Source organism: Ranitomeya imitator, chromosome 2, assembly GCF_032444005.1.
Source record: "Ranitomeya imitator isolate aRanImi1 chromosome 2, aRanImi1.pri, whole genome shotgun sequence".
In the NCBI taxonomy this organism is placed as follows: Eukaryota; Metazoa; Chordata; class Amphibia; order Anura; family Dendrobatidae; genus Ranitomeya; species Ranitomeya imitator.
In genome coordinates this window covers 495892364-496358649 of record NC_091283.1, presented here as the reverse complement: position 1 = coordinate 496358649, position 466286 = coordinate 495892364, and the positions used below count along the sequence as shown (strand labels likewise).

General features: G+C 45.5%; 1 protein-coding gene across 2 annotated transcripts; it reads right to left on the bottom strand.

Annotated features, from left to right (window-relative positions):
* Window positions 1-78939: 78939 nt before the first annotated feature.
* LOC138664645 (NXPE family member 2-like) lies at window positions 78940-391130 on the bottom strand. 2 transcript variants are annotated; one of them, XM_069751530.1, is made up of 6 exons: window positions 391048-391130; window positions 322320-322422; window positions 321519-322234; window positions 162739-162803; window positions 159457-159675; window positions 78940-79756 (listed from the first exon to the last, which is right to left on the bottom strand). In XM_069751530.1, exons 2-6 carry the CDS (start codon window positions 322407-322409, stop codon window positions 79221-79223), a joined length of 1626 nt encoding a protein of 541 aa, XP_069607631.1. In that variant the 5' UTR covers window positions 322410-322422; window positions 391048-391130; the 3' UTR covers window positions 78940-79220. The 2 variants fall into 2 exon arrangements, with proteins under 2 accessions (XP_069607631.1, XP_069607632.1); XM_069751531.1 differs by lacking the exon at window positions 391048-391130 and adding an exon at window positions 324202-324231.
* Between the last annotated feature and the right edge of the window lie 75156 nt (window positions 391131-466286).

Sequence of the window (466286 nt, the reverse complement as noted above, 5' to 3'; positions counted from 1 at the left end):
GTACACCGGCCTCCAATGGCAAAACTTGGAGCAGAGATACTGTATATGACGGCTGTAACAGAAATACCACACTGGCAAATCTGTGGCCTTTCAATTTTTTTGGATGCTAAATAGCACTGTATAGAATTTGAGTATCACACAGCCACAAAGTAAGTACAATGGTCTCCAATGCCCAAACTTGAAGCACAGAGATATATGAGGCCTTTTTCGGTTTATTTAAAACACCAAAAAAAAAAGGGACACAAGGGTAACACACACCACTATGCTACGTATGCCTGACAAACTATCACTTTTCAACAGGCTTCAGTCTGACAGAACAGACTGTATTTTTTTTTTTTGAGGGGGGTGGAATTTGTGGGAAAAAAATGTATGTAGACAGTAAATAAGCTGCAGCACCAGGCAGTTATGGGAAGGATGCAGTGGGAGCTATGTACGCACATAGGCTGTGTGCACACTATGCGGATTTAGTGCGGATTCGCAGCGGATATTTCCTCGCAGAAACGCTGCAGTTCCGCACTGTAGTTTACAGTACAATGAAAATCAATTGGAAAAAAAAGGCTGTGCTAATGATGCAGAAAAATCCGCATGAAATCCGCTGCGGATCAAAAGAAGTAGCATGCTACTTCTTTTGTGCAGAACTGCAGCGTTTCTGACCACTTCCATAATGGATCCGCACAAAATCCGCATCAAAAATGCACAAAATCCGCAGAAAATCCGCGGCAAATCCGCACCTGCGTTTTCTGAAACAGGAACAGAATGCGGCAAGCAGGGCGGCGCCAGGTCTCTTATACTCGGGATGATGCTCTGCGGCCCAGCCAATCACTGCACGACCACAATAAAGATGGCTGCGCCATTTTGTGGCCTGGCAGACAATCCCTGCACATTGATTGGGTCTCTAAAAAACGCGGGGTGGAGACTGCAGTTACCGCCGAATAATCCCGGAAATGCTCGCTGCTCGGCGAGTACCCCGATACTCGGGCGAGCACGTTCGCTCATCACTACATGTAGGTATTGCATAGTGTCTGGTTCTCAGCCTATTAGTCATGCCCATACTATTCGATTAGGCGGGCTGGCTAGAACTCTCTCAATGCATCCCATGTGAACACCACTGAATACAAGACCCAACGTTCTGGGCTTGGCTGCACCCTGAAAAATAATGTGCACAAAATACATATAAATATGTGATGTATGGGTGGATTGGATTTTTTTTTTATATTCTATTTTGCAATGTTAAGATTAACCTACCCTTAAAATCATAGACTGTTCATGTCTTTGTTAGTGGACAAACTTACAAAATGAGCAAGGGATCACATAATTATTTCCTTCACTGTACGTACCATCATTTCTAATAATGGTTCATACCAGTATGAATTTCATCCACTGTTTCATATGAATTGCCCATAGATTTATTTTTCTCTCTTCTATCTGTATTATACCTATGTGATTGAGCATCATTTAGTTTATCAATATAAGGAATTTCATCTCTCGTGAACTTGGACAATTCTTCCCCCTAATTTCTTGCTCTTTATTATACAGACGGTTCTGAATATTCATAGATAATGCGTTCACCTGTAGATGATTTTATGGTCCTAAATTGATTCAAAATTTTCAACAATTTCGTCATTTAGTCTTTTCAATGTTTGCTGCCTTTTGCTAATGATAATTTGAACTGCTTGCTTGAGAATTCATGTACCATAAGGTTCCATTCCTTAATGCATTCAGAATCCTCCATATCACTGGCTAAGGTCTTATGTATTTGTAAGCCTTTGGGGATATTGTTAAGGGCAAGATACCTCTCCAACGACAGCACCTGTCCTCCCATAATCCTTTTATTTGATTTGTTAACAAATGTTGTTATCTTTTTAATACCTGTGTAGTATGAAGATGTCTTCTTCTAGTGTTAATTCATTATATTGATAACTAGCTATTGAACCCGTTCTACGCCCGGGTGGCGAGCATTTATATTAGTATATGGTCTCCATCCTGTCATGTGCTGTTCCCATCCTGCACCCCCATCCTGTCATGTGCTGCTCCCATCCTGCACCCCCATCCTGTCATGTGCTGCTCCATCCTGCGTCCCCATCCTGTCATGTGCTCTTATCCTGCGTCCCCATCCTGTCATTTCCTCCCATCCTGCACTCCCATCCTGTCATGTGCTCCCATCCTGCTCCCTCATCCTGTCATGTGCTCCCATCCTGCACCCCCATCCTGTCATGTGCTCCCATCCTGCACCCCCATCCTGTCATGTGTGCGCCCCCATTCTGTCATATGCTGCTCCCATCCTGCACCCCCATTCTGTCATGTGCTGCTCCCGTGGTGCGCAACCATTCTGTCATGTGCTGTTCCCATCCTGTGTCCCCATTCTGTTGTAATGTGCTGCACCCATTCTGCCTGTTCCTGTTTCCATTCTGCCATATGTTGCTCCCATCTTTCTCTCTCCGGCTCTACTGCCCGAGAGCGGGTGGCTGTGCTGGGTGCGGGTGGCTTTGCTGGGTGCGGCTGTGCGTGGCTGTGCTGGGGGCGGCTGTGCGTGGCTGTGCTGGGGCGGCTGTGCGTGGCTGTGCTGGGGGCGGCTGTGCGTGGCTGTGCTGGGGCGGCTGTGCGTGGCTGTGCTGGCGGCGGCTGTGCGTGGCTGTGCTGGGGGCGGCTGTGCGTGGCTGTGCTGGGGGCGGCTGTGCGTGGCTGTGCTGGGGGCGGCTGTGCTGGGGGCGGCTGTGCATGTCTGTGGCTGTGCTGGGGGCGGCTGTGCGTGGCTGTGCTGGGGGCGGCTGTGCGTGGCTGTGCTGGGGGCGGCTGTGCTGGGGGCGGCTGTGCGTGGCTGTGCTGGGGGCGGCTGTGCTGGGGGCGGCTGTGCGTGGCTGTGGCTGTGCTGGGGGTGGCTGTGCGTGGCTGTGCTTGGGGCGGCTGTGCGTGGCTGTGCTGGGGGCGGCTGTGCGTGGCTGTGCTGGGGGCGGCTGTGCGTGGCTGTGCTGGGGGCAGCTGTTATGACCTGGTGGTTAGGACAATAATGGACCTGGTGGTTAAGTGCACATGGAAAGACCTGATAGTTACAATAATACAGGACAAGCTCTGGGACATGGGAACTCTGCTGACCGCAATCCCTAATCCTATCACACACACTAGAAATAGCTGTGGATTGCTCCTAACGCTCCCTATGCAACTCGTCACAGCCTAAGAACTAGCTAGCCCTAAAGATAGAAAAATAAAGCCTACCTAGCCTCAGAGAAATTCCCCAAAAGAAAAGGCAGCCCCCCACATATAATGACTGTGAGTAAAGATGAAAATCACAAACACAGAGATGAAATAGATTTTAGCAAAGAGAGGCCCGACTTCCTGAACAGACAGAGGATAGGAAAGGTAACTTTGTGGTCAGCACAAAACCACAAAAAACCACGCAGAGAGCGCAAAAAGACCCTCCGCACCGACTCACGGTGCGGAGGCGCCCCACTGCATCCCAGAGCTTCCAGAAAGCAAGACAAAAATCAAAATAGCAAGCTGGACAAAAAATAGCAAACAAGAGAAAATAAAGCAGGAACTTAGCTTCTGCTGGAGAAGACAGGTAACCAGAACAATCCAGGAGCGAACTAGACCAATACTAGAACATTGACAGGTGGCATGGAGCAATGATCTAAGTGGAGTTAAATAGAGCAGCCAGCTAACGAATTAACCTCGTCACCTGTGGAAGGAAACTCAGAAGCCGCAGCCCCACTCACAACCACCAGAGGAAGCCCATGGACAGAACCAGCCGAAGTACCATTCATGACCACAGGAGGGAGCTTGACAACAGAATTCACAACAGTACCCCCCCCTTGAGGAGGGGTCACCGAATCCTCACCAGAGCCCCCAGGCCGACCAGGACGAGCCAAATGAAAGGCACGAACCAGATCGGCAGCATGAAAATCAGAGGCAAAGACCCAGGAATTATCTTCCTGACCATAACCCTTCCAATTGACCAGGTACTGGAGTTTCCGTCTCGAAATACGAGAATCCAAAATCTTCTCCACCACATACTCCAACTCCCCCTCAACCAACACCGGGGCAGGAGGATCAACGGATGGAACCACAGGCGCCACGTATCTCCGCAACAACGACCTATGGAACACATTATGGATGGCAAAAGAAGCTGGAACGAAATGACACAGGATTGAGAACCTCAGAAATCTTATACGGACCAATGAAACGAGGCTTAAACTTAGGAGAGGAAACCTTCATAGGAACATAACGAGACGACAACCAAACCAAATCCCCAACACGAAGTCGGGGACCCACACAGCGCCGGCGGTTAGCGAAACATTGAGCCTTCTCCTGGGACAATGTCAAATTGTCCACCACATGAGTCCAAATCGGCTGCAACCTATCCACCACATTATCTACACCAGGACAGTCCGAAGACTCAACCTGCCCTGAAGAGAAACGAGGATGGAAACCAGAATTGCAGAAAAACGGCGAAACCAAAGTAGCCGAGCTGGCCCGATTATTAAGGGCGAACTCAGCCACAGGCAAAAAGGACACCCAATCATCCTGATCAGCAGAAACAAAGCATCTCAGATATGTTTCCAAAGTCTGATTAGTTCGTTCGGTTTGGCCATTTGTCTGAGGATGGAAAGCCGAGGAAAAAGACAAATCAATGCTCATCCTAGCACAAAAGGATCGCCAAAACCTCGAAACAAACTGGGAACCTCTGTCCGAAACGATGTTCTCCAGAATGCCATGTAAACGAGCCACATGCTGGAAAAACAATGGCACCAAATCAAAGGAGGAAGGCAATTTAGACAAGGGACCCGCCGGCTCAGGAACACCCGGAGAGTCGGGCACAAAACTCCTTGACAGGGCATCAGCCTTCACATTCTTAGAGCCCGGAAGGTACGAAACCACAAAATCAGAACGGGAGAAAAATAGCGACCATCGAGCCTGTCTAGGATTCAACCGTTTGGCAGACTCGAGATAAGTCAAATTCTTGTGATCCGTCAAGACCACCACGCGATGCTTGGCTCCTTCAAGCCAATGACGCCACTCCTCGAATGCCCACTTCATGGTCAACAACTCTCGATTGCCAACATCATAATTGCGCTCAGCAGGCGAAAACTTTCTAGAAAAGAAGGCACATGGTTTCATCACCGAGCCATCAGAACTTCTTTGCAACAAAACAGCCCCTGCTCCAATCTCAGAAGCATCAACCTCGACCTGAAACGGGAGCGAAACATCTGGCTGGCACAACACAGGGGCAGAAGAAAAAACGACGCTTCAACTCCTGAAAAGCTTCCACAGCCGCAGAAGACCAATTGACCACATCAGCACCCTTCTTGGTCAAATCAGTCAACGGTTCACAGATGTCGGCTGAGTTCAATCATAAATGGCCTGGACTTTAACAGGGTCCTGTTATGAAAGGCAATTCAGTACCACAATGAACATAGAGGTCAGCGCACATACAGTGTCCTGGCAATAACCCAAAAAACAAGAACGAGCTCTGAGACGTGGGAACTCTGTTGACCGCAATCCCTAATCCTCTCCAAACCACACTAAAGGCAGCCGTGGATTGCGCCTAACGCTCCCTATGCAACTCGGCACGGCCTGAGAAACTAGCTAGCCTGAAGATAGAAAATAAGCCTACCTTGCCTCAGAGAAATACCCCAAAGGAAAAGGCAGCCCCCACATATAATGACTGTGAGTTAAGATGAAAAGACAAACGTAGAGCTGAAATAGATATAGCAAAGTGAGGCCCAACTTTCTGAACAGAGCGAGGATAGGAAAGGTAACTTTGCGGTCAACACAAAACCCTACAAAAACCACGCAAAGGGGGCAAAAAGACCCTCCGTACCGAACTAACGGCGCGGAGGTACACCCTCTGCGTCCCAGAGCTTCCAGCAAGCAGTAAAAAACAAATTGACAAGCTGGACAGAAAAAAACAGCAACAAAATAGCAAAGAGGAACTTAGCTATGCAGAGCAGCAGGCCACAGGAACGATCCAGGAGGAAACCGGTCCAATACTAGAACATTGACTGGAGGCCAGGATCAAAGGACTAGGTGGAGTCAAATAGAGCAGCACCTAACGACTTCACCACATCACCTGAGGAAGGAAACTCAGAAGCCGCAGTACCACTTTCCTCCACCAACGGAAGCTCACAGAGAGAACCAGCCGAAGTACCACTTGTGACCACAGGAGGGAGCTCTGCCACAGAATTCACAACAGTACCCCCCCCTTGAGGAGGGGTCACCGAACCCTCACTAGAGCTCCCAGGACGACCAGGATGAGCCATATGAAAGGCACGAACAAGATCGGAAGCATGGACATCAGAGGCAAAGACCCAGGAATTATCTTCCTGAGCATAACCCTTCCACTTAACCAGATACTGGAGTTTCCGCCTTGAAACACGAGAATCCAAAATCTTCTCCACAATATACTCCAACTCCCCCTCCACCAAAACCGGGGCAGGAGGATCAACAGATGAAACCATAGTTGCCACGTATCTCCGCAACAATGACCTATGGAATACGTTATGTATGGAAAAAGAATCTGGAAGGGTCAGACGAAAAGACACAGGATTAAGAACCTCAGAAATCCTATATGGACCAATAAAACGAGGTTTAAACTAAGGAGAGGAAACCTTCATAGGAATATGACGAGAAGATAACCAAACAAAGTCCCCAACCCGAAGTCGGGGACCCACACAGCGTCTGCGATTAGCGAAACGTTGAGCCTTCTCCTGGGACGAAGTCAAATTGTCCACTACATGAGTCCAAATCTGCTGCAACCTGTCCACCACAGTATCCACACCAGGACAGTCCGAAGACTCAACCTGCCCTGAAGAGAAACGAGGATGGAACCCAGAGTTGCAGAAAAACGGTGAAACCAAGGTAGCCGAGCTGGCCCGATTATTAAGGGCGAACTCAGCCAAAGGCAAAAAGGACACCCAGTCATCCTGATCAGCAGAAACAAAGCATCTCAGATATGTTTCCAAGGTCTGATTGGTTCGTTCGGTCTGGCCATTAGTCTGAGGATGGAAAGCCAATGGAAAAAGTCAATGCCCATCCTACCACAAAAGGCTCGCCAAAACCTCGAAACAAACTGGGAACCTCTGTCAGAAACGATATTCTCTGGAATGCCATGTAAACGAACCACATGCTGGAAAAACAATGGCACCAAATCAGAGGAGGAAGGCAATTTAGACAAGGGTACCAAATGGACCATCTTAGAGAAGCGATCACAGACCACCCAAATGACTGACATCTTTTGAGAGATGGGAAGATCTGAAATAAAATCCATAGAGATATGTGTCCAAGGCCTCTTCGGGACCGGCAAGGGCAAAAGCAACCCACTGGCACGAGAACAGCAGGGCTTAGCCCGAGCACAAATCCCACAGGACTGCACAAAAGTACGCACATCCCGCGACAGAGATGGCCACCAAAAGGATCTAGCCACTAACTCTCTGGTACCAAAGATTCCAGGATGACCAGCCAACACCGAACAATGAACCTCAGAGATAACTTTATTCGTCCACCTATAAGGGACAAACAGTTTCTCCGCTGGGCAACGATCAGGTTTATTAGCCTGAAATTTTTGCAGCACCCGCCGCAAATCAGGGGAGATGGCAGACACAATTACTCCCTCTTTGAGGATACCCGCCGGCTCAGATACACCCGGAGAGTCGGGCACAAAACTCCTAGACAGAGCATCCGCCTTCACATTTTTAGAGCCCGGAAGGTATGAAATCACAAAGTCAAAACGGGCAAAAAACAACGACCAACGAGCTTGTCTAGGATTCAACCGCTTGGCGGACTCGAGATAAGTCAAGTTCTTATGATCAGTCAAGACCACCACGCGATGCTTAGCTCCTTCAAGCCAATGACGCCACTCCTCGAATGCCCACTTCATGGCCAGCAACTCTCGATTGCCCACATCATAATTTCGCTCAACAGGCGAAAACTTCCTGGAAAAGAAGGCGCATGGTTTCATCACCGAGCAATCAGAACTTCTCTGCGACAAAACAGCCCCTGCTCCAATCTCAGAAGCATCAACCTCGACCTGGAACGGAAGCGAAACATCTGGTTGACACAACACAGGGGCAGAAGAAAAACGACGCTTCAACTCTTGAAAAGCTTCCACCGCAGCAGAAGACCAATTGACCAAATCAGCACCTTTCTTGGTCAAATCGGTCAATGGTTTAGCAATACTAGAAAAATTGCAGATGAAGCGACGATAAAAATTAGCAAAGCCCAGGAACTTTTGCAGACTTTTCAGAGATGTCGGCTGAGTCCAATTATGGATGGCTTGGACCTTAACAGGATCCATCTCGATAGTAGAAGGGGAAAAGATGAACCCCAAAAATGAAACCTTCTGAACACCAAAGAGACACTTTGATCCCTTCACAAACAAAGAATTAGCACGCAGGACCTGAAACACCGTTCTGACCTGCTTCACATGAGTCTCCCAATCATCCGAGAAGATCAAAATGTCATCTAAGTACACAATCAGGAATTTATCCAAGTACTCTCGGAAGATGTCATGCATAAAGGACTGAAACACTGATGGAGCATTGGCAAGTCCGAATGGCATTACTAGATACTCAAAATGGCCCTCGGGCGTATTAAATGCAGTTTTCCACTCATCGCCTCGCTTAATACGCACAAGATTATACGCACCACGAAGATCTATCTTGGTGAACCAACTAGCCCCCTTAATCCGAGCAAACAAATCAGATAACAATGGCAAGGGGTACTGAAATTTAACCGTGATCTTATTTAGAAGGCGGTAATCTATACAAGGTCTCAGTGAACCATCCTTCTTGGCTACAAAAAAGAACCCTGCTCCCAATGGCGACGATGACGGGCGAATATGCCCCTTCTCCAAAGACTCCTTCACATAACTCCGCATAGCGGCGTGCTCAGGCACAGATAAATTAAACAGTCGACCTTTTGGGAATTTACTACCAGGAATCAAATCGATAGCACAATCACAATCCCTATGCGGAGGTAGGGTATCGGACTTGGGCTCATCAAATAAATCCCGGTAATCAGACAAGAACTCAGGAACCTCAGAAGGGGTGGATGACGAAATAGTCAGAAATGGGACATCACCATGTACCCCCTGACAACCCCAGCTGGACACAGACATGTATTTCCAATCTAAAACTGGATTATGGACTTGTAGCCATGGCAACCCCAACACGACCACATCATGCAGATTATGCAACACCAGAAAGCGAATAACCTCCTGATGTGCAGGAGCCATACACATGGTCAGCTGGGTCCAGTACTGAGGCTTATTCTTGGCCAAAGGCGTAGCATCAATTCCTCTCAATGGAATAGGACACTGCAAGGGCTCCAAGAAAACCCCACAACGCCTAGCATACTCCAAGTCCATCAAATTCAGAGCAGCGCCTGTTAGAGGTCGAGTTCCCGCTTCTGCACAGGGGGAATCTCGAGCCATCTCCACTGCGGTCTCCCATTCTGTTCCAGCCGCAGTGGAGTCTGCTCAGCAAAGACATCGGTCCCAGCGTCTTGCTCAATCTCACTCTGTTCTAAGAGTTACTGCTGCTTCTCCAGCTCCTGCCATTAAAGCCAGTACTGGTCAGCAGCAAGCGGACTTCTCTGGGACTAAGTCCTTGTCTGCACATACTGAGCATGCCCAGGGCAAGATCTCCCGTTGGAGATCGAGGGTCAGGTGCTCAGGCTCTGCGGCACATTCCATTGGTCCTCTTGGCAGGTCTTGGAAGGGCAAAAGTTCTGTAGCCACTTCCTGTGCTGCAACTATATAAACTGCGCATGACCGCACGGCCATGCGCTAGTATTGTCTCATAATGATATATGTGTGTGTGTAGATGGATGTATGTCGATGGATGAAAGCTCCTAAATATCCCTCCCTAGAGTTGTTGTCTGCTCGCGGATGTTGGTAGCTATCTAGCGCCCGACTAACCATCTGCACGATACACACATTACAGCGTCCTCTTGCTGTGTTCACCTGTACGGCGCCGTGCGCTTGCCTTGCGCTTTCCATACACAAGCCTGTGTGGTTGGTGGCGTCCGACAGTGCGGCATTGCTCGCACTCCTGTGCATTTATATATTTCTAATTAGTTTCCTTACACACCCAGTTGTGGTGTAGTGCCAGCAAGGGTCTAATCGGACTTCAATCCCTGTTGGGGTTAAGTACGCTGACTGCTTGCTCGCACTTTAGGTGCGGTACCGCGGTCCTGTGACGCAACAGGATTGCTTCCTTCACGCTGGGTGAGGTTGAACCCACGTGTATTTACTTTAGTGTACCACCAGATAGTCTGCAATTTACTAGCAGCGGGTTTTCACCTGCACGGTGGACCTCGGACTGCGAATGCATCTAAATCATCTTTCTGGGTGCGTTCCGCCAGTCCTAACATAATACTAGCGCCAAGGTCTGGCTAGTAAATGGCGGACGATCAGCGTTTTCAGTGGTACATCCAGCAGCTGGAGGGAAGGTTGGCGGCTCTAGAGCGTTCAACTTCAGCTGTGGATGTTACTGCTGTCGCTGTTCAGGCTGCAAGTGTGGCTGCAGCTACCTTGTCCACTGCCGCTCCTGTACCGACGCTATCTCGCCTCCCGCTACCAGAGAAATTTTCTGGTGACAGTAAGTCCTGTAGGGGTTTCGTGAGTCAGTGCTCAATACATCTCGAGCTTCTGGCCTCTCGTTTCCCTACAGAGCGGGCTAAGGTGGGCTTTATCATTTCCTTATTGTCGGACAGGGCGTTGCAGTGGGCTACGCCGCTGTGGGAGCGTGACGATCTTGTGGTGCAGAGTGCTCCGTTATTCCTGAGCACTCTGAAACAGGTCTTTTTAGGACCTCGTGTCACCCATGATACGGCGCTCCAACTGTTGGCATTGACTCAGGGCTTGTCCTTGGTCAGCCTTTTCGCCGTCCACTTTCGCACTCTAGCATCTGAGCTGGAGTGGACGGATAAAGCCCTTATCCCTATATTTTGGAGGGGGCTGGCTGACCACGTTAAGGACGCCTTGGCCACTAGGGAGATTCCCGCCACACTGGAGGAATTAATAACTGTATCTACTCGTATTGACCTCCGTTTTCACGAGCAGAGGTTAGAGCGAGCCCAGTGTAGGCAGAGGTTTCGGCTGGCTCCCACCTTCGCCAAACCTTTAGAATTTCCAGTCCAGGCTCCTGAGTCCCATGAACCTAAGGTGGTGTCACGAGCGGGATCTAAGTCCCGGACCGCCTGTGCACTCCAGGTTTGCCATGTATGCCAACAGTCAGGACATCTTGCCACCAGATGTCATCAGCGGTCGAGGAAACATCAGCGTCTAGTGGTAGTAGGTGGAGGTGCACTAGACACTGCGACGTTTGCCTCCAAATTGTCTTTCAAGGGGACAATTACTTTTGGCTCATCCTCCCACTCGGTAGAGCTCTGCGTGGATTCTGGGGCGGAGGGCAATTTTATGTCTTCTGCCTTCGCCCAACGTCACGCAATACCCCTGGTTATGCTATCTCAACCAGTAACGGTACGAGTGGTGAATGGGTCGACACTCCCCACACAGATAACACATCAGACCATCCCTTTTACTCTGTCCATGTCACCATCCCATCAGGAGATTATATCTCTGCTCGTCATTCCTGAGGGGATTGATGAGGTCCTGTTGGGGATACCTTGGTTACGGTACCACTCTCCTCACATCGAGTGGTCCTCTGGCAGAATTCTGGGATGGGGTGAATCATGTGGGGGTAGGTGTCACCGAGAGTGCGTTCAGGTTGCTACTACAGAGGTACCCGCAGATCTATCCTCTCTCCCCAAGCAATATTGGTCTTATGCAGACGTGTTCTCCAAGAAGGCGGCGGAGACCCTTCCGCCCCATCGTCCCTATGACTGTCCTATCGATCTCTTGCCTGGTGCGGAGCCTTCCCGGGGTCGAGTTTATCCATTATCTCTCCCGGAGACGGAGGCCATGTCTCAGTACATTCAAGAGAATCTGGCAAGAGGGTTCATCAGGAAGTCAGTGTCACCTGCTGGGGCAGGGTTCTTCTTCGTGCAGAAGAAGAATGGGGAACTACGTCCATGCATAGACTACAGGGGTCTTAACGCTATCACCGTTAAGAACAAGTATCCTTTGCCCTTGATATCCGAGCTCTTCGATAGGCTTCGGGGAGCTAGAGTGTTTACTAAATTAGATCTGCAGGGTGCTTATAACCTGATTCGCATCCGTGAGGGGGACGAATGGAAAACGGCATTTAACACCAGAGATGGGCACTATGAGTATCTGGTGATGCCCTCCGGGCTCTGTAATGCTCCAGCCGTTTTCCAAGACTTTGTCAACGACATCTTCCGGGATATGCTTTCCACCTCAGTTGTAGTCTATCTGGATGATATTCTCATCTTTTCTCCAGATATGGACTCCCACCGGAGAGATGTTGGCAGAGTCTTCGACCTCCTACGGGCAAACTCTCTCTATGCGAAATTGGAGAAGTGTATGTTTGAGCAGGAGTCCTTACCTTTCCTGGGCTATATCATCTCCACCCAGGGATTGGCTATGGATCCTGCCAAACTACAGGCTGTGATGGACTGGCAAGAGCCCCATTCTCTTAAAGCGGTGCAGCGCTTTATGGGGTTCATTAACTATTACCGCCAGTTCATTCCCCACTTCTCAACTCTGGTAGCTCCCTTGGTAGCCCTCACCAAGAAGGGAGCGAATCCCAAATTGTGGTCGGAAGAGGTCTCCAAGGCCTTCACTTCTATTAAGTCCCACTTTGCTAGCGCTCCCATCTTACGTCGCCCCGATGTTGATAAGCCATTCCTAATGGAGGTGGATGCCTCATCCGTTGGTGCTGGAGCAGTCCTCTATCAAAAGGATGCTCAAGGTCGGAAGCATCCATGCTTCTTTTTCTCAAAGACCTTTACATCAGCGGAGAGAAATTACTCCATCGGGGATAGGGAGTTGCTAGCGATGAAGTTGGCCTTTTCGGAGTGGAGACATCTTCTGGAGGGTGCACGGTTTCCTTTCCAGGTCTTCACGGACCACAAAAATTTGGTCTATTTACACACAGCCCAGCGGCTGAATTCTCGTCAGGCCAGATGGTCCTTATTTTTCTCCCGGTTCCATTTTACTCTTCACTATCTCGCCGGGGAGAGGAATATTCGTGCCGACGCTCTCTCTCGCTCCCTTATGTCAACTGAGGAGGAGGAAGAGGAGCCTCGGCTTATTGTCCCTGCTGAGAGCCTGAGAACCGTAGCGTCGGTTTCACTGGAGTCTGTGCCTCCGGGCAAGACTTTTGTGCCCATTAATTTGCAACCGGAGGTTCTCTCTTGGTCTCATTCGTCCAGGGTGGGTGGACACTTTGGGACAAAAAGGACATCTGAGCTACTGGCGAGGACGTACTGGTGGCCGCATATGGTCCGGGATGTCAGGGATTATATTCTGGCGTGTGTCTCCTGCGCCAAAAATAAATCTCCGCGTCAAAGGCCAGCTGGGTTGCTCTATCCCTTGCCGGTGGCAGATAGGCCCTGGGAGATGGTCGGGATGGACTTTGTCGTGGGTTTACCCAAATCTCGCGGCTGTACCATCATTTGGGTCATCACCGATCATTTCTCAAAAATGGTGCATTTGGTGCCGCTACCACGGTTACCTTCTGCACGGGCCTTGGCAGCGTTGTTCATAAAACACATCTTCCGCCTACATGGTATGCCTGACAAAATTGTCAGTGACCGAGGTCCCCAGTTTGCGTCTCGGTTCTGGAGAGAGCTTTGTCGTCTACTCAGTATTGAGTTGAATCTCTCTTCCGCTTATCATCCCGAGACGAATGGGTTGGTAGAGAGGGCCAATCAGACCTTGGTCACATACCTGCGACATTTTGTTTCAGCCAGGCAGGATGACTGGGCATCCTTGCTATCATGGGCAGAGTTTGCGCTGAACAACGCTGTAGCCGACTCCACTGGACAAACCCCATTCCTCCTCAACTATGGTCAGCATCCACGGGTACCTGTGCCTATGCCCGTGTCCTCCGCAGACTCCAGGGTGGCAGACTGGGCTGTGGAGGCACGGGATATTTGGGACCACACTCAGGATGCCATTCGGGCCTCTAAGGAGAGAATGAGGTCCTCCGCCGATGCTCATCGGCGCCCCGCTCCGACCTTTGCTCCTGGCGACTTGGTGTGGCTCTCCGCCCGTAACATCAGGCTGCGAGTTGAGTCCACTAAATTTGCTCCTCGCTACTTGGGTCCCTTCAAGGTCCTCGAACAGGTTAATCCTGTGGTCTACCGTCTGGCTCTTCCTCCACGCCTTGGTATCACCGACACCTTTCATGTGTCCCTCCTTAAGCCCGTATACATGTCCCGGTTTTCTGAGTCATCTGCCGAGACATCGGGTTCGTCTACGGACGATTTTGAGGTGAACGCTTTCTTGGGGTGCAAGGTGGTACGTGGCAAAAAATATTTTTTGGTGGACTGGAAGGGTTACGGCCCTGAGGACAGGTCCTGGGAGTCTGCTGAGCACATTCGGGCTCCGCAGCTTATTGCTGCCTTCGAACGTAGCGAGGCCCAAGGAGGGGGGGCCTTAGGAGGGGGGGTAATGTTAGAGGTCGAGTTCCCGCTTCTGCACAGGGGGAATCTCGAGCCATCTCCACTGCGGTCTCCCATTCTGTTCCAGCCGCAGTGGAGTCTGCTCAGCAAAGACGTCGGTCCCAGCGTCTTGCTCAATCTCACTCTGTTCTAAGAGTTACTGCTGCTTCTCCAGCTCCTGCCATTAAAGCCAGTACTGGTCAGCAGCAAGCGGACTTCTCTGGGACTAAGTCCTTGTCTGCACATACTGAGCATGCCCAGGGCAAGATCTCCCGTTGGAGATCGAGGGTCAGGTGCTCAGGCTCTGCGGCACATTCCATTGGTCCTCTTGGCAGGTCTTGGAAGGGCAAAAGTTCTGTAGCCACTTCCTGTGCTGCAACTATATAAACTGCGCATGACCGCACGGCCATGCGCTAGTATTGTCTCATAATGATATATGTGTGTGTGTAGATGGATGTATGTCGATGGATGAAAGCTCCTAAATATCCCTCCCTAAAGTTGTTGTCTGCTCGCGGATGTTGGTAGCTATCTAGCGCCCGACTAACCATCTGCACGATACACACATTACAGCGTCCTCTTGCTGTGTTCGCCTGTATGGCGCCGTGCGCTTGCCTTGCGCTTTCCATACACAAGCCTGTGTGGTTGGTGGCGTCCGACAGTGCGGCATTGCTCGCACTTCTGTGCATTTATATATTTCTAATTAGTTTCCTTACACACCCAGTTGTGGTGTAGTGCCAGCAAGGGTCTAATCGGACTTCAATCCCTGTTGGGGTTAAGTACGCTGACTGCTTGCTCGCACTTTAGGTGCGGTACCGCGGTCCTGTGACGCAACAGGATTGCTTCCTTCATGCTGGGTGAGGTTGAACCCACGTGTATTTACTTTAGTGTACCGCCAGATAGTCTGCAATTTACTAGCAGCGGGTTTTCACCTGCACGGTGGACCTCGGACTGCGAACGCATCTAAATCATCTTTCTGGGTGCGTTCCGCCAGTCCTAACAGCGCCTGAGTCCACAAATGCCATGACAGAATATGATGACAAAGAGCAGATCAAGGTAACAGACAGAAGAAATTTTGACTGTACCATACCAATGGTGGCAGACCTAGCGAACCGCTTAGTGCGCTTAGGACAATCAGAGATAGCATGAGTGGAATCACCACAGTAGAAACACAGCCCATTCAGACGTCTGTGTTCTTGCCATTCAACTCTGGTCAGAGTCCTATCGCACTGCATAGGCTCAGGTTTAAGCTCAGGTAATACCGCCAAATGGTGCACAGATTTACGCTCGCGCAAGCGTCGACCGATCTGAATGGCCAAAGACATAGACTCATTCAGACCAGCAGGCATAGGAAATCCCACCATGACATCCTTAAGGGCTTCAGAGAGACCTTTTCTGAAAATAGCTGCGAGCGCACCTTCATTCCACTGAGTGAGTACGGACTACTTTCTAAATTTCTGACAATATACCTCTATTTCATCCTGACCCTGACACAGAGCCAGCAAATTCTTCTCTGCGTGATCCACAGAATTAGGCTCATCGTACAGCAATCCGAGCGCCAGGAAAAATGCATCGATATTACATAATGCAGGATCCCCTGGCGCAAGGGAAAATGCCCAGTCCTGAGGATCGCCACGCAAAAAAGAAATAACGATCGTAACTTGTTGAACTGGGTCACCAGAGGAGCGAGGTTTCAAAGCCAGAAATAGTTTACAATTATTTTTGAAACTCAGAAATTTAGTTCTATCTCCAAAAAACAAATCAGGAATAGGGATTCTCGGTTCTAACATAGAATTCTGAACCACAAAGTCTTGAATACTTTGTACTCTTACCGTGAGCTGATCCACACATGAAGACAGACCTTTAATGTCCATTGCTACACCTGTGTCCTGAACCACCCAAATGTCTAGGGGAAAAAAAAGGCAAAACACAGTGCAAAGAAAAAAAAAATGGTCTCAGAACTTCTTTTTTCCCTCTATTGAGAATCATTAGTACTTTAGGCCTCCAGTACTGTTATGAAAAGTAATTCAGTACCACAATGAACATAGAGGTCAGCGCACATACAGTGACCTGGCAATAACCCAAAAAACAAGAACGAGCTCTGAGACGTGGGAACTCTGTTGACCGCAATCCCTAATCCTCTCCAAACCACACTAAAGGCAGCCGTGGATTGCGCCTAACGCTCCCTATGCAACTCGGCACGGCCTGAGAAACTAGCTAGCCTGAAGATAGAAAATAAGCCTACCTTGCCTCAGAGAAATACCCCAAAGTAAAAAGGCAGCCCCCACATATAATGACTGTGAGTTAAGATGAAAAGACAAACGTAGAGATGAAATAGATATAGCAAAGTGAGGCCCAACTTTCTGAACAGAGCGAGGATAGGAAAGGTAACTTTGCGGTCAACACAAAACCCTACAAAAACCACGCAAAGGGGGCAAAAAGACCCTCCGTACCGAACTAACGGCACGGAGGTACACCCTCTGCGTCCCAGAGCTTCCAGCAAGCATTAAAAAACAAATTGACAAGCTGGACAGAAAAAAACAGCAACAAAATAGCAAAGAGGAACTTAGCTATGCAGAGCAGCAGGCCACAGGAACGATCCAGGAGGAAACCGGTCCAATACTAGAACATTGACTGGAGGCCAGGATCAAAGCACTAGGTGGAGTCAAATAGAGCAGCACCTAACGACTTCACAACATCACCTGAGGAAGGAAACTCAGAAGCCGCAGTACCACTTTCCTCCACCAACGGAAGCTCACAGAGAGAACCAGCCGAAGTACCACTTGTGACCACAGGAGGGAGCTCTGCCACAGAATTCACAACAGGGTCCATCTCGATAGTGGAAGGGGAAAAAATGAAACCCAAAAATGAAACCTTCTGAACTCCAAAGAGACACTTTGAACCCTTCACAAACAAAGAATTTGCACGAAGGACCTGGAACACCATTCTGACCTGCTTCACGTGAGACTCCCAATCATCCGAAAAGACCAAAATATCATCCAAATATACAATCAGGAATTTATCCAGGTACTCTCGGAAGATGTCATGCATAAAGGACTGAAATACTGATGGAGCATTGGAAAGCCCGAATGGCATAACCAGGTACTCGAAATGGCCCTCGGGCGTATTAAATGCTGTTTTCCATTCATCGCCCTGTTTAATACGCACAAGATTATACGCCCCTCGAAGATCTATCTTGGTGAACCAACTAGCCCCTTTAATACGAGCAAACAAATCAGACAGCAGCGGCAAAGGATACTGAAACCTGACTGTAATTTTATTAAGAAGGCGATAATCAATACAAGGTCTCAAAGAACCATCCTTCTTGGCCACAAAAAAGAACCCTGCTCCTAACGGTGATGACGACGGGCGAATATGACCTTTCTCCAAGGATTCCTTTATATAACTCCGCATAGCGGCGTGTTCTGGCACAGATAAATTGAACAGTCGGCCCTTAGGAAACTTACTACCAGGAATCAAATTAATAGCACAATCGCAATCCCTATGAGGAGGTAGGGCACTGGATTTGGGCTCATCAAATACATCCCGGTAATCCGACAAAAACTCCGGGACTTCAGAAGGAGTGGACGACGAAATTGACAAAAATGGAACATCACCATGTACTCACTGACAACCCCAGCTGGACACAGACATAGATTTCCAATTCAATACTGGATTATGGACCTGTAGCCATGGCAACCCCAAAACGACCACATCATGCAGATTATGCAACACCAAAAAGCGAATATCCTCCTGACGTGCAGGAGCCATGCACATGGTCAATTTGGTCCAGTACTGAGGCTTATTCTTGGCCAAAGGCGTAGCATCAATTCCTCTCAATGGAATAGGATACTGCAAGGGCTCCAAGAAAAAACCACAGCACCTAGAAAACTCCAAGTCCATCAAATTCAGGGCAGCGCCTGAATCCACAAATGACATAACAGAATAGGATGACAAAGAGCAAATCAGAGTAATGGACAAAAGAAATTTCGACTGTACCGTACCAATGGTGGCAGACCTAGCGAACCGCTTAGTGCGCTTAGGACAATCGGAGATAGCATGAGTGGAATCACCACAGTAAAAACACAGCCCATTCCGACGTCTGTGTTATTGCCGTTCAGCTCTCGTCAAAGTCCTATCACATTGCATAGGCTCAGGTCTATGCTCAGATAATACCGCCAAATGGTGCACTGCTTTACGCTCACGCAAGCGTCGATCGATCTGAATGGCCAAAGACATAGACTCATTCAGACCAGCAGGCATGGGAAATCCCACCATGACATCCTTAACCCCTTCATGACCCAGCCTATTTTGACCTTAAAGACCTTGCCGTTTTTTGCAATTCTGACCAGTGTCCCTTTATGAGGTAATAACTCAGGAACGCTTCAACGGATCCTAGCGGTTCTAAGATTGTTTTTTCGTGACATATTGGGCTTCATGTTAGTGGTAAATTTAGGTCAATAAATTCTGCGTTTATTTGTGATAAAAACGGAAATTTGGCGAAAATTTTGAAAATTTCGCAATTTTCACATTTTGAATTTTTATTCTGTTAAACCAGAGAGTTATGTGACACAAAATAGTTAATAAATAACATTTCCCACATGTATACTTTACATCAGCACAATTTTGGAAACAAAATTTTTTTTTGCTAGGAAGTTATAAGGGTTAAAATTTGACCAGCGATTTCTCATTTTTACAACGAAATTTACAAAACCATTTTTTTAAGGACCACCTCACATTTGAAGTCAGTTTGAGGGGTCTATATGGCTGAAAATACCCAAAAGTGACACCATTCTAAAAAATGCACCCCTCAAGGTACTCAAAACCACATTCAAGAAGTTTATTAACCCTTCAGGTACTTCACAGCAGCAGAAGCAACATGGAAGGAAAAAATGAACATTTAACTTTTTAGTCACAAAAATTATCTTTTAGCAACAATTTTTTTATTTTCCCAATGGTAAAAGGAGAAACTGAACCACGAAAGTTGTTGTCCAATTTGTCCTGAGTACGCTGATACCTCATATGTTGGGGTAAACCACTGTTTGGGCGCACGGCAGGGCTTGGAAGGGAAGGAGCGCCATTTGACTTTTTGAATGAAAAATTGGCTCCACTCTTTAGCGGACACCATGTCACGTTTGGAGAGCCCCCGTGTGCCTAAAAATTGGAACTCCCCCACAACGGACCCCATTTTGGAAACTAGACGCCACAAGGAACTTATCTAGATGCATAGTGAGCACTTTGAACCCCCAGATGCTTCACAAATTGATCCGTAAAAATGAAAAAGTACTTTTTTTTCACAAAAAAATTCTTTTAGCCTCAATTTTTTCATTTTCACATGGGCAACATGATAAAATGGATCCTAAAATTTGTTGGGCAATTTCTCCTGAGTACACCAATACCTCACATGTGGGGGTAAACCACTGTTTGGGCACATGGTAAGGCTCGGAAGGGAAGGAGCGCCATTTGACTTTTTGAATTAAAAATTATCTCCATCGTTAGCGGACACCATGTCGCGTTTGGAGAGCCCCTGTGTGCCTAAACATTGGAGCTCCCCCACAAGTGACCCCATTTTGGAAACTAGACCCCACAAGGAACTTATCTAGATGCCTAGTGAGCACTTTAAACCCCCAGGTGCTTCACAAATTGATCTGTAAAAATGAAAAAGTACTTTTTTTTCACAAAAAAATTATTTTCGCCTCAATTTTTTCATTTTCACATGGGCAATAGGATAAAATGGATCATAAAATTTGTTGGGCAATTTCTCCCGAGTACGCCGATACCTCATATGTGGGGGTAAACCACTGTTTGGGCACACGGCAGGGCTCGGAAGGGAAGGCGCGCCATTTGACTTTTTGAATGGAAAATTAGCTCCAATTGTTAGCGGACACCATGTCGCGTTTGGAGAGCCCCTGTGGGCCTAAACATTGGAGCTCCCCCACAAGTGACCCCATTTTGGAAACTAGACCCCCCAAGGAACTTATCTAGATGCATATTGAGCACTTTAAACCCCCAGGTGCTTCACAGAAGTTTATAACGCAGAGCCATGAATATAAAAAATAATTTTTCTTTCCTCAAAAATGATTTTTTAGCCTGGAATTTCCTATTTTGCCAAGGGTAATAGGAGAAATTGGACCCAAAATGTTCTTGTCCAGTTGGTCCTGAGTATGCTGATACCCCATATGTGGGGGTAAACCACTGTTTGGGCACACGGCAGGGCTCGGAAGGGAAGGCACGCCATTTGGCTTTTTAAATGGAAAATTAGCTCCAATCATTAGCGGACACCATGTCACGTTTGGAGAGCCCCTGTATGCCTAAACATTAGAGATCCCCCACAAATGACCCCATTTTGGAAACTAGACCCCCAAAGGAACTAATCTAGATGTGTGGTGAGGACTTTGAACCCCCAAGTGCTTCACAGAAGTTTATAACGCTGAGCCATGAAAAAAATAAAATTATTTTCTCAAAAATGATATTTTAGCCTGCAATTTTTTATTTTCCCAAGGGTAACAGGAGAAATTTGACCACAAAAGTTGTTGTACAGTTTCTCCTGAGTACGCTGATACCCCATATGTGGGGGTAAACCACTGTTTGGGCACATGCCGGGGCTCGGAAGTGAAGTAGTGATGTTTTGAAATGCAGACTTTGATGGAATGCTCTGTGGGCGTCACGTTGCGTTTGCAGAGCCCCTGATGTGGCTAAACAGTAGAAACCCCCCACAAGTGACCCCATTTTGGAAACTAGACCCCGAAAGGAACTTATATAGATGTGTGGTGAGGAATTTGAACCCCTAAGTGCTTCACAGAAGTTTATAACGCAGAGCCATGAAAATTAAAAATAAAAATTATTTTCTCAAAAATGATTTTTAGCCTGCAATTTTTTATTTTCTCAAGGGTAACAGGAGAAATTTCACCACAAAAGTTGTTGTCCAGTTTCTCCTGAGTACGCTGATACCCCATGTGTGGGGGTAAACCACTGTTTAAGCACACGCCGGGGCTCGGAAGTGAAGTATTGACATTTTGAAATGCAGACTTTGATGGAAAGCTCTGCGGGCGTCACGTTGCGTTTGCAGAGCTCCTGATGTGGCTAAACAGTAGAAACCCCCCACAAGTGACCCCATTTTGGAAACTAGACCCCGAAAGGAACTTATCTAGATGTGTGGTGAGCACTTTGAACCCCCAAGTGCTTCACAGAAGTTTACAACGCAGAGCCGTGAAAATAATAAATACGTTTAATTTCCTCAAAAATAATAATTTAGCCCAGAATTTTTTATTTTCCCAAGGGTTACAGGAGAAATTGGACCCTAAAAGTTGTTGTCCAGTTTCTCCTGAGTACGCTGATACCCCATGTGTGGGGGTAAACCACTGTTTGGGCACACATCGGGGCTCAGAAGGGAAGTAGTGACTTTTGAAATGCAGACTTTGATGGAATGGTCTGCGGGCGTCACGTTGCGTTTGCAGAGCCCCTGGTGTGCCTAAACAGTAGAAACCCCCCACAAGTGACCCCATTTTAGAAACTAGACCCCCCAAGGAACTTATCTAGATATGTGGTGAGCACTTTGAACCCCCAAGTGCTTCACAGACGTTTACAACGCAGAGCCGTGAAAATAAAAAATAATTTTTCTTTCCTCAAAAATGATGTTTTAGCAAGCATTTTTTTATTTTCACAAGGGTAACAGGAGAAATTGGACCCCAGTATTGTTGCGCAGTTTATCCTGAGTATGCTGGTACCCCATATGTGGGGGTAAACCACTGTTTGGGCACATGTCGGGGCTTGGAATAGAGGGAGCACCATTTGACTTTTTGAATACAAGATTGGCTGGAATCAATGGTGGCGCCATGTTGCGTTTGGAGACCCCTGATGTGCCTAAACAGTGGAAACCCCTCAATTCTACCTCCAACACTAACCCCAACACACCCCTAACTCTAATCCCAACTGTAGCCATAACCCTAATCACAACCCTAACCACAACCCTAATTCCAACCCTAACCCTAAGGCTATGTGCCCACGTTGCGGATTCGTGTGAGAATTTTCAGCATCATTTTTGAAAAATCCGTGGGTAAAAGGCACTGCGTTTTACCTGCGGATTTTCCACGGATTTCCAGTTTTTTTTGTGCGGATTTCATCTGCGGATTCCGCACGGTATTTTCCGCACCATGGGCACAGCGGATTTGGTTTTCCATAGGTTTACTTGGTACTGTAAACCTGATGTAACACTGCTGCGAATCCGCAGCGGCCAATCCGCTGAGGATCCGCAGCCAAATCCGCACCGTGTGCACATAGCCTAATTCTAAAGGTATGTGCACACGCTGCGGAAAACGCTGCGGATCCGCAGCAGTTTCCCATGAGTTTACAGTTCAATGTAAACCTATGGGAAACAAAAATCGCTGTACACATGCTGCAGAAAAACTGCACGGAAACACAGCGGTTTACATTCCGCAGCATGTCTCTTCTTTCTGTGGATTCCGCAGCGGTTTTGCAACTGCTCAAATAGAAAACCGCAGTTGTAAAACCGCAGTGAAATGCGCAGAAAAAACATGGTAAATCCGCCATAAATCCGCAAAGGTTTAGCACTGCGGATTTATCAAATCCGCAGCAGAAAAATCCGCAGAGGACCAGAATACGTGTGCACATACCAAAACCCTAACCCTAGCCCTAACCCTAGCTCTAACCCTAGCCCTAACCCTAGCTCTAACCCTAACCCTAGCCCTAACCCTACCCCTACCCCTAACCCTAGCCCTAACCCTACCCCTACCCCTAACCCTAACCCTAACCCTACCCCTAGCCCTAACCCTAACCCTAACCCTAGCCCTAACCCTACCCCTAACCCTACACCTAACCCTAACCCTACCCCTAACCCTATTCTAACATTAGTGGAAAAAAAAAATTCTTTATTTTTTTATTGTCCCTACCTATGGGGGTGACAAAGGGGGGGGGGGGGGTCATTTATCATTTTTTTATTTTGATCACTGGGATAGATTATATCTCAGTGATCAAAATGCACTTTGAACGAATCTGCCGGCCGGCAGATTCGGCGGGCGCACTGCGCATGCGCCCGCCATTTTGGAAGATGGCGGCGCCCAGGGAGAAGACGGACGGACCCCGGCAGGATCGGTAAGTATGATGGGGTGGGGGGAGAGCACGGGGGGGGATCGGAGCATGGGGGGGTGGATCGGAATGCGGGAGGGGTGGAACGGAGCACGGGGGGGTGGAACGGAGCACGGGGGGGTGGAACGGAGCACGGGGGGTGGAACGGAGCACGGGGGGGTGGAACGGAGCACGGGGGGTGATTGGAGCATGGGGGTGAGCGGAAAAGAGCACGGGGGGAGCGGAGCACAGGACTTAGGGGAGCGGGGCAGTGTACCGGGTGGGGTGGGGGCACATTACTATTTCCAGCCATGGCCGATGATATTGCAGCATCGGCCATGGCTGGATTGTAATATTTCACCCGTTATAATAGGTGAAATATTACAAATCGCTCTGATTGGCAGTTTCACTTTCAACAGCCAATCAGAGCGATCGTAGCCACGGGGGGGGGTGAAACCACCCCCCCTGGGCTAAACTACCACTCCTCCTGTCCCTGCAGATCGGGTGAAATGGGAGTTAACCCTTTCACCCGATCTGCAGGGTCGGATTGGCACCGACTTTCATGACGCCTACGTGGCGTCATGGGTCGGGAAGGGGTTAAGGGCTTCAGAGAGACCCTTTCTGAAAATTGCCGCTAGGGCGCACTCATTCCACTGAGTGAGTACAGACCACTTCCTAAACTTCTAACAATATATCTCTACCTCATCCTGACCCTGACACAGATCCAGCAAGATTTTCTCTGCCTGATCCACTGAATTTGGTTCATCATAAAGCAATCCAAGCACCAGAAAAAACGCATCAACATCACGCAATGCCGGATCTCCTGGTGCAAGGGAAAATGCCCAGTCTTGAGGGTCGCCACGCAACAAAGAAATAATGATTTTCACTTGTTGAACAGGGTCACCTGAGGAGCGAGGTTTCAAAGCAAGAAACAATTTACAATTATTTTTGAAATTCAGAAACTTAGATCTATCCCCAAAAAACAAATCAGAAATAGGAATCCTAGGCTCTGACATCAGATTCTGAACCACAAAATCTTGAATGTTTTGTACACTTGCAGTGAGATTATCTATCCAAGGGGACAGACCTTGAATGTCCATATCTACACCTGTATCCTGAACCACCCAGAGGTAAAGGGGAAAAGAGAGACAAAACACACTGCAAAGAAAAAAAAATGGTCTCAGAACTTCTCTTATCCCTCTATTGAGATGCATTAATACTTTGGGCCACCTGTACTGTTATGACCTGGTGGTTAGGACAATAATGGACCTGGTGGTTAAGTGCACACGGAAAGACCTGATAGTTACAATAATACAGGACAAGCTCTGGGACGTGGGAACTCTGCTGACCTCAATCCCTAATCCTATCACACACACTAGAAATAGCCGTGGATTGCTCCTAACGCTCCCTATGCAACTCGTCACAGCCTAAGAACTAGCTAGCCCTAAAGATAGAAAAATAAAGCCTACCTAGCCTCAGAGAAATTCCCCAAAGGAAAAGGCAGCCCCCCACATATAATGACTGTGAGTAAAGATGAAAATCACAAACACAGAGATGAAATAGATTTTAGCAAAGAGAGGCCCGACTTACTGAACAGACAGAGGATAGGAAAGGTAACTTTGCGGTCAGCACAAAACTACAAAAAACCACGCAGAGAGCGCAAAAAGACCCTCCGCACTGACTCACAGTGCGGAGGCGCCCCTCTGCATCCCAGAGCTTCCAGCAAGCAAGACAAAAATCAAAATAGCAAGCTGGACAAAAAATAGCAAACAAGAGAAAATAAAGCAGGAACTTAGCTTCTGCTGGAGAAGACAGGTAACCAGAACAATCCAGGAGCGAACTAGACCAATACTAGAACATTGACAGGTGGCATGGAGCAATGATCTAAGTGGAGTTAAATAGAGCAGCCAGCTAACAAATTAACCTCGTCACCTGTGGAAGGAAACTCAGAAGCCGCAGCCCCACTCACAACCACCAGAGGAAGCCCATGGACAGAACCAGCCGAAGTACCATTCATAACCACAGGAGGGAGCTTGACAACAGAATTCACAACAGGCAGCTGTGCGTGGCTGTGCTGGGGGCGGCTGTGCGTGGCTGTGCTGGGGGTGGCTGTGCTGGGGTGGCTGTGCGTGGCTGTGCTGGGGGCAGCTGTGCGTGGCTGTGCTGGGGGCGGCTGTGCGTGGCTGTGCTGGGGGCGGCTGTGCGTGGCTGTTCTGGGGGCGGCTGTGCTGGGGGTGGCTGTGTGTGGCTGTGCTGGGGGCAGCAGTGCGTGGCTGTGGCTGTGCTGGGGGTGGCTGTGCAGTGCTGGGGGAGGCTGTGCGTTGCTGTGCTGGGGGCAGCTGTGCGTGGCTGTGGCTGTGCTGGGGCGGCTGTGCTGGGGGCAGCTGTGCGTGGCTGTGCTGGGGGCAGCTGTGCGTGGCTGTGCTGGGGGCGGCTGTACGTGGCTGTGCTGGGGGCGGCTGTGCGTGGCTGTGCTGGGGCGGCTGTGCGTGGCTGTGGCTGTGCTGAGGGCGGCTGTGCTGGGGGTGGCTGTGCGTGGCTGTGCTGGGGGCGGCTGTGCGTGGCTGTGCTGGGGGCAGCTGTGCGTGGCTGTGCTGGGGGCGGCTGTGCGTGGCTGTGCTGGGGGCGGCTGTGCGTGGCTGTGGCTGTGCTGGGGGCGGCTGTGCGTGGCTGTGCTGGGGGCGGCTGTGTGTGGCTGTGGCTGGGGGCGGTTGTGTGTGGCTTTGCTGGGGCGGCTGTGCTGGGGGTGGCTGTGGCTGTGCTGGGGCGGCTGTGCGTGGCTGTGCTGGGGGCGGCTGTGCGTGGCTGTGCTAGGGGCAGCTGTGCTGGGGGCGGCTGTGTGTGACTGTGCTGGGGGCAGCTGTGCGTGGCTGTGCTGGGGGCGGCTGTGCGTGGCTGTGCCGGGGGCAGCTGTGCGTGGCTGTGCTGGGGGCAGCTGTGCGTGGCTGTGCTGGGGGCGGCTGTGTGTGGCTGTGCTGGGGGTGGCTGTGCGTGGCTGTGCTGGGGGCGGCTGTGCGTGGCTGTGGCTGGGGGCGGCCGTGTGTGGCTTTGCTGGGGGCGGCTGTGCTGGGGGTGGCTGTGGCTGTGCTGGGGCGGCTGTGCGTGGCTGTGCTGGAGGTGGCTGTGCGTGGCTGTGCTGGGGGCGGCTGTGCGTGGCTGTGCTGGGGGCGGTTGTGCGTGGCTGTGCTGGGGGCAGCTGTGCGTGGCTGTGCTGGGGCAGCTGTGCGTGGCTGTGCTGGGGGCGGCTGTGCGTTGCTGTGGCTGTGCTGGGGGCGGCTGTGCGTGGCTGTGCTGGGGGGCGGCTGTGCGTGGCTGTGCTGGGGGCGGCTGTGCGTGGCTGTGCTGGGGGCGGCTGTGCGTGGCTGTGGCTGTGCTGGGGGCGGCTGTGCATGGCTGTGCTGGGGGCGGCTGTGCGTGGCTTTGGCAGGGGGCGGCTGTGCGTGGCTGTGGCTGGGGGCGGCTGTGTGTGGCTGTGGCTGTGCTGGGGGCGGCTGTGCTGGGGGTGGCTGTGCTGAGGCGGCTGTGCTGGGGGTGGCTGTGTTGGGGGCGGCTGTGCGTGGCTGTGCTGGGGCCGGCTGTGCGTGGCTGTGGCTGTGCTGGGGGCGGCTGTGCGTGGCTGTGCTGGGGGCAGCTGTGCGTGGCTGTGGCTGGGAGCGGCTGTGTGTGGCTGGGGGCGGCTGTGGCTGGGGGCGGCTGTGTGTGGCTGTGGCTGTGCTGGGGGCGGCTGTACTGGGGGTGGCTGTGGCTTTGCTGGGGCGGCTGTGCTGGGGGTGGCTGTGGCTGTGCTGGGGCGGCTGTGCTGGGGGTGGCTGTGGCTGTACTGGGGCAGCTGTGCTGGGGGTGGCTGTGGCTGTGCGGGGGCGGCTGTGCTGGGGGTGGCTGTGGCTGTGCTGGGGCGGCTGTGCTGGGGGTGGCTGTGGCTGTGCTGGGGCGGCTGTACTTACTGCCTGAGTGCGGCGCTGGCTATAATAGATACAGCACCCCTGCAGCCAGCACAGCGAGGGCTGACTCCGCCCACTCGCATCACTGGTCACATGCCTGTGGTGACATCATGGAAGGTCCTGGAGCTCCGCTGGGTTCTGCAGCTACCCTGACCGCAGCTGCAGAGCACGGAGCATCCATGGCCGGTATATTAGGGGGGGATGCAGGGATGTGTGGAGCCCCCATGTCCGCTATATTATGGGGGATACGCGGGTGTGTGGAGCCCCCATGGCCGGTATATTATGGAGGGGGGGATAAGTAAATTCGGCAGCGTCACTCTGGTCCAGACTGCGCAGGTGCGGTGCGTCGCGCTTGCGCAGTCTATAAAGGCTTCGGACAGAGTGACGCTCCCACCGTTATATTATAGACTAGCTATTGAACCCGTTCTACGCCTGGGTGGCGAGCATTTATATTGGTATATGGTCTCCATCCTGGTATGTGCTGCTCCATCCTGCGCCCCCATCCTGTCATGTGCTGCTCCCATCCTGCGCCCCCGTTCTGTCATGTGCTGCTCCCATCCTGCGCCCCCGTTCTGTCATGTGCTGCTCCCATCCTGCGCCTCCATTCTGTCATTTGCTGCTCCCATCCTGTCATTTGCTGCTCCCATCCTGCGCCCGTTCTGTCATTTGCTGCTCCCATCCTGCGTCCCCGTTCTGTCATTTGCTGCTGCCATCCTGCGCCCGTTCTGTCATGTGCTGCTGCCATCCTGCGCCCGTTCTGTCATGTGCTGCTGCCATCCTGCGCCCGTTCTGTCATGTGCTGCGGCCATCCTGCGCCCGTTCTGTCATGTGCTGCTGCCATCCTGCGCCCGTTCTGTCATGTGCTGCGGCCATCCTGCGCCCGTTCTGTCTTGTGCTGCGGCCATCCTGCGCCCGTTCAGTCATGTGCTGCTCCCATCCTGCGCCCGTTCTGTCATGTGCTGCGGCCATCCTGCGCCCGTTCTGTCATGTGCTGCTGCCATCCTGCGCCCGTTCTGTCATGTGCTGCGGCCATCCTGCGCCCGTTCTGTCATGTGCTGCGGCCATCCTGCGCCCGTTCTCTCATGTGCTGCTGCCATCCTGCGCCCGTTCTGTCATGTGCTGCTCCCATCCTGCGCCACCATTGTATTATATGCCCCCCGCTCCAGTGTGTATGCCCCCGAATGCTGCTGCCATATAAAAAAAAAAAAAATACCATACTCACCTATCGTCCGGCTCCACTGCAGGTATGTCTTCAAGAAAATGGCGCCAAAAAGCGGGGACTGCGCAGGCGCCGATTCCGGCAGCAGGAATCGGCGCCTGCGCAGTCCGCGCTTTCCGGCGCCATTTTCTTGAAGACACACCTGCAGTGGAGCCGGAGTGTGTCTTCAAGAAAATGGCGCCGGAAAGCGCGGACTGCGCAGGCGCCGATTCCGGCAGCAGGAATCGGCGCCTGCGCAGTCCGCGCCCTCCGGAGCCGGGAGCAGAGGAGCCGGGAGACGGAGCCGCAAGCAGCGCTGGAACCGGGAAAGGTGAGTATACTTACCCTCCCTCCTGGCGGTCCCTGACTCTCCGGTGGAGATCGCGGTATGCGTTCAGTGCTTACGCATACCGCGATCTCCCGGGAGCGTCGCTCTGTGAGGCCCAGACTGCGCCGGCGCTTGCGCTTGCGCAGTCTATAGAGGCTTCGGACAGAGTGACGCTCCCAGCGTTATATTATAGATACTGGGAATGAGACAGCATGTGAGTGGGTCTTTGCGGTCATACCATAGATTGGTCATGTTTAAAAAGAGGAGAAGAAGGGGGAAGAAATTGTGTAAAGGTACGCTGCTTATGCACTATTGCCCTTTGTTTGGGGGGGCAATATTTTGCTATCTGTGGAGCGATTATTGGTGTATATATTATGCACTAGGCAAAAGTAAGTTAACTTTGTTGAAATGCTAAATTATTTGCATGAGCGCAACCTTTCTTAAATTGTTAAAAGAAATGCCTACAAACTCACTTTTTGCCACCGTGTGTACATAAACCAATCAAGTAAAAAAAAGATTATGTATGCGCTACAATTAACTAATGCTGAAGGAAGCCTACTTTTGCTTCTGTGAATCCAAGATCTGACGTAACCTCCTTGGTTTTTCCTTTGTATGGGGTGGGAGATAGTTTGGCTTATCCTGAATCCACCCAAGGTGTATCAGCTGTCCTGGGTTTGTGCTTGATCCTCCACAGATAGTGCAGACAGCGAGCCGGCCATTCACGTCTGTCCTCACACTGGCTTACCTGGTTTCTATACACAAAACTAGATTTTGCTAGAAAAAGTTCTCCTAAGTTCCAGGAGAATCATTATTAATGGCTCCCACAAAAAAGAGTGGAACGGATAGAACGGATAGATATTTCATCTGAATTCAAAATCCCCATAACTTAATATAATCAGGAATGTAGGCAACTAAGGAAAATAGTTAAAAAATATTGGTCACGTCTTTAGGGAGACAAAGTAATAGGGGAACTTATTCCAGCAAAACCTAGCTTTATTTATAGAAAGGTGAATAATCTGGCCAATCACATGGCTCCAGCAGTGGTCAGAAATAAATCAGTAAAGATAAGTGCATTGTACCGAAAAAGGTTTTTTTTCCCTTGTAAAATATGTCAAATGTGTAAGGCAATGAGAAATCGTAATCACTTATTCACATTTTTGGGCTCTGATGAGACATTCACAATTAGAACACATATAACGTGCCACACTAGAGTTGAGCGACCTTGACCTTTTTAGAGTCGAGCCGGGTTTTGCGAAACCCGACTATCTCAAAAGTCGGGTCGAGTGAAATCGGCCGATTATGACGTAAAGTCGGGATCGACCGAAACACGAAACCCAATGCAAGTCAATGGGGCAGCATAGTCGGCAGTGAGTGGGGGCTAGGAAAACACCTAGAGTGCCCATTTTAATGTCAAAACCATCCATTCTTCTTAATGAAGCTTGTCAAGCGTAATTTACCTTATAATAATTGGAAGGCATTTGAAATTGGGGGTCATTTGGCTAAAGTTGTGGTGGGTAGGGCTGGTTCAAGTAATTAGTGGGCCCAGGAAATCTGGACCACGTCACGGCAGTGGAGCAGGGAGAGGTAAGTATTTCAACTTTGCAAGTGCTGTGAACCTGAGCAAGCAGGGGGGGCCCACTCGTTGGCATTGGCACTGGCACAGGGCCCCTCAAAGTACAGCGGTGTGTTTGCATGGCGGGGGCGCCTCCCACCGGCAGCAACACTTTTGCGTACCATGAGAGGCCCTGTGCCAGTGACGTCGCCAACTAGTATTCCTCCCCCCACCTGATGAAGGAACCTGCACTTTCATCTGCACCTTCCTCTTTGTCCCCGTGTAAGGTGGTATGGTATGCGGGAAGGGGGACCTGACTTTCAGCAGGGTCACAATCTTGCAGTGTAGCGTGCACGGGAAATGTTGCGTTATGGGTCAATGTACCAGCAGACTCATCTATCACTGGCTGGGCAATGGGCAGGATGAGGAGGAAACACAGATATAGGCCCAAAGAATAAAGTGGGCTAAATGCAGTTCAAAATTGGTAACACAGGACTAATCAGGGGGCATTGCAGTGGAGGACAACTGGAATGAGAGGCTGACACAGAGAGTAGGCCCAAATCAGTAAGTAGTCGAAATGCAGTTCAAAATTGGCAACAGTAGTAAACAGGCGGCACAGCTTTGTTCAGTGGAGGAGAACAGCAAGGAGTGGCAGACACCGATAGTAGGCCCCAACCCAACTAGTAGGCCAAATGCAGTCTAACATTAACAACTACTTAACGAGCGCCTGAAAACGGAATTTCAGGACAGGAAACCAGGAGAACAGCAAGGAGCGGCAGACACCGATAGTAGGCCCCAAACCAACTAGTACGCCAAATGCAGTTGTTCCGTTTAACCACAATTTAATGAGAGCCTGAAGATAGAAGTTCAGGAAAGGCAACCTGGAGAACACCTTGGAGTGGAACACACCATCTCTCTACACCCCATACCCAATTTGTAGGTCTAATGCAGCGTAGTTTCCAACAACTACTAAACGAGAGCATGATGATCGAAGCATTGGCGAGGAAACCTGGGGAACACCTTGGAGTGGAACACACCATCTCTCTACAGTGGAACACACCATCTCTCTACACCCCATACCCAATTTGTAGGCCTAATGCAGCGTAGTTTCCAACAACTACTAAACGAGAGCCGGAAGATCGAAGCAATGGAGAGGAAACCTGGGGAACACCTTGGAGTGTAACACACCATCTCTCTACACCCCATACCCAATTTGTAGGCCTAATGCAGCGTAGTTTCCAACAACTACTAAACGAGAGCCGGAAGATCGAAGCAATGGAGAGGAAACCTGGGGAACACCTTGGAGTGTAACACACCATCTCTCTACACCCCATACCCAATTTGTAGGCCTAATGCAGCGTAGTTTCCAACAACTACTAAACGAGAGCCGGAAGATCGAAGCAATGGAGAGGAAACCTGGGGAACACCTTGGAGTGTAACACACCATCTCTCTACACCCCATACCCAATTTGTAGGCCTAATGCAGCGTAGTTTCCAACAACTACTAAACGAGAGCATGAAGATCGAAGCAATGGAGAGGAAACCTGGGGAACACCTTGGAGTGTAACACACCATCTCTCTACACCCCATACCCAATTTGTAGGCCTAATGCAGCGTAGTTTCCAACAACTACTAAACGAGAGCATGAAGATCGAAGCAATGGAGAGGAAACCTGGGGAACACCTTGGAGTGGAACACACCATCTCTCTACACCCCATACCCAATTTGTAGGCCTAATGCAGCGTAGTTTCCAACAACTACTAAACGAGAGCCGGAAGATCGAAGCAATGGAGAGGAAACCTGGGGAACACCTTGGAGTGTAACACACCATCTCTCTACACCCCATACCCAATTTGTAGGCCTAATGCAGCGTAGTTTCCAACAACTACTAAACGAGAGCCGGAAGATCGAAGCAATGGAGAGGAAACCTGGGGAACACCTTGGAGTGTAACACACCATCTCTCTACACCCCATACCCAATTTGTAGGCCTAATGCAGCGTAGTTTCCAACAACTACTAAACGAGAGCATGAAGATCGAAGCAATGGAGAGGAAACCTGGGGAACACCTTGGAGTGTAACACACCATCTCTCTACACCCCATACCCAATTTGTAGGCCTAATGCAGCGTAGTTTCCAACAACTACTAAACGAGAGCATGAAGATCGAAGCAATGGAGAGGAAACCTGGGGAACACCTTGGAGTGGAACACACCATCTCTCTACACCCCATACCCAATTTGTAGGCCTAATGCAGCGTAGTTTCCAACAACTACTAAACGAGAGCATGATGATCGAAGCATTGGCGAGGAAACCTGGGGAACACCTTGGAGTGGAACACACCATCTCTCTACAGTGGAACACACCATCTCTCTACACCCCATACCCAATTTGTAGGCCTAATGCAGCGTAGTTTCCAACAACTACTAAACGAGAGCCGGAAGATCGAAGCTCAGGAAAGGCAACCTGGGGAACACCTTGGAGTGGAACACACCATCTCTCTACACCCCATACCCAATTTGTAGGCCCAATGCAGCGTAGTTTCCAACAACTACTAAACGAGAGCCGGAAGATCGAAGCTCAGGAAAGGCAACCTGGGGAACACCTTGGAGTGTAACAAACCCTCTCTCTACACCACGGAAGGGCTGATTCTTAGGAAGGAAGGCTGTCGGAAAGAAGCAGGGCGCGTCCGAGGGTGATTATATTCTTATTAGGTATATACTCACCCTCGGACGCGCCCTGCTTCTTTATTTGTAATGAATGTTTATTTGCAATGTGGTTTTGACTTACTCTATTTTTTTGGTAAATAATGATTTTATTATTTTCATTGTTTTGCATCTTCTTGGCAATAATATAAAGAAGACGCGACAGGACAACACTCGGTGGATGCCATATCTGTGTTTAAAATTGAAAAAACCTTTCAGTTAACTACATGCAGGAGAAAGTTATTGTAGCTGGTGGCCATTTTTAGTACTGTACCAGATTTTTGTTGTATGTGTTTGTTTTTAATGTTAAAATGTCTGCATTTGATATCTCTCCAGTATTTTCTTTTTTATAAGCAACATACTTATTTTTATATTTTCTGATGTTGGTTCCAGGGGTACACGGGCAGCAGTGGTGTGGTCAGTGGAGGCCTAGTGGAAGGAGTGACCGCAGACAGGCATCGAAGGCCTAAAATAATAACACATGGCTGTAGGCAATTTTAAATTGGTTCCAGGGGTACACGGGCAGCAGTGGTGTGGTCAGTGGAGGCCTAGTGGAAGGAGTGACCGCAGACAGGCATCGAAGGCCTAAAATAATAACACATGGCTGTAGGCAATTTTAAATTGGTTCCAGGGGTACACGGGCAGCAGTGGTGTGGTCAGTGGAGGCCTACTGGAAGGAGTCACCGCAGACAGGCATCGAAGGCCTAAAATAATAACACATGGCTGTAGGCAATTTTAAATTGGTTCCAGGGGTACACGGGCAGCAGTGGTGTGGTCAGTGGAGGCCTAGTGGAAGGAGTGACCGCAGACAGGCATCGAAGGCCTAAAATAATAACACATGGCTGTAGGCAATTTTAAATTGGTTCCAGGGGTACACGGGCAGCAGTGGTGTGGTCAGTGGAGGCCTAGTGGAAGGAGTCACCGCAGACAGGCATCGAAGGCCTAAAATAATAACACATGGCTGTAGGCAATTTTAAATTGGTTACAGGGGTACACGGGCAGCAGTGGTGTGGTCAGTGGAGGCCTAGTGGAAGGAGTGACCGCAGACAGGCATCGAAGGCCTAAAATAATAACACATGGCTGTAGGCAATTTTAAATTGGTTACAGGGGTACACGGGCAGCAGTGGTGTGGTCAGTGGAGGCCTAGTGGAAGGAGTGACCACAGATAGGCATCGAAGGCCTAACATAACAAAAATGTCAATACAATGGTATTGTCAGTGGCAGGCATTGAAGGATGTCAGCGCATAGACTAAACATTGGTGGAGCTGTGAGATAATTTTGCAAGTGGTAGAGCACTGTTTGAGCTGGGGTGGGGGGAAACTGTCTTGTGGCCGGCGGTACAGGCCCAGGGCCCCTCATATTACAACGGTGTGTCTGACGTTGGGTGCGCACCACCACCGCCAGAGACACTTTATTGTACTAGGAGGGACCCAGTGGCAGTGCCGTCGACCAAAAGCGGGCTCACCCACCTCTTCAGACAAACTGCACTCTCACGGGTGCTGTCGCCAAGTGTCGATACCACGGCCCCGTGTGGGGAGTTTGGCCATTTAGTGAGGTGTAAACATGTCGTATGCTGGACAATCAGGTGCAGAAAATTACGAGATTGGAAAAGGCATTCAGAATAGTCCACAGGCAAGACCTTTTCATAGGAAAGCTAGGTGTCAGCCGGGCAAGGTGGGGCAAAAGATTTCGAAATCCAGTTGTGGTTCATTTTAATGAAGGTTAGATCATCTACATTTTGGGTAGCCAGACGAGTCCTTTTTTCTGTTAGTATTGAACCTGCAGCACTGAATACTCTTTCTGATAGGACACTAGCTGCCGGGCAAGCAAGCTCCTGCAATGCATATTCTGCCAATTCTGGCCAGGTGTCTAATTTTGATGCCCAGTAATCAAATGGGAATGACGGTTGAGGGAGAACATCGATAAGGGATGAAAAATAGTTTGTAACCATACTGGACAAATGTTGTCTCCTGTCACTTTGAATTGATGCTGCAGTACCTGTCCTGTCTGCGGTCATAGCAAAATCACTCCACAACCTGGTCAGAAAACCCCTCTGGCCAACGCCACTTCTGATTTCTGCCCCTCTAACTCCTCTGGTCTGCTGGCCCCTGCAGCTCGTGTGAGAACGATCACGGGCGCTGTGTGCAGGGAATGCCAGAAGCAAACGGTCAACAAGAGTTGATTGTTTGGTTGCTAATATTAGTTCCAAGTTCTCATGTGGCATTATATTTTGCAATTTGCCTTTATAGCGAGGATCAAGGAGGCAGGCCAACCAGTAATCGTCATCATTCATCATTTTAGTTATGCGTGTGTCCCTTTTGAGGATACGTAAGGCATAATCCGCCATGTGGGCCAAAGTTCCAGTTCTCAAATCTGCGGTTGTGCTTGGTTGAGGGGCAGTTTCAGGCAAATCCACGTCACTTGTGTCCCTCAAAAAACCAGAACCCGGCCTTGCCGCGCCACCAATTTCCAGTGGCCCCGGAAAAGCTTCCTCATTAAAAATATAATCATCCCCATCATCCTCCTCGTCCTCCTCCTCCTCTTCGCCCACTACCTCGTCCTGTACACTGCCCTGGCCAGACAATGGCTGACTGTCATCAAGGCTTTCCTCTTCCTCAGCTGCAGACGCCTGATCCTTTATGTGCGTCAAACTTTGCATCAGCAGACGCATTAGGGGGATGCTCATGCTTATTATGGCGTTGTCTGCACTAACCAGCCATGTGCATTCCTCAAAACACTGAAGGACTTGACACATGTCTTGAATCTTCGACCACTGCACACCTGACAACTCCATGTCTGCCATCCTACTGCCTGCCCGTGTATGTGTATCCTCCCACAAAAACATAACAGCCCGCCTCTGTTCACACAGTCTCTGAAGCATGTGCAGTGTTGAGTTCCACCTTGTTGCAACGTCTATGATTAGGCGATGCTGGGGAAGGTTCAAAGAACGCTGATAGGTCTGCATACGGCTGGAGTGTACGGGCGAACGGCGGATATGTGAGCAAAGTCCACGCACTTTGAGGAGCAGGTCGGATAACCCCGGATAACTTTTCAGGAAGCACTGCACCACCAGGTTTAAGGTGTGAGCCAGGCAAGGAATGTGTTTCAGTTGGGAAAGGGAGATGGCAGCCATGAAATTCCTTCCGTTATCACTCACTACCTTGCCTGCCTCAAGATCTACAGTGCCCAGCCACGACTGCGTTTCTTTCTGCAAGAACTCGGACAGAACTTCCGCGGTGTGTCTGTTGTCGCCCAAACACTTCATAGCCAATACAGCCTGCTGACGTTTGCCAGTAGCTGCCCCATAATGGGAGACCTGGTGTGCAACAGTGGCAGCTGCGGATGGAGTGGTTGTGCGACTGCGGTCTGTGGACGAGCTCTCGCTTCTGCAGGAGGACGAAGAGGAGGAGGAGGGGGTGCGAACGGCTACAGCCAATTGTTTCCTAGACCATGGGCTAGGCAGAACTGTCCCAAACTTGCTGTCCCCTGTGGACCCTGCATCCACCACATTTACCCAGTGTGCCGTGATGGACACGTAACGTCCCTGGCCATGCCTACTGGTCCATGCATCTGTTGTCAGGTGCACCTTTGTGCTCACAGATTGCCTGAGTGCATGGACGATGCGCTCTTTAACATGCTGGTGGAGGGCTGGGATGGCTTTTCTGGAAAAAAAGTGTCGACTGGGTAGCTCGTAGCGTGGTACAGCGTAGTCCATCAGGGCTTTGAAAGCTTCGCTTTCAACTAACCGGTAGGGCATCATCTCTAACAAGATTAGTCTAGCTATGTGTGCGTTCAAACCCTGTGTACGCGGATGCGAGGCTAAGTACTTCCTTTTTCTAACCATAGTCTCATGTAGGGTGAGCTGGACTGGAGAGCTGGAGATCGTGGAACTAGCGGGGGTGCCGGTGGACATGGCAGACTGAGAGACGGTGGGAGATGGTATTGTTGCCACCGGTGCCCTAGATGCAGTGTTTCCTACTACGAAACTGGTGATTCCCTGACCCTGACTGCTTTGGCCTGGCAAAGAAACCTGCACAGATACTGCAGGTGGTGCGGAAAATGGTGGCCCTACACTGCCGGAAGGGATGTTGCGTTGCTGACTAGCTTCATTGGCCGAGGGTGCTACAACCTTAAGGGACGTTTGGTAGTTAGTCCAGGCTTGCAAATGCATGGTGGTTAAATGTCTATGCATGCAACTTGTATTGAGACTTTTCAGATTCTGTCCTCTGCTTAAGGTAGTTGAACATTTTTGACAGATGACTTTGCGCTGATCAATTGGATGTTGTTTAAAAAAATGCCAGACTGCACTCTTTCTAGCATCGGATACCTTTTCAGGCATTGCAGACTGAGCTTTAACCGGATGGCCACGCTGTCCTCCAACAGGTTTTGGCTTTGCCACGCATTTTGGGCAAGATACGGGCCCGGCAGATGGAACCTGTTGCGATGTTGATGCCTGCTGCGGCCCCTCCTCCTCCGCTTCAGAACTGCTGCCGCCTGCACCCTGTTCCCCCAATGGCTGCCAATCGGGGTCAAGAACTGGGTCATCTGTTACCTCTTCTTGTAGCTCGTGTGCAACTTCGTCTGTGTCACCGTGTCGGTCGGTGGTATAGCGTTCGTGATGGGGCAACATAGTCTCATCAGGGTCTGATTCTTGATCAGCACCCTGCGAGGGCAATGTTGTGGTCTGAGTCAAAGGACCAGCATAGTAGTCTGGCTGTGGCTGTGCATCAGTGCACTCCATGTCAGATTCAACTTGTAATGGGCATGGACTGTTAACTGCTTCACTTTCTAAGCCAGGGACGGTATGTGTAAAGAGCTCCATGGAGTAACCCGTTGTGTCGCCTGCTGCATTCTTCTCTGTTGTTGTTTTTGCTGAAGAGGACAAGGAAGCGACTTGTCCCTGACCGTGAACATCCACTAACGACGCGCTGCTTTGACATTTACCAGTTTCACGAGAGGAGGCAAAAGAGCTAGAGGCTGAGTCAGCAAGATAAGCCAAAACTTGCTCTTGCTGCTCCGGCTTTAAAAGCGGTTTTCCTACTCCCAGAAAAGGGAGCGTTCGAGGCCTTGTGTAGCCAGACGACGAACCTGGCTCCACAGCTCCAGACTTAGGTGCAATATTTTTTTTCCCACGACCAGCTGATGCTCCACCACTACCACTACCCTCATTACCAGCTGACAATGAACGCCCCCGGCCACGACCTCTTCCACCATACTTCCTCATTGTTTTAAAAACGTAAACAAACTAACGGTATATGTTGCTGTCACACAAATTACACGGTGAGCTATAACTTCAGTATGATTTAGCTACCCCTTTACAGGTGAGTGAGACCACAACGAAAATCAGGCACAATGTTACACACTCTGTTGTTGGTGGCAACAAATGAGAGAGATGCCACACACGCAGGACTGTCACTGAAGCACAAATGTAAATATTAATCTCCCACTGATTTGATTTTTTTTTTTTTTTAAGGGAGACTTTAGGAAAAAAAATAATAGAATAAAATGATTTTTTCAGGAAGAATTTAGAAACCAAATAAAATAAAATGATTTTTTCAGGGAGAATTTAGAAAACAAATAAAACAAAAAAAGGCTTTCTATGGCCCACTGAGTGAGAGATGACGCACACAGGAGTCAGGAGTGGCACACAAGCCCAGAGGCCAATATTTATCTCCCACTGATTGATGTAGTGATTTTTTCAGGTAGATTTTGGAACCCAAATCAAGCTAAAAAAAATAATAGGCTTTCTATGGCCCACAATTGGAGAGAGAGAGAGAGATGGCACACCCAGGAGTCAAGACTGGCACACAAGCAGAAAGGGCAATATTAATCTCCCACTGATTTGTTTTTTTTTTGTTTTTTTTTCAGGGAGATTTTAGGAAAAAAAAAATAGAATAAAATGATTTTTTCAGGAAGAATTTAGAAACCAAATAAAATAAAATGATTTTTTCAGGGAGAATTTAGAAAACAAATAAAACAAAAAAAGGCTTTCTATGGCCCACTGAGTGAGAGATGACGCACACAGGAGTCAGGAGTGGCACACAAGCCCAGAGGCCAATATTTATCTCCCACTGATTGATGTAGTGATTTTTTCAGGTAGATTTTGGAACCCAAATCAAGCTAAAAAAATAATAGGCTTTCTATGGCCCACAATTGGAGAGAGAGAGAGAGATGGCACACCCAGGAGTCAAGACTGGCACACAAGCAGAAAGGGCAATATTAATCTCCCACTGATTTGTTTTTGTTGTTTTTTTTTTTCAGGGAGACTTTAGGAAAAAAAAATAGAATAAAATGATTTTTTCAGGAAGAATTTAGAAACCAAAGAAAATAAAATGATTTTTTCAGGGAGAATTTAGAAAACAAATAAAACAAAAAAAGGCTTTCTATGGCCCACTGAGTGAGAGATGACACACACAGGAGTCAGGAGTGGACACAAGCCCAGAGGCCAATATTTATCTCCAACTTTTTTTTTTTTGTTCCAGGGAAAATTTATAAACCCAATAAAAAAAATAATAAATAGGCTTTCTATGGCCCACTATCTGAGAGACAGAGAGAGATGGCACGCTTAGGACTGGCACACAAGCCCAAAGGCCAATATTAATCTCCCTTTTTTTTTAAGGGAGAATTTATAAAACCAAAAAAAAAAAAATAAATAGGCTTTCTATGGCCCACTATTTGTGAGAGAGATGGCACGCTCAGGACTGGCACACAAGCCCAGAGGCCAATATTAATCTCCCACTTTTTTTTTTTTTCCAGGGAAAATTTATAAACCCAATAAAAAAAAAAATAAATAAATAGGCTTTCTATGGCCCACTATCTGAGAGAGAGAGATGGCACGCTTAGGACTGGCACACAAGCCCAAAGGCCAATATTAATCTCCCACTGATTGATTTATTGATTTTTTCAGGTAGAATTTAGAACCCAAATAAAGCAAAAAAAAAAAAAAAATGGGCTTTCTATGGCCCACTGAGTGAGTGATGATGCACACAGGAGTCAGGAGTGGCACACAAGCCCTGAGGCCAATATTTTTCTCCCACTGATTGATGTAGTGATTTTTTCAGGTAGATTTTAGAACCAAAATCAAGCAAAAAAATAAATAGGCTTTCTATGGCCCACTGAGTGAGTGATGATGCACACAGGAGTCAAGAGTGGCACACAAGCCCTGAGGCCAATATTTTTCTCCCACTGATTGATGTAGTGATTTTTTCAGGTAGATTTTATAACCCAAATCAAGCAAAAAAATAAATAGGCTTTCTATGGCCCACTGAGTGCGAGATGACACAGACAGGGATGGCACTCTAGCAGAAATGTCAATCTTAATCTCCCACAAAAAAAAAAAAAAAAACAGGGAGTGTCCTTCAATTACTATCTCCCTGCAGTAATCTCAGCCAGGTATGGCAGGCAGCAATAAGGAGTGGACTGATGCACAAATTAAATAAAAAGTGTGGACAAACCAAAAAGATAGCTGTGCAGAAAGGAAGGAACAAGAGGATTTGTGCTTTGAAAAAAGCAGTTGGTTTGCACAGCGGCGTACACACAGCAATGCAGCTATCAGGGAGCCTTCTAGGGCAGCCCAATGAGCTACAGCGCTGAGGGGGACAAAAAAAAAAATGTAGCTTCCACTGTCCCTGCACACCGAAGGTGGTGTTCGGCAGTGGAAATCGCTACAGCACAAGCGGTTTGGTGGTTAATGGACCCTGCCTAACGCTATCCCTGCTTCTGACGAAGCGGCAGCAACCTCTCCCTAAGCTCAGATCAGCAGCAGTAACATGGCGGTCGGCGGGAACGCCCCTTTATAGCCCCTGTGACGCCGCAGACAGCAAGCCAATCACTGCAATGCCCTTCTCTAAGATGGTGGGGACCAGGACCTATGTCATCACGCTGCCCACACTCTGCGTTTACCTTCATTGGCTGAGAAATGGCGCTTTTCGCGTCATTGAAACGCAACTTTGGCGCGAAAGTCGCGTACCGCATGGCCGACCCCGCACAGGGGTCGGATCGGGTTTCATGAAACCCGACTTTGCCAAAAGTCGGCGACTTTTGAAAATGAACGACCCGTTTCGCTCAACCCTATGCCACACTAAAGGAATAATATATTGCATATAATGTCCTTGTCAGAAGCTGCATGTAGGCAGAACAAAGCGTGAATTGAGGAGTGAGAATGGAGAAACACCTTTATAACATCAAACAACAGTTAAGGGAAATCCATTGTCTTATCAGATAAAACAGCACATAATGGACAACTAACAGGGTATGAATTTTGGGTATAGAATATGTTACCGAACATTGGAGAGGGGGAAATTTCATTTATAGCTTGTCAAGAAAAGAAAGCAGATAGATTTTTCTACTAAACTCATTAAGACTATATGGTCTAAACAGTGAAATTGAACTATTTGCCATCTTATTGCATTGCTCTTTTTTCCACTAATAACTGGATATACGGACCTATAAAATATCTGCCTGCTCCTCCCTGATCCCTGTAATCCATGATGAAGGTGGTTGCATCCTCTGAAACACATTGGATAATTAGCCGCACTCTTCTCTTCCGATGTGAAGGAAAGTTTGTGTCTTGAGTGACATCACCCAGGCACAGGACGGCAGACTCCAACATAGCAGTGTGAGGACAGACGTGAATGGCTGGCTCGCTGTCTGCACAATCGGTGGAGGATCAAGCAAGAAACCAGGATTACTGATACACTACCTTGGGTGGATCCAGGATAAGCCAAACTATCTCCTCTTCCTATGCATAGGAAAAACTAAGGAAGGCACTTAAGATCTTGGATACACAGAAACAAAGGTAGGTTTCCTTTAGCATTAGTTAATTGTAGTGCATATATACATAGTAACATAGTAACATAGTTAGTAAGGCCGAAAAAAGACATTTGTCCATCCAGTTCAGCCTATATTCCATCATAATAAATACCCAGATCTACGTCCTTCTACAGAACCTAATAATTGTATGATACAATATTGTTCTGCTCCAGGAAGACATCCAGGCCTCTCTTGAACCCCTCGACTGAGTTCGCCATCACCACCTCCTCAGGCAAGCAATTCCAGATTCTCACTGCCCTAACAGTAAAGAATCCTCTTCTATGTTGGTGGAAAAACCTTCTCTCCTCCAGACGCAAAGAATGCCCCCTTGTGCCCGTCACCTTCCTTGGTATAAACAGATCCTCAGCGAGATATTTGTATTGTCCCCTTATATACTTATACATGGTTATTAGATCGCCCCTCAGTCGTCTTTTTTCTAGACTAAATAATCCTAATTTCGCTAATCTATCTGGGTATTGTAGTTCTCCCATCCCCTTTATTAATTTTGTTGCCCTCCTTTGTACTCTCTCTAGTTCCATTATATCCTTCCTGAGCACCGGTGCCCAAAACTGGACACAGTACTCCATGTGCGGTCTAACTAGGGATTTGTACAGAGGCAGTATAATGCTCTCATCATGTGTATCCAGACCTCTTTTAATGCACCCCATGATCCTGTTTGCCTTGGCAGCTGCTGCCTGGCACTGGCTGCTCCAGGTAAGTTTATCATTAACTAGGATCCCCAAGTCCTTCTCCCTGTCAGATTTACCCAGTGGTTTCCCGTTCAGTGTGTAATGGTGATATTGATTCCCTCTTCCCATGTGTATAACCTTACATTTATCATTGTTAAACCTCATCTGCCACCTTTCAGCCCAAGTTTCCAACTTATCCAGATCCATCTGTAGCAGAATACTATCTTCTCTTGTATTAACTGCTTTACATAGTTTTGTATCATCTGCAAATATCGATATTTTACTGTGTAAACCTTCTACCAGATCATTAATGAATATGTTGAAGAGAACAGGTCCCAATACTGACCCCTGCGGTACCCCACTGGTCACAGCGACCCAGTTAGAGACTATACCATTTATAACCACCCTCTGCTTTCTATCACTAAGCCAGTTACTAACCCATTTACACACATTTTCCCCCAGACCAAGCATTCTCATTTTGTGTACCAACCTCTTGTGCGGCACGGTATCAAACGCTTTGGAAAAATCAAGATATACCACGTCCAATGACTCACCGTGGTCCAGTCTATAGCTTACCTCTTCATAAAAACTGATTAGATTGGTTTGACAGGAGCGATTTCTCATAAACCCATGCTGATATGGAGTTAAACAGTTATTCTCATTGAGATAATCCAGAATAACATCCCTCAGAAACCCTTCAAATATTTTACCAACAATAGAGGTTAGACTTACTGGCCTATAATTTCCAGGTTCACTTTTAGAGCCCTTTTTGAATATTGGCACCACATTTGCTATGCGCCAGTCCTGCGGAACAGACCCTGTCGCTATAGAGTCACTAAAAATAAGAAATAATGGTTTATCTATTACATTACTTAGTTCTCTTAGTACTCGTGGGTGTATGCCATCCGGACCCGGAGATTTATCTATTTTAATCTTATTTAGCCGGTTTCGCACCTCTTCTTGGGTTAGATTGGTGACCCTTAATATAGGGTTTTCATTGTTTCTTGGGATTTCACCTAGCATTTCATTTTCCACCGTGAATACCGTGGAGAAGAAGGTGTTTAATATGTTAGCTTTTTCCTCGTCATCTACAACCATTCTTTCCTCACTATTTTTTAAGGGGCCTACATTTTCAGTTTTTATTCTTTTACTATTGATATAGTTGAAGAACAGTTTGGGATTAGTTTTACTCTCCTTAGCAATGTGCTTCTCTGTTTCCTTTTTGGCAGCTTTAATTAGTTTTTTAGATAAAGTATTTTTCTCCCTATAGTTTTTTAGAGCTTCAATGGTGCCATCCTGCTTTAGTAGTGCAAATGCTTTCTTTTTACTGTTAATTGCCTGTCTTACTTCTTTGTTTAGCCACATTGGGTTTTTCCTATTTCTAGTCCTTTTATTCCCACAAGGTATAAACCGCTTACACTGCCTATTTAGGATGTTCTTAAACATTTCCCATTTATTATCTGTATTCTCATTTCTGAGGATATTGTCCCAGTCTACCAGATTAAGGGCATCTCTAAGCTGTTCAAACTTTGCCTTCCTAAAGTTCAATGTTTTTGTGACTCCCTGACAAGTCCCCCTAGTGAAAGACAGGTGAAACTGCACAATATTGTGGTCGCTATTTCCTAGATGCCCGACCACCTGCAGATTTGTTATTCTGTCAGGTCTATTAGATAGTATTAGGTCTAAAAGTGCTGCTCCTCTGGTTGGATTCTGCACCAATTGTGAAAGATAATTTTTCTTGGTTATTAGCAGAAACCTGTTGCCTTTATGGGTTTCACAGGTTTCTGTTTCCCAGTTAATATCCGGGTAGTTAAAGTCCCCTATAACCAGGACCTCATTATGGGTTGCAGCTTCATCTATCTGCTTTAGAAGTAGACTTTCCATGCTTTCTGTTATATTTGGGGGTTTGTAACAGACCCCAATGAGAATTTTGTTACCATTTTTCCCTCCATGAATTTCAACCCATATGGACTCGACATCCTCATTCCCTTCGCTAATATCCTCCCTTAAAGTGGACTTTAGACAAGACTTTACATAGAGACAAACCCCTCCTCCTCTCCGATTTTTACGATCCTTTCTAAACAGACTGTAACCCTGTAAGTTAACTGCCCAGTCATAGCTTTCATCTAACCATGTCTCGGTTATTCCCACTATGTCAAAGTTACCTGTAGATATTTCTGCTTCTAGTTCTTCCATCTTGTTTGTCAGGCTTCTGGCGTTTGCGAGCATGCAGTTTAGAGGATTTTGTTTTGTTCCAATCTCCTCACTGTGGATTGTTTTAGAAATGTTCTTAGCTCCCTTCTGAGTATGTTTTCCTGGGTACTCTTTTTTACATTATGATATTTTTCAAATATATTGATAAAGCATACTTTTGTGAATGCAGTAATAACATAAGAGTATCTTCTTATTGTTGCTCTTTTTAATGGGTGAAAAGGGGATTAATTTGAAATTTTGCGTATTGTATTTCATTTTTTTTTACTTTTTGCTGTATTTATTATTCCCTTTAGGGGCTTGAGACGGCATTAATTTAATAAGCAGAAAAAAAGTGAAAAAATTTAAGCTCACCTGGTAGAAATATAGATTCCTGAAGTCCAGAACTCACACGGCTATTTGCTGAGCAACTGGTGTATTAACATGCAAGTCGAAACGCGTTGGTCCTAACACTGCAATGTTCCATTCTGTGGAGCACTACTGGTGATGTTCTTAATTTAAATGGCTCATTGAAAGCTATATTTTATTACCAACACACAGTCTCTCGCTAGATTCTACTTACCTTCCATTGCATTAATTTGATCTCTTGTACATTACACAGCTAAACCACAGTTTTGCTGCATATAGTAAAAATCATGGCCCTCTTTTCAAAGGAATAATGATGACAGGCACAGAGGTCTACAACAGACCGTCAGTTCTCATAGCTACCCCTTCATGTCATACAATCGCCTCAAGGGGTGCCAATGGGAAAGTAGAATGATGTACACCCATGCCGGCATCCTGTTAGTGCTACTGTCAAAGATTGCTAACAGCATTTATCATGTAAATATTCACAAGTGAAGCTGTCCTCTACTTGTGGCTGTTAGAGGCCGGTCCTTGCTGTGTTTCACAGCCATTATCCTGATGAATATACGTCCATACATCTGCTACCTACTTGCACCATACATTTACGGCCGATGACAGCAAGTAGCTATAAACTTGCCGAATCTATAATCACAGTAGGGAAATCCTTGATACCTGGTCACTGACAGACATCTGCTTTACCTATGACACAGCAACTTTATCGCAAAATAGATCAAATCTATCATATTGCGGAATTAGTGGCTAGAGTAAACCATGGTATTAATAAATTCTATGAGACCAGGCAGCCTTGGATTATTTTTTGATCCAAACCATTGTATTCCATTACAATCTCATCTTAACTAAACAATATCCACATCACCTGAGATGCTCCACATCTCCCCCTCCCCCCTACCGCTGGCCCTTCCCCCATTCCTCACCCTCTCCACCTCTCTAAACCTTCCCTTCCTTTGGTTTGTTACTTCCTCTCCCTTAGCTAATCCTCTTTGTTTTCTAAATTTAAGTTTGTATAAGGGAACATAACTTTGATAAAATTTAATTCTACTTAATTATAAAAAATATTCTAAAGTAACACTACTTTAATAGATTTTGCCATGTTAGGTTAATTTGCTACATTAAAGGGAACCTGTCTCCCCGTTTTTTCAGTAGGAGATAAAAATACCGTTAAATAGGGCCTGAGCTGTGCTTTACAATAGGGTATTTTTGTCCCCTGATTCCCTACCTATGCTGCCGAAATACCTTACAAAAGTGTCCTTTTTCGCCTGTCAATCAGGCTGGTCAAGTCTGATAGGCGTGGTCACAGCGCTGTTTCTCCCCCACATCTTGCTTATGTTCCCGTTGGTGGCGTAGTGCTTCTCGCATGCGCAAGTGCCGATTGCACTGCGCAGCTGTAGAAAAAGAGCGCGCTCGCCACTATTCAGCGGTTTCTCGGTGGGCGCGGCCATCTTCCTGAGGCCTCGGTTTCTCGGTGGCCGCGCCCACCAAGAAACCGCTGAATAGCGGCGAGCGCGCTCTTTTTCTACAGCTGCGCAGTGCATTCGGCACTTGCGCATGCGAGAAGCACTACGCCACCAACGGGAACATAAGCAAGATGTGGGGGAGAAACAGCGCTGTGACCACGCCCATCCGACCTGACCAGCCTGATTGACAGGCGAAAAAGGACACTTTTGTAAGGTATTTCGGCAGCATAGGTAGGGAATCAGGGGACAAAAATACCCTATTGTAAAGCACAGCTCAGGCCCTATTTAACGGTATTTTTATCTCCTACTGAAAAACGGGGTGACAGGTTCCCTTTAAGTTATACTATGTAAAGCGAATATCTCTAAGGGTTTACCGCTTTATATTATTGTAATAATTTTCTTTACCTGTTTATATTCTTCTATATGCTTTGCAATACATATATGGTCATAATAATTTTTTTTTGATCGTATGTTCCATTTCCAAACATGATTGTTCATGATATGTTTATCATTCATTGTATATTTTACTACCGTTAAAAAAAAAGAACATTGAAAGTAAGACAGCAAGTAGTTATAGGGAAGATTGTTTTTCTCCAGTTTACTTAATAAGCTGTTAGTCTAACAACATGTTTGGAAGAACCAGATGAATACAGTGCCTTGCGAAAGTATTCGGCCCCCTGGAACTTTTCAACCACATATCATGCTTCAAACATTTAGATACCAATTGTAAATTTTTGGTGAAGAATTAACAACAAGTGGAACACAATTGTGAAGTTGAAATTTATTGCTTATTTTAAATTTTTGAGGAAATTCAAAAACTGAAAAGTGGGGCGTGCAATATTTTTTGGCCCCTTTAACTTTATACTTTGCTGTGACACCTTTTGCTGCGATTACAGTTTCAAGTCGCTTGGGATATGTCTCTATCAGTTTTGTACATCGAGAGACTGAAATACTTGCCCATTCTTCCTTGGCAAACAGCTCGAGCTCAGTGAGGTTTGATGGAGATCGTTTGTCATCAGCAGTTTTCAGCTCTTTCTACAGATTCTCGATTGGATTGAGGTCTGTACTTTGACTTGGCCATTCTAACACCTGGATATGTTTATTTGTGAACCATTCCATTGTAGATTTTGCTTTATGTTTGGGATCATTGTCTTGTTGGAAGACAAATCTCTGTTCCAGTCTCAGGTCTTTTGCAGACTCCAACATGTCTTCTTCAAGTATTTGGCTCCATCCATCTTCCCATCAATTTTAACCATCTTACCTGTCCCTGCTGAAGAAAAGCAGGCCCAAACCAAGATGCTGCCACCACCATGTTTGACAGTGGGGATGGTGTGTTCAGGGTGATGAGCTGTGTGATTTGCCACTCTTCCATAAAGGCCAGATTTGTGCAGTGTACGACTGATTGTTGTCCTATGGACAGACTGTCCCAACTCAGCTGTAGATCTCTGCAGTTCATCCAGAGTGATCATGAGCCTCTTGGCTGCATCTCTGATCAGTCTTCTCCTTGTTTGAGATGCAAGTTTAGTGGGACGGCCGGGTCTTGGTAGATTTGCAGTGGTATGATACTCCTTCCATTTCAATATGATCGCTTGCACAGTGTGCCTTGGGATATTTAAAGTTTTGGAAATAATTTTGATTCCAAATCCAGCTTTAAACGTCTCCACAACAGTATCACGGACCTGCCTGTTGAGTTCCTTGGTCTTCATGATGCTCTCTGTGCTTCAAGCTGAACCCTGAGACCATCAAACAGCAGGTGCATTTATACGGAGACTTGATTACACACACATGTGGATTATATTTATCATCATTAGGCATTTAGGACAAAATTGGATCATTCAGAGATCCACAATGAACTTCTGGAGTAAGTTTGCTGTACTGAAAGTAAAGGGGCCGAATAATATTGCACGCCCCACTTTTCAGTTTTTGAATTTCCACAAAAATTTAAAATAAGCAATAAATTTAGTTCAACTTCACAATTGTGTTCCACTTGTTGTTGATTCTTCACCAAAAATTTACATTTGGTATCTTTATTTTTGAAGCATGATATGTGGGAAAATGTTGAAAAGTTCCAGGGGGGGCGAATGTTAGGTGTCGAGCACCCGCCGCTGCACAGGGGAAATCTCGAACCATCTCCGCTGCGGTCTGCCATTCTCCTCCTGCCGCAGTGGAGCCTGCTTAGCAGAGATGTCGGTCCCAGCGTCTGGCTCAAGCTGATACAGTGCGGCTGGTTACTGCTGTTCTTCCAGGCTCAGCCATTGTAACCAGTACTGATCAGCGGCGAGCAGGCGTCCCTGGGACTTAGTCCTGCTTTTCTTCTTCTGAGCTTGCTCAAGGGATGACCTCTCATTGGAGGTCGGGGGTCACATGCTCAGGTCCTCTAGCAACTCCTATTGAACCACTAGGAAGGTCCTGGAGAGCTTCCGCTATAAAAGGTTCCCATGGCTGCACGGACATGCGCTAGTATAAACTTATTATTGTGTGTGTGTGGATATATGCCTGTCAATGGATGAAAGCTTCGAATCATTCCCATCCCTGGTGTTGTTGACTTTTCGTGAATGGTGGAAGCTACCTAGCAACTGACAGTGCTATCCCGCACAGCTAGCACACGATACAGCGTCTGATAGCAGTGACCGCCAGTGCGGCGCCTTGCGCTAATAGAGCGCTTTCCTGATCCAAGTCTGGGTGGTTAGTGGCTTCCGCCAGAGCAGCAATGCACGCACTCTTGTGCAACAAATTATTAGTTCTGTTAATCTCTGACACCCCAGTAGCGGTGTTGAGCGCAAGAGGTGTAGAGGAACTCTTTCCCTGAGTCTTGAGACAGAGTTCTGTGACTCTTTGCTTGCGTGCTTTGTGCAGTATCGCGGCCCTGTGACGGTACAGGGTTCGCTTCCTTCATATCGGGTGAAGCTAACCCATGTGTGTGTCCACATTATACCGCCATATAGTCCGTCATTACTCAGCAACAGGTTCCATCTCTGTACGGTGCACCCCGGGCTGCGAACGCACCTTATTCCAGCCTTATAATTATTTGGTGTGTTCCGCTAGCCCTAACAGCGAATACTTTTGCAAGGCACTGTAATTCCCCTAGAAACAGGTCACGCTTCTCCTCCAATGATGCAGAAACCACCATCTTCAGCAAAATATAATCTAATGCATACAAGGCTAGCTGTATTCCAAATAGATTAAAAATAAAAATGAGGAAAAAGCATATTACATCCGTACCTTTTTAATAACTTGTTTCCAAGTGGATTTAGGAATGAGAGATCCCTATTGAAGGATTGGAGGAAGGCTATTGACCCACAGCTCAGAGATTCTGGTTTATAGCAATAAAATACTTCATTGCTTTCCTCATTTCCATATTCACAAATGTTTTTGTCAGAGTCCAGCTGGAATCCACATTCACTTTTAATTTGTTGATCACCATTCACAAAGGTTCCTATGAAGTATACAAGACCATGATTCTTGTTCCTTGCTCTCCATAGAGCTGTAACTGCTTCACTTGGGTGGTAGAGTACAATAGAAATATAAACTCTCCCCTCCCAAAACAAGGTGAAATGAACATTATAAGTTCCATTATTGAAATCTACAACTTTACCAGATGCCGCTGCCTTGAGATCAGGTGTGGAAATTCTTACTTTCATGAAGTCTCCTCCATAAGTTTTCTTTTTACCTAAGTTGTCAAACATGTCAATTCGGACAATTAAGTCGTCTCCGACACAGTATCTCTGTTTGGGATAGACTATGGTGGCTCTGCTCCTCCTCGCATTTGATGTTTTTTCAAGGTCAGACAAAGTAAGGTTTGGCATCATGGCGGATATCATGTTGAACATTTCAGTACTTTTAAGTTCATCTTCTGAGGGTGTTGGGACAGCAACTGACAGATGTCTTACTTCATGTCTTTCAATTTTTTTCTTTTGAGTAAATTTGGTTTTCAGCTGGAAAAAATGTCATTCAAAATAATTAGAAAGATCATGTGTAATATGGAATAATTCAAAGTTACTATTCACTATTGTATTATTGTGCACTAGATGGTGGCCCGATTCTAACGCATCGGGTATTCTAGAATATGTATGTATGTATGTATATAGCAGCCACATAGTATATAGCACAGGCCACGTAGTATATAGGAGCCATGTAGTATATAGCAGACAAATACTATGTGGCCTGTGCTATATACTATGTGACTGCTATATACATACATACATATTGTAGAATACCCGATGCATTAATACAGGCCACGCAAAATATATAACAGTGGCCATGCAGTATATAACACAGCCCAAACAGTATATAACACAGCCCACGTACTATATAACACAGCCCACATACTATATAACACAGCCCACGCAGTATATAACACAGGCAATGTACTATATAACACAGGCCACGTAATATATAACACAGCCCACGCAGTGTATAACACTGGCCACGTAATATATAGCACAGCCCATGCAGTACATAACACTGCCCACATAGTATCTAACACTGGCCAGGTAGTATATAGCAGCCACGTGGTATATAACACAGCCCACGCAGTATATAACACTGGCCACGTAATGTATAGCACAGCCCATGCAGTATATAACACTGGCCACGTAATATATAGCACAGCCCACGCAGTACATAACACAGCCCACATAGTCTGTAACACTGCCCAGGTAGTATATAGCAACCACGCGGTATATAATACAGCCCACGCAGTGTATAACACTGGCCACGTAATATATAGCACAGCCCATGCAGTACATAACACTGCCCACATAGTATCTAACACTGGCCAGGTAGTATATAGCAGCCACGCGGTATATAATACAGCCCACGCAGTGTATAACACTGGCCACGTAATATATAGCACAGCCCATGCAGTACATAACAGTGCCCACATAGTATCTAACACTGGCCAGGTAGTATATAGCAGCCACGCGGTATATAACACAGCCCACGCAGTATATAACACTGGCCACATAATATATAGCACAGCCAATGCAGTATATAACACTGGCCACCTAATATATAGCACAGCCCACAGAGTATGTAACACTGGCCAGGTAGTATATAGCAGCCACGCGGTATATAACACAGCCCACACAGTTTATATCACTAGCCACGTAATACAGTTAGGGCCAGAAATATTTGGACAGTGACACAATTTTCGCGAGTTGGGCTCTGCATGCCACCACATTGGATTTGAAATGAAACCTCTACAACAGAATTCAAGTGCAGATTGTAACGTTTAATTTGAAGGGTTGAACAAAAATATCTGATAGAAAATGTAGGAATTGTACACATTTCTTTACAAACACTCCACATTTTAGGAGGTCAAAAGTAATTGGACAAATAAACATAACCCAAACAAAATATTTTTATTTTCAATATTTTGTTGCAAATCCTTTGGAGGCAATCACTGCCTTAAGTCTGGAACCCATGGACATCACCAAACGCTGGGTTTCCTCCTTCTTAATGCTTTTCCAGGCCTTTACAGCCGCAGCCTTCAGGTCTTGCTTGTTTGTGGGTCTTTCCGTCTTAAGTCTGGATTTGAGCAAGTGAAATGCATGCTCAATTGGGTTTAGATCTGGAGATTGACTTGGCCATTGCAGAATGTTCCACTTTTTGGCACTCATGAACTCCTGGGTAGCTTTGGATGTATGCTTGGGGTCATTGTCCATCTGTACTATGAAGCGCCGTCCAATCAACTTTGCAGCATTTGGCTGAATCTGGGCTGAAAGTATATCCCGGTACACTTCAGAATTCATCCGGCTACTCTTGTCTGCTCTTATGTCATCAATAAACACAAGTGACCCAGTGCCATTGAAAGCCATGCATGCCCATGCCATCACGTTGCCTCCACCATGTTTTACAGAGGATGTGGTGTGCCTTGGATCATGTGCCGTTCCCTTTCTTCTCCAAACTTTTTTCTTCCCATCATTCTGGTACAGGTTGATCTTTGTCTCATCTGTCCATAGAATACTTTTCCAGAACTGAGCTGGCTTCTTGAGGTGTTTTTCTGCAAATTTAACTCTGGCCTGTCTATTTTTGTTATTGATGAATGGTTTGCATCTAGATGTGAACCCTTTGTATTTACTGTCATGGAGTCTTCTCTTTACTGTTGACTTAGAGACAGATACACCTACTTCACTGAGAGTGTTCTGGACTTCAGTTGATGTTGTGAACGGGTTCTTCTTCACCAAATTAAGTATGCGGCGATCATCCACCACTGTTGTCATCCGTGGACGCCCAGGCCTTTTTGAGTTCCCAAGCTCACCAGTCAATTCCTTTTTTCTCAGAATGTACCCAACTGTTGATTTTGCTACTCCAAGCATGTCTGCTATCTCTCTGATGGATTTTTTCTTTTTTTTCAGCCTCAGGATGTTCTGCTTCACCTCAATTGAGAGTTCCTTTGACCGCATGTTGTCTGCTCACAGCAACAGCTTCCAAATTCAAAACCACACACCTGGAATCCACCCCTGACCTTTTAACTACTTCATTGATTACAGGTTAACGAGGGAGACGCCTTCAGAGTTAATTGCAGCCCTTAGAGTCCATTGTCCAATTACTTTTGGTCCCTTGAAAAAGAGGATGCTTTGCATTACAGAGCTATGATTCCTAAACCCTTTCTCCGATTTGGATGTGGAAACTATCATATTGCAGCTGGGAGTGTGCACTTTCAGCCCATATTATATATATAATTGTATTTCTGAACATGTTTTTGTAAACAGCTAAAATGACAAAACTTGTGTCACTGTCCAAATATTTCTGGCCCTAACTGTATATAGCACAGCCCATGCAGTATATAACACTGGCCATGTAATATATAGCACAGCCCACACAGTACATAACACAGCCCACGTAGTATGTAACACTGGCCAGGTAATATATAGCAGCCACGCGGTATATAACACAGCCCACATAGTATATAGCAGTGTGGGCACCATATTCTTGTTAAAAAAAATAGTTTTATACTCACCCGCCGGGATCCAATCCAGCGAAGCTCTGTCAATAAGCGCGGCTGCCGCCATCTTCCATTCCCAGGATGCGTTGCAAAATTACCCATATGACTTAGCAGTCTCGCGAGACCGCTAAGTCTTCTGGGTAATTTCACAATGCATCTCTGGGAACGGAAGATGGCGGCAGCCGTGCGCGGCTCGGCGGACTACGGAAGGTGAGAATAGCAGGTTTTTTGTTTTTTTTATTATTTTTAACATTACATCTTTTTACTATTGATGCTGCGTAGGCAGCATCAATAGTAAAAAGTTGGGGACACACAGGGTTAATAGCAGCGGTAACGTAGTGCGTTACCCGTGGCATAATGCGGTCCATTACCGCTGGCATTAACCCTGTGTGAGCGGTGACTGAATGTCGCGCCGGCTGGGTGTGACCAATCAGCGAAGCGGGATTTAAATCCCACGCGGCACTGTCGCTGATTGGGCACGACCAATCAGTGAAGTGGGATTTAAATCCTGCGGCAATGTCGCTGATTGGTCACGCCGTCTGGGCACGAGCAATTAGCGAAGCGGGATTTAAATCCCGTGGCAATGTCGCCGATTGGTTGCACGCACCAGCTGTCCATGAACAATCTGCGAAGCGGGATTGAAATCCCACGCGGCACTGTCGCTGATTGGGCGCGACCAATCAGTGAAGTGGGATTTAAATCTTGCGGCAATGTTGCTGATTGGTCACGCCGTCTGGGCATGAGCAATTAGCGAAGCAGGATTTAAATCCCATGGAAATGTCGCTGATTGGTCTCGCCGGCTGGGCGCTACCAATCAGCGAAGCGGGATTTAAATCCCGAGTAAATGTCGGCTGGGCGCGACCAATCGCGAGACCACCACGTCATCATCTCGCGATATCGCAATGCATGGAGCGGGCACCGGAACGCCACGAGCAGCGGGAAAGGCCTGTTGTGGATCCGAGGGGCTGACGGATGGTGAGTATATAATGATTTTTTATTTTTTTTATTATTTTTAACATTAGATCTTTTCACTATTGATGCTGCATACACAGCATCAATAGTAATAAGTTGGTCACACAGGGTAATAGCAACGTTAATGGAGTGCGTTACACCGTGGCATAACGTGGTGTAATGCAGCAATTAACCCTGTGTGAGGAGCGGGCACTGACTGTGGGGAGTAAGGAGCCGACATTTTTCGGCCGGACTGTGCCGGTCGCTGATTGGTCGTGGCTGTTTTGCGGCGACCAATCAGCGACTTGGATTTCCATGACAAACAGAGGCCGCAACCAATGAATATCTGTGACAGAAAGACAGACAGAAAGACAGACAGACATACAGACGGAAGTGACCCTTAGACAAATATATAGTAGATAAACTCCAAATGTAATTAGCTGTGAACATCTATACAAATTTATTGGCCTCTTCTGAATGTGTCTGAGAAAAAAATTCTAAGAATGAAACAAAATGAACAAATACCCTGCTATAAGTAGGTAAAAAGCAGGTATATCAGCTGCTGATTCAGTAATTTGGGGCAAAGGGATTCAATCCAAAATATCCAATGTGTTTTTCACTGGATTATATTTCTGTCCCAATCACCATGACTGATGGATGGTTGTATAGTCTCAATTACATGAAAGGAGATATAACTACAATGCCCCCATGTTTAAGGTTCAAATGACGTGCCAATGGAATGCAAGTACAAAGATAAATTACACCAGAAGTTTTACAATTGGCAAAGCATTTCAATTGCTATGTACTGTTGGTTACAGCTCTTACAATGCTTTATGAGGGGGGAATATATTGGCAAAAGCTGCCTAAAGAAGGTGCCAATAGATCTATTTTTTCAGCCAGGTCACTTCCTTTTTTGGTGGATTAAAATTGCTATGCACCACATGGTCTTTTATTTGTTTACCCCTTCTGTGTGTAATCAATAGATAAGGGGAGATAAAGCTACAACTATCCTGTTGTGCTTTAAGTATACCCCAGTGCTTTTTTAAGACTTCAATGATTTTATTCTACTGATGATCATATGTTCCTATCAGTATTGTCAGGAAATCAGAGTTAGCTTTTGATTCCAACCCAGTGAGTAAGGAATAGACCCATCTCATTCTAGTTGAGATAGTTTAGTCACCTGCCCACAGGGTAAGACTGTCGTCAATGTACCTACCCCAAAATAATATTCTGTGGCACCAAACAACATTATCATCCCTTAGGCACAGGTAAGAAAAGAGGTGCAGAATTTTCTGCACAAAATCTGCATCTCCTGACAGAATCCGCAGCTGCGTTTTTTATGCGTTTTTAGTGCGTTTTTTTGTGCGGAATTGATGCGGATTTTGTGCAGTCTTTGTGCAGATGTTACCACTGCGGATTTCTATTAATGGAGGGGTGCAGAAACGCTGCTGAACTGCACAAACGAAGTGACATGCACTACTTTTAAATCTGCAGCGTTTCTGCGCGGATTTTTCTGCACCATGTGCACAGCTTTTTTATTCACATTGATTTACATTGTACTGTAAATCACAGTGCAGTTCTGCAGCATTTCTGCACAGAGAAAAACGCTGCAGTTCTGCACTAAATCTGCACTAAATCTGCATTGTGTGCACACAGCCTAAAGACCATGTTGTCTTCCCACCAATCATGGAGCAAGTTACCATACATGTGGGCGCAAGGGCTCCCCATCGCCGTGCCCCTGAGTTGATGGTAGTACTTACCATTGAACATAAAAAATTATGTTGAAGGACAAACTCCATTAGTTCTACAAGAAACCTATTGTGAGGCCCTAAACGTTAGCCCCTACACTTAATTTTAAAGTATACTTCTTTGTGGGATCCATTTGTAGGATCTCATATGTAGAGTGGTCTGATAGAATCATCCAACACAAATCTACATATTTCACATTGACCATCACTACTGTGTTCCTTCCTTTGTCTGACTGATTCAGAACTGTTTTGCTGTTACTGTTTAAACCATCAAGAGCTCTCTCTTCCATAACAGATAGGTTAGGTCAGATAGGCTCATGTCTAGGATTGATATTACATATTTCCTCTGTGATTAATTTAAGAGCAATGTCAATACTTCTTATGTCACCAGTGGGGGTCATCATTGTGCTTTATAGTTTTAGATCTGAAAAGGAACCTTCTCCACTTCCTCTTTGACCTTCCTTTGAGAGTTCTGTGAACAGCATAACATCCGGAAGGTCATTTGGGGAGATGCCCAGTTGCTGACATTTCAGCCTATCATTGTGCATAAAGAATCTTTTTCATTTTATTTTTCTTGTGAACAAATTAATATCCTTAATCCATGTAAATGGATCAAATCTGATTGTGTGGATAAAAAATAATCCTTTCATCAACACAGATATTTCTGAATCCGATAGTAAATGTAAGGACAGATTGATTATTTGGATTCTTCTCCTGGCATGAGTCATCATTATCTCTACTTACTGTTTGTTTTCCCATTGGGTGGTACAATCCCGTAGTTTGTATGGAACCATACCCCTTGCTTCAAACAAAGATGAAGAATTAGAGGGTGAAGCTGAACCAAAGGATGATGCTTGAGTATTTGAATGAAACTTTTGCATCATCCAATCAGCTCCTTGTTCCTGCCATAGAATCATAGAATCATAGAATGGTAGTGTTGGAAGGGACCTCCTTCGTCATCTGGTCCAACCCCCTGATCAAAACAAGATTCACTAAATCATCCCAGACATGTCTATCCAGCCTCTGTTTGAAGACTTCCATGGAAGGAGAACTCACCACCTCTCGTGGCAGCCTGCTCCACTCATTGATCACCTTAACTGTCAAAAAGTTTTTTCTAATATTTAATCTGTGTCTCCTCCCATTCAGTTTCATCCTATTTTTTCTAGTCTTTCTTTGTTCAAATGAGAATAAAGATGGTTCTTCTACAATGTGACAGCCCTTGAGATATTTGTAGACAGCTATTAAGTCTTCTCTCAGTCTTTTTTTTTGCAAGCTAAACATTTCCAAATCCTGTAACTGTTCCTCATGGGACATGGTTTGCCGACCTGACATCATTTTGGTCGCTCTTCTCTGAACTTGCTCCAGTTTGCTGATGTATTTTTTAAAATGTGGTGCCCAAAACTGGACACAGTATTCCAGATGAGGTCTGAACAAAGAGGAGTAGAGGGCAATAATGACATCCCGTGATCTAGACTTTATGCTTTCGTTAATAGGAGTGAGTAGGTCATCTCTACTGACCCCCAATCAAAAATATGACTCTGGTTACCTGACAAGACTGATAGGGACATATAATGATCAGTGGAATAAAATCAGGGATGTCTTAAAAAGGCACCGGAATAAACTTAAAGCAGACCCGAATATTTGTAGCTTAATTTCCCTAAACTGCCGATTACATACAGAAGGGGAAAATCAATAAAAGACCACATGCTGCATAGCAATTTTATTCCACTAAAAAAGAAAGGTACTTGGCAGCTAAATAGATCTATAGGCACCTTTAGATTTGCTCACTGCAGCTTTTGCCAATACATTTCCTTTCAAAAAGCTTTGTAATCATTGTAACCAACAGGACTTACCAAATAAAATGCCTTGCCAATTCTAAAACCTCGGGGGTAGTTTATCTTTTTACTTTCACATGCCCTATGGATTACATTGGAAAAACCAAATGGAAATTGCATATGCACATAAGTGAACATCTTGGGGTATGGCGAGGACACCCCAATGTCATTTCGCATGTCATGTGAACCTTAAACATGGGGGTGATTGTAGTTATATCTCCTTTTGTGTAATTGAGAATATATAACCATCCATCAGACGTGATGACTGGGACAGAAAACAAATCCAGCGAGAAACACACTTGATATATTGAATGGAATCCTTTAGCCCAAAAGGACTGACTGAACAGCTGAGCTTCTCAAGTTTCATCTGACAGATATAGAAAAATTTATGGTCATATAGGATCAGCCTTTTTCTTTACATACCTTCTGTTTGGCCACTTTTTCGAATAAACATGATGAATTTGGTTGACTTCATCTAATTTACATTTTATCATTTTGGGTGTTTTGTTTATAAATATTGTATAGGACATCTGTATCAATCTGCCATAAGACCCAAATTGAGCACAATAATTTATACTATACTATAGGCAGTAAGAAGCAGTGTGGTGGCCGCAGACAGAAGGCATGCATCCGTTCCCCGTAACACCAACATGACGGAAGTTGCCATTTCAACTGTTAGATCTTCCAGAGTCTGGTAATTTTTTAAAGACTCTGCTGATAACCCCAAACAGGGCATTTGCAGCACCTGCCATGCTCGCATCAGCAGGGGTAGCAAAACTACCAGCCTTACCACCACCAGCATGATTAGGCATATGGCAGCAAAGCACCCGACTTTGTGGGTCGAACCCCATGCTCCAGAAACACTGTCTGCAGGTGACAACACTGCTTCTTCCACTGTTTGCGTACAAGTCAATCCCCAGTTCACATTGCCTGTGAAGATATCTTGGCCCTTCACCTGTTGTTGCCCACAGTCAACCAGCACCATCATCAAACCCGTACACGTCCTTGTCCCAGCCAGCCTTCAGTTGTCTATACCCCAGTCATTGGAACGCAAGCGGAAATACCCAGCCAGTGCCCCACAGGCCACAGTACTAAATTCTAACGTTTCTTGTCTGCGCTCAAAATGTTGCCTTTCAGGCTCATTGAGACGGAAGATTTCCGCAACCTGATGGCTGCGGCCGTCCCAAGTTACTCTGTCCCCAGTCGCCACTATTTCTTCCGGTATACCATACCGGCATTACACCAGCATGCATCCCACAACATTACCCTTGCCCTCAACAATGCTGCTACTGGGAAAGTCAACCTAACCACGGACACATGGACAAGTGCTTGTGGGCAGGGACGGTACAACTCACTGATGGATGGTACATCTCACTGATGGCACACTAGGTTAACATAATGGAAGTCGGGACCCAGTCAGACCTTGGGATGGAACACATCATCCCCAAGCAGAGGGTTGCTGGCCCTATGTCAATCTGGGTTGCCCCACAGTCTACAGCTTCTGCACCTCCTCCTCCTCCTCTTCAGCCTCCATCTCTGAAATTAACACATCAGTCAGCAGCTGGAAGCACTGCAACACTGCGTCAGCCAAGAGGCAACAGGCTACTGAAGCTAATCTGCTTAGGTGACAAACTGCACAATGCTGAAGAGTTGTGGACAGTGCTGAAAGAGCAGTCAGTTAGTTGGATGACACTGCTGAACCTACAGCCAGGCATGGTCATGTGTGACAATGGCCAAAACATGGTGGTGGCTCTGATGCAAGGTGAGCTCACACACGTACCTTGCCTGGCCCATATGCTTAACCTTGTTGTTTTCTCAAGAGCTACCCAGAGCTGCCAGGTCTGCTAGTGAAAGTAAGCCATCTGTCTGCCCATTTTAGAAAGTCAACTTCAGCTTCAGCCGCCCTTGCTGTGCTTCAGCAACGTTTGCAGCTTCCGGCTCACCGACTCGTGTGTTATGTCCCCATGCAACTCTAAACTGCCTATGTTGGAAAGGATTTGTGAGCTAACTACCAGCATCAACAAGGCCATCGATATTCAGTTCAGACTGTACACATAAGATCTCAGGAGTGGACATGGATGTCAGACATATGTACTATCCTTCAAAATTTTGAGGACTGCACCAAAATGGCGAGCAGCTATTATGCCATAATTAGCGTCACCATCCACTTCTCTGCATTCTGAAAACATCTCTGATCACAATTAAGGAGGATGCATTGCAGGGAGAGCACAAGGACATGAAGCAAGCAACCTTACATGGTGAGTACACTGAGCCCAGTCTCATGTCATCCCAACGTGGATTGGTACACAATGAGGAGGAGGAGGAAGAACAGCTACTTTCATGTGCTATAGACAGTACAACAAGCACAGCTGTCATACCATCTGTTCAGTGGGGATGGTCTAAGGACAGGGAGGATGAGGAGGATGACACCATGGTCAGTCATCCTGTTGGTGAGGACACGGAAATCTTACCTGTTAGCAGTCTGTCACGCAAGGCTGACTTTATGTTGTGCTGCGTTTCCCATGACCCTCGCATTATTAAAATTTTCAGTGACACTCAGGACTGGTGGAACACACTGAGTAAATAGATGATATCTGGTGCGTTCGCAGCCTAGCGTCCACCGTGCAGGAAAGAACCTGCTGCTGGCAAATGGCGGCACTATATGGCGGTAGAAGCGAACTCTGTTACGTCACAGAGTTGCGGTACCGCACAAAGAGCGCAAGCAAGGAGTGAAAGAACTCAATCCCAAGACTCGGGAATAGAGTTCGTCTAGACCACTTGCGCTCGACACCACTACCGGGTGTCAGACTATAACAAATAATAGTAAATTAAAGCACAAGAGTGCGAGCAGTGCCGCACTGGCGGACTTCACCAACCACCCAGATTTGAGTTAGAGAAGCGCTCTATTAGCGCACGGCGCCACACTGGCAGTCACAGCAATAGAAGCTGTATCATATGCTTTAATGTTGATAGCTTAGTCGGGCGCTAGACAGCAGACATTCACCTTTTGCAAGCAGTCATACACAAGGGAGGGGATGTTTAAAGAGCGACTTGCACTCATCAACACACACGTTTTCAAATGTACACTAGCGCATGGCTGTGCGGTCATGCAAACCTTTTATAGCTGCAGCAAGTACAGGACCTTCCTAGCAGGACCAATGGGAGGCTGCCACAGAAGTTGAGCACCTTTAGGACCTTCCTAGAGGACCAATGGGATTTGCTGCAGTATCTGAGCATGTGACCCTTGATCTCCAATGAGAGATCTTACCCTGGGCATGCTCAGAAAGAGAAAAGTAGGACTTAGTCCCAAAAACATCTGCTCGCCGCTGCCCAGTACTGGCTACAAAGGCAGAAGCTGGAAAGGCAGCAGTAACCCTTTGCACAGAGTCAGACTGAGCAAGATGCTGGGACCGACGTCTCCGCTGAACAGACTCCACTGCGGCAGGAGAAGAATGGGAGACCGCAGCGGAGATGGCCCGAGATTCCTGCTGTGCAGAAGTGGGAACTCGACCCCTAACATTACCCCCCCCCCCTCCTAGGGCCCCCCCCTTGGACCTCGCTACGCTCGAAGGCAGCAATGAGCTGCGAAACCCGAATATTCTCAGCAGGCTCCCAGGAACTGTCCTCAGGACCATAACCCTTCCAGTCCACCAAATGAAAATTTTTGCCACGTACCACCTTGCACCCCAAAATAGCGTTCACCTCGTAATCGTCCGTAGATGAACCTGATGTCCCGGCAGATGACTCGGAAAACCGGGACATGTATACGGGCTTCAAAGGGGACACATGAAAGGTGTCGGTGATATCCAGGCGCGGCGGAAGGGCCATACGGTAGACCACTGGGTTAACCTGTTCGAGGACCTTGAAGGGGCCCAAGTAGCAAGGTGCAAACTTAGTGGACTCAACTCGCAGCCTGATGTTATGGGTGGAGAGCCACACTAAGTCGCTAGGAGCAAAGGTCGGAGCTGGGCGCTGATGTGCATCGGCAGAGGACCTCATTCTCTCCTTGGAGGCCCGAATGGCATCCTGAGTGCGGTAACAAATGTCCCGTGCCTTCACAGCCCAGTCTACCACCCTGGAATTGGCGGAAGACACGGGCATAGGCACAGGTACCCAAGGATGCTGACCATAGTTAAGGAGAAATGGGGTCTGTCCAGTGGAGTCAGCTACAGCGTGGTTCAGTGCAAACTCCGCCCACAGTAGCATGGATGCCCAGTCATCCTGACTGGCTGAGACAAAATGTCGCAGATATGTGACCAAGGTCTGGTTGGCCCTCTCTACCAACCCATTTGCCTCGGGATAATATGCAGAAGAGAGATTCAACTCAATGCTGTGAAGACGACAAAGCTCTCTCCAGAACTGAGACACAAACTGGGGACCCCGGTCACTGACAATTTTGTCTGGCATACCGTGTAGGCGGAAGATGTATTTTATAAACAACGCTGCCAAGGCCCGTGCAGAAGGTAGCCGTGGAAGCGGCACCAAGTGCACCATTTTAGAAATATGATTGGTGATAACCCAAATGATGGTACAGCCATGAGACTTGGGCAAGCCCACCACAAAGTCCATCCCGACCATCTCCCAGGGTTTGTCTGCCACCGGCAAGGGATAAAGTAACCGAGCTGGCCGTTGTCGAGGAGACTTATTTTTGGCGCAGGAGACACACGCCCGAATATAATCATGGACCATATGCGGCCACCAGTACCTCCTTGCCAGCAGCTCAGATGTCCTCTTTGTCCCGAAATGTCCACCCACCCTGGACAAATGAGCCCAAGAGAGAACCTCCGGTCACAAATTAATAGGTACAAAAGTCTTGCCCGGACGCACTGACTCTAGCGAAACAGGAGCTACGGTTCTCAGGCTCTCAGAAGGGACAATAAGCTGAGGCTCCCCTTCCTCCTCCTCAGAAGACACAACGGAGTGAGAGAGGGCGTCAGCACGAATGTTCTTCTCCCCAGCGAGATAATGGAGGGTGAAATGGAACCGGGAGAAGAACAAGGACCATCTGGCCTGACAAGAATTTAGCCGCCGGGCTGTTTGTAAATATACCAAATTTTTGTGGTCCGTGAATACTTGGAAGGGAAAGCGAGCCCCCTCCAAATGATATCTCCACTCCAAGAAGGCCAACTTCATTGCTAGCAACTCCCTGTCCCTGATGGAATAATTCCTCTCCACTGGTGTGAAGGTCTCGGAGAAGAAGAAGCAAGGATGCTTCCGACCTTGAGCATCCTTTTGGAAGAGGACTGCTCCAGCACCAACGGGTGAGGCATCCACCTCCGTTATAAACGGCTTATCAACCTCGGTACGATGTAGGATGGGAGTGCTAGCAAAATAAGGCTTAATATAAGAGAAAGCCTTGGAGACCTCTTCAGACCACAATTGGGGATTTGCTCCCTTCTTAGTGAGGGCTACCAAGGGAGCTACCAAAGTTGAGAAGTGGGGAATGAACTGGCAATAGTAATTAATGAACCCCATAAAGCACTGCACCGCTTTAAGAGAATGAGGTTCTTGCCAGTCCATCACAGCCTGTAGTTTGGCAGGATCCATAGCCAATCCCTGGGCGGAGGTGATATAGCCCAGGAAAAGTAAAGACTCCTGCTCAAATATACACTTCTCCAACTTTGCATAGAGGGAATTTGCCCGTAAGAGGTCGAAGACTGCAAACTTCTCTCCGGTGGGAGTCAATATCTGGAGAGAAGATGAGAATATCATCCAGATAGACTATGACCGAGGTGGAGGGCATATCCCGGAAGATATCTTTGACAAAGTCTTGGAAAACGGCTGGGACATTACAGAGCCCGAAGGGCATCATCAGATACTCATAGTGCCCATCCCTGGTATTAAATGCCGTCTTCCATTCGTCCCCCTCACGGATGCGAATCAGGTTATAAGCACCCTGCAGATCTAATTTGGTAAATACCCTTGCTCCCCCGTAGTATATCAAAGACCTCTGAAATCTGGGGCAATGGGTACTTATTCTTAACGGTGATGGCGTTAAGACCCCTGTAATCTATGCATGGACGTTATTCTCCATTCTTCTTCTGCACGAAAAAGAACCCCGCCCCTGCAGATGACACTTACTTCCTAATAAACCCTCTTGTCAGATTCTCCTGGATGTATTGGGACATAGCCTCCGTTTCCGAGAGAGAGAGGGGATAGACCCGTCCCCGAGGAGGTTCTGCTCCAGGCTTGAGATCAATAGGACAGTCATAGGGTCTCCGCAGCCTTTTTGGAGAAGACGTCTGCATAGGACCAATAGCACTTGGGAAGGGAAGAAATATCTGCGGGTATCTCAGTAGTGGAAACCTGAACGCACTCCCTCACACATATGCCCTTACATGATTCACTCCAACCCAATATCCTCCCAGAGGTCCACTCAATATGTGGGGAGAGGAAACGGAGCCAGGGTATTCCCAGCAGAATCTCGTCCATTCCCTCGGGAAGGACAAGAAGGGAAATAATCTCCTGGTGGGAAGGGGACATGGATAATGTGAAAGGGACAGTCTGATGTGTGATTTGTGAAGGAAGTGTCGACCCATTCACTACTCTAATAGTCACCGGTTTGGCGAGCATCACCAGAGGTATTGCATGGAGAGAAAAAGCAGAGGACATGAAATTCCCCTCTGCTCCAGAGTCTATCCAAAGCTCGACTTTTAGAGTTGATGAGCCTAACGTGATTGTCCCTATAAAGGACAGCTTGGAGGAAAATGCCGCCTCCAATGGTTACTAGAGGCGTTCGTTTTCCCGACCGCTGTGGACATTTATTAGCATAATGTCCTAACTGTTGACAAACATTAGAAACCACGGGTACTCAAGCGGCCCGGGACTTAGATCCCGCTCGAGAAACCTCCATGGCCTCATGGGAGTCGGACACCTGAACGGAAGATTCTAGAGGTCTGGCTAAGGTGGGAGCCAGCCGGAACCTCTGCCTACACTGAGTCCGCTCAAACCTCCGCTCGTTAAAACGGAGGTTGATGCGGGTAGATATTGTAATAAGCTCCTCCAGTGTGGCAGGAATCTCCCTGGTGGCCAAGGCGTCCTTCACATGGTTCACCAGTCCTTTCCAGAACACTGGAATAAGGACTTTATCCAGCCACTCCAGCTCTGAGACCAGAGTCTGGAATTTGATGGCGAACTGGCTGACCATGGACGAACCCTGTGTTATTGCCAACAGTTGTATCGCTGTATCGTGGGTGACACAAGGTCCTAAAAAGACCTGTTTCAGAGAGTCCAGGAAGAGAGGAGCACTCTGCACCACACGATCATCACGCTCCCTCAGCGGCGTTGCCCACTCCAACGCCCTGCCTGACAAAAGGGATAAGATAAAACCCACTTTCGCTCGTTCCGTAGGAAAACGTGCAGCTAGAAGGTCTAGATGTATGGAGCACTGACTCACGAATCCCCGACATAGCTTACTGTCACCAGAAAACTTGTCTGGAAGCAGGAGACGGGATAAAGTCGGAGCAGGGGTGGCAGAGGACAAACTGGCTGCAGCTACACTTGCAACCTGAACAGCGACTGCGGTAACATCCACAGCTGAGGTTGTGCATTCTAGAGCCGCCAACCTACCCTCCAACTGCTGGATGTACCGCTGTAGACGCTGATCATCCACAATTTACTAGCCAGACCCTTGCACTAGCGTTCTGTTAGGACTGGCAGAATGCACCGAGTACATAGTGAGAGGATATTTGGTGCGTTCGCAGCCCGGGGTCCACCGTGCAGGAAAGAACCTGCTGCTGGCAAATAGCGGCACTATATGGCGGTGGAAGCAAACTCTGTTACGTCACAGAGTCGCGGTACCGCACAAAGAGCACAAGCAAGGAGTCACAGAACTCAATCCCAAGATTCAGGAATAAAGTTAATCTAGACCACTTGCGCTCGACACCGCTACTGGGTGTCAGACTATAACAATGCCGCACTGGCGGACGCCACCAACCACCCAGACTTGGGTTAGAGAAGTTCTCTATTAGCGCACGGCGCCGCACTGGCGGTCACAGCAATAGATGCTGCATCATATGTTTTAATGTTGATAGCTTAGTTGGGCGCTAGACAGCAGACATCCACCTTTTGCGAGTAGTCATACACAAGGGAAAGGATGTTCAAAGAACGACTTGCACTCATCAACACACACATGTTTTCAAATGTACACTAGCGCATGGCCAGGCGGTTATGCGAACCTTTTATAGCTGCAGCAAGTACAGTTCCTTCCTAGCAGGACCAATGGGAGGCTGCCACAGAAGTTGAGCACCTTCATGACCTTCCTAGAAGACCAATGGGATTTGTTGCAGTATCTGAGCATGTGACCCTTGATCTCCAAATGAGAGATCTTACCCTGGGCATGCTCAGAAGGGGAAAAGTAGGACTTAGTCCCAAAAACGTCTGCTCGCCACTGCCCAGTATTGGCTACAATGGCAGAAGCTTGAAAGGCAGCAGTAACCCTTTGCACAGAGTCAGACTGAGCGAGATGCTGGGACCGATGTTTCCACTGAGCAGACTCCACTGAGGCAGCAGAAGAATAGGAGACTGCAGCGGAGATGGCCCGAGATTCCTCCATGTAGAAGCGGGAACTCGACCCCTAACAGCAGATGTCAGAGTTTGTTGAACAACCAAGGAGTCCAAGCGAGAGAAATAGAAATACAATCCAGCTCAGGCAGGGGAACGATGGCAAAATTCTGGGACAGTTTTCTCAGACCCTCCCATTGTGCCGGCACACAGTCAAGGGGTTCTGTTTCAAGAATTGCAATGTTTGGGAAGATGCTGAGGGAGTACCTTGCAGATCGTACAAATGTCCTTGGGGATTCCTCTGTGCCTTTAAATTATTGGGTATCCAAGCTGGACACGTGGCATGAGCTAGCTATGCCTTGGAGGTCCTGGCCTGCCATGCTGCTAGCATTCTGTGAGAGCGGGTTTTTAGTAGCGCTGGTGGAATTATAACAGATAGGTGCATTCGCCTGCCAACTGACAATGCTGACAGGCTAACTCTTACAAATTGAACAAGGGCTGGATTGGGCAAGACTTCTGTACACCACCGAATAAAAACAGCAAAACATAAAAATATTGAAATACCATTACATTATATTTTTATTTATATCCTTGTCTCTGAGTTGTTTCTAGGGACCAACATATCTTGGACACATTCTGGCTTCATATTTATGAACCTGTGTAAGCCCCTCCCTTTTGTTGTTTTTTTGAAACAGTCTGTTATCTCAGTCACACGTTTGATCTTTCTGTGTTCTACAAATCTTGGCTTTTCAGCCATACATTACAGTTTTTTGGTCTGATACCCTTGGTGTATACAGTATTTTGCTTTAAAAATTTGTAAACATACAGCCACATATTGAAACAGTCTGTTATCTCCGTCCGACGGCCGTTCTATGCGTGGACTAAAAATAGTTGTTTTTCATGCATACATTCCAATTTTTGGTCTGTCTAATACCCTAGGCCTATACACTATCTTGGTTAAAAAAAAAAAAACATATATTACAGTACGGTAGTTCTGTGACACACCTCATCTATCTGTGGGCTACAAAGCGTGCTTTTGAGGCTTCCATTCTCAAGCGCCAGATATATCTGTGGCCTGCAAATTGTGGTATTTCAGGGCTACATTCCACGGTATTTGATGTCTTTAATCTGATTTCTATACAGTATTTGTGGGGCCAAAATAAAAATACAGGCCACATATTTAAAGTGTGATATCTCCGTGACACGCCTCATGTATCTTTGGTCTACAAAGAGTGCTTTTCAGGCTTCCATTCACCTTTTTTTGCTGTGTGTTACCCTAGCTCTAAACAGTAAACACTATTTTGAGCGGAATTTTTTTTAAATGTACCCCCATGGGGAAATGTTTATCAGCCCACACACTTAGTGAATGGGCATTTCAAGTCTAGGAGACCAGCTCCTTTAACCCCTTAGCGACCGCCGATACGCCTTTTAACGGCGGCCGCTAAGGGTACTTAAACCACAGCGCCGTTAATTAACGGCGCTGTGGAAAAAGTCCATAGCGCCCCCCAGAGGCCGATTTTCTCCGGGGTCTCGGCTGCCGAGGGTAGCCGAGACCCCAGAGAACATGATTCGGGGGGTTTTTAACCCACCCCGCATTTGAGATCGCCGGTAATTAACCGTTTACCGGCGATCGCAAAAAAAAAAAAAAAAAAAAACGATCTCTTTTTAATTTCTCTGTCCTCCGATGTGATCGCACATCAGAGGACAGAGAAAAGGGGTCCCAGGTGGCCCCCCAATACTCACCTAGCTCCCCCGATGCTCCTCGTGTCTCCCGGTGGGCGCCGCCATCTTCAAAATGGCGGGTGCATGCGCAGTGCGCCCGCCGGCCGGCACCAGGAGAATCTTTGGGGTCTCGGCTGCCGGGGGTAGCCGAGACCCCAAAGAGCACGATCGGGGTCGGTATTACCGACCCCTGTTTTGCGATCGCCGGTAATTAACTGTTTACCGGCGACCGCAAAAAAAAAAAAAAAAAAAGTAAAGTGTAATTCTCTGTCCTCTGATGTGATCGCACATCAGAGGACAGAGAAATAGGGGGATTCGGGGACCCTAGCATACTCACCTAGGTCCCTGGATCCTCTTGCTGCTCCTCCTGGCCGCCGGCAGCAGAACATGGCGGATGCATGCCCAGTGCGCCCGCCATCTGTCTCCATCTGCCGGCCGGCAGGAGAACAGCAGTTGGGGCTAAAATTAGGGTTAGGGGTAGGGTTAGGGTTAGGGGTAGGGTTAGGGGTAGGGTTAGGGGTAGGGTTAGGGTTAGGGGTAGGGTTAGGGGTAGGGTTAGGGGTAGGGTTAGGGTTAGGGGTAGGGTTAGGGGTAGGGTTAGGGTTAGGGGTAGGGGTAGGGTTAGGTTAGGGGTAGGGTTAGGTTAGGGGTAGGGTTAGGGGTAGGGTTAGGTTAGGGTTAGGTTAGGGGTAGGGTTAGGGGTAGGGTTAGGGGTAGGGTTAGGTTAGGGCTAGGGGTAGGGTTAGGGGTAGGGTTAGGTTAGGGGTAGGGCTAGGGTTAGGGCTAGGGTTGGGGCTAAATTTAGGGTTAGGGTTGGGGCTAAATTTAGGGTTAGGGTTGGGGCTAAACTTAGGGTTAGGCTTCTTTCACACTTACGTCGGTACGGGGCCGTCGCAATGCGTCGGCCCGACATACCGACGCACGTTGTGAAAATTGTGCACAACGTGGGCAGCAGCTGTAGTTTTTCAACACATCCGCTGCCCAATCTATGTCCTGGGGAGGAGGGGGCGGAGTTACGGCCACGCATGCGCGGTCAGAAATGGCGGATGCGACGTACAAAAAAAGTTTAATTGAACGTTTTTTTGTGCCGACGCTCCGCCAAAACACAACTGATCCAGTGCATGACGGACGCGACGTGTGGCCATCCGTCACGATCCGTCGGCAATACAAGTCTATGGGCAAAAAACGCATCCTGCGGGCACATTTGCAGGATCCGTTTCTTGTCCAAAACGACGGATTGCGACGGAATGACAAACGACGCAAGTGTGAAAGTAGCCCTAGAGCTAGGGTTAGGGTTGGGGCTAAAGTTAGGGCTAGGGTTGGGGCTAAAGTTAGGGTTAGAGCTGGGATTAGGGTTAGGGTTTGGATTAGGGTTCGTATTAGGGTTAGGGTTGGCATTAGGGTTACGCTTGGGATTAGGGTTAGGTTTGGGATTAGGGTTAAGGTTAGGGTTGTGATTAGGGGTGTATTGGGATTAGGGTTAGGTTTGAGGTTAGGGTTGAGATTAGGATTAGGAGTGTGTTGGATTTAGGGTTTTGATTAGGGTTATGGTTAGGGTTGACATTAGGGTTGTTTTGGGGTAAGGGTTGTGATTATGGTTAGGGTTAGTGATTAGGATTATGGATGAGGTTGGGATTAGGGTTAGGGGTGTGTTGGGGTTAGGGTTGGAGCTAGAATTGGGGGGTTTCCACTGTTTAGGTACATCAGGGGGTCTCCAAACACGACAGCCAATTTTGCGCTCAAAAAGTCAAATGGTGCTCCCTCCCTTCTGAGCTCTGCCGTGCGCCCAAACAGTGGGTTACCCCCACATATGGGGCATCAGCATACTCGGGATAAATTGGACAACAACTTCTGGGGTCCAATTTCTCTTGTTACCCTTGTGAAAATAAAAACTTGGGGGCTACAAAATCTTTTTTGTGAAAAAAATAATATTTTTTATTTTCACGACTCTGCATTCTAAACTTCTGTGAAGCACTTGGGCATTCAAAGTTCTCACCACACATCTAGATAAGTTCCTTGGGGGGTCTAGTTTCCAAAATGGGGTCACTTGTGGGGGGTTACTACAGTTTAGGTACATCAGGGGCTCTGCAATCGCAACATAATGCCCACAGACCATTCTATCAAAGTCTGCATTCCAAAAAGGCGCTCCTTCCCTTCCGAGCTCTGCCGTGCGCCCAAACAGTGGTTTACCCCCACATATGGCGCATCAGCGTACTCGGGATAAATTGGACAACAACTATTGCAGTCCAATTTCTCCTGTTACCCTTGTGAAAATAAAAACTTGGGGGCTACAATATCTTTTTTGTGGAAAAAAAAATATTTTTTATTTTCACGACTCTGCATTCTAAACTTCTGTGAAGCACTTGGGCATTCAAAGTTCTCACCACACATCTAGATAAGTTCCTTGGGGGGTCTAGTTTCCAAAATGGGGTCACTTGTGGAGGGTTTCTACTGGTTAGGTACATCAGGGGCTCTGCAAACGCAACATAATACCCGCAGACCATTCTATCAAAGTCTGCATTCCAAAACGGCGCTCCTTCCTTCCGAGCTCTGCCGTGCGCCCAAACAGTGGTTTACCCCCACATATGGGGTACCAGCATACTCAGGACAAATTGGACAACAACTTTTGGGGTCCAATTTCTCTTGTTACCCTTGTGAAAATAAAAATTTGGTGGCTAAAAAATCTTTTTTGTGGAAAAAAAAAATATTTTTTATTTTCACGGCTCTGCATTATAAACTTCTGTGAAGCACTTGGGCATTCAAGGTTCTCACCACACATCTAGATAAGTTCCATGGGGGGTCTAGTTTCCAAAATGGGGTCACTTGTGGGGGATTTCTACTGTTTAGGCACATCAGGGGCTCTCCAAACGCGACATGGCGTCCGATCTCAATTCCAGCCAATTCTACATTGAAAAAGTAAAACGGCACTCTTTCTCTTCCAAGCTCTGCGGTGCGCCCAAACAGTGGTTTACCCCCACATATTGGGTATCGACGTACTCAGGAGAAATTGCACAACAACTTTAGTGGTCTAATTTCTCCTGTTACCCTTGTGAAAATAAAAATTTGTGGGCAAAAATATCATTTTTGTAGAAAAAATGCAATTTTTTTTTTTCACGGCTCTACGTTATAAACTTCTGTGAAGCACATGGGGGTTGAAAGTGCTCGCCACACATCTAGATAAGTTCCTTAAGGGGTCTAGTTTCCAAAATGGTGTCACTTGTGGGGGGTTTCCACTGTTTAGGCACATCAGGGGCTCTCCAAACGCGACATGGCGTCCAATCTCAATTCCAGCCAATTCTACATTGAAAAAGTAAAACGGCACTCCTTCTCTTCCAAGCTCTGCGGTGCGCCCTAACAGTTGTTTACCCCCACATATTGGGTATCAGCGTACTCAGGAGAAATTGCTCAACAACTTTTGTGGTCTAATTTCTCCTGTTACCCTTGTGAAAATAAGAATTTGTGGGCGAAAAGATCATTTTTGTGTAAACAAAAGCGATTTTTTATTTTCACGGCTCTACGTTATAAACTTCTGTGAAGCACTTGGGGGTTCAAAGTGCTCACCACACATCTAGATAAGTTCCTTAAGGGGTCTAGTTTCCAAAATGGTGTCACTTGTGGGGAGTTTCCACTGTTTAGGTACATCAGGGGCTCTCTAAATGTGACATGGTGTCCGATCTCAATTCCAGCCAATTCTGCATTGAAAAAGTCAAACGGCGCTCCTTCACTTCTAAGTTCTGCGGTGCGCCCTAACAGTGGTTTACCCCCACATATGGGGTATTGGCGTATTCAAGAGAAATTGCATAACAAAATTTATGGTTACATTTCTGTTTTTACACTTGTGAAAATAAAAAAAATGGTTCTGAATTAAGATGTTTGCAAAAAAAAGTTAAATGTTCATTTTTTCCTTCCACATTGTTTCAGTTCCTGTGAAGCACGTAAAGGGTTAATAAACTTCTTGAATGTGGTTTTGAGAACCTTGAGGGGTGTAGTTTTTAGAATGGTGTCACACTTCATTAATTTCTATCATATAGACCCCTCAAAATGACTTCAAATGTGATGTGGTCCCTAAAAAAAAATGGTGTTGTAAAAATGAGAAATTGCTGGTCAACTTTTAACCCTTATAACTCCCTAACAAAAAAAAATGTTGTTTCCAAAATTGTGCTGATGTAAAGTAGACATGTGGGAAATGTTATTTATTAACTATTTTTCATGACATATCTCTCTGATTTAAGGGCATAAAAATACAAAGTTTGAAAATTGCAAAATTTTAAAAATTTTCGCCATATTTCCGTTTTTTTCATAAATAATCGCAAGTAATATCGAAGAAATGTTACCACTAACATGAAGTACAATATGTCACGAAAAAACAATCTCAGAATCAGCGGGATCCGTTGAAACGTTCCAGAGTTATAACCTCATAAAGTGACAGTGGTCAGAATTGCAAAAATTGGCCTGGTCATTAAGTACCAAATTGGCTCTGTCACTAAGGGGTTAAATTGGGTCTAGTTTTTAATGAGACCTTCCTCCACATCTCATCATCCACTGCCACTAGATCACCAGGGTTAAAGTGTTCCGTGCTGCTACAGCCAGGGTGTCTATGATCCCCATAAAACATTGTTTTAAAATTTAACCCCCATGGGGAAATGTTTATCAGCCCACACTAATGTTTATCAGCCCACACTATCCACGCTCCTTTGAAATGGGAGTTTTTTTATGAGGCCCTTCTTCATGTTTCTTCCAAAGGGGGATTGGGGTGCATGCAAGTTTGGGTCAAGGCGGCCCTTCCATTCAATGCATAAGGAAACTGTATGGAAGGACCAACTGAAGACTGTGAAGTGGGTTTTCCTGTGGCCATCCAGTATCTGGTTCAAAAGGCTTATTGGGGTGCATATGACTTGATAGTAGGGCTGGCCTTGCATTCAATTCAACATTTTTTCAGGAAGACCTCCTGAACTTCTCATGAAAGGGGTATTGGGGTGCGTTGTAATTCTTGGCAGCCCAGCCACTCACTGCATAGGCAATAACAGCATAGGAGACCCACTGTTTAATAATGGTCCTTTAAGAGTATTAATGATGCCCCTCTAAAAATAGGCTTTGTGACTTTAAGAGTCCTTCCTTCTTAAATGAAACAAGATGTGTCTCCTTATGTGTCACACACCACATGGCCAGCTAGGTTTGTTAAATGTTGCAATGACATTTCCCAGTGAATGCATTTGCATTGGTTGAAAGCAATGTTAAAGTTGAAAAACGCATCAAAAACACTGCGTGTGAATATAGCCCAAGTGGTGGAGGAATATTTTGGTCTGGGATAAATTCCATTTTTTTTTTCATTTTTGGGTGCACCTGTAACAATGGTGTGAAACTCTGACAACATTGCTTACAGCTGTGACCTACAAGTAAGAAATGCTTCCAGGGGCGATACCCATGATGTTCCTGTGTCATGTGAGCAGTGTTCCCATCATTTTCAGACGTTTTTAGACCTTAAAAGGACCCCTGGGGGGATCGTGGTAAAAATACTCGGGTTTCCCATAGACTTACATTGGGGTTGTTGCTCGGGTTGAGTACCCGAGTATTCCGTTTTGCTTGACCCGAGCAACGAGCACCCGAGCATTTTAGTGCTCGCTCATCACTAGCTGTGATGTCTGTGCCCTCTTTTTTCTGAGGTTTTCCATTGTGGACATGTTATTATAACATATTTTCTTTGGAAGGTTATGGTGAGCCACTGTGGCATTATATTCTCTGGTTTCCACACAGCCCACTCTTTTGAGATATGTCTTGCATGCTTACGCAGTAAGATAGGGTTTCCCTTTATTTCTTGAAAAGTGTTCTTATGCCCTGAGATACTATGTCTATGTGTCGAACTCATGTGCGCTCCATGTTCTCACTTGGCAGACATAATTTCCGGTGCATCATTTTGGAATGCAGAATGCGTTCCACGCGTCTTTGTTGGTGATTCATGCCTCGTTTTGAAATTGGAACTGATCGCGGATAACCTCTATAAGATGGCAGCACCCATAGGTGAATGACGCACACAGCATCCTTGTGGTTTGCTGGAGGGATATTTCTACCTTCCACGAGTCTCCTAAGGAATGCTGATAATCAAGGGGGGAAATGCGGTGGGACGAGGGACAAAGACCCTTATGTCATCATGGTTGATAAGTATCAGTATATTTTTGTAACTGACTTCATGTGATTCTCATATGGATGGGTACTCTGATATATGTTAATGACTATGGGGCGTGGAAGGTTGTGTTTACTATTTGAATCAGCAGAAAACAGTGTATATATCTGCATGCTGATTTTCTCATTGAGGATTAGTTTAATATTAAGGCAATATGCTATAAGAAATATCTTGCTGCTTGGGTTATAAGTAGTGTTGAGCATTCCGATACCGCAAGTATCGGGTATCGGCCGATACTTGCGGTATCGGAATTCCGATACCGAGATCCTTTTGTGGTATCGGGTATCGGTATCGGATCCATAGTGAGGTGTAAAATAAAGAATTAAAATAAAAAATATTGATATATTCACCTCTCCGGCGGCCCCTGGACATCACCGCGGGTAACCGGCAGGCTTCTTTGTTTAAAATGAGCGCGTTTAGGACCTGAGGAATGACGTCCGGCTTCTGATTGGTCGCGTGCCGCCCATGTGACCGCGATGCGACCAATCAGAAGCCGCGACGTCATTCCTCAGGCCCTAAATTCCTAGAATGAGCGCGTTTAGGACCTGAGGAATGACGTCGCGGCTTCTGATTGGTCGCGTGCCGCCCATGTGACCGCGACGCGACCAATCAGAAGCCGCGACGTCATTCTCAGGCACTAAACTGCTCATTCTAGACAGGGCCGGCGTCAGCACCCGGCGTACCGGGGCAAATGCCGGGGCCCTGAACAAATGGGGGGGCCCACTCGTGGCCGGGATACCAGGGGGCCCGGGCTGCTCCCCCAGCAGCTTCGCCACTACTTGAGCTCAGCTGTCACTTAAATAAACATGGCCGCGCACAGTGCACTCTGCAGCGATGTCTCTGCTTCTGCTAGTAATGACGCGGCCGGGCGGACACACAAGCAAAGTTAAAGGCACAGTGTCTGCCTGACCGCATCATTAGTAACAGACACAGCTGCAGCGTGCACTGTGGGTGGCCATGTCTGTTTAAGTGACGGCCATCGATCAAGCAGCACTCCCTCCATATCCACATGTCAGAGGAGCCTGATGGGTGACAAGCCTGGGGGAGGTGAGTGAGGCTTGTGTGTTGTGTCTGTCTGTATGTCTGTGTATGCCTGTATGATGTGCATATCTGTGTATATCAGTGTGTTTGACTGTACATATTTATGTATTTTTGTGAATTTGTCTTCAAATATATGTATGTAAATATCTGCGTATTGTATGTGTATATCTGTGTATTGTATTTGTGTGCATGTCTGCGTATTGTATTTGTGTGCATGTCTGCGTATTGCATGTGTATGTCTGCGTATTGTGTGTGTGTGCGCATGTCTGCGTATTGAGTGTGTGCGCATGTCTGCGTATTGTGTGTGTGTGCGCATGTCTGCGTATTGTGTGTGTGTGTGTGTGTGTGTGTGTGTGTGTGTGTGTGTGCACATGTCTGAGTACTGTATGTGTGTGCAGCATGTCTGGGTACTGTATGTGTATGTCTGCGTATTGTGTGTGTGTGTGTATGTCTGCGTATTGTGTGTGTGCGCGCATGTCTGCGTATTGTGTGTGTGTGTGTATGTCTGCGTATTGTGTGTGTGTGCGCATGTCTGCGTATTGTGTGTGTGCATGTCTGAGTGCTGCGTGTGTGTGCATGTCTGAGTACTGTATGTGTGTGCATGTCTGCGTACTGTATGTGTGTGCATGTCTGCGTATTGTGTGTGTGCATGTCTGAGTGCTGCGTGTGTGTGCATGTCTGAGTACTGTATGTGTGTGCATGTCTGAGTACTGTATGTGTGTGTATGTCTGCGTACTGTATGTGTATGTCTGCTTATTGTGTGTGTGCATGTCTGAGTGCTGTGTGTGTGCATGTCTGAGTACTGTGTGCAGCATGTCTGCGTACTGTATGTGTATGTCTGCGTATTGTGTGTGTGTTTGTATGTCTGCGTATTGTGTGTGTGTGCATGTGTGCGTATTGTGTGTGTGCATGTCTGCGTATTTGTGTGTGTGCATGTCTGCGTATTTGTGTGTGTGTGCGCATGTCTGCGTACTGTAGATGTGTGTGTATGTCTGCGTATTGTGTGTGTGCATATCTGCCTATGTGAAGGATGAGGGGGAAGGCTAGGCCCTATGTAGTATATCTATATTTCTCCTCCGTATCTGTGCATCATGAATCGTGGTATGTGGGCCCACTGAGACTCTTTTGCCCGGGGCCTACAAAATCCTGGAGCCGGCCCTGATTCTAGGAATTTAGGACCTGAGGAATGACGTCGCGGCTTCTGATTGGTCGCGTCGCGTCACATGGGCGGCACGCGACCAATCAGAAGCCGCGACGTCATTCCTCAGGTCCTAAACGCACTCATTTTAAACAAAGAAACCTGCCGGTTACCCGCGTGATGTCCAGGGGCCGCCGGAGAGGTGAATATATCAATATTTTTTATTTTAATTCTTTATTTTACACATTAATATGGATCCCAGGGCCTGAAGGAGAGTTTCCTCTCATTCAGACCCTGGGAACCATCAGAATACCTTCCGATACTTGGTGTCCCATTGACTTGTATTGGTATCGGATATCGGTATCGGCGATATCCGATACTTTTCGGGTATCGGCCGATACTATCCGATACCGATACTTTCAAGTATCGGACGGTATCGCTCAACACTAGTTATAAGTTAGTGTACCAATTTATGCTAATAAATCTGCATAGCTTGAAGAAAGGTCGAGTATAAGGGTAAACCCCTACATTTTGGGGATATAATATTTTCCTTAGTTGATAAATGCATGTCTTTTCTCTCTCTTTATGCACATGTTTATGCTATCTTATCAAGATATTTTCATTGCTCTTAATATAGTGTAGATGTTTAACTGGACATTCAGGGACACAATTGTTGAGCGGGGGCACCATATCACCAACATTAGTGTGCCGCAGTCAAGTAGGGTGACTAACAATGATTATTAGGGATTCAATAGCACCTCACATGCTCTATTTCAATATTCCTGTACATTATGTTTTCACCTGAATGTTTTTCACTGAACACACCTAACACATTATCTGTTTTCAGAGTGTGTTTTCTATTCTTTTTGAGAGTGTTTAATGATATTAATTAAAGGTATTTTTTAGGGGTCTATATTCTTACGGTTCCTATGACCATTGCAACCAACTGTCAGATACATGTTGAAATCACTGATGCAACCAATGTGGTCACAGGCTAAGATATGGGTGCATGTTATAGTTTAGCTCAACACTCAAAGATATGATTTTTCTACAGACCATATGGCTATTTTAAAAGGGACACTGAAGGGCAAGTATTAGACTGAAACACTAACCACTAATTCTACATCTGGTTGTGCTAGAGTTGTGAGAAGCTGGCGTAAAGTTGGGTAGAAAATGTACCCCAACCACTTAAAAACAAGACTGGATATAAAACTCTGAATGTGAAAAAAAGCAAAATAGTTCTGTGAAGTTATGCAGAATATAACTAATCACTAGAGATAAGTGAATAAATTGGAGTGTAACATAGTTCTACTCTAATTCACAAAAATCTGCATTAGCCAAAATGTGGATTTTTTTGTAATTCACTGGCTCCTATTTTTTTCTGAAACATAAAAAGCAATCAAAAGGTTAAAAAACAAAAAAATTCTAAAATCACCTTACTGCTCACCTCTCTGGTGCCTCTGCTCCTCATCATCACCTTTCCAGTCATTTGTCACATCTTCTAATCCAAGGCGTTCCAGCAGAAACCCCCCCAGGGTCTCTCACACTGAGAAAAAAATTCCAGCTCTCAGAAAGACCGGGATGGTTCTGCACATGCACGTGCAAGGTCGCAGTGCACATTGTAACATTATGACGTTGTGAGCTTTTGCGCACTTGCTATTTACCCTAGGTTGGGCCCTCCAGCTGAGCTCAGATCCCAGAGGTCACTGCATGTTGCATGTCTGTCAAGTCATGATGTGTGGCACACAGTAACCTTAGATTCCTGGTCACAGCCACAGATGCAATTTGCGACGGGGAAAGAAGAGACGGCTTTGAGAATCAAATGGTGGGCGGCAAGCAATGGAGCGGACGGACAGGTTAGCAGTGAGTATAACTTCTTTTGCCATTTAAACTTTTGCCAACCAATTATGTTTGTGCAAATTGGTGGTTTGCAATATGACTGCAAGATTTAATCAACATATCTGATTATAGAAGCATTTTAACGCCTTTGAACATAATTTTGCAGCTTGTCAATGTTTAATTAATATACATTTATTCTAGAAATCTAAATACATTAATACGAAACAGCAGAACAAAAATAATAAGCATTAACTACTAAGAATACATTTAAAAACCTGAAATATTAAACTAAATTAATTTTTTTAAGGCATGTACAAATCTTTGAACATGTCAGTCGTTTTTCTAGTAAGAAGAATGATTGTCCTTATAATTTTTTTCTAATAAAATACCCCAAAAGATTAACCTTTTCTAAATGTATCTTTGTCCAAAAAAAAGTAACACATACATTAATATAATTAACAGATGTAAGAAAGAAACAGATTGATTTGATTTTTAATGACTATTTCTGGTGGGTGGACATTATATGTTCCATAGGCTATGGTCATGTCCCAAGCATCAATTACGCCTATGTTAAGTCCCCTGAAGATGTCCTTCACCAAGAGATATTGAATGTATCCATGAAAATCACTAAATAGTTCAACATCGTTATTTAAATCTCTGGTGTTTCCAGTCTTTATGATGACTTTTGTATCCGGGCTTCTTACAAATAAATTTTCAATTGCTTTACGAATATTAAGAACTCTCCTTATGAATAGGTCAAGAGGAAAAGGTCGGAAATGATGTCCTACAGAAATGACTATTATAGTGTTAGCACCTCCACCAATTCTGTCAATTTCATTAGTGATATAGGCATGGTCCTTCACTGAAAAGAAGCTCTGAGTAACGAAGGGGTGTCCATGCTTCTTCCACTGGATGAAAATATGATTGGTCAAATCGAATTCTAAATATGTCTTATGCCAACCAATTCCATGATTATTAAACAACTTAAGTGCTGAAAACAAGAGAAAAAAATGAATTGCTTTAAAGGCAAAATAGTTCATGAAACTACATTTTATTAAACATTGAATACAATTTAAAGAAGTTTACTTAGATTGATATTAACATAATTAAGTAAAATATTGCATATAAAATGTTATAAAACAGATATCAAATGAATTACAATTCCTAAACTCATTTTATTATATAGTCATGTTCATATTATAACATTTATATAGAGAATGTCTATCTAGTTGTGCCAATTTCAATTTAATTGGACTTACTTAACTTGCAGAGTTGGGATAATCCTTATATTATCTGATCCCAAGAAAGGCAATTACTTGTTAATCTTTGGGGGTCTGACCAGGAGCGTAAGGAGCACGGGTGCAGAGGGTGTGACTGTGACCAGGTCAATGCAGGAGGGGAGCCAGCTATTTAAAGCTGGATGCTCAACCAGGAATAGAAAAATGTTTAGAATTGAGAGTCTCAGTGGTTGATACCTCTTAATGGCTAACTGAAAAGATGGTAACAAATTGCAAGCTTTCGAGACTAATAAGGTCTCTTCATCAGGCATAGACTAAAACAAATTCTGGAGAACTACATATTTATGCACAACACATTACAGAAAAGAAAAAAAACCTGGATAAGATAGGTAACATGAAGCAGAATTACCATGAGTGATAAACAGTTATATCCATCAATATTGGACCAGTTCTATGATAAGGAATGTTTTATTGTCCTCTGATTGGGGTCTGGTTCTGTTGTGATGACCCCACATGGTCTGAGGGGCAAATTCCTTAGTTCCTTAGTTGATGTCCAAGAAGACCATGGAGAAATCACCAACCACACAACTGAAGAACCGATATCAAATCTTTGTAGAGGATGAAGATGGCACACCTAAGGATGAAGCAATACCAGCAAGCAAAAAAGTAAAGGGCACACAGCAACAAGTGACAGCAAAAAGTACAGCCAAGAAGCAACGAAGAGTGGTGGTGGTGGGAGACTCACTACTGAGAGGCACAGAAGCAGCCATCTGCAGACTGGACATAACCGCAAGAGAAGTATGCTGCCTCCAAGGTGCGATGATCAAGGATGTGACCGATAGGATACCAAAGCTCTTCAGCTCCAAGGACGTCCACCCATTTCTTCTGATACATGTTGGCACCAATGACACGGCAAGGAAGGAACTACCGACAATCTGCAAGGACTTTGAAGAGTTGGGGAGGAAAGTAAAGGAACTGGATGCACAGGTAGTTTTTTCTTCTATCCTTCCAGTAGACGGGCATGGCACCAGGAGATGGAACAGGATCCTTGATGCGAACAACTGGCTAAGACGATGGTGCAGACAACAAGGATTTGGATTTCTGGACCACGGTGTGAATTACTTGTACGATGGACTCCTCGCCAGAGACGGACTACACCTCAACAAACCTGGGAAACACACATTCGCCAGAAGACTTGCTACACTCATCAGGAGGGCGTTAAACTAGAAGAAGAGGGGACGGGAAGAAAAACATTAGACTTCAACAAAGAAGACCCAGGAAAACATACTCAGAAGGGAGGTAAGAACATTTCTAAAACAATCCACAGCGAGGAGATTGGAACAAAACAAAATCCTCTAAACTGCATGCTCGCAAACGCCAGAAGCCTGACAAACAAGATGGAAGAACTAGAAGCAGAAATATCTACAGGTAACTTTGACATAGTGGGAATAACCGAGACATGGTTAGATGAAAGCTATGACTGGGCAGTTAACTTACAGGGTTACAGTCTGTTTAGAAAGGATCGTAAAAATCGGAGAGGAGGAGGGGTTTGTCTCTATGTAAAGTCTTGTCTAAAGTCCACTTTAAGGGAGGATATTAGCGAAGGGAATGAGGATGTCGAGTCCATATGGGTCGAAATTCATGGAGGGAAAAATGGTAACAAAATTCTCATTGGGGTCTGTTACAAACCCCCAAATATAACAGAAATCATGGAAAGTCTACTTCTAAAGCAGATAGATGAAGCTGCAACCCATAATGAGGTCCTGGTTATGGGGGACTTTAACTACCCGGATATTAACTGGGAAACAGAAACCTGTGAAACCCATAAAGGCAACAGGTTTCTGCTAATAACCAAGAAAAATTATCTTTCACAATTGGTGCAGAATCCAACCAGAGGAGCAGCACTTTTAGACCTAATACTATCTAATAGACCTGACAGAATAACAAATCTGCAGGTGGTCGGGCACCTAGGAAATAGCGACCACAATATTGTACAGTTTCACCTGTCTTTCACTAGGGGGACTTGTCAGGGAGTCACAAAAACACTGAACTTTAGGAAGGCAAAGTTTGACCAGCTTAGAGATGCCCTTAACCTGGTAGACTGGGACAATATCCTCAGAAATAAGAATACAGATATTAAATGGAAAATGTTTAAGAACATCCTAAATAGGCACTGTAAGCGGTTTATACCTTGTGGGAATAAAAGGACTAGAAATAGGAAAAACCCAATGTGGCTAAACAAAGAAGTAAGACAGGCAATTAACAGTAAAAAGAAAGCATTTGCACTACTAAAGCAGGATGGCACCATTGAAGCTCTAAAAAACTATAGGGAGAAAAATACTTTATCTAAAAAACTAATTAAAGCTGCCAAAAAGGAAACAGAGAAGCACATTGCTAAGGAGAGTAAAACTAATCCAAAACTGGTTTTCAATTATATCAATAGTAAAAGAATAAAAACTGAAAATGTAGGCCCCTTAAAAAATAGTGAGGAAAGAATGGTTGTAGATGACGAGGAAAAAGCTAACATATTAAACACCTTCTTCTCCACGGTATTCACGGTGGAAAATGAAATGCTAGGTGAAATCCCAAGAAACAATGAAAACCCTATATTAAGGGTCACCAATCTAACCCAAGAAGAGGTGCGAAACTGGCTAAATAAGATCAAAATAGATAAATCTCCGGGTCCGGATGGCATACACCCACGAGTACTGAGAGAACTAAGTAATGTAATAGATAAACCATTATTTCTTATTATTAGGGACTCTATAGCGACGGGGTCTGTTCCGCAGGACTGGCGCATAGCAAATGTGGTGCCAATATTCAAAAAGGGCTCTAAAAGTGAACCTGGAAATTATAGGCCAGTAAGTCTAACCTCTATTGTTGGTAAAATATTTGAAGGGTTTCTGAGGGATGTTATTTTGGATTATCTCAATGAGAATAACTGTTTAACTCCATATCAGCATGGGTTTATGAGAAATCGCTCCTGTCAAACCAATCTAATCAGTTTTTATGAAGAGGTAAGCTATAGGCTGGACAACGGTGAGTCATTGGACGTGGTATATCTCTATTTTTCCAAAGCGTTTGATACCGTGCCGCACAAGACGTTGGTACACAAAATGAGAATGCTTGGCCTGGGGGAAAATGTGTGTAAATGGGTTAGTAACTGGCTTAGTGATAGAAAGCAGAGGGTGGTTATAAATTGTATAGTCTCTAACTGGGTTGCTGTGACCAGTGGGGTACCGCAGGGGTCGGTATTGGGACCTGTTCTCCTCAACATATTCATTAATGATCTGGTAGAAGGTTTACACAGTAAAATATCGATATTTGCAGATGATACAAAACTATGTAAAGCAGTTAATACAAGAGAAGATAGTATTCTGCTACAGATGGATCTGGATAGGTTGGAAACTTGGGCTGAAAGGAGGCAGATGAGGTTTAACAATGATAAATGTAAGGTTATACACATGGGAAGAGGGAATCAATATCACCATTACACACTGAATGGGAAACCACTGGGTAAATCTGACAGGGAGAAGGACTTGGGGATCCTAGTTAATGATAAACTTACCTGGAGCAGCCAGTGCCAGGCAGCAGCTGCCAAGGCAAACAGGGTCATGGGGTGCATTAAAAGAGGTCTGGATACACATGATGAGAGCATTATACTGCCTCTGTACAAATCCCTAGTTAGACCACACATGGAGTACTGTGTCCAGTTTTGGGCACCGGTGCTCAGGAAGGATATAATGGAACTAGAGAGAGTACAAAGGAGGGCAACAAAATTAATAAAGGGGATGGGAGAACTACAATACCCAGATAGATTAGCAAAATTAGGATTATTTAGTCTAGAAAAAAGACGACTGAGGGGCGATCTAATAACCATGTATAAGTATATAAGGGGACAATACAAATATCTCGCTGAGGATCTGTTTATACCAAGGAAGGTGACGGGCACAAGGGGGCATTCTTTGCGTCTGGAGGAGAGAAGGTTTTTCCACCAACATAGAAGAGGATTCTTTACTGTTAGGGCAGTGAGAATCTGGAATTGCTTGCCTGAGGAGGTGGTGATGGCGAACTCAGTCGAGGGGTTCAAGAGAGGCCTGGATGTCTTCCTGGAGCAGAACAATATTGTATCATACAATTATTAGGTTCTGTGGAAGGACATATATCTGAGGATTTACAGTGCCTACAAGTAGTATTCAACCCCCTGCAGATTTAGCAGGTTTACACATTTGGAATTAACTTGGCATTGTGACATTTGGACTGTAGATCAGCCTGGAAGTGTGAAATGCACTGCAGCAAAAAAGAATGTTATTTCTTTGTTTATTTTTTTTTTTAATTGTGAAAAGTCTTTTCAGAGGGTCATTTATTATTCAACCCCTCAACCCACCAGAATTCTGTTTGGTTCCCCTAAAGTATTAAGAAATAGATCAGGCACAAAGAACAATGAGCTTCACATGTTTGGATTAATTATCTCTTTTTCCAGCCTTTTCTGACTATTTAAGACACTCCCCAAACTTGTGAACAGCACTCATACATGGTCAACATGGGAAAGACAAAGGAGCATTCCAAGGCCATCAGAGACAAGATCGTGGAGGGTCACAAGGCTGGCAAGGGGTACAAAACCCTTTCCAAGGAGTTGGGCCTACCTGTCTCCACTGTTGGGAGCATTATCCGGAAGTGGAAGGCTTATGGAACTACTGTTATCCTTCCACGGCCTGGACAGCCTTTGAAAGTTTCCTCCCGTGCCGAGGCCAGGCTTGTCCGAAGAGTCAAGGCTAACCCAAGGACAAAAAGGAAGGAGCTCCGGGAAGATCTCATGGCAGTGGGGACATTGGTTTCAGTCAATACCATAAGTAACGTACTCCACCACAATGGTCTCCGTTCCAGACGAGCCTGTAAGGTACCTTTACTTTCAAAGCGTCATGTCAACGCTCGTCTACAGTTTGCTCATGATCACTTGGAGGACTCTGAGACTGACTGGTTCAAGGTTCTCTGGTCTGATGAGACCAAGATTGAGATCTTTGGTGCCAACCACACACGTGACGTTTGGAGACTGGATGGCACTGCATACGACCCCAAGAATACCATCCCTACAGTCAAGCATGGTGGTGGCAGCATCATGCTGTTGGGCTGTTTCTCAGCCAAGGGGCGTGGCCATCTGGTCCGCATCCATGGGAAGATGGATAGCACGGCCTACCTGGAGATTTTGGCCAAGAACCTCCGCTCCTCCATCAAGGATCTTAAGATGGGTCGTCATTTCATCTTCCAACAAGACAACGACCCAAAGCACACAGCCAAGAAAACCAAGGCCTGGTTCAAGAGGCAAAAAATCAAGGTGTTGCAGTGGCCTAGTCAGTCTCCTGACCTTAACCCAATTGAAAACTTGTGGAAGGAGCTCAAGATTAAAGTCCACATGAGACACCCAAAGAACCTAGATAATTTGGAGAAGATCTGCATGGAGGAGTGGGCCAAGATAACTCCAGAGACCTGTGCCGGCCTGATCAGGTCTTATAAAAGACAATTATTAGCTGTAATTGCAAACAAAGGTTATTCCACAAAATATTAAACCTAGGGGTTGAATAATAATTGACCCACACTTTTATGTTTAAAATTTATAAAAACTTAACTGAGCAACAAAACTTTTTGTTTTGTAAGATTTATGCATCTGTTAATAAATCCTGCTCTTGTTTGAAGTTTGAAGGCTCTAACTTATTTGCATCTTATTAAACCTGCTAAATCTGCAGGGGGTTGAATACTACTTGTAGGCATTGTATTATGATGGAATATAGGCAGAACTGGATGGACAAATGTCTTTTTTCGGCCTTACTAACTATGTTATGTTACTATGTTATGTAAAAAGACATAAATCCATGCGATACATTCACTCCTGCACTAAGAGTGTCAAAGGTCATCATTAGGGTTGAGCGACCTTTACTTTTATAGGATCGGGTCGGGTTTCACGAAACCCGACTTTTTCAAAAGTCGGGTCGAGTGAAATCGGCCTATCCTATAAAAAAGTCGGGGTCGGCCGAGACTCGAAACCCAATGCAATGCATTGGGTTTCCATGGTTCCCAGGGTCTGAAGGAGCGGAAACTCTCCTTCAGGCCCTGCGATCCATATTTTAGTGTAAAATAAAGAATAAAAATAAAAAATATCGCAATACCTACCCTCTGACGCGCCCTGGTACTAACCGGGAACCTTCCTTCCTTAGAATCAGCCTTCCAGGACCTTGCGGTGACGTCGCGGTGATGTCGCGGCTTGTGATTGGCCGTGTGGCCGCCCATGAGACCGCTCGCGCGACCAATCACAAGCCGCGACGTCACCGCGACGTCACCGCAAGGTATATACTCACCCTCGGACGCGCCCTGCTTCTTTCCGGCAGCCTTCCTTCCTAAGAATCAGCCCTTCCAGGACCTTCGGTGACGTCGCGGTGACGTCGCGGCTTGTGATTGGTCGCGCGAGCGGTCACATGCGCGGCCAATCACAAGCCGCGACATCACCGCGACGTCACCGCAAGGTCCTGGAAGGCTGATTCTAAGGAAGGAAGGTTCCCGGTTAGTACCAGGGCGCGTCAGAGGGAAAGTATTGCGATATTTTTTATTTTTATTCTTTATTTTACACTTAAATCTGAATTCCAATACTAATTCCCGATATAAACATATCGGGAATCGGTATCGGAATTCCAATTCTAGATTCAAAAGATCGCCGACTTCATGGCCGACCCCACACTGGGGTCGGGTCGGGTTTCATGAAACCCGACCTTGCCAAAAGTCGGCGACTTTTGAAAAATTTCGACCCGTTTCGCTCATCTCTAGTCATCATCAGTTTATGTTCATATATTCTTCTGTCTCTTTGAGATTTGAACTAACCTTTTAATACAAGTGATTTCATGTCCATAATGTTATGATTGGGCAGACAAAAATGTATTGCCACAGGTAGATCCATTCTTTTTTCTCTTATTGTATGGCGATGAGAGTTCATTCTTGTTCTCAGTTTCTGCCCTGTCTCCCCTACATATAGACCCCCAGTTGGACATTTAGTACAAATAATTAGGTACACCACATTTGAAGTGACGCAGCTGAAAGTACCTGGTATCTTGTAGTCCTGATGTGAATTGGGGATCTTTATCTTGTCCGTGGTCATTATAAATGGACAGGTTTTACATTTTTTCTAATTGCAAGGAAAGGTACCTGCAGCTGTTGGAGAGGACAGGGAGCTCTTGACAATAATGCATCTTAGATTTGGGGGCTGCCTAAAACACAGTAGTAGGGGGTCTGTGAAAATGGATTGTAAGCCGGCATCTTTTTGTAGTAAAGGTTGTAATTTCCGTGCAGCTCCCCTTAGCACCTCCAGATTTGGATTGTAGGTAACTACTAGAGGTACTCGGTTATTTTCTTCTTTAGCTTTGTAATGTAGCAGGTGATTCCTTGATATTCTGGTGGCTCTCATTTTGTCCTACTAAGGCCCTGGATAAAACTGATCTCTGCAGTGATATGGAACATTTTTTCAGGAGACTGCGCCTGAGGGAATATTTCAATGATACAGAAGATTCAAAACCCACCTGGACTAAAGGAAAAGGGATCCTAACAACAAAGAAGAGGTCAGGCTGGACACCTTCACCTGGACACAACCCTCATTTGGATAAATATATAGACGCCTTCAGACATTTGATAAAATCCACATCATAGATACTAACAGGAGACAAGCATCCAACATCAGTGCCCAGGAGAGAAAGGCCATACAGTCTCTGAAAACCAACAAAGAAATCATCATCAAACATGCTGACAAGGGAGGTGCAATAGTCATGATGAACACATCAGACTATATGAAGGATGCAAACAGACAACTTATGGACACACACTACTAAAAAAAATTAAAGTTGGATCCTACACAGGACTATTACAAGGAACTAAACAAGTTAGCATCTTGTCCACAAGAGCCGATGACCTGATACCAAAAAGTCCAAGAACAGGGATATACTACATGCTTCCCAAAATCCACAAATCTGGAAATCCAGGGAGACCAATTGTTTCATGTGTGGGCACCCTTACTGAGCAGGTATCTGGATGGGTAGAGGGTATTCTTAAACCCCTGGTAAAGGACACCCAGCTACATTCAGGACACAACTAACCTATTGAATAAACTATCAGCAATAGGTCCTTTACCAGAAGGAACCATCCTGGCCACCATGGATGTGGAATCTTTGTACTCTAATATCCCACATCAGGATGGATTTAATGCCTGCAAATTCTTCCTGGAAAACACAGGGACTGATGTGGATTCTGTGGTGAAACTTATAAAATTCATCCTCACCCACAATTACTTTTAATTTGACAACAAGATCTATCTACAGGAGACTGGCACAGCAATGGGAAGTAAAATGGCTCACAGTATGCAAATCTTTTCATGACCAAGCTTGAAAGTGACACTTTGTCCTCATGTCCCATCAGGCCTCTGGCCTACTACCGCTACATTGATGACATTTTAATCATCTGAACCACACCTAAAGATGTTCCATGAACACTTTAATGAATTTCATCCCACCATCAACTTGACGCTCAACTACTCCTGTACTGAAATTAACTTTTTGGACACCATCATTAAGCTGCAGAACAATAAAATAGAGACATCCCTATATCAGAAGCCAATCGACTGTCCAACATACCTTAAATGGGACAGTTTCCATCCAAAACACATAAAAAACTCTATTGTCTACAGCAGAGGTGTCAAACTGCATTCCTCGAGGGATGCAAACAAGTCATGTTTTCTGGATTTCCTTGTGTTGCACAGGTAATAATTTAATCACCTGCACAGCATGATTCCAGCACCTTGTGCAATGCTAAGGAAATCTTGAAAACATGCATGGTTTGGGGCCCTCAAGGAATGCAGTTTGACACCCCTGGTCTACAGCCAAGCAATCAGATACAATCGTATATGTTCCAACCCCATGGATAGGGATGAACACCTTGGTCACCTCAGAAAGACCTTTTTGTATCAGGGCTACCATCCAAGAACAATTGAAAACCAGATTACAAGAGCCACCAGAATATCAAGGAATCACCTGCTACATTGCAAAGCTAAAGAAGAAAATAACCGGGTACCTCTAGTAGTTACCTACAATCCAAATCTGGAGGTGCTAAGGGGAGCCACACGGAAATTACATCCTTTACAACAAAAAGATGCCCGCTTACAATCCATTTTCCCAGACCCCTGTTGTGAATTCTGCTTTTGGGCTTCTTCCGGTGGTTGTAGGTGGTAATGCAGTTGTCTCTGGGCTGCAGTCCTGGACAGGTGTTTCTGCTGATTACAGTTCTGACTGGAGTATTTAGGTTTGCAGGACTCATCATTAGTCCTTTCCAGTTGTCAATGTTTCTTGGGAAGTATTGGTTCTCTGTCTGGTAGTGTTGAGCATTCCGATACCGCAAGTATCGGGTATCGGCCAATATTTGCGGTATCGGAATTCCGATACCGAGTTCCAATATTTTTGTGATATCGGGAATCGGTATCGGGATTAAGATTCATGTGTAAAATAAAGAATAAAAATAAAAAATATTGATATACTTACCCTCGGACGCGCCCTGGTTGTCACCGCTGCAACCGCCATGCTTGCGTTCCTAAGAATGAGCGCGTTAAGGACTTTCGATGACGTCGCTGCTTGTGATTGGTCGCTGAGCGGTCATGTGACCGCTCACGCGACCAATCACAAGCCGCGACATCATCGAAGGTCACATGACAGCTCAGCGACCAATCACAAGCTGCGACGTCATCGAAGGTCCTTAACGCGCTCATTCTTAGAAAGGGAAGCATGGCGGTTGCAGCGGTGACAACCAGGGCGCGTCCGAGGGTAAGTATATCAATATTTTTATTTTTATTCTTTATTTTACACATGAATATGGATCCCAGGGCCTGAAGGAGAGTTTCCTCTCCTTCAGACCCTGGGAACCATAGAGGATACCTTCCGATATTTGTGTCCCATTGACTTGTATTGGTATCGGATATCGGTATCGGCGATATCCGATATTTTTCGGATATCGGCCGATACCATCAGATACCGACACTTTCAAATATCGGACGGTATCGCTCAACACTACTGTCTGGCTCTCCTGCTTAGCTGCCAATTCAGCAAAGGTAAGTGTCTGTTTCTTTTTCAATTGCACACAAGCGGTGTGCTTGTTTTTTTGATTGTATTCCTGCTGTGAGTTTAGTAGTCTCTGTAATTGCAGATATATGTTCCACGTCTTTAGTTAGATGGAGGAATTTTTGTATTTTCTGCTGTGGATATTTTTGGAAGGGTTTTAATACTGACCGCACAGGACTCTGTTCTATCCTTTCCTATTTTAGCTAGAGCGGCCTCTTGTGCTAAATCCTGTTTTCTGACTGTGTGTGTCTTTCCTCTCCTACTCACAGCCAATATTTGTGGGGGGCTGCCTATCCTTTGGGGTTCTTCTCTAAGGCAAGATAGTATTTCTATTTCCATCTTTAGGGGTATTTAGTCCTCCGGCTGTGACGAGGTGTCTAGGATTTGTTAGGTACACTCCACGGCTACTTCTAGTTGCGGTGTTAAGATCAGGATTTGCGGTCAGTATAGTTACCACCTACTCCAGTGTAAGTTTTCATGCTGCTCCAAGGTCACCGGATCATTACAGACCCCCCACTACTGTGTTTTAGGCAGCCCCCAAATCTAAGATGCATCATTGTCAAAAGCTCCCTGTCTTCTCCAACAGCTGCAGGTACTTTTCCTTGCAATCAGAAAAAATGGAAAACCTGTCCATTTATAATGATCACGGACAAGATAAAGAACCCCAATTCACATCAGGACTACAAGACACCAGGTACTTTCAACTGCATCACTTCAAATGTGGTGTACCTAATTATTTATAAAATCACCAACCACACAACTGAAGAACCGATATCAAATCTTTGTAGAGGATGAAGATGGCACACCTAAGAATGAAGCAATACCAGCAAGCAAAAAAGAAAAGGGCACACAGCAACAAGTGACAGCAAAAAGTACAGCCAAGAAGCAACGAAGAGTGGTGGTGGTGGGAGACTCACTACTGAGAGGCACCGAAGCAGCCATCTGCAGACCGGACATAACTGCAAGAGAAGTATGCTGCCTTCCAGGTGCGATGATCAAGGATGTGACCGATAGGATACCAAAGCTCTTCAGCTCCAAGGACGTCCACCCATTTCTTCTGATACATGTTGGCACCAATGACACGGCAAGGAAGGACCTACCGACAATCTGCAAGGACTTTGAAGAGTTGGGGAAGAAAGTAAAGGAACTGGATGCACAGGTAGTTTTTTCTTCTATCCTTCCAGTAGACGGGCATGGCACCAGGAGATGGAACAGGATCCTTGATGCAAACAACTGGCTAAGACGATGGTGCAGACAACAAGGATTTGGATTCCTGGACCACGGTGTGAATTACTGGTATGATGGACTCCTCGCCAGAGACGGACTACACCTCAACAAACCTGGGAAACACACATTCGCCAGAAGACTCGCTACACTCATCAGGAGGGCGTTAAACTAGAAGAAGAGGGGACGGGAAGAAAAACATTAGACTCGAACAAAGACGACCCAGGAAAACATACTCAGAAGGGAGGTAAGAACATTTCTAAAACAATCCACAGTGAGGAGATTGGAACAAAACAAAATCCTCTAAACTGCATGCTCGCAAACGCCAGAAGCCTGACAAACAAGATGGAAGAACTAGAAGCAGAAATATCTACAGGTAACTTTGACATAGTGGGAATAACCGAGACATGGTTAGATGAAAGCTATGACTGGGCAGTTAACTTACAGGGTTACAGTCTGTTTAGAAAGGATCGTAAAAATCGGAGAGGAGGAGGGGTTTGTCTCTATGTAAAGTCTTGTCTAAAGTCCACTTTAAGGGAGGATATTAGCGAAGGGAATGAGGATGTCGAGTCCATATGGGTTGAAATTCATGGAGGGAAAAATGGTAACAAAATTCTCATTGGGGTCTGTTACAAACCCCCAAATATAACAGAAAGCATGGAAAGTCTACTTCTAAAGCAGATAGATGAAGTTGCAACCCATAATGAGGTCCTGGTTATGGGGGACTTTAACTACCCGGATATTAACTGGGAAACAGAAACCTGTGAAACCCATAAAGGCAACAGGTTTCTGCTAATAACCAAGAAAAATTATCTTTCACAATTGGTGCAGAATCCAACCAGAGGAGCAGCACTTTTAGACCTAATACTATCTAATAGACCTGACAGAATAACAAATCTGCAGGTGGTTGGGCATTTAGGAAATAGCGACCACAATATTGTGCAGTTTCACCTGTCTTTCACTAGGGGGACTTGTCAGGGAGTCACAAAAACATTGAACTTTAGGAAGGCAAAGTTTGAACAGCTTAGAGATGCCCTTAATCTGGTAGACTGGGACAATATCCTCAGAAATGAGAATACAGATAATAAATGGGAAATGTTTAAGAACATCCTAAATAGGCAGTGTAAGCGGTTTATACCTTGTGGGAATAAAAGGACTAGAAATAGGAAAAACCCAATGTGGCTAAACAAAGAAGTAAGACAGGCAATTAACAGTAAAAAGAAAGCATTTGCACTACTAAAGCAGGATGGCACCATTGAAGCTCTAAAAAACTATAGGGAGAAAAATACTTTATCTAAAAAACTAATTAAAGCTGCCAAAAAGGAAACAGAGAAGCACATTGCTAAGGAGAGTAAAACTAATCCCAAACTGTTCTTCAACTATATCAATAGTAAAAGAATAAAAACTGAAAATGTAGGCCCCTTAAAAAATAGTGAGGAAAGAATGGTTGTAGATGACGAGGAAAAAGCTAACATATTAAACACCTTCTTCTCCACGGTATTCACGGTGGAAAATGAAATGCTAGGTGAAATCCCAAGAAACAATGAAAACCCTATATTAAGGGCCACCAATCTAACCCAAGAAGAGGTGCGAAACCGGTTAAATAAGATTAAAATAGATAAATCTCCGGGTCCGGATGGCATACACCCACGAGTACTAAGAGAACTAAGTAATGTAATAGATAAACCATTATTTCTTATTTTTAGTGACTCTATAGCGACAGGGTCTGTTCCGCAGGACTGGCGCATAGCAAATGTGGTGCCAATATTCAAAAAGGGCTCTAAAAGTGAACCTGGAAATTATAGGCCAGTAAGTCTAACCTCTATTGTTGGTAAAATATTTGAAGGGTTTCTGAGGGATGTTATTCTGGATTATCTCAATGAGAATAACTGTTTAACTCCATATCAGCATGGGTTTATGAGAAATCGCTCCTGTCAAACCAATCTAATCAGTTTTTATGAAGAGGTAAGCTATAGAATGGACCACGGTGAGTCATTGGACGTGGTATATCTCGATTTTTCCAAAGCGTTTGATACCGTGCCGCACAAGAGGTTGGTACACAAAATGAGAATGCTTGGTCTGGGGGAAAATGTGTGTAAATGGGTTAGTAACTGGCTTAGTGATAGAAAGCAGAGGGTGGTTATAAATGGTATAGTCTCTAACTGGGTCGCTGTGACCAGTGGGGTACCGCAGGGGTCAGTATTGGGACCTGTTCTCTTCAACATATTCATTAATGATCTGGTAGAAGGTTTACACAGTAAAATATCGATATTTGCAGATGATACAAAACTATGTAAAGCAGTTAATACAAGAGAAGATAGTATTCTGCTACAGATGGATCTGGATAAGTTGGAAACTTGGGCTGAAAGGTGGCAGATGAGGTTTAACAATGATAAATGTAAGGTTATACACATGGGAAGAGGGAATCAATATCACCATTACACACTGAACGGGAAACCACTGGGTAAATCTGACAGGGAGAAGGACTTGGGGATCCTAGTTAATGATAAACTTACCTGGAGCAGCCAGTGCCAGGCAGCAGCTGCCAAGGCAAACAGGATCATGGGGTGCATTAAAAGAGGTCTGGATACACATGATGAGAGCATTATACTGCCTCTGTACAAATCCCTAGTTAGACCGCACATGGAGTACTGTGTCCAGTTTTGGGCACCGGTGCTCAGGAAGGATATAATGGAACTAGAGAGAGTACAAAGGAGGGCAACAAAATTAATAAAGGGGATGGGAGAACTACAATACCCAGATAGATTAGCAAAATTAGGATTATTTAGTCTAGAAAAAAGACGACTGAGGGGCGATCTAATAACCATGTATAAGTATATAAGGGGACAATACAAATATCTCGCTGAGGATCTGTTTATACCAAGGAAGGTGACGGGCACAAGGGGGCATTCTTTGCGTCTGGAGGAGAGAAGGTTTTTCCACCAACATAGAAGAGGATTCTTTACTGTTAGGGCAGTGAGAATCTGGAATTGCTTGCCTGAGGAGGTGGTGATGGCGAACTCAGTCGAGGGGTTCAAGAGAGGCCTGGATGTCTTCCTGGAGCAGAACAATATTGTATCATACAATTATTAGGTTCTGTAGAAGGACGTAGATCTGGGTATTTATTATGATGGAATATAGGCTGAACTGGATGGACAAATGTCTTTTTTCGGCCTTACTAACTATGTTACTATGTTACTATGTTACTATTTGTACTAAATGTCCAACTGGGGGTCTATATGTAGGGGAGACAGGGCAGAAACTGAGAACAAGAATGAACTCTCATCGCCATACAATAAGAGAAAAAAGAATGGATCTACCTGTGGCAATACATTTTTGTCTCCCCAATCATAACATTATGGACATGAAATTACTTGTATTAAAAGGTAAGTTCAAATCTCAAAGAGACAGAAGAATATGGGAATATAAACTGATGATGACCTTTGACACTCTTAGTGCAGAAATGAATGTGTCACATGGATTTATGTCTTTTTACATCAACTAAGCAACTAAGGAATTTGCCCCTCAGACCATGTGGGGTCATCTGTTATGATACGGTGGTCTAGGAGCAACATGGAACGAGCTCTGAAGGTAACTGTACTGACCGCAGTCCCTAAGCTCAACACAACACTAGAAGTAGCCGTGGAATGCTCCTAACTCTCACTAGGCATCTCGTCACAGCCTAAGAGCTAACTACCCCTAAAGATAGAAGCAGGAAAGCTATCTTGCCTCAGAGAAAATCCCCAAAGGATAGATTAGCCCCCCACAAATAATGACTGTGAGTGGAGAGGGAAAAGACATACACAGAATGAAACCAGGATGAGCACAGGAGGCCAGTCTAACTAAATAGATAGGACAGGATGGAATACTGTGCGGTCAGTATAAAACACTACAAAAATCCATGCAGAGTTTACAAAAAATCTCCACACCTGACTGAAGGTGTGGAGGGCAAATCTGCCTCCCAGAGCTTCCAGCAAGACAGAATTAATTCACACTGATAAGCTGGACAAACATAGAAAGCACAGAATGGATAAGTCCACAATCTATGGACAGAAAAGGGCAAGCAAAAACTTAGCTTAGCTGAACTGGTCAGGATAACAGGGAACTCCAAAGAGATGTGAATCCAACCAGGAACCATTTACAAGTGGCACTGGCTGAAGATAGAGCCAGACTTAAATAGCCGAGCAGAAGAGACCATAAGTGGAGGCAGCTGATGACAGCTAACTTCAAGGAGCAGCCATACCACTAAAATCCACAAGAGGGAGCCCAAGAGCAGAACTCACAAAAATGCCACTTACAACCCCCGGAGGGAGCCCAAGAGCGGAATTCACAACAGTACCCCCCTTGAGGAGGGGTCACCGAACCCTCACCAGAGCCCCCAGGCCGATCAGGACGAGCCACGTGAAAAGCACGAACCAAATCGGTGGCATGGACATCGGAGGCAACAACCCAAGAATTATCCTCCTGGCCGTAACCCTTCCACTTGACAAGATACTGAAGCCTCCGCCTCGAAAAACGAGAATCCAAAATCTTCTCAACCTCTTATTCCAACTCTCCCTCAAACAACACCGGGGCAGGAGGGTCAACCGAGGGAACAACGGGCACCACATATCTCCGCAACAAAGATCTATGGAAAACATTATGAATGGCAAAAGAGGCAGGAAGAGCCAAACGAAAAGACACCGGATTAATAATTTCAGAAATTTTATAAGGACCAATAAACCGAGGCTTAAACATAGGAGAAGAAACCTTCATAGGAACATGACGAGAAGACAACCAAACCAAATCCCCCACACGAAGCCGGGGACCAACACACCGACGGCGGTTGGCAAAACGTTGAGCCCTTTCCTTAGACAACGTCAAATTGTCCACCACATGAGTCCAAATCTGCTGCAGCCTGTCCACCACAGAATCAACACCAGGATAATCAGGAGGCTCAACCTGCCCAGAAGAAAACCGAGGATGAAAACCAAAATTACAAAAGAAAGGTGAAACCAAAGTAGCCAAACTAGCCCGATTATTAAGGGCAAACTCGGCCAACGGCAAGAAAGACACCCAATCATCCTGATCAGCAGACACAAAGCATCTCAAATAGGTCTCCAAGGTCTGATTAGTTCGCTCAGTTTGGCCATTAGTCTGAGGATGAAACGCCGAAGAAAAAGACAAATCAATGCCCATGCTAGCACAAAAGGCCCGCCAAAATCTAGAGACAAGCTGAGAACCTCTGTCAGACACAATATTCTCCGGAATGCCATGCAAACGAACCACATGCTGAAAAAATAATGGAACCAGATCTGAGGAGGAAGGCAACTTAGGCAAAGGTACCAGATGGACCATTTTAGAGAACCGGTCACAAACAACCCAGATAACAGACATCTTCTGGGAAACAGGAAGATCCAAAATAAAATCCATGGAAATATGCGTCCAGGGCCTCTCAGGGACCGGCAAAGGCAAAAGCAACCCACTAGCGCGGGAACAGCAAGGCTTGGCCCGGGCGCAAGTCCCACAGGACTGCACAAAAGCACGCACATCGTGCGACAAGGAAGGCCACCAAAAGGACCTAGCAACCAAATCTCTGGTACCAAAAATCCCAGGATGCCCAGCCAACACTGAACAATGAACCTCAGAAATTACCTTACTTGTCCATCTATCAGGAACAAACAGCTTCCCCACTGGACAGCGGTCAGGCCTATCAGCCTGAAATTCCTGAAGCACCCGCCGCAAATCAGGGGAGATAGCAGAAAGAATCACCCCCTCCTTAAGAATGCCAACCGGCTCAAGGACTCCAGGAGAATCAGGCGAAAAACTCCTAGAGAGGGCATCAGCCTTAACATTCTTAGATCCCAGAAGATACGAGACCACAAAATCAAAACGGGAGAAAAACAGGGACCATCGAGCCTGTCTAGGATTCAGCCGCTTGGCCGATTCGAGGTAAATCAGATTCTTATGATCGGTCAGGACCACAACACGGTCTTTAGCTCCCTCAAGCCAATGTCGCCACTCCTCAAACGCCCACTTCATAGCCAACAACTGCCGATTGCCGACATCATAATTGCGTTCCACAGGCGAAAACTTTCTGGAAAAAAAAGCACACGGTTTCATCAAAGAACCATCAGACTCCCTCTGAGACAAAACGGCCCCTGCCCCAATCTCAGAAGCGTCGACCTCAACCTGAAAAGGAAGAGAAACATCCGGTTGACGCAACACAGGGGCAGAAGTAAATCAGTGTTTAAGCTCCTGAAAGGCCTCAACAGCCTCAGAGGACCAATTCGTCACATCAGCGCCTTTCTTCGTCAAATCAGTAAGGGGCTTAACCACACTGGAAAAGTTGGCAATGAAACGGCGATAGAAATTAGCAAAACCCAAAAATTTTTGAAGACCCTTCACAGATGTGGGTTGGATCCAGTCATGAATAGCTTGGACCTTAACAGGATCCATTTCTATAGATGAGGGAGAAAAAATAAAACCCAAAAAAGAGACCTTCTGAACTCCGAATAGGCACTTAGGCCCCTTCACAAATAAAGTATTATCACGAAGTATCTGGAACACCATCCTGACCAGCTTCACATGAGACTCCCAATCATCGGAAAAAATCAAAATATCATCCAAATATACGACCATGAATTTATCAAGATAATTGCGGAAAATATCATGCATGAAAGACTGGAACAAAGCTGGACAAACATAGAAAGCACAGAATGGATAAGTCCACAATCTATGGACAGAAAAGGGCAAGCAAAAACTTAGCTTAGCTGAACTGGTCAGGATAACAAAGAACTCCAAAGAGATGTGAATCCAACCAGGAACCATTTACAGGTGGCACTGGCTGAAGATAGAGCCAGACTTAAATAACCGAGCAGAAGAGACGATAAGTGGAGGCAGCTGATGACAGCTAACTCCAAGGAGCAGCCATACCACTAGAAACCACAAGAGGGAGCTCAAGAGCAGAACTCACAAAAGTGCCACTTACAACCACCGGAGGGAGCCCAAGAGCGGAATTCACAACAGTCCTCACAACAGAGCCAGACCCCAATCAGAGGACAATAAAACATTCCTTATCTAAGAACTGGTCCAATATTTATGGACATAACTGTTTATCACTCATGGTAATTCTGCTTCATGTCACCTGTCTTATCCAGGTTGTTTTTTTTCTGTGATGTGTTGTGCATAAACATGTGATTCTCCAGAATTTCTTTTAGTCTATGCCTGATGAAGAGACCTCAGTAGTCTCAAAAGCTTGCAATTTGTTATCATCTTTTCAGTTAGCCATTAAACTGTGTCAACCACTGAAGACTCTCAATTCTAAATATTTTTCTATCTACTGGCTAACACGGTACCAAGATATTTATCTTTCCTGCATCCAGGGATAGAAATCCAGCTGATATGTATCGCAGGGTCTCTGAACTGCAATACATGCTGCCTATGAATCAGAGACCAACAGCTGACATTGGAAGGCAGCGCATGGCAGTGACATCAAACGTTGCCGACAGCAGGCACGCTGATGTCATCTGTTGGCCTCTATGCCAGCTACAGACAAGGACACTGTGTGACATAGTAGCCAGGAATGGCAGTAAAATGTGTTTTTCATGTGTTAGAGAAGAGTGAAAGAACAAGGACATACAGTGGGGAAAATAAATATTTGATACACTGCTGATTTTGCACGTTTTCCGACCTACAAATAATGGAGAGGTCTTGTAATTTTTATTGTAGGTACACTTCAATTGTTAAAGACAGAATTTAAAAATAAAAAAACATGAAATGATTTTTACATAATTAATTTGCATTATATTACATGAAATAAGTATTTGCTCACTTACCAACCAGCAAGAATTCTAGCTCTCACAGACCTGTTAATTTTTCTTAAAGAAGCACCCCTACTCTGCACTCATTACCTTTATTAATTGAACCTATTTAATCTTGTTACCTGTATAAAAGACACCTGTCAACACACTCAATCATACTACAATCTCTCCCCCATAGAAATATAGAATGTTAAGAGTTAGAAAGGACCTCAAGCGTCAACGTGTCCAACCCGTACTATGTGCAGGATTCACTAAACCATCTCTGACAGATGTTTGTTCAGCCTCTGTTTGAAGACTTCCATTGAAGGAGAATTCACCACCTCTTGTGGCAGCAAATGAGAATAATGATGATCCCTCTACACTGTGACATGCCTTCAGATATTTGAAGAGAAATATTATGTCCCCTCTTCTCCTTTTTTTTTGCAAGCTAAACATTCCCAAATCCTTTAACCATTCCTTGTAGGACATATTTTGCAATCCGCTCACCATCCTGGCAGCTTTTCTCTGAACTTGTTCCAGTTTTTGGATGTCTTTTTTAAAATGTGATGCTTAGAACTGGACACAGTATTGCAGGTGAGGCCTGACCAAGGAGGAGTAGAGGGGAAAAATTACTTCACGTGATCTAGACTCTATGCTTCGCTTAACACATCTTAGGACTTTTTTTGCTTTTTTTGCTGCTGCATCACACTTCTAACTCATGTGCAGTCTGTGATCTATTAGTGTACCCAAGTCTTTTTCACATGTGCTGTTGCCCATATCTGATCTCTCGGCAGGAGTCCAAGAAGACCAGGTCATACATACGGGTTTCAACAAAGACACATGGAAGGTGTCGGTGATGTTCAGATGTGGTGGAAGGCTGAGGCTGTAGACTACAGGGTTCACCTGTTCCAGGACTATGAAAAGACCTAGAAAGCGGGGAGCAAATTTAGTAAAATCTACACACAGCCTGATGTTATGAGCCAAGAGCCACATTAAATCGCCAGGAGCAAAGACCAGAGCAGGATGATGATGTGCGTCGGTGGAGATCCTCATTCTCTATTTAGAAGCCCTTACAGCATCCTGCATGCAGCCTCCACTGCCCAGTCCACCACCCTAGGGTTGGAAGATGAGACAAGCATGGGCATGGGAATGTGCAGATGCTGACTGTAGTTAAGGAGAAACGGCGTCTGCCCTGTGGAATTGGAGACATTGTTATTTAGAGCAAACTCCACCGAAGGCAGTAAGGATGCCCAGTCCTCATGCCCGGCAGAGACAAAATGCTGTAGGTATGTGACCAGAGTATGAATGACCCTCTCCACCAAAATATGCTTCACAAAAAGTACTGCCAAGGCCTGTGCTGATGGTACACGCGTAAGGGGAACCAGATATACAGTACCATCTTGGAGAAATGGTCGGTGACTACCCAAATGACTGTGTTATTACGGGACTTGGGCAAGTCCACAGTAAAATCCATCCTGACCATCTCCCAGGGCCTATCCGCCACCGGCAAGGGATGAAGCAAGCCCATGGGTCTAAGCCAGGAAGGCTGATTCCTGGAACAAGAGACACAAGCTTGAACGTAGTCATTCACGTCACGTGCCATCCACGGTCACCAATAAGTCCTCGCCAAAAGCTTAATGGTCCTCTTGATGCTGAAATGCCCATCTAACTTGGAAGTGTGGGCCAAAGAGAGGACCTCCGGCTGCAGGTTAGATGGTACATAAGATTTTCCTGGAGGCACCTGCTTGAGTGAGACCGCAGGCACTGTTCGAAGACTCTCTGAAGGGACAATTAGCCATGGCTCGTCCCCCTCCTCAGATGAGACTATGGACCGAGATAGGGCATCAGCATGTAAATTCTTCTCCCCAGAGAGAAAATGAATAGTGAAATTAAATCAGGAGAAGAATAAGGACCACCTGGCCTGACAAGAATTCAGCCTTTGGGCCATCTGCAGATAGAGCAGATTTTTGTGGTCCGTAAATACTTGGAAGGGATGCCGAGCTCTCTATAGGCAATATCTCCACTCCGAGATGGCCAACTTCATAGCCAGTAACTGCCTGTCCCTAATAGAATAATTCCTCTCCAGTGGTGAGAAAAAGAAACAAGGATGTTTCTGACCGTGAGCATCCTTCCAATATAGGACAGCTCCCGCACTGACGGAAAAGGCATCCACCTCCAGGATGAAGGGCTTATCCACATCAGGCAGATGTAGTGCAGGAGCCCTAGCAAAGTGGGACTTCAAGGAAGCAAAGGCCTTAGAAACGTCCTCAGTCCATTGCTTAGGGTTAGCTCCCTTCTTGGTGAGGGCTACCAAGGGAGCTGCCAAAGGAGAGAAGTGGGGGATGAACTGGGGTAGCAGTTAATAAATCCCAAAAAGAGCTGCACCGCTTTAAGGGAATGTGGCTCCTCCCAGTTCAACACTAATTTCACCTTGGCAGGATCCATTGCCAAACCCTTGGCTGAAGCGATGTACCTAAGGACTGGTAGGGACTCCTGCTCAAACACAGACTTCTCTAGTTTGACATAGAGAAAGTTGGCGTGCAAGAGATCAAAAACTCTTACCACCTCTCTACGATGAGTATCCAGATCGGGAGAAAAAATAATATGTCATCCAGGTAGATGACTCCCAGAAAATGTCATTGACGAAGTCCTGGAAGATGGCGGGAGCGTTACAGAGACCGAACGGCATTACCAAGTACTCATAATGACTGCCCCGAGTATTAAACACAGTATTCCATTTGTCGCCTTCTCAAATACGTATTAAGTTATAGGCACCACGCAGATGCAATTTAGAAAATATCCTAGCACCCCACAGTCTGTCAAAGAGCTCAGAGATGAGTGGCAAAGGGTATTTGTTCTTAATGGTGATGGCATTCAAACCCTGGTAATCAATGCAAGGATGAAGTTCCCTGCTCTTATTCTGGACAAAGAAGAACCCAGCCCCATCAGGAGACACTGACTTCCTAATAAACCCTCTTGCCAGATTATCCTTGACATACTCTGACATGGCCTCAGTCTCTGGAAGGGACAAGCTCACGAGGAGGCTCTGCCCCCAGAGAAAGGTCTATAGGGCAATCATAAGGACGATGAGGAGGAAGGGTCTCCACAACCTTTTTAGAAAACACGTCTGCATATTGCCAGTAGTTCTTAGGAAGAGAGGTTAGATCTGAAATGACCTCAGACGACACAACCTGGACTTGGGCCCTAAGACACTGTCCCTCATATGACCTACTCCATCCCAGTATGCTCCCAGTAGACCAATCAATGTGAGGTGAGTGGTGATGCAACCAAGGTGTGCCTGGCAGTAACTCATCAATACCCTCAGGGATGACCAATAAAGCGATTATTTCCTGATGTCTTGGAGAAAATACGAGAGTAAGCAGAATGTTCTGATGAGTGATTTGAGAGGACAGTACGGAACCATTAACCACCCGGATGGTAACTGGCATAGAGAGCATCACTAGGGGTATTGCGTGCCGTTGAGCGAATGTGGAAGACATAAAATTACCCTCAGCCCCGGAATCCACGCATGCCTCTGTAGTGTAAGAGGTCAACTCGTCGGACAGAGTTACCTTAAAGGTTAATTTGGAGGACGCTTCTGCTGTGTCTAGTGTGCTTCCTCCAATAACAACTAGGCACGGTTGTTTCCCTGATGCCTGGGACACTTGTTAGCGTAATAACCCACCTGCCTTCAAACATAGCAGGTCAGGTGTGGATGAATGGAACGAGACCTAGTTTCCACTCGAGATACCTCAATCTACTTCACAGGCTTGCTAGTATGAGCCAGAAACGCCAAAGGTTTGGAAAAATTTGGGGCCAACCGAATCCTTTGTCTACACTGAGCTCGCTCCAAACTTTGTTCGACATGCAGAAGATTGATGCAAGTGGACAGCGATATTAAATTCTCCAACATAGCAGGAATCTCCCTAGTCGCCAGAGCATCTTTTTTGGGTCAGCAAGACCCCTCCAAAATATGGGGATCAGTACCATATCGGGCCACTCCAGCTCGGTTGCTATAGTTCGAAACTGGATGGTGAACTGGCTGACCATGGAAGAGCCCAGGGTAAAAGCCAAGAGTTGGAGCACGGCGTCATGGGTAACTCAAGGTCCTAAAAAGACCTTTTTCAAAGGACTCATAAAGCTAGAGTTGCTATGAACCACCTGGTCATTAGGATCCCACAGTGGCATGACCCACTCCAATGCCCTGTCCTTCAATAGAGAGACCACAAATTCCACTTTGGCCCACTCAGATGAGAATAATGAAGCCAGTAGCTCCAACTGAATAGCACACTGATTCACGAATCCCCTGCAAACCTTGATGTCCCCTAAGAACTTATCAGGTAGCTGGAAATGCAAGAAGGATGGAACAGGGGTTGCAGCAGAAACCCTGGTGGAAGCCTCGCTGACTCCTTGTGATGCTTCTGCGGCAGCATACACTGCTGCAGTCGCCCGCTCAAGAGCAGACAACCTGCCCTCCAGCTGCTGGATGTACCTCTGTAGATGCTGCTTATATGCCATTGCCAGCTAGACCCTGGCACTAGTATACAGTTAGGGTTGGCAGATTGCACCACATAAATTTAATAGTAAAGTGCAATCGCAACCCAGGGTCCACCATGCAGAGATGTTAAACTGCTGCTAATGTGAACAATGATGGAACACACAGCGAGCGATTTCTTGCACACACTGAATTAAATGGCACCCAGTGTGAACAGCACACGAACTGCACTCTCATGCAGAAACAAAGCAAGCTCTGCAACAGAGCTGTGTCACTCGCACAAAGAAGCAGAACGGATGTTTTGCAGCTGAGCTGTGTCACTCGGACACAGAAACAGAACAGGTATAACGCTAGACACGACCCCTGTTAATCATGAGCGGCTGCATTAGCAGGCTCCTGGTTATAAATGTATTTAACCCCTTCAGATGGATTTACAGCGTGGGACATGACTGTACGGCGGACAGGCATGGGATATTGTTGCTTTTTTATTTTCCTTTTTTTTTCTTTCAGAAGAACGAGGGTCTTCAGGTGGATTGAGAGTACAATAAAGATATTAAAATCTTCATACTCAAAAAGATAAAAAAGTAGCGGCACTCACCAGTTTGCTGAAAATAGTGTCTTTAATGTATCCTCAGTCCATGTTACAGGTTGTATAGACACATTGCAGGTGATTACGAGGGTGCTGGGAGTGAAGGTGGACGACGGCCGTTTTGTGCAATCAGCACTTCGACGGGTCCATGATGGACACTATTTTCAGTAAACTGGTGAGTGCCGCTACTTTTTTATCTTTTTGAGTATGAAGATTGTCACGACTTATTAAAGCAGAGCACCAAAATCCAGCGGCTATTCTGGGAAACGCAAGTGGTAGAAATCCATGGAATGAGCAAAGGGGCATAGAACCACAACAAGAGTCCTAGTGCCGCTCCACTCTCTATGATAGCTACGTTGAAAGATATTAAAACCCCATGTGTTTATTTATTTCATTAAAATACTTTATTCATGATGTGTGTGCATCTTACAGATGTGCCTTTTCTGGGGTGGCTGGGGGAAGATGTTTAGCCAGGGGGGGCAATAGTCATGGTCCCTCTCTAGGCTATTAATATCTGCCCTCAGTCACTGGCTTTCCCACTCTGGTGGAGAAAATTGCGAAGGAGCACATGCCAGTTTTTTCTGTAATTTACCTCTTTATTTGAACACCTAGAGCACCCAACATTATTAGTGAGGAATATGTAAAAAAATAACGGATATGAAATGGTTTACTGTAGGTAAACCATGTCTCATATCCTGTCGGGTTTGGTAAGGAGTTATCAAAAGCTGGCAATTGAATTACCGGCTTTTATGCAATCTAGCTCTGTATTAAATATATATATATATATATATATGTAAATATATGTGTGTGCCAATGACATATATACGGTATATATATATATATATATATATATATATATGTATATATATACAATATATATTAGTGATGAGCGAATATACTCGTTACTCGAGATTACCCGAGCACGCTCGGGTGTCCTCTGAGTATGTTTTAGTGCTCAGAGTTTAGCCAGTTTAGCCATCTATTAGCCAGCATAAGTACATGTGGGGATTTCCTAGCAACCAGGCAATCATCACATGTACTTATGCTGGCTGACAGATGTAAATCATTCAGCTGCGGAGCTAAAAACTAAAACTCCGAGCACTAAAAAATACTCGGAGGACACCCGAGCATGCTCGGGAAATCTCGAGTAACGAGTATATTCGCTCTTCACTAACATATATATTTATATACTCTACCTATTCTATGTGTAGACATTTATTTTATCTATTCTAACCTGTCAGTGTGATTTTACTGTACACTGCACTGAATTACCGGCTTTTCTATAGAACACGGATGCGTATTTCTCGCAAGTCACACGTGTGGTCCGTGTGTAATCCGTATTTTTCTCGCCCCCATAGAATTTCATTGGTGTTTTTTTGGAGGAATACGCTGTCAATCGTAGCATGCTGTGATTTTCTCAGCCCATAAAATACAGCAGAGAAATACAGTATATGGCTGATGGAAGCTGCCCATAGAGAAACATTGGTCCATGTGCAATGCTTTGTTTTTGCGCCTCTCCCTCATCCGTATTTCTCTCTAGTGTGACGCCGGCATAAAAGGCAAACAGTGGTCACACAATAGATATATACACATACAATACATAGATATATAGCTGTCAGTGACATATATACTGTATATATATGCGAACACAACATAAATCTTCCTTTATATTATTTATATATTTATATATATATATATTACATAGATAGATAAAAAAACGTCAATTCATCTGTCATGTGTTCGGGCTGGCGAAACGCACCAAATAATATAAAGGAAGATTTATGTTGTGGTCGCAGCCCGGGGTCCACTTTGCAGAGATGACACCTGCTGCTTAGTAATGGCGGACTATATGGTGGTATAATGTGAACTCACACGGGTTAAATTCACGCAGCAAGATAGGAGGCAAACCCTGGTGCTTCACATGGCCGCAATACCACTGAGTGAACGCTAGTATTAAGTCACAGGACTCTGCCCCAAGGACACAGAGTTGGAGTCCCTCTAGACCACTAGCACTCGGCGCTGCAACTGCGGTGCCAGGGAGAAACCAAAATATAAAGATTTAGCGGACTGAGTGTACGCAGCGTAACGTCACTAACTGCCCTAGCTAGGGATCAGAAAGCACATTAGCTGCACACGGCGCCGCACTGGTAGATGCTGCTTGTTTGATGCTGTATGCTCGTGCTTTGTGCTGGATGGCACAATCTGGTGGTAGTCAGCTCAAACACTGAACCACATGCAACAATGCTAGGGAGGGGGTTGATTAGGAGCTTTCAATAGATATCTAACACACCTCCACACATACACGATTTTAGTTTATACTAGCGCATGGCCGAGTGGTGATGCAAACCTTTTATAGCGGCATCTTTCTGGGACCTTCCCAGTGGTCCAATAAGGGCCACTTCTTCAGGACCTGGGCATTTGACCCCCGACCTCCAATGGGAGGTTGTCCCATGGGCATGCTCAGTTGAGAAAAAGCAGCACTTAGTCTCAGGAACGTCTGCTCGCCGCTGATCACTGTTGGTTAGAATAGCAGAACCAGTAATGAGTTTAGTAGCCAAATGCACAGCATCAGCCTGGGCAAGACACTGGGACCGATGTCTGCTGGGTGGGCTCCTCTGTGGCTGATGAAAAATGGGAGACCGCATAGGACATAGTTTGAGATTCCACCTGTGCAGCAGTAGGAACTCGACACCTAACATTACCCCCCTCCTAGGGTCCCCTCATCCTTGGGCCTCGCTATGCTCAAAGGCAGCAATGCGCTGAGGAGCCCAAATGTGCTCAATAGGCTCCCAGGTCCTGTCATCTGGGCCAGGACCCTTCCAATCCACCAGATAATACTTTTTGCCACGTACCACATTACACCCAACGATAGCGTTCACCTGGTAATCATCCGTGGATGAGCCCGATGTCCTGGCAGATGACTCAGAAAACTGGGACATGTGAATTTGTTTTAGGAAGGACTCATGAAAGGTGTCAGTGATACCTAGGCATGGAGGAAGGGCCAACTGATGGACCACAGGTTGACTTGTTCCAGGACCTTGAACGGGCCTATGTAGCGAAGCGCAAACTTAGTGGACTCAACTCACAGCCTGATGTTATGGGCAGAAAGCCACACTAAGTCGCCAGGTGCAAAGGTTGAAGCCGGGTACCGATGTGCATCATCAGAAATCCTCATTCTCTCCTTGGAGGCCCAGATAGCATCCTGTGTGTGGTCTCAAATATCACGTGCCTCCATTGCCTAGTCTGCCACCCTAGAGTCGGTGGACGATATAGGCATGAGCACAGGAACCCGCGGATGCTGGCCGTAGTTAAGGAGGAATGGGGTCTGCCAAGTGGAGTCTGCCACGGTGTTCAGCGCAAACTCCACCCATGGTAGCTAGGATGCCCAGTCATCCTGCCTAGCCAAAGCAAAATGTCATAGGTATGTGACCAGGGTCTGGTTGGCCCTCTGTACCAGCCATTCGTCTCGGGATAGTAAGCTGAAGATTCAACTCAATGCTGAGTAAGCAACACAGCTCTCTCCAGAACCTAGATGCAAACTGCGGACCCCGGTCACTGGCAATTTTGTCAGGCATGCCGTATAGGCGGAAAACATGTTTAATGAACAATGCCACCAAGGCCCATGCAAAAGGTACCTGAGGGAGAGGCACCAAGAGCATCATTTTGGAAAATGGTCGGTAACCACCCAGATAATGGTGCAGCTGCGGAACTTGGGTAAACCAACCAAAAAGTCCATCCTGACCATTTGCCAGGGCCTATCTGCCACCGGCAGGCCATTGACGGGGAGACCAGTTCTTTGTGCAGGAGACACGCCCGAATATAGTCTCCGACTTCACAGGCCATATGCGGCCACCATTCCTTCTCGCTAGGAGCTCAGATGTCCTCTTGGTTCCAAATTGTCCACCCACACTGGACGAGTGAGTGCAATAGAGAACCTCTGGTCACAAATTAGGTGATACAAAAGTCTTGACCGGAGGCACAGACTCAATGGAGACCGGGGCCACAGTTCTCAGGCTCTCTGAGGGGATAATTAGCCAAGGCTCTTCCTTCTCCTCTATGGATGACACTAAGGAGCAAGAGAGAGTGTCGGCATGGATGTTCTTCTCCCCAGAAAGATAATGGAGGGTGAAGTGGAAGCGGGAGAAGAACAAGGACCATCTAGCCAGGTGAGAGTTTAGCCGCTGGGCAGTCTGTAAATAAACCAAACTTTTGTGGCTGGTATACACTTGGAAGGGAAAATGAGCCCCCTGCAGGAGGTGTCTTCACTCCGAGAGGGCCAACTTCATAGCTAGCAACTCCCTGTTCCCGATGGAATAATTCCTCTCTGCCAGTATGAAGTTCTTGGCAAAAGAAGCAAGTATGCTTCCGACCTTGAGCATCCTTTTGGAAGAGGACTGCTCCAGCACCAACGGATAAGGCATCCACCTCCATTATAAATGGTTTATCTACATCAGGGCGATGTAGGATGAGTGCACTAGTGAAATGAGACTTAATAGAGAGGAAGGCATTGGAGACCTCCTCCGACCACAATTTGGGATTTGCTCCCTTATTGGTGAGGGCTACTAAGGGAACCAACAAAGTTGAGAAGTGGGGAATGAACAGGCGGTATGTTGTGAATTCTGTTGTCGAACTCCCTCCTGTGGTCGTGAATGGTACTTCGGCGAGTTCTGTCCATGGACTCCCTCTGGTGGCTGTGAGTGAAGCTGCTGCTTCTGAGGTTCCTTACACAGGTGACGTGGTTTATACTTTGGTTGGCTGCTCTATTTAACTCCACTCAGATCGTTACTCCATGCCAGCTGTCAATGTTCCTGCATTGGTTCAGTTCGCTCTTGGATCTTTCTGGTGACCTTTCTTCTCCAGCAGAAGCTAAGTTCCTGATAGTTATTATTTGTTCATTGTTTCCTTGTCCAGCTGGTTATCATGATTTTGTCTTGCTAGCTGGAAGCTCTGGGATGCAGAGTGGCACCTCCGCACCGTGAGTCGGTGCGGAGGTCTTTTTGCACACTCTGCGTGGTCTTTTGTAGTTTTTGTGCTGACCGCAAAGATACCTTTCCTATCCTCTGTCTGTTTAGTAAGTCTGGCCTCCCTTTGCTGAAACCTGTTTCATTTCTGCGTTTGTGACTTTCATCTTTACTCACAGTCAATATATGTGGGGGGCTGCCTTTTCCTTTGGGGAATTTCTCTGAGGCAAGGTAGGCTTTATTTTCTATCTCTAGGGCTAGCTAGCTCTTAGGCTGTGAAGAGGCGTCTAGGGAGAGTCAGGAACGCTCCACGGCTATTTCTAGTTGTTGTGATAGGATTAGAGGTTGCGGTCAGCAGAGCTCCCACATCCCAGAGCTTGTCCTGTGTGAGTTTAACTATCAGGTCGTGCCGGGTGCTCCTAACCACCAGGTAATAGTTAATGAACCCTATAAAGTGCTGCACCGCTTTGAGAGAATGGGGTTCCTGCCAGTCCATAACAGCCTGTAGCTTAGCAGGATCCATAGCAAATCCCTGGGCAGAGATGATATAGCCCAGGAAAGGCAAAGACTCCTGATCAAACACAAACTTCTCCAACTTGGCATATAGGGAGTTTGTGTCATGGTTAGGACAAGGTTAATGTCCTGTGCTCTCAGGGTTAATGTTCTTAGCCTCTCTTTCAAGATGGGAAGGCTATTTATACTCGCTCCTAAACTGGTATCCTTGTCAGCTATAGGTTTTTCTGCAGTCTGTATCCTTGACCTCTGAAGTGTGTGCTGACTTGCTTGTCTTGCTGTCATGTGCTTTATTCACTTTCCTGGATTACTGACCCCTGGCTTGGCTTCTGACTATTCCCTGACTCTCCCTGTTGGTATCTTGTAATCTCCTGGCTACAACCTCTGCTTGTTTCACTATTCTTTTATGCTTGTTCCTTCTCTGTTTCCCCGGCATCTGGCTCCTCCCCTTACTGCCTCCCACTCTGTCACATGATCTAAGGTCCTATTGCTTTACCTGATCACTCTGTCTCATGTGGAAGGTCCAGTTGGTGTTCTTGTTAGTTACCCGTTTTCTGGTCCTGCTCCGGTGCTGCTGGGTGCAGTTTCCCCTGCAGCATTAATATCCAGGTATTGTGACAGTTTTCGCGTAGGAGGTCAAAGACTTTGCAAACATCTCTCCGGTGGGAGTCCATATCTAGAGAGTAGATGAGAATATCATCCAGATAGACTATGAGTGAGGTGGAGAGCATGTCCCGGAAGATGTCATTTACAAAGTCTTGGAAAATAGCAGGGGCATTACAGAGCTCGAAGGGCATCACCAGGTACTCGTAATGGCTGTCCCTGGCGCTAGTATAATGTTAGATGGTGATGTATAATTTGTAGATGGTGCGAGACATGATGTTCCAGATGTGTTCTATCGGATTCAGGTCTGGGGAACAGGCGGGCCAGTTCATAGCTTCAATGCCTTCATCTTGCAGGAACAGCTGACACACTCCAGCCACATGAGGTCTGGCATTGTCCTGCACTAGGAGGAACCCAGGGCATATTGCACCAGCATTTGGTCTCACAAGATGTCTGAGGATCTCATCTCGGTACCTAATGGCAGTCAGGCTACCTCTGGCGAGCACATGGAGGGCTGTGTGACCCTCCAAAGAAATGCCACCCCACCCCATTACTGACCTAGCGCCAAACTGGTCATGCTGAAGGATGTTGAAGGCAGCAGATTGCTTTCCATGGCTTCTCCAGACTGTCATGTATGTCACATGTGCTCTGTATGAACCTGCTTTCATCTGTGAAGAGCACAGTGTGCCAGTGGCGAATTTGCAAATTCTGGTGTTCTGTGGCAAATGCCAAGCGTCCTGCACAGGGTTGGGCTGTGAGCACAACCCCCATCTGTGGACGTCGGGCACTCATACCATCCTCATGGAGTCGGTTTCTAACCATTTGTGCAGACACATGCACATTTGTGGCCTGCTGGAGGTCAGGGCTCTGGCAGTGCTCCTCCTGTTTCTCCTTGCACAAAGGCTGAGGTAGTGGTCCTGCTGCTGGGTTGTTGCCCTCCTACGGCATCTCTTGGTGTATTGGCCTTTCTCCTGGTAGCGCCTCCAGCCTCTGGACACTACGCTGACAGACGCAGCAAACCTTCTTGCCACAGCTCGCATTGATGTGCACTCTTGGATTAACTGCATTACCTGAGACACTTGTGTGGGTTGTAGAGTCCATCTCATGCTACCACTAGTGTGAAAGCACAACCAACATTCAAAAGTGACCAAAACATCAGCCAGAAAGCATTGGTACTGATGTTGTCTGTGGTCCCCACCTGCAGAACCACTCCTTTACTGAGTGTGTCTTGATAATTGCCAATAATTTCCATCTGTTGTCTATTCCATTTGCACAGCAGCATGTGAAATTGATTGTCAAACAGTGTTGCTTCCTAAGTGGACAGTTTAAGCTCGGGTGCTTGATGCTTGGGTCGAGCAAATTGGAATACTCGGGTACTCAACCCGAGCAACAAGCCCAATGTAAGTCTATGGGAAACCAGAGTATTTTTACCGCAATCCCCCAGGGATCCTTTTAAGGTCTAAAAATGTCTGAATATGATGGACACATTAATCACATGACATGGTAACATCACAGGGATCGACCCTGGAAGCATTTCTGACTCTAAGGTCACAGCTGTAATTGTCAGATTTTCACGCCATTTTTACAGGTGCACCACAAAACATGCAAAAAGGAAACCAAAATTAATTTTGCTGGGAAATATGTTAAGGTACATCCTTTCCAGGGTAATGACTTGTATATAAGGCAAAATAATTAACCCCAGACCAAAATGCTCCTTCACCATTTGGGCTATGTTCACATGCAGCGTTTTTGATGCGTTTTTCAACTTTTACATTGCTTTCAACCAATACAAATTCATTCACTGGGAAATGTCATTGTAACATTTAACAACCCTAGCTGGCCATGTGGTGTGTGACACATAAGGAGACACATCTTGTTTCATTTATGAAAGAGGGACTCAGTCTTAAAGTCTCAAACCCTATTTTTAGAGGGGCATCAGGCGGCATTAATATTGTTAAAGGGCCATTATTAAACAGTGGGTCTCCTTTGCTGTTTTTGCCTATGTAGTGAGTGGCTGGGCTGCCAACAATTACAACACACCCCACTACCCCTTTCACGAGAGGTACAGGAGGCTTCCTGAAAAAATATTGCATTGAATGCAAGGCCTGCCCTGCTATGCTATCAAGTTATATGAACCCCAATAAGACTTTGAACCCAGGTACTGGATTACCACAGGAAAACCCACTTCACATTTTTCAGTCGGTCCTGCCATACTGCTTTCTTATGTATTAACTGCAAGGCCTGCCCTGTTATCAAGTCATATGCACCCCAATAAGGCTGTGAAACCAGGTACTGGATGGCCACAGGAAAACCCACTTCAGATTCTTCAGTTGGCCCTGCCATTTTGTTTCCTTATGCATTGAATGCAAGTTTCTCCTTGACCCAAATTTGCACGCACCCCAATCCCTCTTGGAAGAAACATGGGGGAGGGCCTCATAAAAAAACTGTCCCATTACAAAAGAGTGTGCCTACTAGACTTGCAATGCCCATAGACTAAGTGCATGAGCTCCAGGATACAGCTTACAATGATTAGTCATTTAGCCACCACCAATTACTAGAATGTGTTTCATGCCCGTCAGAAGGTCGGTGTAACAGATGCACGTGTTAGACTCGGCCTAAAAAATGCCTGTCAAAAATATGTTGCCAAAGACGCACGTGTCTGTCTAAAGGGCAAAGTGCAACATGTTCGTGAGATGCTGAATTAGAGAAAGCAGATCAGTGTTGGAGTAAAACCAAACAAACTGATGGATGCTTGTGAAAAACTAAGGTTAAAGAGGAGTGCACCGTCCGTAAATATAAACACACCCCTGGCACAAGCTTCTTCATCTTCACCCATACATATTACCAATAATATCGAAATGTCACAGTCGAAAATTATTTGTTCTAGTGTAACGAACACTGTTAAAGGAATGCAACTAAACGTAGATAACCACGACCCTGGGAAACACCAGATTTCCTCTTTACAAGATATGGACGATGATGGTATTGATGACGACTTTTAAATTTACCACATCCACAATGGAAGGCACTGACTGCCACAGTCCGTGGTGCAAAGAAGGAGGTGTGGGACGCTCAGCGGACCGTGGCTGTCAGCGCCTTCCATTTGCAACTAAGTTGCCCCAATCCTATGTGCTTTTTCTTGCTTCACAGTACCCAGCAGCCATACAGCTTATACCTGTTACAACAGGCTCACAATTCAGACGCACTTTTAGCGTAGATTAGTGTTCCGTCAAATCCAGTTCATGTTAAAGAATGTTCTGATAAAGGTCTTGTGACGGACCGAAAAAGTTCAACAACAATTTTGCGTCTGGTGGATAATAAAAGGAACTCCTATTGTTCATATACCGAGTGCCAAGTTTGTTATATTATATACTGACAGGTCGGATACTTGACTTGGGCACCTACAGCACCAAAGACCAAGAGTGCCATGTTCCTCTTAACTATTGCTGGCTCTATGTCAATCTGGGTTGCCCCTAGAGTCTACAGCTCCTGCACCTCCTCCTTCTTCGCCTCTTCTTCAGCCTCCATCTCTGAAAGTAACACAGCAGTCACAAGCTGGAAGCACTGCAGCACTGCCTCAGCCAAGCGGCAACAGACTGTGCTGAAGCTAAGTCGCTTAGGTGACAAACCGCACAATGATGAAGAGTTGTGGACAGCTCTGAAACAGCAGTCAGATCTGTGGCTGACACCGCTGAACCTACAGCCAGGCATGGTCGTCTGTGGCAATGGCTGGAACCTGGTGGCTGCTCTGTGTCGAGGGGAGCTCACACACGTGCTATGCCTGACCCATGTGCTTAACCTCATTGTTCAACGTTTTCTGAAAAGCGACACAGAGGTGCCAGATCTGCTAGGAAAAGTACAAGACTCTGTGTACCCATTTTAGAATGTCAGCTAGAGCTTCATCCGCCCTTGCCATGCTTCTGCAGCGATTGCAGCTTCTGGCTCACCGACTGGTGTGTGATGTCCTCCCCATGCATTGGAAGTCTACACTGCATTTTTTGGGAAAGAATTTGTGAGCAGAAGAGGGCAGTTGTTGACTACCAGCATCAACAAGGCCGACGGTATTCAGTTCTGACTTTACACATAAGATCTCAGGAGTGGACATGGATGTCAGACATATGTACCATCCTCCAAAACTTTGAGGAATTCACCAAGATGGTGAGCGGCAATGACGCAAAAATTAACATCTCCATCCTGCTTCTCTGTGTTCTAATATTAATATTTATAGTTATTTATTTAGCATCAACATATTTACAGTTTCAAACACAACGGTCCTAAGTAACAACATTAACAATAATACAATAGTTAAACAGAAATAAAACTACCCTGCTCGTGACAGCTTACAATCTACATTAAGTAACAAAGATAACAATAATTAAACCCCTAAAAAGACCCAGCTCGTGACAGCTTACAATCTACAATGAGGTGGGGGAGATAAAAACTACAGGGGAATGGAGTTACAATGATGTATTTACAATAATATTACTAAGGTTTGTCGAAAGTTGTGGAGGCCTGAGGACAAGGAGGAGGAGGAAACCATGGTCATTTGTCCTCTTGGTGAGGACACGGAAGTATCGACTGTTAGCAGTCTTGCACGCATGGCTGCGTTTATGTTACGCTTCCTTTACCGTCACCCTCATGTTCTCAAAATTTTGGGTGACAGGCAATACTGATTGGTGACACTTCTAGACCCATGCTACAAGGAGAACTTTATATGTCTTATTCCAGAGGCAGACAGGTATACTACAATGTTGGAGGACCATAGGGCCCTTCTTGCTGAATTATTTTTAAAAATTCCCATCTGAAAATGCTGGCAGAAAAGATCACAGTTTGTTGGCCAAGCAAGGAGTACAGGTGAGAGAGACACAACTCCAATCCAGCAGAGGCAGTGGGATACTGGTAAAGTTCATGGAGAGTTTTCTCAGACCCTCCCATCGCCCTAGCCCTGAGGCATGGGGGATTCTCACAAGGAGTGCAAAGTTTGGAAAAATGCTGAGGGGTACCTTGCTGACCGTACCAATGTCCTCTGTCATTCTTTTGTCTCCTTTAATTATTGTTTAGCAAAGCTGAGCACGGAGAATGAACTGGCTCTCTCTACTGTGCACGTGTGCTGTACTCACGGTCATGGAGCGAACGGTGCCTCGCTCTCTGGCGGTCACTGGGCACATGGCTCCTCACTTTCTGGCAGTACCGCGTTTATTGGGAGCAAACGGGAACAGTCCTTTGTGGCGCCAGTGCTCTAAGGATGGAGCACACTGCTCAGCCTCCTATGCACTGCTTGAAAGTGCCCAAAATCTCTGCTGTCATGCCCGCTTTCTTTTAATCTAGCCCCCCGTGTCTCTAGGTCACTGGGTCTGTCTGTTGCAGTTGGTCGCAGCAGCGGCGCTTCAGGTGCATAGAGCACTGCCTCCTTTGCTGCTCACATGCTGACAGCTGGGGACTCACTCCTGCTTTGCTTTTTTTCCCTCAACTTACGGCCAGGTTCCCTGTCTAAACACGTCCCCTCTTCCTGGGTAATGGGGCATGTTCGTTCCCTTATTTCTTCCCCCGGGAAACAGGGGACGCAGCCTTGACAGTTCCAGACCCGGCGCAGCACAGGTGCTTGCAGCCGGGTCATCCTGAGTCCGTACATATCTGACAAATCAGATCTTCTTTAATGCAAGCATTATAGAAAGCATGTTCTTCTAATTTTCAACATAAAATTGTATATTACATGCAGAACAATTTGACTTTGAAGGACTTTGTGGCTCATATCAATCCACAAGAAGAAACTAGTCTCATACTTCAAAATTTTGGTGGTAAATCATTTCCCCACAGACAGGTTGTGTATGTTCTGACTTATGTTACATCATTTGGGTGATAACTATTCATACCTATTGTTTCACAATATATTCATCTTTTTCTTCACGGCTTCAGAATATAATGTTGTAAAAGTGCAAACCAGTTGGTGAAGTGTGTGTTAACTCAAATATGAAAGTAATTGTAATCTTTACTATTTCTCCATTCTGTGTGCGGCTACCACCACATTGATCTTATTGAGTTTCATGGCAAAAAACAATGGCTCCATCAATACCACTGGCTTTTACTATTAATTCATCATGCTGGTAAAGAAGAGGTGAGATTAGGGATCTAGATAACATCTGTGGACTGTAGTCAACATCACACTGTGACAAGACCTCGTGGGGTCTAGCTACCAACTTGACATAGTTTGTGCACAGCTGAACAGAGTTGTCAGAAAAACAAGATTTTGATTCAATAACATGTTGGATGGATTGTCTAGTGGAAACACCCATACAGTATTATTATTATGATGTATTTATATAGCGCCATTTATTCCATGGTGCTGTACATGAGAAGGGTTACATACAAAGTAACAGATATCATTTACAGTAAAAAAAAATATATACAATGACAGATTGGTACAGAGGGTGTTAGGAGTCGAGTTTCCTCTGCTGCACAGGGGGAATCTTGATCCGTGTCTGCTGCTGTCTCCCATTCGGTATCGGCCGCAGTGGGCTCTGCTCAGCGGAGACGTCGCTCCCAGCGTCTCGCTGGGGCTGATTCGGTGCATAGGGTCACTACTGCCTTTTCTGGCTTTCCTATGGTACCCTGCACTGATCTGCGGCGAGCGAGCCTCTCTGGGACTAAGTCCTTGTTTACTCACACTGAGCATGCCCAGGGCAGGGTCTCCCATTGGAGGTCGAGGGCTACATGTTCGGTAACATGCTCAGGTACTGCAGCACTTTCCATTGGTCCTTCTGGAAGGTCCTGAAAGGGCAAAAACTTCAGTAGCAGCTTCCTGTGCTGCAACTATATAAACTGCGCATGACCGCACGGCCATGCGCTAGTATCGTCTGTTGCTATATGCTTTGTGCCAATGTGGTCATGTGTTTGTATGTGTTCAGGGACCCGGCTGAAATAAGCCCCTAGAATGCTGGCACCTCCGGCGAGGAGATTGTGTATAAGTGTGTTCAGGGACCCGGCTGAAATAAGCCCCTAGAATGCTGGCTCCTCCGGCGAGGAGATTGAGTATGCATGCATGACCATTCACTGCTCACATCTGGGTAGTTGGCCTGTGCCTCTGTGAAAGTCTAACAGGGCACAGAGCTCACCTCTCGCGGTTACTCTGTGAAGCTAACAGAGTTAGTATATACCTCCATATAGAGCCGTCATTATTTAGCAGCAGGTGCTTTCCTGCACGGTGGATCCCGGGTTGCGAACGCACCAATTCCTTTTAATAAACAATATATTTGGTGCGTTCCACCAACCCTAACAGAGGGGAGAGGACCCTATCCTTGCGGACTTGCATTCTATGAGATAATGGAGAAGAGACAAAAGGTCGGGGGTGCGACAGCTCAGGTGGTGGTGAGGCGGCAGCTCCGGTGGTGGTGTAGAAGTCACATCTACGACCACCAATTGACAGCTCTTGAAATACAGCCGAAATGTCAAAATATCTAGCTTCTATTATAGAAAATGCAGGGGCTCATTTTTGACGTCCTCATCCAACCAGTTCAGTATTAGTAGCTGATAGAGTGTCAGAATATGGACCAGGAACAGCAGACTTCAGTAGTTGCAAGTCCTGGCCACGTGCTGTTCCACGTGCTGTTCCACATGCTCTTGCTCTGGCTCTTCCAGTCATGATTTAATCTAGAAGATTTTGCCTTCGTAATCCAGAGACAGAGTACAACACCGCCCAAGCGTTCACTCTCTGCTCCTCAGACTTTCTATGTGCGCAGTGACTGCCTCTAGGCAGAAGATGATGATGGTGGTCAGGGCCGGCTCCAGGTTTTTGAGGGCTCCGGGCGAAAGAGCCCACATAGTATATAGCAGCGCAGCCAACGTAGTATATAGCAGCACAGCCGAGACAACGTAGTATATAGCAGCGCAGCCCACGTAGTATATAGCAGCGCAGCCCACATAGTATATAGCAGCGCAGCCCACGTAGTATATAGCAGCGCAGACCACGTAGTATATAGCAGCGCAGCCACAAAGTAGATAGCAGCGCAGCCACATAGTATATAGCAGCGCAGCCCACGTAGTATATAGCAGCGCAGCCCACATAGTATATAGCAGCGCAGCCCACGTAGTATATAGCAGCGCAGCCACATAGTATATAGCAGCGCAGCCACATAGTATATAGCAGCGCAGCCCACGTAGTATATAGCAGCGCAGCCCACGTAGTATATAGCAGCGCAGCCCACATAGTATATAGCAGCGCAGCCCACGTAGTATATAGCAGCGCAGCCGAGACAACGTAGTATATAGCAGCGCAGCCCACGTAGTATATAGCAGCGCAGCCCACATAGTATATAGCAGCGCAGCCTACGTAGAATATAGCAGCGCAGCCACATAGTATACAGCAGCGCAGCCGAGCCCACGTAGTATATAGCAGCGCAGCCCACATAGTATATAGCAGCGCAGCCCACGTAGTATATAGCAGCGCAGCCCACGTAGTATATAGCAGCGCAGCCCACATAGTATATAGCAGCGCAGCCCACGTAGTATATAGCAGCGCAGCCCACGTAGTATATAGCAGTGCAGCCCACGTAGTATATAGCAGCGCCACTCACTCAGGCACTGGTAGGACTAGGAGCTCCTCCTGAATCTACCTCATAACTTCAGCAGCACGGCAGCCAGCCAGGGGCGGAGATCAGAGCAGAGAACGTGCTCTCTCCGCCCACAAACAATGTCACACTGGCTGCCTTCTCTTAACCCCTATGTGTGCCTGCCTGGCTGCACTGACTGAGTGAGAAGATGCTTGTGTCAGAGCTGGCACATAGGGGTTAAGAGAACACAGCCAGCAGTGACTTTGTGGGCGGAGAGAGCATGTTATCTCCTGCTCTGCTCTCCCAGCTGTATCTATGACAGTGTGAGTGGGCCCCCCTCTCTCCCCAGGGCCCCGGCATTTGCCCGGTGCGCCGGGTGCTGACGCCGGCCCTGATGGTGGAAGTAGTAGTTGGAGCATTTAAGACAGTCATGAAGCAGCCATAATATCTTGAAACAGAAGTAGTTTTACCGAGATACCACACTGTTAGATATGTAGCCTGTATTTTTTAATTTTTTAAATTAAAATAATGTACTGAACTATGGTAACAGACAGAAAATACAGCAGAATATGGGCCTGAATTTCTACAATCTGTAGGCCACAAATACATCAGACGTCTGACAGCGGAAAATCGGCCTAAAATTCCCAAACTTGGAGCACGCAGATATATGAGGCCTGTGATGGAAATACAACACTGCCAAATATGTGGCCTGTATTTTTTCGGGGTCTGCAAAATAGTGTTGTATATAACAAGAGTAACAGACAGGAAAAAAATGGGAATTCCGGCCTAAAATGCTCAAACTTGGAGCACACAGATATATGAGGCCTGTCACAGAAATACCACACTGCCAAATATGTGGCCTGCATTATTTTATTCTTTTCAATGTAAATAGTGCTGTATATAGGTAGAATAACCACACTGCCTATTCCTGCCTGTTGGGGTGATATGCCTCCTTCCCCATGTGTGCTGCTGTCCTCGCTCTGCATGTCCTCCTGCCAGGTTGGGTCTGTCACTTTGTCATCCACCACCTCGTCTTCCACATCTGCACCCTGCTCCTCCTCCTGACTTTCTGGCAATTGTGTCTCATCATTGTCCACCTCTTGTGACACTTTCCCACCATCACCTTCGTGTGACCGTGGCTCTTCAAATGTTTGGGCATCGCTACATGCGATCTCATCTGGCCCCACTTCAAGTTGACCAGCCGAGAGTCCAGAATCTTTAAAGGGAAAACTAACCAGCTCTTCGGAGTGTCCAAGTGTGTGTTCAGTTGTCTCAGGGCACGCGGCATGGTGGGAGGAAGGAGGATCAGGGTAAGTAATATCCGGTCCACAATCATGGCTACTCAGACTTGACCGTGTGGAAGACATGGTGGTGGTGATAGTGGCTAAGTGACAGGAAGCATTATCCGCTATCCAACCAACAACCCTTTCACACTGCTCTGGCTTCAATAGTGGTGTGCTGCCGTCCCCTAGAAACTGGGACAGGAAGGTCAAGCGTGAACATGTGGGTCTTTGCTGTGGACAACTTTCAGCTTGGCCACGGCCTCGTCCTCTGCATGCACCATCAGCTTAACATCCACTTCCCCTTCCCTTGCTCCTTGCCTTGCCCATTTTAAATGAACTACTGAGCTATTTCGAAAGCTCAATACAAATATATTTATTTGGAGAAAAATTATATCTGATCAGTATGCCTTCAAAGCTACGATTTTTCCACCACAGATACAACAGGCATCAGCCTGACATAACAGACTGTAAACATTTTTTTAGTTTTTTATGAGATTTAAGAGATGGAACAAGGCTAGCAGACAGAATAATGAAACTTATGCCGGCAAAGCTACAATTTTTCCACCACAGATACACAAGGCCTAAGCCTGACATAACAGACTGTCTAATTTTTTTTGGGGGGGTTGGACAATTGTAAAAATAAAAAATTAAAGAGTGGAAAAAAGCTAGCAGACAGAACTATGAAACTTATGCCTGCGAAGCTATGATCTTTCCAACACAGATACATAAGGCCTTTGCTTGACATGACAGACTGTAAAAAATATTTTTTTGGGGGTGAATTTAAAAAAAAAAAAAAAAGAACAACGATAGCACACAGAACTATTATGCGTATGCTTGCAAAACTACAATTTTTCCACCACCGATACACCAAGCCGCAGGCACAGATAGCAGGCTGTATAATTTTTTTTGTGAAATTTGGCAAAAAATTAAAAACGAGAACAACAAGGCTAGCAGACAGAACTGTGAAATTTATGCCTGGGAAGCTACGATTTTTCCAACACAGATAAACCAGGCCTCAGCCTGACATAACAGGCTGTATAAAATATAATTTTTTGGGGGGTGAATTTTTGAAAATAAAAAAAAGAACAAGGCTAGCACACAGAACTATGATACGTATGCCTGGGAAGCTACAATTTTTCCACCACAGATACAACAGGCCTCAGCCTGACATAACAGACTGTACAATTTTGGGGGGGGTTTGTGGAGAATTTAAAAAAAATAGTGGAACAAGGCTAGCAGACAGAACTTTGCAACTTATGCCTGCGAAGCTACAATTTTTCAAACACAGATACACCAGGCCTCAGCCTGACATAACAGACTGTATAAAATAATTTTTGAGGGGGGTGAATTGTTGAAAAAAAAAATAAACAGGGCTAGCACACAGAACTATGATCCGTATGCCTGCAAAGCTACAATTTTTCCACCACAGATACACCAGAAGTCAGCCTCAGATAACAGACTGATCTAAATGTGGCCTTGATTTTTTTGGGCACAACTAAATTGTGTGAACAAGTTGGTTATGACACAAAAAATATATATATATTTTTTGGTGCACTCACATCTGGTGTCTGTGACAAAAACAAATTACTGTATAATAAAATGAGCAGGTATAAGCTGAAAAAAAAATTGCCGCCGATAGCTGCAGCTTATATATAAAATAGGCTGCAGCAGCATACAGTAATGCAGCTTTTTGAGGTATTCAGTGAGAGCTATGTGCACACATACAGTGCCTGCAGGCCTTGCACTGATGTGGATACGCACACATAGACTCCCCAGCCTACCTAGCATTGCAATCTCAGGACCCCTGAATAAGCCCTAAAATGGACTGTTGGTTTCACAGGAGTTGTGTACTGAACAGTTACAGACCTACACTAACTATTAAAAGCGCAAATCTGATCCTATGTCAGCAGCAGCTCTGGCTACACTCGCTAAGTCTGGAGAAGAATGTGGCAAGCAGGGGAGGGGGTGGGGCAGGTCTCTTATAGACCTGATGACGATGTGTGGCCAGCCAATCACTGTAATACCACAACAAAGATGGCTGCGGCATTACAGTGCATGGCTGATAATCCCTGCACTGTTATTAGCGCTCTAAAGAGCACCAGAATTGCAGGGCGGAGACCCGAGCTGCCGCTGAATAATCCTGGAAATACTCGGTGCTCACCGAGTACACCGAGCATAGTGATACTCGGGCGAGTACTGAGTGATGGCGAGCACGTTCGCTCATCACTAGTTATATTCTGTTTATTTATGTATTCTTTTTTTTGAGCAGTGTATATGTATATATAAATATGTGTGTGTGTGTTTTGATGAATATTTCCTTTGAAAACAATATGCAAATGACATAGGGAATTGATCCATGTGAATGGTTATGTTAAAATTGCATTGCAATCGGATAGCAATCGAACTACATTCGGATGTAAATCTGATGCTAGTTGTGAAAAATCGGATTGTACTCGCATGACACTCGCATAACACTCGCATTGCACTTGTGCGACTCTCAGCAGGTAAACTCGGACCGATTTTCCATACGTTTAGTGTGATGCCGGCCTTAAATGTGCGCTGAATTGTCACTGTTATAAGTGCTGCTTCATAGAATTTTATGAACATTTCTGTATTCGCTTAATGTTATTATATAGTGATTAAATGTCATTTATGCATAGTGATTAGGGAAAGATATCAAGGATAAGATAAGGGGTAGCTGTAAATTAGGATTGGCTTTAGTATAGTGGGGCACAACAGAGTCAGGAAACTAGGGTTAAAATAGGGGATTTCCAAGTTGGGAGGGGCAGGAGTGAATGAGTGAGTGACTTTTTCTAGGGCAAACTTCCTAATTCTCAGTCAGTGAGTGGGAGCAGTGTAGAGTAGTGTAAAAGAGTTGTAATGTTAAGAAAGTGCTGGAGAGCGATTCAGGAGAAGGCAGAACAGTCCAGAGGGTCACACAGTATGGAAAGGCACAGAACGCTTGGCAAAGCAGAATGCCGTCAGCCGCCACTTGGTATGATGGTATCCCTTAGAGAATCCGGGGCCTATGGCTCGAATAAGGACAGAGGATCCTTTTTCATGTTCTAGTGAAGGAGAGCTGGAGTGGGAAACAGTATGGGAAAGAGGGCAAGAGAATATGGAGACCCCAGAGCCAGGACAAGCAGCTCAGAGGCTAGAGGAGCCAGCATTGAGGAAGAAAGCTCAAGCTGAAAACATGAACTTGTGCTGTACTGAAACTGCCATGAATTGTTTGTTGTCAAGTAAATTTGCACTGTTAAGGCAGAATATATCATCTGTTCCTGAGTGTGTGATATCGTCCGGAGACAGGACTATGGGATCAGCAAGATCTGCAAACGCAAACGTGAATTTTGTGCAATACACCCACACCACACATTAAGCGGGACATTGTTTTCCTTGAGGGGTGTCAAGGTGTGGGAAGACAACGGGCCTTCTCCATGACTGCCACCCTGACCACCTCACAAAATTGGCAAAGTCAGCAAGATTTAGAGTCTTCGCTTTTGAAAAGCGGAGGAACCCTTGAGATGACAATAATGGCGGCCATTAGAGACACTAAAATGGCAAGTTATGGCTCGGATGCAGGTGAAAATTCTACCCATTGTCGGCTTCCCTCAAGTAAAATGGCGTGAAAATCTGCCAGGCAGAGGCAATGGCCTTACCCCAGGTCACATCCCCTTGTAAGTGGTGTCCGCACGCTGTGGGCATGGCAAAGAAAGAAGCCCCATCCCCTGCAGCAGATTCCTGAAGATCGAGAGGAGTCAGAAGCTGAACGGGCTGAGCAACCGGAACTGGCTCCACCAATGGAAGGGCAGAGTTTGGAAGAAGGCATCTGCGTGGAGGACTGCGTGGCACCATTGCTGAGCACGTGGTCTACACGATTGCAGCAAAAGGAGGAAAAAGTGGTCGGGATATCCGGATCGAATGGCATTGGAGAAGTCACAGCTGTGGCTCCTAACTCACCTGGATTGAGAATAGGATCATCCCAGTCAGACACATCATGGGTGATGAGTCCAACATCTGCCTTAACCCCTGCTCTTGACCCACTACCCATCAGATACCCAGGAGAGTCCCAGATCCCCACCGCTGAGGAAGTTAAGTGGATATCAGGGGTTATGGAAGAGAAGAAGCAGCAGGAGCATCGCATTAGAAAAGAGCTGCAGCAACCTGAAGGTGGAGCCATGACCGGCTGCATGACATGTAGCCTGATAAAATACTTCAACTCCTCTAATGGATATGGGTTAATCCAAGAGGCCGGGACCGGTGAGAAGGTTTATGTGAATGCAGAGTCCTTTTGGTTTGAAGGTCCGTTGCAGGAGTGAGACAGGGTGGCCTTTATAAAAGAAGAGGGGCCTAGTAGTCCCTATGCCATCGCGGTCACAATGATGTCTAGCCTAAAAGAGAGATGGGCATGAGAGACCAGGCATATTATTATTATTATTTATTGTTATAGCGCCATTTATTCCATGGCGCTTTACATGTAAGGAGGGGTATACATAATAAAAACAAGTACAATAATCTTAAACAATACAAGTCATAACTGGTATAGGAGGAGAGAGGACCCTGCCCGCCAAGGCTCACAATCTACAAGGGATGGGCGAGGATATAGGAGGTGAGGGTAGAGCTGGTCATGCAGCGGTTTGGTCAATCGGTGGTTACTGCAGGTTATACGCTTGTCGGAAGAGGTAAGTCTTCAGGCTTTTTTTGAAGGTTTCGATGGTAGGTGAGAGTCTGATACGCTGTGGTAGAGAGTTGCAGAGTAGGGGTGATGCGCGAGAGAAATCTTGTATGCGATTGTGGGAAGAGGAGATAAGAGGGGAATAGAGAAGGAGATCTTGTGAGGATCGGAGGTTGCGTGCAGGAAAGTACCGGGAGACGAGGCCACCTAATATTGTGTGGCCACCTAATATGGCTGCGGCTCCAGTGACAATACAGGTTGCAGAGGATCTCACAATCCCAAGAGCGGTGATGCCTCAAAAAGTAACGGTGACCACAGTCAGGCCACAAGAGTGGTGGCTAGGGTTGAGCGACTTTTAGTTTTTTAGGGTCGAGTCGCGAAACCCGACTATCTCAACAGTCGAGTCGAGTGGAATCGGCCGATTATCGCGAAAAGTCGGGGATCGACCGAAACACGAAACCCAATGCAAGTCAATGGGGGAGCATAGTCGGCAGTGAGTGGAGGCCAGGAAAACACCTACAGTGCCCATTTTAATGGCAAAGACATCCATTCTTGTTACTGAAGCTTGTCAATCTTAATTTACCTTATAATAATAGTAAGGCATTGGAAATTGGGGGTCATTTGGCTAAAGTTGTGGGGGGTAGGGCTGGTTCAAGTATTTAGTGGGCCCAGGAAATCTGGACCACGTCACGGCAGTGGAGCAGGGAGAGGTAAGTATTTAAACTTTGCAAGTGCTGTGATCCTGAGCAAGCAGGGGGGGCCCACTCATTGGCACTGGCACAGGGCCCCTCAAAGTACGGCGGTGTGTTTGCACGGCGGGGGCGCCTCCCACCGGCAGCGACACTTTTTGCATACTATGAGGGGCCCTGTGCCAGTGACGTCGCCAACGAGTATTCCCCCACAACCTGATGAAGGAACCTGCACTTTCATCTACACCTTCCTCTTTGTCCCCGTGTAAGGTGGTATGGTATGCGGGATGGGGAACCTGACTTTCAGCAGGGTCACATTCTTGCTGTGTAGCGTGCACGGGGAATGTAGTGTTCTGGGTCAATGTACCAGAAGACTCATCTATCACTGGGTGGGCAATGGGCAGGATGAGGAGGAAACAAAGATATAGGCCCAAAGAATAAAGTGGGCTAAATGCAGTTCAAAATTGGTAACAGGCCTAACCAGGGGGCATTGCTTTGTTCAGTGGAGTACAACTGTAATGAGAGGCTGACACAGTGAGTAGGCCCAAATCAGTAAGTAGGCTAAATGCAGTTCAAAATTGGTAACAGTAGTAAACAGGTGGCACTGGTTTGCTCAGTGTAGGAGAACATCAAGGAGCGGCAGACACGTTGGTAGGGCCAACAAAACAAGTAGGCCAAATGCAGTGTTATATTAAAAACAATTTAACGAGAGCCTGAAGATAGAAGCTAGGGAAAGGCAACCTGGAGAACACCTTGGAGCGGAAGACACCGTTTGTAGAACCCAGACCCAACTTGTAGGCCTAATGCAGTGTTGTTTCAACAACTATTTAATGAGAGCCTGAACATTGAAGCTCAGGAAAGGCAACCTGGAGAACACCTTGGAGCGGAAGAATCAGTTTGTAGACCACAACGAAACTTGTGGCCCCAATGCAGTTTTATAATTCTGACAGGCTGAAAACCAGTCTTTTTTTTTTTTTAGAAGATAACAGCTGTATTAAGTGGCGCAGACAGACACTGCTAGTAGGCCTTACACCACAAAGTTGGCTCACTGCAGGTTGAAAAAATGTACATGGGTACATGGTCGCCATTGGTGTGCTCAGCGGAGGACAAATGGAAGGATGGACCGCAGACAGACTTAGTAGGCCTACAATAAAAAAAATTAGGCTCAATGCAGTTCGAATTATCTTGCAGGGGTACACAGGCAGCATTGGTTTGTTCAGCGGAGGACGATTGGAAGGAGTGTCTGACACAGTTAGTACTCCCCAAAAATAAATAGATGTTAATGTCTCGCAAAACAACAAAACCAAAAAACAAAAGGGTGGCATACTTAGGTACAGGAGTGGGCTCCTCTGCGGAGTTTCAGACATAGTAATTTGGTCAATATAGGACACTGACCCTGACTATTTTAACTAGCATCATACATGTCAACAAATTGGTATTGTCAGTGCCAGGCATTGAAGGATGTCAGCGCATAGACTAAACATTGGTGGAGCTGTGAGAGATAATTTTGCAAGTGGTAGAGCACTGTTTGAGCTGGGGGGGGAACTCTCTTGTGGCCGGCGGTACAGGCCCAAGGCCCCTCATGTTACAACGGTGTGTCTGACGTTGGTTGCGCGCCACCACCGCCAGAGACACTTTATTGTACTATGAGGGACCCAGTGGCAGTGCCGTCGGCCAAAAGCGGGCACACCCACCTCTTCACACAAACGGCACTCTCACGGGTGCTTGCGCCAAGTGGCGAGACCACGGCCCCGTGGGGGGAGTTAGCGCATTTATGGAGGTGTAAACATGTCGTATGCTGGACAAAAAGCTGCTGCAGATTAAGAGATTGGAACAGTCAGTAAGACCAGTCCACAAGCAAGACCTTTTTATAGGAAAGCTAGGTGTCAGCCGGGAAAGGTAATGCAAAATAATTCGAAATCCATGAGTGGTTCATTTTAATGAAGGTTAGATCATCAACATTTTGGGTAGCCAGACGAGTCCTTTTTTCGGTCAATATTGAACCAGCAGTACTGAATACTCTTTCTGATAGCACACTAGCTGCTGGGCAAACAAGCTCCTGCAATGCATATTCTGCCAATTCAGGCCAGGTGTCTATTTTGGATGCCCAGTAATCAAATGGGAATGACGGTTGAGGGAGAACATCGATGAGGGATGAAAAATAGTTTGTAACCATACTGGACAAATGTTGTCTCCTGTCACTTTGAATTGATGCTGCAGTACCTGTCCTGTCTGCGGTCATTGCGAAATCACTCCACAACCTGGTCAGAAAACCCCTCTGTCCAACGCCACTTCTGATTTGTGCAAATCTAACACCTCTGCCCTGTTGCCCCCTGCAGCTCGTGTGAGAACCATCACCGGCGCTGTGTGCTGGGAATGCCTGAAGCAAACGGTCTACCAGAGTTGCTTGTTTGGTTGCTAATATTTGTTCGAGGTTCTCATGTGGCATGATATTTTGCAATTTGCCTTTATAGCGAGGATCAAGGAGGCAGGCCAACCAGTAATTGTCATCGGTCATCATTTTAATAATGCGTGGGTCCCTTTTGAGGATACGTAAGGCATAATCCGCCATGTGGGCCAAACTTCCAGTTGTCAAATCTGCGGTTGTGCTGGGTTGAGGGACAGTTTCAGGCAAATCTACGTCACTTGTCTCCCTCAAAAAACCTGAACCTGGCCTTGCAATGCCACCAGTTTCTATTGGCCCCGTAGAAGCTTCCTCATTCAAAAAATACTCATCCCCATCATCCTCCTCCTCTTCGCCCGCTACCTCGTCCTGTAGATTGCCCTGACCAGACAATGGCTGACTGTCATCAAGGCTTTCCTCTTCCTCGGCTGCAGACGCCTGCTTCTTTATGTGCGTCAAACTTTGCATCAGCAGATGCATTAGGGGGATGCTCATGCTTATTATGGCGTTGTCTGCACTAACCAGCCGTGTGCATTTCTCAAAACACTGAAGGACTTGACACAGGTCTTGTACCTTCGACCACTGCACACCTGACAACTCCATGTCTGCCATCCAACTGCCTGCCCGTGTATGTGTATCCTCCCACAAATACATAACAGCACGCCTCTGTTCGCACAGTCTCTGAAGCATGTGCAGTGTGGAGTTCCACCTTGTTGCAACGTCAATGATTAGGCGATGCTGGGGAAGGTTCAAAGACCGCTTATGGTTCTGCATACGGCTGGAGTGTACGGGCGAACGGCGGATATGCGTGCAAAGTCTGTACACTTTGAGGAGCAGGTCGGGTAACCTCGGGTAACTTTTCAAGAAGCACTGCACCACCAGGTTTAAGGTGTGAGCCAGGCAAGGAATGTGTTTCAGTTGGGAAAGTGCTATGGCAGCCATAAAATTCCTTCCGTTATCACTCACTAGCTTGCCTGCCTCAAGGTGTACAGTGCCCAGCCATGACTGAGTTTCTTTCTGCAAGAACTCGGACAGAACTTCCACGGTGTGTCTGTTGTCGCCCAAACACTTCATTGCCAATACAGCCTGCTGACGCTTGCCACTAGCTGTCCCATAATGGGACACCTCGTGTGCAACAGTGGCAGCTGCGGATGGAGTGCTCGTGCGACTGCGGTCTGTGGACGAGCTCTCGCTTCTGCAGGAGGAGGAGGAGTAGGAGGGGGGGCGAACGTCTACAGCCAACTGTTTCCTAGACCGTGGGCTAGGCAGAACTGTCCCAATATTGCTGTCCCCTGTGTACCCTGCATCCACCACATTAACCCAGTGTGCCGTGATGGACACGTAACATCCCTTGCCATTCCTACTGGTCCATGCATCTGTTGCCAGGTGCACCTTTGTACTCACAGATTGCCTGAGTGCATGGACGATGCGGTCTTTTACATGCTGGTGGAGGGCTGGGATGACTTTTCTCGAAAAGAAGTGTTGACTGGGTAGCTCGTAGCGTGGTTCAGCGTAGTCCATCAGGGCTTTGAAAGCTTCGCTTTCAACTAACTGGTAGGGCATCATCTCTAATGAGATTAGTCTAGCAATGTGGGCATTCAAACCCTGTGTACGCGGATGCGAGGATGAGTACTTCCTTTTCCTAACGAGAGTCTCATGTAGGGTGAGCTGGACTGGAGAGCTGCAGATGGTGGAACTAGCGGGGGTGCCGGTGGACATGGCAGACTGAGAGAGGGTTGGAGATGGTATTCTTGCTGGTGCTCTACATGCAGTGTTTCCTACTAAGTAACTGGTGATTCCCTGACTGCTTTGGCCTGGCGACGAAATCTGCACATTTACTGCAGGTGGTGCGGGAAATGGTGGGCTTACAGTGAGGGAAGGGATGTAGCATTGCTGACTAGCTTCATTGGCTGAGGGTGCTACAACCTTAAGGGACGTTTGGTAGTGAGTCCAGGCTTGCAAATGCATGGCGGTTAAATGTCTACGCATGCAACTTGTATTTAGACTTTTAAGATTCTGACCTCTGCTTAAGGTAGTTGAACATTTTTGACAGATGACTCTGCGCTGATCATTTGGATGTTGTTTAAAAAAAAATGCCAGACTGCACTCTTTCTACTATAGGATACCTTTTCAGGCATTGCAGACTGAGCTTCTTTGACCGGATGGCCACGCTGTCCTACAACTGGTTTTGGTTTTGCCACGCGTTTTTGGCCAGATACGGGCCTGGCAGATGGAACCTGTTGCGATGTTGATGCCTTCTGCGGCTCCTCCTCCTCTGCTTCAGAGCTACTGCCGCCTGCACCCTGTTCCCCCAATGGCTGCCAATCGGGGTCAACAACTTGGTCATCTATGACCTCCTCTTCTATCTCGTGTGCAACTTCGTCTGTGTCACCGTGTAAGCCGGTGGTATAGCGTTCGTGACGGGGCAACATAGTCTCATCAGGGTCTGATTCTGGATCAGTACACTGCAAGGGCAATGTTCTGGTCTGAGTCAAAGGAACAGCATAGTAATCTGGCTGTGGCTGTGCATATGTGCACTCCATGTCCGATTCAACTTGTAATGGGCATGGCCTGTTAACTGTTTCACTTTCTAACCCAGGAACGGTATGTGTAAAGAGCTCCATGGAGTAACCCGTTGTGTCGCCTGACGCATCCTTCTCTGTTGTTCTTGGTGAAGAAGACAAGGAAGCGACTTGTCCCTGACCGTGAACATCCACTAACGACGCACTGCTTTTACATTTAGCAGTTTCAGAAGAGGAGGCGAAAGAGCTAGAGGCTGAGTCAGCAAGGAAAGCCAAAACTTGTTCTTGCTGCTCCGGCTTTAAAAGCGGTTTTCCTACTCCCAGAAAAGGGAGCGTTCGAGGCCTTGTGTAGCCAGACGACGAACCTGGCTCAACAACTCGAGGCTTAGGTGCTATATTGCTTTTCCCACGACAACCTGATGCTCCACCACCACTACCATCATTACCAGCTGGCAATAACCGCCCACGGCCACGACCTCTTCCACCAGACTTCCTCATTGTTTGAAAAACGTAACCAAACTAACGGTATTTGTTACTGTAAAACCAGTTACAAGGTGAACTCAAACTTCTGTTGGATTTATATACAGTATCCCTTTATAGGTGGGTGAGACTGCAGGGAAAATCAGGCCCAATGTATAACAGTACACAGCTTCAGTGGCAGACAGATATGCCACTAACAGGACTGACGCTGATGCAGACACTAACAATTAAAATCTCCCCCTTTTTATTTTTTCTGGGACAATTTTGAAAAAATGTGGCCCACTCTTATACAGTATATGTTCTGTGGCACAAAATTAGAGACAGATGCCACACACAGCACTGCCACTGAGGCAGAATTGCCAATCTTAATCTCCCACTATTTGTTTTTTTTCCAGGGAGAATTTAAAAGAAATCTGGCCCAGTGTTACACACTAGATTTTCTGTGGCACAAAATTAGAGACAGGTGGCACACACAGGACTGGCACCGAAGCAGAAATGCCAATCTTAATCTCCCATTATTTTTTTTTTCAGGGAGAATCTGAAAGAAATCTGGCCCAGTATTACACACCAGGTTTAATGTGGCACACAATTTGAGACAGGTGGCACACACAGGAGTGGCACTGAAGCAGAAATGCCAATCTTAATCTCCCACTTTTTTTTTTTTTCAGGGAGAATTTAAAAGAAATCTGGTCCAGTATTACACACTAGGTTTAATGTGGTGCAAAATTTGAGACAGGTGGCACACATCACTGGCAATGAGGCAGAAATGCCAATCTTAATCTCCCACTATTTTTTTTTTTTTCAGGGAGAATTGAAAAGAAATCTGGCACAGTATTACACACTAGGTTTAATGTGGTGCAAAATTTGAGACAGGTGGCACACACAGCACTGGCAATGAGGCAGAAATGGCAATCTTAATCTCCCACTATTTTTTTTTTCAGGGAGAATTTGAAAGAAATCTGGCCCAGTATTACATACTAGGTTTAATGTGGCACAAAATTTGAGACAGGTGGCACACACAGGAGTGGAACTGAAGCAGAAATGCCAGTCTTAATCTCCCACTACTTTTTTTTTTTCAGGAAGAATTGAAAAGAAATCTGGACCAGTATTACACACTAGGTTTAATGTGGCACAAAATTTGAGACAGGTGGCACACACAGGAGTGGGACTGAAGCAGAAATGCCAATCTTAATCTCCCACTTTTTTTTTTCAGGGAGAATTGAAAAGAAATCTGGCCCAGTATTACACACTAGGTTTAATGTGGCGCAAAATTTGAGACAGGTGGCACACACAGCACTGGCAATGAGGCAGAAATGCCAATCTTAAACTCCCACTATTTTTATTTTTTCAGGGAGAATTGAAAAGAAATCTGGCCCAGTATTACACACTAGGTTTAATGTGGCACAAAATTTGAGACAGGTGGCACACACAGGAGTGGCACTGAAGCAGAAGTGCCAATCTTAATCTCCCACTTTTTTTTTTTCAGGGAGAATTGAAAAGAAATCTGGCCCAGTATTACACACTAGGTTTAATGTGGTGCAAAATTTGAGACAGGTGGCACACACAGCACTGGCAATGAGGCAGAAATGCCAATCTTAATCTCCCACTATTTTTATTTTTTCAGGAAGAATTGAAAAGAAATCTGGCCCAGTATTACACACTAGGTTTAATGTGGCACACAATTTGAGACAGGTGGCACACACAGGAGTGGCACTGAAGCAATAATGCCAATCTTAATCTCCCACTATTTTTTTTCAGGGAGAATTGAAAAGAAATCTGGCCCAGTATTACACACTAGGTTTAATGTGGTGCAAAATTTGAGACAGGTGGCACACTCAGCACTGGCAATCAGGCAGAAATGCCAATCTTAATCTCCCACTATTTTTATTTTTTCAGGAAGAATTGAAAAGAAATCTGGCCCAGTATTACACACTAGGTTTAATGTGGCACACAATTTGAGACAGGTGGCACACACAGGAGTGGCACTGAAGCAATAATGCCAATCTTAATCTCCCACTATTTTTTTTTTCAGGGAGAATTTAAAAGAAATCTGGCCCAGTATTACACACTAGGTTTAATGTGGCACACAATTTGAGACAGATGCCACACACAGCACTGGCACTGAGGCAAAATTGCCAATCTTAATCTCCCACTATTTTTTTTTTATTTATGGGATAATTGGCAAGAAATCAGGCCCACTGTTGGACTGTATGTTTTCTGTGCCAGAAAATGAGACACAGATGCCACACACAGGACTGCCACTGATACAGATTTTTTTTTCCTTCAGGGACACTAGTGAATAAATCTGGGCCACTGTATTAGAGTATATTTACTGTGGCAGAAAGTGGCTTGAAGACATATAACGAAACAAAAAAAAAGGGACTGTCCTACAATTACTATCTCCCTGCAGTAATCTCAGCAATGTATGGCAGGCAGCAATAACAAGGAGTGGACTGCTGCACAAAAAAGTCAAAAGTGTGGACAAACAAACAAGATAGCTGTGCAGAAAGGAAGGAGCAACAGGATTTGTGCTTTGAAAAAAGCAGTTGGTTTGCGCAGCAGTGTATAAACAGCAATGCAGCTATCAGGGAGCCTTCTAGGGCAGCCAAATGAGCTACAGCGCTGAGGGAAAAAAAATGTAGCCTCCACTGTCCCTGCAAACAAAAGGTGGTGTTGGACAGTGGAAATTGCTACTGCACAAGTGGTTTGGGGGTTAATGTACCCTGCCTAACGCTATCCCTGCTTCTGACGAAGCGGCAGCAACCTCTCCCTATGCTCAGATCAGCAGCAGTAAGATGGCGGTCGGCGGGAACGCCCCTTTATAGCCCCTGTGACGCCGCAGAAAGCAAGCCAATCACTGCAATGCCCTTCTCTAAGATGGTGGGGACTGAGACCTATGTCATCACGCTGCCCACACTCTGCGTCCACCTTCATTGGCTGAGAAATGGCGCTTTTCGCGTAATTGAAACGCGACTTTGGCGCGAAAGTCGCGTACCGCATGGCCGACCCCACACAGGGATCTGGTCGGGTTTCATGAAACCCGACTTTGCCAAAAGTCGGCGACTTATGAAAATGAACGACCCGTTTCGCTCAACCCTAGTGCTGGCTCCAGGCTCGCAGAGTGAACTGTCTGCTGGAGTGAGGAGTAGCAGAAAGTCCTCCTCCAGCAGATCCTTGGGCATCACCTTTATATATGTGCAGTGGCACAGAGACGCTCAATATGCCAACCGCAAGGACAATGCTGGGTAAAGGCGGCCCCTTTAGAAGTTTACAGTATACAGTATATGATGTGCTACTTGCACTTGGAAAATATGTGAGAGACTGTTCTGCATCTCTTAAAGAGGAAGGAAACCTAAATGTGCCAGAATGATGCAGGCCATTGTGGTCAAAGCTTCTTTAAAAGGTTTTATATTGTTTCCCCCCTCCAAGTTCTTTAGCACACGCTTGCGCATTCCCCTGCTGGATTACGGGATCATCCTTTGAGAAAAATTACTGTGTGTGTAGCTACTCTCTGGACTGTGCTCTGTGATTGTGAACTTTCTTCCCAGGAGCCATGCACTTGTTTTGAAGGAGTCGTACTCTGTGAAAAGGAGGAAGGGGAAAACCTAAACAGGAAGACCCGAGGAGTGAGCCAGGTCAGGACCACATGGACTGTGAACACACCTGGACTGTTAAAGCAGTTTTAAAATGACTTCCTGTACTTAGATACCTGGCCAACTGGCCTAGTATGTTTTCATGTTGGCACGATGTGTCTGGGTCTCAGGAGCAAGGGAACTAGGGTTCAGGCTGATCCAGGTTTAAGGAAAGGAATTCGGATGCTCTGAGTCGAGGTCCTTATGGAAAGGAATGTTTAAACAATAACTCGGACACTCTGTGTTGGTGTCCCTAGGAAAAGATATCGGGGACATGTGGGCCAGTGTTTGCAAAGGTACTTAAACATGCTGTGTTGGGGTCCCCATGGTAGTGGGACCAGGATCAAGCAGATCCATTGTTAGGGGTCAAGTTCCCACCTATGCACAGGGGGAATCTCGGGCCATCTCCACTGCGGTCTCCCATTCTTCTTCTGCCGCAGTGGAGCCGGATCATTGGAGACGTCGGTCCCAGCGTCTTGCTCAGTCTCACTCTGTGCAAATGGTTACTGCTGTGTTTCCAGCTTCTGCCATTGAAGCCAGTGCTGGGCAGCGGCGAGTAGACGCTTTTGGGACTAAGTCTTGCTTTTTCCCTTCTGAGCATGCCCAGGGTAAGATCTACCTTTGGAGATCGAGGGTCACATGCTCAGATACTGCAGCAGATCCCATTTGTCCTCCAGAAAGGTCCTGAAGGTGCTCAACTTCTGTGGCAGCCTCCCATTGGTCCTTCTGGGAAGGTCCTGTACATGCTGCAGCTATAAAAGGTTTGTGTGACCGCACGGCCATGCGCTAGTGTACAGTTGTATACGTGTGTGTGTTGATGAGTGCAAGTCGTTCTTTAAAATCCCCTGTCAGCATTATAACACATGAAACAGCATCTACTGCTGTGACCACCAATGCGGGGCGACGCACCATTATAGCACTTCCTAAGCTCAAGTCTGGGTGGTTAGTGGCGTCCACCAGTACAGCACAGTTCACACTCTTGTGCTCAATACTATTATTTCAGTTTATCTCTTACTCCCAGTAGCGGTGTCGAATGCAAGTAGTCTAGACGGACTCTAATCCCAAGTCTTGGGACTGAGTTTGGTGACTCCTTGCTTGCGCTTTTTGTGCAGTACCGCGGCCCTGTGACTTAACAGAGTTCGCTTCCACCACCATGTAGCACTGCCATTTGCTAGCAGCAGGTTCTCTTCTGCACGGTGGATCCCGGACTGCGAACGCACCTAATAACATCTCACTATTTACTCGGTGCGCTCCGCCAGTCCTAACATCCGTAGTACTAAATGGACAACCCGAGGGTCATGCCTAGTTATAAGGGACTGTGCCCATGTGTCTTCGGGTAAATATGTATTGTTGGCCAAAGGGCCGGGGTAATGTAGAGACTTGGGCTCTATGTTTCAGGGGTCCAACTGAGCAGAACCAGGGTCATGGTTGACTGAGAAAAAGAACTGGATGAAGAGTGTATTAATTTTTTGTGTATTAAAAGTAGATAAGTATACTAAATGTTTTAAGTGTAAATTGGTGTCTCACAGGTGTTATTAAGGTCCAGAAAGACCATATTTTAGGAGGGAGGTATGTAAGGGTGTGAAAGAGGCTGTCATGTGCCTTTCCCTCTCTAAAGATTGTTGGAATTAAATGTGTGCTGAATTGCCACTGTTACAGTGCCTCACAAAAGTATTTGGCTCCCTGGAACTTTTCAACCTTTTCCCACATATCATGCTTCAAACGTAAAGATACCAAATGTAAATTTTTGTTGAAGAATCAACAAGTGGAACACAATTGTGAAGTTGAATGAAATTTATTGGTCATTTTAAATTTTTGTGGAAATTCAAAAACTGAAAAGTGGGGCGTGCAATATTATTCGGCCTATTTACTTTCAGTGCAGTTCATTGTGGATCTCTGAATGATTTAATGTTGTCCTAAATGCCTAATGGTGGAAAATATAATTCACCTGTGTGTAATTAAGTCTCCTTAAAAATGGACCTGCTCTGTGATAGTCTCAGGGTTCTGTTTGAAGCACAGAGAGCATCATGAAGACCAAGGAACATAACAGGCAGGTCCGTGATACTGTTGTGGAGAAGATTAAAGCCGGATTTGGATACAAAATTATTTCCAAAACTTTAAACATCCAAAGGAGCACTGTGCAAGTGATCATATTAAAATGGAAGGAGTATCATACCACTGCAAATCTACCAAGACTTGGCCGTCCCTCTAAACTTTCATCTCAAACAAGGAGAAGGCTGATCAGAGATTCAACCAAGAGGCCCATGATCACTATGGATGAACTGCAGAGATCTACAGCTGAGGTGGGACAGTCAGTCCATAGGACAACAATTAGTCGTACACTGCACAAATCTAGCCTTTTTGGAAGAGAGGCAAGAAGAAAGCCATTTCTCAAAGATATCCATAAAAAGTGTTGTTTAAAGCGGGCAGCAAGCCACCTGGGAGACACACCAAACATGTGGAAGAATGTGCTCTGGTCAGATTAAACCAAAATCGAACTTTTTGGCAACAATGCCAAATGATATGTTTGATGTAAAGGCAAGACAGCTCATCACCCTGAACACACCATCCCCACTGTCAAACATTGTGGTGGCAGCATCATGGTTTGGGCCTGATTTCTTCAGCAGGGACAGGGAAGATGGTTAAAATTGTTGGGAACATATATGGAGCCAAATACAGGACCATTCTTAAAGAAAACCTATTAGAATCTGCAAAAGATCTGAGACTGGGACGGAGATTTGTCTTCCAACAAGACAATGATCCCAAGCATAAAGCAAAATCTACAATGAAATGGTTCACAAATAAATGTATGCAGGTGTTAGAATAGCCAAGTCAAAGTGCAGACCTCAATCCAATCGAATCTGTGGAAAGAGCTGAAAACTGCTATTCACAAACCATCTCCATCAGACCTCACTGAGCTCGAGCTGTTTGCCAAGGAAGAATGGGCAAGAATTTCAGTCTCTTGATGTACAAAACTGATAAAGACACACCCCAAGTGACTTGCAGCTGTAATCGCAGCAAAAGGTAGCGCAACAAAGTATTAAGTTAATGGGGCCGAATAAGATTGCACGCCACACTTTTCAGTTTTTGAATTTCCTCAAAAATTTTAAATAACCAATAAATTTTGATCAACTTCACAATTGTGTTCCACTTGTTGTTTATTCTTCACCAAAAATTTACATTTGATATCTTTTTGTTTGAAGCATGATATGTGGGAAAAGGTTGAAAAGTTCAAGGGAGCCGAATACTTTCGCAAGGCACTGTATATGTGCTGCTTGATAGAATTTTATGAACATTACTGTATTCACTTAATGTTTTTATATAGTGATAAAATTAAATGTATGCATAGTGATTAGGGGAATATAAAAATGATAAAATAAGAGGGTAGCTATAAATTAGAATAGGATTGGGTTTAGTAGAGTCAGGAATTAGGGTGCTCGTATAAGAATAGTTAAAATAGGGGATTTCCAAGTTGGGATGGGCAGGAGTGCGTGAGTGAGTTTTTCTACTGCAGACTTCCTGATTCTCAGTCAGTCAGTGGGAGCAGTGTACACTACAGTAGTGAATTATAGTTCACACGGGACGCATTACAGTTAGCAGTGGGCAGCCTGCCACAGGGCGTTACTAATAGGCTATGATCCAGATGCTTTGCAATCCCTGATTGTAGGCTGACTGTTTCATTTGGTATTACCGCACCTGTTCAGTCGCCATTAGTGTTGAGCGATACCGTCCGATACTTGAAAGTATCGGTATCGGATAGTATCGGCCGATACCCGAAAAATATCGGATATCGCCGATACCGATATCCGATACCAATACAAGTCAATGGGACATCAAGTATCGGAAGGTATCCTCATGGATCCCAGGGTCTGAAGGAGAGGAAACTCTCCTTCAGGCCCTGGGATCCATATTAAAGTGTAAAATAAAGAATTAAAATAAAAAATATTGTTATATTCACCTCTCCGGCGGCCCCTGGACATCAGCGGGAGGATCCGGCGTCCGGCACGGCTTCTTTCTTCAAAATGCGCGCCTTCAGGACCTGTGGAATGACGTCCCGGCTTCTGATTGGTCGCGTGCCGCCCATGTGACCGCCACGCGACCAATCAGAAGCCGCGACGTCATTCCTCAGGTCCTAGAAGGCGCTCATTCTAGGACTTTAGCTGAGGAATGACGTCGCGGCTTCTGATTGGTCGCGTGGCGGTCACATGGGCGGCACGCGACCAATCAGAAGCCGGGACGTCATTCCACAGGTCCTGAAGGCGCGCATTTTGAAGAAAGAAGCCGTGCCGGACGCCGGATCCTCCCGCTGATGTCCAGGGGCCGCCGGAGAGGTGAATATAACAATATTTTTTATTTTAATTCTTTATTTTACACTTCCGATACCGATACCCGATATCACAAAAATATCGGATCTCGGTATCGGAATTCCGATACCGCAAGTATCGGCCGATACCCGATACTTGCGGTATCGGAATGCTCAACACTAGTCGCCATCTTTACTTGGGCCCGCTGCACCATGATAGTGCATTTGATTTGAGACCTGGACAGGTAAGCACCTTTGCCTGCTTTTTCTGTGGTGTTTTCTCTAGAATAGTCGAGGTTTTATCCTCCTTTTTCCTCCTGTTGTGGTTTTTGTTGTTAGAGTAGGACTGGCAAGCATGAGGACCCGTGACGTGGGTTGCCAGCTTACGTATTGTGCCCATAATATTAACTAATACCTTACATATTTTGATATGTTCTTGTGCACTTTTTTATTTGTACTTTTTGAGGTGCAGTTGGGCCCTGATGGCTTTGTAAATTGTGGCCTCTGTTCACACGGGACGCATTACAGTTAGCACTTGGCAGCCCACCACAGGGCGTTACTAATAGGCTATCCATACTCTGTGTGAACACTGCTGCAGATTATTAATTTGCACTGATGTGCCAAGTGGCCAATCCCTCATTGTAGGCTGGCTGTTTCATTTGGTATTACCGCACCTGTGCAGTCGCCATCTTTATTTTGTCCCGCTGTACCATGATAGTACATTTGATTTGAGGCCTGGACAGGTAAGCACCTTTGCCTGTTTTTTCTCTGGCGTTTACCCTAGGTCTATGCAGTATTTTGGGGTAAAAAAAAATAAAAACTCAAGGCCACACATTGAAACAGTCTGTTATTTCAGTCAGACGCCCGGTCTATCTGTGCTCTGCAAAAACTTACTTTTCAGGCATACATTCAATTTTTTTGGCGTTGTGTTAGCCTACTTTGTGACAGTAATTTTCTTTTAAAAAAATAAAAAAAGGCCACATATTGAACATGGTGGATTCTCTGTCAGACGCCTCCTCTAACTGTGGGTTAAAAAATTTTTCATTTGAGTGCGCCTTTGAACTGATTATGGTGTATCTTACACTAGTTATTAATAAAATTTGTTAAAAACAAAATCAAAAAGTTATCAACATTCCATTAAGTTAAGGTACCTTCACACTAAACGACGCTGCAGCGATCCAGACAACGATCCGGATCGCTGCAGCGTCGCTGTTTGGTCGCTGGAGAGCTGTCACATAGACAGCTCTCCAGCGACCAACGATGCCGGTAACCAGGGTAAACATCGGGTTACTAAGCGCAGGGCCGCGCTTAGTAACCCGATGTTTACCCTGGTTACCATCCTAAAAGTAAAAAAAACAAACGCTTCATACTTACCTTCCGCTGTCTGTCCTCGGCGCTCTGCTTCTCTGTACTGGCTGTGAGCACAGCGGCCGGAAAGCAGAGCTGTGCTCACAGTGAGTGCAGGAATGCACAGCGCCGGAGGACAGACAGCGGAAGGTAAGTATGAAGCGTTTGTTTTTTTTTACTTTTAGGATGGTAACCAGGGTAAACATCGGGTTACTAAGTGCGGCCCTGCGCTTAGTAACCCGATGTTTACCCTGGTTACCAGTGAAGACATCGCTGAATCGGTGTCACACACCTCGATTCAGCGATGTCAGCGGGAGAGCCAGCGACCAAATAAAGTTCTGGCCTTCTAGCCCCGACGAACGACATCACAGCAGGATTCTGATCGCTGCTGCGTGTCAAACTGAATGATATCGCTAGCGAGGACGCTGCAACGTCACGGATCGCTAGCGATATCGTTTAGTGTGAAGGTACCTTTAACAGTGTGTTTTTTCAGCACACTGATCACATATAAGTTTTTTCAAAATTAATACATTTGTATTGAACTTTTAAAATATTTCAGTAGTCCATTTAAAATGGGCAAAGCAATGGGCAAGGGACAGGGAAGTAGACGTGATGCTGATGGTGCATGCAGAGCACGAGACCATGGCCAAGCTGAAAGCGGGCCACATCTTCTCGCTCGACCTTCCAGTCCCAGTTTATAGGGGTCCACAGCACACCACTATTGAAGCCAGAGCAGTGTGAAATGGTTATTCGTTGGATAGCGGATAATGCTTCTAGTCACTTTACAACCACCACGTCTTCCACATGGTTAAGTCTGAGTAGCCTTGAGTCTGGACGGCATATTACTCACCCTGATCCTCCTTTCTCCCACCATGCCAAGTGCCCTGAGACAACTGAACACACACTTGGACACTCCAAAGAGCTGTTCACTTTTCCCTTTAAAGATTCCAGACTCTTGGCCAGTCAACTTGAAGTGGGACAAGATGAGATCACATGTAGTGATGCCCAAAGATTTGAGCAGCCACGGTCACATGAAGGCGATGGTGGGAAATTGTCACACGAGGTGGACAACGATGAAGCACAATTGCCAGAAAGTCAGGAGGAGGAGCAGGGCTCGGATGTGGACGACGAGGTGGTGGATGACATAGTAACTGACCCAACCACGCAGGAGGACATGCAGATCGAGGACAGCAGCACACATGGGGAAGGAGGCATAGCACCCCAACAGGCAGGAAGAAGCAGTGTGTTGGCCGCAGACATAAGACGTGCATCCGTTCCCCGTAACACCAACATGACCGAAGTTGCCATTCCAACTGTTAGATCTTCCCGAATCTGATTTTTTTAAAGACTCTGACAATAACCCCAAACAGGCCATTTGCAGCACCTGCCATGCTCGCATCAGCAGGGTTAGCAAAACTACCATCCTGACCACCACCAGCATGATTACGCATATGGCAGCAAAGCACCCGACTATGTGAGCCGAACCCCAGGCTCCAGGAACACTTTTCTGCAGGTGACACCACTGCTTCTTCCACTGTTTTGCGTAGAAGCCAATCCCCAGGGCACCATGCATGTGAAGATTCCACTGGCCCTGCACCTGTTGTTGCCCACAGTCAAGCAGCACCATCATCAAGCCCGTCCACATCCTTGTCCCAGCACAGCCATCAGTTGTCTATAGCCCAGTTATTGGAACACAAGGGAAATACCCAGCCAATGCCCCACAGGCCACAGTACTAAATTCTAACATCTCTCGTCTGCTTACACTCAAAATGTTGCCTTTTAGGCTCATTGAGATGGAAGCTTTCTGCAACCTGATGGCGGCAGCCGTCCCAAGGTACTCAGTCCTCAGTTGCCACTTTTTCTTCCGGTATGCCGTACCGACATTACACCAGCACATGTCCAACAACATTACCCGTGCCTGCAACAATGATGTTACTGGGAAAGTCCAACTAACCATGGACTAGTGGACAAGTGCTTGTGGGCAGGGACGGTACAACTCACTGATGGCACACTGGGTTAACATAGTGGAAGCTGGGACCCAGTCTGACCTTGAGATGGTGCACGTCCTCCCGACACCGAGGATTGCAGGCCCTATGTCAATCACGGTTGTCCCCACAGTCTACAGCTCCTGCACCTCCTCCTCCTCTTCAGCCTCCATTTCTGAAATATGCACATCCTTCTCAAGATCTTTTGAATTGAAACGTTGCTACAGGAGGCGGAATAAAATGTGATTTTCTTTTCACCAACGTTTGAGGCGCTGTCTTTTCTTCTACTTGGTATGGACTTATTTCCGGGATGAACTCCGTGGTTGTGACGTGCGTCTTAAATAGTGTTCTGTAGGACCCTGGCTATATGAGGTGCGGTTTAACTTATAATTTTTGATTAGCGCTGAAAGAGCAGTCAGATTTTTGGCTGACACTGCTGAACCTACAGCCAGGCATGGTCATGTGTGACAATGGCCAGAACCTTACACACATACCTTGCCTGGCCCATATGCTGAACCTAGTCATTCAACGTTTTCTCAAAACCTACATGGAGCTGCCATATCTGCTAGTGAGAGTAGGCCATCTGTCTGTCCATTTTAAAAAGTCAGCTACAGCTTCAGCCACACTTGCCATGCTTCAGCAGCATTTGCAGCTTCTGGCTCACCGACTGGTGTGTGATGTCACCAAGCGTTGGAACTCTACAATGCATATGTTTGAAAGGATTTATGAGCAGAGGAGGGCAGTTTTTGACTACGAGCATCAACAAGGCCGTCATTATTCAGTTCAGACTCCACACATAAGACCTCAGGAGTGGACATGGATGTCAGACAAATGTACCATCCTCCAAAACGTTGAGGATTGCTGTTGTGAATTCTGCTCTTGGGTTCCCTCCAGTGCTTGTAGGTGGGAATGCAGTTGTCTCTGAGTCACAGTCCTGGCCAGGTGTATCTGCTAATTGCTGTTCTGACTGGGATATTTAAGTGTGCAGGATTCATTAGCCCTTGCCAGTTGTCAATGTTCCTTGTGAAGTGTTGGATCACTTTCTGGCTTCTCTTGCTAGCTGCCAAATTCAGCAAAGATAAGTGTTTGGTTTTTTGTGTCTGTGGCACACTGCTGTGTGCTTGTTTTTGTTTGTATTCCTGCTCTGATTGTACGATTCGCTGGAGTTGCAGATATACACTCCTACATCTTTAGTTATATGGAGGAAGTTTTTGTATATTCTGCTGTGGATATTTTTGAAGGGTTTTAATACTGACCGCACAGAACTCTGTCCTATCCTGTCCTATTTAGCTAGAGTGGCCTCCTGTGCTAAATCCTGTTTTTCTGCCTGTGTAAGTTTTTTTCCTCTCCGACTCACCGCCAATATTTGTGGGGGGCTGTCTATCCTTTGGGGATCTGCTCTGAGGCAAGATAGTATTCCTATTTCCATCTTTAGGGGTATTTAGTCCTCCGGTTGTGACGAGGTGTCTAGGATTGTTAGGTACACTCCACGGCTACTTCTAGTTGCGGTGTTAAGTTCCGGATTGCGGTCAGTATAGTGACCACCTTCTCCAGTGAAAGTTCTCATGCTGCTCCAAGGTCACCGGATCATAACAGATTGCACCAAGATGGTGAGCGGCGATGACACGATAATTAGCTTCACCATCCCGCTTCTCTGCATTCTGAAATCCTCTCTGCTCACAATTAAAAAGAATGCATTGCAGGTGGAGCAAGGAACCATATAGGGTGATTATACGTAGCCTAGCCTCATGTTGTCCCAATGTGGATTGATAGACAATAAGGAAGAAGAGGAGGAGGAAGAACAGGAGCTACTTTCATGCACTATAGATTGTACTACAAGCACAGCTGTCATACTTTCTGTTCAGCAAGGATAGCCTGAAGACAGGGAGGAGAAGGATGAGGAGGAGGAGGACAGCATGGTCATTCGTCCTGCTGGTGAGGACATGGAAGTCTTGCCAGTTAGCAGTCTGGCACGCATGGCTGACTTTATGTTGAGCTGTGTTTCCCATGACAATGGCATTATTAAAAATTTTAGTGATACTTATTACTGTTTGGTGACACTTCTAGACCCACGCTACAAGGAGAACTTTCAAGCTCTTCTTTCAGAGGCAAACAGTTGTACTAAAATCGTGCAGTACCAGAGGGTCCTTGTAGCAAAATTACTATAAAAATTCCCATGTGAGAATGCTGGCAGCTGATGTCAGTTTGTTGTACAACCAAGGAATACAAGTGAGAGAGACAGAAGTACAATCCAGCTCAAGCAGGGGAACAATGGCAAAAATCTGGGATAGTTTTCTTAGACCCTCCCATCGCGCCTGCACACAGGCAAGGGGTGCTGTCACAAGAAGTCCAATGTTTGGTAAGATACTGAGGGAGTACCTTGCTGATTGTACAAACGTCCTTTGTGATTCCCCTATGCCTTTTAATTATTGGGTATCCAAGCTGGACACATGGCATGAACTGGCTCTCTACGCCTTGGAGGTCCTGGCCTGCCCTGCTGCTAGCGTTCTGTCAGAGCGGGTTTTTAGTGCCACTGGTGGAATTATAACTGATAAGCGCATCCTCCTGCCAACTGAAAATGCTGACAGGCTGACACTTATAACAATGAACAAGGGCTGGATTGGGCAAGACTTGTGTAGACCACCGAATGAAAACAGCGAAACACAACCTCAAATACATTGTCTTTTTTGGGGAGGTGTATTATCACGCACTTCTTCACAGCCACACATGGGTTTACGCTTCCTGATTTTGACTTTTTGGTGTTATACTCCTCCATATCCTCATCCTCATCATCCATAACCACTAGAACACCAAAGTGAACGTATTCCGTGATGCAAAAGTCACTCAATTTTTGTGCAAGGGTGTTTCTATGATGCCTCTAATTTGAAACCAAAAAATGTTTACTCCCCTAGGGGGAAATGTTTGTCAGCCCATACTCTTAGTTTATGGGCATTCAAAATGTAGGAGACCAGCTCCTTTAAATTGGGAATCTATATATATAATTGCCTAAGGGTTTTTCCGTCTGTCTGTCTGTCTGTCCTTGAACTCCCGTGTCTCTGATTGGTCGAGGCCACCAGGCCTCGACCAATCAGCGACGGGCACAGTATCGACGTAGAAATCCCGCGACTCTGATTGGTCGAGGCCGCCAGGCACAGTCTGCCGCGAATTCTGGAATCATCATTGTCCATATACTACGGGGACATGCATATTCTAGAATACCCGATGCGTTAGAATCGGGCCACAATCTAGTAGAGACATATTAGGATATCCTCCTTGTCTCTACAGGCACCACCACATAGAATATGAGGGTGAAGGTATTCCATGATGCAACAGTCACTCAACTTTTGGGCAAGGGTATTATGATGCCCATAAATACTTACCAAAAATAAAAATGTTGTACCCCCCAAGTATAGGTGAAGCGCTCCTTTATAATGTGACAATTTTTTTAGGAGAGCCTCCTCCATGTTTCTTCCAAGGGGGGTTGCATGCAAATTACGGCAAGGCCTTGCATTCACTGGACATTCACTTCATGAACAAAATATATGGTAATAAAAATAATAATAATAATGTGAACTTTTATTTCATGTGGCCATCCAGTGCGTTGTTTCAAAGGGGTATTGGAGTGCATGTAACATTGGTGCAGGGCAGGCCTTGCATTCAGTGCATAAGCAAACAATATGGGAGACACACTTTCTTCTAATGGGAACAATTTTGTCCTGAGGCCCCCAAGTACGTCTGTTGAAACAGTTATTGGGGTGCATATAACTTTGGGGAAGGCCAGGCCTTGCATTCAATGCATAAGAAAACAGTATGGGACACACACTTTCTTCTAATTGGAACAATTTTGTCATGAGTCGGTAAAGTACAACTGCTGAAAGGCTTATTGGGGTGCATATAACTTTGGGACAGGCAAGGCCTTGCATTCAATGCATAAGAAAACAGTATGGGAGACACTCTTTCTTCTAATGGGAACAATTGTGACATGAGGCCCTCAAGTACATCTGCAGAAACGGATATTGGGGTGCATGTAACTTTGGGGCAGGCCAGGTCTTGCATTGAATGCAACATTTTTTTCAGTAGGCCCTTCTGTACATCTCGTGAAAGGGGCATTGGAGTGCTTCATAATTTTTGGCAGCCCAGCCACTCACTGCATGGGCAATAGCAGCATAGGAAACCAACTCTTTAATGGCTTTAAGAACATTAATGCCAACTGATGCCCCTCGAAAAATAGGCTCTGTGACTTTAAGAGTTCCTCATTTATAAATTCATAAATGAAACAAGATGTGTCTGCTTATGTGTCACACAACACATGGCCAGCTAGGGTTGTTAACCCCTTTCTGAGATATGAAGTACCTTCCCGTCGAGGTGGTATGTGCCCGTATGACCACCGACGGCATCATTACCGATCAGCTACACTCACGGGGGAGTGCGGTCGATCGGGGCAGGGTGTCAGCTGACTATCGCAGCTGACATCCAGCACTATGTGCCAGGAGCGGTCAAGGACCGCTCCCGGCACATTAACCCCCAACATACTGCAATCAAACATGATCGCAGGGTTCCGGCGGCATAGGGAAGCAACACGCAGGGAGGGGGCTCCCTGCGTGCTTCCCTGAGACTCTCGGAGCAATGCAATGTGATTGCATTGCTCCGAGGGTCTCCTACCTCCTCCTCCCTGCAGGCCCTGATGCAAAATGGCCACGGGGTCCTTCCGGGTCCTGCAGGGAGGTGGCTTCCAAGCGCCTGCTCAGAGCAGGCGCTGGGAAGCCTCCCTGCTATGCCTGTGTGATTGGTGATCTGACACAGTGCACAACAAAGTGTCAGATCAGCGATCTGATAATACATAGTGATGTCCCTCCTGGGGCAAAGTAAAAAAAATAAAATATTTACATGTGCAAAAAAAAAATATTATTTCAATAAATTCATTTCTTTATCTAAATAAAAAAACAATAAAAGTACACATATTTAGTATTGCTGCTTCCGTAACGACCCGTCCTATAAAACTGTCCCACTAGTTAACCCCTTCAGTGAACACCGTAAAAAAAAAAGAGGCAAAAGATGACGCTTTATTATCATACTGCCAAACAAAAAGTAGAATAACACGTGATCAAAAAGATGGTACCGCTGAAAACGTCATCTTGTCCCGAAAAGAACGAGCCGCTATACAGTGTCATCAATGAAGAAATAAAAAAGTTATAGCATTCGGAATGAAGCGATGCAAAAATAATTATTTTTTATATAAAATAGTTTTTATCGTATAAAAGCGCCAAAACATAAAAAAAGATATAAATGAGGCATCACTGTAATCGTACAGACCCGACGAATAAAACTGCTTTATCAATTTTACCAAACATGGAATAGTATAAGCGCCCCCCCAAAAGAAATTCATGAATAGCTGGTTTTGGTTCATTCTACCTCACAAAAATCAGAATAAAAAGCGATAAAAAAAGTCACGTGCCCAAAAATGGTACCAATAAAAACATCAACTCATCCTGCAAAACACAAGACCTCACGTGACTCTGTGAACTAAAATATAGAAAAATTATCGCTCTCAAAATGTGGACACTCAAAAACTATTTTTTGCAATAAAAAGCATCTTTTAGTGTGTGACGGCTGCCAATCATAAAAATCCGCCAAAAAAATGCTATAAAAGTAAATCAAACCCCTCTTCATCATACCCTTATTTAGGGAAAATAATAACATTTTTAGAAATGTATTTATTTCCATTTTCCCATTAGGGTTAAGGTTAGGGTTGGGGCTAAAGTTAGGGTTAGGGTTGGGGCTAAAGTTAGGGTTAGTGTTGGGGCTAAAGTTAGGGTTTGGATTACATTTACGGTTGGGATTAGGGTTGGGATTAGAGTTAGGGGTGTGGTTAGGGTTATGGTTGGGATTAGGGTTAGGGGTGTGTTTGGGTTACAGCTTCAGTTAGAATTGGGGGGTTTCCACTGTTTAGGCACATCAGGGGCTCTCCAAAGGTGAAATGGCGTCTGATCTCAATTCCAGCCAATGCTGCGTTGAAAAAGTAAAACAGTGCTCCTTCCTTTCCGAGCTCTCCCGTGCGCCCAAACAGGGATTTACCCCAACATATGGGGTATCAGCGTACTCAGGACAAATTGGACAACAACTTTTGGCGGCCTATTTCTCCTGTTACCCTTGGGAAAATACAAAACCGGGGGCTAAAAAATAATTATTCTGGAAAAAAAAAGATTTTTTGTTTTCACGGCTCTGCGTTATAAACTGTATTGAAACATTTGGGGGTGCAAAGTTCTCACAACACATCTAGATAAGTTCCTTGGGGGGTCTAGTATCAATTATAGGGTCACTTGTGGGAGTTTCCACTGTTTAGGTGCATCATGGGCTCTACAAATACAACGTGACACCTGCAGACCAATCCATCTAAGTCTGCATTCCAAACGTCGCGCCTTCCCTTCCGAGCTCTGCTATGCACCCAAACAGTGGTTCCTCCCACATATGGGGTATCAGTGTACTCAGGACAAATTGGACAACAATTAATTTTTGGGGTCTAATTTCTCCTGTTACCCTTGGGAAAATACAAAACTGGGAGCTAAAAAATTAATTTTTGTGGCAAACAAAAGAATTTTTGCTTTCACGGCTCTGCGTTATAAACTGTATTGAAACATTTGGGGGTGCAAAGTTCTCACAACACATCTAGATAAGTTCCTTGGGGGGTCTAGTATCAATTATGGGGTCACTTGTGGGAGTTTTTACTGTTTAGGTACATCAGGGGCTCTGCAAATGCATCTTGACGCCTGCAGACCAATCCATCTAAGTCTGCATTCCAAACGGCACGCCTTCTCTTCCGAGCTCTGTCATGCGCCCAAACGGTGGTTCCCCCCACATATGGGGTATCCGAGTACTCAGGACAAATTGGACAACAACTTTTGGGGTCTAATTTCTCCTAATGCCCTTGGGAAAATACAAAACTGGGGCTAAAAAATAATTTTTGTGAAAATAAAAGGATTTTTTATTTTCACGGCTCTGCGTTATAAACTGTAGTGAAACACTTGGAGGTTCAAAGTTTTCACAACACATCTAGATAAGTTCCTTAGAGGGTCTTCTTTCCAAAATGGTGTCAATTGTGGGGGGTTTCAATGTTTAGGCACATGAGGTGCTCTCCAAACTCGACATGGCGTCCCATCTCAATTCCAGTCAATTTTGCATTGAAAAGTCAAATGGCGCTTCCCTTCCAAGCTCTTCCATGCGCCCAAACAGTGGTTTACCCCCACATATGTGGTATTAGTGTACTCAGAACAAATTGCGCAACAATTCTTGGTGTCCAGATTCTTCTGTTACCCTTGGGAAAATAAAAAAATGGGGGCGAAAATATCATTTTTGTGAAAAAATATGATTTTTTATTTTTACGGCTCTACATTATAAACTTCTGTGAAGCACTTGGTGGGTCAAAGTGCTCACCACACATCTAGATAAGTTCCTTAGGGGGTCTACTTTCCAAAATGGTGCCACTTGTAGGGGGTTTCAATGTTTAGGCACATCAGGGGCTCTCCAAACACGACATGGCATCCCATCTCAATTCCAGTCAATTTTGCATTGAAAAGTCAAATGGCGCTCCTTCCCTTCCGAGCTCTGCCATGCGCCCAAACAGTGGTTTACCCCCACATATTGGGTATCAGCGAACTCAGGACAAATTGGAAAACAACTTTTGTGGTCCAATTTCTTCTGTTACCCTTGGTAAAATAAAGCAAATTGGAGCTGAATTAAATTTTTTGTGACAAAAAGTTAAATGTTCATTTTTTTTTAAACATTCCAAAAAATCCTGTGAAACACCTGAAGTGTTAATAAACTTCTTGAATGTGATTTTGAGTGCCTTGAGATGTGCAGTTTTTAGAATGGCGTCACTTTTGGGCATTTTCTATCATATAGATCCCTCAAAGTGACTTCAAATGTGATGTGGTCCCTGAAAAAAATGGTGTTGTAAAAATGAGAAATTGCTGGTCAACTTTTAACCCTTATAACTCCCTAACAAAAAAAATTTTGGTTCCAAAATTGTGCCAATGTAAAGTAGACATGTGGAAAATGTTACATATTAAGTATTATGTGTGACATATCTCTGTGATTTAAGGGCATAAAAATTCAAATTTGGAAAATTGCGAAATTTTCAAAATTTTCCCCAAATTTCCATTTTTTCACAAGTAAACGCAGGTAATATCATAGAAATGTTACCACTATCATATAATGAAGTACAATATGTCATGAGAAAACAGTGTCAGAACCATCAGGATCCGTTGAAGCGTCCCAGAGTTATAACGTCATAAAGGGACACTTGTCAGAATTGTAAAAATTGGCCCGGTCATTAACGTGCAAACCACGTTAACCCTTGGGGCTAAAGGGGTTAAAGATTACAATGATATTACCCAGTGAATGCATTTGTTTTGGTTGAAAGCAATGTTAATGTTGAAAAATGCCTCAAAAACTCTGCGGGTGAACATAGCCATAGTGGTGGAAGAACATTTTTGGTTGAGGTCAGTTATTTTGCTTTATATAATTCATTACCCTGGAAAAGATGTTCCTTAACAATATTTCCCAGCAAAATCCATTTTGCTTTAGTTTTGGTATGTTTTTTGGTGCGCCTACAAAAATGGCGTGAGACTCTGACAGCATTGTTTACAGCTGTGAAAAAAGAGTCAGACATGCTTCCAGGGGCGATCCCCATGATGATCCCGTGTCAGTTGAGCAGTGTTTCCATCATTTTCAGACATTTTTCAGACCTTAAAAGGACCCCCGGGGGGATTGCGGTAAAAATGCTCTGGTTTCCCATAGACTTACATTGGGCTTGGTGCTTGGGTTGAGTACCCGAGTATTCCAATTTGCTCGACCCAAGCAACGAGCACCAAAGCATTTTAGTGCTCACGCATCACTAATAGTCACCTTTATAAAACACTCCTGTGCACAGACTCAATTGATCAGTCAGACTCTAACGTCCACAACCTGGACAAGACCAAAGAGCTTTATAAGGATTTCAGGGACAAGATCATAGACCTGCACAAAGCTGGAATTTGCTACAAAACCATAACTAAGATGCTGAGTGAGAAGGAGGCTACTGATGGTGCAATAGTAAGAAAATGGAAGAAATACAAAATGACCGATCTGCGGCACCATGCAAAATCTCACCTCATCAGGTATCCTTGATCATGAGAAAGGTGAGAGATCAGCCTAAAACTACACGGGGGGAACTTTTTAATGTTTTTAAGGCAACTGGGACCACAGTTACCAAGAAAACCATTGGTAGCACATTACGCCGTAAAGGTTTAAAATCCTGCATGCCCACAAGGTCCCCCTGTTCAAGAAGGCACATATGCAGGCCCGACTGAAGTTTGCCAATGAACACCTGCATGATTCCGTGAGTGATTGGGAGAAGGTGTTGTGGTCAGATGAGACAAAAATTATGTTCTTTGGCATTATCTCAAAACGCTAAGTTTGGAGGAAGAGAAATGCTGCCTATGACCCAAAGAACACAGTCTCCTGTTAGGGCTGGCGGAAAGCACCAAATAATATAAAGAAATAAATATGGTGCGTTCGCAGCCCGGAGTCTACTGCGCAGAGATGACACCTGCTGCTCGGTAATGGTGGACTATATGGCGGTATAATGTGAACACACATGGGTTAACTTCACCAGGTATGTAGGAGGCGATCCCTGTTGCGTCACAGGGCCGCAATACCGCAGAGTGAACGCTAGTGTTTTGGTCACAGGAACCTGCCCCAAGGACACGGGGTGAAAGTCCCTCTAGACCCACTAGCGTTCAGCGCCGCAACTGCGGTGCCTGGGACGAAACTAAATATAGATTTACCGCACTATGTGCATGCAGCACCTCTCTTGCGGATGCCACTAACCACCCTAACTAGGACTTGGAATGCGCACTAGTTGCGCACGGCTCCCTACTGGCATGATGCAGTGTTATCGTGCCTTGTGCAGGATAGCACAGACTGGTGCTAGTCAGCCCCAAACTCCCAACCACATACAACAACACTAGGGAAGGGGATCATTAGGAGCTTTTACCAGATTGTATACACAAATTCACATATACACGATTTAGTTTTATACCAGCGCATGGCCGAGCGGCCATGCAAACCTTTTATAGCGGCGTCCTTCTGGGACCTTCTCAGTGGTCCACTCAGGGCTGCTTCAGGACCTGGGAATTGACCCTTGACCTCCAATGGGAGGTCATCCCACAGGCACGCTCAGCTGAGAAAAAGCAGGACTTAATCCCAGGAATGTCGGTTCGCCACTGACCACTGTTGGTTATAACAGCAGAACCAGGAATAACAGTGGTAACGAGATGTACAGCATTACCCTGGGCAAGATGCTGGGACCGACATCTCTGCTGGGCAGGCTCCTCTGTGGCTGGTGAAAAATGGGAGACCACAGAGGACATGGTTCGAGATTCCCCCTGTGCAGCGGCGGGAACTCAATACCTAAGGCTATGTGCACACGTTGCGGATTTTGCTGGGGATCCGCAGCGGATCTGCAGCTGCGGATCCGCAGCAGTTTCCCATGCTGCGTAAAAAAAGTGCGGAAATGCAGCGGTTTACATTCCGCAGCATGTCAAATCTTTGTGCTGATTCCACAGCGGTTTACAACTACTCCACAATAGGAATCCGCAGGTGTAAAACCACAGGGGAATACGCATAAAAACCGCGGTAAATCAGCAGGTAAAATGCAGTGCCTTTTACCTGCGGATTTCTAAAATCCACTGTGGAAAAATCCGCAGAGGTCCATTCTACGTGCGCACATAGCCTAACAGTTCACCTCAAGCATGGAGGTGGAAACATTATGTTTTGGGATTGTTTCTCTGCTAAGGGCACAGGACTACTTCACTGCATCAATGGGAGAATTGATGGAGCCATATACAATACAATCCTCAGTGACAACCTGCTTCCCTCTGCCAGGACATTAAAAATGGGTCATGGCTGGGTTTTCCAGCAAGACAATGACCTAAAACATACAGCCAAGACAACAAAGAAGTGGCTCAAAAAGAAGCACATTACGGTCATCGAGTTGCCTTGCCAGTCTGATGACCTTAATCCCATTGAAAATTTATAGAGGGAGGTGAAACTCCGAGTAGCCAAGCAACAGCCTCTAAATCTTAATGATTTTGAGATGATCTGCAAGAGGAGTGGACCAAAATTCCTCCTGTCATGTGCGCAAACCTTGTCTTCAACTACATTAATTATCTGACTGCTGTGCTTGCCAACAAGGGTTTTGCCACCAAGTATCAAGTCTTGTTTGCCAAAGGGATCAAATACTTATTTCACACTGCAAAATGCAAATAAATTTATATAATTTATACAACATGGTTTTCTGGATTTTATTTTTGATATTTTATCTCTGAATGTTAAAATTAACCTACCCTTAAAATTATAGACTGTTCATGTCTTTGTCAGTGGGCAAACTTACAAAATCATCAAGGAATCAAATAGTTATTTCCCCACTGTAGGTACCAGGATAGGGGATAAATTTTGCAGCAGGACCCTTCAGACTCAAATTACACCACTGGTTCTGATTTCTGGAAGCTCACTGATTCTATAAACAGGTTTCAAAAAAGGCCCCATTAGGATGTAGTAATGTCCTCAGAGGCACATCAAACATTCTATTCGTTATCTATGGGACTGAAAGAGATAATCAAGTGCTCCATTAGGCTATTTATTTGGGATCAGTGGTGGTGGTGGGTTTGTCCTAATGGCTGGTTCTCCAGCAAACAGCAAGTTATTATGAATGTTATTATGAATGTTTAAGAAAAAATAAATAAAAATATTGAACATATTTTGGGATGATTACAAAAATTAATAAATCATGAAGACACATACACACATGGTCAAAATAGTTGGTATCCCTTGTTTAATGGCAGAAAAACCCACACAGGTCACATAAATAACTTGAATCTGACAAAAGTAATAATAAATAAAAGATCTATGAAAATGAACAAATGAAATTCAGACATTGATTTTCAACCATGCTTCCACAAAATAAAAAAAAATAACATTAATGAAATAGGCGTGGACAGAAATTATGGTACCCTTAACCCCTTAATCCCAATGGACGTACTATGCCATCAAGGTGACCAGGGACTTAATTCCCAGTGATGGGATAGTACGTCCAGCGCAATCAGCTGCGCTCACGGGGGGAGCGCAGCCGATCGCGGCCGGGTGTCAGCTGACTATCGCAGCTGACATCCGGCACTATGTGCCAGGAGCGGTCACGGATCGCCCCTGACACATTAACCCCCGGCACACTGCGATCAAACATGATCGCATTTTCCGGCAGCATAGGGAAGCATCGCAGCCTTGCAGCTCTGGAGTCCTGAGTTCAAACCCCACCAAGGACAACATCTGCAAAGAGTTTGTATGTTCTCTCCGTGTTTGCGTGGGTTTCCTCCGGGTACTCCGGTTTCCTCCCACATTCTAAAGATATACTGATAGGGAATTTAGATTGTGAGCCCCATCGGGGACAGCGATGATAATGTGTGTAAAGCGCTGCGGAATATGTTAGCGCTATATAAAAATAAAGATTATTATTATTAAAGATTATTATCGCGCAGGTAGGGGGTTCCCTGCGGTCTTCCCTGAGACTTTCGGTACAAGGCGATTTGCTCACCTTGTACCGAGCGTCTCCTCCCTGCGGGCCCCAGATCCAAAATGGCCACGGGGCTGCATCCGGGTCCTGCAGGGAGGTGACTTACCAGCGCCTGCTCAGAGCAAGCGCTGGTAAGCCTGCAGCCCTGCTTGTCAGATCGCTGATCTGACACAGTGCTCTGCAAATGTTATAAAGTAAAAAAAAAATATTCACATGTGTAAAAAATAATAAATTTCTAAATAAAGAAAAAATAAATACATTCCTTTATCTAAATAATAAAAAAACAATAAAAGTACACATATTTAGTATCGCCATGTCCGTAACGACCAAACCTATAAAACTGACCCACTAGTTAACCCCTTCAGTGAACACCATAAAAAAAAATTTAAAACGAGGGAAAAAACAACCCTTTATTATCATACTGCTGAACAAAAAGTGGAATAGCACGCGATCAAAAAGACAGATATAAATAACCATGGTACCACAAAAAACGAGCCGCCATACAGCATCATTAGTGAAAAAATAAAAAAGTTATAGTCCTCAGAATAAAGCGATGAAAAATAATTCTTTTTTCTATAAAATAGTTTTTATCGTATAAAAGCGCCAAGACTTAAAAAATCTAAAGGAGGTATCACTGTAATCGTACTGACCAGAAGAATAAAACTGCTTTATCCATTTTACCAAATGCGGAACGGTATAAACACCCCCCCAAAAAAAGAAATTCATGAATAGCTGGTTTTTGGTCGTACTGCCTCACAAAAATCATAATAAAAAGCGATCAAAAAATGACACGCGCCTGAAAATGTTACCAATAAAAACGTCACCTCGTCCTGCAAAAAACACGATCTCACATGACTCTGAGGACCAAAATATAGAAAAATTAAAGCTCTCAAAATGTGGTAAAGCAAAAAAATATTTTTTGCAATAAAAAGCGTCTTTTAGTGTGAGACAGTTGCCAATCATAAATATCCGCTAAAAACCCCGCTATAAAATTAAATAATACCCCCTTCATTACCCCCTTAGTTAGGGGGAAAAATGTATTTATTTCCATTTTCCCATTAGGGTTAGGGCTAGGGTTAGGGCTAGGGCTAGGGTTAGGGTTAGGGTTAGGGCTAGGGTCAGAGTTGGGGCTAGGGTTGGGGCTAGGGTTAGGGTTAAGGTTGGGGCTATGGTTTGGGTTGGGGCTAGAGTTAGGGTTTGGATTACATTTACGGTTGGGATTAGGGTTAGGGGTGTGTCAGGGTTAGGGGTGTGGTTGAGTTATGGTTGGGATTAGGGTTAGGAGTGTGTTGGAATTAGGGGTGTGGTTAGGGTTGGGCTGAGGGGTGTGTTTGGGTTAGGGTTTAAGTTAAAATTGGGGGTTTCCACTGTTTAGGCACATCAGGGCTCTCCAAACGCGACATGGCGTCCGATCTCAATTCCAGCAAATTCTGCGTTGAAAAAGTAAAACAGTGCTCCTTTTCTTCCGAGCTCTCCTATGCACCCAAACAGGGGTTTACCCCAACATATGGGGTATTGGCGTACTCAGGACAAATTGGACAACAACTTCTGGAGTCCAATTTATCTTGCTACCCTTGGGAAAAAAATTCTGGGGGCTAAAAAAACATTTTTGTGGGACAAAAATGATTTTTATTTTCACGGCTCTGCGTTATTAACTGTAGTGAAACGCTCGAGGGATCAAAGTTCTCACAACACATCTAGATAAGTTCCTTGGTGGGTCTTGTTTCCAATATGCGGTCAATTGTGGGGGGTTTCTACTGTTTAGGTACATTAGGGGCTCTGCAAATGCAATGTGACACCTGCAGACCATTCCATCTAGGTCTGCATTCCAAATGGTGCTCCTTCCCTTCTGAGCTCTGCCAAATGGTGGTTACCCTCCACATATGGGGTATCAGTGTACTCCGGACAAATTGCACCACAAATTTTGTGGTCCAATTTCTCCTGTTACTCTTTGGAACATACAAAACTAGGGGCTAAAAAATAATTTTTGTGGAAAAAACAAAGAATTTTTATTTTCATGGCTCTGCGTTATAAACTGTAGTGAAACAATTGGGGGTTCAAACCTCTCACAACACATCTAGATAAGATCCTTAGGGGGTCTACTTTCCAAAATGGTGTCACTTGTGGGGGGTTTCAATGTTTAGGCACATCAGGGGCTCTCCAAACGCAACATGGCTTCCCATCTCAATTCCTGCTAATTTTGCATTGAAAAGTCAAACGGTGCTCCTTCCCTTTCGAGCTCTGCAATGCACCCAAACAGTGGTTTACCCCAACATATGGGGTACGCTGATACTCAGGACAAATTGCACTACAATTTTTGTGGTCCAATTTCTCCTGTTACCCTTGGTAAGATAAAACAAATTGGAGCTGAAATAAATTTTTTGTGAAAAAAAATTAAATGTTCATTTTTTTAAAACAGTCCGAAAATTCCTGTGAAGCACCAGAAGGGTTAATAAACTTCTTGAATGTGGTTTTGAGCACCTTGAGGGTGCACTTTTTAGAATGGTGTCACACTTGGGTATTTTCTATCATATAGACCCCTCAAAATGACTTCAAATGTGACGTGGTCCCTAAACAAAATGGTGTTTTAAAAATGAGAAATTGCTGGTTAAATTTTAACCCTTGTAACTCCCTAACAAAAAAAATGTTGTTTCCAAAACTGTGCTGATGTAAAATAGACTTGTGGGAAATGTTACTTATTAAGTATTTTGTGTGACATGTCTCTGTGATTTAAGGGCATAAAAATGTAAATTTGGAAAATTGTGAAATGTTCAAAATTTTCGCCAAATTTCCATTTTTTCACAAATAAATGCAGGTAATATCAAAGAAATTTTTCCACTGTCTTAAAGTACAATATGTCTCGAGAAAACTTTGTCAGAATCACTGGGATGCGTGGAAGCGTTCCAGAGTTATAACGTCATAAAGGGACAGTGGTCAGAATTGTAAAAATTGGCCCGGTCATTATCGTGCAAACCACCCTCGGGGCTTAAGGGGTTAACTTAATATTTTATTGCACAACCTTTTGAGGCAATTACTGCAATCAAACAATTCCTGTAACTGTCAATGATACTTCTGCACCTTTCGACAGGTACTTTGGCCCACTCGTCATGGGCAAACTGCTCCAGTTGTCTCATGTTTGAAGGTTGCCTTTTCCAGATGGCATGTTTCATCTCTTTCCAAAGATGCTCAATAGGATTTAGGTCAGGGTTCATAGAAGACCACTTTAGAATAGTCCAATGTTATCCTCTAAGCCATTCTTGGGTATTTTTAGCTCTCTGTTTTGGGTCATTATCCTGTGTGCAAGCCCCATGACCTGCGACCAAGCGTTCTGACAATGGGCAGCACATTTCTCTCTAGAATACCTTGATAGTCTTGAGATTTAATTGTACCCTGCAGAGATTCTAGACACCCTGTGCCAGATAAAGCAAAGCAGCCCCAGAACATAACAGAGCCTCCTCCATGTTTCACAGTAGAGACAATGTTCTTTTCTTGATATGCTTCATTTTTCCGTCTGTGAACATAGAGCTGATGTGCCTTATCAAAAAAGCTCCATTATTGTCTGACGTGTCCATAGGACATTCTCAAAGAATCTTTGTGGATTGTCAACATAAAATTTGACAAATTCCAGTCTGGGTTTTTTATGATTTTTTTTCCAACATTGGTGTCCTCCTTTGTTGTCTCCCATGAAGTCCACTTCGCTCAAGCAATGACGGCTGGTGCGATCTGACACTGATGTTCCTTGAGCTTGAAGTTCAACATTAATCTGTTTAGAAGTTTTTCTGGGCTCTTTTGTTATCAATTGTATTTTCCTTCTCTTTGATTTGTCATCAATTTTCCTCCTGTGGCCATGTCCAGGTAGGTTGGCTACAGTCCCATGGATCTTAAATTTTGGAATAATATGTGAAATGGAACATCAAGCTGCTTGGAGATGGTCTTATAACTTTTACCTTGTTTGTCTATAATTTTCTTTCTAATCTCCTGAGACAACTCTTTCATTCGCTTTCTCTGGTCCATGTTGAGTGTGATACACACCATGTCACCAAACAGCATAGTAAGAATCTGTAGCCCTATTTACAGGCCCACTGACTGATTCCAAGATGGTAGACTCCTGTGATGCTAGTTAGTGGACACACCTTGATTTAATGTGCGAGTTTTATTTTTTTTTAAATTCCATGGAAGCATGGTTGAAAAGCAATATCTGACTTTAATTTGTTCATTTTCATAGATCTTTTATTATTACTGTTGTCAGATTCAAGTTATTTCTGTGACCATTGTGTTTTTCTGTCATTAAACGAGGGGTACCAACAATTTTGACCATGTGTGTATACTAAATTGATTAATCATTAAAACTGTCAGAATTGCAGGCATAGCAACTTTGACTTTAAAATCAAAATGACTCAATAATGAAGTTCATGTATCCCTAATAATTGCAAGACATTTCCTTGGGGCAAGGCAATGTCCAGCTCTGTCATTGAAGGTAAGTGCAAACTTGTTTTCAGAAGTACTAGGAACCCTGATAAAGCTGTAGAGTCCTACACATCTCATTTATAATATTTAATTGACTGGGCATAGGAGGATTTTCTTGTAAAACCCTATCGCTTTATAAACTTCATCTGGATGTGCAGTATATAAAGGATAAACAGGAGATGAAAGAATACAGTAGCACCATACATACTCTTTATGAATTTCGGGATATATTCTATCCACTGACGAATAGTTGAATCTCCCATTAGATGTATCATTTTGTTAGCCAGACACGATCTCATATGATTGAAAGGTTCATATGTTGATAAGTTACAGTATATCGGAAACCACTGATTTTTAAGAACATATCCACTGGGAAAAGAAGGATGCATCCCAACTTGGCATTTTGTTAACATTTTCCTTGGGCGGTCTGTAAAATGCATTTACGAGAAATAAGATTTAGCATTATTTCCTAAAATTCCATTCTCAAAAATAAAAATATATCTACTGTAACATTACTTCAAGTAGATGAAAGGTTTAACTTGATGGACCCAGGTCTTATTTCAACCTATGTAACTATATGCAATTACCAAATATAAGGATGAGTATAATAAAGGTCTGGTTTTGTAGTCAAGACAATAATTTACTAGAGTGACGAGTGGGTAATTCCTATGACTAACAGACTTCTTTCGTAATAGATAAGTACTGTAATAGATGCTACTCTTCAGGTGCAGCCAGAACCATCTTAGTGGAGAACATTTTTTTTCTCTAGTAAGATGGCGTCTGTGCAGTAGCAGTTATCAGATTGCCGATAGCTGCTACTGCGCAGGTTGAGTCTGGTGCTATTTTCAAACTGATTTTTTATTTTTAATGAATTTATGGATATCATCAAAGAAAAGTATTAAATACACATCATAGATGCGATCATGCTGCAGGGCAGGTGCAGCTGCCGACTGACTGCAGTAGGTGATTTATTTTTTCAATATACAGTTCTGGCAAAAATTAAGAGACCACCACATCAAAACCCTGTCATGGGCAGCCCAATCTCCAGACCTGAACCCCATTGAAAATCTCTGGAATGTAATCAAGAGTAAGATGGATAGTCATAAGCCATCAAACAAAGAAAAACTGCTGAATTTTTTGTACCAGAAGCAGTGTGAAAGACTGGTGGAAAGCATGCCAAGATGCATGAAAGCTGTGATTGATTAAAAATCATGGTTATTCCTGAGTCAAAAACATTAGTATTGTTGTTTCTAAATGATTATGAACTTGATTTCTTTGCATTATTTGGGGTCTGAAAGCACTGTTGTTTTGTTTTTTATCATTTTTCTCTGTCAGAAAAAAAATACTAAATTTATTGCTTGGAATTTCAGAGACATGTCAGAAGTTTATAGAATAATAGAATAATTTACATTTAAGTAAAAAATATACCTATAATGAGAAACATCAGTCAAACCGAGCATTTTGCAGTGGTCTCTTAATTTTACCAGAGCTGTATATATAATATTCATTATGTAAAATAGGGGGCAGGTTATTGAGGGATCAAAGACCTCTTTGAAACCATATTGATGAATATCTAATCAGAGCACCACATGAAAACCCCCCAGAGGCCCACCCCGGAGCACGAGTATATCACTAACTCAAAACTGAAAATAAACATTATACAACAACCACAAGACGGATTTCATCAACCAAGGTATCATTTTAACCAGTATAATGGTGCCAGCCTGACACTGTCTGTAGGTTACTCAGCACAATCCTGCTGACTGGTTCCATTTAAACACATTAACAATTTTCTAAGCAAATACATTTCTAAAAGTGCAATTGACATAAAATTCTTACCAGATGTCAGTTGCAACCAATCAAGTTCAGAAAGGAAAATAAATAAATTCATATATTAATCTGTGCATAATAATGAGAAATGAGAGAGAAAAAGTATTGAAACCATGAGGAAAGAGAGGCACAAAAAGCCATGGAAAGTCATGACACCAGCTGAAATCAATCATTAATTAGAAAACAATCATGCCACATAGTAAAAAATAATATCAGCTAGTTCAACTGATGGCCTATGAAAAGGTGTCTCATCAACAAGGAGCCAAACAAGAAACATCTCATGATGGGTAAAACCAGTGAGCTGTCTCAAGACCTTTGCAACCTTATTGTAAAACATACTAATTGCATTGGTTACAGAAGAATCTACACTACAGTGAGCCCTGTTGGGGTCATAAACCAGAGGAAGAAGCATAATTTCACCATAAACCTGCCATGACCAGATACTCCCCACAAGATTTTAGACAGAGGAATTAAAAGAATTATCAGAAGTGTGGAGTGTTACAGGCCCAGAATCAGCAAGTACAATTGTTTCAAAGAAAACAATAAGTAATGCACTCAACCTCCATGGTCTGTATGCTCTTTTACCATGCAAGGCTCCATTACTGAACAAAAAGCATGTTCAAGAACGTTTACAGTTTGCTCAACAAAATTTATACTTGAAATGCTGGGAGAAAATAGTATTGTTAGATGAGACCAGAATTGAACTCTTTGGATGCCATAAAACATACCAAGTTTTGTTAAAAGACACTGCATGTAATCTCCTAAACACCGTACCATAAATGAAGTTTGGAGGTGGGAACATCATGGAGAGAGGCTATTTTTCAATATACTGCACTGGCAAACTCCATGTGATTGAAGGAAGGATGAATAGGCAAATGTGCAAAGACATTTTTGATGAATATCTGCTGCCATCTACCAGGATGACGAAGTGAGGGTGGGCATTTCAGCAATAATCGAAAGCACATAGTCAAGGAAACTGTCAACTGGCTTCGGAGAAAGAAAATAAAGCTACAAGAACGGCCTGTATCCGACAGAAAGTTTATGAAATGGACAGAGTTCATAGAAAGAGCCCACAGAACCTTCAAGATTTGTAGAGTGTTCAGGTGGAAGAATGGGCCAAAATCACACCTGAGCAATGCATATGACTTGTTCCTCCATACAGGAGGTGTTTTGAAGCTGTCATCACCAACACAGGTTTTTGTACAATATATTAATTACATTTCAGTAAGTATATTCAATACTTTTTACCTGTTTTATTTCTCATTATTACACATAACTTAATTTTTGGACATCTATGGTTTGATCTCTTTGCCTGTGTGGATTGGATTGGATTTTATCAACATTTGGCAAGAATTTCATGTCTATAGCACCTTTAGAAATATATTTACCAGAACGCGTCACCAGAAAACTGGTGACGTGTTCAACACTTAATTCACCCGCTGTGTATAAGTAATATGTAATATAGCTGGTATGTACATGTGGAATGGTTTCAACCCTTGATCCCCACTTGCACTCCCCTGACCAGGACATTTATTAACATCCTAATGTGTAAAGGGGTTAATAATATTCTCCTTTTATACAGTTTTATACTTAGTGATTAGAAACTAGACAGAAATTCAATAGTAATGACAAAGAATAATAAAAAGATGAAAGCACTTACTTGAACACTTCTGAACTTCAATATTTTCTACTATTTTGGGAATCTCTACTCCAAAGTTAAATAATCTTTCATGATAAAAAAAGTGAAAGAAAACATTAACCAATGTAAGGATGCAGCTACATTTTGTATTTTTGGTTTAATTTTCTCCTCCTTTTCTTAAAAGCGCCATAACTTCATTTTTCAATCAATGTAGCTGTATGAAGGCTTCCTTTTTCTTGTACGAATTTTCATTTTGAATGATACTATTCAATTTACTATATAACATACTGAAAAACAATTTAGTGAAATTGTGAAAAAAAAATGGAATTCCTCCATTTTTTTTTTTCGCTTAGTTTAGCTTCTCCATTATTCAATGTGCAGTAAAATGACCTGGCAACATAAGTTTTCTGGTCAGTACAATTAAATTGATTCGAAACATTTATATGTTTTTCCAGTTTTAGTGGTTTAAAAAAAATTGGTTTGGTACGCCAATTTCTACGATCCATAATTTCCATGTTTCTATCGAAAGTCCTGTATGATTGATTGTTTTTTTTTCCAAGCTATAGTTGTTAATAGTGATGAGCGAGCACTAAAATGCTCGGTTCAATGGTAAAAGAAAAAACGGTATGCACTCACCAAGCCCGGTAAAAACACTCCTTTATTGGGACATGTGTGGTTCAGACAGTAAGAACGTGTCCGTTTTTTCTTTTACCATTGAACTTTGAATAAATCTATTGGTGTTACACCCAAATCGCCCGATTTTTCTGAGGCATTCTAAGCATCAAACAGCACTGTATGGCACAGAAACAGAGGGTCGCAGTGAAGCAGCAGTGTGGATAAATTTGTCTTTCCAAATTGAAATGCTCGGGTGCTCAACCCAAGCAACAAGCCAAATGTAAGTATATGGGAAACCCGAGCATTTTAGCCGTCACCTTCCCCTCTGTGGTCTTTTAAGGGTATAAAAACGTCAGAAATCGATGGGAACAGTGCTCAATGACATGGGAACATCATGGGGAAGACCCCTGGAAGCATTCCTGACTCCTAGTTCACAGCTTGTCAGAGTCTTTTCCAGGCGCACAATAAAACATACAAAAACAAAATTGATTTTCCTGGGAAATATGTTAAGGTACATCCTTTGCATGGTAATGATTTGTATGTAAGGCAAAATAAATAATCCAAAAGAAACTGTTCCTCCATCACTTGGTATATGTTCACATGTAGCGTTTTTGATGCATTTTTCTACTTTAGCATTGCTTTCAACCAAAACAAATGCATTCACTGGGAAATGTCATTTAACATTTTACAACCTTATCTGGCCATGTGATGTGTGACACATCATTAACACTAGAACTACCGGAGGGGTCATTTTGACCCTTTCGCTATTTCTTTTTCCTATAATTTCTAAAATTTTAACAAATGAGTTCTGAGTTTTTGTGACTTTTATTTATTCATGGTAGTGTATATTTTAAGACACAAAAATTAATTGAAACTTTTTCGGGGGCCTGGATTTTACAATTCATACCTATAAGTACTGAAGGGGTCAATTTGACCCCGTACATAAAAGTAGTAGTAGGCAAGTCTCCTAATAACAAATACATATGAGACTACTCTGATGAAGAATGGTGACATCACTCTTACAGTTTACCAAGGTAAGCTAAATAAGAATGTAATTTTGCTCAGTAGTCTTCACCCAGATGTAGTAGTTGGAAACGACAAGAAAAAAAAAGGAAACGGTAAAATTTTACAATAAAACAAAGGTTGGAGTGGACACAGTAGACCAGATGGCTCGAAAGTACACCACAAAATATGGAAGCCGCCGATGGCCTGTTCAGGTGTTTTGCAATATACTTGATTTAGCAGCTATAAATGCAACTATACTCTATAAAACAGCAACTGCGAGTAAAATTAGCAAACGGGAGATCATTCTTCAGCTTCATGCTATGACCATGTAAAAGGAAAATGTGTGCTGTACTTGATCTTAACACTGTTCCTACAAAGTTAAAATAAATGTTCTTTAATTTGTTGGCAACAAAAAAGTTATTTTTACTCCAGAGTCAGTACTTTTGAATGGGGGTCAAAATGACCCCTAATGGTAGTTATAGGTATTATTAAACCTGCGGTAGTACATCCTGTTTCATTTATGAAGGAGGGACTGTTAAAGGAGGAGGGCCATTAGGCAGACTTTAATATTCTTAAAGGAACAGCAGTTGGTCCTCACTATTCTTAGAGAGCTATCAGCCGGCTATGCTTTGTTGCTCCCAGTATTAAACAGTGGGTCTCCTATACTGTTACTGCCTACGCATTGAATGCAAGGCTTGCCCTAAATTTGGATGCACCCCAATAACCCATTGAACAGACGCCGTGAATGGCCACATGAAATCAAAGTTCCCATTATTATAAATTTGGTAGTCCCATACTGTATGTCAATGCATTTAATGCAAGGCCTGGCCTGCCCCAAAGTTTAACAGACCCCCAAAACCCTTGGAACAGATGTCCTAGATGGCCACATGAAACCAAAGTTCCCATTATTATGATTTTTGTTCTACCAGAAAGATACGCCATGAAGTGAATGCAAGACCTTCTCCAAATTTAGACGCACCCCAATAACACAAAAATCAGACGTCCTGGATGGCCACATGAAACAAAAGTTCTAATTAATATGTTTTTTATTATTACCAGAAAGTTTGCCCATGAAGTGAATGCAAGGCCTACCTCAAATTTGGACACACCCCAATAACACAAAAAACAAAAGTCCTGGATAGCCACACAAAACCAAAGGTCCCATTGTTATGATTTTTTTACTCCCATAAAGTTTGCCCATGATGTGAATGCAAGGTCTGCTCCAAATTTGGAAGCACCCAATAGCTCAAAAAACAGACGTCCTGTATGCCAACATGAAACCAAAGTTCCCTTTATTATTTTTTTTTCACTACCAGAAAGTTTGCCCATGAATTGAATGCAAGGCCTGCTCCAAATTTGGATGCACCCCAATAACCCGTTGAACAGACGTCTTGAACAGATGTCCTGAACAGCCACATGAAACCAAAGTGCCCATTATTATAAATTTAGTAGTCTCATACCATTTGCCAATGCATTTATTGGAAGGCCTGGCCTGCCCAAAAGTTTAATGCACCCCAAAAACTCTTTGAACAGATGCCCTGGATGGCCACATGAAACCAAAGTTCCAATTTTTATGATTTTTGTACTCCAATAAAGTTTTCACATGAATTGAATGCAAGGCCTGCTCCAAATGGTTGTAGCATTGCACTGTTGAGGCTGAACACCCGGCAATGGAGAATTGCAGTTTTGAGGCTAAAGAACTTGCAGTGGGGAATTGCAGTGTTGAGGATGAAGACCTGGCAGTGGAGAATGTCAGTGTTGAGGCTGGAAAATCAGCAGCGGATAATTTCATAATTTCAGTGTTGAGGCTGAAGAACCTGCATTGGTGAATTGCAGTGGTGAGCCTGAAGAACCAGAAGTGGAGAATTTCAGTGTTGAGGCTGAACCCCCAGCAGTGGAGCATTGCAGTGTTGAGGATGAAGAATTAGCAGTGGAGCATTGCAGTGTTGAGGATGAAGAACTGCCAGTGGAGAATTGCATTGTCGAAATTGACCAACCAACAAAGTTCACATTATTAGGAAGTGGGTCTCACATACTGTTTGCCTATGCAGTGAATGCAAGGCCTGCCCCAAATTTGCTTGCACCCCAATACCCCTTGGAATGGATGTGGAGGAAGGCCTCCTAAAAATCTGTTCCCATTACAATCGAGCTGGTCTCCTATACCTGTAATGTCCATACACTAAGTGTATGGGCTGACAAACATTTCCCCATGGCGGGTATACATCAACATACTGTCTAAAAATTTAGTTGATGGGCATCATAAACACCCTTTACAACACTAATGTGTGTGTTGAATCACAAACCATGGTCAGCCTGTTGATCTAGTGGTGGTGGATGATGAGGATGAGGAGAAGGAGGAGGACAATAGCAAATAGGCCAAATCAGGAAGCATATACCCATGTGTTGGTGTGAAGAGGTACGTGGGAATAGACCTCTCAAAAAAGACACTGGATTTGAGTTTATGTTACGCTGCTATGATTTGGTGGTGTTGACAAGTCTGGCCCAATCTAGCCCTTGTTCATATTTATAAGAGTCAGCCTGTCAGCATTTTTAGTTGACAGGCGGTTGCACTTATCAGTTTTAATTCCTCCAGCGGCATTAAATACCCGCTCTGACAAAAAGCTAGCCGCAGAGCAGGCCAGAACCTCAAAGGAGTAGAGAGCGAGTTCATGCCACGTGTCCAGCTTGGATACTCAATAATAAGGCACAGAGGAATCACGGAGGATGTTGGTACGGTCAGCAAGGTACTCCCTCAGCATCTTCCAAAACTTTGCACTCCTTGTGAAAGTACTCTGTGCCTCAGGGCCTGTGCGATGGGAGGGTCTGAGAAAACTCTCCCAGAACTTTGCCAGTGTTCCCCTTTCTCTGCTGGATTGGAGTTGTGTCTCTCTCGACTGTACTCCTTGGTTGTCCAGCGAACTGTGACCTCTGCCGCCAGCATTTTCAGGCAGGAATTTTTATAATAATTCTGCATCAATGGCCCTCTGGTACTGCACCATTTTAGTACACCTGCATGCCTCTGCAATAAGATATACAGTGGGGAAAAAAATATTTAATCAGTGAACAATTGTGCAAGTTCTCCCACTTAAAAAGATGAAAGAGGCCTGTAACTGACATCATAGTTAGACCACAACCAAGGCCGTATTTGTCACTAGGCACTTGAATGCAGGTGCCTGGGGCGGCAGGATGAGGGGGGCTGCACCTGAGGAAGGGGTGGGCTGCAGAGGCATGCATACAAGATGGGAGAGGGGGGGCTGCAGAGGCACGCATACAAGATGGGAGACGGGGGGCTGCAGAGGCACTCATACAAGATGGGAGGGGGGGAGCAGAGCCATGCATACAAGGTGGGAGAGGAGGGCTGCAGAGGCATGCATACAAGATGGGAGAGGGGGGCTGCAGAGGCACGCATACAAGATGGGATGGGGTCTGCAGAGCCACGCATATGAGATGGGAGAGGGGGGGCTGCAGAGGCACGCATACAAGATGGGAGAGGGGGGCTGCAGAGTCACGCATACAAGATGGGAGGGGGGGCTGCAGAGGCACGCATACAAGATGGGAGGGGGAGCTGCAGAGGCACGCACACAAGATGAGAGCTGCAGAGGAATGCATACAAGATGGGAGAGGGGGGCTGCAGAGGCATGCATACAAGATAGGAGAGGGGGCTGCAGAGCCACGCATACAAGATGGGAGGGGGGAAGCCGAGCCATGCATACAAGATGGGAGGAGGAGTAGAGCCACGCATACAAGATGCGAAGGGGGAGCAGAGCCATGCATACAAGATGAGAGAGGGGGGCTGCAGAGCAACGCATACAAGATGGGAGGGGGGAAGCAGAGCCATGCATACAAGATGGGAGGGGGAGCAGAGCCATGCATACAAGATGGGAGGGGGGAAGCAGAGCCAGTGTACGCCCCTGCCCAGGGATCAATTGTACTCGCATCTTACAGAAGTGAATATAATTGAGGCTCTGACTGCCGGGTCAGAGCGACGTGAGCAGCGTGATCAGATCATGTGATCACACTGCCGACATTACTCACTAGCACTGCAGAGGCGAACACTGGTGGTGAGTGCTCCAGTGGAGCTGAAGACACCAAAGATTAAGTTCACGGGGGGACAATTGGAGTGGGGATGGAGGGATTTATTGTGTGTGGGGACAATTTGAGTGAGGATAGGGGGATTTATTATGTGTGGGGAGAATTGGAGTGGGGATGGGGGGATTTAATGTGTGTGGGGAGACTTGTAGTGGGGATGGGGGATTTAATGTGTGCGGGAGATTTGAGGACACAAAATGAAGAGCAAAGGGGGAGATGGGGAAACAATACAGGGGAATGAGGGCCATGTATGAGGAAACAGTACTGGGGAATGAGGGGCATGTATGAGGAAACAGTACTGGGGAATGGGGGGCATGTATGAGGAAACAGTATGGGGGATGGGTGCAGACAGTATGAGGAGCGAACGAGGGAATGTATGTGGACACAGTATAAGTAGAGATGTGAAAAATGTATGTAAATAGAGTACGGGGAGTGAAGGTGATGGGATGTGTGCAGACACAGTATGTGGATTTAGGTGAGCATGCAGTATAGAAAGTGGGGGGTAAATATATGAGGAGACATTATGGTGAACAGTAGGGATGTGAGAGGAGACAGTATGAGGATGGAGGGGAATAGTGTGATGAGACAGTATGGGGGGAGAAAAGTGAGTGGGCACAGAATAAAAACTGGGTAGTTGGGGGGTAGCATGGGGGACAGTGTAAGGGCACAGCCAGGAGGGGACAGTATACCAAGGAGGTTGAGTGTCATGAGAGAGTACAGTATAAATACTGGGCCCTATAGGGGGGACACAGTGTGAGAGGACAATGTGAAGAGGGGGCCGGGTATGGAAAGGAGAGGTCAGTATAAAGAGCATGAATCATAAGAGGGACAGTGTGGGGGTCATATTTTGTGCAGACAATATAGTGAGGGGCACTTTGTTATTCAGGAGCATTATAATGACACTTGTATCTTTAAGGGCGTCATGTGGAAATTTTCTGCAAAAAAGCGGAGAAGATGGAAGTCTGCAGAGACTGCTGTAGATGAGAAAACTCATCATGGGGTCTGGACAAGATGAAGAAAAGAATGAGAACGACTCCAGAGATCACATCATCTATAAGGTACCTGGATGTAAATGTTATTTGTGATACTGACTAACTCTAAATATGAAAGTCCTTGAGTGGCTTAGCCAGTCTCCAGATCTTAACCCCATAGAAAACCTTTGGAAGGAGTTGAAAGTCTGTGTTGGCCAGCGACAGGCCCAAAACATCACTGCTCTAGAAGAGATCTGCATGGAGGAATAGGCAAACATACCACCAACAGTGTGTGCCAACCTTGTGAAGACTTACAGAAAATGTTTGGCCACGGTCATTGCCAACAAAGGATATATAGCAAAATATTGAGATGAACTTTTGTTAATGACCAAATACTTATTTTCCACTATAATTTGCAAAATAAATCATGCCAAATCAGACAAGGTGATGTTCTGGATTTTTTTTCTCATTTTGACCCTCATAGTTGTGGTTTACATATGATGTCAATTACAGGCCTCTCTCATGTTTTTAAGTAGGAGAACTTGCACAATTGGTTGCTGACTAAATACTTTTTTCCCCACTGTAGAAAGTTTTCCTTGTTGCATGGGTCTAGAAGTGTCACAAAACAGTAATGACTGTCACCCAAAATGTTGAGAACGTGAGGGTCACAGGAAAGGCAGCGCAACATAAACTCAGCCATGCGTGCCTGACTGCTAACAGGCAAGACTTATGTGTCCCCACCAAGAGGACGACTGACCATGCACTCCTCCTCCTCCTCCCTGTACTCAGGCCATCAATGATGAACAGACGGTATGACAGTTGTGCTTGTAGTACCGTCAACTGCGCATGAAAATAGCTCCTGTTCTTCCTCCTCCTCTTCCTCATTGTCACCCAATCCATGTTGGGATGATATGAGGCTGGGCTGTGTGTAATCACCCTGTATGGTTCCTTGCTCTATTTCATCATGCTCCACCTGCAATGCATCCTCTTTGATTGTGAGCAGAGAGTATTTCAGAACACAGAGAAGAGGGATGGTGCTCTAATTATGGCGTCATCGCTGCTCACCATCTTAGTGAAGTCATCAAAGTTTTAGAGTATGATACATATGTCTGACATCCATGTCCACTCAATGAGGTCTTATGTGTGGAGTCTCAACTGAATACCGATGGCCTTGTTGATGTTGGTAGTCAACAACTGCACTCTTCTGCTCACAAATCATTTCCAACATCTGCAGTGTAGCGTTCCAACGCGTGGGGACATCACACAACAGTCGGTGAGCCGGATGCTGCAAATGCTGCTGAAGAACAGCAAGGGCTGCTGAAGATGTAGCTGACTTTCTAAAATGGGAACACAGGCGTCGTACTTTCACAAGCATATCCAGCAGCTCCAGGTAGCTTTTGAGAATGAGTATAAGCACATGGGCAAGGCATGGCATGTGTATGAGCTCACCTCGCCTCAGAGCCACCACCAGGTTGTGGCCATTGTCACACACGACCATGCCTAGCTGTAGGCTCAGCAGTGTCAGCCACAGATCTGTCTGTTCTTTGACAGCTGTCCACAGCTCTTCAGCATTGTGACTAATGTAGTCATTTCGAAGAAGGAGGCTGAAGAGGAGGAGGAGGAGACGGAGGAGTTTCAGGAGCTGTAGACAGTGGGAGCAACCTTGATTGATGTAGGGCCCGCAATCCTCAGCGTGGGGAGGATGTATTCCATCCCAAGGTGCGACTGGTTCCCTTCTTCCACTATGTTAACCCAGTGTGCCATCAGTGAGATATACCATCCCTGAACACAAGCACTTGCCCACATGTCCATGGTTAGGTGAAGCCTCCCAGTAACAGCATTGTTAAGGGCACAGCTAATGTTGTGGGACCTGTGCTTGCGTAATGCGGGAATGGCACACCGGGAGAAATAGTGGCAGCTGGGGACCGAGTACCTTAGGATGGCCGCCGCCATCAGGTTGTGGAAAGCTTCCATCTCCACGATCATAAAAGCCAACATTTCTAGTGTAAGCAAACAAGAAATGTGTAAATTTAATAGTGTGGCCTGTGCGGCATTGGCAGCGTATTTCTGCTTGTGTTCCAAGAACTGGAGTATGGACAACTGAACGTTGCACTGGGACAAGGACATGGACGTGCTTGATGATGGTGCTAGCTGAGTGTGTGCAATGACAGGTGCAAGGCAGGAGGTATCTTCGCAGGCACCATGGAGAGGGGATTGGCTTGCACGCACAACAGCGGCAGAAGCAGTGCTGTCACCTGCAGGCACTGTTCCTGGACCATGGGGTTCGGACCAAAAAATCAGGTGCTTTGTTGCCATGTGCCTGATAATGCTGGTGGTGGTCAGGCTTGTAGTTTTGCTAACCCTGCTGATGCGGGCATGGTATTTGGTGCAAATGGCCTGTTTGGGGTTATCAGCAGACTTTGAAAGACCTAACACTTGTACTGGCATTTTCCGTTGTGTTGGTGTTACGGGGAATGGTTGCCTTTCTTCTGTCTGCAGCCAACACAATGCTTCTTCCTGCATATTGGGGTGCTGTGCCTCCTTCCGCCTGTGTGCTGCTGTCCTCACTCTCCATGTCCTTCTGCCAGGTTGGGTCAGTTACTATATCATCCACCACCTCGTCCTCCAATTCCACACCTTGGTCCTCCTCCTGACTTTCTGGCAATTATGTCTCATCATCGTCCACCTCTTGTGACATTCCAACCATAGCCTTCGTTTGAATGTGGCTTTTCAAATATTTGGGCATCGCTACATGCGATCTCCTCTTGCTTTGCTTCAAGTGCACCGGGAAATAGTCCTCAATCCCTAAATGGAAAAGTGAACTGCTCTTCAGAGTGTCCAAATGTGGGATCAGTTGTCTCAGGACGCTAGGCATTGGAGGAAGGAGGATCAGGGTGAGGAATATGTGGTCCACACTCACGGCTGCTCAGACTTATCCATGTGGAAGACAGGGTGGTGGTGGTGGCAAAGTGACTGGAAGCATTATCCGCTATCAAACCAACAACCTTTTGACACTGCTCTGGCTTCAATAGTGGTGTGCTGCTACGGTCCCCTAGTAATTGTGACAGGAAGGTAGAACGAGAAGATGTGGGTGTTGTAGCTCATTTTCATCTTGCCCACGGTCTCGACCTCGCCCTCTGCATGCACCATCACCATTTCATCCACTTCTCCATCCCTTGACACGCGCCTTGTCCATTTTAAATGGACTACAATATTTTGCACGTTCACTACAAATGCCTGACTTCGGAGCAAACTTACATGTGATCCACGTGAGGGAAAACCACAGTTTAAAATATCTAGCCTGTAGGTAACACCTTTTTTGAAGCTAACTGGTGTCAATAACTAGACGAAGACACAGCAAAAACAGTTCAATTTTTGGCCCATAGATAGGTGAGGCGTGTGACAGAGATTCCAGACTTGAAATAATCTAGCCTGTATTTTTTTACAGCAAACTTGTGTCAATAAGAAGACTAAGACACAGCTAAAAAAAATTAAACGGAGGGCTGAAATGGCACTATTTTGAGCACAATGCTACGCAATGTCTGTGATGCAGACACCCCTCTTTAAAACATCTGCCCTGTTTTTTTTTTGGCAGCAAAATAGTGTCAATAACTAGACTAACACACAACAACAAAAATTCAATGGACCCCTGAAATGGCACAATTTTGAGCACAATCATAGGTGATCCGTGTGGTGGACAAAACAGTGTAAAATATCTGTCCTGTAGGTAAAAATTTTTTTTACGCAAACTGGTGTCAAGAAGTTGCTTAAGACACTGCAAAATTTTTTTTACAGTACCACAAAATGGCAGAATTTTATGTGCACTCAAATGTGATCGTTGTGACTGCCAAACCCCTGTTTAAAAAAGCTGTATTTTAACTCTTTACTATGGAAAATATCTGGCTGCATTCTACTGTGCCAACAAGCAAATGGAGAAAAAACAACTGTGTGCTCTGGATTGCTTTTAACCCCTTCAAGATGCAGCCCTTTTTCGTTTTTACGTTTTTCGCTCTCCTCCTTCCCAGAGCCATAACTTTTTTATTTTTCCATCAATATGGCCATGTGAGGGCTTATTTTTTGAGGGACGAGTTGTACTTTTGAACGACACCATTGCTTTTACCATGTCTTGTATTAGAAAATTGGAAAAAATTCCAAGTGTGGTGAAATTGCAAAAAAAAGTGCAATCCCTCACTTGTTTTTTATTTGGCTTTTTTGCTAGGTTAAATAAATGCTAAAACTGACCTGACGTTGTGATTCTCCACCTCATTACGAGTTCATAGACACCAAACAGGTCTAGGTTATTTTTATCTAAAATTCCAAACTTTGCTAAAAAAAGAAAAAAAAATTGTGCCATTTTCTGATACCCGTAGCGTTTGTATTTTTCTGGATCTTGTGTCAGGCGAGGGCTTATTTTTTGCATGCCGAGCTGATGTTCTCGCTATGCCGTTTAGCGATCAGGTTAATACTTTTTTTTAATTGATGGTGTCTCCCCTTTTCCTCATAGTTTGTAAGCTTGCGAGCAGGGCCCTCACTCCTCTTGGTATCTATTTTGAACTGTGATTTCTGTTATGCTGTAATGTCTATTGTCTGTACAAGTCCGCTCTATAATTTGTAAAGCGCTGCGGAATATGTTGGCACTATATAAATAAAAATTATTATTATTATTAATTGACAGATTGGGTGATTTTGAACGCGACGATACCAAATGTGTGTGTGTTTAATTTTTTTTATTGTTTTATTTTGAATGGAGCGAAAGGGGGGTGATTTTAACTTTTAGATTTTTTTTAATTTTTTTCATATATTTTTAAAACTTTTTTTTAACTTTTGCCAAGTTTCAATAGCCTCCATGGGAGGCTAGAAGCTGGCACAACTGGATCGGCTCTGCTACATAGGAGCGATCATCAGATCGCTCCTATGCAGCTGAATTACAGACTTGTTATGAGCGCCGACCACAGGGTGGCACTCACAGCAAGCCGGCATCAACAACCATAGAGGTCTCAAGGAGACCTCAGGTTATGCCGACGCATCGCTGTCCCCCGATCACATGACGGGGGTCGGCGATGCGCACATTTCCGGACCAATGGCCGGAAGCGGTAGTTAAATGTTGCTATCAGCGTTTGACAGCGGCATTTAACTAGTTAATAGCGGCGGGTGAATCGCGATTCCACCTGCCGCTATTGCGCGCAAATGTGAGCTGTACAAAACAGCTGACATGTCGTGACTTTGATGTTGGTTCAGTGCCGGAGCCCACATCAAGAGGGGAGACACGACATGCACAGTACTAGTACGGCGCATGTCGTGAAGGGATTTAGATGCAAAACCAAATTATTTCTGGTCACTGATACCTGGGGCTATGTATATGTGGTAAATATCTGTAATAGGCAGCAGCAGACAGTAATGGAATGGACCCTCTTGCTGTATGCAGTAAAGTATGCCACATACACAGGGTCCTCTCCCCTCTGTACCAGTCTGTCACTGTAAACCTGCTTACTGTAATCGATATCTATAACTCTGTATGTAACCCCTTTCTCATGTACAGCACCATGGAATTAATGGTGCTATATAAATAAATAATAATAGTAATAATACACTGCCTGCATGCCTAGCACTGATATACAGTATATACCCACATACACTGCCTGCCTACCTATCACTGATATCTATATACACCATAATTAGTCCTTAGAAGGACTGTTGGTTTAACTGGATTTGTGGATTCAACAATGGTATACCAAAACTAACTGATACCCCAACAATTTTTTCATATTAATTTTCTTTACAATATGACTTAATTCATTTAAACAGATTATATTTTTACAGAATTGGCAGAACTAAAAATGCTTTTTCTTGCATTACATTTTATATTTAGTCCCTTTAGGGTACTTAAAAGGGTTATCAAGATACAGAAAAAAATAACTGAAGGAAATGTCATTATACATTAATCCCCAAACAGATTTAGCCCCTTTAACCCCAACTGTGGGGTTACAATTCTGACCACTATCTCTTTATGAGGTAATAACTCTGATACGCTTCAAAGTATTGCAGTGAGCAGGTGCCGGTAAAGGTCAGAGCGCACAGCCCTCAACAGGGCAGACAAAGTAGGCCTGCGCCGGAGCCGCAGCAGGAAGACAAGAAGAGGATGTCATTGTATGAAGATAGGAGGCGCCGGACCCTGACCGCGACGCCCATCGGACCCAGACCGCAGCGGGACCGACCCTGGGTGAGTATAATATAACCTGTTTTTCTTACCTTTCAGGTTACTTCGACGGCTTATCTACAGCATTACAGAATGCTGTAGAGAAGCCCCTGATGCCAGTGGCCTTAGCTCATATACCATTTTGGGGTGACAGATTCGCTTTAAATCATAGAGATATGTCACGCAAAGTACTTAGTTAGTAATATTTACCATGTTTACTTTACATCAGCACAATTTTGGAATCAACATTTTTTTTTGTTAGGAAGTTTTAAAGGATAAAATTTGACCAGCGATTTCTCATATTTACACCATTTTCTTTTCGGGACCACATCACATTTGAAGTCACTTAAAGTGACACCATTCTAAAATCTGCATCCTTGAAAGTGCCTAAAACCATATTCAAGAAGTTTATTAACCCTTCAGGTGCTTCACAGGAATTTTTGGAATGTTGAAAAAAAATGTATATTTAACTTTTTTTCACAAAATTTTTTACTTCAGATCCAATTTTTTTTTATTTTACCAAGGGTAAAAGGAGAAATTGGACCCTAAACTTTGTTGTGCAATTTGTCCTGAGTACGCTGATACTCCATATGTGCAGGTAAACCACTGTTTGGGCGCATGGCAGAGCTTGGAAGGGAAGGAGTGCCGTTTGACTTTTTCAACGCAAAATTGGCAGGAATTAAAATCGGACACCATGTTGTGTTTGGAGAGCCCCTGATGTGCCTAAACAGTGGAAACCCCCACAAGTGACATCATTTTGGAAACTAGACCCCCTAATGAACTTATCTAGATGTGTGGTGAGCACTTTGAAACCCCAAGTGCTTCACAGAATTTTATAAAGTAGAGAGGTAAAAATAAAAAATGATTTTTTTCTTTTTGCCCCCAATTTTTTATTTTCCCAAAGATAGCAGAAGAAATTGGACCCCAAGAGTTATTGTGCAATTTGTCCTGAGTTCGCAGATACTGCTTATGTGGGGGTAAACCACTGTTTTGGCACATGGCAAAGCTCAGAAATGAAGGAGGCCAGATTTTACTGTTATGGTTTGCAGGTGCCATGACCCACTGGGAGAGCCCATAAGGTGCCAAAACAGCAGAACCCCCCATAAGGGATCCCATGTTATGAACTAGACCTCTCAGTGAATTAATGTAGGGGTGCAGTGATCATGTTGACACCATGGGTGTGTCACAGAATTTTATACCGTTGGGCAGCCATGCAAAGAGACTCAGGAGGAACAGAGCGCTATTTGACTATTCAAGTGAATGGGTCTGTGTACATGTCAGTGTGTTTCCACGGACCATGTGTCGATGGGCAAAACACACAGACATGTCCATTTTCAATGTCAGCATGGGCCACAAAACATCCAGCACACGTGCATACGCATAACACACATGTATGTCATCCATATGACACGCATCGGCATCGGGGAAGAAGCAGTACAGTAAGCGTTGTTCCCCAGCACCGGGTGCTAACCACGGCTCTCATTATTCTCCCCTGCTTGTGCTGATTGACGGCAGAGTAGGAGAGAATGATGAGAGCCATGTTCAGCACACGGCGCCAGGGAACAGCGCTTACTGTAACGCTTCTTCCCTGGCGCCTGTCCTTGTGGTACTGATACGGCACACGCATGCCACATGTGTGCCTCAAGTATTATACACACGGGCACTGACATCTCTGGTACCGGAAATATCAGGACTTGTGAAAGGCGGGTTTTTCAGTTTGGCAGCTGTCACACACTAAAGATGCTTTTTAATTTAAAAAAATAGTTTTTGCATCACCACATCTTGAGAGCTATAATTTTTCCATATTTTGGCCCAGAGAGTCATGTGAGGTCTTGTTTTTTGCTGGACGAGTTGACGTTTTTATTATCACCATTTTTGGGCATGTGACATTTTTTGATCGATTTTTATTCCGATTTTTGAAAGACAGAATGAGCAAAAACCGGCAATTCATGAATTTCTTTTGGGGGGTGTTTATACTGTTCCACGTGTGGTAAAATGGATAAGGCAGTTTTATTCTTCGGGTTAGTACAATTACAGTGATACCTCATTTTTATTATTTTTTTATGTTTTGGCGCTTTTATACACTAAAAACTATTTTATAGAAAAATAATTTTTCTTGCATCGCTTTATTCTGAAGCCTATAATTTTTTTATTTTTCCGGCGATGGAGCAGTATGGGGGCTTGTTTTTTGTGGTACAAAATTATGTTTTTAGCTGTACCATGTTTATTTATATTTGTCTTTTTCATCGCCTGTTATTCCACTTTTTGTTCGGGGTTATGATGATAAAGCATTGTTTTTTGCCTTGCTTTTTTATGGGATACACTAAAGGGGTTAACTAGTGGACAGTTTTATAGGTCGGGTCATTACGGGTGCGGAGATACCAAATATGTGTACTTTTATTGTTTAGATTTATTTTTATTTAAAAAATTTATTTAGTGATAGAATAAATTTTTATTTTTTTATTTTTTTATATTTTTAAAATTATTTTAAAATATTTTTTTTGCTTCATTCTATCTTATACACTTTGTCTCACTATGGGGCACTCATTTTGTGCAGGCTTATCGCTTCTATAGCATGCAAATGAAGCAGGATTTGCATATATAGAAGCTGTCAGCACTGCAGTCCCTGCACACTGACCTGAGAGACTTCCTGACATGCACAGCGCATGACAGGAAGTTTCTCAGCTCTGGTAACCCAGATGTCGTCATGATGATATTGGTTTACCATAGCAACAATCGGGACCCCACGTCACGTTGCGGGGTCTCATCCAAAAATAGAGGGGCTGTCAGCCCTCTGCCTGCTCCAGGAATGCTGCGATCGCGTTCGTTCGCAGTGTTCCGGGGGTCAAAGTGCTGGGAGCGGTGTTTGACTTAGGGCCGGGTGTCAGCTGTGAGAATCAGCTGACACCCGGCTGCGAATGGCCGCACACCACCCCTGTGCATGGCCGATCGCTAAAATGTACTATTCCTTCCATGGGAAATAAAGCACAGGTCACATGGACGGAAGAGTACGTCGGATGGCAGAAATGGGTTAATGGGCAAATCACTATCACTATTTTGTCAGGACGTAATCACTATAGAATTAAAATGGACATCATCTTGTTAGGCTAACAGATATCTTTCTTCGAATGTTACCACAGATGCCTGTGAGCATGTGCAGTATGAATCTAGGTTATCCTTTACCCAGGGCAGAATTTCAATTTTGTGCCCCCTCCTATACACAGCTTATGCACTTTGAGTAGTCATCATGAGACCGCTCATAAGTGAGTTGCATGTTTTCAGTCATATGCCAACTACTTGCTCTCTCTGATTTTCTCAATGTTTAGTGAAAAAATATGGCCTCTGCATCAATGAGAGAAGCAAGAAGAGAAACTAATTTTCACAACACTGTAATTATGAAAATTGCATACAAGTGGTCAAATAATGACCGATGGTATCAAAAAGCAGAGCCAAATCATGACAGTGAACACTACCAGGTACGGACTACCAGGTACGGACTGGGGATGAAATTCAGCCCCGGCATTTGAGATCACACAGGCCCGTCACCATCCACAAGAACCAGATAGGATATATTACTATTATTACCCTGGATGGAGGAAAGGAAGATTTACTACAAGGACAATATTTCTAATGATACCCGTGGTCTCCTGGGGTAAGTGACGGAGTCAGTGACTTTGTGCTCCATCACAACTCTCAAGAGTATGGGTGTCTTGAGAACACTGATTCTGTTAACAATGTAGCAGTGAAGGCGGCCCATGACCAGACAGGCCCTTCTGGCATTTGCCAGAATTGCCAGATGGGCAGTCTGGCCCTGAACATTATATATGCTGTTAGGATTGGGCTTGCGAACGAGCTTAATTTTATAATTATTATTCCTTACATAAATAGAGATGTAGTAAATAATCCTTAATTTGACAGATGACACAATACTTTATTAACATAGTCATGTATCATGTTACCTGAGAAAATATGGATTGATATATGTATATAGAATCAGAAATAATAGCACAGGAATACAGCACCAAAACCACGAACATTCCATGAATATGCCACCAGATTTACCATTAATGCATGAATACAGCATCAGAACCACCCTCACTACAAGAATATAGCATCAAAACAACCATCAGTACAGAACTACATCACCAAAATTACTCAATAGATAAATACAGTACATCACAGGAACTACTAACAGTACAGTAATACATCACCAGAACCACCAACAGTACTGAAATACTCCTATCCAGCGGAAGATGGCTCAATTCACAAGCCTGTTCCACATACTCTAACCACTCCATGATAGGTATATCTGTCGTGAACTGTTAAGTGGTTAAACATCACAGTGTTTTTTTCCATTTCAGCAAGGGCAAACTGTGAATATTGCAGTTGATCAGTAGCTACTCAAGGGCTGCAGTGCTCACATGACATCTTTGCTGAATTTTGATACCAGCAGACTAGTTGGGGACGCTGTGCTGACTATGAAGGAGATGCATGTAAAGAAGCTGCGGAGACACCATCACGTGTTTCTCGACGCAAGCATTGAATAGCCAGGCCTTTCCCCGGGAAGGAACAACCATGGGAAGGGCAGCATCCTATGAAGGAAAGCCACCTATGCCAAGCATGGTATCCATCCACAGACAGCTGTTTCGGGGTTTTTGCCCCTCATCAGTGTGGAGTAGGAATCTGTGGCTATTAGGAGCAGTGCCTAGTAAAAAGGCTATAAAGGCACAGATGATTGGCCTCGGGGAGACCAAAACATCCAACACTGCGGAGACACCATCACGTGTTTCTCAACGCAGTGATTCCAGAACACTGCCCCCATCCCTTATGGGAAATATGCAGATGCATGTAAAGAAGCTGCGGAGACACCATCACGTGTTTCTCGACGCAAGCAGTGAATAGCCAGGCCTTTCCCCGGGAAGGAACAACCATGGGAAGGGCAGCATCCTATGAAGGAAAGCCACCTATGCCAAGCATGGTATCCATCCACAGACAGCTGTTTCGGGGTTTTTGCCCCTCATCAGTGTGGAGTAGGAATCTGGCTATTAGGAGCAGTGCCTAGTAAAAAGGCTATAAAGGCACAGATGATTGGCCTCGCGGAGACCAAAACATCCAACACCGCGGAGACACCATCACGTGTTTCTCAACGCAGTGATTCCAGAACACTGCCCCCATCCCTTATGGGAAATATGCAGATGCATGTAAAGAAGCTGCGGAGACACCACTTCTTTACATGCATCTGCATATTTCCCATAAGGGATGGAGGCAGTGTTCTGGAATCACTGAGTTGAGAAACACGTGATGGTGTCTCCGCGGTGTTGGATGTTTTGGTCTCCCCGAGGCCAATCATCTGTGCCTTTATAGCCTTTTTACTAGGCACTGCTCCTAATAGCCAGATTCCTACTCCACACTGATGAGGGGCAAAAACCCCGAAACAGCTGTCTGTGGATGGATACCATGCTTGGCATAGGTGGCTTTCCTTCATAGGATGCTGCCCTTCCCGTGGTTGTTCCTTCCCGGGGAAAGGCCTGGCTATTCACTGCTTGCGTCGAGAAACACATGATGGTGTCTCCGCAGCTTCTTTACATGCATCTGCATATTTCCCATAAGGGATGGGGGCAGTGTTCTGGAATCACTGCGTTGAGAAACACGTGATGGTGTCTCCGCGGTGTTGGATGTTTTGGTCTCCCCGAGGCCAATCATCTGTGACTATGAAGGAGAGGCACTGATCTGGAAGATAAGTATCAATTTTCCAGGCATAAGCCCATTAATAAGGAGTTGTCCTGCAGTTTAAATATACATATCAGTTTCAATGTGTTTTTGATATTTTATACCCCATTGAATGTGTTGTCGATTAATGGGGATCCCAGTACTGAAACCTCCCCACTGATCATTCAAAAAACCTCACTACTTCTCTCCACTTGATGCCTCACCATCGATCAGATGTCTCGCTGGTCTTTTCAGTACAAGTGTAGCTAAAATTTGTACTCTACTTGAGGTTTTTCTCTCTGCATTAGGCCGGCATCACACTAGGCATAGGGAAATATGGTCCGTATTATACAGGCGTAATACGCAGAAATGTTCCCAAAACAGTGATCCGTATGTAATCCGTAGGCAGGGTGTGGAAGCATATTTTGCGCATGTAAACCTCCGTATGTAATCCGTATTTCATCCGTAAAGCGAGATTTTCTCGCCAGCTTGCAAAACGGACATAGAATGGATCCATGGCTTCAAATATTCATGAAAACATATATACAGTCTATATATATATATATACATATATATATATATATATATATATATATACAGTTAGATCCATATATATTTGGACAGAGACAACATTTTTCTAATTTTGGTTATAGACATTACCACGATGAATTTTAAACAAAACATTTCAGATGCAGTTGAAGTTCAGACTTTCAGCTTTCATTTGAGGGTATCCACATTAAAATTGGATCAAGGGTTTAGGAGTTTCAGCTCCTTAACATGTGCCACCCCTGTTTTTAAAGGGACCAAAAATAATTGGACAGATTCAATAATTTTAAATAAAATGTTCATTTTTAGTACTTGGTTGAAAACCCTTTGTTGGCAATGACTGCCTGAAGTCTTGAACTCATGGACATCACCAGACGCTGTGTTTCCTCCTTTTTGATGCTCTGCCAGGCCTTCACTGCGGTGGTTTTCAGTTGCTGTTTATTTGTGGGCCTTTCTGTCTGAAGTTTAGTCTTTAACAAGTGAAATGCATGCTTAATTGGGTTGAGATCAGATGACTGACTTGGCCATTCAAGAATATTCCACTTCTTTGCTTTAATAAACTCCTGGGTTGCTTTGGCTTTATGTTTTGGGTCATTGTACATCTGTAGTAGGAAACGATGACCAATCAGTTTGGCTGCATTTGGCTGGATCTGAGCACACAGTATGTCTCTTAATACCTCAGAATTAATTCGGCTGCTTCTGTCCTGTGTCACATCATCAATAAACACTAGTGACCCAGTGCCACTGGCAGCCATGCATGCCCAAGCCATCACACTGCCTCCGCCGTGTTTTACAGATGATGTGGTATGCTTTGGATCATGAGCTGAACCACACCTTCGCCATACTTTTCTCTTTCCACCATTGTGGTAGAGGTTGACCTTGGTTTCATCTGTCCAAAGAATGTTCTTCCAGAACTGTGCTGGCTTTTTTAGATGTTTTTTAGCAAAGTCCAGTCTAGAGTTTTTATTCTTGATGCTTATGAGTGGCTTGCACTGTGCAGTGAACCCTCTGTATTTACTTTTGTGCAGTCTTCTATTTATGGTAGATTTGGATATTGATACGCCGACCTCCTGGAGAGTGTTGGTCACTTGGTTGGCTGTTGTGAAGGGGTTTCTCTTCACCATGGAGATTATTCTGCGATAATCCACCACTGTTGTCTTCCGTGGGTGCTCAGGTCTTTTTGCATTGATGAGTTCATCAGTGCTTTCTTTCTTTCTCAGGATGTACCAAATTGTAGATTTTTCCACTCCTAATATTGTAGCAATTTCTCGGATGGGTTTTTTCTGTTTTCGCAGCTTAAGGATGGCTTGTTTCACCTATACAGAGAGCTCCTTTGACCTCATGTTTACTTCACAGCAAAACCTTCCAAATGCAAGCACCACACCTCAAATCAACTCCAGGCCTTTTATCTGCTTAATTGAGAATGACATAACGAAGGGATTGCCCACACCTGTCCATGAAATAGCCTTGGAGTCAATTGTCCAATTACTTTTGGTCCCTTTAAAAACAGGGTGGCACGTGTTAAGAAGCTAAAACTCCTAAACCCTTCATCCAATTTTAATGTGGATACCCTCAAATGAAAGCTGAAAGTCTGTACTTCAACTGCATCTGAATTGTTTTGTTTAAAATTGATTGTGGTAATGTCTATAACCAAAATTAGAAAAATGTTGTCTCTGTCCAAATATATATGGACCTAACTGTATATATATATATATATGTCAGTGAGACACATATATACAGTCATGGCCAAAAGTATTGACACCCCTGCAATTCTGTCAGATAATACTCAGTTTCTTCCTGAAAATGATTGCAAGCACAAATTATTTGGTATTATTATCTTCATTTAATTTGTCTTAAATGAAAAAACACAAAAGAGAATGAAGCAAAAAGCAAAACATTGATCATTTGACACAAAATTCCAAAAATGCGCCAGACAAAAGTATTGGCACCCCCAGCCTAATACTTGGTTGCACAACCTTTAGCCAAAATAACTGCGACTAACCGCTTCCGGTAACCATCAATGAGTTTCTTACAATGCTTTTCTGGAATTTTAGACCATTCTTCTTTGGCAAACTGCTCCAGGTCCCTGATATTTGAAGGGTGCCTTCTCCAAACTGCCATTTTTAGATCTCTCCACAGGTGTTCTATGGGATTCAGGTCTGGACTCATTGCTGGCCACCTTAGAAGTCTCCAGTGCTTTCTCTCAAACCATTTTCTAGTGCTTTTAGAAGTGTGTTTTGGGTCATTGTCCTGCTGGAAGACTCATGACCTCTGAGGGAGACCCAGCTTTCTCACACTGGGCCCTACATTATGCTGCAAAATTTGTTGGTAGTCTTCAGACTTCATAATGCCATGCACATGGTCAAGCAGTCCAGTGCCAGAGGAAGCAAAGCAACCCCAAGACGTCAGGGAACCTCCGCCATGTTTGACTGTAGGGACCGTGTTCTTTTCTTTGAATGCCTCTTTTTTTCTCCTGTAAACTCTATGTTGATGTGTTTGCCCCAAAAGCTCTACTTTTCTCATCTCACCAGAGAACATTCTTCCAAAACGTTTTAGGCTTTTTCAGGTAAGTTTTGGCAAACTCCAGCCTGGCTTTTTTATGTCTCGGGGTAAGAAGTGGGGTCTTCCTGGGTCTCCTACCATACAGTCCCTTTTCATTCATATGCCGACGGATAGTACGGGTTGACACTGTTGAACCCTCGGACTGCAGGGCCACTTGAACTTGTTTGGATGTTAGTCGAGGTTCTTTATCCAACATCTGCAAAATCTTGCGTTGAAATCTCTTGTCAATTTTTCTTTTCCGTCCACATCTAGGGAGGTTAGCCACAGTGCCATGGGCTTTAAACTTCTTGATGACACTGCGCACGGTAGACCCAGGAACATTCAGGTCTTTGGAGATGGACTTGTAGCCTTGAGATTGCTCATGCTTCCTCATAATTTGGTTTCTCAAGTCCTCAGACAGTTCTTTGGTCTTCTTTCTTTTCTCCATGCTCAATGTGGTACACACAAGGACACAAGACAGCGGTTGAGTCAGCTTTAATCCATGTCAACTGGCTGCAAGTGTGATTTAGTTATTGCCAACACCTGTTAGGTGCCACAGGTAAGTTACAGGTGCTGTTAATTACACAAATTAGAGAAGCATCACATGATTTTTCGAAAAGTGCCAATAGACTTGTCCACCCCCTTTTTTATGTTTGGTGTGGAATTATATCCAATTTGGCTTTAGGAAAATTCTTTTTGTGTTTTTTTCATTTAAGACAAATTAAATGAAGATAATAATACCAAATAATTTGTGTTTGCAATCATTTTCAGGAAGAAAATGAGTATTATCTGACAGAATTGCAGGGGTGTCAATACTTTTTGCCATGACTGTATATACAGTATATATACAGTACAGACCAAAAGTTTGGACACACCTTCTCATTTAAAGATTTTTCTGTATTTTCATGACTATGAAAATTGTACATTCACACTGAAGGCATCAAAACTATGAATTAACACATTTGGAATGATATACTTAACAAAAAAGTGTGAAACAACTTAAATTATTCTACTATATAATTGTCTATGGGTCGCTTCCGTCTGTCCTTCTGTCTGTCACAGATATTCATTGGTTGAGGCCTCTGTCTGTCAAGGAAATCCAAGTCGCTGATTGGTCACGGCAAAACAGCCACGACCAATCAGCGATGGGCACAGTCTGGAAGAAAATGGCCGCTCCATACTCCCTGCAGTCAGTGCCCGGCGCCCGCATACTCCCCTCCGGTCACCGCTCACACAGGGTTAATGCAGGCGGTAACGGACCGCGTTATGCCGTGGGTAACTCATTCCGTTACTGCCGCTATTAACCTGTGTGACCAAGTTTTTCTATTGATGCTGCTGATGCAGCATCAATAGTAAAAGGATCTAATGTTAAAAATACTAAAAAAATAAAAAAATCATTATATACTCACCTTCCGCCGCCTTTCCCATGGAAAATGAGTATATAATGATTTTTTATTATTTTTTTATTATTTTTAACATTAGATCCTTTTACTATTGACGCTGCATGTGACCGCGACGTCATCACAGGTCCTGCGGTACCAACTCTGGAAACAGAAGCTGCCGAGTGCACCGCACACAGGTGACATGACTACAAGGGCTCCTTCGGAAGGTGAGTGTTGTGAATTCTGTGGCAGAGCTCCCTCCTGTGGTCACAAGTGGTACTTCGGCTGATTCTGTCTGTGAGCTTCCATTGGTGGAGGAGAGTGGTACTGCGGCTTCTGAGTTTCCTTCCTCACGTGATGTGGTGAAGTCATTAGGTGCTGCTCTATTTAACTCCACCTGGTGCTCTGATCCTGGCCTCCAGTCAATGTTCTAGTATAGGACTTGCTTCCTCCTGGATCGTTCCTGTGGCCTGCTGCTCTGCATAGCTAAGTTACGCTTTTGTTATTTTGTTTGCTGTTTTTTCCTGTCCAGCGTGCGTATTTGTTTTTTCTTGCTTGCTGGAAGCTCTGGGACGCAGAGGGTGTACCTCCGTGCCGTTAGTTCGGTACGGAGGGTCTTTTTGCCCCCTTTGCGTGGTTGTTTGTAGGGTTTTGTGTTGACCGCAAAGTTATCTTTCCTATCCTCGCTCTGTTCAGAAAGTCGGGCCTCACTTTGCTAAATCTATTTCATCTCTACGTTTGTCTTTTCATCTTAACTCACAGTCATTATATGTGGGGGCTGCCTTTTCCTTTGGGGTATTTCTCTGAGGCAAGGTAGGCTTATTTTCTATCTTCAGGCTAGCTAGTTTCTCAGGCTGTGCCGAGTTGCATAGGGAGCGTTAGGCGCAATCCACGGCTGCCTCTAGTTGTGGTTGGAGAGGATTAAGGATTGCGGTCAGCAGAGTTTCCACGTCTCAGAGCTCGTTCTATGTTTTTGGGTTATTGTCAGGTCACTGTATGTGCTCTGGCTTCTATGTCCATTGTGGTACTGAATTGCCTTATCATAACAGTACTGGAGGCCCAAAGTACTAATGATTCTCAATAGAGGGAAAAAAGAAGTTCTGAGACCATTTTTTTTTCTCTGCACTGTGTTTTGCCTTTTTTTCCCCCTAGACATTTGGGTGTTCAGGACACAGGTGTAGTGACAGACATTAAAGGTCTGTCTTCATGTGTGGATCAGCTCACGGCAAGAGTACAAAATATTCAAGACTTTGTGGTTCAGAATTCTATGTTGGAACCAAGAATTCTTATTCCTGATTTGTTTTTTGGAGATAGAACTAAGTTTGTGAATTTCAAAAATAATTGCAAACTGTTTCTGGCCTTGAAACCTCGCTCCTCTTTTGACCCAGTTCAAGTGAGAATTATTATTTCTTTTTTGCGTGGCGACCCTCAAGACTGGGCATTTTCCCTTGCGCCAGGAGATCCTGCATTAAGTAATATTGATGCGTTTTTCCTGGCGCTCGGATTGCTGTACGATGAACCTAATTCGGTGGATCAGGCAGAGAAAAATTTGCTGGATCTGTGTCAGGGTCCGGATGAGATTGAGATTTACTGTCAGAAATTTAGAATGTGGTCCGTGCTCACTCAATGGAATGAAGGTGCGCTCGCAGCCATTTTCAGAAAGGGTCTCTCTGAAGCCCTTAAGGATGTCATGGTGGGATTTCCTATGCCTGCGGGCCTTAATGAGTCTATGTCTCTGGCCATTCAGATCGGTCGACGCTTGCGTGAGCGTAAATCTGTGCACCATTTGGCGGTATTATCTGAGCATAAACCTGAGCCTATGCAGTGCGATAGGACTTTGACCAGAGTTGAACGGCAAGAACACAGACGTCGGAATGGGCTATGTTTTTACTGTGGTGATTCCACTCATGCTATCTCCGATTGTCCTAAGCGCACTAAGCGGTTCGCTAGGTCTGCCACCATTGGTACAGTACAGTCAAAATTTCTTTTGTCCGTTACTTTGATCTGCTCTTTGTCATCCTATTCTGTCATGGCATTTGTGGATTCAGGCGCTGCCCTGAATTTAATGGACTTGGAGTATGCCAGGCGTTGTGGGTTTTTCTTGGAGCCCTTGCAGTGTCCTATTCCACTGAGAGGAATTGATGCTACGCCTTTGGCCAAGAATAAGCCTCAGTATTGGACCCAGCTGACCATGTTCATGGCTCCTGCACATCAGGAGGATATTCGCTTTCTGGTGTTGCATAATCTGCATGATGTGGTCGTGTTGGGGTTGCCATGGCTACAGGTCCATAATCCAGTATTAGATTGGAAATCCATGTCTGTGTCCAGCTGGGGATGTCAGGGGGTACATGGTGATGTTCCATTCCTGTCTATTTCATCATCCACCCCTTCTGAGGTCCCAGAGTTCTTGTCTGATTACCGGGATGTATTTGATGAGCCCAAGTCCGATGCCCTACCTCCGCATAGGGATTGTGATTGTGCTATCGATTTGATTCCTGGTAGTAAATTTCCAAAAGGGCGACTGTTTAATTTATCTGTAGCTGAGCACACCGCTATGCGGAGTTACGTGAAGGAGTCCTTGGAGAAGGGGCATATTCGCCCGTCATCGTCGCCATTGGGAGCGGGGTTCTTTTTTGTGGCCAAGAAGGATGGTTCGCTGAGACCTTATATAGATTACCGCCTTCTAAATAAGATCACGGTCAAATTTCAGTACCCCTTGCCGCTGTTATCTGATTTGTTTGCTCGGATTAAGGGGGCTAGTTGGTTCACCAAGATAGATCTTCGTGGTGCATATAATCTTGTGCGTATAAAGCGAGGCGATGAATGGAAAACTGCATTTAATACGCCCGAGGGCCATTTTAAATACCTAGTTATGCCATTCGGACTTGCCAATGCTCCATCAGTGTTTCAGTCCTTTATGCATGACATCTTCCGAGAGTACCTGGATAAATTCCTGATTGTGTACTTGGATGATATTTTGGTCTTATCGGATGACTGGGAGTCTCATGTGAAGCAGGTCAGAACGGTGTTTCAGGTCCTGCGTGCTAATTCTTTGTTTGTGAAGAGATCAAAGTGTCTCTTTGGTGTTCAGAAGGTTTCATTTTTGGGGTTCATTTTTTTCCCTTCTACTATCGAGATGGATCCTGCTAAGGTCCAGGCCATCCATGATTGGACTCAGCCGACTTCTCTGAAGAGTCTGCAAAAGTTCCTGGGCTTTGCTAATTTTTATGATCGCTTCATCTGCAATTTTTCTAGTATTGCTAAACCATTGACCGATTTGACCAAGAAGGGTGCTGATGTGGTCAATTGGTCTTCTGCTGCTGTGGAAGCTTTTCAAGAGTTGAAGCGTCGTTTTTCTTCTGCCCCTGTGTTATGTCAGCCAGATGTTTCGCTTCCGTTCCAGGTCGAGGTTGATGCTTCTGAAATTGGAGCGGGGGCTGTTTTGTCGCAGTGAAGTTCTAATTGTTCGGTGATGAAACCATGCGCCTTCTTTTCCAGGAAGTTTTCGCCTGCTGAGCGAAATTATGATGTTGGCAATCGAGAGTTGCTGGCCATGAAGTGGGCATTCGAGGAGTGGCGTCATTGGCTTGAAGGAGCTAAGCATCGCGTGGTGGTCTTGACTGATCATAAGAACTTGACTTATCTCGAGTCTGCCAAACGGTTGAATCCTAGACAGGCTCGCTGGTCGCTGTTTTTCTCCCGTTTCGACTTTGTGGTTTCGTACCTTCCGGGCTCTAAAAATGTGAAGGCGGATGCTCTGTCTAGGAGTTTTGTGCCCGACTCTCCGGGTGTATCTGAGCCGGCGGGTATTCTCAAAGAGGGAGTAATTGTGTCTGCTATCTCCCCTGATTTGCAGCGGGTGCTGCAAAAATTTCAGGCTAATAAACCTGATCGTTGCCCAGCGGAGAAACTGTTTGTCCCTGATAGGTGGACGAATAGAGTTATCTCTGAGGTTCATTGTTTGGTGTTGGCTGGTCATCCTGGAATCTTTGGTACCAGAGAGTTAGTGGCTAGATCCTTTTGGTGGCCATCTCTGTCACGGGATGTGCATTCTTTTGTGCAGTCCTGTGGGATTTGTGCTCGGGCTAAGCCCTGCTGTTCTCGTGCCAGTGGGTTGCTTTTGCCCTTGCCGGTCCCGAAGAGGCCTTGGACACATATCTCTATGGATTTTATTTCAGATCTTCCCGTCTCTCAAAAAATGTCAGTCATTTGGGTGGTTTGTGATCGCTTCTCTAAGATGGTCCATTTGGTACCCTTGTCTAAATTACCTTCCTCCTCTGATTTGGTGCCATTGTTCTTCCAGGATGTGGTTCGTTTACATGGCATTCCGGAGAATATCGTTTCTGACAGAGGTTCCCAGTTTGTTTCAAGGTTTTGGCGAGCCTTTTGTGCTAGGATGGGCATTGACTTGTCTTTTTCCTCGGCTTTCCATCCTCAGACTAATGGCCAGACCGAACGAACCAATCAGACCTTAGAAACATATCTGAGATGCTTTGTTTCTGCTGATCAGGATGACTGGGTGTCCTTTTTGCCTTTGGCTGAGTTCGCCCTTAATAATCAGGCTAGTTCGGCTACCTTGGTTTCGCCGTTTTTCTGCAACTCTGGGTTCCATCCTCGTTTCTCTTCAGGGCAGGTTGAGTCTTCGGACTGTCCTGGTGTGGATACTGTGGTGGACAGGTTGCAGCAGATCTGGACTCATGTAGTGGACAATTTGACCTTGTCCCAGGAGAAGGCTCAACGTTTTGCTAATCGCAGACGCTGTGTGGGTCCCCGACTTCGTGTTGGGGATTTGGTTTGGTTGTCATCTCGTCATATTCCTATGAAGGTTTCCTCTCCTAAATTTAAGCCTCGTTTCATTGGACCGTATAGGATTTCTGAGGTTCTTAATCCTGTGTCTTTTCATTTGACCCTTCCAGATTCTTTTTCCATCCATAACGTTTTCCATAGGTCATTGTTGCGGAGATACGTGGCACCTATGGTTCCATCTGTTGATCCTCCTGCCCCGGTTTTGGTGGAGGGGGAGTTGGAGTATATTGTGGAGAAGATTTTGGATTCTCGTGTTTCGAGACGGAAACTCCAGTATCTGGTTAAGTGGAAGGGTTATGCTCAGGAAGATAATTCCTGGGTCTTTGCCTCTGATGTCCATGCTCCCGATCTTCTTCGTGCCTTTCATGTGGCTCATCCTGGTCGTCCTGGGGGCTCTGGTGAGGGTTCGGTGACCCCTCCTCAAGGGGGGGTACTGTTGTGAATTCTGTGGCAGAGCTCCCTCCTGTGGTCACAAGTGGTACTTCGGCTGATTCTGTCTGTGAGCTTCCGTTGGTGGAGGAGAGTGGTACTGCGGCTTCTGAGTTTCCTTCCTCAGGTGTGTGGTGAAGTCGTTAGGTGCTGCTCTATTTAACTCTACCTGGTGCTCTGATCCTGGCCTCCAGTCAATGTTCTAGTATAGGACTTGCTTCCTCCTGGATCGTTCCTGTGGCCTGCTGCTCTGCATAGCTAAGTTACGCTTTTGTTATTTTGTTTGCTGTTTTTTCCTGTCCAGCGTGCGTATTTGTTTTTTCTTGCTTGCTGGAAGCTCTGGGACGCAGAGGGTGTACCTCCGTGCCGTTAGTTCGGTACGGAGGGTCTTTTTGCCCCCTTTGCGTGGTTGTTTGTAGGGTTTTGTGTTGACCGCAAAGTTATCTTTCCTATCCTCGCTCTGTTCAGAAAGTCGGGCCTCACTTTGCTAAATCTATTTCATCTCTACGTTTGTCTTTTCATCTTAACTCACAGTCATTATATGTGGGGGCTGCCTTTTCCTTTGGGGTATTTCTCTGAGGCAAGGTAGGCTTATTTTCTATCTTCAGGCTAGCTAGTTTCTCAGGCTGTGCCGAGTTGCATAGGGAGCGTTAGGCGCAATCCACGGCTGCCTCTAGTTGTGGTTGGAGAGGATTAGGGATTGCGGTCAGCAGAGTTTCCACGTCTCAGAGCTCGTTCTATGTTTTTGGGTTATTGTCAGGTCACTGTATGTGCTCTGGCTTCTATGTCCATTGTGGTACTGAATTGCCTTATCATAACAGGTGAGTATATGTTTATTTTTTTATTTTTTAACCTGTGACATACATAGCTGGGCAATATACTACGTGACTGTCCAATATACTACGTGGCTCCGTGCTGTATACTACGTCGCTGTGCAATATACTACGTGGCTCTGTGCTGTATACTACGTCACTGGGCAATATACTACGTAACTGCGCAATATACTACGTGACTGGGCAATATACTACGTGACTGCGCAATATACTACGTGATTGGGCAATATACTATGTAGCTGGACAATATACTACGTGACTGGCCAATATACTACGTGGCTCTGTGCTGTATACTACGTCGCTGTGCAATATACTACGTGGCTCTGTGCTGTATACTACGTCACTGGGCAATATACTACGTTACTGGGCAATATACTACATGACTGGGCAATATACAACGTGGCTGGGCAATATACAACGTGGCTGGGCAATATACTACGTGGCTGGGCAATATACTACGTGACTGGGCAATATACTATGTAGCTGGACAATATACTACGTGACTGGCCAATATACTACGTCACTGGGCAATATACTACGTGGCTCTGTGCTGTATACTACGTCGCTGTGCAATATACTACGTGGCTCTGTGCTGTATACTACGTCACTGGACAATATACTACGTGACTGGGCAATATACTACATGACTGGGCAATATACAACGTGGCTGGGCAATATACTACGTGGCTGGACAATATACTACGTGACTGGGCAATATACTACGTGGCTGAGCAATATACTACGTGGCTGAGCAATATACTATGTGGCTGGGAAATATACTACGTGGCTGGGCAATATAGTGCAATATACTGTGCAATATACTACATGGACATGCATATTCTAGAATACCTAATGCGTTAGAATCAGGCCACCATCTAGTATCTTATATTCTTGGTTCTTCAAAATAGCCCCCTATTGCTTTGATGACTGCTTTGCACACTCTTGGCATTCTCTTGATGAGCTTCAAGAGGTAGTCACCGGGAATGGTCTTCAAACAATCTTGAAGAAGTTTCCAGAGATGCTTAGCACAGAGATGCTTGGCCCTGTTGCCTTCACTCTGCGGTCCAGCTCACCCCAAACCATCTCGATTGGGTTCAGGTCTGGTGACTGTGGAGGCCAGGTCATCTGGCGTAGCACCCCATCACACTCCTTCTTGGACAATTAGCCTGGAGGTGTGTTTGGGGTCATTGTCCTGTTGAAAAATAAATCATGGTCCAACTAAACACAAACCAGATGAAATATCATGCCGCTGCAAGATGCTGGTTCAATATGCCTTCAATTTTGAATAAATCCCCAACAGTGGCACCAGCAAAGCACCCCCACACAATCACACCTCCTCCTCCATGCTTCAGGGAGGAAACTGTTGTGAATTCTGCTTTTGGGCTCCCTCCGGTGGTTGTAGGTGGTAATGCAGTTGTCTCTGGGCTGCAGTCCTGGACAGGTGTATCTGCTGAATGTAGTTCTGACTGGGGTATTTAGTTTTGCAGGACTCATTAGTCCTTACCAGTTGTCAATGTTTCTTGGGAAGTGTTGGATCTCTGTCTGGCTTCTCCTGCTTAGCTGCCAATTCAGCAAAGATAAGTGTCTGTTTCTTTTTCTATGGCACACAAGCTGTGTGCTTGTTTTTTTATTGTATTCCTGCTCTGAGTTTAGTAGTCTCTGGAGTTACAGATATACGTTCCACGTCTTTAGTTAGATGGAGGAATTTTTTGTATAATCTGCTGTGGATATTTTTGGAAGGGTTTTAATACTGACCACACAGAACTCTGTCCTATCCTTTCCTATTTTAGCTAGAGTGGCCTCTTGTGCTAAATCCTGTTTTCTGACTGTGTGTGCCTTTCCTCTCCTACTCACAGCCAATATTTGTGGGGGGCTGCCTATCCTTTGGGGTTGAAGCTCATCAAGAGAATGCCAAGAGTGTGCAAAGCAGTCATCAAAGCAAAAGGTGGCTACTTTGAAGAACCTAGAATATAAGACATAATTTCAGGTGTTTCACACTTTTTTGTTAAGTATATAATTCCACATGTGTTAATTCATAGTTTTGATTCCCTCAGTGTGCATGTACAATTGTCATAGTCATGAAAATGCAGAAAAATCTTTAAATGAGAAGGTGTGTCCAAACTTTTGGTCTGTACTGTATATATATATATATATATATATATATATATATATACATATATATATATATATATGTATATATATATATATATATATATATACACACATATGTATATTTATATTTAACACAGCGCTTGATAGCTTAAAAGCCGGTAATTCAATTGCTGGCTTTTGATCTCTCCTGCTTAAACCCGACAGGATATGAGACATGGTTTATATACAGTAGACCATTTCATATCCCTTATTTTTTTACATATTCCTCATTAACCCCTTCATGACCGGGGGATTTTTCGTTTTTCCGTGTTCGTTTTTCGCTCCCCTCCTTCCCAGAGCCATAACTTTTTTATTTTTCTGTCAATTTGGCCATGTGAGGGCTTATTTTTTGCGGGACGAGTTGTACTTTTGAACGACATCATTGATTTTAGCATGTCGTGTACTAGAAAACGGGAAAAAAATTCCAAGTGCGGTGAAATTGCAAAAAAAGTGCAATCCCACATTGGTTTTTTGTTTGGCTTTTTTGCTAGGTTCACTAAATGCTAAAAATGACCTGCCATTATGATTCTCCAGGTCATTACGAGTTCATAGACACCAAACATGACTAGGTTATTTTTTATCTAAGTGGTGAAAAAAAAATTCCAAACTTTGCTAAAAAAAAAAAAAAAAAAAATTGCGCCATTTTCCGATGCTCGTAGCGTCTCCATTTTTCATCATCTGGGGTCGGTTGAGGGCTTATTTTTTGCGTGCCGAGATGACGTTTTTAATTATAGCATTTCGGTGCAGATACATTCTTTTGATCGCCCGTTATTGCATTTTAATGCAATGTCGCGGCGACCAAAAAAACGTAATTCTGGCGTTTTGAATTTTTTTCCCGCTACGCTGTTTAGCGATCAGGTTAATACTTTTTTTTAATTGATAGATCGGGCGATTCTGAGCGCGGCGATACCAAATATGCGTAGATTTGATATTTTTTTTATTGATTTATTTTGATTGGGGCGAAAGGGGGGTGATTTAAACTTTTATGTTTTTTTTATTTTTTTCACATTTTTTTAAACTTTTTTTTTTAACTTTTGCCATGCTTCAATAGCCTCCATGGGAGGCTAGAAGCAGGCACAGCACGATCGCCTCTGCTACATAGCAGTGATCTGCTGATCGCTGCTATGTAGCAGAATTGCACGTGTGCTGTGAGCGCAGACCACAGGGTGGCGCTCACAGCGACGGGCAATCAGTAACCATAGAGGTCTCAAGGATCTCTATGGTTACCATTCACAAGCATCGCCGCCCCCCGATCATGTGACGGGGGTCGGCGATGACGTCATTTCCGGCCGCCCGGCCGGAAGCGGTAGTTAAATGCCGCTGTCTGCGTTTGACAGCGGCATTTAACTAGTTAATAGGTGCGGGCAGATCGCGATTCTGCCCGCGCCTATTACGGGCACATGTCAGCTGTTCAAAACAGCTGACATGTCCCGGCTTTGGTGCGGGCTCACCGCGGAGCCCTGCATCAAAGCAGGGGAGCCGGCATCGGACGGTATAGTACGTCCGATGCCGGTAAGGGGTTAATAATGTTACAAGTGTATGTGTGTAAAATTTGGGGGCTCTGTTAAAATAAAGGGTTAAGTCACAGAAAAAATTGGCGTGGGCTCCCGCGCAATTTTCTCCGCCAGAGTGGGAAAGCCAGTGACTGAGGGCAGATATTAATAGCCTGGAGAGGGTCCATGGTTATAGGACCCCACCTGGATTAAAACATCTGCCCCAGCCACCCCAGAAAAGGCACATCTGGAAGATGCGCCTATTCTGGCACTTGGCCACTTTCTTCCCATTCCCGTGTAGCGGTAGGATATGGGGTAATGAAGGGTTAATGCCACCTTGCTATTGTAAGGTGACATTAAGCCAGATTAATAATGGAGAGGTGTTAATCCAATCTATCCATTATCAATCCAATAGTAGTAAATGGTTAATAAAACACACACACATTAGGAAAAAAGTATTTTATTGAAATAAAGACACAGGGTGTTGTGATAGTTTATTACACTCTCAATCCAAATGATGACCCTCATTGTGTAAAAAAGGAAAAATAAAAAAACAACAATATTCTATACCTTTCCGTCGTTACAGTCATGTCCAACGCTGTAAATCCATCCAAAGGGGTTAAATAATTTTACAAGTGGTGGTGCTGGGAGCGCTGTTTGCTGTGGGGACTCCCCGGGTCTTGTGATAAGAAGCTGTGCTGCTGGGGTAGAGACACTTGGAGGGGGGTTGCTAAGGCTCCAGACCTGAGTGCTGGGAAGCTATATATATATAACAGTGCTGGTGGAGATCTCTAACTATCTGTCAGGGAACATCCTACCCCCCTCTCTACTGGTTAATACCTGAGGAGTATCCAAAGTCCAAGCGGTCTGTAGATTCCAATCAGCTCCGCTCACACTTAAAGACCCTAACAATTTAGTGATATTAAAGACTTTTTGTGAATAGAGAAAAAATTACAAACTACTCAATATCTGGATATGTGGTCTTATGCTGACATCTAGTGGCCGATTCAAGGAACTGCCATCATTTATCAGAATATCTCAAATATCCTTTGAAATCTATAGCTACGATCATAGTATTATATACACAAGATAGAAGTTATGTTTAAAATAACCTAAACCTACATGAACGAGCGGTGATTTCAGAAGCTAACACCTTTGACACAGAACAATTATAATGGTGAAGACAAGCAAAGAACGCTCTAAAAGTTTAACTCCAGCTCTCTATCAAGGAAAACAAGGAGATATGAAAAAGTTTCTCAAACACAAAGTATCAGCCAAAGTTACTCCTAAGAAGCTCAATCCGAACATTGGCACTGATGACCTGGTTGAGGACTCTGACTCCAGCGAGGAATTGTCCGAAAGTGACTTCCCTCAATCTGACTCAGGAAAACTCTCCAGATCGTTTCTTAAAAAGTCCCTATCTCAGGCCATTAAGCCTTTAATAGCAGAAATTGCAGGAATGAGAGCAGATTTATCACATATAGGGAACAGAGTAGATTCGCTGGAGAATGCTCAATCCACCATCGTTGGCCAGACAAACCTGATGAAAGACCACTTCGAATACCACAGACATCAAATGAACAATACAGCCTTAGCGCTTGAGGACCAAGAAAATCGGAGCAGGAGAAAGAACATTAGAATTAAAGGCTTGCCCGAGAGTGTATCCCAAGAGATACTAGAGAAAGCTACGAAGGAGATTTTTGCTCTGCTGTTGCCACAGGAAAAATGTGACCAAATCATCATCGAAAGGGTCCACAGGGCGCTGAGACCAAAGCCGAAGTCCACAGACCCACCGAGAGATGTTATCTGTGGATTACTAAGCAATTTAGATACTAACGCCTTAATGATGGCTTCCAGGGATAAAAAAATCGCTCTGCTACGAGGGCTCTTCCATACAGATTTTCCAAGATTTGGCTCCGTCTACTCTGATGAAGCGCAGAATCCTAAAGCCATTATTAGACATCCTGCGCTCCAAAAAGATCCTCTACAGATGGCTTTTCCCCTTTGGTTTGGCGATTAACGGAGGTGGGAAACAGATTATTGTCAGAAACCCAAATGATCTCCCCGGTGTTTGGGAGGCCCTGGATCTTACCCCTGTAGAGATCCCCTCCTGGCTTCCAATGGATATGGATCCATACTCGCCTCCACCTTTGAGAGCTATTTCAGGAGAACATGGGGACTGGACTCCAGTCAAGAGAGGGGCCTCCCCTAGGCAGATGAAAGCGGGAAATAAGAAGAAGCCCCACCCCGCCCCCCGTGAACCTTTTACTCTTTACAATGTTGCTTCGTTCTTTATGCAAAATGCATGTGTCTTCGACCGTTATGGTTAACTTCAGTAATAGTTTTATAATGTTTTAGGATGTTGCTTAATTATTCTCTATTTTTTGCAGATCGCCACTCGTCCATGAGATGGCACCTACCCTGTCTGCTATGGGAGGACTCCCTAGCCCCCGCCTCTGCGGCAGATGGGCAACTCATTTGTATATTGATGTTCCCTCTCCTTTTCCCCAGTTACTATATGTTTCCTTTTTCCTTTGGAATTGGTACAGTTACAGTAATTTTTTAGAATGTTCCGAGCTGTTCCATATACCCAGTCATGGCTAATGGTGATCCCCCGGCCAACATAATTGTGGCCTCATATAATGTTAAAGGCATACGATCCCCAAATAAAAGAAATCAAATCTTGAGATTTCTACACTCCAAAAAGACAAATATTGCCTTCCTACAAGAAACGCATTTTAAACACAACAGAACCCCGGATATGACTAGATCTTATTTCCCTCATTGGTTCCACAGAACAGGAACATCTGCCTCTAGAGGCGTCAGCAAAATTATAGGTAAAAATGTACCCTTCACGTTGAAAGATTCCCTATCAGATCCAGACGGCAAATTTCCTCAAAGGCCTTATTGCTAACACAAAAGTAACTTTTTGTAACCTCTATGCCCCTAATCGGGATCAGGTGGGCTGGTTATGTAGGACATTGCAAACCCTGAAACTGTTCTCGGAGGGAGTGTTAGTTGTTGGAGGAGACTTTAATCTACCCTTTAATCCGTTTTTAGACACATCATCTGGAAAATCCCACTTAGCTCAAAAAGCCCTTAAAAAATTGCATGTTTCTCTACAATCGTTAAATTTAATTGATACATGGAGGACTCTACATCCCTCTGTTAGGGACTATACATTTTACTCTTCCCCCCACAACACTTATCATAGAATTGATTATCTATTAGCCCCATCGAACTGCCTTCAACTCATTAAATCAGCTAAAATTGACAATATTACTTTGTCTGACCATGCGCCTATTTTCCTAGAAATGACCATCAATTCCCTGCCCAGATGGACATTAACCTGGTCCCTAAATGAAACATTGTTAGATTCAGACAAACATATAACCAAATTAGCGAATACCCTTAATTATTTCTTTCAGGAAAACTCTGATTCAGGGCCCCCAACCGCCATTATTTGGGAAACGCGCAAGGTGGTTATTAGAGGCGAACTCATAGCTCTGGGCTCATTTGCCAAAAAAGAAAGGTCAAAACAAACAGTCTCTGTTCTGCAACAAATAAATACACTTGAGAGAATTCATAAAAAATCTAAAAGTAAAACAATGCAGAACGTACTATTACACTTGCGAGATGAGCTAAAAAACTTGCTAAATATACAGTCTGCAAAAATCTACATGAGAAGCCAACAAAAATTCTATTTACATGGTAATAGAGGCAGTAAATTAATGACTTCATTACTTAAAAAACACAAGGACCAGAGATTTATACACCGCATCCGATCAGCTGATCAGTCATTTAAACATAAGACCTCCGATATTGCAGAAGAGTTTCGTACTTTTTATGAAGACCTCTATAATCTACCCTCTTTACCGCAAGTTGGAGATCCATCTGAAACTCTCACCAAAATTAAGGATTTTCTTACACCTTTAAAACTACCAAAAATCTTAATAGAAGGACATCAGTCATTATTGGCGCCTATTTCTCCTAAGGAGATACTAGATACGCTAACATTGATTCCCCATGGGAAGGCCCCAGGCCCTGATGGCTTACCTATTATCTATTATAAAAAATTTAGTAAACAACTCCTACCTCATTTAGTTTCTCTGTTTAATTCACTCTTGGAAGGCCAACCACTACCGAGACAATCATTAGAAGCCTTTATCTCCGTTATCCCTAAAGAGGGCAAGGACCCGACAGCATGTTCTAACTACAGACCTATTTCCCTTCTTAATTCAGATATTAAGCTCTGGGCCAAAATTTTAGCAAATAGGCTGAGTTCTTTTTTACCTAAGCTAATTCATACTGACCAGGTGGGATTCGTCAGGGGGAGGGAAGGCAAAGATAATTCAACCAAAATTATCCAGTCTATAACTTTTGCTAAGAATAGGGGGATCCCTTTGGTCCTCCTCTCAACAGATGCGGAGAAAGCATTCGACAGGGTGAGCTGGTGCTTTATGGAACAAGCCTTGTTGAAGTTTGGCTTTCCATCACAATTTATTGACGCAATCTTCTCCCTTTATTCGCAACCTACAGCTAAGGTGCGAGTAAATGGCACCCTGTCAGATAGCTTCAGTATCCACAATGGTACGAGGCAGGGGTGCCCATTGTCCCCGTCCCTATTTATTCTGGTTATAGAAACTTTAATTCAAAAAATAAGACAGGACACATCAGTTAGAGGTCTAAAAATTGGATCAATAGAACTAAAAACTTTGGCTTTTTCCGATGATTTGCATTTCTTGATCACTAATCCTTCCCAGGCCTTCCCAGCAATTTTAGACATATTACTACAATTTGGGCATTTATCCAACTTTAAAATTAATACTACAAAATCCGTAGCTCTAAATATTTCTCTCCCCCATACGTGTCTGACTGAGTTATACTCACTTTGCCCCTTCTCTTGGGCCACAAATTCCATAAAATATCTTGGTATTGAGATTACAAAAAACCCCAGCCACCTTTTTCAAGCTAACTACTCTGCCCTAATTAAAAAAGTGCAGGACCTGATAAAATTATATAATTTGCCCACATTATCTTGGATGGGACGTATTAACATTTTCAAGACGTACTTCATGCCAGTTATTTTGTATACATTAAGAATGGTCCCGATTAACATTCCACAAACTTACTTTAGAAACTTAAAATCGTTAATTACCAAATTTATCTGGAAACAGAAACCAGTCAGAATCACATATAAATTTCTCTCTCGCTCAACTCTTACTGGTGGTTTGAAATTACCTGACCCTGCCCTATATTACTGAGCAGTCCACATAAATAGATGGCTTAAAATAATAGCTAGCTTTGAGGGAAATAGCAATGACAGTATAGACTTCGTTTTGCTAGGACCGAAGGGAACACCTTGCCTCTGGTCGTTGGCTAAAACCTCCAGCGAGCTCAGATTGGATGATGTGTCCCTAACCACACTCAAAGTTAGACGCTCCTTAAACAAAGATCTTCCGTCGGAATCCTTCCCCTCCATGTTTGCTCCGATTTGCTCCATACCATACTTACTAGACCCAAACTATAGAGACCCTTACGGATTGTGGTCCTCCCTTCCTAAAGAACCCCTGAAAAATTTCTACAATAACAGAATCTTATATAAAGGAACCTGGCCCCCTGATTCCTTGACGCACCCCAAAAACTTTCTACAAATCCAACATTTTAGGCGTACGCTTCTTAACTTCAAAAAAAAGTTTCCCCATGGTTCCACTTGGTCATGGCTCGACATAATGGCTAAAATACCTCACCCTGAAATGAAGAGCATCTCTCGCGTCTACGCACAACTCAGCTCCGCCAATAACCAAACTAAGCCTACATTTATTCACTCCTGGGAACTGGAAATGGGAACTGTTTTTACAGAGACGCAAACGTCAAAAATTTTAGCTTTTGCACGGGGATTTTCCCGATGCATTTTACTCCAAGAAAATTCATACAAAATTTTGACCAGGTGGCACCTAACTCCAGCCAAATTATTTCATTTGCGTCTGGTAGAGGACAGCTCCGGTTGGCGATGCCATGACCCATTGGGCCATCATACCCATATTTTCTGGGAATGCCCTAAACTAAAAACGTTTTGGGAAGAGATAGGTAGAACTCTTAAGAAACTTAACCTGATTAAAACCAACCTTAGGGCTTCTGAAGTCCTGCTTTCCTGCCCATCTAATAATTTCAAACCCAAGAAACATAGACTTTTACCATTGCTAGTAAGTGCTGCAAAGCACTTAATCACTCTTCATTGGAAAGATGCTTCCCCTCCAACCATGTCTGAGTGGTTTTCCAAGGTGGACCAGATCTCTAGGCTTGAGGAGTTATCCAGCTGGGAAATGAACAATCACGAATTGTATGTGAAAATTTGGGCACCTTGGACAGAGCTAAAAGTGAGCGGATATTCTTAATATAATTTCGCTACTTAATGTATGCCCCTGGGATTAAGAGTTATGACTGAATGGATTATCATAAACTGTATTTGTTTTCTCGGCTAAGACTTAATGTGGAGTACCAATTCATGTTAAAATTGTTCAATTCCACCCCCCCCTATTCCCTCTCTCCCCACCCTCCCCTCCATTTTGCCCCACCCTATACCTACCTGACCCCCTTTCCCCACCCAATTTTCTCCCCTACTCACATGGTTTTCTTGTACCTTATATTAAGATATTTGTAATGGCTTTCATGTTTATTACTAAATAAAGAATTTATAAAAAAAAAAATAATTTTACAAGCAGGAGCCTGCTAATGCAGCCGCCTCTGCCTGTAAAAAAACTGCACAAACTTTATAGCCCCATATTATTATTATTATTATTATTATTATTTATTGTTATAGCGCCATTTATTCCATGGCACTTTACATGTGAGGAGGGGTATACATAATAAAAACAAGTACAATAATCTTAAACAATACAAGTCATAACTGGTACAGGAGGAATGAGGACCCTGCCCGCGAAGGCTCACAATCTACAAGGGATGGGTGAGAATACAGTAGGTGAGGGTAGAGCTGGTCATGCAGCGGTTTGGTCGATCGGTGGTAACTGCAGGTTGTAGGCTTGTCTGAAGAGGTGGGTCTTCAGATTCTTTTTGAAGGTTTCGATGGTAGGCGAGAGTCTGATGTGTTGTGGTAGAGGGTTCCAGAGTAGGGGTGATACGCGAGAGAAATCTTGTATACGATTGTGGGAAGAGGAGATAGGGGGGGAGTAGAGTAGGAGATCTTGTGAGGATCGGAGGTTGCGGGTAGGTAAGTACCGGGAGACGAGGTCGCAGATGTATGGAGGAGACAGGTTGTGGATGGCTTTGTACGTCATGGTTAGGGTTTTGTAGTGGAGTCTCTGGGCAATGGGGAGCCAGTGAAGGGATTGACAGAGGGGAGAGGCCGGGGAATAGAGGGGGGACAGGTGGATTAGTCGGGCAGCAGAGTTTAGAATAGATTGGAGGGGTGCGAGAGTGTTAGAGGGGAGGCCACAGAGCAGGAGGTTGCAGTAGTCAAGGCGAGAGATGAAGAGGGCATGGACTAGGGTTTTTGCAGATTTATGGTTGAGGAATGAACGGATTCGTGAAATATTTTTGAGTTGAAGTCGGCAGGAAGTGGAAAGGGCTTGGATATGGGGTTTGAAGGAGAGATCAGCGTCAAGGATTACCCCGAGGCAGCGAGCTTGTGGGACTGGGGAGAGTGGGCAGCCATTTACTGTAATGGATAGGTTCGTTGGGGGGGTCGCGTGAGATGGGGAAAGATGATGCATTCTGTTTTGTCCATGTTAAGTTTCAGAAATCTAGCGGAGAAGAAGGATGAAATAGTGGACAGACATTGAGGGATTCTGGTTAGAAGGGAGGTGATATCTGGTCCAGAGATGTAGATCTGTGTGTCGTCAGCATAGAGGTGATACTGAAAGCCATGAGATTCTATGAGCTATCCCAGGCCAAAGGTGTAAATGGAGAAGAGCAAGGGCCCAAGGACTGAACCTTGTGGGACTCCGACAGATAGAGGGAGAGGTGAGGAGGTGGTGTGTGAGTGGGAGATGCTGAATGTCCAGTCTGTTAGGTATGATGAGATCCAGGATAAGGCCAAGTCTGCGATGCCAAGGGATGAGAGGGTTTGTAATAATAGGGAATGGTCCACTGTGTCAAAGGCAGCCGACAGGTCGAGGAGGAGGAGGACAGAGTAGTGTCGCTTGCTCTTGGCGGTTAAGAGGTCATTGGTGACTTTAGTTAGGGCAGCTTCGGTGGAATGGTGTGACCGGAAGCCAGATTGTAGGCGGTCAAAGAGGGAGCAAGAATAGAGATGGGAGGACAGTTCAAGGTAGACGTGTTGTTCCAGTAGTTTGGAGGCATAGGGGAGAAGTGATATAGGGCGATAGCTAGATACAGAGGATGGGTCAAGAGAGGGCTTTTTGAGGATAGGTGTGATGGAGGCATGTTTAAAGCTTGAGGGGAAGAAACCAGTTGTTAGTGATAGGTTGAAGAGATGGGTTAGGGTTGGGATGAATATTGTGGTGAGGTTTGGGATGAGGTGGGATGGGAGTGGGTCAAGTGCACAGGTGGTGAGATGCGATCTTGAGAGTAGAGTGGAGAGTTGATCTTCTGTAATTGTGGAGAAGTTGGTTTTGGAGGTGGAGGGCTGGGAAATCGGGAGGAAGGGCTCTGGGGGTTGTTGACCAAAACTGTCTCTAATGCTATCAATCTTCTGCTTGAAAAATGAGGCAAAGTCTTCAGTGGAGATAAGTGGGGAGGGAGGAGGTGCTGGGGGACGGAGGAGAGAATTGAAGGTGTTGAATAACTGTTTAGGGTTGTGAGAGAGAGCGGATATGAGAGATGAGAAGTAGGTTTGTTTAGCTGTGGCGAGTGTGGTCTTGAAAGTAGTGAGGGACTGTTTGAATGCGATGAAGTGCTCGTTGGAGTGGGATCTTTTCCATCTGCGCTCAGCAGCCCTGGAAGCTCGCCTCAGTTCTTTAGTCAGGCTGGTGTGCCAGGGCTGTCTGTTGATTTTGCGAGCTTTGGTATGTGTAAGTGGGGCAGCAGATTCCAGAGCTACAGCTATTGTGGTGTTATATAGAGCAGCAGCGTCATCCGCATTGTGTATGGAACTTATGCCTGTGAGGGGGAGGAGGGATTCAGAGAATGAATGTAGGTCAAGATGTTTAATATTTCTGCGAGGGTGTGAAAGTTTGTGGGGTGGGGATTGTAGACATGGAGTGGAGAGAGATGACAATGTGAGAAAGTTGTGGTCAGAGAGTGGAAGAGGTGAGTTAGAGAGGTTAGATAGAGAGCAGAGGCTGGTGAAGATGAGGTCTAGTGTGTGACCGTCTTTGTGAGTGGCTGCAGAAGACCATTGAGTGAGGCCGAAGGAGGAAGTGAGAGATAGAAGTTTAGTGGCAGCTGAGAGGGAAGTGTCAATGGGGATGTTGAAGTCACCCATGATGATAGTGGGGATGTCCGCAGAAAGGAAATGAAGTAGCCAGGTGGTGAAGTGGTCAAAGAAGATGGTGGCTGGCCCTGGGGGGCGGTAAATGACAGCCAGTTGGAGGTTGGTGGGGGAATAGATGCGCACAGAGTGCACCTCAAAGGAAGGGAGGGTAACAGAAGGTGGCAGTGGGATTGGGGTGAAGGAGCAGTTATCTGACAGAAGAAAACCAACTCCTCCGCCATGTTTGCTGCTGGGGCGGGGTGTGTGGGAAAGGTGGAAGCCACCGTAAGAGAGTGCAGCAGGGGAGACTGTGTCAGAAGGGGTGAGCCAGGTTTCGGTGATGGCGAGGAAGGAAAGTTTGGTAGTAACAAAGAGATCATGGATGTAGGAGAGCTTGTTGCAGACAGAGCGAGCGTTCCACAGAGCTCCTGTAAGTGGGACTGGGGAGGCGGGGGCTGGGCGAATGGGTATAAGGTTAGAGAGGTTACGGAAGTTTGTGCTAGAGCGTGGGTGGGAGGTTGAAATGATTGTGGGAATATGGCGAGGAGGACCAGGATTTGGAGAGATATCACCAGCAGTGAGAAGGAGCAGAGAAAGTGTTAGCAGGTGGGAGCAGGAGAGGGCATGAGGGGGCTGTCTGTGCTTGGAGACAGAGGATTGTATGTTAAGGAACAGTTTGGAGGAGGAGGTGAGGTGGATGGGGAGGATTGAAGAGGAGATGAACAGTTCCTTACTTGGTGTAGGGATCAGGGAAGTTAGCAGAAAGTGAAGGATTATAGGGGTGAAAGTGAAAACTAAGAGAAACATTGTTTACAGTGACTGTGGCCAGTTACCTTCAGTTCCCTTCAGGTTCAATTCAGGTTTTAATTCTACTATATATATATAGTGCTGCACAAACGTTATGGCCCCATAGATGCTCCATACAGACACTTGCCCCATATAGTGCTGCACAAATGTTATGGCCCCATAGATGCTCCATACAGACACTTGCCCCATTTGCTGTTGCTGCGATAAAAAAAGAAATCACATACTCACCTCTCCATCGCTCAGGCCCCCGGCACTTTCAATAGTCACCTGCTCCTCGTTCCGGCGCCGCACCATGTTCAGCACTGACGTTCAGCAGAGGGCGTGCACTAACCACGTCACCGCGCCCTCTGACCTGAGCGTCAGAGCTGAAGATGGAGGGGCGCCGGAACGAGGAAAGGTGTTGTGAATTCCGCTCTTGGGCTCCCTCCGGTGGTTGTAAGTGGCACTTTTGTGAGTTCTGCTCTTGGGCTCCCTCTTGTGGTTTCTAATGGTATGGCTGCTCCTTGGAGTTAGCTGTCATCAGCTGTCTCCACTTATCGTCCGCTATTTAAGTCTGGCTCTTTCTTCAGCCTGTGCCACTTGTCAATGTTTCCTGGCTGGATTCATATCTCTGCTTGGATTCTCCTGGTTTCCTGACCAGTTCTGCAAAGATAAGTTCTGGCTTTGCTCATTTCAGTCCACATGTTGTGGACTTATTGTTCTGTGCATTCTATATTTGTCCAGCTTGTCAGTATGGATTTTTTCTGTTAGCTGGAAGCTCTGGGAAGCAGATTTACCCTCCACACCTTTAGTCAGGTGTGGAGATTTTGTAATCTCTGTGTGGATTGTTTTGTAGTTTTTATACTGACCGCACAGTATCCTTTCCTGTCCTATCTATCAAGCTAGACTGGCCTCCTATGCTAAAATCTGATTTCATTTGTGCGTATGTTATTTTCCCCTCCTCTCACCGTCAATATTTGTGGGGGCTATCTTTCCTTTGGGGATTTTCTCTGAGGTAAGATAGGTTTCCTGTTTCCATCTTTAGGGGAAGTTAGATCTTAGGCTGTGCCAAGGGGTCTAGGGAGCGTCAGGTACCCCCCACGGCTATTTTTAGTTGCGCTGCTAGGTTCAGGGTTTGCGGTCAGTACAGATACCACCTCCTTCAGAGCTTGTCTCATGTTGTTCCTAAACCACTAGATCATAACAGAAAGGTGACTATCATGCAGGAACATAAAGTACGCAGGACTAGGGTTATCTAGGAAAGGAAAAATAGTTCCATGGGATGGACTGTAGTAGATGCATAATTGAAATAACAAATCATTTTATATATGTATATATATTTGCTTTGAAATATTTATTGTATTTTTCTTTTTTTTTTTCAGCGACATTGTGATCAAGGCCACTGATTGTCCAAAACGTTAATTTTTTCTGTCGCCTCACTTTTCACCAATAAATTATTCACTTGAAGCAAACCTTATTCTGTATGAGTGCAGTGATTATATATTTTATTATTGATGGGAATACTGGCTACATTCACTAGCACAGTCACCTCCACAGAAGTCGAGAGCTAGCCTTGTTCTTTTTCCATCAGATGCCTGGTGTATCTGTGGTGTCAAAATCTTCACTTTGCAGGCATATGTTGTATTTTTTGTCTGCTAGCCTTGGTCTACTTATTATTTTTTGTTTAAAAAATATTTAAAAAAAATACATACCGTATATACTCGAGTATAAGCCGACCCGAGTATAAGCCGACCCCCTTAATTTTGCCACAAAAAACTGGGAAAACTTATTGACTCGAGTATAAGCCTAGGGTAGAAAATGCAGCAGCTACCGGTGAATTTCAAAAATAAAAATAGATGTTCCATACCATTCATTATTGCCTCATAGATGCTCCATATACAACTGTGCTATATAGAATGCTCTGCACCGTTCATTATTGCCCCATAGATGCTCCTTATAAAGCTGTGCCATATAGAATGCTCTGCACCGTTGATTATGGCCCCATAGATGCTCCTTATAATGCTGTGCCATATATAATGCTCTGCACCTTTGATTATGGCCCCATAGATGCTCCTTATAATGCTGTGCCATATATGCTCTGCACCTTTGATTATGGCCCCATAGATGCTCCTTATAAAGCTGTGCCCCATATACAATGCTCTGCACCTTTGATTATGGCCCCATAGGTGCTCCTTATAATGTTGTGCCATATATGCTCTGCACCTTTGATTATGGCCCCATAGGTGCTCATTATAATGTTGTGCCATATATGCTCTGCACCTTTGATTATGGCCCCATAGGAGCTCCTTATAATGTTGTGCCATATAATGCTCTGCACCTTTGATTATGGCCCCATAGGTGCTCCTTATAATGCTGTGCCATATATGCTCTGCACCTTTGATTATGGCCCCATAGGTGCTCCTTATAATGTTGTGCCATATATGCTCTGCACCTTTGATTATGGCCCCATAGGTGCTCCTTATAATGCTGTGCCATATATGCTGTGCACCTTTGATTATGGCCCCATAGGTGCTCCTTATAATGCTGTGCCATATATGCTCTGCACCTTTGATTATGGCCCCATAGATGCTCCTTATAATGCTGTGCCATATATGCTCTGCACCTTTGATTATGGCCCCATAGATGCTCCTTATAATGTTGTGCCATATATGCTCTGCACCTTTGATTATGGCCCCATAGGTGCTCCTTATAATGTTGTGCCATATATGCTCTTCACCTTTGATTATGGCCCCATAGATGCCATAATGAATGCGGCTGCAATAAAAAAAAAAAAATCACATACTCACCTCTCTTCTCAGGACGCCAGCGCTTTCAATAATTACCTGCTCCTCGTGTGGCTCCGTCTCCAGCACTGACGCTCAGCAGAGGGCGCGCACTGACTACGTCACAGCGCCCTCTAACCTGAGCGTCACTGCTAGAGGACGCTGCAGATGGAGCCGCACCGGAGCGAGGAGCAGGTAATTATAGCGCTGTGCTCCCCTTACCTGCTGCGGCGCGGTCCCTGCAGTCCCTGGCTTCTCCGGCGCTGCAGCTTCTTCCTGTAATTGAGCGGTCACATGGCACCGATCATTTACAGCAATGAATATGCGGCTCCTCCCCTATGGGGGTGGAGCCGCCTATTCATTTCTGTAATGAGCGGTGCCATGTGACCGCTCAGTACAGGAAGAATCTGCAGCGCCGGGGAAGCCAGGGACTGCAGGGACCGCGCCGCAGCAGGTAAGTATGACTACACAGCCCCCGCTCCCCCTCCCCTGCCGACACCCGGGTATATGACTCGAGTATAAGCCGAGAGGGGGACTTTTAGCCCAAAAAAATGGGCTGAAAATCTCGGCTTATACTCGAGTATATACGGTATATTTATTTTAACCATCTGTTATCTCCTTCAGACGCTCGGTGTATCTGTAGTCTCCAAATACTTGCTTTTCAGGCTTACTGATCACATATAATTTTTCTCCAAATAAATCCATTTGTATTGAGCTTTTCAAATATTTCATTAGTCCATTTAAAATGGGCAAGGCAAGTGGCAAGGGATGGGGAAGTGGACGTGATGCTGATGATGCATGCAGAGGACGAGGCCGTGGCCAAGCTGAAAGTGGGCCACAACAAAGACTCACATCTTCGTGCTCGACCTTCCTGCCCCAATTTCTAGGGGACCGCAGTGCACCACTATTAAAGCCAGAGCAGTGTGAAATGGTTGTTGGTTGGATAGTGGATAATGCTTCCAGTCACTTAGCCTCCACCACCACCATGTCTTCCACATGGTCAAGTTTGAGCAGCCGTGAGTGTGGACCGGATATTACTCACCCTGATCCTCCTTCCTCCCACCATGCCGAGTGCTCTGAGACAACTGATCACAAATTTGGACTCCTCGAAGACCTGTTTATTTTTCCCTTTAAAGATTCTGGACTCTCAGCCGGTCAACTTGTAATGGGGAAAGATGAGATCGCATGTAGTGATGCCCAGAGATTTGAACAGCCATGGTCATCTCACCCCAACAGGCAGAAAGAAGCAGTGTGGTGGCCACAGACAGATGACATGCATCCATTCCCCATAACACCAACATGATGGAAGTTGCCATTCCAACTATTAGATCTTCACGAGTCTGGTTATTTTTCAAAGACTCTGCCGATAACCCCAAACAGGCCACTTGCAGCATTTGCCATGTGTAGCAAAACTACCAGCCTGACCACCACCAGCATGATTAGGAACATGGTAGCAAAGCACACGACTTTTTGGCTCGAACCCAAGGCTCCAGGAACACTGTCTGCAGGTGACACCACTGTTTCTTCTTCTGTTTTGCATACAAGCCAATCCTCATTTCACCGTGCCTGTGAAGATGTCTCGGGCCCTGCACCTGTTGTTGCCCAGTCAACCAGCACCATTACCAAGCCCATCCACATCCTTGTCCCAGCGCAGCCTTAAGTTGTCTATACCCCAGTCATTGGAACGCAAACGGAAATACCCAGCCAATGCCCCACAGGCCACAGTTCTAAATTCTAACATTTCTCGTCTGCTTGCGCTTGAATTGTTGCCTTTTAGGCTCGTGGAGATGGAAGCTTTCCACAACCTGATGGCGGTGGCTATCCCACGGTACTCGGTCCACAGTCGCCACTATTTCTTCCAGTGTGCTGTACCGCCATTACACCAGCATACGTCCCTCATCATTACCCATGCCCTTAACAATGCTGTTACTGGGAAAATCCACCTAACCACAGACACGTGGACAAGTGCTTGTGGCCAGGGACGGTGCATCTCACTGACGGCACACTAGGTTAACATAGTGAAAGCCGGGACCCAGTCAGACATTGGGAAGGAACACTGTTATGGACCTGGTGGTTAGGAGCACCCGGAACGACCTGATGGTTAAACTCACACAGGACAAGCTCTGAGAAGTGGGAGCTCTGCTGACCGCAACTCCTAATCCTATAACACAACTAGAAATAGCCGTGGAGCATACCTAACATGACCTAGACGCCTCTTCACAGCCTAAGAGCTAACTAGCCCTAAAGATAGAAAATAAAGCCTACCTTGCCTCAGAGAAATTCCCCAAAGGAAAAGGCAGCCCCCCACATATATTGACTGTGAGTTAAGATGAAAGTCACAAACACAGAAATGAAACAGGTTTTAGCAAAGGGAGGCCAGACTTACTAAACAGACTGAGGATAGGAAAGGTATCTTTGCGGTCAGCACAAAACCCTACAAAAAGACCACGCAGAGTGTGCAAAAAGACCTCCGCACCGACTCACGGTGCGGAGGTGCCACTCTGCATCCCAGAGCTTCCAGCTAGAAGGGCAAGATCATGATAGCCAGCTGGACAAGGAAACAATGAACAAATAAATAACTAGCAGGGACTTAGCTTCTGCTGGAGTAGACAGGTCACCAGAAAGATCCAAGAGCGAACTGAACCAGTACAAGAACATTAACAGCTGGCATGGAGTAACGATCTGAGTGGAGTTAAATAGAACAGCCAGCCAAAGAATAAACTACGTCACCTGTGGAAGGAACCTCAGAAGCAGCAGCTCCACTCACAGCCACCAGAGGGAGTCCATGGACAGAACTCGCCGAAGTACCATTCATGACCACAGGAGGGAGTTCGATAACAAAATTCACAACAGTACCCCCCCCTTGAGGAGGGGTCACCCAACCCTCACCAGAGCCCCCAGGCCGATCAGGACGAGCCAAATGAAAGGCACAAACTAGATCAGCAGCATGAACACCAGAGGCAAAAACCCAGGAATTATCTTCCTGACCATAACCCTTCCACTTGACCAGGTACTGGAGTTTCCATCTCAAAATACGAGAATCCAAAATCTTCTCCACCACATACTCCAACTCCCCCTCGACCAACACCGGGGCAGGAGGATCAACGGAGGGAACCATAGGCGCCACGTATCTCCGCAATAACGACCTATGGAACACATTATGGATGGCAAAAGAAGCTGGAAGGGCCAAACGAAATGACACAGGATTGAGAACTTCAGAAATCTTATACGGACCAATGAAACGAGGCTTAAACTTAGGAGAGGAAACCTTCATAGGAACATGACGAGATGACAACCAAACCAAATCCCCAACACGAAGTCGGGGACCAACACAGCGCCGGCGGTTAGCAAAACGTTGAGCCTTCTCCTGGGACAATGTCAAATTGTCCACCACATGAGTCCAAATCTGCTGCAACCTGTCCACCACCGTATCCACACCAGGACAGTCCGAAGGCTCAACCTGCCCTGAAGAGAAACGAGGATGGAAACCAGAATTACAGAAAAAAGGCGAAACCAAAGTAGCCGAGCTGGCCCGATTATTAAGGGCGAACTAAGCCAAAGGCAAGAAGGACACCCAATCATCCTCATCAGCAAAAACAAAGCATCTCAGATATGTTTCCAAAGTCTGATTAGTTCGTTCGGTTTGGCCATTTGTCTGAGGATGGAAAGCCGAAGAAAAAGACAAATCAATGCCCATCTTAGCACAAAAGGACCGCCAAAACCTTGAAACAAACTGGGAACCTCTGTCCGAGACGATGTTCTCCAGAATGCCATGCAAACGAACCACATGATGGAAAAACAATGGCACCAAATCAGAGGAGGAAGGCAATTTAGACAAGGGTACCAAATGGACCATCTTAGAGAAGCGATCACAAACCACCCAAATGACCGACATCCTTTGAGAGACAGGGAGATCTGAAATAAAATCCATGGAAATATGCGTCCAGGGCCTCTTCGGGACCGGCAAGGGCAAAAGCAACCCACTGGCACGAGAACAGCAGGGCTTAGCTCGAGCACAAGTCCCACAGGACTGCACAAAAGAACGCACATCCCGTGACAAAGAAGGCCACCAAAAGGATCTAGCCACCAAATCTCTGGTACCAAAGATTCCAGGATGACCAGCCAACACCAAACAATGAACCTCAGAGATAACTCTACTAGTCCATCTATCAGAGACAAACAGTTTCTCCGCTGGACAACGGTCAGGTCTATCAGCCTGAAACTTCTGCAGCACGCGCCGCAAATCAGGGGAGATGGCAGACAAAATTACCCCCTCTATGAGAATACCCGCCGGCTCAGGAACACCCGGAGAGTCAGGCACAAAACTCCTTGACAGGGCATCAGCCTTCACATTCTTAGAGCCCGGAAGGTACGAAACCACAAAATCAAAACGGGAGAAAAACAGCGACCATCGAGCCTGTCTAGGATTCAACCGTTTGGCAGACTCGAGATACGTCAAATTCTTGTGATCCGTCAAGACCACCACGCGATGCTTGGCGCCTTCAAGCCAATGTCGCCACTCCTCGAATGCCCACTTCATGGCCAACAACTCTCGATTGCCAACATCATAATTGCGCTCAGCAGGCGAGAATTTTCTAGAAAAGAAGGCACATGGTTTCATCACCGAGCCATCAGAACTTCTTTGCGACAAAGCAGCCCCTGCTCCAATCTCAGAAGCATCAACCTCGACCTGAAACGGGAGCGAAACATCTGGCTGGAACAACACAGGGGCAGAAGAAAAACGACGTTTCAACTCCTGAAAAGCCTCTACAGCCGCAGAGGACCAATTGACCACATCAGCACCTTTCTTGGTCAAATCAGTCAACGGTTTAGCAACACTAGAAAAATTAGCGATGAAGCGATGGTAAAAATTAGCAAAGCCCAGGAACTTCTGCAGGCTCTTCACAGATGTCGGCTGAGTCCAATCATAAATGGCCTGGACCTTAACAAGGTCCAGCTCGATAGTAGAAGGGGAAAAAATGAAACCCAAAAATGAAACCTTCTGAACCCCAAAGAGACATTTCGACCCCTTCACAAACAAGGAATTTGCACGAAGGACCTGGAACACCATTCTGACCTGCTTCACATGAGACTCCCAATCATCCGAAAAGACCAAAATATCATCCAAATATACAATCATGAATCTATCCAGGTACTCTGGGAAGATGTCATGCATAAAGGACTGAAACACAGATGGAGCATTAGAAAGCCCCAATGGCATAACCAGGTACTCAAAATGGACCTCGGGCGTATTAAATGCTGTTTTCCATTCATCGCCCTGTTTAATTCGCACAAGATTATACGCCCCTCGAAGATCTATCTTGGTGAACCAACTAGCCCCCTTAATCCGAGCAAACAATTCAGACAGCAGCGGCAAAGGGTACTGAAATTTGACTGTGATCTTATTAAGAAGGCGGTAATCAATACAAGGTCTCAAAGAGCCATCCTTCTTGGCCACAAAAAAGAACCCTGCTCCCAACGGTGATGACGACGGGCGAATATGACCTTTCTCCAAGGATTCCTTTATATAACTCCGCATAGCGGCGTGCTCTGGCACAGATAAATTAAACAGTCGGCCCTTAGGAAACTTACTACCAGGAATCAAATTAATAGCACAATCGCAATCCCTATGAGGAGGTAAGGCACCGGATTTGGGCTCTTCAAATACATCCCGGTAATCTGACAAAAACTCAGGGACTTCAGAAGGAGTGGAAGGCGAAATTGACAGCAATGGAACATCACCTGTTATGTTTGCTAATGACAGGTGTTATGAAGGCAATCCAGAAACACAGTGTGCTTAGCGATCAGAGCGCACACAGTGATCTGACAAATACCCAAAAATACAAGAACGAGCTCTGAGACGTGGAAACTCTGTAGACTGCACACCTGATCCTATCCTAAACACAACTAAAAGCGGCTGTGGATTGCGCCTAACAACTACCTAGGCAACTCGGCACAGCCTAAGAAACTAGCTAGCCTGAAGATAGAAAAATAGGCCTGACTTGCCCCAGAGAAATTCCCCAAAGGAAAAGGCAGCCCCCCACATATAATGACTGTGAGTAAGATGAAAAGACAAAACGTAGGGATGAAATAGATTCAGCAAAGTGGGGCCCGATATTCTAGGACAGAGCGAGGACAGTAAAGCGAACTTTGCAGTCTACAAAAAACCCTAAAGCAAAACCACGCAAAGGGGGCAAAAAAAACCCACCGTGCCGAACTAACGGCACGGCGGTACACCCCTTGCGTCTCAGAGCTTCCAGCAAAACAAAAGACAAGCTGGACAGAAAAAAAGCAACAAAAAAGCAAAAAGCACTTAGCTATACAGAGCAGCAGGTCACAGGAACAATCAGGAGAAGCTCAGATCCAACACTGAAACATTGACAAGGAGCAAGGATAGCAGCATCAGGCGGAGTTAAGTAATGAAGCAGTTAACGAGCTCACCAGAACACCTGAGGGAGGAAGCTCAGAAGCTGCAGTACCACTTGTGACCACAGGAGTGAATTCAGCCACAGAATTCACAACAGTACCCCCCCCTTGAGGAGGGGTCACCGAACCCTCACCAGAGCCCCCAGGCCGACCAGGATGAGCCGCATGAAAGGCACGAACAAGATCGGAAGCATGAACATCAGAGGCAAAAACCCAGGAATTATCTTCCTGAGCATAACCCTTCCATTTAACCACATACTGGAGTTTCCGTCTAGAAACACGAGAATCCAAAATCTTCTCCACAATATACTCCAATTCCCCCTCCACCAAAACCGGGGCAGGAGGCTCAACAGATGGAACCATAGGTGCCACGTATCTCCGCAACAACGACCTATGGAATACATTATGTATGGAAAAGGAGTCTGGGAGGGTCAAACGAAAAGACACAGGATTGAGAACCTCAGAAATCCTATACGGACCAATAAAACGAGGTTTAAATTTAGGAGAGGAAACCTTCATAGGAATATGACGAGAAGATAACCAAACCAGATCCCCAACACGAAGTCGGGGACCCACACGGCGTCTGCGATTAGCGAAAAGTTGAGCTTTCTCCTGGGACAAGATCAAATTGTCCATTACCTGAGTCCAGATCTGCTGCAACCTATCCACCACAGAATCCACACCAGGACAGTCCGAAGACTCAACCTGTCCTGAAGAGAAACGAGGATGGAACCCAGAATTGCAAAAAAATGGAGAAACCAAGGTAGCCGAGCTGGCCCGATTATTAAGGGCGAACTCAGCCAACGGCAAAAAGGACACCCAATCATCCTGGTCTGCAGAAACAAAACATCTCAGATATGTTTCCAAGGTCTGATTGGTTCGTTCGGTCTGGCCATTAGTCTGAGGATGGAAAGCCGAGGAAAAGGATAGGTCAATGCCCATCCTACCACAAAAGGCTCGCCAAAACCTTGAAACAAACTGGGAACCTCTGTCAGAAACAATATTCTCAGGAATGCCATGCAACCGAACCACATGCTGAAAGAACAAAGGTACCAAATCAGAGGAGGAAGGCAATTTAGCCAAGGGCACCAGATGGACCATTTTAGAAAAGCGATCACAGACCACCCAAATGACTGACATCTTTTGAGAAACGGGAAGGTCAGAAATGAAATCCATCGAAATATGTGTCCAAGGCCTCTTTGGGACCGGCAAGGGCAAAAGCAACCCACTGGCACGAGAACAGCAGGGCTTAGCCCTAGCACAAATCCCACAGGACTGCACAAAAGTACGTACATCCCGTGACAGATATGGCCACCAGAAGGATCTAGCCACTAACTCTCTGGTACCAAAGATTCCAGGATGACCAGCCAACACCGAACAATGAAGTTCAGAGATAAGTTTATTAGTCCACCTATCAGGGACGAACAGTTTCTCTGCTGGACAACGATCAGGTTTATTCGCCTGAAATTTTTGCAGCACCTGCCGCAAATCAGGGGAGATGGCAGACACAATGACTCCTTCCTTGAGGATACCCGCTGGCTCAGATAAACCCGGAGAGTCGGGCACAAAACTCCTAGACAGAGCATCCGCCTTCACATTTTTAGAGCCCGGAAGGTACGAAATCACAAAGTCGAAGCGGGCAAAAAATAACGACCAACGGGCCTGTCTAGGATTCAAGCGCTTGGCAGACTCGAGATAAGTCAAGTTCTTATGATCAGTCAATACCACCACGCGATGCTTAGCTCCTTCAAGCCAATGACGCCACTCCTCGAATGCCCACTTCATGGCCAGCAACTCTCGATTGCCCACATCATAATTACGCTCAGCGGGCGAAAACTTCCTGGAAAAGAAAGCACATGGTTTCATCACTGAGCAATCAGAACCTCTCTGTGACAAAACCGCCCCTGCTCCAATCTCAGAAGCATCAACCTCGACCTGGAACGGAAGAGAAACATCTGGCTGACACAACACAGGGGCAGAACAAAAACGACGCTTCAACTCCTGAAAAGCTTCCACAGCAGCAGAAGACCAATTAACCAAATCAGCACCCTTCTTGGTCAAATCGGTCAATGGTTTGGCAATGCTAGAAAAATTACAGATGAAGCGACGATAAAAATTAGCAAAGCCCAGGAACTTTTGCAGACTTTTCAGAGATGTCAGCTGAATCCAATCCTGGATGGCTTGGACCTTAACTGGATCCATCTCGATAGTAGAAGGGGTAAAGATGAACCCCAAAAATGAAACTTTCTGCACACCGAAGAGACACTTTGATCCCTTCACAAACAAAGAGTTAGCACGCAGGACCTGAAAAACCATTCTGACCTGCTTCACATGAGACTCCCAATCATCTGAGAAGATCAAAATGTCATCCAAGTAAACAATCAGGAATTTATCCAGATACTCACGGAAGATGTCATGCATAAAAGACTGAAACACAGATGGAGCATTGGCAAGTCCGAACGGCATCACTAGATACTCAAAATGACCCTCGGACGTATTGAATGCAGTTTTCCATTCATCTCCTTGCCTGATTCTCACCAGATTATACGCACCACGAAGATCTATCTTAGTGAACCAACTAGCCCCCTTAATCCGAGCAAACAAGTCAGATAACAATGGCAAGGGATACTGAAATTTAACAGTGATCTTATTAAGAAGGCGGTAATCAATACACGGTCTCAGCGAACCATCCTTCTTGGCTACAAAGAAGAACCCTGCTCCCAGTGGTGATGACGATGGGCGAATATGTCCCTTCTCCAGGGATTCCTTCACATAACTGCGCATAGCGGCGTATTCGGGCACGGATAAATTAAATAATCGACCTTTAGGGAATTTACTACCAGGAATCAAATTGATAGCACAATCACAATCCCTATGCGGAGGTAGAGCATCGGACTTGGGCTCTTCAAATACATCCTGATAATCAGACAAGAACTCTGGGACCTCAGAAGGGGTGGATGACGAAATCGACAAAAATGGAACATCACCATGTACCCCCTGACAACCCCAGCTGGATACCGACATGGAATTCCAATCCAATACTGGATTATGGGTTTGTAGCCATGGCAACCCCAACACGACCACATCATGCAGATTATGCAACACCAGAAAGCGAATAACTTCCTGATGTGCAGGAGCCATGCACATGGTCAGCTGGGCCCAGTATTGAGGTTTATTCTTGGGCAAAGGTGTAGCATCAATTCCTCTCAATGGAATAGGACACCGCAAAGGCTCCAAGAAAAACCCACAACGTTTAGCATAATCCAAATCCATCAGATTCAGGGCAGCGCCCGAATCCACAAACGCCACGACAGAAAACGACGACAAAGAGCATATCAAGGTAATGGACAGAAGGAATTTGGACTATACAGTACCAATGACGGCAGACCTAGCGGACCGCTTAGTGAGCTTAGGACAATCAGAAATAGCATGAGTGGAATCACCACAGTAGAAACACAGACCATTCAGACGTCTGTATTCCTGCCGTTCAACTCTAGTCATAGTCCTATCGCACTGCATAGGCTCAGGTTTAACCTCAGGCAGTACCGCCAAATGGTGCACAGATTTACGCTCGCGCAAGCGTCGACCGATCTGAATGGCCAAAGACAAAGACTCATTCAAACCAGCAGGCATAGGAAATCCCACCATGACATCCTTAAGAGCCTCAGAGAGACCCTTTCTGAACAAAGCTGCCAGCGCAGATTCATTCCACTGAGTGAGTACTGACCATTTCCTAAATTTCTGACAATATACTTCTATATCATCCTGACCCTGGCACAAAGCCAGCAAATTTTTCTCAGCCTGATCCACTGAATTAGGCTCATCGTACAGCAATCCGAGCGCCAGGAAAAACGCATCGACACTACTCAATGCAGGGTCTCCTGGCGCAAGAGAAAATGCCCAGTCTTGAGGGTCGCCGCGCAAAAAAGAAATAATAATCAAAACCTGTTGAATAGGATTACCAGAAGAATGAGGTTTCAAGGCCAGAAATAGCTTACAATTATTTTTGAAACTTAGAAACTTAGTTCTATCTCCAAAAAACAAATCAGGAATAGGAATTCTTGGTTCTAACATAGATTTCTGATCAATAGTATCTTGAATTTTTTGTACATTTATAACGAGATTATCCATTGAAGAGCACAGACCCTGAATATCCATGTCCACACCTGTGTCCAGAATCACCCAAATGTCTAGGGGAAAAAAAAAAAAGTGAACACAGAGCAGAAAAAAAAAAAAAAATGATGTCAGAACTTTTTCTTTCCCTCTATTGAGAATCATTAGTTTTGGCTCCTTGTACTGTTATGTTTGCTAATGACAGGTGTTATGAAGGCAATCCAGAAACACAGTGTGCTTAGCGATCAGAGCGCACACAGTGATCTGACAAATACCCAAAAATACAAGAACGAGCTCTGAGACGTGGAAACTCTGTAGACTGCACACCTGATCCTATCCTAAACACAACTAAAAGCGGCTGTGGATTGCGCCTAACAACTACCTAGGCAACTCGGCACAGCCTAAGAAACTAGCTAGCCTGAAGATAGAAAAATAGGCCTGACTTGCCCCAGAGAAATTCCCCAAAGGAAAAGGCAGCCCCCCACATATAATGACTGTGAGTAAGATGAAAAGACAAAACGTAGGGATGAAATAGATTCAGCAAAGTGGGGCCCGATATTCTAGGACAGAGCGAGGACAGTAAAGCGAACTTTGCAGTCTACAAAAAACCCTAAAGCAAAACCACGCAAAGGGGGCAAAAAAAAACCACCGTGCCGAACTAACGGCACGGCGGTACACCCCTTGCGTCTCAGAGCTTCCAGCAAAACAAAAGACAAGCTGGACAGAAAAAAAGCAACAAAAAAGCAAAAAGCACTTAGCTATACAGAGCAGCAGGTCACAGGAACAATCAGGAGAAGCTCAGATCCAACAATGAAACATTGACAAGGAGCAAGGATAGCAGCATCAGGCGGAGTTAAGTAATGAAGCAGTTAACGAGCTCACCAGAACACCTGAGGGAGGAAGCTCAGAAGCTGCAGTACCACTTGTGACCACAGGAGTGAATTCAGCCACAGAATTCACAACAATCACCATGTACCCCCTGACAACCCCAGCCGGACACAGACATAGATTTCCAATCCAATACTGGATTATGGACCTGTAGCCATGGCAACCCCAAAATGACCACATCATGCAGATTATGCAACACCAAAAAGCGAATATCCTCCTGATGTGCAAGAGCCATGCACATGGTCAATTGAGTCCAGTACTGAGGCTTATTCTTGGCCAAAGGCGTAGCATCAATTCCTCTCAATGCAATAGGATACTGCAAGGGCTCCAAGAAAAAACCACAGCGCCTGGCAAACTCCAAGTCCATCAAATTCAGGGCAGCGCCTGAATCCACAAATGCCATAACAGAATAGGACGACAGAGAGCAAATCAGAGTAACGGACAAAAGAAATTTAGACTGTACCGTACTAATGGTGGCAGACCTAGCGAACCGCTTAGTGCGCTTAGGACAATCGGAGATAGCATGAGTGGAATCACCACAGTAAAAACACAGCCCATTCCGACGTCTGTGTTCTTGCCGTTCAGCTCTAGTCAAAGTCCTATCACACTGCATAGGCTCAGGCCTATGCTTAGAGAATACCGCCAAATGGTGCACTGCTTTGCGCTCACGCAAGCACCGATCGATCTGAATGGCCAAGGACATAGACTCATTCAGACCAGCAGGCGTAGGAAATCCCACCATGACATCCTTAAGGGCTTCAGAAAGACCCTTTCTGAAAATTGCCGCCAGGGCACACTCATTCCACTGAGTAAGCACAGACCACTTTCTAAACTTCTGACAGTACACCTCCGCTTCATCCTGACCCTGACACAAAGCCAGCAAGATTTTCTCTGCCTGATCCACTGAATTTGGTTCATCATAAAGCAATCCAAGCGCCAGAAAAAACGCATCAACATCACGCAATGCAGGATCTCCTGGCGCAAGGGAAAATGCCCAGTCTTGAGGGTCACCACGCAACAAAGAAATAATGATTTTTACTTGTTGAACGGGGTCACCAGAGGAGCGGGGCTTCAAAGCTAGAAACAGTTTACAATTGTTTTTGAAATTCAGGAACTTAGATCTATCCCCAGAAAACAAATCAGGAATTGGAATTCTAGGCTCTAACATCGGATTCTGAACCACAAAATCTTGAATGTTTTGTACCATTGCAGTGAGATGATCCACACAAGAGAACAGACCTTGAATGTCCATATCTACACCTGTGTCCTGAACCACCCAGAGGTTTAGGGGAAACGAAAGACAAAAAACACTGCAGAGATTAAAAAATGGTCTCAGAACTTCTCTTATCCCTGTATTGAGATGCATTAATACTTTGGGCCAGCTGTACTGTTATGGACCTGGTGGTTAGGAGCACCCGGAACGACCTGATGGTTAAACTCACACAGGACAAGCTCTGGGAAGTGGGAGCTCTGCTGACCGCAACTCCTAATCCTATAACACAACTAGAAATAGCCGTGGAGCATACCTAACATGACCTAGACGCCTCTTCACAGCCTAAGAGCTAACTAGCCCTAAAGATAGAAAATAAAGCCTACCTTGCCTCAGAGAAATTCCCCAAAGGAAAAGGCAGCCCCCCACATATATTGACTGTGAGTTAAGATGAAAGTCACAAACACAGAAATGAAACAGGTTTTAGCAAAGGGAGGCCAGACTTACTAAATAGACTGAGGATAGGAAAGGTATCTTTGCAGTCAGCACAAAACCCTACAAAAAGACCACGCAGAGTGTGCAAAAAGACCTCTGCACCGACTCACGATGCGGAGGTGCCACTCTGCATCCCAGAGCTTCCAGCTAGCAGGGCAAGATCATGATAGCCAGCTGGACAAGGAAACAATGAACAAATAAATAACTAGCAGGGACTTAGCTTCTGCTGGAGTAGACAGGTCACCAGAAAGATCCAAGAGCGAACTGAACCAGTACAAGAACATTGACAGCTGGCATGGAGTAACGATCTAAGTGGAGTTAAATAGAACAGCCAGCCAAAGAATAAACTACGTCACCTGTGGAAGGAACCTCAGAAGCAGCAGCTCCATTCACAGCCACCAGAGGGAGTCCATGGACAGAACTCGCCGAAGTACCATTCATGACCACAGGAGGGAGTTCGATAACAGAATTCACAACAGAACACATTCTTCCCACTCTGAGGATTGCAGGCCATACGTCAATCAGGGTTGCCCCCACAGTCTACAGCTCCTGCACCTCCTGCTGTTCAGCCTCCATTTCTGAAATGAATGCATGAGTCAAAAGCTGGAAGCACTAAAGCACTGCCTCAGTCAAGTGGCAACAGGTTGTGCTGAAGCTAATCTGCTTAGGTAACAGACGAGTCTAGGAGACCTGCTCCTTTATAATGGGACAGTTTTTTTTAGGAGGCCCTCCTCCATGGTTCATCCAAGGGTGAATTGGGGTGCATGCAAATTTGGTTCAAGGCGGCCTTTTCCTTCAATGCGTAAGGAAACTGTATGGCAGGACCAACTGAAGACTGAAGTGGGTTTTCCTGATGCCATCCAGTATTTGGGTTCAAAGGCTTTTTGGGGTGCATATGACTTGGTAGTAGGGCAGGCCTTGCATTCAATGCAACATTTTTTCATGGGGCCCTCTCGTGAAAGGGGTATTGGGGTGCTTTGTAATTCTTAGCAGCCCAGCTACTCACTGCATAGGTAATAACAGCTTAGGAGACCCATTGTTTAATAATGGCCCTTTAAGCATATTAATGCCGCCTGATGCCCCTCTAAAAATAGGCTTTGTGACTTTAAGAGTTCCTCCTTCATATATGAAACAAGATGTGTCTTCTTATGTGTCACACACCTCATGGCCAGCTAGGGTTGTTAAATGTACAATGACATTTTCCAATGTACGTATTTGTATCGGTTGAAAGCAATGTTAAAGTTGAAAACCGCATCAAAAACGCTGCGTATGAACATAGCCAAAGTGGTGGAGGAACATTTTGGTTGGGGTTAATTATATGTAAGTCATTACCCTGGAAAGGATGTACTTTAACATATTTCCCAGCAAAATCTATTTTTGTTTAGTTTTTGCATGTTTTTTGGTGCACTTGTAAAAATGGCGTTAAATTCTGACAACATTGCTTACAACTGTGACCTTTGAGTCAGAAATGCTTCCAGGGGCTATCCCCATGATGTTCCTGTGTCATTTGAGCAGTGTTTCCATCATTTTCAGACGTTTTTAGACCTTAAAAGATTTCCAATAGGCTTACATTGGGCTTGTTGCTTGGGTTGAGCACCTGAGTATTCCAATTTGCTCGACCTGAGCAACGAGCACCCGAGCATTTTAGTGCTCGCTCACTACTAATTATTATCAAAAACACTGGAGGCTTTTTCTTCCCGTGTTTTAAACATAATGGACATTTTTAAATTGTGTACTAGGGAGTCAAGGCTAAGAATCTAATAAATTCACATATAGTAAAGAGAAAGCCAGCTCTCCTAAGACTGCCGTCACACTAGCAGTATTTGGTCAATATTTTACATTGGTATTTGTAAGCCAAAACCAGGAGTGGGAGATAAATACAGAAGTGGTGCATATGTTTCTATTATACTTTTCCTCTGATTGTTCCACTCCTGGTTTTGGCTTACAAATACTGAGGTAAACTACTGACCAAATACTGCTGGTGTGACGGCAGCCTTATACTTGAAATCCAGCTTGCACGAAACCAGATGGATCCACACCAGATAATATGCTCAAGGAATAAAAAGGCTGTTGTTCCAGCGTCTGGTAAAATAGTTCTTTCTTTATTTTAAGGCCATTAAAAATTTACAAAAATTACAAAGGTTGCATAGACACGGCAAGGGAGCAAAATGCGTTTCAAACGCTCACTTGCGTTCTTTATCACAGCTTGGCTACTCAATCAGAATGATTTACTAAAATAATAAAAAGGTGCCAATGAAAACAGTTGGAACAAGTCACATGACACAATTTCATGAATATCAATAATAGGAAACAAAGGAGATGCTACAAATGGTGGTGGTGTAACAGTAGTATTTGATAAGTCACTGGCCTATGGCCTTACAAAATTGTATCAAGCCCTCCCCCAGGAAAGCAGGACTATAGTGACACCGTGTGGACAGTCGGAAGCCCGGCAGAAACACAACAGCTAAGGAAAAAGAAAACCGACCTTACAGTCCACTCATATAAATAATTTTTATTATAATTCAGGCTAAAAACAACGGGACAAAATAGTAAAGAATCAAATACAGCAAAGGGACGCACACCCAAGAATATCATTAATTCAAGATAAACTGTGATATCCATTAGTACCTAAAATATCCAAAAAAAATCCAAAATCCATTGCCAATACTGCAGAATATATAAAGTAAGAAACTATATAGTGCAGATAAAGTGACATATGCATATGCTAAAAAAATAATCAAATCTTCTGATACCAACATAAGAAAATGTATATATAAAACTATTATAAATACAGTGGGAGAAAGATAATAGAAATCCTGGCGTGGATAAATAAAAAAGGCTAAGTGATATTATTACTCATTACTCATCATACTCATTAGAGCAGCAGTGAATGGAAGTGTCAGAAAGACGTGTGAAAAAATCACATTAAAAGTGACAAAGTAATTAGACAAAAATGTCAGTAAACTCACTAGGCAGTGTGGCACGTCTGCTCCCGGATGGCGTCCACCCCACCGCCATCCAGGAGCAGACATGCCACACTACCAAGTGACATTTTTGTCTAATAGTTTTTCTGCAGCGAAAAGGACACTTTAAATGTGGTTCACTGAGACGTCGCATATGCTCATTCACATTATGCAGTTCTGTTTTCTGTGATTCCGACCATTCAAATGAGTTTCAAATTAAACAGTATATTAATTGTGACTCAGAGAACGTGGTATACAAAATGAATTGCACCATATGTGATAATTTCTACATAGGATGCACTACACGTAAATTAAAAACTAGGTTTAATGAATATTACAATTATATAATTAATGCAAACAACACCAGTAGAAATGTTTCTGCTGCATAATGGTGACATGTAGTGTTGAGCGATACCGTCCGATACTTGAAAGTATCGGTATCGGATAGTATCGGCCGATACCCGAAAAATATCGGATATCGCCGATACCGATATCCGATACCAATACAAGTCAATGGGACATCAAGTATCGGAAGGTATCCTCATGGATCCCAGGGTCTGAAGGAGAGGAAACTCTCCTTCAGGCCCTGGGATCCATATTAAAGTGTAAAATAAAGAATTAAAATAAAAAATATTGTTATATTCACCTCTCCGGCGGCCCCTGGACATCAGCGGGAGGATCCGGCGTCCGGCACGGCTTCTTTCTTCAAAATGCGCGCCTTCAGGACCTGTGGAATGACGTCCCGGCTTCTGATTGGTCGCGTGCCGCCCATGTGACCGCCACGCGACCAATCAGAAGCCGCGACGTCATTCCTCAGGTCCTAGAAGGCGCTCATTCTAGGACTTTAGCTGAGGAATGACGTCGCGGCTTCTGATTGGTCGCGTGGCGGTCACATGGGCGGCACGCGACCAATCAGAAGCCGGGACGTCATTCCACAGGTCCTGAAGGCGCGCATTTTGAAGAAAGAAGCCGTGCCGGACGCCGGATCCTCCCGCTGATGTCCAGGGGCCGCCGGAGAGGTGAATATAACAATATTTTTTATTTTAATTCTTTATTTTACACTTTAATATGGATCCCAGGGCCTGAAGGAGAGTTTCCTCTCCTTCAGACCCTGGGATCCATGAGGATACCTTCCGATACTTGATGTCCCATTGACTTGTATTGGTATCGGATATCGGTATCGGCGATATCCGATATTTTTCGGGTATCGGCCGATACTATCCGATACCGATACTTTCAAGTATCGGACGGTATCGCTCAACACTACTAGTGACATGTCTTCCTTACAAGTTTTGGGTAGAGAAAAGCTATTTCCACAAGCAAGAGGAGGAGATATTAAATGCATATTATTAACAAAAGAAGCGTATTGGATATGTAATCTCGATTCAAGAAGCCCTTAAAGTTTTAATTTAAAGAGAGAAACCATGTATCACTATTGACTTTTTTCATACATTCGTTGCTTAAGGCCGGGGTCACACTAGACCGTAATACGGACGAGTGCAATGCGTTAAAAAATCGCATAGCACTCGTCCCAATGTTAATCAATGGGGCAGCTCCCATCATCCGATATTTTCTCGGCCGTATTCAGGATCCGAGTGAAATCGCAGCATGCTGCGATTTTCAGCATTTCTCGGCCGAGAATCGCCAATGAAAGTCTATGGAAGCCCCAAAAATACGGATCACACACGGTCCAGCAGTGTGACTCGCGAGGAATACGCAGCGCTGTTAGAGAGAAAAGCCGGTAATTCAGTGCGGTGTACAGTAAAATCACACTGACAGCTTACATTAGAATAGGTAGAATAAATGTGTACACATAGAATAGGTATATATATATACAGGTCCTTCTCAAAAAATTAGCATATAGTGTTAAATTTCATTATTTACCATAATGTAATGATTACAATTAAACTTTCATATATTATAGATTCATTATCCACCAACTGAAATTTGTCAGGTCTTTTATTGTTTAAATACTGATGATTTTGGCATACAACTCCTGATAACCTAAAAAACCTGTCTCAATAAATTAGCATATTTCACCCATCCAATCAAATAAAAGTGTTTTTTATTAACAAACAAAAAAACCATCAAATAATAATGTTCAGTTATGCACTCAATACTTGGTCGGGAATCCTTTGGCAGAAATGACTGCTTCAATGCGGCGTGGCATGGAGGCAATCAGCCTGTGACACTGCTGAGATGTTATGGAGGCCCAGGATGCTTCAATAGCGGCCTTAAGCTCATCCAGAGTGTTGGGTCTTGCGTCTCTCAACTTTCTCTTCACAATATCCCACAGATTCTCTATGGGGTTCAGGTCTGGAGAGTTGGCAGGCCAATTGAGCACAGTAATACCATGGTCAGTAAACCATTTACCAGTGGTTTTGGCACTGTGAGCAGGTGCCAGGTCGTGCTGAAAAATGAAATCTTCATCTCCATAAAGCATTTCAGCCGATGGAAGCATGAAGTGCTCCAAAATCTCCTGATAGCTAGCTGCATTGACCCTGCCCTTGATGAAACACAGTGGACCAACACCAGCAGCTGACATGGCACCCCACACCATCACTGACTGTGGGTACTTGACACTGGACTTCAGGCATTTTGGCATTTCCTTCTCCCCAGTCTTCCTCCAGACTCTGGCACCTTGATTTCCGAATGACATGCAAAATTTGCTTTCATCAGAAAAAAGTACTTGGGACCACTTAGCAACAGTCCAGTGCTGCTTCTCTGTAGCCCAGGTCAGGCGCCTCTGCCGCTGTTTATGGTTCAAAAGTGGCTTTACCTGGGGAATGCGGCACCTGTAGCCCATTTCCTGCACACGCCTGTGCACGGTGGCTCTGGATGTTTCCACACCAGACTCAGTCCACTGCTTCCTCAGGTTCCCCAAGGTCTGGAATCGGTCCTTCTCCACAATCTTCCTCAGGGTCCGGTCTCCTCTTCTCGTTGTACAGCGTTTTCTGCCACATTGTTTCCTTCCAACAGACTTACCATTGAGGTGCCTTGATACAGCACTCTGGGAACAGCCTATTTGTTGAGAAATTTCTTTCTGGGTCTTACCCTCTTGCTTGAGGGTGTCAATGATGGCCTTCTTGACATCTGTCAGGTCGCTAGTCTTACCCATGATGGGGGTTTTGAGTAATGAACCAGGCGGGGAGTTTATAAAAGCCTCAGGTATCTTTTGCATGTGTTTAGAGTTAATTAGTTGATTCAGAAGATTAGGGTAATAGGTCGTTTAGAGAACCTTTTCTTGATATGCTAATTTATTGAGACAGGTTTTTTGGGTTATCAGGAGTTGTATGCCAAAATCATCAGTATTTAAACAATAAAAGACCTGACAAATTTCAGTTGGTGGATAATGAATCTATAATATATGAAAGTTTAATTGTAATCATTACATTATGGTAAATAATGAAATTTAACACTATATGCTAATTTTTTGAGAAGGACCTGTATATGTCAGTGAGACACATATATGTATATATATTAATATTTCTTCCAGCGCTAGACAGCTTTAAAGCCGGTAATTCAATTACCGGCTTTTGCTTTCTCCTTCCTAAACCCGACATGATATGAGACCTGGTTTACATACAGTAAACCATCTCATATCACCATTTTTTTTGCATATTCCACACTACTAATGTTAGTAGTGTGTCTATGCAAAATTTGGCCGTTCTAGCTAGTAAATTAAGGGGTTAAATGGCGGAAAAAATTGGCGTGGGCTCCCGCACAATTTTCTCCGCCAGAGTAGTAAAGCCAGTGACTGAGGGCAGATATTAATAGCCTGGAGAGGGTCCACGGTTATTGGCCCCCCCTGGCTAAATACATCTGCCCCCTGCCACCCCAGAAAAGGCACATCTGGAAGATGCGCCTATTCTGGCACTTGGCCACTCTCTTCCCATTCCCGTGTAGCGGTGGGATATGGGAATAAGGTGACATTAAGCCAAATTAATAATGGAGAGGCGTCAATTATGACACCTATCCATTATTAATCCAATACTAGTAAAGGGTTAAAAAAATACACAAACATTATTAATAATTATTTTAATGAAATAAAAACAAAGGTTGTTTTAATATTTTATTGAACGCCCAATCCAACCCTTTACTAGTATTGGATTAGTAATGGATAGGTGTCATAATTGACGCCTCTCTCCATTATTAATTTGGCTTAATGTCACCTTACAATAGCAAGGTGGCATTAACCCTTCATTACCCCATATCCCACCGCTACACGGGAATGGGAAGAGAGTGGCCAAGTGCCAGAATAGGCACATCTTCCAGATGTGCCTTTTCTGGGGTGGCTGGGGGCAGGTGTTTTTAGCCAGGGGGGGCAATAACCATGGACCCTCTCCAGGCTATTAATATCTGCCCTCAGTCACTGGCTTTACTACTCTGGCGGAGAAAATTGTGCGGGAGCCCACGCCAATTTTTTCCGCCATTTAACCCCTTAATTTACTAGCTAGAACGGCCAAATTTTGCACATACACACTACTAACATTAGTAGTGTGGAATATGCAAAAAAAATGGGGATATGAGATGGTTTACTGTATGTAAAACATGTCTCATATCATGTCGGGTTTAGGAAGGAGAAAGCAAAAGCCGGTAATTGAATTACCAGCTTTCTGCTATATCGCGCTGGATGAAATATTAATATATATACATATATGTGTCTACTGACATATATATACATATATATATATATAGACAGTATATATGTTTTTTTTTTGTCACATGGATCCCTTGTATAGCCGTATGTTGGTTTTGCAAGCCTGCGATAAAAACACGCAGTACGGATGCCATACGGATGTCACACGGATCATTTGATGCGAGAAAATCGTATCCTCGCACTGCACACGGATCAATGTTTTGGTAACATTCGTGCGATTCTCGTCCGTCAAAAACGGTCCATTTTTTTATACGTTGTGTGTGTCCCCGGCCTAAGGAATGTAATTATAGTGCTTTGGCACAAAGCACTATATTGTTATTCCACCGTAGTCAACTTCTTCTTATTATTATTCAGTCCGCAATTAATGCGGCCCGAACCGCTGCACGCACAGACTCCAGTGAGGTGTCATTTCGAAGCCAGCGTTCCTGGCAGGTTTGCTAAGTATTTTTCGTGTCGATCGGATTTGTAGTTTTGGCGCAATTGGCGTTTGAAAATTATGTCTCAATGCATTTCAATGGGGAAATTGTTCCAATGGCTGATTTCTGAGGCAATTTCAAAATAACTGCCAACTGCCACCTGGCTGATTAGCTCATTGATATGTGAAGTCAGACCCAGTTACTATGCCGACGCCTACGAACTCTACATGACCCCACCAGGACACAGTTTTGCCAGATAATATCAGCTCTTAAAGTGACCCGCACACCAAATCGGACCCTGAGGGGCCCCGCCCACCAAATCGGCCCCTGAGGGGTCCCGCCCACCAAATCGGACCCTGAGGGACCCCGCCAAGCAAATCGGCCCCTGAGGGGCCCCGCCCACCAAATCGGACCCTGAGGGGCCCCGCCCACCAAATCGGACCCTGAGGGACCCCGCCAACCAAGTCGGCACCTGAGGGGCCCCGCCCACCAAATCGGACCCTGAGGGGCCCCGCCCACCAAATCGGACCCTGAGGGGCCCCGCCCACTAAATCGGACCCTGAGGGGCCCCGCCCACCAAATCGGACCCTGAGAGACCCCGCCAACCAAATCGGCCCCTGAGGGGCCCAGCCCACCAAATCGGCCCCTGAGGGGCCCCACCCACCAAATCGGACCCTGATGGGCCCCACCCACCAAATCGGACCCAGAGTGACCCCGCCCACCAAATCGGACCCAGAGTGACCCCGCCCACCAAATCGGACCCAGAGTGACCCCGCCCACCAAATCGGCACGTGAGGTGCCCCGCCCACCAAATCGGTCCTGAGGGGCATCCAAGTGTAAAACTCTTGCAGGGGCAGCCCGGGCACCATTCCAAAGCACTATCTGTAGTTCCTTCAGGAAATACCCATCTAGTTCTTATTATTAGGCTTTTTTCCGCAATTAATGCGGCCCGAACCGCTGCACTCACAGACTCCAGTGAGGTGTCATTTCGAAGCCAGCATCCATGAGAGGTGTGCTAAGCATTTTTTGTGTCGATCGGATTTGTAGTTTTGGCGCAATTACCGTTTGAAAATTATTTTCCTCTCATTGGAATGCACTGCCGCAATGCATTTCAATAGGGAAATTTTCCCATAAGGTATAATGGCTGATTTCTGAGGCAATTTAAAAATAACTGCCAACTGCCACCTGGCTGATGAGCTCATTGATATGCGAAGTCAGACCCAGTTACTATGCCAACGCCTACGAACTTTACATGACCCCACTAGGAGACAGGTTTTGCCAGATAATATCAGCTCTTAAAGTGACCCACACACCAAATCTGACCCTGAGGGGCCCCGCCCACCAAATCGGCCCCTGAGGGGCCCCGCCCACCAAATCGGCCCCTGAGGGGCCCCGCCCACCAAATCAGCCCCTAAGGGGCCCCGCCTACCAAATCGGTCCCTGAGGGGCCCCGCCCACCAAATCTGACCCTGAGGGGCCCCGCCCACCAAATCAGACCCTGAGGGGCCCCACCCACCAAATCGGACCCTGAGGGGCCCCGCCCACCAAATCGGACCCTGAGGGGCCCCGCCCACCAAATCGGACCCTGAGGGGTCCCGAACACCAAATCGGACCCAGAGTGACCCCGCCCACCAAATCGGACCCTGAGGGGCCCCGCCCACCAAATTGGACCCTGAGGGGCCCTGCCCACAAAACCAGCACCTGAGGGGCACTCAAGTGTGAAATTCTTGCAGGGGCAGCCCGGGCACCATTCCAAAGCACTATCTGTAGTTCCTTCAGGAAATACCCATCTAGTTATTAATGCAATTGTGTCATGTGTTCCACAGGGATGTCGCATGTGCTCATTCACACTATGCAATTTTGTTTTCTATGATTTCTACCATTCAAATAAGTATAAAATTAAACAGTATTTTAATTGTGACTTAGATAATGTGGTACACAAAATGAATTGCATCATATATGATACATTGTACATAGGATGCACTACACGTAAATTAAAAACCTAGTTTAATAAACATTACAATGATATACTCAATGCAAATAATATCAGTAGGAACGTTTCTGCTATTGCAAAGCATTTTTTTAGCAAAATTGTAACATGTCTTCTTTACAAGTTTTAAGTAAAAAAAATGATTTCCACATACAAGACACGGAGATATTAAATGTAATCTATTGATAATAGAAGCGCATTGGATATTTAATCTGGATTCAAGAAGCCCTAAAGGTTTTAATCTGAAGAGAGGAACTATGTATCACTATTGACTGTTTTTATACACCTGTTGCTTAAGGAATATATTCATTGATGTAATTGTGTTATCTGACTTGTTCCAACTGTTTTCATTGGCACCTTTTTAGTATTTTAGTAAATCTTTTTGATTGTGCAGCCAAGCTGTGTTAAAGAACGCAAGTGAGCGTTCGAAATGCGTCTTGCTCCCTTTGCCCTGTCTATACAACCTTTGTAATTTTTCTAATTTTTTAATGGACTTAAAATAAAGAAAGAACTATTTTACCAGATGCTAGAGCAACAACCTTTTTTCCTTGAGTATACTATCTGGTGTGGATCCACCTGGTTCCATATAAGCTGGACTTCAAGTACTAGGTGAGCTGGCTTTCTCTTTATTATATGTGATGGCATATTGGTGGTTTATTATTTTACTTTTATTACAGGAGATCGAGGGCGTCGGGGAATTAGGTGTTGCAGTAAATATGGTTTAATTTAGAATATTAAAGGAGTATGTGCAATTTTTTCAAATAAAGGTTTTTATTCTGGCTGTGTCTTTATTTACAATCAATATAACTATAGGATTAGAAATGGATAGGTGTCTTATAGACGCCTCTCCATTACTAAGCCGTAGGCTTAATGTCACCTGAAAGGTAACATCAAGCCCACAAATATTACCCAGAAAAGGAGCATCTAATAGATACACCTTTTCTGGGCAGCTGCGGGCTGCTGTTTTTAGACTGGGGGGGCCTATATCAATGGTCCCTTACCAGCCTGAGAATAGCAGCTCCAAGATGTGAGCTTTGGCTAGGCTATTTGTCAAAAATGGGGGACCTTACAGCGTTTTTTAAAATTATTTATTTAAATCATTTAAAAAACAGCATGGGAACCCCTCTATTCTTGATAACCAACCTTGCAGAAGCTGACAGCTGAGGATTGCAGCCCCAAGCTGTGAGTTTTGTCTGGTTGGTTCAAGAAAATAGGGAGGAACACACGTCGAGTTTCTCATTCATTTATTTCCTTAGATCGCAGCTGGTGGATGTGGAATACCCCTGTAAGCTGCACATACTGTCACTGTTATTAGCAGCAGCAGGTGTCAGATGATAGGGGTAAGGGTCCCAAAAGCCCCCACCTGCTGTCTTTCGGACTTTAATATAATGCTCATCATTCTCCTCTGCTCGCCTGCAGAGCAGGGGAGAATGATGAGAGCCAGCTTCAGCATCTGCTGCCAGGGAACAGTGCTTACTGTAGCGCTTCTTCCCCAGTGCTGATGTGTGTCACATGCAGGACATCAATGTGTGTTCACCATGTGCACATGTGCGGGATGTTTTGCGGTCCGTGCTGGCAGTAAAAAACGGACATGTCAGCATGTTTCGCCCACGGACACTGTTGTGAATTCTGCTCTTGGGTTCCCTCCAGTGGTTGTTGGTGGGAATGCAGTTGTCTCTGCCTCACAGTCCTGGCCAGGTGTTTCGGATGATTACATTTCTGACTGGGATATTTAGGTGTGCAGGATCCTTTAGCCCTTGCCAGTTGGCAATGTTTCTTGTGAAGTGTTGGATCACTTTCTGGCTTCTCCTGTTGCTGCCAAATTCAGCAAAGATAAGTGTTTGGTTTTTGTATCTGTGGCGCACTGCTGTGTGCTTGTTTCAGTTTTATTCCTGCTCTGATTGTAGGATTCACTGGAGTTGCAGATTTACGCTCCTACATCTTTTAGTAGATGTAGGAAGTTTTTTGTATATTCTGCTGTGTATGTTTTGAAGGGTTTTAATACTGACCGCACAGAACTCTGTCCTATCCGGTCCTATCTCGCTAGAGTGGCCTCCTGTGCTAAATCCTGTTTTTCTGCCTGTGAATGTTTTCTCCTCTCCGACTCACCGCTAATATTTGTGGGGGGCTGTCTATCCTTTGGGGATTTTCTCTGAGGCAAGATAGTATTCCTATTTCCATCTTTAGGGGTATTTTGTCCTCCGGCTGTGACGAGGTGTCTAGGTGTGTTAGGTACACTCCACGGCTACTTCTAGTTGCGGTGTTAAGTTCAGGATTGCGGTCAGTATAGTGGACACCTTCTCCAGTGAAAGTTCTCATGCAGCTCCTAGGTCACCGGATCATAACAGGACACATGGTCAGTGCAAACACACTGACATGTGCACAGACCCATTCATTTGAATGAGTCTATGTCTTTACGTGTCTCCGATACGTGTGAAAACTGTCCCCGCACATATCGGAGACACGGATGTGTGAAAGAGGCCTTATATTGGAGATTTGTTTAAAAAACAAAAAAATGAAAAGCAAATGGTAGCATGTGGGACACAGAGTCAGTAGGTATGAAATAAGGAAATACCCACATAATGAGGAGGAAAGTAAGTGTGGTATAAAGGAAAATAAAATAGACATAGTTTAGAAGCATAATGTCAATAAAAGCGTGAATATAAATTCATGAGGTCAATTAAACATTAAATCTGAAATTCAAATGTAAATGTGGATTTTTTTTATATATTTGCATACACCACATTTCGAACCACTAAATGTAAATAATAGATATAAAAAAAAAAACAAAAGTAACATATACATGAAAACTTTTATTAGCTGAAACACAACCCATGTTGTCTATATGATTGATAATCAATGACTGCCGGTTGTACTGCCTGCAAACTTAAAGCTAGAAATGAGCGAATATTTCAATGTTCGGTTTGGATTATGATTGCGGAATATGTAATATTTGCTGACTTATTCATCAAATAATTGCTGAACATAACCAAACGCCATTCAAGTCAATGGGAGACAAAAACAAACACATGCACAGCACCTTCACACATACCCAAAAGCTGTCAAAACACATCAAATTAGGGGCAGACACCAGGAAAGTGGCTTAAATTCACCTACAGTACAAATTTTAGAATGGGATGGCAGCAATCAGCCATACATGAGGTATCAGGGTCTGGGCCAGCATTTACAGCCTTGAATTGAACTTCAAATTAAGATGAGGTGGGTGAGCGTCGGTGTAGGCTTGCTATGCTGGGAGCCCTAATACCACATGCAACAGCTCAACCTGCTTTGATAATCAGCCACAAATAGGTGGCACAAATATCAGTTTCGTAGACTACTAATGACCAAAAAATCCAACGATAGTAACATTGCTAGTTTTCTCAAAGGTAGTGGAGGCATGTTGGTCTTAGAGGCCTAACGCTACTGGCAACACATATGAAGGAGACCCAATCAGGAAGGTTCACATTTACAAAAAGTAGTGGCAGACACCACCAAAGTGGCATCAATTTCACAATAATAGAAATAGTATATTAGGGACCAATATATCTTCCACTACAGCCAACCCGGCAGATGGAGAGATCCAATCAGGAGTGTTCACATTTTCAAAAATTACTAGCAAACACCACCAAAGTTACATCAATGTTACCAGAGTAGAAATAGTATAAAGAAGACCAACACGTCTTCCACTACAGCCAACCCAGCAGATGGAGACCAACTATGACTCTTCACATTTCCACAAATTTGTGTTAACATTTGCAGCAGCAGCAACAGCATGCACAGAAGCCACACTAAAGATATCACAGATTGCAATTATGCGAGATCCATGCAGCACACTAAAAACTTCTTTATGGCCTAGTCTGTACATTCTGCGATTGGGGTGCAAAAGTGCTTGGAAATCCATGATTTGTTCATCATGATCATGATGAAAGTTTGGCGGTCTACACTTTTAGGGGGCAGCAGGCTGAGCTTATCCATCAACACACCGACAGCAGTGCTGAAGACACTTTCTGAGAGTGCACTGGCTGCCGGGCATAATAAAACGTTCAAGGCATGAGAGGCGAGATCAGGCCACTCATCCATTTTTGAAGACAAAAATGTGAAAGGGTCCAAACCCTCCATGATTGTATTAAGTTTTAGATACTCCTGCACCATCCTCTGTATTCATTTATCACATGTCAGACTTGGACTATGTTGTGCTGGTGCATTAGCTGGTCTTAAAAAAACTATCAAAGGACTCACAGAAATTGCCTCTGCCACTAACACTACTGCTGCTGCTAATGTTTTGGCGCTAACAAACTGACGTCCCTGAGATTGGAAGTCTAGAGCTGTGATCACCGCTGTCTTGGGGATAACCTCTCTTAAGGTTGTGTAAAAGAGTGTTTCAATGCTACAGCATTTATGATAACACCAAAGCTTTCTCCAATTATGGTTAGTGGTTGGGTGAATCCATTTAGTGCCAAACTACTGTGGGGTTTTCTCTTTTTAAATCATAATGACAACCCAAAACATCCAAATGACCATGATCAAAAGTTTACATACCCTGGTGATTTTGGCCAGATTACATGAAGTTGACACAAATGGGTTTAAATGGCTGCTAAAGGTAACATTTTCACCTGTGACCTATGACAAGTACCAGGAAAATTGTTCAGGATGCAAAGAAAAACCCACAAATAACATCAGCTAAAGTACTGGACTCTCTGAAAACTAGTGGTGTGGCTGTTTCAAGATGCACAATATGGAGGCACTTGAAGGAAAATTTGCTACATGGTCCAGGGTATGTAAACTTTTGATCAGGGTCATTTGGATAATTGGGGTTGTCATTATGAGTTAAAAAGAGAAAACATGGTAGCTTGACAACAAATGGCTTCACCCAACCTCTAACCACGAGTGGAGAAAAAGTTTTGGTGTTATCATTCATAATCTCTGAAAAAAGCTAAGAAAGCAAAAGTGCCTTGAGAAAGTAATCGGCCCCCTGGAACTTTTCAACCTTTTCCCACATATCATGCTTCAAACATAAAGATACTAAATGTAAATTTTTGGTGAAGAATCAACAAGTTGAACACAATTGTGAAGTTGAACAAAATGTATTAGTTATTTTAAATTTTTGTGAAAATTCAAAAACTGAAAAGTGGTGCGTGCAATATTATTTGGCCCCTTTAACTTAATACTTTCTTGCGCTTCCTTTTGCTGCGATTACAGCTGCAAGTCGCTTGGGGTATGTCTCTATCAGTTTTGTATTTTGAGAGACTGAAATTCTTGCCCATTCTTCCTTGGCAAACAGCTCAGCTCGAGCTCAGTGAGGTTTGATGGAGATCGTTTGTGAACAGCAATTTTCAGCTCTTTCCACAGATTCTCGATTGGATTGAGGTCTGGATGTCGACTTGGCCATTCTAACACCTGGATATGTTTATTTGTGAACCATTAAATTGTAGATTTTTCTAGATGTTTGGGATCATTGTCTTGTTGGAAGACAAATCTCTGTCCCAGTCTCAGGTCTTTTGCAGACTCCAACAGGTTTTCTTCAAGAATGGTCCTGTATTTGGCTCCATCCATCTTCCCGTCAATTTTAACCATCCTCCCTGCCCCTGCTGAAGAAAAGAAGGCCCAAACAATGGTGCTGCCACCACCATGTTTGACAGAGGGGATGGAGTGTTCAGGGTAATGAGCTGTTTTGCCTTTAAGCCAAACATATCGTTTGGCATTGTTGCCAAAAAGTTCAATTTTGGTTTCATCTGACCAGTGCACCTTCTTCCACATGTTTGGTGTGTCTCCTGGGTGGCTGGTTGCAAACTTTAAATTACACTTTTTATGGATACCTTTGAGGAATGGCTTTTTTCTTGCCACTCTTCCATAAAGGCCAGATTTGTGCAGTGTACGACTGATTGTTGTTCTATGGACAGACTGTCCCACCTCAGCTATAGATCTCTGCAGTTCATCCAGAGTGATCATGGGCCATTTGGCTGCATCTCTGATCAGTCTTCTTGTTTGAGATGAAAGTTTAGAGGGACAGCCGTAGATTTGCAGTGGTATGATACTCCTTCCATTTCAATATGATCGCTTGCACAGTGCTCATTGGAATGTTTAAAGTTTTGGAAATCATTTATTTGCGGGTGCATTTATGCGGAGACTTGATTACACACAGGTGGATTATATCTATCATCATTAGGCATTTAGGACAGCATTGTATTATTCAGAGATCCACAATGAACTTCTGGGGTGAGTTTGCTGCACTGAAAGTAAAGGGGCCGAATAATATTGCACACCCCACTTTTGAGTTTTTGAATTTCCTCCAAAATTTAAAATAACCAGTAAATTTCGTTCAACTTTACAATTGTCTTCCACTTATTGTTGATTCTTTACCAAAAATTTACATTTGGTATCTTTATATTTGAAGCATGATATGTGGGAAAAGGTTGAAAAATCCCAGGGGGCCGAATACTTACGCAAGGCTCTGTATATATATATACACCTTCCATCCTAGTATATGAGTCCCTTATCCTGGGCCTCATTCTGGTATATATCACCCATGCTGGTTTATGCTTATGTTCCCCGTTCTACCGCTGTTCTTTAATCTATAGAGAAAAATAAACTATTAAACGAGGGGTTTAATGACAGAAAAACCCACAATGGTCACAGAAATAACTTGAATCTGTCAAAAGAAAAAAAAATCTATGAAAAAGTGCAAATGAAATTCAGACATTGCTTTTCAACCATGCTTCCACAGAATTAAAAGAGAAAAAAAAAACCTCATGAAATAGGCCTGGACAGAAATTATGGTACCCTTAACTTAATATTGTCTTGCACAACCTTTTAAGACTACCACTGGAATCAAACAATTCCTGTAACTGTCAATGAGACTTCTGCACCTCTCGACAGGTATTTTGGCCCACTCCTCAAGAGAAAACTGCTCCAGTTGTCTCATGCATGAAGGTTGCCTTTTCCAGACTACATGTTTCAGCTCTTTCCATTGATGTCATTTTTCCATCTGTGAACATAGAGCTGATGAGTGTTACGAGACAGCAACACAGAACTAGGATAGAATGGAGAAAACTGATCCTGCACTGAGACTAGGCTGATACCCTACGATGGAGTGGGCGACCCATTCCTTGAGAATAGACCCACCGATGATCCTAGGTTAAACTCCAGCGAAGACCTATAGACAGAGGGAAGAAGGTCCCTGAAAGATCTAAGGACTGGATATAAAAACATGTCACCTCCTAATAGAAAGCACAGAGATGGTTGCAGAAACCAACTGAAAACAGAAACTAAGGATAGCAGAAGCAGAGATTCCAGAACTGCACAATATCAAACACAGAAAGCTATCAAAGCACCTATCCAGAACTCTAGCGGATTAACACTGTTGTCCAGCAAGGAATGGGAGGCAGGTGCTGGGTAATAAAGGATGATACAATCACCTGACCCAAGACAACCCAGCACCAGGGGAAAAAGACCAGCAGCAAGAAAACCACAACAAGATGGCGGATAGTCAAAAACCAAAACTGATTCTAACAATGAGCCTTGCCAAAGGGTTTCATTTTTGTCTCATCTGTCCAAAAGACATTCACCCAGGAGCTTTGCGGCTTGTCAACATGTAGTTTGGCAAACTGCATTCTGGTATTTTTATGATGCATCTTTGCCAGCAGTCTCTGATTGCGGCTCTCAGACCCTTTGGGCTTGGCCTGCTCTGTCCGGATACTCTACAGTAGAAGCCCTGACACTGCCCTCCTGCACATTGCACGTTCCCGCTAAGACTGCCTGAATTCCTGTGTGCTGCAGCTCTTTCAATTAAGCCATGCCCCTTACTCTTGAGTGCAAAGGTCTGTCCGGGGCCTTAAGCTTTCCCCCGTGCAGCCTGAGTGTCAGCCCTGACAGTTCCGGATCCGTCATGGAGTAGGTATGCCTGATCCGGGTCTTCTCTTTACAATCCCCCTCTCTTTGTGCTCGCCATTCCATGGGCGAGAGTTCTTGCAGTATGGGTTGACATTCTCCCACTCCTTGAGCGATTTTTTACCAAATGAAATGATAGTGATCAAACAGTTTAGGGGGTTTTCCTGCTGTCGAAAGTCCAGAACGTCATAAACTAGGAGTTTCCGTTGTATCCAGTTGGGTAGTTGAATCAGGTTGGACTGACAGGGGTGGGGATCCACCCAGTTTTGGGGAAACAGCCATTTCAGCAATCTCAGGAGTCCAAGGGGTCCCAGATATTTGCTCTTCTTCTGGCCCCACTTGCGGTAGCTCTGGACAATCTTCCTGTTCACAATCACTATTGACTAAAGGAAGGCTCTCATCAATGCTGGGTTTTTCCTCTCTCTCTAAGACAGGGTCTCAGGATATGCCGGGGTGGAGCATGTTTCTGTGTACTATACGAATAGGGGCATCTTCTCTCTCAGTCTGGACTTCATAGATGGGTCCTTCAGAGTTGACTCACCACCTAACCTGGTATGGTGTTTTCTCCCATCGCTCGTCAAGTTTATCTCGCGGGCATTTCTCTCATACTAACACCTGTTTTCCGGCCTGTAGAGCTGTCTCTCGTAGAGGAGTCACCTCGGAATGCTCCAACTCTTGAAACCGGGTCTGCACTAGGCAATGTAGCGTCTGCTGCCGATGGCGATGTTCTCGTACCCAGGTTGACACCCTTGTCTGTGGGTAGTCCTCCTCTGGGTCCAGCTACATCTCTGTGATCTGTTTGCCTGGTCTGCCGAAGAGCAGGGTGTAAGGGGTGTACCCTGTGGTATGATGTACTTGGTTGCTGTATATCCACACCAGTTCTGCTATGAATTCAGAACAGCGCACTTTACGATCTTCCTCCAGTGTTCAGACCACTTCAGAATAGTCCAATATTTTCCTCTTAGTCATTCTTGAGTGTTTTTAGCTGTGTGTTTTGGGTCATTATTCTGTTGCAAAACCCATGACCTGCGACTGAGACCAAGCTTTCTGACACTGGGCATCACATTTCTCTCTAGAATCCCTTGATAGTCTTGAGATTGCATTGTACCCTGCAAAGATTCTAGACACCCTGTGCAAGATGCAGCAAATTTCTCATGGTTCAATCATTCATATACTCCTTTACCCTGAGAGTGGTAGGGTGTCATCCGAGACTTCCCAATTTGGTACATACGATGCAGCTCCTCCATTACTCATCCCAGAAAACAGTCCCCCTGGTCCGAGTGTATCCTCTTCGGACATCCGTACAGCTGGATAAAGTTCTTACAGATGGCATGGACCATGGATTCTGCAGTTTGATCTTGGCAAATTTGTTGAAATGATCCATCATTACCAAGCAGTGTTCATGTCCTTGATGGGCTGGACTAATTGTTAAATAGTCGATCATCAAGACCTCAAGTGGGGCCGAGGTTACAATAGTTTGCGTGGGGGCGCTCTGCTCCGGACGTTTGGACAATTTGCAGCTCCTACAATATTGACATACTTCTTCGACCTCCATCTTCAGTAAGGGGTGGTAAACCAATTTCTGTAGCCACTGAGAGGTTTTCTCCTGGACGAAATGAGCTCCTTTCTCATGTGCCACTACGGCCACTTTGTGTAATAGTGCTTCAGGAATCAGCAATTGTCAAGTGATGGATAGGGCTCATTGTAGCTGAATATTCTGATACTACAGTCCATTCTTTAGGTGCAATTTCTTCATTGCCGAAGAATTTGTAGGACCACAGGAGACAGGGCTTCTCTCTCATTTCTGCTAGGCAGATGTTTCAGTGTCACCCACTGTCAAATTTGTGCAATCTCTTCATCCTCCTATTGTACCCGCACCCACTTGTCATGAGGCTGTCCCAACACATTTTCCTGGGGCTCCGCTTGTACCTGTTTCTGCATAGCTGTCAATGTCCTGGCAGGACTCCGGAACTCAGGAACTTCTTCAGCCTCAAGTTCTTCGTCTCGGTTGGAACCAGGCTTCTCGTGTATTACTCTGGAGAATGCATCTGCTTGGGTGTTTTCGGCTTTCATTCTGTAGGCACTCTTATACTGGTATTTAGCCATTCTAGCCACCCATCGTTGTTGCAGGGTCTGTAATTTTGCGTTCTCTAGGTGAGCCAGTGGGTTGTTGTCAGTGTGCACCAGCACTTCAGACCCCAACAGGTATTCCTCAAATTTCTCCATCATAGCCCACACTAATGCCAGCAGCACCAACTTGAACAAACTGTAGTTGTCCAGATTCCATTCAGAGTCATGGAGAGAACGACTTACGTAAGCAATCACCCGCTCTTTCCCATCCTGAATCTGCGACAGCACAGCTCTGAATCCATGCAAGCTCACATCAGTATGTAGGATGGAAGGTTGAGAGTAGTTGGCGTAGGCCAGGACTGGTGCTTCTGTCAAAGCCACTTTTAAGGCTTGAAATGCTTTTTCCTGACGTTCTTCCCACTGAATTTCCCGGTTTTTGGCTCCAGATGGGACTCCTCTCAGCAGCTCTAGTAACGGGTTCACAATGTGGATGAAGTCTTTCACGAATCGCCGATAGTAGCCGGTTAATCCTAGAAAGGCCGGGACATCCTTCACAGTCTTCGGGGTAGGCCAATCTTGCACTGCTGCAATCTTTTCCCAGGACGGTCGTACTCCTTCCGCAGAAACCACATGTCCTAGGTGTTCGATCTGGGTGCGGCACTTGGATGGTTTTACCTACAGCCCATATCTCTGGAGCCGGCTCAGTAATTGTGTTCTTAGAATGTGGTGGCATATACAATTATATTATGTAGGTAGATCAACGTGGCTTCAAAGTTCAGATCACCCAAACACCGTTCCATGAGTCGCTGAAAAGTTCCAGGAGCGTTAGCCAGCCCGAATGGCATTCTGTTGAACTCAAACAAGCCCATGGGTGGTATAAAGGCCGTCTTCACTTGGTCTTGTTCGGACATCAGCACTTGCAAATAACCACTGGCCAGATCTAGTGTAGAGAAGTATCTTGCATGTTCCAAGTGGGATAAGGACTCCTCAATAGGGTTGAGCGAAACGGGTCGTTCATTTTCAAAAGTCGCCGACTTTTGGCAAAGTCGGGTTTCATGAAACCCGATCCGACCCCTGTGCGGGGTCGGCCATGCGGTACGCGACTTTTGCGCCAAAGTCGCGTTTCAATGACGCGAAAAGCGCCATTTCTCAGCCAATGAAGGTAAACGCAGAGTGTGGGCAGCGTGATGACATAGGTCCTGGTCCCCACCATCTTAGAGAAGGGCATTGCAGTGATTGGCTTGCTGTCTGCGGCGTCACAGGGGCTATAAAGGGGAGTTCCCGCCGACCGCCATGTTACTGCTGCTGATCTGAGCTTAGGGAGAGGTTGCTGCCGCTTCGTCAGAAGCAGGGATAGCGTTAGGCAGGGTCCATTAACCACCAAACCGCTTGTGCTGTAGCGATTTCCACTGCCCAACACCACCTTCGGTGTGCAGGGACAGTGGAAGCTACATTTTTTTTTTTTTCCCCCTCAGCGCTGTAGCTCATTGGGCTGCCCTAGAAGGCTCCCTGATAGCTGCATTGCTGTGTGTACGCCGCTGTGCAAACCAACTGCTTTTTTCAAAGCACAAATCCTCTTGTTCCTTCCTTTCTGCACAGCTATCTTTTTTGTTTGTCCACACTTTTTATTTAATTTGTGCATCAGTCCACTCCTTATTGCTGCCTGCCATACCTGGCTGAGATTACTGCAGGGAGATAGTAATTGAAGGACACTCCCTGTTTTTTTTTTTTTTTTTGTGGGAGATTAAGATTGACATTTCTGCTAGAGTGCCATCCCTGTCTGTGTCATCTCTCACTCAGTGGGCCATAGAAAGCCTATTTATTTTTTTGTTTGATTTGGGTTATAAAATCTACCTGAAAAAATCACTACATCAATCAGTGGGAGAAAAATATTGGCCTCAGGGCTTGTGTGCCACTCCTGACTCACTCACTCACTCAATGGGCCATAGAAAGCCCTTTTTTTTTTTTGCTTTATTTGGGTTCTAAATTCTACCTGAAAAAATCAATAAATCAATCAGTGGGAGATTAATATTGGCCTTTGGGCTTGTGTGCCAGTCCTAAGCGTGCCATCTCTCTCTCTCAGATAGTGGGCCATAGAAAGCCTATTTATTTATTTTTTTTTTTATTGGGTAAATTTTCCCTGGAAAAAAAAAAAAAAGTGGGAGATTAATATTGGCCTCTGGGCTTGTGTGCCAGTCCTGAGCGTGCCATCTCTCTCACAAATAGTGGGCCATAGAAAGCCTATTTATTTATTTTTTTTTGGTTTTATAAATTCTCCCTTAAAAAAAAAAGGGAGATTAATATTGGCCTTTGGGCTTGTGTGCCAGTCCTAAGCGTGCCATCTCTCTCTGTCTCTCAGATAGTGGGCCATAGAAAGCCTATTTATTATTTTTTTTATTGGGTTTATAAATTTTCCCTGGAACAAAAAAAAAAAAGTGGGAGATAAATATTGGCCTCTGGGCTTGTGTGCCACTCCTGACTCCTGTGTGCGTCATCTCTCACTCAGTGGGCCATAGAAAGCCTTTTTTTGTTTTATTTGTTTTCTAAATTCTCCCTGAAAAAATCATTTTATTTTCTTTGGTTTCTAAATTCTTCCTGAAAAAATCATTTTATTCTATTTTTTTTTTCCTAAAGTCTCCCTGAAAAAAAACAAAAAAAAAAAAACAAATCAGTGGGAGATTAATATTGCCCTTTCTGCTTGTGTGCCAGTCTTGACTCCTGGGTGTGCCATCTCTCTCTCTCTCTCCAATTGTGGGCCATAGAAAGCCTATTATTTTTTTAGCTTGATTTGGGTTCCAAAATCTACCTGAAAAAATCACTGCATCAATCAGTGGGAGATAAATATTGGCCTCTGGGCTTGTGTGCCACTCCTGACTCCAGTGTGCGTCATCTCTCACTCAGTGGGCCATAGAAAGCCTTTTTTTGTTTTATTTGTTTTCTAAATTCTCCCTGAAAAAATCATTTTATTTTATTTGGTTTCTAAATTCTTCCTGAAAAAATCATTTTATTCTATTATTTTTTTTTCCTAAAGTCTCCCTGAAAAAAAAAAAAAAAAAACAAATCGGTGGGAGATTAATATTGCCCTTTCTGCTTGTGTGCCAGTCTTGACTCCTGGGTGTGCCATCTCTCTCTCTCTCTCCAATTGTGGGCCATAGAAAGCCTATTATTTTTTAGCTTGATTTGGGTTCCAAAATCTACCTGAAAAAATCACTACATCAATCAGTGGGAGATAAATATTGGCCTCTGGGCTTGTGTGCCACTCCTGACTCCTGTGTGCGTCCTCTCTCACTCAGTGGGCCATAGAAAGCCTTTTTTTGTTTTATTTGTTTTCTAAATTCTCCCTGAAAAAATCATTTTATTTTATTTGGTTTCTAAATTCTTCCTGAAAAAATCATTTTATTCTATTATTTTTTTTTCCTAAAGTCTCCCTGAAAAAAAAAAAAAAAAAAAAAATCAGTGGGAGATTAATATTGCCCTTTCTGCTTGTGTGCCAGTCTTGACTCCTGGGTGTGCCATCTCTCTCTCTCTCTCCAATTGTGGGCCATAGAAAGCCTATTATTTTTTTAGCTTGATTTGGGTTCCAAAATCTACCTGAAAAAATCACTACATCAATCAGTGGGAGATAAATATTGGCCTCTGGGCTTGTGTGCCACTCCTGACTCCTGTGTGCGTCATCTCTCACTCAGTGGGCCATAGAAAGCCTTTTTTTGTTTTATTTGTTTTCTAAATTCTCCCTGAAAAAATCATTTTATTTTATTTGGTTTCTAAATTCTTCCTGAAAAAATCATTTTATTCTATTATTTTTTTTTCCTAAAGTCTCCCTTAAAAAAAAAAAAAAATCAAATCAGTGGGAGATTAATATTTACATTTGTGCTTCAGTGACAGTCCTGCGTGTGTGGCATCTCTCTCATTTGTTGCCACCAACAACAGAGTGTGTAACATTGTGCCTGATTTTCGTTGTGGTCTCACTCACCTGTAAAGGGGTAGCTAAATCATACTGAAGTTATAGCTCACCGTGTAATTTGTGTGACAGCAACAAATACCGTTAGTTTGTTTACGTTTTTAAAACAATGAGGAAGTATGGTGGAAGAGGTCGTGGCCGGGGGCGTTCATTGTCAGCTGGTAATGAGGGTAGTGGTAGTGGTGGAGCATCAGCTGGTCGTGGGAAAAAAAATATTGCACCTAAGTCTGGAGCTGTGGAGCCAGGTTCGTCGTCTGGCTACACAAGGCCTCGAACGCTCCCTTTTCTGGGAGTAGGAAAACCGCTTTTAAAGCCGGAGCAGCAAGAGCAAGTTTTGGCTTATCTTGCTGACTCAGCCTCTAGCTCTTTTGCCTCCTCTCGTGAAACTGGTAAATGTCAAAGCAGCGCGTCGTTAGTGGATGTTCACGGTCAGGGACAAGTCGCTTCCTTGTCCTCTTCAGCAAAAACAACAACAGAGAAGAATGCAGCAGGCGACACAACGGAGCTCTTTACACATACCGTCCCTGGCTTAGAAAGTGAAGCAGTTAACAGTCCATGCCCATTACAAGTTGAATCTGACATGGAGTGCACTGATGCACAGCCACAGCCAGACTACTATGCTGGTCCTTTGACTCAGACCACAACATTGCCCTCGCAGGGTGCTGATCAAGAATCAGACCCTGATGAGACTATGTTGCCCCATCACGAACGCTATACCACCGACCGACACGGTGACACAGACGAAGTTGCACACGAGCTACAAGAAGAGGTAATAGATGACCCAGTTCTTGACCCCGATTGGCAGCCATTGGGGGAACAGGGTGCAGGCGGCAGCAGTTCTGAAGCGGAGGAGGAGGGGCCGCAGCAGGCATCAACATCGCAACAGGTTCCATCTGCCGGGCCCGTATCTTGCCCAAAACGCGTGGCAAAGCCAAAACCTGTTGGAGGACAGCGTGGCCATCCGGTTAAAGCTCAGTCTGCAATGCCTGAAAAGGTATCCGATGCTAGAAAGAGTGCAGTCTGGCATTTTTTTAAACAACATCCAATTGATCAGCGCAAAGTCATCTGTCAAAAATGTTCAACTACCTTAAGCAGAGGACAGAATCTGAAAAGTCTCAATACAAGTTGCATGCATAGACATTTAACCACCATGCATTTGCAAGCCTGGACTAACTACCAAACGTCCCTTAAGGTTGTAGCACCCTCGGCCAATGAAGCTAGTCAGCAACGCAACATCCCTTCCGGCAGTGTAGGGCCACCATTTTCCGCACCACCTGCAGTATCTGTGCAGGTTTCTTTGCCAGGCCAAAGCAGTCAGGGTCAGGGAATCACCAGTTTCGTAGTAGGAAACACTGCATCTAGGGCACCGGCGGCAACAATACCATCTCCCACCGTCTCTCAGTCTGCCATGTCCACCGGCACCCCCGCTAGTTCCACGATCTCCAGCTCTCCAGTTCAGCTCACCCTACATGAGACTATGGTTAGAAAAAGGAAGTACTTAGCCTCGCATCCGCGTACACAGGGTTTGAACGCACACATAGCTAGACTAATCTCGACAGAGATGATGCCCTACCGGTTAGTTGAAAGCGAAGCTTTCAAAGCCCTGATGGACTACGCTGTACCACGCTACGAGCTACCCAGTCGACACTTTTTTTCCAGAAAAGCCATCCCAGCCCTCCACCAGCATGTTAAAGAGCGCATCGTCCATGCACTCAGGCAATCTGTGAGCACAAAGGTGCACCTGACAACAGATGCATGGACCAGTAGGCATGGCCAGGGACGTTACGTGTCCATCACGGCACACTGGGTAAATGTGGTGGATGCAGGGTCCACAGGGGACAGCAAGTTTGGGACAGTTCTGCCTAGCCCACGGTCTAGGAAACAATTGGCTGTAGCCGTTCGCACCCCCTCCTCCTCCTCTTCGTCCTCCTGCAGAAGCGAGAGCTCGTCCACAGACCGCAGTCGCACAACCACTCCATCCGCAGCTGCCACTGTTGCACACCAGGTCTCCCATTATGGGGCAGCTACTGGCAAACGTCAGCAGGCTGTATTGGCTATGAAGTGTTTGGGTGACAACAGACACACCGCGGAAGTTCTGTCCGAGTTCTTGCAGAAAGAAACGCAGTCGTGGCTGGGCACTGTAGATCTTGAGGCAGGCAAGGTAGTGAGTGATAACGGAAGGAATTTCATGGCTGCCATCTCCCTTTCCCAACTGAAACACATTCCTTGCCTGGCTCACACCTTAAACCTGGTGGTGCAGTGCTTCCTGAAAAGTTATCTGGGGTTATCCGACCTGCTCCTCAAAGTGCGTGGACTTTGCTCACATATCCGCCATTCGCCCATACACTCCAGCCGTATGCAGACCTATCAGCGTTCTTTGAACCTTCCCCAGCATCGCCTAATCATAGACGTTGCAACAAGGTGGAACTCAACACTGCACATGCTTCAGAGACTGTGTGAACAGAGGCGGGCTGTTATGTTTTTGTGGGAGGATACACATACACGGGCAGGCAGTAGGATGGCAGACATGGAGTTGTCAGGTGTGCAGTGGTCGAAGATTCAAGACATGTGTCAAGTCCTTCAGTGTTTTGAGGAATGCACACGGCTGGTTAGTGCAGACAACGCCATAATAAGCATGAGCATCCCCCTAATGCGTCTGCTGATGCAAAGTTTGACGCACATAAAGGATCAGGCGTCTGCAGCTGAGGAAGAGGAAAGCCTTGATGACAGTCAGCCATTGTCTGGCCAGGGCAGAGTACAGGACGAGGTAGCGGGCGAAGAGGAGGAGGAGGACGAGGAGGATGATGGGGATGATTATATTTTTAATGAGGAAGCTTTTCCGGGGCCACTGGAAATTGATGGCGCGGCAAGGCCGGGTTCTGGTTTTTTGAGGGACACAAGTGACGTGGATTTGCCTGAAACTGCCCCTCAACCAAGCACAACCGCAGATTTGAGAACTGGAACTTTGGCCCACATGGCGGATTATGCCTTACGTATCCTCAAAAGGGACACACGCATAACTAAAATGATGAATGATGACGATTACTGGTTGGCCTGCCTCCTTGATCCTCGCTATAAAGGCAAATTGCAAAATATAATGCCACATGAGAACTTGGAACTAATATTAGCAACCAAACAATCAACTCTTGTTGACCGTTTGCTTCTGGCATTCCCTGCACACAGCGCCCGTGATCGTTCTCACACGAGCTGCAGGGGCCAGCAGACCAGAGGAGTTAGAGGGGCAGAAATCAGAAGTGGCGTTGGCCAGAGGGGTTTTCTGACCAGGTTGTGGAGTGATTTTGCTATGACCGCAGACAGGACAGGTACTGCAGCATCAATTCAAAGTGACAGGAGACAACATTTGTCCAGTATGGTTACAAACTATTTTTCATCCCTTATCGATGTTCTCCCTCAACCGTCATTCCCATTTGATTACTGGGCATCAAAATTAGACACCTGGCCAGAATTGGCAGAATATGCATTGCAGGAGCTTGCTTGCCCGGCAGCTAGTGTCCTATCAGAAAGAGTATTCAGTGCTGCAGGTTCAATACTAACAGAAAAAAGGACTCGTCTGGCTACCCAAAATGTAGATGATCTAACCTTCATTAAAATGAACCACAACTGGATTTCGAAATCTTTTGCCCCACCTTGCCCGGCTGACACCTAGCTTTCCTATGAAAAGGTCTTGCCTGTGGACTATTCTGAATGCCTTTTCCAATCTCGTAATTTTCTGCACCTGATTGTCCAGCATACGACATGTTTACACCTCACTAAATGGCCAAACTCCCCACACGGGGCCGTGGTATCGACACTTGGCGACAGCACCCGTGAGAGTGCAGTTTGTCTGAAGAGGTGGGTGAGCCCGCTTTTGGTCGACGGCACTGCCACTCGGTCCCTCCTAGTACAATAAAGTGTCTCTGGCGGTGGTGGTGCGCACCCAACGTCAGACACACCGTTGTAATATGAGGGGCCCTGGGCCTGTACCGCTGGCCACAAGACAGTTCCCCCCCCAGCTCAAACAGTGCTCTACCACTTGCAAAATTATCTCACAGCTCCACCAATGTTTAGTCTATGCGCTGACATCCTTCAATGCCTGCCACTGACAATACCATTGTATTGACATTTTTGTTATGTTAGGCCTTCGATGCCTGTCTGTGGTCACTCCTTCCACTAGGCCTCCACTGACCACACCACTGCTGCCCGTGTACCCCTGGAACCAATTTAAAATTGCCTACAGCCAGCCCAATTTATTATGTTAGGGCTTCGAAGCCTGTCTGCGGTCCCTCCTTCCACTAGGCCTCCACTGACCACACCACTGCTGCCCGTGTACCCCTGGAACCAATTTAAAATTGCCTACAGCCATGTGTTATTATTTTAGGCCTTCGATGCCTGTCTGCGGTCACTCCTTCCACTAGGCCTCCACTGACCACACCACTGCTGCCCGTGTACCCCTGGAACCAATTTAAAATTGCCTACAGCCATGTGTTATTATTTTAGGCCTTCGATGCCTGTCTGCGGTCCCTCCTTCCACTAGGCCTCCACTGACCACACCACTGCTGCCCGTGTACCCCTGGAACCAATTTAAAATTGCCTACAGCCATGTGTTATTATTTTAGGCCTTCGATGCCTGTCTGCGGTCACTCCTTCCACTAGGCCTCCACTTACCACACCACTGCTGCCCGTGTACCCCTGGAACCAATTTAAAATTGCCTACAGCCATGTGTTATTATTTTAGGCCTTCGATGCCTGTCTGCGGTCACTCCTTCCACTAGGCCTCCACTGACCACACCACTGCTGCCCGTGTACCCCTGGAACCAATTTAAAATTGCCTACAGCCATGTGTTATTATTTTAGGCCTTCGATGCCTGTCTGCGGTCACTCCTTCCACTAGGCCTCCACTGACCACACCACTGCTGCCCGTGTACCCCTGGAACCAATTTAAAATTGCCTACAGCCATGTGTTATTATTTTAGGCCTTCGATGCCTGTCTGCGGTCACTCCTTCCACTAGGCCTCCACTGACCACACCACTGCTGCCCGTGTACCCCTGGAACCAATTTAAAATTGCCTACAGCCATGTGTTATTATTTTAGGCCTTCGATGCCTGTCTGCGGTCACTCCTTCCACTAGGCCTCCACTGACCACACCACTGCTGCCCGTGTACCCCTGGAACCAATTTAAAATTGTCTACAGCCATGTGTTATTATTTTAGGCCTTCGATGCCTGTCTGCGGTCACTCCTTCCACTAGGCCTCCACTGACCACACCACTGCTGCCCGTGTACCCCTGGAACCAATTTAAAATTGCCTACAGCCATGTGTTATTATTTTAGGCCTTCGATGCCTGTCTGCGGTCACTCCTTCCACTAGGCCTCCACTGACCACACCACTGCTGCCCGTGTACCCCTGGAACCAATTTAAAATTGCCTACAGCCATGAGTTATTATTTTAGGCCTTCGATGCCTGTCTGCGGTCACTCCTTCCACTAGGCCTCCACTGACCACACCACTGCTGCCCGTGTACCCCTGGAACCAATTTAAAATTGCCTACAGCCATGTGTTATTATTTTAGGCCTTCGATGCCTGTCTGCGGTCCCTCCTTCCACTAGGCCTCCACTGACCACACCACTGCTGCCCGTGTACCCCTGGAACCAATTTAAAATTGCCTACAGCCATGTGTTATTATTTTAGGCCTTCGATGCCTGTCTGCGGTTACTCCTTCCACTAGTCCTCCACTGACCACACCACTGCTGCCCGTGTACCCCTGGAACCAACATCAGAAAATATAAAAATAAGTATTTTGCTTATAAAAAAGAAAATACTGGAGAGATATCAAATGCAGACATTTTAACATTAAAAACAAACACATACCACAAAAATCTGGTACAGTACTAAAAATGGCCACCAGCTACAATAACTTTCTCCTGCAAGTAGTTAACTGAAAGGTTTTTTCAACTTTAAACACAGATATGGCATCCACCGAGTGTTGTCCTGTCGCGTCTTCTTTATATTATTGCCAAGAAGATGCAAAACAATGAAAATAATAAAATCATTATTTACCAAAAAAATAGAGTAAGTCAAAACCACATTGCAAATAAACATTCATTACAAATAAAGAAGCAGGGCGCGTCCGAGGGTGAGTATATACCTAATAAGAATATAATCACCCTCGGACGCGCCCTGCTTCTTTCCGACAGCCTTCCTTCCTAAGAATCAGCCCTTCCGTGGTGTAGAGAGAGGGTTTGTTACACTCCAAGGTGTTCCCCAGGTTGCCTTTCCTGAGCTTCGATCTTCCGGCTCTCGTTTAGTAGTTGTTGGAAACTACGCTGCATTGGGCCTACAAATTGGGTATGGGGTGTAGAGAGATGGTGTGTTCCACTCCAAGGTGTTCCCCAGGTTTCCTCTCCATTGCTTTGATCTTCATGCTCTCGTTTAGTAGTTGTTGGAAACTACGCTGCATTAGGCCTACAAATTGGGTATGGGGTGTAGAGAGATGGTGTGTTACACTCCAAGGTGTTCCCCAGGTTTCCTCTCCATTGCTTCGATCTTCCGGCTCTCGTTTAGTAGTTGTTGGAAACTACGCTGCATTAGGCCTACAAATTGGGTATGGGGTGTAGAGAGATGGTGTGTTCCACTGTAGAGAGATGGTGTGTTCCACTCCAAGGTGTTCCCCAGGTTTCCTCGCCAATGCTTCGATCATCATGCTCTCGTTTAGTAGTTTTTGGAAACTACGCTGCATTAGGCCTACAAATTGGGTATGGGGTGTAGAGAGATGGTGTGTTCCACTCCAAGGTGTTCCCCAGGTTTCCTCTCCATTGCTTCGATCTTCATGCTCTCGTTTGGTAGTTGTTGGAAACTATGCTGCATTAGGCCTACAAATTGGGTATGGGGTGTAGAGAGATGGTGTGTTACACTCCAAGGTGTTCCCCAGGTTTCCTCTCCATTGCTTCGATCTTCCGGCTCTCGTTTAGTAGTTGTTGGAAACTACGCTGCATTGGGCCTACAAATTGGGTATGGGGTGTAGAGAGATGGTGTGTTCCACTCCAAGGTGTTCTCCAGGTTGCCTTTCCTGAGCTTCGATCTTCCAGCTCTCGTTTAGTAGTTGTTGGAAACTACGCTGCATTAGGCCTACAAATTGGGTATGGGGTGTAGAGAGATGGTGTGTTCCACTGTAGAGAGATGGTGTGTTCCACTCCAAGGTGTTCCCCAGGTTTCCTTGCCAATGCTTCGATCATCATGCTCTCGTTTAGTAGTTGTTGGAAACTACGCTGCATTAGGCCTACAAATTGGGTATGGGGTGTAGAGAGATGGTGTGTTCCACTCCAAGGTGTTCCCCAGGTTTCCTCGCCAATGCTTCGATCATCATGCTCTCGTTTAGTAGTTGTTGGAAACTACGCTGCATTAGACCTACAAATTGGGTATGGGGTGTAGAGAGATGGTGTGTTCCACTCCAAGGTGTTCTCCAGGTTGCCTTTCCTGAACTTCTATCTTCAGGCTCTCATTAAATTGTGGTTAAACTGAACAACTGCATTTGGCGTACTAGTTGGTTTGGGGCCTACTATCGGTGTCTGCCGCTCCTTGCTGTTCTCCTGGTTTCCTGTCCTGAAATTCCGTTTTCAGGCGCTCGTTAAGTAGTTGTTAATGTTAGACTGCATTTGGCCTACTAGTTGGGTTGGGGCCTACTATCGGTGTCTGCCACTCCTTGCTGTTCTCCTCCACTGAACAAAGCTGTGCCGCCTGTTTACTACTGTTGCCAATTTTGAACTGCATTTCGACTACTTACTGATTTGGGCCTACTCTCTGTGTCAGCCTCTCATTCCAGTTGTCCTCCACTGCAATGCCCCCTGATTAGTCCTGTGTTACCAATTTTGAACTGCATTTAGCCCACTTTATTCTTTGGGCCTATATCTGTGTTTCCTCCTCATCCTGCCCATTGCCCAGCCAGTGATAGATGAGTCTGCTGGTACATTGACCCATAACGCAACATTTCCCGTGCACGCTACACTGCAAGATTGTGACCCTGCTGAAAGTCAGGTCCCCCTTCCCGCATACCATACCACCTTACACGGGGACAAACAGGAAGGTGCAGATGAAAGTGCAGGTTCCTTCATCAGGTGGGGGGAGGAATACTAGTTGGCGACGTCACTGGCACAGGGCCTCTCATGGTACGCAAAAGTGTTGCTGCCGGTGGGAGGCGCCCCCGCCGTGCAAACACCCCGCTGTACTTTGAGGGGCCCTGTGCCAGTGCCAATGCCAACGAGTGGGCCCCCCCTGCTTGCTCAGGGTCACAGCACTTGCAAAGTTGAAATACTTACCTCTCCCTGCTCCACTGCCGTGACGTGGTCCAGATTTCCTGGGCCCACTAATTACTTGAACCAGCCCTACCCACCACAACTTTAGCCAAATGAACCCCAATTTCAAATGCCTTCCAATTATTATAAGGTAAATTACGCTTGACAAGCTTCATTAAGAAGAATGGATGGTTTTGACATTAAAATGGGCACTCTAGGTGTTTTCCTGGCCCCCACTCACTGCCGACTATGCTGCCCCATTGACTTGCATTGGGTTTCGTGTTTCGGTCGATCCCGACTTTACGTCATAATCAGCCGATTTCACTCGACCCGACTTTTGAGATAGTCGGGTTTCGCGAAACCCGGCTCGACTCTAAAAAGGTCAAGGTCGCTCAACTCTACTCCTCAATATTGGGTAACGGTTATGAATCTTGCATAATGCAGGCATTTAACTTGCGACAGTCCATGCAGAACCTCAGAGTACTGTCTTTCTTCCATAATAGGGCTATGGGCGCAGCCCACGGGCTTTGGCTTTCCCAGATGACACCATTCTGTAACATCTGTGTGAGCATTCCTTTCACCTCCTGGTACAGCTGTGGAGGAATTTGATGTTAGCATTCTCTTACGGGCGCAGCATTGCCTGTTGGGATCTCAAGAGGGTTTTGAAGCGGTACAGCCGAAATCATCCTCATGACGAGCGACTACATCTTGATAGCGTCCGAGTACGTCTTCCACTTGCTGTATCTGTCGCGGTGTGAGCTCTGTTAGCTCAGCCCGCATTTGTTCAAAGATTCTTTGCACTTTTTTTGCTGTAGAGATTCTGACACAGAATGGGCTTCTACAGCTACGTTCCAAGGGTCTGCTTTTTTGCCGTCAATTGGATGGACTGTGGTGGTATCAGCTCCTCTGGCATGCTGACAATTTGCGCTTTCTCACTCCTGGACGAAAGTGTCAGTGTGTTCTCTCTCAAATTTACTCATCACACGGGTACCTTCATGTACTGTAGCCAATGTCTGGCAACTAGGAGTCCTGGTGGCAGGTTCTCCATAGCAGCTGGCTCTAGTTGTACTTCAACCCCTTCCAGAGGGATGCAGGTGCGGTCATAGACGGAAAGCACGGTCTGCCACGGAGGTATTTCAAGATTGTCTGCTGTCGGAATGATTACTTTTCCCAGCACTTTTCCATGGCAGGAGATCTCTTGAGCCATTCAAATCAACTGTGTCCAGGGACTCATTGATAAGCAAACTTCCAAACTCCTTAAGCACAATCATCCCCAGGGTAACAGGATATCCATTCTCAGGTTTGCCCGAAGTCAGTACTACACCTTTGCGGCCAAGTCTTTGTCGCAGATCCTAATTTGCATCCATGCCACCCCTGCGAGCGGGATGGGGAGCTGATTGGCTGTGGTCAACTTTATCACCTGTCCCCACTCAGGCCTAATGCTTCAGGGAAATGATTTCTGAAATACTTCTCAGGCATAGTAGTTACTTGGGAGCCAGTATCCAGCAGGCAGCATATGGCCCGTCCATCCAATTCGGCCCAGACCAAAGGACACACTGAAACTAAATTGGTGGAACTTCTGGTTCTTCCTACTGGCTGTTCTGGCTCCAGCCAGCATCCCCCAGCCTTGGAGCCTCCTAGTTTAATGGACAACGCTGGAGATCCAGCCCCATTGTGAGCAGACTAGGGCCACATGCCCCAGCTCTCCATACAGGAAGCAGGTAGGAAGTTCCTCCCGTCTAGACGCTCTTCCACCCCATAGTGGTTCTGAGAAAGCTCTGTTCCCAGATGCGCTCAGCGAGGTCACCTTCTGTTTAGTTTCTGTCAAGTTTTCCCTCATCACTTGAATTTATTTCTGCAAATCTTCCACCCATCCTGGTGCCGCAACTATATTCATGGCTACCTCTCCACTCCGGACCTTCTCCACCGGAACTTTCACCCCCTTTTCTTGCTCATGTGCGTGCCTCACTTCCAACTTCTGCAAACGTCATGTGCGCTTTCACACGCAAGCGCTCACGCAGGGCCTGTTTAAGCAGCGCATCTCTAAACCCGGTCACTAACTGGTCATGCAGCGCTACATAAATCGACTCTATTCCTGTGCCATCTTTTTTGGATATAGCAGTGTGAACCTCCTGCAATACGTTCATGCACTGGGTTACCGTCTCCCTCTCTCTTTTAACTTGGCTAAACAGCCGCATGTGCAGCTCCCCTACGTCTGTGGGGTCCCCATGTGTTTCCTCCAGTATATGTAACACTTTGACAAATGTGTCCCACCATTGGGGGGGTCATAACATCACTGAATCCCTCGCCTCTCCTTCCAGGGCCATCGTGGCCATCTCCGCCTGTAGGCCGGGTATCATAGGGTGCATCCTCATCATCCCTCTAATACGCTCAATCCAGCTCCACAGCATGGTATTGTTCCCATTAGATTTTGGTAAGTTGTTTAACATTGCCCCGGAGATATACTGGAACTAGGGTCCTCCCCAGATGCTTGGTCTGCCCCCTCTGTGCGGGTAGACTGCATCTTGCCAATTAGGCCAAGCGTGAGCAGGTTGCAACATGCAGTAACGGGTCGGAGGCAGAGCAAGGGTTAACGTGGGGTTTACTTTAACAGGTATACTTCTAGCAGGGAGAAAATGAGCAAAACAGTATAATTGAACAAGAGGTTTGGAAATCAGGGAAAATGGGTGTAGTAGATAAAATAGAAAGTTCAGGAATAACAAACTTATCAGTTTGATGACGTCAGAATACGGTTTTCAGGATGTGAGCATTGGTGCCAATGCAATGGTGCGTAAGAAGTCTGGTGTAGTCCTGGAGAAGATGATGTCCTGAATCCTGGCGGCAGCGGTGATTCCTCGTGGTCCCCGTCGGTGCATGCGCGCGTCTATGGCCTGACTGCGGGAATTGTCACTCACAGTCAGCGATGTCAGCGGGGACTGGATGCGTCTTTGTCAGCATTCTCTGGTCGAGGCTCTCAGATCCTTAAGCTTCCCTCGTGAAACCTGGGTGACAGCCCTGACGGTTCTGATCCGTCATGGAGTAGGTATGCCTGATCTCGGTCTTCTCCTTACATACACACCATGTCACCAAACAGCACAGTGAGTATCTGTAGCCCTATATATAGGTCCACTCACTGATTCCAAGATTGTAGATGCAGGTCGCGTCCGAGGGTGAGTATATTCCTATTAGGTATATACTCACCCTCAGACGCGCCCTGCTTCTTTCCGGCAGCCTTCCTTCCTAAGAATCAGCGCTTGAAGGACCTTCGGTGACGTCGCGGCTTGTGCTTGTGCGGTCACATGGGCGGTTGCGCGACCAATCACAAGCCGCGACGTCTTCTAAGGCCCTTCACGCGCTGATTCTAAGGAAGGAAGGCTGCCGGTTAGTACCAGGGCACGTCAGAGGGTGAGTATAGCAATATTTTTTATTTTAATTCTTTATTTTACACTTAAATATAGATTCCGATACCGATTTCTGATATTGCAAACATATCGGAACTCGGTATCGGAATTCCGATACCAGATTCAGAAGATCGCCGACCTCATGGCCGACCCCACACAGGGGTCGGGTCAGGTTTCATGAAACCCGACTTTGCCAAAAGTCGGCGACTTCTGAAAATGGCCGACCCGTTTCGCTCAACCCTAGACCTGACTAGTGAAGGGCGTGCACAAAAATGCTTGGGTGCTTGTTGCTCGGGTCAAGCAAATTGGATTGCTCAGGTGCTTGGCTCGAGCAACGAGCCCAATGTAAGTCTCTGGGAAACTCGATCATTTTTGCTGTGGCCCCCCGGAGGTCCGTAAAGGATCTAAAAACAGCAGAAATCATTGGGAACATTGCTCAAATGACATGAGAATATCATGGGGAAGACCTCTGGAAGCATTTGTGACTCCCAGGTAACTGCTGTGAACAATGTTGTCTGAGTCTTACACCACTTTTACAGACTCACCAAAAAACATGCAAAAACAAAACCAAAATTGATTTTCCTGGAAAATATGTTAGGAAAAATCCTTTCCAGGGCAATGACTTGTATATAAGGCAAAATATATAACCAAAAACAAAAATGCTCCTCCACACCTTTGGCTATGTTCACATGTAGCGTTTTTGATGCATTTTTCAACTTTAGCATTGCTTTCAACCAAGTCAAAAGCATTCACTGGGAAATGTCATTTTAACATTTGACAACCTTAGCTGGCCATGTGGTGTGTGACACATCCTGTTTCATTTATGAATTAGGGACTCAAAGTCACAAAGCCTATTTTTATTTGGCCATCAGGTAGACTGTAATATTCTTAAAGGTACAGCAGTTTGTCCTCCCTATTCTTAAAGAGCCATCAGTGGGCTATGCTGTGTTGTTCCAATTATTAAACAGTGGGTCTCCTATCATGCTATTGACTATGCAGTGAGTGTCAGGGCTGCCCAATATTTGGACGTAACCCAATACCCCTTTGACGAGACTTACAGGAGGGCCACCTGAAAGCAATGTTCCCATTAATAGGAAGTTTGTACTCCCATAGTGTTTGCCTATGCAGTGAGTGCAAGGCCTGCCCCAAATTTAGATGCACCCCAATATCCCTTAGAATAACCACTCCAATACCCCTTAGAACAGCCATCAAAATACCCCATTGAAGAGCCGTACAGGATGGCGACCTGAAAGCAATGTTCCCATTATTATGAAGCTGGTACTCACATACTGTTTGCTTATGCAGTGCATGCAAGGCCTGCCTTGCATCAAGTTTAGACATAGTAACATAGTTATTAAGGTTGAAGGAAGACTATAAGTCCATCTAGTTCAACCCATAGCCTAACCTAACATGCCCTAACATGTTGATCCAGAGGAAGGCAAAAAAAAACCCCTGTGGCAAGGAGTAAGCTTCACATTGGGGAAACAAAATTCCTTCCCGACTCCACATACGGCAATCAGAGTAGTTCCCTGGATCGACGCCCTATCAAGGAATCTATTATATATAACCTGTAACATTACACTTTTCAAGAAAGGCATCCAGTCTGTTGTGAATTCTGTTGTCGAACTCCCTCCTGTGGTCATGAATGGTACTTCGGTGAGTTCTGTCCATGGACTCCCTCTGGTGGCTGTGAGTGGAGCTGCTGCTTCTGAGGTTCCTTACACAGGTGACGTGGTTTATCCTTTGGCTGGCTGCTCTATTTAACTCCACTTAGATCATTACTCCAGGTCTTTTTGCACACTCTGCGTGGTCATTTGTAGTTTTTTGTGCTGATCGCAAAGCTACCTTTCCTATCCTCTGTCTATTTAGTAAGTCTGGCCTCCCTTTGCTGAAACCTGTTTCATTTCTGCGTTTGTGACTTTCATCTTTACTCACAGTCAATATATGTGGGGGGCTGCCTTTTCTTTTGGGGAATTTCTCTGAGGCAAGGTAGGCTTTATTTTCTATCTCTAGGGCTAGCTAGCTCTTAGGCTGTGACGAGGCGCCTAGGTAGAGTCAGGAGCGCTCCACGGCTATTTCTAGTGTGTGTGATAGGATTAGGGATTGCGGTCAGCAGAGCTCCCACATCCCAGAGCTTGTCCTGTGTGAGTTTTAACTATCAGGTCATTCCGGGTGCTCCTAACCACCAGGTCATAACACCAGTCCCCTCATAAATTTAAGTAATAAATCACTCATTACAGCATCATACGGCAGAGAGTTCCATAGTCTCAATGCTCTTACAGTAAAGAACCCGCGTCTGTTATTATGCTTAAACCTTCTTTCCTCCCCTTGTCCCTGTCTCAGGTCTATGATTAAAAAGATCATCAGAAAGGTCTTTGTACTGTCCCCTCATATATTTATACATTAAAATAAGATCACCCCTTAACCTTCATTTTTCCAAACTAAATAGCCCCAAGTGTAATAACCTATCTTGGTATTGCAGAATCCCCAGTCCTCTAATAACCTTGTCATTCTTCTCTGCACCCGCTCTAGTTCAGCAATGTCTTTCTTATACACCGGAGACCAGAACTGTACACAGTATTCTAAGTGTGGTCGAACTAGTGACTTGTATTGAGGTAGAATTATGTTCTCCTCATAAGCATCTATGCCTCCTTTAATGTATCCCACTATTTTATTTGCCTTTGTAGCAGCTGCCTGACACTGGCCACTAAATGTGAGTTTGTCATCCATCCATACACACAGGTCTTTTTCATTGATGGTTTTGCCCAGAGCTTTAGAATTATAAACATAGTTATACATCATATTACTTCTACCCAGGTGCATGACCTTACATTTATCCCCATTAAAGCTCATTTGCCATTTATCAGCCCAAGCTTCTAGTTTATATAAATCATCCTGTAATATAAAATTGTTCTCCTCTGTATTGATTACCCTGCAGAGTTTAGTGTCATCTGCAAATATTGAAATTCTGCTCTGTATGCCCCCTACAAGGTCATTACTAAATATGTTAAAAAGAAGAGGGCCCAATACTGACCCCTGTGGTACCACACTGCTAACCGCGACCCAGTACGAGTGTGCTCCATTAATAACCACCCTTTGTTTCCCATCCCTGAGCCAGCTCTTAACCCACTTACACATATTTTCCCTTATCCCCATTATTCTCATTTTATGTATCAACCTTTTGTGTGGCACCGTATCAGAAGCTTTTGAAAAGTCCATATACACTATGTCCATTGGGTTCCCTTGGTCCAGTCCGGAACTTACCTCTTCATAGAAATTGATCAGATTAGTCTGACAGGAAGGGCCCATAGTAAATCCATGTTGATATTGGGTCATGAGGTTATTCCTCTTCAGATACTCCAGTATAGCATCCCTTAGAATACCCTCCAGGATTTTACCCACAGTAGAGGTTAAGCTTACTGGCCTATAATTTCTGAGTTCAGTTTTTGTCCCCTTTTTGAATATTGGCACACATTTGCTATACGCCAGTCCTGTGGTACAGACCCTGTTATTATGGAGTCTTTAAAGATTAAAAATAATGGTTTATCAATGACTGTACATAATTCCTGCAGTACTCAGGGGTGTATCCCATCTGGGCCCGGAGATTTGTCAATTTTAGTAATTTTTAGACGCCGCCATACTTCCTGCTGGGTTATACAGGTGACATTTAATGGGGAATTTTTGTTATCACTGATCATATTATCTGCCATGGGATTTTCTTGTGTAAATACTGATGAAAAAAAGTCATTTAGCATATTGGCTTTTTCCTCATCCTCATCCACCATTTCACCCAGACTATTTTTAAGGGGGCCAACACTATCATTTTTTAGCTTCTTACTATGTACGTAGTTAAAGAATATTTTGGGATTATTTTTACTCTCTCTGGCAATGAGTCTCCCTGTCTCAATTTTTGCTGCCTTGATTTGCTTTTTACAGAATTTATTTAATTTTCTGTATTTATTTAATGCCTCATCACTGCCTACTTCCTTTAATTCTATAAATGCTTTCTTTTTGTCACTTATTGCGCCTCTTACAGCTCTATTTAGCCATATTGGTTTCCTCCTATTTCTAGTATGTTTATTCCCATATGGTATATACTGTGCACAGGTCCTATCCAGGATGCTAATAACCGTCTCCCATTTTCTTTGTGTATTTTTATGTCTCAGGATATCGTCCCAGTTAATTGCACCAAGATCATCTCTCATCCATTGAAAATTTGCCCTCCTGAAGTTTAGTGTCCTTGTAACCCCTCTACTACACATCTTATTAAAGGATACATTAAAACTTATCATTTTGTGATCACTATTCCTCAAGTGACCCCCACCCTTATATTTGATAAGCGGTCTGGCCTGTGGGTTAATATTAAGTCTAGCAGTGCCCCCCTTCTTGTTGGGTCCTGAACCAGTTGTGAAAGGTAATTGTATCTCATAGTTGTCAAAAAACGATTACCTTTGCTGGAGCTGCAGGTTTCTTTTCCCCAAGGTATTTCAGGGTAGTTGAAGTCCCACATAAAAATGACTTAACCTTGAGTCGCAGCTTCATCTATTTGCTTTACGAGGATATTCTCCATTGCTTCCATTATTTTTGGAGACTTATAAAAAAAAACCTATCAGTAATTTATTATTTTTCCCCCTCCCCTTATCTCCACCCACAGGAAATCTACATTTTCATTAGATTCACCTATATTATCATGCAGGATGGGTTTTAAGGATGATTTTACATATAGACACACACCTCCCCCTCGCTTATCTGTTCTTTCATTTCTGAACAGACTATAGCACTGCAAGTTAACAGCCCAGTCATGGCTCTCATTCAGCCATGTTTCAGATATCCTCACCATGTCATATTTATGCTCCAACATTAATTCTAGTTCATTAATTTTGTTGGCGAGGCTTCAGGCATTAGTATTCATTCACTTTATGTATCTCTCTGTACCTCTATTCTTTCTTAAATTATTAACTGTTGTAACCCCACCCCCTATGCCACCGCCATTCCCAACTTCCTTATTTGTGCCCAGGGCTCTATCTGCACTATCTTCCCCTCCTATAAAATGAATACTCCCCCCAATCCATAATTTAAACACTCCTCCAACCTTCTAGCCATTTTCTCCCCAGCACAGCTGCACCTTCCTCATTGAGGTGCAGCCTGTCCTTAGCATAGAACCTGTAGCCAACTGAGAAGTCGGCCCAGTTGTGCAGGAACCCAAACCCCTCCATCCTACACCAATTCTTGAGCCACTTATTAACCTTCCTAATCTCCCATTGTCTCTCTGGCAAAGGACGTGGTACAGGCAGTATTTTGGAAAATACCACGTTGGAGGTCCTTGCTTTCAGCTTGCAGCCTAATTCCCTGAAATCCTTTTTAAGGACCTTCCACCTACCTCTAACTTTGTAATTTGTGCCAATGTGCACCATGACTGCTGGGTCCTCACCAGCCCCTCCCAGTAATATGTCAACCCGATCAGTGATGTGTCGGACTCGAGCGCCAAGTAGGCAGCACACCGTTCGACGATCCCTGTCTTTGTGACAGATTGCCCTATCTGTTCCCCTAATAATTGAGTCCCCCACTACCAGCACCTGTCTAGCCTGCACTGCTCTACTATTTTCCTCCTTACTGGAGCAGACACTCCTCCGGCTTTCAGAGGACATGCCTGGCTGAAGAAGTGCTACCCCTGTAGTGGCACCCCCCTCATCTGCCAAGTTGGCAAACTTATTGGGGTGTGCCAGATCAGGACTAGCCTCTCTGGCACTCTTCCCTCTACCCGGCCTTCTAACTGTCACCCAGCTTGCTGCTCCACTGTCCTGCAGTTCCATCCTACCATCCCCCCCTCATCTATCCCATTGAGCATCTGTTCAGTGAGTAGAAGACTCCTTTCCATATTGTTAATGGATCTCAGTGTTGCCAGCTGCACATTTAGATCCAGAATCTGGGTTTCCAAATGCACAACGTGTTCACATCTCTCACAGCAGTGTGCACCCTCAACCGCCCCCCAATATCCCTTTGAAGAGATGTCCTGGATGGCCACATGAAACCAAAGTTCCCATTATTATGAATTTTGTACTTCCGTAGGGTTTGCCCATGAAGTGAATGCAAGGTCTGCTCCAAATTTGGACGCACCCCAATAACCCTTTTAACAGACATAATGGATGGCCTCCTGAAAGCATTGTTCCCAATATTAGAAATTTGGTACTCCCATACTATTTGCCCATGCAATTAATTCAATGACTGCCCTGCCCCAAAGTTAAACGCACCCCAAAAACCCTTTGAACAGACATCCTTGATGGCCACATGAAACCAAAGTTCCTATTAATATGAATTTTGTACTCCCATAGTGTTTGCCCATGAAGTGAATACAAGGCCTCCTCCAAATTTGGAGGCACCCCAATAACCCTTTGTACAGACATCCTGGATGGCCACCTGAAAGCATTGTTCCCATTATTAAAAATTTGGTACTCCTATTCTGTTTGCCTATGCATTTATTGCAAGGCCTGACCCGCCCCAAAGTTAAATACACCCCTGAAGCCCTTTGAACAGATGTCCTGGATTGCCACATGAAACCAAAGTTTTCATCATTAAGAATTTTGTACTCCCATTGTGTTTGCCCATGAAGTGAATGTAAGGCCTGCTCCAAATTTGGACGCACCCCAATAACACTTTGAACAGACGTTCTGGATGGCCACCTTAAAGCATTGTTCCCATTATTAGAAATTTGGCACTCTCATACTGTTTGGCTATGCAGTGACTTGTTGAGCCAGAAGAACCTGCATTGGAGAATGTCAGTGTTGAGGATGAAGACCCGACATTGGAGCATTGCAGTGTTGAGGCTGGACACCCAGCAGTGGAGCATTTAAGTGTGGAGACCAAAGAATCAGCAGTGGAGAATTGCATTGTTGAGGCTGAACAACCAGCAGTGGAGAATTGCAGTGCTGAGGATGAAGACCCAGCAGTGGACCATTGTGGTGTTGAGGCTGAACATCTAGCAGTGGAGTATTGCAGTGTTGAGCCCGAAAAACCAGCAGTGGAGAATTGTAGTACATAGGCTGAAAAAACTGCAGTGGAGAGTTGCAGTGTTGAGGCTGAACACCTGGAAGTGGAGCATTTCAGTGTTGAAACTAAAGAACCAGCAGAGGAGAATTGCAGTGTTGAGGATGACGACCCAGCAGTGGAGCATTGTAGTTTTTGAGGCTGAACACCCAGCAATGGAGCATTGCAGTGTAGATCCCAAAGAACGAGCAATGGAGAGTTGCAGTGTTGAGGCTGAACACCCGGCAGTGGAGCATTGCAGTATTGAGCCCGAAGAACCTGCATTGTAGTATTGCAGTGTTGAGGCTGAACACCTGGCAGTGGAGCATTTAAGTGTTAAGATCGAAGAACCAGCAGTGGAGAATCGCAGTGTTGAGGATGAAGGACTGGCAGTGGAGAATTGCATTATCGAAGCTGACCAACTAACAAAGTTCACAATTTTAGGAAGTGGGTCTCCCATACTGTCTGACTATGCAGTGAATGCAATGCCTGCAACAAATTTGGACGCACCCCAATACCCCTTGGAAGAGTCGTGGAGGAAGTCCTACTAAAAAACTCTTCCCGTTACAAAGGAGCGAGTCTCCTGTACTAGTAATGCCCATGCAGTAAGGGTCTTCTATACTAATTAATGTCCATGCAGTAAGTGTATGGGCTGACAAACATTTCCCCCTGGGGGGTATACAGCAACATACTGTCAAAAAATGTGGTTAACAGGCATCATAAACACCCTTAAAAACAATAGCGTAGGAGTTGCATCACTGACCACGGTCACCCTGGTGATCTAGTGGTGGTGGATGAAGAGAAGTGGAGGATGGCCTACTAAAAATCTATTCCCATTAGAATGGAGCGGGGCTCCTATACTTGTAATGCCTATGCAGTAAGAGTATGGGCTGACAAATATTTCCCCCTGGGGATGTATACAGCAATATGCTGTCAAAAAATTTGGTTTACAGGCATCAAAAACACCCTTAAAAACAATAACGTGGGTGTTGCATCACAGACCATGGTCACCATGGTGATCTACTGGTGGTGGATGATGAGGATGAGGAGAAGGAAGAGGACGACAACAGCAAATAGGCCAAATCAGGAAGCGTACACCCATGTGTGGATGTGAAGACATGCATGGGAATAGAGTTCCCAAAAAAGACACTAGATTTGAGTTTATGTTTTGCTTCTATCATTCGGTAGTGTAGAGAAGTCTGGCCCAATCCAGCCCTTGTTCATGTTTATAAGAGTCAGCCTGTCAGCATTTTCAGTTGACAGGCGGATGTGATTATTAGTTATAATTCCACCAGCGGCACTAAATACCCGCTCTGACAAAACGCTTGCGGCAGGGCAGGCCAGGACCTCCAAGGCGTTGAGAGCCAGTTCATGCCACGTGTCCAGCTCGGATATCCAATAATTATAAGACACAGATGAATCACGGAGGACATTGGTATTGTCAGAAAGGTACTCCCTCAGCATCTTCCAAAAACTTTGCACTCCTCGTGAGAGTACTCCGCGCCTCAGGTCCAGTGCGATTGGAGGGTCTGAGAAAAGTCTCCCAGAACTTTGCCATTGTTCCCCTGCTGGATTGGAGTTGTGTCTCTCTCTCCTGTACTCCTTGGTTGCCCAGCGAACTGTAACCGCTGCCGCTAGGGTTGAGCGACTTTTAGTTTTTTAAGGTCGAGTCGGGTTTCGCGAAACCCGACTATCTCAAAAGTCGAGTCGAGTGAAATCGGCCGATTATCGCGTAAAGTCGGGGTCAGGATCGACCGAAACACGAAACCCAATGCAAGTCAATGGGGAAGCATAGTCGGCAGTGAGTGGAGGCCAGGAAAACACCTACAGTGCCCATTTTAATGGCCAAAACATCCATTCTTGGTACTGAAGCTTGTCAATCTTAATTTACCTTATAATAATAGTTAGGCATTGGACATTGGGGGTAATTTAGCAAAATTTGTGGGGGGTATGGCTGGGTCAAGTATTTAGTGGGCCCAGGAAACGTGGACCACATCACGGCAGTGGAGCAGGGAGAGGTAAGTATTTCAACTTTGCAAGTGCTGTGATCCAGAGCAAGCATGGGGGGGCCCACTCGTTCGCATTGCCACTGGCACAGGGCCCCTCAAAGTACGGCGGTGTGTTTGCACGGCAGGGGCGCCTCCCACTGGCAGCGACACTTTCGCGTACTATGAGGGGCCCTGTGCCAGTGGCAATGCGAATGAGTGGGCCCCCCCACCTGATTAAGGAACCTGCACTTTCATCTGCACCTTCCTATTTGTCTCCGTGTAAGGTGGTATAGTATGCGGGAAGGGGAACCTCACTTTCAGCAGGGTTTACAATCTGGCTGTGTAGCGTACAAGAGGAATGTAGTGGTCTGGGTCAATGTACCAGCAGTGTCATCTAGCACTGGCTGGGCAATGGGCAGGATGAGGAGGAAACACAGATATAGGCCCAAATAATAAAGTGGGCTAAATGCATTTCAAAATGGGTAACAGGACTAACCAGGTGGCATTGCTTTGTTCAGTGGAGGACAACTGTAATGGGAGGCTGACACAGTGAGTAGGCCCAAATCAGTAAGTAGTCTAAATGCAGTTCAAAATTGGCAACAGTAGTAAACAGGCGGCACAGCTTTGTTCAGTGGAGGAGAACAGCAAGGAGCGGCAGACACCGTTAGTAGGCCCCAACCCAACTAGTAGGCCAAATGCAGTGTAACATTAACAACTACTTAACGAGAGCCTGAAAATGGAAGTTCAGGACAGGAAACCAGGAGAACAGCAAGGAGCGGCAGACACCGTTAGTAGGCCCCAACCCAACTAATAGGCCAAATGCAGTTGTTCCATTTAACAACTATTTAACAAGAGCCTGAAGATAGAAGCTCAGGAAAGGCAACCAGGAGAACACCTTGGAGCGGCAGACACTGTTAGTAGGCCCCAACCAAACTAGTAGCCCCACTGCAGTTTTAAAATTCTGATAGGCTGAAAACTTGATAATTGCAGGTCATTTTTTTTTTTAAAGAGGACAGCTGTATTGAGTGGCGCAGCCAGACACTGCAAGTAGGCCTTACACCACAAAGTTGGCTCAACACAGGTTTAAAAAAGGTTACATGGGTACACGGTCTGCATTGGTGTGCTCAGTGGAGGACAATTGGAAGAGGGACTGCAGAAAGACTTAGTAGGCCTAAAATAACAAAATAGGCTCTATGCAGCTTCGATTATATGGCAACCTGGAGAACACCTTGGAGCGGCAGACACCGTCTCTACAACCCAGACCCAACTTGTAGGCCTAATGCAGTGTTGTTTCAACAACTACTTAACGAGAGCTTGAAGATAGAAGCTAGGGAGAGTGTTATGGACCTGGTGGTTAGGAGCACCCGAAAAGACCTGATGGTTAAACTTAACAAAGGACAAGCTCTGGCAAGTGGGAGCTCTGCTGACCGCAACCCCTAATCCTATAACACACACTAGAATTAGCCGTGGAGCGTTCCTGACTCTCCCTAGACGCCTCTTCACAGCCTAAGAACTAACTAGCCCTAGAGATAGAAAATAAAGCCTACCTTGCCTCAGAGAAATCCCCCAAAGGTAAAGGAAGGCCCCCACATATATTGACTGTGAGTTAAGATGAAAGTCACAAACACAGAAATGAGACAGGTTTCAGCAAAGGGAGGCCAGACTTACTAAACAGACTGAGGATAGGAAAGGTATCTTTGCGGTCAGCACAAAAAATTACAAAAAGACCACGCAAGAACATTGACAGCTGGCATAGAGTAACGATCTGAGTGGAGTTAAATAGAACAGCCAGCCAAAGAATAAACTAAATCACCTGTGGAAGGAACCTCAGAAGCAGCAACTCCACTCACAGCCACCAGAGGGAGTCCATGGACAGAACTCGCCGAAGTACCATTCATGACCACAGGAGGGAGTTCGATAACAGAATTCACAACAGTACCCCCCCCTTGAGGAGGGGTCACCGAACCCTCACCAGAGCCCCCAGGTCGATTAGGACGAGCCAAATGAAAGGCACGAACTAGATCGGCAGCATGAACATCAGAGGCAAAAACCCAGGAATTATCTTCCTGACCATAACCCTTCCACTTGACCAGGTACTGGAGTTTCCGTCTCGAAATACGAGATCCAAAATCTTCTCCACCACATACTCCAACTCCCCCTCGACCAACACCGGGGCAGGAGGATCAACGGAGGGAACCATAGGCGACACGTATCTCCACAACAACGACCTATGGAACACATTATGGATGGCAAAAGAAGCTGGAAGGGCCAAACGAAATGACACAGGATTGAGAACTTCAGAAATCTTATACGGACCAATGAAATGAGGCTTAAACTTAGGAGAGGAAACCTTCATAGGAACATGACGAAATGACAACCAAACCAAATCCCCAACACGAAGTCGGGGACCAACACAGCGCTGGCGGTTAGCGAAACGTTGAGCCTTCTCTTGGGACAATGTCAAATTGTCCACCACATGAGTCCAAATCTGCTGCAACCTGTCCACCACAGAATCCACACCAGGACAGTCCGAAGGCTCAACCTGCCCTGAAGAGAAACGAGGATGAAAACCAGAATTACAGAAAAATGGCGAAACCAAAGTAGCCGAGCTGGCCCGATTATTAAGGGCGAACTCGGCCAAAGGCAAGAAGGACACCCAATCATCCTGATCAGCAGAAACACAGCATCTCAGATATGTTTCCAAAGTCTGATTAGTTCGTTCGGTTTGGCCATTTGTCTGAGGTTGGAAAGCCGAAGAAAAAGACAAATCAATGCCCATCTTAGCACAAAAGGACCGCCAAAACCTCGAAACAAACTGGGAACCTCTGTCCGAGACGATGTTCTTCGGAATGCCATGCAAACGAACCACATGCTGGAAAAACAATGGCACCAAATCAGAGGAAGAAGGCAACTTAGACAAGGGTACCAAATGGACCATCTTAGAGAAGCGATCACAAACCACCCAAATGACCGACATCCTCTGAGAGACAGGGAGATCTGAAATAAAATCCATGGAAATATGCGTCCAGGGCCTCTTCGGGACTGGCAAGGGCAAAAGCAACCCACTGGCACGAGAACAGCAGGGCTTAGCCCGAGCACAAGTCCCACAGGACTGCACAAAAGAACGCACATCCCGTGACAAAGAAGGCCACCAAAAGGATCTAGCCACCAAATCTCTGGTACCAAAGATTCCAGGATGACCAGCCAACACCGAACAATGAACCTCAGAGATAACTCTACTAGTCCATCTATCAGGGACAAACAGTTTCTCCAATGGACAACGGTCAGGTCTATCAGCCTGAAACTTCTGCAGCACCCGCCGCAAATCAGGGGAGATGGCAGACAAAATTACCCCCTCTATGAGAATACCCGCCGGCTCAGGAACACCCGGAGAGTCAGGCACAAAACTCCTTGACAGAGCATCAGCCTTCACATTCTTAGAGCCCGGAAGGTACGAAACCACAAAATCAAAACGGGAGAAAAACAGCGACCATCGAGCCTGTCTAGGATTCAACCGTTTGGCAGACTAGAGATAAGTCAAATTCTTGTAATCCGTCAAGACCACCACGCGATGTTTAGCTCCTTCAAGCCAATGTCGCCACTCCTCGAATGCCCACTTCATGGCCAACAACTCTCGATTGCCAACATCATAATTGCGCTCAGCAGGCGAGAATTTTCTAGAAAAGAAGTCACATGGTTTCATCACCGAGCCATCAGAACTTCTTTGCGACAAAACAGCCCCTGCTCCAATCTCAGAAGCATCAACCTCGACCTGAAACGGGAGCGAAACATCTGGCTGACACAACACAGGGGCAGAAGAAAAATGACGCTTCAACTCCTGAAAAGCCTCTACAGCCGCAGAGGACCAATTGACCACATCAGCACCTTTCTTGGTCAAATCAGTCAACGGTTTAGCAACACTAGAAAAATTAGTGATGAAGCGACGGTAAAAATTAGCAAAGCCCAGGAACTTCTGCAGGCTCTTCACAGATGTCGGCTGAGTCCAATCATAAATGGCCTGAACTTTAACAGGGTCCATCTCGATAGTAGAAGGGGAAAAAATGAAACCCAAAAATGAAACCTTCTGAACCCCAAAGAGACATTTCGACCCCTTCACAAACAAGGAATTCGCACGAAGGACCTGGAAACACCATTCTGACCTGCTTTACATGAGACTCCATATCATCCGAAAAGACCAAAATATCATCCAAATATACAATCATGAATCTATCCAGGTACTCTCGGAAGATGTCATGCATAAAGGACTGAAATACAGATGGAGCATTAGAAAGCCCGAATGGCATAACCAGGTACTCAAAATGGCCCTCGGGCGTATTAACCCCTTCCCGACCTGTGACACAGCGTATGCGTCATGAAAGTCGGTGCCAATCCGACCTGTGACGCATATGCTGTGTCACAGAATGATCGCGTCCCTGCAGATCGGGTGAAAGGGTTAACTCCCATTTCACCCGATCTGCAGGGACAGGGGGAGTGGTAGTTTAGCCCAGGGGGGGTGGCTTCACCCCCCCGTGGCTACGATCGCTCTGATTGGCTGTTGAAAGTGAAACTGCCAATCAGAGCGATTTGTAATATTTCACCTAAAAAAACTGGTGAAATATTACAATCCAGCCATGGCCGATGCTGCAATATCATCGGCCATGGCTGGAAACACTTATGTGCACCCACCCCACCCCACCGATCGCCCCCCCAGCCCTCCGATCTGTGCTCCGCTCCCCTCCGTCCTGTGCTCCGCTCCCCCGTCCTCCTGTCCGCTCCCCCCGTGCTCCAATCACACCCCCTGTGCTCCAATCAAACCCCCCCGCACTCCGATCCCCCCCACACAGCGATCCCCCCCGTGCTCCGATCCACCCCCCCCGCACAGCGATCCCCCACCCCGTGCTCCAATCCACCCCCCCGTGTTTCGATCCACCCCCCCATGCTCTGATCCACCCCCCCGTGCTCCGACGCCCCCCGTGCCCTGATCTTTTCCCACTTATACTTACCGAGCCTCCCGGGGTCCGTCCTCTTTCCTGGGCGCCGCCATCTTCCAAAATGGCGGGTGCATGTGCAGTGCGCCCGCCGAATCTGCCGGCCGGCAGATTAGTTCCAGAGGGAATTTTGATCACTGAGATAGGTTATATCTCAGTGATCAAAATAAAAAAAAAATAGTAAATGACCCCCCCTTTGTCACCCCCATAGGTAGGGACAATAAAAAAAATATTATTTTTTTTCCACTAAGGTTGGGGTAAGAACTAGGGTTAGGGTTAGGGGTAGGGTTAGGGTTAGGGGTAGGGTTAGGGTTAGGGGTAGGGGTAGGGTTAGGGGTAGGGTTAGGGTTAGGGTTCGGGATGTGCACACGTATTCTGGTCCTCTGCGGATTTTTCCACAGAGGATTTGATAAATCCGCAGTGCTAAACCGCTGTGGATTTACCGCGGTTTTTCTGCGCATTTCACTGCGGTTTTACAACTGCGATTTTCTATTGGAGCAGTTGTAAAACCGCTGCGGAATCCGCAGAAAGAAGTGACATGCTGCGGAATGTAAACCGCTGCGTTTCCGTGCAGTTTTTCTGCAGCATGTGTACAGCGATTTTTGTTTCCCATAGGTTTACATTGAACTGTAAACTCATGGGAAACTGCTGCGGATCCGCAGCGTGTGCACATACCTTTAGAATTAGGCTATGTGCACACGGTGCGGATTTGGCTGCGGATTCGCAGCAGTGTTCCATCAGGTTTACAGTACCATGTAAACATATGGAAAACCAAATCCGCTGTGCCCATGGTGCGGAAAATACCACGCGGAAATGCTGCGTTGTATTTTCCGCAGCATGTCAATTCTTTGTGCGGATTCCGCAGCGTTTTACACCTGTTCCTCAATAGGAATCCACAGGTGAAATCCGCACAAAAAACACTGGCAATCCGCAGTAAATCCGCAGGTAAAACGCAGTGCCTTTTACCTGCGGATTTTTCAAAAATGGTGCGGAAATATCTCACACGAATCCGCAACGTTGCACATAGCCTTAGGGTTAGGGTTGGGTTGGAATTAGGGTTGTGGTTAGGGTTAGGGGTGTGTTGGGGTTAGGGTTGTGGTTAGGGGTGTGTTGGGGTTAGGGTTGTGATTAGGGTTACGGCTACAATTGGGATAAGGGTTAGGGGTGTGTTGGCGTCAGAATTGAGGGGTTTCCACTGTTTAGGCACATCAGGGGGTCTCCAAACGCAACATGGCGCCACCTTTGATTCCAGCCAATCTTGTATTCAAAAAGTCAAATGGTGCTCCCTCACTTCCGAGCCCCGAAGGTTTGCCCAAACAGTGGTTTACCCCCACATATGGGGTACCAGCATACTCAGGACAAACTGCGCAACAATTACTGGGGTCCAGTTTCTCCTGTTACCCTTGAGAAAATAAAAAATTGCTTGCTAAAACATCATTTTTGAGGAAAGAAAAATGATTTTTTATTTTCACGGCTCTGCGTTGTAAACGTCTGTGAAGCACTTGGGGGTTCAAAGTGCTCACCACATATCTAGATAAGTTCCTTGGGGGGTCTAGTTTCCAAAATGGGGTCACTTGTGGGGGGTTTCTACTGTTTAGGCACACCAGGGGCTCTGCAAACGCAACGTGACGTCCGCAGACCATTCCATCAAAGTCTGCATTTCAAAAGTCACTACTTCCCTTCTGAGCCCCGACGTGTGCCCAAACAGTGGTTTACCCCCACACATGGGGTATCAGTGTACTCAGGAGAAACTGGACAACAACTTTTGGGGTCCAATTTCTCCTGTAACCTTTGGGAAAATAAAAAATTCTGGGCTAAAAAATTATTTTTGAGGAAAGAAAACGTATTTATTATTTTCACGGCTCTGCGTTATAAACTTCTGTAAAGCACTTGGGGGTTGAAAGTGCTCACCACATATCTAGATAAGTTCCTTTGGGGGTCTAGTTTCCAAAATGGGGTCACTTGTGGAGGGTTTCTACTGTTTAGGCACACCAGAGGCTCTGCAAACGCAACGTGACGCCCGCAGACCATTCCATCAAAGTCTGCATTTCAAAAGTCACTACTTCCCTTCTGAGCCCTGATGTGTGCCCAAACAGTGGTTTACCCCCACACATGGGGTATCAGCGTACTCAGGAGAAACTGGACAACAACTTTTGGGGTCAAATTTCTCCTTTTACCCTTGGGAAAATAAAAAATTTGTGGGCTAAAAAATTATTTTTGAGGAAAGAAAACGTATTTATTATTTTCACGGCTCTGCGTTATAAACTTCTGTAAAGCACTTGGGGGTTGAAAGTGCTCACCACATATCTAGATAAGTTCCTTTGGGGGTCTAGTTTCCAAAATGGGGTCACTTGTGGGGGGTTTCTACTGTTTAGGCACACCAGAGGCTCTGCAAACGCAAAGTGACGCCCGCAGACCATTCCATCAAAGTCTGCATTTCAAAAGTCACTACTTCCCTTCTGAGCCCTGATGTGTGCCCAAACAGTGGTTTACCCCCACACATGGGGTATCAGCGTACTCAGGAGAAACTGGACAACAATTTTTGGGGTCAAATTTCTCCTGTTACCCTTGGGAAAATAAAAAATTTGTGGGCTAAAAAATCATTTTTGAGAAAAGAAATTTTTTATTTTATTTTCATGGCTCTGCGTTATAAACTTCTGTGAAGCACTTGAGGGATCAAAGTGCTCACCACACATCTAGATTAGTTCCTTTGGGGGTCTAGTTTCCAAAATGGGGTCATTTGTGGGGAATCTCTAATGTTTAAGCACACAGGGGCTCTCCAAACGCGACATTGTGTCCGCAAATGATTGGAGCTAATTTTCCATTTAAAAAGCCAAATGGCGTGCCTTCCCTTCTGAGCCCTGCTGTGCGCCCAAACAGTGGTTTACCCCCACATATGGGGTATCTGCGTACTCAGGACAAACTGGACAACAACATTTGTGGTCCAATTTCTCCTATTACCATTGGCAAAATAGGAAATTCCAGGCTAAAAAATCATTTTTGAGAAAAGAAAAATTATTTTTTATTTTCATGGCTCTGCATTATAAACTTCTGTGAAGCACCTGGGGGTTTAAAGTGCTCAGTTTGCATCTAGATAAGTTCCTTGGGGGTCTAGTTTCCAAAATGGGGTCACTTGTGGGGGAGCTCCAATGCATAGGCACACAGGGGCTCTCGAAACGCGACATGGTGTCCGCTAACAAGTGGAGCTAATTTTCCATTCAAAAAGTCAAAAGGCGCGCCTTCCCTTCCGAGCCCTGCCGTGTGCTCAAACAGTGGTTTACCCCCACATATGAGGTATCGGCGTACTCGGGAGAAATTGCTCAACAAACTTTATGATCCATTTTATCCTATTGCCCATGTGAAAATGAAAAAATTGAGGCGAAAAGAAATTTTTTGTGAAAAAAAGTACTTTTTCATTTTTACGGATCAATTTGTGAAACACCTGAGGGTTTAAAGTGCTCACTAGGCATCTAGATAAGTTCCTTGGGGGGTCCAGTTCCCAAAATGGGGTCACTTGTGGGGAAGCTCCAATGTTTAGGCACACAGGGTCTCTCCAAACGCGACATGGTGTCCGCTAACGATGGAGATAATTTTTCATTCAAAAAGTCAAATGGCGCTCCTTCCCTTCCGAGCCTTACCATGTGCCTAAACAGTGGTTTACCCCAACATGTGAGGTATCGGTGTACTCAGGAGAAATTGCCCAACAAATTTTAGGATCCATTTTATCCTGTTGTTCATGTGAAAATAAAAAAATTGAGGCTAAAAGAATTTTTTTGTGGAAAAAAAAGTACTTTTTCATTTTTACGGATCAATTTGTGAAGCTCCTGGGGGTTTAAAGGGCTCACTATGCATCTAGATAAGTTCCTTGGGGTGTCTAGCTTCCAAAATGGGGTCACTTGTGGGGGAGCTCCAATTTTTAGGCACACGGGGGCTCTCCAAACGTGACATGGTGTCCGCTAAAGAGTGCAGCCAATTTTTCATTCAAAAAGTCAAATGGCGCTCCTTCCCTTCCAAGCCCTGCCGTGCGCCCAAACAGTAGTTTACCCCCACATATGAGGTATCAGCGTACTCAGGACAAATTGGACAACAACTTTCGTTGTTCAGTTTCTCCTTTTACCATTGGGAAAATAAAAAAATTGCTGCTGAAAAATCATTTTTGTGACTAAAAAGTTAAATGTTCATTTTTTCCTTCCATGTTGCTTCTGCTGCTGTGAAGCACCTGAAGGGTTAATAAACTTCTTGAATGTGGTTTTGTGCACCTTGAGGGGTGCAGTTTTTAGAATGGTGTTACTTTTGGGTATTTTCAGCCATATGGACCCCTCAAACTGACTTCAAATGTGAGGTGGTCCCTAAAAAAAATGGTTTTGTAAATTTTGTTGTAAAAATGAGAAATCGCTGGTCAAATTTTAACCCTTATAACTTCCTAGCAAAAAAAATTTTGTTTCCAAAATTGTGCTGATGTAAAGTAGACATGTGGGAAATGTTATTTATCAACTATTTTCTGTCACACATCTCTCTGGTTTAACAGAATAAAAATTCAAAATGTGAAAATTCCGAAATTTTCAAAATTTTCGCCAAATTTCCATTTTTATCACAAATAAACACAGAATTTATTGACCTAAATTTACCACTAACATGAAGCCCAATATGTCACGAAAAAAGAATCTCAGAACCGCTAGGATCCATTGAAGCGTTCCTGAGTTATTACCTCATAAAGGGACACTGGTCAGAATTGCAAAAAACGGCAAGGTCTTTAAGGTCAAAATAGGCTGGGTCATGAAGGGGTTAAATGCTGTTTTCCATTCATCGCCCTGTTTAATACGCACAAGATTATACGCCCCTCGAAGATCTATCCTGGTGAACCAACTAGCCCCCTTAATCCGAGCAAACAAATCAGACAGCAGCGGCAAAGGGTACTGAAATTTGACTGTGATCTTATTAAGAAGGCGGTAATCAATACAAGGTCTCAAAGAACCATCCTTCTTGGCCACAAAAAAGAACCCTGTTCCCAACGGTGATGACGACGGGCGAATATGACCTTTCTCCAAGGATTCCTTTACATAACTCCGCATAGCGGCGTGCTCTGGCACAGATACATTGAACAGTCGGCCCTTAGGAAACTTACTACCAGGAATCAAATTAATAGCACAATCGCAATTCATATGGGGAGGTAGGGCACTGGATTTGGGCTCATCAAATACATCCCTGTAGTCCGACAAAAATTCAGGGACTTCAGAAGGAGTGGAAGGCGAAATTGACAACAATGGATCATCACCATGTACCCCTTGACAACCCCAGCTGGACACAGACATAAATTTCCAATCCAAAACTGGATTATGGACCTGTAGCCATGGCAACCCCAAAACGACCACATCATGCAGATTATGCAACACCAAAAAGCGAATATCCTCCTGATGTGCAGGAGCCATGCACATGGTCAATTGAGTCCAGTACTGAGGCTTATTCTTGGCCAAAGGCGTAGCATCAATTCCTCTCAATGGAATAGGATACTGCAAGGGCTCCAAGAAAAAACCACAGCAATAGGTGCAAGACGTGCGATCATGCATTAGTCACAAAGACATTTGATGATTCTAGTGCTTCCAAGCACTTTAATATAAAGGGGTATATTAATTGCAATACTGTTTCAGTAGTATATAAAATTGACTGTACAATTTGTAACTTATCTTATGTTGGCTGTACCTCTCGCAAGTTGAAGACTCGGATCAGTGAACATTTACACGATATAGGGAAGTCTGGTGAGTCTGTTCGTTCAGTGTCGGCAGCCTCCAGGCATTTCATTACTCAGCATTCTGGTAGCACTAAAAGTTTCCGTGCTTATGGAATAGAACGAGTTAACAAACCAGTGCGGGGAGGGGATTCCAGACGCTGTCTACTGATGCGTGAGGCATTTTGGATTTATCACCTGAGCACTCAGTTTCCCTGCTGGTCTCAACAAACGCAATGAATTGATGTATCATTACTAGTTTCCCTGTCATGAGCATGTGAAACTAACGTGTGTTTTTCTTATGTGTTTAATGTGTTCACACAAATTTTAATGTATATGTGTATTATTTTTCCTTCTTTGTTTTATATTGTTTTCGCCAATGGGATTCTTTCCTGTCATGTGATTTTGAGACTGTTGTCTATTGGCTGGTGGTGGCTATATAGTATTCCTGGTTTTATTCATTTGTAGCTCTGACAAAGATCTGCAAAGATCGAAACGCGTAGCTCGTTTCCTATTGTGCTGTGGAGAGTTATTCAGCTTACGCTTTTATCATGTATCAATAAAGGACTTAATTTTAAACTTTGGAGCTGGAACATACCCCCCTTTTTCGTCTTTCTATTTATACTACGTGGATCAACGTGGAAGTTCCGTGCACCTGCTGTAGCTGCCTGGTGAGCTGGCTTTTTGCTTTTCTCTATGTGTCAAAAAACCACAGCGCCTGGCAAACTCCAAGTCCATCAAATTCAGGGCAGCGCCTGAATCCACAAATGCCATAACAGAATAGGACGACAAAGAGCAAATCAGAGTAACGGACAAAAGAAATTTAGACTGTACCGTTCCAATGGTGGCAGACCTAGTGAACCGCTTAGTGCGCTTAGGACAATCGGAGATAGCATGAGTGGATTCACCACAGTAAAAACACAGCCCATTCCGACGTCTGTGTTCTTGCCGTTCAGCTCTGGTCAAAGTCCTATCACATTGCATAGGCTCAGGCCTATGCTCAGAGAATACCACCAAATGGTGCACAGCTTTGCGCTCCCGCAAGCGCCGATCGATCTGAATGGCCAAGGACATAGACTCATTCAGACCAGCAGGCGTGGGAAATCCCACCATGACATCCTTAAGGGTTTCAGAAAGACCCTTTCTGAAAATTGCCGCCATGGCACACTCATTCCACTGAGTAAGCACAGACCACTTTCTAAACTTCTGACAATATACCTCTGCCTCATCCTGACCCTGACGCAAAGCCAGCAAGATTTTCTCTGCCTGATCCACTGAATTTGGTTCATCATAAACCAATCCAAGTGCCAGAAAAAACGCATCTACATCACGCAATGCAGGATCTTCTGGCGCAAGGGAAAATGCCCAGTCTTGAGGGTCACCACGCAACAAAGAAATAATGATTTTTACTTGTTGAACGCGGTCACCAGAGGAGCGGGGTTTCAAAGCAAGAAACAGTTTACAATTATTTTTGAAATTCAGGAACCTAGATCTATCCCCAGAAAACAAATCAGGAATAGGAATTCTAGGCTCTAACATAGGATTCTGAACCACAAAATCTTGAATGTTTTGTACCCTTGCAGTGAGATGATCCACACAAGAGGACAGACCTTGAATGTCCATATCTACACCTGTGTCCTGAACCACCCAGAGGTTAAGGGGAAAAGAAAGACAAGACACGCTGCAGAGAAAAAAAAATGGTCTCAGAACTTCTCTTATCGCTCTATTGAGATGCATTAATACTTTGGGCCAGCTGTACTGTTATGGACCTGGTGGTTAGGAGCACCCGAAAAGACCTGATGGTTAAACTTAACAAAGGACAAGCTCTGGGAAGTGGGAGCTCTGCTGACCGCAACCCCTAATCCTATAACACACACTAGAATTAGCCGTGGAGCGTTCCTGACTCTCCCTAGATGCCTCTTCACAGCCTAAGAACTAACTAGCCCTAGAGATAGAAAATAAAGCCTACCTTGCCTCAGAGAAATTCCCCAAAGGTAAAGGAAGCCCCCCACATATATTGACTGTGAGTTAAGATGAAAGTCACAAACACAGACATGAAACAGGTTTCAGCAAAGGGAGGCCAGACTTACTAAACAGACTGAGGATAGGAAAGGTATCTTTGCGGTCAGCACAAAAAACTACAAAAAGGCCACGCAGAGTGTGCAAAAAGAACTCTGCACCGATTCACGGTGCGGAGGTGCCGCTCTGCATCCCAGAGCTTCCAGCTAGCAAGGCAAAATCATGATAGCAAGCTGGACAAGAAAACAATGAACAAATAATAAACTAGCAGGGACTTAGCTTCTGCTGGAGTAGACAGGTCACCAGAAAGATCCAAGACCGAACTGAACCAGTACAAGAACATTGACAGCTGGCATAGAGTAACGATCTGAGTGGAGTTAAATAGAACAGCCAGCCAAAGAATAAACTAAATCACCTGTGGAAGGAACCTCAGAAGCAGCAGCTCCACTCACAGCCACCAGAGGGAGTCCATGGACAGAACTCCGAAGTACCATTCATGACCACAGGAGGGAGTTCGATAACAGAATTCACAATAGGAGAGGCAACCTGGAGAACAACTTGGAGCGGCAGACACCGTCTCTACAACCCAGACCCAACTTGTAGGCCTAATGCTGTGTTGTTTCAACAACTACTTAACAAGAGCATGAAGATAGAAGCTATGGAGAGGCAACCTGGAGAACACCTTGGAGCAGCAGACACCGTCTCTACAACCCAGACCCAACTTGTAGGCCTAATGCAGTGTTGTTTCAACAACTACTTAACGAGAGCTTGAAGATAGAAGCTAGGGAGAGGCAACCTGGAGAACACCTTGGAGCGGCAGACACCGTCTCTACAACCCAGACCCAACTTGTAGGCCTAATGCAGTGTTGTTTCAACAACTACTTAACAAGAGCATGAAGATAGAAGCTATGGAGAGGCAACCTGGAGAACACCTTGGAGCAGCAGACACCGTCTCTACAACCCAGACCCAACTTGTAGGCCTAATGCAGTGTTGTTTCAACAACCACTTAACAAGAGCATGAAGATAGAAGCTATGGAGAGGCAACCTGGAGAACACATTGGAGCGGCAGACACCGTCTCTACAACCCAGACTCAACTTGTAGGCCTAATGCAGTGTTGTTTTAACAACTACTTAACAAGAGCATGAAGATAGAAGCTATGGAGAGGCAACCTGGAGAACACCTTGGAGCGGCAGACACCGTCTCTACAACCCAGACCCAACTTGTAGGCCTAATGCAGTGTTGTTTCAACAACTACTTAACAAGAGCATGAAGATAGAAGCTATGGAGGGGCAACCTGGAGAACACCTTGGAATGGCAGACACTGTCTCTACAACCCAGACCCAATATGTAGGCCTAATGCAGTGTTGTTTCAACAACTACTTAACAAGATCATGAAGATGGAAGCTATGGAGAGGCAACCTGGAGAACACGTTGGAGCGGCAGACACCGTCTCTACAACCCAGACCCAACTTGTAGGCCTAATGCAGTGTTGTTTCAACAACTACTTAACAGGAGCTTGAAGATAGAAGCTAGGGAGAGGCAACCTGGAGAACACCTTGGAGCGGCAGACACCGTCTCTACAACCCAGACCCAACTTGTAGGCCTAATGCAGTGTTGTTTCAACAACTACTTAACAAGAGCATGAAGATAGAAGCTATGGAGGGGCAACCTGGAGAACACCTTGGAATGGCAGACACTGTCTCTACAACCCAGACCCAACTTGTAGGCCTAATGCAGTGTTGTTTCAACAACTACTTAACAAGAGCATGAAGATAGAAGCTATGGAGAGGCAACCTGGAGAACACCTTGGAGCGGCAGACACGTCTCTACAACCCAGACCCAACTTGTAGGCCTAATGCAGTGTTGTTTCAACAACCACTTAACAAGAGCATGAAGATAGAAGCTATGGAGAGGCAACCTGGAGAACACCTTGGAGCGGCAGACACCATCTTTACAACCCAGACCCAACTTGTAGGCCTAATGCAGTGTTGTTTTAACAACTACTTAACAAGAGCATGAAGATAGAAGCTATGGAGAGGCAACCTGGAGAACACCTTGGAGCGGCAGACACCGTCTCTACAACCCAGACCCAACTTGTTAGGCTTAATGCAGTGTTGTTTCAACAACTACTTAACAAGAGCATGAAGATAGAAGCTATGGAGGGGCAACCTGGAGAACACCTTGGAGTGGCAGACACTGTCTCTACAACCCAGACCCAACTTGTAGGCCTAATGCAGTGTTGTTTCAACAACTACTTAACAAGATCATGAAGATAGAAGCTATGGAGAGGCAACCTGGAGAACACCTTGGAGCGGCAGACACCGTCTCTACAACCCAGACCCAACTTGTAGGCCTAATGCAGTGTTGTTTCAACAACTACTTAACAGGAGCTTGAAGATAGAAGCTAGGGAGAGGCAACCTGGAGAACACCTTGGAGTGGCAGACACCGTCTCTTCAACCCAAACCCAACTTGCAGGCCTAATGCAGTGTTGTTTCAACAACTACTTAACAAGAGCATGAAGATAGAAGCTATGGAGAGGCAACCTGGAGAACACCTTGGAGTGGCAGATACCGTCTCTACAACCTAGCCCCAACTTGTAGGCCTAGTGCAGTGTTGTTTCAACAACTACTTAACAAGAGCATGAAGATAGAAGCTATGGAGAGGCAACCTGGAGAACACCTTGGAGCGGCAGACACCATCTCTACAACCCAGACCCAACTTGTAGGCCTAATGCAGTGTTGTTTCAACAACTACTTAACAAGAGCATGAAGATAGAAGCTAGGGAGAGGCAACCTGGAGAACACCTTGTAGCTGCAGACACAGATTGTAGACCCAAATGAAACTTGTGGCCCCAATGCAGTTTTAAAATTCCGACAGGCTGAAAACCAAACAATTGCAGCTCATTTTTTTTTAAAGAGAAGGAGGACAGCTGTATTGAGTGGCACAGACAGACACTGCTAGTAGGCCTTACAACACAAAGTTGGCTCGCTGCAGGTTTAAAAAAGGTTACATATGTACACAGGCAGCATTGGTGCGGTCAGCGGAGGACAATTTGAAGGAGAGACCGCAGACAGACTTAGTAGGCCTAACATAAAAAAAGGTGGCTCTATGCACTTTTAAATAGGTGGCAGGGGTACACAGGCAGCATTGGTGTGGTCAGCAGAGGACGATTGGAAGGAGTGTCTGACACAGTTAGTACTCCCAAAAAAGAAATAGATGTTAATGTCTCGCAAAACAACAAAACCCCCCAAAAAAGGGTGGCACACTTAGGTACAGGGGTGGGCTCCTCTGCTGAGTTTCAGACATAGTAATTTGGCGCTAAGTATTTACTGGTGTCAATATAGGACACTGACCCTGACTATTTTAACTAGCATCATGCATGTCAACAAATTGGTATTGTCAGTGCCAGGCATTGAAGGATGTCAGCGCATAGACTAAACATTGGTGGAGCTGTGAGAGATAATTTTGCAAGTGGTAGAGCACTGTTTGAGCTGGGGGGGAACTCTCTTGTGGCCGGCGGTAGAGGCCCAGGGCCCCTCATGTTACAATGGTGTGTCTGACGTTGGGTGCGTGCTACCACCGCCAGAGACACTTTATTGTACTATGAGGGACCCAATTGCAGTGCCGTCGACCAAAAGCGGGCACACCCACCTCTTCAGACAAACGGCACTCTCACGAGTGCTTGCGCCAAGTGGCGAGACCACGGCCCCGTGGGGGGAGTTAGCACATTTAGGGAGGTGTAAACCTGTTGGATGCTGGACAAACAGCTGCTGCAAATTAAGAGATTGGAATATTCATTAAGACCAGTCCACAAGCAAGACCTTTTTACAGGAAAGCTAGGTGTCAGCCGGGAAAGGTGGGGCAAAATAATTCGAAATCCATGAGTGGTTCATTTTAATGAAGGTTAGGTCATCAACATTTTGGGTAGCCGGACGAGTCCTTTTTTCGGTCAATATTGAACCAGCAGCACTGAATACTCTTTCTGATAGCACACTAGCTGCTGGGCAAGCAAGCTCCTGCAAAGCATATTCTGCCAATTCAGGCCAGGTGTCTATTTTGGATGCCCAGTAATCAAATGGGAATGACGGTTGAGGGAGAACATCGATAAGGGATGAAAAATATTTAGTAACAATACTGGACAAATGTTGTCTCCTGTCACTTTGAATTGATGTTGCAGTACCTGTCCTGTCTGCGGTCATTGCGAAATCACTCCACAACCTGGTCAGAAAACCCCTCTGTCCAACGCCACTTCTGATTTGTGCACCTCTAACAACTCTGCCCTGTTGCCCCCTGCAGCTCGTGTGAGAACCATCACCGGCACTGTGTGCTGGGAATGCCTGAATCAAACGGTCTACAAGAGTTGCTTGTTTGGTTGCTAATATTTGTTCGAGGGTCTCATGTGGCATGATATTTTGCAATTTGCCTTTATAGCGAGGATCAAGGAGGCAGGCCAACCAGTAATCGTCATCGGTCATCATTTTAATAATGCGTGGGTCCCTTTTGAGGATCCATAAGGCATAATACGCCATGTGGGCCAAAGTTCCAGTTGTCAATTGTGCGCTTGTGCTGGGTTGAGGGGCAGTTTCTGGCAAATCTACGTCACTTGTCTCCCTCAAAAAGCCTGAACCCGGCCTTGCAATGCCACCAGTTTCTATTGGCCCCGGAGAAGCATCCTCATTCAAAAAATACTCATCCCCATCATCCTCCTCGTCCTCCTCCTCTTCACCCGCTACCTCGTCCTGTAGACTGCCCTGACCAGACAATGGCTGACTGTCATCAAGGCTTCCCTCTTCCTCAGCTGCAGATGCCTGCTCCTTTATGTGCATCAAACTTTGCATCAGCAGACACATTAGGAGGATGCTCATGTTTATTATGGCGTTGTTTGCACCAACCAGCCGTGTGCATTCCTCAAAACACTGAAGGACTTGACACAGGTCCTGTACCTTCGACCACTATACACCTGACAACTCCATGTCTGCCATCCAACTGCCTGCCCGTGTATGTGTATCCTCCCACAAATACATAACAGCACGCCTCTGTTCGCACAGTCTCTGAAGCATGTGCAGTGTGGAGTTCCACCTTGTTGCAACGTCGATGATTAGGCGATGCTGGGGAAGGTTCAAAGACCGCTGATGGTTATGCATACGGCTGGAGTGCACAGGCGAATGGCAGATATGCGAGCAAAGTCTGCGCACTTGGAGGAACAGGTCGGGTAACCCCGGATAACTTTTCAGGAAGCACTGCACCACCAGGTTTAAGGTGTGAGCCAGGCAAGGAATGTGTTTCAGTTGTGAAAGGGCTATGGCAGCCATAAAATTCCTTCCGTTATCACTCACAACCTTGCCTGCCTCAAGATGTACAGTGCCCAGCCATGACTGAGTTTCTTTCTGCAAGAACTCGGACAGAACTTCTGCGGTGTGTCTGTTGTCACCCACACACTTCATTGCCAATACACCCTGCTGACGCTTGCCACTAGGTGTCCCATAATGGGACACCTCGTGTGCAACAGTGGCAGCTGCGGATGGAGTGCTCGTGCGACTGCGGTCTGTGGACGAGCTCTTGCTTCTGCAGGAGGACAAGGAGGAGGGGGCGAATGCCTACAGCCAACTGTTTCCTAGATCGTGGGCTAGGCAGAACTGTCCCAATATTGCTGTCCCCTGTGGACCCTGCATCCACCACATTGACCCAGTGAGCCGTGATGGACACATAACGTCCCTGGCCATGCCTACTGGTCCATGCATCTGTTGTCAGGTGCACCTTTGTACTCACAGATTGCCTGAGTGCATGGACGATGCGGTCTTTTACATGCTGGTGGAGGGCTGGGATGGCTTTTCTCGAAAAGAAGTGTCGACTGGGTAGCTCGTAGCGTGGTTCTGTGTAGTCCATCAGGGCTTTGAAAGCTTTGCTTTCAACTAACCGGTAGGGCATCATCTCTAATGAGATTAGTCTAGCAATGTGGGCATTCAAACCCTGTGTACGCGGATGCGAGGATGAGTACTTCCTTTTCCTAACGAGAGTCTCATGTAGGGTGAGCTGGACTGGAGAGCTGCAGATCGTGGAACTAGCGGGGGTGCCGGTGGACATGGCAGACTGAGAGAGGGTTGGAGATGGTATTCTTGCTGGTGCCCTACATGCAGTGTTTCCTACTACGAAACTGGTAATTCCCTGACTGTTTTGGCCTGGCGACGAAATCTGCACATTTGCTGCATGTGGTGCGGGAAATGGTGGGTTTACAGTGAGGGAAGGGATGTAGCGTTGCTGACTAGCTTCATTGGCCGAGGGTGCTACAACCTTAAGGGACGTTTGGTAGTTAGTCCAGGCTTGCAAATGCATGGTGCTTAAATGTCTACGCATGCAACTTGTATTTAGACTTTTAAGATTCTGAATTCTGCTTAAGGTAGTTGAACATTTTTGACAGATGACTTTGCGCTGATCATTTGGATGTTGTTTAAAAAAATGCCAGACTGCACTCTTTCTACCATCGGATACCTTTTCAGCCATTGCAGACTGAGCTTCTTTAACTGGATGGCCATGCTGTCCTACAACTGGTTTTGCCACACATTTTTGGCCAGATACGGGCCTGGCAGATGGAACCTGTTGCGATGTTGATGCCTGCTGCGGCTCCTCCTCCACCGCTTCAGAGCTACTACCGCCTGCACCCTGTTCCCCCAATGGCTGCCAATCGGGGTCAACAACTGGGTCATCTATGACCTCCTCTTCTATCTCATGTGCAACTTCATCTGTGTTACCGTGTAAGCCGGTGGTATAGCGTTTGTGACGGGGCACCATAGTCTCATCAGGGTCAGATTCTGGATCAGTACACTGCGAGGTCAATGTTCTGGTCTGAGTCAAAGGAACAGCATATTAATCTGGTTGTGGCTGTGCATCTGTGCACTCCATGTCCGATTCAACTTGTAATGGGCATGGCCTGTTAACTATTTCACTTTCTAACCCAGGAATGGTATGTGTAAAGAGCTCCATGGAGTAACCCGTTGTGTCGGCTGACGCATCCTTCTCTGTTGTTCTTGGTGAAGAAGACAAGGAAGCGACTTGTCCCTGACCATGAACATCCACTAACGACGCACTGCTTTTACATTTGGCAGTTTCAGAAGAGGAGGCGAAAGAGCTAGAGGCAGAGTCAGCAAGGAAAGCCAAAACTTGTTCTTGCTGCTCCGGCTTTAAAAGCGGTTTTCCTACTCCCAGAAAAGGGAGCGATTGAGGCCTTGTGTGTTATGACCTGGTGGTTAGGAGCACCCGGCACGACCTGATAGTTAAACTCACGCAGGACAAGCTCTGGGATGTGGGAGCTCTGCTGACCACAGGCCCTAATCCTATCACAACAACTAGAAATAGCTGTGGAGCGTTCCTGACTCTCCCTAGACGCCTCTTCACAGCCTAAGAGTTAGCTAGCCCTAGAGATAGAAAATAAAGCCTACCTTGCCTCAGAGAAATTCCCCAGAGGAAAAGGCAGCCCCCCACATATATTGACTGTGAGTAAAGATGAAAGTCACAAACGCAGAAATGAAACAGGTTTCAGCAAAGGGAGGACAGACTTACTAAACAGACAGAGGATAGGAAAGGTATCTTTGCGGTCAGCACAAAAAACTACAAAAGACCACGCAGAGTGTGCAAAAAGACCTCCGCACCGACTCACGGTGCGGAGGTGCCACTCTGCATCCCAGAGCTTCCAGCTAGCAAGACAAAATCATGATAACCAGCTGGACAAGGAAACAATGAACAAATAATAACTATCAGGAACTTAGCTTCTGCTGGAGAAGACAGGTCACCAGAAAGATCCAAGAGCGAACTGAACCAATGCAGGAACATTGACAGCTGGCAAGGAGTAACGATCTGAGTGGAGTTAAATAGAGCAGCCTACCAAAGGATAAACCACGTCACCTGTGTAAGTAGCCTCAGAAGCAGCAGCTTCACTCACAGCCACCAGAGGGAGCCCATAGACAGAACTCGCCGAAGTACCATTCACGACCACAGGAGGGAGTTCGACAAGAGAATTCACAACAGTACCCCCCGTTGAGGAGGGGTCACCGAACCCTCACCAGAGCCCCCAGGCCGATCAGAATGAGCCAAATGAAAGGCACGAACAAGATCGGCAGCATGAACATCAGAGGCAAAAACCCAGGAATTATCTTCCTGACCATAACCCTTCCACTTGAACAGGTACTGGAGTTTCCGTCTCGAAACACGAGAATCCAAAATCTTCTCCACCACATACTCCAACTTCCCCTCAACCAACACCGGGGCAGGAGGATCAACGGAGGGAACCATAGGCGCCACGTATCTCCGCAACAACGACCTATGGAAAACATTATGGATGGCAAAAGAAGCTGGAAGGTCCAAATGAAATTACACAGGATTAAGAACTTCAGAAATCTTATATAGCCCAATGAAACGATTCTTAAACTTAGGAGAGGAAACCTTCATAGGAACATGACGAGATGACAACCAAACCAAATCCCCAACACGAAGTCGGGGACCAACACAGCGCTGGCGGTTAGCGAAACGTTGAGCCTTCTTCTGGGACAATGTCAAATTGTTCACCACATGAGTCCAAATCTGCTGCAACCTGTTCACCACCGTATCCACACCAGGACAGTCCAAAGGCTCAACCTGCCCTGAAGAGAAACGAGGATGGAAACCAGAATTACAGAAAAAAGGAGAAACTAAAGTAGCCGAGCTGGCCCGATTATTAAGGGCGAACTCAGCCAAAGGCAAGAAGGACACCCAATCATCCTGATCAGCAGAAACAAAGCATCTCAGATATGTTTCCAAAGTCTGATTAGTTCGTTCGGTTTGGCCATTAGTCTGAGGATGGAAAGCCGAAGAAAAAGACAAATCAATGCCCATCTTAGCACAAAAGGACCGCCAAAACCTCGAAACAAACTGGGAACCTCTGTCCGAGACGATGTTCTCTGGAATGCCATGCAAACGAACCACATGCTGGAAAAACAATGGCACCAAATCAGAGGAGGAAGGCAATTTAGACAAGGGTACCAAATGGACCATCTTAGAGAAGCGATCACAAACCACCCAAATGACCGACATCCTTTCAGAAACAGGGAGATCAGAAATAAAATCCATGGAAATATGCGTCCAGGGCCTCTTCGGGACCGGCAAGGGCAAAAGCAACCCACTGGCACGAGAACAGTAGGGCTTAGCCCGAGCACAAGTCCCACAGGACTGCACAAAAGAACGCACATCCCGTGACAAAGAAGGCCACCAAAAGGATCTAGCCACCAAATCTCTGGTACCAAAGATTCCAGGATGACCAGCCAACACCGAACAATGAACCTCAGAGATAACTCTACTAGTCTATCTATCAGGGACAAACAGTTTCTCCGTAGGACAACGGTCAGGTCTATCAGCCTGAAACTTCCGCAGCACACGCCGCAAATCAGGGGAGATGGCAGACAAAATTACCTCCTCTTTAAGAATACCCGCCGGCTCCGGAACACCCGGAGAGTCAGGCACAAAACTCCTTGACAGGGCATCAGCCTTCACATTCTTAGATCCCGGAAGGTATGAAACCACAAAATCAAAACGGGAGAAAAAGAGCGACCATCGAGCCTGTCTAGGATTCAACTGTTTGGCAGACTAAAGATAAGTCAAATTCTTGTGATCCGTCAAGACCACCACGCGATGTTTAGCTCCTTCAAGCCAATGTCGCCACTCCTCGAATGCCCACTTCATGGCCAACAACTCTCGATTGCCAACATCATAATTGCGCTCAGCAGGCGAGAATTTTCTAGAAAAGAAGGCACAGGGTTTCATCACCGAGCCATCAGAACTTCTTTGCGACAAAACAGCCCCTGCTCCAACCTCAACCTGAAACGGGAGCGAAACATCTGGCTGGCACAACACAGGGGCAGAAGAAAAACGACGCTTCAACTCCTGAAAAGCCTCTACAGCCGCAGAGGACCAATTGACCACATCAGCACCTTTCTTGGTCAAATCAGTCAACGGTTTAGCAATACTAGAAAAATTAGCGATGAAGCGACGGTAAAAATTAGCAAAGCCCAGGAACTTCTGCAGGCTCTTCACATATGTCGGCTGAGTCGAATCGTAAATGGCCTGAACTTTAACAGGGTCCATCTCGATAGTAGAAGGGGAAAAAAATGAAACCCAAAAATGAAACCTTCTGAACTCCAAAGAGACACTTTGACCCCTTCACAAACAAGGAATTTGCAACAAAGGACCTGGAACACCATTCTGACCTGCTTCACATGAGACTCCCAATCATCCGAAAAGACCAAAATGTCATCCAAATATACAATCATGAATCTATCCAGGTACTCTCGGAAGATGTCATGCATAAAGGACTGAAACACAGATGGAGCATTAGAAAGCCCAAATGGCATAACCAGGTACTCAAAATGGCCCTCGGGCGTATTAAATGCTGTTTTCCATTCATCGCCCTGTTTAATTCGCACAAGATTATACGCCCCTCGAAGATCTATCTTGGTGAACCAACTAGCCCCCTTAATCCAAGCAAACAAATCAGACAGCAGCGGCAAAGGATACTGAAATTTGACTGTGATCTTATTAAGAAGGCGGTAATCAATACAAGGTCTCAAAGAGCCATCCTTCTTGGCCACAAAAAAGAACCCTGCTCCCAATGGTGACGACGACGGGCGAATATGACCCTTCTCCAAGGATTCCTTTATATAACTCCACATAGCGGCGTGCTCTGGCACAGATAAATTAAACAGACGGCCCTTAGGAAACTTACTACCAGGAATCAAATTAATAGCACAATCGCAATCCCTATGAGGAGGCAGGGCACCGGATTTGGGCTCTTCAAATACATCCCGGTAATCTGATAAGAACTCAGGGACTTCAGAAGGAGTGGAAGGCGAAATTGACAACAATGGAACATCACCATGTACCCCCTGACAACCCCAGCCGGACACAGACATAGATTTCCAATCCAACACTGGATTATGGACCTGTAGCCATGGCAACCCCAAAACGACCACATCATGCAGATTATGCAACACCAAAAAGCGAATATCCTCCTGATGTGCAGGAGCCATGCACATGGTCAATTGAGTCCAGTACTGAGGCTTATTCTTGGCCAAAGGCGTAGCATCAATTCCTCTCAATGGAATAAGATACTGCAAGGGCTCCAAGAAAAAACCACAGCGCCTGGCAAACTCCAAGTCCATCAAATTCAGGGCAGGGCCTGAATCCACAAATGCCATTACAGAATAGGACGACAGAGAGCAAATCAGAGTAACGGACAAAATAAATTTAGACTGTACCGTACCAATGGTGGCAGACCTAGCGAACCGCTTAGTGCGCTTAGGACAATCGGAGATAGCATGAGTGGATTCACCACAGTAAAAACACAGCCCATTCCGACGTCTGTGTTCTTGCCGTTCAGCTCTGGTTAAAGTCCTATCACACTGCATAGGCTCAGGCCTATGCTCAGAGAATACCACCAGATGGTGCACAGCTTTGCGCTCACGCAAGCGCCGATCGATCTGAATGGCCAAGGACATAGACTCATTCAGACCAGCAGGCGTGGGAAATCCCACCATGACATCCTTAAGGGCTTCAGAAAGACCCTTTCTGAAAATTGCCGCCAGGGCACACTCATTCCACTGAGTAAGCACAGACCACTTTCTAAACTTCTGACAGTACACCTCCGCTTCATCCTGACCCTGACACAAAGCCAGCAAGATTTTCTCTGCCTGATCCACTGAATTTGGTTCATCATAAAGCAATCCAAGCGCCAGAAAAAACGCATCAACATCACGCAATGCAGGATCTCCTGGCGCAAGTGAAAATGCCCAGTCTTGAGGGTCACCACGCAACAAAGAAATAATGATTTTTACTTGTTGAACGGGGTCACCAGAGGAGCGGGGTTTCAAAGCTAGAAACAGTTTACAATTTTTTTTGAAATTCAAGAACTTAGATCTATCCCCAGAAAATAAATCAGGAATAGGAATTCTAGGCTCTAACATAGGATTCTGAACCACAAAATCTTGAATGTTTTGTACCCTTGCAGTGAGATGATCCACACAAGAGGACAGACCTTGAATGTCCATATCTACACCTGTGTCCTGAACCACCCAAAGGTTTAGGGGAAAAGAAAGACAAAACACAGTGCAAAGAAAAAAAAATGGTCTCAGATCTTCTCTTATCCCTCTATTGACATGCATTAATACTTTGGGCCAGCTGTACTGTTATGATCTGGTGGTTAGGAGCACCCAGCACGACTTGATAGTTAAACTCACGCAGGACAAGCTCTGGGATGTGGGAGCTCTGCTGACCGCAGGCCTTAATCCTATCACAACAACTAGAAATAGCTGTGGAGCGTTCCTGACTCTCCCTAGACGCCTCTTCACAGCCTAAGAGTTAGCTAGCCCTAGAGATAGAAAATAAAGCCTACCTTGCCTCAGAGAAATTCCCCAAAGGAAAAGGCAGCCCCCCACATATATTGACTGTGAGTAAAGATGAAAGTCACAAATGCAGAAATGAAACAGGTTTCAGCAAAGGGAGGCCAGACTTACTAAACAGACTGAGGATAGGAAAGGTATCTTTGTGGTCAGCACAAAATACTACAAAAGACCACGCAGAGTGTGCAAAAAGACCTCCGCACCGACTCACGGTGCGGAGGTGCCACTCTGCATCCCAGAGCTTCCAGCTAGCAAGGCAAAATCATGATAACCAGCTGGACAAGGAAACAATGAACAAATAATAACTATCAGGAACTTAGCTTCTGCTGGAGAAGACAGGTCACCAGAAAGATCCAAGAGCGAACTGAACCAATGCAGGAACATTGACAGCTGGCAAGGAGTAACGATCTGAGTGGAGTTAAATAGAGCAGCCTACCAAAGGATAAACCACGTCACCTGTGTAAGTAGCCTCAGAAGCAGCAGCTTCACTCACAGCCACCAGAGGGAGCCCATAGACAGAACTCGCCGAAGTACCATTCACGACCACAGGAGGGAGTTCGACAACAGAATTCACAACACTTGTGTAGCCAGACGACGAAGCTGGCTCAACAACTCGAGACTTAGGTGCTATATTGCTTTTCCAATGACCACCTGATGCTCCACCACCACTACCATCATTACCAGCTGGCAATGACCGCCCACGGCCACGACCTCTTCCACCAGACTTCCTCATTGTTTGAAAAATGTAACCAAACTAACGGTATTGTTTACTGTAAAACCAGTTACAAGGTGAACTCAAACTTCTGTTGGATTTATATATCCCTTTATAGGTGGGTGAGACTGCAGAGAAAATCAGGCCCAATGTATTACGTTACACAGCTTCAGTGGCAGACAGATATGCCACTAACAGGACTGATGCAGATGCACACACTACCAATAAAAATCTCCCCCTTTTTATTTTTTCAGGGAGAGTATTGAAGAAATGTGGCCCACTCTTATACAATAAAATGTCACTGAGGCAGAAATGCCAATCTTAATCTCCCACTATTTTTTTTATTTATGGGAGAATTCTCCAAAAATCTGGCCCAGTGTTACACACTAGGTTTTATGTGGCACAAAATGAGAGAGATGGCACACACTGGACTGGCACTGAGGCAGAAATGTCAATCTTAATCTCCCACTATTTTTTTTTCCTGGGAGAATTGTCAAAAAATCTGGCACCGTGTTACACACTAGGTTTTATGTGGCACAAAATGAGAGAGATGGCACACACTGGACTGGCACTGAGGCAGAAATGCCAATCTTAATCTCCCACTATTTTTTTTTTTATTTATGGGAGAATTGTAAAAAAATCTGGCACCATGTTACACACTAGGTTTTATGTGGCACAAAATGAGAGAGATGGCACACACTGGACTGGCACTGAGGCAGAAATGCCAATCTTAATCTCTGCAGAAAGCAAGCCAATCACTGTAATGCCCTTCTCTAAGATGGTGGGGACTGAGACCTATGTCATCATGAAGCCCACACTCTGCGTCCACCTTCATTGGCTGAGAAATGGCGCTGAACGCGTCATAGAGACGCGACTTTGGCGCGAATGTCGCGTACCGCATGGCCGACCCCACACAGGGATCGGGTCGGGTTTCATGAAACCCGACTTTGCCAAAAGTCGGCGACTTATGAAAATGACCGATCCATTTCTCTCAACCGTAGCTGCCGCCAATGATTTCAGATGGGAATTTTTTTAATAATTACAAAACAAGGGCCCTCTTGTACAGCACCATTTTAGTACACCTGTCTGTCTCTGGAATAAGAGATAGAAAGTTCTACTTTTAGCGTGGGTCTAGAAGAGAGTCACCATCCAGTAATGACTGTAACCCAAATTTTTGAAAACACGAGGGTCATTGGAAAGGCAGCATAACTTAAACTCAGCCATGCGTGCCAGACTGCTAACAGGCAAGACTTCTGTGTGTGACTTGTGAGGACGACTGACCATGCTCTCTTCCTCCTTCTCCTTCCTGTCCTCAAGCCATGCACCCTAAACAGACGGTATGACAGTTGTGCTTGTAGTACCATCTATAGAGCATGAAACTAGCTCCTGTTCTTCCTCTTCTTCATCTTCCTCATTGTTACCCAATACGCATTGGTATGAGATGAGGCTGGGCTGTGTGTAATCACCCTGTATGGTTTCTTGCTCCATCTCATAATGCTCTGCCTACAATGCATCCTCCTTGATTGAGAGCAGAGAGCATTTCAGAACACAGAGAAGTGGAATGGTAATGGTAATTATGGCATCATCGCCATACACCATCTTGGTGGAGTCCTCAAAGTTTTGGAGCGTGGTACATATATCTGACTTCCATGTCCACTCCTGAGGTCTTATGTGTGGAGTCTGAACTGAATCCCAATGGCGTGGCTGATGCTGGTAGTCAACAGCTGCCCTCTTCTGCTCACAAATCTTTTCCAGCATCTGCATTGTAGAGTCCCAACGCGTGGGGACATCACACAACAGTAACTGAGCCGGAAACTGCAAATGCTGCTGAAGTATGGCAAGGGCGGTGGAAGCTGTAGCTGACTTTCCAAAATGGGCATACAGGCGGCGTACATGAAAGTTCTGGGTAGGTTTTGAGAAACTGCTAAACCATGAGGTTAAGCACATGGGCCAGGCATGGTACGTGTGTGAGCTCACCTCGCCCCAGAGCCGCCACCTGGCTGTAGGTTCATTGATGTCAGACACAGATCTGCCTGCTCTTTCAGAGTTGTCCACAACTCTTCAGCATTGTGCGGTTTGTCACCTATGGATATTTGCTTCAGCACAGCTTGTTGCTGCTTACCTGAGACAATGCTGCAGTGCTTCCAGCTTGTGACTGATGTGGTCATTTTGAAGATGGAGGCTGAATAGAAGGAGGAGGTGCAGGAGCTGTAGACTGTGGAGGCAACCCGGATTGACATAGGGCCTGCAATCCTCGGCGTTGGAAGGATGTGTTCAATCCCAAGGTCCGGCTGGGTCCCGGCTTCCACTATGTTAACTCAGTGTGCCGTCAGCGTGATGTACCATCCTTGCCCACAAGCACTTGTCCATGTGTCCATGGTTAGGTGTAATTTCCCAGTAACTGCATTGCTGAGGTCACAGCTAATTTTGTGGGACATGTGCATGTGTAATGTGGGGATGGCACTCCGGGAGAAATAGTGGCAGCTGGGGACCGAGTACCGAGGGACGGCCACCGCCATCAGGTTGCAGAAAGCTTCCATTTCCACGAGCCTAAAAGGCAACTTTTCGAGTGCAAGCATCCGAGAAATGTATGAATTTAGTAGTGTGGCCTGTGGGGCGTTGGCTGCGTATTTACACTTGCATTCCAAGGACTAAGGTAAGGACTGAACACTGCAGTGGGATAAGGACTTGGACGTGCTTGATGATGGTGCTAGTTGAGTGTTTGCAGCGGCAGGTGCAGGGCAGGAGGCATCTTTGCATGCACCAAGAACAGGGGATTGGATTGCACGCACAACAGTGAAAGAAGCAGTGGTGTCACCCAAAGACACTATTCCTGGACACACAAAGTCGGGTGCTTTGCTGCCATGTGCCTGATCATGCTGGTGGTCTTCAGGCTGGTAGTTTTGCTAGCCCTGCTGATGCTGGCCTGGCACGTGGTGCAAATGGCCTTTTTGGGGTTATCAGCAGAGTCTTTAAAAAACAACCAGACTCGGGAAGACCTAACAGTTGGACTGGCAGCTTCTGTCGTGTTGGTGTTACTGGGAACAGTTGCCCACCTCCTGCCTGTTGGGGTGCTACACCTCCCTCCCTCTGTGTGCTGCTGTCCTCGCTCTTCTTGTCCTCCTGCCAGCTTGGGTCAGTTACTATGTCATCGCCTCCTCCTCCACTTATGCACCCTGGTCCTCCTCCTCACTTTCTGGCAATTTTGCCTCATCATTAGTGTTGAGCATTCCGATACCGCAAGTATCGGGTATCGGCCGATACTTGCGGTATCGGAATTCCGATCCCGAGATCCGATGCTTTTGTGGTATCGGGTATCGGATCAATAGGGATGTGTAAAATAAAGAATTAAAATAAAAAATATTGATATGCTCACCTCTCCGGCGGCCCCTGGACATCACGCTGGTAACCGGCCGGCTTCTTTGTTTAAAATGAGCGCGTTTAGGACCTGCGAATGACGTCGCGGCTTCTGATTGGTCACGTGCCGCTCATGTGACCGCCACGCGACCAATCAGAAGCCGCGACGTCATTCTCATTCACTAAACTCCTAATTCTAGGAATTAAGGACCTGCGAATGACGTCACGGCTTCTGATTGGTCGCGTGGCGGTCACATGAGCGGCACGCGACCAATCAGAAGCCGCGACGTCATTCGCAGGTCCTAAACGCGCTCATTTTAAACAAAGAAGCCGGCCGGTTACCAGCGTGATGTCCAGGGGCCGCCGGAGAGGTGAGCATATCAATATTTTTTATTTTAATTCTTTATTTTACACCTCACTATGGATCCCAGGGCCTGAAGGAGAGTTTCCTTTCCTTCAGACCCTGGGAACCATCAGGATACATTCCGATACTTGATGTCCCATTGACTTGTATTGGTATCGGATATCGGTATCGGCGATATCCGATATTTTTCGGGTATCGGCCGATACTATCCGATAGCGATACGGTATCGCTCAACACTACTCATCATCATCCACCTCTTCTGATACTTTCCCACCAGACCTTGGCTCCTCAAATATTTGGGCAACATTATATGCGATCACCTCTTGTTCCGCTTCAACTGGACCGGGCGTGAGGCTCTAATCTCTAAATGGAAAAGAGAACAGCTCTTCAGAGTGTCCAAGTGTGGGATCAGTTGTCTCCGGGCATTCGGTATTGTGGGAGGATGAAGGATCAGGGTGAGGAATATGCGGTTCAGACTCATGTCTACTCACACTTAACCGCGTGGAAGACAGGGTGGTGGTGGTGGCAGCAAAGTGACTGGAAGCATTATCTGCTATCCAACCAACAACGTTTTGACACTGCTCTGGGTGTGCTGCTGCTGCGGTGCCCCAGTAATTGGGCATGAAGGTTGGGTGAGAAGATGTAGGTGTTTTTTGTGTCACAATTTCAGCTTGCCCACAGCCAACAGTGCAGAGCGAACTCCCACCACCTCAGTACTGTGAAACCAGGGCTCACCGCAATCAGACACTTTTAAAATTGATATGCCTTGGAGATCGCAGTCATACAACTGAAGAGATGTGGACAGCTCTCCAGGCAGAGCTTGATCAATGGCTGTCTCCGCTGAACCTGAATCCAGGGAAGGCTGTGTCCAATAACGGTGCAAACCTGGTGGTGGCCCTTATGGCGAGGCAAGCTCACACACATGCCTTACATGGCTCGCGTCCTCAACCTGATGGAACAATGTTTTCTCAGCCACAATCCTGGCCTAGGTCAGCTGCTCCAGAAAGCACATATGCTGCATGCTCATTTCTGCCATTCGCACCCCTCTGCCCATCGACTTGCATCAATACAGAGGTCTTTGTCCATGCCAGTTAACAGGTTGGTATGTCACTTGCATCAAAACCACCCCTGCGACCAGGATGGGCAATTGGTTAGCCACCTTTAGCTTAATCAAGGGGCCCCATTTGGGCCTTATGACCCCTGAAAAATAACGACTGAAGTACACTTTGGGCATGGTCGTGACTAGAGTTGAGCGACCTTGACCTTTTTAGAGTCGAGCCGGGTTTCGCAAAACCCGACTATCTCAAAAGTCGAGTCGAGTGGAATCAGCCGATTATCGCGAAAAGTCGGGGATCGACCGAAACACGAAACCCAATGCAAGTCAATGGGGGAGCATAGTCGGCAGTGAGTAGAAGCCAGGAAAACATGTACAGAGCCCATGTTAATGGCAAAAACATCCATTCTTGCTACTGAACCTTGTCAATCGTAACTTAGCTTATAATAATTGTAAGGCATTTGAAATTGGGGATCATTTGGCAAAAGTTGTGGGGGGTAGGGCTGGTTCAAGCAATTAGTGGGCCAAGGACATCTGGACCACGTCACGGCAGTGGAGCAGGGAGAGGTAAGTATTTCAACTATGCAAGTGCTGTGATCCTGAGCAAGCAGGGGGGGCCCACTCATTGGCATTGGCACTGGCACAGGGCCCCTCAAAGTACAGCGGTGTGTTTGCACGGCGGGGGCGCCTTCCACCGGCAGCAACACTTTTGCGTACTATGAGAGGCCCTGTGCCAGTGACGTCGCCAACGAGCATTCCTCCCCCCACCTGATGAAGGAACCTGCACCTTCATCTGCACCTTCCTCTTTGTCCCCGTGTAAGGTGGTATGGTATGCGGGAAGGGGGACCTGACTTTCAGCAGGGTCACAATCTTGCAGTGTAGCGTGCATGGGGAATGTTGCGTTATGGGTCAATGTACCAGCAGACTCATCTATCACTGGCTGGGCAATGGGCAGGATGAGGGGGAAACAGATATGGGCCCAAAGAATAAAGTGGGCTAAATGCAGTTAAAAATTGGTAACAGGACTAACCAGGGGGCATTGCTTTGTTTAGTGGAGGACAACTGGAATGAGAGGCTGACACAGAGAGTAGGCCCAAATCAGTAAGTATTCTAAATGCAGTTCAAAATTGGCAACAGTAGTAAACCGGCGGCACAGCTTTGTTCACTGGAGAACAGCAAGGAGCGGCAGACACAGATAGAAGGCCCCAACCCAACTAGTAGGCCTAATGCAGTGTAGTTTTCAACAACTACTAAACGAGAGTCGGAAGACCGAAGCAATGGCGAGGAAACCTGGGGAACACCTTGGAGTGGGACACACCGTCTCTACACCCCATACCCAATTTGTAGGCCTAATGCAGTGTAGTTTGCAACAACTACTAAACGAGAGTCGGAAGACCGAAGCAATGGCGAGGAAACCTGGGGAACACCTTGGAGTGGGACACACCGTCTCTACACCCCATACCCAATTTGTAGGCCTAATGCAGTGTAGTTTGCAACAACTACTAAATGAGAGTCGGAAGACCAAAGCAATGGAGAGGAAACCTGGGGAACACCTTGGAGTGGGACACACCGTCTCTACACCCCATACCAAATTTGTAGGCCTAATGCAGTGTAGTTTGCAACAACTACTAAACGAGAGTCGGAAGACCGAAGCAATGGCGAGGAAACCTGGGGAACACCTTGGAGAGGCAGACACCGTTAGTAGGCCCTACCGAAGTAGTAGCCCCAATGCAGTTTTCAAATTCCTAGAGGCTGAAAACCAGACTATTGACGCTCAGCTTTTTTCAAAGGAGGACAGCTGTATAGAGTGGCGCTGACAGACACAGGTAGTAGGCCTTAAACCAAAAATGTGGCTAAATGCAGTTTAAAAAAGGTTACAGGGGTACACAGGCAGCATTGGTCTGGTCAGTGGAGAACTATTTCAATTATGGACCGCAGACAGACTTTGTACGCCTACTATTAAAAAAAGGATGCTCTATGCAATTAAAAATAGGTTCCAGGGGTACATGGGCAGCAGTGGTGTGGTCAGTGGAGGACTAGTGGAAGGAGGGACCGCAGACAGGCTTCGAAGGCCTAACACAATAACATTGGGCTGTAGGCACTTTAAAATTGGTTCCAGGGGTACACGGGCAGCAGTGGTGTGGTCAGCGGAGGACAATTTGAATTAGGGACTGCAGACAGACTTTGTAGGCTGTCCCCTGTGGACCATGCATCCAACACATTAACCCAGTGCGCCGTAATGGACACGTAACTTTTTGTGGACATGCCTACTGGTCCATGCGTCTCTTGTCAGGTCAGGTGCACCTTTCAACTGTTTGATTGCCTGAGTGCTATGACAATGCAGACTTTTTCATGCCGGTGGAGGGCTGGGATGGCTTTTCTCGCAAAAGAAGTGACGACTGGGTAGCTTGAACCGTGGTACAGAGTAGTTCATCGGGGCTTTATAAATATAAAACAAAGAAAAAAAATAGGCTCCATGCACTTTCAGCTGGGTTCCAGCGGTACACGGCCAGCATTGGTCTGGTCAGTGGAGGCCTAGTGGAAGGAGGGACCGCAGACAGGCTTCGAAGGCCTAACATAATAACATTGGGCTGTAGGCACTTTAAAATTGGTTCCAGGGGTACACGGGCAGCAGTGGTCTGGTCATTGGAGGACTAGTGGAAGGACGGACCGCAGACAGGCTTCGAAGGCCTAACATAATAACATTGGGCTGTAGGCACTTTAAAATTGGTTCCAGGGGTACACGGGCAGCAGTGGTCTGGTCAGTGGAGGCCTAGTGGAAGGAGGGACCGCAGACAGGCTTCGAAGGCCTAACATAATAACATTGGGCTGTAGGCACTTTAAAATTGGTTCCAGGGGTACACGGGCAGCAGTGGTCTGGTCAGTGGAGGCCTAGTGGAAGGAGGGACTGCAGACAGGCTTCGAAGGCCTAACATAATAACATTGGGCTGTAGGCACTTTAAAATTGGTTCCAGGGGTACACGGGCAGCAGTGGTCTGGTCAGTGGAGGCCTAGTGGAAGGAGGTACCGCAGACAGGCTTCGAAGGCCTAACATAATAACATTGGGCTGTAGGCACTTTAAAATTGGTTCCAGGGGTACACGGGCAGCAGTGGTCTGGTCATTGGAGGACTAGTGGAAGGACGGACCGCAGACAGGCTTCGAAGGCCTAACATAATAACATTGGGCTGTAGGCACTTTAAAATTGGTTCCAGAGGTACACGGGCAGCAGTGGTCTGGTCAGTGGAGGCCTAGTGGAAGGAGGGACCGCAGACAGGCTTCGAAGGCCTAACATAATAACATTGGGCTGTAGGCAATTTGAATTCTCTTGCAGGGGTACACAGGCAGCATTGGTGTTGTCAGCGGAGGCCGATTGTAATGAGTGTCTGCCAGTTAGTAGTCCCAAACAATACATACATGTTAATGTCTCGCATTACAACAAAACGAAAACACAAAAGGGTGCAATCATTAGGTACAGGGGTGGGCTCCTCTGCGTAGTTTCAGACCTAGTAATTTGGCACAAAGTATTTACTTGGGTAAATATAGGACACTGCCCCTGACTATGTTAAGTACAATCATACATGTCAACACAATGGTATTGTTAGTGGCAGGAACTTACGGATGTCAGCGCATAGACTAAACATTGGTGGAACTGTGAGAGATAATTGTGCAAGTGGTAGAGCAATGTTTGAGCTGGGGTTAGGGGGAACTCTCTTGTGGCCGGCGGTACAGGCCCAGGGCCCCTCATGTTACAACAGTGTGTCTGACGTTGGGTGCGCACCACCACCGCCAGAGACACTTTATTGTACTATGAGGGACCCAGTGGCAGTGCCGTCGACCAAAAGTGGGCACACCCACCTCTTCAGACAAACAGCACTCTCACGGGTGCTTGCGCCAAGTGGCGATACCACGGCCCCGTGTGGGGAGTTTGGCCATTTAGGGAGGTGTAAACATGGCGTATGCTGGACAATCAGCTGCTGCAAATTACGAGATTGGTAAAGTCATTCAGACTTCAGAGTAGTCCACAGGCAATACCTTTTCATAGGAAAGCTTGGTGTCGGCCGGGCAAGGTGGGGCAAAAGAATTCGAAATCCAGTTGTGGTTCATTTTAATGAAGGTTAGATCATCAACATTTTGTGTAGCCAGACGAGTCCTTTTTTCGGTTAATATTGAACCTGCAGCACTGAATACTCTTTCTGATAGGACACTAGCTGCCGGGCAAGCAAGCTCCTGCAATGCATATTCTGCCAATTCTGGCCAGGTGTCTAATTTGGATGCCCAGTAATCAAATGGGAATGACGGTTGAGGTAGAACATCGATAAGGGATGAAAAATAGTTAGTAACCATACTGGACAAATGTTGTCTCCTGTCACTTTGAATTGATGCAGCAGTACCTGTCCTGTCTGCGGTCATAGCAAAATCACTCCACAACCTGGTCAGAAAACCCCTCTGTCCAATGGGACTTCTGATTTCTGCACCTCTAACACTTCTGGTCTGCTGCCCCCTGCAGCTCGTGTGAGAACGGTCACGGGCGCTGTGTGCTGGGAATGCCTGAAGCAAATGGTCAACAAGAGTTGATTGTTTGGTTGCTAATAGAGTTGAGCGACCTTGACCTTTTTAGAGTCGAGCCGGGTTTCGCGAAACCCGACTATCTCAAAAGTCGGGTCGAGTGAAATCGGCCGATTATGGCGAAAAGTCGGGATCGACCGAAACACGAAACCCAATGCAAGTCAATAGGGCAGCATAGTCGGCAGTGAGTGGGGGCCAGGAAAACACCTAGAGTGCCCATTTTAATGTCAAAACCATCCATTCTTCTTAATGAAGCTTGTCAAGCGTAATTTACCTTATAATAATTGGAAGGCATTTGAAATTGGGGGTCATTTGGCTAAAGTTGTGTGGGGTAGGGCTGGTTCAAGTAATTAGTGGGCCCAGGAAATCTGGACCACGTCACGGCAGTGGAGCAGGGAGAGGTAAGTATTTCAACTTTGCAAGTGCTGTGATCCTGAGCAAGCAGGGGGGGCCCACTTGTTGGCATTGGCACTGGCACAGGGCCCCTCAAAGTACAGCGGTGTGTTTGCACGGCGGGGGCGCCTCCCACCGGCAGCAACACTTTTGCGTACTATGAGAGGCCCTGTGCCAGTGACGTCGCCAACTAGTATTCCTCCCCCCACCTGATGAAGGAACCTGCACTTTCATCTGCACCTTCCTCTTTGTCCCCGTGTAAGGTGGTATGGTATGCGGGAAGAGCAACCTGACTTTCAGCAGGGTCACAATGTTGTTGTGTAGCATGCACGGGGAATGTTGCGTTATGGGTCAATGTACCAGCAGACTCATCTATCACTGGCTGGGCAATGGGCACGATGAAGTGGAAACACAGATATAGGCCCAAAGAATAAAGTGGGCTAAATGCAGTTCAAAATTGGTAACACAGGAATAACCAGGGGGCATTGCAGTGGAGGACAACTGGAATGAGAGGCTGACACAGAGAGTAGGGCCAAATCAGTAAGTAGTCGAAATGCAGTTCAAAATTGGCAACCGTAGTAAACAAGCGGCACAGCTTTGTTCAGTGGAGGAGAACAGCAAGGAGTGGCAGACACCGATAGTAGGCCCCAACCCAACTAGTAGGCCAAATGCAGTCTAACATTAACAACTACTTAACGAGAGCCTGAAAATGGAATTTCAGGACAGGAAACCAGGAGAACAGCAAGGAGTGGCAGACACCGATAGTAGGCCCCAAACCAACTAGTACGCCAAATGCAGTTGTTCCATTTAACCACAATTTAATGAGAGCCTGAAGATAGAAGCTCAGGAAAGGCAACCTGGGGAACACCTTGGAGTGTAACACACCATCTCTCTCCACCCCATACCCATTTTGTAGGCCTAATGCAGTGTACTTTTCTACAACTACTAAACGAGAGTCGGAAGACCGAAGCAATGGCAAGGAAACCTGGGGAACACCTTGGAGTGTAACACACCATCTCTCTCCACCCCATACCCAATTTGTAGGCCTAATGCAGTGTAGTTTCCAAGAACTACTAAACGAGAGCCGGAACATCGAAGCTCAGGAAAGGCAACCTGGGGAACACCTTGGAGTGTAACACACCCTCTCTCTACACCCCATACCCAATTTGAAGGCCTAATGCAGTGTAGTTTCCAAGAACTACTAAACGAGAGCCGGAAGATCGAAGCTCAGGAAAGGCAACCTGGGGAACACCTTGGAGTGTAACACACCCTCTCTCTACACCCCATACCCAATTTGAAGGCCTAATGCAGCGTAGTTTCCAACAACTACTAAACGAGAGCCGGAAGATCGAAGCTCAGGAAAGGCAACCTGGGGAACACCTTGGAGTGTAACAAACCCTCTCTCTACACCCCATACCCAATTTGTAGGCCTAATGCAGCGTAGTTTCCGACAACTACTAAACGAGAGCATGAAGATCGAAGCTCAGGAAAGGCAACCTGGGGAACACCTTGGAGTGTAACACACCCTCTCTCTACACCCCATACCCAATTTGAAGGCCTAATGCAGTGTAGTTTCCAAGAACTACTAAACGAGAGCCGGAAGATCGAAGCTCAGGAAAGGCAACCTGGGGAACACCTTGGAGTGTAACACACCCTCTCTCTACACCCCATACCCAATTTGAAGGCCTAATGCAGCGTAGTTTCCAACAACTACTAAACGAGAGCCGGAAGATCGAAGCTCAGGAAAGGCAACCTGGGGAACACCTTGGAGTGTAACACACCCTCTCTCTACACCCCATACCCAATTTGAAGGCCTAATGCAGTGTAGTTTCCAAGAACTACTAAACGAGAGCCGGAAGATCGAAGCTCAGGAAAGACAACCTGGGGAACACCTTGAAGTGTAACACAACGTCTCTCTACACCACGGAAGGGCTGATTCTTAGGAAGGAAGGCTGTTGGAAATAAGCATTGCGCGTCCGAGGGTGATTATATTCTTATTAGGTATATACTCACCCTCGGACGCGCCCTGCTTCTTTATTTGGAATGAATGTTTATTTGCAATGTGGTGTTGACTTTCTCTATTATTTTGGTAATTAATGATTTTATTATTTTCATTGTTTTGCATCTTCTCGGCAATAATATAAAGAAGACGCGACAGGACAACACTCGGTGGATGCCATATCTGTGTTTTCAATTTAAAAAACCTTTCAGTTAAATACTTGCAGGATAAAGTAATTGTAGCTGGTGGCCATTTTTAGTACTGTACCAGATTTTAGTTGTGTGTTTGTTTTTAATGTTAAAATGTCTGCATTTGATATCTCACCAGTATTTTCTTTTTTATAAGCAAAATACTTTTTTTTTAATTTTATGATGTTGGTTCAAGGGGTACACGGGCAGCAGTAGACAGGTCAGTGGAGGCCTAGTGGAAGGAGGGACCGCAGACAGGCTTCGAAGCCCTAACATAATAAATTGGGCTGCCTGTAGGCAGTTTAAAATTGGTTCCAGGGGAACACGGGCAGCAGTAGACAGGTCAGTGGAGGCCTAGTGGAAGGAGGGACCGCAGACAGGCTTCGAAGCCCTAACATAATAAATTGGGCTGCCTGTAGGCAATTTAAAATTGGTTCCAGGGGAACACGGGCAGCAGTAGACAGGTAAGTGGAGGCCTAGTGGAAGGAGGGACCGCAGACAGGCTTCGAAGGCCTAACATAATAAAATGGGCTGGCTGTAGGCAACTTAAAATTGGTTCCAGGGGAACACGGGCAGCAGTAGACAGGTCAGTGGAGGCCTAGTGGAAGGAGGGACCGCAGACAGGCTTCGAAGCCCTAACATAATAAATTGGGCTGCCTGTAGGCAGTTTAAAATTGGTTCCAGGGGAACACGGGCAGCAGTAGACAGGTCAGTGGAGGCCTAGTGGAAGGAGGGACCGCAGACAGGCTTCGAAGCCCTAACATAATAAATTGGGCTGCCTGTAGGCAATTTAAAATTGGTTCCAGGGGAACACGGGCAGCAGTAGACAGGTAAGTGGAGGCCTAGTGGAAGGAGGGACCGCAGACAGGCTTCGAAGGCCTAACATAATAAAATGGGCTGGCTGTAGGCAATTTAAAATTGGTTCCAGGGGAACACGGGCAGCAGTAGACAGGTCAGTGGAGGCCTAGTGGAAGGAGGGACCGCAGACAGGCTTTGAAGGCCTAACATAATAAAATGGGCTGGCTGTAGGCAATTTAAAATTGGTTCCAGGGGAACACGGGCAGCAGTAGACAGGTAAGTGGAGGCCTAGTGGAAGGAGGGACCGCAGACAGGCTTCGAAGGCCTAACATAATAAATTGGGCTGCCTGTAGGCAATTTAAAATTGGTTCCAGGGGAACACGGGCAGCAGTAGACAGGTAAGTGGAGGCCTAGTGGAAGGAGGGACCGCAGACAGGCTTCGAAGGCCTGACGTAATAAAATGGGCTGGCTGTAGGCAATTTACAATTGGTTCCATGGGAACACGGGCAGCAGTAGACAGGTCAGTGGAGGCCTAGTGGAAGGAGTGACGGCAGACAGGCATCAAAGGCCTAACATCATAACATTGGGCTGTTGGCAATTTAAAATTGGTTCCAGGGGTACACGGGCAACAGTGGTCTGGTCAGTGGAAGTCTAGTGGAAGGAGTGACGGCAGACAGGCATCAAAGGCCTAACATAATAACATTTGGCTGTTGGCAATTTAAAATTGGTTCCAGGGGTACACGGGCAACAGTGGTCTGGTCAGTGGAAGTCTAGTGGAAGGAGTGACAGCAGACAGGCTAAGAAGGCCTAACATAACAAAATTGGGCTGGCTGTAGGCAAGTTTAAATTGGTTCCAGTGGAACACGGCCAGCAGTGGCCTGGTCAGTGTAGTAGTTGTAGAAAGAACGGACCGCAGACAGGCTTCGAAGGCCTAACATAACAAAAATGTCAAAACAATGGTATTGTCAGTGCCAGGCATTGAAGGATGTCAGCGCATAGACTAAACATTGGTGAAGCTGTGAGAGATAATTTTGCTAGTGGTAGAGCACTGTTTGAGCTGGGGGGGGGGAACTGTCTTGTGGCCGGCGGTACAGGCCCAGGGCCCCTCATATTACAATGGTGTGTCTGACGTTGGGTGCGCACCACCACCGCCAGAGACACTTTATTGTACTATGAGGGACCCAGTGGCAGTGCCGTCGACCAAAAGCGGGCACACCCACCTCTTCAGACAAACAGCACTCTCACGGGTGCTGGCGCAAAGTGGCGATACCACGGCCCCGTGTGGGGAGTTTGGCCATTTTGTTAGGAGTAAACATGTCGTATGCTGGACAATCAGGTGCAGAAAATTACGAGATTGGAAAAGTCATTCAGAAGGGTCCACAGGCAAGACCTTTTCATAGGAAAGTTAGGTGTCAGCCGGGCAAGGTGGGGCAAAAGATTTCGAAATCCAGTTGTGGTTCATTTTAATGAAGGTTAGATCATCTACATTTTGGGTAGCCAGACGAGTCCTTTTTTCAGTTAGTATTGAACCTGCAGCACTGAATACTCTTTCTGATAGGACACTAGCTGCCGGGCAAGCAAGCTCCTGCAATGCATATTCTGCCAATTCTGGCCAGGTGTCTAATTTGGATGCCCAGTAATCAAATGGGAATGACGGTTGAGGGAGAACGTCGATAAGGGATGAAAAATAGTTTGTAACCATACTGGACAAATGTTGTCTCCTGTCACTTTGAATTGAAGCTGCAGTACCTGTCCTGTCTGCGGTCATAGCAAAATCACTCCACAACCTGGTCAGAAAACCCCTCTGCCCAACGCCACTTCTGATTTCTGCCCCTCTAACACCTCTGGTCTGCTGGTCCCTGGAGCTCGTGTGAGAACGATCACGGGCGCTGTGTGCAGGGAATGCCAGAAGCAAACGGTCAACAAGAGTTGATTGTTTTGTTGCTAATATTAGTTCCAAGTTCTCATGTGGCATAATATTTTGCAATTTGCCTTTATAGCGAGGATCAAGGAGGCAGGCCAACCAGTAATCGTCATCGTTCATCATTTTTGTAATGCGTGTGTCCCTTTTGAGGATACGCAAGGCATAATCCGCCATGTGGGCCAAAGTTCCAGTTGTCAAATCTGCGGTTGTGCTTGGTTGAGGGGCAGTTGCAGGCAAATCTACATCACTTGTGTCCCTCAAAAAACCAGAACCCGCCCTTGCCACGCCACCAATTTCCAATGACCCCGGGAAAGCTTCCTCATTAAAAATATACTCATCCCCATCATCCTCCTCATCCTCCACCTCCTCTTCGCCTGCTACCTCGTCCTGTACACTGCCCTGACCAGACAATGGCTGACTGTCATCAAGGCTTTCCTCTTCCTCTGGTGCAGACGCCTGATCCTTTATGTGCGTCAAACTTTGCATCAGCAGACACATTAGGGGGATGCTCATGCTTATTATGGCGTTGTCTGCACTAACCAGCCGTGTGCATTCCTCAAAACACTGAAGGACTTGACACATGTCTTGAATCTTCGACCACTGCACACCTGACAACTCCATGTCTGCCATCCTACTGCTTGCCCGTGTATGTGTATCCTCCCACAAAAACATAACAGCCCGCCTCTGTTCGCACAGTCTCTGAATCATGTGCAGTGTTGAGTTCCACCTTGTAACAACGTCTATGATTAGGCGATGCTGGGGAAGGTTCAAAGAACGCTGATAGGTCTGCATACGGCTGGAGTGTACAGGCGAACAGCGGATATGTGCGCAAAGTCCACGCACTTTGAGGAGCAGGTCAGATAACCCCGGATAACTTTTCAGGAAGCACTGCACCACCAGGTTTAAGGTGTGAGCCAGGCAAGGAATGTGTTTCAGTTGGGAAAGGGAGATGGCAGCCATGAAATTCCTTCCGTTATCACTCACTACCTTGCCTGCCTCAAGATCTAGAGTGCCCAGCCACGACTGCGTTTCTTGCTGCAAGAACTCGGACAGAACTTCCGCGGTGTGTCTGTTGTCGCCCAAACACTTCATAGCCAATACAGCCTGCTGACGTTTGCCAGTAGCTGCCCCATAATGGGAGACCTGGTGTGCAACAGTGGCAGCTGCGGATGGAGTGGTTGTGCGACTGCGGTCTGTGGACAAGCTCTCGCTTCTGCAGGAGGACGAGGAGGAGGAGGAGAGGAGGGGGTGCGAACGGCTACAGCCAACTGTTTCCTAGACCGTGGGCTAGGCAGAACTGTCCCAAACTTGCTGTCCCCTGTGGACCCTGAATCCACCACATTTGCCCAGTGTGCCGTGATGGACACGTAACGTCCCTGGCCATGCCTACTGGTCCATGCATCTGTTGTCAGGTGCACCTTTGTGCTCACAGATTGCCTGAGTGCATGGACGATGCGCTCTTTAACATGCTGGTGGAGGGCTGGGATGGCTTTTCTGGAAAAAAAGTGTCGACTGGGTAGCTCGTAGCGTGGTACAGCGTAGTCCATCAGGTCTTTGAAAGCTTCGCTTTCAACTAACCGGTAGGGCATCATCTCTAACGAGATTAGTCTAGCTATGTGGGCGTTGAAACCCTGTGTACGCGGATGCGAGGCTAAGTACTTCCTTTTTCTAACCATAGTCTCAAGTAGGGTGAGCTGGACTGGAGAGCTGGAGATCGTGGAACTAGCGGGGGTGCCGGTGGACATGGCAGACTGAGAGACGGTGGGAGATGGTATTGTTGCTGCCGGTGCCCTAGATGCAGTGTTTCCTACTACGAAACTGGAGATTCCCTGACCCTGACTGCTTTGGCCTGGCAAAGAAACCTGCACAGATACTGCAGGTGGTGCAGAAAATGGTGGCCCTACACTGCCGGAAGGGATGTTGCGTTGATGAGTAGCTTCATTGGCCGAGGGTGCTACAACCTTAAGGGACGTTTGGTAGTTAGTCCAAGCTTGCAAATGCATGGTGGTTAAATGTCTATGCATGCAACTTGTATTGAGACTTTCAGATTCTGCCCTCTGCTTAAGGTAGTTGAACATTTTTGACAGATGAGTTTGCGCTGATCAATTGGATGTTGTTTAAAAAAATGCCAGACTGCACTCTTTCTAGCATCGGATACCTTTTCAGGCATTGCAGACTGAGCTTTAACCGGATGGCCACGCTGTCCTCCAACAGGTTTTGACTTTGCCACGCGTTTTGGCCAAGATACGGGCCCGGCAGATGGAACCTGTTGCGATGCCTGCTGCGGCCCCTCCTCCTCCGCTTCAGAACTGCTGCCGCCTGCACCCTGTTCCCCCAATGGCTGCCAATTGGGGTCAAGAACTGGGTCATCTATTACCTCTTCTTGTAGCTCGTGTGCAACTTCGTCTGTGTCACCGTGTCGGTCGGTGGTATAGCGTTCGTGATGGGGCAACATAGTCTCATCAGGGTCTGATTCTTGATCAGCACCCTGCGATGGCAATGTTGTGGTCTGAGTCAAAGGACCAGCATAGTAGTCTGGCTGTGGCTGTGCATCAGTGCACTCCATGTCAGATTCAACTTGTAATGGGCATGGACTGTTAACTGCTTCACTTTCTAAGCCAGGGACGGTATGTGTAAAGAGCTCCATGGAGTAACCCGTTGTGTCGCCTGCTGCATTCTTCTCTGTTGTTGTTTTTGCTGAAGAGGACAAGGAAGCGACTTGTCCCTGACCGTGAACATCCACTAACGACGCGCTGCTTTTACTTTTACCAGTTTCACGAGAGGAGGCAAAAGAGCTAGAGGCTGAGTCAGCAAGATAAGCCAAAACTTGCTCTTGATGCTCCGGCTTTAAAAGCGGTTTTCCTACTCCCAGAAAAGGGAGGGTTCGAGGCCTTGTGTAGCCAGACGACGAACCTGGCTCCACAGCTCCAGACTTAGGTGCAATATTTTTTTTCCCACGACCACCTGATGCTCCACCACTACCACTACCCTCATTACCAGCTGACAATGAACGTCCCCGGCCACGACCTCTTCCACCAGACTTCTTCATTGTTTTAAAAACGTTACCAAACGAACGGTATTTGTTGCTGTCACACAACTTACATGGTGAGCTATAACTTCAGTATGATTTAGCTACCCCTTTACAGGTGGGTGAGACCACAACGAAAATCAGCCACAATGTTACACACTCTGTTGTTGTTGGCAACAAATGAGATGGCACACACGCAGGACTGTCACTGAAGCGCAAATGTAAATATTTATCTCCCACTGATTTGTGTTTGTTTTTTTTAAAAGGGAGACTTCAGAAAAAAAAAAAATTAAAAAAAAATTATTTTTTACAGAAGAATTTATAAAACAAATAAAATGAAATGATTGTTTCAGGGAGAATTTAGGAAAAAAAAAAAAAAAAGGCTTTGTAGGGCCCACTGAGTGAGAGAGGACGCACACAGGAGTCAGGAGTGGCACACAAGCCCAGAGGCCAATATTAATCTCCCACCGATTGATTTAGTTATTTTTTTTGGTAGATTTTGGAACCCAAATCAAGCAAAAAAATTAATAGGCTTTCTATGGCCCACAATTGGGGAGAGAGAGAGAGATGGCACACCCAGGAGTCAAGACTGGCACACAAGCAGAAGGGGCAATATGAATCTCCCACAGATTTTTTTTTTTTTTTTTTTTTCAGGGAGACTTGAGAGAAAAAAAAATACAAAAAAAATGATTTTTTTCAGGAATAATTTAGAAACCAAAGAAAATAAAATGATTGTTTCAGGGAGAATTTAGAAAACAAATAAAACAAAAAATAGGCTTTCTAGGGCCCACTGAGTGACAGATGACGCACACAGGAGTCAGGAGTGGCACACAAGCCCAGAGGCCAATATTAATCTCCCACTGATTGATTTAGTTATTTTTTTTGGTAGATTTTGGAACCCAAATCAAGCAAAAAAATTAATAGGCTTTCTATGGCCCACAATTGGGGAGAGAGAGAGAGATGGCACACCCAGGAGTCAAGACTGGCACACAAGTAGAAGGGGCAATATGAATCTCCCACAGATTTTTTTTTTTTTTTTTTTTCAGGGAGACTTTAGAGAAAAAAAAATACAAAAAAAATGATTTTTTTTCAGGAATAATTTAGAAACCAAAGAAAATAAAATGATTTTTTCAGGGAGAATTTAGAAAACAAATAAAACAAAAAATAGGCTTTCTAGGGCCCACTGAGTGACAGATGACGCTCACAGGAGTCAGGAGTGGCACACAAGCCCAGAGGCCAATATTAATCTCCCACTGATTGATTTAGTGATTTTTTTTGGTAGATTTTGGAACCCAAATCAAGCAAAAAAATTAATAGGCTTTCTATGGCCCACTGAGTGAGAGAGAGAGAGGTGGCACGCTTAGGACTGGCACACAAGCCCAAAGGCCAATATTAATCTCCCACTGATTGATTTAATGATTTTTTCAGGTAGAATTTAGAACCCAAATCAAGCAAAAAAAATAATAGGCTTTCTATGGCCCACTGAGTGAGAGATGGCACACACAGGAGTAAGGAGTGGCACACAAGCCCTGAGGCCAATATTTTTCTCCCACTGATTGATTGATTGATTTTTTCAGGTAGAATTATGAACCCAAATCAACCAAAAAAATAAATAGGCTTTCTATGGCCCACTATTTGTGAGAGAGATGGCACGCTCAGGACTGGCACACAAGCCCAGAGGCCAATATTAATCTCCCATTTTTTTTTTCCAGGGAAAATTTATAAACCCAATAAAAAAAATAATAATAAATAGGCTTTCTATGGCCCACTATCTGAGAGAGAGAGAGATGGCACGCTTAGGACTGGCACACAAGCCCAAAGGCCAATATTAATCTCCCACTGATTGATTGATTGACTTTTTCAGGTAGAATTATGAACCCAAATCAACCAAAAAAATAAATAGGCTTTCTATGGCCCACTATTTGTGAGAGAGATGGCACGCTCAGGACTGGCACACAAGCCCAGAGGCCAATATTAATCTCCCACTTTTTTTTTTTTTCCAGGGAAAATTTATAAACCCAATAAAATAATAAAAAAATAGGCTTTCTATGGCCCACTATCTGAGAGAGAGAGAGATGGCACGCTTAGGACTGGCACACAAGCCCAAAGGCCAATATTAATCTCCCACTGATTGATTTATTGATTTTTTCAGGTAGAATTTAGAACCCAAATCAAGCAAAAAAATTAATAGGCTTTCTATGGCCCACTGAGTGAGAGATGGCACACACAGGAGTAAGGAGTGGCACACAAGCCCTGAGGCCAATATTTTTCTCCCACTGATTGATTGATTGATTTTTTCAGGTAGAATTATGAACCCAAATCAACCAAAAAAATAAATAGGCTTTCTATGGCCCACTATTTGTGAGAGAGATGGCACGCTCAGGACTGGCACACAAGCCCAGAGGCCAATATTAATCTCCCATTTTTTTTTTTCCAGGGAAAATTTATAAACCCAATAAAAAAAATAATAATAAATAGGCTTTCTATGGCCCACTATCTGAGAGAGAGAGAGATGGCACGCTTAGGACTGGCACACAAGCCCAAAGGCCAATATTAATCTCCCACTGATTGATTGATTGACTTTTTCAGGTAGAATTATGAACCCAAATCAACCAAAAAAATAAATAGGCTTTCTATGGCCCACTATTTGTGAGAGAGATGGCACGCTCAGGACTGGCACACAAGCCCAGAGGCCAATATTAATCTCCCACTTTTTTTTTTTTTCCAGGGAAAATTTATAAACCCAATAAAATAATAAAAAAATAGGCTTTCTATGGCCCACTATCTGAGAGAGAGAGAGATGGCACGCTTAGGACTGGCACACAAGCCCAAAGGCCAATATTAATCTCCCACTGATTGATTTATTGATTTTTTCAGGTAGAATTTAGAACCCAAATCAAGCAAAAAAATTAATAGGCTTTCTATGGCCCACTGAGTGAGAGATGGCACACACAGGAGTAAGGAGTGGCACACAAGCCCTGAGGCCAATATTTTTCTCCCACTGATTGATTGATTGATTTTTTCAGGTAGAATTATGAACCCAAATCAACCAAAAAAATAAATAGGCTTTCTATGGCCCACTATTTGTGAGAGAGATGGCACGCTCAGGACTGGCACACAAGCCCAGAGGCCAATATTAATCTCCCATTTTTTTTTTTCCAGGGAAAATTTATAAACCCAATAAAAAAAATAATAATAAATAGGCTTTCTATGGCCCACTATCTGAGAGAGAGAGATGGCACGCTTAGGACTGGCACACAAGCCCAAAGGCCAATATTAATCTCCCACTGATTGATTGATTGATTTTTTCAGGTAGAATTATGAACCCAAATCAACCAAAAAAATAAATAGGCTTTCTATGGCCCACTATTTGTGAGAGAGATGGCACGCTCAGGACTGGCACACAAGCCCAGAGGCCAATATTAATCTCCCACTGATTGATTTATTGATTTTTTCAGGTAGAATTTAGAACCCAAATCAAGCAAAAAAATTAATAGGCTTTCTATGGCCCACTGAGTGAGAGATGGCACACACAGGAGTAAGGAGTGGCACACAAGCCCTGAGGCCAATATTTTTCTCCCACTGATTGATGTTGTGATTTTTTCTGGTAGATTTTGGAACCCAAATCAAGCAAAAAAATAAATAGGCTTTCTATGGCCCACTGAGTGAGAGATGACACAGACAGAGATGGCACTCTAGCAGAAATGTCAATCTTAATCTCCCACAAAAAAAAAAAAAAGGAACTGTCCTTCAATTACTATCTCCCTGCAGTAATCTCAGCCAGGTATGGCAGGCAGCAATAAGGAGTGGACTGATGCACAAATTAAATAAAAAGTGTGGACAAACAAACAAGATAGCTGTGCAGAAAGGAAGGAACAAGAGGATTTGTGCTTTGAAAAAAGCAGTTGGTTTGCACAGCGGCGTACACACAGCAATGCAGCTATCAGGGAGCCTTCTAGGGCAGCCCAATGAGCTACAGCGCTGAGGAAAAAAAAAAAAAAAGGAGCTTCCACTGTCCCTGCACACTGAAGGTGGTGTTGGGCAGTGGAAATCGCTACAGCACAAGCGGTTTTGTGGTTAGTGGACCCTGCCTAACGCTATCCCTGCTTCTGACGAAGCGGCAGCAACCTCTCCCTAAGCTCAGATCAGCAGCAGTAACATGGCGGTCGGCGGGAACTCCCCTTTATAGCCCCTGTGACGCCCCAGACAGCAAGCCAATCACTGCAATGCCCTTCTCTAAGATGGTGGGGACCAGGACCTATGTCATCACGCTGCCCACACTCTGCGTTTACCTTCATTGGCTGAGAAATGGCGCTTTTCGTGTCATTGAAACGCGACTTTGGCGCGAAAGTCGCGTACCGCATGGCCGACCACGCACAGGGGTCGGATCGGGTTTCATGAAACTCGACTTCGCCAAAAGTCGGCGACTTTTGAAAATGTTCGACCCATTTCGCTCAACCCTAGTTGCTAATATTAGTTCCAAGTTCTCATGTGGCATAATATTTTGCAATTTGCCTTTATAGTGAGGATCAAGGAGGCAGGCCAACCAGTAATCGTCATCGTTCATCATTTTCGTAATGCGTGTGTCCCTTTTGAGGATACGTAAGGCATAATCCGCCATGTGTGCCAAAGTTCCAGTTGTCAAATCTGCGGTTGTGCTTGGTTGAGGGGCAGTTTTAGGCAAATCTACGTCACTTGTGTCCCTCATAATACTAGAACCCGGCCTTGCCACGCCACCAATTTCCAGTGGCCCCGGAAAAGCTTCCTCATTAAAAATATACTCATCCCCATCATCCTCCTCGTCCTCCTCCTCGTCTTCGCCCGCTACCTCGTCCTGTACACTGCCCTGACCAGACAATGGCTGACTGTCATCAAGGCTTTCCTCTTCCTCTGCTGCAGACGCCTGATCCTTTATGTGCGTCAAACTTTGCATCAGCAGACACATTAGGGGGATGCTCATGCTTATTATGGCGTTGTCTGCACTAACCAGCCGTGTGCATTCCTCAAAACACTGAAGGACTTGACACATGTCTTGTATCTTCGACCACTGCACACCTGACAACTCCATGTCTGCCATCCTACTGCCTGCCCGTGTATGTGTATCCTCCCACAAATACATAACAGCCCGCCTCTGTTCGCACAGTCTCTGAAGCATGTGCAGTGTTGAGTTCCACCTTGTTGCAACGTCTATGATTAGGCCATGCTGGGGAAGGTTCAAAGACCGCTGATAGGTCTGCATACGGCTGGAGTGTACGGGCGAACGGCGGATATGTGAGCAAAGTCCGCGCACTTTGAGGAGCAGGCCAGATAACCCCGGATAACTTTTCAGGAAGCACTGCACCACCAGGTTTAAGGTGTGAGCCAGGCAAGGAATGTGTTTCAGTTGGGAAAGGGAGATGGCAGCCATGAAATTCCTTCCGTTATCACTCACTACCTTGCCTGCCTCAAGATCTACTGTGCCCAGCCACGACTGCGTTTCTGTCTGCAAGAACTCGGACAGAACTTCCGCGGTGTGTCTGTTGTCGCCCAAACACTTCATAGCCAATACAGCCTGCTGACGCTTGCCAGTAGCTGGCCCATAATGGGACAACTGGTGTGCAACAGTGGCAGCTGCGGATGGAGTGGTTTGCCGACTGCGGTCTGTGGACGAGCTCTCGCTTCTGCAGAACGACGAGGAGGAGGAGGAGGAGGGGGTGCGAACACCTACAGCCAACTGTTTCCTAGACCATGGGCTAGGCAGAACTGTCCCGAAATTGATGTCCCCTGTGGACCCTGCATCCACCACATTCACCCAGTGTGCCGTGATGGACACGTAACGTCCCTGGCCATGCCTACTGGTCCATGCATCTGTTGTCAGGTGCACCTTTGTACTCACAGATTGCCTGAGTGCATGGACGATGCGCTCTTTAACATGCTGGTGGAGGGCTGGGATGGCTTTTCTCGAAAAGAAGTGTCGACTGGGTAGCTCGTAGCATGGTACAGCGTAGTCCATCAGGGCTTTGAAAGCTTCGCTTTCAACTAACCGGTAGGGCATCATCTCTAACGAGATTAGTCTAGCTATGTGGGCGTTCAAACCCTGTGTACGCAGATGCGAGGATAAGTACTTCCTTTTTCTAACCAGAGTCTCATGTAGGGTGAGCTGGACCGGAGAGCAGGAGATCGTGGAACTAGCGGGTGTGCCGGTGGACATGGCAGAATGAGAGACGGTTGGAGACGGTATTGTTTCCGCCGGTGCCCTACATGCAGTGTTTCCTACTACGAAACTGGTGATTCCCTGACCCTGACTGCTTTGGCCTGGCAAAGAAACCTGCTCAGATACTGCAGGTGGTGCGGAAAATGGTGGCCTTACAGTGACGGCAGGGATGTAGCGTTGCTGACTAGCTTCATTGGCCGAGGGTGCTACAACCTTAAGGGACGTTTGGTAGTTAGTCCAGGCTTGCAAATGCATGGTGGTTAAATGTCTATGCATGCAACTTGTATTGAGACTTCTCAGATTCTGACCTCTGCTTAAGGTAGTTGAACATTTTTGACAGATGAGTTTGCGCTGATCAATTGGATGTTGTTTAAATAAATGCCAGACTGCACTCTTTCGAGCCTCGGATCCCTTTTCAGGCATTGCAGACTGAGCTTTAACCGGATGGCCACGCTGTCCTCCAACAGGTTTTTGCTTTGCCATGCGTTTTGTCCCATCTACGGGCCCGGCAGATGGAACCTGTTGCGATGTTAATGCCTGCTGCGGCCCCTCCTCCTCCTCTTCAGAACTACTGCCGCCTGCACCCTGTTCCCCCAATGGCTGCCAATCGGGGTCAACAACTGGGTCATCTATAACCTCCTCTTCTAGCTCATGTGCAACTTCGTCTGTGTCAACGTATAAGTCGGTGGTAGAGCGTTCGTGATGGGGCAACATAGTCTCATCAGGGTCTGATTCTGGAGCAGTACCCTGCGAGGGCAATGTTGTGGAGTCAAAGGACCAGCATAGTAGTCTGGCTGTGGCTGTGCATCAGTGCACTCCATGTCAGATTCAACTTGTAATGGGCATGGCCTGTTAACTGTTTCACTTTCTAAGCCAGGGACGGTATGTGTAAAGAGCTCCATGGAGTAACCCGTTGTGTCGCCTGCTGCATCCTTCTCTGTTGTTGTTTTTGCTGAAGAGGACAAGGAAGCGACTTGTCCCTGACCGTGAACATCCACTAACGACGCGCTGCTTTTACATTTACCAGTTTCAAAAGAGGAGGCAAAAGAGCTAGAGGCTGAGTCAGCAAGGTAAGCCAAAACTTGCTCTTGCTGCTCCGGCTTTAAAAGTGGTTTTCCTACTCCCAGAAAAGGGAGCGTTTGAGGCCTTCTGTAGCCAGACGACGAACCAGGCTCCACAGCTCCAGACTTAGGTGCAATATTTTTTTTCCCACGACCACCTGATGCTCCAATACCACTACCATCATTACCAGCTGACAATGAACGCCCACGGCCACGACCTCTTCCCCAGACTTCCTCATTGTTTTAAAAACGTAACCAAAGTAACGGTATTTATTGCTGTCAAACAACTTAAACGGTGAGCTATAACTTCAGTATGATTTAGATATCCCTTTACAGGTGGGTGAGACCGCAAGGAAAATCAGGCACAATGTTACACACTCTGTTTTCGGTGGCACCAAATGAGAGAGATGCCACACACGCAGGACTGTCACTGAAGCACAAATGACAATATTGATCTCCCACTTTTTTTTTTTAATTTTTACAGGGAGAATTTAGAAACCAAAAAAAACAAATGATTTGTTAAGGGAGAATTTAGAAAACAAATAAAATAAAAATTTAGGCTTTCTATGGCCCACTATTTGAGAGACGGAGATGGCACACCCAGGAGTCAGGAATGGCACACAAGCAGAAAGGCCAATATTAATCTCCCACTGATTTGTTTTTATTTTTTCAGGAAGAATTTAGAAACCAAATAAAAAATAAAAAATAGGCTTTCTATGGCCCACTATTTGAGAGAGAGAGATGGCACACCCAGGAGTCAGGAATGGTGCACAAGCAGAAAGGCCAATATTAATCTCCCACTGATTTTTTTTTTTTTTTACAGGGAGACTTTAGAAACAAAAAAAAATGATTTGTTAAGGGAGAATTTAGAAAACAAATAAAAAAAAAATAGGCTTTCTATGGCCCACTATTTGAGAGAGAGAGATGGCACACCCAGGAGTCAGGAATGGCGCACAAGCAGAAAGGCCAATATTAATCTCCCACTGATTTGTTTTTATTTTTTCAGGGAGAATTTAGAAACCAAATAAAAAAAAAATTGGCTTTCTATGGCCCACTATTTGAGAGACGGAGATGGCACACCCAGGAGTCCGGAATGGCACACAAGCAGAAAGGCCAATATTAATCTCCCACTGATTTGTTTTTATTTTTTCAGGGAGAATTTAGAAACCAAATAAAAAAAAAAATAGGCTTTCTATGGCCCACTATTTGAGAGAGAGAGATGGCACACCCAGGAGTCAGGAATGGTGCACAAGCAGAAAGGCCAATATTAATCTCCCACTGATTTGTTTTTATTTTTTCAGGGAAAATTTAGAAACCAAATAAAAAAATAAATAAATAGGCTTTCTATGGCCCACTATTTGAGAGAGAGATGGCACACTCAGGACTGGCACACAAGCCCAGAGGCCAATATTAATCTCGCACTGTTTTTTTTTTATCAGGGAGAATTTATAAACCCTACAAAAAAAAAACAGAAAAATAAAAAGGCTTTCTATGGCCCACTATGTGAGAGAGATGGCACACACAGGGATGGCACTCTAGCAGAAATGCCAATCTTAATCTCCCACAACTTATTTTTTAAGGGAGAATTAAAAAAAAAAAAAAACAGGGACTGTCCTACAATTACTATCTCCCTGCTGTAATCTCAGCCAGGTATGGCAGGCAGCAATAAGGAGTGGACTGATGCACAAATTAAATCAAAAGTGTGGACAAACAAAAAAGATAGCTGTGCAGAAAGGAAGGAACAACAGGATTTGTGCTTTGAAAAAAGCAGTTGGTTTGCACAGCGGCGTACACACAGCAATGCAGCTAACAGGGAGCCTTCTAGGGCAGCCCAATGAGCTACAGCGCTGAGGAAAAAAAAATGTAGCTTCCATTGTCCCTGCAAACAAAAGGTGGTGTTGGACAGTGGAAATCGCTACAGCACAAGCAGTTTGGTGGTTAATGGACCCTGCCTAACGCTATCCCTGCTTCTGACGAAGCGGCAGCAACCTCTCCCTAGGCTCAGATCAGCAGCAGTAAGATGGCGGTCGGCGGGAACGCCCCTTTATAGCCCCTGTGACGCCGCAGACAGCAAGCCAATTACTGAAATGCCCTTCTCTAAGATGGTGGGGACCAGGACCTATGTCATCATGCTGCCCACACTCTGCGTCCACCTTCATTGGCTGAGAAATGGCGCTTTTCGCGTCATTGAAACGCGACTTTGGCGCGAAAGTTGCGTACCGCATGGCCGACCCCACACAGGGGTCGGGTCGGATTTCATGAAACCCGACTTTGCCAAAAGTCGGCGACTTTTGAAAATGAACGATCCGTTTCGCTCAACCCTAGTCGTGACTTCTAAACCAGTGTCTACTAAGCATCAAATGGCCTGGCCGTCCATTTTGGCCCAGATGAGAGGGCTCAGGTAAACTAAACTTTTGGGAGTACCTTCTCTCCTTGGCTGTTCAGGCTCCAGGCATCTCCCCCCTTCCCCCCCGGCCACGGAACCCACTAATTTAACAGCTGCCAGGTGAGCGTCCTTCCATGCTTTGCACCCCCTCGGGCATAATGTCTAATGTCTCCACATATGAAACAGATCATCTGTCTCTCTGTCTTAGGCTGTCTCATGTCCTGATGGGGTGGAGCAGGCAAATGGGACTCAGGGTTGATTCTGTCTCTGGATGGATCTGGAGCCACAGGGGGGGTGTCTGAAGTCAGACCACTGTTCCCGGCACCAACAACGGCCAGCACGATGCTGTTCCAGTGGGGTCAATGGCCCATCTTCTGGTGGCAGAGGTCGGTCTCCGGTACCATCCGCTGAGTCCCTAGACCATAAGTTGGCATGGCCGGGATGAGAAGGGCTGTGGCACTTGCAGGGTCCAACGTTAGATGATCAGCAGCAACGGGCCCGGTAGACTGCAGAGGTTAGTCTGCTACCTGGTTCCTTTTAGGGGGCCTGTGCACTGTACCCCCAAGTCATAGGACATGCGGTACCTCTCAGTCACGCAGAAGCAGGGCACCCAACACCTCAGTCTCTGACAGTCACTCGGGTGGCGGCGGGAGCTGGTGGGCACAGACCGACGAGGCACGGGTGCTCGGGGAAACTAACTGCTGCTGCGCGCGCTTTTGCTTGTGTACACCCCTTGCTTCTAGGTCAGGTGTTCTGTCCGGGCCTTTATGCCTTCCCCCAGTCAACAGGTGATGCAGTCTCAGCACTTCCAGACCCAGCATGGTACAAGTACCCGGTGTCCGATGCTTCTCCTTACACTGTCAGGCCTCCACTTCCTTGGACTCAATTACCCGTGTTACTAGCCTTAAATTTTTCTGACAATAATAGTCTAGAAAACTGAGCATAAAAGCAGGTATAGGTATTGCATGTGCTCTCAGGGCTCCCAGCAATGGGTTCCTACACCGATCCCTCAACCATCTCGTCAGGGGCTACATTCACACTTGCGTCGGTACAAGCCCGACGCACTGCGACGCACGTTGTAAAAAAAAAAAAAAACAACGGGGCAGCGGATGCAGTTTTTCAATGCATCCGCTGCCCCATTGTAATGTCCAGAGAGGAGGGGTCGGAGTTCCGGCCGCACATGTGCGGTCGGAAATGGCGGACACGACGCACAAAAAACGTTACATGTAACGTTTTTTGTGCCGACAATCTGCCAAAACATGACGCATCCGTCGCACAACGGATGCGACGTGTGGCCATACGTCGCAATGCGTCGCTAATGCAAGTCAATGAAGAAAAAACGCATCCTGCAGGCAACTTTGCAGGATGCATTTTTTATCTCCAAAACAACGCATTGTGATGTCCGTTACACAACGCAAGTGTGAAAGTAGCCTTACTGTGATGTTCAGTTGAAATCTGTAAATGCTGTTCCAGATCCCGATACCTCATGCCTGGCTGATTGCTGAAGTGCCATGCTAAAATCTGTACTGTGGGTGAATTGAGGCCACTATCCTGGTGGTGTCTAAAATCTGTATTGTGGGTGAATTGAGGCCACTATCCTGGTGGTGTCTGTCCCTCATTTGATGTGTTTAGGCAGCATTTGGGGCCATTATAAGGTGTTTTGCATGCATTTGTTTTTGTTCCCCTTTGATGTGAATGGTATTCGGCAATGTTCGGCAAATATTCGACAAATTAAATCGGTGAATATTGCAAATTCAGCTAACGTAATCTGAACCGAACATTGAAATATTCGCTCATCTCTACATATCACATATAAAATCCCAATAAAAGACATTCAAGTTTGGAGGTGTAACGTGAAAAAAATGGAAAAGCTCACAGGATATGAATACTTTTTTAAGGCACTGTACCTTGATGTACTCAGAAAGCAGTTTTGTTTGTTTGTATGACATAGCACTACGATCAAAAAAGTCTGCATCTGACCATTTATTTTATTTTGCTCGGTGGTGCATGTTTGTTTTGATATACTGCAAGCACTTCAAGACTTCAAGTCAGACAGATGATAACAAAATAAATAAAACATTTATGTACCTTAATTGAATTGAAACTGGTATTTACCTTACAAAGAGATTTTTCTGAAGTTTGGTAAGATTGGTATAAGGATTGTTTCCACTCTTCAAAGATACGAAAGCCTCACAAGCTACACCAGGAGGTTTAATGCAGTAGAAAGATTCTCCATATCTTTTGTCCACATAGTTACATTTATCACCTTTTGTATCTAAAGAAAATCCACATTCTGTCACTACTTCTTGACTTTTATTAAGGAATTTCCCGGTATATTTGATATATTTGTATCCAAGGTTCCTCGACTTCCATAAAGCAGAGACTCCTTCACTTGGATGCATTAAGAGAACAGAGATCTTTACTTCACCTTCCCAAAATAGAGTAAAATATACATTATAGGTTCCATTTTTAAAATCTTTAATCTCTCCAGAAGCTCCAGCACCAAGTTTTGTAGAAAAAATACGAGCTCTTAAAAAGTCTCCTCCATAGGATTTTTTTTCTCCCAAGAAGTTACACATCTCCACCCGGACAGTTATGGTGTCTCCAACACAGTAATTAGGTTTCTTCTCTACGATGGTTGCGGTGCTATTTTTGGCACTGGTTGTTTCATTAAAAAATGAAAAATCCACATTTGGAACAGTACGATCTATAAGAGTCATTAGTTCACTTATTTGTATATCTATGCTGTTTGGTTCATTTGATGGGAATGATGTGTTAGTCTTTTCGAACACAGAGATATAGTGGTTTGATAAGATTTTAAGGTAATTAGGCTGATGAGAAATTGGCAATATTTCTTTGGTTACACAAGTAAAAATGTTGTAAAATGCATGATAACTTATCTAATTAAAAACCTACCTGAAGATGAATGATGAAGCTAAGCAAGGTGATGAAAAATATTGCAAGGCCCAAGACCATCTTAAACTGTATTGTGTTAGGCTTCGACATTCTATTGCTTCTCCTAAAAAACAAACAAACAAAAAAAAGATAAAGACAATTCTCACATAATCATTGGACCTGTAAGTTTAGAGGATTACAATCACTGCAGCTCAATGTTGCTTCAGTCTATTATCAACTCCTTAGCTAATTCTTTAATTTTGGAGGGAAACAGCTGTTTCACTTCCATACTATGAGCCCATTTATGGCTATGAATTGCTCTTTTTAATATATTCCTCAACATTGAAATAGCAACCCCAAGAAGGACAAGCCATAAGACGTACAAACCGAGGTAGCAGCAGATGACATTAAGATGTACAAATTATTACATTTTCAAGCCTCTAACTGAAATATTTGGCATGTAAATGAGTATAAGGCTATGTTTCCACCTTCAGGAAACGCTGCGTGTTTGACGCTGCATAGAGCCCCAGCGTCAAACACGCAGCGTCCAGATATTACAGCACAGTGGAGGGGATTTCATGAAATCTCGTCTCCACTATGCGCTAAAACACGGAGGCAGCAGAATAGCATAAACGGACATGCGGCGCGTCTTTTCAGAACGCAGCATGTTTGTTTACAAAGCGGTGACGCTCCGTCGCCGTGCCGTATATTTACCATAGACTATCATTAGATGTGATAAAATCGCATCTAATGATTAGTCACATGCGTAGAAACTGCGTTAAAGCAGCTTACTATGCATGTCTGCCGGCTCACCTGTCCCGCCGTCGGAAGTCCCTCGTCCACTGCAGTTCTTGCGATAACTTATGTTATCGCGAGAACTGCGGTGCATGTGACCGGGGCTTATCTCCGGTCACTAGTCTGGTTCTCGCAAACAGCTGATCAGCTGTTTGCGAGAACACTGTAGTGTAGGTGATCGATGGAGAGTTATCTACCGGCTCTGCTACATGTAGATGTCAGGCATTCAGATGTAGCAGAGCCAGATTCGTCCACACTGTGTGCACATACAACATACAACACACAGCATACACCATACACCATGCGACATGTGACATGCAACATGTGGCATGCAACATACAACATGCAACATGCGACATGTGACATGCAACATGTGACATGCGACATACAACATGCAACAATATGTGACATGCAACATGTAACATGTGACATGCAACATGCAACGGCATGCGACATGCAACAACATGTGACATGCGACAACATTCAACATGCGACAACATTCAACATGCAACATGCGACAACATGCGACATGCGACAACATGCGAAATACAACATGCAACATACGACATGTGACATCATGCAACATGCAACGACATGCAACATGTGACATGCTACAACACGCGACAGGTGACATACAACATGTAACATGTGACGACATGTGACATGCAACATGCGGCAACATGCAACATACAACCTGTGACATGTGACATGCGACAACATGCAACATGCGACAACATGCAACATGTGACAACATGAGACATTCGACAACATGCGGCATACAACATGTGACGACATTCGACAAGCAACATGCGACGACAGGCGACAACATGCGACATACGGCAACATGCGACATGTGACATGCAACATGTGACAGCATGCGACAACATACAACATGTGACGACATGCGACATACAACATGTAACATGCAACATACAATATGCGATGATATGCAACATGTGACATGCAACATGCAACAACATGCAATGACCTGCACCATACAACATGCACCATACAACATGCAACATACAGCATACAACACATACATACAGTACATACATACAACATACATATATACATACAGTACATTAAACATAGAGTACATACTCACCATCACTTGTCACTTTGATCCCCAAAGCCAGTGTCACCTGTAAAAAATATTAAAATAATAAACAAACAATATACTCCCTGATCCGCAGAAATCCAATTAAAACGAGTGTCCCACGCCGATCTACCGTGGAGAGCAGCAGCATCAGCTGATACGACTGCTCTCTAGGGGCTACAGGAATACAATGATGAAAGGTATCCTTTCACAATGTATTCCTCACAGTGTAGTCCTACGCCCCTGTGAGAAAACAGTCCCTCGTCTCACTTTTGGCATTGCTGTGTGAGAAAGTTCCCACGCAGCAATTGCCATAAAGTGAGACCAGTGAACTAGAGTAAAATCTCAGTGATGCACTGCAGGAGCAATTGTCTCCTGTCAGTGTCACTGGAGGTCCTATAGAGCAGTGACATCACCCAATGTCACTGTTCTATAGGGGAGATCGTCGTGAGACACTCGTTATTAATTGGACTGCGTTGGACAGGGAGTATACGGTTTATTATTTTACGTTTTTTTGCAGGCAATCGAGTATGGTAAGTATGGGGAAATTAAGAATAATAAAATACTTTTTTCTGGCTGTGTCTTTATTTCTTTTTAACTCTTTCACTACTCTAGGATTAATAATGGATATGCATCTTATTGACGCCTCTCCATTATTAACCCAGCTTAATGTCACCTTACAATAGCAAGGTGACATTAACCCCTTATTACCACATATCCCATCGCTACACAGGAGTGGGAAGAGAGGGGCTAAGTGCCGGAACTGGTGCATCTTAGAGATGCACCATTTCTGGGGCGGCTGTGGGCTGGTATTTGTAGCCGGGGGTGCCAATATCCATGGCCCCTCTCTAGGCTATGAATATCATCCCGCAGCTGTCTGCGTAGCCTTTCTGGCTATAAATTATAGGGGGACCCCACGTCATATTTTTTGTGGTCCCCCTATTTTAATAGCCAGTAAAGGATACGCAGACAGCTGTGAGCTGATATTCCTAGCCTGGGAGGGGCCATGGGTATATCCCCCTTCCTAGGCTACAAATATTGGCCTCTGGCCATCGGCTTTCCCCCTCTGGCGCAGAAAATTATGCGGGAGCCCACGCCATTTTTTTTAAATTAAACGTTTATTCATAAACATCAGCCTTGCTATTATATATCTACTAGATGGTGGCCCGATTCTAACGCATCGGCTATATGTATGTACTTTATTTACAAAGTGGTGTTTAAATCCCGCTGCAATATTGTTGATTGGTCGTGGACGGCCAGGCTCGAGCAATCAGTGCAGCGAAGCATGGTTTAAATCCTGCACCAATTCACGACCTGACTGTACCTGTCGCTGATTGGTCGCGCCAGCCGCCCGTGACCAATCAGCGACGCGGGATTCCTGTTATAGAAAAACAGACCATTAGACGATTATATATATACTAGATGGCTCGAATATGCTTGGGTATTCTAGAATATGGTTGTATGTATGTACGTCACGCTGTGAGTGGGGGTTAAATTCCGCGTCAATATCGCTGATTGGTCGCGGCCGGCCGCATAGTATATAGCAGAGCCACGTGGTATATTGCACAGCCATGTAGTATATAGCACAGCGAGGTAGTATATAACACAGCCCACGTAGTATATAGCAGCCACTGTTGTGAATTCTGTTGTCGAACTCCCTCCTGTGGTCGTGAATGGTACGTCGGCGAGTTCTGTCCATGGACTCCCTCTGGTGGCTGTGAGTGAAGCTGCTGCTTCTGAGGTTCCTTGCATATGTGACGTGGTTTATCCTTTGGTTGGCTGCTCTATTTAACTCCACTCAGGTCGTTACTCCATGCCAGCTGTCAATGTTCCTGCATTGGTTCAGTTCGCTCTAGGATCTTTCTGGTGACCTGTCTTCTCCAGCAGAAGCTAAGTTCCTGATAGTTATTATTTGTTCATTGTTTCCTTGTCCAGCTGGTTATCATGATTTTGTCTTGCTAGCTGGAAGCTCTGGGATGCAGAGTGGCACCTCCGCACCGTGAGTCGGTGCGGAGGTCTTTTTGCACACTCTGCGTGGTCTTTTGTAGTTTTTGTACTGACCGCAAAGATACCTTTCCTATCCTCTGTCTGTTTAGTAAGTCTGGCCTCCCTTTGCTGAAACCTGTTTCATTTCTGTGTTTGTGACTTCATCTTTACTCACAGTCAATATATGTGGGGGGCTGCCTTTTCCTTTGGGGAATTTCTCTGAGGCAAGGTAGGCTTTATTTTCTTTCTCTAGGGCTAGCTAGCTCTTAGGCTGTGAAAGAGGCGTCTAGGGAGAGTCAGGAACACTCCATGGCTATTAGTGTGTGTGATAGGATTAGGGCTTGCGGTCAGCAGAGCTCCCACATCCCAGAGCTTGTCCTGTGTGAGTTTAACTATCAGGTCGTGCCGGGTGCTCCTAACCACCAGGTCATAACAGTACAGCTGGCCCAAAGTATTAATGCATCTCAATAGAGGGATAAGAGAAGTTCTGAGACCATTTTTTTTTCTTTGCACTGTGTTTTGTCTTTCTTTTCCCCTAAACCTTTGGGTGGTTCAGGACACAGGTGTAGATATGGACATTCTGTCCTCTTGTGTGGATCATCTCACTGCAAGGGTACAAAACATTCAAGATTTTGTGGTTCAGAATCCTATGTTAGAGCCTAGAATTCCTATTCCTGATTTATTTTCTGGGGATAGATCTAAGTTCTTGAATTTCAAAAATAATTGTAAACTGTTAATTGCTTTGAAACCCCGCTCCTCTGGTGACCCCGTTCAACAAGTAAAAATCATTATTTCTTTGCTGTGTGGTGACCCTCAAGACTGGGCATTTTCCCTTGCGCCAGGAGATCCTGCATTGCGTGATGTTGATGCGTTTTTTCTGGCGCTTGGATTGCTTTATGATGAACCAAATTCAGTGGATCAGGCAGAGAAAATCTTGCTGGCTTTGTGTCAGGGTCAGGATGAAGCGGAGGTGTACTGTCAGAAGTTTAGAAAGTGGTCTGTGCTTACTCAGTGGAATGAGTGTGCCCTGGCGGCAATTTTCAGAAAGGGTCTTTCTGAAGCCCTTAAGGATGTCATGGTGGGATTTACCACGCCTGCTGGTCTGAATGAGTCTATGTCCTTGGCCATTCAGATTGATCGGCGCTTGCGTGAGCGCAAAGCTGTGCACCATCTGGCGGTATTCTCTGAGCATAGGCCTGAGCCTTTGCAGTGTGATAGGACTTTGACCAGAGCTGAACAGCAAGAACACAGACGTCGGAATGGGCTGTGTTTTTACTGTAGTGATTCCACTCATGCTATCTCCGATTGTACTAAGCGCACTAAGCGGTTCGCTAGGTCTGCCACCATTGGTACGGTACAGTCTAAATTTCTTTTGTCCGTTACTCTGATTTGCTCTCTGTCGTCCTATTCTGTTATGGCATTTGTGGATTCAGGCGCTGCCCTGAATTTGATGGACTTGGAGTTTGCGAGGCGCTGTGGTTTTTTCTAGGAGCCCTTGCAGTATCCTATTCCATTGAGAGGAATTGATGCTACGCCTTTGGCCAAGAATAAGCCTCAGTACTGGACTCAATTGACCATGTGCATGGCTCCTGCACATCAGGAGGATATTCGCTTTTTGGTGTTGCATAATCTGCATGATGTGGTCGTTTTGGGGTTGCCATGGCTACAGGTCCATAATCCAGTGTTGGATTGGAAATCTATGTCTGTGTCCGGCTGGGGTTTTCAGGGGTACATGGTGACGTTCTATTGTTGTCAATTTCACCTTCCACTCCTTCTGAAGTCCCTGAGTTTTTGTCAGATTACCGGGATGTATTTGAAGAGCCCAAATCCGGTGCCCTACCTCCTCATAGGGACTGCGATTGTGCTATTAATTTGATTCCTGGTAGTAAGTTTCCTAAGGGCCGTCTGTTTAATTTATCTGTGCCAGAGCACGCCGCTATGCGCATTTATGTAAAGGAATTCTTGGAGAAGGGTCATATTCGCCAGTCGTCACCATTGGGAGCAGGCTTCTTTTTTGTGGCCAAGAAGGATGGCTCTTTGAGACCTTGTATTGATTACCGCCTTCTTAATAAGATCACAGTCAAATTTCAGTATCCTTTGCCGCTGCTGTCTGATTTGTTTGCTCGGATTAAGGGGGCTAGTTGGTTCACCAAGATAGATCTTTGAGGGGCGTATAATCTTGTGCGAATTAAACAAGGCGATGAATGGAAAACAGCATTTAATACGCCCGAGGGCCATTTTGAGTACCTGGTTATGCCATCCGGGCTTTCTAATGCTCCATCTCTGTTTCAGTCCTTTATGCATGACATCTTCCGAGAGTACCTGGATAGATTCATAATTGTGTACTTGGATGACATTTTGGTCTTTTTGGATGATTGGGAGTCTCATGTGAAGCAGGTCAGAATGGTGTTCCAGGTCCTTCGTGCGAATTCCTTGTTTGTGAAGGGGTCAAAGTGTCTCTTTGGAGTTCAGAAGGTTTCATTTTTGGGTTTCATTTTTTCCCCTTCTACTATCGAGATGGACCCTGTTAAAGTTCAGGCCATTTATCATTGGACTCAGCCGACATCTGTGAAGAGCCTGCAGAAATTCCTGGGCTTTGCTAATTTTTACCGTCGCTTCATCGCTAATTTTTCTAGTATTGCTAAACCATTGACTGATTTGACCAAGAAGGGTGCTGATGTGGTCAATTGGTCCTCTCTGGCTGTAGAGGCTTTTCAGGAGTTGAAGCGTCGTTTTTCTTCTGCCCCTGTGTTGTGCCAGCCAGATGTTTCGCTCTCGTTTCAGGTCGAGGTTGATGCTTCTCAGATTGGAGCAGGGGCTGTTTTGTCGCAAAGAAGTTCTGATGGCTCGGTGATGAACATGTGCCTTCTTTTCTAGAAAATTCTCGCCTGCTGAGCGCAATTATGATGTTGGCAATCGAGAGTTGTTGGCCATGAAGTGGGCATTCGAGGAGTGGCGACATTGGCTTGAAGGAGCTAAACATCGCGTGGTGGTCTTGACGGATCACAAGAATTTGACTTATCTCGAGTCTTCCAAACGGTTGAATCCTAGACAGGCTCGATGGTCACTCTTCTTCTCCCGTTTTGATTTTGTGGTTTCATACCTTCCGGGATCTAAGAATGTGAAGGCTGATGCCCTGTCAAGGAGTTGTGTGCCTGATTCTCCGGGCGTTCCGGAGCCAGCGGGTATTCTTAAAGAGGGGGTAATTTTGTCTGCCATCTCCCCTGATTTGCAGCGCGTGCTGCAGAAGTTTCAGGCTGATAGACCTGACCGTTGTCCTACGGAGAAACTGTTTGTCCCTGATAGGTGGACGAATAAAGTTATCTCTGAGGTTCATTGTTCGGTGTTGGCTGGTCATCCTGGAATCTTTGGTACCAGAGATTTGGTGGCTAGATCCTTTTGGTGGCCTTCTTTGTCACGGGATGTGCGTTCTTTTGTGCAGTCCTGTGGGACTTGTGCTCGGGCTAAGCCCTGCTGTTCTCGTGCCAGTGGGTTGCTTTTGCCCTTGCCGGTCCCGAAGAGGCCCTGGGTGCATATTTCCATGGATTTTATTTCTGATCTCCCTGTTTCTCAAAGGATGTCGGTCATTTGGGTGGTTTGTGATCGCTTCTCTAAGATGGTCCATTTGGTACCCTTGTCTAAATTGCCTTCCTCCTCTGATTTGGTGCCATTGTTTTTCCAGCATGTGGTTCGTTTGCATGGTATTCCAGAGAACATCGTCTCGGACAGAGGTTCCCAGTTTGTTTCGAGGTTTTGGCGGTCCTTTTGTGCTAAGATGGGCATTGATTTGTCGTTTTCTTCGGCTTTCAATCCCCAGACTAATGGCCAAACCGAACGAACTTATCAGACTTTGGAAACATATCTGAGATGCTTTGTTTCTGCTGATCAGGATGATTGGGTGTCCTTCTTGCCTTTGGCTGAGTTCGCCCTTAATAATCGGGCCAGCTCGGCTACTTAGTTTCTCCTTTTTTTCTGTAATTCTGGTTTCCATCCTCGTTTCTCTTCAGGGCAGGTTGGGCCTTCGGACTGTCCTGGTGTGGATACGGTGGTGGACAGGTTGCAGCAGATTTGGACTCATGTGGTGGACAATTTGACATTGTCCCAGGAGAAGGCTCAACGTTTCGCTAACCGCCAGCGCTGTGTTGGTCCCCGACTTCGTGTTGGGGATTTGGTTTGGTTGTCATCTCGTCATGTTCCTATGAAGGTTTCCTCTCCTAAGTTTAAGCCTCGTTTCATTGGGCCATATAAGATTTCTGAAGTTCTTAATCCTGTGTCATTTCGTTTGGACCTTCCAGCTTCTTTTGCCATCCATAATGTGTTCCATAGGTCATTGTTGCGGAGATACGTGGCGCCTATGGTTTCCTCCGTTGATCCTCCTGCCCCGGTGTTGGTCGAGGGGGAGTTGGAGTATGTGGTGGAGAAGATTTTGGATTCTCGTGTTTCGAGACGGAAACTCCAGTACCTGGTCAAGTGGAAGGGTTATGGTCAGGAAGATAATTCCTGGGTTTTTGCCTCTGATGTTAATGCTGCCGATCTGGTTCGTGCCTTTCATTTGGCTCATCCTGATCGGCCTGGGGGCTCTGGTGAGGGTTCGGTGACCCCTCCTCAAGGGGGGGGTACTGTTGTGAATTCTGTTGTCGAACTCCCTCCTGTGGTCGTGAATGGTACTTCGGCGAGTTCTGTCCATGGACTCCCTCTGGTGGCTGTGAGTGAAGCTGCACAGGTGACGTGGTTTATCCTTTGGTTGACTGCTCTATTTAACTCCACTCAGATCGTTACTCCATGCCAGCTGTCAACGTTCCTGCATTGGTTTAGTTCGCTCTTGGATCTTTCTGGTGACCTGTCTTCTCCAGCAGAAGCTAAGTTCCTGATAGTTATTATTTGTTCATTGTTTCCTTGTCCAGCTGGTTATCATGATTTTGTCTTGCTAGCTGGAAGCTCTGGGATGCAGAGTGGCACCTCCGCACCGTGAGTCGGTGCGGAGGTCTTTTTGCACACTCTGCGTGGTCTTTTGTAGTTTTTGTGCTGACCGCAAAGATACCTTTCCTATCCTCTGTCTGTTTAGTAAGTCTGTCCTCCCTTTGCTGAAACCTGTTTCATTTCTGCGTTTGTGACTTCATCTTTACTCACAGTCAATATATGTGGGGGGCTGCCTTTTCCTTTGGGGAATTTCTCTGAGGCAAGGTAGGCTTTATTTTCTTTCTCTAGGGCTAGCTAGCTCTTAGGCTGTGAAAGAGGCATCTAGGGAGAGTTAGGAACGCTCCACGGCTATTTCTAGTGTGTGCGATAGGATTAGGGCTTGCGGTCAGCAGAGCTCCCACATCCCAGAGCTTGTCCTGTGTGAGTTTAACTACCAGGTCGTGCCGGGTGCTCCTAACCACCAGGTCATAACAAGCCACGTAGTATATAGCACAGCCACGTAGTATATAGCACAGCGATGTAGTGTATAACACAGCCCACGTAGTATATACTGTAGCACAGCCAACACAGTAGATATAGCAGCCACGTAGTATATTGCCCAGACACGTAGTATATAGCACAGACACGTAGTATATTGCATAGCCACGTAGTATATTGCCCAGCCACGTAGTATATAGCACAGAGACGTAGTATATAACACTTCTCATGCAGTGTATAACACGGGCCACATAGTATAGAGCACAGCGATGCAGTATATTACCCAGCCACGTAATATATACCGCAGCCACATAGTATATAGCACAGCCCACATAGTATATAGCACAGAGACGTAATATATAACACAACCCATGCAGTATCTAACACAGCCCATGTAATATATAGCAATGTGGACACCATATCCCTATTTAAAAAAAAGAATTAAAATAAAAATAGTTCTATACTCACCCTCCGTCGGCCCTGGATCCAGGCGAGGAGTTTACAGATGCTCCTCGCGACACTCCGGTCCCAAGAGTGCATCACAGTCTCGCCAGATGATGATGTAGCGGTCTCGCGAGACCACTATGTCATCATCTCGCGAGACGGCAATGCATGGACCGGTCACTGGAGCGTCGCGAGGAGTGGGAAATGCCTCAGCTGGATCCAGGGGCCTACGGAGGGCGAGTATATAATGGTTTTTTTTTTGATTATTTTTAACATTAGATATTTTTACTATTGGTGCTGCATAACGGAGTGCGTTACACCGCGGCATAGCGCGGTCCGTTAATGCTGCCATTAGCCCTGTGTGAGCGCTCACTGGAGGGGGCACTGACTGCAGGGGAGTAGGGAGTGGCCATTTCACCACCGGACTATGCCCGTCGCTGATTGTTCTTGGCCGTTTTGCAGCGACCAGTCAGGGATTTCCGTGACAGACAGACAGAATAAAGATACACAGATATACTAAACATCGGGCTTGGTATTATCTATTATCTATCATCTATCTATCTATTATCTATCTATTGATATATCTATCCATATATATATTTTTAGATAGATAATAGATACGATAGATCTATCTATTATCTATCATCTATCTATCGATCTGTTATCCATCATCTGTCTGTGTGTGTAAACATTATTCTTCAATGGAGTATGTAAACGATGAGGTTGGACAAGAAATGACATCACCCTTTTTTTTGTATATCTTTTTTGAACTTACAAAAACACACACATATGTGCATGAAAAAAACGTGTAAAAATACGCATGAAAAACATGTCAAAAATGCATCAAAAACGCATGAAAAATGCAGGTGACCTGCCAGTGACCTCAGGTGCAGATTTTACCTGCGTCAAATCCTGATCAAATCCTGATGCAATCCTGAACATGGACACATAATCTAAGTTCATCCTAAGCTCATCCTCCCCCATCTCAGCAACCTGGGTGAGTCCCAATATGGAAACTTTTACGTTTATGTATGTACAGCACTTGCACTATCACCTGTATACCGTATATAGACTGCTGCGTATACATTATATAGGTGATACTGCGACTCTGCTGTATATACATTATACAGTTGTGGCCAAAAGTATTGACACCCCTGCAATTCTGTCAGATAATACTCAGTCTCTTCCTGAAAATGATTGCAATCACAAATTCTTTGGTATTATTATCTTCATTTAATTTGTCTTAAATGAAAAAACACAAAAGAGAATGAAGCAAAAAGCAAAACATTGATCATTTCACACAAAACTCCAAAAATGGGCCAGACAAAAGTATTGGCACTCTCAGCCTCATACTTGGTTGCACAACCTTTAGCCAAAATAACTGCGACCAACCACTTCTGGTAACCATCAATGAGTTTCTTACAATGCTCTGCTGGAATTTTAGACCATTTTTCTTTGGCAAACTGCTCCAGGTCCCTGATATTTGAAGGGTGCCTTCTCCAAACTGCCATTTTTAGATCTCTCCACACTTGTTCTATGGGTTTCAGGTCTGGACTCATTGCTGGCCACCTTAGAAGTCACCAGTGCTTTCTCTCAAACTATTTTCTAGTGCTTTTTGAAGTGTGTTTTGGGTCATTGTCCTGCTGGAAGACTCATGACCTCTGAGGGAGACCCAGCTTTCTCACACTGGGCCCTACATTATGCTGCAAAATTTGTTGTTAGTCTTCAGGCTTCATAATGCCTTGCACACGGTCAAGCAGTCCAGTGCCAGATGCAGCAAAGCAACCCCAAAACATCAGGGAACCTCCGCCATGTTTGACTGTAGGGACCATGTTCTTTTCTTTGAATGCCTCTTTTTTTCTCCTGTAAACTCTATGTTGATGCCTTTGCCCAAAAAGCTCTACTTTTGTCTCATCTGACCAGAGAACATTCTTCCAAAATGTTTTAGGCTTTTTCAGGTAAGTTTTGGCAAACTCCAGCTTGGCTTTTTCATGTCTCGGGGTAAGAAGTGGGGTATTCCTGGGTCTCCTACCATACAGTCCCTTTTCATTCAGACGCTGACGGATAGTACGGGTTGACACTGTTGTACCCTCGGACTGCAGCGCAGCTTGAACTTGTTTGGATGTTAGTCGAGGTTGTTTATCCACCATCCGCACACTCTTGCGTTGAAGTCTCTTGTCAATTTTTCTTTTCTGTCCACATCTAGGGAGGTTAGTCACAGTGCCATGGGCTTTAAACTTCTTGATTAGGGTTGAGCGAAACGGATCGTTCATTTTCAAAAGTCGCCGACTTTTGGCACAGTCGGGTTTCATGAAACCCGACCCGATCCCTGTGTGGGGTCGGCCAAGCGGTACGCGACTTTCGTGCCAAAGTCGCGTTTCAATGACGCGAAAAGCGCCATTTCTCAGCCAATGAAGGTGGACGCAGAGTGTGGGCAGCGTGATGACATAGGTCTCAGTCCCCACCATCTTATAGAAAGGCATTGCAGTGATTGGCTTGCTGTCTGCGGCGTCACAGGGGCTCTAAAGGGGCGTTGCCGCCGACCGCCATCTTACTGCTGCTGGTCTGAGCATAGGGAGAGCTTGCTGCCGCTTCGTCAGAAGCAGGGATAGCGTTAGGCAGGGTCCATTAACCCCCAAACCGCTTGTGCTGTAGCGATTTCCACTGTCCAACACCACCTTTTGTTTGCAGGGACAGTGGAGGCTACATTTTTTTCCCTCAGCGCTGTAGCTCTTTGGGCTGCCCTAGAAGGCTCCCTGATAGCTGCATTGCTGTTTGTACACCGCTGTGCAAACCAACTGCTTTTTTCAAAGCACAAATCCTGTTGTTCCTTCCTTTCTGCACAGCTATCTTGTTTGTTTGTCCACACTTTTTATTTAATTTGTGCAGCAGTCCACTCCTTGTTATTGCTGCCTGCCATACATTGCTGAGATAACTGCAGGGAGATAGTAATTGTAGGACAGTCCCTTTTTTTTTTTTTTTCATTACATCTGTTCAAGCCACTTTCTGCAACAGAAAATATACTCAAATACAGTGGCCCACATTTATTCACTAGTCTCCCTGAATAATAAAAAAAAAGGTGCAGATTAAAATTGGCAAATCTGCATCAGTGGCAGTCCTGTGTGTGGCATCTGTGTCTCATTTTCTGGCACATAAAACATACAGTCTAACAGTGGGCCTGATTTCTTGCCAATTCTCCCAGAAATAAAAAAAAAATAGTGGGAGATTAATATTGGCATTTGTGCTTGAGTGCCAGTCGTGTGTGCCATCTCTCTCGAATTGTGGGCCACAGAAAGCCTAGTGTCTGTTTTTTTTTGCTTTTTGTTTTTTTTTTTAGGTTTTTAAATTCTCCTTGAAAAAAAAATAAATAGTGGGAGATTAATATTGGCATTTGTGCTTCAGTTCTAGTCCTGCGTGTGTGGCATCTGTCTCATTTTGTGCCACAGAAAACCGAGTGTGTAACATTGTGCCTGATTTTCCTTGCAGTCTCACCCACCTATAAAGGGATATCTAAATCCTACAGAAGTTTGAGTTCACCTTGTAAGTTGTTTGACAGTAACAAATACCGTTACTTTGGTTACGTTTTTAAAACAATGAGGAAGTCTGGTGGAAGAGGTCGTGGCCATGGGCGTTCATTGCCAGCTGATAATGATGGTAGTGGTGGTGGAGCATCAGGTGGTCGTGGGAAAAACAATATAACACCTAAGTCTCGAGCTGTGGAGCCAGGTTCGTCGTCTGGCTACACAAGGCCTCGAACGCTCCCTTTTCTGGGAGTAGGAAAACCGCTTTTAAAGCCGGAGCAGCAAGAGCAAGTTTTGGCTTTCCTTGCTGACTCAGCCTCTAGCTCTTTTGCCTCCTCTTCTGAAACTGGTAAATGTAAAAGCAGCGCGTCGTTAGTGGATGTTCACGCTCAGGGACAAGTCGCTCCATTGTCCTGTTCAGCAAAAACAACAACAGAGAAGGATGCGTCAGGCGACACAACGGGTTACTCCATGGAGCTCTTTACACATACCGTTCCTGGGTTAGAAAGTGAAACAGTTAACAGGCCATGCCCATTACAAGTTGAATCGGACATGGATTGCACAGATGCACAGCCATAGGCAGATTACTATGCTGTTCCTTTGACTCAGACCACCACATTGCCCTCGCAGTGTACTGATCCAGAATCAGACCCTGATGAGACGATGGTGCCCCGTCACAAACGCTATACCACCGGCTTACACGGTGACACAGACAAAGTTGCACATGAGATAGAAGAGGAGGTCATAGATGACCCAGTTGTTGACACCGATTGGCAGCCATTGGGGGAACAGGGTGCAGGCGGCAGTAGTTCTGAAGAGGAGGAGGAGGGGCCGCAGCAGGCATCAACATCGCAACAGGTTCCATCTGCCGGGCCCATATCTGGCCCAAAACGCGTGGCAAAGCCAAAACCAGTTGGAGGACAGCGTGGCCATCCTGTTAAAGAAGCTTAGTCTGCAATGCCTGAAAAGGTATCCGATGCTAGAAAGAGTGCAGTCTGGCATTTTTTTAAACAACATCCAATTGATCAGTGCAAAGTCATCTGTCAAAAATGTTCAACTACCTTAAGCAGAGGTCAGAATCTGAAAAGTCTAAATACAAGTTGCATGCATAGACATTTAACCACCATGCATTTGCAAGCCTGGATTAACTACCAAACGTCCCTTAAGGTTGTAGCACCCTCGGCCAATGAAGCTAGTCAGCAACGCTACATCCCTTCCGTCACTGTAAGGCCACCATTTTCCGCACCACCTGCAGTATCTGTGCAGGTTTCGTTGCCAGGCCAAAGCAGTCAGGGTCAGGGAATCACCAGTTTCGTAGTAGGAAACACTGCATCTAGGGCACCGGCAAGAATACCATCTCCAACCGTCTCTCAGTCTGCCATGTCCACCGGCACCCCCGCTAGTTCCACCATCTCCAGCTCTCCAGTCCAGCTCACCCTTCATGAGACTCTCGTTAGAAAAAGGAAGTACTCATCCTCGCATCAGCGTACACAGGGTTTGAACGCCCACATAGCTAGACTAATCTCATTAGAGATGATGCCCTACCGGTTAGTTGAAAGCAAAGCTTTCAAAGCCCTGATGGACTACGCTGAACTACGCTACGAGCTACCCAGTCGACACTTCTTTTCGAGAAAAGCCATCCCAGCCCTCCACCAGCATGTTAAAGAGCGCATCGTCCATGCACTCAGGCAATCTGTGAGTACAAAGGTGCACCTGACAACAGATGCATGGACCAGTAGGCATGGCCAGGGACGTTACGTGTCCATCACGGCACACTGGGTGAATATGGTAGATGCAGGGTCCACAGGGGACAGTTCTGCCTAGCCCACGGTCTAGGAAACAGTTGGCTGTAGCCGTTCGCCCCCCCTCCTCCTCCTCCTCGTCCTCCTGCAGAAGCGAGAGCTCGTCCACAGACCGCAGTCGCACAACCACTCCATCCGCAGCTGCCACTGTTGCACACCAGGTGTCCCATTATGGGGCAGCTACTGGCAAGCGTCAGCAGGCTGTATTGGCTATGAAGTGTTTGGGCGACAACAGACACACCGCGGAAGTTCTGTCCGAGTTCTTGCAGCAAGAAACGCAGTCGTGGCTGGGCACTGTAGATCTTGAGGCAGGCAAGGTAGTGAGTGATAACGGAAGGAATTTCATGGCTGCCATCGCCCTTTCCCAACTGAAACACATTCCTTGCCTGGCTCACACCTTAAACCTGGTGGTGCAGTGCTTCCTGAAAAGTTATCCGGGGTTATCCGACCTGCTCCTCAAAGTGCGTGGACTTTGCTCACATATCCGCCTGTACACTCCAGCCGTATGCAGACCTATCAGCGGTCTTTGAACCTTCCCCAGCATCGCCTAATCATCGACGTTGCAACAAGGTGGAACTCAACACTACACATGCTTCAGAGACTGTGCGAACAGAGGCGGGCTGTTATGTATTTGTGGGAGGATACACATACACGGGCAGGCAGTAGGATGGCAGACATGGAGTTGTTAGGTGTGCAGTGGTCGAAGGTGCAAGACATGTGTCAAGTCCTTCAGTGTTTTGAGGAACAGACAACGCCATAATAAGCATGAGCATCCCCCTATTGCGTCTGCTGATGCAAAGTTTGACGTTTCACATAAAGGAGCAGGCGTCTGCAGCAGAGGAAGAGGAAAGCCTTGATGACAGTCAGCCATTGTCTGGTCAGGGCAGTGTACAGGATGAAGTAGCGGGCGAACAGGAGGAGGAGGACGAGGAGGATGATGGGATGAGTATATTTTTAATGAGGAAGCTTCTCCGGGGCCACTGGAAATTGGTGGCGTGGCAAGGCCGGGTTCTGGTTTTTTGAGGGACACAAGTGACGTAGATTTGCCTGAAACTGCCCCTCAACCCAGCACAACCGCAGATTTGACAACTGGAACTTTGGCCCACATGGCGGATTATGCCTTACGTACCCTCAAAAGGGACCCACGCATTATTAAAATGATGACCGATGACGATTACTGGTTGGCCTGCCTCCTTGATCCTCGCTATAAAGGCAAATTGCAAAATATTATGCCACATGAGAACTTGGAACAAATATTAGCAACCAAACAATCAACTCTTGTTGACCGTTTGATTCAGGCATTCCCAGCACACAGCGCCGGTGACCGTTCTCACACGAGCTGCAGGGGGCAGCAGACCAGAGGTGTTAGAGGTGCACAAATCAGAAGTGGCGTTGGACAGAGGGGTTTTCTGACCAGGTTGTGGAGTGATTTTGCTATGACCGCAGACAGGACAGGTACTGCAGCATCAATTCAAAGTGACAGGAGACAACATTTGTCCAGTATGGTTACTAACTATTTTTCATCCCTTATCGATGTTCTCCCTCAACCATCATTCCCATTTGATTACTGGGCATCCAAATTAGACACCAGGCCAGAATTGGCAGAATATGCATTGCAGGAGCTTGCTTGCCCAGCACCTAGTGTGCTATCAGAAAGAGTATTCAGTGCTGCTGGTTCAATATTAACCGAAAAAAGGACTCGTCTGGCTACCCAAAATGTTGATGATCTAACCTTCATTAAAATGAACCACTACTGGATTTTGAATTATTTTGCCCCACCTTTCCCGGCTGACACCTAGCTTTCCAATGAAAAGGTCTTGCTTCTGGACTGCTCTGACTGAGTTTTCCAATCTCGTAATTTGCAGCAGCTGTTTGTCCAGCATACGACATGTTTACACCTCCCTAAATGGCCAAACTCCCCCCACGGGGCCGTGGTCTCGCCACTTGGCGCAAGCACCCGTGAGAGTGCCGTTTGTCTGAAGAGGTGGGTGTGCACTCTTTTGGTCGACGGCACTGCCACTGGGTTCCTCATAGTACAATAAAGTGTCTCTGGTGGTGGTGGCGCGCAACCAACGTCAGACACACCTTTGTAATATGAGGGGCCCTGGGTCTGAACCACTGGCCACAAGACAGTTCCCCTGATCAGTTCAGGCTACAATGGCAGACCCTGGAAAGGCAGCAGTAACCCTTTGCACAGAACCAGAGTGAGCGAGACGCTGGGACCGACGTCTCCGCTGAGCAAGCTCCATTGCGGCTGATGCAGAATGAGAGACCGCAACAGACAAGGCTTGAGATTTACTTACTCCTACCAAAAGTACAGCATTAACTTTTTGGAACTACAACTTTCCAGTGATGCAATTAATCATGGGGTAACAATCATACCCTATAGAAAGCCTATGGCCACCAACAATATTTTGATAGCTAAATCTTGCCACCCTCCCCACATCATTAATAACATCCCCTATGGTGAATTAATCAGAACCAAATAAACCCATGGTCACTTTCACAACTAATTACAGTCCACAATATATCAACATAGTTACTATCATAAAAAATATGTAACCATGCCGAACCAAGATGACTAGCTAAGAGAGATATGGAAAAACAATATACACTTTGCAGCTAAGAGAGAACTCACCTTGGGCTCAGTCTTATCTCCCAGCCTATTTGATAGCAATCCAAATAAATCACATAATCACAGAACCTGGCTTAGCACCAAAGGTTTTTTCAAATGCGGAGCGAATCGCTGCAAAGCGTGTGATCATGCACAAAAAGAGGATCAATTTTGTTCTACTCATAATTCCTCTCATTTCCCGATACGTGAGTACATCAATTTCAATACTACAAATGTAGTATATTTAATAGGGTGTGATGAATGCAAAGTACAATATACAGGCTGTACGTCATGTCCATTAAAAGTCCGCATTAGATGCCATCTTTCAGGTGTGGCTAATCCCATGGCAATATCGGCATCTGCTGCATCTAAACATTTTCCTAATATCCTTAAGGGCAGCCTAACTAACTTTAAATTTTCTGAAATAGAGAAAGTATACAAACCATATAGAGGTGGAAATCATAAACACAAGTTGTTAAATAGAGAATCCTACTTGATGTTTATGATAGACATACGAATTCCATATGGTTTAAACGCAAGGCATGATTTAATTACCCAATATTAAATTCAACTTTAAACACCACTCTCCCTAACTTTTTATATATATTGTCTAAAAGCAGGATATCATTTTATCTGCCATTATTAAATTTATTCATAAGTACACGGCTATTATTTTTTGTCACACCTGTTTTAATTACATTTCTTTATTGTATTTAGCATATATACTACGGTAATTACATTTATGCAACCAATCATGTTACCAGGTCAGATCTTGACTAAGACGCAAGTTGAAACACGTTGATCTTTCCTTGCAGTGTGATAGTGCTCGACACGATATGTAGAACCCATTTTATCTACTTGGGATATAAGTTACATTTCATCACCCTCCGTCCATCGCTGGATCCCTTTTTTTCCCTGATCCTTCTACTGTGGTTGCCACACCTTAATCCTTGCGATGCATTGGCTTGCACAGGGGAGCATACACACCCACACTAGTAAGCTGACTTTCCTTCATTTCTTACCAACATATGACGTACAGTTGTGTGATATACAGAGTCCCTGATTTTGATGCTGGCCCTCATTTTTACAGGCAGATAGATAGGTGAATGATTCAGCCATCGTTTGCCTCTTACAGTTGATGGTGGAGCAAAGCTCTGCTCTCGGCTGTTAATCTGTTAAATGCCTCTATCAATCTCTGGCAATGGCATTTAATGCACACCAGAAGGGCATGCGTAATTTTATGCTATCATTGCGCCTGTGTCTTGATCGTGGTGCGCTGATGAATTGCCAGAACAGACAAGGGTTTGCTGCTGCCTGACATTATGGCTGTGTGACATATCCATCATCTGCTTTTTAACATCATTGTGTTGAGCTAAGCTAAGTCCGCTGATATTAACGAGAACCTGTCACTATAAAAATGGCGCCCAATATGCAGGTACCATGTTATAGAGCAGGGGGAGCGAAGTAGGTTAATATATACTTTTGTGAGAAAAGATTTGATATAATCTGTGTATTTATCATCTAATCAATTTCTCTTTCTTTTCTGGGATTTTTGGTCCAGTGTGCAGTCCTATCATTGACTTACAACTTTCCTTGTATAAGTGAAAGAGCAGAGGTTTATATTATTAAAACAGAGATTAAACTGGATATTTTCTCACAAAACTGCATGTCAATCTACTCAGCACCCCCTGTTCTATAACATAGGACCTGCATGCAGATTTTAGGAAGAGGAGCCAGCTCAGCTGATGCGGTTCAGTGTGGAGGAACATGGAAGTCCTCCTGACCAGAAATAGGAAACATTCAAAGCAAAAAGGGTTGTATTCAGCTCCAGTTAATTTATTGGAAAAATTAAAAATTACACATACATCAAAGAGAGTGAAGGGGTAGATGGACATTGTAACATGTTTCAGAAGTGACTCTGGTGTCCTTTGTCATTGCTGGTAAGTTCAAATGTGAGCAAACACTATGGCAACTGAAATTAAAGCAGGTGATCAGCCAAGTCATATCGCCTGCTCACATTTTGCATAAATACCATAGGTATACAAACAACCAAAATGTACAAAGAACAAATGAACAAATTGAAGGGAGATTCAAATGAACATAGACAAACATCAGAATTGTATATCAAAACAGAAAAAAATGTCCTGTCAAGATTAATAATGAAACATAGTATCCCTGCGCATATTCAATCTATTAGGGACGTGGGTACCTAAATTTTAATTCCAAAAGGCTTCCCTGCTATGCAGACGTCTCCAATGGTTTCCTCCCCCCACCCTATTATGTATATATTTTTAGTTGTTGTTTTCTTAATTACAAGATTTGTCATGATTATGAAATGTCTAGATGTTCACTGCATATAAACAGGGCCTACATCTATTGCCAGCACACCTATAGGAAGCCTTTGCATGAAAGCCATGTTTCTAAATTACCGTAGTTTGAGAGCAAAAGAAGTTATGGAAAACTATGTTCCCTATTGTAATTTCTTTCTTTGTTACTATGGAACAGCCTGGTTCTAAAATAAAATACAGAATGGGATCCTGATAAAGAATTGGTAATAATTTATATATGATATTTTTTATATGATTACATTGAAGGCTTTATTATATTGATAAGATAGGTTTAATTATCCCATCCATAGTCTTGTTTCGTTCCCTTCATGGAATCCTGTCTATTTTTAGACTGAATAATATTGCCCACCGTGTCTAGGGACCAGTGGGGGGGGGGAAGGGGGAGGGCAACCCCTTTTTCCCAATCTACTATGAGATTCACTGATGTTCCTATCTAGAATATCTGAATTTCTTTTTAGTCTACTTAATTCGCCCTCCAGGATGGATCAAATTGTATGCTCAGGATGGTTGCTATAAGTGCAGCGCCCTGGTCGTTGCAGTAATATCATTCTCCTCTAGGGGGTAGTGATGTTATGTTTGGAGGCAAAGAAGGACAACCGAATCCAGGTATCACAAACATGCATCACATTTCGCACTCCAGGCCACCAGGGGGAGCTTTGCTCCTATTTATTAGGGCACTCTTCACACTTAGGTAAAACTGGTTGCCTGGGGGGAAGTTACGCAGTTGCTGGCTGAGCTTTGCTCAGGTAGTTGGTCCCTGACAGGGGTGGGAGCCGGTCAGAGGCTGAGACAGAAGGACACGGAGCTGTCCCTGCCCTAAGTGCGGCAGTTTCTAAGAAGGGACACTGAAAGAGAATTGTATTGTAGAGAGGGTGACGAAGTCATAGCAAAGGAGTGGATACCAGGAGGAGTTCTGCCCTACACAGGCTGCTTCCTTCTGAGGTGCAGGATCCTGGTAGCCGGAACACCGAGGGAGCAACAGTCCTTTATGCCTTGCTCCAGAGACCGGCAGGACAGCTAATTTCACGTTACCTATCCGCCCCTACACCCAGGAGGCAAGGTGGCACCGCTTTGAGGATGGGGCATGATTGAGTCCCTGTAAAATGCCTTAAGCCACCAGTCATACGGGTTTGTCCTATCCATCTGGGGGACAGAGAGAGAGAGAGACATAACATCTATAACATCTGTGAGGACCTTATGAGAGGCTCAGCAGTAAGGTACTACAACACCACGGCGCTAGAGGAAGGCTACTGATTTCTACCTGGACAAGGGGACTCTAGATTTGCCTCCAAACCGGACGGACTCTGCCTACCCTGTGATCTGGTGTCCTGGACTGTGGATGCTGAACCCTTCAGTAAAAAGGTAAAGAGACTGCAACCTTGTGTCCTCGTTCTTCACTGCGCCTCTCACCATCCACCATCTTACACACTGGGAAGCCCTGGGGACATACTTCACCTGTGGGAAGTGTTATGACCTGGTGGTTAGGAGCACCTGGAATGACCTGATAGTTAAACCTCATACAGGATGAGCTCTGGGATGTGGGAGCTCTGCTGACCGCAAGCCCTAATCCTATCACACACACTAGAAATAGCCGTGGAGCGCTCCTGACCAGACCTAGGCGCCTCGTCACAGCCTAAGAACTATCTAGCCCTAGAGATAGAAAATAAAGCCTACCTTGCCTCAGAGAAATTCCCCAAAGGTAAAGGAAGCCCTCCACATATATTGACTGTGAGTAAAGATGAAAGTCACAAACGCAGAAATGAAACAGGTTTCAGCAAAGGGAGGCCAGACTTACTAAATAGACAGAGGATAGGAAAGGTAACTTTGCGATCAGCACAAAAACCTACAAAAGACCACGCAGAGTGTGCAAAAAAGACCTCCGCACCGACTCTCGGTGCGGCGGGGCCACTCTGCATCCCAGAGCTTCCAGCTAGCAAGACAATATCATGAAAACCAGCTGGACAAGAAAACAATGAACAAATAATGACTATCAGGAACTTAGCTTCTGCAGGAGAAGGCAGGTCACCAGAGAGATCCAGGAGCGAACTGAACCAATGCAAAAACATTGACAGCTGGCAAGGAGTAACGATCTGAGAGGAGTTAAATAGAGCAGTCAACCAAAGGATAAACCACGTCACCTGTGTAAGGAACCTCAGAAGCAGCAGCTTCACTCACAGCCACCAGAGGGAGCCCATAGACAGAACTCGCCGAAGTACCATTCACGACCACAGGAGGGAGTTCGACAACAGAATTCACAACAGGGAAGGTATACCATCTAGCTGCCATAACATCATTCCAGTGGACCACCCTTAAAGCAGCGTCGGTCACTCTGACCAAATACCACAGGTGGCGTCTCAAACATTTCCCCTTTAAAGACCTTTCCCTTTCACACATACGTCCCTAGGGCCATGGACCGGGTCAGCCACCGTGACATCCCCCTGTGAACTGAAGGACCCGGTACCGAGTATCGTGCTGCCCTTGGGGGTGCTCCACAAGCATGAGAATCGTATTGGCAGTGATGGGTTTGATGTAAGTGTAAATTTAGCCTGTGTGTTTGGGATCCAAACACACAAGCTAAATGGAAGATCTGCGATTCACAATACACAATTGATGCACTGACTCATGACAATGTGTCTTTTTAAAATTTCCCAATATACTGTTTTTAACAGTAGCGTAGCTACTGGGGGGGGCAGAGGGCACCATCACCTCGGGCCCTGTCACATGAAGGGGCCCATCAGGAGCTAGGCCCACTTCTGTGACGAGGCAGAACACAGCATAGGAGCAGAGAAGTATAATGTCTGCTCCTATCTGACGGAGACTCTGCAGGCTACTAGCACAGTGGCCGGCTGCAGTCTCCCTCCTGCAGTGAATGGTGTCGCCCATCTGACCTGATCATGAAGCTTTTCCCTGGCTGCAGTTTTCTTCACTCTGTGCACTGCTGGGATTGGCTCAGGCACGCTGGGTCCTAGTGTCCACATCTTGCATTTCACCTAGACACTTCCTGGTCCTGCCTGCAAACTTTATCAGTAAGTGCTGGGGATGGAACTTTTTAGGTTTATTAAATTCAGGTATGTGAGACCATTGGGGTATTGTGGGGGCGCTGAAAGTGGGTGAGGGGGGACAGGGTACTGAGGGGGTGGATGTGAGATGATGGGGGTATTGGGTACTGAAGTGGGGGAGGGGAGACAGGGCACTGGGGGGTAAATGTGAGACTATGGGGTTGTTGTGGGGGCTGAAGGTGGGTGAAGTGGGACAGGGCACTGAGGGGGTGGATGTGAGTTGATGGAGGCATTGGGGCTGAAATGGGGGAGAAGGGACAGGGCACTGGGGGCTGAATATTATAATGTTTTGTTATGATATTATATATGCTCCATCACATAATATTTGCTGTCTGGGGAGGCTGGAGATGGGGGGGGAGGGGGGGAGGGGGCTTTTGATACGTACCACTGGGTCTTTTATGAGTATTAGTATATGAAGCCCCCATATAGTAACCAAGAGCTGCATCACATTTACAGCACCACTCCAGCATTTTTTTTTATTTCACTGCTGGAGCAGTGCTGAAAATCCAAGTCCCCTGCCCCCTGTCTGATACTCACCTTCTGGCGTTTTCATCTGTTTTTGTCTCTGCTCGGCTCCGTCGCCTGCAGTTTGTGAACTGTCCACTGCCCCAGTGTTTCATGGAGCAGCGCAGGTCACTAATCAATGTGAGTCTATGGGAGCCTCAGCCTCTTTCTCACTCTCAGGTTATGTGCACATGTTGCAGATTTGGCTGCGGATCCACAGTGGATTGGCTGCTGTAGATTCGCAGCAGTTTTCCATGCGTTGTATAGTACCATGGAAACCTATAGAAAAACAAATCCGCAGTGCACATTGTGCGGAAAATACCACGCGGAAAGGCTGCGTTGTATTTTCCGCAGCATGTCAATTCTTTGTGCGGATTCTGCAGAGTTTTACACCTGCTCCTGTATAGGAATCCGCAGGTGTAAAAATGCAGGCGAAATCTTCACAAAAAACACAGGAAATCCATGGTAAATCCACAGGTAAAACGCAGCACGTTTTACCTGTGAATTTTGCAAAAATGGTGCTGAAAAATCTGCACACGTGTGCACATAGCCTCAGTGTTACATTGAGCGCTTGTGACATAGCTTCTAATTTCTGGCCAGTCAGAAGCTGCGCTCACAAGTTTGAGCCGTGGGACTGCAGCAGTGCCACAAAATAGTGAATACGCCCGGGGATGAGTACATGACCGGGGACGGGACTTGCACTTAAAACACCACTCCAATGGTGGAAAAAAAAAACCCTGCTAGAGTGGTGCTTTAATAATTTAATAATAAGCAATTTATTACTATAAAGTTGATAAAAGGCTTGGAATAAATGAGCTGCGGGCCCATCATACTATGTATAAGGGAGCTGCTGGCCCCTCAAACTGTGATAAGTGAGCTGCGGGCCCATCATACTGTGTATAAGGGAGCTGCAGGCCCATCATACTGTGTATAAGGAAGCTGCGGGCCCATCATACTGTGTATAAGGAAGCTGTGGCCCTATCATACTGTGTATAAGGAAGCTGCGGGCTCATCATACTGTGTATAAGGGAGCTGCGGGCTCATCATACTGTGTATAAGGGAGCTGCAGGCCCATCATACTGTGTATAAGGGAGCTGCAGGCCCATCATACTGTGTATAAGGGAGCTGCAGATCCATCATTCTGTGTGTAATGGAGCTGCGGGTCCATCATACTGTGTATAAGGGAGCTGCGGGCTCATTATACTGTGTATAAGGGAGCTGTGGGCCCATCATACTGTGATAAGGGAGCTGCGGGTCCATCATACTGTGTATAAGGGCGCTGCGGGCTCATCATACTGTGTATAAGGGCGCTGCGGGCCCATCATACTGTGTATAAAGAAGCTGCAGGCCCATCATACTGTGATAAGGGAGCTGCGGGCCCATCATACTGTGTATAAGGGAGCTGCGAGTCCATCATACTGTGTACAGGGGAACTGTGAGGGACATCATACTGTTTGACGGAAGCTGCGGGCCCATCATCTATATATACTGTATATATAAGAGGCATCGTGATTACTCGCTAATCCCACCCCCTGCACAGTAGCTCTGCCTCCCACCACATCACCACACACAATCCTGCCCCCCACCACATCACCACACATAATCCCGCCCCCACCCCATTACCACACACAATCCCGCCCCCCACCCCATTACCACACATAATCCCACCCCCACCACATCACCACACATAATCCCGCCCCATTACCACAAAATCCCACCCCATTACCACACACAATCCCACCCCGCCACCCCAAGTAGGCTAAATGCAGTTCAAAATTGGTAACAGGACTAAACAGGCGGCATAGCTTTCTTCAGTGGAGGAAAACAGTAATGAGTGGCAGACACAGTTAGTAGGCCCAAATACTAAAGTAGGCTACATGCAGTTCAAAATTGGTAACCGGACTAAACAGGCGGCATGGCTTGGTTCAATGGAGGACAACTGTAATGAGTGGCCGACAGTTAGTAGGCCCAAACACTAAAATAGGGTAAATGCAGTTCAAAATTGGTAACAGGACTAAACAGGTGGCATTGCTTTGTTCAGTGGAGGACAACTGTAATGAGTGGCAGACACAGTTAGTAGGCCCAAATAATAAAGTGGGCTAAATGTCTGCCAAAAAATTCTTCATAAATAAACAGGTGGCATAGCTAGGTACAAGGGTGGGCTCCTCTGCTGAGTAGCAGACAGTGGTAGTAGGTGCAAAGTATTAACTGGTCTAAATGGAGGCCAGGGCCCCTGCATATTTTAACTATCATCTATCATTGCAACAAATTTGTATTGGCAGTGCCATTGAAGGATTTAACAACACAGACTACACAGTGGTGGAGCAGGGAGAGATAAGTATTGCAAGGGGTAAAGCACTGTTCGAACTGGGGGGGAACACTTTCGTGGGCGGCGGTACTGGCACAAGGCCCCTCATATTATGACGGTGTGTCTGACATTGGTTGTGTACCACCACCGTCAGAGACACTTCATTGTACTATGAGGGACCATGTGCCAGTGCCGTCGCCCAAGAGAGGGGACACCCACCTGTCCAGGAAAATGGCACTCGCACGGGTACTTGCGCCAGGTGGTGACCACGGCCCTGTGGGGGGAGTCAGCCCATTTAGGGAGGTATAAAAATGGCATATGGTGCACATTCAGCAGCTGCAAATGGAGGAATTGGAGAAGTCAGTAACAGGAGGCCAAAAGCAAGACATTTTTCAGGAAAGCTACGTGTCAGCAGGGGAAGGTGGGGCAAAATAATTTGAAATCCATGATTGGTTCATTTTAATGAAGGTTAGAATATCAACATTCTGGGTAGCCAGACGTGTCCTTTTTTCAGTCAGTATTGAACCAGCAGCACTGAAGACTCTTTCTGATAGCACACTAGCAGCAGGGCAAGCGAGTTCCTGTAATGCATATTCTGCCAATTCCGGCCAGGTGTCTATTTTAGATGGCCAGTAATCAAAGGGGAATGACCTGCGAGGGAGAACATCGATAAGGGAGGAAAAGTAGTTCGTAACCATACTGGACAAATGCTGTCTCCTGTCACTTTGAATCGATGCAGCAGTACCTGTCGTGTCAGTGGTCATTGCAAAATCACTCCACAACCTGGTCATGAAACCCCTCTGTCCAACACCACTTCGGATTTGTGCACCTCTAACACCTCTGCCATGTTGCCCCCTACGGCTCGTGTGAGAACCATCACCGCCGCTGTGCTGGAAATGCCTGAACCAAACGGTCTACAAGAGTTGCTTTTTGGTAGCCAATATTTGCTCAAGGTTCTCATGTGGCATGATATTTTGTAATTTTCCTTTATATCATGGATCCAGGAGGCAGGCCAACCAGTAATCGTCATCGGTCATCATTTTGATAATGCAGGGGTCCCTTTTTAGGATACGCAAGGCATAATCAGCAATGTGGGCCAATGTTCCAGGTGTCAATTCACTGCTTGTGCTGGGTTGAGGAGCACTTTCTTGCAAATCAACATCACTTGTGTCCCGCAAAAACCCTGTACCTGACCTTGCAACGCCACCAGTTTCTATTGAGAAGCATCCACCTCCCATAAATATTCATCCCCATCATCCTCCTCCTCGTCCGCCACCTCGTCCAGGAGAGTTCCCTGAGCAGACAAGGGCTGACTGTCATCAAGCCTTCCCGCCTCCTCGGCTGCAGACGCCAGCTCCTTAATGTGCGCAAACTGTGCATCAGCAGACGCATTAGTGGGATGCTCATGCTTATGATGACGTCTTCTTTTGGAAGTGCATTTGAACAGCAAGGTGGATTGCTGTTGAGGGGAACTAGAGAAAAAAAAATCTATAAATCTTCAGCATAGCGAGTGAGAGCGAGCTGAGTGTGTGCTGAGCGTAAGTGTGAACGGCGGTAAGTGTGACTTGTGATTCAGTGACTTTGGATTCAGGGAGTTTCCAAGGGAGGAATTACTGTCTGTTTTTTATTAATACTTTGTATTTATTTTTTATTTTTTTTATTTAACTTTTCTGTCTGGTGCAATCCCCATTAGGAAATGTGCTCCACTATTGTTAATGCCATCCAGTGCACATCTTGCCACATGTATGCAGTCCTTGATCAGCCGGTCGAGGGTGCATACTGCTGTGCGAGATGTGAGCACGTTGTGCATTTGGAAACCCAGATTCTGAATCTAAATGTGCAGCTGGCAACACTGAGATCCATAGACAATATGGAGAGGAGTCCTCTGCTCACTGAGCAGACGCTCAATGGGATAGATGAGGGGGGGATGGTAGGATGGAGCTGCAGGACGGTGAAGTAGCAAGCTGGGTGACAGTTAGAAAGCAGGGTAGAGGGAAGAGTGCCAGGGAGGCCAGTCCTGATCTGGAACACCCCAATAAGTTTGCTAAGTTGGCAGATGAGGGGGGTGCCAGTACAGGGGTAGCACTGCTGCAGCCAGGCATGTCCTCTGAAAGCCGGAGGAGTGACTGCTCCAGTAAGGAGGGAAATAGGAGAGCAGGGCAGGCCAGACAGGTGCTGGTAGTTGGGGACTCAATTATTAGGGGAACAGATAGGGCAATCTGTCACAAAGACAGGGATCGTCGAACGGTGTGCTGTCTACCTGGCGCTCGAGTCCGACACATTGCTGATCGGGTGGACAGATTACTGGGAGGGGCTGGTGAGGACCCAGCGGTCATGGTGCACATTGGCACAAATGACAAAGTTAGGGGTAGGTGGAAGGTCCTTAGAGATGATTTCAGGGAATTAGGCTGCAAGCTGAAAGCAAGGACCTCCAACATGGTATTTTCCTAAATACTACCTGTACCATGCCAGAGAGGCAACGGGAGATTAGGGAGGTTAATAAGTGGCTCAAGAATTGGTGTAGGAAGGATGGTTTGGGTTCCTGCAGAACTGGGCCGACTTCTCAGTTGGCTACAAGCTCTACGCTAGGGATGGACTGCACCTCAATGGGGAAGGTGCAGCTGTGCTGGGGAGAAAATGGCTAGGAGGTTGGAGGAGTGTTTAAACTAGGGACTGGGGGGAGGGTATTCAATTTATAGGAGGGGGAGATAGTGCAGACAGAGACCTGGGCACAAATAAGGAAGTTGGGGGTGGAATAATTGAAGAAAGAATAGAGGTACAGAAAGGAACATCAAGTGCATGTATACGAATGCCAGAAGCCTCGCCAACAAAATGGACGAATTAGAACTAATGTTGTTAGAGCATAATTATGACATGGTGGGGATATCTGAAACATGGCTGGATGAGCCATGACTGGGCTGTTAACTTCCAGGGCTGTAGCCTGTTCAGAAATGACTGTACAGATAAGCGAGGGGGTGGGGTGTGTCTATATGTCAAATCATCCTTAAAATCCATCCTGCATGATAATATAGGTGAATTTAATGAAAATGTAGAATCCCTGTGGGTGGAGATAAGGGGAGGGGGAAAAATAATACATTACTGATAAGGTTTTTTTATAAGTCTCCAAAAATAATGGAAGCAATGGAGAATATCCTCGTAAAGCAAATAGATGAAGCTGCGACTCAAGGGGAAGTCATTATTATGGGGGACTTCAACTACTCTGAAATAGATTGGGGAACAGAAACCTGCAGTTCCAGCAAAGGTAATTGGTTTTTGACAACTATGAGAGACAATTACCTTTCACAACTGGTTCAGGACCCAACAAGAAGGGGGGCACTGCTAGACCTAATATTAACCAACAGGCCAGACCGCATATCAAATATAAGGGTTGGGGGTCACTTGGGGAATAGTGATCACAAAATAATAAGTTTTCATGTATCCTTTAAAAAGATGTGTAATAGAGGGGTTACAAGGACACTAAACTTCAGGAGGGCAAGTTTCCAATGGATGAGAGAGGATCTTGGTGCAATTAACTGGGACGATATCCTGAGACACAAAAATACACAAAGAGAATGGGAGACGTTCATTAGCATCCTAGATAGGACCTGTGCACAGTATATACCGTATGGGAATAAACATACTAGGAATAGGAGGAAACCAATATGGCTAAATAAAACTGTAAGGGGCGCAATAAGTGACAAAAAGAAAGCATTTAGAGAATTAAAGGAAGTAGGTAGTAAGGAGGCATTAAATAAATACAAAAAAATTAAATAAATTCTGTAAAAAGCAAATCAAGGCAGCAAAGATTGAGACAGAGAGACTCATTGCCAGGGAGAGTAAAAATTATCCCAAAATATTCTTTAACTACATAAATAGTAAGAAACTAAAAATGATAGTGTTGGCCCCCTTAAAAATAGTCTGGGTGAAATGGTGGACAGAGGTGGGCTGGGCCGGGTGGCAAAAGGGCAAGTGCCCCCCGGGCCTGTCTCCTCAGCAGCAGATGCGGGCCGCCCAGCTTCCTGCTGCCTAGGAGATGGCTTTTGGCAGTGCACTGTGCTACTTTAATAGTGGTGGCCGTCCGTCCCTGAATTGTAGACACGCCCACACTGCACACTGTGCGGCCGTGTCTTCTGATCTCTCACCTCAGCAGCGCGCTGGCCGGGATGCCTCCTCATGGAGGACTGGAGAGCAATCTGAGAGAGAGGAGGTCTGCAGGGGTCAGGAGATCAAGGACCCGGCCGAATCCTGCGTCTTGTGTCTGCAGTCCCTCTGACGCACAGTGAGTGTGAGGATTTATTGCACCCATTTGAACTTTCATGCAGCCCAGGTCACTATCAGTGGAGTTCTCAGCTCCAGCGTCACCCGTTCAAGCTGCAGCAATAACTCCCAGTCAGGGTCAGACACAAGTACACAGTCATCCAGACTGCTCCTGAGCCTGGCTCCAGGACACCATATATCATATATACTTCCATCCATTATAATGTGAGGTCCAGGTAGAATCAGTGCATATAACACTGCAGGCATGTGCACATACTGTAGTATCTATCTATATACGTAATTGTCTAAGGGGTACTTCCGTCTCTCTGTCTGTCCTGTCACGAACGCGCGCCGTTACCGCTGCTATTAACCCTGTGTGTCCCCAACCATTTACTATTGATGCTGCCTATGCGGCATCAATAGTAAAAATAGGTCATGTTAAAAATAATAATAAAAAAAAACCTGCTATACTCACCCTCCGCCACCTTTCTCGCTTCTCTCCACGCTCCCGGGACCGCTCCATTGCAAGCGGCAGCTTCCGGTCCCATCCCAGGGCTGGTGTGCGACAAGGACCTGCCGTGACGTCACGGTCGGTCATGTGACCGCGACATCATCATAGGTCCTGCTTATACCAGCCCTGGGATGGGACCGGAAGCTGCCGCTTGCAATGGAGCGGTCCCGGGAGCGTGGAGAGAAGCGAGAAAGGTGGCGGAGGGTGAGTATATGTTTTTTTTTTAAGTCTCTATACTACGTGGCTCTGTGCTGGGCAATATACTATGTGGCTCTGCTATATACTACGTGGTTGGGCAATATACTACGTGGCTCTGCTATATACTATGTGGCAGGGCAATATACCGTACTACGTTGGCTCTGCTATATACTATGTGGCTGGGCATTATACCGTGCTACGTGGGCTGTGCTATATACTATGTGGCTGGGCAATACGTGACTGGGCAATATACTATGTGGCTGGGCAATATACTACGTGACTGGGCAACATACTACGTCGCTGGGCAACATACTACGTCGCTGGGCAACATACTACATCGCTGGGCAACATACTACGTGACTGGGCAATATACTACGTGATTGGGCAATATACTACGTGACTGGGCAATATACTACGTCGCTGGGCAACATACTACGTCGCTGGGCAACATACTAAGTCGCTGGGCAATATACTACGTGGCTGGGCAATATACGTGACTGGGCAGTATACTACGTGGCTGGGCAATATACTACGTGGCTGGGCAATATACTACGTGGACATGCATATTCTAGAATACCCGATGCGTTAGAATCGGGCCACCATCTAGTATGATATAATTATTATATTTTAATATGAATTGTAATTAATATGTTAATAATAATATTGAGCAGAATTCACTTCAGTCTTTTGGTTTGGCCTCCATGACAGTCGTGGTGTGTCATGTGGCCCCTCTGAAAAATTATTCGCCCATACTATGTGCAGAGACATATGATGGTATGTACAGGATAATACGTGACTAATGTAATGTCTGATGTCTGTATGTCACATAGCAGTCATATATTGTCCTGTACAGTATACTTTATGTAATATACTGTGTGCATAAACATCTGATGTTATATGCTGGATAAAGTGTGAATAGTATAGCATATCATGTCTGTACTCATAGTACAATATACAAGTAACATATTATCCAGCACATACCATCTGTTGCCTGTAATCCTCCTATTAACATTTTTTCCCCTAGTTCCCGTGTACATGTTAGAGCAGTGTCAGTGTGTTAATGTACTCACCTAGCGCCGTGTTCTCCGGTATCCAGCACCGCTCGGCTTCTCTGAGTGACGTCTTCACTCTTCAGACCCCAGCTCCTGCTATGCTTTATGTGACCTGGACGTCTCTTTACAATGTAAGTCTATGGATCCTCATTGTGAGCCTCATTCTCATGCTCCATAGACTTATATTGTAAAAGCCACCTATGTGTCACATAGAGCCCAACGTGACCTGGAGAGTCTGAAAAGCCGTCAGGTGACGTAGAACATGGTAACACAAGCCCCACCCAATACCAATAAAATAAAGACACAAAGGACACAGAATTAACTTTGGAATAAATTGGCCGTGGCGTTTATTTTTGGGTAACTAAACAGCAATTTAATAAAATTTTAATAACCAGGATAACTTCAATAAATAATTCCAAAAACCGAATAAGCTTTACCATAAGAAGTCCAAATCCACCCGAATCCGGGCGATTATTCCCACAAAATAAACGGCACGACAGAAGGGGTAGTGAGAACAGAAAAAAAAAGGGGGGGAGGGCGGGATCTTCAAATCTTGCTTGAGGTAACTGCGCCCAGCGCGCCCAAAACAGCTGTATTTATAGATAAGAATTCCTCCTGCACAGAGCTGATTAACCAATCACAGTCCGTAGAAATTGCGGGAAAAAACACCTGAAAGAAACCGGTTTTAACCAGATAAAACCTGCTCGTGCCTAGCACAGCTTACTAGAGGAATTCATTAACCCTTTGAAGTGAATAAAAACACACACAGTTTACCGAATAAAACGTAATTGTTAACATGGTGGCCGTGTTATCATGCGCCCCCCCTAAGATTTCACTAAGGGGAGGGCGTTCATGGTAACACAAGCCCCACCCAATACCAATAAAATAAAGACACAAAGGACACAGAATTAACTTTGGAATAAATTGGCCATGGCGTTTATTTTTGGGTAACTAAACAGCAATTTAATAAAATTTTAATAACCAGGATAACTTCAATAAATAATTCCAAAAACTGAATAAGCTTTACCATAAGAAGTCCAAATCCACCCGAATCCGGGCGATTATTCCCAAACGCCAAGCCTTAAAAAGGCAAGGCCCCCCCAAAACGCCCCAGCCAACTTTCGATAATGGCCTGGAGATCCAGATTGAAGATATCCAGGCCAATATCGGACAGGTGAACTAGATCCCCTCTATACAATCCCGGGACACCATCCTCGAGGTTGACGTGCCTGAAGGAAAAACCATGAATTAACTGCATAAAATTCTGAATATTCCTGTTCACACTCTTCCTGATTCGTTCAAGGAACGAAGAGCCCTTCTGGAACCACAGTAATCTAGGTAATTTCTGAAAATACAAATGTAGAACAAGCAAATTCCGATTTCAATAAACACAAATCCCTCTTAATGAAAGATAATAGGTCGAGGGTTTTTAATTTACCAAGATCGTTACCACCTAAATGAATAATGACTAAGTTTGGATAAGGTCTGTTCTCAGCTAGCTTACGAATCTCAAAGATCAAGTCCTGCCAAATCATCCCTTTCTTGCTATGTCAAAAAATCTGGATGAGGGAATTATCAAAGGATAAATTCTCAGTATAGCATCTCACGAATGCCCTCTTCTCGGCCCAATAAACAAAGGAGTGTCCGATGATCCAAATGGTAAGAATGCCTAAAAGATGAACAACAAATTAATGATATAATTGAGGGCGAATATATAATTTAAAGCGGTTCGACTCCCATCTACCAATTCTTCTAATAGTTGTTTCACTAAGGCCGAGTCTTGCAGCCTCAGTAGCTGCCCCAATCCGAAATGAATGTGATGAAATTTTAAGATCTCCCAAGCCCAAATAATTCAGAGATTTTTTGAGAATAAAATTAAATTGAAAAACGGTCACCGGTTCTTTATTCATATGTAAAAACAAGGGGCCGTCAGAGCTAGGACGGTAGGACAACCATCTCTGGGCATTGGCCACCGGACAGATGATTGAATCAGAAATAGCCTTAAGTTTTACGGATGCACCCCTGCCCAATTGATCGGTTTTAGACTTTTTTATAAACAAGATCAAATGATGACCTTGAAACGACACATGCTCCAAAGCCAAACCTGCCGGAGACGATTTCTTGGGGGGAACAATTTCACTCACTCTCAATGCTGCAAAAAACGCAAAACAAAAAGCGGTAGCGAAAAGTGACGCTTCAAAACGATCAGAGCAGACAGAGGGAAGTGATAAGCAAATGTCCTTAAGTAATTGAGCTGAAATAGGCCGACGCATATTGGGTAAAAAGGAGGCTTTCTGAAAACCTTTTAAAAATTGCTTGACCACGAAAAATTCCGATAACGGCTTCTTACCAGAGATCTTTAGAAAAAATGAAATCCCTGCCAGATTTTTTGAAAGAGCTGAGAAGGATAGGCCATCCCTAACTAACTGTTCAGCAAAGCAAAGGGCAAAAGCAGGGTTACTCTCATAACAGAAATAGTTATTAACATTACAGAATCTAACCCACATACTCCAAGCGGCTGAATAATCAGCCCATGTTCTATGTGCCAAAGAATTCTCCACATACGAATGAATCAAACTTGAATTAGCTCCCATTTCTGAGGAGGACAAATTGATCTTCCTTTGTCTGTTCCCGAGACTCGATCCAATGGTTAAGACGCCTGGCGGTGACAAATGAGCTGTGCATTATCAATGCTGCTATTGATGAAAAAACAGCTTTGAGCCAAATATTAGATTTTAAACAGAGAAGGGTCAACTGCCTGAGAATTACAGCACAGAAATGATTCTTAGAAGAGAGGGTATTTATCATAAAGACTAATCCCTGTTTATCCGAGCGGAAACTAATTCGTTTATTAGCAAGATGAGCACCCCAAAATTGAATAGCCAAAAAAATGGAAAAAAGGTCCAAAAATGCTAAATTTCTAGTAAGCTTGCTTTTAACCCAAGAAACAGGCCATGATTCAAATGCCCACTCGAAGGAAAATGCTAAACCCATCCCAAGGTGCTCATCAGTGAAAAAGGATAGATTAAACTCATCTGAAAATACAAAGAGGGATTGCCAAAGATTCTTCCCGTTAAAATCTAACAAAAACTTCAACCACATTTTTAAATCATCTTTAGTATCCCTGTTGAGGCGAAGGTGGGCATGTGGGGATGAGTGACCAGCTGTGAGTTCAAATAAACATTTCGAGAAAACCCGGCCCATAGGAATGACCTTCAGGGCGAAATTTAACATTCCTAAAAGCGACTGGAGCTCTTTAAGAGTAACCTTGTCCTTAGGTAAAAAACTTTGAATCAGTGAACACAGCTTACCAAACTTTTCATTTGGAAGGGAGCAGGTCATGCTCGCAGAGTCGATATGGATACCGAGAAAAACCAAAGAAGTACACGGAAAAACTGTTTTTTCTTCCGCAACCGGGACGCCAAAATGCTCGCAAATCTTTAAAAAACTGGATAGGAGGGAAAAACAGGCATCCGAGCCCATAGGGCCAACAAATAAAAAATCGTCTAGATAATGTAAGTCTCCCCCTTTGGCTACTGAAAATTCAACTACCCAGTGCAAAAATGTAGAAAATGACTCAAAATAGTAACAGGACAACGAAAAGCCCATGGGAAGGCATCTATCGAAAAAGAATTTATCATCAAAAGTTATACCCAAAGAATTAAAACCTTGAGGATTGACTGGTAGAATTCTAAAGGCGGATTTTATGTCGGATTTTGCCATAAGAGAATTTCTTCCGAACTTCTGGAGGATTTCAATCGCATCGTCGAAGGAAGAATACTTTACAGAACAAACATCAGTGTTGACTTCATCATTAAGAGAAGCTCCCTTCGGGTAAGACAAATGGTGTATTAAACGAAAGGAGCCAGACTCTTTCTTAGGAACTACCCCAATAGGGGAAATCCTAAAGTTTTTAAACGGAGGAGAATCAAAAGGGCCTGACATTCTACCCGCCTCCAATTCTTTTGCCAGTTTATCCCTAATAATTAATGGGTACTCGGCAGCCGAGGGCAGATTCTGGACTAATTTACAACCCATGCCTTTGAATTGTGGAACGAAAAAACCTTCTTGAAAACCATGAAAAATAAGAGAACTAATCTCCTGATTTGGAAAAAACTCCTAACCATGGGACCATGTTTTGCACTTTCACTGGGGTCAGAGCCCTTAGGAACAGGTTCTTTATTGGGCCCTTGTTGTCCCGAGTGAAATTGTTTCCTATAGCATTTAGACATTGGGTGGCTGCCGCCCAGGGCCGGCGTCAGCACCCGGCGCACCTGGGCAAATGCCGGGGCCCTAGAGAGAGAGGGGGGCCCACTCACCCTGTCATAGATACAGCTGGGAGAGCAGAGCAGGAGAACATGCTCTCTCTGCCCACAAAGTCACTGCTGGCTGCGTTCTCTTAACCCCTATGTGCCAGCTCTGACACAAGCATCTTCTCACTCAGTCAGTGCAGCCAGGCAGGCACACATTGGGGTTAAGAGAAGGCAGCCAGTGTGACATTGTTTGTGGGCGGAGAGAGCACATTCTCTTCTCTGATCTCCGCCCCTGGCTGGCTGCTGTGCTGCTGAAGTTATGAGGCAGATTCAGGAGGAGCTCCTAGTCCTACCAGTGCCTGAGTGAGTGGCGCTGCTATATACTACGTGGGCTGCGCTGCTATATACTACGTGGGCTGCTATATGCTACGTGGGCTGCTATATACTACATGGGCTGCTATATACTACGTGGGCAGTGTTATATACTACACTGTGTTTATATGCGATCATGAATCGGAGTATGTGTTAAAGGGGGGGCCCACTGAGACTCTTTCGCCCGGGGCCCTCAAAAACCTGGAGCCGGCCCTGCTGCCGCCACAAAAGGAACATTCATGCCGAACGCGGCAATTAAGAGCCCACTTGCAATTCCCTTCATTGAAGGCGAAACATATACCTTTTTTAGGAGGGGCATTCACATTCTGTCTAGCTGCCGGGAACCTTTGGGGCAACATTAAATTAATCCAAAGTCCGATATCTTTCTTTCCCCAAGATAAGTTGGGATACATAGCCAATTTTTGTCTAAATGACTCGTCATATTGGAGCCAAGCCATACCCCCAAATTGTCTATAAGCCTCTAAAATAGAATCCAGGTGCTGAAATAAGCCAGAACAAGCACCAGGAAATTTCTCCCCTAAAACAGCAGCATAGATAGCGAATGCCTGGGCTGCTGTTCTTTTGAAGAAGGTAATAGGGAAAAAATGTCCACATAATCTTTATTCCAGATCTGCTCTTTTACAGAAGAACTAAGGTGAAATCCCAATGGGGACACCTCACAGGTCAGGGATTACTTTAAGAAAACCTCTGGTAAGCCAGGTTTCAAAATGACACTCCCCATAGCAGGTTCATTAACAACAGAAGGGACATTAGGCATCAGGGGAAGTGAACCACTAGACAAACATTCAAAAATCACATCCCTTACTAAAGATTTGAAATTAGATGAGGAGACGAACGGGGAGACAAGTAAAGCCTCACCCTTTTCTTGCTGGATGACGTCACGCTCCATGGAGACTTCGGCACCCGAACCCCCATGAGCTGGAGACTGTTGCAGAGATGCTGGGCTGTGATCTTCTTCCAAATCAGAAACTGGTGACCCGGACCTCCAAGATGCTGCCGCGGCGGCAGCTGCGCTCACCTCTCTTGCTTGAGTAGATCTTGATAGTCGGGATGTTGTCGGTGGTGATCCCTGGGCCCCGGCAGCTCTTTTATGGCTGCGGTGGCTAGATGAGGAGATTCTGGCATGTCCGGCCACAGGTGCTTCCAGAACCGCTGCGCGATCCCTAGAGGAAGTTCCGGCGGCAGGTAGCGATGACGCCGGTAACGTGCGACGAGCGTCGCTAAGTTCCCGCGAAAGACTGGGGGATTTCCGGCTTGAAGGCCTCCTACTCCTGCTGCGAGGTTCCGGTATCCGGTCGGGCACTCTGGAAGATGGCGGCGGTGAGTATGATGTCCTGGGCCGGCGACTCCTTGCTGAGCTGCGGCATGGAAGCGGCTGGACCGGCGGCTCACATGGGACTGGAGAAGAGAGCGGGGATTGCGGCACGGGAGCTGTAAAAACCTCCAGAGCGGAGGTAGGTTTTACGGCAGGTTGTATAGCTAGACAGCTCCGTAGCCACTCCACACCGCCCTCATCCTCTGCCCTTCGGAGCAGTTGCTGCATAAGCTCCTCCATCAGCTGATATCTTCCTATCTTCTTATCTTCAAATCTTGCTTGAGGTAACTGCGCCCAGCGCGCCCAAAACAGCTGTATTTATAGATAAGAATTCCTCCTGCACAGAGCTGATTAACCAATCACAGTCCGTAGAAATTGCGGGAAAAAACACCTGAAAGAAACCGGTTTTAACCAGATAAAACCTGCTTGTGCCTAGCACAGCTTACTAGAGGAATTCATTAACCCTTTGAAGTGAATAAAAACACACAGTTTACCGAATAAAACGTTCAGGAGTGGAGCAACTCTAGACACAGGAGAAGACTGCGAATAGTGAGTATATTACCACACTGACACGCTGCAATCAGTGAGTATATTACCACACTGACACGCTGTTATCACTGAGTATATTACCACACTGACACCCTGCAATCAGTGAGTATATTACCCCACTGACACGCTGCAATCAGTGACTATATTACCACACTGACACGCTGCCATCAGTGAGTATATTACCACACTGACACGCTGCAATCAGTAAGTATATTACCACACCCTGCAATCACTGAGTATATTACCACACTGACACGCTGCTATCAGTGAGTATATTACCACACTGACACGCTGCAATCAGTGAGTATATTACCACACTGACACGCTGCAATCAGTGAGTATATTACCACACTGACACCCTGCAATCAGTGAGTATATTACCACACTGACACGCTGCAATCAGTGATTATATTTCCACACTGACACGCTGCTATCAGTGAGTATATTACCACACTGACACGCTGCAATCACTGAGTATATTACCACACTGACACGCTGCTATCACTGAGTATATTACCACACTGACACGCTGTTATCACTGAGTATATTACCCCACTGACACGCTGCAATCAGTGAGTATATTACCACACTGACACGCTGTTATCACTGAGTATATTACCACACTGACACCCTGCAATCAGTGAGTATATTACCACACAGACACACTGCAATCAGTGAGTATATTACCACACTGACACGCTGCAATCAGTGAGTATATTACCACACTGACACGCTGTTATCACTGAGTATATTACCACACTGACACCCTGCAATCAGTGAGTATATTACCCCACTGACACGCTGCAATCAGTGACTATATTACCACACTGACACGCTGCAATCAGTGAGTATATTACCACACTGACACCCTGCAATCAGTGAGTATATTACCACACTGACACGCTGCAATCAGTGATTATATTTCCACACTGACACGCTGCAATCAGTGAGTATATTACCACACTGACACGCTGCTATCAGTGAGTATATTACCACACTGACACGCTGCAATCACTGAGTATATTACCACACTGACACGCTGCTATCACTGAGTATATTACCACACTGACACGCTGTTATCACTGAGTATATTACCCCACTGACACGCTGCAATCAGTGAGTATATTACCACACTGACACGCTGTTATCACTGAGTATATTACCACACTGACACCCTGCAATCAGTGAGTATATTACCACACAGACACACTGCAATCAGTGAGTATATTACCACACTGACACGCTGCAATCAGTGAGTATATTACCACACTGACACGCTGCCATCAGTGAGTATATTACCACACTGACACGCTGCAATCAGTAAGTATATTACCACACCCTGCAATCACTGAGTATATTACCACACTGACACGCTGCTATCAGTGAGTATATTACCACACTGACACGCTGCAATCAGTGAGTATATTACCACACTGACACGCTGCAATCAGTGAGTATATTACCACACTGACACGCTGCAATCAGTAAGTATATTACCACACCCTGCAATCACTGAGTATATTACCACACTGACACACTGCTATCAGTGAGTATATTACCACACTGACACCCTGCAATCAGTGAGTATATTACCACACTGACACGCTGCAATCAGTGAGTATATTACCACACTGACACCCTGCAATCAGTGAGTATATTACCACACTGACACGCTGCAATCAGTGAGTATATTACCACACTGACACGCTCCTATCAATGAGTATATTACCACACTGACACGCTGCAATCAGTGAGTATATTACCACACTGACACGCTGCAATCAGTGAGTATATTACCACACTGACACGCTCCTATCAATGAGTATATTACCACACTGACACGCTGCAATCAGTGAGTATATTACCACACTGACACGCTGCAATCACTGAGTATATTACCACACTGACACGCTGCAGTCACTGAGTATATTACCACACTGACACGCTGCAATCACTGAGTATATTACCACACTGACACGCTGCTATCAGTGAGTATATTACCACACTGACACGCTGCAATCACTGAGTATATTACCACACTGACACGCTGCTATCACTGAGTATATTACCACACTGACATGCTGCAATCAGTGAGTATATTACCATACTGACACGCCGCAATCAGTGAGTATATTACCACACTGACACGCTGCTATCACTGAGTATATTACCACACTGACACGCTGCAGTCACTGAGTATATTACCACACTGACACGCTGCAATCAGTGAGTATATTACCACACTGACACGCTCCTATCAATGAGTATATTACCACACTGACACGCTGCAATCAGTGAGTATATTACCACACTGACACGCTGCAATCACTGAGTATATTACCACACTGACACGCTGCAGTCACTGAGTATATTACCACACTGACACGCTGCAATCACTGAGTATATTACCACACTGACATGCTGCAATCAGTGAGTATATTACCATACTGACACGCCGCAATCAGTGAGTATATTACCACACTGACACGCTGCAATCAGTGAGTATATTACCACACTGACACGCTGCAGTCACTGAGTATATTACCACACTGACACGCTGCAGTCACTGAGTATATTACCACACTGACACGCTGCAATCAGTGAGTATATTACCACACTGACACGCTGCTATCACTGAGTATATTACCACACTGACACGCTGCAGTCACTGAGTATATTACCACACTGACACGCTGCTATCACTGAGTATATTACCACACTGACACGCTGTTATCACTGAGTATATTACCCCACTGACACGCTGCAATCAGTGAGTATATTACCACACTGACACGCTGTTATCACTGAGTATATTACCACACTGACACCCTGCAATCAGTGAGTATATTACCACACAGACACACTGCAATCAGTGAGTATATTACCACACTGACACGCTGCAATCAGTGAGTATATTACCACACTGACACGCTGTTATCACTGAGTATATTACCACACTGACACCCTGCAATCAGTGAGTATATTACCCCACTGACACGCTGCAATCAGTGACTATATTACCACACTGACACGCTGCAATCAGTGAGTATATTACCACACTGACACCCTGCAATCAGTGAGTATATTACCACACTGACACGCTGCAATCAGTGATTATATTTCCACACTGACACGCTGCAATCAGTGAGTATATTACCACACTGACACGCTGCTATCAGTGAGTATATTACCACACTGACACGCTGCAATCACTGAGTATATTACCACACTGACACGCTGTTATCACTGAGTATATTACCCCACTGACACGCTGCAATCAGTGAGTATATTACCACACTGACACGCTGTTATCACTGAGTATATTACCACACTGACACCCTGCAATCAGTGAGTATATTACCACACAGACACACTGCAATCAGTGAGTATATTACCACACTGACACGCTGTTATCACTGAGTATATTACCACACTGACACCCTGCAATCAGTGAGTATATTACCACACAGACACACTGCAATCAGTGAGTATATTACCACACTGACACGCTGCAATCAGTGAGTATATTACCACACTGACACGCTGCCATCAGTGAGTATATTACCACACTGACACGCTGCAATCAGTAAGTATATTACCACACCCTGCAATCACTGAGTATATTACCACACTGACACGCTGCTATCAGTGAGTATATTACCACACTGACACGCTGCAATCAGTGAGTATATTACCACACTGACACGCTGCAATCAGTGAGTATATTACCACACTGACACGCTGCAATCAGTAAGTATATTACCACACCCTGCAATCACTGAGTATATTACCACACTGACACACTGCTATCAGTGAGTATATTACCACACTGACACCCTGCAATCAGTGAGTATATTACCACACTGACACGCTGCAATCAGTGAGTATATTACCACACTGACACCCTGCAATCAGTGAGTATATTACCACACTGACACGCTGCAATCAGTGAGTATATTACCACACTGACACGCTCCTATCAATGAGTATATTACCACACTGACACGCTGCAATCAGTGAGTATATTACCACACTGACACGCTGCAATCAGTGAGTATATTACCACACTGACACGCTCCTATCAATGAGTATATTACCACACTGACACGCTGCAATCAGTGAGTATATTACCACACTGACACGCTGCAATCACTGAGTATATTACCACACTGACACGCTGCAGTCACTGAGTATATTACCACACTGACACGCTGCAATCACTGAGTATATTACCACACTGACATGCTGCAATCAGTGAGTATATTACCATACTGACACGCCGCAATCAGTGAGTATATTACCACACTGACACGCTGCTATCACTGAGTATATTACCACACTGACACGCTGCAGTCACTGAGTATATTACCACACTGACACGCTGCAATCAGTGAGTATATTACCACACTGACACGCTCCTATCAATGAGTATATTACCACACTGACACGCTGCAATCAGTGAGTATATTACCACACTGACACGCTGCAATCACTGAGTATATTACCACACTGACACGCTGCAGTCACTGAGTATATTACCACACTGACACGCTGCAATCACTGAGTATATTACCACACTGACATGCTGCAATCAGTGAGTATATTACCATACTGACACGCCGCAATCAGTGAGTATATTACCACACTGACACGCTGCTATCACTGAGTATATTACCACACTGACACGCTGCAGTCACTGAGTATATTACCACACTGACACGCTGCTATCACTGAGTATATTACCACACTGACACGCTGCAATCAGTGAGTATATTACCATACTGACACGCCGCAATCACTGAGTATATTACCACACTGACACGCTGCTATCACTGAGTATATTACCACACTGACACGCTGCAATCAGTGAGTATATTACCACACTGACACGCTGCAATCAGTGAGTATATTACCACACTGACACGCTGCAATCAGTGAGTATATTACCACACTGACACGCTGCAATCAGTGAGTATATTACCACACTGACACGCTGCAATCAGTGAGTATATTACCACACTGACACGCTGCTATCAGTGAGTATATTACCACACTGACACGCTGCAATCAGTGAGTATACTAACACAATCTACACTAAACTAAACTCTACACAGGTTTGGAGAAACCAAGTTAATGGCGGCTTCTTTAGCTGGACTGTTGTCTGTTTCACAATGGAGGTGAGTATATTTGAATTAATTCTATAAGGACAATAAGAAATTGCCAAGCCTCACACTTTTTTTTCAACACTGATTTCTGGACTCAAGACAAATTTTTGCAGTCAGTCTGTGTATTACGGCAGGTTACTGAATCGTGACAGATCGCTGTGCACACACTGTCACGATTCCTCTGTGTTCCCAGCGTAGTGATTGCAAGTATGAGTTTGCATAGTTATAGTCACGTGTCAACTAGGATCAGTTTTAGACAAAGCAGGGCCCTGGGCAATAGTTTAAAGTGGGTCACCAAATGCTAACATATTGCACCATCAGATAGAAACATTCCAGATGTATTTACTTGCGCTCAGTTCAGGCCGCTAAACGAGTGTGATCGACAATATTGCAGTAATTCGACACTTGTTTCCCAGCCTCCTTAGGGTATGTGCATACGTTCAGTAGCTGGCTGCACTTTGGACACAGCACATATCCGCTCCGTCCAAAGCGCTCCTCACTATTGAATGCAGGGGAATCCGCATGTGTTCATTGAACCGTGCGGAATCACCACGGCCAATACATTGCACTGGTGATATGTATCTTGCAGAGACTCGTGTCTCCTCAAGATAAATAGACATGCTGCAGTCTCGAGAGACGCACTACACGTCCATCTCGGCGGGTGATCCACGGGCATCTGTGCACGCATAGTGGGCATGGGATTCCCACTGTGCTGTAACATCAGGACATTGCGGATTAGACGCTGAACAACTACACAGCGTCCAACCCGCAGTTTTTACTGATCTTGGGAACATACCCTTACTTCGGCTGAGGAAGAATGATGGGTACAGATAGTCCTCGATACAGTATGATGCAGGTCCCATATAGTAGATATAGTAGAATGCACTCTCCATGGTTCTTGATAGAGTATAATGCAGTCCCCTCACAGTATAATGCAGCCCCAACACAGTATAATGCGGTCCCCCCATACACAGTATAATGTAGCCCCCCACACAAACAGTATAGTGCAGCCCCCAGTCAGTATAATGCAGTCCCCCCACACAGTATAGTGCAGCAGGCACACACACAGTATAATGCAGCAGACACAGTAAGATGCAGCACACACAATATAATGCACACACAGTATAATGCAGCAAACACACAGATAGTACAGTCCTCCCACACAGTATAGTGCAGCAGCCACACAGTATAGTGCAGTCCCCCCACACAGTATAGTGCAGCAGACACACTCACACACTATAATGTACACACAGTATAATGCAGCAAACACACAGTATAGTGCAGCACACACCGTATATTGCAGTCCACCCACACAGTATAGTGCAGCAGACACTCATACACACACTATAATGCACACATGCAGTATAATGTAGCAGACACACACACAGTATAGTGCAGTCCCTCCACACAGTACAGTGCAGCAGGCACACACACAGTATAATGCAGCAGACACAGTAAAATGCAGCACACACAATATAATGCACACACAGTATAATGCAGCAAACACACAGATAGTACAGTCCTCCCACACAGTATAGTGCAGCAGCCACACAGTATAGTGCAGTCCCCCCACACAGTATAGTGCAGCAGACACACTCACACACTATAATGTACACACAGTATAATGCAGCAAACACACAGTATAGTGCAGCACACACCGTATATTGCAGTCCACCCACACAGTATAGTGCAGCAGACACTCATACACACACTATAATGCACACATGCAGTATAATGTAGCAGACACACACACAGTATAGTGCAGTCCCTCCACACAGTACAGTAGTGCAGCAGACACAGTATAATGCAGTATCATGCACACACTATAATGTACACACACAGTGTAATGCTGCAAACACACTGTATAAAGCAGCAGACACACAGTATAATGCAGCAGACACACACAGTATAGTGCAGTCCCCCCTACACAGCATAGTGCAGCAGACACACACAGTATAATGCAGCAGATACACACATTATAGTGCAGTCATCCCACACACAGTATAATGCAGCAGATACACACATACTCACACACTATAATGTACACACAGTATAATGCAGCAAACACAGTATAATGCAGCAGATACAGACAGTATAGTGCAGTCCCCCCACACAGTATAGTGCAGCAGACACTCATACATACACAATAATGCACACACAGTATAATGCAGCAGACACACAGTATAATGCAGCAGACACACACACTCACACACTATAATGCACACACAATACAGGGCGTCTTAGCGTCTCATCAGCTCTACTGCTGGCACACTCTGAGTCAGAGGCAGAGGGGGAGTGATGGGAGAGGTAGTGTCACCTGACGCACTCTCATCCATCACTGCTTTCAACTGTATCAGCCGATAAGTGGAAGACACTGAGCTCCTCTTACTCAGACCCCTGGAGGAGCGGGGGCCCTAGGCAGCCAACTGGTCTGCATGCCCCTAACGCCGGCCCTGGTGACGACTAGAGTCTCAGACATCTCTCTGAGTAGCTAACTGATAGAAGTGGATGAGAATTTAGTTGGCATTTCACCACACGTATCCCATCATTATTCCAGCTTTATCTTTTTATAACCTTGTTACCTCTACTCTTTATGAATAAGCCACAGGTAAACACAGTAAGGATGGGCTGCTGCCGGTAATGGGCCACTACTGTGTGCTTGCCCCCCAGGCCAAAATTTGCCAGCCAGCCCCTGATGGTGGATGAGGATGAGGAAAAAGCCAGTCATTGATAGACCATTATTTTTAATCTTTAAAGACTCCATAATAACAGGGTCTGTACCACAGGACTGGCGTATATCAAATGTGGTGCCAATATCCAAAAAGGGGACAAAAACTGAACTCGGAAATTATAGGCCAGTAAGCTTAACCTCTACTGTGGGTAAAATCCTGGAGGGCATTCTAAGGGATGCTATACTGGAGTATCTGAAGAGAAATAACCTCATGACCCAGTATCAGCACGGGTATACTAGGGACTGTTCATGTCAGAATAATTTGATCAGTTTCTATGAAGAGGTAAGTTCCGGACTGGACCAAGGGAACCCAGTGTATGTAGTGTATATGGACTTTTCAAAAGCTTTTGATACGGTGCCACACAAAAGGTTGATACATAAAATGAGCATAATGGGGATAGGGGAAAATATGTGTAAGTGGGTTGAGAGCGGGCTCAGGGATAGGAAACAAAGGGTGGTTATTAATGGAGCACACTCGGACTGGGTAGCGGTTAGCAGTGGGGTACCACATGGGTCAGTATTGGGCCCTCTTCTTTTTAACATATTTATTAATGATCCTGTAGGGGGCATTCAGAGTAGAATTTCAATATATGCAGATGACACTAAACTCTGCAGGGTAATGAATACAGGGGAGGACAATTTTTTTATTACGGGATGATTTATGTAAACTAGAAGCTTGGGCTGATAAATGGCAAATGAGCTTTAATGGGCATAAATGTAAGGTCATGCACTTGGGTAGAAGTAATAAGATGTATAATTATGTGCTTAATTCTAAAACTCTGGGCAAAACCGTCAATGAAAAAGACCTGGGTGTATGGGTGGATAACAAACTCATATTCAGCGGCCAGTGTCAGGCAGCTGCTACAAAGGCAAATAAAATAATGGGATGCATTAAAAGAGGCATAGATGCTCATGAGGAGAACATAATTTTACCTCTATACAAGTCACTAGTTCGACCACACTTAGAATACTGTGCAAAGTTCTGGTCTCCGGTGTATAAGAAAGACATAGCTGAACTGGAGCTGGAGCAGAGAAGAGCGACCAAGGTTATTAGAGGACTGGGGGGTCTGCAATACCAAGATAGGTTATTACACTTGGGGCTATTTAGTTTGGAAAAAAGGAAGACTAAGGGGTGATCTTATTTTAATGCATAAATATATGAGGGAGCAGTACAAAGACCTTTCTGATGATCTTTTTAATCATAGACCTGAAACAGGGACAAGGGGGCATCCTCTACGTCTGGAGGAAAAAAGGTTTAAGCATATTAACAGAAGCAGATTCTTTACTGTAAGAGCAGTGAGACTATGGAACATTCTGCCATATGATGTTGTAATGAGTGATTCATTACTTAAATTAAGAGGGGACTGGATACATTTCTGGAAAAGTATAATGTTACAGGGTATATATACTAGATTCCTTGATAGGGCGTTGATCTAGGGAACTAGTCTGATTGCCGTATGTGGAGTCGGGAAGGAATTTTTTCCCCAAGGTGGAGCTTACTCTTTGCCACGTGGGTTTTTTTTTGCCTTCCTCTGGATCAACATGTTAGGGCATATTAGGTTAGGCTATGGGTTGAACTAGATGGACTTATAGTCTTCCTTCAACCTTAATAACTATGTAACTATGTAACTATCTGCACTTACCAGCCGTGTGCATTCCTCAAAACACTGAAGGACTTTACAGAAGTCTTGTAGCTTCGACCACTGCACACCAGACAACTTAATGTCTGCCATCCAAATGCCTGCCCGTGTATGTGTATCCTCCCACAAATTAATTACAGCACGCCTCTGTTCGCACAGCCTCTGAAGCATGTGCAGTGTGGAGTTCCACCATGTTGCAACGTCGATTATTAGGCAGTGCTGGGGAAGATTCAGCAATTGCTGATGGTTAAGCATACGGCTGGAGTGTACGGGCGACCGGCGGATGTGCGAGCAAAGTCTGCGCACCTTCAGGAGCAGGTCTGGTATATCAGGGTAATTCTTGAGGAAGCACTGCACCACCAGGTTCAAGGTGTGAGCCAGGCAAGGTATGTGTTTCATTTCGGAAAGGGCTATGGCAGCCATAAAATTCCTTCCGTTATCACTGACTACCTTGCCTGCCTCAAGATGTACACTGCCCAGCCATGACTGAGTTTCTTGCTGAAAGTACTGGGCCAGTACTTCCGCGGTGTGTCTGTTGTCAGCCAAACGCTTCATTTGTAGCTCAGCCTGCTGACGCTTACCACTAGCTGTTCGATAATGGGACACCTCGTGTGCAACACTGGCAGCTGCGGATGGAATAATCGTGCGACTGCGCTCTGTGGATGAGCCTTCGCTTCTGGAGGTGGAAGAGGAGGAAGAGGATGAGTGGTGAACGCCTACAGCCAACTGTTTAATAGACCATGGGCTAGGCAGAACTGTCCCACTATGGCTGTCCCCTGCATCCACCACATTAACCCAGTGCGTCGTGATGGACACGTAACGTCCCTGGCCATGCCTACTGGTCCATGCATCTGTTGTCACGTGCACCTTTCCACTGACCGATTGCCTCAGTGCATGGACAATGCAGTCTTTGACATGCTGGTGTAGGGCTGGGATGGCTTTTCTCGCAAAGAAGTGCCGACTGGGTAGGTCATAGCGTGGTACTGCGTAGGCCATCAGGTCTTTGAAAGCTTCGCTTTCAACCAACCGGTAGGGCATCATCTCTAACGAGATTAGTCTAGCAATGTGGGCGTTCAAACCCTGTGTACGCGGAAGAGAGGATGAGTACTTTCTTTTCCTAATGAGAGTCTCTTGTAGGGTGAGCTGGACTGGAGAGCTTCATATGGTGGAAGTAGCGGGGGTGGTGGTGGACATGGCGGATTGAGAGAGGGTTGGTGATGGTTTTCTTGATGTTGGCCTACATACAGTGTTTCCTACCAAGAACCTTGTGATTCCCTGACAGCTTTGGCCTTGCGACGATACCTCCACATTTGCTGCTGGTGGTGTCCTAACCCATGGGCTTACAGTGAGGGAAGCATTGTAGAGTTGCTGACTACCTTCATTCTGAGCAGGTGCACCAATGGTACGGGACATTTGGTAGTTAGTCCAGGCTTGCAAGTGCGTGCTGGTTAAATGTCTAAACATGCACGTTGTCTTTAAATTTTGAAGATTCTTCCCTCTGCTAAAGGTCTTTGAGCATTTCTTACAGATAACTTTTGACTGATCATTTGGATCTTGGTTAAAAAATTCCCACACTGCACCCTTCCTACTATGGAATACCTTTTCAGGCATTGCAGGCTGTGCTACTTTCACCGGATGGCCACTCTGTCCTAAAACTGTTTTTGACAAACGTTTTTGGCCTGATACGGGCCTGCCAGATGACAGCTGTTGCGATGTAGATGGCTGCTGCGGTTCATCCTCCTCCGCTTCTGAGCTACTGGCAGCGGCACCCTCTTCCCCCAATGGCTGCCAATCTGGGTCAACAACTGGGTCATCTATCACCTCCTCTTCAATGTCATGTGCACCTTCCTCTGTGTCACCGTGTAAGGTGCTATAGCGTTCGGGACGGGGCACCATAGTCTCATCAAGGTCAGATTCTGGCTCAGTACACTGCGAGGGCAATGTAGTGATCTGAATCAATGGAACAGCATAATAATCTAGCTGTGGCTGTGCATCCGATTCATCTTGTAATGGGCAGTTAACAATTTCCCTTTCTAACCCAGGAATGGTATGTGTAAAGAGCTCCATGGAGTAACCTGTAGTGTCGCCTGACGCATCCTTCACTTTTGGTTTGGGTGAAGGACACAAGGAAACGTCTTGTTCCTGACCGGGAGCATCCACTGACGACTCGCTGCTTTTATATTTGGAACTTTCTGAAGAGGAGATGAAAGAGCTAGAGGCTGAGTCAGCAAGGAAAGCCAAAACGTTTTCCTGCTGCTCCGGTGTAACAGGCCAGATTAACCCCCCCGCCCAGAATATACCCATGGTTAAAGTGGCCTAGGCCAGATTATACCCCGGGTATATTCTGGCCTAGCCCAAACTATACACCGGGGTATAAATTTGACTAGTCCAGTTTATACCCCTCTGGGCCAGATTATACCCCGGGTATATTCTATACCCCGGGGTACAAATTGGACTAGTCCAGTTTATACCCCTCCAGGTCAGAATATATCCCAGCTACTGTAGATCAGATTTTTCAGGCTTTTGAGAACCATTGAGTGACATTCTTAATAACGGGGTCCCAGACAGCACCCAGGGCCCCAGGCAGCACACAGGTGCCCCAAGAAGCGCACTAAAGTCACCAGGGTGTGTGAGGGGTTTCCCAGGTTTGGGTATGGTAGATATGGTAGCCTCCAAACCAGGAGCCATCACAGCACCCGAATCTCTCCAGACCGAGAATAATCTCTGCAAATATGGAGTCAGCAACAGATAATAGGATTTATAATAGTCATTTGTCAGCCCGTCTGGGCCTGGTGCCTTATGAGATTTAGTTTATTTAATAGTCGAGTTAATTTCTACATCTGTGAAGGGAGAATTAGGGTAGTTTAGCTACTCAGATGCAATACGGGGTAATGTTATAGAGTCTAGATATTTACAAATAGATTGGTGATCTGGTTGGGGAGTAGAAGGGTCATCTTTTAAATTATACAAGCCGGTATAATATTCTGCAAGAGCTTGGACTATGTCCTGAGGGTTCCTAAGGGCCTTCCCATTTTTATCTAAGATATGTTAGATTCAAGCTTGAGGAGGATAATTTGCATATTCCAGGTGCCTTCTGGGAAAAGCGAAAAGTCTCCCTCAGCAAGAAGATCGTTGGGTACAGCCGGGACCAGCTGCTTGGAAAGCATCACCAAACCAGGGATTCAAGCTTGAGGAGGATAATTTGCATATTCCAGGTGCCTTCTGGGAAAAGCGAAAAGTCTCCCTCAGCAAGATCGTTGGGTACAGCCGGGACCAGCTGCTTGGAAAGCATCACCAAACCAGGGATTCAAGCTTGAGGAGGATAATTTGCATATTCCAGGTGCCTTCTGGGAAAAGCGAAAAGTCTCCCTCAGCAAGAAGATCGTTGGGTACAGCCGGGACCAGCTGCTTGGAAAGCATCACCAAACCAGGGATTCAAGCTTGAGGAGGATAATTTGCATATTCCAGGTGCCTTCTGGGAAAAGCGAAAAGTCTCCCTCAGCAAGAAGATCGTTGGGTACAGCCGGGACCAGCTGCTTGGAAAGCATCACCAAACCAGGTATTCAAGCTTGAGGAGGATAATTTGCATATTCCATTTGCCTTCTGGGAAAAGCGAAAAGTCTCCCTCATCAAGAAGATCGTTGGGTACAGCCGGGACCAGCTGCTTGGAAAGCATCACCAAACCAGGGATTCAAGCTTGATGAGGATAATTTGCATATTCCAGGTGCCTTCTGGGAAAAGCGAAAAGTCTCCCTCAGCAAGAAGATCGTTGGGTACAGCAGGGACCAGCTGCTTGGAAAGCATCACCAAACCAAGTATTCAAGCTTGAGGAGGATAATTTGCATATTCCATTTGCCTTCTGGGAAAAGCGAAAAGTCTCCCTCAGCAAGAAGATCGTTGGGTACAGCCGGGACCAGCTGCTTGGAAAGCATCACCAAACCAGAATTTTTGCCTGTAGGACATTATTGCAAGAAAGCTTGGCTGAGTAGATTACACAAGAAGGAAAACACACAGCAAGTCAGCAGGATCTAGGAGCAACATGGCAGATGTGACAACCTACATGGTCAGCTGCAGCATGTGCTACATGTTCACAGATCGACCAGAAGAAGAATCCAATTTCACCTGTCAGAAGTGTAGACTAGTGGCCCTTTTAGAAGAAAAGGTGCGGGGTCTGGAAGAAAGAATAGCAACTTTGAAACTCATCAAAGAGAATGAAGACTTCCTAGACAGAACAGAAGCATCTCTACTGGTCACAGAAGGTGAAAAAAGTGTCAAAGAACCTCCAAAAGCAAAAGAGTGGAAGCATGTGACCAAAAGGAGCAAGAAGACGATGGAGAAATCACCAACCACACAACTGAAGAACCGATATCAAATCTTTGTAGAGGATGAAGATGGCACACCTAAGGATGAAACAATACCAGCAAGCAAAAAAGAAAAGGGCACACAGCAACAAGTGACAGCAAAAAGTACAGCCAAGAAGCAACGAAGAGTGGTGGTGGTGGGAGACTCACTACTGAGAGGCACAGAAGCAGCCATCTGCAGATCGGACATAACCGCAAAAGAAGTATGCTGCCTTCCAGGTGCGATGATCAAGGATGTGACAGATAGGATACCAAAGCTCTTCAGCTTCAAGGACGTCTACCCATTTCTTCTGATACATGTTGGCACCAATGACACGGCAAGGAAGGACCTACCGACAATCTGCAAGGACTTTGAAGAGTTGGGGAAGAAAGTAAAGGTACTGGATGCACAGGTAGTTTTTTCTTCTATCCTTCCAGTAGACGGGCATGGCACCAGGAGATGGAACAGGATCCTTGATGCGAACAACTGGCTAAGACGATGGTGCAGACAACAAGGATTCGGATTCCTGGACCACGGTGTGAATTACTTGTACGATGGACTCCTCGCCAGAGACGGACTACACCTCAACAAACCTGGGAAACACACATTCGCCAGAAGACTCGCTACACTCATCAGGAGGGCATTAAACTAGAAGAAGAGGGGACGGGAAGAAAAACATTAGACTCGAACAAAGAAGAACCAGGAGAACATACTCAGAAGGGAGGTAAGAACATTTCTAAAACAATCCACAGCGAGGAGATTGGAACAAAAAAAAATCCTCTAAACTGCATGCTCGCAATTGCCAGAAGCCTGACAAACAAGATGGAAGAACTAGAAGCAGAAATATCTACAGGTAACTTTGACATAGTGGGAATAACCGAGACATGGTTAGATGAAAGCTATGACTGGGCAGTTAACTTACAGGGTTACAGTCTGTTTAGAAAGGATCGTAAAAATCGGAGAGGAGGAGGGGTTTGTCTCTATGTAAAGTCTTGTCTAAAGTCCACTTTAAGGGAGGATATTAGCGAAGGGAATGAGGATCTCGAGTCCATATGGGTCGAAATTCATGGAGGGAAAAATGGTAACAAAATTCTCATTGGGGTCTGTTACAAACCCCCAAATATAACAGAAATCATGGAAAGTCTACTTCTAAAGCAGATAGATGAAGCTGCAACCCATAATGAGGTCCTGGTTATGGGGGACTTTAACTACCCGGATATTAACTGGGAAACAGAAACCTGTGAAACCCATAAAGGCAACAGGTTTCTGCTAATAACCAAGAAAAATTATCTTTCACAATTGGTGCAGAATCCAACCAGAGGAGCAGCACTTTTAGACCTAATACTATCTAATAGACCTGACAGAATAACAAATCTGCAGGTGGTCGGGCATCTAGGAAATAGCGACCACAATATTGTACAGTTTCACCTGTCTTTCACTAGGGGGACTTGTCAGGGAGTCACAAAAACACTGAACTTTAGGAAGGCAAAGTTTGAACAGCTTAGAGATGCCCTTAATCTGGTAGACTGGGACAATATCCTCAGAAATAAGAATACAGATAATAAATGGAAAATGTTTAAGAACATCCTAAATAGACAGTTTAAGCGGTTTATACCTTGTGGGAATAAAAGGACTAGAAATAGGAAAAACCCAATGTGGCTAAACAAAGAAGTAAGACAGGCAATTAACAGTAAAAAGAAAGCATTTGCACTACTAAAGCAGGATGGCACCATTGAAGCTCTAAAAAACTATAGGGAGAAAAATACTTTATCTAAAAAACTAATTAAAGCTGCCAAAAAGGAAACAAAGAAGCACATTGCTAAGGAGAGTAAAACTAATCCCAAACTGTTCTTCAACTATATCAATAGTAAAAGAATAAAAACTGAAAGGATAGAATGGTTGAAGATGACGAGAAAAAAGCTAATATATTAAACACCTTCTTCTCCACGGTATTCACGGTGGAAAATGAAATGCTAGGTGAAATCCCAAGAAACAATGAAAACCCTATATTAAGGGTCACAAATCTAACCCAAGAAGAGGTGCGAAACCGGCTAAATAAGATTAAAATAGATAAATCTCCGGGTCCGGATGGCATACACCCACGAGTACTAAGAGAATTAAGTAATGTAATAGATAAACCATTATTTCTTATTTTTAGGGACTCTATAGCGACGGGGTCTGTTCCGCAGGACTGGCGCATAGCAAATGTGGTGCCAATATTCAAAAAGTGCTCTAAAAGTGAACCTGGAAATTATAGGCCAGTAAGTCTAACCTCTATTGTTGGTAAAATATTTGAAGGGTTTCTGAGGGATGTTATTCTGGATTATCTCAATGAGAATAACTGTTTAACTCCATATCAGCATGGGTTTATGAGAAATCGCTCCTGTCAAACCAATCTAATCAGTTTTTATGAAGAGGTAAGCTATAGGCTGGACCACGGTGAGTCATTGGACGTGGTATATCTCGATTTTTCCAAAGCGTTTGATACCGTGCCGCACAAGAGGTTGGTGCACAAAATGAGAATGCTTAGTCTGGGGGAAAATGTGTGTAAATGGGTTAGTAACTGGCTTAGTGATAGAAAGCAGAGGGTGGTTATAAATGGTTTAGTCTCTAACTGGGTCGCTGTGACCAGTGGGGTACCGCAGGGGTCGGTATTGGGACCTGTTCTCTTCAACATATTCATTAATGATCTGGTAGAAGGTTTACACAGTAAAATATCGATATTTGCAGATGATACAAAACTATGTAAAGCAGTTAATACAAGAGAAGATAGTATTCTGCTACAGATGGATCTGGATAAGTTGGAAACTTGGGCTGAAAGGAGGCAGATGAGGTTTAACAATGATAAATGTTAGGTTATACACATGGGAAGAAGGAATCAATATCACCATTACACACTGAACGGGAAACCACTGGGTAAATCTGACAGGGATAAGGACTTGGGGATCCTAGCTAATGATAAACTTACCTGGAGCAGCCAGTGCCAGGCAGCAGCTGCCAAGGCAAACAGGATCATGGGGTGCATTAAGAGAGGTCTGGATACACATGATGAGAGCATTATACTGCCTCTGTACAAATCCCTAGTTAGACCGCACATGGAGTACGGTGTCCAGTTTTGGGCACCGGTGCTCAGGAAGGATATAATGGAACTAGAGAGAGTACAAAGGAGGGCAACAAAATTAATAAAGGGGATGGGAGAACTACAATACCCAGATAGATTAGCGAAATTAGGATTATTTAGTCTAGCAAAAAAGATATACCCAAAACAGCGGCCTAAATACGGGCACTTCCAAATATTACAAAGTATCAAATCAGAGAGAACACGGAAGCTTCTAGCCAATAAAAACATTAAAGTTTATTAATAATCCATATAAAAACTAAACAAGTCCAATAGTACTCAATGGCGATACAGTGACAGAATCAACTGACTGCATGAGGTAAATACAACATAAAAAACCTATAATAATCAAATGATCCCAAGACCATAAATAGGTAGGCAAGTAATAGATCTTACATATGCAAAAAATGATGTGATAAAGTTCTACACGCCCAACATACAAAAACAGGCTTTTAACAGGTAAATTACCATATATATAGTTGATATAAATCATGCATGTATCACAATAAATAAAGTTTGAAAATATATGGGCTCAAATATGCTGCCTACAAGAATATTAACAAAAATGCCTAAGTTAGCAATCACAAATATGCTACACAAAACAGGAGTGATAGAAAGTACATGGCAGAAACAACTACCTAAAGCTAAAGTTGTAGCGATACTAACGATCCAAAGTGGAGATTCTACACTCACTTGTATGGTAAGTATAAAGTGCTTGTCAGCGCTAAGATACAAGGCAAGGGGATAGGTTAGGATGTATATTACCTGACATGCGGCTCAGTAGAAGGACCCCGACGCGCGTTTCGCGGTTAGGCTTCGTCCAGGGGGATAATCATACCGTCAGTGGCTATGTGGGGGTTTATATAGCGGTATGTATGCAGTGGTGGCAGCGGTTTAGAATGGCGCTCCCTTCAACACGCCGGCTCAGACGTCACTGCCGGTCAGCGTCACAAGGAGCTCATCCACTCCCCAGCCCGACGCGTCAGAGCAGGGGGGCGGAGCGAGCTACAGAAGAGACGCGTCGCCACAGCAACCCGACGCCGGGTGTATCAACGAGCGCTCACCGCATAGGTGAAATGGGAGCTAGGATATAAAGACAGGAGAGCTTCTGACTATATTGCTAATAGTGGACATAAGTGAAAAAGTGCTGAAGTGCAATGTCTATAGTGCAGGTACAGATAGTATACTAAAAATATATCCCAGGAGGGATACATAGTGAACTAAGATAGAAATATATATCTATAGTGAACTAGTATTGTCATAATGTGCACTGATTGATCTAATAAATCACACCAAGATATAGCCTATGCCAATCTCTATAGTACAGATACATATATTGATAAAACCATACAAAGATGTATATGATAATCTAAAAAGGAGAATATACATCCAAGCGCATAATTACATAAAGTAAACTAGAAAAGAAAAATATGTATAAATAACCCATAATACTATAGAGTACGCTAAAAAACCGCTAAATAAACTATACATTAAAGAAAGGGGGCATAACTAAGCACCTCATTCAACCCCAGTGGTTGCACTGAATTGACTTTAGAAATCCAGCGGGCCTCCATTTGTGCAAGGTTTTTGTCTATTTTTCATATACACTGTAATTATAGATATATATTCGTATGTTGTAATTATAGCACTTCTATTTTTTCATACCTGGTAATAATTGATATTTGTATATTTTTATCACATTTATTAATACAATTTTTTCATGATATCCATGGGAGGTATATATGCATTTTTTGCAAGACCTCTGGTGTCACTTTATATAAGGTTTTTTCTGTTTTTATTTTCTATAATTTTTTTTCTTTTATGTATAATTCTTTATAAGGTCTTTATACTAGATATAGGAGTCTTTCCATATTTGGAAGACCTCTGTATGTTAGATATTTAGCACATTATTATAGTTTTTTCACATGAGAACACTTAGCGTACTCTATAGTATTATGGGTTATTTATACATATTTTTCTTTTCTAGTTTACTTTATGTAATTATGCGCTTGGATGTATATTCTCCTTTTTAGATTATCATATACATCTTTGTATGGTTTTATCATTATATGTATCTGTACTATAGAGATTGGCATAGGCTATATCTTGGTGTGATTTATTAGATCAATCAGTGCACATTATGACAATACTAGTTCACTATAGATATATATTTCTATCTTAGTTCACTATGTATCCCTCCTGGGATATATTTTTAGTATACTATCTGTACCTGCACTATAGACATTGCACTTCAGCACTTTTTCACTTATGTCCTCTATTAGCAGCATAGTCAGAAGCTCTCCTGTCTTTATATCCTAGCTCCCATTTCACCTATGCGGTGAGCGCTCGTTGATACACCGGCGTCGGGTTGCTGTGGCGACGCGTCTCTTCTGTAGCTCGCTCCGCCCCCCTGCTCTGACGCGTCGGGCTGGGGAGTGGATGAGCTACTTGTGACGCTGACCGGCAGTGACGTCTGAGCCGGCGTGTTGAAGGGAGCGCCATTCTAAACCGCTGCCACCACTGCATACATACCGCTATATAAACCCCCACATAGCCACTGACGGTATGATTATCCCCCTGGACGAAGCCTAACCGCGAAACGCGCGTCGGGGTCCTTCTACTGAGCCGCATGTCAGGTAATATACATCCTAACCTATCCCCTTGCCTTGTATCTTAGCGCTGACAAGCACTTTATACTTACCATACAAGTGAGTGTAGAATCTCCACTTTGGATCGTTAGTATCACTACAAATTTAGCTTTAGGTAGTTGTTTCTGCCATGTACTTTCTATCACTCCTGTTTTGTGTAGCATATTTGTGATTGCTAACTTAGGCATTTTTGTTTATATTCTTGTAGGCAGCATATTTGAGCTCATATATTTTCAAACTTTATTTATTGTGATACATGCATGATTTATATCAACTATATATATATATATGGTAATTTACCTGTTAAAAGCCTGTTTTTGTATGTTGGGCGTGTAGAACTTTATCACATCATTTTTTGCATATGTAAGATCTATTACTTGCCTACCTATTTATGGTCTTGGGATCATTTGATTATTATAGGTTTTTTATGTTGTATTTACCTCATGCAGTCAGTAGATTCTGTCACTGTATCGCCATTGAGTACTATTGGACTTGTTTAGTTTTTATATGGATTATTAATAAACTTTAATGTTTTTATTGGCTAGAAGCTTCCGTGTTCTCTCTGATTTGATACTTAGAAAAAAAGATGACTGAGGGGCGATCTAATAACCATGTATAAGTATATTAGGGGACAATACAAATATCTCGCTGAGGATCTGTTTATACCAAGGAAGGTGACGGGCACAAGAGGGCATTCTTTGCGTCTGGAGGAGAAAAGGTTTTTCCACCAACATAGAAGAGGATTCTTTACTGTTAGGGCGGTGAGAATCTGGAATTGCTTGCCTTAGGAGGTGGTGATGGCGAACTCAGTCGAGGGGTTTAAGAGAGGCCTGGATGTCTTCCTGGAGCAGAACAATATTGTATCATACAATTATTAGGTTCTGTAGAAGGACGTAGATCTGGGGATTTATTATGATGGAATATAGGCTGAACTGGATGGACAAATGTCTTTTTTCGGCCTTACTACCTATGTTACTATGTTACTATGTTCCACTCTTGATTTAGCTTCCCTCTTACGTACTCTGTGCGCCAGGAGTGCACCTGCTCTATCACCTGCGGCATATACAGTACATGAATTTCTTCATGTTATGTGCATATCTGGCCAGAAGATTTTCTCTCAATTTAAACCTAATCTGATAGATCTCGGAGATAGAAGGCGTGGGAGCAGACTTGTTGATATTGTCTAAATATTGCAGGTGGGAAAGTAAAGCCTCTCTGCCACTCTCCCTCTTCCTTTTCAGGTAGGAAGCTTGTTGGAGAAGCACACCTCTAATCACTACTTTATGCGCCAACCATAAGGACTCATCAGAAACCTCTCCATTATCGTGTATCTGAAAGTAATGTTCCAACTCCGAAGAGACTCTATCTAACACCTCCCCATTCAGCAGCAATGCAACATTTAATCACCACCTAAAGGCTGGGTTAGCTTGTTGTGCTAAAGTAAGAGTTAGAGTGATGGGAGCATGATCAGACCACGTTATTAAGCCTATAGTTGCAAATCTACATCTGGACAAGGTTGCACTGTCTGCTGTCTGTTAGAAAATAATCAATGCAGGAGTATGTGGAATGCCTGGAAGAGTAAAAGGTATAATCCCTCTCAGATGCATGCGAATATCTTCAAAAATCATGCAGGTGAAATTCGCCTGTGAGGAGAGTCAAGTCCCCTCTAGGTCGTCTGCTACCAGAAGAGCAATCAAGGTCCACCCGCATGGGGAGATTAAAGTCACCACATATTATATTTCTACCCTTCACATTCGCAGAGACTTCATGAAAGGTTGTTCTCAGGAATTTATGTTGTCCTTCATTGGGAGCATAACGATTTGTCAACGTGTGTAACTCACCATTCAATATGCACGTGATTGTTAAGCACCTACCCATGGGGTCATTATTTTGCGCTATCAATTTAAAAGTGATTGTATTTTTCACCATGATGCACACACCAGCCTTTTTGGTTGGGTCATTAGCAAATAGAATGTGTGGGAAGAGGGGATGACGGAACCTAATATTATCCTCAACCAACAAATGGGTCTCCTGCAAGCAGATAATATCTGCCCTTGACCGCTTCACCTCCCTCCACATCATAGATCTCTTCTCAGGGGAGTTTAAACCCCTCACATTCAAAGAAATAATTTGTAAACTCATGGTACCGTTATACTAAAGTCTAGAAGAAAGGGGAAGGTCAAGTATGTAGTAAAAAGAACCAAAAACTAAGAAATAAAAAGAAGTAAAAAGAAAGGAAAGAGAAAAAAAAAAACTGAAAAAGACCAAAACATAGGTCAATATACGAGGAATCATCGTAAGAATGCCCGGAACAGTCCAGACAGTCCGCAGAACAGAATCTGCGTAAAGGGGTGGAAGTGAGAGGTTCACAATCCAAAGGCCCACTGAGGGGTGCAGTAGGAGAGCTCAGCAATACAGACACCGTCCGTGTGGCACTGTCAATCCGTAGACAAGTCTGAGGCTATTTTCCTTCCTGTATCTGCAGGTCTGATAGCAAAGGGTATTTTCCAGGCCGTAAGCCTCTCCTCTGCCTGTTTAGGCGAGGAGCAGGCAACCGTGCGACCTTCATAAGTGATAAACGCACAGGATTAAACCCCCATCGGTAACGTATATTGATGTCCCTCAATGCTTTACAGACATGGGTGTATTCTCTCCTTTTGGCCAAGGTAGCAGCTGACAAATCCGGGAAATCCTGGAGATCCCGGAATTTAGGGGGTAGGTCAGGGGGGCTCCTTATCTGCCACAGGAATGTCTCTTTAGTAGTGTACAAATGAATCCGTGCAAGGATGTCTCTAGGAAGAGATGGATCTAGATGCTTGGGCATGAGTGTTCTATGAACCCTGTCCGCCAGTAGATCTCTCAAGGAATGTGAGGGCAGAACAGCCTGTATAAATTTCTGAAGGAAAGCAGCTAAATCTTTATCTGCAACATTCTCAGGGATTCCTCTCAAACAAATATTGTTCCTCCTGGATCTGTCCTCTAAGTCGTGCAATTTATTAAACGCCCCTGCTAACTTGCCTTTTATAACTTGGTTTTCATCCACCAGAGTGTTAATTACAGAGACATAGTCGGACATTTTGTTTTCCAAATGATCCGTGCGGGCCCCTAAGGAGTTAATATCTCCTCTGATCTCCTTCAACATGTCCTGCATATCCTCTTTTAATGAGGCGCGTACAGATGAGAGGAATTCTTTCATATCCCCCCTGGTCATAGGTGCAGAGCTGCTATATTGTGCTCCCGCTGAGGTCTCACCTCTTTATGAATCCCGGGAGCCGTGGGAGGAGTGTGATAATCTGGAAGGAGAAGCTGCCGCCATTTTCCGTGCGGCATGTGCGGTTTGAGACCACGAAAAGAAGTCTGGCAGGCAAGGAGGAGAGGCCTTCTTATGAGATCTGCCTCGGGTCATCATGTGCCCAGTCGTGCTGCGGTGCTAGCGGTAAGTGCCTCAGCGGTCAGGAGAGTCAGTGAAAGCTGGTATGAGCCGCGTTATGTCTGGTGGTGCCAAAGCTCGTCACCTCATTTTAGGTCCAGCTTGACAAGGTTAGGTGTGGGACAAGCCCAGGACAGTGAACTTGAGGATACAACTCCGTGAAGGATTTAGGAAAGTTCTGTAAAATGATAAAAGCGCTGGTGTTTCTGTTGTTAGATGTTTGAGAAGCGAGAGGTGCAGAGAGCAAATCACAGGCCCTTCTCCACAGGGGAAGCACAGGCCCGTTATACTCACCAGGCGTCGAGGCTCAGGCTCCAGAGAACCCTTCACAGTCTGTAAAAGCTATTTTCTTGAGGTCCACCAGGCGCAGCACACTCTCATGGAGGCTTAGATAGTAAAACGAGATGATTTACAGCAGCAGTGTGGCCGATGGATGTTGATTTCCAGGCTGGAGATCAGGAGCTCCTAGAAGACTTCACTAGAGCTCTTGATGGCGTAGTTAGACTTGAGCTGCAGGAAGCCACCCATGATTGTTTTCAAGATAAAGTGCATGTTCTGTTGTTGACTGCAGATTGAAGCTTGCAGGATAGGTCAACCAATCCATGGTGTCACCAACTTTGGTTTGGATGACGCTGTCACAACTGAGCAGATTTGCTGTCGCCATGATTTCAGCATCAGTTGCCCAGACTCCATCACGAGAGATGCCAGAGGTGTTCACATATTCATTCACATCTTGATTACAGTAGCCCTGTAGTTTTTTGGACAAGTCAGTTTTCATATGGTGGATGACTTTAGCTCTGAGAAGGGAGTAGTTGTCCTCTGTTCCTGTCAGGAAATAGCTGATGGCCCGAAAATAGAAGTTCCCATCACCTTTGGTTTTATATGTACGCCGTGGTTGTCCAAGATCTCGTGCATCCAAAGTACACAATCCTATTAAACGTAAGGTCAAGAGTGGTGGTAAGATACTTCCTTCCTGAACTTGGTAGTGGGTTGAAAGTCTTGGTTTGCTGGTGTTTCTGTGTGGCAGAGTCACTAGGACAGTCTTCAGGGGACTGTGGTGGTAGAGAAGTCTCTTCATCCTGGTAAATCTTAAGGTTGCTGGCATGGTAGGTGTTGCTTAGTATCTTGCCAGTCTTATTGTTCTTAAGTTTTACTTGTCCCTTGGTTAAGGACTCCACAAGTAAATAGGGTCCAACCCAGTGTGGTGCCATCTTTGAACCCATGCGATGAATACGACATTGATTCTTGATATAAACAATGGTGCCAGCAGTGATTTCTTTGTTGCTCTTGTGTCGGGGATCAAAGGCACACTTTTGGTGTTCCTGAGCAGAATGGATGTTGGTACTTACAGTTGAGAGGAACCTGTTATGAATGGTTGTGAGTGTATTTAGCACATCAGGGTTGGCATCATCTGAAAGAGACATGACATCCACAGTTTTATTTTCTGATGGATTGAGGTCAATAGGAAGCTTAGCCTTTCGTCCATACATGACCTAAAATGGAGTGCACTTGGTTGAGGCATGCACAGATGTGTGATAGGCAAAAAAAACACCAGGGATGAACTGGTCCCAGTTGGTTCCTTGGTCATTGACAAGCTTGCAAAGAGATTCTTTGAGTATGCGATTGTCACGTTCCTGATGGCCATTTGTTTGTGGGTGGTAGGCAGATGAAATGCGGTGATCTGTTTTAAAATTATCCATCAGGTTGTCGATGATCGAGTTCACAAACTCTCTTCCCTGGTCGCTAATCAGAGTGTCCATACAGCCTAAGTGGCAAAAAATGGTGTACAAAAATTGACATGGCACTCTTTGTATGGAACAGCTGTTGCTTCAGTCCACTTCGAAAAATGATCAGTGACAGCAACTATATATTTGTTGCCGTTTGATGTTTCCTGAAGAGGACCGATCATATCAATCCCAACTAAGTTCCATACTTTTCCAGGCACTGGTATACTGTTGAGTGGTGGAGCTTCTTTGCTGATTTTGGGACATGGGGCAAAACATTTTTGACAGGCTTTGAAATGTTGGTAAACATCATTCTTCATTCCCTTCCAGTAATAATGGTTAGAAATTTTGGCAAATGTTTTATCTCTACCAAAATGGCCACCAGAAGTTGGGTTGTCGTGACAGGCCTTCATGATATATGGCAGTCGGTTTTAGTGAGAACCTTCTTTTTTCCGTAGTATATTATCCCTTTCTCTGCTCGATATGGCTTAGATGTTTGTCTAAACTGGGACATGGCATTTGAACGTTTCTCTGGAGATAGATCGTAGATCCACTGGGGGTACTTTTGTTCTGTTGCAGTGTAGAATCTCAAAAGCTGATCACATACTTGGTCTTCCATTGTTGTCAAAATTGGAAAACTTTTTTTTTTGTTGGAGGTGTTCCAAGTTCACTTTATATTCTTTATCAGGATAGAATAGGAACTCACACTGGAGAACTTAAGGTGCATATCATAGAGAGCAGGGAGAAACATACATAACAAGTTACAACACATAACATTAACTATGCACTGATGGAACTGCACCATCTACTGTCAGTTCAATGTAATGCCTCCAACACATGCTATAAGTCTAGTCCCTTGCACTAGATTTGCTGCTGATTTTCAACAGGGAAAAAATGAGCAGTCAATCTGCATCAAAATTCGCATCCCAATGATGTGGATTTTTTGTGCAGAAGCACAGCAGATTTCTCCGTGTCACGTGGAAGATGGAAATCCGCTGCAGACTGCATGAAAATCTGACAAAAGCCACATGAAATGGTATATGGTTTGTGTATGTGCATCTATATATACTGTAGCACTACAGCAGCGAAAACACACTAATATTCTGCCCTAGAGGAGTATAGACCATGGGTATATTATACCTAGGCCATATTATACTCCTCTGGGCCAGAATATACCCCTGCTGCTGTAATTCAGATTTTTGATGCTTATGAGAACCATTGAGTGATGTACTCAAGAACGGAGCTCCAGACATCGCACAGGGGCCCCAGACATCGCACATCGCACAGGGGTCATAGACATCTTAGGCTAGTTTCACATTTGCGCACGGCTGTGTACGCTCTCAGTGAAGCCCCGCCCACTGCCGTGCCTGCCAGTTAAGCTCCGCCCAGGTACGCATGCGGCCTGCATGCCCTATCTTTATCATTGGGTAGGCAGGCCCTGCGGATGTTTGCGTTTGCATGCGTTGTTTTGACGATTTGGTGAACGCAAGAAAATCCAACTTGTTGCCTTCGCCACGGGTTGCAGCACCATCAAAAGAATGTGGGCAGAGCTTAACCGGCAGGGAGCAGCAGTGGTCAAGGCTTCACTGAGAGTGTATGCATGCGCACGGCTGTACGCAAATGTGAAACTAGGATTGAGTGATATACTCAAGAGCAGGGCCCCAGACATCACACAGGGGGTCCCAGACAGCGTACAGTGGGTCCCCGATAGCACACAGGGGGGCCCAGACAGCGCACAGGGGACATGCGCTCTGTCTATTTCCCCTCCTTCCGTGCTCTCTTACCCCCTTGCTCACTGTCTCTGCCCCTGTTCACTATTTGGGACCCCCTCTGGGCTGCCTGGGGTCCCGTGGGCTGCCTGGAGCCCCTCTGTGCTGCCTGGGGCCCTATGGGCTGGCTGGGGTCCCTGTGGGCTGCCAGGGGTCCTGTGTGCTGCCTGGGGCCCCATGCACTTCCTGTGGCCCTTGTGCTCTGCCTGGGGCCCCGTGCACTGCCTGGGGCCTCTCTGTGCTGCCTGGGGCCCTGTGCACTGCCTGGGGCCCCTGTGTGCTGCCTGGGGCCCTGTGTTCTGCCTGGGGCCCTGTGTGCTACCTGGGGCCCCTGTTGGCTGCCTGGGGTCCTGTGCGTTGCCTGGGGCCCTGTGTGCTGTTTGGGGCCTTGTGCTCTGCCTGGGGCCCCATGTGCTTCCTGGAGCTCCTATGGGCTGGCTGGGGTCCCTGTGGGCTGCCTGGGGTCCTGTGCACTGCCTGGGGCCCTGTGCAGTGCCTGTGGCCCTTGTGCTTGTGCTCTGCCTGGGGCCCCGTGCACTGCCTGGGGGTTCTCTGTGCTGACTGGGGCCCCTGTGCATTGTCTGGGGCCCTGTGCACTGCCTGGGGTCCCTGTGTGCTGCCTGGGGTCCCTGTGCACTGTCTGGGGCCCTGCGGGCTGCCTGGGGCCCCGTGCACTGTATGGGGCCCCGTGCACTTTCTATTGCCTCTGTGCTCTTCCTGGGGCCCCTCTGTGTGGCCTGGGGCCCCTCTGCTGCCTGCGGCCCCTCTGTGCTGCCTGTTGCCCTGTGCGCTGCCTGGGGCCCTGTGTTCTGCCTGGAGCCCTGTGGGCTGCCTAGGACCCTGTGGACTGCCTGGGGCCCCTGTGGATTGCCTGGGGTCCTGTGCACTGACTGGGGCCCCGTTTGCTGCCTGGGGCTCCGTTATTGATTATATCACTCAATGGTTCTCAAAAGGCTGAAAAATCTGATCTACAGCAGCTGGGTTATATTCTGACCTGGAGGGGTATAATCTGGACTAGTCCAATTTATACCCCGGGGTATAGTTTGGGCTAGGCCAGAATATACCCAGGGTATAATCTGGCCTAGGCCACTTTAACCCCGGGTATATACTGGGTGGGGGGGGGGGGTTAATCTGGCCTGTTACACTGGCTTTAAAAGCTGTTTTCCTACACCCAGATAAGAGAGCCTTCGAGGCCTTGTGTAGCCAGACGATGACGCTGGCTCAACACCTCCAGCCTTAGGTGCTATTGTGCTTTTGCCACTACCACCAGATGCACCACCACCACCATCAGTACAAGCTGGCAACCACTGCCCACGGGCTCTTCCACCAGACTTCCTAATTTTTTGGAAAATCTAACCAAAATAACAACCGTTATATGGTACTGTAAAACAAGGTAGAAGGTGTATATAAACTTGTTGAGAATTTAAATCTCCCTTTTTTTGGGGACACTGAACCAAAACTCAGGCCGAGTGTATAAAACAATGCAATCTAAGTGGCAGAAAGTGGTTGGCTGATATACGAAAAACTAACGGGACTGAAGTATCTCCACTTTGTAAGAATTTGAATCTCCCTTTTTTGGGGGGGGAAAACTGAACCAAAACTCAGGCCCTATGCATAAAACAACACAATGTAAGTGGCAGAAAGTGGCTGGCTGATATACGAAAATACGAAAAACCAACAGGACTGAAGTATATCCACTTTGTGAGAATTTGAATCTCACTTTTTTGGGGGGAGACAAACAAAACTCAGGTCCAGTGTATATAACAACGCAATCTAAGTGGCAGAAAGTGGCTGGAAGACATATGAGAAAATACAAGGGCTGTAGTACAATTTCAATCTCCCTACAATGATCTCAGGACGAGTATGGCAGCAATAAAAACGACTGCTGCACACATAAGTGTGGACAAATAAAAGGAGAGATTCAAATTCTCACAAAGTGGATATACTTCAGTCCTGTTAGTTTTGTGTATGTCAGCCAGCCACATTCTGCCACTTACATTGTGTTGTTTTATACACTGGGCCTGAGTTTTGGTTCAGTCTCCCCCCAGAAAAGGGAGATTCAAATTCTCACAAAGTGGATATACTTTAGTCCCGTTAGTTTGTCGTATATCAGCCAGCCACTTTCTGCCGCTTACATTGTGTTGTTTTATACACTGGGCCTGAGTTTTGGTTCAGTCTCCCAAAAAAAAGAGAGATTTAAATTCTCAACAAGTTTACATACACCTTCTACCTTATTTTACAGTACCATATAACGGTTGTTATTTTGGTTAGATTTTCCAAAAAATTAGGAAGTCTGGTGGAAGAGCTTTTTGGAAATGGAAACTTCATTCTCCAGCAGGACTTGGCACCTTTACACATTGCCAAAAGTACAGATGGTTTAAAAACAACAGTATCACTGTGCTTGATTGGCCAGCAAACTCACCTTACCTTTACCCCATAGAGAATCTATTTGGTATTGTAAAGAGGAAGATTAGAGTCACCAGACCCATCAATGCAGACGAGCTGAATGCGGCCATCAAAGTGACCTGGGCTTCCATAACACCTCAGCAGTGCCACAAGCTGATCGCCTCCATGCCACGCCGCACTGATGCAGTAATTGATGCAAAAGGAGCCCCGGCCAAGTATTGAGTGCATTTACTGAACATACATTTCAGTAGGCCAACATTTTGGATTTTTAAATCATTTTTTCAAGCTGGTGTTATAAAGTAATCTAATTTTAAAACACTTAAGTACTTTTAAAACGTTTTCAATTCACCTCACAATTAATAATAAAAGGGAACTTTTCACATGAAATAAACGAAAATAACCTGCAGATATTGGGTTAATCTGAGTTCTGATCCTACAAGGTGCCTGCATTTTCACCCCTGCTGCCAAAAGGAAATAAACTTTATTTTCCCTGGCAGCATTTGAGTTTCAGTCACAAGGGTGTCGTTGATGCGGTTTTAGTCACCGATATGTGTATAGAAAACGGTGGCAGTAACTGCACCTCCGGCACTGATTGACAGCATGCCGTGATCCCGAGCGAGCTGTCAGTCAGTGCTGGACAGGTTCAAAACACCATTAACCTGCAGATTAACCCCATATCTGCAGGTTAATAGCTTTTCTTTCAAGTGGCAACTTCCCTCCTCGTAGAGCTCTAGTGATGTAGAAATAAACAATGCAAAACTGAAGATTCTTGAAACGTTAAATATAATACTTTTTTAGATTAGATACAGTAACATCTATTTACTGTAAGTACCTGACAGCCTACAATTGAATCCTTCAGATTTCCCAGTCTTTTGATATCCAAACAAATTGGCAATTTTTTTTTTACCAGTCAAGGATGTACCTACCATAGAAGCAGCAAGGGCACTTTCCATATGGTTCTCTGAAGCAAAGGGCCAAACTCAGATTTGGTATTTCCATGTTAAAGAATAAAGATCCAACACCAAGAATTTCAAAAATAACAAAAAATGACTTATCAGTCTGCCACAACAGCATTTCAAAACTTTCTCCTTCGCTCTTTGAAATTTGTTAAATAATAAAAGAATATATATATATTTTTTTTTACCCATCATGGGCTTTCAAGGTAAATAAACAGATGTAGCAGAGGCAGAGCTAATGATATTAGATATAGCAGAGCTGAAATTGTCATTTGGTAGAATAGATTATGGTCTTGTTAACTGGAATTTTAGATAAGACTATAGGTAAATTTAATTCAGTTATTAATATGCGCAAAATATATCCTACATCAGAAATATAACTACACGACGGGCAATTAATGAAATACTTCACTTACCTATTGGAGCCAGATGTGAAAAATGTTAGATTGGAGCTTAGACGCTGTGTGAAAGCAAATAGTAGAATGGCTTACTGATTTATAAAGACAGGGAGGTGTTATTACAACTCAGAGAACATTCTTTGATTGATGATTTCCATAAGTTTGTACAGATGCAATTGTTGGGTGTAGCCAGCATTACGCCTACAGTAAATAAATAAAATCAAAGTCCTTTATCTTTCCATATTTAAAATTAGAGATTAAAAACATTGTTGAAAAACAGTGCAAAAAATATTCAGGATCAACCTTACGCATTTAGTACAATTCAGTTCTTATTCATTGTACTATGAATGGCACTATGAATATGAACTGAATTGTTTGAAATGAGTAAAATTCATCCGGAATATTTTTTGTACTGTTTTTCAAGGAATTTTAACATGGAATAATAAAGGACTATGAATTTATTTAATATCTGTGGACATATTGCTGTATATACCCAATATTTGCATCTTGTGAGGGATTGCCTCAATTCGATGCTTCCTCAGGTAGACGCAGGAACACTTTGGCAGTAAAACACCTGCTGGTTTATTAAAGTCCACATAGACCAAGGCAGGCTTCAGAAAACAAAACCAGATCATTCCTAGCTTAACCCCTTAGTGACAGAGCCAATTTGGTACTTAATGACCCAGCCAATTTTTACAATTCTGACCACTGTCAATTTATGAGGTTATAACTCTGGAACGCTTTAACGGATCCCGGTGATTCTGAGATTAGTTAATAAATAACATTTCCCACATGTCTACTTTACATCAGCACAATTTTGGAAACAACATTTTTTTTTGTTAGGGAGTTATAAGGGTTAAAAGTTGACCAGCAATTTCTCATTTTTACAACACCATTTTTTTTTAGGGACCACATCACATTTGAAGTCGTTTTGAGGGGTCTATATGATAGAAAATACCCAAGTATGACACCATTCTAAAAACTGTACCCCTCAAGGTTCTCAAAACCACATTCAAGAAGTTTATTAACCCTTTACGTGCTTCACAGGAACTGAAACAATGTGGAAGGAAAAAATGAACATTTAACTTTTTTTTTGCAAACATTTTACTTCAGAACCATTTTTTTTTTCACAAGTGTAAAAACAGAAATTTAACCATAAATTTTGTTGAGCAATTTCTCCTGAATACGCCGATACCCCATGTGTGGGGGTAAACCACTGTTTGGGCGCACCGCAGAGCTTGGAAGTGAAGGAGCGCCGTTTGACTTTTTCAATGCAGAATTGGCTGGAATTGAGATTGGATGCCATTTCATGTTTAGGCTACGTTCACACTAGCGTTGTGCGCCGCTGTGTCGGCGACGCAACGCACAACGCACGCAAAAACGTGGCAAAACTCACGCAAAAACGCTGCGTTTTGCGACGCATGCGTCGTATTTTGCCGAAAATCGGACGCAAGAAAAATGCAACTTGTTGCGTTTTCTTGGTCCGACACTTGCGGCAAAAAAGACGCATGCGTCGCACAACGCAACAAAAAAAAACGCATGCGTCCCCCATGTTAAGTATAGGGGCGCATGACGCATGCGTCGCCGCTGCGTCGCCGACGCAAACCCGACGCACATTAGCTTAACGCTAATGTGAACGTAGCCTTAGAGAGCCCCTGATGTGCCTAAACAGTGGAAAACCCCCACAAGTGACACCACTTTGGAAACTAGACCCCTTAAATAACTTATCTAGATGTGTGGTGAGCACTTTGAACCCCCAAGTGCTTCACAGAAGTTTATAACGAAGAGCCGTGAAAATAAAAAGTCACATTTTTTCTACAAAAATGATATTATTGTCCCCAAATTTTTATTTTCACAAGGGTAACAGGAGAAATTACACCACAAAAGTTGTTGGGAATTTTCTCCTGAGTACGTCGATACCCCATATGTGGGGGTAAACCACTGTTTGGGCGCACCACAGAGCTTGGAAGAGAAGGAGTGCCGTTTTACTTTTTCATTGTAGAATTGGCTGGAATTGAGAACGGACGCCATGTCACGTTTGGAGAGCCCCTGATGTGCCTAAACAGTAGAAACCCCCCACAAGTGACCCCATTTTGGAAACTAGACCCCAAAGGAACTTATCTAGATATGTGGTGAGAATTTTGAATGCCCAAGTGCTTCACAGAAGTTTATAATGCAGAGTCATGAAAATAAAAAATATTTTTTTTTTCCACAAAAAAGATTTTTTAGCCCCCAAGTTTTTATTTTCACAAGTGTTAGGCCGCCGTCACACATGCGAGTTTTACGGACGTAAGAGCGCAGAATCTACGTCCGTAAAACTCGCAAAAAATACGGCACAATTATTCTCTATGCCCCTGCTCCTATTTGCCGTATTTTACTGATCAGTATTATACGGCTTTCTACGGCCGTACAAAATCGCAGCATGCTGCGTTTGTCACCGTACTGCGCAAGAAATACGCCAATGAAAGTCTATGGAAGCGTGAAAAATACGGATTACACACGGACAAGCAGTGTGACTTGCGAGAAATACGCAGCGCTGTTAGAGAGAAAAGCCGGTAATTCAGTGCGGTGTACAGTAAAATCACACTGACAGCTTACAGTAGAATAGGTAGAATAAATGTGTACACATAGAATAGGTATATATATATATATATATATATATGTCATTAGACACATATATGTATATATATTAATATTTATTCCAGCGCTAGACAGCTTGAAAGCCGGTAATTCAATTACCGGCTTTTTCCTTCTCCTTCCTAAAACCCGACATGATTTGAGACATGGTTTACATACAGTAAACCATGTCTTCTCTCCATTTTTTTTGCAGATTCCACACTACTAATGTCAGTAGTGTGTATCAGCAAAATTTGGCCGTTCTAGCTCTTTAAATAAAGGGTTAAATGGCGGAAAAAATTGGCGTGGGCTCCCGCGCAATTTTCTCCGCCAGAGTAGTAAAGCCAGTGACTGAGGGCAGATATTAATAGCCTGGAGAGGGTCCATGGTTATTGGCCCCCCCCTGGCTAAAAATATCTGCCCCCAGCCACCCCAGAAAAGGCACATCTGGAAGATGCGCCTATTCTGGCACTTGGCCACTCTCTTCCCATTCCCGTGTAGCGGTGGGATATGGGGTAATGAAGGGTTAATGCCACCTTGCTATTGTAAGGTGACATTAAGCCTAATTAATAATGGAGAGGCGTCAATTATGACACCTATCCATTATTAATCCAATACTAGTAAAGGGTTAAATAAAACACAAACACATTATTTAAAATTATTTTAATGAAATAAAAACAATGGTTGTTGCAGTATTTTATTCAACGCCCAATCCAGTCACTGAAGACCCTCGTTCTGTGAGTAAAAAAACATAATAAACCAACAATATACTTACCCTCCGCAGATCTGTAACGTCCAACGATGTAAATCCTTCTGAAGGGGTTAAAACATTTTGCAGCAAGGAGCTGTGCTAATGCACGCTGCTCCTCGCTGCAAAACCCCAGGGAATGAGGCTAAAAATAGATCAATGATCTATATTTAGCATCATTTGCGGTGAGGCGCCCTCTGCTGGCTGTTCATAGATCGTGGGAAATTACCTAGAAAGCTCCCTGGCTTTAATAATAATGGCCTCTCCATTATTAATTAGGCTTAATGTCACCTTACAATAGCAAGGTGGCATTAACCCTTCATTACCCCATATCCCACCGCTACACGGGAATGGGAAGAGAATGGCCAAGTGCCAGAATAGGCGCATCTTCCAGATGTGCCTTTTCTGGGGTGGCTGGGGGCAGATATTTTTAGCCAGGGGGGGGCCAATAACCATGGACCCTCTCCAGGCTATTAATATCTGCCCTCAGTCACTGGCTTTACTACTCTGGCGGAGAAAATTGCGCGGGAGCCCACGCCAATTTTTTCCGCCATTTAACCCTTTATTTAAAGAGCTAGAACGGCCAAATTTTGCTGATACACACTACTGACATTAGTAGTGTGGAATCTGCAAAAAAAATGGAGAGAAGACATGGTTTACTGTATGTAAACCATGTCTCAAATCATGTCGGGTTTTAGGAAGAAGGAAAAAGCCGGTAATTGAATTACCGGCTTTCAAGCTGTCTAGCGCTGGAATAAATATTAATATATATACATATATGTGTCTCACTGACATATATATATATATATATATATATACCTATTCTATGTGTACACATTTATTCTACCTATTCTACTGTAAGCTGTCAGTGTGATTTTACTGTACACCGCTCTGAATTGCCGGCTTTTCTCTCTAATATATGTGTCTACTGACACATATATATATATATATATATATATATATATATATATACAGTATATATATATTCTCTTTTCTTTTTGGGACACATGGATCACTTCTATAGCGGTATGTTGGTTTTGCTAGCCTGCGAGAAAACCACGCAGTACGGATGCCATATGGATTACATACGGAGGATGCCATGCGCAAAAAACGTTGACACACCCTGCCTACGGAGGAGCTACGGACCACTTTTTTCGGGACTTTTCAGCGTATTACGGCCGTAATATACGGACCGTATTGTTTTACGCTGTGTGTGACGCCGGCCTTAGGGGTCGAGTTCCCGCTTCTGCACAGGGGGAATCTCGAGCCATCTCTGCTGCGGTCTCCCATTCGTATCCAGCCGCAGTGGAGTCTGCTCAGCAGAGGCGTCGGTCCCAGCGTCTTGCTCAATCTCACTCTGTTCTAAGAGTTGCTGCTGCTTCTCCAGCTTCTGCCATTAAAGTCAATGCTGGACTTCTCTGGGACTAAGTCCTTGTCTGCACATACTGAGCATGCCCAGGGCAAGATCTCCCGTTGGATTTCGAGGGTCATGTGGTCAGGCTCTGCGCCACATTCCATTGGTCCTTTTGGCAGGTCTTGGAAGGGCAAAAGTTCTGTAGCCACTTCCTGTCCTGCAACTATATAAACTGCGCATGACCGCATGGCCATGCGCTAGTATTGTTTTGAAATTATATGTGTGTGTGTAGATGGATGTATGTCGATGGATGAAAGCTCCTAAATATCCCTCCCTAGAGTTGTTGACTGCTCGTGGATGTTGGTAGCTATCTAGCGCCCGACTAACCATCTGTGCAATACACACATTACAGCGTCCTGTTGCTGTGTCCGCCTGTACGGCACTGTGCGCTTGTCTAGCGCTTTCCATACCCAAGCCTGGGTGGTTAGTGGTGTCCGTCACTGCGGCATTGCTCGCACTTCTGTGCCTATAATTAACTATTCAGTTTCCTTACACACCCAGTTGCGGTGTAGTGCCAGCAAGGGTCTAATCGAACTTCAATCCCAGTTGGGGTAAAGTTCGCTGACTACTTGCTCGCGCTTTATGTGCGGTACCGCGGTCCTGTGACATAACAGGATTGCTTCCTCCACGCTGGGTGAGGTTGAACCCACGTGTGTGTACTTTAGTGTACCGCCATATAGTCTGCAATTTACTAGCAGCAGGTTTTCACCTGTACGGTGGACCCCGGACTGCGAACGCATCTATATCCTCTTTCTTAGTGCGTTCCGTCAGTCTGACAACAAGGGTAACAGGAGAAATTGGTCCCCAAAAGTTGTTGTCCAATTTATCCAGAGTACACTGATGCCCCATATGTGGGGGTAAACCACTGTTTGGGCACACGGCAGAGCTCAGAAGGGAGGGAGCACCATTTGACTTTTTGAGCGCAAAATTGGCTGTCATGTTTGGAGACCCCCTGATGTACCTAAACAGTGGAAACCCCCCAATTCTAACTCCAACCCTAACCCCAACACTCCCCTAACCCTAATCCCAACCGGATCCATAATCCTAATCACAACCCTAATGATAATCAGAACCCTAACCCCAAAACAACCCTAATCTCAAACCTAACCATAACCCTAATCAAAACCCTAAATCCAACACACCACTAATCCTAATCTCAACCCTAACCTAAAACCTAACCCTAATCCCAATACACCCCTAACCCTAATCCCAACCATAACCCTAATCCCAAACCTAACCCTAATCCCAAATGTAACCCTAATGCCAACCCTAACCCTAATACCAACCCTAATCCAAACCCTAATCCCAACTCTAACCCTAACTTTAGCCTCAACCCTAGCCCTAACTTTACCCCCAACCCCAGCCCTAACTTTAGCCCCAACCCTGACCCTAGCCCTAACCCTAATTTTAGCCCCAACCCTAGCCCTACCCCTAACTTTAGCCCTAACCCTAACTTTAGCCCCAACCCTAACCCTAAATTTAACCATAACACTAGCCCTAACTTCAGCCCCAACCCTAGCCCTAAGGCTACTTTCACACTCGCATCGTGTGGCATCCGTCGCAATCCGTCGTTTTGGACAAAAAACGGATCCTGCAAATGTGCCCGCAGGATGTCTTTTTTGCCCATAGACTTGTATTGCCGACGGACGGCCACACGTTGCGTCCGTTGTGCACTGGATCCGTTGTGTTTTGACGGACTGTCGTCACAAAAAAAACGTTCAATGTAACCTTTTTTTGTACGCTGCGTCCACCATTTCCGCTCATGCGTGGCCGTAATTCTGCCCCCTCCTTCCCAGGACATAGACTGGGCAGCAGATGCGCCCGCCATTTTTTTGCCGGAAGAAGATGGAGGCGCCCATCGGGAGCCACAAGGAGCACCGGGGGAGATGGGTGAGTATCGGGGGGCTATTGGGGACCCCATTTCTCTGTCCTCTAATGTGCGATCACATTGGAGGACAGAGAAATTAAAAGGGAAATCGCGTTATTTTTTGCGATCACCGGTAAACGGTTAATTACCGGCGATCGCAACTCGGGGGTCGGTAAAAAACCCCGAATCATGTTCTCTGGGGTCTCGGCTACCCCCGGCAACCGAGAACCCAGAGAAAATCCGACTCTGGGGGGCGCTATTCACTTTTTCCACAGCGCCGTTAATTAACGGCGCTGTGGTTTAAGTACACTTAACTGCCGCCGTTAAAAGGCGTATCGGCGGTCGTTAAGGGGTTAAAGGAAAAAAACAAAACAAAGTAAGTTAAACAGAGACCTTTCACTGCAGATTTCAACCTGCAGACACAACACACTGTCCTCCGCTCCTCCTTGGAGCTACATGGAAGTACTTCCTATCCAAAGACGCAACACAGACTGAACCCCAGGTCCAGGTATATATCACATGTACTAGTCATGTGATCATGACATCACTGCAGGTCCTCATACTCCTGCAGGTCCTGGGGGGAAAAGGGGTATGGTCAGGGCCAGACTGGGACTAAAATTTAGCCCTGGCATTTGAAGTGACACAGGCCCACTTGTCACATGGTGACTGTATAATATCTTTGTACACTTGTAGGTTACAAGAAGTGAGGGGAGTGTAACACGACTATATAACATATAATTACAGCTGTATCCAGCATAACAGCTCAGTCCCCATAGAATGTAATGCAGCCAGTCCCCATAGAATGTAATGCAGCCAGCCCCCATAGAATGTAATGCAGCACAGCCCCATAGAATGTAATGCAGCACAGCCCCATAGAATGTAATACAGCACAGCCCCCATAGAATGTAATGCAGCACAGACCCCATAGAATGTAATGCAGCCAGTCCCCATAGAATGTAATGCAGCCCAGCCCCATAGAATGTAATGCAGCCCAGCCCCATAGAATGTAATACAGCACAGGCCCCATAGAATGTAATGCAGCACAGCCCTCATAGAATGTAAAGCAGCCAGTCCCCATAGAATGTAATGCAGCCAGCCCCCATAGACTGTAATGCAGCCAGCCCCCATAGACTGTAATGCAGCCAGCCCCCATAGAATGTAATGCAGCCCAGCCCCATAGAATGTAATGCAGCCCAGCCCCATAGAATGTAATGCAGCCAGCCCCCATAGAATGTAATGCAGCACAGCCCCCATAGAATGCAATGCAGCACAGCCCGCATAGAATGTAATGCAGCACAGCCCCCATAGAATGTAATGCAGCCAGTTCCCATAGGATGTAATGCAGCACAGCCACCATACAATATAATGCAGCCCAGCCCCATAGAATGTAATGCAGCCCCCCCAATAGCCCCACAATCCAGTTATCACTCATTGATCTATAATAATAATAAAAAAAACACTCTACTCACCTTTCCTCTTGCCCCGCGCTGCTTCTGGCTCTGGTCTCAGCAGCTGCAGTCTGCCCACCTGGTCACTCAGCAGGTGCGCGATGATATGACGTCATCGTGCATCCGCAGTGTCAGCGGCAGGCAGAGCGGGGAATAATGGGAGAGGGAGCGACAGCAGACGCTCTCTCCTCCATCATTGCATTCAACTGTACCGGCATCTATGACGCCGGCATAGTTGAATGCGGGGCCGGGAATCTGCCGACAACGGAGGGAGTGTGCCGACAGCGGCACACTCAAGCGGCTCACTACTGCCACCGGCCCTTCTGGCATTTGCCAGAACTGCCCGATGGCCAGTCCGGCCCTGGGTACGGTGAGCACCCTCCCACCCCCACTGCCAGGTGTTATGAACAGGTAATTCAGAACCACAATGGACCTTGAAGTTCAGAGCACACAAAGTGACCTGACAATTACCAAAAAACATAGGACGAGCTCTGAGACGTGGGAACTCTGCTGACCGCAATCCCTAATCCTATCCAACCACACTAGAGGTAGCCGTGGAGCGCTCCTGACCAGTCCTATGCGCCTCGAGCACAGCCTGAGAAACTAGCTAGCCCTGAAGATAGAAAAATAAGCCTACCTTGCTCAGAGAAATACCCCAAAGGAAAAGGCAGCCCCCCACATATAATGACTGTGAGTTGAGATGAAAATACAAACGCAGAGATGAAATAGATTTAGCAAAGTGAGGCCCGACTTACTGAACAGACCAAGGACAGGAAAGATTGCTTTGCGGTCAACACAAAACCCTACAAACAACCACGCAGAGGGGGCAAAAAGACCCTCCGCACCGACTAACGGTACGGAGGTGCTCCCTCTGCGTCCCAGAGCTTCCAGCAAGCAAGAAAAACCAATATAGCAAGCTGGACAGAAAAAATAGCAAACAAAAAAACACAAGCAAAACTTAGCTTATGCAGAGCAGACAGGCCACAGGAACGATCCAGGAGGCAGCAAGACCAATACTAGAACATTGACTGGAGGCCAGGATCAAAGCACTAGGTGGAGTTAAATAGAGCACCACCTAACGACTTAACCTCAACACCTGAGGAAGGAAACTCAGAAGCCGCAGTACCACTCTCATCCACCAAAGGAAGCTCATAGACAGAACCAGCCAAAGTACCACTCACGACCACAGGAGGGAGCTTGGCCACAGAATTCACAACAGTACCCCCCCCCCTTGAGGAGGGGTCACCGAACCCTCACCAGAGCCCCCAGGCCGACCAGTATGAGCCACATGAAAGGCACGAACCAGATCGGCAGCATGGACATCAGAGGCAAAGACCCAGGAATTATCTTCCTGACCATAACCTTTCCACTTAACCAGATACTGGAGTTTCCGTCTCGAAACACGAGAATCCAAAATCTTCTCCACTATATACTCCAACTCCCCTTCAACCAAAAGCGGAGCAGGAGGATCAATAGATGGAACCACAGGTGCCACGTATCTCCGCAACAATTACCTATGGAACACGTTATGGATGGAAAAAGAAGCTAGAAGAGTCAAACGAAAAGACACAGGATTAAGAACCTCAGAAATCCTATATGGACCAATGAAACGAGGCTTAAACTTAGGAGAGGAAACCTTCATAGGAATATAACGAGATGACAACCAAACCAAATCCCCAACACGAAGTCGGGGACCCACACAGCGCCTGCGGTTAGCGAAACGTTGAGCCTTCTCCTGGGACAATGTCAAATTGTCCACTACATGAGTCCAAATCTGCTGCAACCTATCCACCACAGTATCCACACCAGGACAGTCCGAAGACTCAACCTGCCCTGAAGAGAAACGAGGGTGGAACCCAGAATTGCAGAAAATCGGCGAAACCAAAGTAGCCAAGCTGGCCCGATTATTAAGGGCGAACTCAGCCAAAGGCAAAAGGGACACCCAATTATCCTGATCAGCAGAAACAAAACATCTCAGATATGTTTCCAAGGTCTGATTGGTTCGTTCAGTCTGGCCATTTGTCTGAGGATGGAAAGCCGAGGAAAAAGACAAGTCAATGCCCATCCTAGCATAAAAGGCTCGCCAAAACCTCGAAACAAACTGGGAACCTCTGTCAGAAACGATGTTCTCTGGAATGCCATGTAAACGAACCACATGCTGGAAAAACAATGGCACCAAATCAGAGGAGGAAGGCAATTTAGACAAGGGCACCAAATGGACCATCTTAGAGAAGCGATCACAAACCACCCAAATGACCGACATTCTTTGAGAGACGGGGAGATCCGAAATAAAATCCATAGAGATATGTGTCCAAGGCCTCTTCGGGACCGGCAAGGGCAAAAGCAACCCACTGGCACGAGAACAGCATGGCTTAGCCCGACCACAAATCTCACAGGACTGCACAAAAGAACGCACATCCCGCGACAGAGACGGCCTCCAAAAGGATCTCGCCACCAAATCTCTGGTACCAAAGATTCCAGGATGACCAGACAACACCGAACAATGAACCTCAGAGATAACTTTATTCGTCCACCTATCAGGGACAAACAGTTTCTCCGCTGGGCAACGGTCAGGTCTATTAGCCTGAAATTTTTGCAGCACCCGCCGCAAATCAGGGGAGATGGCAGACAAAATTACCCCCTCTTTGAGAATACCCGCCGGCTCAGACAAACCCGGAGAATCGGGCACAAAACTCCTAGACAGGGCATCCGCCTTCACATTTTTAGAGCCCGGAAGGTACGAAACCACAAAGTCAAAACGGGAGAAAAACAGCGACCAACGAGCCTGTCTAGGATTCAACCGTTTGGCAGACTCGAGATAAGTCAAGTTCTTGTGATCAGTCAAGACCACCACGCGATGCTTAGCTCCTTCAAGCCAATGACGCCACTCCTCGAATGCCCACTTGATGGCTAGCAACTCTCGATTGCCAACATCATAATTTCGCTCAGCAGGCGAAAATTTCCTGGAAAAGAAGGCGCATGGTTTCATCACCGAGCAATCAGAACTTCTCTGCGACAAAACAGCTCCTGCTCCAATTTCAGAAGCATCAACCTCGACCTGGAATGGAAGCGAAACATCTGGTTGGCACAACACAGGGGCAGAAGAAAAACGACGCTTCAACTCCTGAAAAGCTTCCACAGCAGCAGAAGACCAATTGACCACATCAGCACCCTTCTTGGTCAAATCAGTCAACGGTTTAGCAATACTAGAAAAATTATTGATGAAGCAACGATAAAAATTAGCAAAGCCCAGGAACTTCTGCAGACTCTTCAGAGATGTTGACTGAGTCCAATCATAAATGGCCTGAACTTTAACAGGGTCCATCTCGATAGTAGAAGGAGAAAAAATGAACCCCAAAAATGAAACCTTCTGAACACCAAAGAGACACTTTGACCCCTTCACAAACAAAGAATTAGCACGCAGGACCTGGAACACCATTCTGACCTGCTTCACATGAGACTCCCAATCATCCGAGAAGACCAAAATATCATCCAAGTATACAATCAGGAATTTATTCAGGTACTCTCGGAAGATGTCATGCATAAAGGACTGAAACACTGATGGAGCATTAGAAAGCCCGAATGGCATAACCAGGTACTCAAAATGGCTTTCGGGCGTATTAAATGCTGTTTTCCATTCATCGCCCTGTTTAATACGCACAAGATTATATGCACCACGAAGATCTATCTTGGTGAACCAACTAGCCCCCTTAATCCGAGCAAACAAATCAGACAGCAGCGACAAGGGGTACTGAAATTTGACCGTAATTTTATTTAGAAGGCGGTAATCAATACAAGGTCTCAGCGAACCATCCTTCTTGGCCACAAAAAAGAACCCCGCTCCCAATGGCGACGATGACGGGCGAATATGACCCTTCTCCAAAGACTCCTTCACGTAACTCCGCATAGCGGCGTGCTCAGGTACAGATAAATTAAACAGTCGACCCTTAGGAAACTTACTACCAGGAATCAAATCGATAGCACAATCACAATCCCTTTGCGGAGGTAGGGCATTGGACTTGGGCTCATCGAATACATCCCGGTAATCAGACAAGAACTCTGGGACCTCAGAAGGGGTGGATGACGAGATAGACTGAAATGGAACATCACCATGTACTCCCTGACAACCCCAGCTGGACACAGACATTGATTTCCAATCTAATACTGGGTTATGGACTTGTAGCCATGGCAACCCCAACACGACCACATCATGCAGATTATGCAACACCAGAAAGCGAATATCCTCCTGGTGCGCAGGAGCCATGCACATGGTCAGCTGGGTCCAATACTGAGGCTTATTCTTGGCCAAAGGAGTAGCATCAATTCCTCTCAATGGGATAGGACACTGCAAGGGCTCCAAGACAAACCCACAGCGCCTAGCAAACTCCAAGTCCATCAAATTCAGGGCAGCGCCTGAATCCACAAATGCCATGACAGATTAGGAAGACAAAGAGCAGATCAAAGTAACGGACAAAAGAAATTTCGACTGTACCGTACCAATGGTGGCAGACCTAGCGAACCGCTTAGTGCGCTTAGGACAATCGGAGATAGCATGAGTGGAATCACCACAGTAGAAACACAGCCCATTCTGATGTCTGTGTTCTTGCCTTTCAGCTCTGGTCAAAGTCCTATCGCACTGCATAGGCTCAGGTTTATGCTCAGATAATACCGCCAAATGGTGCACAGATTTACGCTCACGCAAGCGTCGACCGATCTGAATGGCCAAAGACATAGACTCATTCAGACCAGCAGGCATAGGAAATCCCACCATGACATCCTTAAGGGCTTCAGAGAGACCCTTTCTGAAAATAGCTGCCAGCGCACATTCATTCCATTGAGTGAGCACGGACCAGTTTCTAAACTTCTGACAATAAATCTCTATCTCATCCTGACCCTGACACAGAGCCAGCAATTTTTCTCTGCCTGATCCACCGAATTAGGTTCATCGTACAGCAATCCGAGCGCCAGGAAAAACGCATCAATATTACATAATGCAGGATCTCCTGGCGCAAGGGAAAATGCCCAGTCTTGAGGGTCGCCACGTAATAAGGAAATAATAATCCTAAATTGTTGAACTGGGTCACCAGAGGAGCGGGGTTTCAAAGCCAGAAATAGTTTACAATTATTTTTAAAATTCAAAAACTTAGCTCTATCTCCAAAAAATAACTCAGGAATAGGAATTTTAGGCTCTAACATAGGATTCTGAACCACTAAATCTTGAATATTTTGTACATTTATAGCGAGATTATCCATCAAAGAGAACAGACCCTGAATGTCCATGTCCACACCAGTGTTCTGAACCACCCTGATGTAAAGGGGAAAAGAAAGACAGAACACAGTGCAAAGAAAAAAAAATGGTCTCAGAACTTCTCTTTTCCCTCTATTGAGAAGCATTAGTACTTTGGGCCTCCAGTACTGTTATGAACAGGTAATTCAGAACCACAATGGACCTTGAAGTTCAGAGCACACAAAGTGACCTGACAATTACCAAAAAACATAGGACGAGCTCTGAGACGTGGGAACTCTGCTGACCGCAATCCCTAATCCTATCCAACCACACTAGAGGTAGCCGTGGAGCGCTCCTGACCAGTCCTATGCACCTCGAGCACAGCCTGAGAAACTAGCTAGCCCTGAAGATAGAAAAATAAGCCTACCTTGCCTCAGAGAAATACCCCAAAGAAAAAGGCAGCCCCCCACATATAATGACTGTGAGTTGAGATGAAAATACAAACGCAGAGATGAAATAGATTTAGCAAAGTGAGGCCCGACTTACTGAACAGACCGAGGACAGGAAAGATTGCTTTGCGGTCAACACAAAACCCTACAAACAACCACGCAGAGGGGGCAAAAAGACCCTCCGCACCGACTAACGGTACGGAGGTGCTCCCTCTGCGTCCCAGAGCTTCCAGCAAGCAAGAAAAACCAATATAGCAAGCTGGACAGAAAAAATAGCAAACAAAAAAACACAAGCAAAACTTAGCTTATGCAGAGCAGACAGGCCACAGGAACGATCCAGGAGGCAGCAAGACCAATACTAGAACATTGACTGGAGGCCAGGATCAAAGCACTAGGTGGAGTTAAATAGAGCAGCACCTAACGACTTAACCTCAACACCTGAGGAAGGAAACTCAGAAGCCGCAGTACCACTCTCATCCACCAAAGGAAGCCCATAGACAGAACCAGCCGAAGTACCACTCACGTCACGACCACAGGAGGGAGCTTGGCCACAGAATTCACAACAGCCAGGGCCAGACTGGGACTAAAATTCAGCCCTGGCATTTTAAGTTACACAGGCCCACTTGTCACATGGTGACTGTATAATATCTTTGTATACTTGAAGGTTATAAGAAGTGAGGGGAGTGTAACACGACTATATAACATATAATTAAAGCTGTATCCAACATTACAGCTCAGTCCTATTTATTGCTTTTAGTTGCAGTACCAAAAAAAACGCTACTTTGATATAGAAGGGTTAATAGTTTGCCTTTAAGTGCCTTTTGCCTTTAACTGTTAGAATTTCTAGAATCTGTTGTTACAATAGTCTGCTAGTCTCCTCTCTTCAAGGAGACTATACTTCTTATCATGTAAGTTCTCAATAGTCAGCCACAACATGTTCTGGGTACGTGAGAAATAAAGGTCAGTATGACCCTGGGTGATGGTGAGGGCTACATGAATTACATTGAGAGTTACATTTGTTGTAAAATGGTATAAAATACTGCCTCTTGCTGCATTACATCAGATAAAAGTGAATTTCACACAGAACAATGTGTGCCATTCTTTTGTCTCCAAGCGCTTGTCAATTAAGGGCGTAATTCCACAATTTGGCCTCACTGGTGATCTGGCTATCTGACTCTGGGTGGATCTCGTAGATAATAAAGGGATGAGACGACCAAAGGCTATGGAACCTCATTCTGATGCTCCATAAACTTTGCCTACAGCCACTTTTGGTTCTGCTGCGCAGCATGAGACCCGGTGAATCTGAAAAGCGGTGACATCAGTAACGTCACCACTCTTCAGATATTCTGGGTCTTGCGCTGAGCTCGGCGACTGTGAAAAGTGGTACTGTTACTACCGTTACCGCTTTTCAGAGTCACTGGGTGTCGACAGGTCTGGACTAGTAGTGGGAGTGTCTGATAGACACCTCTCCATTACTTACACCAGGGATTGATAGCAGCTGACATCAATCCTAAAAAATCATTACACATACCAGAATTAAATGACTTGGCGGCTGGGAAAAGCAGTAGAGTTAGCTCTATTCCCAGGTGTCGGGTGCTAACTACAACTGTCATCATCCTTGCCTCATCTCCCTGAGAAGCATTTCTGCTGTATTTACATACACTGATCTCAGGCCGCTAAATGAGTGGGATCGACAATACTGAAGTCGTTCGCTTGTTTCCTGGTCTCTTTACACCAACTAATAAAGAATGATGGGGACAGAACAATCACAATTAGATCAATCTGTCCCCATACAGTATCATGTTACCAGCAGCACATCTACAGTTTACACCGGCGATGTGCTGCTGAGAACAAGGATTTCTGTTCCCACATAAACAATCCAATCACTTGATGAATAGGCAGCATTTTGCTTGTTTAGTATAATACACCCCATAGTCCTCCATATATTATAATGTGCACCTCAGTCCTCCATATAGTATAATACACTCCTCAGTCCTCCATATAGTACAATACACTCCTCAGTTCTCCAAATAGTATAATACACTCCTCAGTCCTCCATATAGTATAATACACTCCTCATAGTCCTCCATATATAAAAAATACACTGCTCAGTCCTCCATATAGTATAATACACTCCTCAGTCCTCCATATAGTATAATACACTCCTCAGTCCTCAATATAGTATAATACACTCCTCATAGTCCTCCATATATAAAAATACACTGCTCAGTCCTCCATATAGTATAATACACTCCTCAGTCCTCCATATAGTATAATGTACTGCCACAGTTGTCATGCCCTCAGCCGCAGGTTCGGTCTCCACTGTACAGGGAGACCGGCGCCTATCACACAGCCTTACTCACCCTGTCCATGGCTCCAGAGGATCTGCGGCTTCTTTCTCTGCTAAGAACCTGCACCCTCTTGGCAGGTCTCCTGGAAATGCTCTTAGGAGCCGCGCCCCGCTTCCTGCACATACTTGAAACAGCAGGACACCTGTTCGATATTAGGGCTGTCTGTGTTATGATGCTCTGTGCATAAAAAGCACATTCCTCTTTAGGGAGGTGCCTGGGCTATATGTTCATTCTTTGGATTGTTGCCTCAGCTTCAGGCCACGCTCTGCTGTGCTCTGCACTTTACTTATGTCTCTATTTTCAAAGAGTTCTCTTCTGGTGAATCCCATTCTGGACTCCTCTGGTCTCTCCGGTTCTCACTCCAGGTTGTCTTGCCTCTCCTCACGGAATCCTCCAGATCCTGCTACCAGTGGAATCAACCTTGCTGGATTTCATGGAGCTTCTGGGATTGTCCCCACCAGCTGGCCCAAGTATTCTACGGTGTTGCTAGTTTGTCAGTACGGGTCGTCCTCTGGTCCTGGATTCGTAGCATTCAGGCAACCTGGTGTTGTGACAGGGGAATCCCTGTATAAGGGTACACCTTGCCCGGCGCTCCACTACGTGGTACAGTGTTGTGATCCAGAGGTTCTTTCCCTCTGACACCTGTTTCCTTTTTGTTTTTACTTTGTTAATAAATATCTTTTGGTTTATGAGAGCTACTCTCCTGTCTTTTGAGTATCGGGTATACAGCCGCCACTGCACCATCAGTGGTCTAGTGAGTCCACTTTACTTTGTCACACCCTGTGGGCGTTACAACAGTCTTCCAAATAGTATAATACATTCCTCATAGTGCTCCATATAGTATAATGCACCGCCAAAGTCATCCATGTAGTACAATTCACTTCTCATAGTATAATACACCACATAGTTCTTCATATAGTATAATGTATTCCCCATAGTCCTCGATACAGTATAATGCAGCCCACATATTATTATTATTATTATTATTATACATTTTTATAGCGCCATTTATTCCATGGCGCTTTACATGTGAATACGGGGCAAATATAGACAAATACATTAAACATGAGCAGATAACAAGGCACACGAGTACATAAGGAGGGAGGACCCTGCCCGCGAGGGCTCACAGTCTGCAGGGGGTGGGTGAGGATACACTAGGAGAGGGAAGAGCTGGCTGTGCGGCTGTTCAGTAGGTTGAGGATCACTGCAGGCTGTAGGCTTGTCGGAAGAGATGAGTCTTCAGGTTCTTTTTGAAGGTTTCTATGGTAGGCGCAAGTCTGATGTGTTGGGGTAGAGAGTTCCAGAGTATGGGGGAAGCACGGGAGAAGTCTTGGATGCGGTTATGGGAAGAAGAGATGAGAGGGGAGTAGAGAAGGAGGTCTTGGGAGGATCGGAGGTCGCGTGTAGGTAGGTACCGGGAGACCATGTCACAGATGTATGGAGGAGACAGGTTGTGGATGGCTTTGTATGTCAGTGTGAGGGTTTTGAACTGGAGTCTCTGGGCGATAGGAAGCCAGTGAAGGGCTTGACACAGGGGAGAGGCTGGGGAATAGCGGGGGGACAGGTGGATTAGTCGGGCAGCAGAGTGTAGGATGGATTGGAGTGGTGCCAGAGTGCTAGAGGGGAGTCCAGAGAGTAGGAGGTTGCAGTAGTCGAGGCGGGAGATGATAAGGTATAGTATAATGATGCCACTCCAGAGTATAATGCAGCCACCCCACAGAATATATTGTAGCCCCTTGAGTATAATGTAGCCCCTCAGAGAATATAATGCAGCCCCCTCATATAGTATAATGTAGCCCCTGCATATATATGTTATATATGATAGCCCCCTCATAGAGCATAATGCAGCCCCCCATAGAATATAACGTAGCCCCTCCATAGAATACAATGCAGCCCTCCTCATATAGTATAATACAGCTCCCCATAGAATATAATGTAGCCCCCAGAGAATGTAATACAGCCCCCCCATAGAATATAATACAGCCCACCTCCCCTCAGAATATAATACAACCCCCCATGGAATATAATGTAGCCCCCATAGAATGTAAAACAGCCCAGCCCCCATAGAATGTAATACAGCCCCCCAATAGAATGTAATGCAGCCAGCCCCCATAGAATGTAATAAAGCCCTCCCCCAATAGAATGTAATACAGCACAGCCCCCATAGTATGTAATGCAGCCAGCCCCCATAGAATGTAATGCAGCACAGCCCCCATAGAATGTAATAGAGCACAGCCCCCATAGAATGTAATAAAGCCCCCAATAGAATGTAATGCAGCCAGCCCCCATAGAATGTAATACAGCACAGCCCCCATAGAATGTAATACAGCACAGCCCCCATAGAATGTAATACAGCACAGTCACCAAAGAATGTAATATAGCCCCCCATAGAATGTAATGCAGCCAGCCCCTATAGAATGTAATGCAGCCAGCCCAATAGAATGTAATGCAGCCAGCCCCATAGAATGTAATGCAGCCAGCCCCCATAGAATGTAATGCAGCCAGCCCCCATAGAATGTAATGCAGCCAGCCCCTATAGAATGTAATACAGCTCCCCCAATTGCCCCACAATCCAGTTATCACTCACTGATATTAAAAAAATAAAAAACACACACTCTCCTCACCTCTCCTCGTTCCCCGCGCTGCTTCCGGGTCCGGTTTCAGCAGCAGCAGTCTGCCCGGCCACACAACAGGTGCGCAATGATATGACGTCATCGCGCACCCACAGTGTCAGTGCGAGGCAGAGCGGGGAATGATGGGAAAGGGAGCGACAACAGAAGCTCTCTCCTCCATCATTGCATTCAACTGTCCCACTCCTGGCACCAACCCATCTGGCATTTGCCAGAAGTGCCCGAAGGCCAGTCTGGCCTTGCCCACTGTGGATGCTCACATAAAACCGGCCCGTTAAACTCTACTAGCCTCTCAGTACCTAGTGTGCTGGAAACACAAAAACGTTCCGGTTTCACATCACTGACCGCTGCATGCTCAGTGACACGTGCCTCCCTTCTGCCACAAAGCCAGTGACTCTGTTAAATGTTCCCCCCCTCTGCCCAAAGCCGGGGGTTTTGGCACCATCAGACACTAGACAGGGAATTCGGGAGAGGACATCTACGTTGCCATGTAACTCCCCTGGCCTGTGTTCGACCTGAAACAAGAAGTCCTGAAGAGCTAAGAACCACCTTGTCAAACTGGCGTTCTTACCCTTTTTCTCACTCAACCATCTCAGTGGAGCATAGTCTGACACTAATTTGACCCTACGGCCCAGAAGGTAGTACCTTAGTGTATCTATGGTCCACTTTATGGCCAAACACTCCTCCACAAACGCATAATTCTTTTCGTAAGAAGAGAGTTTTCGGCTCAGGTACAGGATGGGATGCTCCAAATCCAGCCTCTGAAGCATTGGTCTGTAACACAAACTCCTTCTTAAAGTTTGGTGCAACCAGGACCAGATGCCTACACAGAGCCCGCTGGAGTTCCTGAAATGCCTACTCTGTGTCAGGAGCCCATTTTACCACAGATGGCCTGGTTCCACCAAGGAGGTCCGTTAATCGTGCGGCAATAATGGTGAAGTTTGGGACAAACTGCAGGTAATATCCCACAGTTCCAAGGAATGCCCTCACTTCCTTCTTGGACAGTGGTTGCAACTAGGGTTGAGCGACTTTTAGTTTTTTAGGGTCGAGTCGGGTTTCGCGAAACCCGACTATCTCAAAAGTCGAGTCGAGTGGAATCGGCCGATTATCGCGAAAAGTTGGGGATCGACCGAAACACGAAACCCAATGCAAGTCAATGGGGGAGCATAGTCGGCAGTGAGTGGAGGCCAGGAAAACATGTACAGTGCCCATTTTAATGGCAAAAACATACATTCTTGTTACTGAAGCTTGTCAATCTTAATCTACCTTATAATAATAGTAAGGCATTGGAAATTGGGGGTCATTTGGCTAAAGTTGTGGGGGGGTAGGGCTGGTTCAAGTATTTAGTGGGCCCAGGAAATCTGGACCACGTCACGGCAGTGGAGCAGGGAGGGGTAAGTATTTCAACTTTGCAAGTGCTGTGATCCTGAGCAAGCAGGGGGGGGGCACTCGTTGGCATTGGCACTGGCACAGGGCCCCTCAAAGTACGGCGGTGTGTTTGCACGGCGGGGGCGCCTCCCACCGGCAACGACACTTTTGCGTACTATGAGGGGCCCTGTGCCAGTGACGTCGCCAACGAGTATTCCTCCCCCCACCTGATGAAGGAACCTGCACCTTCATCTGCACCTTCCTCTTTGTCCCCGTGTAAGGTGGTATGGTATGCGGGAAGGGGAACCTGACTTTCAGCAGGGTCACAATCTTGCTGTGTAGCGAGCACGGGGAATGTTGCGTTATGGGTCAATGTACCAGCAGACTCATCTATCACTGGCTGGGCAATGGGCATGATGAGGAGGAAACAGATATGGGCCCAAAGAATAAAGTGGGCTAAATGCAGTTCAAAATTGGTAACAGGACTAACCTGGGGGCATTGCTTTGTTCAGTGGAGGACAACTGGAATGAGAGGCTGACACAGAGAGTAGGCCTAAATCAGTAAGTAGTCTAAATGCAGTTCAAAATTGGCAACAGTAGTAAACAGGCGGCACAGCTTTGTTCAGTGGAGGAGAACAGCAAGGAGCGGCAGACACCGATAGTAAGCCCCAACCCAACTAGTAGGCCAAATGCAGTCTAACATTAACAACTACTTAACGAGAGCCTGAAAATGGAATTTCAGGACAGGAAACCAGGAGAACAGCAAGGAGCGGCAGACACTGTTAGTAGGCCCCAACCCAACTAGTAGGCCAAATGCAGTTGTTCCATTTAACAACTATTTAACAAGAGCCTGAAGATAGAAGCTCAGGAAAGGCAACCTGGAGAACACCTTGGAGCGGGAGACACCGTCTCTACAACCCAGACCCAACTTGTAGGCCTAATGCAGTGTTGTTTCAACAACTACTTAACGAGAGCTAGAAGATCGAAGCAATGGAGAGGCAACCTGGAGAACACCTTGGAGCGGGAGACACCGTCTCTACAACCCAGACCCAACTTGTAGGCCTAATGCAGTGTTGTTTCAACAACTACTTAACGAGAGCTAGAAGATCGAAGCAATGGAGAGGCAACCTGGAGAACACCTTGGAGCGGGAGACACCGTCTCTACAACCCAGACCCAACTTGTAGGCCTAATGCAGTGTTGTTTCAACAACTACTTAACGAGAGCTAGAAGATCGAAGCAATGGAGAAGCAACCTGGAGAACACCTTGGAGCGGGAGACACCGTCTCTACGGCCCAGACCCAACTTGTAGGCCTAATATAGTGTTGTTTCAACAACTACTTAACACGAGCATGAAGACTGAAGCAATGGAGAGGCAATCTGGACAACACCTTGGAGTGGCAGACACCATTAGTAGGCCCTACCGAAGTAGTAGCCCCAATGCAGTTTTCAAATTCCTATAGGCTGAAAACCAGACTATTGACGCTCAGCTTTTTTCAGAGGAGGACAGCTGTACTGAGTGGCGCAGACAGACACAGGTAGTAGGCCTTAAACAAAAAAATTGTCTCAATGTAGTTTAAAAAAGGTAACAGGGGTACACAGGCAGCATTGGTCTGGTAAGTGGAGGACAATTTCAATTATGGACCGCAGACAGACTTAATACGCCTACAATTAAAAAAAGGATGCTCTATGCAATTTAAAATAGGTTCCAGGGGTACTCGGACAGCATTGGTCTGGTCAGTGAAGGACTATTGGAAGGAGGGACCGCAGACAGACTTTGTAGGCCTAGCATAAAAAAAGTAGGCTGTAGGCACTTTAAAATAGGTTCCAGGGGTACACGGGCAGCAGTGGTCTGGTCAGTGAAGGACAATTTCTATAATGGACTGCAGACAGGCTTAGTAGGCCTAACATAACAAAAGTAGGCTGTAGGCACTTTAAAATAGGTTCCAGGGGTACACGTGCAGCAGTGGTGTGGTCAGTGGAGGACTATTGGAAGGAGGGACCGCAGACAGGCTTAGTAGGCCTAACATAACAAAAGTAGGCTGTAGGCACTTTAAAATAGGTTCCAGGGGTACACGGGCAGCAGTGGTGTGGTCAGTGAAGGACAATTTCTATAATGGACCGCAGACAGGCTTAGTAGGCCTAACATAACAAAAGTAGGCTATAGGCACTTTAAAATAGGTTCCAGGGGTACACAGGCAGCAGTGGTCTGGTCAGTGGAGGACTATTGGAAGGAGGGACCGCAGACAGGCTTAGTAGGCCTAACATAACAAAAGTAGGCTGTAGGCACTTTAAAATAGGTTCCAGGGGTACACGGGCAGCAGTGGTGTGGTCAGTGGAGGACTATTGGAAGGAGGGACCGCAGACAGGCTTAGTAGGCCTAACATAACAAAAGTAGGCTGTAGGCACTTTAAAATAGGTTCCAGGGGTACACAGGCAGCATTGGTGTTGTCAGCGGAGGCCGATTGTAAGGAGTGTCTGACAGTTAGTACTCCCAAAAAATAAATAGATGTTAATGTCTCGCAATATAACAAAACCAAAAAACAAAAGGGTGGCATACTTAGGTACAGGGGTGGGCTCCTCTGCTGAGTTTCAGACCTAGTAATTTGGCGCAAAGTATTTACTGGTGTAAATATAGGACACTGCCCCAGACTATTTTAAGTAGCATCATACATGTCAACACATTGGTATTGTCAGTGCCAGGCATTGAAGGATGTCAGCGCATAGACTAAACATTGTTGGAGCTGTGAGAGATAATTTTGCAAATCGTAGAGCACTGTTTGAGCTGGGGGGGGAAACTGTCTTGTGGCCGGCAGTACAGGCCCAGGGCCCCTCATGTTACAACGCTGTGTCTGACGTTGGTTGCGCGCCACCACCGCCAGAGACACTTTATTGTACTATGAGGGACCCAGTGGCAGTGCCGTCGACCAAAAGTGTGCACACCCACCTCTTCAGACAAACGGCACTCTCACGGGTGCTTGCGCCAAGTGGCGAGACCACGGCCCCGTGGGGGGAGTTTGGCCATTTAGGGAGGTGTAAACATTAGGGTTGTAAAAAGTCAGGTCGAGTGAAATCGGCCGATCCTATAGAAAAGTCGGGGTCGTGGTCGGCCCAAACACGAAACCCAATGCAGTGCATTGGGTTTCTAATGGTTCCCAGGGTCTGAAGGAGAGGAAACTCTCCTTCAGGCCCTGCGATCCATATTAATGTGTAAAATAAAGAATACAAATAAAAAATATTGCTATACTCACCCTCGGATGCGTCCTGGTTGTAACCGGGAGCCTTCCTTCCTAAGAATCAGCGCTTGAAGGACCTTTCGATGACGTCGCGGCTTGTGATTGGTCGCGTGAGTGGTCACATGGGCGTCATGCGACCAATCACAAGCCACGACGTCATCGAAAGGTCCTTCAAGCGCTGATTCTTAGGAAGGAAGGCTGCGGGTTACAACCAGGGCGCGTCCGAGGGTGAGTATATACCTATTAGGAATATTCTTACCCTCGGACGCGCACTGGTTGTAACCCGCATCGTTCCTTCCTAAGAATCAGCGCTTGAAGGACCTTAGATGACGTTGCGATTTGTGATTGGTCGCGTGACCGCCCATGTGACCGCTCACGCGACCAATCACAAGCCGTGACGTCATCGAAGGCCCTTCAAGCGCTGATTCTTAGGAAGGAAGGCTCCCGGTTACAACCAGGGCGAGTCCGAGGGTGAGTATAGCAAGATTTTTTATTTTTATTCTTTATTTTACACTTAAATCTGAATTCCGATACCGATTCCCGATATCTTAACCCTCCGTCACATACAATATTCGGACTAACGAGTTCACATACAATGTGCCTGTCAGGCGCCTGCTGGAAAAATACCTATAATATCTAATGTTTGCAATTTCAGTGCTCTAAAAGTGATCAGTGACCTTCATAGGGATGTAATAAAAGAGACTACACATAATCAGTTGCAAAAAAAAACATTTACTTAACATAAAACTAATAACTATGAAATACAAACTTTTCAAAACTCCCACCAAATATTCCCCAGTTCGACTCTCAAAAAAATGTACAAAGAAAATTTTTGAACCCAAACTTAATTTTAAGGTACCTTAAGTACTATTAAAAACATATTCAATCAGAATTAGATGCTGAGGTTTCCCCAGAAAAGTCACACTTGCAGAGCAAATAGCAAGAATTTCACACCATTTTTGCATGTGTCAGGCAAATTGCTTTATGACATTTGAGACATTCATAATTTGAAAGCCTTCTGGTTCCGCTTTCCGTTTGGCAGGTGGTGCATCTCCTTCTTTTGTGAGGTGGTGCAGATGGTGACTTTTCACCATCATCTTCTGGACGGAACCTTTTGAGCTGAACTTGAAGGCGAGAGGGGATACCGATTGTTTTCACGCTTCTCCTGCGTAGCTCTCCAAGTACTAGTTTATGGGCCAATTTTTTCAGATACAATCGTCTATGGAGTGGTTCAAGCTTGTTTTCAAGATAAATTACTTGTGAATTTATACCACCCAAATTCAACATAGCAAAAATATGACCATTGGCTAGCGTTTGATGTTTCTGCTGACGTTGAAAGTGGAGCACATCTGATCGGCTGTATCCACACCCCCTTTGGTGGCATTGTAAAATGTAATTATCTCCGTTTTTTTTTTCTGCCCCAGTCCCAGGATCGATGGCAGCATCATCATGAAGTGTTGATAGAAGAAGTACGATTTTTTTGGCATGTGGTACATAGGAAACTAAAGCCTTTCCATTATGGAATGCAAACATACTGCTGTACTGTTGTCTCTCTTTCACACTTACAAACTGTGGCGGCAATTCCCTTTTGTTTTTTCTTACAGTTCCCACATATGACAGCTTCTGAATTTTCAGATAATCAATCAGATCACAACTTGTAAACCAATTGTCAGCTGTAATATTGCGACCCGATCCAAATAAGGGTTCAGCCAGTCTTTTTACAACATTAATGGGTTTGTTGCTCACACAGTAAGGACCTTCTGGTTGTTTTCCTGCATAAACTTCCAGGTTGTAAGTGTAGGTCTTACTGGCATCAACAAGGGCATACATTTTTATTCCATATTTGTTTGGCTTTGATGGAATATATTGACGAAAGGCACATCTACCACGAAAACCAGGGAGCATTTCGTCAATAGTGAGATTCTCTCCAGGGTAATAACTTTGTTTACAGTTTACAACAAATCTTTGAAATATATCACGAATTGGAGCAAGTCGGTCATGTGTTTTGCGTTCGGTTCGGGTAGTTCTGTCGTCAAACCGAAGGCAACGAATTAGAATCTTGAATCTGTTTATGGACATAACAAGGCTAAATTTTTCAACTCCATCCCCATCTTTACCCCAAAGTTCCTCCAAACTTTGTCTATTTGCCCTATAAGCTCCTGCAAGGTACAGTAATCCAAAAAAAGCACGCAGTTCTATTTCATCTGTGGGCTTGATGGTTCTGTTGCAAATGTACTTGTCCTTTATAATGTCTATATATTGGTTGGTATATGTGACAATAGAGTCCAGAATGTCATCTGTACATATACTGTTCCAGCATTCAACTGCAGTTTTTGCATTACGTGCAGTTCCTATTACTGCAGGAAGGTGAGTAATAATGTTTAAAGGTTCCCTACGTTTTTTCTGGAATGGCTTCTTGTTCCATTTAGTATTTTTATCTTTTCCAATATAATATGATCCAACTTCTTCATCCTCACCATTGTCACCATCTTGCTCTGTTTCAGAATCCAGGACACATTCTTCCACCTCATCATGAGAATCAATCTCACTTTCCTCTCCTAAATCCTCATTCAGTGTGAGGTCTCTATCATCTAACAGCATGTTTGTTACTTCCTCAACATCAAGTTGTTTGGATAAATTGTACATTTTCCTCTCCATTTCAGCAGATAATCTGAAGCAAGAGAAGGAATATGTTAGGGAACTACTGTATATGCCTGAGCAGCACACTTTCTTTTATAAAATCTCCCTTATTTCTATGAAATATCCTCACATTTTGTGCTATACATTCATAAAACAAGCTAAATAAACTATTGTGATGAATAAAAACATAAAATACCAACCTTACTGAATGTGACGTATTCACATACAATGAGCCTGAGAGATCTGTGCAGCTATATCCTCTCCCCTGAAGCTCTGAAATCCAACTGTGATATCAGGTTTCACAGACCTTCAAGAGACAGGAGACTACATGGAGGGTGGGGGTTCCCTCACAATCTGGTAAGGAAGGAGAAATGAAAGTAAAAGAGAAGCGCCTGTCAGATCAGTTGTATGTGACGGAGGGTTAAACATATCGGGAATCGGTATCGGAATTCCGATACCAGATTCAGAAGATCGCTGACATCATGGCCGACCCCACACTGGGGTCGGGTCGGGTTTCATGAAACCCGACTTTGCCAAAAGTCGGCGACTTCTGAAAATGGCCGACCCGTTTCGCTCAACCCTAGTAAACATTTTGCATGCTGGACAAACAGCTGCTGCAAATTACGAGATTGGAAAACTCAGTCAGAGCAGTCCACAAGCAAGACCTTTTCATTGGAAAGCTAAGTGTCAGCCGGGAAAGATGGGGCAAAATAATTCGAAATCCAGTAGTGGTTCATTTTAATGAAGGATAGATCATCAACATTTTGGGTAGCCAGACGAGTCCTTTTTTTGGTTAATATTGAACCAGCAGCACTGAATACTCTTTCTGATAACACACTAGCTGCTGGGCAAGCAAGCACATGCAATGCATATTCTGCCAATTCTGGCCAGGTGTCTAATTTGGATGCCCAGTAATCAAATGGGAATGGTGGTTGAGGGAGAACATCGATAAGGGATGAAAAATAGTTAGTAACCATACTGGACAAATGTTGTCTCCTGTCACTTTGAATTGATGCTGCAGTACCTGTCCTGTCTGCAGTCATAGCAAAATCAATCCACAACCTGGTCAGAAAACCCCTCTGTCCAACGCCACTTCTGATTTGTGCACCTCTAACACCTCTGGTCTGCTGCCCCCTGCAGCTCGTGTGAGAACGATCACGGGCGCTGTGTGCTGGGAATGCCTGAATCAAACGGTCAACAAGAGTTGATTGTTTGGTTGCTAATATTTGTTCCAGGTTCTCATGTGGCATAATATTTTGCAATTTGCCTTTATAGCGAGGATCAAGGAGGCAGGCCAACCAGTAATCGTCATCTGTCATCATTTTAATAATGCGTGGGTCCCTTTTGAGGATACGTAAGGCATAATCCACCATGTGGGCCAAAGTTCCAGTTGTCAAATCTGCGGTTGTGCTGGGTTGAGGGGCAGTTACAGGCAAATCTACGTCACTTGTGTCCCTCAAAAAACCAGAACCCGGCCTTGCCACGCCACCAATTTCCAGTGGCCCCGGAGAAGCTTCCTCATTAAAAAAATACTCATCCCCATCATCCTCCTCCTCCTGTTCGCCCTCTACCTCATCCTGTACACTTCCCTGACCAGACAATGGCTGACTGTCATCAAGGCTTTCCTCTTCCTCTGCTGCAGACGCCTGCTCCTTTATGTGCGTCAAACTTTGCATCAGCAGACGAATTAGGGAGATGCTCATGCTTATTATGGCGTTGTCTGCACTAACCAGCCGTGTGCTTTCCTCAAAACACTGAAGGACTTGACACATGTCTTGTATCTTCGACCACTGCACACCTGACAACTCCATGTCTGCCATCCTACTGCCTGCCCGTGTATGTGTATCCTCCCACAAATACATAACAGCACGCCTCTGTTCGCACAGTCTCTGACACATGTGCAGTGTTGAGTTCCACCTTGTTGCAACGTCGATGATTAGGCGATGCTGGGGAAGGTTCAAAGACCGCTGATAGGTCTGCATACGGCTGGAGTGTACGGGCGAACGGCGGATATGCGAGCAAAGTCCGCGCACTTTGAGGAGCAGGTCGGATAACCCCGGATAACTTTTCAGGAAGCACTGCACCACCAGGTTTAAGGTGTGAGCCAGGCAAGGAATGTGTTTCAGTTGGGAAAGGGCGATGGCAGCCATGAAATTCCTTCCGTTATCACTCACTACCTTGCCTGCCTCAAGATCTACAGTGCCCAGCCACGACTGCGTTTCTTTCTGCAAGAACTCGGACAGAACTTCCGCGGTGTGTCTGTTGTCGCCCAAACACTTCATAGCCAATACAGCCTGCTGACGCTTGCCAGTAGCTGCCCCATAATGGGACACCTGGTGTGCAACAGTGACAGCTGCGGATGGAGTGGTTGTGCGACTGCGGTCTGTGGACGAGCTCTTGCTTCTGCAGGAGGACGAGGAGGAGGAGGGGGGACGAACGGCTACAGCCAACTGTTTCCTAGACCGTGGGCTAGGCAGAACTGTCCCAATATTGCTGTCCCCTGTGGACCCTGCATCCACCACATTCACCCAGTGTGCCGTGATGGACACGTAACTTCCCTGGCCATGCCTTCTGGTCCAAGCATCTTTTGTCAGGTGCACCTTTGTACTCACAGATTGCCTGAGTGCATGGACGATGCTCTCTTTAACATGCTGGTGGAGGGCTGGGATTGCTTTTCTCGAAAAGAAGTGTCGACTGGGTAGCTCGTAGCGTGGTACAGCGTAGTCCATCAGGGCTTTGAAAGCTTCGCTTTCAACTAACCGGTAGGGCATCATCTCTAACGAGATTAGTCTAGCTATGTGGGCGTTCAAACCCTGTGTACGCGGATGCGAGGATGAGTACTTCTAACGAGAGTCTCATGTAGGGTGAGCTGGACTGGAGAGCTGGAGATCGAGGAACTAGCGGGGGTGCCGGTGAACATGGCAGACTGAGAGATGGTTGGAGACGGTATTCTTGACGGTGCCCTAGATGCAGTGTTTCCTACTACGAAACTGGTGATTCCCTGACCCTGACTGCTTTGGCCTGGCAACGAAACCTGCACAGATACTGCAGGTGGTGCGGAAAATGGTGGCCTTACAGTGACAGAAGGGATGTAGTGTTGCTGACTAGCTTCATTGGCCGAGGGTGCTACAACCTTAAGGGACGTTTGGTAGTTAGTCCAGGCTTGCAAATGCATGGTGGTTAAATGTCTATGCATGCAACTTGTATTTACACTTTTCAGATTCTGACCTGTGCTTAAGGTAGTTGAACATTTTTGACAGATGAGTTTGCGCTGATCAATTGGATGTTGTTTAAAAAAATGCCAGACTGCACTCTTTCTAGCATCGGATACCTTTTCAGGCATTGCAGACTAAGCTTCTTTAAATGGATGGCCACGTTGTCCTCCAACTGGTGCCACGCGTTTTGGGCCAGATACGGGCCCGGCAGATAGAACCTGTTGCGATGTTGATGCCTGCTGCGGCCCCTCCTCCTCCGCTTCAGAACTACTGTCACCTGCACCCTGTTCCCCCAATGGCTGCCAATCGGGATCAACAACTGGGTCATCTATGACCTCCTCTTCTATCTCATGTGCAACTTCGTCTGTGTTACCGTGTAAGCCGGTGGTATAGTGTTCGTGACGGGGCACCATAGTCTCATCAGGGTCTGATTCTGGATCAGTACACTGTGAGGGCAATGTTGTGGTCTGAGTCAAAGGAACAGCATAGTAATCTGGCTGTGGCTGTGCATCTGTGCACTCCATGTCCGATTCAACTTGTAATGGGCATGGCCTGTTAACTGTTTCACTTTCTAACCCAGGAACGGTATGTGTAAAGAGCTCCATGGAGTAACCCGTTGTGTCGCCTGACGCATCCTTCTCTGTTGTTGTTTTTGCTGAACAGGACAATGGAGCGACTTGTCCCTGAGCGTGAACATCCACTAACGACGCGCTGCTTTTACATTTACCAGTTTCAGAAGAGGAGGCAAAAGAGCTAGAGGCTGAGTCAGCAAGGAAAGCCAAAACTTGCTCTTGCTGCTCCGGCTTTAAAAGCGGTTTTCCTACTCCCAGAAAAGAGAGCGTTTGAGGCCTTGTGTAGCCAGACAACGAACCAGGCTCCACAGCTCGAGAATTAGGTGCTATATTGTTTTTCCCACGACCACCTGATGCTCCACCACCACTACCATCATTACCAGCTGGCAATGAACGCCCACGGCCACGACCTCTTCCACCAGACTTCCTCATTGTTTTAAAAACATAACCAAAGTAACGGTATTTGTTACTGTAAAACAAATTACAAGGTGAACTCTAACTTCTGTAGGATTTAGATATCCCTTTATAGCTGGGTGAGACTGGCAAAATGTTACACACTCGGTTTTCTGTGGCACAAAATGAGAGAGATGCCACATACGCAGGACTGTCACTCAAGCACAAATGCCAATATTAATCTCCCACTATTTATTTTTTTTCAGGAAGAATTTAAAAACCAAACCAAAATAAAAAAAAACCAGACACTAGGCTTTCTGTGGCCCACAATTTGAGAGAGATGGCACACACGACTGGCAGTGAAGCACAAATGCCAATATTAATCTCCCACTATTTTTTTTTTTTTCAGGGAGAATTTAAAAACCAAAAAAAAAGATACTAGGCTTTCTGTGGCCCACAATTTGAGAGAGATGGCACACACAACTGGCAGTGAAGCACAAATGCCAATATTAATCTCCCACTATTTTTTTTTTTATTTCTGGGAGAATTGGCAAGAAATCAGGCCCACTGTTAGACTGTATGTTTTCTGTGCCAGAAAATGAGACACAGATGCCACACACAGGACTGCCACTGATGCAGATTTGCCAATTTTAATCTGCACCTTTTTTTTATTATTCAGGGAGACTAGTGAATAAATGTGGGCCACTGTATTTGAGTATATTTTCTGTTGCAGAAAGTGGCTTGAACAGATGTAACGAAAAAAAAAAAAAAAGGGACTGTCCTACAATTACTATCTCCCTGCAGTTATCTCAGCAATGTATGGCAGGCAGCAATAACAAGGAGTGGACTGCTGCACAAATTAAATAAAAAGTGTGGACAAACAAACAAGATAGCTGTGCAGAAAGGAAGGAACAACAGGATTTGTGCTTTGAAAAAAGCAGTTGGTTTGCACAGCGGTGTACAAACAGCAATGCAGCTATCAGGGAGCCTTCTAGGGCAGCCCAAAGAGCTACAGCGCTGAGGGAAAAAAATGTAGCCTCCACTGTCCCTGCAAACAAAAGGTGGTGTTGGACAGTGGAAATCGCTACAGCACAAGCGGTTTGGGGGTTAATGGACCCTGCCTAACGCTATCCCTGCTTCTGACTAGGGTTGAGCGACTTTTGTTTTTATTTTCAAAAGTCGGGTCGAGTGAAATCGGCCAATCCTATAGAAAAGTCGGGGTCGGGTTCCTACAAGCGCTGATTCTTAGGAAGGAAGGCTCCCGGTGAGAACCAGGGCGCGTCCGAGGGTGAGTATAGCAATATTTTTTATTTTTATTCTTTATTTTACACTTAAATCTGAATTCCGATACCAATTCCCGATATCTTAAACATATCGGGAATCGGTATCGGAATTCCGATTCCAGTTCAGAAGATCGCCGACTTCATGGCCGACCCCACACAGGGGTTGGGTCGGGTTTCATGAAACCCGACTTTGCAAAAAAGTCGGCGACTTCTGAAAATGGCCGACCCATTTCGCTCAACCCTACTTCTGACGAAGCGGCAGCAACCTCTCCCTATGCTCAGATCAGCAGCAGTAAGATGGCGGTCGGCGGGAACGCCCCTTTATAGCCCCTGTGACGCCGCAGACAGCAAGCCAATCACTGAAATGCCCTTCTCTAAGATGGTGGGGACTGAGACCTTTGTCATCACGCTGCCCACACTCTGCGTTCACCTTCATTGGCTGAGAAATGGCGCTTTTCGCGTCATTGAAACGCGACTTCGGCGCGAAAGTCGCATACCGCATGGCCGACCCCACACAGGGATCGGGTCGGGTTTCATGAAACCCGACTGTGCCAAGAGTCGGCGACTTATGAAAATGACCGACCCGTTTCGTTCAACTCTAGTTGCAACCATTCGTGAATTGCCTCTATCTTATTCCATTGGGGCTTAATTACTCCGCACCCAACGATGTAGCCCAAATGCCTGGCCTCCTCCTTCCCGATGGCACATTTCTTCAGGTTTATCGTAAGCCCCACTTTCCTCATGGCATCGAGGATCGCCTGTACTTTTAGGAGATGTGAGCTAAAGTCATGGCTGAAGATGCCGATGTCATCCAAGTAAGCGGCGGCATACTTCCTATGTGGTGCCAAGACCCGATCCATCGCCCACTGGAAGGTAGCAGGGCACCATGCAAACCGAATGGCATCCTGGTGTAATGGAAGAATCCATTAGGCGTTGAGAAAGCCGTCTTCTCTTTGGTGCTCTGTGACGTATATCTGCCAGTACTCCTTTGTTAGGTCGAGGGTGGTGATATGTCTCGCGGGTCCCAGTTGCACGATCAGTTCATCTACGCGGGTCATCGGGTATGCGTCAACACTGGTCACTTGGTACGGGGCTTTGGTACGAGGGCGATGGGACTGGACCAGCCACTTTTTGATTCCTCTATTACCCCGATATCCAGCATCCTCTTCACCTCTTGTGAGATTATCTCCCGGCATGCTTTGGGGTTTCTGTAGGATGTTAAGTTCACCTGTAACCAGGGCTGCCAATAGAAATTTCGGGGCCCCCTACTGGCAAAATTTTCGGGGCCCCCTTGAGACTCCGCACAGGCTCCACCCCAGCCCTGCCTCCATGCTCCACCCCTCGAACTGTCCACAGTCCCACCGCTCTCTCTTAGAAAAACTCCACTTCTCACCTATAACACATTAACAGTTCCCATCACCAGATCACATACATAGCCAGCAGCTTTTTTTTGGCCAAAAGATTTTTTAAGCCACCACCATAACACGGTAGACACTTTTGGCCGGGCCCTACTCTACTGTAACCTATTAAATATTTGTTAAAATATGCAATACAATTTAGGTATATTTTTATTTATTTTTCAATTTTTAAAATGACCAATAATATCACCATAAAAAGAACAAATACTGCTACACCATGACCAGATGACATATTACCACCACAGTGATCGAATAATATCACATACAAAGAACAAATACCGCTACACCATGACCAGACCACATATTACCACCACATAGTGACTGAATACTACAATTCTGATCAGTAATTAAAAAAAAGCACCATACGATCACCATAAGTGCCATTATGCACAAGAGATCTGTACTTAGTATGCAGTGTCTGTGTACTGGTAATACAGTGATCACTAGCGAAATTATACACAGCAGCTGTATATAGTATACAGTGTATAGTGTCAGTGTATAGGTAACACACTGACTCACCAGTGACGTCTCTAGGTGAAGTCCTTCATCTTTCATCCAGCACAGACCGCCATCATTTCATCCAGCCAGGACTTCTCTCTGCAGGAAATAACACAGTTATCTCGAGCTCCGCTTGTAGAATACATTACTTAATTTTTCCCAACTTCTACATTACACCACATTTAGAAAAAGAGGCAACATAGTGTCACTCTACACAGTAACAGGACCGCCCCCCCATTTAAAACCGTGTCCTCAAACAATAAAATAAATATGGTACATCACTGCAGTAATAATATCCCTAAATTAGCCCCTATGGTAATAATATTCCCCATCCTGGCCACCGTGTGTCTCATTCCTGGTGTCAGCCATATGTTTTCCCATCCTGCCCTCATGAGTATCCATTCTGCCCCATATGATCTCCCCATCCTGCCCCATATGATCGCCCCATGTGATCTCTCCATCCTGCCCCATCTGTCTCCATCATATCCATCCTGCCCCATGATCCTGCACGATCTGTCTCCAATTCTGCTCCCAGTGTCTCCAATCATGCCCCATGTCTCCATTCTGCCCATGTCTGCAATCCTACCACTTGTCTCCAATCATGCCCCGTGTCTCCATTCTGCCCCATCTGTCTCCAATCCTCCCCCATCTGTCTCCAGTCATGCCCCCATGTCTTTCATCCTGCCCCGTGTCTCCAATTATGCCCCGTATCTCCATTCTGCCCCATGTCTCGCATTCTGCCCCAATGTCCAGCATTCTGCCCCAATGTCCAGCATTCTGCCCCAATGTCCAGCATTCTGCCCCCGGGTCTCACAGTCTGCCCCTGTGTCCAGCATACTGCCCCTGTCACTGTGTCCAGCATACTGCCCCTGTCACTGTGTCCAGCATTCTGCCCCTGTCACTGTGTCCAGCATTCTGCCCCTGTCACTGTGTCCAACATTCTGCCCCAGTGTCTCCAGCATTCTGCCCCAGTGTCTCCAGCATTCTGCCCCAGTGTCTCCAGCATTCTGCCCCTGTGCCTCCAGCATTCTGCCCCCAGTGTCTCCAGCATTCTGCCCCCAGTGTCTCCAGCATTCTGCCCCTGTGTCTCCAGCATTCTGCCCCCAGTGTCTCCAGCATTCTGCCCCTGGGTCTCCAGCATTCTGCCCCTGTGTCTCCAGCATTCTGCCAATGTGTCTCCAGCATTCTGCCCCTGTGTCTCCAGCATTCTGCCCCTGTGTCTCCAGCATTCTGCCCCTGTGTCTCCAGCATTCTGCCCCCAGTGTCTCCAGCATTCTGCCCCCAGTCTCTCCAGCATTCTGCCCCCAGTGTCTCCGGTGGTCCCCCGCTGCCGCTTGCCTCTTCTCCGCCGTCTGGTCCTCCGCCGGTCCCCCGCTGCCGCCTGCCTCTTCTCCGCTGTCTGTTCCTCCGCCGGGTCCCTCGTCGTCCGGTGGTCCCCCGCTGCCGCCTGTCTCTTCTGCTCCCTCCGCCGTCTGCTCCTCCGCCATCCACAGGCGCAGCCACGTGGTGGCACATTGCACGCTGCTCTGCTCCGGAATGAGGAAGTGGAGCAGGGCAGCGTGTGATGTCACGAACTTGCGGACCATGATGCACCGCGGGCACGGCCGCCTTAAAGCTACAGGGCTCATTTAGGCACAGTGGCAGCCGCGCAGCCGCAGCCTGAATAAAAATGTCAGGGGGGCCCGAGCAGTGCGCGGACCGGACCGGCTGCCAGCGTGCTCGCTCGGGCCCCCTTTTTGCTCCTCATCACCGGGCCCCATACTGCAGTGATGCCTGTAATGCCATGATGGCAGCCCTGCCTGTAACTGTGGTTCCATTAAAATGTCATTTTCAATGACCTGTGGGTACCCTGGAAATTCCAAGAATAGATCACAGTTCTGCTGTAGCAGCTCTCGACATTGCTACTTCTGTGCTGGCGTTAACATCTCCGCGATCGCAACCTCCTCGACCTTGGCTATAGGAGAGGCCCCAAGGTAGGGAGCTTCCAGTGGCTCATGGTCTTGCCAGGGTTTGAGCAGATTCACATGGTACACCTGGTACAGCTTCCTGCGACCGGGCTGGTGTACCTTGTAATTCACATCCCCAAGTTTTTCCACGACCTCATATGGGTCTTGTCACTTGGCCAGGAACTTGCTGGCAAAACTCAGGTCCAGTGTACAGTATATAACAATGCAATCTAAGTGGCAGAAAGTGGCTGGAAGATATATGAGAAAATACAAGGGCTGTAGTACAATTTCAATCTCCCTACAATGATCTCAGGACAAGTATGGCAGCAATAAAAACGACTGCTGCACACAAGTGTGGACAAATAAAAGGAGAGATTCAAATTCTCACAAAGTGGATATACTTCAGTCCTGTTAGTTTTGTGTATGTCAGCCAGCCACTTTCTGCCGCTTACATTGTGTTGTTTTATACACTGGGCCTGAGTTTTGGTTCAGTCTCCCAAAAAAAAGAGAGATTTAAATTCTCAACAAGTTTACATACACCTTCTACCTTATTTTACAGTACCATATAACGGTTGTTATTTTGGTTAGATTTTCCAAAAGATTAGGAAGTCTGGTGGAAGAGCTTTTTGGAAATGGAAACTTCATTCTCCAGCAGGACTTGGCACCTTTACACATTGCCAAAAGTACAGGTGGTTTAAAAACAACAGTATCACTGTGCTTGATTGGCCAGCAAACTCACCTTACCTTTACCCCATAGAGAATCTATTTGGTATTGTAAAGAGGAAGATTAGAGTCACCAGACCCATCAATGCAGACGAGCTGAATGCGGCCATCAAAGTGACCTGGGCTTCCATAACACCTCAGCAGTGCCACAAGCTGATCGCCTCCATGCCACGCCGCACTGATGCAGTAATTGATGCAAAAGGAGCCCCGGCCAAGTATTGAGTGCATTTACTGAACATACATTTCAGTAGGCCAACATTTTGGATTTTTAAATCATTTTTTCAAGCTGGTGTTATAAAGTAATCTAATTTTAAAACACTTAAGTACTTTTAAAACGTTTTCAATTCACCTCACAATTAATAATAAAAGGGAACTTTTCACATGAAATAAACGAAAATAACCTGCAGATATTGGGTTAATCTGAGTTCTGATCCTACAAGGTGCCTGCATTTTCACCCCTGCTGCCAAAAGGAAATAAACTTTATTTTCCCTGGCAGCATTTGAGTTTCAGTCACAAGGGTGTCGTTGATGCGGTTTTAGTCACCGATATGTGTATAGAAAACGGTGGCAGTAACTGCACCTCCGGCACTGATTGACAGCATGCCGTGATCCCGAGCGAGCTGTCAGTCAGTGCTGGACAGGTTCAAAACACCATTAACCTGCAGATTAACCCCATATCTGCAGGTTAATAGCTTTTCTTTCAAGTGGCAACTTCCCTCCTCGTAGAGCTCTAGTGATGTAGAAATAGACAATGCAAAACTGAAGATTCTTGAAACGTTAAATATAATACTTTTTTAGATTAGATACAGTAACATCTATTTACTGTAAGTACCTGACAGCCTACAATTAAATCCTTCAGATTTCCCAGTCTTTTGATATCCAAACAAATTGGCAATTTTTTTTTACCAGTCAAGGATGTACCTACCATAGAAGCAGCAAGGGCACTTTCCATATGGTTCTCTGAAGCAAAGGGCCAAACTCAGATTTGGTATTTCCATGTTAAAGAATAAAGATCCAACACCAAGAATTTCAAAAATAACAAAAAATGACTTATCAGTCTGCCACAACAGCATTTCAAAACTTTCTCCTTCGCTCTTTGAAATTTGTTAAATAATAAAAGAATATATATATATATTTTTTTACCCATCATGGGCTTTCAAGGTAAATAAACAGATGTAGCAGAGGCAGAGCTAATGATATTCGATATAGCAGAGCTGAAATTGTCATTTGGTAGAATAGATTATGGTCTTGTTAACTGGAATTTTAGATAAGACTATAGGTAAATTTAATTCAGTTATTAATATGCGCAAAATATATCCTACATCAGAAATATAACCACATGACGGCCAATTAATGAAATACTTCACTTACCTATTGGAGCCAGATGTGAAAAATGTTAGATTGGAGCTTAGACGCTGTGTGAAAGCAAATAGTAGAATGGCTTACTGATTTATAAAGACAGGGAGGTGTTACTACAACTCAGAAACATTCTTTGATTGCTGATTTCCATAAGTTTGTACAGATGCAATTGTTGGGTGTAGCCAGCATTACGCCTACAGTAAATAAATAAAATCAAAGTCCTTTATCTTTCCATATTTAAAATTAGAGATTAAAAACATTGTTGAAAAACAGTGCAAAAAATATTCAGGATCAACCTTACGCATTTAGTACAATTCAGTTCTTATTCATTGTACTATGAATGGCACTATGAATATGAACTGAATTGTTTGAAATGAGTAAAATTCATCCGGAATATTTTTTGTACTGTTTTTCAAGGAATTTTAACATGGAATAATAAAGTTCCATGAATTTATTTAATGTCTGTGGACATATTGCTGTATATACCCAATATTTGCATCTTGTGAGGGATTGCCTCAATTCGATGCTTCCTCAGGTAGACGCAGGAACACTTTGGCAGTAAAACACCTGCTGGTTTATTAAAGTCCACATAGACCAAGGCAGGCTTCAGAAAACAAAACCAGATCATTCCTAGCTTAACCCCTTAGTGACAGAGCCAATTTGGTACTTAATGACCCAGCCAATTTTTACAATTCTGACCACTGTCACTTTATGAGGTTATAACTCTGGAACGCTTTAACGGATCCCGCTGATTCTGAGAATGTTTTTTCGTGACATATTTTACTGTATGTTAGTGGTAACATTTCTTCAATATTACTTGCGATTATTTATGAAAAAAATGGAAATATGGTGAAAATGTTTAAAATTTTGCAATTTTCAAAATTTGTATTTTTATGCCCTTAAATCACAGAGATGTGTCACAAAAAATAGTTAATAAGTAACATTTCCCACATGTCTACTTTACATCAGCACAATTTTGGAAACAACATTTTTTTTTTGTTAGGGAGTTATAAGGGTTAAAAGTTGACCAGCAATTTCTCATTTTTACAACACCTTTTTTTTTTAGGGACCACATCACATTTGAAGTCATTTTGAGGGGTCTATATGATAGAAAATAACCAAGTGTGACACCATTCTAAAAACTGCACCCCTCAAGGTGCTCAAAACCACATTCAAGAAGTTTATTAACCCTTTACGTGCTTCACAGGAACTGAAACAATGTGGAAGGAAAAAATGAACATTTAACTTTTTTTTTGCAAACATTTTACTTCAGAACCATTTTTTTTCACAAGTGTAAAAACAGAAATTTAACCATAAATTTTGTTGTGCAATTTCTCCTGAATACGCCGATACCCCATTTGTGGGGGTAAACCACTGTTTGGGTGCACCGCAGAGCTTGGAAGCGAAGGAGCGCCGTTTGACTTTTTCAATGCAGAATTGGCTGGAATTGAGATTGGATGCCATTTCATGTTTAGAGAGCCCCTGATGTGCCTAAACAGTGGAAACTCCCCACAAGTGACACCACTTTGGAAACTAGACCCCTTAAGGAACTTATCTAGATATGTGGTGAGCACTTTGAACCCCCAAGTGCTTCACAGAAGTTTATAACGAAGAGCCGTGAAAATAAAAAAAAAAATCGCATTTTTTCTACAAAAATGATATTTTTGTCCCCAAATTTTTATTTTCACAAGGGTAACAGGAGAAATTAGACCACAAAAGTTGTTGGGCAATTTCTCCTGAGTACGTCGATACCCCATATGTAAACCACTGTTTGGGCGCACCACAGAGCTTGGAAGAGAAGGAGTGCCGTTTTACTTTTTCATTGTAGAATTGGCTGGAATTGAGAACGGACGCCATGTCGCGTTTGGAGAGCCCCTGATGTGCCTAAACAGTAGAAACCCCCCCACAAGTGACCCCATTTTGGAAACTAGACCCCCAAGGAACTTATCTAGATATGTGGTGAGAACTTTGAATGCCCAAGTGCTTCACAGAAGTTTATAATGGCATACCAAAACCTGACAAAATAGTGACCAGATGCTGACGTGTCAATAAGGCCTTATGCCGTGTACTCTGTGAGCTCCTACCCCTACACAGTGCAAGTAAAAAATGTCATTCCTTGGTCGACCCCTATGTTTTATACTATCTGTGAAAACTGTTATGTAGGCAATCCAGTGACACAGTGTGCCAGCAATCAGAGCACATACAGTGATCTGACAATAACCCAAAAACAATAGAACGAGCTCTGAGACGTGGAATCTCTGTAGACCGCAATACCTGAACCTAACCTAAACACAACTAAAGGCAGCTGTGGATTGCGCCTGACACTACCTATGCAACTCGGCACAGCCTGAGGAGCTGACTAGCCTGAAGATAGAAAAACAAGCCTGACTTGCCTCAGAGAAAAACCCCAAAGGAAAAGGCAGCCCCCCACATATAATGACTGTTAGCAAGATGAAAAGACAAACGTAGGGATGAAATAGATTCAGCAAAGTGAGGCCCGATATTCTAGATAGAGCGAGGATAGCAAAGAGAACTTTGCAGTCTACAAAAAACCCTAAAGCAAAAAACCACGCAAAGGGGGCAAAAAGACCCACCGTGCCGAACTAACGGCACGGCGGTACACCCTTTGCGTCTCAGAGCTTCCAGAAGCTCAGATCCAACACTGGAACATTGACAAGGAGCAAGGAAGACAGAATCAGGTGGAGTTAAATAACAAAGCAGCCAGCGAGCTCACCAGAACACCTGAGAGAGGAAGCTCAGAAGCTGCAGTACCACTTGTGACCACAGGAGTGAATTCAGCCACAGAATTCACAACAGTACCCCCCCCTTGAGGAGGGGTCACCGAACCCTCACCAGAGCCCCCAGGCCGACCAGGATGAGCCACATGAAAGGCACGAACAAGATCTGGAGCATGGACATCAGAGGCAAAAACCCAGGAATTATCTTCCTGAGCATAACCCTTCCATTTAACCAGATACTGGAGTTTCCGTCTAGATACACGAGAATCCAAAACTTTCTCCACAATATACTCCAATTCCCCCTCCACCAAAACCGGGGCAGGAGGCTCAACAGATGGAACCATAGGTGCCACGTATCTCCGCAACAACGACCTATGGAATACATTATGTATGGAAAAGGAGTCTGGGAGGGTCAGACGAAAAGACACAGGATTGAGAATCTCAGAAATCCTATACGGACCAATAAAACGAGGTTTAAATTTAGGAGAGGAAACCTTCATAGGAATATGACGAGAAGATAACCAAACCAGATCCCCAACACGAAGTCGGGGACCCACACGGCGTCTGCGATTAGCGAAAAGTTGAGCCTTCTCCTGGGACAAGGTCAAATTGTCCACTACCTGAGTCCAGATCTGCTGCAACCTGTCCACCACAGAATCCACACCAGGACAGTCCGAAGACTCAACCTGTCCTGAAGAGAAACGAGGATGGAACCCAGAATTGCAGAAAAATGGAGAGACCAAGGTAGCCGAGCTGGCCCGATTATTAAGGGCGAACTCAGCCTACGGCAAAAAGGACACCCAATCATCCTGGTCTGCAGAAACAAAACATCTCAGATATGTTTCCAAGGTCTGATTGGTTCGTTCGGTCTGGCCATTAGTCTGAGGATGGAAAGCCGAGGAAAAAGATAGGTCAATGCCCATCCTACCACAAAAGGCTCGCCAAAACCTTGAAACAAACTGGGAACCTCTGTCAGAAACAATATTCTCAGGAATGCCATGCAAACGAACCACATGCTGGAAGAACAGAGGCACCAAATCAGAGGAGGAAGGCAATTTAACCAAGGGCACCAGATGGACCATTTTAGAAAAGCGATCACAGACCACCCAAATGACTGACATCTTTTGAGAAACGGGAAGGTCAGAAATGAAATCCATCGAAATATGTGTCCAAGGCCTCTTTGGGACCGGCAAGGGCAAAAGCAACCCACTGGCACGTGAACAGCAGGGCTTAGCCCTAGCACAAATCCCACAGGACTGCACAAAAGTACGTACATCCCGTGACAGAGATGGCCACCAGAAGGATCTAGCCACTAACTCTCTGGTACCAAAGAATCCAGGATGACCAGCCAACACCGAACAATGAAGTTCAGAGATAACTTTACTAGTCCACCTATCAGGGACGAACAGTTTCTTTGCCGGACAACGATCAGGTTTATTCGCCTGAAATTTTTGCAACACTCGCCGCAAATCAGGGGAGATGGCAGACACAATGACTCCTTCCTTGAGGATACTCGCCGGCTCAGATGAACCCGGAGAGTCGGGCACAAAACTCCTAGACAGAGCATCCGCCTTCACATTTTTAGAGCCCGGAAGGTACGAAATCACAAAATCGAAGCGGGCAAAAAATAACGACCAACAGGCCTGTCTAGGATTCAAGCGCTTGGCAGACTCGAGATAAGTAAGGTTCTTATGATCAGTCAATACCACCACGCGATGCTTAGCTCCTTCAAGCCAATGACGCCATTCCTCGAATGCCCACTTCATGGCCAGCAACTCTCGGTTGCCCACATCATAATTACGCTCAGCAGCCGAAAACTTCCTGGAAAAGAAAGCACATGGTTTCAGCACTGAGCAACCAGAACCTCTCTGTGACAAAACCGCCCCTGCTCCAATCTCAGAAGCATCAACCTCGACCTGGAACGGAAGAGAAACATCTGGTTGACACAACACAGGGGCAGAACAAAAACGACGCTTCAACTCCTGAAAAGCTTCCACAGCAGCAGAAGACCAATTAACCAAATCAGCACCCTTCTTGGTCAAATCGGTCAATGGTTTGGCAATGCTAGAAAAATTACAGATGAAGCGACGATAAAAATTAGCAAAGCCCAGGAATTTTTGCAGACTTTTCAGAGATGTCGGCTGAGTCCAATCCTGGATGGCTTGGACCTTAACCGGATCTATCTCGATAGTAGAAAGGGAAAAGATGAACCCCAAAAATGAAACTTTCTGCACACCGAAGAGACACTTTGATCCCTTCACAAACAAAGAATTAGCACGCAGGACCTGGAAAACCATTCTGACCTGCTTCACATGAGAGTCCCAATCATTTGAGAAGATCAAAATGTCATCCAAGTAAACAATCAGGAATTTATCCAGATACTCACGGAAGATGTCATGCATAAAAGACTGAAACACAGATGGAGCATTGGCAAGTCCGAACGGCATCACTAGATACTCAAAATGACCCTCGGGCGTATTAAATGCAGTTTTCCATTCATCTCCTTGCCTGATTCTCACCAGATTATACGCACCACGAAGATCTATCTTAGTGAACCAACTAGCCCCCTTAATCCGAGCAAACAAGTCAGATAACAATGGCAAGGGATACTGAAATTTCACAGTGATCTTATTAAGAAGGCGGTAATCAATACACGGTCTCAGCGAACCATCCTTCTTGGCTACAAAAAAGAACCCTGCTCCCAGTGGTGATGACGATGGGCGAATATGTCCCTTCTCCAGGGATTCCTTCACATAACTGCGCATAGCGGCGTGTTCAGGCACGGATAAATTAAATAATCGACCTTTAGGGAATTTACTACCAGGTATCAAATTGATAGCACAATCACAATCCCTATGCGGAGGTAGGGCATCGGACTTGGGCTCTTCAAATACATCCTGATAATCAGACAAGAACTCTGGGACCTCAGAAGGAGTGGATGACGAAATAGACAAAAATGGAACATCACCATGTACCCCCTGACAACCCCAGCTGGATACCGACATAGAGTTCCAATCCAATACTGGATTATGGGTTTGCAGCCATGGCAACCCCAACACGACCACATCATGCAGATTATGTAGCACCAGAAAGCGAATAACTTCCTGATGTGCAGGAGACATGCACATGGTCAGCTGGGTCCAGTACTGAGGTTTATTCTTGGCCAAAGGTGTAGCATCAAGGACACCGCAAAGGCTCCAAGAAAAACCCACAACGTTTAGCATAATCCAAATCCATCAGATTCAGGGCAGCGCCTGAATCCACAAACGCCATGACAGAATACGATGACAAAGAGCATATCAAGGTAATGGACAGAAGGAATTTGGATTGTACAGTACCAATGACGGCAGACCTATCGAACCGCTTAGTGCGCTTAGGACAATCAGAAATAGCATGAGTGGAATCACCACAGTAGAAACACAGACCATTCAGACGTCTGTGTTCTTGCCGTTCAACTCTGGTCATAGTCCGATCGCACTGCATAGGCTCAGGTTTAATCTTAGACAATACCGCCAAATGGTGCACAGATTTACGCTCGCGCAAGCGTCGACCGATCTGAATGGCCAAAGACATAGACTCATTCAAACCAGCAGGCATAGGAAAACCCACCATGACATCCTTAAGAGCCTCAGAGAGACCCTTTCTGAACAAAGCTGCCAGCGCAGATTCATTCCACAGAGTGAGTACTGACCACTTCCTAAATTTCTGACAATATACTTCTATATCATCCTGACCCTGGCACAAAGCCAGCAAATTTTTCTCAGCCTGATCCACTGAATTAGGCTCATCGTAAAGTAATCCGAGCGCCAGGAAAAACGCATTGACATTACTCAACGCAGGGTCTCCTGGCGCAAGAGAAAATGCCCAGTCCTGAGGGTCGCCGCGCAAAAAAGAAATAATAATCAAAACCTGTTGAATAGGATTACCAGAAGAATGAGGTTTCAAGGCCAGCAATAGCTTACAATTATTTTTGAAATTAAGAAACTTAGTTCTATCACCAAAAAACAAATCAGGAATAGGAATTCTTGGTTCTAACATAGATTTCTGATCAATAGTATCTTGAATCCTTTGTACATGTGTAACGAGATTATCCATTGAAGAGCACAGACCCTGAATATCCATGTCCACACCTGTGTCCTGAAACACCCAAATGTCTAGGGGAAAAAAAAGACTGAACACAGAGCTGAGAAAAAAAAATTATGTCAGAACTTCTTTTTTCCCTCTATTGAGAATCATTAGGTAGGCTCCTTGTACTGGTATGTAGGCAATCCAGTGACACAGTGTGCCAGCAATCAGAGCACATTCAGTGATCTGACAATAACCCAAAAACAATAGAACGAGCTCTGAGACGTGGAATCTCTGTAGACCGCAATACCTGAACCTAACCTAAACACAACTAAAGGCAGCTGTGGATTGCGCCTGACACTACCTATGCAACTCGGCACAGCCTGAGGAGCTGACTAGCCTGAAGATAGAAAAACAAGCCTGACTTGCCTCAGAGAAATACCCCAAAGGAAAAGGCAGCCCCCCACATATAATGACTGTTAGCAAGATGAAAAGACAAACGTAGGGATGAAATAGATTCAGCAAAGTGAGGCCCGATATTCTAGATAGAGCGAGGATAGCAAAGAGAACTTTGCAGTCTACAAAAAACCCTAAAGCAAAAAACCACGCAAAGGGGGCAAAAAGACCCACCGTGCCGAACTAACGGCACGGCGGTACACCCTTTGCGTCTCAGAGCTTCCAGCAAAACGAAATGACAAGCTGGACAGAAAAAGTAGCAACAAAAGCAAAAAGCACTTATCTAAGAAGAGCAGCAGGCCAAAGGAAAGATCCAAAAGCTCAGATCCAACACTGGAATATTGACAAGGAGCAAGGAAGACAGAATCAGGTGGAGTTAAATAACAAAGCAGCCAACGAGCTCACCAGAACACCTGAGAGAGGAAGCTCAGAAGCTGCAGTACCACTTGTGACCACAGGAGTGAATTCAGCTACAGAATTCACAACAGAAAACCACTCTGATTGGCCGTGCTATACCACGTGATCGGATTGCTGCAAGGCTTTAGGGGAATAATTCATTGTTATGCTTGATGCTATTAGCCCTCTCTCTGAGTGTAGCCTGTGTAGTATGGCATTGGGCAATTTTTTTTGCCGATCATCGCAAATCAAATTGCAGATTGTTCGAAATCACGTGGAACTCTGTTTTTTAAGGAAATTCGAGTCAAATTTGATTCTCTGCTGATCTATCCGCTCATCTCTACTCTTATGCAATGTAGGTCAGGACATTATGCTGAGGTTGTATGTGTGAAGCTGAGGGAGGAGTAAGAGGGGTTAAGGTAGATTCACAGGGGCTGTAGTCACTGTTGCCTTGTAGCCCAGCACAAGCGATAATATGACATGTAGTTAGTAGGGTTGAGCGAAACGGATCGTTCAATTTCAAAAGTCGCCGACTTTTGGCAAAGTCGGGTTTCATGAAACCCGACCCAACCCCTGTGTGGGGTCGGCCATGCGGTACGCGACTTTCGCGCCAAAGTCGCATTTCAATTACGCGAAAAGCGCCATTTCTCAGCCAATGAAGGTGGATGCAGAGTGTGGGCAGCGTGATGACATAGGTCCTGGTCCCCACTATCTTAGAGAATGGCATTGCAGTGATTGGCTTGCTGTCTGCGGCGTCACAGGGGCTATAAAGAGGCGTTCCCGCTGACCGCCATCTTACTGCTGCTGATCTGAGCCTAGGGAGAGGTTGCTGCAGCTTCGTCAGAAGCAGGGATAGCGTTAGGCAGGGTCCATTAACCACCAAACCGCTTGTGCTGTAGCGATTTCCACTGTCCAACACCACCTTTTGTTTGCAGGGACAGTGGAAGCTACTTTTTTTTTCCTCAGCGCTGTAGCTCATTGGGCTGCCCTAGAAGGCTCCCTGATAGCTGCATTGCTGTGTGTACGCCGCTGTACAAACCAACTGCTTTTTTCAAAGCACAAATCCAGTTGTTCCTTCCTTTCTGCACAGCTATCTTGTTTGTTTGTCCACACTTTTTATTTAATTTGTGCATCAGTCCACTCCTTATTGCTGCCTGCCATACCTGGCTGAGATTACTGCAGGGAGATAGTAATTGTAGGACAGTCCCTTTTTTTTGTTTTTTTTTTTGTTAATTCTCCCTAAAAAAATAAGTTGTGGGAGATTAAGATTGGCATTTCTGCTAGAGTGCCATCCCTGTGTGTGCCATCTCTCTCACATAGTGGGCCATAGAAAGCCTTTTTATTTTTCTGGTTTTTTGGGGGGGGTTTATAAATTCTCCCTGAAAAAAAAAAAACAGTGGGAGATTAATATTGGCCTTTGGGCTTGTGTGCCAGTCCTGAGTGTGCCATCTCTCTCTCAAATAGTGGGCCATAGAAAGCCTATTTTTTTTTTCTATTTGGTTTCTAAATTCTCCCTGAAAAAATAAAAAAAACAGTGGGAGATTAATATTGGCCTTTCTGCTTGTGTGCCAGTCCTGACTCCTGGGTGTGTCATCTCTCTCTCTCAAATAGTGGGCCATAGAAAGCCTATGTTTTTTTTTTATTTGGTTTCTAAATTCTCCCTGAAAAAATAAAAAAACAGTGGGAGATTAATATTAGCCTTTCTGCTTGTGTGCCAGTCCTGACTCCTGGGTGTGCCATCTCTCTCTCTCAAATAGTGGGCCATAGAAAGCCTATGTTTTTTTATTTGGTTTCTAAATTCTCCCTGAAAAAATAAAAAAAAAACAGTGGGAGATTAATATTGGTCTTTCTGCTTGTGTGCCAGTCCTGACTCTTGAGTGTGCCATCTCTCTCTCTCAAATAGTGGGCCATAGAAAGCCTTTTTTTTTTTATTAGGTTTCTAAATTCTCCCTGAAAAAATAAAAAAAAACAGTGGGAGATTAATATTGGCCTTTCTGCTTGTGTGCCAGTCCTGAATCCTGGGTGTGCCATCTCTCTCTCTCAAATAGTGGGCCATAGAAAGTCTATATTTTTTTATTTGGTTTCTAAATTCTCCCTGAAAAAATTTAAAAAAATAGTGGGAGATTAATATTGGCCTTTCTGCTTGTGTGCCAGTCCTGACTCCTGGGTGTGCCATCTCTCTCTCTCAAATAGTGGGCCATAGAAAGCCTATTTTTTTTATTTGGTTTCTAAATTCTCCCTGAAAAAATAAAAAAACAGTGGGAGATTAATATTAGCCTTTCTGCTTTTGTGCCAGTCCTGACTCCTGGATGTGCCATCTCTCTCTCTCAAATAGTGGGCCATAGAAAGCTTAATTTTTTTTATTTGGTTTCTAAATTCTCCCTGAAAAAATAAAAAAAAACAGTGGGAGATTAATATTGGCCTTTCTGCTTGTGTGCCAGTCCTGACTCCTGGGTGTGCCATCTCTCTCTCTCAAATAGTGGGCCATAGAAAGCCTATGTTTTTTTTTTATTTGGTTTCTAAATTCTCCCTGAAAAAATAAAAAAAAAACAGTGGGAGATCAATATTGGCCTTTCTGCTTGTGTGCCAGTCCTGACTCCTGGGTGTGCCATCTCTCTCTCTCAAATAGTGGGCCATAGAAAGCCTATGTTTTTTTTTATTTGGTTTCCAAATTCTCCCTGAAAAAATAAAAAAAAACAGTGGGAGATTAATATTGGCTTTTCTGCTTGTGTGCAAGTCCTGACTCCTGGGTGTGCCATCTCTCTCTCTCAAATAGTGGGCCATAAAAAGCCTATTTTTTTTATTTGGTTTCTAAATTCTCCCTGAAAAAATAAAAAAAAACAGTGGGAGATTAATATTGGCCTTTCTGCTTGTGTGCCAGTCCTGACTCCTGGGTGTGCCATCTCTCTCTCTCTCAAATAGTGGGTCATAGAAAGCCTATGTTTTTTTTTTTTATTTGGTTTCTAAATTCTCCCTGAAAAAATAAAAAATAACAGTGTGAGATTAATATTGACATTTGTGCTTGAGTGACAGTCCTGCGTGTGTGGCATCTCTCTCATTTGGTGCCACAGAAAACAGAGTGTGTAACATTGTGCCTGATTTTCCTTGCGGTCTCACCCACATGTAAAGGGATATCTAAATCACACTGAAGTTATAGCTCACCGTGTAAGTTGTTTGACAGCAACAAATACCGTTACTTTGGTTACGTTTTTAAAACAATGAGGAAGTCTGGTGGAAGAGGTCGTGGCCGTGGGCGTTCATTGTCAGCTGGTAATGATGGTAGTGGTAGTGGAGCATCAGGTGGTCGTGGGAAAAAAAATATAGCACCTAAGTCTGGAGCTGTGGAGCCAGGTTCGTCGTCTGGCTACACAAGGCCTCGAACGCTCCCTTTTCTGGGAGTAGGAAAACCGCTTTTAAAGCCGGAGCAGCAAGAGCAAGTTTTGGCTTACCTTGCTGACTCAGCCTCTAGCTCTTTTGCCTCCTCTTTTGAAACTGGTAAATGTAAAAGCAGCGCGTCGTTAGTGGATGTTTACGGTCAGGGACAAGTCGCTTCCTTGTCCTCTTCAGCAAAAACAACAACAGAGAAGGATGCAGCAGGCGACACAACGGGTTACTCCATGGAGCTCTTTACACATACCGTCCCTGGCTTAGAAAGTGAAACAGTTAACAGTAGGGTTGAGCGACCTTGACCTTTTTAGAGTCGAGCCGTGTTTCGTGAAACCCGACTATCTTAGAAGTCGAGTCGAGTGGAATCGGCCGATTATCGCGAAAAGTCGGGTATCGCCCGAAACACGAAACCCAATGCAAGTCAATGGGGGAGCATAGTCGGCAGTGAGTGGAGGCCAGGAAAACACCTACACTGCCCATTTTAATGGCAAAAACATCCATTCTTGTTAAAGAAGCTTGTCAATCGTAATTTACCTTATAATAATTGGAAGGCATTTGAAATTGGGGGTCATTTGGCTAAAGTTGTGGGGGGTAGGGCTGGTTCAAGTAATTAGTGGGCCCAGTAAATCTGGACCACGTCACGGCAGTGGAGCAGGGAGAGGTAAGTATTTCAACTTTGCAAGTGCTGTGATCCTGAGCAAGCAGGGGGGGCCCACTCGTTGGCATTGGCACTGGCACAGGGCCCCTCAAAGTACAGCGGTGTGTTTGCATGGCGGGGGCGCCTCCCACCGGCAGCAACACTTTTGCGTACTATGAGAGGCCCTGTGCCAGTGACGTCGCCAACTAGTATTCCTCCCCCCACCTGATGAAGGAACCTGCACTTTCATCTGCACCTTCCTCTTTGTCCCCGTGTAAGGTGGTATGGTATGCGGGAAGAGGAACCTGACTTTCAGCAGGGTCACAATCTTGCTGTGTAGCGTGCACGGGGAATTTTGCGTTATGGGTCAATGTACCAGCAGACTCATCTATCACTGGCTGGGCAATGGGCAGGATGAGGAGGAAACACAGATATAGGCCCAAAGAATAAAGTGGGCTAAATGCAGTTCAAAATTGGTAACACAGGACTAACCAGGGGGCATTGCAGTGGAGGACAACTGGAATGAGAGGCTGACACAGAGAGTAGGCCCAAATCAGTAAGTAGTCGAAATGCAGTTTAAAATTGGCAACCGTAGTAAACAGGCGGCACAGCTTTGTTCAGTGGAGGAGAACAGCAAGGAGTGGCAGACACCGATAGTAGGCCCCAACCCAACTAGTAGGCCAAATGCAGTCTAACATTAACAACTACTTAACGAGAGCCTGAAAATGGAATGTCAGGACAGGAAACCAGGAGAACAGCAAGGAGTGGCAGACACCGATAGTAGGCCCCAAACCAACTAGTACGCCAAATGCAGTTGTTCCGTTTAACCACAATTTAATGAGAGCCTGAAGATAGAAGTTCAGGAAAGGCAACCTGGAGAACACCTTGGAGTGTAACACACCATCTCTCTACACCCCATACCCAATTTGTAGGCCTAATGCAGCGTAGTTTCCAACAACTACTAAACGAGAGCCGGAAGATCGAAGCTCAGGAAAGGCAACCTGGAGAACACCTTGGAGTGGAACACACCATCTCTCTACACCCCATACCCAATTTGTAGGCCTAATGCAGTGTAGTTTCCAAGAACTACTAAACGAGAGCCGGAAGATCGAAGCTCAGGAAAGGCAACCTGGAGAACACATTGGAGTGGAACACACCATCTCTCTACACCCCATACCCAATTTGTAGGCCTAATGCAGTGTAGTTTCCAACAACTACTAAACGAGAGCATGAAGATCGAAGCATTGGCGAGGAAACCTGGAGAACACCTTGGAGTGGAACACACCATCTCTCTACACCCCATACCCAATTTGTAGGCCTAATGCAGTGTAGTTTCCAACAACTACTAAACGAGAGCATGAAGATCGAAGCATTGGCGAGGAAACCTGGGGAACACCTTGGAGTGGAACACACCATCTCTCTACACCCCATACCCAATTTGTAGGCCTAATGCAGCATAGTTTCCAACAACTACTAAACGAGAGCCGGAAGATCGAAGCTCAGGAAAGGCAACCTGGAGAACACCTTGGAGTGGAACACACCATCTCTCTACACCCCATACCCAATTTGTAGGCCTAATGCAGTGTAGTTTCCAAGAACTACTAAACGAGAGCCGGAAGATCGAAGCTCAGGAAAGGCAACCTGGAGAACACCTTGGAGTGGAACACACCATCTCTCTACACCCCATACCCAATTTGTAGGCCTAATGCAGCGTAGTTTCCAACAACTACTAAACGAGAGCATGAAGATCGAAGCATTGGCGAGGAAACCTGGGGAACACCTTGGAGTGGAACACACCATCTCTCTACACCCCATACCCAATTTGTAGGCCTAATGCAGCGTAGTTTCCAACAACTACTAAACGAGAGCCGGAAGATCGAAGCTCAGGAAAGGCAACCTGGAGAACACCTTGGAGTGGAACACACCATCTCTCTACACCCCATACCCAATTTGTAGGCCTAATGCAGTGTAGTTTCCAACAACTACTAAACGAGAGCATGAAGATCGAAGCATTGGCTAGGAAACCTGGGGAACACCTTGGAGTGGAACACACCATCTCTCTACACCCCATACCCAATTTGTAGGCCTAATGCAGCGTAGTTTCCAACAACTACTAAACGAGAGCCGGAAGATCGAAGCTCAGGAAAGGCAACCTGGAGAACACCTTGGAGTGGAACACACCATCTCTCTACACCCCATACCCAATTTGTAGGCCTAATGCAGCGTAGTTTCCAACAACTACTAAACGAGAGCATGAAGATCGAAGCATTGGCGAGGAAACCTGGGGAACACCTTGGAGTGGAACACACCATCTCTCTACACCCCATACCCAATTTGTAGGCCTAATGCAGCGTAGTTTCCAACAACTACTAAACGAGAGCCGGAAGATCGAAGCTCAGGAAAGGCAACCTGGAGAACACCTTGGAGTGGAACACACCATCTCTCTACACCCCATACCCAATTTGTAGGCCTAATGCAGTGTAGTTTCCAACAACTACTAAACGAGAGCATGAAGATCGAAGCATTGGCTAGGAAACCTGGGGAACACCTTGGAGTGGAACACACCATCTCTCTACACCCCATACCCAATTTGTAGGCCTAATGCAGCGTAGTTTCCAACAACTACTAAATGAGAGCCGGAAGATCGAAGCTCAGGAAAGGCAACCTGGAGAACACCTTGGAGTGGAACACACCATCTCTCTACACCCCATACCCAATTTGTAGGACTAATGCAGCGTAGTTTCCAACAACTACTAAACGAGAGCCGGAAGATCGAAGCTCAGGAAAGGCAACCTGGAGAACACCTTGGAGTGGAACACACCATCTCTCTACACCCCATACCCAATTTGTAGGCCTAATGCAGCGTAGTTTACAACAACTACTAAACGAGAGCCGGAAGATCGAAGCTCAGGAAAGGCAACCTGGAGAACACCTTGGAGTGGAACACACCATCTCTCTACACCCCATACCCAATTTGTAGGCCTAATGCAGTGTAGTTTCCAACAACTACTAAACGAGAGCATGAAGATCGAAGCATTGGCGAGGAAACCTGGGGAACACCTTGGAGTGGAACACACCATCTCTCTACACCCCATACCCAATTTGTAGGCCTAATGCAGCGTAGTTTCCAACAACTACTAAACGAGAGCCGGAAGATCGAAGCTCAGGAAAGGCAACCTGGAGAACACCTTGGAGTGGAACACACCATCTCTCTACACCCCATACCCAATTTGTAGGCCTAATGCAGTGTAGTTTCCAAGAACTACTAAACGAGAGCCGGAAGATCGAAGCTCAGGAAAGGCAACCTGGAGAACACCTTGGAGTGGAACACACCATCTCTCTACACCCCATACCCAATTTGTAGGCCTAATGCAGTGTAGTTTCCAACAACTACTAAACGAGAGCATTAAGATCGAAGCAATGGCGAGGAAACCTGGGGCACACCTTGGGGAGGCAGACACCGTTAGTAGGCCCTACCAAAGTTGTACCCCCAATGCAGTTTTAAAATTCCTAGAGGCTGAAAACAAGACTATTGAGGCTCAGCTTTTTTCAAAGGAACACAGCTGAATTGAGTGGCGCAGACAGACACAGGTAGTAGGACTTAACCCAAAAATGTGGCTCACTGCAGCTTAAAAAAGTTACAGGGGTACACAAGCAGCAGTGCTCTGGGCAGTGGAGGACAATTTCAATAGTGGACCGCAGACAGACTTTGTACGCCTACTATTAAAAAAAGGATGCTCTATGCAATTATAAATAGGTTCCAGGGGTCCACGGGCAGCAGTAGTGTGGTCAGTGGAGGCCTAGTGGAAGGAGTGACCGCAGACAGGCATCGAAGGCCTAAAATAATAACACATGGCTGTAGGCAATTTTAAATTGGTTCCAGGGGTACACGGGCAGCAGTGGCCTGGTCACTGTAGTAGTAGTAGAAAGAACGGACCGCAGACAGGCATCGAAGGCCTAAAATAAAAAAATTGGGCTGGCTGTAGGCAATTTTAAATTGGTTCCAGGGGTACACGGGCAGCAGTGGTGTGGTCAGTGGAGGCATATTGTAAGGAGTGACCGCAGACAGGCATCGAAGGCCTAAAATAATAACACATGGCTGTAGGCAATTTTAAATTGGTTCCAGGGGTACACGGGCAGCAGTGGTGTGGTCAGTGGAGGCCTAGTGGAAGGAGTGACCGCAGACAGGCATCGAAGGCTTAAAATAATAACACATGGCTGTAGGCAATTTTAAATTGGTTCCAGGGGTACACGGGCAGCAGTGGTGTGGTCAGTGGAGGCCTAGTGGAAGGAGTGACCGCAGATAGGCATCGAAGGCCTAAAATAAAAAAATTGGGCAGGCTGTAGGCAATTTTAAATTGGTTCCAGGGGTACACGGGCAGCAGTGGTGTGGTCAGTGGAGGCATATTGTAAGGAGTGACCGCAGACAGGCATCGAAGGCCTAAAATAATAACACATGGCTGTAGGCAATTTTAAATTGGTTCCAGGGGTACACGGGCAGCAGTGGTGTGGTCAGTGGAGGCCTAGTGGAAGGAGTGACCGCAGACAGGCATCGAAGGCCTAAAATAATAACACATGGCTGTAGGCAATTTTAAATTGGTTCCAGGGGTACACGGGCAGCAGTGGCCTGGTTAGTGTAGTAGTAGTAGAAAGAACGGACCGCAGACAGGCATCGAAGGCCTAAAATAAAAAAATTGGGCTGGCTGTAGGCAATTTTAAATTGGTTCCAGGGGTACACGGGCAGCAGTGGTGTGGTCAGTGGAGGCATATTGTAAGGAGTGACCGCAGACAGGCATCGAAGGCCTAAAATAATAACACATGGCTGTAGGCAATTTTAAATTGGTTCCAGGGGTACACGGGCAGCAGTGGTGTGGTCAGTGGAGGCCTAGTGGAAGGAGTGACCGCAGACAGGCATCGAAGGCCTAAAATAAAAAAATTGGGCAGGCTGTAGGCAATTTTAAATTGGTTCCAGGGGTACACGGGCAGCAGTGGTGTGGTCAGTGGAGGCATATTGTAAGGAGTGACCGCAGACAGGCATCGAAGGCCTAAAATAATAACACATGGCTGTAGGCAATTTTAAATTGGTTCCAGGGGTACACGGGCAGCAGTGGTGTGGTCAGTGGAGGCATATTGTAAGGAGTGACCGCAGACAGGCATCGAAGGCCTAAAATAATAACACATGGCTGTAGGCAATTTTAAATTGGTTCCAGGGGTACACGGGCAGCAGTGGTGTGGTCAGTGGAGGCCTAGTGGAAGGAGTGACCGCAGACAGGCATCGAAGGCCTAAAATAATAACACATGGCTGTAGGCAATTTTAAATTGGTTCCAGGGGTACACGGGCAGCAGTGGCCTGGTCAGTGTAGTAGTAGTAGAAAGAACGGACCGCAGACAGGCATCGAAGGCCTAAAATAAAAAAATTGGGCAGGCTGTAGGCAATTTTAAATTGGTTCCAGGGGTACACGGGCAGCAGTGGTGTGGTCAGTGGAGGCATATTGTAAGGAGTGACCGCAGACAGGCATCGAAGGCCTAAAATAATAACACATGGCTGTAGGCAATTTTAAATTGGTTCCAGGGGTACACGGGCAGCAGTGGTGTGGTCAGTGGAGGCCTAGTGGAAGGAGTGACCGCAGACAGGCATCGAAGGCCTAAAATAAAAAAATTGGGCAGGCTGTAGGCAATTTTAAATTGGTTCCAGGGGTACACGGGCAGCAGTGGTGTGGTCAGTGGAGGCATATTGTAAGGAGTGACCGCAGACAGGCATCGAAGGCCTAAAATAATAACACATGGCTGTAGGCAATTTTTTAAATTGGTTCCAGGGGTACACGGGCAGCAGTGGTGTGGTCAGTGGAGGCCTAGTGGAAGGAGTGACCGCAGACAGGCATCGAAGGCCTAAAATAATAACACATGGCTGTAGGCAATTTTAAATTGGTTCCAGGGGTACACGGGCAGCAGTGGCCTGGTCAGTGTAGTAGTAGTAGAAAGAACGGACCGCAGACAGGCATCGAAGGCCTAAAATAAAAAAATTGGGCAGGCTGTAGGCAATTTTAAATTGGTTCCAGGGGTACACGGGCAGCAGTGGTGTGGTCAGTGGAGGCATATTGTAAGGAGTGACCGCAGACAGGCATCGAAGGCCTAAAATAATAACACATGGCTGTAGGCAATTTTAAATTGGTTCCAGGGGTACACGGGCAGCAGTGGTGTGGTCAGTGGAGGCCTAGTGGAAGGAGTGACCGCAGACAGGCATCGAAGGCCTAAAATAATAACACATGGCTGTAGGCAATTTTAAATTGGTTCCAGGGGTACACGGGCAGCAGTGGTGTGGTCAGTGGAGGCCTAGTGGAAGGAGTGACCGCAGACAGGCATCGAAGGCCTAAAATAATAACACATGGCTGTAGGCAATTTTAAATTGGTTCCAGGGGTACACGGGCAGCAGTGGTGTGGTCAGTGGAGGCCTAGTGGAAGGAGTGACCGCAGACAGGCTTCGAAGGCCTAACATAACAAAAATGTCAATACAATGGTATTGTCAGTGGCAGGCATTGAAGGATGTCAGCGCATAGACTAAACATTGGTGGAGCTGTGAGATAATTTTGCAAGTGGTAGAGCACTGTTTGAGCTGGGGGGGGGGGGAACTGTCTTGTGGCCGGCGGTACAGGCTCAGGGCCCCTCATATTACAACGGTGTGTCTGACGTTGGGTGCGCACCACCACCGCCAGAGACACTTTATTGTACTAGGAGGGACCCAGTGGCAGTGCCGTCGACCAAAAGCGGGCACACCCACCTCTTCAGACAAACAGCACTCTCACGGGTGCTGTCGCCAAGTGTCGATACCACGGCCCCGTGTGGGGAGTTTGGCCATTTAGTGAGGTGTAAACATGTCGTATGCTGGACAATCAGGTGCAGAAAATTACGAGATTGGAAAAGGCATTCAGAATAGTCCACAGGCAAGACCTTTTCATAGGAAAGCTAGGTGTCGGCCAAGCAAGGTGGGGCAAAAGATTTCGAAATCCAGTTGTGGTTCATTTTAATGAAGGTTAGATCATCTACATTTTGGGTAGCCAGACGAGTCCTTTTTTCTGTTAGTATTGAACCTGCAGCACTGAATACTCTTTCTGATAGGACACTAGCTGCCGGGCAAGCAAGCTCCTGCAATGCATATTCTGCCAATTCTGGCCAGGTGTCTAATTTTGATGCCCAGTAATCAAATGGGAATGACGGTTGAGGGAGAACATCGATAAGGGATGAAAAATAGTTTGGAACCATACTGGACAAATGTTGTCTCCTGTCACTTTGAATTGATGCTGCAGTACCTGTCCTGTCTGCGGTCATAGCAAAATCACTCCACAACCTGGTCAGAAAACCCCTCTGGCCAACGCCACTTCTGATTTCTGCCCCTCTAACTCCTCTGGTCTGCTGGCCCCTGCAGCTCGTGTGAGAACGATCACGGGCGCTGTGTGCAGGGAATGCCAGAAGCAAACGGTCAACAAGAGTTGATTGTTTGGTTGCTAATATTAGTTCCAAGTTCTCATGTGGCATTATATTTTGCAATTTGCCTTTATAGCGAGGATCAAGGAGGCAGGCCAACCAGTAATCGTCATCGTTCATCATTTTAGTTATGCGTGTGTCCCTTTTGAGGATACGTAAGGCATAATCCGCCATGTGGGCCAAAGTTCCAGTTCTCAAATCTGCGGTTGTGCTTGGTTGAGGGGCAGTTTCAGGCAAATCCACGTCACTTGTGTCCCTCCAAAAACCAGAACCCGGCCTTGCCGCGCCACCAATTTCCAGTGGCCCCGGAAAAGCTTCCTCATTAAAAATATAATCATCCCCATCATCCTCCTCGTCCTCCTCCTCCTCTTCGCCCGCTAACTCGTCCTGTACACTGCCCTGGCCAGACAATGGCTGACTGTCATCAAGGCTTTCCTCTTCCTCAGCTGCAGACGCCTGATCCTTTATGTGCGTCAAACTTTGCATCAGCAGACGCATTAGGGGGATGCTCATGCTTATTATGGCGTTGTCTGCACTAACCAGCCGTGTGCATTCCTCAAAACACTGAAGGACTTGACACATGTCTTGAATCTTCGACCACTGCACACCTGACAACTCCATGTCTGCCATCCAACTGCCTGCCCGTGTATGTGTATCCTCCCACAAAAACATAACAGCCCGCCTCTGTTCGCACAGTCTCTGAAGCATGTGCAGTGTTGAGTTCCACCTTGTTGCAACGTCTATGATTACGCGATGCTGGGGAAGGTTCAAAGAACGCTGATAGGTCTGCATACGGCTGGAGTGTACGGGCGAACGGCGGATATGTGAGCAAAGTCCACGCACTTTGAGGAGCAGGTCGGATAACCCCGGATAACTTTTCAGGAAGCACTGCACCACCAGGTTTAAGGTGTGAGCCAGGCAAGGAATGTGTTTCAGTTGGGAAAGGGAGATGGCAGCCATGAAATTCCTTCCGTTATCACTCACTACCTTGCCTGCCTCAAGATCTACAGTGCCCAGCCACGACTGCGTTTCTTTCTGCAAGAACTCGGACAGAACTTCCGCGGTGTGTCTGTTGTCGCCCAAACACTTCATAGCCAATACAGCCTGCTGACGTTTGCCAGTAGCTGCCCCATAATGGGAGACCTGGTGTGCAACAGTGGCAGCTGCGGATGGAGTGGTTGTGCGACTGCGGTCTGTGGACGAGCTCTCGCTTCTGCAGGAGGACGAAGAGGAGGAGGAGGGGGTGCGAACGGCTACAGCCAACTGTTTCCTAGACCGTGGGCTAGGCAGAACTGTCCCAAACTTGCTGTCCCCTGTGGACCCTGCATCCACAACATTCACCCAGTGTGCCGTGATGGACACGTAACGTCCCTGGCCATGCCTACTGGTCCATGCATCTGTTGTCAGGTGCACCTTTGTGCTCACAGATTGCCTGAGTGCATGGACGATGCGCTATTTAACATGCTGGTGGAGGGCTGGGATGGCTTTTCTGAAAAAAAAGTGTCGACTGGGTAGCTCGTAGCGTGGTACAGCGTAGTCCATCAGGGTTTTGAAAGCTTCGCTTTCAACTAACCGGTAGGGCATCATCTCTAACGAGATTAGTCTAGCTATGTGGGCGTTCAAACCCTGTGTACGCGGATGCGAGGATAAGTACTTCCTTTTTCTAACCAGAGCCTCATGTAAGGTGAGCTGGACTGGAGAGCTGGAGATCGTGGAACTAGCGGGTGTGCCGGTGGACATGGCAGACTGAGAGACGGTTGGAGATGGTATTGTTTCCGCCGGTGCCCTAGATGCAGTGTTTCCTACTATGAAACTGGTGATTCCCTGACCCTGACTGCTTTGCCTGGCAAAGAAACCTGCACAGATACTGCAGGTGGTGCGGAAAATGGTGGCCTTACAGTGACGGAAGGGATGTAGCGTTGCTGACTAGCTTCATTGGCCGAGGGTGCTACAACCTTAAGGGATGTTTGGTAGTTAGTCCAGGCTTGCAAATGCATGGTGGTTAAATGTCTATGCATGCAACTTGTATTGAGACTTTTCAGATTCTGACCTCTGCTTAAGGTAGTTGAACATTTTTGACAGATGACTTTGCGCTGATCAATTGGATGTTGTTTAAAAAAATGCCAGACTGCACTCTTTCGAGCATCGGATCCCTTTTCAGGCATTGCAGACTGAGCTTTAACCGGATGGCCACGCTGTCCTCCAACAGGTTTTGGCTTTGCCACGCGTTTTGTCCCATCTATGGGCCCGGCAGATGGAACCTGTTGCGATGTTGATGCCTGCTGCAGCCCCACCTCCTCCGCTTCAGAACTACTGCCGCCTGCACCCTGTTCCCCCAATGGCTGCCAATCGTGGTCAACAACTGGGTCATCTGTAACCTCCTCTTCTAGCTCATGTGCAACTTCGTCTGTGTCACCGTGTAAGTCGGTGGTATAGCGTTCGTGACGGGGCAACTTAGTCTCATCAGAGTCTGATTCTGGATCAGTACCCTGCGAGGGCAATGTTGTGGTCTGAGTCAAAGGACCAGCATAGTAGTCTGGCTGTGGCTGTGCATCAGTGCACTCCATGTCAGATTCAACTTGTAATGGGCATGGCCTGTTAACTAGGGTTGAGCGAAACGTGTCGTTCATTTTCAAAAGTCGCCGACTTTTGGCAAAGTCGGGTTTCATGAAACCCAATCCGACCCCTGTGCGGGGTCGGCCATGCGGTACGCGACTTTCGCGCCAAAGTCGCGTTTCAATGACGCAAAAAGCGCCATTTCTCAGCCAATGAAGGTAAACGCAGAGTGTGGGCAGCGTGATGACATAGGTCCTGGTCCCCACCATCTTAGAGAAGGGCATTGCAGTGATTGGCTTGCTGTCTGCGGCATCACAGGGGCTATAAAGGGGCGTTCCCGCCGACCGCCATGTTACTGCTGCTGATCTGAGCTTAGGGAGAGGTTGCTGCCGCTTCGTCAGAAGCAGGGATAGCGTTAGGCAGGGTCCATTAACCACCAAACCGCTTGTGCTGTAGCGATTTCCACTGCCCAACACCACCTTTGGTGTGCAGGGACAGTGGAAGCTACATTTTTTTTTTTTCCCCTCAGCGCTGTAGCTCATTGGGCTGCCCTAGAAGGCTCCCTAATAGCTGCATTGCTGTGTGTACGCCGCTGTGCAAACCAACTGCTTTTTTCAAAGCACAAATCCTCTTGTTCCTTCCTTTCTGCACAGCTATCTTTTTTGTTTGTCCACACTTTTTATTTAATTTGTGCATCAGTCCACTCGTTATTGCTGCGTGCCATGCCTGGATGAGATTACTGCAGGGAGATAGTAATTGTTGGACACTCCCTGTTTTTTTTTTTTTTTTTGTGGGAGATTAAGATTGACATTTCTGCTAGAGTGCCATCCCTGTGTGTGCCATCTCTCACTCAGTGGGCCATAGAAAGCCTATTTATTTTTTTGCTTCATTTGGGTTATAAAATCTACCTGAAAAAATCACTACATCAATCAGTGGGAGAAAAATATTGGCCTCAGGGCTTGTGTGCCACTCTTGACTCCTGTGTGTGCCATCTCTCAGTCAGTGGGCCATAGAAAGCCTATTTATTTTTTTTGCTTGATTTGGGTTCTAAAATCTACCTGAAAAAATCACTACATCAATCAGTGGGAGAAAAATATTGGCCTCAGGGCTTGTGTGCCACTCCTGACTCCTGTGTGCATCATCACTCACTCAGTGGGCCATAGAAAGCCCATTTTTTTTTTTTTTGCTTTATTTGGGTTCTAAATTCTACCTGAAAAAATCAATAAATCAATCAGTGGGAGATTAATATTGGCCTTTGGGCTTGTGTGCCAGTCCTAAGCGTGCCATCTCTCTCTCTCAGATAGTGGGCCATAGAAAGCCTATTTATTATTTTTTTTATTGGGTTTATAAATTTTCCCTGGAACAAAAAAAAAAAAAGTGGGAGATTAATATTGGCCTCTGGGCTTGTGTGCCAGTCCTGAGCGTGCCATCTCTCTCACAAATAGTGGGCCATAGAAAGCCTATTTATTTTTTTGCTTGATTTGGGTTCTAAAATCTACCTGAAAAAATCACTACATCAATCAGTGGGAGAAAAATATTGGCCTCAGGGCTTGTGTGCCACTCCTGACTCCTGTGTGCATCATCACTCACTCAGTGGGCCATAGAAAGCCCATTTTTTTTTTTTGCTTTATTTGGGTTCTAAATTCTACCTGAAAAAATCAATAAATCAATCAGTGGGAGATTAATATTGGCCTTTGGGCTTGTGTGCCAGTCCTAAGCGTGCCATCTCTCTCTCTCAGATAGTGGGCCATAGAAAGCCTATTTATTATTTTTTTTATTAGGTTTATAAATTTTCCCTGGAAAAAAAAAAAAAAAGTGGGAGATTAATATTGGCCTCTGGGCTTGTGTGCCAGTCCTGAGCGTGCCATCTCTCTCACAAATAGTGGGCCATAGAAAGCCTATTTATTTTTATTTTTTTGGTTTTATAAATTCTCCCTGAAAAAAAAAAGGGAGATTAATATTGGCCTTTGGGCTTGTGTGCCAGTCCTAAGCGTGCCATCTCTCTCTCTCAGATAGTGGGCCATAGAAAGCCTATTTATTTATTTTTTTATTGGGTTTATAAATTTTCCCTGAAAAAAAAATAAAAAGTGGGAGATTAATATTGGCCTCTGGGCTTGTGTGCCAGTCCTGAGCGTGCCATCTCTCTCACAAATAGTGGGCCATAGAAAGCCTATTATTTTTTTAGCTTGATTTGGGTTCCAAAATCTACCTGAAAAAATCACTACATCAATCAGTGGGAGATAAATATTGGCCTCTGGGCTTGTGTGCCACTCCTGACTCCTGTGTGCGTCATCTCTCACTCAGTGGGCCATAGAAAGCCTTTTTTTGTTTTATTTGTTTTCTAAATTCTCCCTGAAAAAATCATTTTATTTTATTTGGTTTCTAAATTCTTCCTGAAAAAATCATTTTATTCTATTATTTTTTTTTCCTAAAGTCTCCCTGAAAAAAAAAAAAACAAATCAGTGGGAGATTAATATTGCCCTTTCTGCTTGTGTGCCAGTCTTGACTCCTGGGTGTGCCATCTCTCTCTCTCTCTCCAATTGTGGGCCATAGAAAGCCTATTATTTTTTTAGCTTGATTTGGGTTCCAAAAGCTACCTGAAAAAATCACTACATCAATCAGTGGGAGATAAATATTGGCCTCTGGGCTTGTGTGCCACTCCTGACTCCTGTGTGCGTCATCTCTCACTCAGTGGGCCATAGAAAGCCTTTTTTTGTTTTATTTGTTTTCTAAATTCTCCCTGAAAAAATCATTTTATTTTATTTGGTTTCTAAATTCTTCCTGAAAAAATCATTTTATTCTATTATTTTTTTTTCCTAAAGTCTCCCTGAAAAAAAAAAAAAAACAAATCAGTGGGAGATTAACCCCTTTACCCCCAAGGGTGGTTTGCACGTTAATGACCAGGCCAATTTTTACAATTCTGACCACTGTCCCTTTATGAGGTTATAACTCCGAAACGCTTCAACGGATCCTGGTGATTCTGACATTGTTTTCTCGTGACATATTGTACTTCATGATAGTGGTAAAATTTCTTTGATAGTACCTGCGTTTATTTGTGAAAAAAACGGAAATTTGGCGAAAATTTTGAAAATTTCGCAATTTTCAAACTTTGAATTTTTATGCAATTAAATCACAGAGATATGTCACACAAAATACTTAATAAGTAACATTTCCCACATGTCTCCTTTACATCAGCATAATTTTGGAACCAATTTTTTTTTTTGTTAGGGAGTTATAAGGGTTAAAAGTTGACCAGCAATTTCTCATTTTTACAACACCATTTTTTTTTAGGGACCACGTCTCATTTGAAGTCATTTTGAGGGGTCTATATGATAGAAAATGCCCAAGTGTGACACCATTCTAAAAACTGCACCCCTCAAGGTGCTCAAAACCACATTCAAGAAGTTTATTAACCCTTCAGGTGTTTAATAGGAATTTTTGGAATGTTTAAATAAAAATGAACATTTAACTTTTTTACACAAAAAATTTACTTCAGCTCCAATTTGTTTTATTTTACCAAGGGTAACAGGAGAAATTGGACCCAAAAAGTTGTTGTCCAATTTGTCCTGAGTACGCTGATACCCCATATGTGGCAGTAAACCACTGTTTGGGCGCATGGGAGAGCTCGGAAGGGAAGGAGCGCAGTTTGACTTTTCAATGCAAAATTGACAGAAATTGAGATGGGACGCCATGTTGCGTTTGGAGAGCCACTGATGTGCCTAAACATTGAAACCCCCCACAAGTGACACCATTTTGGAAAGTAGACCCCCTAAGGAACTTATCTAGAGGTGTGGTGAGCACTTTGACCCACCAAGTGCTTCACAGAAGTTTATAATGCAGAACCGTAAAAATAAAAAATCATATTTTTTCACAAAAATTATATTTTTGCCCCCAATTTTTTATTTTTCCAAGGGTAAGAGAAGAAATTGGACCTCAAAAGTTGTTGTCCAATTTGTCCCGAGTACGCTGATACCCCATATGTGGCAGTAAACCACTGTTTGGGCGCATGGGAGAGCTCGGAAGGGAAGGAGCGCCGTTTGACTTTTCAATGCAAAATTGACAGGAATTGAGATGGGACGCCATGTTGCGTTTGGAGAGCCACTGATGTGCCTAAACATTGAAACCCCCCACAAGTGACACCATTTTGGAAAGTAGACCCCCTAAGGAACTTATCTGGATGTGTGGTGAGCACTTTGACCCACCAAGGGCTTCACAGAAGTTTATAATGCAGAGCCATAAAAATAAAACAAAATTTTTTTCCCACAAAAATTATTTTTTAGCCCCCAGTTTTGTATTTTCCCTAGGGTAAGAGGAGAAATTGGACCACAAAAGTTGTTGTCCAATTTGTCCTGAGTACGCTGATACCCCATATGTGGGGGGGAACCACCGTTTGGGCGCATGGGAGGGTTCGGAAGGGAAGGAGCGCCATTTGGAATGCAGACTTAGATGGAATGGTCTGCAGGCGTCACATTGCGTTTGCAGAGCCCCTAATGTACCTAAACAGTAGAAACCCCCCACAAGTGACACCATTTTGGAAAGTAGACCCCCTAAGGAACTCATCTTGATGTGTTGTGAGAGCTTTGAACCCCCAAGTATTTCACTACAGTTTATAACGCAGAGCCATGCAAATAAAAAATATTTTTTTTTCCACAAAAATTATATTTTAGCCCCCAGTTTTGTATTTTTCCAAGGGTAACAGGAGAAATTGGTCCACAAAAGTTGTTGTCCAATTTGTCCTGAGTACGCTGATACCCGATATGTGGGGGGGAACCACCGTTTGGGCGCATGGGAGGGCTCGGAAGGGAAGGAGCATCATTTGGAATGCAGACTTAGATGGATTGGTCTGCAGGCGTCACATTGCGTTTGCAGAGCCCCTAATGTACCTAAACAGTAGAAACCCCCCACAAGTGACCCCATATTGGAAACTAGACCCCTCAATGAACTTATCTAGATGTGTTGTGAGAACTTTGAACCCCCAAGTGTTTCACTACAGTTTATAACGCAGAGCCGTGAAAATAAAAAATCTTTTTGTTTTCCCACAAAAATTATTTTTTAGCCCCCAGTTTTGTATTTTCCCAAGGGTAACAGGAGAAATTGGTCCACAAAAGTTGTTGTCCAATTTGTCCTGAGTACGCTGATACCCCATATGTTGGGGTAAACCCCTGTTTGGGCACACAGGAGAGCTCGGAAGGGAAGGAGCACTGTTTTACTTTTTCAACGCAGAATTGGCTGGAATTGAGATCGGACGCCATGTCGTGTTTGGAGAGCCCCTGATGTGCCGAAACAGTGGAAACCCCCCAATTATAACTGAAACCCTAATCTAAACACACCCCTAACCCTAATTCCAACGGTAACCCTAACCACACCTCTAACCCTGACACACCCCTAACCCTAATCCCAACCCTATTCCCAACTGTAAATGTAATCTAAACCCTAACCCTAACTTTAGCCCCAACCCTAACTGTAGCCCCAACCCTAACCCTAACCCTAATCCTAGCCCTAACCCTAGCCCTAACCCTAGCCCTAACCCTAGCCCTAACCCTAGCCCTAACCCTAGCCCTAGCCCTAGCCCTAACCCTAGCCCTAACCCTAGCCCTAACCCTAGCCCTAACCCTAGCCCTAACCCTAACCCTAGCCCTAACCCTAGCCCTAACCCTAGCCCTAACCCTAGCCCTAGCCCTAACCCTAGCCCTAACCCTAGCCCTAATGGGAAAATGGAAATAAATACATTTTTTTTTATTTTTCCCTAACTAAGGGGGTGATGAAGGGGGGTTTGATTTACTTTTATAGCGAGTTTTTTAGCGGATTTTTATGATTGGCAGCCGTCACACACTGAAAGACCCTTTTTATTGCAAAAAATATTTTTTGCAATACCACATTTTGAGAGCTATAATTTTTCCATATTTTGGTCCACAGAGTCATGTGAGGTCTTGTTTTTTGCGGGACGAGTTGACGTTTTTATTGAAAACATTTTTGGGCACGTGACTTTTTTTATCGCTTTTTATTCCGATTTTTGTGAGGAAGAATGACCAAAAGCCAGCTATTCATGAATTTCTATTGGGGGAGGCGTTTATACCGTTCCGCGTTTGGTAAAATTGATAAATCAGTTTTATTCTTCGGGTCAGTACGATTACAGCGACACCTCATTTATATCATTTTTTTATGGTTTGGTGCTTTTATACGATAAAAACTATTTTACAGAAAAAATAATTATTTTTGCATCGCTTTATTCTCAGGACTATAACTTTTTTATTTTTTTGCTGATGATGCTGTATGGCGGCTCTTTTTTTGCGGGACAATATGACGCTTTCAGCGGTACCATGGTTATTTATATCTGTCCTTTTGATCGCGTGTTATTCCACTTTTTGTTCGGCGGTATGATAATAAAGCGTTGTTTTTTGCCTCGTTTTTTTTTTTTTTTTCTTACGGTGTTTACTGAAGGGGTTAACTAGTGGGCCAGTTTTATAGGTCGGGCCGTTACGGACGCGGCGATACTAAATATGTGTACTTTTATTGGTTTTTTTTTTTTTATTTAGATGAAGAAATGTATTTATGGGAATAATATTTTTTTTTTTTTTCATTATTTTGGAATATTTTTTTTTATTTTTTTTACACATTTGGAAATTTTTTTTTTTACTTTTTTACTTTGTCCCAGGGGGGGACATCACAGATCAGTGATCTGACAGTTTGCACAGCACTCTGTCAGATCACTGATCTGATAGGAGTGCAGGCTGCTTCACAGTGCCTGCTCTGAGCAGGCTCTGTGAAGCCACCTCCCTCCCTGCAGGACCCGGATCCGCGGCCATCTTGGATCCGGGGCTCGAGCAGGGAGGGAGGTGAGGAGACCCTCGCAGCAACGCGATCACATCGCGTTGCTGCGGGGGGCTCAGGGAAGCCCGCAGGGAGCCCCCTCCCTGCGCGGTGCTTCCCTGTACCGCCGGCACATCGCGATCATCTTTGATCGCGGTGTGCCAGGGGTTAATGTGCCGGGGGCGGTCCGTGACCGCTCCTGGCACATAGTGCCGGATGTCAGCTGCGATAAGCAGCTGACACCCGGCCGCGATCGGCCGCGCTCCCCCCGTGAGCGCGGCCGATCGGCTATGACGTACTATCCCGTCCAGGGTCAGATAAGCCCAGGGCACCTCGACGGGATAGTACGTCTAAGGTCACAGAGGGGTTAATATTGCCCTTTCTGCTTGTGTGCCAGTCTTGACTCCTGGGTGTGCCATCTCTCTCTCTCTCTCCAATTGTGGGCCATAGAAAGCCTATTATTTTTTAGCTTGATTTGGGTTCCAAAATCTACCTGAAAAAATCACTACATCAATCAGTGGGAGATAAATATTGGCCTCTGGGCTTGTGTGCCACTCCTGACTCCTGGGTGCGTCATCTCTCACTCAGTGGGCCATAGAAAGCCTTTTTTTGTTTTATTTGTTTTATAAATTCTCCCTGAAAAAATCATTTTATTTTATTTGGTTTCTAAATTCTTCCTGAAAAAATCATTTTATTCTATTATTTTTTTTCCTAAAGTCTCCCTGAAAAAAAAACAAAAAACAAATCAGTGGGAGATTAATATTGCCCTTTCTGCTTGTGTGCCAGTCTTGACTCCTGGGTGTGCCATCTCTCTCTCTCTCTCCAATTGTGGGCCATAGAAAGCGTATTATTTTTTTAGCTTGATTTGGGTTCCAAAATCTACCTGAAAAAATCACTACATCAATCAGTGGGAGATAAATATTGGCCTCTGGGCTTGTGTGCCACTCCTGACTCCTGTGTGCGTCATCTCTCACTCAGTGGGCCATAGAAAGCCTTTTTTTGTTTTATTTGTTTTCTAAATTCTCCCTGAAAAAATCATTTTATTTTATTTGGTTTCTAAATTCTTCCTGAAAAAATCATTTTATTCTATTATTTTTTTTTCCTAAAGTCTCCCTGAAAACAAAAAAAAACAAATCAGTGGGAGATTAATATTGCCCTTTCTGCTTGTGTGCCAGTCTTGACTCCTGGGTGTGCCATCTCTCTCTCTCTCTCCAATTGTGGGCCATAGAAAGCGTATTATTTTTTTAGCTTGATTTGGGTTCCAAAAGCTACCTGAAAAAATCACTACATCAATCAGTGGGAGATAAATATTGGCCTCTGGGCTTGTGTGCCACTCCTGACTCCTGTGTGCGTCATCTCTCACTCAGTGGGCCATAGAAAGCCTTTTTTTGTTTTATTTGTTTTCTAAATTCTCCCTGAAAAAATCATTTTATTTTATTTGGTTTCTAAATTCTTCCTGAAAAAATCATTTTATTCTATTATTTTTTTTTCCTAAAGTCTCCCTGAAAAAAAAACAAAAACAAATCAGTGGGAGATTAATATTGCCCTTTCTGCTTGTGTGCCAGTCTTGACTCCTGGGTGTGCCATCTCTCTCTCTCTCTCCAATTGTGGGCCATAGAAAGCCTATTATTTTTTAGCTTGATTTGGGTTCCAAAATCTACCTGAAAAAATCACTACATCAATCAGTGGGAGATAAATATTGGCCTCTGGGCTTGTGTGCCACTCCTGACTCCTGGGTGCGTCATCTCTCACTCAGTGGGCCATAGAAAGCCTTTTTTTGTTTTATTTGTTTTATAAATTCTCCCTGAAAAAATCATTTTATTTTATTTGGTTTCTAAATTCTTCCTGAAAAAATCATTTTATTCTATTATTTTTTTTCCTAAAGTCTCCCTGAAAAAAAAACAAAAAACAAATCAGTGGGAGATTAATATTGCCCTTTCTGCTTGTGTGCCAGTCTTGACTCCTGGGTGTGCCATCTCTCTCTCTCTCTCCAATTGTGGGCCATAGAAAGCGTATTATTTTTTTAGCTTGATTTGGGTTCCAAAATCTACCTGAAAAAATCACTACATCAATCAGTGGGAGATAAATATTGGCCTCTGGGCTTGTGTGCCACTCCTGACTCCTGTGTGCGTCATCTCTCACTCAGTGGGCCATAGAAAGCCATTTTTTGTTTTATTTGTTTTCTAAATTCTCCCTGAAAAAATCATTTTATTTTATTTGGTTTCTAAATTCTTCCTGAAAAAATCTATTTATTCTATTATTTTTTTTTCCTAAAGTCTCCCTGAAAAAAAAAAAAAATCAAATCAGTGGGAGATTAATATTTACATTTGTGCTTCAGTGACAGTCCTGCGTGTGTGGCATCTCTCTCATTTGTTGCCACCAACAACAGAGTGTGTAACATTGTGCCTGATTTTCGTTGTGGTCTCACTCACCTGTAAAGGGGTAGCTAAATCATACTGAAGTTATAGCTCACCGTGTAAGTTGTGTGACAGCAACAAATACCGTTAATTTGTTTACGTTTTTAAAACAATGAGCAAGTCTGGTGGAAGAGGTCGTGGCCGGGGGCGTTCATTGTCAGCTGGTAATGAGGGTAGTGGTAGTGGTGGAGCATCAGCTGGTCGTGGGAAAAAAAATATTGCACCTAAGTCTGGAGCTGTGGAGCCAGGTTCGTCATCTGGCTACACAAGGCCTCGAACGCTCCCTTTTCTGGGAGTAGGAAAACCGCTTTTAAAGCCGGAGCAGCAAGAGCAAGTTTTGGCTTATCTTGCTGACTCAGCCTCTAGCTCTTTTGCCTCCTCTCGTGAAACTGGTAAATGTCAAAGCAGCGCGTCGTTAGTGGATGTTCACGGTCAGGGACAAGTCGCTTCCTTGTCCTCTTCAGCAAAAACAACAACAGAGAAGAATGCAGCAGGCGACACAACGGGTTACTCCATGGAGCTCTTTTCACATACCGTCCCTGGCTTAGAAAGTGAAGCAGTTAACAGTCCATGCCCATTACAAGTTGAATCTGACATGGAGTGCACTGATGCACAGCCACAGCCAGACTACTATGCTGGTCCTTTGACTCAGACCACAACATTGCCCTCGCAGGGTAATGATCAAGAATCAGACCCTGATGAGACTATGTTGCCCCATCACGAACGCTATACCACCGACCGACACGGTGACACAGACGAAGTGGCACACGAGCTACAAGAAGAGGTAATAGATGACCCAGTTCTTGACCCCGATTGGCAGCCATTGGGGGAACAGGGTGCAGGCGGCAGCAGTTCTGAAGCGGAGGAGGAGGGGCCGCAGCAGGCATCAACATCGCAACAGGTTCCATCTGCCGGGCCCGTATCTTGCCCAAAACGCGTGGCAAAGCCAAAACCTGTTGGAGGACAGCGTGGCCATCCGGTTAAAGCTCAGTCTGCAATGCCTGAAAAGGTATCCGATGCTAGAAAGAGTGCAGTCTGGCATTTTTTTAAACAACATCCAATTGATCAGCGCAAAGTCATCTGTCAAAAATGTTCAACTACCTTAAGCAGAGGACAGAATCTGAAAAGTCTCAATACAAGTTGCATGCATAGACATTTAACCACCATGCATTTGCAAGCCTGGACTAACTACCAAACGTCCCTTAAGGTTGTAGCACCCTCGGCCAATGAAGCTAGTCAGCAACGCAACATCCCTTCCGGCAGTGTAGGGCCACCATTTTCCGCACCACCTGCAGTATCTGTGCAGGTTTCTTTGCCAGGCCAAAGCAGTCAGGGTCAGGGAATCACCAGTTTCGTAGTAGGAAACACTGCATCTAGGGCACCGGCGGCAACAATACCATCTCCCACCGTCTCTCAGTCTGCCATGTCCACCGGCACCCCCGCTAGTTCCACGATCTCCAGCTCTCCAGTCCAGCTCACCCTACATGAGACTATGGTTAGAAAAAGGAAGTACTTATTCTCGCATCCGCGTACACAGGGTTTGAATGCCCACATAGCTAGACTAATCTCGCTAGAGATGATGCCCTACCGGTTAGTTGAAAGCGAAGCTTTCAAAGCCCTGATGGACTACGCTGAACCATGCTACGAGCTACCCAGTCGACACTTCTTTTCGAGAAAAGCCATCCCAGCCCTCCACCAGCATGTTAAAGAGCGCATCGTCCATGCACTCAGGCAATCTGTGAGTACAAAGGTGCACCTGACATCAGATGAATGGACCAGTAGGCATGGCCACGGACGTTACGTGTCCATCACGGCACACTGGGTGAATGTGGTGGATGCAGGGTCCACAGGGGACATCAATTTTGGGACAGTTCTGCCTAGCCCACGGTCTAGGAAACAGTTGGCTGTAGGCGTTCGCACCCCCTCCTCCTCGTCCTCCTGCAGAAGCGAGAGCTCGTCCACAGACCGCAGTCGCCCAACCACTCCATCCGCAGCTGCCACTGTTGCACACCAGTTGTCCCATTATGGGGCAGCTACTGGCAAGCGTCAGCAGGCTGTATTGGCTATGAAGTGTTTGGGCGACAACAGACACACCGCGGAAGTTCTGTCCGAGTTCTTGCAGAAAGAAACGCAGTCGTGGCTGGGCACAGTAGATCTTGAGGCAGGCAAGGTAGTGAGTGATAACGGAAGGAATTTCATGGCTGCCATCTCCCTTTCCCAACTGAAACACATTCCTTGCCTGGCTCACACCTTAAACCTGGTGGTGCAGTGCTTCCTGAAAAGTTATCCGGGGTTATCCGACCTGCTCCTCAAAGTGCGCGGACTTTGCTCACATGTCCGCCGTTCGCCCATACACTCCAGCCGTATGCAGACCTATCAGCAGTCTTTGAACCTTCCACAGCATCGCCTAATCATAGACGTTGCAACAAGGTGGAACTCAACACTGCACATGTGTTCTGTCTTCATACACGGTGATACGGTGTGTGATCCGACATACGGCATAAACCACTTCTGTCTCCCAAATAAGCAGACTGTTCTCTGTAGTCTAACTTGTTTATTGGTAAACATGAGCGCGGTAAAACTATAAGAATACAAATGATTTGTATAAGTATTGGGCAAATAATAACATGACTGCAACTAACAGGGAAAGCATACAGGATGATGCAACTTCTATAATAACTACATACAGCAGGTAACCAAAAATCACAATTCCTGTGTACTAGCTGCTATACAGTTAATCACACTCTGTACAACATTACATAGCAAGAACAGGAATAATGGTCTTACCGGATAATCTTAACCGGAATGGCAAGTAAGTGAGGTAGTTCAACACAGCAGATTAACACGTGTGTCCAGGGAAATACACTGAGAGAAAATGGAGTTTCCCCTTCCCATGATACCTTGGTGAATCCCAGAATGCAACACTCTAATAGTTACTGAAAAACACAGGTAATAAATTTAACCACCACTGGGTGGTGCTATAACACAGCAAAACCAAAACTATGGTATTAAACCTTTTTAAAGCTAGATACGAAACCTGACCTTCGCTAGAATGGGCAGAACACTCCCCGCTTGGCATCAACCGATGCCACCCACAGGTTCTTTTGGCGAAAACAGTAAGACAAGTTCCGCAACTGGTCTGAGGAATAGTTTACTCTCCCCGGACTTGCCTACTTTGACCTCGACCTTACGCACCTTCCCATCTTTGCTTGGGAGTATCTTAGTGATGAGGCCTAGTGGCCACTCATTACGGTGAGACTGGCTGTCTTTCATGAGAACGACATCACCGGTTTTGATGTTTGGTTTGTCGGTCTGCCACTTCTTCCTGGGTTGTAAGGTAGAGAGGTACTGCTTCCTCCATCTGTCCCAGAAGGTATTGGAGAGACTTTGGACTTGTCTCCATTGTCGTCTGTAGAGGTCCTGGTTGCTAAATTCTCCAGGTGGAGCGCTGAGAACGCTGGCTTTCTGAGTAAGTAACATGGCAGGAGTGAGAATGGTCGGATCCTCAGAGTCACTAGAAAGTGAAGTCAATGGTCTAGCATTAATGATGGCCGAAACTTCTGCCAGGAATGTGGTCAAACTTTCATGTGTGAGTCTTGCGCTACCTGCTTGCAAGAAGATGGAGTCAAGGATTCTGCGTGCCATTCCTATCATCCTCTCCCAAGCACCTCCCATGTGAGAAGAGTGTGGAAGATTGAAAGTCCAGGTGCATCCCTGCTCGTTCAAGTATCTTTCCACACTGGTGGTGTCTAGGTTGGAAGGAATTTGAAGTTCTTTCACTGCTCCTACAAAGTTGGTACCTCTATCGGAGCGTATGTGCTTCACGGGCCCTCTGATGGCGATGAAACGTCGGAGTGCATTTATAAACCCTGAAGTGTCCATGGACTCAATTACTTCGATGTGGACTGCTCTGATGGACATACAGGTGAACATAACCGCCCAGCATTTGGCGTTGGCTTGGACTCTTCTAGTGTGCCGTGCAACCACAGACCATGGCCCGAATACGTCCAGTCCGACGTTGGTAAAGGAGGTTATTTACTAAGTCTGTCTGGTGGGAGATTTACCATCTTTGGCCTTTGAGTCCCGCCACGGAGTTTGCGACAAATCATGCAGTTGTAAATGAGTTTACTCACGCACCGCTTTGCTCCAACTATCCATAGTCCAGCAGTTCGTAGATTTCCTTCGGTAAACAGTCGGCCCTGATGTTTCACCAAGACGTGGTGGTGTTGCACAAGCAGGGTCGTGACATGATGATGTCCAGGAATTATTATAGGGTGTTTCTCCCCAAATTCCACTTCAGCTTCTTGAAGACGACCTCCAATTCTTAACAGCCCATCTTGGTCGATGATTGGATCAAGCTTCTTCAAGACACTGTCTCTAGAGACAGTTTGGTTTTTATTGAGGTTATCTATTTCTTTGGCGTAACATTCATGTTGTATGGTACGAATTATAACGTTCTTGGCATTTTCCATGTTTGGAACGGTAAAGGCAAGCTTGCAGTGGTGCCAACCTTTGCAAGGTTCCTGGATGGCGGGTGACGTTGACTTGTAGGATCGAGCCACATGAATTAAACAAACGAGGGCACGAACAAGCGAGTTCCAAGTTGAGAACCTATTGAAACGGTGGGATTTGAGGTGATTGTCTTTAGTCACCGTACGTAGGACGGATACCTGAGGGCGGATTTCTTCATCTGCCTCCGGATCTACCAGCTCAAAGATGTTTGACTCGTCCGTGTATGGCGTCGAACGGTATAAGAATGTTGGGCCAGTAAACCAGGTTGTGTCCTTAAGGTGACTTGCTTCAATGGATCTGGTTGCGTGGTCCGCAGGGGAGACAAATCGACTGTACACAAGTTCTCTGTTGTTGGGTAAGCGTTGCCTCTGTGGTTTGAATGGTAAGGGTGCGACCCAACTCTTTCATTCATCTCTTACTATCTCCCGCTCCATGATGTCCAAGAACAGTCTGTCCTCTATGGACGTTGCTACCTGGTTGTCTTCTCTTGTCCTGTGGAAAACTGTGCACCCTATATGATCTTCCTCACCATCGCATGCATGGTCTTCACAGGAAGGATCAGCTAATGGACAAGGTGGAAGGGCGTTGTGTGGCAATTCTTTAATCAGGAAACTGCTCTCGCATGGCTGGAAGAGAGACGGGCATCCATTCTCGAGGGTATTGGTGAGCATGCTGTTGACTGATGTCTGCCTGTGTGCTCCACCCAAACAGACGTCTCCCACAATGACCCATCCTAGGTCAAGTCTCTGAGCATATGGGGCGTTTTGTGGGCCGTTGATCTGTCCTCTAGCCTTGTGGACCTGTAAAATGTCTCTTCCGAGGAGTAAGACGATAGGAGCTCCTTGGTCAAGCTCTGGTATCAGGTGAGCTATACATTTCAAGTGGGTTTGATGAGCTGCTACCTCTGGTGTAGGTATCTCCGACCTGTTGTCGGGAATTTGATTGCACTCCAGTATCGATGGCAAGGATAAGCAGGTTTGACCGTCTATAGACTCTACTTTGAATCCGGTCGCCTTTCTCTCCGCCGTCTCGACAGTACCTGCACATGTCTTCAAGGAGTACGGAGAGCCGGGACCAGCAATGTTGAAGGTGTTGAAGAAAAAGGACTTAGCTAGAGACCTGTTACTCTGATCGTCCAAGATTGCATATACCTTGATTGCCTTATCCCGTTGGCTCGCTGGGAATACTCTGACAAGACAGATCTTCGAGCAGGATCTTCCTGCTACAAGTTCCTTGCAGATCTCTGTACACTGAGAAGTGACCACTGGGGTGTCAATGTCAGTGTCCATCTGTTTTTCGCCAGACTCTTCTACTCGCGACGATACCCCTGAGGGTGGTCCAGGGTGTAGAGCCGTGTTGTGCTCCGCACTACTGCATTCTGCGCATTTCACACTGGTTTCACAGTTCTTGGCGAAGTGTGAGGTAGTCGCGCAGCATCTGAAGCATATCTTGTTTTCCTTTAGGAAGCTCTTACGGTCTTCTAGAGGCTTCTCCCTGAAGGCTCTACATTTTAGTAGAGGATGAGGTTTCTTGTGTAGGGGCAGTGTTTGCTGAGATCCTGAGGTTTGTCCTCCTCTGGAGAGGACTTACTTGCCCTGTAAGGAAAACCTGTGGAGGTAACATTAGTTTTGTGTACTGCCACTGGTGTTTTACTGGGTTTTACCCCAGAGGCAGTGGTACATGACATAGTGAAATCGAAACTGGGGTCATTTCTAACTTTAGCCTGCTGAGCAACAAAGTCTACAAACACCCTGAAAGGAGGAAATGGCACCTTATGAGCCTGTTTGTAACGGGACCCGTGACTGACCCACTTTTCTTGTAAATTGTAAGGGAGCTTTTGGACAATCGGGTTGACACCTCTGGCAGTGTCCAGGAATGCCAACCCTGGTAGGTCACCTTCTGCCTGAGCAGCACGTACCTCCATTAACAAGTCGCTCAGTTCCCTGAGCTTTTGATAACCCTTATTTGCTATCTTGGGGATATCATCAATTCTTTTATACAAAGCATTTTCTATAGCTTCTATTGACCCATAACGTTCTTCGAGTCTCTCCCACACCATGCGAAGTCCTGTGTGTGGGTACTTTATGTTAATGTTCCTGATTCTTTTGGCGTGTTCAGCTGACTCGTTCCCAAGCCACTTAACCAGTAGATCTAACTCTTCACTACTAGAAAGATGCAAGTCTCTGATGGCGTTCTGGAAGGAGGCTTGCCAAGCTCTGTAGCTTTCAGCTCGATCGGTGAACTTTACAAGTCCCTTGGTCACCAGCTCCCGGCGGGTAAAGAACCTTGCAAAGTTCATAGTGGCTGAGTCAGTGTCAACATGAGCTGGTGTGCTGTTGTCATTCAGTGTGTGTGGTGCATCCTCATACCTGGTAGGAGCTTCTGGCTTAGGAAAGTCTGTA

Excerpts from the sequence above, each read along its gene's own strand:
- LOC138664645 (XM_069751530.1), bottom strand. The coding sequence starts at position 322,409 with ATGTCGAAGCCTAACACAATACAGTTTAAGATGGTCTTGGGCCTTGCA. Across the intron at positions 162,804-321,518 it reads CAGAAAAATCTCTTTGTAAG|ATTATTTAACTTTGGAGTAG; the intron begins GTAAATACCAGT and ends TTATCATGAAAG. Across the intron at positions 79,757-159,456 it reads TATCCCGAAATTCATAAAGA|CACTTAAGTTGTTTAATAAT; the intron begins GTATGTATGGTG and ends TCTTGTTTTCAG.